Raw genomic sequence first — 576,716 nt, 5'->3', positions numbered from 1 at the left:
CAAATGCATACCAAACCATCTTGTACTGCAGCAACCATAGCCAAAACCCATGGGATGGCTTCTACCAGTGGAGCAATGTTGCCCAATGCTGTTATGCAATTTAACTACGCTATCACTTTGTCCTTCATGGCCAGAAGCACATGTCTGGGAGCACATACTTTTGAGAATCAGTCTCATCTAAATACATGTGATAGGTTACTGGGAATTTTCTAATGGTATAACAATTGAACAGATCAGCAAAGTCTTTTAACTTTGGAACATATCGTTGAAGCATATCGACATCAGCACTTAAATCAATTAATCCCAATTTTATGCTGCCCAAGAAGCCTAGAAGTGGATTAATATTACTGTCCACTATATGAAATTGCAGCAGGAAATTTGTGGATTGCAACGTGGCCACGCCCATGGTCTTGATTACCTGGTCACTGTATGCAATTAGATTCACAGTGTAAAAACAGTCAATAGGTGTTTGGTGTTTGTGTGCTGGTGTAGTTCTTGTAACATGACGTTACACTTGGTGCCAGTGTTAATTTTTATTTTGATGACATTATTTGTCTTGTTACCTCTTATTTGTCGGAGTGTCTAAAGTGTGAACTTGGTGGGCTGCTGGAACGCGCACTGTAATGTTATCTGTTATCAGCTTTAGGTTTGGACCTGCACCAGTGTGCAAAATGATTTTGTTTGCCACAGGCATTGCAGCCTTTATTAAAAGCATGGCATTTGTGGTGTTAATGGGAATGGCAACGATCGCAATTCACACAGTGTGTTTGTTGTAGGGATGAGCAGGTTCGAATTTCTGAAATCCGAACCCCCCCGATCCAAATCGTATCCGAGTCAGGCTCGACTTTTCCCGCTTGACTAGGATCTGAAATCGAGGCAAAACGTCATCATCCCGCCTTCCGGACATCGCGGGTTTTGGATTCTATAAAAGGTCCCTGTGTCGTCGTCATTTCTCACTCCGGCTGTGGACAGTGAAGAGGGAGGGTGGGAGCTAGGGCTGGCTGGGCTGTGTTGTGCTGCTGTTGTCCATAGGGGCTGTGACAACTTAGTCCATAGGGGCTGACTGGGCTGTGTTGTGCTGCTGTTGTCCATAGGGGCTGGCTGGGCTGTGTTGTGCTGCTGTCATAGGGGCTGGCTGGACTGTGTTGTGCAGTGTCCCATAAAAGCTGTAGTCCTAGAGGGGTGCTGTAGTGTTGTCCAGGGGGTGACACTCCAAAAATTTTGTATTTTTTTTCTGTGTTTGTGAATTGTGTGCGCAGTAGCCGCACGTGCATCAACAAAGTAACGCCAACCATGCGCCTGTGTCATAAGTAAAGGGCCGGCTGGCTGACCGTTAAAGGGTGCTGTAACCCCCAAAGTGCACTCCAAAAAAAAAAATATATATATTTTTTTGTGTTAGTGAATTGTGTGCACAGTAGCCGCACGTGCATCAACAAAGTAGCGTCAAGCATGCGCCTGTGTCATAAGTAAAGGGCCGGCTGGCTTGACCGTTAAAGGGTGCTGTAACCCCCAAAGTGCACTCCAAACAAAATAAAAAATTATTTTCTGTGTTTGTGAATTGTCTGCACTGTGGCTGCACGTGCATCAACAAAGGAGCAGCACCAAGCGAGCGCCTGTGTCCCATAAGTCTGTTAAAGGGTGGTGGAACCCCCAAAGTGCACTCCACAAAAAATAAACAATTATTTTTTTTCTGTGTTTGTGTGCGAAATGTATGCGCAGTAGCCGCACGTGCATCAACACAGCAGCAGCATCAAGCGTGCACCTGTGTCATAAGTCAAGGGCCGGTTTGGACATCTGGTCCGGACTGAAGGACATGCCAACAATGTCAATTTCTGACATGTCTACTGTCATTGCATATGATACTGTCACCACTGACAGAATGGTGGAGGAATTATTTTCTGTGTTTGTGAATTGTGTGCACTGTGGCTGTACGTGCATCAACAAAGGAGCAGCGCCAAGCATGCGCCTGTGTCATAAGTAAAAGGCCGGATGGCTTGTCCATTAAAGGGTGCTGTAACCCCCAAAGTGCGCTCCACAAAAATAAAAATTCTTCTTTTTTTTTCTGTCTTTGTGAATTGTGTGGGCTGTAGCCGCACCTGCATCCTCAAAGCAGCAGCGACAAGAGTGCGTCTGTCTGTTAAAGGGTGGTGTAACTCCCAAAGTGTGCTCCAACCAAAATAAAATCTTTTTTTCTGTGTTTGTGTGTGAAATGTATGCGCAGTAGCCACACCTGCATCCTCAAAGCAGCAGCGACAAGTGTGCGCCTGTGTCATAATTGAAGGGCCGGATGGCTTGTCCGTTAAAGGGTGCTGTAACCCCCAAAGTGCACTCCACATAAAATAAAAAATTCTTTTTTTTCTGTCTTTGTGAATTGCGTTGGTTGTAGCCGCACCTGCATCCTCAAAGTAGCAGCGACAAATGTGCGTCTGTCTGTTAAAGTGTGGTGTAACCCTCAAAGCGCGCTCCACAAAAAATAAAACATTTTTTTTTCTGTATTTGTGAAATGTGTGGGCTGTAGCCGCACCTGCATCCTCAAAGCAGCAGCGACAAGCGTGCATCTGTCTGTTAAAGGGTGGTGTAACCCTCAAAGTGCGCTCCACAAAAAATAAAAAATTCTTCTTTTTTTTCTGTCTTTGTGAATTGTGTGGGCTGTAGCTGTACCTGCATCCTCAAAGCAGCAGTGACAAGCATGCGTCTGTCTGTTAAAGGGTGGTGTAACCCTCAAAGTGCGCTCCATAAAAACAAAAAAATATATATTTTTTTCTATTTCTGAATTGTGTGGGCTTTAGCTGCACCTACATCCTCAAAGCAGCAGCGACAAGTGTGCGTCCGTATGTTAAAGGGTGGTGTAACCCCCAAAGTGCGCTCCAACCAAAATAAAATAATCTTCTTTTTTTACTGTCTTTGTGACTTGTGTGGGCTGTAGCTGCACCTGCATCCTCAAAGCAGCAGCGACAAGCGTGCATCTGTCTGTTAAAGGGTGGTGTAACCCTCAAAGTGCGTTCCACAAAAACAAAAAAAAATTCTTCTTTTTTTTTCTTTGTGAATTGTTTGGGCTTTAGCCGCACCTACATCCTCAAAGCAGCAGAAACAAGCATGCATCTGTCTGTTAAAGGGTGGTGTAACCCTCAAAGTGCGCTCCACAAAAAATAAAAAATTCTTCTTTTTTTTCTGTATTTGTGAATTGTGTGGATTGTAGCCGCACCTGCATCCTCAAAGCAGCAGCGACAAGCATGAGTCTGTCTGTTAAAGGGTGGTGTAACCCTCAAAGTGCGCTCCACAAAAAATAAAAAATTCTTATTTTTTTTTCTGTCTTTGTGAATTGTGTGGGCTGTAGCCTCACCTGAATCCTCAAAGCAGCAGCGACAAGCGTGCGTCTGTCTGTTAAAGGGTGATGCAACCCCCAAAATGCGCTCCAACCAAAATAAAATAACCTTTTTTTCTGTGTTTGTGTGTGAATTGAATGCACAGTAGCCGCACCTGCATCCTCAAAGCAGCAGCGATAAGCGTGCATCTGTCTGTTAAAGGGTGGTGTAACCCTCAAAATGCGCTCCACAAAAAATAAAAAAATCCTTTTTTTTTCTGTATTTGTGAATTGTGTGGGCTGTAGCCGCACCTGCATCCTCAAAGCAGCAGCGACAAGCGTGCATCTGTCTGTTAAAGGGTGGTGTAACTCCCAAAGTGCACTCCAACCAAAATAAAATAATCTTCTTTTTTTCTGTGTTTGTGTGTGAAATGTATGCGCAGTAGCCACACCTGCATCCTCAAAGCAGCAGCGACAAGCGTGCATCTGTCTGTTCAAGGGTGGTGTAACCCTCAAAGTGCACTCCACAAAAAATAAAAAAATTCTTCTTTTTTTTCTCTTTGTAAATTGTGTGGGCTGTTTATCGCACCTACATCCTCAAAGCAGCAGCGACAAGCGTGCGTCTGTCTGTTAAAGGGTGGTGTAACCCTCAAAGTGTGCTCCACAAAAAATAAAAAATTCTTCATTTTTTTCTGTCTTTGTGAATTGTGTGGGCTGTAGCCGCACCTGCATCCTCAAAGCAGCAGCAACAAGCATGCATCTGTCTGTTAAAGGGTGGTGTAACCCTCAAAGTGCGCTCCACAAAAAATAAAAAATTCTTTTTTTTCTGTCTTTGTGAATTGTGTGGGCTGTAGCTGTACCTGCATCCTCAAAGCAGCAGCGACAAGCATGCCTCTGTCTGTTAAAGGATTACATCGGTGACAGCATCCAAGTAGGCATATCAGACAGTCCGTACCTGTACTGGCAGGAAAAAGAGGCAATTTGGATGCCCCTATACAAACTGACTCTATTTTACCTGAGTTGTCCCCCTCCAGTCTGTACTCCGAAAGAGAGTTTAGTGCAGCTGGAAACCTTGTCAGCGAAAGGCGTAGGTTGCTTCCACAAAATGTGGAGATGATGTTCATAAAAATGAATTATCAACTCTTCCAGGGAGACCAGCCTCCAGAACGTACAGAGGGACCTGTGGTGGTGGATTTCAGCGGGGACGAATTAATACTCTGTGAGGATGAGGATGTACACAACACTGAAGAGGGTGAGGAATCGGTGGATGAGGAGGATGAGGACGACATCTTGCCTCCGTAGAGCCAGTTTGTGCAGGGACAGATTAATTGCCAGCTTGTTTTGTGGGGGCCCAAATGAACCAATCATTTCAGCCACAGTCGTGTGGCAGACCCTGGCGCTGAAATGATTGGTTTGCTAAAGTGTGCATGTCCTGTTTATACAACATAAGGGTGGGTGGGAGGGCCCAAGGACAATTCCATCTTGCACCTCTTTTTTTTCTTTGCATTATGTACTGTTTGGGGCCTAGTTTTTCAAACTGCCATCCTGTCTGCCACTGCAGTGTCACTCCTACATGGTCCATGTGTTTTTGCTGCCCACTCGTGTCGCTTAGCATAGTCATCCAGCTACCTCGGTGCAACCTTTTGGACATAAAAACACTATTTTGAGGTGAGAGGTGTTCAGAATAGACTGGAACTGAGTGGAAATTACGGTTATTGAGGTTAATAGCATAGGAGCAGAAAAACCCACACATTCTGTGATTTTAGCTGTTTATATGCTTTTTTTTCAAAAAAATACAGATCCAAAACACAAAACCCAGAAATTAAAACACGGAATGGTGGTTTTGGCAAAACCAGTCCAGATCCAAAACACGAAGAAAGATCCAGATCCAAAACCAAAACACGAAAAGTGGCCGGTGCACACCCCTAGTTTGTTGCTGCACTTGTTGCCAGAGGCCGCATACATCTGACTGTCTTTTAAACCATTGCACTTTTATTGGTCAGATCATCCTGGTCCAGGGCCCTTCCCCTACTGCCAGCATAAGGGAAGGGATCCCTGCTTGCGAGAACTTACATTCTAAAGGGGAAGGGCAGACAGACAGGAGTAACATAGATGAGGTAGACATTGAGGAAGGATCATGGACCAGTGGGTTAGGATAACAGTTGGAAGATTTTGATGAAGAAGTTGGTCTTGAGAGCCTGTTTGAATGTAGTAGAGATGTGGAGAGTCTGATAGAGAGAGGGAATTCCAGAGATAGGGAGCATCACAGGACACAGAAGTAGGAAGAAGTAATCAGTTGGCAGTACAGGCAGCATGTATTTGTGGAGTGAAGTGGGTGGACATGTATGTGAAGGGAGATGAGGTGTGAGATGTAAATGGGAGAGGATTGGGTGGGGGCTTTCTAAGTGAGAAGCTTGAATTGGGTTCTGTGGGAGCAGATGTGCACACTGCTAAGAAATTCAAAGCTGCCCATGGGGTTCAGGAGGTGCGTGGCTGCCCCGCTCTGAGTTGTGCACGGTGGGAGGGGTAATTTTGCTATTGTACCCCCTTAGGTCTAGCTACATCTCTGCTGGTAAACATCTCATCTAACTTTTTTTTATCAGTGTCTCTGGATCCTCTTGATTCTCCCCCTCTGAATAGACAAATGTGTCTGCCTTATCAACTGACTCAGCCCTAGCTAGGTTGAGCAAGATATATATTCCTGTACCTCTTTTGTCTGAGAGTCCTGCACAGCAGTATACTGTACCATTCCTTCTTGAACTAGCCATGTGTCCACAATGGCATCATTGAAAACCAGTGGATCTATGTGTCGGAAACCTTGTGCTATCCCAGCCAGACTTTTGACACCATGTAAAGTGGTCTGTGTGCAAATCACCACAGGACTCTGGAGAGCTGCAGAAGTGTGTAATTTATTACCTGCAAGTCATGCTGAACAATGGCTGCAGCAGCACTTCCTGTGCAACAAGCACTTCCTGTATGACAAATGATGCAATCCACATACAGAATCCATCTACACATTCATTTTCTGAGTATATTCTATTATTAACTATTAAATGGAAAAATATATTAATATATAAAGCACATGAAGATTTAGAACTAAACTTAAAAAGTGAACAAAACTTGGTTAGAGCCTCCATGTATGTATGTGGCATTTATTAAAAAGTTAAATTAATAATTAGGTGTTTTATACTGTTATAGCCCCCAGAGGTGTAGGTATATCCCATTGGCTCTTACCTCTGACTCAACCTTCCTAGCTAGTCCAGGTCTCTTCAACTCATGTTCTGATGGATTAAAAGGAAACTGGTCTGTTGCACATGCAGATTTAGTTTCAAGGTAGTTAGTGACATTGTACATGAAAGCAATCACTCACACTAGTGTCTCAATACGAAAACTCTCTTTATTTTAATACTGTGGCTCTGCTTCTTGGCATCTCACCTCTACATTGCAAGCATCTATAAGCATCCCCTTGCTCTCATGCAGCATCAGGTCTCAGCTAGCTGTCACCCTGGGGCATCTCAGGGTTAGACTTGATGCACACCCACAAACTAACAGCTTCCCATGACAGTTCTTCCTAGGGGGCAAAGAGAAGAAAACATGAATTTTAGAAAGGTTTGGGTTGTTTTTTTAAGTTGCATAATGTATGAACCTACTGTAACTGATATGTAATTTATCAATTAATTGTTATCCAGTCTTGGAAGTATTAATACGGGAACATCTACTGTATATGTATAAACAGTTAAACACCTCAGAGGAAGTCACATTTTTCAACAGAGGGCTACTATTACCCATTACCTTTGTACCCAAAGCCCAGGGTGTACAGGGAAGAGCCCTAGTGCTATTGGCAGGAAGGGGTACCTGCACCTTTTTCTTTTGCGGGCCCCACTGTGCTAGGGAAACTGCTATTAAATCCTGTGATCACAGCACCATGTCACTCTTACATATCAGACATTGCTGTCCACCCCAGGTCTCTCCAGGAAATAGCTGTGAAAAAGTCGGCAAGTATGAGCTTATCAATCGCTAAAATTACCTTATCACTGCTCTTTCTAAATAAAACACAGAGGCAGCTGAGGAACTTCCCGTTTGTTGGCCAACCTCTGCCGTTGTGAGCACACATGTGTCAGGATGCTGGCTCTCCCAAGCACAATGGAAATAAATGTCCAGATTTGGGCTCTTCAGTTCCACTAATGAATAAAAATAAAGTATAAAATACATTTTATGTTTAAAAACTAAAAACTTGTAGATATTTTTGCTTTAAAAAAATGCTTTATTCTATAAATATGTTCATGCATATCTTCATGCTCTGAATTGGCATTAATAGAATATGTATTATGTAGAGATGTGCGCCAACCCAGGTGTTTTGATTTTGGTTCTGATTTGCCAAAACCACCCTCACATGTTTTAGTTTTGGATCTGTATTTCTGTATAAAAACAGCTAAAATCAAATAATTTGGGCCTGCTTTTGTTAACCTGAATAACATTAATTTCCAGTCATTTCCAGTCAATTTTGACCACCTCACAGCTCACAATATTGTTTTCCCTCTTCAACAATAGAGGCAAAAGGCTGCAGTGAGCTGGCTGACTAAACTAAGTGGCAGAGCAGTGGAACAAATGCATGGCAGTTTAAAAGAATATAGGACACATTGTCACACAGCAGTGGCAGACAGGATGGCAGTTTAATAAACTAGAAAAATGTTTGTTTTGTAAAAAAACAGCCACCAATGCCACACACAGTGCATAATTCAAAGTAAAAGGTGCAAGATGTAATTGTCCTTGGGTCCCCCAACCCCCCGACCCACCTTTATGTTGCATATTAAAAAGGAAATGCACAATTTAACAAACCAAGCACTTCAGTGATAGGGACTGACACTTTTTGACTGAAGAGCTTGGTTTGTTTGGGCCCCAACAAAACAAGCTACCAATGGGTTTAAGGCAGCTGACAATGGGCCTGATTCAGAGACAGATGCAATGCCGATTAGGTATGCAGATCGAGCAATTGTTTTCCATTACGCATGCGTAGAAGCTGCACTGCATCTGCGCAGAAATCGCACTGTGATTACGGACGCAAATAGGAATCCACCACAGAGTGAGTGACAGGTTGTCAGTGTTTGGGGGTGGTAACGGGGAGTGGTCATAAAAATGCAGGCATGCCTGTCCATTTGTACAGCATTACGTGGGCGTGCATAACTTAGACACTGCGATTGCATATGCAGTTCTGCATGTCCGAAGAGTTCCCAAGGCTGCAGCAGGTCAAACCTTCCACAAGGGCAAGATAGCCACAGATGTGCATTAATGTTACTGATATTTATGCAGGTATGCATCATTGTAAGAATGGTAAGAAGGCAGCAGTGGGCGTCTTTATGCTTGGGGGATCTTTGCTAACATTAGCATATTTTCGCAGCTGTGTGTGTGAAATCGCAGCTGTGATCGCATTAGTGTCCATCTCTGAATCAGGCCCAATGTTGTTAATGAACGGCTTCAGGCAGCTAACAGTGCTGATAATGATCTCTTCTCTACAGATGTCATCATTGTCAGCCTCCTCCTTATCCTTACCAGTATTAACATCATCTTCCCACAGTATTAACTCATCTCCGCTGGAATCCACAATTACAGAAGGCTCTGTACTTTGATGTTATTGGTGTAAAGGTCTTATTCATGGAATTTCCAGTTCATATTGATGAACATCATCTTTTCCACATTTTGAGGAAGTAACTGCGTACGATGGTCGCTGACAGGTTCCAAGCTGTACTGAAAACACTTTCAGAGTACATACTGGAGGGTGGGTAGCTTAAGTAAAGAAAAGTTTATAAAAGGACCTCCAAATTGCCTTTTTTCCTTCCAGTAGTCAAAGGGACTGTTTCCACTGTCATTAAAATAATCCTCCATTATTCTATGGATCGAGACTGTATCAAGTGTCACTAATTGGGCAATTCTTTTAGACCTGTCAAAATGTTGTGCTGACTCATCTGCATCACCAGTGGGTCTCTTGGGAAAGCTCAGTTTTTTCCTGGCAGCCGTAGTTGCCAGAGAAACTGAAGGAAGATACGATGTTGTGTCATATGCCACTTGGGCTGACAACTTGTTCACCAGGAGCTCTTTGCATCTCTTAAGATCTGTGTTAGTTGGAAAGAAAGACATGTATGACTTAAACCTAGACTCAAGGACGGTCGAGAAAAAATTTAATGATCCAATTTCAAGATGTTGACAATCCTTGGATACTGGCAATGCCAATAAAGAACTCGATCTACAAGTCCAACATACTTAGCAGAAAAGCTTAATTTCATCTCCACCTTTAGTTTCCCAAAACTGCTTTTCCAAAAGACTAATTAGGTGAATGACCTGACTCAAGCTGGCAAAGTCTAAACTCACTTCACAGGTGACTACTTTGAATGTCTTCAGCACTTTGCACAGAACGGAAAGTACTCTCCACTGCGCTTGACTAAACCTATGTCATAGCTTGTTGCGTAGGTTTGGATGGCTTGTTGCTATTTCTCCAGCAACTGAAGTTAAAGGGTGGAATTCCACCTTGTTACTACCTCTTGCTTCAGTTGTTGGCATGGCAAATTAAACTTTCTTGCAGCCACTGCAATCTTCTACATGCAATTGCTGAATGGTGAAAATGTCTAAAAAATTTTCGGCCCACAGACAACATTTCCTGCACACAGCTGTCATTTTTAAAATAAATTCTGCACCACCAAGTTGATTGTATGAGCAAAAAATGGGATGTGTTCAAATTCAACCAGCTGTATTGCTCTCACAATATTTTTGGCATTATCAGAAATGACAAATCCTGAGAAGAGTCCCAGCGGGGTAAGCCATTTTGGTATGACATCTCTTCATTTTTCAAACAGGTTGACACTGGTATGCCTCTTATTGAAGCCGGAGACAAGGAGAGTAGCCTGCCTGGGAATGAGCTGGTGTTTTGTGTTATAGTACCTACTGCTGCTGCTGAAGGCAATGTGCCCATCCACTCGGCTGTCACAGTCATGTAATCTTTGTACCGCTTGTCCACATATTTGTGGTCAAGTGGACAGTGGGCACAATGGAATTTAGTAGGCCAAGAATTAGGTTTTTTTTAACTATCCCCCTCATCCTGTTGTACTTCCTCAGTAGCATCCTCAATTTATATGTCATCATCTTTACTTGTACTGCTCATCCCCACATTTGCAGAGGGTGCAGAAATGTTGGAAGAAGGCTTCTTTACAAGTCATGTATCAGAAAGGTCAGGCTCACACAAAGCACTCGTGGACACCCTTAGACTCTCCTCAGGGATTTGCTCATCAGTAGCAACTATTGAGCATTATTTTAACATAATGCCACTGTCTGGCCCTGAGCTCACAATTATTATATTTTTCTTTGTTTGCTTTTTTTTATATTTATTTTTCAACAAATATCAACTTCACATGGTGACTTACAATGCTTATATTATTAACACAGTGCCATGGCCCGGTCCTGAACACATACAAGTTTTACAAAAATAATTTTTCCTGTTTTTTAACTATTGACAACTTCACACTGCGATTCACAGCGCCTATATTATTAACGCAGTGGCCAGTAGCATGGCCTGGCCCTGAACACACACAAATTTTTATATTTTTTAGGGAGTTTATATATTTTTTTTTTTAGACCCTGTTGCAAATCACTGCGCTTATATTATAGTAATGGTGGCACACACCAAAAACTTTTTGCGGGCACCAGTGTGCACCAATAAAGGGTTAATGTTGCACTGTCTGCAATGACAAAAAAAACAATACCAGTGTGTGCCAAGGGTTTATGCTGCCCCTGTATTAGGAGTACTGGGCTTCACTGTGGGCAGTGACAGAAAAAACAACACCAGTGTGGGCCCAGGGTTTATGCTGCCTCTGTATTAGGAGTACTGGGCTGCACTGCGGGGAGTGACAACAATAAACACAAGTGTGCAGTTGTGCACCAAGGGTTAATGCTCAGTTAAGTTACTTACAGCACCAGTAAACAAAACAAGTAGTAATATAGATGTTCCTGCACTACAAAACTGCCTACATCAAAACTAGGTAAGGCCAGTATTACACTAAAGTAAGGGACATGTGGGTGCCACTGCCCATCAAGCAGAATCCTTTGGTGCGCTTTGAACTGAAAGGGTCTTCCTACAGTATATCCGACATCTCCGGTGGCCCTGTGTGAAATGGCTCCCAAATCACCACGGGAGGGACTTAAATCAAATCCAAAACACGTGAGATCTGACACCAGGGAGATGACGTTTAGCTTTGTTTTGGAATCTGAGTCCTGGCTCAGAACCACTTGAATTGGGTAAGTTCTATTGATTCCTATAAGTCGCTATTTAGCACTGCAAGTCGCTTAAGAAAGAATTGCTTTCCAGTCTAATCATGTGGTTCCAAAGCACAAAAAGTTATTTATGTAAAAAAGGGTAACACGATGTAAGAGTTAACAATTAGAGTAAAAAGCAATGAAAATAGTACAGCCCGATACATATGTGTGTGCACTAGTCCCAGTATAGTCATCAATCCAGAAGTCTGCGGTCACAAGAAGATGTCTGTACACTGAGGTCAGGACACAGCTTATATACCTTACAGGTTTCAGAGTTAACAAAGGGACAAATTGACAGGTTCTCATTGGTTCTTGCTTCTGGTCAATCTGGTCATTGGTCAGTTCATACGGTGTCATCAGGGGTATAACTCGATCCTCCAACGGTCACACTGTGTAGTTTCCCGCAGAACAACTGGTTAAAACTGGCTACAACACTGCATATAAGTAATAACATTTTATTCAAAAACTCCCTATCATCCATAACTAGTGGATGCATGATGTGACTTCTTTGCCGATAGAAACGGATGTCTGGAAATAAACAGGGATTTAGTATACCAAACATGACATGTCCACTGTATTCTGAACCTTAGATCTCCTTTAAGTACATCTCACATCATAATTATCAGATAACAATAACTTTAATAACTCTGGTTTTTAACTATAATGTGTGGGAAACATTTTATATGTATGCGTTCACATATGTGTGTCTGTATTGAAATAGCAAATGTGCGTCTATGTGTATGTACATGAATATATACAGATGAGTGTCATTGTTTAAGTATGTGCATCCGCATATGAGCGTCTGTGTATATATATTTGTGCGTTATGTGCATCAACATATGTGTGTTGTGGATACGCATTTTAGCGCATCGGATTGCACTGACGCAAAGTAGCATCCTAGTAACACGTCATCAGACCATAGACGACTATATCATCAGATAATAATTGTACAGCAATCATATCCAATTATTTGACTTTGACAGTTCACCCTTTGATAGCAAACATAAAACTATCACATTCTATTCTTAACCTACTTAGTCATGCATAATAAATTATTATTCAATGATCTAAACAGTATGACACAACTCGGTCATTGAACCATCAATAATGTGCTTCAAGAAAGGGTAAAAAAACCCTTATACGCACTCAGCGGATCTATAGGGGACCATTGGTAGGATGTGGAACCTCATGAAACCTTTAAAGGAAGTTTGGAGGAATTGAGACTACATTATCTATGATGTTTAATGGAACATTTACAATATATTTTATTATACATGACCAAGCCTCTTCAAATGTTATTATCTGATGGTACATTCAATTTCAGGATTGTAATGCAGTTCTTCATCAACCTTAGTACCTATACCACCACCACTCACCACCATTAGGATTTAATTTTCACGGTTTACCTTGGTGGTACATTTTCCACACTTTAATACAGTAGGAAAACATCTGACACATAAACCAATTACTAAAATGACAACAAGAATAAGAATAAGGAGCTTACTTACACTAGCAATCATTTCCTTCTGAAATTCCCACTTCAGTTGTAGGAGTTCATCGATTCTCCAATCACCTCTTTTTGGTCATTAGTATTATTGGTGATGTACGTGCAACACTTGACACAAAATTGGGTGGCCAAAGTCACACAATAACCACCAGGAAATAGCTGTCAGGTAGTTTAACACTAGCCTATGTTGTACCAATTCCTTTTTATAAGCCTATAGCTCTTTACCCGTATACCTGAAAGTGTCATCATACATCTTGGTGATATTGTCTATTAATTTAGCCAGGTCTTGGATGTATCAACAATTTAAAGTTCCCCGAGTGATCCTGGTGGGATCTAATGCTACCAAAATTTGGAAGCCAGTTGTTTCACTAATCAACTGTGTGGTTATATGTTCTTCACCAGGGATCATATTTCTTTTGTCACGATGTTCATACTGCGTGTGTATGTATGGGGGTGGTGCGGTTTTATGGATACCAATCATTTCATCATGTGTAAGGGTCATTACATCTGGGACCAATTTACCTATAAAGCATAAACCCTTGGCACTCGGAGATAACCAAGAATATGCCCTTCTTCAACAAACATAGTATACATTATAAGGAAGGACATATGGTATATTACGATCCTGCACTATAGCACATAAAGTTTTAACAAAACTACCTATGCCTATTGACCTCATCTGTTCAAGACACGTTTCAGCCTGAATAACATTTTTACAATAACCCATAGGAACTTTTCCAAAAGATACCACATTCGGTTTGTTCCTATGTCCTCATCTTTTGTATTCATCACTAATGGTGTGGCGAGCCATTGTCTGATCCAATAAGTCTGCTTCTCAATTCTCCAGTCTTTCTATGTATGAAATGTTCAGACACAGCAAAGACCAATCTATGGAGTATTGGCACAGCTTTAAACTAGGGGACATCGTGATGTTATACTTCCCGTCTATGGACCTCCCTCCCCGTAATTCAAGGACCTCAGAGAAATTTTATGGGAATGGTACTAATCCTACATTATGTTGTCCCTGAGGCACGTCAGTGCACACCCAACATTCAGTCTGGTTTAAGACCTTACCCACTGAGGAATGGTAATCCTCTAAGGATGCTCGCCTAAACACAGATTACTCTAGGACTGGCATCGTTGGATGAATTTCTCATCAACTAAGGATCCATAGTATTCACAAATACAGTATTCCTCATACAATAGCCCCTCACACTGTCTCCTAGTTCCATGGCTAACAGATCTCTTAACAATCCCTGAACTGAGTTTGACCATAGGTTGCCCTGATCTATCTATTGCTCTCTCCTCTGACTTCACTCTATCGACATCACTATTGGCCTCCCTCTCCATCATCTGTCCTCCGTCACAGAAATAGGAAATCCTGAAACAAATAAGAATGAGAAGAACCCTGGAACAAGAAAAATATCGCCACTCCATTGCTAGAATAGTAATCTGTACACATCTCTGGCTCAGGTGTTTTCACTGCAGTCTTTAGTTCTCCCAGAACAGGCTCGCAATCGATAGGTACACGTTGTCTGTCTCAACTTTGCCTTGTACCTCCTTTGGGTGGTTGACCTTTCTGCAGTGAGAGGAATGGACCCAGGTATCTCTTTCTGCTACCTTCAAAGATGTGGTACTTGTCATCAACACCTGGTAAGGACCTTCCCACCGGTCTGTCAAACAACCTGAGAGTAAGAAATTTTGGATAACATATTCTCCAGGTTCAACATCATGACAGTTTGTTTCTGGCATATCAAGTAACAACATTTTCAGTTTCTGTTGCTGTTGTTTCAACTGTCTACTCATTTTTATAAGATATTGCACAGTAACCTCATTATTACTCTTCAAATCATCCTGTGGACTTATGATCAAATGAGGTTGCCTCCCAAACAGTATCTCAAAGAGGGACAGATTAAGAGGAGATCTGGGAGTGGTTCTGATGCTATTGAGGACTAGCGGTAATGCTTCTGGCCATCCTACTCCAGTTTCAGCCATGAGCTTTCTCAGTTTATTCTTAATAGTACTGTTTCCCTCTTTCCAGCTTGAGAAGAAAAGCCTGGTGCACACCAATATGCTCAGACAAATTTGCACATACCTTCTTTTCCCAGGTGAGTCGGACAATGCGCTGCCTCAGCCAAGGTTGGGTAGTATGCCCTGGGAGCAACAGGCCTACCTTGTCAATCTCTCCAGAGTCCTGAGGACTCCTGACCACATTCCTACGATCTCCAGACTGCCTTTTCGTGTAAGGGAACACAAATCTTGCATTTCAATTAAATCTATTGTCTGGAAGACCATCACTTTGTTAGTTGGTATATTTATGCGTAAACCTGCTGCCCATTTGGCAGCTTCATCTGCTCTGTTATTGCCCATCAACCCTGGGTCTTCTTCGCATGTGTGGGCTTTGCATTTGATGACAGCTACTGCCTTTGGTAATTGAATTGGTGTCAGAAGTCCTTTTATGTGTTGTGAATGTGCTACTGGTGTGCCTGCTGCTGTCATAAAGTTCCTAGGACGCCAAAGAGCCCCAAAATCATGTACTACCCCAAAGGCGTAACTAGAATCAGTGTATATGTTAGCTGATTTACCTTCTGCCAACTCACACTCTCAACTTAATGCCACCAGTTCAGCCACCTGGGCTGAGTGAGCTGGACCAAGTGGTTCATCTTCTACAACATCGTCATTTACAACAGCATAACCTGTGCATAATTCTCCTGTGTCTGTCTATGACAACTCCCATCCATGTAAAACATCAAATCTACATCTTCTAATGGTGTGTCACGTATGTCTGGTCTTGCAGTAAAGGTCTGATTCAAATATTCAATACAATCATGTGTCTCAGTATACCAGTAAAACTCACCTTCAACCAGAAACTCACCTCCTTCTACCCTTTGTGCATCTCGAGGCACATATGGTAAGTACATTGCTGGATTTAACGTATTGCACCGTTTAATGGTAATATTTGCAGGTGCCATTAGAGTTAGTTCCCATGTAGTGAACATTGCTGAAGAGACATGTCTAGCTTGGGCAGAATTTAACAAAGCAGATACTGCATGCCATGTATAGACAGTTGTATCATGCCCTAATTCCTCGCTCTTATTTACCAGAAGAGCAGTTGTAGCTACACTTTTTAAACACGTTGGGAGTGATCTTGCCACAGTGTCCAATTGTGCACTGTAGTATGCTACAGGTCTGCTAGCATCATGTTTCTGTGTGAGGACACCTGCTGTGCAGCCATCAGCTTCCGTACAATATAACTCAAAGGGTTTTTCATAATCTGGTATTCCCAAGGCAGGTGCTCTTGTCAGTTATCCTTAAGGTTAAGGAAAGCCTGCTCTGTCTCCTCAGTGTGTATGACACGGTTGGGTTGTGAGGATGAAACTAAGTCCTGCAATGGTAATGCCAAAATAGAAAAATCTGGGATAACGTCCTGCAGTATCCACACATGCCCAAGAAGGTACGGATTTGCTGCTGGCTTTACGGCAGTGCCATGGTCTGTATGGCCTGAATTCTGTCCGTTGTCAAGTGACTTAGCCCTTGGGTTAGACAGTATCCCAAGTATTTGACCTTAGTCTGGCATGGCTGTAATTTGTCCTCTGCAACCTTGTGCCCTGTTTGTGAAAGATGAAGCAACAGTTTAGTATCATTTAAACATGACATAAATGAATCAGAGCACAACAACAAATCATCTACATATTGAATGAGGACAGACCCATTGCTTGGTTGAAAAGATTGCAAACAGTCATGTAAGGCCTGAGAGAAAATACTGGGGCTATCTATGGAACACTGGGGCAATCGTGTCCATGTGTATTGTACCCCTCTGTAGGAAAATGCAAATAGATGACAGTCAGGGTGAAGAGGAACAGAGAAGAGCAGAAACTACAGGTATGACCTGACCCCTAGCACTGACTATCACCCTCCAGAAGAGCGTTTGCTGTCACTGTGAGTGGGTAACTCTTGGAAATTTCCTGCATCTTGCGAGTGCCCTCTCTGAGTGTATTTATGTGTTCCCTTCTTAGGTGGCCCCCGATTTCTCAATTTACAATCCCTTATGTGTCCCTCTTTGTTGCAATTATAACACCTTTGTGGTTTATGTGTATTGTAAGTTTGTGTCCGTGTATATGCTTCCTGTAGAGCCTGAATGCTCGCTGCCATTAACTTCTCACTCTGTGCCTCTTTCTTCCTGGAAATGTTCTTATCATGTACTATGGCAGATCCCCTAAGTGCAGCTACAGTAATTCTTCTCCAGTTAGGTAGAGAGGTTTGCACCCAGGTTTTAGATCTTTGAGACCATCCATTAGTACCGTAACAGCTACTTCCCTGTGGTGTATATCATTTTTTATATCTGCTATCCCTGTGTACTGGGTTATCGCTAGCAGCACTCTGTTGAAATAATCTGCTGCAGGTTCACTATCTTTTTAATAGTGATTTTACTCCAGTACACTACCACTGGAAAATATATGGCCAACTGCTCGATTATTTGCTTTATATTTACCTGATTATCCTCATCCGTTAAGGATCCATCCTCCTCCAACTTACAATCCGCAATAAACTTTTGTACCTCAGTATTGGAAGGAAGACAGGCCCTTAATACCACTCGCCAATCTTTATTAGTTGACTCATGAGCATTACCTAAATCTTTAACAAATTTCTGGCATATGGCTGTTTCCTAGGATCTGGGAAGTCTGACATAATTGAATGCAATTCTGTTCTTGTCCATGGACAATGCATTGCTACATTCTTGATGGGAACTATGCCATCTTTGTCCGGTTTCCCATTGGGAACTGCTATTGTATGGCAGGATGAATACCTACCATATCACTATGTTCAGGATTAATCATTGGACTCATTGTTTTGGTACTATGGATGTTACCTCTTCTAACATGGTCTCCACTAGTCTCACCAATTTCAGCTGCTACCCCTGCTGGTTGGATCGCTGCCTTTCCTCTCTGTGGAACATCTAATATATTAACAGCATGTGCAATGGCTGAAATTGCAGTAGGTTCATCATCTTCTACAATAACATTTTCCTTGAGGTGACTTAAAACAGGATATAAGTTACTTGTTAAGATTTTTTTATTTTTGGTATCGACTGTACTTTCACCTGCGGCCGCATATGGCGGTGGAAGTGTGCATGTGCTATCTTTATGTGCGGTAACGCTACCTTGCAGCATGGGTATGCTACCTGGCGACGTGCTGCTTTGTGGCCTGAGTATGCGGTTTTGCAGCACGCCATTTTGCGTGCGCTATTTTGCCATGTGTTCCCCTCGTGCAGCCACAGCTCCAAATAGTCATTGTATTTTACTCTTTTCTTCAATGAATTGACTAAACATGTTATTTCTAACATTACTTAATACCTCCGAATCGAAATTGCCAACCTTGGGAAATGGTCTCACACATCCTGTGGTCATCTCGACCCATATGTCACAGTACGCTGTAGCGTACGCGCCATACTTTATATTCATTATATACCTTGCCGATCCAATCGGCCCATCCATGAGCAGCTTATGGACCATCCCTAGTGACTGCTTAGTACCCATCTGGGACAACGCTTTCGCTTCTTGCACTAGGGACTTAGAGGTTGAACGAATTAAACAAGCTGCATCCACTGAATTCCACCCGTTGTGCACAGCCGACCGATAAGTGTTTTTTTTTTAGCATACACAATGAGACAGAAAATAGCCTATGCAATTATTCTGCTTTCCGGACAAATTATACCATGCTTTGTCCGACTGCTTCCTACTTTGAGTACCGTCTCTGCCTGGTACTCCTACACAACCCAAGTCACAATCACAGTTTTATATGCAACTATGCAGTATGTACGCAACTGTACAATCCAATCGCATTGCCTATAGATACTAACTACCAATAAGCTTTGCGATTACTATTGGGTGTGTCCAACGAAAACCCTAGTTTTCACCGAAAACAGAAATCCCTGTTTTTGCTGCCAGTATACCTGCTGTGTATACTTACTCGGTAGTAGTTGCGCCTCATCAGACACCTACCGGGTCTCTCCTGTCTCGCTCCGACAGTGCAAAAAAACCTTTTCCGTTTTTCTTTTTCCTTTTCACATCACAAGCATATGTTCACATTCATATCCCACATTGTTTTCTGCGCAGAAAAATTGCTTTCCCAAGTGACAATACCTATTCAGAGGTTTTAACAAGTAATCACGCTAAAAATACAACAAGACTATCTATCAAAATGATTGTTTAAACATGTGGCAGTAATACAGAGAAGACGCATACGCTATTTGCGAATTGCCTATTGCAGTGCAAAAGTGACAATAAAAAAAACTGACTTTTCTCTCTTGTCCCTGGATTGTAATCAGCGCTCCTTAGATTACACAAAAACGGATATTCGGTTTCACAACACAGAGTACAAAACAGGCTTTAAAAACATTGCGTTCTTACTCGTGTATGACGCGTCCACCTTTTGTTGAGGAACCAAAATCCGTACGATATGTGTGATTTCCAGTAGCGTGATATCAGTCGCGAGCCCCCATCTATTGATTCCTATAAGTCGCTATTTAGCGCTGCAAGTCACTTAAGAATTGCTTTCCAGTCCAATCGTGTGGTTCCAAAGCACAAAAAGTTATTTATGTAAAAAGGGGTAACACAATTTAAAATTTAACAATTAGAGTAAAAAGCAATGAAAATAGTACAGCCCGATACATATGTGTGTGCACTGATCCCAGTATACAGTCATCAATCCAGAAGTCTGCGGTCGCAAGACACAGCTTACATACCTTACAGCACAGGTTCTCAAACTCGGTCCTCAGGACCCCAAACAGTGCATGTCTTCCAGGTCTCCTCATAGAATCACAAGGGAAATATTTATCTCCTCCTGTGGATCTTTTAAAATGTGTCAGTGAGTAATGAATGCACCTGCTGGGTGACCTGCAAAACGTGACATGTGTGGGGTCCTGAGGACCGAGTTTGAGAACCACTGCCTTAAATGTTTCAGAGATAACAAAGGGACAAATTGACAGGTTCTCATTGGTTCTTGCTTCTGGTCATTGGTCAGTTCATACGGTGTCATCAGGGGTATGGCTCAATCCTTCAATGGTCACACTGTGTAGTTTCCCACCGAACAACTGGTTAAAACTGGCTACAACACTGCATATAAGTAATAACATTTAATTCAATAACTCCCTATGATCCATAACTAGTGGATGCATGATGTGACTTCTTTGCCGATAGAAACGGATGTCTGGAAATAAACAGGGATTTAGTATGATACCAAACATGACATGTCCACTGTATTCTGAACCTTAGATCTCCTTTAAGTACATCTCACATCATAATTATCAGATAACAATACCATTAATAACACTGGTTATTAACTATAATGTGTGGGAAACATTTTATATGTATGCGTTCGCATATGTGCATCTGTGTATTGAAATAGCAAATGTGTGTCTATGTGTATGTACGTGAATCTATACAGATGAGCGTCCTTGTGTAAGTATGTGCATCCGCATATGAGCGTCTGTGTGTATATATGTATATATATACAGTCAGGTCCATAAATATTGGGACATTGACAGAATTTTCAGATTTTGGCCTCTATTCACCACCACAATGGTTTTGAAATGAAACAAACAAGATGTGCTTTAACTGCAGACTTTCAGATTTAATTTGAGGGTAATTACATCCAAATCGGGTGAACGGTGTAGGAATTACAACAGTTTCAATATGTGCCTCCCACTTTTTAAGGGGCCAAAAGTAATGGGACTATCAACTCAAAAGCTATTTCATGGACAGGTGTGGGCTATTCCCTCATTATTTCATTATCAATAAAGCAGGTAGAAGGTCTGGAGTTGATTCTAGGTGTGACATTTGCATTTGGAATCAGTTGCTCTCAACTCTCAATATGAGATCCAAAGAGCTGTCACTATCAGTGAAGCAAGCCATCATTAGGCTGAAAAATCAAAACAAACCCATCAAAGAGATAGCAAAAACATTAGGTGTGGCCAAATCAACTGTTTGGAACATTCTTAAAAAGAAAGAACGCACCGGAGAGCTCAGCAACACCAAAAGACCCGGAAGACCACGGAAAACAACTGTGGTGGATGACAAAATAATTATTTCCCTGGTGAAGAAAAACCCCTTCACAACAGTTGGCCAAATCAAGAACACTCTCCAGGAGGTAGATGTATATGTGTCAAAGTCAACAATCAAGAGAAGACTTCACAAGAGTGAATATAGAGGATTCACCACAAGATGCAAACCATTGGTAAGCCAAAAAAATAGGAAGACCAGATTAGAGTTTGCCAAACAACATCTAAAAAAGCCATTACAGTTCTGGAACAACATCCTATTGACAGATGAGACAAAGATCAACTTGTACCAGAGTGATAGGAAGAGAAGAGAAGGAAAGGGACTGCTCATGATCCAAAACATACCACCTCATCAGTGAAGCATGGTGGTGGTAGTGTCATAGCGTGGGCATGTATGGCTGCCAATGGAACTGGTTCCCTTGTATTTAGTGACTGCTGACAAAAGCAGCAGAATGAATTCTGAAGTGTTTTGGGCAATATTATATGCTCATATTCAGTCAAATGCTTCAGAACTCATTGGACAGCGCTTCACAGTGCAGATGGACAATGACCCGAAGCATACTGCAAAAGCAACCAAAGAGTTTTTTAAGGCTAAAAAGTGGAATGTTATGCAATGGCCAAATCAATCCCGTGACCTGAATCCGATTGAGCATGCATTTCACTTGATGAAGACAAAACTGAAGGGAAAATGCCCCAAGAACAAGCAGGAACTGAAGACATTTGCAGTAGAGGCCTGGCAGAGCATCACCAGGGATGAAACCCAGCGTCTGGTGATGTCTATGCGTTCCAGACTTCAGGCTGTAATTGCCTGCAAAGGATTTGCAACAAAGTATTAAAAAGTGAAAGTTAGATTTAGGATTGTTTAGTTTGTCCCATTACTTTTGGCCCCTTAAAAAGTGGGAGGCACATATAGAAACCATTGTAATTCCTACACCGTTCACCAGATTTGGATGTAATTACCCTCAAATTAAATCTGAAAGTCTGCAGTTAAATCACATCTTGTTTGTTTCATTTCAAAGCCATTGTGGTGGTGAATAGAGGACAAAATCTGAAAATTCTGTCAATGTCCCAATATTTATGGACCTGACAGTATGTGTGCGTTATGTGCATCAGTGTATGTGTGTTGTGGATACGCATTTTAGCACATTGGATTGCACCGACACAAAGTAGCATCCTAGTAACACGTCATCCGACCATAGACAACTATATTGTCAGATAATAAATGTACAGCCTCCAATTATTTGACTTTGAAAGTTCGGTTGGGAGAAACTTGTTAAATAAGCTTCCCTCTTTGATAATAAACCTAATTTTCTTGTATTTTTTGGTTAATTTAAGGGCATATTTGTCCTCTTTTCCCTAATGCTCGGTGCCTACAATAGCTTGGATTATGATTCAGAAATGCAAATACAATGCTTCATGTGCCTGATGTTTTACTGTAGAATGTTAAAATAATAAATAAGTAAAAATGAATACATTTACTTCTAAAAAAAGTTGATATGATAGAATGAAAGAATAATAGTGTTTAGCATGTCTTTTACATTACCCATCATGCTACCCTGCCAGTTGTTGCATGTAATGAAATAATATACACTTTTACATGGTTGCCTTTTTTGGATTCCACAGATTTCATGTATATTAAAATACCAAAATGCCTTCTTTTACTATTCAGTATAATCATAACTTACAATTTATTTGGACAATATGTGGGATCAGAAACTTTGCAGCATATTTTCACACGCCTACATGGACACAAATTGATTTTTTTCACATGAGAAAATTGTAATTTAACTGTTGCTTCTGTAGCATTAACTCATCCCAGAGGTTTCAGCTTATTGTATGTCACTTGGGGCCTGATTTAGAGTAAGGAGCAAATAATAAAAAAAAGCAACATAAGAGTAAATTAAAACACTGTTGCACTGCATGAGGGGTAGATTTAAAATGTATAAAGAGATTTTTAATTGGGAAGGGGCATGTCCTATCTTAAGTCTAAATTTCAGTGTAATAACAAAGCAGCCCAGTATTTGCTCACTACAGGCTGGAGAGCCAAATATCATAAGTGCCAAATTTAAAAAAGCTGAATGCCAGGCGATTGTTCGCTGAACTCATCCCCATCAGTTGTCCATCATCCCTGGTCTGTTCTGGATTGGCTCCTATTGCTATTTCCTGCTGGTGCAAAGGCTGCCTCGATGCCGGTGATAGCGTTGTTTCATGTTTCCAGTTCTGGCTTAGTCTCCTGTTTGTTCAGTCGAGTACCCAGTCCTCCTGTCAGCCTTGTTTATCCTACTGTTTGTGTCATCCAGGTGGCAGGATTCAGGTATATTTAGAGAGAATGAGATCAGCAACAGCCTTGAGGGCTTGAACACTTGGCTAGCTGTGGCCATGGAGCAGCCTTGAGGGCTGGTAGACTTTGACTAGTTGTGGCCCGAGGGCTGAGGAAGCTGATTTAGCCTTTGGGCAATGCAGCAGTCTTGAGAGCTGGTAAGTCTTTGACTAGTTGTGGCCCAAGGGCAGTGAGATGAGATGCGGCCTTTGGGCCATGCAGCAGCCTTGTGGGCTGTAAATCTGGGCATGCTGTGGACTGTGGACCATAGAACAAGATGTGGCCTTTGGGCCGTGTAGCAGCCTTGAGGGCTGGTAAGCCTTGGCAAGCTGTGGACAGTGGGCCGTAGAACAAGATGCGGCCATTGGGACGTGCAGCAGCCTTGAGGGCTGGTAAGCCATGGCAAGCTGTGGCCAGTGGGCCATAGAACAAGATGCAGCCTTTGGGCCATGCAGCAGCTTTGTGGGCTGGTAAACCTTGGCAAGCTGTGACCGCTGGGCCACAGAACAAGATGCAGCTTTGGGCCATGCAGCAGCCTTGGCAGCGGTGGTTTGGTGAGAGACCTGTGCCACCGGTTTGACATAGGTGGTGGTACGCAGGATTGCGTACTTAGGATGCTGGATTGTGGCCTGTGCTGCCGGGTTGACACAAGCAGTGGTACACTGGATTGCGCAGTCTGGATGCTGGACTGTGACCTGCGCCACCGGGTTGACACAAGCATCTGGTCTGTGCCACCTGGATGACACAAATGGCAGGTAGTAGATATGCGGACCATGCCACCTAGATGACACAAATGTCAGGTAACAAAATCTGACAGGAGGACTGGGTACTCGACTGGATAACAGGAGACAATGCCAAAACTGGAAACACATGAAACGCTATCACCGGCATCGGAGCAGTGTACACACCAGAACAAAATAGCCACAGGAACCAATCCAGAACAGAGCTGGGATGATGGACAGTTTATAGTAAGAGTTCAGCGAACGGTCCCCCGGCATTTGCATGAGCGGCTTGTGACAGATTCCCCCCCTTGACGAAGGGCCTACACCATAGTTTCCCAGGAAAGTTCTCAAATAACCTTTTCTTCAGGATAGGAGCATATAAGGCTCTTTTGGGAACCTAGGAGCGCTCCTCTGGTCCATAGCTCTTACAGTGGACTAAGAACTGAAGGTTGTCCCGTGAGAGTCTGGAATCAAGGATCTTCTCCACCACAAACTCCTGGTGACCCTAAATGAGAACTGGTGGAGGTCTGACTGAACATCTAAAAGAAAACCTGGAGGAAAAGAACACCACTTTAAGAACTGAGTGTCCTGGGTAACTGTAATCAAAACGCTACTGGATTGATCTATGAAGTGATCCTGAATGGGCCAATGAATTTGGGACCCAGTTTTTGTGATCTCTGATGAAGATTGATGTTCTTGGAGGCCAGCCACACCAAGTCTCCCACCTTGAATTTGCATGGTCTACAATGCTTGTCAGCCCAATGCTTGGAGCAACTGGTTGCTTGGAGAATGGTGTGCTGTACCTTCCTCCAGACTGATTGAAACCTTGAGACAGATGAAGATGGTGGAGCTCCAGTTGATGTGATTTCAAAACAGTTACTTTTAGGATAAGTCCCAAGAATACAGAAAAACAGAAGAAGCAGAATGGCAGGAGTTGTTGAAGGAAAATTCAGCAAATGGCAAAAGAGGAACCCAGTTGTTTTGATATTTAGCGATGAAACAGCAGAGGTACTGTTCAAAGGACTGATTGCCCTGCTAGATCTGTCTGTTGGATTGTGGATGATAGCCCGAAGATAAACTCACATTGATACCCAGTTTGGTACAAAAATATCTCCAAAAAAGGGCAACAAAAGGAGTACCACGATCCGACATGATGTCTGATGGAAGCCCATGAAGTCTGAAGACATGCTGTAAAAATAATGCAGACAATTCCTTAGCTAATTTGGTAAGGGGAACAAAATTAACCATTTTTGAGAATCGGTCAACAATCGTCCAGATGACAGAACAGCGGGAAGAAAATGGAAGGTCAATAACAAAGTCCATAGCAATATGTGTCCAAGGCTTAGAGGGTGTAGGCAGAGGACATAGCAGACCAGAAGGAGTAGTCCGGAAAGTCTTATTCCTGGAACAGACTTCACATGCCAAAACAAACTCATGAGTATCCCGAGACATGGACTGCCACCAAACAGAGTGAGACAGAGGTTCAAATCCTAGAAAAGCCTGGGTGACCCACCACTTTAGAAGCGTGAAAATCCTTTGCGAAGCCTCTCAGGGACAAAGAACACAACTGACGGTTTTTCAAGAGGAGCTTCAGTTTGGCAAGTGCTGAGAGAATCTGCCAGAATCCTGGTCAAGGTTACATAAATCCTGGAAGCCAGAATGATGGTTTCTTCTGAAGTAATTGGAGGAGGATTGAAGGAGAAACTTCGAGAAAAGGCAACCGCCTTTATATTCTTAGACCCGGGTTGGAAGGAGATAATATAATTAAACCGGGTGGAGAACAAAGCCCAGCGAGCCTTCCTTGCATTCAAACTCTTGGCCATTTCAATATAGGCCAAATTCTTATGGTCCATGAGAACCATCACCACATGATTAGCCCCCTCTAACCAGTGCCTCCAGTCCTCAAACACCAATATAATGGCTAGAAGCTCCCGGTTGCTAATATCATAGTTCCCTTCCACAGAATCGAATTTCTGGGACAAGAATGCACATGGATAAAACTTTCCATCTTTGAGAGCCCACTCCAATCTCAGATGCATCAACCTCAACAAATGGAAGTTCTGGGTTGAGATGCCAAAGAACAGGAGCAGACACAAAAACCGCCTTAAGTGCTTCGAAGGCTTGAATGGAAGTAGTCGACCAATTACCGACCTCAGCTAATTTTTTAGTTAATTCTACAATGGGCGAGACAACGGAGGAGAAGGCGTTAATGAATCTGCAATAGTAATTTGCAAAACCCAAAAAATGCTCGATGGCCTTCGACGTAGTTGGTCGTTCCCAATCCAAGATGGCCTTCATCTTGCCAGGGTCCATGGAGAAACTTTGCGAAGAAATGATGTAGCCTAAGAATGAGACCTCATTCATGTCAAACTCATATTTCTACAGCTTGGCATATAAATTATTATCCAATAATCTTAGCAAGACCTGCCTCACATGCATACGATGTTCCTCCATGGACTTGGAATAGATGAGGATGCCATCTATATAGACCACAGCAAAGACTCCCAGAAAATCCTTTAACACCTCTATTGATAAAATTTTGGAAGACAGCTGGGGTGTTGGAGAGGTCAAATGGCATAACAAGATATTCAAAATGTCCAGAATGGGTGTTAAATGCCATCTTCCACTCATCTCTGTTATGTTCTGGGTTGTTTGTGGACCCGGGGTGGTAGCAGGAGCAATCACAGAAGCGTGTTTGAATATAAAATTAGGTTTTTTAATACTTGCTTGAGTAGACATAAAATATGGCAGTAAATAAAGGTCCAGGTATATATAAACATGCACTAGAGTTCTGTGGTGGGAGTAATGGGTTAATGTCCAAGTAGAAACAATTAGAATTGTCCAGGTGTGCAGGTAGTGAGACTGGAATAATCAACCAGGTATGCAGGTAGTGATGCAGGAAAATAATAAGCCAGGTATGCAGGTAGTGAACTAAGGCAAATGAGCAGGATGTCAGCAGGCTCACAGGTAACACCCGCCTAGCGCCATGCTGAAATACCCTGGCCGTGACAGTACCCCCCCCCTTTGGGGTGGCCTCAGGACACTCACCAGGCTTCTCTGGATGGGCAGAATGAAATCTCCTGATGAGCGTGGACATCACGAGCATCAGTCCAGCAACGTTCCTCTGGACCGTAACCTTTCCAGTCCAGCAAATACTGTAAATGACCTCTGCGTAGACGAGAGTCCAAGACCTGGGCGACCTCAAACTCAACTCCTCTCTCTGTCTGGACTCGAGGAGGAGCAGGTAGAGAATTCTGGAACCTATTCAGAACTAGGGGCTTTAATAAGGAAACATGGAAGGAATTAAGAATTTTTAGGTATGGTGGTAACTGTAAACGATAGGCCACTGGATTAATGACTTCTGTTAAGGTGAAGGGACCAATGAAGCAGGGTGCAAATTTCATTGAAGGTACTCTAAGACAAAGATTCCGGGTGGAGAACCAAACCTGATTTCCAACTTGCATGCATGGAACTATTCTACGCTTCTTATCGGCCTGGGTCTTATAGCGAGAGGATGCCTTCAGCAAATCAGACCGTACTAGAGTCCAGATGGCAGCAAAATTCCGCACCGTGTCCTCCACGGCCGGAACATCAAAAACAGGCAGGCTTCGGAATTCGGGAACACGAGGATGAAGGCCATAAACAACCTGAAATGGTGTTTGGTTAGTTGACGAGTGGGAGGAAGCATTATGTGCAAACTCGACCCACGGCAGCAAGGCAGCGCAATTGTCCTGGGAAGATGTCATAAAGATTCTTAAGAAAGTCTCTAGATCTTGATTAACTCTCTCGGTGGAGCCGTTGCTTTACGGATGGCAGGCCGTGGAAAAGTTTAACTTCACTTGAAGAACAGAACACAAAGCCCTCCAGAATTTTGCAGTAAACTGCACACCACGGTCAGAGACAATTTCGGCAGAAAGGCCACGAAGATGAAATATGTGTTGAATGAACAACTGTGCCAGGTCAGGAGAAGGTAACTTCTTCAAAGGTATATAGTGGACCATCTTAGAGAATCGATCTATTACAACCCAGATAGTATTGAAGCCTTGAGAGACTGGCAGGTCTGTGACGAAATCCATGGAGAGATGCGTCCATGGACGTGATGGAGTAGGTAGTGGAAGCAATTCCCCAGCTGGAGCTTGTCGTGATGATTTATTCTGGGCACAGGAGGAGCAGGAAGAGATGAACTCCATTATATCTGCCTTCATAGAAGGCCACCAATAGTGTCTTTTCAGGAACTCCAAGGTCTTCCGAGTGCCTGAGTGCCCTGCGAAGCGAGAGGAATGTGCCCAAGTGAGAAGCCGCTTCCTTAATTCCAGGGCCACAAATGATTTTCCTGTAGGAGGCTGAACCTGTAATGCAGCAAAAATTCTTGATTCCAAGACAGGGGTATTGCTTTGATTTTCAGATTGATCATCACAGAGGAAAGATCTCGATAGGGCATCAGCCTTCTGATTAAGTGCTCCAGACCGGAAGGTCAGGGTGAACTGAAACCTGGCAAAGAATATTGCCCAGCGGGCCAAACGAGGACTCACACATTGAAGTTTTTTGAGAAATAGGAGATTTCTATGCTCCGTAATTACAGTAAATGGAAACTTAGCGCCTTCTAGCAAATATCTCCATTCCTTCAACGCCAACTTTACAGCTAGTAGTTCTTGCTCACTTATCGTAGTTCCTTTCGGCAGGTGAGAATTTTTTAGAAAAGTACCCACAAGGATGGACTCGATTGTCCTTATAACGTTGAGACAGGACTGCTCCCACAGCTTCAGATGATGCGTCTACTTCCAACAAAAAAGGCCTGTCCAGATCTGGTTGTCGAAGAAAAGGTGCTGAGATAAAGGCTTGTTTTAGAAGATGAAACGCAGACTCTGCCTCAGGTGACCATTGGGCAGGATTAGCACCTTTGCGGGTCAAGGCTGTAATGGGAGCCAGCAATGTGGAAAATCCCTTAATGAAGTGTCTATAATAATAAGCCCAACAATCTCTGGATGGCTTTCAGTGTCTGAGGTCGGGTCCAATCCAGAATTGCTTGTACCTTCTTGGGGTCCATTTCCAAACTGGAGCAAGAAATTACATAGCCGAGAAAAGGTACACTGGGCACTCCAAAGACACAGTTCTCCAGTTTGCAGTAAAGGTGGTTCTCTCTCAAACGGGTCAAAACTTCTTTAACATGTTCATGATATTTAGTTACAGAGGATGAAAAAAATCAGTATAACGTCCAGATAGACAACAACTGAAACATATAACAGGTCCCGGAAAATCTCATTAACTAAACTCTGAAAGACAGCAAAGGCATTACTAAATATTCAAAATGTCTAGCTCTGGTATTAAAAGCGGTCTTCCATTCATCGCCAGCTCGAATACGAATGAGATTGTAAGCCCCTCTCAGATCTAATTTAGAAAAAATTACAGAGCCCTTGACCCTATCAAACAACTCAGTAATCAGCGGAAGAGGGTATCGATTCTTTACAGTAATGTCATTAAGGCCTCGATAATCGATACATGGTCTTAAACCACCATCCTTCTTGCCAACAAAGAAAAACCCAGCTCTGGCATGTGAAGTAGAGGGGTGAATGAACCCCTATGCCAGGTTATCCCGCATGTACTCGGTCATGACTTGAGTCTCAGGTAAGGACAGCGGATAGGTACGACCACGAGGTGGTATCTTATCAGGTATCAAATCAATTGGACAGTCCCATTCCCTATGAGGAGGTAAGATATTTGCTTGCTGCTCTGAGAACACATCGGCGAACATCTGATATTCCTTGGGAATGGCAGAAGAACCTAATGGAACTGTCTTTCTTACAGGTCGAATTTTTGGAAGACAGGTTTTCTGACAGTCCATACCCCATGACAGAATCTGCATAGAACTCCAATCTATGTTGATGCAAGCAGGGTAGACCAAGAACTATTTCTTGAGAGGCCTCTGATATCACCAGGAATTTTAAGGACTCAGAATGAAGTGCCCCAATTTGGACCAATACTGGTTGAGTCTCCTTGGTGACTATCCCGTTAGTTAGATAGTCTCCTTGGTGACTATCCCGTTAGTTAGAGGGCATCCGTCTATCCCCAGAGAGATGGCATGGTTGAGAGACAAACAAGGAATCTGAAATTTATCTATGAAACTAGACGCTATGAAATTTCCGGCTGCTCCCGAGTCAAGTAGAGCAGTAGCAAAGACCCAGATAGTATTGAAGCCTTGAGAGACTGGCAGGTCTGTGACGAAATCCATGGAGAGATGCGTCCATGGACGTGGAGTAGGTAGTGGAAGCAATTCCCCAGCTGGAGCTTGTCGTGATGATTTATTCTGGGCACAGGAGGAGCAGGAAGAGATGAACTCCATTATATCTGCCTTCATAGAAGGCCACCAATAGTGTATTTTCAGGAACTCCAAGGTCTTCCGAGTGCCTGAGTGCCCTGCGAAGCGAGAGGATTTAAGATCCAAAGATAGGGTAATCATGAAATCTTTAGTTTTTGGAGACAGGCTCATAACTCTTAACTTGATGTCTCCAAGGTCAGTTAGGATTTGGCATTTCCCGGTTTACGGGGGCAGGAGATCAGCAGGTGACCGGACTCTCCGCAGTACAGACAGAGGTTCTTTTGCATTCTTCTCTGACCTTCTTTAGAGAGGTGTGTATGATTCACCTGCATAGGCTCCTCTTCAGTAGGAGAAGGAAAGGGACGGGTAGAAATGGAGGGGGCAAATGACCTTTGCCGGTCAGTTCTGTGTTTTTCAGCCTGACATTCCCTGAAGCGTAGGTCAACTTTGATACACAACGAAATCATGTCGTTCAGATTAGTAGGAAGCTCTCGAGTGACTAGATCATCCTTTAGTCGGTCTGACAACCCATGCCAGAAGGCCAAGGTGAGGGCTTCCTCATTCCATTTGAGCTCTGATGCTAAAATTTGAAATTGCACGGCATATTGACTGACAGGACGGACCCCTTGTCTCTGTGTCATGATGTATGATGATGCTAATACAGTACGCCCAGGTTAATCGAAAATCCACTTGAAGGATGACACAAAGCCTGCGTAATTATCCAGCAGTGGATCTGAGCGCTCCCAGAGTGGGGAAGCCCATTCCAAGGCCTGGCCGGACAACAGAGAGACTATATAAACCACTTTAGTTCTTGCGGTTAGAAAGTTGTCAGGCTGCAGGGTAAAATGTATGTCACACTGATTTAGGAATCATCGGCAGAGTTTAGGGTTGCCGTCAAATTTACTTGGTAAAGGAAGATGTAAGCGGGTAGATGATCTGCCTCCTGTATTCCTAGACGCTGATGCGGATGTAGTTGCTGGTACTCCAGGAGTAGAAAATGAAGTTTGCAAACTATCCTGTTGCTTATACATCTCTTGCAGGAATTGAACCATCTGATGCTGCATGTTTTCCAGATTTTCTAAACAACCAGAAATGCACCAGAACAAATCCACTCCTAACTCCTGATCCGTGGCCGGCTCCATGTGGCCAGTGCAAACTGTTATGTTCTGGGTTGTTTGTGGTAGCAGGAGCGATCATAGAAATGGGTTTGAATATAAAATTAGGTTTTTTAATACGAGTTTGAGTAGACATAAAATATGGCAGTAAATAAAAGTCCAGGTATATATAAACATGCACTAGAGTTCTGTGGTGGGAGTAATGGGTTAATGTCCAAGTAGAAACAATTAGAACTGTCCAGGAGTGCAGGTAGTGAGACTGGAATAATCAACCAGGTATGCAGGTAGTGATGCAGGAAAATAATAAGCCAGGTATGCAGGTAGTGAACTAAGGCAAATGAGCAGGATGTCAGCAGGCTCGGGCACTCAGGTATGGGCAAGGGTGAAGGAGGAAGCAGGGTAGTCCAGCGGAAGCTAGGAGCTGACAGGCAGACTGGCAGACAGCGAATTTCACAGGAACAGGATAAGCACAGAGAACTCCCTCCCAGCTAGGCTGAGATACACGTTGCACTGGCAAAGAAGGAAGGCACTGAACCTTCCTAAATACCCCATGCCATGCTGTTACTGGCCGGAGGGAACATGTGACTCACCAGGATTGGCCAGTCACATCACATGGCCAGAAGGCAAAATGGCAGCGCCCATGCCAAACGGAACGGAGACGCCGCCAGGCCTTACCAGCGCAGAGTGACAACAGGTCCGCAAAAGAGGGGTCTGGAAGACAACTGAAACTTTGGAAAGACTTGCCCCATCTAGACCAATAACTGACACAGGAGTAGATAAGGTCTCAGGATTCAGACACAGGATCTCGAAAAAAGACAGGTCCATAAAATTATCCACAGCTCCGCTATCTACGAAGGCAAGGACGGAAACTCGAGCATTGGGAAAGTTGATAACTGTGGTGATAAGGACAGAATTTTCAGGGGAAATGGATGCAAGGCCTAGATGTACCTCCCCAAGCTCATCTAGACCTTACCTTTTCCTGAATTTACTGGAAAAAGCTGGGCTAAATGTCCTTTACTGCCACAGTAGAGGCAAAGACCCAACAAACCTTTCCTACATTTCTCTTTGGCCGGAAGATGAAACGCTCCCAGTTGCATCGGAGAGGGTAGATTCTTTTGAACTCTTCACTCCTGGAGTCACTGGTCAATGCGAATGGCCAAATTCATGAGGTCATTAAGGAATCCGGAGAAGGATATTGGACTAGGATATCCTTTACCTGATCAACGAAACTGGCTTCGTAAGGTGGGTCATTCCAACCTGCATCGGCGGCCCATTTACGGAATTTCGCACAATAATCTTCGGCTGCTCTGTTCTCCTGTTTCAAGGACCTGAGACTCGCCTCTGCCATAGCTGCTTTATCGGGGTCATAATAAAGCAGATCCAATGCAGCAAAAAAGGACTCCACAGTCTGTAATGCCATACTAGTGGAGGGAAGACCAAAGGCCCAAGTCTGAGGGGCTCCTTGTATTAGGGAAATTATGATCCCAACTTGTTGGACCTGCGAGCCCGAGGATCTGGGCAGGACCTTAAAATAGAGTTTGCAACTCTCCTTGAAATCCCAGAAATCCTTACGGGTCCCTGAAAACCGGTCAGGCAGATTAAACTTTGGTTCAATCACCGCAGGGGGCTGAAGCACCTCGAGTCTCCTCAACTCGAAGGGAAAGTTCCTGCACTTTCTGGGTCAGTACCTGAATCTGTGTGGCCAGAATTTGAGTGGGATTTTGTGAGGGATCCATGCTTGATTAATCAAAAGAAGAATACCCTTAATATGGCTAGAAAACTCTCAGTTATTTGTGGCCGGTGGTAATGTTAGGATTCAGGTATATTTAGAGAGAATGAGTCCAGCAACAGCCTTGAGGGCTGGGTCACTTGGCTAGCTGTGGCCGTGGAGCAGCCTTGAGGGCTGGTAGACTTTGACTAGTTGAGGCCCAAGGACTGAGGAAGTTGATGTAGCCTTTGGGCAATGCAGCAGTCTTGAGAGCTGGTAAGTCTTTGACTAGTCGTGGCCCGAGGGAAATTAGATGAGATTCGGCCTTTGGGCCATGCAGCAGCCTTGAGGGCTGGTAAGCCTTGGCAAGCTGTGGTTTGTGGGCCGTAGAACAAGATGCAGCCTTTGGGCAGTGCAGCAGCCTTGGCAGGGGTGGTCTGGTGAGATACCTGTGCCACCGGATTGACACAGACGGTGGTACTCTGGTTTGCATACCATAGACGCTGGATTGTGGCCTGTGCCGTCGGGTTGACACAGACGGTGGTACTCTGGTTTGCATACCATAGACGCTGGATTATGGCCTGTGCCGTCGGGTTGACACAAGCACTGGTACGCTGGTTTGCGTACCCTGGACTGCGACCTGTGTCACCAGGTTGACATAAGCCGCTGGACTGTGCACTCTGGACACTGAGTTTTGTCTGTGCTGCCTGGATAACACAAACGGCAGAGCGTGGATATGCGTACCATGCTGCCTAGATAACACAAACGGCAGGTAGTAGATATGCGGACCGTGCCGCCTAGATGACGCAAACAGCAGGTAACAAAAGCTGACAGGAGGACTGGGTACTCAACTGGATAACAGGAGACAATGCCAAAACCAGAAACATGTGAAATGCAGCGTATGCACCAGAAGGAAATAGCCGCAGGAACCAATCCAGAACAGAGCAGGAATGATGGACAGTTGATAGGAGGAGTTCAGCAAATGGTCCCCCAGTGATCGCATGAGTGGCTTGTGACACATGGTCCACATACATACCACCCATCATTTGTGTCATCCAGATGGCATGGTCCGCATACCAACTTCCTGCCATTTGTGTCATCCAGATGGCACGGACTGCACTCCTGTGTCCAGAGTGCACAATCTAGCGTGCAGCTGCTTGTGTCAACTGGTGGCACAGGCCGCACTGCAGCATCCAAAGTATGCAACTCAGTGTACTATTGCTTGTGTCGACCTGGCAACACAGGCCACACTCCAGCGTCCACAGTACGCAATCCAGTGTACTGCCGCTATGTGTCAACCCGGCGGCACAAGTTGCACTCCAGCGTCCAAAGTACACAATCCTGTGTACTACTGCTTGTGTTAACACGGTGGCACAAGTCACACCTCAGCAACTACTAGCCAAGGTTTACCAGTCCACAAGGCAGCTTCACGGTCCAAAGGCCGCAACTTGTTTTATGGCCCACAGGCCACTGCTAACCAAGAATTACCAGTTTACATGGCTGCTACTCGGCCCAAAGGCCGCATCTTGTTCTATGGCCCACAGGCCACTACTAGCCAAGGATTGCCAGCCCTCAAGGCTGCTACACGGCCCAAAGGCTGCATCTTGTTCTATAGCCAACAGGCCACTACCACCCAAGACCTATCAACCCTCAAGGCTTCCCCATGGCCCAATGGCCACATCGTGTTCTCTGACCCACTGGCCACGACTAGTCAGGATTTACCAGCCCTCAAGGTTGCCACACAGCCGCAGCTAGCAAAGTTTTTCAGCCCTCAAGGCTGTTGTTGGACTGATTTGTGGAGGTATCTCTATCCATAACATTATTACCAGACAGAAAATAAGAGAACTTTTGTGTGTATTACAATGGAGGTATTCATCCTCCTGTCATCATGGAGCCCATTCAGAATCCTGCGCAGATTCTGGCAGCCCAGATTCAGGTGCTCACCCAAAAGGTGCAAGAACTTTCCCTCCTAGTTGAGGAGACTCGGGCTGCACCTGCTCATTCCAGTTATGGAGCCTAAATTGAATATGCCCAACTGGTTTTCTGGGAATTGCAAGGACTTTCTTAACTTCAAAGAGAGTTGTAAACTCTATTTTAAGCTCAGGCCAATATCCTCGGGCTTGGAGGTCCAATGAGTTGGGATAGTAATTTCTCACTTGCAAGTAGACCCCCAAACCTGGGCTTTTGGCCTTCCTATCACCTCAGCTGGTTCAGCTTCCTTCTGCAGAAGTCTGGATGAGTCAATTAATCTAGCCATTCACATTGACCGACGGCTCCGGGAATGCAGGGTGAAAAAAAACTTGCTGTCTATGACTCCACGATCTCCTGTTTGGATGTCTCCGACAGAACAAGAGGAGCCTATGCAATTGGGGGCTTTCCGCCTTCTTACAGAGGAGAAGTGCATTAGGCCTTTGTACTGTGGTGGTAAAGGACATATTGCCCAACTTTGTCCTGTCAAGTTGGGAAAAGGGTAGGTCCAGGTGTAAGTGGAGAGTTGCATCTGGGCCTTGCATCCATCTCTCCCAAAAATTCAGTCCTTTTTTCCACAGTAATCAGGTCATCGAGTGCTCAAGTTCCTGTTTCTGCATTTGTGGATAGTGGAGCCACAGATAACTTCATGGACCTGATGTTTTTTGAAACTTTAGGACTCACTCCTGAGCCCTTATCTAGTCCTGTCACAGTCATTGGTTTAGATGGCTCTCCAGGGTTCCGATAGCCTTCTGGACCCCTCCATTACAATTGGCTATCGGAGCTCTGCATCTTGAAGAATTATCATTTCTTCTGCTGCAATGTCCTCTTGCTCCAGTGGTACTGGGATTACCATGGCTGAAAAAACATAACCTGGTGATCCAGTGGCAAACTGGTTAAATCCTTCAGTGGGGGTCCTCCTGTTTTTCCCATTGCCTTTCTCATCCCTTTCATCTAGCTGCAGCCATTCCATCCGAGTTGTTGTCCATTCCCTTTCCCTATTGTGATCTGGCTGAGGTATTCTCCAAGAAAAAAGATGACATCCTGCCTCCTCATCGACCTTTTGACTGCAATATTGCCCTTTTACCTGGAACCAGATTTCCTAAAAGCAGATTATATGCATTCTGTCCCTGAAAGTTTAGCCATGCAAGAGTATATCCAGGAGGCTCTGGAAAAGGGATTTATACGACCATCCAAGTTCCCGGTGGGAGCAGGTTTCTTTTTTGTTCAGAAAAAAGATGGATCACTCCGACCTTACATCGATTTCCAAGGGTTGAACAAAATCACCGTCAAGAAGGCGTATCCTCTGCCACTCATCTCTGTCCTCTTTGATCAACTGTGGGAAGCTTCTATTTTTTCTAAGATCGTCCTCGGGGAGCATATGATTTCAGCCACATCAGAGAAGGAGATGAGTGGAAGATGGCATTTAACACTCATTCGGGCATTTTGAGTATCTTGTCATGCCATTTGTTCTCTCCATCGCCCCCGCCGTCTTTCAAGATTAATCAATGAGGTCTTAAGAGATTTTCATGGGATCTTTGCAGTCGTCTACCTGAATGGTATCCTCATTTTTTTAAAGTCCTTGAAACAGCACTGACAACATGTGAGACTGGTGTTGCAGAGACTTCTTGATAACAGTTTATATGCCAAGATGGAAAAATGTGAATTCGAGGTGGTAGAGGTCTCCTTCTTGGGTTACATCATTTCCTCTCACGGGTTCTCCATGGATCCAACCCACATTGCTGAAGGCCATCCAGTGTTTTTTTGGGTTTGCGAATTATTATCGCAGGTTTATTAAGTCCTTCTACTCAATTGTCTCCCCCTTCGTGGAATTGACAAAGAAAGGGACTGATGTAGCTAATTGGTCCTCCAGCACCATTCAAGCCTTCAAGCTTCTCAAGACTACTTTCATGTCTGCTGCTGTCCTTTTACATCCCAATCCGGACCTCCCATTTGTGGTTGAAGTGGATGCTTCCGAGATTGGTGTTGGCACTATTCTTTCCCATAGGGATGTTAAAGATGGAAAACTGCATCCAAGCGCTTTCTTTTCTCGGAAGTTTGATTCAGCGCAGAGGAATTATGACGTGGGCAACCGAGAGCTTTTGGCTATTAAATGAAATTTGAGGACTGGAGACACTGGTTAGAAGGGGCTAACCATGTGGTCTCTGTTCTAACGGACCAAAAGATTCTGGCCTATCTCGAGACTGCCAAGAGGCTGAATGATAGACAAGCACAATGGGCCCTGTTCTTTACCCACTTCGATTTTGTAATCTCTTTTCAACCGGGTTCCAAGAACTTGAAGGCAGATGCCCTGTTCCATAGTTTTCCCATCACTCACTCTCCTAGGGTTACAAAAGAAACCATCGTTCCAACCTCCTGGATTCATCTAGCCTTGACTAGAAACTTGGCCGACTCACTTAGGCAATGTCAGTCTGAAACGCCACCTGAAAAGCCTCCAGGATTACGGTTTGTCCCTGAGAAGTCTTGTAAGGTAGTACTGAATGTTTTCCACTCGTCCAAAGCTGTTGGTCAACCAGGCATTGCCAGGACTCTTGAACTTCTTTCCCATTCTGTTAAGTGGCAGTCCATGTCTCGGGATGTTCAGGAATTTGTAGCAGCTTGTGACATCTATTCCAGGAACAAGACTCTCCAAACTGCTCCTTCTGGTCTGTTATGTCCACTGCCTACTCCTTCTAAACCTTGGACTCATTGCGATGGATTTCATGGTGGATCTTCCATCATCTTCTCGCTGTTCGGTCATCTGGACCATTGTGGACCAATGCTCAAAGATGGTGCATTTTGTTCCCCTCAGCAAATTGCATTCAGCTAATGAATTGGAAGTGCTCTATATTCAACATGTTTTTAGACTTCATGGACTTTCGTCAGACATTGTCTCGGATCATGTTACCTGTCATGGTGGTCGATGGGTAATACCTGTGAGGTTGCTGTCGCGGGTGGTGTCTGGCGGTGTCGCTGGTGTTTGGCGTGGGGCATTGGCTGTGCGTGGTTCTGTGCGGGCACATTGTCACTCTGAGCTGGTGAGGCTGGTGGTGCTTCTGGTCCACCCGGCATGGGCGCTGCCATTTTGCCTCCAGCCATGTGATTCAGTTGTCCAATCCTGGTGGGTCACGTGCTCTTTCAGGCCTGTCACAGTGCGGCACTTGGTATTGAGGGAGATCCAAAGCCTCCCTTCATTGCCAGTTAAACATGTTTCTAAGCGACAGCAGAGAGAGTTCCTGTACTCATTACCTGCCTCCTTCGAAATGCTACCTAGCCTGTTACATTGCCTACTCAAACTGCTGGACTTCCCTGCACCCTCCATTTACCTTCCTCCTGCCTGAGTCTGTTGTCATGCTGCACCTTGCCTCCACTTATACTCTGCTGCATTATATCTCCTCTGCCTGCAAATCATTTCAGCTCACCGTACCTGCATACTGGACTGTTTCCTGCCTGTCACTATCTGGATATTCTCCCATTTGCTTCACTACAGTTCCCAAGTGAACTTCAGTGCTTTGCCTGGACTTTTACTTTTGCCATATTCATGTCTACTAAACAACTCATTAAAAGTTCCACATTTTCATTTAAATCTGCTTCTGTGTCTGCACCTATCACCACCCCGGGTCCACAACAAAACCAGAACCTCACAGTTTGCACTGACCCCCATGGATCCGGCCACGGAACAGGAGTTTGGAGTCGATTTATTCCGGTGTATTGCAGGCCATTTGGAAAACCTGGAAGCTATGCAGCACCAAATGGCTCAGTTTCTACAGGAGATGTCTAAACAACAAGACAATCTGCAAAACTTGTTATCCACCCCTGGGGTATCAGCAGCTACACCTGTTTCTGTGCCTGGTAATACTGGGAACAGGGTATCTCCCCGTTTACACCTTCCTATGCCAAGCAAATTTGATGGCAACCCTAAGCTCTGTCGTGGGTTCCTGAATCAGTGTGATATACACTTCACCTTACAGCCTGATAACTTTCCCACTGCAAGAACTAAAGTGGCATACATCATCTCTCTGTTGTCCGGCCCGGCCCTGGATTGGGCTTCCCCACTCTGGAAGCATTCAGATTCGTTGCTCAATAACTATGCACTTTGTATCATCATTCAGGAGGATTTTCAACAAACCTGGACACACTGTATCAGCATCGTCCAGTATCATGACCCTGAGATAAGGAATCCATCCTGTCAGCCAATATACTGTACAGTTTCACATTTTGGCATCAGAGCTAAAGTGGAATGAGGAGTCCCTTACCTCAGCCTTTTGGCATGGACTTTCGGACCGACTAAAGGATGATCTGGTCACCCGTGAGCTTCCCACTAACTTAAACGAGATAATTTCACTCTGCAACAAGATTGACCTACGCTTCAGAGAACGTCAGGCTGAGAAGCATAGAACTGACCAGCAAAGGTCATCTACTCCTCCCTTGCCTACCCGTCCATTCCCTTCCCCTATGGATGAAGAGCTTATGCAGGTGAACCATACCCATCTCTCCAAAGAGGAACGTCAGAGAAGGATACTAAAAAACCTCTGCCTATACTGTGGAGATTCGGGTCACCCGGTGGCCTCCTACTCCCGTAAATCGGGAAATGCCCATTCCTAACTGACCCTGGGGACATCAAGTTAGGAGTTATGAGCCCGTCTCCAAATCCTAAAGATTTCATAATTATCTTAGCTATAGATCACAAGCCTAAACCTGACTTCGTTACTGCTCTACTAGATTCTGGAGCAGCCGGAAATTTAATGACTTCCAGCTTAGTTGACAAACTACAGATTCCTTGTACATCTCTCAATCACGTGATTTCCCTGACTGCTGTAGATGGACGTCCTCTAGCTAATGGAGTGGTCACCAAAGAAACTCAACCAGTACTAGTCCATATTGGAGCACTCCATTCTGAGTCTTTAAAGTTCTTTGATACCTGAGGCTTCCCAAGAAATAATTTTAAGTCTACCCTGGTTATGCCAGCATAATCCCAGGATAGACTGGTGTTCAATGAAAATTCTTTCATGGGGGGCTGACTGTCAGAAATCCTGTCTTCCCAAGACACGACCTGTAAGGAAAACAGTTTCATTAATATCTCCAGCAATTCCTAAGGAGTACCAGATGTTCTCTGATGTTTTTTTCCGAACAGGTGAATATCTTACCTCCTGACAGAGAATGGGATGGTCCAATCGATCTGTTGCCTGACAAGATGCCACCTCGTGGTCGCACCTATCCTCTATCCTTGCCCGAGACCAAAGCTATGTCCGAATACATCCAGGAGAACCTAGCAAAAGGATTTATTCATCCCTCCACCTCTCCTGCCAGAGCTGGGTTCTTTTTCATCAGCAAGAAAGACAGTGGCTTAAGACCTTGTATAGACTACCGGGGCCTTAACGATATAACGGTCAAGAATCGATATCCGCTTCCATTGATCACAGAGTTGTTCGACAGGGTTAAGGGGTCCACCATATTCTCAAAGTTATATCTGAGAGGGGCCTATAATCTCATCCGTATTTGCGCAAGTGATGAATGGAAGACCGCCTTTAATACCAGAGATGGACATTTTGAATACCTTGTGATGCCCTTTGGGTTGTGCAATGCCCCTGCTGTCTTTCAGGGTTTGTTAATTAAATTTTCCGGGACTTGTTATATGTCTTAGTTGTTGTCTACCTGGACGATAAACTGATTTTTTCGTCTTCTTTAGTGGAACATCATAAACATGTGAAGGAAGTATTATCCCGTCTGAGGAAGAACCACCTCTATTGCAAATTGGAGAAATGTGTCTTTAGTGTACTCAGTGTGCCATTCCTTGGTTACGTCATCTCTGGCTCCAGTCTAGAAATGGATCCCAAGAAGGTACAGGTGATTTTGGATTGGTCCCGACCTCAAACCTTGAAAGCCATACAGAGACTGCTTGGGGTGAACTATTATAGATGCTTTATCAAGGGATTTTCGTCATTGATGGCTCCCACTACAGCCTTGACCCATAAAGGCGCTAATCCTGCCCTCTTGTCACCTGAGGCAGAAACAGCCTTCCAGCTTTTAAAACAAGCCTTTATTTCTGCTCCAGTTCTATGACAACCAGATCTGGATAGGCCATTTTTATTGGAAGTGGATGCGTCATCTGAAGCTGTTGGAGCAGTCCTGTCCCAACATTATGAAGACAATCGAGTTCATCCCTGTGGGTTTTTCTCCAAAAACTTTTTTCTGCTGATAAAATTATGCTATAGGTGAACAAGAACTCTTGGCAGTGAAGTTGGTATTAAAAGAGTGGAGATACCTGCTGGAAGGGTTTAAATTTCCCTTCACTGACCATAGGAACCTCCTCTTCCTCAGGAATATCTAGTGTGAGAGCCCTCATCTGGCCCGATGGGCAATATTCTTTACTCGTTTCCAGTTCACTCTGACCTTCTGGTCTGGAGCCCTTAATCAGAAAGCAGATGCTCTGTCTAGATCCCTCCTCTGTGATGACAATTCGGAGACCCAATGTAATGCCCCTGTCTTGGAGTCAAGAGTGTTCGCCACCATACAGTTACAGCCTCCTACTGGGAAGACTTTTGTGGCCCCGGAGTTAAGGAAGCAGCTCCTCACCTGGGCTCCTCTCGCTTTGCTGGCCACTCAGGTACTCAGAAGACTCTGGAACTTTTAAAGAGAGGCTACTGGTGGCCATCCATGAAGGCTGATGTACTAGAGTTTATTTCTTCATGTACCTCTTGTGCCCAGCATAAGTCTTCACGTCAAGCCCCAGCTGATGAGTTGTTGCCATTGCCTATTCCATCACGTCCATGGACGCATCTCTCCATGGACTTCGTAACGGCTCTACCGTGCTTTCAGGGTTACACTACTATCTGGGTTGTAGTAGACCGATTTTTGAAAATGGTCCATTATGTACCTCTAAATAAACTGCCTACTGCTCCTGACTTGGCTCATCTGTTCGTCCAACACATATTCCGTCTCCATGGTCTTCCTACTGAAATAGTTTCTGATCGTGGTGCTCAATTTGTAGCAAGATTTTGGGGAGCCCTATGTTCTGTTCTACAAGTAAAACTAAACTTCTCCACGGCTTATCATCCTCAAAGCAGTGGATCCACAGAGAGGGTTAATCAAGACCTTGAGACCTTCCTAAGGATTTTTATGTCATCTTCTCAAGACAATTGGTCTGTATTGCTACCATGGGCTGAATTTGCACATAATGCCTCCTATCATTCTTCTACAAACCAAACTTCTTTCCAAGTTGTCTACGGCCTTCATCCTCGGGTTCCTGAATTTCAAAGCCTGCCTGTCAAAGCCGTGGAGGATACTGTATGGAGATTTGCATCTATTTGGTCTCAAGTACGTACTGACTTGGAGAAGGCGTCCTCTCGCTACAAACTTCAGGCAGATAAAAAGCATAGGAAGGTGCCACACATGCAAGTTGGAAACCAAGTCTGGTTGTCCACCCGGAACCTACGGCTCAGAGTACCATCGATGAAGTTTGCTCCATATTTCATCGGACCCTTCTCCATCATAGAAATAATCAACCCTGTGGCTTATCGCCTTCAGTTGCCCTCTTATTTGAAAGTTCCCAATTCTTTTCAGATTTCCCTACTTAAACTCCTGGTGCTGAACAAATTCTGCAGAGTTCTCCCTGTTCCCCCTCATATCCAGACTGAAAAAGGCATGGAGTTTGAGGTCTCCCAGGTCCTGGATTCTCATGTACGCAGAGGGCGATTGCAATATCTGTTGGACTGGAGGGGTTACGGCCCAGAGGAGCTCTGTTGGACCGATGCCCGAGACAACCATGCTCCCGCACTCATCAAGAAGTTCCATGCTGCCCATCCTGAGAAGCCTGGTGAGTGTCCTGAGGCTACCCATAAGGGGGGGTACTGTCACGACCAGGGTTTCTCGGCATGGTGGTTGACGGGTAATACCTGTGAGGTTGCTGTGGCGGGAGGCGTCTGGCAGTGGCGCTGGTGTTTGGCGTGGAGAATTGGCTGTGCGTGGTTCTGTGCGGGCACATTGTCACTCTGGGCTGGTGAGGCCTGGCGGTGCTTCTGTTCCGCCAGGCATGGGCGCCACCATGGCCTCTGGCCATGTGATTCAGTTGTCCAATCCTGGTGGATCACGTGCTCTCTCCGGCCAGTCTTAGTGCGGCACTAGGTATTTAGGGAAGTCCAGAGCCTCCCTTCATTGCCAGTGCAACATATTTCTCAGTGACAGCTGAGAGAGTTCCTGTGCTCATTACCTGCCTCCTTGGAAACACTACCAAGACTGTTACCTCATTTTCATTTAAATCTGCTTCTGTGTCTGCTCCTATCACCACCCTGGGTCCACAACAAAACCAGAACCTCACATTACCCAGTTTGTTGCTTGGTTTTGAAGGTGCTTTTGTTCTGGTCTGGGTATCAATGTCAGTCTTTCATCAGGGTCCCATCCACAGGCCAATGGACAGAGGGAGCTTGCCAATCAGTCTCTGGAGCAGTACCTCCGATGCTTCATATCCAAGTGTCAAAATAACTTGGTTACTCTTTTGCCATTTGCTGAATTTGTATACAACTCTTGCTATACTGCTTCTTCAGTGTCTCCTTTTTTCTGCAATTTTGGTACTCATCCTGGGAGTAATTCCTTTGAGACTACATCAGCCACAACATCTGTTTCTAGGTTATGGTCAGTCTGGAAGAAAGTTCACCATTCTCTTCTTCAAGCATCTGGTTGTTCCAAGGTTTGGGCTGACAAACGTCATAGGCCTTGTAATTTCAAAGTGGAAAACTTAGTTTGGCTGTCCTCTAGAAACATTAACCTGCATCAGAGATCACAGAAGTTGGGCCCCAAGTTCATTGGGCCTTTTAGAATTATTTGTCAAGTTATTCCTGTGGCCTTTCGACTGAAGTTACCCCGGACTCTGAGGATCAACAACACTTTCCATTGTTCTCTCCTGAAACTGGTTTTCTTTTCCTCCAGGTTTTCTCTTAGACATTCAGTCAGGCCTCCACCAGTGCTCGTTCAAGGTCGCCAGGAGTTTGTTGTGGAAAAAATCCTTGACTCCAGAATTTCACGAGGTGGTCTTCAATTCCTGGTCCATTGGAAGGGGTATGGGCCGGAGGAGCGCTCCTGGGTTCATGAAATGTCTTTGCATGCTCCTACTCTGAAGAAAAAGTTTTTCAAGAACTTTCCTGACAAACCAGGGTCTAGGGGTTCCTTGGTACTGTCACAAGCTGCCACACTGCGAATGCAGGGCAAGGGGAACACTGGGCGATTGTTTGCTGAACTCCTCCCCATCAGTTGTCCATCATCCCTGGTCTGTTCTGGATTGGCTCCTGTGGCTACAGTATTTCCTGCTGGTGCGAAGTCTGCCTCGATGCTGGTGATAGCATTGTTTCGTGTTTCCGGTTCTGGCTTAAACTCTTGTTTGTTCCATCGAGTACCCAGTCCTCCTGTCAGCTTTGTTTATCCTGCCATTTGTGTCATCCAGGCAGCATGGTCCGCATACATACCACCCATCGTTTGTGTCATCCAGGCGACACGGTCCGCATACCAACTTCCTGCCGTTCGTGTCATCCAAGTGACATGGACTGCACTCCTGTGTCCATAGTACACAATCTAACGTGCAGCTGCTTGTGCAGCTGCTTGTGTCAAACTGGTGGCACAGGCTGCACTGCAGCGTCCAAAGTACGCAACTCAGTGTACTGCCACTTGTGTCAACCCGGCGGCACAAGTCGCACTCCAGCGTCTAAAGAACGCAATCCAGAATACTGCTGCTTGTGTGAATCCGGCGGCACAAGTCGCACTCCAGCATCCAAAGTACACAATCCTGTGTACTACTGCTTGTGTCAACCCGGCAGCACAAGTCACACCTAGTAGCCAAGGCTTACCAGCCCACAAGGCTGCTACATGGCTCAAAGTTCAGTCAAGTACCCAGTCCTCCTGTCAGCTTTGTTTATCCTACCATTTGTGTCATCCAGACAGCACGGTCCGCATACATACCACCCATCGTTTATGTCATCCAGGCGACATGGCCCACATACTAACTTCCTGCTGTTCGTGTCATCCAGGTGACACGGACTACACTCCTGTGTCCATAGTACACAATCTAGCGTGCAGCTGCTTGTGTCAACCTGGTGGCACAGGCTGCACTGCAGCATACAAAGTACGCAACTCAGTGTACTGCCACTTGTGTCAACCCCGCAGCACAAGTCGCACTCCAGCATCTAAAGTACACAATCCAGCATACTGCCGCTTGTGTCAACCCGGCAGCACAAGTCACACTCCAACATCCAAAGTACACAATCCTGTGTAATACTGCTTGTGTCAACCCGGCAGCACAAGTCACACCTAGTAGCCAAGGCTTACCAGCCCACAAGGCTGCTACATGGCTCAAAGGCCGCATCTTGTTCTATGGCCCACAGGCCACAACTAGCCAAGGCTTACCAGTCCACAAGGCTGAAGGTCGGAATTACCTACAGGAGCCTGGAGCCATATACGTACGCCATTGAAATCTTGCAGGAACAGCAACCAAATGCGCAGGTCCTCTCTCAGGTCTTGCGATATGCGTTTGAGGTGCTGAGGCCTCAACTCCTGCCGTGGCCCTTTCCAGCCTTCTACAGAAAACCCGACCCATGGGTATGACCATACAGGGGAAGTTAAGGAGGCCTAGCAACGACTGCAGCTGCTTCAGCGAGACCTTCTTTGCTGAAACAAAAGCTTCCAGCAAGTCCCCTAAATGCCGCACCTTCTCCATAGGCAAGCGAAATAACCTTATCAAGGTGTCGATCTCTATACCTAAATAGGACAAACGAGTAACCGGACCCTCCATCTTGCTACGAGCAACCGGGATGCCTACAATGGCGAACAAGGCCTGCAAGGAAAAAAGTAGTTCCTCACAAACCACTGGCCCAACTAACAGGAAATCGTTGAGGTAGTGGGACACACCAGTATGCCCAGTACCCGCCTGGATGCACCACTGCAAAAAGGAACTAAAACACTCAAAGAAAGAAAGTAAACATCTGTCCACATAACAGAGCCCCGCAAGTCTAAAACCCATGTACTTAAAGGGGTCGGGGTGAAGGGGCAACAGGCGAAAAGTGGATTCGATATCCACCTTAGCCAACAAAGCCCTCCTTCCGAAACTCTGTACTATTTCTAGAGCTGGTTCAAAAGATTGGTAAACGAACCGGCAATCCAACGGATCTAGCATGTCGTTGACCGATCCCTCTTCTGGGTAAGAGAGATGCTGTATCAGCCTAAATTTACCCGGTTCCTTCTTTGGCACAACCCCTAAAGGTGATACGCATAAACCCTCTAAAGGCTGGCAGGAAAAGGGGCCGCACATGCGCCCTAACTTCCTTCCCTTAACTTCCGCATCAATCTTGGCTTTAACTACTTCTTGATGATCGCGGGCCGACTTAAGATTACATCTTGCCTGTAACGAGCTCCTGCAAAGTTTACCAGTGCTCGCAGTCCTATTCCGGTGTGGGGAGATTCAACAAGCATTTGGTGCAGAGGATTTGGAAAGCCGCGGCCGCACTCACTTATCCACCTACACCTTCCTGCTCACCTCTGGCCTTGGTTACCGGCAGGCTATTACTGTCCAGCCGGACAGAGAGCCATACCACCTGATACCTCACCACCGCGAGACACAGAGACCGTGCTTCTCTCCGGCCATTATTCTCACTATACAGCTGGATAGAGTCATGTTGTACACCAGCAGCCATTTGAGAGCTTGAGGCCGGTCAGTATTATTATCCTTTTTCACCATTGTGCACCCGACGGGGTGAAATCCAAAACTTTCTAAAGATCATTCTGTCAAATACAAACTCCAGTTAACATATTACTGTGGATATTGAAAAGGATACATAAATTGCAGGTTTGCAGTTACAATGTTGCAAAATAACGCTACTTATCAACTAGCGTGAATAACACTGTTACTTGATGCAATTGGACTTACTCCATATAATGACTGTTTTCCAACTATTATATTCAATCTACTATTCCCACTAGTTTTTGCATCAGCAAATTTATCTAGCTACCTTTTTTATTTTATTTACTTGTTGTGGAACATGTGGTTCCTATTGTCATATGTATGTAATTTATTTATTCATTTTTTACAGTATTAAATAATATGTTCGATATTATATATATTGTCTCAGATATTTGTAGTTAATATAGCATCCATATACCTTTCCACCTTATTCTACTACTCTATACCCAATTTGATTGATCTTTGGTATAAATAGCAAAAACCCATTTTTTTCTGTCTGTATATTAGCGCAGTTCTCTGTCTATATATGGTTTTATGTGGGGTTGCAATTTCCCCTTATTTTTAACTGCTGCAGTTACAGACATTACCAGTGTCATTTAAGCGCTTTGGTATATTTTTGTTTTCCGACTTAAGATTTCTCTAAGATACCACGGAGACCTCCCGTATCATAGGCAAACGGAAAACCTTCACTAAAACTGTGTAACAAAAAGGCTGCTTCCTCCCTGAGAGGATAACGGCCCAACCAACTCCTCAAAGCCCTTAAGTCAACCGGTGAAGGTGCTATACGTAACGGTTCATTGCGCTGGTCCCCTCGACTCGTCCCCGCAACGCCGGCTCAACCACATTCTGTAGCCGGGTGACCGCCCCCACAGAGCATGCAGATGTGTCTATACCTACAGCCCGACCCTCTATTACATTGCGCGTTATTAATTATATGTATAGCATTTTCCTCTGCCGACGCCCGCACTTCCCGGGCGGGCCAGAAAGGGCTGTTTACGTCCAACTGGAGAATCCGCAGGCACATGAAGCAGCTGATTGACTTCAAGCCAAACCTCTACATCCTTGAAGCCGAATTGAAAAACCGCCTAGCCCTCCTGCTTTTTGCAAATGTCTCGTCGCATTGCCTCCAGGCTATACCCTTAGCTGACGAATGCATGCCGTGGACCATATGCATATACTTCAGTACATTCATGTACTCCCCTGGCCTGGACTCAAGGTAGGATACCGCAAAAACAAACAAAACCGCTTCCCAATTCAGGAACGAACGGTGGGCCTCGTCCGCCACTACACCAGCTGACTTAGGCCCTGTTTCATCAGCGCACGCTATTTCAATGCGCTCACTCTGAAACAGGGCGTCCCTATTTTTTTTTTACTGGTCTCCAGGCCGCTCGCACAGCTGTGGGTGACCACCCACAGCGTGTGCATGCGGCCTGGTGATGGTTGCGATAATCGCGACCATAGGGCTTGCGAGGAGACCCTGTGGTAGGGTCTCAGGTCTCACAAGCCCGAGTGGACTTTCTGCTCTAATAGTAGTGCCGCCCACAAATGGCAGGCATTTCTTCGGGAACGCCTCCTTTGTGCAGTCACCCCGCCCTCCCCACCTACAAAACGGGGCGAGCTGTCGATCAACATCGACATCCGCCCCGTCTTGTAGCGAGAAATCACTCGCTCCGGGTCTCGCGAATGCGCAATGGCCCACCAACAACCTGCTTGCAAGCACTATGCGCACGCAAGCAGGTCTGAATCAGGCCCTTAGCCCGATCTAATGCTTTTTTCGCGTCAGCTGTAATCACGAACATGTCCACAAACTTCCCTTTCCTGATCCGTTCCCTAATTTTTTACCTAAGACCCCTAAGGATGGCCGTATTCGTGCAGTGAACCATATCACCCGCTGCATCTGGAACCTTAGCTGCAGACACTGTGCTAGAGTTCATAGGGCTCTCCCTCGCTTCCCTTTAAGTTTGTGTGCTAAGTAACGCATAAGCTTATGCGGCCTTTGAACCAGAAAAAGCGCTAAAATCAGTGGATGAGGAGAGTGTGCTATGTGAACACCATGCTCACAGGAACCTGATGCTGAAGGACCAGCCACGACCGCCTGTGTGTTCTCCATCTGTCCCTTACTGCACGGTGCGCCCACCACGTTTTGACTCGCCAACATCGCTGTACCTAGAATGCTCTGAAACTGCAACCTGGGGACTTGAAACAATCACAGGTGAAACCATGGGAACAGCAAGTCCCTCCTCAGAAGGAGGGGAAGGGGGTGTCGGGTGTGGCAGAGGCACAGGCGGGGGTGCTGGTAGCTGGAAGGGGAAATGGGTATTGTGGCACGTGTGTAGCTTGAGGATATGCAGCTGCGGGGGCAAGGTGGGGGGGAGGGGCAGTCTCTGCATCTGGTAGTAAGGCGCAAGACCTTGGAAAACGTGGTCAGGGCCTCGGGGGGCAAACTGGTACAGGGTGGGGGGCGGTGGCTGGTGGTGCAAAGGTGGGGCCGAAAGATAAGGGGTGGAAAATTGTAAGTTGAGGTTGTGTGGGGGCCCGGTGGCGGGGAAATAAGGGGACCTGCCGGGCTGCTGCACGACAAAAGGATTGAAGGTGGCAGTGGTAATGTACTGCATGCCAAATGCACCCAAATGCAAAGGGGTGTAACCCCCCTATGGGTGCAGGTGAAACTTCAGTGAAATTGTTGCTGGGTGCTGTGCTTATAGGCCCAGTGATGTGGGACCGCATAGAGGGAGACACACTATGTGGGAAGGCTAAACAGTAGTGGGGATGACTGTGCAAGGGGAGGACCTCCTGCCCCTGGGGTGGTGAGGGGGGGCTGGCGGTTTGCAGTGGTATGCAGCGCTCCCTGCTGCTGCAGTGGAGGATCCAAAATGACCATCGCGACCCTCTTGGGCAGGGCCAACCACGGACGCAGGGCGTGGGCTGTCCGGGATTAGCGGGGATGGCACCTGGGAGCTGTGGCCGCCCCGGCTACTCGCGCCGCCGCCACCGGAGAGCCAGATGGCCATGATGAGAGGGGAAACCACGGGAGTGCTTTGAGCCCGCTGACTGGAGGCGGGGACACAGGCTGGAGCCACATGGCGGCTAGAAACAGCCCGCGCCCCGCGCTTGGATGGGGGGGCAGCCTCCATCAATCGGTGGGGGGGGCAGAACGACGGGGCCTGGGCATTATGGCAAGGCAGGGAGGAGGGGGGCACAGGCAGAGAACGGGGAATGAAGGAAGAAAGTGGGGGAGGGAAAAACAGGGGAACAGGTGTGTAAAGAGAGGGAGAGGAAAGAAATGGAATAAGAAAAACAGGAGATTAAAAGAAAAAGGGATGAAGATGTGAAATGTGAATAAGCAATAAAAGACAGACAGGTAGAATACAGTCTGAATGACACTTAGCCAGCCTGGTTGAATAACTGGAAAGGGGAAAATGCTCAACTCACCAAGTTATATGAGTCCTCTAAGCCCTCCCATAACTCCTACAATAGGCTTATATGGTACCTCTCAAATGACCAAAGCCTAACCAAACCCCTCTCCCTAGCTCTTAACCCTAACTTGCCTAATAAAATTACATAACAAACAGGGTGCTTATCTATCCTCAAACTTATTCAAGTATTCGAATGAATGAATGGGTGCAGGGTGTGTGGTGCACACAGACCCCTGGTTCACCCTGGCACACCCTGCACCCATTTAATAAGTATACTTACCTCTCTGGAATCCTGTGTCTGCCTGTTCTGCAGACTGAAATCACCGGGAAAATGATGATAGAGATGTCTCCAGGAACATTGCACTGGCACCATGTTCCCGAAGACCTGCGCATGTGTAGTAGACTCTGGCACAAAGCCAGAGGGGTCTATTTACTAAGCTGTGTATGGAGTGACTGGTGTCAAGGTACCAGCCAATCAGCTCCTAACTGCCATTTTCAAACAGCCTGTGACATGGCAGTTAGGAGCTGATTGTCTGGTACCTTATCACCAGTCACTTTATCTCCTAGCACAGCTTAGTAAGTAGACCCCACAGTCTACTATGCTGCCAGAGAGGAGAGGGCCCACACGGAGGCTGAACTCAGGCCTCCTCCTCTCTTAAAACGCCTGTGAATAGGCAAATATTCTCTGTCAAGTGCCACAGAATATAATTGTGCTATATAAATAATAAACAGATGTGTTGAATTACAGGGCCACCATAACAATTTTCATGACCGAGTAGTTTAGGTGGGTATGGACCAGCTTGTAGAGAAATGGATACGCCCTGTTGTGAATATCTGGCCCCCTGTAGAAGCTACGCCTCACTGGCAGGCCTCAGCTCCTGTCTGGCCCTGGAAATATATATTGGTTTTGTATATATAACATGGGGAGAGTGGGCAAAAGGGAACATTTCCTTCTTCTTTTACTGTAAATAACGTATTATTAGTTCCCCAATCATAGCACGTTTATTGATTTTTTTCCTGAACACAAACATATGCTGCAAAGAGATTACATCTGTCTGTCCTATGTGAGCATCCCTCTCTGCAGAAGAAAACCTAAAAAAACACATACAGCATTTTTCCCTTAAGAAAATAATTAGTTCTAACTATTGCATTGAAAATAATTTATTTTATATATATGAAAACAGCAAGTAAACTTTTTACTTACCACCTGGGTGAAAACAATTACAGTATACCTGATTAAAAGCAATAAGAGCATAAAGAGGTTACTAAACAGGTACTCAGCAGGCTACCACCAAGATAATAAGCCCTGAAGATACTCCTGCTTCACCTGCAGTGATGTGGAACAGTGGGCCTGATTCAGAGCCGGACGCTATTTGCGGACGGTCATTCCAAAAAAGGGGTCCGCTATTTAAATTGAGCGCTCGCTCTTTGCAGTTTGTTGACGCCTCTATGTCTGAGCGAGCGAACGAAAAATGCGCTCGCTATTTTGTAAAGACGCCCCTTTGCCGTTCGCATCACACGTCATCTCCGGTATTTATTAGATTAATTGGGTACGTCGAAAGGCATCTGAACTGCTCGCAGTGCTTGTGGTAGGTTACCGCTATCACTGCGAGCAGTTCAGGCTAAAAGATAACCAAGTGACGTCCACTGAAGTGATCTCCACTCCCCCGTTTTCAAGCACATTCCTGTTACCACCCACAAAGGGTACATTCTGTCAATCAAATTAGCAGCCCCTTGCTGTTTTGTGAGCGCACGATTTCCGACCGCAATGACTGGTTTGCGCATGCGCATTACGACCCATACGCATGCGCAGTTGTGCGAACATCGCTCAGAGCGAACAAGCAGCCGCTTACGAGCGGCTCTGAATCAGGCCCAGTGTGTGTGTGTGTGTGTGTTTCATCTTCAAAGACTTTGCCAGAGTGAACCAGGGAAGGGTTGGACTTGGAACATTCTGTTGCATCTTATACCCCTTTTACACCGGAGCTAAAATCTGGGTTATTGAAGGGTTAACCCAGGCAGCTCCCTGGTGTAAAAGGGGAGAGGGTTGGATCGCCGGGTCGAGTGACCCAGCAATCCAACCCAGATAACTAGCAGGGTTTAACACGGGCTTAGCTCGTGAAACCCTGCTGTGAGAACAGCGCATTCCAGGTCACGATGACCTGGAGTGCGCTGCTAGCCGGCCGATTGGTCCGGCTTCAGTGGTGCTTGGAGATGACGTCATCTCCAAGCGACCACTTTCACGCCGGGAAAGCCGGATCTATGCAGACCCAACTCCGGTGTGAGCGGTGCCGACTCGGGAATATCCGACTCGGGAATATCCGAGTCGGCACCGGCTAAATTCCGGGTCTGATCCGGATAGGCACTGGTTCCAACTCCGGATCAGACCCGGAATTTAGGTCGAAAAGGGGTATTAGAGTATAACAAAAATTGTTTTCATATTTGATGTTCGAAATGTACTTATATATATTTTTTTACTACTGTTTTAACTCTGATACTGACTAGAGGCTAAAGGTGCATACACACACAGCAACGTTAGTAACCAACGATTTTAGTGAACGATTTCCGTTCAAATTTTCCCTTGAAAAAATTAACAAAAATCATTCACTAAAAATCTTTAGTTACTAAAATAATAAACGATTTCCAAAAACGATGAACGATTTTTAAATCATGCATACAGTGAATGGAAATCGTTCATCGTTTATCGTTCATTCTGCACAACATGAACGATTTTCTGAATCAAAATCATTTGTTGGACAGTCAGAATGGACGATGAACTACAAACTACTAACGTGAACGCGCATGACCGATTTCGTTTATCGTTCAGCTTAAAAAGATGAACAATTTTACAAACGATTTAACGATAACGACGTTGTTATAGTTAAATCACTCAAAAAAAGTCCTGTACTGCGCTAAGTAAGACGTCTAAGACAGCTTTACATTACTATCCTTAATTTCCATGGACATCTAAGATTTTAAAAATGTGTCCCTGTAAATGTCCATAATGTTTTAAATTTACCAAAATTGAAAGTGAGTATAGACCAGTTTGCTGCATTATGACACTCATTTGTCATCTATTATGACCACCTGGGTAAGCAATGGTTGTAATATCGCCCGCAGGCTGAAAAAGAGATTGACTAAAGCTGGGTACACACTTATCGATATGTCATTTGTTTAATCGATGAACACAGACATCACAACTGGGCAGGCAAAATTAAATGCCCGCCCCTCTGTGATGTCAGGCCAGACATATCAATTAGCAGATTGGTAAGTGTGTATAGGTAAACAAATTGTCACTTGGATGGCATATCGGTCTGCTGACTGATCCATCATTTAAGTATGTACCCAGCAATACTCGCAATGGCACTCAGCATCTGTGGAAGTGATCTGCATGCACAAGCACTTCTATCTTCAGTTCCCTGCCCTGTGGTGTATAAAAGGATGCCCAGAGCTAGCAAACCTCTGCTGATCAGTGCAGCGCTGCTGTTACCAGGCTCCGCTCCTCCCCATGCTTACGCGCATAAGCACACTCTGTGTGCACAGTGCGCCCTGCTGACCAGCGCCAGCCACCGCTACCCACAACCCCGCGGTGGCCGTCATGACGTCCCATCCGCAGGCCCCGCCCCCGACATTGAGGAATTGCGCATGCGCAGTCCCATTGCTTCTGAAAATCGGGAGCTTAAGTAAAGTTTGCGGGGGAGCGGGAGGCTTCATTGAAAACCGGGAGCCTCCCGCTAAAATCGGGAGGGTAGGTATCTCTGCTGCAAGTTTATAAGACCATTGGACTGTGACTACACTCTTCTTACCCAATGCGTTTACAATTATCTACAAGTATGTTAGACCCTTGGGAATATATTTACTACAGTGCGGGTTTTTAGAAGTGTAGATGTTGCCCATTGTAACCAATCAGAGCAGGGGTGGGGAACCTTTTTTCTGCCGATGGCCATTTTGATATATATAACATTATTTGCAGGCCTGGTACAGACCACACCCCCATGATGTCACACAAGGGCTGCGCCACAATCGCCAATGATTACAGCAATGCATGGAGCATCTTGAGGATGCTCCAGGGAGCTGCAAGAGCAGTGGTATGACCATATGAAGCGACCTAAGGACACTCCAGGTGGCACTGCTGCATAGATTCTGGATGCAGGGTGCCATTCTATACAACCAGCTAGCCAGAGGAGGCTAGTTAGTAGAAAAAAGCTCAGAGGGCCAGACCAAATGATTCCACGGGCCTTATACGGCCCCCTGGCCTGAGGTTCCCCATCCCTGTTCTAGAGGATGGGTTCCGGACTGTAGATAGACTGTAAAAAGGTCGACAATGTCTAGGTAGACACCAGATGTTATACAGGTTGAGTCTCCCATATCCAAATATTCCGAAATACGGAATATTCCGAAATACGGAATATTTTTTGCATGACTGAGATAATAAAACCTTTGATTTTTGATGGTTCAATGTACACAAACTTTGTCTAAGGCACAAATTATTAAAAATATGTTATAAAATTACCTTCAGGCTGTGTGTATAGGTTGTAAATGAAACATAAATTTATTTCATGTATGTACACAAACTTTGCTTTTTTGCTTGAGCCACAAAATTATTGAAAATATTGTATAAAATTACCTGCAAGCTGTGTGTATAAGCTGTATATAACACATAAATGCATTCTGTGTGTATATTGGGGTCCCATTCCCAAGATATTTCATTATGATATGCAATTATTCCAAAATACGGAATATTCCGTTATCCAAAATACCCCTGGTCCCAAGCATTTTGGATATGGGAGACTCAACCTGTACAGACAATATGTCGATAGGGGCAAAAGGTCGACATGTAAGAAGATTGACAGGTACAAATGGTCGACAGGGTCAAAAGGTCAACACAAAAAAATTGGTCAATACAAAAATGTTCGACACATGATTTTTTTGTTTGTTAGGGTTAGGCACTTACCCCAACTGTAAGGGTTAGGCACCAGGAGGGAGGATTAGCCACTTACCGGAGGGTCAGGGTTAGGCACTACAAACACAGTTAGGGTTAGGCACGAGGGAGGGTTAGGGTTAGTCACCAAGGGTAGGGTTAGGGTGAAGATTAGGGCTACAAAAAAAAATCATGTGACGACCATTTTTGTGTCGTCCTTTAGACCCTGTCAACCATTTGTACCTGTCGACCTTTTGTCCCTGTCTAACATCTGGTGTCTATCTAGATACTGCCAACCTTTTTACTGTCTATCTCTTATACCACACCCCTAGAAGATAATATCTAGAATCTGGTTGCTGTGGGCAACATCTCCACTTCTTAAAACCTGTACTTTAGTAAATATACCCTTGGATTGTATTAGGACTATGCTTTTGCTTAAGCCTTTTCATCTATGCTGTTTGCAGTGTACAGATTCTTGGACTGTTTTTAGACCACGCATATACTACTCTTTCTTATGCATTCACTGCATACCTGCCTCATACTTACCTACCTTAATTATTTCCTCTCCGGGCTGCTCCCGGAGAGGAGAAGCAGATGGGAATGGATGAGGGCAAGTCACGCCATTAGGCTTTGGTTAAAATGTTGTGATTTGTGCATATTTACATAGGGACGGGTCCAAATGATGCGATTATCATATAATCACTTCATTAGGCTCTGCCTCCTCACGGATATGTGGATTCCAGGTAAGTTTCTCCACATCTTGCCTACTTCTCTAGGAAGAGGGAGGGATGCAGGAGGAGTACCTACTATTCTGGGGGTGCAGGGTAGAAAAATCATCAAAGTTCTAAAAGTATAGGTCTTCCATAAATGCTACACATATGTATATCTATCTATCTATCTATCTATCTATCTATCTATCTATCTATCTATCTATCTATCTATCTATCATCTTATAATAAGAACATATGTTTGTTCCTATACCTTCAGTTGGTGATCTACACTGCTGGCTCCAGGCTTGTGTATGGCTGTTCTGATACTATCGCAGGTGCAACTTCACCAGTGCTCAACCTACATCTAGAGCTGGGGAGCTATACTGTATAATTAATGTGTATCGTCACTGCAGCCATTGGATTCACACTGTGCAGTGACACCTGGATAACAGTGGTTAAGAGATAACAGTACCGCTTCATCATTGTACGGGACAAATTAGAATTGTTATATCCCTTTGCCATGAGGCCACGCCCCTTCTTTTGGTCGCGCCTTATTCCTATTCGAAAAATGGGTAAGGGGCGCCGCCAATGCTCTATCTGTCCCAGGGCACTACAAAGTATAGTTACGGCTCTGCATATTATACCTTATTAATATGACACTATTCTGTTGTATTCAGTGCTATTCAATGTTTAACTATGTTTATTGGGCATTTAATGATGTTGGCTGTAAAATGCCTGGATTAGCGCAGACATTAGGTAGTGTAATCTGCTCTGGAGTAAGTTTTTTTCGGATATTACATTCAAATGTTGTCAACTATGTAAAAGACAGCCAGTGAGTGAAAGGAAGCAGGTAAGAGGAGGCAGGAAGGGTGACGAGACAAGAGACAGCCTCAGCTTGTTTGGAATAAACAAGTGATGCTGCCCTACATTAATAATAATCAACAACAGTTCTTGACTATAAGGACTTTATTTCATACTTACCTCATTTTTTTTATTCCTCCCTGGGAGAAGCCCGGGGAGGACAAGCAGGTGGGTGGTGATGGGGCCAGGTTTTTCACGTCATTCAGTCCCGCTCCCTCAGGGGTAAATTGCCTCGAATGCCATATATTTAAATAGAGGGTGGGGCCAAATGATGCAAATCTTATATAAGCTACTCGCGGACCGCCGATCCCCAGAAAAATTCTCCACATTCCGCCCAATTCACTAGGAAGTGCCCAGTGGCGTAACTTCATCCCAGGTGCCCAGAGGCAAGATAAATGTTGGTGTCCCCCCCAAAACTATAATGTACCAGCCCCAGCTGCTGCCGCCGCCCCTTATGCAGTTCCTTTTATATAATGCCCCCAGTAGTGGTCCCCCTAAGCAGTGCCTGCCTATGTAGTGCTCCCCAGTAATGGTCCCCCTATGCAGTACCCCCAGTAGTGAGACCCCTGTAGTTGCCCCCAGTAGTGAGGCCCCTGTAGTTGCCCCCAGTAGTGAGGCCCCTGTAGTTGCCCCCAGTAGTGAGGCCCCTGTAGTTGCTCCCAGCAGTGAGACCCCTGTAGGTGCCCTGGGAGAGTAGGCAAGTATTTCTTACTGGATTTGTTTTTTCCCTAGTTACATCATTGTTTTGTGAGTATTTTATATAGCATGCTTTGTGTAACTGTTGTCTTTGTACTTTTTGAAGGATAGTTACTAGCGACACACTGTAGCTTTGTTTACCAGTATAATTTAGCCCTATACACAATATAATACACAAGTTATGTTAATATACATGTATAACATAGAAATAATATCTGTATAATGAGTTCAGCTGTTACTGCTTAGAATCGGTGACTTCTGGTGTAATGGGTTCTCATAGACTGGAGTTGAGAAAATCAGCTCAAAATCCTTAATGATCCCTATAACTGCCGAATGCCAGAGAATGCATCTGTCTATATGGTGGATCATGGAGAAGAAGAAATGACACATACTTGAAAAAAATGCATTTATGTCCTATGTTCATTCATCTCACAATGGAGGAGATTCAATTGTTGTGTTGGCGGCGATAATTAATGATTGCCCAGTTTTTCAACTCAATTAATTAATTATCGCTCTCTTCACACCATATTGGACCAGGTTTAGCCTTGTAAAATGACAGAACTCATCTAAGGTCCTGGTTAGGGCGCCCTAACCACGGGTTTTTCGCACATTTTTGCTTGCACCCTCCTGAGAGTGTAATGCCGGTGCTGGCGGCTATCACGCTCAGATGGAGCAAAAATGAATTGCTCTGTTGGGTTACTTTAAGAAATAGCTGCAGGACAATTGAATCACCCTAATATGTCCAGTTCTACAAAATGAACATATGCACTACGTTTACCCAGTGCTATTTTTCTGGAAGAATAGGTTCAGGAACACTTAGCTTTATTCTCCTCTGGCTGCATTAGCAAATACATTTTGGGCCAGGACAGGTGATTATGGGCCTGATTCAGCAAGGAATGCAAGTGAGAGAACGCACACAGCCAGCCACTGAGAAAATATGCTAATCAATGCATATGCACGGCAACCGCAGCACAAGATGCAGACGCCCAGCAATATATAATGCTGCCCACTTCCCTTTACTCACAGCCTAAGTAGTTCGCAAGATAGAAGATAGCGGAAACATCAGTAACATCAAGAACCATAGAACACATTAGCATAATAGTGATTGACCTATCCTCACTCAGGATATGAGCAACTTCCTGCACGCAGTGCAGCTCCAGTTTCATTGGGACCTTGCAATGGTTAACTTATGCATGCCCCTGCAACAGCATTCAAACGCACTGGCACGCCTGGTTCTGATGACCACCCCCGGTTACCACTCACAAACGGCACTTCCTGTCAATCAATATTGGAAGGGTCTGCGTACACACTGCGTGTAGTCTTCATACCCTTACCCGATCGCACTGGCTAGTTCGCGCACGCGCAGTGCAATGCATACGCAGTGCGAAAATATCGGCCGAGTGCGTGCGTTCTCTCACTTACGTTCCTTGTTGAATCAGGCCCTATGTCATAGTTAATGAGAGGTTCAGGAACAGCATTCCTGCTTATTCCTGATGAAAAATAGCACTGGCTTTACATCAGTAGCAACAAGTGTGTATACTTACACTTCACAATACCATAGAGAACAAGTGTGTATACTTACACTTCACCATACCATAGAGAACAAGTGGCGATGTGGCTAGGCAATTTTTGTATTTATTGTTTTAGTTGTACACAATGGGCCTGATTCGATGTTTTGTACATAAACCCATTGGTTTGCATACAACGCTGATTGTGAGAGACCTACGCATACGCAGGATCTGTACCGTGCCTGTGCAGGTCTCCATCTGTGAGATCACTCGCAGTTCCCTAAAGCTGCAGCATAATTGACAACCTGCGGTGTTTAGGGGGTGCAGTGTTGGCAGCGACCGGGACAATTCTACAAAACATTGAACGCGATGGTGATCCGATACTGTGTCTTAGGACACAGCACTCAGATCTGCAATGCAGGCAGTGGGTGCCTTTTACCTTTAGACGCCTCCTGTGGCATTAACATTTTTCTAAAGAAGCAGCAGCAGCAATGTTTTTACCGTACAACTCTGTATCACTCCCAATATTACTACGCTCCATACCTTAACCCTCCCTCTCGGTGCCTGAACCTAATCTCCCCTCTGCTGCCGAAAACCTAATTCCCTCCTTCCTTAGTGTATAACCCTAACCCTTCTCCTAGTGCCTAGCTATAACTCCGAACCCTCCCCCAAACGCCACTACTTACCTTCGGGATTCCCTCGGTTGGGATGCCGGTGCCTGGATTCAGACAAGTGTCAGGAATCCCCGCGGTCCAGATAATGGGCCTGATTCAGAGCCGGTTGCTATATGCGGTCGTTCGTTCAAAAAAAAGGGGTGGCTATTCAAATGAACCGTTCGCTCTTTGCGGTCTGATCACGCCTCTAGGTCTGAACGAGCGAAAAAGACTTGCGGTCGTTTTTTGGGAAGCTACACCCCCTGGCCGCTCGCATCCTACGTCATGTCCGCTATTTATTAGATTAATCGAGTACATCGACAAGGGTATGAGCTGCTCGCTATTCTTGTGGTTGGTTTTTGCTACCACAATTTTGCGAGCAGTTCTGGCTATAAAATAACCCAGTGACGTGCTCAATGACGCTGCTGTTTTAATTATGCACACCCATAAAACGCCCGATTTGACCTTTAAGCACGCCTACGATCGGATCTCCACTCCCCGTTTTCAAGCACCTTCCCCTGTTACCACCCACATACGCCTCTTTCTGTCACTCAAATTATCAGGCATTCGCTATTTTGCGAGCACTTGAATTTCGACCTCACTGACTGGTTCGCGCATGCGTATAACGATTAGGGGTGAGCGGGTTCGGATTTCTGAAATCCGAACCCCCCCGATCCGAGGCAGATCCGAGTCAGGCTCGACTTTTCCCGCCTGACTCGGATCTGAAATCGAGGCAAAACGTCATCATCCCGCCTTCCGGGTCTCGCGGGTTTTGGATCCTATATAAGGTACCCGCGTCGGCGCCATTTTCTCACTCGGCTGTGGACAGTGAAGAGGGAGGGTGGGAGTTAGGGCTGGCTGGGCTGTGTAGTGTAGTGCAGAGTAGTGTTGTGCTGTGCTGCTGTTGTCCATAGGGGCTGTGTCCACTACTTCAAAGTCCATAGGGGCTGGCTGTGTTGTGCTGTGCTGCTGTTGTCCATAGGGGCTGTGCCACTACTTCAAAGTCCATAGGGGCTGGCTGGACTGTGTTGTGCAGTCAGGTGTCCACTCCAAAGTCCTGTGCAGTGTCCCAGTCCTAAAGGGGTGCTGTAGTGTTGTCCAGGGGGTGCTCTGTCCGTTGTGAATTGTGTGCGCAGTAGCCGCACGTGCATCAACAAAGTAGTGCCAAGCGTGCGCCTGTGTCATAAGTAAAGGGCCGGCTGGCTTGACCGTTAAAAGGTGCTGTAACCCCCAAAGTACACTCCAAACCAAATAAAAAAATATTTTCTGTGTTTGTGAATTGTGTGCGCAGTAGCCGCATGTGCATCAACAAAGTAGTGCCAAGCGTGCGCCTGTGTCATAAGTAAAGGGCCGGCTGGCTTGACCGTTAAAGGGTGCTGTAACCCCCAAAGTACAAAGTGTTGGTGTTAGACGTGCGTCCGGTATCTGCCATTAGTGCAGTGGGATTTAGACAATTGATGGAGGTAGTGTGTCTCCGGTTCCAAATCCCGTCTAGATTCCACCTGCATCCTCAAAGCAGCAGCGACAAGCGTGCGTCTGTCTGTTAAAGGGTGGTGTAACCCTCAAAGTGCCCTCCACAAACAATAAAAATATTCTTTTTTTTCTGTCTTTGTGAAATGTGTGGGCTGTAGCCGCACCTGCATCCTTAAAGCAGCAGCGACAAGCGTGCGTCTGTCTGTTAAAGGATGGTGTAACCCTCAAAGTGCGCTCCACAAACAATAAAAATATTCTTTTTTTTCTGTCTTTGTGAAATGTGTGGGCTGTAGCCGCACCTGCATCCTTAAAGCAGCAGCGACAAGCGTGCGTCTGTCTGTTAAAGGATGGTGTAACCCTCAAAGTGCGCTCCACAAACAATAAAAATATTCTTCTTTTTTTTTCTGTCTTTGTGAATTGTGTGGGCTGTAGCCGCACCAGCATCCTTAAAGCAGCAGCGACAAGCGTGCGTCTGTCTGTTAAAGGGTGGTGTAACCCTCAAAGTGCGCTCCACAAACAATAAAAAAATTCCTTTTTTTTTCTGTCTTTGTGAAATGTGTGGGCTGTAGCCGCACCAGCATCCTTAAAGCAGCAGCGACAAGCGTGCGTCTGTCTGTTAAAGGGTGGTGTAACCCTCAAAGTGCGCTCCACAAACAATAAAAAAATTCATTTTTTTTCTGTCTTTGTGAATTGTGTGGGCTGTAGCTGCACTTGCATCCTCAAAGCAGCAGCGACAAGCGTGAGTCTGTCTGTTAAAGGATGGTGTAACCCTCAAAGTGCGCTCCGCAAACAATAAAAAAATTCTTTTTTTTTCTTTGTGAAATGTGTGGGCTGTAGCCGCACCTGCATCCTTAAAGCAGCAGCGACAAGCGTGCATCTGTCTGTTAAAGGATTACATTGGTGACAGCATCCAAGTAGGCATGTCAGAAAGTCCGTACCTGTACTGGCAGGAAACAGAAGCAATTTGGAGGTCCCTGTACAAACTGGCTCTATTTTACCTGAGTTGCCCCCCCTCCAGTGTGTACTCTGAGTGTTTAGTGCAGCCGAGAACCTTGTCAGCGAAAGGCGTAGGAGGTTGCTTCCACAAAATGTGGAGAAGATGATGTTCATAAAATGAATTATCAACTCTTCCAGGGAGACCAGCCTCCAGAACGTACAGAGGGACCTGTGGTTGTGGATTCCAGGGGGACGAATTAATACTCTGTGAGGATGAGGATGTACACAACACTGAAGAGGGTGAGGAATCGGTGGATGAGGACGACATCTTGCCTCCGTAGAGCCAGTTTGTGCAGGGACAGATTAATTGCCAGCTTGTTTTGTGGGGGCCCAAACGAACCAATCATTTCAGCCACAGTCGTGTGGCAGACCCTGGCGCTGAAATGTTTGGTTTGTTAAAGTGTGCATGTCCTGTTTATACAACATAAGGGTGGGTGGGAGGGCCCAAGGACAATTCCATCTTGCACCTCTTTTTTTTCTTTGAATTATGTACTGTTTGGGGCCTAGTTTTTCAAACTGCCATCCTGTCTGCCACTGCAGTGTCACTCCTAGATGGATCACGTGTTTGTGCCGCCCACTCGTATCTCTTAGCATAGTCATCCAGCTACCTCGGTGCAACCTTTTGGATATAAAAACACTATTGTGAGGTGTGAGGTGTTCAGAATAGACTGGAAATGAGTGGAAATTAAGGTTATTGAGGTTAATAATAGCATAGGAGCAGAAAAACACACAAATTCTGTGATTTTAGCTGTTTTTATGCTTTTTTAAAAAAAAATACAGATCCAAAACACAAAACCCAGAACCCAAAACACGGAAGGGTGGTTTTGGCAAAACCAATCCAGATCCAAAACACGAAGAAAGATCCAGATCCAAAACCAAAACACAAAAAGTGGCCGGTGCACACCCCTAATAACGATCCGTACGCATGCGCAGTTGGGCAAACATCGCTCGGAGCGTACGAGCGGCCGCTTACGAGCGGCTCTGAATCAGGCCCAATGTCTGCATACCACACAGTACAGATCCTGTGCATGCGCCTATCGGTAGCCATCAGAGATGCACGCAAACAATCCCACCAGCACCGCCTCGCCCCCGCCCTGCCCACCATAGCCACCACCACACCCCCTGCTGCGCTGACCTGGCTGCCCCCTCCCGTATTCATATAAAGATGCATGTGAATCAGAAATGCTAATCAGGTTCAATCTGGTACTTGTTCCTCATCCACATGACATTATTACTGTATAAGCAAACCATGGGCCTGATTTAGAGCCGCTTGCTAGATGCGATCGCTCGCACGATGTGTTTGCAAATTGCGGAGGTACAGCAATGCATTAACACGCCCAGTATATCTTAGAGAACGATCACATAATGTATGCAGACACCCACCAGCCTGATTTAAGACGCCCACTTGTGCACGTTATGCCCAGGAAGTGTATGGAACCATCGGTACATCGGGTAACATCGGATGCTTTTGCAGCGCTTGAGGTTGACCGTACCCTGCCGCAAGCACTTCAGTGTAAAAACAAGCCAGGTGACGTGTACTATGATGCTGTCTTTTAATTATGCACACCTCTAAGACGCCATTGAGAAGCTCAGGCACACCTGCGTTTGCACCTCCACTCCCCCGTTTTTAATGGCCAGCCCCTGTTACCACCTACAAATGGCTTCCCCTGTCACTCACTCTGCTGGGCTGTCTATGCGTAGTGAGCGAATGCATTGCGAACTTTCGCTAAGGTATGCGCACAATGCATGCACACTGCATACCATCGGCAGCAGCGAGAGTATGCATCTTATTGAGCGTGTCTGAACGAGTTCCCATGTTCCTAGTTTACATCAAACAGATCCAACAACTTTGAGCATGATAATCATAGCAGCACTTAGCTGAAGATGCATAGATACATTTTTTACCCTTTGATTATCCTTTAAACTGGTAATAGACATATTGTAGACATATTGTATGTCATGATATATATTGGGTTAGCATCTGCAGCCATTTAACATAGCACAGCAAACTGTTTAATAATCCCTTGAAGAATTTTAAAGTAGTCCCTCAAAGAAATCCAAGGAACTTGTAAGTGAAAATATGTCACGCTTAACAAGATTCATCATGCTTTGAACATCATAAAGGAGCAGCCTATATATTTAACATTAACCATAAAATATATCAAACATTCAAACACATATGCTGCAGGCAGACTAAGGGGGTCATTCAGACCCACTCGCGAGCGGCAGTACGCTCGCAAGTGGGTCGATGTTTCCCACTGCGCATGCGCACAACGGAGGGAGCTCCGTCGTGCGCATGCGCGAGACCTGGGGAGTGACGGGCTTTCCATCGCTCCGGGACTCGCACCAAAGGGGGCGTGCTGTCGATGGTGATTGACAGCACGCCCCCTTTGGTGGGCGTGCTGGGGGCGTGGCTGCCCAGACGGAGGCGTTCCCAACGGAACGCCTACCGTCTGAAGCCGGCCCCACTGACATCACTAGTGATGTCAGTGGGAGTGATTTTGGCTCTGATAGAGCCAAAATCACTCTAAAGCTTGTGGCAGGGAGACCCTACCGCAGGGTCTCCGTCGCAAGTCCGATGGTCGCGATGGTCAAGACCATCGCGACCATCTTTTTGGCCGCTTGCATATGCTGTGGGTGGTCACCAACAGCTATGCGAGCGGCCGGGAGGCCGCTCCATTTTCATGGAGGAGGGCCCTGATTCAGAGCGAGCGCTCTGGTCAGAGCGTCCGGCTCTGAATCAGGCCCTAAGACATTTAGGGCCTGATTCAGAGATGGACAGAATTGAAGAGCCGCACACAAGCAGTTGTGAAATTCCGTCCATCTTAATGCAAATGCAGAAGGAGGTGTAAGACTCCTCCTTGTTGCATTTGCGAGCACTATTGCAACTATTGTGACCAATGTTCGCGATGATTGCTACTTTGGTCAGGCTGCGGGAGCTGAAGCTTTCCACAGCCTGACCGAATGCTGGTCTGGCCAGGAATCTGCATCCGCTGGCGCAGACCATGGCCTTGTCCCTCCCGGAAAATGGGGGCAACATGCCTTTGTTTCAGGAAACAGTGCCCAGCGGCACACGCTCTCCATCTCCCCAAATGCCGCAGCATGTCAATCATGCTGCGGCTTGGGGGGGTCTGCAAGCGTAATCGCAGGACCTGTTCTGCACATGCACAGAATAAGTCATGTGAAGGAGCAGACCCTTAACCATTGGAGATGTACGTTCATCATCGGATGAGCGTACATCACAGAATCAGGCCCTCAGTACAGTGCTCATTGAGGAGTTCAGCGTCTTTAAGTATATTTACTAGTATAATGTGTCACTTCATGATGTAATTATCAGAGGTTTTAACTATTGTCAGTTTGTCTCTGTGACAAGATGAAGGGTTGTCATCCTTTTATTTGTTAATGTATCTAATCTCGTCCATTGTAGTGAGAAAGACCAGTGGTGTAACTAGGGTGTTTAGAGCCCAGGGCAAGTAAAAAAATGGAGGCACCCCCCCAAGTAGGTGTGCGCGCTGAAGACATGTGATGAAAAAGTGTGCATGTTCACATGCCACCAGGGGCATGGTCACTGGAAAATGGGGACATGTCAACATGACACACCACCAATTCTCGTCATTCTGGGACCATTCCTTTCCATTCCATATGCACCTTAATGCCCCAAGTAGTAGTGCACCTCTTGCAATGCCCACTGTAGCAGTGCCCCTTATGCAGTGCCTCCTGTAGTAGTACCCCCAGTAATGCACCCTTATACAGTGCCCCTTATGCAGTTTCCCCAGTAGTGTCCCTTATACAATGCCCCCAGTAGTGCCCCTTATACAGTGCCTCCAGTAGCACCACTTATACAGTGCCCCCCAGTAATGCCTCTTATACAGTGCCGCTAGTAGTGGTCCCCCTTTGCAGTGCCCCTAGTAGTGGTCTCCCCTATGCAGTGCTCCCAGTAGTGCCCCTTATACAGTGACTCCAGTAGTGGTCCCCCCTATGCAGTGCCCCTTATAGAGTTCCCCCAGTAGTAGTCCCCCCTATGCAGTGCTCCCAGTAGTGGTCTTCCCTATGCAGTGCTCCCAGTAGTGCCCCTTATACAGTGCTCCCAGTAGTGGTCCCCCCTATGCAGTGCCCCTTATGCAGTGCCCCCAGTAGTGGTCCCCCTATGCAGTGTTCCCAGTAGTGCCCTTTATACAGTGCCCCAGTAGTGGTCCCCCCTAAGTGCCCCTTATATAGTTCCAGACAGTATTAGTCCCCACTATGCAGTGCCCCCAGCAGTGGACCCTCCTATGCAGTGCCCCTTATATAGTGCCCCCAGTAGTGGTCCCCTACTATGCAATGCCTGCAGTAGTGCCCCTTATATGGTGCCCCCAGTAGTAGTCCCCCTATGCAGTGCCCCAGCAGTGGTCCTCCCTATGCAGTGCCCTCAGTAGTGTCCCTTATATAGTGCCCCCAGTATTAGTCCCCCCTATACAGTGCTCCGAGTAGTGCTCCTTATATAGTGCCCCAGTAGAAGCCCTCCCTATGCAGTGCCCCCAGAATAGTGGTTCCCCATATGCAGCGCCCCCAGTAGTGCCCCTTATTGAGGAGGTCACAAAGTTAATCACCACATGACGTCACGTCGCACTCACATACACTGGGGAGGCCTGGAGCCACTCAAAGAGCAGACAGTAGCAGCACAGCCATAGGTCCATGAGGAGGAAGCCGAGTCGGCCCAAGTGTGGCAGACAATGTGTATGTCTTAGCTGCATAGCCAGCTAATGACATGGCAGGGAGCAAACATAAAAAAATAGGCTCCCCAGGCCCAGATTTTTCTCACATACCCCTTATAAGACCTACCAAATGCCTCTTATATACTAACAAACTGCTCAACATGCCCCTTTTGCAGACTCCTCCACATGACTCTGTTGTGCTATCAGACCCCTCCACATGCCCCTTTGGTGCCATCAGACTCCACATGCCCATTTTGTACCTTCAGACTCCTCCACAAAGCCCATTTATATGTCCTGTCCCTCCCACCTGCCTTTTTTATTTTCCCTCTCTGTCCATTCCAGTTTCCATTTCTTGTATATTAATGTGCTCTCAACAGATATTGGAGATGAGGGTTTCACACAGATATTAGAAGAGCTGAGAAGGACAGTGTAAGGCAGGTGCAATCTGACTGAGCCAGTTTAACCACTTGCCTGGCACAGTCGTATCAGATACGACCATACCGGACTGGGCTTTCCCTGACATGGTCGTATCTGATACGACCAGTCATAGAAACACAGTGGGCGGCTTGCTGGAAGTTAACTTCCAGCAGCCGCCCATCTCAGAGGGACCTGCCGGTCCCTCTACACCTGCGCCGCCTCCTACTTTGTGTCCCGATCACTGCTGGCCACAGTGATCGGGCCCCGGCGGCACCCCCCTAGAAGCAGCAGCCACGGCTCATGTAGCCGCTGCTGCTGCTGTGACCCGATCACTGTGGCCAGCAGTGATCGGGCAGCCATTTCAATACTAGGCAGTAGCGGCGGCTACCCGCCGCTGCTGCTATGTAGCGGAGCCGCTAGCGGGACACCCTCCCGCTGCGGCTCCGGATCACAGTGATCAGTGAGATCACTGTGAGAGAAGCAGCAGCGGCGGCGGCTCTGGTAGCCGCTGCTGCTATGTAGCCGGGCCGCTAGCGGGACACCCTCCCACTGCGGCTCCGGATCACAGTGATCAGTGAGATCACTGTGTTAGAGAAGCAGCAGCGGCGGCTCTGGTAGCCGCTGCTGCTATGTAGCCGGGCCGCTAGTGGGACACCCTCCCGCTGCGGCTCCGGATCACAGTGATCAGCAAGATCACTGTGTAGTAAGCAGCAGCAGCGGCTCTGGTAGCCGCCGCTGCTGCAATGTAGCCGGGCCGCTAGCGGGGCACCCTCCCGCTGCGGCTCCGGATCACAGTGATCAGCAAGATCACTGTGTAGTCAGCAGCAGCGGCTCTGGTAGCCGCCGCTGCTGCTATGTAGCCGGGCCGCTAGCGGGACACCCTCCCGCTGCGGCTCCGGATCACAGTGATCAGCAAGATCACTGTGTAGTCAGCAGCAGCGGCTCTGGTAGCCGCTGCTGCTGCTATGTACCCCGGCGGCCCCTCCCACTCCTTTCCGGCCTCAGCTCCACCTCCCCAAGTCCCCATGTGTCCCGATCACTGCTGGCCACAGTGATCGGGCAAATATAAAAATAGTTATAAAATATGTGTATACATATATATGTACATATATATGTATATATGTGTGTATATATATATATATATATATATAATGTGTGTGTGTGTATGTATATATATATATATATACACATACACACGTGTGTAAGCAGGAGCAGTATATATATATATATATATATATATATATATGTTCAATATAGATAGATATATATATTCGATATAGATATATATCGAATATATATATATATCAAACATATATATCTGTTTGATATATATATATATATCGAATATATATATATATATATATCTATATCGAACACATATATATTATATATATATATCGAATATATATATACCTATATCGAACATATATATCTATATCGAACATATATATATATCTATATCGAACATATATATCTATATCGAATATATATATCTATATCGAATATATATATATATATATATATAATCGATAGATATCGCAGAGCCTCTGATTAGGGAAGGCAACTGACCATCGATGGTTTGAAAACATCGATGGTCTGACTGAAAACAAGTGGTTTGCCATTGCTGGTGGCCATCAATGTTGCACCATCGATGGTAGTCCTCAATCGATGTTTAGGAAACATTGACAGTTGTGGTCTACAGAGATCTTGCCCAATCGCTAAACAGTTGATGGCTTCTAACGATGGTTGAACCATCGATGGTACAGCTGTCAATGGCCATCACTACAGTATAACATAAAAATTGCTATTTTTATGGTATACTGGGTGTTAAAAAAAATATTTTTTTCAAATAAAATAGTGATGGATAAGTTTAAAATTATGTTCTTGACCTAATTCAATCATAAAAGAAACCGACAATTTTGGAGCGGTTTTTGGAAAAAGAATTCGTCAGTTAAGTGGTTAAACCCCGTGGTTGTGGTAGCAGTATACCTTTAAGAATTATGATGTTGGTGTCAGTCATTAGTGTTAGCCTATAGGGTTCCTTGGTTGCTGGTATATTAGGTCTGTTATCCAAAGTCTCCGCCTCCTTGTTTCTGGACATTTCCAGCCCAGGAGTCAGGGAAGTGATCTGTGCAATGTGATTGTATAAATTGTGCATAGGCTGTTTTATTGCTTATTTGTTTCTATATTTATGCTTCTATACTTCCTCCTCTTGTATCCCAGTCTTTACTTTTATTCCCCCTTTTGCTTTATTTCTAACTTTTACATTTTACCTTGTTTTTTTTCTAATAGTGCTTCTCCCTCCCACCTCCTGTTGTGCAGCTTCCTCCGTGCTCCTTCAGCCCGCTCGATGCCTAGCCGCCCAGTTAAGCGTTCAGCCCGCTCCGCTTCCTTAGCCAGAGCGGGCCTGCGGTGACCTACCTCGTGCTGCGCCGCGCACATGCAGAGCGGCTCTTCCGCTCGGCTTCAGCTCCCAGAGCGGGGCCGGGGGGCGGTCGCCACCTGCTGCTTCGGGACACGTACTGCACAACTGCTGCAGGTGCGTCCCCTCCCTCTGACATTGCGGCCATACAAGGCTTGAATGCGTTGGAGGGGGACTTTCAGCGGAGGCTCTGCATACACCCACCGCCGACCAGGGAGCCGGATCCCATGCCTAGGACTCTCCAGGGGATAGTAATGGCGCAGCTACTGTGGCTCCCCTTGCCTCTGGCCGGGGTAACCATCGGCACAGGCGGGGGGAGGGGCTCAAGCAGCCATATTACACAGTATCTTCCAGCAGGCCAGAGGTGTCATAGGGGCGTCACACAGTGTTGCTGGAGGGGAAATGGCTGCTCATGAACTGCAGTCTGTGGTTCAGGCCGGCTCTTTATTGCAGATGAGGCCTGCTACTACGATGTAGCATGATTTAAGGGTGCAACACAGCCAGTTAGATCACAACACCCCATTATATAGCGAAGTGGTGGCTGGTATGAGAGCTGTAGAATGTTATGGCTGCATCTTTGGCGCAGTGTGTTAGACGGGGCCCGGCCAGGGTCACCAGTGTTAAGGGCAGGGGGCGTGGCCAGCGGTCATTGCGGTTCAGATGCTTAGAGGCCCTAAGCCAGGGAGGGGGAGTAGAGGGGCTTTGACAGCCCTATTGGGACCCTGCAGGCCAGGCTGGACCTGTAGCTCAGGTGCAGCGTGTGGCTGCTCTACAGGGTGATATGATGCCCAATGCAATAGAAAATAGTAATAGAATAGAAGTTTACTAGTGCTGCCTGTTTTTCTCAGTATCACAAATTAATTAGCACCACCTTTTAACATGTATCAGCCAACGATAACTAACATGTGCACCAACTGAGACATCTGGAAACCATGCTCTGTTGGGAGTGTGCTGCTATACAGCCCAATATGTACATATATGTCTAGGGCAATGCTAGGTCCTTATGCTGTTTCACCAGATCCCCGGACTTGCTCCAATGATATGGAATGGTGCCCACATCTGAAATTTAAACATTCAGCTCAGGCAGGATGGCCCTACTGTCGACTTCCCCCCCCTTTCTAGAAATCCTTCGTTAGTCACTGGTGGGGGTCACTTAACGCTGGGTCACACCTACACCCCGCCATTGGCACAACGTGTGCAGCGGGCGTGCTTGCGCAATTCACGTGTTTTTTCTCCAGCCGCTTTCACCAGATGATGCTGCACCTGTACTGCAACAGGTTCCATTACCTCACAACTATAGGAAATAGGAGCACTTGTTAATGGCTGCTGGTTTCAGTAATATTATAATTTATTGTGCATTTCACAATATTCAGTCACAGCCAGTTAGCATACAGATGTAAAGGTTAGTAATAATATTCGGTCACAGCCAATTAGCATGTAGATGAAGAAGTTGGTAGTGTTTAGGTTGATATTGGCACTACAATTTATTTTAGTATTATACTTGGTACATTACCATCCGGCAGCCTTCCCTACCTGCGGCAAACAGATCCTGCAGCGGCCGCTAATGCTACAGTGGCATTGGCAGATGTTTTGGCACTTTTGTTGGCAGCACAGTCCTCATCGGCCTCCCCAGTGTCGGCGCAGTCATCTGCACTCTTGCAGAAAACTTTGTCACCTCCCTGATGGGTCAATTTTTTGCGCGTTTACCATTTGCTAGGGGTGTTAAGTCCTGGTGCTGCGCCTTTTGGTTTCTCATTCTACATATGCGAATGTGACTGGATTTTGTGCCTGTTCTCCCTTCTCCCTCATTTGCAGGTGTTGCTGCGGCTGTGACCTCTGCTGACCAGATTGGTTTGCTGAATAAATTGGTTGCATTGCTTAAATGGGTAACATTAGCTGGGTGGAAATGATAGCAGATAGATCTTGATCTATTGATGGCAGTTGAAGGTGTGTGCTTATCGCAATTTGAATTTAATTTGCTCAAATTGGCATTTGCAATGGGGTCATGGTGCATTTCGGGTTAGTGAGTTGATGGCATAGCACGCTCTTCGGCGACTGCTTTGTCGGGACATATTGTGCGGTGAGAAACCTCTGTTGCGCAGGTTTAGTTGTGAGTAGTTCACGAATGATCAGTTCAAATGAACGGATCTTAAAAATTAGTTCAATCGGTTCTCAGCTCTGGCAATGACCAGTTCATCATGAGTTAAAACACGTGGGATTCACCATCAGCTAAAGACATGGGGCCTAATTCAGAGGCGGTCGTAGAATGCAAGCGGTTCTGAAGCAGGGCGGCCGCGTGCATCCTGAACAGCCGCCTCCATGTCGGTCGTTAGGCTGTGGGTTAACACCCACAGCTCTAACGACCGCTAAGGGTGATGGTCAAGACCATCGGGGCTTACGACGAGACCAAAAGGTAGGGTCTCGTCAACCTTAAGCCCCAGGGAGCTCCTGGTGATAGTGGGGCCGCCCCCAAACGGCAAGCGTTCCGACAGGAATGCCTCCTTTTGGCCGGGCACGCCCGCGGCCCGCCCAGCAAACTGATCGAGTTGTCACTCAACATTGACAGCTCGCCCCGTCTGCTACAAGGCCGCTAACGACGGATCACCCGTCGTTAGCCGGGTCTCGCGCATGCGCACGATGGAGCCGGAACCATCATGCGCACTGGAGCAACATCGACCCGGTTGCGAGCTCGTAGAGCTAACGACCGCGTCTGAATAAGCTCCATGGTGCTGAGTGCTGCTTGCTATATGCTGTAGTTTTGTTTATTCTGCAAGACATAGGGGGAGATGTATCAAACTTTCAAGAGAGATCAAAGGGGAAAGTTGCCCCTAGCAACCAATTGGCTTCCGTGTTAGTTAATTGACAGAAGCTGGCGTATACAACCTCTACACTATCACACCCATTATGTCCCTAAATTATGAAAATTTGTTAACGATGTTTTCGCTCCCATATTGAATACCCCTGCTAGTATCCACTTAAGTGATAATTTGATTGGGAGAGTTTGTAGGAGATATAGGATCCTAGGTAAGAAGTTCATCTTTAACACGCCCAGTCTTCCAAACCATGAAAAAGATTTTGTTTTCCACAACTGCAAATCCGAGCGGAGTCTGGCCAGTAGAGGGACAAAATTGGATTCAAATAGGTGTGTAAGGTTTCTAGTTAAAGTAACCCCAAGATATTTTAAATGGGTGGTATGCCAAGCAAAGGGGAATGATAATTTGAGACCAGCTACCATCTGGGAGGGGGCAGTAATGTTTAAAGCAACAGATTGTGAGTAGTTAATTTTAAAGTTAGAAAGGTCCCCAAAGGTCTTAAACTCATATATTCGGAAGTGAAACTATAGGGTTCGTGATTGTGGCCAATATGTCGTCGGCAAATAAAGCTAGTTTATATTCCTCCCTGCCCACCTTGAAACCCGATATGTCAGGGTTGAATGGATCGTGCCAGGGCCTCCATACAAAGGACGAAAATCATAGGAGATAATGGGTAGCCCAGTCTAGTTCCATTTGTTATGGGGAAAGAGTTTGAAAGGGTGCCGTTAATTCTGATTCTTGCAGATGGGGATCGATATAAGGCAATGATGCGTTGAAGGCAAACAAGTCCCAATCCCAATTGTCTCAAAACTCCTGTCATAAAGTCCCAATTGACGCGATCGAACGCCTTTTCAGCGTCGGTAGATAACAGAAAAGCTGGAATATCAATCAAGGAAATATGGTGGATAAGAGCTATAAGTTTGGAGGTATTATCTCTAGCCTCGTGCCCCGGGACAAACCCCACCTGGTCGCTATGAATGAGAGAAGGCAGGGAGTGTTTTAGTCTGTTTGTGAGAAGCTTTGCGAATAGTTTGACATCGACGTTAAGAAGGGAAATTGGATGATAGCTGGGACAGAGAGAAGGGTCCTTACCCTCTTTAGGGATTACTGTAATATGGGCTTCCATAGATTGTTTAGAAAAGGGTGAGGTATCTGAGATACTGTTAAAAGCTTTCAGGAGCATGGGGGCTAGTTTGTCCCGGAAGTCCTTCTGTAATTAATGGTAAAGCCATCGGGGCCAGGGCTCTTATCAGAAGGGGTAGACTTGATGACTTCCTGCAGTTCCTGTAAGGAAAAGGGTGTCTCTAATTCGTCTCTGACCAAGGTGTCAAGTTTGGGAAAACTAACTCTGGAAAGATAAGTGTCGATAGCTCGGTGCTTCCCGCCCACATTGGGGAAAGCCTCATAAACTGGTAAATTATAAAGCGAAGAATAATATCAACAGAAGGCTTCCGCAATTGAAGAGGTATCATGAAGGGTCTGCCCCCTCTATCCTTAACAGAAGAAATAAAAGAGCGCGCTCTTTGGGTTCTGAGAGCACGTGCCAGCATTTTCCCGGGTTTATTACTGCAGTGAAAATATTGACTCCTACATTTCCGGAAAGAGTATCTAACTTTTTCCAGTAAAAGTTTAAGGCAGAGCGAGTTTGAGTTAATTCTATAAGAACATCAGGGGATAGGGAGGATTTGTGAAGAGATTCCAATTTATGAGTTTTTTGCAAAAGAATCTATTTGGCCGAGACGAAGTTTCTTTAAAAAGGAGCCTAATTGGATACATTTTCCCCTCAGGACACACTTATGCGCCTCCCATATGGTAAGATTAGAGGTATCAGGGTTATCATTACAGTCAATTTAGGTATCTAATGCCTCTAAAAGCTGTGCTCTACAATAATCATCAGTTAGCAATGATTCATTGAAACGCCATGTTCTAAAGAAAGGGCTAGAGGGGGCAAGAGAAAGGTCCAACAGTAATAGCGTGATCTGACCATGTAGTTACGCCTATCGAGGAAGCTTGTACGAGATGGAGGCTAGGGTAGCCAATAAATATATAGTCAATTCTAGAGTAGGATCAGTGGCAACTAGAATAATGAGAGTAGTCCCTGTCTCCTGGGACAGGAGGAACCCGTTGAGGTATCTTGAGAGGGATCAAGGGTCCAGATGAAGTTACCCCCGACTATCAGAGTTCCCTGCTGAAGCTCTCCCACCAGGTCCAGAACCCTTTCGAGGAAGGAAGGTTGACTATGATTAGGGGCGTAAACATTGACAAAAGTAAAGAGATGGTTAAAAATTGAACATTTGACCAGTAAACCCTCCCCTCTTTAAGGCAGTGTATCTCCTGGTACACAATTGTCAAATGTCTTGCAAACAAAATGGCGACACCTTTAGATTTAGACAAGGAGAAGTTTGAATAAAATGCTGTAGGGTACCAGTAATTACTTAGCTTCATAGGAGTAGAAGAGTGGCGAAAGTGGGTCTCCTGTACAAGAACCACATCCGCACCTTCAGAGTGGAAGGATCGAAGGGCTTGGGCTCGTTTCTCGGGTACATTCAATCCCCTTGCGTTAATGGATACTATACGGAATGGGGAAGCCATGGGGGAGAAAAACTAGGGCACATATTAAGTATAGTTTGGAGCAGCAGAAACAATAATAGCAGTGAAAAATTAAAAAAAAAAAAAAAAGGAACATAAAAAGAAGAGGGGGAAAAACAATAACAGATTTGTAAATCAATCACATACATACACAATATGACAATAAACGGTGTCGAAAAACCGCTACCGGACAAAAGAGGGACCATCGGGACTCCCATGTCACGGAGAAAAATTTAGGTGCGGGGGCACACGGGGGGTAGTGACCTAAACATCCTGAATGAAAAAAAAGGAAAAATATACATAAAGCTAAAGACTTGAGAGATATATACCATTCCGACATTATATAACAATAAAGACATTCAGCATAAACTTCCAGGAAAGGGAAAAATATAGGAAGGGAAAACCAATTCCTAATGTCTTCCAGGGGAGGAGAAACAGTGAGACTCTAGTACACATATTCAACATCAGAAATACAAGAGTAAATGGGTAGAGCATAATAGTTTGATTATCCAACTTCAGGTGGGATCAGTGTTGGTTGTAGAATTATTGCCTTTAGCTTTCTTCTGTTGCTTCTGTACTGTATACCATTGATCTCGTTTTGGCCGACCTTGAGTAGTCGGAGATGGTGACAGAAAGGCTTGCCAATCAGGGAGAGCAACAGGCTCTATGCCAAAAGAGGAGCAGAAATCTGGTAAATCTAAAGGCTTTTGGAAAGACACAGACTTGCCAGCATGAGAAACTTGGAGAGAGAAAGGAAAACCCCATCTGTATTTAAGATCATGTTTACGAAGAGATTCTGTTAAGGGCTTCACTAATCGACATTGTTGAAGAGTACGCTAAGATAGGTCTGGAAATATCTGCAGGATCGTACCATTAAACTCCACTCCCTCTAGGGTACAGTCTTTGCGAAGTATATCCTCTTTCTGTGAAAAATAATGAAGTCTGCAAATAACATCTCTCGGGTATTCGGACGCCAGGCCCCTAGGACGCAGTGCTCTATGTGCCTGGTCAAACTCAATAGATTCACTGGGGTCCAGATCGAGTAATTCACCAAAGATTTTGTTCAAGGCATCTAGCAGGCCAGAAGGCGGAACATCCTCTGGAAGACCCCTGATCCGTATGTTGTTTCTGCGCCCTCTGTTGTCAAGGTCATCGAGTTTAGATTGGAGAAGTTGCATGGAAGAGGACTGTTGGGAGATCAAGGTATGAAGATGGGACAGTTGGTCATTAACAGCATCTTTTTCCTCCTCGAGGACCACTACTCGAGATCCAGCTGTTTGACGTCTTCCTGTACTATGGCAATTTGGGTTTGGAATGAGTCCTGAATTCTTGACTCTAGCGCCTGAATGTCCTGTTTGGAGGGGAGTGACCTGACATGAGTCAGGACTTCTGTAATTTCGCCTCATAATTGTGACATCTGGAATTGGAAGTCACTAGCTGAGGGTGATTGAGCCATAGTAATCGGAGTTGTGGGGGTCGATTCCAAAGGCAATGTAGAAGAGTCGGCAGACTGGGATATAGAAAGATATGAGCAGAGATTTGTTTGGGAGGGATTAGGGCGTGGCGTCCTGGGAACTTTTTTCTGTGTATCTTTTTTTGGTTTTCCCATTAGGAAGAGGCGGAATTGGATACTGCACATTAATATATCATCATGGATGAGTGGATGGTAAGGGTCAAATTCCCCTGAGGATATGGTTACATAGCAAGCATGGAGGAGGTGTCAGAAGTTAGCATTTTACATAGTGAAATTCTTCACTATCTGGGGAGCCAGATCCACAGAGATGAAAATAAATACAAGCCTTATAATTCGAGAGCCAGGTATAAAGACAGTATGGCACCAGGTATAAGTAGTTGTTTCTAGGTTAGTATAAGGTAAGATTTAGGATGCTGGAAGCAGAGTCACTCACTGTGTATTGGGATAACTTGGCTGCAGATACGACACAGACCACCAGGTCATGAGGATCTTCTCTCAAGGGTCCCCAGTCCAACAAAGGGTCCTCCCTCTGAATAAGGGTGACCTCTACTGGATTCCCCCTCCAGATAATTATAAGGAGCGGGAGGTCAGGGCCGCGGTGTACCGCTATATGGGAGAGGCAACGTCCGTCCCTGCAGCAGCCGGCAGCTCCCAGCAGTATGAGGCGTGGGATGATTCCAGCAGCAGCCACCCTTCAGGTCTGTGCGGGAGGGAGAGGCCACCCCCTTCACCCAGTGCAAGGCAGGCGGGTGCCGCAGGTGGAACAGATGCCAGCAGGCAGACCCAGGTCGCAGGTGCCACTGGAATGGACTCAGCAGCGGCCGCCGGTAGGATCAGTGCGGCAGCGCGGGAGAGCGGCCGACACCGCCAGAGACCGCAGGGCGGGCGGGCGCCGTAGGTGGGTTCAGATTCGGCGGGCAGACCCCAGCTGTAGGTGGTGCGGGGAGGGCTTCAGGTGCAGCCGCCGGGAAGGTCCGTGTAGTAGTGGGGGGTAAGCGGCTGATCCGCCCGAGACGGCAAGGCTGGCGGGTGCTGCAATAACTTGAGTCCCCTGCCTGAAGATGGTGACCAGGCCGCAGCTTGCAGGGACAGCTACCACGCACCTCCTCCGCTCCAGAATCACTTCTCCCTGCCGGCAAAGGCCTCAGCCAAGACGGGTGTATGCGTAGCTACAGGTAGTGTCCAACCAGGGGGCAAAAGGTAAGTGTTTATATAAGTGGACACAGGGGAGCTTTTCCCAAGATATCTGCTCCGGTTGCTTGCCAGGCCACGCCCCCCTGACTATGAACTTTTAAACTATAATTTTATTTTATTGATGTTTCCTATCAATCCAAGGCACTAGACACTCTAAAGTCAAATAAAAACCTGATTATAAAACCCGCCGACAAAGGTGGGGGGGTGGTTTTAATGAATCTGAACGATTCTGAAAAATAAGTAGAAAAACAGTTGGAAGGCAGAGTTACATATAAAAAACGGAGAGGGGATCCCACAAGTAAAGTCACTACCAATCTGATTACACTTGTGGAACAATTTAACAAAACGGGTATACTAACAGAAAAAGAATCTTAAGTATTTGATTAATAAACAACCAATAATTCCTACTATTTATATCCTTCCTAAAATACACAAGGACCCAGTTCACCCACCAGGAAGACCCATGGTCTCCGGCATAGATTCTTCTACGGCTAACCTCTCACAGTTCATAGATTTTTATCTACAACCTTTGGTGTCCAATAACTAGTCCCATTTAAGAGACACCAAGGATATTTTAAATTATTTAAGTACTGTGGAATGGGAGGAAGGATATTAGCAACACTTGATGTTAGCTCTTTATACACCATCATAGGGCATGAACGGGGCATCAGTGACGTATCTGAAGTACTGGCTGAATCCAAACTTCATATAGATTTACAGGAATTTCTGATCAAGGGTATTGATTTCATTTTAAATTTATATTTAAAAAAGTTTTTTTTCTCCAAAAAGCCATGGGCACTAGGTTCGCCCCCAGCTATGCCAACATATTCATTGGACAATGGGAACGGACCATGGTATCGTAGAATAATCCATTCAGGGCAAACCTAGTGTCCTGGAAACGTTATATAGACAATATTTTCCTCATTTGGAGAGGGAATAGAGAAAGTTTGGAAAACTATTTTATTCCTCAATAACAATATAACAATGATTGGAATATAAAACTCACTTCTACAATAAGTGAGTCAAATATTGACTTTCTGGACATTACAATCTATATAGATGGAGGCCAAATACAAACGAGGAGCTATGTGAAACCCACTGATTCTAGGACATATATAAACACTATGAGCTGCCACCATGATAATTGGCTCATCTTAATACCAAGTGGCCAATTTAAACGTTTAAAGAGAAATTGTACTAATACGGACGTTTTTAGGAATCAGGCAGAAGAAATGACAGAACGGTTTATGTCATGTGGTTATAAGAAGGCAGTAGTTGAAAAGGCGGTGTTGGACGCAACAAACATCGAAAGGAAGGACCTGTTAATTAATAAGGAAACCATACCAACACCAGCTAGAAATGCGAAATTTGACTGGGCATTTATAACGGACTATAATTCTCAACACACACTGCTAGAGAAGAGTCTTAAAAAATATTGGCCTATCCTACAGAAAGATCCAGTGGTTGGTCCTAAATTACACTTGAAACCAACCTGTATATATAGAAGAGCTCCAAACCTGAGCAATAAGTTAGTGAAGAGCTTTCTGGCTCCCGAAAAAATCAACCATGTGAAATCTACAGGTTTTTCCAGGTGTGGAAACTGTATGGGGTGTAGGACTGTGAAAAATACCAGCACACAAAAAGTAGATAAGTTTGAGATTAATGGGAAAGTATGTGAAATTAAAGATTTTATCAAATGCAATTCCAAAGATGTGGTATAGGCTGTAGAGTGCAAGTGTACCTGAAAAATTAGCGAGAACAGAAATTAAATTAATTTATTGTTTTAACACTTTATGTCCCATAGGTCTCAATCAAGATTTTGAGCTAAAATTGTTTTTATAGTGCTTTTACTAGTATCTATTGTGATTTTTGCACGTTTCATCCAACCTCTGCTTTCATATATTAAAACATATGTCGTTTGCCCTTATTAAAAATTGCCTCTTCTAATTATTCTTGCTCTAAATATTTCCTGTTTAAATTATCTTCTGGAACACTATTTATCCTAGACTGTTTTTAAACTGTTTATCATACTATTTTATGATGCCAAAAGATGATGGCTTTGAACTAGTAATAATCAATACCGTGTTTTTAATCTGCTAAATAGATTGCACTTCCGGCTCCACGAGGCAAATAACGCAAGGGAACTACAGTTCCCAGCAACCAACGGCATAGTTTGCAAGCACGACCATTTCCGGTCCCTCGGGAGATGAGGGATGTGGTTATTGGACGTGAAAGATGCACACACTTACTTCCGGGTCCGCGGGGCTAATATATGCGAGCGCCGGAAGGAGTGAGGACACAGGGATGGTAATGAAAGTTACACCCCGGATGCCCATACAGACGCACTAGGCTATGTATTCAAGTGGGTGTCTCTTAATTTCTGTCTAAATCAGATTGACAACTCTAACAGCCTTTGACTGATTAAACAGCTCTAGCAGCTTATTATTGATTGACAGCCAGATTATTTGAGGATCATTTCAAATTGTATTTTTTATTCAAATGTTTAAGGAAAGTTCATTCCACTTGTTTTTATTGATATATAAATACTGTCAGATGTTTTTATATTATAATGTATCTTTATAATGTGTTTTGTATATTGTATTGTTAATGAACACCATGTGATGATAACTATGTGACTGATTAACACTGGTATAAATACCAGTTAATTCAACATTCCCCTATACCTTGATAAAGACCACAGGATGGTCGAAACATGTTGGTGAAGGGGAACTCTGCAACTGTTTTGTGACGTATAAGGAGGACCTTTGCCTTTGCTATGCCAAACCTGGGAGATCTGGAAATTCTACATTAACTTCAAGTGGAATTATGCTGACTCTGTCACACTCCTCCCCCCCTTAGCTTCAACCACCCTGATTAAACTAAAACACTTTCAGGCGAGCTATCTGCCTCGCCCACATCTATTTGTGCCATCCATCCTTGTATACAGCTCTCTGCCATTTTCCACAGTTCGCCATCCTCTCTCTCTTCCTCCTCCTCCTCTAGCTTCACCATAGGGTTGCTTGAAGGATCGGGCCCAACAAACTTCCTGGAAAGGGCATCAGCATTGAGGTGCTGTTTCCCCGGACGATGCTGCACCTCAAACTTAAATGGCTGCAAAGACAAAAAACAGTGGGTTACACGAGCATTCACTTCTTTGTTCGTGTGCATCCATTGTAAAGGGGCATGATCTGTAACCAACACAAACTCCCACCTCAACAAATAATATTTTAACGAGTCTACTGCCCACTTGAATGCCAAGCACTCTTGCTCCACAGTGGAGTACTTGCGCTCCCTGGGCAGCAATTTCCGGCTGAGGTAGAGGATGGGTTTCTCTTCCCCTTCTACCACTTGCGAAAGGACTGCTCCCAACCCTGTACCATCTGTCTGCAATATAAACTGCTTTTTTAAATTAGGAGCCTGCACAGGTTCTGCACACAGGGCACGCCTTAAATCCTGTCAAGCAGCTTCTGCTGTTCTAGACCACAGTATCTTGTCAGGGGACTGTATTTTAAGACACAGTTAATGGTGCGGCTCTAGTGGCGAAATTATGAACGGCCAAGGAATGTTCTGAGCTGGGATTTACATTTGGGATTAGGCCATGTGAGGACCACCTCCCCCTTACTGGGCTGAGGTTTTACCTGACCTCTGCCTACAATTTATCTCAAATATTTTGCCTCCACCATTCCAATGGCACACTTCTCAGGATTAGCAGTAAACCCATGTGCCCGTAAAAATTGCAACACTGCTTCTACTCTTGGTAGGTGTGACTCCCAGTCGGGGCTAAAGATGACTATGTCATCTAGATATGCAGCTGCATATTCCTTGTGAGGTCGCAGCAACCTGTTCATAGCCCTCTGGAAGGTTGCCGGAGCCCCTGCAGACCAAACAGCAGCATTTTATACTGAAACAAACCTTCTGGGTTAGAGAAAACTGTTTTGGCCTTAGCAGCTTCAGTTAAAGGAATCTGCCAATACCCTTTTGTCAAATCTAGGGTGGTGAGATACTGACTGTTTGCTAAATTCTCCACCAGCTCATCCACCCGGTGCATCGGATAGGAATCAAACTGAGACTTTATTTAATTTGCAAAAATCAGAATTTTAAAGCACCTGAAGGCTTAGGCACCAAAACTATGGGATTATTCCATTCGCTATTTGATTCCTCTATGACCCCTAGGCGCAGCATATCCTCTACTTCCTGTTTAACCGCTGCCCGCTTTGCCTCGGGCATATGGTATGGCCTTTGTTTTATTACCACCCCGGGAGGAGTAACTATATCATGCTGGATAATTTGGATTTTTCCCGAAATGGCAGAGAACACATCTTGGTGCCGTGCTACTAAACTCACCGCCTCCTGTTTCTGGCGGGGATAAAGGGTAACTTCAATGGGTACCTGACATTCTAGGGTTTTATTGGCAACCAAAGAGGGCTGACCAGCGCTCTCTTTCCAGGGTTTTAACAGGTTTACATGGTAGATTTGCACTTCTTTCCTTCTACCCTCCTGTCGAACCTTATAATTAACAGGTCCCACTGCCTCTATAACTTCATAAGGGCCTCACCACTGGGCATACATTTGCTTTCAGTGGTGGGTGCCAGAACCAGTACCTTGTCTCCCTGTTTAAAAGACCGATTAACCGCGGTCACGTCATATCGACGTTTTTGCCGCTGTTGTGCCCTATGTGCTAGTTCACGAGTGACACAATTTGCCTTAAACGACCATACAATTGGGTCACAAACTGAACGAAGTTAGGCTCCTGGCATGACTGTTGTTCCCAACCTTCTTTTAACAGATCTAAAATCCCTCTAGGTTGCCTCCCATAGAGGAATTCAAAGGGACTAAATCACGTAGAGGATTGGGGCACCTCTCGCATTGCAAACATTAAATAGGGTAGGAGTAAGTCCCAATCTCACTTTTCCTCAAACACCACCCTTTTTATCATTTGTTTAAGGGTCTGGTTAAAGCGTTCAACAAGCCCATATGTTTGCAGCTGGTAAACTGATGAAGTAATCCTATCCACCTTTAACAGTCGGCACATATCTTTCATTAGTTTAGAGACAAAAGGGGTACCTTGGTCTGTTAAGACATCCTTTGGTATTCCCAAGCGGGTATATAGCATCAACAATTCCCGGGCAATAGTGCTAGATTTCATGTTACGTAGCGGGATGACCTCTGGTTACCTTATGGCATAATCTACCAACACTAATATGTATTGATGCCCACAAGCAGATTTTTCCACCGGCCCTATCAGATCCATACCATTTCTCTCAAAAGGTACAGAAATGACAGGGAGGGGAACCAAGGGTGCCATCAAACCTGGCTGGGGTGCTGTCTTCTGACACACTGGAAAACTCCTGACAATTTTTACTGCTGCATGAATGTTGGGCCAGGAGAATCAAGAACAATTGGTCTACCCTCTCACCCTGCAAATAGGTTACACGATATAACAAATAATTTTTTCAATGCAAAGTATGGTACACCGTCTGCTGGTAAAGCCGTGATTACTCTACCATTTATATCTACAACATTTTCAAAGCATTTATCAAGTTCCCATCATTTTGTTGATCCTGGCCAAAGTCCTGCAAGGACACTTCCTTACCAATGGGAACCCACTGTGTCTTGGTCCCACTTCCCTCCGGTTGCTCACTGGCCAAGAAGGGTGATACAGCCACCAAACTTTGGGAAACAGAAGAGCTTGGTACACCTCTGATGTGGACCTTCTGCTGTCAACGGAAAGTCCCAACCTAGGATCAATAGGTAGGGTGACCTGGCGGCAACTGCAGATATCACCTTCATTGATTGCACTTTTATCACTATTAGGAAGTGCACACAGGGGCATTCTTCTACATCCCCACGTACACATAACCTTTACCGGGGGTAGCACCTGATCAGCCCCAGGTGGAACCAGGTTGGCAGAGATGATGGTTAATTCGCTGCTAGTATCCACTAAGGCCCAGACCTCCTGGCCTTCCACTTGCACCATCAAACAAAACAAGGAGGTTTGCACCAGTGAAGTACTTCCAACAGCCATGCTTACCACTTGTCGAGTTGTTTTTTTAGCACTACAGTCCATTGGCTCACTCTGCTTTGGGCAGTGCCGGCACAAATGACCGGGCTCACCGCAGTCAAGACACAACTGGAGGTGGGCTGTTGGCTTTAACAACTGGGACCTGGGTTCTAGGATTGGGACTGGCTGGAATCCCTGTTTGGTTGTTTAACTTCCCAAGAGTCAGGTACCATCCATACACCACCACTAACTACTCAAACATTTGAGGATCAGCCTGTAGACCCCACTGTTGCACCACATGCTCTTGTACCTGTACAGCATGTTCCAAAGCTACCATCTCTACTATACACTGAGCAGAGTTCTTATCTGGCTGCAACCACACCTTACTCAGCCTGGCTAATTTAGCCAGCTTGGACCCTTGGAGCTTCAGATGAATTTAGCTGCCATTCCTGAAACTCCTGAGCTTTGCTAGGTCCAGTCACTCCAACGCTGCTTAATATGGCCTTTTTCAAGTGCGGATAGGAGTTTGCTTCAGTCACTTTTAAATCAACATATGCTCTCTGAGGTTCCCCTGTGAGACAGGGAGCAAGTCTGGCAGCCCACTCCTCCTCAGGCCATTTTAAACATGCAACAGTACCCTCAAAGGTGCACAGAAAAGCTCCAATGTCATCAGATGGAGTAAGCTTTTGGAACACATCTCGCTCATGCCCACCTTTCCTTATTTTAGATAACTCTGCATGTAGCAACTGCATTTGAGTTAGTTGTGCTTGCATCTGTGCTTGATGCGCTGCTGCCAGAGCTTGTTTCCCTGCAGCTATTTCAGCAAAACTTTACAAAAGCTCCTCCATATTACATTGCTTTAGCCCTTTATGGACAAAATTAAGAGGCTTTATAAATTCTCTTTTGGATGCCAGATTCCCAGCAAACTATATCAGCTGGCTTCTCTTAAAACTGCGCCAAATTCCCTGGCCACTCACCCATACACAGGAATTAAAATGTTTTTATATTGTGAACAAGTTGCATATACACATAGACAAATTATCACTGTGAACAACTGACGTTTTATGACTGGCCTGCCACTTTCACCCACCCAGCTGCTAGTAAAGCGACTTACTCACCAAGCTGCTGCGCAGTGGGTAGTATCCTGCAAAGCATCTCACTATCGCTGTTGGTGGATCTGGTCAATATATCTGAGCTCTTGCTGCATAGCATTATCCAGCAAGGTCCCTGTTCAGGCACCAAATGTGACAAGAATCACATAGACTGGGTAAAATCCATCAGTAGCTTTTATTGCTCACCATAGGCAGGTACACAGGACCTCGGGTCATGCATGCTCAAAGCTGCTGGGGAGGTAGTGAGGCAGCAGAGGGATCCCCTCTTTGCATCCCCGGAACTCCTTCCCCTAGGAAGGAGCTGGAATCCGAGAACAAGTGCCATCTGAAGATATCGCTTGTTCTCGGTAACAAACTCCGAAAACTTACAGAGGCACCTGGACTCCAGCGGGGACAAATTAATATTGTGTGAAGAAGATGATGTATACATCACTCCAGATTATACCATCACCCAAGCCTATATCGTCATCCCATCCTGTGTTGTGTATAAATTACGGCTGCGCTCCCTGTTAGATTGGGGATTCATTGTCCACTTTAGTGGATGTGAGCTTCATTTTAGCCCATATCATCACCACACCCCCTACACATCTTCTGACCTGGGCTAAAGGAGGAGCAGCTGCACTCTGCAATACGGTTGCATGGAGTTGCCCCTCCGACTCACTGAAATTCAGGTAGAGGGGCCATGGGTAGGGAGTAGGGACACTATAATCAGAACACAGTTTTAGCTGCATTATTCCATTTTTTAAACCATATCCTCTATTTTCACCTTTGAAAATGTTTATGCAAATCTCAGCAGAGGCGTTTGTGATGTCATGGCTAACGCGCACACACACACACACAAAAAAAACACATTGATTAATTATTTTTTGGGGGGACTTGCGAGGGAGAGCACCCGAACGAGGCACCAGCCTTTTGATAAATGACACAGACAGCACCCCTGTGCAGCTACGTTGCTGATAAATGTGACTAACGTGCACACTCTAGGGGTGTGCACCAGTAATTTTTCGTGTTTTGGTTTTGGATCAGGATCTGTCTTCGTGTTTTGGATCTGGATTGGTTTTGCCAAAACCACCCTTCCGTGTTTTGGGTTCTGGGTTTTGTGTTTTGGATCTGTATTTTTTTTTAAAGAGCATAAAAACAGCTAAAATCACAGAATGTGTGGGTTTTTCTGCTCCTATGCTATTATTAACCTCAATAACATTCATTTCCACTCATTTCCCAGGTTACTCTGAACACCTCGCAATATTGTTTTTAGTCCAAAAGTTTGCACCGAGGTAGCTGGATGACTATGCTAAGCGGGTGGCACAAACACGTGGCCCTTCTAGTAGTGACACTGCAGTGGCAGACAGGATGGCAGTTTGAAAAACTAGGCCCCAAACTACATAATGCAAAGAAAAAAAAGAAGTGCAAGATGGAATTGTCCTTGGGCCCTCCCACACACCCTTATGTTGTATAAACATGACATGCACACTTTAACAAACCAATCATTTCAATGCCAGAGTCTGCCACACGAAATTACTTAAATGATTGCTTCGTTTGGGCCCCCACAAAACAAGCTGGCAATTAATCTGTCCCTGCACAAACTGGCTCTATGGAGGCAAGATGTCGTCCTCATCCTCTTCAGTGTTGTGTACATCCTCATCTCACAGAGTATTCATTCGTCCCCACTGGATTCTACCACCACAGGTCCCTCTGTACGTTCTGGAGGCTGGTCTCCCTGAAAGAAATGATAATTCATTTTGATGAACATCATCTTCTCCACATTTTGTGGTAGCAACTTCCTTTGCCTTTCGCTGACAAGGTTCCCGGCTGCATTCAGTGGTGACAGTATCATATGCAGTGACAGTAGACATGTCAGAAATTGTTGGCACGTCCTTCAGTCCGGACCAGATGTCCAAACCAGCCCTTGACTTATGACATAGGCACACGCTTGGCGCTGCTACTGTGTTGATGCACGTGCGGCTACAGCGCACACAAGTCACAAACACAGAAAAAAAAGTTTTTTATTTTTTGGAGCACTTTGGGGTTACACCACCCTTCAACAGACAACCCAGCTGGCCCTTGATTTATGACACAGGCGCACGCTTGGCGCTGCTCCTTTGTTGATGCACGTGTGGCTACTGCGCATACATTTCGCACACAAACACAAAAAAAGAATTGTTTATTTTTTGTGGAGTGCACTTTGGGGGTTACACCACCCTTTAACAGACTTATGGGACACAGGCACACACTTGGCGCTGCTCCTTTGTTGATGCACGTGCGGCTACTGCGCACACAATTCACAACACAGAAAAGAAGAATTTTTTATTTTTGTTGGAGTGCACTTTGGGGGTTACACCACCCTTTAAGAGATGAGCCAGCCAGCCCTTTACTTATGGGACACAGGCGCACGCTTGACGCTGCTCCTTTGTTGATGCATGTGCAGCCACAGTGCACACAATTCACAAACACAGAAGAAAATGTTTTATTTTTGTTGGAGTGCACTTTGGGGGTTACACCACCCTTTAATGGACAAACTCACGCTTGGCGCTGCTGCTTTGAGGATGCACGTACAGTGCACACAATTCACAAACACAGAAAAAAATATATTTTTTGGAGTGCACTGTGCAGCACCCTTTAACGGACGAGCCAGCTGGCCCTTTACTTATGACACAGGCGCACGCTTGGCGCTACTTTGTTGATGCACGTGCGGCTACTGCTCACACAATTCACACAGAAAAAAAAATAATTTTTTTGCACTTGGGAGGAGCACCCCTGATGGACAGAGCACCCCCTGGACAACACTACAGCACTCCTTTAGGACTGGGACACTGCACAACACAGCCCGGCCAGCCCCTATAGACTTTGGATTGGTCACAGCCCCTATGGACAACTGACTGCACAACACAGCCCAGCCAGCCCCTATGGACAACAAACTGCACAACACAGCCCAGCCAGTCCCTATGGACTTTGGAGGAGTGTACACAGCCCCTATGGACAACAGCAGCACAACACAGCCAGCCCCTATGGTCTTTGGAGGAGTAGACACAGCCCCTATGGACAACAGCAGCACTACAATACACAGCCCAGCCACCCCTAACTCCCACCGTCCCTCTTCACTGTCCACAGCCGAGTGAGAAAATGGCGCCGACACTGGTAACTTTTTATAGAATCCAAAACCCGCGAGATCCGACAGCTTGATGATGACGTTTTGCCTCGATTTCAGATCCGAGTCAGGTGGGAAAAGTCGAGCCTGACTCGGATACGACTCGGATCGGGGGGGCTCGGATTTCAGAAATCCAAACCCGCTTACCCTTAACACACACACAAAAAATATAGATTGATTTAATTGTTTGGGGGCACTTGGGAGGGAGAGCACCCAAATGAGGCAGCAGCCTCTTGATAAATGACACAGGCTGCACCCCTGTGCAGCTACGTTGCTGGGGATAAGTATGGCTAACGCTCACACACAGGTTAGATCAGAATACAGTGCACCGGCGGCCGGCTTATAAAAATATCAAATTTACCAACTGCCAGCGGATGCAGCCGGGTGGGTTGGCAGGCCCCTACAAGCTTCAGTCCCTTAGGCAACTGCCCAACAAAAGAGATGGCTCTGAGGATATGGCAGTTTCACAGGCAAGATGTCATACAATGTGTTTCAATACAGCAATATTTCTTCAGTGAACTCGGAGGTCCAGGAACCCTAACACTAGTCACCCCCAGGCCTATAATCTGTCAGGCTCAGTTTCCCCAGTGTCTCTGCAGTTCTTAAACCAGCTTCTCACAGGTGTCTAATCAGCTGCCTTTCCAGGCACTGATTGAGGCAACACCTGAACTGGACATTTACACAATCCTCATGCCTTTGCTCTGCCAAACCTGGGGGATCTGGATATTCCACATTTACTTCATGTGTATAGTACAGTACTAAACTGTTCTCCAAATGTCAGAAGGTACTGAATCATCAGTGGAATTAAAAGTAAAATGAGGGATAATTTATCTACTTTGCTACTTGAAATGTCTTTAATGACTTATTTAACACATTAATGTGTTGTAACTTATGGCAACAAATCAGGTTTAAGCAGCCTGAGGTACATGGTAGAGTAATGATATAAAAGGTCTGATGTATTTTGGTTGCCATCAATAGTGAACCACAGTACAGCAATACACAACATATGGCACTCATTGTAAGCAGCCCTCTGGTAAGATTGCCACTAAGGACCTGATTTAGGGTGGCACGCAATACGCTCACAATGTTCATCTAGCTGAGCTATTATTTGCAACTACGCATGCCTAAAAAGTTCTGAAATCTACAGCACATGTTACCCTGAGTGTATGCACAAAGTGTCATGCTCCGGACCCTTAAAAGCACCTTTTTACCTCTCTGGTGCCTGTCCAGGCTAGTACTGAGGTCTGCTCATGCTGTACATCACTCCCTGATAGCACAGAGGTCCACTCACGTTGCACATCGCTCCTGGCTAGTGCTGAAGTCTATTCCTGCCCCATCTGCTCAGTGTCCTGTCACTGAGCAGGGAGATGGCTTTCCGCAGTCACTTGCTCACAGCATGTCTCCCCAGCATAATGGTATACTAACTGCATGCCAGAGTTACCTCCAGAACAACAGTATGGGCGCAGCCATGGTGGACTTTGTCATCTGATGGTCTTCCACTACTCTGCTCCAAGACCAGCTGATTACAGCATCCAATCCCTGGGGATCCACCCAAATAAATTCCATTCCATGACTGGCCCTCATTGCCAGTACACTGTCGCTTCTTGTTGAAGTTACAGCTCAGTGCTGAGCTCCCAGGTACTCTGTATCTGAACGGTCCCAGGAGCCTATTCATCATCACTTATTTTTCACAAAAGCATGTGTACATTTACATTTTCAAATACTTTTTTTTTTTTAACCATAATTTTTATTCAAGGAAAAGGAGAATACAATGACATTCACAACACATTGTGAAATATATAAGAACATCAATACAATTGAAGTCATATCCATATCGTATGAGACAACATAAACATTCACCTTAGTTTCATATAAATTTTTAAATAAATAAAATAAACCAGAACAAAACAAAAACACTCAAAAAAAAAAAACACCCAGAAGAAAACAAAAAAATAATAGAGAGGGGGGGCAACATATAATAATATCATATTAGATCTCTGTAAATAGTACCACCGTAACATTTCTAAAATATCATATTTGGACAGACAAGGCATCAAATCCTAGAGACAGTAGTAGTTGAGTAATTAAACCATGGGTCCCATATCTTATTAAATTTATCTTATCCCTAAGAGCGAATGTGATTTTCTCCATATTAGCAATAAACCAAATCTTGGAGTGCACTAAGTGTAATGCTGGGGCGGATGGTTGTTTCCAAGACTTGGCCAAAGTACACCTTGCGGCATGTAATATTTGGAGAACTAGTTTATTTGAGGGGGAATTCAGCCCAGATATAGGTAGCCCCAATAGGGCAGTCCATGGGCTTAGAGAAATCGAGATGTGAAGTACATTGTTCAATAAGGATTTTATCTCATTCCAGAAATTTGTGATTTTGGGACACGTCCACCAGATATGTATAAAATCACCCCGCTGACCGCAATTCCGCCAGCACAGTGGGGAAGAGGATGGAAAAATCCTACACAATCTAGTGGGAACCAAGTACCATCTCGTATAGATTTTATAATAATTTTCTTTTATCAGAGTGGAACTGGAAGATTTTGCTACATTACTTCTGAGGATTTCCCATGATTCCTCACTAGGAGGAGAGCCCAGATCAGCCTTCCACGCCAATTCATGGGAAAATGTATTTGCAGAAACTGAGGAGCAGAGTAAGCGATATAAAATGGAAATAATACCCTGCCTTGTGGGTGTATAATAACAAAGCCTCTCAAAAGGCGTAAATGGTCTACAAATAGAATCTTTAGGAAGAGAGTTCAGAAATTACCTAATTTGAAAGTATTCATAGAGAACTGGGCGAGAAATTTGATATCTCTGTACCAAATCCGTCAATGAATACCAAGTAGTGCCCTGTATAAAATCATACAGAAATCTAGGACGTAATGGTAATTTAAACCACGAATGTGACCGATTGGTATTTAATCCATGAAGAAAATCCGGGTTGTCCCAAATAGGAGTCAAGGGGGAGGGATAGGATGAGAGATTAAATCGCCTAGCGCATAAAAGCCATATAGAACGAGTCAGTTCAGTAGTTGGACCAAGCCTCGGAGCACTCCCCTTAGGGACAGAGGGAGTGAGAATGGAGGACAGAGAATACAATGAGGATTCAGCAGTTTCAATTTGTACCCATGTTAGATTGATTATAGGTGTAAACCAGGTGAGAGCTTGGCCTAAATGGGTAGTGTAATAATACTTTCGCACATCAGGAAGTCCACGTCCACCTTCTATGGGACTCCTAATAAGAGTAGAGAGTTTCACTCTAGGTGGCTTACCTAGCCAAATAAATTTAATTATTGCTCCTTGCACCCGACTCAAAACCTCACTAGGAATTCTTACTGGTATAGTCTGCATAAAATAAAAAATTCTGGGCAGCACATTCATTTAAACTGCAGACATCCTGCCAAACCAAGAGATTATCTGGCCCCTCCAAGTTTTAAAATCTGATTCCACATTAGCAAAAAGAGATGGGAAATTTTCCTTATATAGAGAACTATAGGAACTAGTGATATGGATCCCAAGGTATTTTATCTTTTTGGAACTCCAAGCGAATTGAAAATTATGTTCTAGTAGATTACGGGTGTCTGGGGATATATGTAACGGAAGGGCCTCTGATTTAGAATAGTTAGTTCAATATCCAGCAATAGTAGAATAAGAGGATACAGTTTGAAAAAGGATAGGGACAGAGGTGTGAGGAGAAGAAAGTGTAAGTAATATATCGTCCGCAAAGAGTGACAATTTATATTCCCTCTCACTAACTTGAATCCCTTTAATATCAGGGGAAGACCGTATTAAAGATGCAAGAGGTTTTATAGTTAAAGCAAAGATTAGAGGAGAAAGGGGACAGCGCTGTCTGGTGCCATTACTAATTCCAAAAAGATCAGAGTCTCTTCCATTCACTCGAACTCTCGCCGTCGGGTTGGAATACAAAATCCCTATACCTCTCAGAAGATTCCCTCCCAGACCAAAATGCCGAAGAGTAGCAAACATAAAAGGCCATAAGATTTTATCAAATGCCTTCTCAGCATCTAATGAAAGAAGCAGAGAAGGCATCTTTTATTTATGATATGGATAAGATCAACTGTTCTTCTTGTATTGTCCCGGGCCTGTCGACCCGGGATGAAACCCACCTGATCAGGGTGGACAAGCTGTGGAAGTACCTCGCTAAGCCTAGTTGCCAAAATTTTGGAGAACAGCTTAATATCATTATTAAGAAGGGATATAGGCCTATAACTTGAACATACATTAGGATCCTTCCCTGGTTTGTGTATAACAACTATTCTAGCCTCCAAAGTACAAGGAGACAGAGTCTCACCCTTAAGAAACCCATTAAAAAGTCTGCACAAATGGGGTAATAGGATAGATTTAAATTTCTTATAGTACAGTAGGGAAAAGCCGTCTGGACCAGGGGCTTTACCAGATTTTTGAGATTTTAACGTCTCCCAACTCTTCTAATGAAATATCTGAGCTTAATTGAGCGGCCTCTGTCTCCTTGTCCAAAGTACAAGGAGACAGAGTCTCACCCTTAAGAAACCCATTAAAAAGTCTGCACAAATGGGGTAATAGGATAGGTTTAAATTTCTAATAGTACAGTAGGGAAAAGCCGTCTGGACCAGGGGCTTTACCAGATTTTTGAGATTTTAACGTCTCCCAACTCTTCTAATGAAATATCTGAGCTTAATTGAGCGGCCGTAGAATTACTTAATCTAGGGAGATGACACCTTGCCAGAAAAGAATTGATATCTCTGTCTAAAGAGGAAGAAGGAATAAAATTGTGGTTAGAGTTATACAAATTTTGATAAAAGGATTCAAATTCCTTCACTATCCTCCCAGGGTCATGCATTAGATCACCCATTCTAGTTTTAATCGACAAAATATTTTTAGATGAAACTTTAGCTCGTAATTTTCGAGCCAGTAGCTTATCGGCTTTATCCACCTTTTCATAATACCTCTGATTTAAACGACGGAGACAGAGTTCTGTCTTATGGGATAGTGACACATTAAGTTCTCTAACTTTAATAAGCTGATCTAAGTCAGATTGAATAAGAGAATATTTATGTTTTAATTCTAGCTGTAGTTAAATCCAAAATGGCTTGGGTACGTTTTCGTTTAATTCTAGAAGCCTTTTGAATAAAATGGCAACGTAGAACTGCTTTGTGGGCTTCCCACAAAGTCATATCTTTGATATCAGGGGTCTGATTTAAGGAAAAATAATCCTTGAGTAAGTGGGAAATCTGTGTTATAATGTCATTATTTTGTAAAAAAGAGTCATTTAGGCACCAGGAAGGAGGCAGAGAAATAGGAGAAAGACAAGACAAAGTGGAAGAAAACGGGGCATGGTCCGACCACGTAATGGAATGTATATTAACCTCATCAATATGAGGAGTCATGGCCTGACCAATAAATATATCGATTCTGGTGTATATCTTATGCACTTGGGAGAAAAATGTATAGTCTTTGGCAAAAGGGTCCTGCACCCGCCAGGTGTCAAACAATGAGTGGTTTTGAAGGAGGGATAATAAGGCTTTAGAATTACGCTCTCCAACATAGGTCAATGAAGGCAGCAGAGGATGGGATCTGTCATATTTTTGGTGAAGAACTGTATTAAAATCTGCTAATATAACCTCCCCCTTACGATAATGAGAGATTTTTGAATCTAGAGCAGCAAAAAAAGAAGATTGATTTATATTCGGGGCATAAACATTCACCAATGTAACCAATGTATTATTTAACATACCCACTATAATAATGAATCTACCCCTCCTATCTCTGAACACCATCTCCGGTTCTAATTGTAAATGACTCGCAACTAGAATCACCACTCCCCTTTTTTTTGTGAATGATCACAGGCATGAAATACAGCAGGATACCTGGAGGAACGGAGTTCTGGGTGGGAAGAACCTCGGAAATGCATTTCCTGGAGAAAAATCAAATCACCGGACATTTGCATTAAATCAAAAAATAACTTGGTCCTCTTTTGTGGCCTATGTAAACCCTTAACATTGTAAGTTACAATATGAATTGACATATATAATAAAAGTAATAATCTCCCAAGTACAACAATAATCGCCCCCCCCCAAAAAAAAAATTAGAAAAATAAAAGAAATAAGAAAACAAATTAAAATAATACATAAGACTCGTAAACTCCGAAAGGGAAGAGTCCAACATACTGATCACCAAGGAAAGGTAGGAGAAAAAAACCCACCAAAGCTCAGAAAAGGTCATATTGACCTGCAGGGGTAAGGCACTGGCCTCACACCAATACCACTGAAAAAGGAACCCCACTCATTACAAATCGCATACACAGAATTTATCAGAAAAACAGAAACGTATCATAGAAATCAAAAACTGAGATCACACCGCTAACATGACCAAAAAATAATACATTAAATATATCTAAACTGTTTTGTTTATCTTTTTTTTTTATTATTTATTTTTTTTTATCGTAAATTTTTTAGAAAATATCTAGAGAAGTAAAAAAAACCAAACCTACATAAGTGCAGATACTTCACATAGAAATTGACTAATGAAAACATCGAAAAATAAACCAGCCCAATTTGGTAATAACATCTCATAAAGGTTAGCAAAAATTGGCATAGCTCCAACCGGGAATGCTGGAGAGTCAAATTTAAGGTGGATTGCGAGAAGATGCGCTTTGGAGATGTGGGAGAACCAGAGGACTGCTTGTTATCCTGATTCAATTGAGATGTCATAGCAGACCCAGTGCCAGGGGGAGATAGATTAAGCTTCGTCAGTAAACTGAGAACATCTTATTTGGATTTAGCTGACAGTTGTCTCCCATTTGATGAAACAATCAGAGAGAAAGGAAAACCCCATCTATACTTAAAATGATTGTCCCGAAGAACCTGGGTATAGTCCCGGAGGTCAAAGCGTCTTTTAAGGGTCATAGGAGAGATGTCTTGGAAGACCATTAGATGATGTGAGTGAAAGACACAATTGTCTCGTTCCCGGGCTGCGGCCAACAACCTCTCCTTCGTCTTTAAGTAGTGGCAGCGTAGCACCACATCTCGTGGAGGAGCAGACGGAGCTGGCTTTGCCTGCAATGTGCAGTGCACCCTATCCAGAAGAAACTGCTCCACAGGAGTGGCCGGTAACAAGTGTTGAAAGAAGCGAATAAGAAAATCTTCCAACGGGGATGGCTCAATGGATTCGGGAATGCTCTCGATCCACAAATTATTCCGTCGGGCTCTGTTCTCAATATCCTCCTGCTGGTCTTGAAGCAAATGAATATCATCTTGCATAGCGGCCAGAGAATGCTCCACTCCTTGTTGGAATTGGATCACTTCATCCATTTTATGTTCCATCTCATCAGTGCGGGTTCCGAGCTCTGAAACCTCGGCTTTGAGACCAGAGACCGCTTTTTGAATCTCAGAATGGAACGCATTTTTAAGTGATTTCATCTCAGAGAGAATGGAGGCAATGCTATCTCTCATAGAGGCAGCAGGAGGGTCTGACTCGTCTTCCTGTTCTGAGATATGAGCTGAAACAGAAGGAGCCGTAGATTTTTGAGATGGAGTCTGCATTTTATTTATGAAAGTAGTAAGATCAGCAGGGGGAGCCGACTTGCGAGGTTTAGGCATAATGAAAAGTCTGCAGGGTTAGGATTAGGTCATGAAGCAGTGTGAAATAACCATATTCAATAATATGGCATCTTTATTTAGAGTAACTGTATATTCAGATCCAGAGCAGGATTCCTATAATCAAAGAGACTACATTTACATAGAGATGGTAGTGAGGAGTAGAAGAAGCCTGGATGAAATAGTAGCCCAGATAAAGGGAGTCCTCTAGTTCATATGTAGACACTGTGCCTCGAATTCACTGGGCAGTAACAGCCACACTCAGCCATAAAGCTGATAAGGAGCACGTCTGCTCTCCTCAACAGCCAGGTCATGCCCCGCCAAGAGAGGGTTTAATTGCAGGGACCCCACTGTAATTCCAGGAATACCCCCAAAGTCAGTTCTCACACCCTTGCTTATCATTTTCACATACTTTTGTAAAAAGTAAGTGTAAGGGCTATTCAACAAGTTCCGAAAAAGCATATTTTTTCGGGAAACTTGATGGTGTGAACGCCACTCTGAGATAGGATTCAACCTCCGATAGGCTTCACCGGCTGCTATTTACATCTATATACAGTTAGGTGCATAAATATTGGGACATTGACAGAATTTTCATATTTTGGCCTCTGTTCACCACCACAATGGCTTTGAAATGAAACAAACAAGATATGTTTTAACTGCAGACTTTCAGATTTAATTTGAGGGTAATTACATCCAAATCAGGTGAACGGTGTTGGAATTACAATGGTTTCTATATGTGCTTCCCACTTTATAAAGGGCCAAAAGTAATGGGACTATCAACTCAAAAGCTATTTCATGGACAGGTGTGGGCTATTCCCTCGTTATTTCATTATCAATTAATTCGGTAAAAGGTCTGGAGTTGATTCTAGGTGTGACATTTGCATTTGGAATCAGTTGCTGTCGACTCTCAATATGAGATCCAAAGAGCTGTCGCTATCAGTGAAGCAAGCCATCATTAGGCTGAAAATCAAAACAAACCCATCAGAGAGATAACAAAAACATTAGGTGTGGCCAAATCAACTGTTTGGAACATTCTTAAAAAGAAAGAACGCACCGGAGAGCTCAGCAACACCAGAAGACTACGGAAAACAACTGGTGGATGACAGAAGAATTATTTCCCTGGTGAAGAAAAACCCCTTCACAACAGTTGGCCAAATCAAGAACACTCTCCAGGAGGTAGGTGTATATGTGTCAAAGTCAATAATCAAGAGAAGACTCCACAAGAGTGAATAAAACAGACCAGACTAGATTAGAGTTTGCCAAACAACATTTAAAAAAGCCATTACAGCTCTGGAACAACATCCTATGGACAGATGAGACAAAGATCAACTCGTACCAGAGTGATGGGAAGAGAAGAGTATGTAGAAGGAAAGGAACTGCTCATGATCCAAAACATACCACCTCATCAGTGGAGCATGGTAGTGGTAGTTTCATGGTGTGGGCATGTATGGCTGCCAATGGAACTGGTTCCCTTGTATTTATTGATGATGTGACTGCTGACAAAAGCAGCAGAATGAACTCTGAAGTGTTTCGGGCAATATTATATGCTCATATTCAGTCAAATGCTTCAGAACTCATTGGATGGTGCTTCACAGTGCAGATGGACAATGACTCGAAGCATACTGCAAAAGCAACCAAAGAGTTTTTAAAGCTAAAAAGTGGAATGTTATGCAATGGCCAAGTCAATCCCCTGACCTGAATCCGATTGAGCATGCATTTCACTTGATTAAGACAAAACTGAAGAGAAAATGCCCCAAGAACAAGCAGAAACTGAAGACATTTGCAGTAGAGCCTGGCAGAGCATCACCAGGGATGAAACCCAGCGTCTGGTGATGTCTATGCGTTCCAGACTTCAGGCTGTAATTGCCTGCAAAGGATTTGCAACAAAGTATTAAAAAGTGAAAGTTTGATTTAGGATTGTTTAGTTTGTCCCATTACTTTTGGCCCCTTAAAAAAGTGGGAGGCACATATAGAAACCGTTGTAATTCCTACACTGTTCACCTGATTTGGATGTAATTACCCTCAAATTAAATCTGAAAGTCTGCAGTTAATGCACATCTTGTTTGTTTCATTTCAAAGCCATTGTGGTGGTGAATAGAGGCCAAAATTTGAAAATTCTGTCAATGTCCCAATATTTATGCACCTGACGGTAGATATTTTTTTTTGTCTGGGATGGTGATGGGTTTTCACTACAATCATTTTTGGAGAGCTTAAACAGTAATAACTATGGGTTAAAATTCACTAACACGATTAGTGCACAATCTATCAGCTATCTGGACATAACACTAATAGGGGTATTCAATATGGGAGCGAAAACATAGTTTTTGCGTTAATATCGGAGGTATGATGTCAATATCGCAGGTTTTACTTTTACACAGTATTCAATTTCAAAGACTTATCGCAGTTTTGAAAAGTCTTTGATAAAAAACGGAGATAACTTTTCACCATTGAATAGGTGTCAAAAAAAAGTGCAGAATTGGGGTGTAGGGGTGCAGGCTTAAAAAAATAGCCTGCACCCCTGGGAATGACATTTAAAAAAGAACTGTCCAAAAAAGTTTAAAAAAAAAAAATAGGGACACCCCAAAAAATTAATGTAAAAATTGGGGTGAAAAAAATAAATTGGGAAAAAATTGTATAACAATAGGGAAATAGGTTCAGGGCTATTCTGCAAGTATGCAGCAGGTGTTTTGAAGAATAGAATTATAGCGGCAGGTGCACAAATGCAGAATTTTTAAAAATTTACTTTAGGGACTTAAAAATATGCTAGTACCCATTTTCATGTACCCCAAATTTGATGGGACACTTCTTCAACACTTCTTCAATGTCGGGAAAAAAACACCTGCTGCGGCTATTTAAATCCCCGACTTTCAATTAAAGGCTAAAACGGGGGTACCCATAGTGATCCCCCATATTTTTACAACTTTAGGGGGTCTTACAATTTTTTTAAGGAAAAATTTGTAACTTTACGCAAATCCAACTTTGGAGTTTCCCGTTTTCGTTAATTTTATATTGAATATGGGGATAAGCGGGAGCGCGCCCGATACTTTAACGCAGGTAAAAACTCCGATATGAAACGTTTTGAGCATCAAGCCGGTACATTATATGATTCCTTCATTGAACAAGGCAATCCAACACAATTATTGGACCAAGCACTTGGGGAGGTCCCTGCCTTAGAGGCCTGACCATGAAAAAGAAAAAATAGAAAAACCCTAGGGAAATTACCGACAGAACCCTATCTTTTGTCACCACTTGTAATTCTTACAGTAAGGACATTAGAAAAATTATTCAGAAGAACCTCCCCATACTAAAATCAGATTTATATATAGGTCTCCAACAACAGAGCAGTAATATTCAGGAAGTCTGAAAATCTCAAATGTAAGCTAGCACCTAGTAATTTCAAAATCCAACATACAAATTAACAAGCCATATTGACTGGCTCCCTCCAAAACCCACAGGTTTTTCCAGATGCATTAAAATCAACTGTATTACGTGCAAACATACCAAAGAAGGAAGAGCACAAATTTTGTCTCGACTGTATCACAAGAGATGTTCCCTATTAAAGATTTTCGAAACTGTAGGTCATCATTTGTGATTTATTTAGTTGAATGTGGGTGCCGCACTCAATATGTTGGATGGACCACCAGACCCTTGCATGTTAGGTTTATGGAGCACAGGAGGAACATCCTAAAGAAATGTAATATGCACTCACTATCTAAACATGTGGTGGGGTGCCAAGGGGATAATATTGGAGGTGTAACCATTAGAGACATTGAATATGTGAAACCCACCATCAGAGGAGGGGCTAGGTACAAGAACCTATGCAAAAGCATATTGGATTTTTAGACTTGGAACCCACTTACCACAGGGTCTTAATGATACTGTGGAACTAAACAATACTGGTTAGATCCATTGGTCATCCCCCCCCCCCTTTTTACCCCCTCTCCCCCTTTTTCCCCTCCTCCCCCTTCTATTCATTACACTTACAATATAGGAGTATCAGATATTCATATTAGATGCCCATGTAGGTGATCGATCTACCTCATATGGAATATATTGGTTTATGATTAAAGGGTGGGAATACTCTGTTTTTCTAGGGGGTTTCTTTTTCTTGTGGGAGTTGGGACTGTCATCACTGTACCAATGAATGTACATTCCATATACCTATCTACAACGATAGTTATAGTTTTATGTGGTTTTTTTTTGTTTCACACCTCAGTACCTCCATCCATTGTTTGTGTCAACTATATATAAAAAATATAAAATCTACATCTTCAGTTTACTATCTCGTTTTTGTGTTACGATAAGATCTGTATCTGTAGTCTATTTTTTAGTTTTTCTCTCAGAGAAGTGAAGTGTTTTATGTACCATCATGCAGTAGCCTGTGTGTATAGGTAGAGGTATGCGTAAATAAGCTAAGCATGTACTGAGGGGGTTGGTCAAGGGATGGGAGACCCATCAAACTTGGTCTCTCGACCTGACTGGTCTATTATATATTAATTCTATTCTGTCCTTCTGGAGTCCAAATATATATACCTTTTCTTTCTTTTTTCTATAGCGGTCAGTAAATTGGGAATATTAAGTATTTCTGTGCTAATATGTGGACTGATAAGCAGTTTTTGTTACTTGTTTCTGATTCCATTTGTATTACGTAAACCATCAGTATACCATATGTGATATTAGTTGGTTCAACAAATAGGTTGACATTTAATGTAGTGGAATGTTATAGGATTAGATGGTGAATTATTTTCAGGTGGCCTAATGACCAATTAAAGAGGTTACCAGAAAAGAGTATGGGAGTTTTGGATTAGAGTTAAGTTTAAATTTTATCCAGTAAAAGCAAAATCCACTTAAATTGATAGGGAGTAATGCTGTTTATAAAGAGGCTTTGTAAAGTAACATTTACCACTTTGCCTGTAAACAAGGTTGTTTGTACAGAAAGATTCTATATTATGTGCGAATTAAGCTAAATAATAATAATTTTATCCATGTTACAAAATCTGCTGGGTACAAAATGTGTTTCCCTATGAGCAATTTCTATAAATATAATTCCATCCATTTTTTTTTTTTTTGCAAAATAGTAAGATAAGTGAATAAGGTTAACTCTGTCTGAATGGAGGCTCTCTGAGGGTTAAAATAACAGCTGCCGCTCTGCTGAATTAGCAGAGCATGACCTATAAGAGGCTACCGGGAGAGCAATTACATACACTGTTCTGAGGAATGACCAATTGAACATAAATGTAAACACAATTTATGTTATAGTAGGGATCGCGCTCTCTTTAGTGAATGTTGTAGATGTTGTAGATTGGACCCCACTTGCAGAAACACTGTGAGTGAAATAATGCAGGCTGGATATATACCAAGGGGGATGTACAGAGTAATTTATTGATGTCACTCGCAGTATAGTGAGGACTAACTGTTTAAAATACATGCATGTGGCAGCTAATAATCTGCGTGGTTTATGCAGGTGAACATATGCAGGTGGTGGGGAGAGATGGGGGGGAATGGACAGGCACTGGACAGATGGATCGTGCAGGGGACAGTCCAGTGACGTGACTAAGGGCCTGATTCAGACCCGCTCGCGAGCGCAGGACGCTCGCAAGCGGGTCGATGGTGCCCTACTGCGCATGCGCATGACGGAGGGAGCTCCGTCGTGTGCATGCGCAAGCCCAGGCTAGCGAAAGGGTAGCCGTCGCTTCGGGTCTCGCACCAAAGGGGGCGTGCTGTCGATGTTGATTGACAGCACGCCCCCTTTGGTGGGCGTGCCGGGGGCGTTGCTGCCAGACGGAGGCGTTCTCATGGGAACGCCTACCGTCTGAAGCCGGCCCCACTGACATCAGTAGTGATGTCAGTGGGAGTGATTTTGGCTCTAATAGAGCCAAAATCACTCCAGGGCTTGCGACAGCGAGACCCTACCGCAGGGTCTCCGTCGCAAGCCCGATGGTCGTGATAGTCTTGACCATCGCGACCATCATCATGGATGCTCGCTATAGCTGTAGGTGGTCACCCACAGCTATGCAAGCGTCCAAGAGGCCGCTCCATTTTCCTGTAGGAGGGCCCTGATTCAGAGCGAGCGCTCTGATGAGAGCGTCCGGCTCTCAATCAGGCCCTAAGTGTGCAGGGGGAGGGCGTCCCGCACCCCACTGCACTGAGCAGCTGATGGTAGTTATGAGCTGTTAGTATCACAAAGTCAGGGTTGAAGTATAACAAGTCTAGATGACAGTCTTGGTGAGGCCTCACCGTATCTTCTTTCTTGGTCCAGGTCCTGGTATCTTCTTTTGGCAGTCTTCATCCACTCCTGCTATAGCCGTTGGTCAGACCGTGTTCCAGCGTGCGCCTTCAGTGCGGCTGCTGGTTTGGTCTCCACAGTATGTCAGGTGCTGAATCCTGTCCGGACCCGCGATCTCGCGGGCTGGAGGGGAAGAGCAGGCTCCAGACTACTGTGCGCTCAACTCTGCTGGGAGGAGACTTCGGCAAGCGGAGGGACGTGTGATAGATGTGTGTGATGAGAAGCTCCTACGCGTGTCGGCTAACCTCTAGCCTTCCTCAGGGAGTTGGGCAAGTGGAGGGATGTGTGATAGATGTGTGTGATGAGAAGCTCCTACGCGTGTCAGCTAACCTCTAGCCTTCCTCAGGGAGTTGGGCAAGCAGAGGGATGTGTGTGATGAAAAGCTCCTACGCGTGTCAGCTAACCTCTAGCCTTCCTCAGGGAGTTGAGACCAAACCAGCAGCCACACTGAAGGCGCACGCTGGAACACGGTCTGACCAACGGCTATAGCAGGAGTGGATGAAGACTGCCAAAAGAAGATACCAGGACCCAGACCAAGAAAGAAGATAAGGTGAGGCCTCACCAAGACTGTCATCTAGACTTGTTATACTTCAACCCTGACTTTGTGATACTAACAGCTCATAACTACCATCAGCTGCTCAGTGCAGTGGGGTGCAGGACGCCCTCCCCCTGCACACTTAGTCACGTCACTGGACTGTCCCCTGCACGATCCATCTGTCCAGTGCCTGTCCATTCCCCTCCCCCCCATCTCTCCCCACCACCTGCATATGTTCACCTGCATAAACCACACAGATTATTAGCTGCCACATGCATGTATTTTAAACAGTTAGTCCTCACTATACTGCGAGTGACTTCAATAAATTACTCTGTACATCCCCCTTGGTATATATCCAGTCTGCGTTATTTCACTCACAGTGTTTCTGCAAGTGGGGTCCAATCTACAACATCTACAACATTCACTAAAGAGAGCGCGATCCCTACTATAACATAAATTGTGTTTACATTTATGTTCAATTGGTCATTTATCACACTAGTTTAGATTGGGGCATCTAAACATAGGGATCTGCAGCACTCACATCAATTGCTTCTAGTACCTACAGTGAGCGCCGAGAAACGGATCTACGTGATATCCCTCTACATACTGTTCTGAGGGAGCCGCTGAAGGATTGAAAGAGGTGGAGAAATGCATTAACAAACTATCTTTCAGGGCCGTAGCTAGGGTAGTGCGGCCGGTGCCATCACACGGCACCACAGGCCAGGGGGCGCTGTTTGGGACTGTCAAATTTCTGTTTATTATAATTCTCACTTGTAGCTTTCTCTTATATCATCCCCAGCAGCTCCTGGCCTCACCTATCTCTTCCCTGGCCCTTCCCCATGAGGCCATTCCCCTTTTTTGGGTGCATTATGTCCCTTTGAAAAATGAGGGGGGCGCCAATGCTCTTTCTAGCACAGGGCACCAAAAAGTCTAGTTATGGCTCTACTATCTTTATCAGTGTGGTGAGCAATACAAGCCAGGAAAAGGAGTTATTCTGTATATATATCCAATAATATCACTGCAACATTATAACTTATGATCGTGGCATAGGAGGTGACACGCAGGAATAGACGGACATCTGCTGAGTGAGGTGAGGTGGATTTACCACTATTGATAAATGCCCCAAACACTGAGGTCAAGAAGCCGCTAGATACGGCAAGGAGCAGAGCCGCGAGCCAACATATGAGTTGCACGCTGACAAGGTGGATGCACTTTGGATCACATAAGCCTTCAAACTAAATCAAGAGAAGGACACAGGTTATAACCCTTTTATTGCATGCATGCATGTTGCTCCTTTTCTCCACTATTGGAATATAGGCCCTCATTCAGAGCCACTCGCTAGCGGCAGTACGCTCGTTCCGAGCGATGTTCGCACATCTGCGCATGCGTACGGTTTTTAGTACGCATGCGCGAACCAGTCAGTGCGGCCGAAAATCGTTGGTACGCAATATAGCGAGGGCCTGCTATTTTGAGTGACAGAATGAGGCATATGTGGGTGGTAACAGGGGAAGGTGCTTGAAAACGGGGAGTGGAGATCCGAACGCAGGCGTGCTTAAAGGTCAAAACGGGCGTTTTAAGGGAGTGCATAATTAATACAGCAGCGTCATTGACCACGTCACTTGGTTTTTTTTAACTCAGAACTGCTCGCAAAATAGCGGTTGAAAACACCAACCACAAGAATAGCGAGCAGTTCATACGCTGTACGATGTACTCGATTAATCTAATAAATAGCGGACATGACGTATGGTGCGTGCGGCCAGGGGGCGTTTTTATCAAAAAAACGAGCGTATGTTTTGCTCGCTCGTTCAGACTTAGAGGTGGGAACAGACTGCAATTTGCGAACGGATCATTTGAATAGCCACCCCTTGTTTTTGAACGAACGACCACAAATAGCGAACGGCTCTGAATCAGGCCCATAATCACCATTCACCATACCGATATCCCCAAAAAACATATGGGGTATAATTTTTTTTCTGTGTAACATGGAATCTCAATATTAATTGTGACTAATGCTGGAACTATATACACTGGACCATATGTATATATTTGTTTTTACACGATTTTTTCTGGACTAAGAAAAACGTTCTAACTAAATTTTAAGAAACGTTAATATCTGTAGTTCTCAGCACAACTTGCTGGATATTTTGTTTTGACGGTGTTTTATAACAACGTAAGCAATCCCTGATGTAGGTTTAACATCCCAAAGGCATTTTTAAACACCGATGACAATATCAATGGTTTTAACTTCTTTAGCAATATTGTTTTTTATTTTGTCATTACTGTACTCTTAACTACTTATTGATACATTAACGGTCTTTATGTCATTGTCATTTATGTTTTTTAATTTTATATATTTTCATACATACCATCCTTTTTTCTTTTCTTTTTTCTATTTTATCTCTGTGTATTATGTTATATTAAATTTATTTACATTTTTGATGAACGCCTATATATTTTTGTTCTTATATTGCTATTTACACGGCAGCCTGTGAGGACTTACATGGCAGCCACAGCAGAGGGATCTATTTAGATCCCTCCCTGCTGTGTCTGCACTGCCGACATATGGGCCGGGACTCACCGAAAGAAGACAGGTGAGCCTGGCTAAGGAGATGTGGTGGCAGGAAGGAGGGGGTAGGACACCCACGAGGGGTGGATCATACACCCGGGGTGGGGGAAGGGGGGGGTTCTTGTACACCCACGAGGGAGGGGGGCGAGTTTGTACACCCGTGGAAGGCCGCAGTGAATTCTGCAGCCTGTCAGGCAGTTAAAAGTTTCTCACTCTTGAAAAACTGCTTTGTAGAAACAGCAGTTTTTCAGAAGTGATAGTTTAGGGCAGGAGGCATGATGAATGCCTCCTAAACTGTGTTTGAACTCGCAGAGAGTTCAAACCATAATTATCACATGTGATAATTATATTGTGATGAATAGGCCCCCCAGTCCATTATATCCAGTTCCTAGATCTGGTAAACAAGTGTCCTATACCATCCTGCACACCAGTCTGGTTTTACCACTGAGACTTGTTCTTAAAGCCACCATCTATTCCAGCCGATACCTCCAACAATTGGTCTCATCCGATGCTCCAACATCTTATCAATTAAGTTCCTCAATTCATCAACATCGGTCCCAACCGATCATGTTCATCAATTCATCAACATCGGATTCAATTCCATCAAGTTCTTCAAATCATCAACATCAGACTCAAACCGATCCAGCTCTCAATCCAGCATCATCAGTCCCAAAACGATCTGCTCATTCAGTACTATATATTCAGTTCCATTCCAACCTGTTGTTCAATAAAGATTTTCTATTCCTGTTCTTGCCTTTGGGCCCATCATCCACTACTGTATCTCTACCTCCTCACATCTATTCATGAGGAGGTCCTGGCTCAAACCAAGTAAGTTCATCCACACCTCTCAAATCTTCTTGGAAAAGTCAGTGATTCTTGGGTCTGCAATGAGGGCAGGGGTGCTGGGGTTAGCCCTGGAGAAGGGGACCCCTTTATTGGGCGTCCCCAGGGATCCCCAGCTTGGGCTGACTAGCGGTCTGGGGTAATGCTTTGGCCGGGGGAACCAGTGAAAAAGGTTCCCTGGCTGTGGCATTTCCCCCCCTTGAAAAAGTTTGGTGCTGGCTATGGAAATTACAGGGGACCTCTACGCTTTTTGTCCCCTGTATTTCCATAACCAGGACCGGATCAGAGCCCAGTGCTGGTTATGCTAAATACAGAGGACCCCTACATCTTTGTCCCCTGTATTTTGGCAAACGGCTGGTTCTGAATACCCTGGTGCTGGTTGTGCTTAATACAGGGGACCCCTACGTCATTTGTCCCCTGTGTTTAGCACAATCAGTACTGGGTCTCCAAAGCCCGGTCCTTGCATCTGTGTAGGCCAGCACATCATTCATGCCACAGAATTGAGTTGTCAGTGATGGTAAAGTATGTTAAGATGTGAAACTCGAATTGAAAAAGGTGTTCTGTTTGAGATTTCTAGTTGGCATCTTTTGCTGCCGATTTGCACTATTTATCAGCCATTATAACAAATACGAATCCATAGTAAATTTTGAGGTTCTATTGACGTTTTTGGCAAAAAGCTGCCGAGTTGAATCGATGGTCTAACATGTTATCGTCCGATTTTCAGGTGTTCTCGACCGAGTTTTAGACATCAAATGGCGCAAAGTTGGCCAATTTTAGCATTTAGTGAATTACAAATATGCATTTAATGTCTGATTTTGCCACATTCTATGTCATTTGAGCTTAGTAAATTTACCCCTTACAACTCAAACTCTAAAAGCTTCTGACAAGCATGTCAAATCTGTCGGGAGCAATGTGGTCTTTTTTCGGTCCTATGTATTAAATCAAATGTCACATGTCAGCAGCCAGTTACACTGTTTTCTCTCACTCCTGCCTGGGTTTGACAAGCTGAGTGAAAAATTGTTGACACTTAGTGCAAAAAAAAATGCAGGACCCCCCCCTTCATGCAAAAAGAAATAGGTCTAATGAAACTGGAAGCAATGGCAGCTGTAGAATTCAGGGAGGCTTTCCTATAACTGCTGATGCTTTCATTCCTCTATTATCTCCGTGAGCTTTCTGTCAGCAAGTCTCTAGCACTCCAGAGTAGGGCTGAAAGAACATTATTTTTTCTACAATGAAGATATGATTAGTTAAGTGATGTTTGAAAGCCTTTCCTGAATTTTGACATGCCATGTTATTTAAACCATTGCGACAGGTCAAAACTTCATAGCTCAGACATAATGTAAAATAGATACAGTACATTACATGAATTGCTATAGATTAGATACAGTACAATAATACTGCTGCTATATAATTTAGTTCAGCTACTTGTTGTACCATGAGCTAATTTAACAGTCAAGGGGGTATATTTACTAAAGTGCGGGTTTTTAGAAGTGGATATGTTGCCCATAGCAACCAATCAGATTCTAGCTATTATCTTCTAGAAGGTGATAGATAAATGTTAAGCATAATCTGATTGGTTGCCATGGGCAACATCTCCACTTCTAAAAACCCGCACTTTAGTAAATATTTCCCAAGCTCTGTACATACTTACCCAAGCAGCTGACCAGCGTCATGCCGACCGAGCAGACGATTTGGTAAGCTATACACACTTACCAATTGGTCACTCGATATTTCTGGCAAGGCATCACAACTGGATGGGCAGTTGTGAAGTCAGTGTCGATGGTCTCCTCAGTCAGTTTATGGATGGTCGGCGGTCGCCTGTACACACAGCCAGATGTACCGATATATTTGCAAGCTATATCGGCTGGGCTGAAGGGTACACACCCGCCAATTTGCTATTGTTTGATTGAGCGATATATCTAGTATGAGTTCCCTATATAAGGATTATATATAGAATATTGATAAGTCTTCTAATACTTGTATACCTAATGAGGGGTGCAGCTCTTAAGGCCCCTACACACTAGACCAGTGGTCTCCAATCTTAATTGGGGTGGGAGCTATTTCGGAAAAATGAGACATCTTGAAGAGCCACATTTTATTTTTGAAAACTAGAATCTAGCTAATAACCAAATTTTTCATAGAAAAACAACAATGCATTTATTAATACAGTTATAAATATCACTGTACTAACAAATTAATTGTTGTTTTTCTATAAAAATTTTGTTATTAGCCAGGTTTTAGTTTTCAAAATTAAAATGTGAAGAGCTGTCACCAGGGAGCAGGGGGCTGCAGGATGGTTTGTGCAGGTGGGACAGTGGATGGACAGGCCCCACACCCAGGGGTGGACTTGGCTGGAGGGCAGGGTGCCATCTGCTCCCCAGGCCGACACAATTTAAGCCCAGGGAGTCCGCCAGCTGACTGAAGCTGTATGCTGCATACACATGACCGCATAAGTGGCTGTAATCTCATCACCGAGGGGGGGGGACGACTGGAAGGAGAGCCATGCCCGCGGCTCTGCCTCCCCTCCTGGATGTTCCGACTCAGTTCTGCAGACTGTTACAGCAGCAGCCTGCCTGGGGCTTCCAAGGCCCCACCCCCAAATCGGAGGCCCTACTTCTCCCGCATCCCTGTCTTCCCACAAGGGGGAAGCCAGAATAGATTATGGGAAATTAGGACCCTAGGGTCCCCCTCTCACATGCTTGTCTCTCTTCTGGCTCTACAACTGCCATCTCTCCTCTCCTGGTCCCAGTGGCCGGGCTTAGGGCCTGATTCAGAGCCGCTCGTAAGCGGCCGCTCGTTCGCTCCGCGCGATGTTTGCCCAACTGCGCATGCGTACGGATCGTTATACGCATGCGCGAACCAGTCAGTGCGGTCGAAATTCATGTGCTCGCAAAATAGCGAATGCCTGATAATTTGAGTGACAGAAAGAGGCGTATGTGGGTGGTAACGGGAAGGTGCTTGAAAACGGGGAGTGGAGATCCAAACTCAGGCGTGCTTAAAGGTCAAAACAGGCGTTTTATGGGTCTGCATAATTAAAACAGCAGCGTCATTGACCACGTCACTGGCTTATTTAATAGCCAGAAGTGCTCGCAAAATTGTGGTAGCAAAAACCAACCACAAGAATAGCGAGCAGTTCATACCCTGGTCGATGTACTCGATTAATCTAATAAATAGCGGACATGACGTAGGATGCGAGCGGCCAGGGGCGCGTAGTATCCCAAAAAACGACCGCAAGTTTTGTTCGCTCGTTCAGACGAAGAGGCGTGAACAGACCGCAAAGAGCGAACGGTTCATTTGAATAGCCACCCCTATTTTCTGGACGAGCGAGCGCTAATTGCGTCCGGCTCTGAATCAGGCCCTTAGTTTGCATGCACTGCACAGAAGATGTCTGCCATACACAGAGGTACCCCAGCCCTTCCTCCTATACACTCTTTGTCACCATCCTCTTTACCATTCCTGACTTTGCCCTTTCCCCATATCTTGCCTCTGCCCCCTTCTTTTATGTTGTTGTGCTCTTTACCATCTTTCCTCTGCCCCTTCCCCATATATGTGCCTCTGCCTTGCTCAGACTGCCCAACGCACTTATTCTGACCACTCCCTATCTGTAGATTTGCCCCATCCTCATATTTGTGCCTCTGCCCTTCCGTATCTGTGCCTCTGTTCCCCCTTCATATCTGTGCCTCTGCCCCCTTCCTATCTATGCCCTTTTCATTAAGGGAAGTTACAAAAATCGATTGTAGTTAAAAGAATCGCTCATTATGGTGCATACACATGGTCAGATTTTTCTTCAGATCTGATCGATAATGATTTTAAAGATCGTTCAATCGTTCATATCTGAAGGAAATCTGACATGTATGAACGATGCGCGTTCCTGATGGTCAGATAACGATATCTGACATCTGATGTGTTTGCCGTCAGTTTTGGACGATTTCAGTCATTTTAATGCAGTCAAAAATCGTTCATAGTTGAAATCGTTCAACTCGTTGGTCAAATCGTTCAGATCGTTCAATCGTTTATCTGATACATCTGACAAATCTGACCGTGTGTATGCACCATTACACTTTAAAAAATCTGACAGATATTCTGACTGAAAATCGTTGGTAACAAAATCGTTGTGTGTGTATGCAGCTTTAGAGAGTAAGCACAGGCTCTACTCATTTAAGTAATTCGTTTTGCTAAAGTCTTGACTTCACTTTTTGTGCAACAGATTTTCAAACAATGGGCCTGACTCACAGCCAATGCAATTGCAACTGTAATCGCTTTCGGATCGTAGCTGCTAAAATATGCTAATGTTTGACAAAGCACAGCTGACATAAAGATGCCCACTGCTGTCTTCTCATATCCATCCAATGTCGCACTCCTAAGTAAACATCGGTACCACTGATGCATATCAAGCAGTCACGCAGCACGTACAGCAGGTCTGACCAGCTGCAAGCACTGCAGGTCTCCTCACACGCAGAGGTCTCATGCTGCGAATGCAATCGCTATGGCTAATTTATGCACACCCATGAAATGGCATTGAAACGGTCAGACATGCCTGCATTTACTTAACCACCCCCAAACGCTGCCCACACGACACTGACTTTGCCAATGGATCCTCTGTGCTTACGTAATCGCAATGCAATCGCAGCGCCTGCGCAGTGCGACTTACATGTCTGCGCAATGGTAAATAATCTCTCGAACTGTGTAAATATCGGCATTGAATCCGCTGCTGGATCAGGCCCAATATCAACTACCTAGTAATACTGCTTTCCACAGACCCAATCAGATAGTGGCTCTTTTTGTGGACACTTAGACATTCAATTGAGTTTTCCATCTGATTATCACCCACAAATGGATGGCCAGACTGAAAGGGAATTTTTCTAGGCATTTGGGGCATTCTTTGTGACACAATCTCTCTAGGAAATAAAGCTCCGGCTGACGACTGTAACACACTCACCATGTTGAAAGTTATTCCAGAGATGTTCACACTGATCTCTTTCGGCAGCGAGGTGAAGCATTGACACTGGCACGGGAACGAGAAAATAGTATATTCGCTAAGAGTAGTTTATTTAGTTGCAATAAATTGCATAGAAAAGCAATAAATGTTAGCAATTAACTTTTCTGCATATAACTCTGTTACAACTACAACAATAGTGATAACAACAGTTCACACATACATTCGCCAAAGTTTTATTGATCAGGAACGCTTCTTTCTTGAGCAGTTAAATAAATGGGTTAACAAAATATCTTAATGCTTCTATATGCAACAATTATAATTACTCTACTCTCATACCAGGTTGAATTATATATAAGTCTCAGAATGTCACTTAAGTCACTGGCCAGTAACCTGTTACGTTGGTGCACATTAGAAGCTAAGTAGGTTGCTCACAATATCCTAAAACTGAAGAAACAATGGCCCTGATTCAGAGCCGGACGCTCTGACAGAGCGCTCGCTCTGAATCAGGGCCGGCCTTCTTGTTTTTTAGAGCGGACTCCTGGCCGCTCGCATAGCTCTCCCACTGACATCACTCGCCTCCGTCTGGGAAGCCACTCCCCTGACCCGTCCACCAAAGGGGGCGTGCTGTCACTCAACATCGAGAGAACGCCCCCTTTGGTACGAGACCCAGAGCGACGGTTTGCCCGTTGCTATCCGGGTCTCGCGCATGCACACGACGGAGCCGGCTCCATCATGGGCACTGGGCCACCATCGACCCGCTTGCGAGCGCGAGCGGGTCTGCATCAAGCCCAATGTGTTCAATAATATTATTTCACTAAAGGATGCTATCTGCCAATGTTGTTGTGGACTTGTATGTTGTAAACCATGGTTTGAGGATTTCTTTAGTAGTCTACAGCTGATGCTAATTATCTTTGTCTCAAACTGGTGTCTGATGAAACTTTGGACATCAATATAACGTACTGAGGGCCTGATTCAGACAAAGCGGGTCGATGGTGGCCCAGTGCGCATGCGCAAGAAGGAGCTGGCTCCGTCTTGCGCATTCGCGAGACCCGTATAGCGACGGGCAAACCGTCGATCCGGGTCTCGTACCAAAGGGGGCGTGCTGTCGATGTTGAGTGACAGCACGCCCCTTTGGTGGATGGGCCAGGGGCGTGGCTGCCCAGACGGAGGCATTCCCATGGGAATGCCTACTGTCTGGGGCCGCCCCCACTGACATCACAAGTGAGTGTTAGAGCCAAAAGCACTCTGGGGCTTGTGGCAACGAGACCCTACCACAAGGGTCTCATCGCAAGCCCGTACGTCACGATGGTCTCGACCATCGCGACCATCTTCCTGGCCGCTCGCTATAGCTGTGGGTGGCCACCATCAACCCGGTTGTGAGCGCTCAGGGCTGCGACCGGGTCTGAGTCAGGCCCTCAGTCTCCTCAACAGAAGATACAGGACCCCCGGCCTTAAAGGTTATATTGCAGTGAGGATTGGCCCTTGAGGGAAAGCTATTGGTTCTATAGAACTGACGAACTTACAGCTTATGACTGAAGTAGTAATGCTGGGTGGTGCTGGTGCTTTACAGACCTCTCCTCTGGATCATCTTAGCAGATTCAGCACCCTAGAGGATCCGGACAGCGGTCCTTCCTGCAGGCTGGCCCCCGGCTGTCAGTTATCAGCTCCAGGGGAGGTCTCTGGGCGGCTCGCTCCTGTACAGCTTCCTGCTGGTAGCGTTCTCACAGCTCTCTGGCTGTCTGTATCCCGGCTGACACCTTTCGGCTGCAATGGGTCCACACAACGGGCACCGGTAAGCACTTTACTCACGACTGGCTTACCTCGGGCACCCTCCTCCCAGCAGCCTCCGCGTGTCCCTTATATGTCAGCGGTCGCATGCGGGGACCTCTTCCACTGGCCCCCTGATAAGTTCAGAGGGAGAAGGTTTCCTCTCTGCTGCGGCAGTAATGTCCCTGTGTCCAGAGTGGGCAGCGGGTTCCACTGTTTCTCCATGGGGGGGCAGTCCATATACACATCAACTGGACATGTTTTGTCTATAGGTACTGTATATATATATACCTATCAAACAACACATACATGTTTATATATGACTTGTCACCTATTACATTCCGCACTATAACTTGTCACCTATTACATTCCGCACTATAACGTTTAATTTGAGACAACCAGTTTGCTTTGCCTCTGTCATACTGCTCTCTACTGCTACAGGGTACACCTTTCTCTGCCCACTACCACTGGCTGAGCATGTATAGTAGCGCAACCCAGTGGCGCTTCGGGCAGTGAGACCCGGACTCCGGTTGGGGCTACGCCATTCAGCCCAGGCTTTAAAAATACACGCTGCCCCCACCTCTCTACAACCCTGGGCACTACACTCTGCATTCACCACATTCCATTTGGATTATCTCTGCCATTGTTGCACTCTGCATTACCGCTGACCTGTGCCCGCTAGTTAACTTTGGTACTACATCCTGCATTCCTTATCTGGTACCTTGGAGTCGTACTTGCAGGTTAGTCAATTTTAACATCCAGTTTCACATATGCACTGGGGACAAACAAGCATCATTGAAAACTTAGAGGCCAATTCAAAATTACACAAGTCTGTTTTGCAGACAGATTTTGCATTTCTTTTGTACTGCACATCTCTGGATAATTCATAAGCATCTCAGGGCTTGATTCAGCAAGGAACGCACGGTAGCAGATGCACACACCCAGCCGCTGCGAGAATATGCTAATCAATGCATATGCACGGAGACCGCAGTGCAAAAAGCAGGAACCCAGGAAAACATAAAGCCGCCCACCTATGCCGTGATTGACAGCGTACACATTGGGAACATCAAGTACCATCGAAGCTGCGTGTAAGCTAGGGGTAGACCTGACCCTGCCACAGGACTTGAGAGATTCCTGCATGCAGAGAGGCACTCGGCTGGCTGCGTGCTGTACTGCTGAGATTAATTTATGCACACCCCTGTGACAGCACAGGCACAACTGCGTTCAGCCTACCACCCCCGTTACCCCCCACAAATAGCACTTTCTTTCTATCAACATCAAAGGTCTCTGCGGGCTCTTTGTGTACTCTGAGAGAGCCCTAACCATACTCAGCAACCTGTTTGTGCATGCGCAATGCGATGCATATGTATGCGCAGATCGCAAACATCATCTCACACCGTGCATTCTCTCACTTGCGTTGCTTGCTGAATCAGGCCCTCAGTCACATCTTCACTTGAGTTTTCACTTGGTCAAAATTGGTTGATAACGGGGCTTCGTACATAAGCTAAAGAGATCCAGGGACCTATCTGGTTTCACATGGTTCTCCTGCAACTAGTGTAGGTCTGGTACAAGTGTACTGTATGCTGATAATCACTTCTGGGTACTATTTCCTCCAACAATCCAAAAATAATCTAGCATGTTAGTGAGAACAACTGACAGGTGGCTTTTTGGCTAAGGTGGGAAGGTTTTTGATAAATTTAACTTTAAATGTGTATAGATTTGTAGGGTGCTTTTCAATTAATTACATGTATTTGTTACACTAAAGTCATTATGGTTATATAAGCTAGTGGTAGATTTCTGTATTTGCAATTTAGCACAATTTTAATTGACTGCAGAATATAACAGATGGAGAGAAAGGAAATCTCTCTAATACCCCTTTTACAACGACATAAAAATCCCGGGTTGATTCATATAAACGCGCATTAACCCGAGATTTTCGTCAGTGTAAATGGATCTTCCCAGGTCCAAGGACACTGGGATCCGACTTGAGTAGCTTGCAGGGTTGGCCACGGGTCGTTCCCGTGCCACCCTGCAGTGTAACGGCACAATCCCGGTCACGATGATCCGGATTGTGCCGCATGCTACCCGATCGGGTGGCTTCAGTGGTGCTTTGAGATTACATCATCTCCAAGCATCCACTGCAATGCTGGAAGAGCCGGGTCACTGCAGACGGTGAATGTGTGAATGGTGCCGACCCGGACATACCCCAGGATGGTGCCGCAGTAGGTAAGTGTCTGTTCCGGGTTGGAAACATGTTCCAAATCCCGGTTCAGACCTGGAGCTTCAGTGTAAAAGCAATATAATTAACACAAGCTAACCTATTGCAGAGATGTGAGGTTGCCTTAAACCGAATAGACAATTTGGCCCGTATTCAATTAGCGTCAAAAAGTCGGAATCCACAAAAAAGTATAGCGGATGACGTCATTTCGACAGGCGGAAACTTTTCACCATATTCAATTGCAAAGACTTTTCGCGTACGCAGAAGGTCAATGCAATGTAATAGGCGAAAAAGTTTCGCCTATGAATAGCAGGCGGAAAAAGTGCAGAATTGCGGTTTTGGGGTGCAAAGGTGCGGAAATCACTCTGCACCCTTGGGACAGCCCCCCAAAGGATAACTGCGTAAAAAAAAACTTTAAAAAAGTGAGGAACATGCCAAAAAAATGACATAAAAAGTAGCAAAATAGACTTTTGGTGGGCCTGCAAGTATGGGGGAGGTGTTTTATTGATTGCAGGTGCTTGCTGTAGGTGTGTTTTTGGTGGCACTTACAACTTCACTTTAGCGATTTTAAACCATGATTTCACCCATTTTCAAGTACCCCAAATTTTACAGGACTACTTATTTTCTCCAAATAAAACTGCTTAATGCTATTCTTCACCACTTGTGCAAAGACGCTATATAGAGCCAATTGAAAGCACTTAAGTACCTCAAATAGCTCCAGGGGGGCTAATCGGTGACATCTATACTGATCCCTAATGTTAGTGCATCTTTTGGGGGGTGTCAGGCTGATATCCCCACTTTTGACAGCACTTTTTGCCTGTTTGAGTATCGCTGGGATGCGTTTTCGCCTTTATTTGAAAATTAAGTAAATAGTAAATTTTTTAAAGTAAACAAGATAACTTGAGGATAATGCTGGGTACACATTGCAAAGCCAACGTACGATATCTTTCAGTGCATATGGTCGGCCGTGCAGCATAGCCAATGCAATAGGCAAACGCAGGGGAGTTTCTGGTTGCCTGGAAACTTCCCTCCCCAGCCCACACCATGACCACAATAGAAATAGTAATATAATAGAATTTTACTAGTGCTGCATGTTCTTCTCAGTATCACAAATGAAATATGTAGCACCACCTGTGGATGTTTTAAAATGTGACAGCCAGTAATAACTACACCTAAGCACCAACTAGGAGATCTGGAAAACATGCACTTAGAGGTACCCTGCTACAGACCATCAATAGGGTCAATTATTAATGCTGCATAATAATACACAATCCAGTGCATAAGGAGACCAATATGTACATACAGTATATGTCTATGGAAGTGTTTGGTTCTTCTGCTGCTCCCCCAGAATCCCGGACTTGCTCCAATGTCCTGGAATGGTGCCCACATTTGGAATAAAAACACTCAGCTCAGGCAGCATGGCCCTACTGCTGCATCTAATGGCTTACTGTGATTGCTGGTCCTGTATATGCTGGGATTATGACACACACTACACTTTGTATGACGCATATTAAAGCTGTAATAATGAGGGAAGGAAAACGGGAGAACCTGAGCACTGGTAAGGAAGAAAGGAATTTACAATATGGTATTACATATGAGTTGTTTACTACCCACTATTCCTAAAGGATAAAATGGTATGCTATGATAGCCATAAGAGTTATAAGTGTGGGGGTGCTCCCCTGAGAGTAAAGGTTTAGAGTACAAATTGAGAGAAAAATAAACTATTTTTGGGGGGCACTCAAATATTGTATTAAAAATGCACTTTTATTAATCCATTTAAAAGATTTATGAAATATTCAAACCAACATATAAGAATAAAATTATAATATAGGGGTAATCTCATTATTTACTCAAGATAATATCCAATTAGATTCTACGTATGTATACCATTACATGATTAACAAGATTTTCTGTCACGGTCTGAATAACTATGTACTGCTATATAAACTGAAAAAAAAATGTTGAACCTCTGTAATGGTATTACATGTTTTACTCCATTTTTGTTGTTCATTTCATTTCCCTGTTTAAACCTTGTGCAGAGGGAACAGCAGCTATATCAGCACACAATATAGATGGGATTTCCAGATGTCATTTTTCCTTATTCATTTCAATGTATGAATAAATATTCATTATCTAGTTAACGCAATACCTGTAGTGTGTGGTCTTTATATAGGGAATCACCACATTTGTTACCATCTACCAAATAGAATGTGATATCTGCATATACTGTGTGCCAGGACAAGGAATCCACATTCACTATATTGGCTGATTGAGTAATCTGTATCCAGAGACCTAGGATATAGGTATCTACAATCCAATTTAAAGGGACTCAGCATACTGTACAATTTGTATAGATTGGCGCACATTTCTGCTATATTGCGTGTGTCTGTGATCACCGTTACATTACTGAAGTATTTGAACTTCTTATTTTGAACTATTACTGACAATATTTTGTTGCTTTTTGTATAGCCAGTGATTGAGCATATTAAAGCTGGTTAATTGCTAATTATGTTCTCTTCATGGACTGGCAGCACTCGCTCTAAAATCAAGCTTTTCTAACCCCCCCACAGTAAATTATGCGTATGCCACTGGGGCGATCAACTGACCCATTATGCTGGCCACAGGAACTAGCAACATCACAACTGGGCAGACAAATTTAAATGCCCGTCCAGTTTTGATGTCTGACCAGACATATTGAGAAGCCGATTGATAAGTGTGTATGCTTAGCAATTCAGACGCTCAGTCGGCCACTGCAACGGTTTGGTGTGTACCCCACATTAGAAATATATTGAGGTACAGAAATAATAATATAATGATCAAATAAAACAACATAAGATATCTTAAATAAAAATGTAAGTATGACTAATTCTCTACCCTGATCCACAGCATGTAACTTGTTGCTTTTTGTTAAATGTAGTCAATGGTAATTGTTTTCATTCTTTTGTCACATTGAATTCACTCTGAATGAAAACCATAAAAAGGACAATGGTCACAAAGTGCACTATTTTTAAATATATATTTTTTATCTTCTGGGAAAGGAAAGTTAAAAATAAACCATGTGAAGTTCGGCAACACTAATATGTATCAGGCTTTTTGTTGGCTTAGTCTCACTAAAACAATGAGAACAGTTAGGAAAGTGTTTAAGCTTTACTCCAAGTGAACAATATGTAAATAACCTATGCCAATTTTTTCCTTTGCATGCCAAAGTGGGGCTGCATATAGGACAGTGCGGCATGTGGCTCTCATTGAGGTCATCTTGGTGCCCCATCCATATACTGTGACTGCCAACATGGCACTGGATGACCTTATTCAATCTCACTTTCTGACCAAGGGCCTGAATCAGCAGTTTGACGTAATAGCGATTACGGATGCAAATTGAGCGATTGTTTGCCATCACACAAGTGTATAAGCCGCATTGCACGTGCGCAGCGATCACATTGCAATTATGGAGGCACAGAGGAATCCATTGCAAAGTGAGTGACAGGCTGTCAACATTTGGGGGTGGTGACGGGGAGGGTGGGCGTAAAAACACAGGTGTGTCTGCCCGTTTGAACGCAGTTTCATAGGCGTGCATAAATTAGCCACTGGGATTGCATACGCAGTATGAGAGCTCTTCGTGGGAGGATAGTTGCAGTGTTTGCAATGGTCAGACTGACTGCCCGATGTATGTCAAAGGTGCCGATGTTTACGCAGAAGAGCGACATTGGACAGATATGAGAAAGCTTCTTTATAGAGGCTGTGCTTTGGCATATTTTAGCACCTTTGATCCGTAGGCAATTGCATTTGCGTCGGCTGCTTAATCAGGCCCTAAATTTGCTGTGTGCAAATTCTGTTTTGTGTTGAATTAAATTGTTTTTAAATTACACTATAACTATTGTAATTTCCAAAATTCAATTCTGGCTTTAAAAAACTGAAAATTTTAAACAAATAAATTGTAATCAAGCAGTTATAATGAACCTATGCAGACACACCTTCATAACAATTAACTAAAATAAACATACTGACATGGTGGAAGACCTGGTTACCAACATTTTTTCAGATACTTCAGTCTTGTTATCTGCACAGTTTAATTACAGGCATTGCCAGAATTTATAACTATTTCAATTGTGCTACCTATTTTTTAACAAGAATTTAAATAATAACCCTATGCTTTGGCACCTGCACTGCTAATTGAGAAGCACTAGCAGAATACCCAACAACTTAAGCATACTTACATGCACATCTTATTTGCTGTAAAGATGTATGAAAAATTGCATGCAGGGACAGAGCTTGCGATAAAGCTCTGACCCTGCGAATCCACTTCACATACTTTCCACTGTATTTTTCGTAAAAAATACAGTATGTGTCCACGCCTTCGCCGCCGCCGGCTTGTGGTCTATTTAAACCACACAGCTGATCACAGGTGCCGGTCAAAGCAGGAGTCGGGTAAAACAGGGGAAAGCCCTAATAACGCCATTTGAAGATTATTATCACAGGGCTTTCTCCGGTATTTTTTTACTATTTATTTGTAGTAAATTCCAGCAGATCACATTTCCCATAAGTATGGGAAATGCGAAAATCTTACTAAAAATGTGTGAATTGAAGGGATTGGAGTAGTTTTTCAAGACAACTACTCAAATTGCTATTTAATACATTCATGTGATGCTAAAATAATGTGAAAAGGGTGTGAAAACACCCGTTTTTACTTTATTTTAGTAAAAATTATGTTAAGTTTTTTTTTCCCCTATCGACTCCAGTGTATAATCTTCAGCTATTGTGGCTTTGTCACCAGTGTTCAGTTCTTGTAACTCTTTACTAGAAGTAAGCAATCTTCTGCATCTTTGACTCTAGATTCAGGGCCTGATTTATTATCCGATCTCAACTGCGAATACGCACGCAATCGGGCATTTGTTGCGTTCTGTGTATGCATTGTCACTGTGATCTGGACTGCGATCTCAGTGACTACGCAGACCCATTGCAGATTGATTGACAGGAAGTGCCGTTTGGGGGTGGTGACGGGGGTGATCAGCAAAACGCAGACGTGCCAGTGCATTTGAACGCCGTTGATGGCGTGCGTAAATTATCCAGTGCGATGCCCTACGCAGCCCGAGGCCTCATAGCGTACAATGGGGTTAGACATTTTTGAGTAAGGTCAGACCTTGTGCAAGTTTGCGCAAGGCTGCCCTCATTTGCCAGGTTTGAGAGCACAGAAAGTGCTTGAATAATGTGGTCTACATGGGTAGCTATTATGCCTGGCATTGCTGGCCTTTATTTTTCCTGTGTCCCTCCCCTTTGGTACAGTATGTCTCCCATTCCTAACCCTGTATCTCTGTCTTCCTCTACTCGTATTTCTCTTGCGCACCCTTTTTCCTCCTCTCTTCTCCCCTCTTCCCCCATATCTCTCCTTCTGTCTCTTTCCCCATCCATTTCTCTATGGGCCTGATTCCAAGAGAGCTGCCGGATCAAATACCGACAGCGGCAGCCCAGTGGGTCAAAATCCTGACACCTAGAGGTAAGTACCCTAACCCTCTCCTCTCCCCCCACTAACCCTCTCTTAGGGATGCCAAACCCTAACCTCCCCCCCCAGTGCCTAACCCTACCCTCCCCCCATGGGTGCCTAAACCTAACCCACCCTCCCTGCACTCTAAACCAAGGGCGTATCTATAATGGGTGCAGGGTGTGTGGGGAACACGGGCCCCTGGGTCCAGGGTGGCCCCACACCGCACACCCTGCACCCATAATAATACTTACCTCTCCAGAGTCCAACATCGGCGCGGGCATCTGGCGCTGGAAAATGGCTGCAGTGGCCATTTTCCCGTAGTTTGCGCATGTACAGTACAGGGAAAATGGCCGCCATGGCCATTTTCCCGGGGACCTGTGCATACACTATTTTCTCTGAGCACACTCTAGTGCCCAGAGTCTATATCTCCGGCACTAACCGCGCACAACTCAGTGCGCTGCCGGGCGGAGAGGAGGGGGCCCATGTCGGAGACTGCACACGGGCCCCCTCCTCTCTAGAAATGCTCCTGCCCTAAACCTAACCCTCCCGGGGGGGTGCCTAGCCCTAACCTCCCCCCTAGTGCCTAGCCCTAACCCCCCTTCCCCTAGCCAAACCTTCCCCGGGGGGTCCTAACCCTAAATCCCCCTGGGGGTCCCTAAACCTAACCCCCCATCCCTGGGCTAAGTGTATAATTATCCGGCAGAGATGACGATCAGTCAGGCGTCCTCTGCTTTCCGGCGTCGGGATTAACATAGGCGTCGGTATTTCAACGCCTATGTTAAATCCCTTGCTGGGATTACACTGTCGGGATTGAGACCAGCGGCCATGTGGCCACCGGTCTCATAACTACAAAGCCTTGGAAACACACTGCAACATTATTTGTCCAGATACAAAGTTACTCGCTCTATCTTAGGCTATTCCCAAATCTAAATCAGGCCCTGTGTGTTTTAAATACAGGTGGATTCAGGGCCGTAACTAGGATAGTGCGACCAGTGCCATGGCGCAGGGCACCACAGGGCAGGGGGCGCTGTTTGAGTCTGTCAATTTTCCTGTTTATTATTATTTTCACTTCTAGCTTCCTCTTCTTTTATTCTCAGCATCTCCTGGCCTCTCCCTATTTAAAAAATGGGGGAAGGGGGGCACCAATGCTCTCTCTGGCACAGGGCACCAAAAAGTCTAGTTACGGCTGTGGGGGGATTTAACTGAAAATGATTATTGTTTCACACTATTACTGATAGCTCAGAAGTTTATTGTATGAATATGGTATAAGGTTTGGGGATAAATGTAACAGCTTGCACAATGCAGGCATCAGCGAGTTTGCCCAATGTTTTAAAGGGGCAATCACTTAAAAGGCAAAATAATCTGTTTTTGTTTTTTTAAACAATTGCCTCTTTAAACATCAGGCATACTCACTGGAAAGGTTTGTGTCTTTCTCTGGAGCTAGATATGACATATATTTTAGAAATAGTAGGAGAAATTAGTTAGACCAACAATGTTCAAGCCCTCACTTTCTGAGGAAGCTGTCCATTACGTTACACCAAGAAATGCATTGCAGAGACACAAGCACTTTCTTTCACGTGAGAAGTCCATTTTTGTTTATTTATTTTGTGATTTGCCATTTTTATTTCATGTTATTTTAAAATATGGATTTTTGTGTTGTTATATATATTTTATTGGTTCAGAAGCAGTTTAAATTAAAACACCTGGTTTTTAATATACAGAACTTGCTTTGTTTTCTCCACTTAATATACTTGCTTTAAATGCTCCATTATTTATTAATTTATACACTGCGAGTGAGACTAAAATTCTAAATATCAGAGCTGTAACAGGGCATGGTTGCGTCCTGTGCCTGGCCCGCAAAATGATATAATTATGTCATGCAGAAGGGTGTGTGACTGGCAACTCCGGTAAGCGCAGCGCTGACCGGGAGTCCTCAAGATGCCCGATCGGCTGCGTATACTGTGCAGGGTGCCCGTCTGGAGCATCCACAGGACGCTTCGTTGGTGCTGCAGCAGCAATCATGGCTGCAGAGTGCCATTCCAGAGCCTCTATGCGATGACACCAGTCGCCCATGGCTAGTTACGGCCCTGCTAAATATAACCTATATATCTTTCTTACCATTGGTTTATGGGAGTGAAGAAATGAACACCCCAGACGTATGTGCTTCTATAATTTAATCAATAAAATGCGTTTATATGAATAACCAATTGGGAATAACTCTGACCACAACTAGAGCCCAATTTTTTTATTAGTGTTTTTTTTTTATTTTATTGATCTTGTGTTAGTGGTATATTTATGAAGCAGCTACCTCTGCAAGTTGCCGTTTCTTGCTGCGTTTGACAGGGCCAAAACTAGAATTTTTGTCACCAGGGGCAAGATCATAATTTGGCGCCCCCTTAAAAAATTACAACATAGAGGACAAAAAGGGTGTGTGGTTTTGTGACACAGTAATGCCCCTTATAACAATATGCCACACATTACTGCCCCTTACAACACATTATGCCACACCTTAATGTCCCTTATAACACATTATGCCACAGTAATGTCGCTTACAGCACATTCTGCCACAGAAATCCTATGTGCCCCTGCCCCCACTACCTACTCTATACCCCTTCAACCCCTCTCCTATGTGCCCCTGCTTTCTATATGCCTCCTCTCATCTGTGTGCCTGCCCCCACTACCTCCACTGACCCATGCAATCCCTCTCTACTCTGCGCACCTGCCCGCACTACTCCCTCTAAACCCCTGCACCCCCTCTCCTCTGCGCCTCTGCCTCCTCTATGGCCCCCTCTGTGCCCATGCCCCCACTACCTCCTCCTCTGTGCTTCTGCCTTCTTTATGGTCTTCTCTCCTCTGTGCCCCTACCCCACTACCTCATCTATACCCTTGCACCCATCTCTCCTCTGTGCTCCTGCCTCCTCTATGTCCCTGCCCCCTCTACCTCCTCTTCTGTGCACCTCTATTGCCTCCTCTCCTCTGTGCACCTGCCCCCACTACCTCCTCTATACCACTGCACCCCACACTCCTCTGTGCCCGACTCCTCTATGCCCCCTCTCATTTGTGCCAATGCCCCCACTACCTCCTTTATACCCCTGCAACCCCCTCTCCTGTGCCCCTACCCTCTCTATACCTCTGCACTCCCCTCCTGTGTGCCCTTGCCTTATCTATAGTCCCCTCCTCTGTGTCCCTACCCCACTACCTCCTCAATACCCCTGCATCCCTCTCTCCTCTGTGCCTCTATCCCCTCTATAAGTCTGCACTGCCCTGCTCTGTGCCCTTACCTTCTCTATGGCCCCCTCTCCTCTATACTCCTGCACCCCTCTCTGTGCTCCTGCATCCTCTATGCCCCCTTCTCCTCTGTCCCCTCTACCTCTTCTGTGCACCCCCACTCTCCTCTGTGCCCCTTCATCCTCTATGCCCTCTCTCTGTGTTCCTGCCCACACTTCCTCCTCTATATCCCTGCACCCCCCTCTCCTCTATGTCCCCTCTCCTCTGTGCTCCTGTCCTCATTACCTCCTCTATACCGCTGCATTCCCCTCTCTGTGCCCCTGCCCCCACTACACTATATGCCTGTACCACCCTCTCCTCTATGCCCCTGCTCCTCTATGGGTCCCTCTTCTCTGTGTCCATGCCCACACTACTTCCTCTATATGCCTGCGCTCCCCTCTACTCTGTGGCCCTGCCTCTATGCCCCCTATCCTCTGTGCCCCCACTACCCTCTATATTGCTGCATCCCTCTCTTCTCTGTGCCCCTGCTTTTACTACCTATTCCTCGGCACCCCCTGTCCTCTGTGCCCACTCACCTCGTTTCCCCTGCCCCCACTACCCTTTATATCCCTGCACCCCTCTCTCCTCTGTGCCCTTGCCTTTACTGCTTACTCCTCTGCACTCCCCTCTCCTTAGTGACCCTGCCTCATCTATGGCCCCCTCTCCTCTGTGCCCCTGCCTCCACTACCATCTCTATACCCCTGCACTCCCCTCTCCTCTGTGTCCCTGCTCCTACTACCTCCTTTATACCACTGCACCCCACTTTCCTCTGTGCCTCTGCCTCATCCATGGCACCCTCTCCTCTGTGCCCTTGCCCCCACTACCTCCTCTATATGCCAGCACCTTCCTAATTCTGTGCCACCTGACCCCACTACCCCCTCGATACCCCTACACCCATCTCCTCTGTGACTCTGCCCCCATTATCTCCTCTATACCCCTACACACCCCTTCCTCTGTGCCCCTGCCCCCACTACCCCTTCTATAACCCTGCACATCTACTCTGTGCCTGTGCTCCCACTACCTCTTATATACCACCACACCCCGCTCTCCTCTGTACCCCTGCTCCCATTTGCTCCTTTATACCCCTGCACACCACCTCCTCTGTGCCTTTGCCCCTACTACCCCCTCTATACCTCTGCACTCCCCTCTGTTCTGTGCTCCTGCGCCCACTACCCTCTCTATACCCCTGCACCCCCCTCCTCCACAGCTTACAACATCATTACCCCGCCGTCAGCTGGCTTATATAAGCCAGCGCAAGGAGGCGGTATGGCAGTCAGACAGCTGGGAGGGAGCAAAAAAGAGCTCCTGAAGAAAGAAGATGCCGGAAGTCCTAGTGGGCAGTGGCCATGCAAAAGAGCTGACAGGCTACCGCCCACTAGGTGAAGAGGACAACAGAAGCCCTGGGGAGGTGGCAGCCATACCCTAGTGTACGGCAACCACAAAAAAGAACTGACACAGGCTGCCAATCACTAGGTGGAGACGCCAAAGCCCTGGCGGGTTGGCATTCGCCATGCAAAGATGACATAGCCCTGGCAGGTTGGCATCCCCCAGGTGAAGACGCCAGAATTCCTAGTGGGCGGCAGCCACGAAAAAGCTGACACAGACTGCCGCCCACTAGATGAAGACACCGAAGCTCTGATGGGTTGGCTCCCACCAGCGGATGACACCGAAGCCCTGGTAGGTTGGTGCCCGCCAGACAAAGACTTGGGGTGGCAGTGCCATGTAAAACAGCCTAAAGGCCACTGTCCCCCAGGTGTAGACCTGTAAAATAAAATATTCCAATTTTAAAGTGTTTTGTGTTTATTTTAATATTTTTTTTAAAGGTGGAATACAGGTGCCAGTAGGCCCTAATGCCCAGCATGCTGGTACTTGTGGTTCTCCAAGTTGCATAGACTGCATGTGGGTATTCCAATGAGCACACAATTCTGTGAATTAGCGAGTGAGTGACAGCAATTTTCATTTTGTGAGTGACAGCAATCTCACTCTGTGAGAGTCCTAAATCTGCAGTTAACCACAGGATGTCATGGCATACCATATCTGTATTATGCAAGGAACGTCCATTAAGGTGTCAGCCGTAAGGATCGTAATTTCATTGCTTTTTGAAGTTTGAGTGGCAGAAATTCAATAGGTTTTGTGAAATTTCAGATCATGATCAAGATCAAGAAGCCTTAATGGGACATGTGAAACCATAAGGTTTTTGTCTATGGATATATATATATATACACAAACTCACACACACATATATATGGATATATATATTGTATATGATCTGGGTAGGGGTCCCTCTCCTGGGGTAGATGGACACCTCCTTACACAGCAGCCAGGAAACAGCAGTAGTTGTGGGTTTTCGTGCAAGCTGGTCGTCACCAGTTTTTATTGTGTGACACAATAATCAAACAAAACATAAAAATAAACCCTAGCCCATCTGGGCTCTAACTAGACAGGTAACTCCCTCTCTACATGTGGCAGGGCCTACTGCCTTACCACAAACATAGTACATACCAATGTCACAGTGTCTCAGGACAAAACCTCAATGTCTGTTCTCCCCAGGGTGTGTGAGGCCCTGCATCAAAACTCTACACAGCTCTTATGAGCCACTTCCAGGTTTAATAATTAATTAGCCTGGTCTCAGGCTGAAAAGCCCAACACCTGAAGCGGCCCTGTGGATGGAGCCCCCCTTCTCTCTCACACCCACACCCCCAGGACCCACTATCCGGCTTTTACCAAAAGCCAACACTCAAATTTGCTTGGTAAAGCAGACTTTTCCTGGGGGTTTAAAATACATATGAAAGGAATCTGGTACACACATACATGCCATCCACAACTTCTCCAGTGCCTCTATCACAATTTATATATATATTGTGATAGAAGCACTGAAGAAGTCTGGGATGGCATGTATGTGTGTCCCAGATTCCTATCATATGTGTTTTAAAACCCCCAGGAAAAGTCTGTTATGCCAAACAGACTAGAAGTGTCGGCTTTTGGTAAAAGACGGATAATGGGTCCTAGGGGTGTGGATGTGTGATGTGTGAAGAGAAGGGAGGGCTTCATCCACAGGCCATTTCAAGTGTTGGGCCTTTCAGTTTGAGAGCAGGCTGATTAGTAGTTGCACCTGCAAGTGGTTCATATAGCTGTGTTAAGGTTTTGGTTGAGTGTCTCACATACCCTGGGAGAACAGACACTGAGGTTTGTTCAGAGACACTGTGATATTTGACAGTGCTGTGATTGTGGTAAGGCAGTAGGCCCTGCCACTTGTAAAGATGGAATAACCTGTCTAGTTAGTGCCCAGATGGGCTAGGATTTATTTTTATGTTTTGTTTATTTTGTTGTTTATATTGCACAATATAACTGGTTCCGACCAGCTTGCATGAAAACCCTGGACTGGTGAACTGTTTCCTGGCTGCTGTGTGTAAGGAGTTGTCCATCTATGCCAAGAGAGGGACCCTCTACCCCGACTATATCACAATATATATATATATATATATATATATTGTGATAGAAGCACTGGAGAAGTGTGGAATGGCTGCTATATATGTCCCAGATTCCTGTCTTATGTATTTTAAAACCCCCAGGAGAAGTCTGTTGGATAAGCAGACTAGAAATGTCGGCTTCTGTGAAAAGCCAGAATGGGTCCTGGGGGTGTGGATGTGAGGAGAGGGAGGGCTCCATCCACAGGCCACTTCAGGTGTTGGGCCTTTCAGCCTGGTAGCAGGCTCACTATGGCTTGCACCTGAAAGTGGCTCAGATAAGCTGGGTTTTTTCATAGCTGAGTGTCTCATACCTGGGAGAGCAGGCCACAGTTTAGCTTGCTCTGAGACACTGCTGGCTGTAAACCAGAAGGTACTGTGGACAGGGATTTTGTTTAGTGTTCTGTTAGATAGGGAACTTACTGTCTAGTTAGTGCCCAGCCAGGCTAGGGTTTATTTTATATTTTGTTTATTTGATTGTTGAAATTGCACAATAAAAACTGGCACCATCCAGCTTGCACAAAAATCCACAACTGGAGTGCTGTTACCTGGTTGCTGTGTGTAAGGAGGTGTCCATCTACCCCAGGAGAGGGACCCGCTACCCCAACCTTATCACAATTGGTGAAGAATGCGGGCAAGCACACACTGAAGTTGCAGCAAGGAAAAATTTGTCCTTTAAAATTTAAAGAGACAGACACGAGATTGTGGAATCCTTGAAGGTGTCATCAGCAGATGCTCAGAGAGGCCAGGTTCTGCTTTCAGACAACATGGAGGACATTGTTAAGGCCTTGCTCCAGGCTACAGCAGCCCAGCAGGAAACCAACAAAATTCAGGAGGCAGCCCCAAGGCAACAAGTTACCATCAAGGAAACCAGCCAGGCCTTAGCAGAGAACAGCTGGGCCATAAGAGAGGTGGTCCTAGTAGCCAGGACTGGAGATGCTTCCACTGACCCTCCAACCCATACTCGCTCTATACGTGCCAGTCATTTTTTGCAGAAGATGACCCTGAGTGATGATGTGGATGCATATCTTTTGGCCTTTGAGAGAACCGCAGAAAGGGAGAGTTGGCCCAAGGAACAGTGGGCAAGTCTTGTGGCACCCTTCCTGTCTGAAGAACCACAAAAGGCCTACTATGATTTATGCCTGGCTGATGCCAAGGACTATGCAAAGTTAAAACGGGAGATCCTAATCTGCTTGGGAGTCACCTCATTTGTTCGGGCCCAATGAGTCCAACGGTGGGAGTTCCAAATGGAAAAACCTCCACGCTCACAGATGCATGACCTCGTCCAACTAACCACAAAATGGCTACAGCCCGAGACACTGACAGGACCGCAGATCGTGGAAAGAGTCATGATAGACCAGTATCTGCGGTCTATACCTGCATCTCTGCATAAGTGAGTGAGCCATGCAGACCCTAAGTCCAAAGAGCAGCTAGTCAAACTGGTGGAGAGGTACGTGGCGGCTGAGTAGCTGTTGATTCTGCCCCACCGAGCCCCGATGGTGCAACGGTGAACTCCCATCGGCACTGGTAAGAATGTTCCACGGGAGAAGGGTGCTGGGTGATGGAATGTACCTAAGACTGAAGGTGAGGAACCTGGAGACAGGCTAGCCAGGCCAGGAAGGTTCCTTCCCCGTAAAAGACTAGATTATAATGTGATTCAGTGTTTCCGATGTCGTGGCTTCGGCCATATTGCAGCTAATTGTTCTCTTACCTCTGAACCTATGCAATGTGATACTGCTCATGTATACCGCTCATGTCTTTCTTTGCACAGCCAGCCTGTACTGCTGACCGACAGGCTGAGACTGATAAGCACATATGTGTACTCACATGTAGAGGGCAACCATGTAGAGGCTCTGTTAGAATGTGGTAGCCTGGTGACACTTATGAAAGCTGAGCTGATGAACCCCTTGAAGTGTAAGGGAAAAACTGTTGCAGTGACATGCATACATGCTATTATATTACTGCAGAAGTGAACATCGAGACACCATGTGGTTCCGTGATAGTCTCTGGGTTTGGTACATGGCTTAATGTATGAGGCAATATTGGGACTTTGCTCACTTCTGGAAGTTGTGGGAAAGCCGATTTTGCACAGAGGTATATCACCCTGACTCGTTTGAGAATGTTATTGGCATAGTAGCAGAGGAAGTTTCTTCAGTCAGAGAAGTTCCCTTTTTCTAGTATGATTTGGGAAGTAGAGAATGCGGAGGGTGATGGTGGCTCACCAAGTGATGTGCCTCCCACTGAGGTGGGAAGTGTTGTTGAGCCAGTTGATCATCTGCCTGATTTAGAGGTCAGAAGAGAGGTCTTTGCCGTGGAGCAGTTAAATGACCCTACTCTGGTAAAAGCAAGGGAGAATGTCAAGGTGATCAATGGTAAACCCATAGACCCCGATAGTCCTTTGTCATATCCTCACATGGCAGTATGTCAGGATTTGTTGAATCAGGTGACTAAGAAGGGGGAAGATATTGTGGAACAATTAATAGTTCCCAAAGCTTACAGAAGAACAGTGTTGGATCTAGCCCATGGTCATATAATGGCAGGCCACCTAGGGGTAGAGAAAACCACTGAGCAAATTATGCAGAGGTTTTTTAGGCCCGGGGTCCATAAAGAGGTATCTGACAATTGTGCATCCTGCCCTGAATGTCAGTATCATGCTCCAAGGCCACATTTGAAAAGTCCCCAGGTTCCGTTACCCATTGTTGAGGTTCCCTTTGAAAGAATAGCTATGGATTTGGTTGGGCCATTGATGAAATCTGCCCGGGGCAATCGTTATATTCTGGTGATAATGGATTACGCTACCAGGTACCCGGAAGCGATACCATTACGCAATACATCAACCAAGACCATTGCTACATAATTAGTCCATGTCTTTAGCAGGTTGGGAATACCTAAGGAGATCCTGACTGACCATGGTACCCCATTTATGTCAAAAATAATGAAGGAGTTATGCCACCTGTTTAAAATTGACCAGTTAAGAACCTCTGTGTACCATCCCCAGACCAATGGTTTAGTAGTGGACAAAGATGGTAGAGATTGGGATTACTTGTTACCTTATTTGCTGTTGGCCATAAGTGAGGTTCCCCAATCCTCCACATGGTTTTCCCTTTTGATTTATTGTATGGGAGACATCCAAGGGGATTACTTGACATTGCCAAAGAGACATGGGAGGGGCAGTCCAGTCCGTATAAAACAGTTATTGAGCATGTCTCTCAAATGCAAGGAAGAATTGCTGCTGTGGTGCTGATAGTAAGAGAGCACTTGGAACAGGCACAGCAGAGAATATACAAACGCAATGCTCGCTTATGCAACTTTGTTCCTGGGGACAGAGTGTTGGTGTTGGTTCCCACAGTAGAAAGTAAACTTTTGGCTAAATGGCAAGGACCCATTGAAATGTTAGAAAAAGTGGGGCAGGTCAATTATAAAGTTTACCAGCAAGGGAAAAGAAATCCAGAACAGATATACCATGTAAATCTTATAAAACCCTGGAAGGATAGAGCAGCACTGTCAGCCGCCCGAGCCCCTTCAGTAAACCCAGGACCCATGGTACCCGAAGTGACAGTGGCAAAAACCCTGTCAGTCAGTCAACAGCAGTAAATTAAGGAATTTCTGATCAGAAATAGGGTGCTGTTTTCTGACCTACCAGGGAAAACCACGGTCATTAAACATGACATAATCACTGACCCAGGGGTTAAGGTTAACCTAAAGCCCTATAGGTTACCAGAAGCCCAAAGAGAATCAGTGTCGAAGGAACTTAAAAAAATGTTAGAGTTTGATGCCTACCCTATGTTAGATGCCTACCCTATGCCTAGGGTGGACAAACTAATTGAAAGGCTGGGGACAGCCAGATATTTAACTACTCTTGACTTAACCAAAGGGTATTGGCAAGTGCCGTTAACTGAGAACACCAAAGAGAAGACAGCTTTTTCTGCTCCTGAGGGGTTGTTTCAATACAAGATATTGCCCTTTGGGCTACATGGGGCACCTGCTACCTGTCAAAGAATGATGGTTAGGATTCTAAGGCCCCATAGACAGTATGCTGCTGCTTATCTGGATGATGTCGTCATTCATAGTCCTGATTGGCAGTCTCACTTGCCCAGAGTACAAGCAGTGTTGGACTCCATCTATGAGGCAGGTTTGACAGCCAACACTAAAAAGTGTTGTCTGGGGATGGAAGAAGTAAAGTATCATGGGTACAGCATTGGCAGAGGTTTGATAAAGCCACAGCTCAATAAGATTGAGGCGATACAAAACTGGCCACGACCCCTGAATAAGAAGAAGGTGAGATCCTTCTTAGGGATAACTGGGTATTATAGGAGGTTTATACCCAATTTTACTACCATTGCAGTCCCACTGACTGACCTTACCAAGGGCAAACCGAAAGTCATGGTGGAATGGGGTTCTGAAGCAGAGAAGGCTTTCCAGGAGTTAAAAATAGTGTTATGTACCCAACCAGGTCTGATGACACTGATTTTGACAGAGAGTTTGTTGTACAAACTGATGCATCAGATGTAGGCATCAGAGCAGTACTGTGCCAAAGCAAAGAGGGTGAAGAACACCCGATTTTTTTCTTAAGCCGGAAATTAAATGTACATGAGAGAAACTATGCTACGGTCGAGAAAGAAGCATTGGCCATAGAGTGGGTGTTAGAAACTCTCAGATACTACTTGGTGGGAAGGAAGTTCAGATTGATCACTGAACATGCCCCTCTGAAGTGGATGTCAGAAAACAGGGACAGTAATGCGAGAATAACGAGATGGTTCTTGGCATTACAAACCTTTAAATTTACGGTAGAACACAGGCCAGGTGTCATGACCAGGGTTTCTCGGCATGGTGGTCGATGGGTAATACCTGTGAGGTCGCTGTGGCGGGGGGCGTCTGGCGGTGGTGCTGGTGTTTGGCGTGGGGCATTGGCTGAGCCTGGTTCTGTGTGGGCACATTGTCACTCTGGACTGGTGAGGCCTGGCAGTGCTTCCATTCCACCCGGCATGGGTGCCGCCATTTTGCCACTGGCAATGTGATTCAGTTGGCCAATCCTGGTGGGTCACATGCTCTCTCCTGCCAGTCACGGTGTGGCATTTGGTGTTTAGGGAGGTCCAGAGCCTCCCATCATTGTCCGTGCAATGTGTTTCTCAGCGACAGCTGAGAGAGAGTTCCTGTGCTCATTACCTGCCTCCTTGGAAACGCTACCTAGCCTGTTACCTTGCCTGCTCCAACTGCTGGACTTCCCTGCACTCTCCATTTACCTTCCTCCTGCCAGAGTACCTGAGTCTGCTGTCACCCTGCACCTTGCCTTCACTTACACTCTGCTGGATAGTATCTCATCTGCCTGCATATCATTTCAGCTCACCATACCTGCATACTGGACTGTTTCCTGCCTGTCACTATCTGGACATTCTCCCATTTGCTTCACTACAGTTCCCAAGTGCACTTCAGTGCTTTGCCTGGACTTTTACTTTTGCCATATTCATGTCTGCTAAACCACTCATTAAAAGTTCCACATATTCATTTAAATCTGCTTTTGTGTCTGCTCCTATCACCACCCCGGGTCCACAACAAAACCAGAACCTCACACCAGGAAGCCAACTGGCCAATGCAGATGCTTTGTCACGTGTCCATTGTTTGGGGGCTGCAGTTGTTCCACCCCACAGGTCAAAATAAAGGGGGGGATATGTGATAGAAGCACTGGAGAAGTGTGGAATGGCTGCTATATATGTCCCAGACTCCTGTCTTATGTATTTTAAAACCCCTAGGAGTAGTCTGTTGGATAAGCAGACTAGAAATGTCGGCTTCTGTGAAAGGCCAGAATGGGTCCTGGGGGTGTGGTTGTGAGGAGAGGGAGGGCTCCATCCACAGGCCACTCCATGTGTTGGGCCTTTTTGCCTGGTAGCAGGCTCATTAGGGCTTGCACCTGAAAGTGGCTCAGATAAGCTGGGTTCTTTCATAGCTGAGTGTCTCATACCTGGGAGAGCAGGCCGCAGGTTAGCTTGCTCTGAGACACTGCTGGCTGTAAACCAGAAGGTACTGTGGCTGGGGATTTTGTTTAGTGTTCTGTGAGATAGGGAACTTACTGTCTAGTTAGTGCCCAGCCGGGCTAGGGTTTATTTTATGTTTTGTTTATTTGATTGTTGAAATTGCACAATAAAAACTGGCACCATCCAGCTTGCACGAAAATCCACAACTGGAGTGCTTTTTCCTGGCTGCTGTGTGTAAGGTGGTGTCCATCTACCCCAGGAGAGGGACCCGCTACCCCGACCTTATCACAATATATATACACACATATATATATTTATATACCCACAAATATACACACAAACATATATATATATATATATATATATATATATATATATATACACAATATGCCTATGTATATATAAAGTCCAATGGTTTGGCACCCCTAGTTATTCTTTGTGCAGCTGCCTGGGGTCTCCTGTTTTCATATACACAGCACATAGGTAGTACTAGACTAGTACAAACCAGATGGGTCACTCCAGCATTTGCCAACATTGATATATAATGGGAGCTGATATATAAGGGGGCTGGAGTGACAGGGGGCTGTAGGCTGGAGTGACAGGGAGCTGACGACTGTAGTGATACGGAAGGAGGCTGAAAAGCTGGGGCAGGAGGATGGAGAGACAGGGGAAAGACAGAATATATTTAGCCCTCCATGCCCCAGTTTCATGCTGCCCCATATCTTTATTTTTACTTCACTTTACTTTACTCCCATATGGACTAGCCTCCTCCTTGGAACACTTGAGGGGAGCGCCATAGCATGCAAGTGCTCCGTGCACCCTGAATACATGCTACACCTCTATCTGCACCAGGGGCAAACAGAAAATGGCTGCCCCATAGCAGATTACAGAAAGATGGCTGTCATTAACCAATGGGGAGTCAGGTTTCCTTTCCCAGGAACCAGAGCTGGAGAAAACAAAGGGGGCTGGGTTTATCAGGAGAAAGAAGATAAGTAGGTAAGGAAGGGGAACTATATTGTGTGTGGCATAAGTTTGACAGCAGAAGTGGGTCAGAGTGGAATGTGGGGGGATCACTGACAGAGAAAGGGGAATGTGTGGGGATCACTGACAGAAAGGGGAATGTGGGGGGGATTGCTGAAAGAAAGAGGGGAATATGGAGGGGATCACTGAGAGAGAGAGAAGGGAATGTGGGGGGGGATAGTTGAGAGAGGAGAATCTGGAGGGGATCATTGAGAGAGAGGGGATGTATGGGGGTGTCACTGAAACAGGGGAATGTGGGGGATCACAAAGAGAAATAAAGATAATTTTTTTTCTTATTGCAAAAAGGCGCACATGACGTCATGACATCACATGCACCCCACCACCGACAGAGAAACCAGCCGCAGTGAGAAGAGAAGCAGACAGAAGATACAAGAAAAGGTACAGTGCACCCGGAAAGTATTCACAGCGCTTCACTTTTTCAACATTTTGTTGTGTTACAGCCTTATAAATTAATTTTTGTCCTCAAAATTCTAAACACAATACCCCATAATGACAACGTGTAAAAAGTTTTATTGAGATTTTTGCAAACTTAATAAAAACAAAACCTAAGAAATCACAGGTACACAAGTATTCACAGCTTTTGCCATGAAGCTCAAAATTTTGCTCAGGTGCATCCTATTACCACTGATCATTCTTGAGATGTTCCTATAGCTTAATTGGAGTCCACCTGTGTTAAATTCAGTTGAACATGATTTTGAAAGGCATACACCGGTCTATATAAAGTCCCACACTTGACCAAACATGAAGTCCAAAGAACTGTCTGTAGACCTCCGAGACAGGATTGTCTTGAGGCACAAATCTGGGGAAGGGTATGTCTGCTGCTTTGGAGGTCCCAATGAGCACAGTGGCCTCCATCATCCATAAAATGGAAGACGTTCGGAACCACCAGGACTATTCCTAGAATTGGCCGGCCGTCTAAACTGAGCGATCGGGGGAGAAGGGCCCTAGTCAGGGAGGTGACCAAGAACCCGATGGTCAAATTGTCAGTGCTACAGCATACCTCTGTGGAGAGAGGAGAACCTTCCAGAAGGACAACCATCTCTGCAGCAATCCACCAATCAGGCCTGTATGGTAGAGTGGCCAGACAGAAGCCACTCCTTAGCAAAAAGCACATGGCAGCCTGCCTGGAGTTTGCCAAAATGCACCTGAAGTACTCTCAGACCATGAGAAACAAAATTCTCTGGTCTGATGAGAAATATATTGAGCTCTTTGGCGTGAATACCAGACATTATGTTTGGAGGAAATAAGGCACTGCTCATCACCAGGCCAATACCATCCCTACAGTGAAGCATGGTGGTGGCAGCATCATGCTGTGGTGATGTTTTTCAGTAGCAGGAACTGGGAGAATAGTCAGGATAGAGGGAAAGATGAATGTAGCAATGTACAGAGACATCCTGGATGAAAACCTGCTCCAGAGCGCTATTGACCTCAGACTGGGGCGACGGTTCATCTTTCAGCAGGACAACGACCCTAAGCACACAGCCAAGATATCAAAGGAGTGGCTTCAGGACAGCTCTGTGAATGTCCTTGAGTGGCCCAACCAGAGCCCAGACTTGAATCCGATTGAACATCTCTGGAGAGATCTGAAAATGGCTGTGCTCCAACGCTTCCCATTGAATCTGATGGAGCTTGAGAGGTACTGCAAAGAGGAATGGGCAAAACTGCCCAAAGATAGGTGTGCCAAGCTTGTGGCATATTCAAAAAGACTTGAGGCTGTAATTGCTGCCAAAGGTGCATCAACAAAGTATTGAGCAAAGGCTGTGAATACTTATGTACATGTGATTTCTTAGGTTTTTGTTTTTTATGTATTAAATTGCAAAGTCTCAAAAAAACTTTTTACACGTTGTCACTATGGGATTTTGGGCCTCATTCAGAGGCGGTCGGAGGATGCAAGCGGTCGCTCAGAAACTGGGCGGCCACTTGCATCCTGACCGCCCGCCTCTGTTGCAGTCATTAGGCTGTGGGTTAACACCCACAGCTCTAACGACCGCTCCGGTGATGGTTGCGATGGTCAGAGACCATCGCGACCATCGGGGCTTACAACGAGACCCTAGGGTAGGGTCTCACTTGTTGTAAGCCCCGGAGAGCTTCTGGCTCTGTCAGAGCCAGAAGCTCTCCACTGACATCACTAGTGATGTCAGTGGGGCCGCCCCAAACAGTAGGCGTTCCCATGGGAACACCTCCGTTTGGGCTGCTACCCCCCCCGGCCCGCCTTCCAAACGGGACGAGCTGTCAATCAACATCAACAGCTCGCCCCCTTTGGATCGAGACCCGCTACGACCGGCGCTGTCGGTCGTAGCGGGTCTCACACATGCGCACGACGGCACTGGCGCCGTCGTGCGCATGCTCTGTGGGGGGCCATCGACCCGGTCCGAGCACATCGGCGCTAACGACCGGGTCTGAATGACCCCCTTTGTGTGTAGAATTTTGAGGACAAAAATAAATTTATTCCTTTTTGGAATAAGTCTGTAACATAACAAAATGTGGAAAAAGTGAAGCGCTATGAATACTTTCCAGATGCACTGTAAGTGTCTGTGGGCTGTAAGGACTGAATGTGGGGGCTGTCTGGATAGACAAGGGGTGCTGTCTAGGGAGACACTGTGGGGTTTGAGTTGCAGAAAAACATGGGGAGGGGACTGCCTATTTTGTCAGTCTTGGGCCCCACAATTTCTGACAGCTGCCCTGTTAATTAACAATAAATTTTATAGAACATTTTTCCCAATAGGACTCAAAGCACTTGACATATTTTGCAGAAGGCGAGGCAGCCATGTTGGGTGCACTCACTTCTATTTGTCAGGAGCCAATTAATCTACAGTATGGTTTTGGACTTTATGGGAGAAATCCCAAACAAACTCCTCACAGATAGGGCCCAGGGGGGAATGAAACCCAAGACCCCAGGGCTGTGAGGCAACAATGCTAACCAATGAGTGAATGTGTCTCCCCAAATCTAGCATATAGATGCATCCTGCAAAGAGGCAACATTCATCATTAGAGATGCTCTACAAATTTCAAACTGCAAACTCAAATGAGCATATATTTATTATTTCACCATGAACATGTTCAAACTATTGAAATTCAATCACATTTTTAACCTGTTCTAAATTATCAAGAATCTCTAATTATTATCGTCTTTAATACCATCTTACTCAAAATTACACATTCCTTGCCATTCTAAAAACTGCCCTATAGCTTGTTCAAAGCTTGGTAGCATACAAAATGTTATTTTACTATCTTATTATCACATTTTATATTATTAGTTGTATGAAGAAAAAAATATTAATACTATCAACATTTGTCCCTGACAAAGATAAACTTTGAATTAAGCCATGACTGCCCTCTTCTGGTGATTTTAATATTTATCTATATAGTTTAACGAGCTACAAGGCATGGTCAACAGTAAATGTTTCTACAATTAAAGATGGGTGATTTTCTACAGAGTGCAGAGAAAAAGATGATTCTTTTGTGGGGGCACTCTTATTGTAAATATTTAAAACATAACTTTTAATAGCATTAATTAAAACTTAGAATGCAGCAGTAATTACCATTGTAGTTATCAATAAATATATTTATCCAAAAAGGAACCTAAATATAATATTTAAAAAGAATATAGCCTATCATAGGAAAAGATGTGAACCAATCACTGTCAAATATTTACAAAAAAGTATATATTTTTTTGACATTTCCAAGAAAAGCACAAAAGAATTGTCACTTCTGTGTTATAAATATCACATATATGGAATGGTCCACAAGCGCTGTTAGGGATTAAATCAGGTGTTCTCCCTTCCGTTTTCCATTTTTTTTCCTCTGAAAGATCATCTACCGATGTCCTGTAACTCCCAAGACAATTCAAAAGAAGGGGACACTTTGAGTATAATTTTAGGAGCAAAACTTCCAGAAACTTCAGAAATATCTCTGGACTCACCCAAGCAAAATGAAATGCATTCCTCAAAAGGTTTCTTTGTCAGTCAAAAAGCTTCCTTATTTCTTATCTGTATAAACCCCAATGAGGCGACACTCACCTAATTTCTCATAGGTCTATTCCCATAAAGATATCTTTTTAGGTATCAGGAATTCCCAATGAGTAGAAAAATATCACTCCAATGATTCCAAGCAAATCGATAACATTTATTCCCAAAAATCAAAACAAGTATAAAAAACAAATATAAAAAACAAAATCCATTTAAAAAGTAATATAAAAAACAAAATCCATTTAAAAGGTAATATAAAAAAGCACATAAAACTTCAAAGGAAACACTCCAGACCAGATGGTTTGTTCCAATTCAGACCATGCCAGAAGAAAAAAAAAAAGTCAAAGCCAAACCTTCCTCCCACATTTATCCCGGGAAAAAATGTCAGGGGATGCTGGTCAGTTTTGACGGATGGTCAAATCAGTATATTACCACACAATTGGAACTGGGTCCTGGGTTGTCCCTTTCATTCACCAACGCGTTTCGGATGTATATCCTTCCTCAGGGTGTAAAGTGCAACAAACCACCATGGTCTTTTATACCCAATATCTGGGTCACATTGTCATTTCATTAACAGGTTTGAAAAAAAACAAAAAAAACTTTTTAGCAGTAACCAAAATCTGGACCGGATTAATAATGCCTACATTCTCCCATAGACTTAACAGGGAACTTCCCTTCCTGAAAATCCATTAATGTCCTTTGAGACTGTCCTTGCATACTCATAATAGCAAAAGGTCATTACCCATATTTCCTATCTAAATAGTCATTATCTTATTGGTTAACATCCAAAGGTCATTTTGGTCACTCGATGTAAGTAGGATCACTTTAATTGGTCCCCGAGTGTTAGATCGGATGGAGCGTCTTCCCCGGAAGTCTGTAGCATGTTCCGTCCGGTTGTTATCACAGGACCTCGTGTGTGCAGCTCATACGTCACTGCCGGAATTAACCAAATATTCCTTCCGGTCCTCGTATATGTGACTCTGATGTATACAGCTGTCATGTCACTCCCGAAGGTGGTAAAGTGTCACTTCCGGTCCTTGACCCGCAAACAGGAAGTATTCATACGTTATTGGAACGCAAGCCCCCGCAGCTTATAACTCAAAAGAGAATGAGTTTGATCCACATAAAAAATAATACAAAAAAGGATTAGACACACATTACATGCTATATAAGACAAAATTATACCAGTAAAATCATCAACATAATAAATATTGAACAGAAAAACGCTCAGAGAAACCATCTGGTTTCAAATTCCACATTAAGTCCCCTGGGGACAAGGGTCCTCAATTCAAATATAGTTTTCATTTCTGCCTTAGCTAATTCCACATCCTTATCATCTGTTCTCCAGTTGGGCTTAATAACTCTGATACCACAGAAACTGACCAAATGTTCTATTTTACATTCATGCTGTTTCTTAAAGTGTAAAGAAACATTGTGAGTTTCTACTCCTTTTTTTATATTCCGAGCATACTCTCCCAACCTAACTTTAAGCATACGGGTGGTTTTACCCACATATTGTGCATGACATGAACATTCAAGTAGGTAAACACAATATTTACTGTGGCATGTAACAAAATCCTTGATGGAGTAAATCTTATTGGTCTGTGTGGATTTATATTGTGTTATTTTGCTCTCTTTACTTTTACATATCTTACACATAATACATGAACCACATCTATAGAACCCACTGGAATGATTTACCATTATGGTTTTAGGGACAGAAATAGCACTTTTCACTAATTTATCCTTTAAATTCTGTGCCTTCCTATACACAAATCTAGGGCGATCAGATACATAAGTGTTCAAAAGTGGATCTTGCTTTAAAATATCCCAATGTTTTCTTAGTAACTGCTCTACTTGTTTATATTGACTATTAAAATTTGTAATAAAAGGAACACAAACAGATTCCTTCTCATTTATTCTCTGATTTTTTAACATAGCTATTCGATCCGCATTATAATTGGTTTCAAAGGCTTTCCTCACTACATCCTTATCATAGCCCTTTATGTGGAACTCACTGCATAGTTTGACTGAATGATCCTGATATTTAGATAAGTCAGTGCAGTTTCTCCTTATCCGTTGAAACTGACTCGATGGTATGCTTCTTAGCCATTGTTCATGATTGTTACTCTCATAGTTGATAAATGAGTTGCAATCCGTGGGTTTCACATAATTCCTAGTTTTAATCAACCCTTCTTCTATATATATATTTAAATCCAAGAAATGTACCTCCATTTCACAGATATCAAAGGTTAGCACAATATTTGCCTGATTATCGTTTAGATGATTACAAAAACAATCCAGAGAGGGGCGATCCCCCCGCCATATAAACAAAATATCGTCAATATAGCGATTCCACAACACCAGACTGGCACCGAACTCATGCCCACTCCACACATGGTGATGTTCCCAGTGGGCCATGAACAAGTTAGCATAACTCGGTGCCAGCCTGGTGCCCATCGCCGTGCCTGTGAGTTGAAGGTAAAACGAGTCGTTAAACCAGAAAAAATTATTACGGAAAATTAAAGAAATACCCTCCAAAATGAATTGTTTCTTATCCTCAGTGACCATTTCATTATTCAAAAAGAACTCTACTGCTTCCAAACCAAGTTGATGATTGATTACAGTATACAACGATGTGACATCTGCTGTCACCAAAAATGAACCCGGTTCCCACCTCAGCTCTGATAATATGTTAATTACAGAGATGGTATCTTTGAGAATGATATAGTTTTCTTAACCAAAGGTTGTAACAGACAATCAATATAATATGAAAGATTAGACAGACATGAATTGGTCCCTGCCACTATGGGACGGCTCGGAGGTTTTTCCTTGTTCTTGTGTATCTTGGGTAATATATATATTACAGGTATAGATGGTTTCTCTATTGTCATAAACACACTTTCCTACTCCGTAATTACCCTTTTAGACATGTACAAGGCCAAGAATACCTCAAGTTTTTTATTCAAATTTAAACTGGGATTACTTCGCAATTTTTTATACACACTTATCCGTCAGTTGTCTTAAGACCTTCTCATTGTAATCTTCAACATCCATCACTATAATACTCCCACCCTTATCGGCGGGCTTTATAACTATTTCTTTATTGTCTCTGAGGGTTTTTATAGCATTTCTTTCATCATGAGAAAGGTTCATATTCTTATTAGGTTTAAATTTAAGTTTTTCCAAATCCGCTTTAACTGCCTTTTCAAAGGATTCAATGAAACAGCCTTTCTTATGTCTGGGGAAAAATGTAGATTTCCTCTTAAAATTACTCCTTCCTGTTTCTTCTATAGTTATCGGTGGGTCTGGTAACTCCTCAAAAAACCTTTTCAATGTTAGCTTCCTAATAAATTTCTCAACATCCACATAGGTTTCAAATTCGTTACAGCTATTTGAAGGTGCGAATTTTAAACCCCTCTCCAGGACACAAGTTTCTGCTTTATTTAGTTCATATCTACTGAGATTATAAATTTTAGTAACAGATTTTTCCTCTTTACCTACTGTATCCATATTTTGAACTTAATTTCTTTCTAATTCACCTTCGATATTATCCAATCTGTGATTTTGTCTAAAAGATAGGGGATTTCTCCTTCTTTTGTTTAATTTTCTCTTTATACCGCCCCTTTTTGTCCCGCTTTTTTTTCAGGTTTTTATGGTACACTTTCTCTGTACCGAGGCTTACATCCCTAAAAAATGCTTATCCTGTCCCTGTAATGTTTCATATCTGTTCCTCATAACCCAATTGTGATCCCTTTTCCACGTGCCTCTATTTCTGAACCCTTCATGGTTCACCTTCCTCCATACTGGTGTATAGGGATCATATCTTTTAGGACCGAAATCTCTCTCATGATTTCTATCTCTTTTATCGTCTCTACTATTTCTCTGCCAATCCGAGGATTTTTTAAATCTATTATATGTCGATTTTTCATACCTTTTCCATACTTCTGTGTTATGTTGTTAGCATGCGATATACATTTTATATTCTTGCAATTTTGCAACCAACAGAAAACTGAACATCCTTCACATCTGACTTTTATGCTCAATATGTGAACAACACCTGCACTTACAGTACAAACTCTCAATTATTTGAATGTCCTGTACTAGGTTCTCAAGGATTTATACTTTCTGATTGGTTAGAAAGCACAAAATGAACAAACTACAATAAATTAATTAAAGAGGGTTTTTAGCCTTCGTATGTTATAGATTGATTATGCTGGGGGTTTTTGTCCATCATATTTGCTTACAAAACAGAAAAACTTTTGCTATCGACGCCAACAATAATATACTGCAAACTTATGTGTGTGCAGCAAATAAAACAAAGGGGATTTTGTCATGATTTGATCAAAGCATTTAAGCCTGCAGCCCAGCATCAAGGGACCCATTTTTCTGCAGGTCTGTAACACTAGCATATATTCCCAGCACATCATTACATTGCAGTTAAATGTACTCACCTCCTAGATACAGAGGGTCACATCTATACAGGGGCTGGCTGTTAGCCACACCCAACTAGGCTTTTTATAGCCTTAATTGAAAGCTGCCATGATAGCACAAGGCAACATTTTGAAACAAAACAGAAAAGAAATAAGCCCGCACTAAGTTTTACCCATATCATACATGGTACCAGCAGCATGGCAATATTGATGCCATAAATGTATACAAAACAGAAAAACTTTTGCTGTTGGCGCTAACAATAATATATTGCAAATTTATGTGTGTGCAGCAAATAAAACAAAGGGGATTTTGTCATGATTTGATCAAAGCATTTAAACCTGCAGCCCAGCATCAAGGGGCCACATTTTTCTGCAGGTCGCTAACACTAGCATATATGCCCAGCACATCATTACATTGCAGTTAAATATACTCACCTCCTAGATACAGAGGGACACATCTATACAGGGGCTGGCTGTTAGCCACACCCAAGTAGGCTTTTTATAGTCTTAATGGCGGTGGTGATGATGGCCGTGCGTGTCACCCGACTCCAAGGACATGGGTGTAGTGGATGGTGCAGTGCGCTACTGAGGACTAGGATGGTAAGGGAGGTTAAGTAAGGGTAATGTTGCAGCTATAGACACAGGTAATTTTTCCCTTAGTCACCAGTGTATAGATATGTAATAAAAAATGAGTGTCTATTTGTTAGCGCAACACATGAAAAATTATGAGTTAAAACCAACCAAAATGCAAAAAAAATTAATGTAATAATGATTTAATGGGTTCAAATGGGTTCAAATAGTTGTTCAGATAAAGATTATCAAGATTTACAATTTACAATAAAATGGATATATATGTAATGACTGTTACACAAACCAAATGAAGCAAAACAAAATAAAATATAGTAGCGTTTGAGTATGGTCACATCGTTTGACCAAAATTGCAACCATGTGAAAAGTAAAAAGGAGGAAAAAGGGGGTTCAATGATTCCAATCTGGTGTAAATATATATTGGTAGGTAGTACCTTAGTCACAATAGTGTCTAATCGCAGCTCGTCAGCTGGAGGTATATGGTATAGAATATGGATGGGTGCGCGCCCCTCCTACCTCATATCGTTGTTGTGCATAATGTCCAGGTGAGAATCCCCCAAAGTGTGGTGAAGTAGTATGTGAGCCTCCCGATCTCTTGCTTTTTCTCCGGTCCTCCTCTGGCGCTTGTGCTGTTGGTCGGCAGATGAAATGTAATGGCCGCTGTGTAGAGGCGCTCCGGTGATCAGTGTGCACGCTGAACTCCGTGAGGGGGCTGGAACTGGAATCAGTGGAGCGTGTAGAAGGGGGGCACTGTCAACGCATTTCACCTGCTAGTACCTGTGCGGACTTCGTCAGGGTTGTAGTGTTTGATGACTAGTATAGTGTCCTTTTATTCTCATGCTTGATTGCTTCCTTATTAATTAAACAGACAGGTGCAATAGTATTCCAGTCTCTGCTGTGTTATTCAGCCTTAATGGAAAGTGTGCCTTTTGACATGTCTTACCACAAAAATATATATATATAGGATAGCTTCCATCCTCCTCTATCCCACAATGTCACGGCCATCACCACGTGTGCGTTCCAAATAGCAGTGGTGATGATGGCCGTGCGTGTCACCAGGGACGGTGAATAATATTCTTTGATCAAATCTTGACAAAATCCCCTTTGTTTCCAATTTTTTTATGGAAATCACATTTCCCTCCAATGATAAAGCCATCCTCGACTGTCCACCAAGGGGGGGTAAACAATCGCAATTTTATTATGCTCCAAAAAGTTAAAACGGAAGCATGCGTATCGATAGGATATAGTGAAATTTAAAAATTTCTAATTAAAAATAAAGCGAGATGCAAAGTTAAAAGAACAATTTAGAAAAAAAGGTTATGACTCAACAAAATTGGATTTGCCATATGAAAAATATGCTATGTGTGAAAGGGAAGAAATCCTAGGTAAAAATCCTTAGAGTCAGGTGACACGCACGGCCATCATCACCACCACCATTTGGAACGCACACGTGGTGATGGCCATGACATTTTTGGATAGAGGAGGACGGGCACTGTCCTTGGAGTACTGTGATACTCCTCTCCCCACTGGATGTGATGTCATCTGAAGTGCATGGACTTTATGTACCGCCGCGAATGGAAGGGAACATTTCCCTCTTCCGGCGGAAATATATATACGTTCCAGGTATGGAACGCAAAATCGGCAATTATTTGTTTTATTCCCATATATGTTCCACTGGTTGTTACGCTGTGTGATTCATTTTGCACAGATTGTTTTACTTGATGAAATGTATTGATATTATGTGATACCTTTCTGTTTATCCACATAAGAGAAACTGTGATTGGTTTGTCTTTTTGCCCCGCCCCTTATTAAGGATGAGGGCATAAAGAGGGTATTTAAGCTGTCTCTCTGGCACAAGGTGTTACACCTTGAGAAAGACTGAGGTTGAAACACGTCGGTGGCTGTGCTGGAGAACCCATTGTACAATAGGAGTTACATTCTCTGTATATGTGTCAGTCCGGATCTGCTCACATTTCAGGTGATTGTTATTTTTTCGATCTACTCCTATGTATATGTTATCTGTTATTTTAACTGGATTCTATTATATAAATAAACCTATTTTGGAAATTACCCTGCTCCTAATACTCATATTCCATATACTTCATACCAATGAGAAAATTCTCTGATGGAGGAAAATGGAAAGGATGACATAAAAAAACCTTTATAGGACTCCAACGGCATATTATACTGTGAGTATGGGTAACCCCACCTGATATCTACTATATACATGTAAGGATTTATAATCTCATTGGATGATTTAGAAGATAAAATAAACAGAGAAAGATACCTTTTTGGGCGGTATATACTCCATTTTTACCGTGAGTATGGTATGTTATTGATATCATTGGGATATTTGAAGTGGAAGAATTATCAATTACCCATATAAGAAGTACTACACCATTGGTTTCCCTTCTTCTCTTGTCTCCCTCTCCTGAGGAATCCTTGGAGCCTATGTCATCTTTTGAAGATGGGGATATTATACAATCAACAGAAGGGAAACCAATATACCATTGATTGACAGTGTCTGGAACCATTTGATAATAAGTCCCTTACATTTCTTTTATGTATCACATATCACTAGTCTACCTAGGGGTGCTGGATCCTTTTCTTCTATATATTTTTAGGAGGTGAATTACCTCTTTTTAGCACCCAGACACTGCCGCCGCTAGTGTGTGCATTCTATCCCTCCTCATATTTGTGTTTAACAATTTGTATAGTTTCACCCAGAGGAAGATTTTGCAGCACCACTTTCTTTAGTCCATGTTTGCACATAGAAGTGCCTGTAAAGGTAGATTTGATGAGATCTTTTCAAATGAACAAAATTCTGAAAAATATAAAATATAAATCAGAGACATTAATGATTCTAAAGAAGGGAAACAACAACTCATAACCAATAAAGAGAAAAAAATGTTTCAAAACAAATGATGATTTCTTTCACCAAAGAAATAAAGTAAGATTTTATGAGGAAGAAAATTCACCCATAAGATGCTATAAACACCATGGATGAACAAACTTTAATAATAGTAGAAGACTTTCGGAGAAAGGTGGCTGGAGACCAGGAAATAGATGGTCCCATAGGCCCAGTCGAGAATACTATTCAGATAGAAAAAGGAATGATTCTTTCATGTATGAAAAGTTTTATGAGAGATCCCCTAGGAAATCATATTACAAAAGACATGAGAAAGAATGGAGGCCTTCACCGGAGTCACAACTTTTTCTAAAGGACCGTATATCTATTTCTAATAGATTTGACCCACTTAGAAAATCCAATGAAGAAGATATGGTTTTTTTAGATCAGACCAGAAGAAGAAACATAAGAAGATAAAGACAAGAAGGGGCCGACATGGTACCATATCAATTAAAGAACATCAGAAAAAATATAGAAAACAGGATAAAGAGAAAAGGAGAAAATTGATAGAAAATGAAAAACCAGTGGAACATATAGATAGTAATCCTAGAAATAGTCAGGAAAATATAGAATATACTAAAATTTATAATCTCAGCAATCATATGCTAACAGAGCAAGAAGAAAATGTGCTAGGGAGGGGACTGAAATATGCCCCATCAAGCAAATTAGATAAATTTGAAGTATTTGTGGACCTACAATGGTTCTTTAGGAAACTAACTTTAAAGAAATTCTTCCATGAGCAAGAAAATCCCAAATCAGAGGAATATGTACCAGGAACTTCGTTCAAACCCAAATCGATAATTTTTCCCGCATACAAGAAGGGATGCTTTATAGAGTCATTTGAAAAGATGGTGAAAGAAGAAATTGAGAATAAAACCTTTAACGAAATCCGGGAGCCTAATCTTAGTAAGAAAGAGAAAGAAGCGTTAGCTGATTTAAAATATAATGAATTGGTAGTAAAAAAGCCAGCAGATAAGGGAGGAGCAGTGGTCATTCAAAACACTGCTGATTACAAGAAAGAAATACAGAGGCAATTAAAGGATGAAAAAAACATAAGAAATTAAGAGGGAACCCCACAGATAAGATTAAAGAGAAATTACTTAAATTATTGGATAAATATGGGAAAAAGAAAATCATAACAGAAAATGAATGTAAATTCATTACAATAGCTCACCCGTCAATACCAGTTCTATATACACTCCCTAAAATACACAAAATAGGGAGTGTCCACCTGGTAGGCCTATTGTAGTGGGTACAGAGTCAATTACATCAAATTTATCAAACTTTATTGACCATATTTTACAACCTTTGGTCAGGAAAACACCATCATACCTTGGGGACTCTACGGAGGTTATCCATAAATTAAAAGAGATTAAATGGGAACCCAATTTTATTTTAGTTACAGTCAATGTCACCTCATTATATACGGTGATAGACCATTTAAATGGGATGGAAGCAACCACATATTTTTTTAGACAAGGAAGATTTTAACGAAGATTTTAAAATGTTTGCATGGGATTGTATAGAGCTCATATTGTATAATATTTTTTTCTGGTTTGATGATGAGTATTATTTACAACTCCACAGTACAGCTATGGGCACTGGGTTTGCCCCAATTTATTCATGGCACAATGGGAGTCGACCACAGTTTATGACGGAGTGGGACTTGGGGCAGACCTTGTGCTATGGACAAGATATATAGATGATATATTCTTTACTTGGAGAGGAGATTCAGCATCTTTAGAAACATTGTTTAAACAATTGAATAATAACACAAAAAATATAGAACTAACTTTTCAGGCAAGCAAAGAGATGGTAAATTTTTTAGATTTAGACATTTTTATTGAAGATGGGTTGATTCAAACTAGGACGTATATTAAACCTACGGAATGTAATTCTTTTATTCCATCCAGCAGCAATCATCACTCTCAATGGCTAGCATCGGTCCCGAGCAGCCAATTGAATAGAATTAGAAAAAAAGGTTATGACTCAACAAAATTGGATTTACCATATGAAAAATATGCTATGTGTGAAAGGAAAGAAATCCTAGGTAAAAATCAAAAAGAAAAAATGACAGATATACCTTTCATTACAAAATATAACAGTCAATATAAAGACCTCAAACAGATTATTCAGAGGCATTGGGGATTACCGAGGAAGGATCCTGTGATTAGTCAATATGTAACAGAAAAACCAAAATGTATATATCGGAAAGCGGATAATCTTAGGCGACATATTGTAAAGAGCACTTTGGATATGATAAGGATGAAGAAACATATCAAATCCAAAGGCTTCTATCGTTGTGGTTCCTGCATCATGTGTCGAAATTGTAAGAGTGATATCTCCACAATAACTTCATATACGACAAACGATAATAAAAAGAATTTATGATCAATTATTTCATAACATGCCATAGTACTAATGTAATTTATTTATTACAATGTACATGTAAAAAACAATACATGGGGAGAACCACTCGAAAGTTAAAAGACAGGATAGCAGAGCATCATCGTAATATTAAGAAGGGTCTATTAACTCATGGGGTGTCAGCACATTTCAAAGAGAAGCATGAGTGTAAAATCTCCAACCTGATGTTCTTCTATGGGATTAAGTTGGTTACCCCAAATTGGAGAAAACAAAATATAGAGGAACAATTAGCAAAACTAGAAATGCAGACAATCTTTGAGTTAGGGACTCTTGCGCCAGGGGGTATGAACATCGATTTTAAATTAAAGGGTTCTTATAGTCCCCTTTTATTAATAATATACCTCCTCTGTGGTCATTATTGACTGACTCATTCAATTTTATATATTGTAAATTGTATTCTATATATTTTCTGGTATTAGGTCTATTTATTATATATCCTATATTTAGGTATTAGATGTTTTATTATGGATTTGATATATTTTATATGGTAATACTTTTATAAGAGGGTATTTTATTTATTTATTTTTTCCTATTTTGCATCTCGCTTTATTTTTAATTAGAATTTTTTAAATTTCACTATATCCTATGGATATGTATGCTTCCGTTTTAACTTTTTGGAGCATAATAAAATTGCGATTGTTGACCCCCCTTGATGGACGTACTGTACGAGGACTGCTTTATCATTGGAGGGGAATGTGATTTCCATAAATAAATCGGAAACACTTGTTATTCACTGTCCTTGGTGACACGCACGGCCATCATCACCACTGCTATTTGGAATGCACATGTGGTGATGGCCGTGACATTGTGGGATAGAGGAGGATGGAGGCTGTCCTTGGAGTCGGGTGACATGCACGGCCATCATCACCACCGCCATTTGGAATGCACACATGGTGATGGCCGTGGCGTTGTGGGAGAGAGGAGGAGGATGGGTGCTGTCCTTGGAGTACTGTGATACTCCTCTCCCCACCAGATGTGATGTCATCTGAAGTGCATGGACTTTATGTACCGCCACGAATGGAAGGGAACATTTCCCTCTTCCAGTTGAAATATATACGTTCCAGGTATGGAATGCAAAATCGGCAATTATTTGTTTTATTCCCATATATGTTCCACTGGTTATGCTGTGTGATTAATTTTGCACAGATTGTTTTACTTGATGAAATGTATTTATATTATGTGATACATTTATGTTTATCCACATAAGAGAAACTGTGATTGGTTTGTTTTTGCCCCGCCCCTTATTAAGGAGGAGGGCATAAGGAGGGTATTTAAGTTGTCTCTCTGGCACAAGGTGTTACACCTTGAGAAAGACTGAGGTCGAAATGCGTTGGTGGCTGTGCTGGAGAACCCATTGTACAATAGGAGTTACATTCTCTATATATGTGTCAGTCCGGATCTGCTCACATTTCAGGTGATTGTTATTTTTTCGATATACTCCTATGTATATGGTATCTGCTATTTTAACTGGATTCTATTATATAAATAAACCTATTTTGGAAATTACCCTGCTCCTAATACTCATATTCCATATACTTCATACCAATGGGAAAATTCTCTGATGGAGGAAAATGGAAAGGATGACATAAAGAAACCTTTATAGGACTCCAACAGCATATTATACTGTGAGTTGGGGTACGCCCACCTGATATCTACTATATACACATAAGGATTTATAATCTCACTGGTTGATTTAGAAGATAAAATAGAGAAAGATACCTTTCTGAGCAGTATATACTCCGTTTTTAACGTGAGTATGGTATGTTATTGATATCATTGGGATATTTGAAGTGGAAGAATTATCACTTACCCATTTAAGAAGTACTACACCATTGGTTTCCCTTCTTCTCTTGTCTCCCTCTCCTGAGGAATCCTTTGAGCCTATGTCATCTTTTGAAGATTGGGATATTATACAATCAACAGAAGGGAAACTGATATACCATTGATTGACAGTGTCTGGAACCATTTGATAATAAGTCCCTTTTAAAAGACATTTCTGTTATGTATCACTTATATTACTAGTCTACCTTCTATATTATTGGATTCTAGCTGTGCGCAGGTGTAGGGGTGCTGGATAGTTTTCTTCTATATATTGGTAGGAGGTGGATGACCTCTTTTTAGCACCCAGACACTACCACCGCTAGTGTGCGCATTCTATCCCGCCTCATTTTTGTGTTTAACAATATTGCCATGCTGCTGATACCATGTATGATATGGGTAAAACCGAGCGCGGGCATATTCCTTTTCTATCATATTTGCTTGCCTTTTTTCAAATTTTTCAAGTCTTGAATCACAATTAACTGATACCATTTTATTTACTAGTCTCCACAAAGATCACCTACCCAGGTGTGGTATATTTTGTCAACATCACCATGCCAACATGCAGTATGTTGATATGCTGGCAACACTGATGAAATTATTAGAGTGTCAATAAAATGTCCCTGAGGGCCTAGTGGTGACTTATCTGGTATACTGTCTCCGGTATTGCTAATCTCTGACAATCCCCCTTGGGCCTTATCCATACCTCCTCTTCCATAGTCCAACACTCCCCATAGTGCCTAACCCTAATCTTCCCTTCCATAGCCTAACCCTTACCTCAGCTCCATGCAAATAGTTGACATTTCACATGACACATTGTGAACATGTCGACATTCTACAGATACCGACATGTTAAATGTGGACATGTCAACAATGTAATCATGATATCTGTCGACATTGTAGCAATTACACTATGACTATAATCTGGTCTACCCTCATTACCTTAGTCCAAGAGAGAGCTATCATCCTAGTAAAGAGCAGTTGTCAACATGTAGCCGTTTATTTCTGACAGGTCTCTTTATAACTTTTGACCACTTTATAATGATGATAATCTGTCTGGTTTTTCCCTCCTCTACAGGGGTAGATGTATTAAGCCTTGGATAGAGATAAAGTGGAGAGCAAGTACAAAACAAACAGCTACTAACTGTAACTTTTGAGACACAGTGTTATGAATCTCTGGGAAGATTCACAGTGAAACCAATACCAGGAAAGTGGAGCTCAATATAGTATAGTGAGTTGATTGATTGTGGAGCTAGGTAAGTCAATTGATTAAGAGTCGATTGATAAAAGATTCTTGAAGAGTCAATTGATAAAGAGTCAATTGATAAGGAGTTGTGAGGATAGATGGCTCCTGACAGGAATGTGGCCTTAAAGCTGATATATGCTTGACCGGTTGCAACCTAGAGAACTGGAATGCACTTGACAATTTGCAGCCTTGAGAGCTGGTATGAACTTGGCTAGTTGCAGCCTTGAGAGCTGGAATGCACTTGACAAGTTGCAGCTTTGAGAGCTGGTATGCATTTGGCAAGTTGCAGCCTTGAGAGCTGGAATGCAGTTGGCAAGATGCAGCCTTGAAAGCGGGTATGCACTTGCCAAGTTGCAGCCTTGAGAGCTCGTATGCACTTGGCAAGTTGCAGCCTTGAGAGCTGGTATGCACTTGGTTAGTTGCAGCCTTGAGCACTGGTATGCACTTGGCTATATCAGTAACTGCTGTAAATGTTAATTGCTGTTTGAACATGCAGACAACGAATTGCTACTGAACTGATGAATTGTAAATTGCAGATAGTGCACATAAACAATGAATTGCAGTGCAGACAGCTGGGTGTAATTTACCCGATTGGCCACACAGACACAGAGAAGCTGCTGAGACTGCTGGAATGAATACACAAAAAGTTCACACAGTACTGAAGTGTAAATAAGACACTGCTATGATGTACTCGCAGGAAATCCACACAGACGCTGAGGTGTGGCAGGCACTGCTCTGATGTTACTTGCAGAAAATCCACACAGACACTGAGTTGTGGCAGGCACTGCTCTGATTTACTTGCAGGAAATCCACACTGATGCTGGGAAGCGGCAGCCACTGCTAGATGTAAGCTGCAGGAGTACACAGATGCTGGAACATGAGGAGCTGGAACACACAGGAGGATGAACTTCTCACTAGTACCAGAAGCCACAAATAAATACTCTAGGTGGCACTAGAGCACAGAACCAGCAGATGTAAAGAAGGAAGGAGATCCAATCAGCGTAGGGAGGCAGAGACAGAACAGTCAGGTAATGAGACATTCCAACAGCTGAGTAGCTGCACGTAGCAGCCAGAGTCCAGATATCTAGGAAGCAACTGAGAGCCAATCAGGCAGAGAGCCACAGCAGCACATGTAACACACAAACTGTAAAGTGACAGGGAGGGAGATCCTTGTTACTCTCAAGTTGGTAATAGGGCTTACAGGCTCCCTTGCTTTGGCAGGCTCACTTTAGATACACAGCAGTCCCATCAATGACCATGTCTCCTTCCACCTCAGCAGCACAGCTGCTTTTCTCCTTCTCTGTCAAACACTTCAAAATTGGTGTGCTCGGATGACATATCAGGCACATCGGCCAGTGTGTACCCACAATGTTGCTGACAATGCGTGCTCCCATGCATCATCAACGACATCACTCCCAGGTCTGATGGGAGATACTGTCAGTGGGGGCCATGCTGCCAGATGCAGCATGGTCCCTGCTATCACTGCCAGCATCAGCAAGTGTGTATGTACTTGCCGATGCCAGCACACCGACAGGTCCTGCCGCATGAGACATTGGGCTGGGTACACATTGTTAAGTGTGTACCTAGCTTAGGACCCATGGAGGGTGCAAGGAGAGATCTATGAATTGGGACAGCGAGAGATCTATGCACAGGAGGGGGCAGTGAGAGTTGTGGAGAGGGCAATGGGCCTGATTCTGAGGAAGGAGTAAAGCAGAAGAGCCAAAAGATTGTCAACACAGACACTATTATTATTTAATTCATTCTTCCTCATTGCATTAATTATCCTAATGAATTACAATTTTAATGGGGAGGTGCACCCAGGAACAATTCGATATACAAGTAAAGGGAAGAAAAAGTGTTCTAACAAGGGGCACTCACGGACTGTTGATATCTAAAATCATCTAATTTTTATCTCTCAATTGTGGTTACCCAAGAAAATATATTAGTTAACCTTTAATTCAACCTTTAAAACTAAGACTAGTGAAATATAAAGTGCATGGTAGTGCAACAATTATTGTGTTGAAGTGATATACTTGTAAAACAATACTGACATAAAGTTACAAACAGTTGAGATACTGTGTCCACTCTCAAATGTTTATATAATTATATTAAATATTACAATTAGCCTTCCAATTCCTGTGTTATGCACGGTAGGATGTGTAGCGGAAAAGCTGATTTCACATCAGCATGGGCATAGTTGCACATGATATTGTGTTGGTATAAACATGTAACTTTCCCTTGTAAATTGGTGTGTAGCATCCTTTGTATGTGGATAGGTGACAAAACTCCTCTGGACTAGTCCCCTTTGAAGTTGGGGCAAGCGAGGTTATAGGAAGTCCTGTTTTCCTGCATGAGCCGTAAATGTCCAATTGTACATGGCATATAAGAAAAATGTCTGTGGAAATTACAGAACAGCTGGCCATACCCTTGATAAACAGTCATTAAGAGCCCTGTGTTCTGTGTAGGGTCAGAGATCAAAGAATGGTTGTTTATACCGAGAGACATTCAGTCTACAGATGTGTATATTCCCTCACCTAATCAGTGGGCACGTTTATTGTCCTAAGCCCAGGTTCCCAAACTTTACAAGATGTAGGTATAATGAAAGAACCCTGCTCAAGTGGCCGGGAGACCCCAAGGCTTCAGCCAGCTGGACAACCCACTCTGAGCTGACAAGCATTAAAATCAACCCAGGGAGGGGGATGCCTAGAAGCAGGCATACATACAACCCTAGTTTGTTGTTCATTCTGCATGAGGCTATCGAAGGATACAGATGTTCTGGAGTTCTCCATTGGGACGGCCTCATCCCAAAACCATTCAATCCAACTGAATGGTTTGTTTCACCAGTTTATTATTTTATTTTAGTTTTGGAAATTGTAAGTAAACTGCGTGATTCCTTTTAACATTATTATATTCTTTGTAACTTTTTGTAAATAAGCTTTTAAGATATTCTTAAATTAAAGATTAATTCTAGTTCTGGATCTGTTTTTATGACCCAAGGCCTTGTATGGCTCATGTTACCTATTTTGCTAAGTATTGACAATTGTGTATGAAGGTGAGAACAGAAGTTCACCTTATGCTTTAGCATTACAGTTTTCTTCTGCTGGTGACAGTTACCAGGTTTATTTAACCACACATGCTGAGGTAACCTGTAAAAGTCATGGGCGGTGATTCTCAGATTGGCGTACCTGGAGGATCGGACCTCAGGAAAGTGACAGGATGCTCCTGTAGTCTAATTATATCACACTGTCATTGCCACTCCTATTCATTTAGGGTGGTAGTTGAATATATTATGTTCCTCTGGAATTGTGGCATCCACACCAAAGTGTTGATCTCAATTTCACAGGGTGCAAACATAGTATTCCATAAGGTCCGATCATTTATTAATGTGTCCTCATCAATGGTTCTCAATTCTATCCCAATTGTGACACAACTCTTTGTAGGACGCTAGTTCAGGATTAGTATTTCATGATATATCCCATCCGTATATTTCTGAGTGTGTCTTGTAACCATTACCGCTCAGATCTAACATTGGGTTTCATATATTTAGGATATAGGCCCTGATTCAGACCCGGATGCAAGTGGCCGTTCGTACGTTCGGCGTACGTGCCGAAATATGTTAATTTAAGTGCTCGCACGTAATTTCGAACGCAGCTAAACTTCCTCCCCAAAGTCTACCGACCCCTCCTCTAGCTAACGAGCGAGCCAAATAGCGAGCGTACATCCCCAATGTGGCTTGCAGGAAACGCTCGCACAAGTACAAACTGGAAGTGGGCCTGTCAGATTCCGATTACCTGCTCGTTCATTCAGCCTACCTCCTTCAATCGTATCATGCCAATCAATATATCAATTAGCTTAATTGCTCTTCACATTTTCCTTTTTTTTTTTTTAGGATATAGGCCCTGATTCAGACCCGGATGCAAGTGGCCGTTCGTACGTTCGGCGTACGTGCCGAAATATGTTAATTTAAGTTAATTTTTTCAATAAACTTTACTCTTGTCCGTGTTTTTGTTTCCCCGCAGAATACATACGGTTTAAACAATGGTTTTTTTTGCCAAAATACATGTTTGATCCAATTATCAATTTGTTTTCCGTGTTTTTACCCACGCATATTTTACTGGTTTCATTTCTTTATTTAAATTAGCTTACGCATGTCACTGCATCAAGCCTATCATAACTCACAATAGATTTTTTGGCCTGTAGAACACATGACTCATACACTAACCAATAGAATGGTTCCTGTTAATTTACCAACTACATTAGCCAATCAAAATTATTTTCTGGTCTTTATTAAAACTGTTTTATTAAAAATACACCATTGCCATCATGAGAGCCTCTGCATTCACCAAGCGGGAGCTTCTTGTTCTTACAGAGGTGATGGACCGGCGTATCACCAGCCAGCCTCCCCCATCAGCAATCGGGAGAAGCGTGCCGCCTATGCGGAGGTTCGCGGCCGCCTGCGTTCCTTCGGCTCACACCGACAGATCAGCCAGCTGGAGCGCAGGTGGTCCGCTTGCTGGCATGTTTTCGCCAGCGTATAGCAGAAAGTAAGTTATGTTTTGTTTGGTTTTCATGTTTATCTTTGCGGCCCTATCTGCGTGTGCATGTTTTCTTGTTTGGCCTGTTTCTTTTTTTCACACATATCTGCGTTTGCATGTTTTCTTGTTTGGCCTGTTTCTTTTTTTCACACATATCTGCGTGTGCATGTTTTCTTGTTTGGCCTGTTTCTTTTTTTCACACATATCTGAGTGTGCATGTTTTCTTGTTTGGCCTGTTTCTTTTTTTCACACATATCTGCGTGTGCAAGTTTTCTTGTTTGGCCTGTTTCTTTTTTTCACACATATCTGCGTGTGCATGTTTTCTTGTTTGGCCTGTTTCTTTTTTTAACACATATCTGCGTGTGCATGTTTTCCTTTTTGTTTGTTAACCAATTAGAAAGGTGATGTTCTAAACTAACCTCAATTTGTTTCCCATCATTTAGGGGCTGAGCGAAGACTACGGCGTCATCGCCGGCGCAGACGTCACCCTCGTCCCCTCTCCCCAACCCCCAGCCAAACCTCCTCTCCCCCAAATTCCCAAATTTTTTTTTAAGGAAAATGTTTTGATGTAATCCTTTGTCTGTGCCTTTTCCTTTTTTATTATTTTAAAAGGTTGGTTATATATCTGTTTGTATTTACATTTCACAGCTGATTTCCCCATTCACATATCCCACATGTCAAAACACTCCAACTTGTATCTCTTGTTTACGGTAGCAAGATTTTTAAGGGTTTTTTTTTGTTTTGTTTTTATTTTTGTTAAATGTTTTTTTTTATTTTGGTTTTTGAAACACTATTATCACTTTTTGCTAAGTCTATTTTGCTTGAGTAGTTTTTTAGAATCATAAATTATGGATTCATTTTAGTAAGCACCACAATTTTATAACCCACAGAGGACCAGAGGCGTTTGGCGGACCTAGCCGGGTGTGTCCAAATGATGAGGGGGCATGTGATTGGCCTGCTGGTTGTCCTGGATAGGATGTCGGGGATCCTGCGCCACTAATTTTTTTTATTTTAACCAGAATTATTTTTCAAAAATTAAAATTTTAATTTTGAATACAGTCTCATTCCTTGTCTGAAAATCTTAGATTGTTTAAACTTACATAAGTAGACTATTGCAGCAAGTATTTGAAACTAATGTAACTAAGATTGTGTAAAGCTGATTTTTTAAAGCAGGCACATGAAACACCTAACACTAACAATAGGTTTGGAGAGTTACCAGATTTTTTTTTTGGTTTTCTTTTTTTTTCATTTGTAAATTTTTTGGTAAACCTGCTTAGGCCGAGATTCTAAAACATACTGATTCTACATAATACCTTTTGGTGTTGGTTTTTACCCACAAAGCATAGTTAAAAAATAGCAAATTGACACATTACAGGATTAGCCATTAAGCAACTTTTCCTTGGGTGAACCTGCTTACACTTGCTTGTAATGTTGAAAAGAAATGATGTTTTTCAAATAACCAAAAATGTATTCACCAAAAATTATAAACACAAAGTGTTGGGTCACAAACAATACACACAGTGATAACAAACTGAAATAACCAGCAAACACCATAATAAAAATTAAGATACAAATCAAGAACTGGTTGACGAATGAGCATGCCAACATGATTCCACAAATGTTGCGTTTCCAAATTGGGTCCAGAAGATATATCCAATATGGCCACATGAAGTCATTTTTTGGGAGCAGGAAGTAGTCATCGTTTCATTCCGAAAATTTTTATTTTTTTTTAAAAAAAAGGGAAAATAAAAAACAATTAATTTGAATGCCCAATAATAACCTTTCTACATTGTGTCAAATACCTTTTTTTGTAACAATAATTACCTAAAGAATCTGGCCACCACATCATCGCGTATGGCCCCCCACATACTGACCTCCGACCAACCTCGGGGGGGCCATCCTCAGGCAAGGCATCCTCTGGCTGCATTGGGACACCACTCCTTATGGCAATGTTGTGAAATATCCCACACAGGACCACAATTTTCTAAACCATATCCGGCAAATACATGAGCTCGCCACCAGAGCGGTGGAGGCATCTGAATCGGCCTTTTAAAAGGCCGATACAGCACTCCACCACTTGCCTGGTGGCTGTAAGTGCGGAATTAAAATCACTTTGTGGGCCTGGTGTGGGAGCCAAATAAGGAGTGAGCAGCCAGGGCGTGCAAGGGTATCCACTGTATCCTATGAAAAAGAAGTGACAACATCAGGATCACTGTGTATGAAGCTTTGCATTGGTATCTACTAAAGGTCTCCACTTACCCAGAAGCCACGCATCACCAGCTTGTAGGTTGTTTAATTTTTGCCAAATCCCTGATTGCCGGATGACGAATGAGTCATGTGCACTCCCGGGTAATTTTGCATTCAGGGACAGGATCTGGAGGGAGGCATCACATACCACCATTACATTCAGTGAGTGATAGTGTTTTCGGTTCCTAAAAATGGCCTCCAGCCATGCTGGAGGCTGAAGTGGTATGTGAGTACCATCCACAACCCCTATGATGTGTGGGAAGCCAGCTATTTGGTAAAAATTGGCCTTGGCCACACTAAGGGAACCCATATCCAAAGGCATTTTAATAAAATGATGGAGGTGCTTGAAAAGGGCCTCCATCACTGCCCTCAGGTTGAGATTGGGAGATTCCAGCAACTATTCCCACCATGGTTTGAAAGGATCCTGAGGCACATAAATGTAACACCGCCATAAATTGCGTAAGTGGTGGTATTGCTGTAGGACTGTCAATTTGCCGCTCCAGATCACTCTCTATTAATGAGAGAGTGTCTATGATGATTTGGGGCGGAAGACGGTATCGCCTTAACACCTCATCATCGGGCATTCCAAAAAGGGTGACACGTGTTCTATATATCTGGTGCCTTGCACGCCTACGATGCCTATGCCTGGGACGAGATTGAGGTTGGTCGGCTTCCGGTAGCATGGCCACAATAATCCGACCAAGATCAACCTGAAATGGAAAGAATTGAAGTTAAGGTATGTTTCCCCCAAAAAAGACAGAAAAATACTTATCTTTACGATACAATCCAAAGATGCTTACATGCCGGGGTATTGTCATGATTTCCAAAACCTAAAATTCAACACACCATAAAAAGGACAAAATTTGGGGTGTCCATTTTGTAAGCTTTATTTTGTAAAAGACAAAAAAATAAAGGGGATAAACACACATTTCTACAAAGAGCAAACTGACATTGCACAATTTCCACAATTTGGCCCCCAAACAATAACCCAGATTGTGAACGGTAAATATTTCGCAATTTAACTAGAGAAATCAAGCCTACAAAAGTGCGCTAAATAGTTCGCAATTTAACTAGAGAAATCAAGCCTACAAAAGTGCGCTAAATAGTTCGCAAATTTATTATCCACAAAAACACAGAAAAAATCAGTAATGTCCACAAAAGATGCGAAAAAAAAGTCCAGAACAGTTAACAAACAAGTAAAAATCCAAACTTACCAATACACGATATAGAAGGCACAGAACAAAAAGGTCGTTGGGGCAGAGCCAAAATAAACCTACAAAAGGAAAAAAATAAATAATTGTTGGTACAAAATACAAAAAAAAGGAGAGCCATATTTTACAAAAGGATGACGGTAAAAAACTTACCCAAAAAATACACCACAACTAAAAGAACCACACCAAAAAATGCGAACGGAAAGTTAAACACAAAAAAAACGCAGATAACAAATCCCAAAACACCGCCAAATACAACTCCTGCCAACAATCCACTCCGACCAACGTAACCTCCAACAAACAACACCCGGAAGTCAGTAAAAAATACCGCGAATGGACACCTGAGTGAGTATAAATTGGAGGGGGACACAGGCAACATCATTTGCCCTTGAAAAACTCCTAACAAGGACGAAACGCGTTGGGACCATCATCAATAACATTGACTATATAGTGACTTTTAACAGGTTTATTGCATCATTACTGGGATGATTATAATACCAATCGTTAATAAATTACATGATTTTTAGACACATATGAGTGTAACAGCATTATCATTAGCTTCATTATCAGCCATACATACCTGCACACAGCCTCAGATATACACCCATTGGGAGAGGAATCGGTAACCAGGAGGACCAGCAGAAGCTGTTTGGGTAAGTACTATCCAACTTACCTTTATCTGCACCACCAGTGTCCGCACAATCCTGATACTGCACTCATTATTTTGAGGTACCCAAGGGAAAGTAGAGGCAAGAAGAGGTAAGGTATGGGAGCAAGTGTGTAAAATCACAACTACAGCATCATTGAACACACTGCCCACAGTTATTGCCAAGCTGTCATACCACACCATCATAACGCAACTTGCTACAGACTAATGCTATTCTGGCATCAACGAACACACTGCCCACAGTTGTTGCAAAGCGGACATATTAGACTATCAGAACGTAACTTTCTATAAACTGACGATTCCAAATAACATTTATATATCGAATATTCTGCTTACAGTTATTGCCGACCAGTAGGACAAGAAGTTTAGAGTCACAACTTTCTTTACACATTTATATCAAGGGATACAGCCAATACACATAATTTAGCACATGTCCATACTATATGCTAGATCACTGAGCGCTTGCCATTCCCCAAATTTGCTACTATAATTTTTAGAGGTTGGAACACCTCAGAAAGTAAGCAGCTAGTGATCTAGTAGGTTCAATCACATCCTGCGAGCGCCTACCATCCTATATTGATTATTTCGAAACAACACCCGCCACCTAGACTCAAGTCGCCCAAAGCCATAAATAGTTTCTTTTCCTGCTCAAATTAAGGACGGATCATAGGAACGCACAATCAATGATGTGGCCGAATAATAAGGACGCATGTATAAATACGTCACGGCCAAAAAAAAACGGTCTGGTGTATTTCTTGTTTTGACCAGAAAAATGGCTACAGACCAGCCAAACAATGGCCAAGAGGTGGCCGGTAAGTATTTCTCTCATTTCTATTCAAGGATTATTTTGAGCCAGAATATAGTGAAAGTTTGACAACTAAAATTTAAAAATTTTAATGTAAATAGGTGTTGAGGATGACATGGAAGAGGCTGCTGGGCCCAGTATTCCGGCCAAAGCTGGCAAAAAGAAAAGGCAGCCACAATTCACAAGAAAGGAGATGGAGGTTTTGGTTCAGAAGTGTGTGGACATCCTGCCACAGGCAGACAGGAATATGGGTGTAAGCCAGAAGTGGAGAATGTGGGAGGAGATAGCCAGTGCTGTCAATAGGGTGGGTGATTATGTCCGTCTAGCCCGGGATGTCAAACGGCGGTAAGTAAAAACTTGACCACCAAAAATAAAAAGGGTCAAATAATGCAGGAATAATGCCTACTTTTTCACCCACAGATGGCAAGACTTCAAATATCGCCTGAAGCAAAAAATGGCTGACAGGGCTAGGCATGCAAGGGGGACAGGTGGGGGTCCCACCCCTGTGTCATTGGAGTTTAATGATTTGGAAGAACTGGCACAGGGGTGTGTGCAGGATGTGGAGGTGTTTGGCGTGTCCAACATGGATACGGACATGCCAGACTTTGCGGCTCCTCATGTTGTCCCAGGTAAATGTTGTGATGTAACCAACTCTGAAATGTTATTGTGACAATATGTAGATTGTAATGTTCCTCTTTTCTCTTTTTTCTCACAGAGACACAGGCGGATGAGTCTGCTCCAGAGGGGAGCCTTGGCCGCAGAATTTCTGCTGGCTCTGCAGGGGAGGAACCAGTACATCCGGCTGAGGACCCTGCAGAAGCCAGTCCTGGGCAATCCCCCTCGCAGGCAGTGGCACTCCTCACAGAACTCAATTTTAAATCGGATTCCCATACGGAGATTCTGCAGAGGATGGATGCCAGTCTGCTACGGGTGGCTGAGGCCCTGGAGCAAAATGCTGTGGCCAACGTGACTATTGGTCAGGTCCTGGCTGAAAATACCAGGGCCAACTGCCGAATCACCAATGCCCTGGAGCAGCTCGTTCGCCAGCACATGGTGGAGATGACCTCCCTTCCTGCCGGAACATCTGGATCCTCCACCTCTGGCACAACAACAGCCATTCCTCCAAATATGCCTAGCCCTGTGCCTAGTCCAGAGGCCACAACATCTGCCTCTGGACAGGCCAGCCAGAGGACATCCCGGACCCGGTCTGGCGCCCACCCTACCCCAGCCAAACGGGGAAAGAAACGATGACAGCACTGGCTACTTTTCCCACACTCCTTCTGTGCTTGCCCCATATTCCTTTAGGGCCAAAACTTCCCTCTCCTTTCTTGTGAATTGTTTTGGTTTTTTTTTGTATTTTTTGAACAAAATGTATAATTTATAAAAGACAAATGTACCAAATATTAGTGGGTAACAATGACCCCAAACTTGTACGTCAAAATGCACATGATTTGTTAAAAAATGTGTGGTGAAAATAAAACCTACAAATTGTTCTCAACTGTATTGTGACATTATTTGAAAAATGGTTTCTAGTTAATCCTGTACCACAAGGAAAAAACAAAATCTTAGCTTTTGATTTAAAAAAAAAAAAGGGTTAAAAAAAAATGTTTCTTTAAGGAACACTTTGTTAAAAAAAAAACCCAAAACTCCAGCCCAATGCAAAAGGTTACAATACACACAAACATGATGACATTATTGTTACAATATCACAAAACACTAACAAAATTGTAAAATACATTCCTTCAAAAATACGCTAATTGATTGTGTAATCCTGAAATTAGCAGCAGAGATTTTCAGCTGCGTACGGTTTTGTGCTATCCCAAAGAAAAAAAAAAAAACACATTACAAGCTGGTTTGCAATCCAAAGTTGATTGTTTTTCTGACAAGCCGTGATAAATCGATGAAACATCGAGGAGGCCCGGGCCAGAGGACAAGGCCATCGCCATTGTGGTCGAGTAATCCAGACCCCAAGCTGTGCGAGCAGTTTGAACGGAAAGAGGATCAGCCAGTGACGTATGACTTGGTACGAACACATTTGACGTTCGCATGAGCTAACGCCTAAAAACGGCCTGTTCTGTCAATCACATTTGACATGTCACTACCTGTTCGCAATTTGCCGAACGAGTGACAAAAAGCTCGCAATCTGACGTACGCACATGCGCAGTGTTACACCGATGCATGCGCGGTTTCTCAACATCGGAACGCAACGAGCGTACTGCTGTTAACGAGCGGCTCTGAATGAGGGCCATAGTTCATTCATCCAATCAATCTGAATCACCCCCAGGTGTATAACCCAAAATTATGGGGTATGTGCTGTAATTTATTCAGACCAGGGTTGATATGTAATTGGTTATCACAGGATGTAGGCAACTTTATATTTCATTCATTACCACCATGATTATATATAGAAACCGTCCTTATGTGCAGGAGTGCATGTATCCTGCACATGGTTTCTCACTGGACACGTATTGGAAACATTGTTAAAATAATGCTAAATACATAGACTCAATTATACAATGTGTTGACTCTCAATAGGGAGTACACATGTGTATTATGGGCATCCATAACTCACCACTAATAGTATGCATGGAGGCCGTTCAGTGGACTACAGTGATTAAAACCCTATCCCATGTGTGTGGTCCCGCCTGATGTACGTTTCACTATTGCTTTACTCATAGAATCAACCCGACTCTCGGGTTGATAGGGGCTAAATCCTGGTTATGTGTGAGTGGCAACTCATGCGGCCAATATGTGAAGCTTGTCTGCTTCTCCATTGGTTCCACTGCCGCTACTATGTATCCTTATGATGGAGTTGCCATATTTGTAATGATTGACAGGCCATCTGTCTAATCAGCTCTGCCTGTCAACTTTGTTATTGGTTCTTTTCATCGAACAACACAGGCAGGCTTTGATGCATTGAAGTCAATGAAAAGGCTAGATAATAAAGAACTAATTCCACCAACATCATTGGTTGTATTCTTATTCGTTCAGAATCTATAATTAGGTCAGCGAAAGTAGATTTTATTAATGACTACCCTCTAACATTGTAGCTGCGTTATATAGGTGTATCTTATCCACTGTGTATCTCAGGTAAGTGATTCTTAAACTAGCTTTATCTCAGTCAGAGAAGTTTATATGTATCACAAATATTTAGAAATTGATTATATTTATAATATAAAATATTTATGTATCTGTATCCATTCTTGACTACTTCTCTGTATCCTTTAGTCAGAGAAGCAATTTAATCGACAATTATATCATTCTCCAGGTATGTGTTAGCAAACTAATAAATAACTCACCACAATGAAACTAATACTAACCTCCAAATTATATTACTCTCACATTATTCCTCAAATAACACAATATTATGTAACATGTATATTCTTATACCATTAATTATAAATAATTCTATACCATATGAGGATATGATCAAATGTATAGTGAAAATATAATGTGCAAAAAGTGACCTAAAAATATTGAAATTATATAAGGTTATGAGTGCATGGTTGAACTTAAATCCATTGTGTTTAAATCGTGAAGCAGTGATCAATTGTAAAAATTATTGCTAAATACTACGTGAGTCAATCATACCATGAACAAAACTGCCCCCCACTTAATATATGTGTAAATCTTCAACACTATCCTATAACAATCACATTACATATCAGTCATATAAAATTATTTAAAATCAGATGTAACCAGATTGTTCACTGTAGGAATACTCCATACTTTATATGCTCAATGAGTCCCACCCATCAAAAAGGTCCAATTGCTTTCTCTTTTAAGCAGTGCCTGGGTATTAATTCCACCTGTTATACCCAAATGTATCTTTTCCGTACCAAACACTAGCATCCCATTCGGGTTGCTAGAATGATGTTCATTAAAATGTTTCGCTACTGAGCTTAGTTGTTTGAATCTTCCTTTATCCATATTGGAGTTCCTGATTGAACCTATGTGCTCCAAAATTCACTACTTAAAAGGTCTGGTAGTCATACCAATGTATCTTTTTCCACAGGGGCATGTAATAGAATATATCACACCTATTGTTGTACAATTTATATAATCTCGTATGCAATGATCTTTGCCATACTTATCTGTGAATTTGGTAGTTTTTTGCATAAAATTGCATGCCTTACATTCTCCGCATCTGAAACTTTCTTCTACAATTGCCTTTCTCTTGTTAAACTTAATGAAATAACTATGGACCAGTTTGTCCTTCAGGTTGGCCGAGCGTCTCCAACTAATCGAAGCCCTTGTCCCAAGTGTCTGCAAGGTCTGGATCTAGCAACAACATATGCCAGTGTCTGTTAATAAATATTTTGAATATCCCTCCATTCGGTACAGAAATCTCCGACCAGTGTAATCGTTTCAGACTTGTTCACCTCGATTACAGTATAAGAGGGAATTTTCGGTTTGCTTCATACCTTGCTTTCTTCACGGCTCTTCTACTGTATCCTCTTTGTATAAGTCTCTCGGCTAGTTCATCTGCCCTTATTTTGAACTGCGAGGGATCAGAGAAGTTCCTTTTTACGCATAGGAATTCACCCTTTGGGACTCCTTTTAGGACAGGTAAAATATTAACACTTTTTCTTCCCTTTTCTTGCTTGTAGGAGTAAAGCAGAAAAGAGCAAGCAACTGAGCACCAGGACAAACCATGTTGTAATGTAAGGGGAACAAATAGATATATTTTTTTGTATGCAGGGAAAATACGGACTGCTTTTGCATGCAGCCCACAAATACTGGGCTGCTTTTCATTATACAGCAATTTAGATTTGATCTGGATACACCCCTCAAGATAGGTACACACACTAATCTGGCTGGTTAGAATGCATCTGGCAATGTATGGGAGAAAATCACAATCAACCATTTGTTCCCAGACACTGGAAAACAGACATCTGTTTAATTTAACCAGTTTGTCGGAATGACAGTTTTTGTCCATTATCCGCCATTTGGGAGAAAATGATCGTATCACACCTGAAGGTTGGTTTGGGTAGGAACAGGCATGAGAGGCTGAAGGGGAGATCAGAGATGCGTGAAGGAACTTGGGTGGCTTGAGCCAGGACTTCCTCATGTAATGATCTGAGAGTCGCGATCACAACTTATTTCCCTCCAGCAATGTACCTTCACCTTCATTAATTTCATCTGGAGTTGTTCCATCAGTTGCTAGGCGATCGGACGCCGCAGGATGTCACGTGTGAACCACAACGCAGTGTGATTGGATCCTTTTCTTATTTCTTCATGCTGGTATTTTGCAGCCTTGCAACTATAGCGTTCCTCGTGGATCTCTTGGCTCTGCTGCATGGTCAGCGTTATTGTTATCTTGCCTGTTGTGAATCCTGTTTCTCTGGCTCTCAAGCCGCTCCATCAGCCTCCAAGCTGCTACCAGATCCCTAGCTGCTCCAATGGTTCTCAAGCCGCTCCGTCAGCATCCAAGTTGCATCCGGCTCCCTAGCCGCTCCACCAGCTCTCAAGCTGCTCTGTCAGCCTCCAAGCTGCAATCGGCTCTCAAAGCCGCATCACTGGCTCTCAAGTCACTACATCAATTCTCCAAATTCTACTACCGGCTCTGATCCACACCTTTGGCTCAAAGCCGCACCTTCGGCGTTCAAAGCCGCACCATCAGCGCTGGCTGCCACACCTTCAGCTCTCAAAGCCATACCATGACTCTCAAGTCACTCCATCAATTCTCCAAGTTGCACTACCGGCTGCATAGCTGCACCAAAGGCACCCAGACCACTCCACTGACTTTTTACTTGTATTCAGTATCTCACACTATTCTCTGGTTCCCAGAGGTAATCCACGTAAACCACTTCTACTCCGAGTTTTAAGACCAGGTGGCCACTTAAGTACCGGTGAACGCTTCCAGTTCTAAGGGAACAGCAGTGGCTGTTAGTGGCGGAATACCTTGTTAGTCTGGGTTCTAAGAGGTTTACATTGGGTAGCCTTAGGATCCATAACATTTATAGATACAGTAGTGGATGTGCCCAAAGGCGATGACAGGTTGGAATGAGAACTGGAGGTGAAAATTCTGAATGAGCAGAATCGGATTGGGAATGATGGAGCTGGATTGGTTTGAGACCCATGTTGATCAATTGATTAACTTGATTGGTTGGAACCGATGATGATGATGAATTGAGGAACTTAATTGATAAAGTCCAACGTTGGTAGCATCAGATGAGACCGATGGTTGGAGGTATCTTCTGGAACCGATGGTGCCTGTAAAAACAAGTCTCAGTGGTAAAAACCAGACTGGTGTGCAAGATGGTATAGGATACTTGCTTGCCAGATCTAGGAACTGGATATAACGGACTGGGGGTCTGATTCAACTGCGATTACGCATGCATTCGGCCAATTGTTGCGTTCTGCACTGCAGTGAGTGATCCGGCTACTGCGATCACAGAAACTACACAGACCCATTGCAGAGTGCCATTTGTGGGTGGTAATGGGAGGTGGTTGGAGAAACGCAGGGGTGCCAGTGCGTTTGAATGCCGTTGCATGGGCATGCATAAATTATCCACTGCGATACTGTATGCAGCCTGAGCACTCATAGCATGCATGGTCATTAGCACTTCCTGAGTAAGATCAGAGCTTGTGCAAATGTGTGTGAGGCTGCGATGGTACTCGATTGTAGTGATAGTTTTGCAGTCTTGCTAAACATTACGGATGTGCGTAAGGTAAAGTGGTCATCCTTATGTTGTGCTGCGATAGCATAGCGATTGCAATGGATTAGCATACTATTGCAGTGAAATTGCATGCGTAATCGCTATTGTAATCGTAGTTGCGATCGGTAGTGAATCAGGCCGTGGGCCCATTCAGATAGGGTACCTGAGAGCTAGCACTGAGCTGTAACTTCAGCAAAAAGTGACATTGTACTGGCAACAAAGGCCAGTCAGGAAATGGAATTTATAGGTGAGGATCTCCAGGGTTTAGATGCTGTGATCAGCTGGTCTAGGAGCAGCACTCTGAGTGGTGGAGTCAGGTGACAGAGTCCAAAATGGCTGTGCCCATAATGTTGTTCTGGAGGTAACTCTGGCGTGCAGTGTGAGCGGACCTCTGTGCTAAATGGGAGTGATGCACAGCGCGAACAGACCTCAGCGCTAGCCTGGACAGGTGTTACAAATCCAGTCCAGGACTTGTCTCCTGCCAGTATTCCTCCTGCTCCTGACCATGTTTCTAGGTTGCTAGGAGATCCAGATGTCAGAGGACTTCACATGTTTCCTCCTAGTGTTGCCTGATTGGCAGCTGATCATATTTGAACTTCCTGGATTGTCACCACCCTGTCAGCTATAGCGTTTTCATGACAAACTTTTGGTAATGCTACTTGCTTCCTGTGCATCCAGACTTCCAGTTATAATCAGTACATGCAGCATGTACTCTGATCACCGACCTCTAAGTGATCCACGTTTCTCTGCGTCAGCTGCATCGCTGTCTGCTAGGCCCTGCAGGCCATCCAGCAATCCTGTTTCAATACCTGTTTCAAGCATTGCTGTCTACTAGGCCCTCCAGCAATCCTGCCTCTATTCCACTTTTCAAGCATCGCTGTCTACTAGGCCCTGCAGACCATCCAACAATCCTGTTTCACTACTACGTTACAAACATTGCTGTCTACTAGGCCCTCCAGGACATACAGCAACCCTGCTTCTTCACCACGTTTCAAGCATTGTTGTCTACTAGGCCCTCCAGGCCATACAGCAATCCTGCCAATATTCCACGTTTCAAGCATCAATGTCTACTAGGCCCTGCAGGCCATCCAGCAGTCCTGTTTCACTACTGTTACAAGTATCGCTGTCTACTAGGCCTTGCAGCAATCCTGCTTCTACACCTCGTTTCAAGCATCACTGTCTATTAGGCCCTGCAGACCATCCAGCAATCTGGTTACTATATCACGTTACAAGCATCGCTGTCTACTAGGCTCTCCAGGCCACACAGCAATCCTGCTTCTATTCCACGTTTCAAGCATCACTGTCTACTAGGCCCTGCAGACCATCCAGCAATCCTGTTTCACTACTACAGTTCAAGCATTGCTGTCTACTAGGCCCTCCAGGCCATACAGCAATCCTGCTTCTTCACCACGTTTCTCCTGATCACCGGCTTCTAAGTGACCCACGTTCCTCAGCGTCAGCCGCATCGCTGTCTGCTAGGCCCTGCAGGCCATCCAACAATCCTGTTTCAAGCATTGCTGCCTACTAGGCCCTCCAGGTCATACAGCAATCCTGCCTCTACTCCACATTTCAAGCATCACTGTCTACTAGGCCCTGCAGGCCATCCAACAATCCTGTTTCACTACTATGTTACAAGCATTGCTGTCTACTAGGCCCTCCAGGCCATACAGCAATCCTGCTTCTTCACCACGTTTCAAGCATCGGTCTACTAGGCCCTGCAGGCCAACCAGCATTCCGTTTCACTACTGCATTACAAGCATTACTGTCTACAGGCCCTCCAGGCCATACAGCAATCCTGCTTCTACACCTTGTTTCAAGCATCACTGTCTACTAGGCCCTCCAGCAATCCTGCTTTTATATCACATTACAAGCATCGCTGTCTACTAGGCTCTCCAGGCCATACAGCAATCCTGCTTCTACACCATGTTTCAAGCATCACTGTCTACTAGGACCTCCAGCAATCCTGCTTCTATATCACGTTGCAAACATTGGTCTATTCGGTCCTCCAGCAATCCCGCTTCTACACCATGTTTCAAGCATCGCTGTCTATTTGGCCCTCCAGCAATCCTGCTTCTACACCACTTTTCAAGCATCACTGTCAACTAGGCCCTCCTGGCTATCCGGCAACTTTACTTTGGGCTGAAAATCTATATTCTATTTGACTGTTCAATTGTATCAATTCCTTACTGCACCTTTGACATGTTGTGTTTGAACTGGTCCTTCAGGTCTGCCATTTTACTTACAAAGTAAACTGTCATGATTTTGATATACTGCTGTTGTCTGTTCTTTGATGAGCCTTGCATCTTCAAAACCTCCATCTCGGTCCTAGCAATTGCTAGAGGATCGTAAAATTATAGCCGACCCTAAATCTTTGGACTATGATGGAACATACGCAGAATCCAACAAGGACAAAGAGCTGCAGAAGATTATTGTTCTGAATTTCGTAGACGGTCAATGGATTCAGGCTGGAATGATTCGGCTTTGCGAAGTCCGTTTTGGATTGGACTTTCTGAGGTCATAAAGGACATTCTTGTACAACATTCCCCAGCTAAGACTCTGGATGACCTCATGCAGTTATCCGTATTGAGCGTCGTTTACGTGAAAGACAGAGAGATCAACAGTTGCCTACTAAGTCTCCCCGATCTTCTTTGTGGCTTCCTTCACTGGATCTTGAGAAGCCTATGCAAGTTCTTGTCTCCCTGCAGGAGAAAGGCGTAGAAGACGTTCACAAGGTATCTGTATTATTGCGGGGACAAGGCTCATGCCATTAAAGACTATCCTTTGATATCAGTAAAAGACAGGGTCTAAGTGTACAGGAGGAATTACACTTAAGCTTGGCCTCTATTTCCTCCAAGAATTCTGTACTTGTACCTGTATGCATTCATTCGTCTAACAAAAAGTTCAAGACACAGTCTTTTTTGGATAGTGGAGCAGCAGCTAATTTTATGGACTTTTCGGTCTTTCGGTCAAATTAAAGATTCCTGCAGTTCCATTAAAGCAAGAAGTATCCATTTGTGGCCTGGATGGAGGCTTAGGGCCTCATTCAGAGGCGGTCGGAGGATGCAAGCGGTTGTTCAGAAACTGGGCGGCCACTTGCATCCTGACCGCCCGCCTCTGTTGCGGTCATTAGGCTGTGGGTTAACACCCACAGCTCTAACGACCGCTCGGGTGATGGTCGCGATGGTCAGAGACCATCGCGACCATCGGGGCTTACGACGAGACCCTAGGGTAGGGTCTCACTTGTCGTAAGCCCCGGAGAGCTTCTGGCTCTGTCAGAGCCGGAAGCTCTCCACTGACATCACTAGTGATGTCAGTGGGGCCTCCCCCAAACGGCAGGCTTTCCCATGGGAACGCCTCCATTTCGGCTGCCACCCCCCCGGCCTGCCTTCCAAACGGGGCAAGCTGTCAATCAACATCGATAGCTCACCCCCTTTGGAAAGAGACCCGCTATGACCAGCGCTGTTGGTCGTAGCGGGTCTCACGCATGCGTACGAGGGAGCCGGCTCCCTCGTGCGCATGCGCACTGGCAAAACATCGAGGCGGTCGTAGACCGTACGGCCGCCTCTGAATAAGGTCCTTAATCTCTAAAGGAGCTCTTAAGGTTAGGACTCCTCTTATTCGGCTTACTGTTGGAGTTTTATATACAGAACTTATTTCATTTTTTCTTCTGCATTGTCCTTTGGTTCCTGTTGTATTGGGCCTCCCGTGGCTTAAATTACACAATCCTTCCATTGACTGGTACTCTGGGTAGATTATTAAGTGGATTTCTGAATGTCGGTCCTCATGCCTTTCACTCCCTGTGCGGATGCTGCAATGTCCTGAAGTATCATCTGCCTGTAGCATTCCTCCTAAATGTTTGGATTTTGCTTATGTCTTTTCCAAACAAAAAGCTAATGCCTTGCCTGCACATCGACCTTATGATTGCGCCATCACTCTTGTTCCTGGAGCCAAGCTGCCTAAGGGTCATTTGTATTCTCGGTCCATCCCTGAGAGTAAAGCTATGGAAGATTATATTAAAGAGGATTTAGCCAGAGGATTTATTCATCCATCCAAATCCCCAGTTGGTGCAGGCTTCTTTTTTGTCCAAAAGAAGGATGGGTCTCTACGTCCATGTATTGACTTTAGATGACTTAACAATATAACCATCAAGAACTCATACCCATTACCTCTTATTTCTGTGCTTTTTGATCAACTCCAAGAAGCGACCATTTTTTCCAAAATTGATCTCAGAGGAGCTTATAACCTTATTCGCATTAAGGAAGGTGATGAGTGGAAGACTGCTTTCAACACTCATTAAGGTCACTATGAGTTCCTCTTTTTTCAGGATTTGATTAATGACATTCTTCGAGAGATCCTGGGTGTTTTTGTGGCTGTCTATTTGGATGATATCCTTATTTACTCCAAGTCAGAAGAGCTCCATGTTCAACATGTTCGTTTGGTTTTGCAACAGCTTTGTGAGCACCATCTTTTTGCTAAATTGGAAAAATGTGAATTCCACTTCGCTCAAGTATCCTTCCTGGGTTATGTCATTTTTACTGAGGGATTTTCGATGGATCCCGGTAAAGTCAAAGCAGTTCTTGAATGGGTTCAGCCTAATATTTTGAAGGTCATCCAGCGTTTCCTTGGATTTGCTAATTATTACCGGAGATTTATCAATTCTTTCTCTACCATTGTGGCTCCTATTGTGGCCCTTACCAAGAATGGAGTGGATACTGCTAATTGGCCTTTGAAGGCAAACCAGGCCTTTGAAGATCTGAAGACTGCCCTTACTCATGCTCCAGTTCTACATCATCCTGATCCTGAGTTGCCATTTAATTTGGAAGTTGATGCTTCAGAGGTCGGAGCTGGAGCAATTCTTTCTCAAAGAAATCCTCCGGATAATAAATTGCATCCATGTGCATTTTTTTCATGTTGATTTGCCACTGCTGAACATAATTATGATGTGGGTAACAGAGAATTGCTTGCCATTAAATGGGCTTTTGAAGATTGGAGACACTGGCTTGAGGGGGCCAAACATCAGGTCACGGTTCTCACTGATCATAAAAATCTGGCTTACATTGAAACAGGTAAGTGACTCAATTCCAGACAAGCACATTGGGCTTTATATTTTATTCTTTTTAATTTTGTTAATTTCTTCCGTCCTGGTTCTAAAAATGTTAAAGCTGAAGCTCTCTCCAGAAGCTTCTTGCCTGACCAACAAGTCTCCGTTTCTGAAGAACCCATCATTCCTAAAGATTTCATTAATTTTGCCTTAACCCGGACTTTAGCTGAGACACTCCAGATATGCCAATATGAAGCTCCATCGAATTTTCCTGCTCATCTTCTATTCGTTCCTGAGAGATTTAGGAAATCTGTCCTTTTGGATTTTCATTCTAAAAAAAGCTTTTTTTCATCCAGGCATAACTAAGACTGTGGACATTCTCTCTTGTTCTGTCTGGTGGCCATCCTTTGCTAAAGATGTCCGTGAGTTTGTGTTAGCATGTGAAGTCTGTGCCCGTAATAAGACTCCTCGGACAGCTCCTCCTGGTCTTCTTCTTCTGTTGTCTACACCTAAGAGACCTTGGACACACATTGCCATGGACTTCATTGGTGATCTTCGAGTTTCCTCTGGATATTCGGTTGTCTGGACGGTTGTGGAGTGATTCAGTAAAAATGGCACACTTTGGGCCTGATTCAGGGCCGAACGCTCTGACCAGAGCGCTCGCTCTGAATCAGGGCCCTCCTCCATGAAAATAGAGCGGCCTCCTGGCCGCTCGCATACCTGTGGGTGACCACCCACAGCATATGCGAGCGTCCATGATGATGGTCGCGATGGTCTTGACCATCGGGCTTGCGACGGAGACCCTGCGGTAGGGTCTCGCTGCCGCAAGCCCAGGAGTGATTTTGGCTCTATCAGAGCCAAAATCACTCCCACTGACATCACTAGTGATGTCAGTGGGGCCGGCTTCAGACGGTAGGCGTTCCCATGGTAACACCTCCATCTGGCAGGCACGCCCCCAGCACGCCCACCAAAGGGGGCGTGCTGTCAATCAATATCAACAGCACGCCCCCTTTGGTGCGAGACCCGGAGCGATGGAGAGCCCATCGCTCGCCGGGTCTCGCGCATGCGCACGACGGAGCTCCCTTCGTTGTGTGCATGCGCAGTGGGGGAACATCGACCCGCTTGCGAGCGGGTCTGAATGACCCCCTTTGTTCCTTTGTCCAAGCTGCAATCAGCCACAGAACTTTTTTCACTATTTATACAACACATCTTTAGACTCCATGGATTGCCTTTAGATATGTCTGATCGTGGCACTCAATTCATTGCACAATTCTGGAGAGCATTTTGTTCCTCGATGGGTATTTCTATCAGTCTCTCTTCAGGGTATCATCCTCAGTCCAACGGTCAGATGGAACGTGCCAACTAGTCTCTGGAGTAATATTTACATTGTTTCATTTCTAAATGTCATTCAGATTGGGTCCTGCATTTGCCTCTGGGAGAATTTGCGTTCAACAATGCTTGTCATTCAGTTTCATCTGTGTCTCCATTTTTCTGTGTCACTGGTCAGCATCCCAGAGCCAACTTCTTTGAACCTAATGTTTCCAGTGTGCCTACTCTGCCATCTGTGTCTCGGCTTCACTGTATTTGGAGCAAAGTTCATCAAAGTCTCTGCAAAGTTTCTCTTCGTTCCAAGAGTATTGCTGACAGGCATTGAAGACCGTGTTTATTCAAAAAGGGAGATTTGGTCTGGCTTTCTACTAAGAATATCAAGCAGCGCCAACCTATTCATAAATTGGGACCTAGATTTATCAGGCCTTTTCGCATTATTGCTCAAGTGAATCCTGTCGCTTTCAAGTTGCAACTACCCAATTCTTTACGTATTAACGACACTTTTCATTGCTCTCTCCTGAAACCGTTTTTTTCTTCTGCGAGATTTGGAAGTAAGTCTAGTTTCAAACCTGGTCCGGTGGTTGTCCATGATCAACAGGAATTCATTGTTGAAAAAATTCTGGACTCCAAGTTCTCCAGAGGGAAATTACAGTTTTGGTTCATTGGAGGGGTTACGGCCCAGAGGAACATTCCTGGGTTTCGGAAGATGCACTCCATGCTCCCAGACTGAAAAGACTTTTCTTTCAGAAGTTTCCCGATAAACCTGGATCTGTGGGTACTTCAACCCCGTGTCAAGGGGGGGTACTGTTACAAGTCCAGTCCAGGACTTGTCTCCTGCCAGTATTCCTCCTGCTTCTGACCATGTTTCTAGGTTGCCGGTTGCTAGGAGATCCAGACGTCAGAGGACTTCACATGTTTCCTCCTAGTGCTGCCTGATTAGCAGCTGATCCTATTTGAACTTCCTGGACTGTGTAACCTTTTGTTATGCTACTTGCTTCCTGTGCATCCAGACTTCCAGTTATAATCAGTACATGCAGCGTGTACTTTGATCACTGGCTTCTAAGTGACCTACATTTCTCGGCATCAGCCACATCGCTGTCTGCTAGGCCCTGCAGGCCATCCAGCAATCCTGTTTCAATACCTGTTTCAAGCATTGCTGTCTACTATGCCCTCCAGCAATCCTGCCTCTATTCCACTTTTCAAGCATCGCTGTCTACTAGGCCCTGCAGGCCATCCAACAATCCTGTTTCACTACTACGTTACAAACATCGCTGTCTACTAGGCCCTCCAGGACATACAGCAATCCTGCTTCTTCACCACGTTTCAAGCATCGCTGTCTACTAGGCCCTCCAGCAATCCTGCATCTATTTTACGTTTCAAGCATCGCTGTCTACTAGGCCCTGCAGGCCATCCAGCAGTCCTGTTTCACTATTACGTTACAAGCACCACTGTCTACTAGGCCTTCTAGCAATCCTGCTTCTACACCTCGTTTCAAGCATCACTGTCTATTAGGCCCTGCAAACCATCCAGCAATCTGGCTTCTATATCACGTTACAAGCATCGCTGTCTACTAGGCTCTCCAGCAATCCTGCTTCTACACGTTTCAAGCATCACTGTCTACTAGGCCCTCCAGCAATCCTGTTTTTAGACCACATTTCAAGCATCACTGTCTACTAGGCCCTCCAGCAATCCTGCTTCTATATCACGTTGCAAGCATCGGTCTATTCGGCCCTCCAGCAATCCCGCTTATACACCACATTTCAAGCATCACTGTCAACTAGGCCCTCCTGGCTATCCAGCAACTTTACTTTGGGCTAAAAATCTATATTCTATTTTACTGTTAAATTGTATCAGCTCCGACTGCACCTTTAACATGTTGTGTTTGTACTGGCCCTTTAGGTCTGCCATTTTACTTACAAAGTAAACTGCCATGATTTTGATATACTGCTGTTGTCTGTTCTTTGATGAGCCTCGTATCTCCAAAACCTCCATCTCGGTCCTAGCAATTGCTAGAGGATCGTAACATTAGGCACCAGAGAGATGTAAATAAGTGGTTTTAAGTGTCCAGAGAATGACAAGTTGATTGTTATTTGCTCCCATACATTACCAGATTTTCGTTACAACCAGCTAGATTGGACAGATATTATAGTGTGTACCTATCTTAAATCTCTCTGCATTTTAATCGGCCCCACCTGCAGTGCAACATGGTTTTGCTAAGATGCACAATTACTTGCTTTATTTTGCTTTACTCCCACCTAGTCCAAGCCATGGAGGCCTTGCCTCACAACTTAAAGGATCTGCTGCTAATGCCTTGGTGCCAGATACCACAGGACACCTTTAGTGGTCTTCCGGAGTCCATATCTCAAAAGTTTAGAGCAGTTTTGGCTGCACGAGTGGGCTTTACAGCTGATCACTGTATTATTTGTTATCCATATGGGGATGTAGTTAGTAGGCCAGTGGACGACATGCCGCCAGTCTGAATCCTGACGCTGGAAGTCAACAAGGGACTTAAGATAGACATCAAAATACAGATGCCAGAACACAGACAGACGCCAGCCCAAACCAGGGCGTCTTAGCTGTTAGCTGTGGGGGGGGGGGGTTTAGGTAGCATAGCAGGGTCAAAGTTAGGTTTTGGGGGGAGGTTATGGTTAGGCACCCTTGGGGGTGGTTAGGCACCACTGGGGGGGGATAGGCACTAAGGGGGAGGGTTAGGTTTAGGTACGAATGGGGGAGTTAGTTTTAGGCACTAATGGGGAGGGCAGGGTGGGTTAGGCTAGAAGAAAGTAGGGTTAGGGGGAGAAGGTATACTTACCCGACCCGTTAGGATGCCAACCATCGGGATGCCGCTATCAACATTTTGACAGGATCCTGACAGCTTACGTACCGATTCCATCCATATGTATTAATATTTCATATGTGATACATATTTTTATTATATACTGTACATTTTTTTTTCTACACTGACTTCAGTGGCTCATTCTTGCAAAGACCACCTATCGAGGAGAGGGGCGCCTAAGATCAAAATTTGACAGGGGTTCCATATTTCTTGCCTGCATCTATCCATACAGATGTGGCAAACAGTCCTTCTCAGCGTGCCAGGTCTCGTGTGAATCGTCTTGCACCAAGCATGTTTTCCACCTGAACATGCGTCTTAGGCCCGTATTCAATTAGACGCAAAAAGTCGGAAACGTTTAGACTATTGTACCGTCTGCTGCATTCACCTGTTTGAGACGCAAATTTGCAGCACGTGTGTCCCCGCGATTCACCCTACTCGGGAAGCAATTGGGAAGCCGACTGCCTATACACCAGCAGCCGGCTTCCCAACTGTCTTATCCCAGCAAGGGTGAAATGCCGGGCGTCTAGATGTAGACGCCCGCATTTCCCCGACGCCGGGAGACCGGCATCACGATCATAGTGATGCCGGCCGCGAGCGGAGAGCCGCGGGGGGGAGGGTTAGGTTGAGGGCTCCTGGGGGGGACTTAGGGTTAGGCACCCCCCCGGGGGACTTAGGTTTAGATAGCGGGGAAGGGGGTGGTTAGGGTTAGGCACTTAGAGGGGGGATTAGGGTTAGGCACTTGGGGGAAAAGTTAGGGTTAGGCACCCCTAAGGAGGGTTAGGGGGGTTAGGTTAGTGGATACTTACCTATCCACGATCGGGATTTCCAGCGCTGTCGGGCTTCCGCTGCGTCGCACTCTGCTCCTGTCGGGCTGCCGCTTATGGGAATGGCCGGCGGTATTTCATACCCATTCCCCCTACTCTACTCCATTGCAGAACAGGCAAAAACGCAAATAGGCGAATGCATAACAGGCGGAAAGTACTGAATAGATTAAGGGAATCAGTCTGTACCCCAAAATATTACGCACTGACACTGGAAATCATTACAGATGTGTACTATTAGCCCTAATAAAAGTACTTTCTGTCCTTAATTTGTGTTAAAAGCTTTCTAGAAGCATATTTGTCAAAGTGGTGAAAAATTATAGAAAACAGTATTTTTTGTGGAAAATAGTCCTATCAAATTTGGGGCACTTGAAAATGGGTGGTAGCATATTTTTGATTCTAAATTGTACTTTTAAAAAATTTGAAAAATCAACCTGCTGTATGCACAAGCAATCCTAAAAACACCTGGCACATCCAAACAGTCCTCTGAGAGACCTATTGATGCTTTTTATCCTTGTCCCCCCACTTTTTTTATTTTTGCCCCAAATATTAATTTTTTTGGGGGTGTTCTGAGGTAATTTATGAGGTTATTTTATTAGCTGATTTGTCCTTTGGGGATGTCCAAAGTGTTCTGAATCAATTCCCCACATTAGCACCCCAAAATAGAGATCTTGCACTTTTTTCCGCCTGCCATTCATTGGAGAAACTTTTCCGCCTGTTTCAGTGCATTGAGTTTCCGCTTAGGCGAAACGTCCTGGAATTGAATTTGGAGATGAGACACAAACAGGCGAAAAGCGGCAATAGGCGAAACTTTATCGCTGATTGCAGCTTTTCGCTTCTAATTGAATCCGGCCCTTAATCGCAAACAGATGTGACAAACTGCTTCACGAGACTGATTATTTTGAAATTTGACACTTGTATATCTGTGTGGTGACTATCTGAACCTGTATACAGAGTGCTGCAATGCAGAAGCCGATGATTTTTTACACGCCAAGTTCATCATATTAAAGTAGAATTGTTAGTACCTAGGCCAAATGCAAACCTGTATACTGTATAAATGATGTTTTCCCAATATATACAGAAAACCAAACTAGAATTACTTGTTATTGTAACTTTGCATAGTAATTATTAAAAAATATTATTTAAATATAAATACTATTTTTATCAGTACAAACATATAACATACAAAAATTATAAAAAACTTTCTAGAAAAATGTTTCTGCACCAGCAAAAAACTTAGGGTCATATTCAAATAGAGACGAAAAGTCAGAGGCCGGACTTTTTGCCATCATCACAGGTTTTCTTGGGGATAATGTATCGGACGCGTGCCCGCGTATCCCCGTATTCAATTAGGAATCGGCAAAAACGGGACCCGGCAGAAAGGTAAGTAGTAAAGTCCTGTCACTTTTTGGGGAAATCAGCCTGTCATCCCCCAAAAGATGTATTAACATTGGGGATTACTATGGGTACCCCCGAAAAGCCCTGCTAAAGGTATTTAGGGTTTTTAAATGGTCTCTGCAGGTGCTTTAATGTGTCTTTAACAAAGTGGTGAAGAAAAGCATTTAGCAATTTTTTTTTTCAAAAATCACTAGTCCCGTCAAATTTGGGGTACATAAAAATGGGTGCAAGCATATTTTTAACTCCTTAAAGTGAACTTTTAAAATTCTTTAAAAATCCACCTGCCGCAACCAACCGCAACCAAAAAAACACCTGCCGCATACTTGGGGACCTCCCCGGAATCTATTTCACTAGTTTATGTTTGTCCCCCAACTTTTTTTTTTTGCCCCCAAAACGAAACCACTTTTTTGGGGGTGTCCTATGGAACACAGATTACTTTTAGGGGACATTCCAAGGGGTGCAGAGTACTTTTTTTAGGCCTGCACCCCAAAACCCCAATTCTGCACTTTTTCTCGCCACCTATTCTATGGTGAAAAGTTATCCCCACTTTTTGACAAACTTTGAAATTGAATATGGGGAAAAGTCAAAACGGCGAAAATGACGTCATCGGTAATAAAGTATCGCCAATAACGGGTTTTCGCTGCCTAATTGAATATGGCCCTAAAGGTGCCCACATAGCGATATTTTACACGATCTGGCCGATTCCGACACATTGGAATGACAGATTGTGTAAAATATGGCCAAATCGTGAGTCCCCACACACGATCACGATGCTATGCACGTCCCCGCTGGTTGCACATCGCATCTTCAGATCTGCCGTGCAGTAGGGCAGATCTGACAATCTAGGATGCAATGCACTGTGAAAAGTCTGACTGCAGGAGAGATCGTTTGAAGATTGGACACCAAATCGTGTGCTTATCGTGTGCTGAGCTACCGGGGAGAGTTTCAAGGGAAAACGTACAGAAATCGTACACATCGGCTGATCGTGGGCACCTTAAAGTGAGATTTCTGTTGTTTTTTCAAGATCTTTTCCTGTATTCAATGTTTGCCACAAACGTTTCTATTTCTGTTAACATCTCTAAGGAATATTGAGCCACTCTGACTTCACACCAAACTGAAGATGCATTTTATTTAATACTTTTCTAGTTTCCTTTCTCCTTCTCATTATAGATTTGTTAACAAATTATCTTTTTTCTTCAATAAAGATCTAGGGCAGAGGTTCCTAAACTCGGTCCTCCAGGCACCCTAACAGTCTATACTTTAGACAGAGAAAGAGAAGCCTTGACGAGGCCTAGCAGCATCCCATGTATTTGCAAATGTATGCAACTAATATCTCTGAAATTCTATTACCATATAGTGTTCAGATATTGTTGCTAGTATAATTCAGTGTGCTGAGGAACCATAGGGAGTTAAACCCCCCTCTCTTTTCAACATGTACAAGTCATAAACTCTTAAATTTGTCTACATGAAGATATGTTTGAAGGGCCTGCTTCAGAGTTGTACACTTAGGCCCGTATTCAATTAGCCGCGATAATTTCGCAGCTGCTGGCGGAATCTTATTTCCGCTGGCATTGCGTGTTTTGGCCGTGGAATCTTATTGGGCGGGCCCCCGCTATTTGCCCTATTCAATTCCAAAGGATGAATAGGGCGTCCCGGCGAAACACAAATAGGCAGAAAGTACTGTCAAAAATGGGGAAATCTGCCTGACGCCCCCCAAAATTAGGATTTAGGTACTTACCGATAAATCCGTTTCTCCGATTCCACAGGGGACACTGGAGTCTCAGTACAATGGGGTATAGAAGTGGGTTAACCAGGAGCTGGCACCTTTAAAAAATTTGAATGGTAGCTAGCTCCTCCCCCTCTATACTCCCCCACAGGTCAGTCTAAATAAACTGTGCCCGAGGGGAGCTGGAAATTAAGGAGAAAGGAGACAGAAAAGCTACAACATTCATGTACAAAGAAATAAACAGATGTATAAAAGAAAAACAACATTCCAATCAGACTATAGAAACAAACAACCGTCTGAACCTGGAAAACAAAAACTAATGCAGGTGGAGCAGCGCAGGGTGGGCGTCCAGTGTCCCCTGTGGAATTGGAGAAAGGGATTTATTGGTAAGTACCAAAATCCTAATTTCTCCTTCATCCACTAGGGGACACTGGAGTCTCAGTACAATGGGGACGTCCCAGAGCTCACATCCCGGGTGGAAGAGTGCTGAGAACCCTGCAAAACTGCACGGCCAAACTCTGAAGCAGAGGCCGCAAAAGTATCAAAGAGGTAGAACTTTAGAAAAGTATGCTTGCCTGACCAAGTGGCTGCTCGACAAGCTGGTTTAAAGAAACTCCACGAGCAACCGCCCATGAAGGGCCTACCAAGCGTGTTGAATGCGCCGTAATGGATACCGGTGGTTGTCTTGAAGCCACCACATAAGCCTGTCTGATAGTCAGACGAAACCATCTTGAAATGGTTTGTTTGGAAGCCGGCCAACCTGGACGTGCCAAATCAAACCGAACAAAGCATCGGACTTTCGGAGAGAAGCAGTCCTGTCGACATAAATCCGGAGCGCTCTGGCGACATCTAAGGACCTAGAGGCTGGAGACTCATCCCTAACCACAGGGACCACAATTGGTTGGTTTATATGAAAGGCAGATACTACTTTTGGAAGGAAGGACTTTTGTGTGCGCAACTCCGCCCTATCTTCGTGGAAAATAAGATAAGGAGGGCGACATGATAAAGCACCTAGTCCAGACACACACCTCGTTGAGGCGAGTGCCGAAAGGAGAACCACCTTCCAAGTTAAGTACTTTATCTCCACCCTCTGTAACAGCTCAAAGGTGTCAGACTTGAGAAAAGACAATACCAAATCTAAGTCCCATGATGCCGTTGGAGGCACAAAAGGAGGCTGAATTCTGACTACGCCCTGGAGAAAGGTTTGGATATCCGGCAATAAGGCTAATTTCCTCTGAAAGAAAATTGACAATGCGGATACCTGTACCTTTACGGAACCAAGATGAAGGCTTGCTGTTAAACCAGCCTGAAGGAAAAGAAGGAGATGTGATACCTTAAATACTGATGGAGGATAATTGCATCTTTCACATCAAGCTACATACGTCTTTCATATACGATAGTAATGTTGAGACGTGACTTCTTTCCAAGCCCGAATCACGGTGGTAATCACACTTGATGGGATACCCTTTTTCCTGAGGACGGCCCTTTCAATAGCCACGCCGTCAAACGAAGCCGCCTTAAGTCTTGATAAATAAATGGCCCCTGAAGGAGGTCGTCTTGTAGAGGGAGCGGCCACGGCTCGTCTATCAAGATTCCGTATCTGTGAGTACCACGCTTATCTGGGCCAATCTGGAGCTACTAGTAGCACCCTGACATTTTCACGCTTGATTCTTTGAAGCAATCGGGGGATGAGCGGGAAAGGAGGGAATAGGTATATGTAGTGAAACGTCCATGGTGTTGTCAGTGCATCCACTGCTGCTGCCTGCGGGTCCCTTGTCAGGGAACAGTAAATTGGTAATTGGTGGTTCAACCTCGACGCCATGAGGTCGGCCTGCGATCGGCCCCAGAGTCAGTTGGTGAAATACCTGAGGATTGAGCGACCATTCCCCCGGATGAATGTCCTGCCGACTGAGGTAGTCGGCCTCCCAATTTTCCACTCCTGGGATGAAGATCGCAGAAATCGTCACTGCTTACTTCTCTCATGGTGGCTCTGCTTTTGGTGCCGCCCTGTCTGTTTGTATATGCCACCGCTTTGGCATTGTCTGACTGTACTCTGATTGCCCGACCCTGCAACAGAGGATGTGCCAACTGGAGCGCATAAAACACTGCTCTTAATTCTAGAATATTTATGGGCAGTCCTGCCTCCCGATGTGTCCAGTGCCCCTGAAAATGTTTCCCCAGGGTCACTGCTCCCCACCCTCTCAGACCTGCGTCTGTGGTTAGGAGAATCCAATCCCACACTGCAAACTGTCTTCCAGCAGGTGAGAGGGACTCAACCACCAAATGAGAGATGTTCGGGTTTGGGGAGAAAATAGGACTCGCTGGTGGAGAAAGAGGTGGGATCCTGACCACTGGGAGAGAAGGTCCAACAGAAATGGCAGGGCATGAAATCTCGCATATTGAATCGCCTCGAATGGCGCCACCATCGTCCCCAATAGGCAGATACAGAGATGTACAGACACTCTGCGATGACGCAGAATCAGATGCACCATGTGCTGAATGGAGGAGACCTTGTCCTGACATAGAAATACCTTTTGTTCCACCGTGTCTAATATCATGCACAGGAATAGCAGGCGTTGTGTTGGAATCAGAAAGGATTTTTGGAAATTTAGAATCCACCCATGTTGTATGACGGGGCCTTGATCAGGAGATCGTCCAAGTATGGAACAATGAAGACCACAAGAAACTTGTCCTTCTCTAGTCCTGCTATAACTGACTGGAGAGACTTCATCTTGAATTTGAAGGCTTGAAGATAAGAGTTTAGATCCTAGAGGTTGAGAATGGGTCTCACTGAGCCATCCAGCTTGGGCACCACAAACAAGCTGGAATAAAAACCCTGACCTCTTTGATGGGTTGGAACATTTACTACCACCTGCGACAATAACAACTTCTGTATTGCTTCCTGAATTACCACTCGCTTTTCTGATGCCAGAGGTAAACCAGTAGTGAAAAAACGAGAAGGCGCTTGGATTTTGAAGTCCAACTTCAGGTCGTGAGTAATAATGTCCCGGACCCAGGTGTCCTGACAAGACTTGATCCACACTTCTTTGAAGTGCAGAAGACGAGCTCCCACCCTGGAATCCCCCAAATGAGAAGGGAGAGCGTCATGCGGAAGGCTTTGCTGCAGCATCCTGCTGGGACCCGGATGCAGAGGCTGTCGAAGATCTACCACGGCCTCTAGAACCACGGGAGAAGGCCGGAGCACCTCTGGAACGTCCTCTAAACCTTCCAGGGGCACAAAAGGACCAAAAGAGCCTGCTTCTAGGGGGAGAAGCAGATGGTAGGTAAGTGGATTTACTACCTGTAGCTTGTGAGATCCACTTATCCAACTCCGTACCGAAATGGACGTCCCCCGTAAAGGGAAGAGCCTATACTGCTCTCTTAGACTCCGCATCTGCTTGCCATTGACACAGCCAAAGAGCTCTCCTAGCTGATATAGCTAAAGCCAAAGATCTAGCAGAAAGACCACATATGCCCTTAGAAGCTTCCCCAAGGAAAGCAGCTGATTATGCAATCTGTTCAGCCAGTTGAATGAGATCTTCAGTTTGCGTTAAGGTCTTAAGACCTTCTGCAAGCTGCGTAGCCCAGGCTTCTACTGCCTTATTTACCCAACAGCTAACCAGCGCTGGACACAGTGATATCCCTGCCACTGTACATATAGATTTTAATGTGTTTTCCAGCTTCCTGTCAGAGGATTCTTTTAAGGAAACAGCCCCAGGCACAGGGAGTACTGTCTTTTTGGAAAGACGGGACACTGAGGGATCCATACTTTCATACGGAAATTGGTAATAAGACAAAAGTTTTTTCTAAATTTGAAACTTATCTGGGTGTTTCCATGCTGAGGTTAGGATATCATCCAACTCCTCTGATGCTGGAAGTTACAGTCTGTCTGAATCTTTTACCAAAGATAGACGGTTTAGTAGTCACCTCTAAATCTTCTATATGTAAAACCTGGCGTACTGCAGTGATTAATGCATCTACGCCCAGAGATGTAGGTTCGAACTCTTCAGGAATCTGAACCTCCTCTTCCTGAACCTTGCCTTCTTCTGGCTCCTGCACCTTTTCCTCATCTGAATCATCCCAGCGTAAGGGATTTTGAATGTCTCTTATTAGGGACATTATAAGACGATGCTGCAGGAGGGGGCTGGGACATTACATTAGTATGTCCCTCAACAGATCTGGCTAAAGAACGAGCCCAATCTGGTTCGGGTGAATTTTTTCTGATCACCTCCCTGTCTCTGTGAGCTGCTTCTAGCTCTGCATACAGTTTTGACATAACAGATGTCAATTGCTCAGACCATATAGGCTGAGCTGGTGTGTCAGCAGTCAGAGGCTGAGAAACACTCTTGTCACAGAGCAGGGAAGTGTTAGACTGTCCCTGTGTGAACTTCTCTGCAGAATTTTTGCAGAAGGATTTTTGTGCAGCTTTGGAAGACATGCTGCAATACTGTCACACACACAGTAGGTGAAGAGACATATAATATAGACTGTACAGTGTAAAGGGGCACAGAGGGAGATATGCTATGACCCATGCAGCGCTAAATTAATAGTGCTATTAAATTACAGATGAATTTGCATTACTGGCCTGATCACAGAGCCGTGTGCAGTCTCCTCATGCAGCAGGATGCTTAAAATGGCCACCAGCATCCCTGATAGAAGCGCTGGGGCTGCTGGGAGGCAGGAGCAGAAGTCTGCCTTAGGCTCCACCCCCTCCGCTATGGCGCCCGTTCTCAGCGCTAGCGGTGCCTGCTTACTGTACCCGCCTGATGTCCTGGCTCACCTGCTATTCAGGGAGCCAGGACACACTAACCTTGAGGCTGCCTATGCTGCCGGCGGCGGGCTTTGCTGTGGGAGCCCACGATGTGCGCCGCATGCAGCGTGCCTAGGGACTTCCCAGAGACTGAGGTCTCTGTAGCAGGAGACCTCAGCTCAGACCACAGGCAGCAGTGAGGTCTCCACGGCAGCTCCAGCGGTGCAGACAGGCAGGGTCAGTGAGCTGCCTGTCTGTATCTTCAATTGGATTGATTGAAGTTCATTTTATAGAGAACCCTAAGGAGCATAGGTCCAGCTCCCAGGGCACAAATTTTAGACTAACCTGTGGGGGGTATAGAAGGGGAGGAGCTAACTACCATTCAAATTTTTTAAAGGTGCCAGCTCCCGGTTAACCCACTTCTATACCCCATTGTAGTGAGACTCCAGTGTCCCCTAGTGGATGGAGAAAGATGCACTAACATTGGGGATCAATATAGATGTCCCCGATTAGGCTTACTGAACCTATTTGTTGTACTTAAGTGCTATTAATTGCTTCAAAATAGCGTCTTTGCACAAGTGGTGAAGAAAAGCATTTAGCTGTTTGTACCCCAACTTTGTACTTTTTCGCCCCCATTTTCAAAGTCATTTTTTAGGGTATTCCACACTTTTTTTTTACATTTTTTGACGCAGTTATGCTTTGGGGGACAGTCCCAAGGGTGCTCAGTGATTTTCCCACCTTTGCACCCCAAATCTGCAATTCTGCACTTTTTTTCCGCCTACTTTCAAAGGCAAATCTTTTCCATCTATTACATAGCATTAACTTTCCGCGTCCGCGAAAAGTCTTTGCAATTGAATACGGCGTAAAGTTTCCGCCTGGCGAAATTACGTCATTTGCGATACTTTTCAGAGGATTACGACTTTTCGCGTCTAATTGAATACAGGCCTAATTCGTAGCTGTGAATGTGCGAAAATATGCTAACGCATCAGATGCAGACCAGACAAATATCAACTCCTTTAAGTGGCAGCAGTAACTGAAATGCTGGAGCCCTGTTATCTGCGTATGGGGTCGCAGATGCGGGATGTGACATGCCCCCAAAACGGTTGACACACTCCTACCTTTTTAGCTGACACTACTCATTGCCACCCCAAAATGCTCTCTACCTGTCATACTGCGATTAAAGACTTGCAACGTGGGACTATGGTAAAGTACCTTGACGCATGCGCAGTGCAACTCAGAGGCACGCACAGTGGTAACAAAAGCGCTCCATTAGCGAAAACATCGGCATACAATACAACTGAGTCAGGCCCAAAGTGTATGAAGATATGCTTTAAGCATTTTGTAATACTCCAGAGTATAAATATTTTTTAAAATCCCCTCAAGTTATGTAAAATTACAAATATACTTCACATCAATGTTAAGATCCAACATAGATCAAAGCCAGTATATATTTTTATTACATTGTCCTCACCTTTAGCCCCATTCCATTGATCCTGAAAAGGACCCCACTGTTTGCTAACATGGGGTCTATGTACTAAGCCTTGGAAAGGGATAAAGTGGACGGAGATAAAGGGGCAAATGTGCTATGCTCTGGCAAATGATAAATTGGCGAGTGATAAAGTACCAACTAATCAGCTCATGTCATTTTTCAAACACAGCCTGTAAGATGACAGGTAGGAGTTGAGTGGCTGGCAGTTTATCACTTTTCAATTTATCACTTTCCAGAGCTTAGTTCATCTCCCCCAAAGTACCAACTAATCAGCTCCTGTCACTTTTCAAACACAGGGCCTGATTCAGAGTTGGGAATAGAGAGAGATATCTCTCTCAACTGATCATCTTGGTGAAACCATGCTGCACTGACATCTAAATTGTAGAGTAATATTAAAGCTGTGCAGTATTTGAGGGCGACATGTAAAAGCAGCCAGTATTTACCCTAAATACAATTTTTTTTTATGTATTTACACCCCTTGCATTGCAACATGGGTTGTCCAGGTACACAGTTAAGTGCTATCTCTCTCTATTCCCAACTCTGAATCAGGCCCACAGCCTGTAAAGTGAGTTAGGAGCTGACTGGTTGGTACTTTACCTCCATCCACTTTATCACTCTCCAAGGCTTCGTAAAATACCCATGTTTTTAGCCTTGAAAAGGACCTATCTATCCATTTATATGTGCTTGGAGGAAATTAGTAACTGTCAATGCAGTGTGACAGTTGATCCTCCGACTCACTGCTCTTCTGTTGGAGCTCTGCCTGCCCCACTTGTAAATATCACCGTTCCTTCAGATCGGAATCGGTATGACATAACGCCGGAAATAAGATGTAATACCGACGCCGGAAGGCAGAAGATCCAGAAAGGTTGTTTGTTAACTATCCCTAACCCTCCTTTAGGGGTGCCTAACCTTAACCTCCTCCCAGGGTTGCCTAAACCTAACCCCCCCTACCCACACCCTAACCCTCCCGGGGAGGTGCCTAACACTAAGTCCCCCGGGGAGCCCCTAACCCTGCCCGCTCGCGACGTCCGGCTTACATTCATTCAGTATGCCGGGCGTCAAGATTTCAGCGGGTAGATGATAGGCGTCGGGATTTCGACGCCTATCATTAGTCCCATGCCATCATTTTACAGTCGGGAAGCCGGTGGTCAGCATTTTGACCGCTGGCTTCCTGACCGCATACCCTTCAGATCAGTGCAGTTTTAGGCACTGTAAAGACAACCTGAGCAAACTTGCTTAAACAAAAATTTAAAATCAGGGGTTCCACGGCTTACTTGGTGGGCACCATGTAGTCCTTCATGGCCATAACGAACTTCAAACATAGCCAAAAACTTAATCCTGGTCAATCTACACAGTTGGTTATGGGATCCCGGCGGTCAGAATCCCAACGCCGGTATCCCAAAAGAGTTAGGATACCGACACCTGTCGGTCAGTATCCTAACCCTCCCCCACGTGCCTAAACCTAACCACCCCCTCCCTGCACCCTAACCTTCCCCCTAGTGCCTAAACCTAACCTCTCTGCTTACCTTCAGGATGCCAGCAATTGGGATTCTGACAAGTGTTGGGATTCCGGTGCCGGCATTCTGAGCGCCGGAATCCCAGTGGTCGGTATTATGACCGCATCCCAAACTACACCTTCACACTTTCTCACTTACTATAGATATATCATGTGATAAGAGTAGTAAGAGTTAGACTAACAGTTGCCATAAGTGACCATATTTGCACAGCATTCTGGGGAGGCAATTTTAGCAGTGATGTAATCAGTCTGGCCGATGAGGCACTGTTGGGGGGGCTGGAGTGATCCTTTCTACACATGTGCAAAATGGATCTCCTCTGAGAACAGTGGGGGATGGAGCAGCAGACAAGGTCACATGGGATGCTACCATGTCAGCGAAAGCCATCTTATGTCAGGTAAGTTAAGCTTAGTGCTTCACCACTGATTCAGGGTACTGTCTGGTAAGTAATCCGGTGTATGCAGTGGTAAATTGGATCCCTGTACAGTGAAATGGATGTACAGCACTTCCCAATGGCTCTAACAGAACCAAGAATGCACATGACATTATGAAGGCTTTGTGTAGAGTGGGGTGGCAGATCCAAACTAACAGTCACTGGCTCGATGTGCACGGCACAATGGAAGAGCTGATAAGTAGAATGACAGATGCTTAAAGTAGCCATGTGAACTTTAACGCATTTCACAACTATTCTAATGGCTTCTTCAGAAGGTAAGTATACCAATGCACACGAAGCATCAGAGATTTATGTACATACTTGTTGTTTTTCATTATATAGTCCTGGTTACTTCTAATATGAGAACTGCGCACCCTTGATTATTATATTGCTGATTTTCGCTACTCAGTAGAAACTTATTTGCTACAGATGCTTTCATGCAGTAATGTGATTATTCACTTTATAACTTTGTAGTCTTTGAATTATTGCATATTTGGATAAGTGTTTTATATGTTAGTATAATTATCATCTTTTGGGAGCTATTTTTTATTTCTTCCTATACTTTTTATCTACACTCACAATAATTGTCAGACATGTTTGGATATGCAGAGTCCTCATTTGCGGTGGCTGATAGTATTGTCAATCAAGGTGCAAATAGGTCAATCTTTCCCAGTTTCTGAATTAACTTCATTTTTCCCTCCTCCAATATACCTGTCTAATACCTAATTTCCTTCCCGTTTGCTGCATGCTGTCCACCTCGCTCACAATGATAAAAAACAGGTTGCAGGCAGCGGCTGGGATGACGCCAGCAACTATGATGGAGAATTTAGCCAGCAGCACCACTCATGTTACAAATCCTTCCATGGAATGACAGATGGACAGTGTCTGTATTTTACATGGCACCTGTATAATTAAAGACCAACAGGGGTATTCAATATGGGAGCGATAACATCATTTTTGCGTTAATATCGCACTTTTGACGTCATTATCGCAGGTTTTACTTTTACACCATATTCAATTTCAAAGACTTATCGCAGTTTTGAAAAGTCTTTGATAAAAAATGGGGATAACTTTTCACCATTGAATAGGTGTCGAAAAAAAGTGCAGAATTGGGGTTTAGGGGTGCAGGCTTAAAAAAAATAGCCTGCACCCCTGGGAATGACACTTAAAAAAGAACTGTGTCAAAAAAAGTTTAAAAAAAATAGGGACACCCCAAAAAATTAATTTACAAATTGGGGTGAAAAAAAAAAAAAAAGGGAAAAAATTGTATAACAATAGGGAAATAGGTTCAGGGCTATTCTGCAAGTATGCAGCAGATGTTTTGAAGAATAGAATTATAGCGGCAGGTGCACAAATGCAGAGTTTTTAAAAACTTACTTTATGGACATAAAAATATGCTAGCACCCATTTTCATGTACCCCAAATTTGATGGAACCACTTAAAAAAACAAAAAAAATAACCTAAGTGCTCTTCTGAATCACTTCTTCAATGTCGGGAAAAAAACACCTGCTGCGGCTATTTAAATCCCCGACTTTCAATTAAAGGCTAAAACAGGGGTACCCATAGTGATCCCCCATGTTTTACAACTTTAGGGGTGTCTTACAATTTTTTTAAGGAAAAATTTGTAACTTTACGCAAATCCAACTTCGGAGTTTCCCGTTTTCATTAATTTTATATTGAATACGGGGATAAGCGGGAGCGCGCTCGATACTTTAACGCAGGTAAAAACTCCGATATGAAACGTTAACTTCAACAGTGAAGTTAACGTTTCATATTGAATACCCCTGCAAATGTCTTCTACAAAACCTATATTATTTGGGACACATCAAGATTTTTACTGTTGCACAAATACTGTAGGTGACAATTATTTGTCTTGACATAAGTATAAATGGTAAAGTCAACAATTGTTGCCATTTGAATAAGGAAATTTGTTGCACTTTTTGGTAAATTAAAACTTTTTGATGTTTTGCCACGTAAACTGCAAATGACAAACAAACATGACAAATTAGTAAAGGCTGTCGAATTAAGTTTTAACAGAAAGCCCATAAACTTCCCGCAGGTGGAGCTGTAACACCCATGTTGCTACACTCTCGCCTCCCATCAGCTTCGCTGGGTGCCAGGCAGGAAGGGAAATCATGTTAGAGGGGACCACACCCACCCATTATGCGCATGTGATCAAAGAGTTTCAGGTTGCGCTGCTTCCTCTTCCGCTCTACCTTATGTTCTCTGTGGTAGTGACCCTTTGGTCCTCCCAAAAACATAACAATAACGTATATATATGTATATAACTATCGAGAATTGCTGTCATTATATGCCCCCTCCTCTCCAAATAGCCAGCCATGACTATGTGAAACTATATTGCCTGGCGCAACCTGTACGGTGACTGCTGTAACGTGTGTGTAATCAGCCCGTTCAGCCATCGGCTCATGGATGCATGTGTGTGACTTAAATCCCACACTCCGGGCAGGAACTCCGTCTCCCGCACACATGTGACTGACCGAGGCTGCTGCTGGGCCCGTTGACGCCGCCATGTTTAGTGCGCAGCTCCCTATGCGGAATGCGCGCCAATCACTGCGCCAGCAGCAGCACTCCCCGCTCGCCACCCTGCCAGCAAGCGGCCTGTGCCTGGCATTGTCTCCGCCGGACACGGTGTTGGCTGCGCTGCACAATACCCACAGTGTGTGCAGCTGCCTTAGTTCCCCTCCCTTCCCTCCATAGTGGTGGCAGCATCGGCACTTCCTCCCCTCACCCCTCCTCCTCCTCCATCCTCTCCACCTCTCCCCTCCTCCTGTTCGTCACCGCCGCCTCCTCCTCCAAACAACACGGCGCTTCTACATCACCCGACAACATGGAGGCCGTCAAAACGTTTAACAGCGAGGTTTGTAGCCGCAGATCCCCCTCTTCCTCTCTCTATCTCTCCGTACATGCACAGATCTAACCGGTGCCCGCCGTGGGCAGCTGACACCGGGGCCCGGAGGTGACCGCCTCCTCCCTCTCCGCCTGTGCACACTATATTATCCGTGCACCGGCTGCATTATCGGCGCTATAGGCGGCTGCTTGCGTTATATGCGGGGAGATCCGCTGCATCACACAGCGCTGCATGGTCTAGCGGCCTCTGCAGCGCAGCCAGGCCCATTGTGATGACCCCCAGCGTTTTACATGCAGTCTGCAAGGAAATAGAGCAGTAATCTTTCCTTCAGTCTGGTAAAAGACAAGTGTAGGGAAATATACTGTATATTCTATTGTTAGAAGTGAATTAGAAATGTGAGCATAGCCAAACCCACAGATCACCCTTTTTCTAGAAAACATTGAACTTTAAGGGGTCAATTAAATTAAGTGTGAGTTGGCAATAAGCCACACATACGGTAGGTACCTTAGTGGTCTTTGTTCGCAGCCAGGTACTAAAATCAGTGGGTGAGTTTGAGGCGATATGTGGATGAGTTGAAGAGCCAAATGGCAATTCGGGTCGCTCGCCTCTAATTGAATTGACCCCTTAATATTTAAATTGATATCACGGAACATGTACTTTAATGTATAACTTTTTTTCTATTTTCAAAACATATCCCTAGTAATTCTATCTTATTGCATCACTAGCCATATCTGTGTATCATATTTTTGCCAACAAGCTCAACCCTAAGGTTCAGCTTTGGATATAAAGTATTGGAAGCATGTTACTTTAACTGGTAGAGTGAGCAAGTTCTTTCAGTTCTACATTTTCTGTGGGCTGGATCACATCAAGTCAAGAAAGAAAGCATCCTTCAACAGTCTATGTTGCAGCGGTTCTTGATGCTTATCATCATGGATCAAAATTATGTTCAGCATCCTACCTTTTCATTGTTTAGCTTTTCATTACTTTGTATCTACAAATGTTTTGTGTCTAAAATATATTTGTTATATTATTTTGTACATCTCCACAATATCTATTTTGTAAGCAATTTATTCATCACACAACTAAAATGACTTCTGTAGCTGCAGTTTGAAAGTATTCCTATTGAGGATTGTAGTCAGAGGACCAGTTAACTATGGGGTGAATTCAGTTCTTGACATTGATGGTATGTGCTGTTCCAGAACGCACCCCAAAGGTGTCCACTTGTCCACACTACCGTAATTGCCCAATTACACTTCTGGGCATTGCAGTAATACCTGGCAGAACTTTCTGCAGAATTTAACAAAGAGCCAACATATTAGGCAGCCTTGTACATTGAGGGGATCACAATACAAACAAATTACATACAATGAAATAAAGTTAAATTGCCTAGTTAGCGTCTGGCTGTCATTATGGGTCTGTTTCAGAGGATTATGTGAAACGGCTGCGTCTATCGGTGGTCGGCCGTCTACTACTTTATGCAAATGCTGCTACAAAGTTCTTCCCTTGTATAAATCCGTGCATCCGAATGTGCAAGGACGTAGACACAAACTGTCAGTGTCCGTAGGAGGCAAAATGCCAATTGGTGCGTGTTTAGACGCACCATCAATACTTGTACCAGCCCTGTGGCAGGTGTAGTTTCTCCATCTGAGTACGGTTTATGTCAGGTGTTGTGCGCCTGTGTATGCAAACACATTCACCCACATGCCTGGCACATGCCCATAAGACCTCAGTGTTTGCACTACAGGGAAATTAATTTAGCCTCGATAATTTTTCTGGGGCAAAAAAAAAAATTTGGACTTTGCCCCATATTTTATTTTATTTTTTTAACTGGGCAATTCAATTAGAGCCCGTTTTTTTTGCACCAGCAAAATTCTAGGCGAATACACACAGAATCCATGATGAGATCATGCACCTATGTCTATTGGCTGGCAACTTTCCGAATACAGACTATCGGGGATTTTTTTTCGGAGCTGGCTGAGGTCCCAAAAAAAAATCCCTGACAAGTGCTGCAGAAGGCCGTGCTTCGGGGCTAACTGGATATTCCTGGGGGATCAATCAGCGCACGGTAATTTTCCACTGCTATTTTTATTTTTTCCCCTAAGACACCTCCCATTAACCGGCCAGGAATGTTTATTACTTTTCCAAAACATTTCTGATACCATTTGTCTCGATCGCAACAGTGCCTCTGTGAGCATACTTTGTGTAATGCATGTGTCGTAGGAGTTATTAGGGATTTACGCGCTGTAGAAAAAAATTGCTCAATTGCGTGCAGCTTTAGGCGCTATATTTCTATACTGTATTAAGGATAACCATCGTCTATTGATCGTTGCCACCATATAATGCTTCTTTATGATGGCTTATCCAATTTGCTGCTAATGTCACCCCTGCTCAGTGTGAATCTCATTGTTTACTTATAAGAGTTCCTTTTGCGCATGCTCAAAATTCAGTTTGTCCCCTGTGCACCATCGATATTTAGATCATTGGGGAAATGTTGCAATGTCTAAAACACTGTTATTATTCAATGGCATTCTTCTGATGGCCATTCCTATGCAAAACTCTACAGTATAAGCACTAGTGTTGCTTTAGTGCTCTTTACTGCCCTCCTGGTGTAAAACTGAGTTTACATGTTTGTCTATCCTCTATTGCTATTGGGTAGTACACCAGCATTACTTCTCATTGCAGTTTTAAAACAGTCATATGTATGTTATACCAAGGGGGTGAGAAAATTGTATTAATTTAGAGTTTTAGACCCTCTGCCGTTGCGGGATTTAACACGCCTGTGCTGAGCATGTTTTGGCAGTTTTTACCCTGGTTATGTACATACACATGGTCAGATGAACGATTTTACCAACGATTGAACGATTTTAGACTGTATTAAAATGAATGGAAGCGTCCAAATCTGACTGCAAACACATCTGATGTTAGGTATCGTTATCTGACAAGCGGGAACGCGCATCGTTCATCGTTGCATGCTCACATGTCATATTTTCATTCAGATATGAACGATTGAATGATTTTAAAATCGTTATCTTTCAGATCTGACAGATAATCTGACCGTGTGTATGTACCATTACATTACAACAGAAATATCAGTAATTGCTTTATGCAGTAGCGTCGCAATACAAATTATATATTGTTTTATTTTTAATTTTCAGAAAAACGTCTGCTCTTTCTAACCGGGTAATTAAAAATTGGCAAAAATATTTTTTTTTTTTTTTTTTTTTCATTGAAGTAACAAAAAGGCAAATGTATATTTTTATTGTATTTTTTTCCCTTTTTTTTGTTTTATAAGAACAACCAGGATTAAATAATGCTTCAGCATTATTTAATCGTGCCAAAAGCATAACAGGCCTGATTTTGCACTTAAAAACGAATGCAATTTTTTTTTTTTTTTTGCTAGTTCACAACATCTTGCATTAAATGCAACCAATTATGTTGTAGCTATCATTTTTTCTATTGCATTCTATAAAATGATACACACAATCTGGTTGCTATTGGCAACACCATCACTTGTTTGTTTTAGAAGCTTTAGTAAATATACCACATATATTAATATCTGGTGACCACCAGACAGTAACTACTTAAAGGGTGTTCTCCTATCTTTGAAGTGTAGGCGCATCTGAATTATTGAAGCCAGGATAGGCAAGATCTTTCCTTATATCAGGATCTCTTAATGTTTTCTGCAGTGGTTGATTTCCATTGTTATACTCTGTAGGGCAGATGTATGAAGCTCTGGAAAGTGATAAAGTGCAGAGTGATAAATGACCAGCCACTCTGTCATATCACAGACTATGTTTGAAAAATGACCGTTGGGAGCTGATTGGTTGGTCGTTTATCACACTTCACCTTATCACTTCCCAGAGCTTCATACATCTGCCCCATTGTGTCTGTTACACTGCTGATGATCGTAAACAGTTTGCCTTAATGTATAAGATCCTTTTTTACATCAGATAATGGATCGAGCCCCTGTTCTTTCAGAAATTGATTGTTCAACATAATATCACATCTCTGATAATTTTTTGGCCTTAGGTGCAACGTTTAATGTAAAATGTTCCACTAATATTTGCAAATAGTTGGTCTCGCCAAGCACCTCTGTTGTATATCTCCTAGTCACCTTGAAAGATTATTTATCCTACATATTGAAATTCACGTTTAGTCTGGCATAACACGAGTAATGGTGCATACACATGGTCAGATAAAAAGGACTATTTAAACGATAACGAAATAATTTGATCGTTTAAATCGTCCTTTTTCTTAACCCCCTCTAACGACCAAACGATGGCCGATGCGCGGGCACGTATGGTCGATATCGACCATTGCCCGTGCATGCAGGCCAACCTGGTGACATCGACCAGGTTAGCCTGCGGTTGGTGCATGTTGGTCGATGTCCGATAATGAACATCCAGCACATGGAGGATGATCAGACAACGATATCTAAAACTATTTTCCAAAAGATGTTTAACTTGAAGTCAGGTGTTTGTACATTTCAGCAAGTTCACTGACACTTATTACATGCCTGTCAATGCTCTATCCCTCTATTACACCCACCTACACTAGCTTGGTAGGGGTACCACAATACATGCTGCACTCTGATCGAATCATGTTGATTACAACCCGCTACCAGTGTTTGTGATTATGAGGAGCAGCGGCTGCTTACAAGGCGTTGGGATACCCATCATATCACATGAACACTGGAAGCTTTTACTAATGATATTCCTCACAAAACTTGCATTTTGAGTGTGTTTATCCTGTAAATACCCCTGAGCAGCAGGGGCAAGAATAGCCTTTTCTATCCTGTTAAATGTTAATACTTTTGGCCCATAATGATGATGCTGCTTCACTATATCCAATTTTTGGTGAGCATTCTAATATAGAATTTTAGAACAAATGCTGTATGGTTGCATATTGAAATTATTTTTATTTTTTGTGCGTCTTGTAGTAAAAAAAAAAAAAAAAGAAATGAGCAAGTTTCACTTTTTAATCATTCTTAACTTCTATGTAATTAGTAAAAACCCTGAACATTATATCTAAATGTGTTAGGTGAGTACAAGGTTATATAAGGAAGCCAACTATGTACTTTTTAAATAAGGTTTAGTGTAATTATATATAACCCAGAATTAAGGCTGTTGATTCATATTTATTACTTTAACAAAAATAAATAAGGTCCTTATGATATGTATACCTACTAGTATTAGATTCCTTTTAGATAGATTTTAATAGTCGTAGAGTGCACTCCCCTTCAGTTTATCCACCTGGGTTATGCTTGATAATGTCACAGTTGCCACAACACACAACCAAAAAACTACCCTTGACAGATGGTATAAAGTAAAGGTTGCAAGTACTGCATTAGTTGAGCAGGTCACTCACTGGCATAAGGGAAAATACCAGTGACAACACAGACATGATTGCATTTGACATGTGTTAGTAACCAGCACTTGTAAGGGATTTGTTTACTGCTTTATCATTTATTTACAGTTTTGTTTTCAAAACTTGTAAAAGGGGATTGTCAAAATATAACACTAAATGGATTAAAAATGTAATTTTTTTTTTTGTTACAACGGTTTTGATTATATTTAATCTTGCACATGGTAGAATATTTAAACTAGAAGTTACATTAGAACAAGAGGTAGATTTAATTTATGACCGCATATTTGCATTTGAGCAATAAACAAAATAATAGATTATTTTTAATTTTATACACAGACCAGTTTCATGTTGTTTGGTACAGTCCACCTATACCTGTGAGTGATTCAACATGCCCACAAAAATCCGTGGTTGGAAAGCAGCAGCTGTCATGCTGCTCCCAAACACCAGATCGCAATATATCAGTGATCTCTATGAATAGGAAGGGGTCAGAACAACAGCTTATTGATCACTGAGGAGTGGGAACACTATTTCCTTTTAAGCTTATACTTAGCATTTGTAATTTATATTCATTTGGGCAGGAACCCTACATCTCAGATGAGTTTTAGCTAGCATGTAAAATTATAATGTGCTTTTTATGGGATGTAGTTATGAGACCGGCGACCGCGATGGCACTGGTCTCAATACCGACAAGGAAATCCCGACAAGGGATGTAAGAGAGGCGTCGAAATACCGAGGCCTATCTTAATACCAATGCCAAAGGACGCCAGCCTGAACGAGGTAAGTCCAGGTTGCCCCTAGGGGGGAGAGTTAGGGTTAGCACCACTAAGGGTTAGGGTTATAGGGGGGAGAGTGGTAGGGATTGGGTACTTACCTGCCCTTTTGGGATCTTCGCCCTTTGGGCTGCCGGTGTCGGGATATGGAGTTTTCATACACCTTCCGCTTTTTGTGTTTTCTTCACTTTACGCGTGCTAGTTTATGAATAATAAAGCATATTGCATACTAAGGGCGCTATTCAATTAGCCCCGATAACTTAACAGGTGAAAAAGGGAGGTAGCCTCGGGCTTTATCGCCAGAGGCTATTCAGTTAGGCTCCCTTTTTTTTTTTAACCCGATAACTATGTTAATGCCTGTTAAATTGATGTGTTAACACACAGAATCCGTGAAAAGTTCACGGATTTATGTGTCAACAGGGTTGCAGGACCCATTAACCATTTGGTTATAAGTGATTTTTTTTCACTGCCTGTGCAGTGGTGAAAAGAAAATCCCAGATAAGTGCTGCTAGCAGCCTCTCTTCAGGGAATTGAATAGTCCGCGGTAAATTACTGCGGCTAATTGAATTCCCCCCCAAATCTTAAAGGAGACTTTTCACCCCAAATTCTTGTTGTGAGATTATCTTAATTTATCTTTTAAATTGACATAAATGCAATAAAGCTCTACATTATAATTTACTAAAAATATATTTGTACCTCTCATAGTATTTTCTAGTCAAGTATTCTGAAATAGCAAGGTGCATTCCAAATGCAAATATTCTGATTACCTCTCATATATTGTATTGTAATTTTTTTAGTACCAAAACAATTTTGTCAGTTTACACAGCTGACACTATTATGCTGGGTACACACTGGTCAATGTATCGGCCGTTCAACTGAACGGCCGATTTATCGTGTGTGTTTCAGCCAGTGTGTACAGTCTGTCTGTGAACTATGTAATCTACAGACATATCTTGTCGGCTGTGCAGCACAGCCGATGCTCAATATATTTGCAGATATATTGGTGCATCGTGATGTGTGTCTGCCCATACACTTGCTGCAGAGGCTGACGGTGACTGATAGCTCAACTGAGTGGGCACATATAAATGTCTGCCCAGTTGTGACATCGGGCAGATGAATGGTGTGTATGCACTTACCAATCGTCAAATAGGATGGCGGATTGGCTGGAGGGCAAGTCAGTCATCTTAGTGTGTACCCAGCTTTAGACATTGACATATTATAGATCTTTATTGGTAAACTTACGCTCCACATTTGGTGCTTCCCTAACCGCCCGGCTAATTGAATTAAAGATCAGAAGACGGACAGTTACTTCTCAGTTCACTGAAAACACTACCATGTCTGCTGGCTGTACTTGAGGAAAATTTAGAAAACACAATATGGTGTTCCAGTTGTAAACTAAATAATCAGCCATGTGTTTGTTTGAAGCAAAACACACAGTTGCTGGTCCCTCCTCTTGAATTAAGTCAAAGTTTAATAATGCTAAGCGGCACTTTTAATGTTAGACAGAAAGGTAGTACATGTCCTTTATAGCTGCACTGCCACCTAGTAAAATATTTTTTCTAAAGTTCCCTTGGGGTGGGGGGGGGGGAAAGGAACAACCAATCTCAAACCGCATAATTTGTTTCTCTACTTCCATATGGCTACATGTAATATTCCTGGGGCTCTGGCTACTGAGAGGGACACCTATATGATTATAGAATACATTATTAAAAGTAATAGTTCTGTTATTAATGCAATTTTAATGCATTGATTAGTTACCTATTAGTATACCTCTGAATGGAGATATTACAAGTAGGGAGATGCGCTTAAAATTTTTGTACATGGATAAATGTCTATGTAGCTTTTAAATATTGACTTTGAAACCCCTTTTGGTATAACAGCTGTAATATTTTAGTCTTCATCAAATAGATAAGTAACTGAAACTGAGGATTACTTTATAGTGTCCCAAATAGATGATAGTCCTTTTGTCAGCAAATCAGTGCATATTCCTCGTATAATTGATAGTTCTCAACGTGTCAGGGAAAAAAGAAAACAGTGTAATACAACAGATGTAATTCCACCCTGGTTTAAAAGTATGATGCGGTGTCTAAATAGATCCCAACCAACTATAAGCAGATAGTAGGGAAAGAGACAGGTGGTGGACAAATCTGTTTCTATGGCTTAGTGCAAATTGTGCACCTAAACACACTGTTAATAAGGTGCTCCAAATGGATTCAATTTGTAAACATTTTGTATGGGCACAGTTTCTATTGATATCAAAAATATAAAATCAAGACTTACCAATAAGACTGTGTGACTTACAGACACTTAAATTGCTATTTAAAGTTCTGGACAGGTTTTCCTTTTGTTTGTATCTTATAACTATAAATGCTGGATTCATGCACTATGGGCCTGATTCAGAGATGTATAGAGAAGGGTCTTTTTTTCTTTGGGACACCTGGGCACAACCTATATATACAAAAACTGCCTATCAACCCCGTAGTCCTGTCACCAAGCGCAAGTGGGAGGTAATTGGTGGGCAGGACTAGTGGGTCCCAATGCAAAGGTTATCCAGATGGGTGCTTTTAAACTGGTGTACCACTTCTCACTGTGCTGGTTTGTTTTGACTGACACATCTCGACCAATCCAGGGTCATTTCAAAGTATACCAGTGAGTGTGCTTATCCTAGCTTATATACAAGTGATAAGGTTCACTTCCTTTTACCCACAGGAAGTGAAATCATTTTAACACAATGGAGGGTAAAAGAAAGTAATTACAATCATCTAGGGGGCTGGTGCGAAATATGAGGGTGTAGGAATACATATGGTTAGTGTAGGAAGAAGTAGTATCAGTTTAGTTTGAGTTAGCGTCGCTTCCAAACCGGAAGTGGGATGTGATGTCATATCCGGTTTCTTTCAGTGGAAAAAATGAGGCAGGGGAGTAGATGTGTAGGTTATATTGGTCCCCAGCTTAACTGAGCTGATTTAGAGATGGACGCTGCAGCGATGTTCCTTCAAGTTGAGCGATTTTTCAATTTATTTTTTAAAAGTCCTGGAAACCTTTACTGCGCATGTGTAAACACAAGTGAGCGATGGCGTCCACAATTGCGTACTGCATCGCTAAAACTTGTCCTTTGAGAGTAGAGACTGAGAGGTGACCTAAAGTAAATTCAAAAAGGAGCCGTTTCATTGGCATGTTATAATAGTGTCACGGGTATATCTGGAAACGCTGCTGTATTCCCAATCGTAAATCCACAGCTTCAGATGCCATGTTTAGTTGGATTTGAGGAGAGTAGCTAGAGTGAACCCTAGGCTACAGCAAATGTCGATGGTGCGACTGATTTGTCATTGCTTGAGGGCTTACAATTTCCATCGCAAATGCACAGAGCCTGAAAGTTGGCATCTCAGTGCTTGTACACTCCAACGTATGGTGAAGCACAAAGGGAAGGCTAAGATGAGCATTTGATATTCCCGCAACCGCTGTTGAGAGAGCGGCTGCTTTCATGTCTTCATTACTAACCATCTCTCAATTAGGCTCTATGCACGGTATGGTCTATTGTGGGTACATTCTCCATCTATACCAACAAGCCAGCCAGATAAAATATACCATGGACGCAAACCTTTACTTATTTTCAAACAGTGTTGCTATGCTCTGGAAACCAGTGGATCAAACAAACTGATTATGTGGATTTTTTTGTTTTAGTTTTACAAACTTAGTGTCTTGCAAAAGTATTCACCCCCTTTGCATTTTTCATGTTTTGTTGCCTCACAACCTGGAATTAAAATGGATTGTTTGAAGGTGTGCATCATTTTATTCACAGAACATGCCTACAACTGTGAAGTTGTGTTTTTTTTTATATTGTGAATCAAACAACATTTAGGACAACATAACAGAAAACTTCCACCCCCTAAAGTCAGTACTTTGTCGAGCCACCTTTTGCGGCAATTACAGCTGCAAGTCGCTTTGGCTAAGCCACATCTTGCCCCTGGGATTTTTGCCCATTCCTCAAGGCAAAACTGCTCCAGCTCCTTCATGTTGGATGGTTTCCGCTTGTGAACAGCAATCTTCAAGTTTGATCACAGGTTCTCAATTGGATTGTGATCTGGGCTTTGACTAGGCCATTCCAACACATTTAAACGTTTCCCCTTAAACCACTAGAGTGTTGCTTTAGCAGTATGCTTCGGGTCATTGTCCTGCTGGAAGGTGAACCTACGTCCCAGTCTCAAATCGCAGGCAGACTGAAACAAGTTTTGCTCAAGAATATCCCTGTATTTAGCACTATCCATCTTTCCCTCGACTCGAATGAGTTTCCCAATCCCTGCTGCTGAAAAACATCCCCACAGCATGATTCTATCACCACTATGTTTCACTATGGGGATGTTGTTCTTGGGGTGATGGGATGTGTTGGGTTTGCGCCAGACATAGCGTTTTCCTTGGTGGCCGAAAAGTTAAATTTTAGTCTCATCTGACCAGAGCACCTTCCTCCATACATTTGGGGAGTCGTCCACATGCCTTTTGGCAAACTCAAATTGTGTCTTTCTGGCCATTCTTCCATAAAGCCCAGCTCTATGGAGTGTATGGCCTATTGTGGTCACATGCACAGATACACCAGTCTCTGCTGTGGAACTCTGCAGCTCCTTCAGGGTTACCTTTGGTCTCTGTGCTGCCTCTCTGATTAATGCCCTCCTTGCCCGGTCTATGAGTTTTGGTGGGCGGCCCTCTCTTGGCAGATTTGTTGTGGTACCATGTTCTTTCCATTTGATGATGATTAGATTTGATGGTGCTCCGGGGGATCATCAAATATTTGGATAGTTTTTAATAACCCAACCCAGAATTGTACTTCTCAACAACTTTGTCCCTGACTTGTTTGGAGAGCTCCTTGGTATTTATGGTGTGATGCCTCTTGCTTAGTGGTGTTGCAGCCTCTGGGGCCTTTCAGAAAAGGTGTGTTTATACTGACAGATCATGTGACACTTAGATTTCACACAGGTGGACTTCATTTCACTAATTATGTGATTTCTGAAGGTAATTGGTTGCGCTAGAATTTTTGAGGGGCTTCATAGCAAAGGGGGTGATTATATATGCACATGCCAATTTTCAGAATTTTATTTATAAAGATTTTTTTTTTTATACATATTTTTCTCATTTCACTTCATCAAATTAAACTATTTTGTGCAAATCCATAACGTAACATTCAGATTAAAAGAAATAAATAAATTACAGGTTGTAATGTAACAAAAAAAGGTAAAAAGCCAAGGGGGTGAATACTTTTGCAAGGCACTGTAAGTAAAGTATTTGTCTGTAACCTGTTTGTCTTATTCATTGTCTAGTAGTGTTTATATAGCTGTTTATATGGTGTTTATAATTATATTAGCCCAGGTTGCTGGAATATTAAGAGTGACATTTGGAAGGGAACATTTTATCTCGGGTAGAAGCTGTCAGGTTATGTAACTGTTTGTGTCCCCTCAATGCTTACGGTACAGCAGTTTTTTCCCCCCACCACCAAACAAAATGAGTCCAGACTGTCCCCTAGTGTACTAGCTTGTGCCGTACCAACATTAGCATGTGTTTCAAAGCACATTAATCTATCAACTTGTGACCACACCTTCACCCCCTCCAAGCTAGTATATCAGCCTATGCATCCACAACATTAGTGCACCAGTCTGTAACCATCACTGCTTTCTCCACTACCATATCTGTGGTGCAAGAGGAATGTGACCACATTGTTTAAAAAACTCACTCAATGACCGTTTTATTAGGTACACCTTTCTAGTACTGGGTAGGACCACCCTCTGCCCCAAGAACTGCCTGAATTCTTTGTTGAATGGATTCTGCCATGAAACATTTCTTAGATATGTGGTTCATGATGACATTGATACCTGTTGACTGTGGAGGCCATTGGAACATACTGAACTTATTGTCATGTTTTAGATTCACATGTAACAATGCTGATAATTCTGAATGCGCTGGTGTCTTTAAGAAAATAAAATGGAATACTTTCCTTAATCCTCCACACACTCAATGTGTCTATATGTAGCATTCCTCAAGGTTTGACTGTGTGGAGGATTAAGGAAAGTATTCAATTTTATTTTCTTAAAGACACCAGTTTATTCAGAATTATCAGCATTGTTACATGTGATTAGATTTTGTTGATAGTAAAGGGTACTATTGTTTGATTTTTTTCAGTCTGCTGCTATTAGGGTATCAGTTGCACCAGGGACACTTTCAAAAACTTTTTATTCATATACCGTATATACTCGAGTATAAGTCGACCCGAATATAAGACGAGGTACCTACTTTTACCCCAAAAAACTGGGAAAACTTACTGACTCGAGTATAAGCCTAGTGTGGGAAATGGCAGCAGCTGGTAGTGCCCCCAGTAGTAATTCCCCCTGGTAGTGCCCCCAGTAGTAATCCCTCCTGGTAGTGCCCCCAGTGGTAATCCCCCCCTTTCAGTGCCTCCAGTAGTAATCCCCCCCTGGTAGTACCCCCAGTAGTAATCCCCCCTTTTAGTGCCCCCTGTAGTAATCCCCCTCTGGTAGTGCCCCCTGGTAGTTCCCCCAGTGGTAATCCCCCCTTTTAGTGCCCCCTGTAGTAATCCCCCCCTGGTAGTGCCCCCTGTAGTAATCCCCCCCTGGTAGTGCCCCCTGTAGTAATCCCCCCCTTGTAGTTCCCCCAGTGGTAATCCCCCCTTTTAGTGCCCCCTGTAGTAATCGCCCCTTGGTAGTGCCCCCTGTAGTAATCGACCCCTGGTAGTGCCCCCTGCAGTCATCGCCCCCTGGTAGTACCCCCTGTAGTCCCCCCCCCCCCTCCCCCCCTAGTAGAGAGAGACGTGAAAAGAATAAAAAAAAATAAACACTTACCTTAAACTCCCGCTCTTGGTCCCGCCGCTGTCCGCTCCTCCGGCCGCTTTGCATGGGAGAGACGTCGTCATGACTACGTGTCTCCCATCACCCACTGCGGGAGCCGGAAGATGGCTCCCGCAGTGGGAGCAGCAGCAGCCGCTGAGAGTCTGACAGACTCTCAGCGGCTGCTGATTACACCAAACACGCAGCTGCCGGCTCCGGCGGCTGTGTGTTTGGCAGTGTGTAGCGCTGACCGAACTCCGTCCGGTCAGCGCTACACTTGACTCAAGTATAAGCTGAGGGGGTACTTTTTCAGCACATTTTTTGTGCTGAAAAACTCGGCTTATACTCGAGTATATACAGTACATTTATGTTTTAGATTCAGTTTGAGAGGATATGTGCTTTGTGACATGGCGCTCTGTCTTGCTTGAAGTAGCTATTAGAAGATGGGTAGACTATGGCCATAAAGGGAGCAACAATACTTATTTAGTCAGTGGCATTTAAACAATGCTGAATTGGTATTAAATGAGCCTAGTGTGTACTAGGAGAATATTTCCCACCATGTTACACCACCTGCAGTCTGAACCATTGTCACAAGGCTGGAGTGTTCTATGGATTCATGTTGTTTACGCCAAATTTTGGCCATACCATCTGCATGTTGCAGCAGAATCGTTATTTTTCAGACCAGAAAATATTTGTCTAATATTCAGTTGTCCAATTTGGTGAGCCTGTTCCCGCTGTAGCCTCAGTTTCCTGTTCTTAGTTGATAGTAGTGGAATCCAATGCTTGGCAGATGCAGAAACTGCATTGAAATTGGTTATTAAACTTGAATGGGGGAAACGGTGCAAAAATAAAACTGCAGTGTAGACCCCTACACTAAATTTTTTAGAACTAGCCGCAATAATAGACAGACTTGACTGGTTCCCAATATAACAGGATGAGTGTGTGCTCAACCAGCTACGATGAAAGCCATCTCTAGACAACAGCTATTAGTGTTGGGCCCACTTAGTGGAAACTAAACTTAAACTGGGTACACACCTTAAGCTGGGTACACCCTTAACGGATATATCAGCATATCGAGTAATCTGCAGATATATCTGCAGATAGTTGTTCATACACACTGAGGTCGCGTCCCCCTTCCCGCAGTCTCTGCTGCAAGTGTACAGGCGGTCGGCTGACCGCCTGTACACACAGCACGATGCCCCAATATATCTGCAGTTATATTGGGCATCGGCTGTGCAGCACAGCCAACACGATATGTCTGTGAACGACATTGTTCACAGACATATCGCTTATACACACTGTTCGACAGGCATACTGTATATTTGCCAATGAACGGCCAATATATTTGCCAGTGTGTACCCAGCATTAGACCCCCTACCAAGTCCAGCGGCTGCCCTGCACTGAAAAGCACAAGGGATCATCCCGGGACCCTTGGCTGTGATGACCATGTGTAATTAGGAGTCTTGTGAACATAGATGTTACATATTTGCTATTTCAGTGATCTCATTATAGTGTTAAGGGGTGCATAATACCCTGTTCTTTTATATTAAAATAGTCAAAATAACAATTGTTACATAAAATCCCCTTTTTCACCAAATTTATTAATACCTAATTCATTTTATTCATATGACATTTTCTTAATATACAATGGGATTTTATAATCTAAGGGAAATTTATTTACTTGAAATCCAGTGCAATCTTTAATAATAATTTTCTTGCGATCCACAGGATATGTTCTTAATTTGTAATCCAAATAAAGGATTTTGGAGATTGTTTCTTCTTGTAATCCACTGTAAGCATTCTTAAATTGTAATTCACGGAAGAATAAAACTATCTTCCCACAACAGAAGAAGCGGAACTTTTCCGAAGGTGCCTCACCAGAGAATTACTCTGAATTAAATTGACCTGGACTCTCTTAAACCACTCAGCCAACCCAAACAGTTTCTCCACGGAAGCCTCAGTGTGAAAGTTGTTGGGAAGACTTCCAGGGGCTCTTGACAACCTCTATTGATGTAGAAAAAAAATAACAATGCTGTGAAACTATGTTCATGCCAATTGTCCCTTAATTAATATATCCTAATAGTTTCAGTGAAGTTTCGGCAGGTGGCACATAGCTACATTGAAATGAGCCATTGAGAAGAATGGTGAAAATACATTCCTATAGAAATCAATGGATTGTTTTTAATGCGTGGTGACCTGCTTTGAAATGGAGCAAACAGTTTCTAAAAAAAAAAAAAAAAAGCAGTGCAATGCAAATTCATGGTTAAGGACACAGAATAGATGTGATTTTGGTTCTACATGAATTTGTATGTATGATGTTTCGCCACTGGGTAAGGGTGCTAAGGAGGGAAGCGGTATGATTTACCGCCGGACCCCTGCCCGGCGGTTGGAATCCCGACACCAGGAGGCCAGCAGAGGAGGAAATCCCGATCGTCGAAGGTAAGTATTAGCTAACCCATTTCTAACCCTCCTTTAGGATTTGCAACAAAGTATTAAAAAGTGAAAGTTAGATTTAGGATTGTTTAGTTTGTCCCATTACTTTTGGCCCCTTAAAAAGTGGGAGGCACATATAGAAACCGTTGTAATTCCTTCACCGTTCACCTGATTTGGATGTAATTAAATTAAATTAAATCTGAAAGTCTGAAGTTAAAGCACATCTTGTTTGTTTCATTTCAAAGCCATTGTGGTGGTGAATAGAGGCCAAAATATGAAAATTCTGTCAATGTCCCAATATTTATGCACCTGACTGTAAATTTCACATAATTGCATTACTGCAGTAAAGCTGGAGGTTTATCTTTATAGTAATCAGTGGTGGCCTCATCCGTCTCAAACATGGAGTATTGGTTCAGCCCCAAAAATGGCTTCTTTCATTGTTAATCAGGTGTGCTTTTTATTAGAATACCACTTGACATTGAGATGCATTTTGTAGCTAAAATACAAATTGATTTTTTTTTTTTTTTTCAGACATTGAAATTGTTGTCTGATGTCCTTTTAAGGGTCCTATCCAGTAGCAGACTTTCTGCACGATGCGACCAAAACCAAGAGGTTTTGGTTGGAACGTGCAGAAAGTCTGCTAGTGGATAGCCGGCAAGGACCAGCGATGCGCATGCACGCTGGGTCCTTGCCGACCCCGACTATCTCTCCAACATGCCGGTCAACCTGACGACAGTCGACAGGTTCGGTATGTTAGGAGATAGGAAGCCGGACATGCAGCAGCGGCAGCACTGAAAAGACGTTCAGTGAATGTCTTTCAGTACCGCTCAGCACCCGGCGACTTGAAGGTCTGAACGCTAGTCGTTCAGACCTTCAATGTCTATAAATGGATAGGCCCCATTAGGGTACTGTATCACGTTTTGCTCTTCAGATATATTAGGTACACAATACATGTATTTTAAAGCTTTAATTCAGTAATGGTATGGAAAGGTTTACAGTTATGGATAAAACTGTATTTTTTTTATCCATAACTTTTCACTAATCTACTTTATAAGCTATAAAAGTGTCAACCCTAAACATGTTCTGATATTATAATAAAAGCGAATATATTTTATTTGTGAAATACTATGATTGATTGCTGTGGCATGCACAGTTGGAAAGGGATGTAGTCAGGAAGCAGACGGTCTAAATCCTGACCGCCGGCTTCCTGACTTTCTAATCCGGGCGTGGTACTAATAACAAGTGTTGAAATCCGACGCCTGTGATTAGACCTATGCGGGAGCCCGACACCTGACTTACTGATCGAAGGTAAGCCGGCCGCGGACAGCCCCGGGGGTTGGGGGAGGGTTATCTAAGGGGGCTCCACCCCGGGAGTTTAGTGTTAGGCACCCCCGGGGGGTAGGTTTGGGTTAGACACCCCCCTGGGAGACTTAGGGTTAGGCTGCGGGAAAGGGGGGAGTTAGGGTTAGGCACCCCTAAGGGAGGGTTATGGGGTAGAATAGGGTTAGTTAATACTTACCTTTTTGACGTTAGGGATCTTAAACCCTGCAGGGTCTTCCGCTGTCTGGATTTGAACCGGCGGTAATACCTACTACACCCTTTGGAAATGATTGCTATGACATGCCCAGTTGGATATTGGTTTAACTTTAAAATTTTTACTGAAATTACCTTGATTTTAGATCTGCATTAAAGCTACTCATTATTTCCAATAAAAGATTCAGCTGTTGCACAAAATCCTTTTCTGTATGGCATGCTGCATGTATCCAATGGTTAGCAGGTTGGATGAGTAAAATAGTGGTGAAGTACACATTTTCCTCTCTACAACAAAGTTCACTTTTGCTTAGTGGAGTGGGGCCAGATTTTCTGTATTGTGCATGAATAGTAAACCTCGTTGTGTGCTGTTCAGAATTGGGGATACTGAGAAACCAAAACATTACAGTAAGCATAAATAGCCTTGTGTAATGGTCTGAATTACCATCATTGCAATTTTCTCAACTACAAGTAGCTTTTGTGTTGCAGCACAATATTGTTGTAAATCTAATGCAGAGTAATTTAGTGTCAGATATTTTGGTAGAACAAGAGGCAAACATAATAAAATGTGTAAAAGTTACTGTGTCTAATCCAATCTGTCATTTTTTCCAGGGTCGACATCAGGGTATAGAAGTGCCCCTATATCGATCTAGTCAGGTTTGAATATTTCATGAGAAACCTGTAACTTAAATGATTTCTGCATGTCATGTTCTGTTAAGACTTCACTGTACATTGCTACATGATATGTTGTCATTAACGACTATAGTCACGGGTTTGCAACAGCCTAGTATGGTGCTTTATTGTTTAATATCTCGATTGGCTATAATACAAAACTGTGTAGGATCAGTAGTATGGTTTTTCTTTAGCTATTTCTTGAATTGTATGCGTCTCATTGTGTTATATTGGTAGACTTTATAGGATGAGAGCAAATTGATTTGTTGACACTATTTTGAGACACTATTTAGAATACTGGTCTGCTGCAGGAGTAAGAAACTTGCTGCTCTTTCTTTCATGTCTGATAGAAAGTGAAGTATCAAATGAAGCAAGGAATTTAGTAGTTTAGGTACTTCATGTGGTGTGATTTTTCTTTTCTGGTTTGTATTGGAGGGCTTGTCCATGTATATCTGCTGGTAATTCTGATGCATAAAAATTGTTTTGAAAATAGGATCGTTTCCGCAATTGCCTTCTAAAATGTTAACAGCATTTAAAATTTTACAATGCAGCATTTCACATACATTAATGTGTACTTATAATGGAGATGCGTTGCGCTTTGTTTAATTTACTGGGGCTTGGTCCGGGAGCTGTTATATTGAAGGGATCACACCCCCATTTTCAGAAATATAGTAAAAGTTAGGGGTTACGAGTCGAATCGAACTCTGCTTGGATCTTCCCACCAACTTTGGATTCCAAAAATGGCAAAATGTTATCTTCATGGCATCAGATCTCATATTTTTTTGGATTCCATGGTTACAATTACATTTGATAAACAAAATAATTTGCTAGATAGGATGATATATCCAGCTGACACCCCCCTTGCGAGGTTTGTGTGTTTATTCGCTAATTCTAAGCTTAACCAGTTAACTGACTAATTCTTTTTCCAAAAAATGCTCCAAAATTGTCAGTTTCTTTTATGATTGAATTAGGTCAAGAACATAATTTTAAACTTATCCATCACTGTTTTATTTGAAATTTTTTTTTATTTAAAACACAGTATACCATAAAAATAGCAATTTGTATGTTATACTGTAGTGATGGCCATTGACAGCTGTACCATCGATGGTTCAACCATTGTCAGAAGCCATCAATTGTTTAGCAATTGGTCGAGGAGATCTGTGTAGACCACAACTGCCGGTTTCCCAAACATCGATTGAGGGTTGCCATCGATGGTGCAACATTGATGGCCACCAGCAATGGCAAACCACTTGTTTTCAGTCAGACCATCGATGGTATGTATATACTATGTGATCACTGTAGAGCCGCAGCGGGAGGGTGTCCCGCTTGCGGCCCGGATACAGAGCAGCAGCGGTGGCTACCAGAGCCGCCGCTGCTGCTTCTACACAGCAGTGATCACACTGTAGAGCCGGAGCCGCAGCGTGAGGGTGTCCCGCTAGCGGCCCGGATACAGAGCAGCGGCGGCTACCAGAGCCACCGCCACTGCTGCTTCTACACAGCAGTGATCACACTGTAGAGCCGGACCGCAGCGGGAAGGTGTCCCGCTTGCGGCCCGGATACAGAGCAGCAGCAGCGGCAACCAGACCTGTCGCCGCTGCTGCTTCTACACAGCAGTGATCACTATGTGATCACTGTAAAGGCGGAGCGGGAGGGTGTCCCGCTAGCAGCCCAGATACAGCGGCGGCTCTGAAGGGGATGGGGCTGGCTGCCCGATCACTGCTGGCCACAGTGATTGGGTCACAGCAGCAGCCGCGGCTACATGAGCCCTGGCTGCTGGCAGTTCTATGCTATTGAAGTGCGCCTGGAGGGGGGTGCCGACGGTGCCCGGTCGCTGTGGCCAGCAGTGATCGGGACACAGAGGAGGGGGAGCCGCGGTTGTAGAGGGACCAGAAGGTCCCTCTGATATAGGTGGCAGTGGGAATATTAACTTCCCGTAGGCACCTAGTGGCCAGTTCTGACTGGTCGTATCAGATACGACCATGTTAGGGAAAGCCCAGTCTGGTATGGTCGTATCTGATACGACCGTGCCAGGCAAGTGGTTAATAAGATGTTGACAAAAATATTCCAATAAGCAAAATACATTATTATTTTTTATTTTATTTTTGACCTTTAAATTCATTTTTTTATTTAAGCTCATATGAATATGTCAGGATAAATAGACCAACATAGGACAAGGCAATGGTGGGGAGAACGAAGAAAGGTGGGGTGGGAAAGTGGGGGGGCTAGATCTTCCTTTGTTTGCAAAATAGTTGATTTCTATCTTTTTCGATCATTTCTTTAAATGCTTCATCCAGTTTGATTTTGTTATAGTTTTTTTTTTTTTGTAGAAGTTGGTCTCTCAATTTCCTTGTTTTTGGTAATCATCTATCTGTGTGCAGTTTCTCGTAATCCTGGTGAATTGTCCCTTTGGGATATTATCCAACCATTGGGGATAATGTTCGCTTGTGGATAATATAAAGCTGTTTATTTACATCAACATTTTATCTAAATGTTCTAGTTTCAAGTTGGTGGTTGTTGACATAAATTTCCAAATCCAGAAGACACACCTTGTCTTTACTGTATTCTGCAGTGAACTTCAGATTGAGATGGTTAGAGTTGAGGTACCCTAGGAACTCCTTGAGAGATTCCGCTGAGCCCCCCCAGATGTACAGTATGTCATCTATAAATCTTTTCCAGAGTACCAAGTTCGCTCCGGCTGTGTTATTCCATATGCATTTATCTTCCCAAACACTCATGAAGAGGTTTGCATAGCTGGGGTGAACTTGATACCCATTGCTGTTCCTTGTAATTCTAGAAAATAAGCCCCACCAAACCAATAATAGTTATGGTAGAGGATGTAGTGGATTCTCTTTAGGATTTGCTCTTGTTTGTAGAGTAGTATCTTGTTCAAGAATATTTCTGATGCTGTCCATCCCATGGTTTTGATTTATAGCAGTATACAGGGCTGTTGCGTAACATGTAACCAGCCAGCATTTGGGATTCCAAATTATGTCTTTTAATTCGTTCAGTACTTGAGTGGTGTCTTTAAGATATGATGGTGGTTGTTGTACGTAATCTTGAAGGAAATAATCCAGGTATTGGAACAGGTTGGAATTTATAGAGTTTATCCCTGAGACAATCGGTCTTCCTGGGGGGTTGGTTGGGTGTTTAGGAATCTTTGGTAAGGCATAAAAGACTGGGATGATTGGTTGCTTGTTGAATATAAAGTCCCTTTCGGATTTACTGATGTTGTTCTTCATGCCTTCATTCAGGATAGCTGCTAATTTGTCATTATGTTTGCCTGTGGGGTCTGTGTCCAGTTTTTTGTACGTGGAAGTGTCCCCCATTATCCTTTCTATATCTGTGATGTAGGTCTTTTAGTCTAGGATGACGATGCCACCCCCTTTGTCTGCCAGTACAATAGTTTATATTGGTAAACGCTCCCCAGATAAAGGGCTGCATTCAATTGCCTGCGTCACTTACTGTGTGCTTGTAGCTCTCGAGTTAAGTGCCCCGCCTAGTCAATTATAGTTCACAGGCTGCATTTAACAGATTTCTATTCACATCCTCCAGAGGTGCGAACAGAAATCCACAGTAAGGCTGGGTACACACCTAAAGATTTTCTATCCAACCATCCAACTAGTTGATTGGTTGGAATGAAAATCTGGTAACGTATGGGAGTAAATGATGATCAGTAATTTGCTCCTAAATGCCAGAAAACAGATGAAAATGGTCATTCTCAGACAAGTTTGTTAAATGTTTGATCTAAACAATTGATTCAAACAACAGTTTTTGTCCATTTTCCGGCATTTGGGAGCAAATTGCTGATTGTCATTTGCTTTCATACCTTACCAGATTTTCATTGCAACTAATCAAGTAGTTAAATGGTTGAACAGAAAATCTTTAGGTGTGTACCCATCTTAAGTATGGTTTTCGGATCCTACCGCGACAGCCAGTGAGTAGTTAACCAATAGTTTCGGGCACCTAGGAGCTTCAGCCGCGCATTACATTCCGCAGCTAATTGAATTCCCCCAAAAGATTGGATGGAAAATGTATTAATAGCACATCATTGAAAAGAGTTTGAACATGTAAACATGCTCTCAGGGTGTTGTCATGTACAAAGTTTACATATCATCCATATAGACTATTTGATGTCATTATTTATTCCAAGTCTCAGACTTGATTTAGTTTTGATACTGTTACTGCCAGCAGTGTTTATCTAGGCTTTTTATTTTAATTAACTAGCTCTTGTTTAATTCTTGATTGCATTTGTGTAAGTAGTTACCTGTGTTTTATTAAAGACCATCTTTCCAATCCAGAAACCTTACTTGTTAAAAGGTCCCATATATCTTGTTATAATTCATGACCACTCCAGATGCTGTGGAATTATACGCTCCTGCGTGACCTGCCGCAGTTTGCTGTTAGAGTACGCTAAAAATGTGACACTGCATGCTGGGATGTGTAGTTTTACAGCAGCTGGAGTGCCACAGGTTGCCTACCCCTGTTATAAGCCGTCAGAATCGTAATGAATGATTGTAAGCTGGGCACACGTTTCCCCAATGTCCGTGTCGGCGGTCCCTACAGCCAGTGCTCGGGCAGCCGGCGGGTTGCATGATCTATCTGCATCGGCTGTTCTGCAGGGCCGACCTGATATGTATGTGATATATCTAGTAGTGTGTACCCAGCTTTATAAATAAAGGAACATTTATGATTTCTATTATCTGAAATACCTTTGACTTGAGTTATGTAAATTGAATCCTATATATGCTGAATAACATATAAAATGTAATTTGGGGTGATATAAATCTTTGCTAGAAAAAACTTATTCTACACCCAATGTAAAATAAATGTATTTGATGGTTTTAATATGTATGAGTAGTTTGCAGGGAATCTGTATGATGTACCGCCAGACACATGTCCGCCGGTTGGAATCCCGACACCAGCATCCCGGCAGCAGGGGTGCCTAACCCTAACCTCCCCCCCGGGGGGGGGGGGTGCCTAACCCTAACCTCCCCCCTGGGGGGGGTGCCTAACCCTGACCCCCCTTCCCCTAGCCTAAACCTAACCTCCCGGGGGGGGTGCCTAACCGTAAGTCCCCACGGGAACACTAAACCTACGAACTCCCCTAACCCCCCCGCCTCCGCGGCTATCGGCGCCCGGCGTACCTTTGATCAGGATGCCAGGCGTTGGGCTTCCGGCATGTGTCTAATTACTGGTGTCGGCATATCGACGCCTGTCTTTAGACCCTTGCCGGGATATGACAGTCGGGAAGCTGGCTGTCGGGATTAGGTCTGCCGGCTTCCCGACTGCTTACCGTTTGCAGTTATCTTGATAGATGTGTGGTTTGTAAGAGGGTATGCAGTAGGGATGCCGATGGCCGAAATGCCAACCGCCGGCCTCCTGACTATCAAATCCCGGCAGGGTACTAGTGATAGGCGTCGAAATACCGACGCCTGTCATTAGACCTATGCTGGAAGCCCGACACCTGGCATACCAAACGAAGGTAAGCCGGGCGTGGTCAGCCACGGGGGGGGATAGGTTTCAGGGCTCCCGAGGGGACAAAGATAGGCACCCCCCCGGGAGGGTTATTGTAGGGGAAGGCGGGGGGGTTAGCGTTAGGCACCCCCAGGTGGAGGTTAGGGTTAGGCACCCCCCTGGGAGTCTTAGGTTTAGGGTGCGGGGAATGGGGGTTTAGGTTTATGCACTTTCAAGGGGGGGGGGGGGTGTTAGGCACCCCTAAGGGAGGGTTAGGGTTATGGGGTAGAATTAGGTTAGCTAATACTTACCTGACCCCTACGCTGGGTGCCCGACACCTGGCATACCGAACGAAGGTAAGCCGGGCGCGGACAGCCGTGGGAGGGGGGAGGGTTAGGTTTCAGGGCTCCCGAGTGGACAGGGTTAGGCACCCCCCGCTGGGAGGGTTAGGGTAGGGGAAGGGGGGGTTAGCGTTAGGCACCCCCAGGGAGAGAGGTTAGGTTAGGCACCCCCCTGGGAGTCTTAGGTTTAGGGTGTGGGGAATGGGGGGTTAGGTTTAGGCACTGGGGGGGAGGTTAGGGTTAGGCACCCCTAAGGGAGGGCTAGGGGGTAGAGTTAGGTTAGCTAATACTTACCTGAGACCTGCGGTGAATGGGGGGTTAGGTTTAGGCACGTACAGGGGGGGGGTGGTTTGTTAGGCACTAGGGGGGGAGGTTATGGTTAGGCACCCCTAAAGGAGGGGTAGAGGGGGGAGGGTTAGCAATAGTTAAAGTACTTACCATCGGGATTTTCAGGGCAGCCGGTCTTTTGCTGTCGGGATTTGGACCATCGGACATAGATCCAGCGGTCATTCATACCGATCCTCGTAAGAGGGTAAGAAAGGAGACATAGATTACAGGTATGATTAGTCATTTGATATTTTCATTAAACTAGTTACATTCTTTACTTCCAAACAGGCGACATTAATAAAACATGTAGATATTGTTATCGTGGGTTGAAGTGCAATCTATTTGTATCTCTAATTGAATAGCTCTGTGCACTAGTCAGCCTGCTGTTATTTGAATTTGCCCCTTAAAATAAAATACGATAAACCAAAAAAGACTGCTCTAATATGATAATAAACTACTGGACCGTGAGATGGCAGAAAAACAACAGTCAGGGCTTCTTGTTTATCAAAAAATAATTTTATATCAAACACATTCAATAAAATTGACCATATATCACATTTAAAAAGTAACACAATTAATGACAGTAACCGCGGTTATATAAATAACTCAATATTGAAAACTTAATCTTGATACTTTGTAAACAGCCTTCTTGGAGCAGAGATCGGTGTTACTCCAATAGATTTAGTATTAAATGCATAGGAATGGGTCCAGAGGTAAGAAGGATAGAAAATCTGTCTGTCTTATCCGGAATAACATAAGCGGTGTCCTGCACCAGCAGTCTCTCCGTCTCCCGGGATTAAGGTAATAGCTTGCCGTATCACCTCCGTATATATCCAAAAGTACTACAGTGCACTTGACACACTTTTAGGTGCTAGTATTTGGGAGCTCTCTGACTCTGGAGTTCTGTTACTTTTTAAATGTGATATATGTTCAATTATATTGAATGTGTTTAATATAAAATGAATTTTTTTTAAACAAGAAGCCCTGACTGTTGTTTTTCTGCCATCTCACGGTCCAGTAGTTTATTATCATATTAGCACAGCCTTATTTGGTTTTTCGTATTTTGCTTTGTACCAGGTAATCACAATCCCTGGATTTTAGACGTGCAGCTACCAGTTATTTTGTTTCCACATTCAAAAAAGTGGGAGGATGATGAATTAAATACACAATCGATTTTGATTTATTTATGTTTTACTAGCGCTGAGGTTATTGGTTTGGTTGCTTTAAAATAAAATAATAAACACACTTGTAGTGTTCCCTCTAGCACCGGCGCGAGGCAGGGCGCCGGAGCTAGAGAGGGCATGTCTGTGCGCGCGCCTGGGGGGCGTGGTCATCGAAAAGGGGGCGTGTCTATAAGACACGTTTCCTTTTCGTCACTCTTGGGGGTGTGCCCGGCACTTACGGACACGCCGGGCGGCCCCCAAGCCCTGCAGACAGGGAGAATAGATGCCGGGCGCATGCGCCCGGCGTCTATTCTCCAGCGGTGACCGGGTCACTGCACATTTCTTCACCCACGGGACACTGCGACCCACGGGTGAAGACGGTTCCCGCAGGCTATTGGGGCAGGGCGCTTTTTGCCCTCCTTCTGGAGGGCAGGGCGCTTTTTGCCTTCCAGAAAGAGGGCAGGGCGCCACGCCCCGCTAAAACAGCCTAGCGGGAACGCTACACTTTGTTTTTTTATGTAACAAAGTCCAGCACACTAAGCGGTCAATCCTATTAGGTGCGAATTGCGAGGTGCGAGTTGCTATTTTCACTTAAAATTTATATAGCGAATTAATTTTGCAATCCAATTAGCAACTGAATCAGTCAGCCTGAATTCGCAACTTTCCACCTGCACCTCCCTGAGGGTGAGAGATGGAAAGGAAAATCTTTATTTTAAGGTTAAAATGTTCGGGATACTGCGCTGAACCCCTTGGACACCCCTGCCCCCCCCCCCCCCCCCCCTAATGACTAATTAGGCATTTGGAAGTTTTCAAATAGCTCAATTTGTCCAATAATTGCGTAATTTTTTGGCGTTAAAAAAAAAAAAAAAGTCCTCAAATTTACTCTAAATCAACTTATTCATTGGTTTAGGCACCCCAAATTTAATACAATATTTTTTTAGTTGAAAAAGAATTGTTTTCAAGGTGCCCTCAAATTTTCTTGCATTTAAAAAAAAAAAAACACATATCAGCCATTTGACACCATTTAAAAACCTACAGTACCTTCCTAATGCTCAAAAAACTTCTATATGGTCCTGCTAACAAAATTATCCATTTTGGGGGGTCCAGGATGATCTCACCACATTTTCATGCATTTCTAGCAAATCTCATTTGGCAGTCAATTTGCACCCCTCCGCTGCGAGTAATGCGAATAGGCATTTTTTATTGAATTGGAGAATTCTCGGGAGCAAGCTTCGCTGCGAAGTGTGCGAGTTTCAAGAAACAAATTTGCAATTAATAGGATTGACCACTAATACTTTTTGAGTATCAGATCTGCGTTATCTAGCTTCCAACAGGAAGATATATTGAATCCTAGGAGGGGCACAGAGGAAGATCTGTAATTTTAATCTGAAGACCGAGACTGTTCCTCTATGCAAAAATATTGTTGATCAGACAAAGAACAAAATTAGTCAAACTGAATAAATGAAAAATGCTAAAATCACTTCAATGTATCATATATTAATAGTTTGTGTTTCTCCATATAATGTGTATTCCAATGTTTGGTGCAATGGTTTTGTCATCTGTTATAAGGGTGCAGTATTAATGTCTACTTCTAAAGACTGACTGCATCTATGGGCTGAATTCAATTGTCCACGAAAAGTGCAGTCTGGCAAAAAGCGGAATGAATTTGCCTGTTTTGCCGCAATGTTTTCTCCATGCGTGTCCCCGCTTTTCTTCCTATTCAATTGTAAAACAGGCGAATGATTTACAAAGTGGAAAGGACATCTTTTTTGGGGGGGAAATCAGTCTGTACCCCATATAAAGCTTCAGTGATCCTGGGAATCAATATAGAATAGCAGTAGTAGTAACCCTAAGAAAACTATTTAGTGAAGTTATTTTGAGGCAAAGAGCTGTTATATGCATATTTGTGGAAAATTGATAGAATGCAATGTTTTTTCAGGAAAATAAGTACCGTAGTTAAATTTGGGGTACATAAAAAATGGGTACTAGTATATTTTGATGTCTCTAAAATGAATTAAAAAAAAAAAAAATACACCTGCTGCAGCCTCCTGCTGTCACAAGCCTCCGCACTGCCAATGCTGTGTGGGGGTGAACGCCGGGCAAGTGTTCGCTGAAGTCTCCTCCTTCCTTTTGTTTGCTGCTGAGCCTCGGCTCTAATTACTGCCTGTCTGTGTGCAGTGTCAGGTGCACACTGATTGATTCTCCTGTCTGTGCACAGCCCAGCTGCTCACTACTCTGTCATTAGAGAGGCTTGCTCTGGTTGGGCCCTGTTTCTGTTAAATGCCAGCCAGCCCTTCACTCCATGCCGGTTATAGCGTTTCACATGTTTCCGGTTTGTGTTGGTCTCCTGTTCAGTCGAGTTCCAGTATCCAGCCAGCTCGATTTGTTCCTGCCGTTTGTCATCCAGGCGGCACAGTCCGCATCTGCACTACCTGCCGTTGGTGTCATCTTGGCGGCACGGTTTCCATTCCTGCCTTGCCGTTTGTGCCATCCATGCGGCACAGGCCGCACTCGGAGTCCTGAGTGCGTGACATAGCGTCCAGAGTATGCAATCCTGTGTACAACCGCTTGTGTCATCCCGGCGGCATTTAGCACGCTTGGGTGTTTTGCGTACGCAATCCTACGTACTAACCGCTGGTGTCATCCCGGCGACACTGGCACACCACAGCGTCTTCTAGCCAAGTTTTTCTGCCCTCAAGACAGCATCCAACCTAGAGGCTACTACCGGCCCAAAGGCTGCATCTCAACTAATAGGCCCACAGACCTCATTCAGCCCAGAGGCTGATACTGGCCCAAATGCTGCACCGCAACCAAGCCACATTTGGGGCTGGCTCCCTCAGCCACCAAGGCAACCACCCGGCTGCATCCTGCAAAGGCATTTCAGCCCTCAAGACTGTGCAAGACTGTTCCTTTTGGCTACCACGGAGTCGTAAAACCTGCAATCTCAAAAACACCTACCTCATCCATATAGCCCTCAAACTACCAGGACCCCCACTTGTTACCCATTTTCCAACACTTTTTACATTTTTGCCCCCAAAAATTAAGTTGTTTTGATGGATTACTCATTAGGGGGATGCCCAAAGGGTTCTGGATCAATTCCGCCCATTTTTGCACCCCAAAATAGTGATTTTGCACTTCCAATTCGCCTGCCTATATGTGGAGAAATGTTTTAGCCTATTTTTCCATGTAAAGTTTTCGCGTGGGCGAAAATGACCTGGAATTGAATACGGAGAAAAGTAGAAAACAAATGAAAGCGCAAATCGGCGAAAACTTGCTCCAAACGGCACTTTTCGCGGCTCATTGAATTTGGCCCTTGGTTGCGGTTGGTAAAAATCCCCTTCTTTTCCAACCGATGTGTGATTAACCCTGCCCCACCCATTCTCTCTAACCTTCAAGTTCATTACTGTGAGTTGTTTCCCTGGTTCCCAACAATGAACAACATTGTGAAGTCTATGGATCGAGTGTTTTTTTTTTTTTTTTACATAACATTGTGTAGAAACTGCAGTTTCTGCATAATTTTATTGGTTGTAATTATGTAATAACGGCAAATTGCAGGAGATTTCACAGAAATCTCCGCCATAATGCTAATTAGCACTGCAGATCGCAGTCCCCGTTATTATCTCCTGCTTCCACTCTCTCACATCTGTGTAGCCAGAAATTGGGGAACCATATCTGGGAGCTGTTACAAAAAAACTGTGCAGCCAGTAATTGGGGAACTGTATCTGGGAGCTGTTAAAAAAAAAAAAATCTGTGTAGCCATCAATGGAGGGACAGTGTCTGGGAGATGTTAAAAAATAATAAATAAAAGCAACATGTTCTGAAGCTCCTGCCATCTTAAGCCCCCTCTGCACATCATAAGCTTAACATAACTGTGTTTTAACGGGATGCAGTTCATTTACCGGCATCCGGAATACCGACGCTGGAAGCTCGACTCTGGCTAAAGATAGGCGTTGGTATTTAGACTCCTATCTTTAGTACAGACGCCGAAATCCCGATGCCCGGTATGCCCAAACAAAGGTAAGCGGGATTGTTAGCTGTTAGCCAGGGGGAGGGTTAGTTTTAGACACCCCCGGGGTTTAGGCACGCTAATCAGCATTTCCTGACTAAAGTGCTTGCTGCTATATTAGCGCCGTGCAAAGCTTAAACACAGCATCACGACTGGCACTTTAGTCGGATTTCTGCTCACATCCTCTGGAGTAATAAATATAGGCAGAGTTGTTTTATGAAACAACATACAAATAAGTAGCAATCGTGTTGAATGATGTTTTAGAACCAAGGGAGTGATGAGAAATAAGACTACTTTGGTTTACTTTCTGTGTTATAAAATTAAGTTTGTAAAGTAGTAAGGTTTGTTGAGGCATTTTAGCAATAATTATAGTGTCATGTATTTTTATGATCTATACTATATGATGATTTAGCTTATTTTGCTAGAATTATCCTGCTTATAAGAGTATAAACGTGTAGGGGGCAATTCAGTTAGCGGCTCATCTGCAAAGTGCAGTTTCGGAACAGTAGATTGCAGCTAACAACATTGCTAATTTCTCCTTGTACCTACCCATAGAGGTACTTGGAGAAAGTAATGATTTGGAGCCTACCGTAGGCAGATGTGTACAGCTGTACATCGTAGGAAATTCAGCAGCATTTTGCCAATCCAATCAGTAATATCATATGGGGGAAGTAATGTATGTTCTGTGTGATAGTTGCAACATTTGTTTCATATGTGCATTGCACACTAAACAGATAATCTGTTTATATGTATGTATGTATGTATGTATGTATAGGCTAATCTAATATTCATGTTGGGGCTGATTTAGAGTTGGGAACAAAGCAAAAAAGAGGCGTAACTTTGACCCTGGCTTAAACCAAGTTACACTGCAGGTGGGGCAGATGAAAAATGCACAGAGCTTTAGATTTGAGAGGGGTGTGTCCAAACGCAATTTAATTTGCAGTGTAAAAATAAAGCTGCCCAGCACTTGTGGGCTACATGAAAAACCGGTCAGTATTTACCCTGCATACAAAATAGATAAATAAGTGTATTTACACCTCTTGCAGTGTAATATGGTTTGTTCCAGTATGAGTTTTTTTTTATTCTTTACTTTGCTCCCAATTTAGCCTAATTGGGGGAATTCAATTGGTAAATCCTGCGGCTAATTGCATTGGGTACGTGATCCCGATGGTCAGAATACTGACAGCATTATCCCAACGGATTTTGGTAAGTATATTAACCCAAATCATAACCCGTCTTGCAGCCTAACCCTCCCTCTTGTGCCTAAACTCAAAATACATACCATAGGAATCTGTGGGGATGCCGCTGTTGGGAGACGGTCACGGCCGTGGGTTTACACGTGTTAACCCTGATTTACTATGCAGGGGAAGTGCTGTTTCATTGAATAGCATTTCCCTACACAGCGCAGGTATTTGCAAATTTGACACCCCCCCCCCCCCCCCATATCTATGCTAAATACAACTTTTTACATCACTGCATTAGGATAGCCATTTGGTTAGTTTTATTCAGGATGTACATTTAAATTAGATTTTTGCTAAATTATATACCATATATATGTTAAAAAGAATAAAATAATCGAACATTAAATGGAAAACATTGTATAATGATTCTCCCAGTCTGGTCAATTCCCTGTGTGCCAATGTCACTGGAAACACGGCCGGATTATAGGCAGGGTGACGGGCAGTCGTCCCGGGGCCCCCGCACACTGTCCCCGGCCACATCCTCCTGATAAACTTTTTATCTTCTTAACGGAACCGCCTGCCGCCAAGACCCCGGGCCAGTTCCCGCTGGGCCTGCGCATTTGGTGGCCGGTGGCCGCTCAGCCTGCCTTTCATTTACTGACCCCCCCCTTACCGGGCTTCCGCTGCCACGATCGGAGATTAAGCTCCGATCGGGCAGCTAGTAAAAAAAAAAAAGGACTCTCAGACCATGAGAAACAAAATTCTCTGGTCTGATGAGATTGAGACAAAGATTGAACTCTTTGGCGTCAATGCCAGGCGTGTTTGGAGGAAACCAGGCACCACTCAACACCACGCCAATACCATCCCTACAGTGAAGCATGGTGGTGGCAGCATCATGTTGTGGGGATGTTTTTCAGCGGCAGGAACTGGGAGACTAGTCAGGATAGAGGGAAAGATGAATGCAGCAATGTACAGAGACATGAAAACCTGCTCCAGAGCACTCTTGACCTCAGACTGGGGCGACGGTTCATCTTTCAGCAGGACAACAACCCTAAGCACAAAGTCAGAATATCAAAGGAGTGACTTCAGGACAACTCTGTGAATGTCCTTGAGTGGCCCAGCCAGAGCCCAGACTTGAATCCGATTGAACATCTCTGGAGAGATGCAACCTGATGGCGTTTGAGAGGTGCTGCAAAGAGGAATGGGCAAAACTGCCCAAAGATAGGTGTGCCAAACTTGTGGCTTCATATTCAAAAAGACTTGAGGCTGTAATTGCTGCCAAAGGTGCATCAACAAAGTATTGAGCAAAGGCTGTGAATACTTATGTACATGTGATTTATATTAAATTTGCAAAAATCTAAAAAATTTTTTTTACACATTATGGGGTATTGTGTGTAGAATTTTGTGGCCAAAAATGAATTTAATCCATTTTGGAATAAGGCTGTAACATAAGAAAATGTGGAAAAAGTGAAGCTCGGTGAATACTGTCCGGATGCACTGTATATATATTTTATATAAAAATAAAAACATTTATTGATAGGACCCTCCACACATTTGTTGCCCAGGGGCCCCCACAGACCTTAATCCGGCCCTGCTGGAAACTGTCCACACAACTTGCAACAGTGTCTGTATACTGCCTCTATGAAGAAAGCCTTCCTCTGTAGGACTTATGCTGAGCATACACGGCCAGATAAAATGTCTGTCAGACCGACGACAGATTTTTTTTTTTTTATCTGGCAGCCTGCCAGCCGCAGATGTCGCCGGCATACACTGAGATTTCTCTCACAGTGTATCAGCCCGACTTCTGCGCTCCGCCCCCGTGGGAGGAGACATTTCCCTGTTCCTTCCGTAGGAAGGAACACAGGAAATGTCTGTCTGTCGGCCGCGGCTGGGCATACACTGCCCGATGCGGCCGACAGTTTACCGGGAAATATCGCATCGGACGGGCATGCTGGACAATCCGGCATGCCCGACTGAGCAATATTTAACCCTCGGTCGCCCCCCCCGCACGCTACAATTATCGGGGCGATCCGCCTGATGTCGGCGGATCGCCCTGATAATTGTAGCGTGTATGGCCAGCATTCGATGAGCATCCCCAGATTACAGCAGATGTTGGGGAACGCTCATTGCTCCTGTTGAGGCAGCTCTTGTCATACAGGCAGCAGGTTGCCACTTTGAAACACTTACGGCAAGAGTAGAGACAGCCTCCAATGTCTGCAGCAGGCATTAGGAGGATCTGCCTTTGTCCGGGTGATTCACAGGAATACAGGTAATAGCCATTTATTCCTAATATGCATGAACAAAAAGCTTTGCCTTTATGTTTAATGTGTTTTATGCTAGCTTTAGCGTTATCATTTGAATATGGGTATGTTGAGTTTATCTCTCGGTAGCAAGCAATAATTTTTTTATTTTAGGCCTCTTTGAATATTTTGGCACACCGCTGTTCTTCCCACTCGGCACTATACTGCTCCAGGGGTCTGACAGCCAAAATCAGTCATGCTGCGCTTACGGAGAAACCCCCCCCCCCCCCCCCATCTTTAAGAGACAGGGTGTGGTTTGGATGGCAGAAACATTGCATAGATGGTAGACTGATTTAGCAGACGTTCACTGTGTCTGAGCGGCAGACATTCACTATGTCTGAGCGGTGTGGCACTGTGTCTCAGCTTGCATTGCTGGCCACGATTATATCTTTGTCCAGCCAGCAAGTGGGCAGTATCTGCAAGAGTCTTTAAAAATGTGTCCAGCCAGAGAACGCTGCTCCCTCCCTGGCTGCTATTTTATGCCACCCGGCTGGCAAATTTTTCTAGATCGAACACGTCACACATTTGAATGTTCCGAGACTTTCGTTTGGTTATTTTAGTTTGTGTGTTTACATGCAGTATCTCATGGTCTGTAATGCTGTTTTTCAGGTATTGATAAAGGTTTCCTTTTACTGCATAGAGATGCATGGAATAATCATTATTTAATTTAAATGTTGTAAATTCACATTTCTTGGCAAGCAACAAAGGTTACGAATACCATGGGGGAATTCAATAGTTTTGGGCACCCGCATTCTCAAAATGCAAGGGATTAGCCACGTAAACCGGGTCCTCCATACTAAGTGCAAGACACTCGTGCCTAACCCCTTAGCCTTACTTTCGCTCGCAACTTAGGAGGGTGCAAGCAGAAATCCACGATAAGTGCCTAAAATGGTTACATAGCTTCCAGTCACTTTAGATGTGAGCTACAGAGTCCAGAAACATTGAATTGCCCCTCTTTATAATTCACTTTATACAATTCTAATTTTTTCCTTTACAAAAATGTAGTTATTGTTAAATGCACTTAAAAGACAACTGCTATTAGCCTATATGTATGGTCATCCTGCAGCAGCACTACCAGACTCCAGTTATGGCACAGATGACGTGGCCAATGCCAGCGGACTGAACTTATGGACCTTGTTGCTTAGCTTGTGTTTTGCTAGCTTTATCCAGTAAACATCTTTCTGTAAATGCTTTTTGAGATTTCTTGGTTTTGCATTAACCTTTTCTGTACTGTGGAAGTGCTTTTAAAAATGACTGTACACACAATTTTATTGTGTAGTCTCTATAAATATGCACAAGTACAGGTTGACAAATATGACCTGTAGGATCAAAAGTAATACAGCAGAAAGTATAGAGTGATCCTGCACATAATTAATGTGACATAAGAATTGTATCTATACAACCAACGGAATCTGTTTGTAATGCCGGCTGTCGAGATGCCTTTTGTCAAAATACTGACAGCGGCATCCCGATGGTTGGTATCCAGACAGGGGTCGGATAAGTATACTTGCCCTGTCACCCTATACCCTACATTGCATCTCAACATAGGAACAGCTGGATCCCGATTAGGTTTTTTTTTACACCAGATGCTCAGCATCAGAGAGGATTACATTAAGGAACACGCCCACTAGGAGGTGATTGGCTGGATTACAGGATATCTACCAGTCAGTTAATCACACACCCATTCTTGAGGAAGGCCCTGATAAGCCGAAACGCGTCGACACGTGATCAAACACACAGAGGATACTAGTTGCAGTGAGACCAGTGCACAGTCTCGCGCTGCCAGAGTTTCCTCCCGTTCCTGCTTTAAAGACTCATTCCCGCTGCTCAATACAGCGCCCGGCACCATGGAGGACAAGGGTCCTCTCTGACCCCCAAACACCGGAATTCCTACTGCTTATAAGAACCAAGACGTCACCCGCACTTCCACATCTTTCCCTGGGAACTGACTCCAGAGAGCAGGATAGTCAAAGGACCCTGTCAACATCGAGTGGTAAGCACTACATAGCGGGACGCCGGTACTGTACACCACATACAACTGTCACACTGCCTATATACTTTGACTATCCTTCGCAGTGAGGGTAATGTATGCGATCTGTGACATACGGTTAAGAGACCCTCCAGACAAGGGAACTTTGACATCCTTATGTGTACAGTCCTAGATGGAATACTTATATAGTTACACACACAGTGTACATAGGGTGACGTAAGTAACATATGGAGTGTAACCCTCTAAAGGGACACACTCACCACTCAAGTAATTCCTATTCTACACTTTGACCACCCAGAGTCAAATTGCAACACCACTAGGTGTTTGGAGGGAAACGTATTGCTACTGGCACAATACGGATAGAGGCACCCTAAAGGAGCCATCTAAACTCTCTCAGAACCACACCCGGACTTGGACTGTTGTTGTTGAAAATTGGAGCATGGTGTCTGCCAAACATTAAACAGCTTTATTTCCTTATATTAGAGTCACTTAGATTTCTTATATACATTCATTCATTTAACATTCAATTCCCTGTTCTGCCAGAATCGAGGGATTAGAGAAATCCAACATGTTATGGGGCCCATACATTGAGCAGCTATCTGGGCTAACCCACGTTCTGCCAATGCCTGTGTTGGGGCATCTGAAATCTAACATGTTGTGATCATAATCAGCGAATAGGGAATTTTTAACATACGTATTTTGCCTGTTCCTTGACCAATCGCCTATCATAGATGTCCACCTATTGGTGCTTTTTGATCGCACATCGCCGTCGGTAGAACAGGGAGTTGGCCCATATATGAATGGCCCACATTGGACAATCTTGATTCCCCAGAATCGGCAAGTCGGGCATTATTAACATGTTGAATTTCTTCTGAATACCTGAAGGGAAACATCACTGTTCACTGATAAGCTGATCGAATTTGGCGTTAGCAGAACAGGGAATCGAACTGTAGAAGTATGGCCCCCATAACTTTTGATAGGTTTCTCTTATTTACAATAATAAACAAAACAGACAAAACTAATAATTTTTAATGAGGATTTGTGAGTTCTCCAAGCAAATTTTTATTGCTTCTTTTCTTTCTCTTATCTGGCCTCCCTGACTCCCACCTCTCTCCACTCCAATCTGTCCTCAATGCAGCTACCCTGTTCATCTTTCTCTCCAAAAGTACTACAGGCTGAGTCTCCCATATGCAAATATTCTGATGTACAGAATTTTTTTAGCATGACTGAGATAGAGAAATCTTTTGCTTTTTGATGGTTCAATGTACACAACACTTTGTTTAAGGCACAAATTACAAATATTGTATAAAATTACCTTCATGCTGTGTATATAAGGTGTATATGAAACATAAATGAATTTCAAGTATGTACACAAACTTTGTTTGAGCCACATAGTAATTGAAAATATTGTATTACCTGCTGGCTGTGTGTAAAGGTGTATATAAAACATAAATGCATTCTTTAGATTTGTGTTCCATTCCGAAATTATTTCATTATTTCATGCAAATATTCCAAAATACGGAATACTCTGATATCCAAAATACTCCTGATCCCAAGCATTTTGGAGATGGGAGACTCATCCTGTACATCTGCCTCCCCTCTCCTACAAGCCCTACATTGGCTTTCCTTCCCCTTCAGAATCTAATTTAAACAAAGCCCTGACCCAATCCTCTCCCATTTACATTTCGGACCTTATATCCTTTTAAACTTGCGCCCGCCCACTTCGTTCCACAAATGAATGCCGTCTCTCCACCTAACTGATTACTTCCTCCCACTGTCGCCTCCAAGACTTTTCCGTGCTGCTCCTTTCCTCTGGAACTTTCTTCCTCTGCCTATCAGACTCTCCACCTCTCTAAAACTTCAAAAAGGCTTTCAAGACCAACTTCTTTATCAAAGCCTGCCAGCTCTCATCCTAACCCACTGCCCCATGCTCCTTGCCCACTCTCTCCCATCTGTACCCCCGTTCTGACTACCCCTTCCCTTTAGACTGTATTTTCTCACAAGCAGGGCCCTCTTCCCTCATTTGCTTTAACTTCCCTCACTTACACCATCAACTCCTCCCCACTGCCTGCAATGGCAGGTATCCCTTGGGCATTACGACTGCTCATGCAGCAAAGTTTATAAACCATGTGCATGTCCTGCAATTTTCTGTTGTGACTTTGTTCTTGTTTTGTTTATTCAGTTTCTGTCTATGTACCTTGTAGGGCACTGCAGACCCCTTGTGGCACTATATACTTAAAGGATAATATTAATCTAAATCTGCAGTGCATCTATACAAAAAGGCTACTTTTGGGTACAGATAAGAATAGAGTCCTTTTGACATTAATTTCTTTAAAATTTGTATTCACTCAAGCTACAAGAAATCTGCATATAAATGTGTGAATGCACTTTTGACTGGATAGTTTTTAGCCCTTTATAAACAGGCCAATTTACTTATCTTAGCAATTTTCTTGTTTTTCACAGACATATCTGTATATTTAAAAAGAAAAGATTTTTTTTTTCCTGAAATGGCTTTGTTTTGGTAGTAGTTTGGGAGAAATGTTTTTATTTTAAGCTTGTTATATAGAAAATAGGTTAGATTTCTAAGTTTAAATTAATACATTCATATATTTTTGTGTTATACACTATAGTCTTGCCACATTAGTTTGACAAGCTCCTTGCACGACAGTTAGAAATCACTGCTGCCAATATCAGTGTGTAAGAGGACAGTTCAGTACTCCGTTATGTTCCCCCATGAAGCAGAGCACACACACATTAGCTCTTATTATGGCCTGCAATCTTTGCTCATTTTACACCGCACATCAATGGGGTGCAAAGAAAAATCGCAGCATTTGACCTTTCCAGAGGCACATGGAAAAGAATTGAATTATCGCCTAAATCTGACTCTTCCTTCTCATCTCAATTCCCCTCCTTGCATAATTACCTTGCCCACGTCTTACTTAATCACTGCTTCCCACTGAATCAGCATATTCATCTATGGATATACTTGGTCCTGCTGTGCTCGTCCTAATGGTCTGTTTACACACACATTGTTATCCCTGTACATCAGGAGTATGCAACATGCAGCCCTCTAGCTGCTGTGAAACTGCACTTCCCAGCATGCCCTGACACAGTTTTGGCACGACCTAATAGCAAAACTGTGGCAGGGCATGCTGACTTGTAGTTCCACAGCAACTTGAGGACCGCACATTAAACACACCTGCCATACTGTACACCAGGGCTTGACAAATTTTTCTAAAATCTAGGAGCCAGGATGAAATTGTAGGAGCCAGACCACTGCCCCCCCCAAAAAAATTACAGGAGTGAGTAAGGAGCACAGCTCTGTGTGTTATGCACACTATACTAGTCCACAAAATGGTCACAGTTGAATGGATACAGAAAAATGGAGACCCTTCACTGCTCTGCACAGCTCCCCTGCTCCACCCTCCAGTAATAACTGACCACATTTCACATAAAACAATGTTGCCAGAAAGTACAAAACCTCCCCTCATGGTCACACCACTATCCCTCTGAAGCTGCTCCGCAATCCCTGGCCATGCATAGACCCTATTCCCGGAGAGCTCTATGCAGCCGGAGATGGGAGACAGTAGGCAGTTGGGACGTACAGGAGGATCAGCGTAGACTGGGACAGACAGCAGGAATCAGAGCAGGCCAGGATGGAGAATAGTCGTCAGCGTAGGTCGGGACGGACACAGGCACAGCAGTCACCGCAGGCGACACTCAGCACATGCACTCCTGTGCATGATATGAACACCGCAATACTATAGGCACGAATCTCCGCCGGAGCTGATGAGGATCTGCTTCCTTCCTAGCTGCAAAATCTGGTAGCCAGGCAGCAAAATCTGGCAGCCATGGCGACCTGGCCCCCGGGATTTGTCGAGCCCTGCTGTACACTTTAGAGAGAATACACATGGATGAGCAGGAGATGAAAAATAACAAAAAGTTGCAATAAGTCTATTGAAAGGTGCAAAATGGGGCAGGGGGAGCATATCTAAAACTCATTCTCTACCCCATCCCCCATTACAGTTGCTGTCGCTTAAACCCAGGAGGGGTAGGGCTTGATGTTATCATTAGGCCACAGGCATAACACTGCTAATATTTTTAAAATCTTGAAAATAGGGGGAAGAGCATTGAAATACCCTTCCCCCTACAAACTCTGGGGATTTTCCATGTCACTGGGATCTATATATACATGCCAGTGATGGGCAAACCAATATACTTCAAGGGTTGCACCTGTACATCTCAAAATGCACCACATGCCTCTTACGTTCTTTGGAAATTAATGTGGTTGTTCTAATTGTAGAAAAGTTACAACAAGCAGGATCTTTATTCTGTGTTTTTCACCTAATTTTGATGATTTTAGCAATTTTTGGGCTGGTTTAATTGTAACCATAATATCAGTAACTGCAATACACAGAAGTTATACCAGGTATTTTTTTTTTTATTATTTTTTTTTTTTAGAAGACTTTGGGACAGATTCAATTAGCCTTGTTAATTTGCCACGTGTGGAAAAGGGTAGTAGCCTTGAACTTTTACGCTCGGAGCTATTCAATTAAAAACCCTTTTCCTTGCATGGCATATCTGTGGCTAACACGTTTTAACTAATAAATTCCAGGATAAGTGCCCAGAGCTATGGGTTAATGCATGGGTAAACACTACTTAACTGTCCTGTTGGCGGCGCCCTACTAAAACATCATACCTGATGCCGCCCCCACCTGCGGTCTGCAGTGTCCACAGGTGGGAAAAATTGCGGTGCAGCACTTACCGCCAGTGAATAGATGCACGGCATCTATTCACCGAGAGGGGAGAGCTTGGGGGCAGCCCAGCATGTCCATAAGTGCTGGCATGCCCTTGAGTGATGAAAAGGGGGCACGTCTTGGATACTTCAGTGTGTGCTAGAGTGCCCTTTCTATGGTCCAGCGTCCTGCCCCGCGCCGGACCTAGAGCGAACACATATATATATATATATATATATATATATATATATACACACACACACAATTTCCAGTGTGTAGGCACTCCTTATCCAGGTTAACTTGCTGTGGTGCTCACTGAGTAGTGGGTAGAACAAATGTAGGTGTCACTCTCCGGTCTCCAAGACATTTGTTCTATTTTAGCGCTGCACCCACAATGTATGTCTTAGTGTCCTTTTCAAAACACTCCTTCAAATTAAAATTCTTCAAATACACTCCCTGGGTTTCAGTTGGCCGCTATTATTTTCCTGGGAGACTGTCCTAGAAAAGTATTAAGGAGCACATCCACATGTCGACTAGGTAAAGACATTATGATTACGACATCGGAATCGTACCGTCGTTCCCCATCCCCTGCAGTGCCTACACTGAACGACTCGTTCAGTGTAGTCACCCTCCATCATCCCCGAACATGGGCAATCTGTCGTTATCGGCAGATTGACCAGCATGTTCGGCCGATGTCAGAAACGTCCAGCGGGCGCGCACATCGCTTTGTTTCCGACATTTGCATGCCCGATTTGTGCCCGATTAAAAAATGATTTAACGATGTCGTTATCGTTCAATTGCTCTGTTTAATCGGGTAGTAGATACCCGCCTTTACACTATGGGAGCGCATATATTTTTTATGTCCACATGAGTTATCTGCATTGAGAAATTACACTCACAAACAGAGAGGAACATAAGGGATCTGGTGAAAAAAACTTCAGGTGTATCCTGGTAAAATTTTGTTATATATACCCATCATTTATGATACCGAGGCTGTGAGGGAAGAGCCTACCCGTTCCATAAAGACCCCCTTTGATGTGTTCGTAAACCACTTGACTGTGGTACGCATTTTACTGAAACTACTACAATAGAGAGCGCTTGATTCTCAACCTTTCTTGGATATCTGTTTATATACATATATATATATATATATTATTACATACACACATACATAGTATAAAATACTATGTCTGTTTGTGCAGGGTAAACTCGAGAACCACTGGACGGATTTTGGTGCAGGTTTCACTATTCTATAGAGAATTGTAGAGGTATGTTTGTGTATGAAACATTAATGTATGAGAAAAGGGAGCCGAGCAGTGATGATTTTAGTAAAGTAAGTCAATGAAAAAACGGCCATCCGAGCTCTTTCTTGGCTTCCAATTCCTGGTAAGAGTCTGCTTTGGCATGACAATAAATAAAGCACAGGGCCAGACACTTAATGTGACTGGAGACTGTTTTTCTCATGGACAAGTTTACTTGGCCCTTTCGCATGTCATATCAAAACAAAGGTGCCTTTTCATGTAGATCTCCGGTACAGAATTGTTACTTATCACTATAGATCACATAAGTTTGATGTAATCCATAGCTTTGCTAAGTATCAATTCATGTACCCTGACCTGTTTGGAGAAGCAATGCGGTATCCTATTTTTTTTTTTCCTTTCCCATTCTGCACATGCTCCGGTTTGAACTCTTTACTGTGTATGCGCCTGGTGGCTACTGAATCAGAAAGGGGTTTTGTGGTAAATCTGCACAGAGCAAGGAGGTGATGAAAACAATCAATCAATATGTTATATGAAAGTTAGTCAATATCTCCTAGAACAGACCTATAATAGTCACTTGTAGAAACAAAATATTCCCAACCTCTACTCTATGGGTCAATCCATATCAAATGGTAAAGAATTAAATAAATTGGTTGCTTGGCCATTTTTTGGGGGTATGATGACCCCTGTAAGTTAGTAGTCAGAAACTACCATTACTTTGTTTTTATTTACCTTCACATGAAGATGGTGGCCATTTTTGTATCATGGCGTGTGACATTTTTCACTGTTGCTGACGTTTGAGGTAAATGCAAAAGTCATAGAAAGCTGGGATAAAAACATTATTTTATTTTCAGCATATTTCAAGCTTATTGTTTTTGTTATATAGCTATTTCCCTACCTCACTTCCTTATCACTGAATTTTAACCCCAAAGTTAATTGTCAGATTTTTTGTTTTGAAAAGTTTATATTTTGGATTGTATTTCAGTGGGAAGGAATACATTTCAGAGCTGAAAACCTTGGAAACCCCAAATATTACATGTAATTCCTCTGTAGGTAAAAATGTATTAAAATAGTACATTTTTTTTTTTAAGTCAAAATTTAAAATAGTAATTAACACAGGCAGAAATGGATAACAAGCCATTTCTTTTTTATACATTCTGACTAAAAACAAAAATAAGTAGGCTATTTTAATTAATATTTACTTTCGATTTTCCAAGGTTTTCAGCTTGGTGTAACTTTGTGCCACATGGAATATCAAACTCCAATTTTTTATACGGTTACCCCTCATAGAGTACCGTGTATGCTGTTACTTTGAAATTTTTATCAGATCCCCCACCAGAGATATTAGAGGTCAATTTAGTGCTCTAAAAAAAAAGTAGACAAGATGGATAACTCAAAAGTAGTTTGGCAAATCTTTGAGTATATAGCTGTTCCCCCCCCCCCCCCCCCAAAAAAAAAAATTACAGCTCTGAAATTTTATTCCCTCCCCCCATACAATCCAAAAAAATAGACTTTTTTAAAAAAAATCTGACAATTAACTTTGGGCTTAAATTTCAGTCATAAGGAAATGAGGTAGGGAAATACTTATGTAGCTTGAAATGTGCTGAAAATAATGGTTTTTATCCAAGCTTTCTATGACTTTTCTGAGCTGTGATATTGCATTTACCCCAAATATCTGCAACAGTGAAAAATGTCATACGCCATGATACAAAAATGGTCGCCTTATTCATATGAAGCTAATTAAAAATAAAGTAATCATGCTTTCTGACTACTAACATGCAGGGGTCATCACACACAATTTTTTTTTCTTACTTGTCAAGCAACCGGGGCTGGGCCACTTCACATGGATTTACCCCTATGTAAATATACTGGTAGTTATGTTGGTTAGTCAGTGATGCTCCTGAGTCAAACATGATCAATATGGTACTGCAAAAAGAGAGGGAAAGAAAAAGACTGTGGGGGCACACTTGTAAGGATGACTAGTTAAAACTTAACTTTTAAATTAATATTTATAAAAAAAATAGAAAACTATGCAGCATTGTAATCCATAAAGAGTGAAATGAAACTTCTAACAATAACTACTGCAGGACGCAAAATATAATCCTCAGCAAAACATACATTTGAGCAATATCATACTGTAATATAGCTTCTGGCTGTTTAATTACGCTCCTCTAAAGTCCATTACAAGGATATAATCCTCAGATAATGAGCACCAATCTTGCTCTCTTATGTATTAATGCGTTTGCAAACCATATGTAGTATGTATTGCTTCTTCAGATTATAGGCTACCATGTTTCAGATTTTTGTAGATCACTGTGCGGATTTGAACCAATTCAATCCATTTCAATAACTCCAAAGTGTATCTTGACAGTATAAGTGATCTACACATAAACACCTCAGAGAGAACATAGAGCAAACTAGTCCTCTGGAACAGGTGTATACATATAAAGATGGTCAATCCTTAATAATCAATCAAAAATGCTATGTCATAGTTCACAGGTTCTCAAACTCTGTCCTCAGGACCCCAAACAGTGCTCCAGGTCTCCTCACAGAATCACAAGTGAAATAATTATCTCCATCTATGAATCTTTTAAAATGTATCGGTGAGTAATGAATACACCTGTGCATCTGCTAGGTGACCTGGAAAACATGCACTGTTGGTGGTCCTGAGGGCAGAGTTTGAGAACCACTAGTTAATACCAAATGGAAAACATTTATATCAACAAAGTATCTTGTGACTTATCACAAATTACTGCAGAATCTTATTGATGCTAGCTTGTATCATCTGTATTATTCGTAAGCATAGGTATTCGCATAAAATCCCACATCAATACAGGCAAATAATTCCATATCCGATTTGGCTCCTCACACTGAATTGCTTGGTGGTATATGCATGTGTCGGATCACTTAATATATAGTGGCGGGGTTGGGGGGAGAGAGCAAGCAGAACACTGAGGTGGGTGACACACAGACCAGAGCAGCAGTGGTGGTGGGGAAGCAGATTATTATTATTTTTTTTTTTCCTGGGCTCCTCTGATTGGTCGGTGACTGAAAAAGGGTTGGGGAATACAGGGTGAAGGCAGGGAGACAGGAGGCTCTCTGCTCTTCTCCCCTCAGGAGGCAAATTACGCCATCCCGAGATGGCAAAGTTTTTTGTATATGATGGTTCTACTGCTCTGAACCCCTGTTCTCATATGTATAGTGCAAAAGTAAGGTAGTGATAAGGATGTAAACTATTAAACACTTTCATTGAGGTGTTGGATTTTCACAGCATATACCAGTGGGTCCCAAACTTTTTTGAATCACGGCGCCCTAGAGTATCAGCATTGTTTTCATGGCACCCCTATGCCAAAAGTTTGTGATTGAGAAATTCAGAAAAAAATGTAGCAAAGTGAAGTAAATTGTGCTTATCTGTCATCCTTAGGTTCAGTTATGACAGGTTTGCACTTCTTTTTGTCCACATATTTACATTACATTGACCATAAATAATTTGATTTGGTGCCACGGCACAGTTTGGGAACCACTGGCATATACTGATCGAACAATGCTAAATTGTGACAATAAAGATATACACTGTATTCATATGGTCAATTGTCCAAACAATGTAACTGTAAATGGGTACAGATTGACACCGTTCATGTGGTAACATTTGTATAACTAAAGTCAGTTCAGATTCACAGATTTGGAAGGGACAAATGTTAAACAATGTGCTGAGATTAATACATATAAGGTGTTACTTGATATGGTGTTAACACTTCTGTATTCACGAATGAGAGTCACAGAAGTTTTTTGTAGAAGCGAAACGGAAGCTGAGCTTTCCCTGCTTCTGTGGATCGCTCTCTCCATACTATTATATGGAAAAGCGATATCTAGACTGATCAGGGGATCCACTGGATATTTCTCCACGGTGACCCCTTCTATGAAAGCCTTTAACCAGTGAAAAACTCTTATCACTAATAAAGGCCTTTTTACTGCTATATGAATAGGCCTCAAAATCCTTTTCGTGTTGACATCAGGAGGAAAAATTGCTAATGTTCTCTACAAGGAAATTGTATGAGACCTCAGTTAAGAAAGGCGTGTCGTAGATTCAAAATTGCTCCCGTGTGAAGCCGAGGCGGGGCGCTTGTGTGAGTATATGTATATATACATATAACACAGGTGGCCAACGGCAATTTCAACTGCTTACTATCAGTTATATACAGTCAGGTGCATAAATATTGGGACATTGACAGAATTTTCATATTTTGGCCTCTATTCACCACCACAATGGCTTTGAAATGAAACAAACAAGATGTGCTTTAACTGCAGACTTTCAGATTTAATTTGAGGGTAATTACATCCAAATCAGGTGAACGGTGTAGGAATTACAACGGTTTCTATATGTGCCTCCCACTTTTTAAGGGGCCAAAAGTAATGGGACTATCAACTCAAAAGCTATTTCATGGACAGGTGTGGGCTATTCCCTTCGTTATTTCATTATCAATTAAGCAGGTAAAAGGTCTGGAGATGATTCTAGGTGTGACATTTGCATTTGGAATCAGTTGCTGTCGACTCTCAATATGAGATCCAAAGAGCTGTCACTATCAGTGAAGCAAGCCATCATTAGGCTGAAAAATCAAAACAAACCCATCAGAGAGATAGCAAAAACATTAGGTGTGGCCAAATCAACTGTTTGGAACATTCTTAAAAAGAAAGGATGCACCGGAGAGCTCAGCAACACCAAAAGACCCGGAAGACCACGGAAAACAACTGTGGTGGATGACAGAAGAATTATTTCCCTAGTGAAGAAAAATCCCTTCACAACAGTTGACCAAATCAAGAACACTCTCCAGGAGGTAGGTGTATATGTGTCAAAGTCAACAATCAAGAGAAGACTTCACAAGAGATAATATAGAGGGTTCACCACAAGATGTAAACCATTGGTGAGCCACAGAAACAGGAAGATCAGATTAGAGCTTGCCAAACAACATCTAAAAAAGCCATTACAGTTCTGGAACAACATCCTATTGACAGATGAGACAAAGATCAACTTGTACCAGAGTGATGGGAAGAGAAGAGTATGCAGAAGGAAAGGAACTGCTCATGATCCAAAACATACCACCTCATCAGTGAAGCATGGTGGTGGTAGTTTCATGGTGTGGGCATGTATGGCTGCCAATGGAACTGGTTCCCTTGTATTTCTTGATGATGTGACTGCTGACAAAAGCAGCAGAATGAATTCTGAAGTGTTTCGGGCAATATTATATGCTCATATTCAGTCAAATGCTTCAGAACTCATTGGACGGCGCTTCACGGTGCAGATGGACAATGACCCGAAGCATACTGCAAAAGCAACCAAAGAGTTTTTTAAGGCTAAAAAGTGGAATGTTATGCAATGGCTAAGTCAATCCCCTGACCTGAATCCGATTGATCATGCATTTCACTTTATGAAGACAAAACTGAAGGGAAAATGCCCCAAGAACAAGCAGGAACTGAAGGCATTTGCAGTAGAGCCTGGCAGAGCATCACCAGGGATGAAACCCGGCGTCTGGTGATGTCTATGCGTTCCAGACTTCAGGCTGTAATTACCTGCAAAGGATTTGCAACAAAGTATTAAAAAGTGAAAGTTAGATTTAGGATTGTTTAGTTTGTCCCATTACTTTTGGCCCCTTAAAAAGTGGGAGGCACATATAGAAACTGTTGTAATTCCTACACCGTTCACCTGATTTGGATGTAATTACCCTCAAATTAAATCTGAAAGTCTGCAGTTAAAGCACATCTTGTTTGTTTCATTTCAAAGCCATTGTGGTGGTGAATAGAGGCCAAAATATGAAAATTCTGTCAATGTCCCTATATTTATGCACCCGACTGTATCACAAGCCCTCAATGCGCTATTGATCAGGTAGAATAAGTACTGGTTAAAATAAATGTATAAGAACAGCAGCTCCTCCTGTGTGATCCTTGCCAGTCGTGGATCTAGATAATAGACTATGGGGGAGATTAAATTAGTTGCGGTAATTTACAGCAGGTTAATTGATCGCCGTAGGCTATTTAATTAGCCCCACTTAACAGGGATTTCTTTTCAGGTCTCATGAAACCTGAAAAGAAATCCCCGATAACTGTGCTGTTATTGGGTGATAACAGCCAGTTAACACATGAATCCTTAAACTTTTCACAGATTCAGTGTGTGTCCGATAAACCAGTGTTAACGCCCATCTTCTCACCCCGTTAATTTATCGGGGCTAATTGAATCTCCCTCATAGAGCAACAGTACAAGGTAGTGCTTATAGTGTAGTAAATAAAACACCAATTGAATGTAAATAAATATTATGCATACTTGGTTCCACTGGTAATGGGAATCAGGAAAAATTCCTCTTCTAGGACACACTTTTAATGATCTCCAAATAATATGATTTTACAGAATATGGGGGTGATTCAGTAGTGGACGGAATTGCAAAGCTGCATGCAAGCAGCTCTGCAATTGTGTCCTTGCAAATGCAGCAGGAGGTGTCTGACACCCCCTGCTGCATTTGTGATCCCAACACTACAACCAAGGCTGGGATAATCATTGTGACCATTGGTCACGATAGGTGGTGCCAGGCTGCCGGCTAGCTGAGTTAGCTTCAGCTTATGCAGGCTTGGGCGGTTTGTGAGGCCAAAAAACTGCTGTGGAAGCAGCCCATGGCCTTGCCACTCCTGGAAAATGTGGCAGACACGTCCCTGCTTCCGGGAATGCCGTCCGTCCCTGCCCCTTAAATGCCTTTGCCTCTTAATCAGGCATGGGCTGCGTGCAATGACGCAGGACCTATTCTGAGCATGAGCAGAACTGGTCCTGCGCACGCACAGATTCCCGATAATCATGAATCTGCGTTCAGTATTGTACTAGTGTGCAATGCTAAATTTGCTCCAGTGTTTGAAAAATGACAGGTGCTTTCCCTTTATCCTGATTCCCATCCTTGAGTGGGAGACATATTCAGATAAGAATATATCTATATTTTCTTAAAAGTATGCATAGTACTTATTTTCCAATCATCAATTAGTATTATAATTTTCTACACTATGAGCACCCTCTTATCTTGTTGCGCTCTCTCTATATATTATTTATTTCTTTTTACATGACTACAGCTTGCATTTAATTAAATCTCCAACTTTAAAGTCATAATAGCTGGCCAGCATTAATACAGGCTTTTAAAGTACTTATTATAATGAGGGGTTTATACTGAGCTGGTATAGAGTTATAAATATATAAACCAATAACAAATAGATGCAAGATACCTGCTTGTGATATATACATAAAAATCTTTTTTCAAAATTCCCACAGAATACACATTTATTAAAATTACATAAACATACATTAAACTAGAACATGTAAAGATATGTAGCTGTAAAGTTGCAAGCTGCAACTCAAACCAGAACTCTTGCAGCCCAGACGCTGGCGGCACGGTCGCATCAGTGCTGCTGAGCCACTTAATACAATTTATTTCTGTGGCCATGGCGCTGGTGACGAAGTCGTAGATACAGCAATAAAAGCCATATTGCATATTGAGCGCCTTTGATAGTATGGTGTATTGTGGAGTTGGTGCAACCTAGCTAGCTACAGATATAGTCGGTTTTCTTTTTGTATCATCATTGGATATTTTTGCATCTCTGATGCTGACAGCTAAGTTGCAATTGCAACTTGAAAAGCTGCACACTTATTTATTGTACTGTATATCAACCGCCTCTGGTATCCCAGCTTAATATAATGTTGGTGCAGCTCAACCATCTAGGTACCATCAGTTACCACTCGTTCAGTAAAGGCTGCCAATGGTTACCATCTCAGTTCTGTAAATGTAACCAGCATTGAAAGTGCTTATTCAATATAATAAAACATCTGACAACTACAGGACACATCCAGATTCCTGGTAACCATTTTTTTTTTTTTGGCCTAAGACTGTTGTATATTATGTTGGGCAAACCATGCATATAATATAGTATTTATATACCAAGTGCTTTTTTTGCAGTTTGCAAATTTACAGCTTCGTATTGTTATATGTTCTATTTTTATGTATGTTTATGTAGTTATAATAAATGTTGTTTATTCTTTGGTAATTAGGAGAACCTATTTTAATGCCTATTTTTATATATTGCTGTCATTACTTTAAGAATTCCAGTGAAATATTAGAGATGGTTTATATTTATTGATGGAGAGGTACCTTTTTTTTTTTAAACTGATTTAGAGCAGCAGCAGAGGGCATTTCTTTCTCTTTACTTTGATATGAGTCTTTGCACTGTCTGTTTTCTCTAGCTGCATCTCTATATCTTAATTTATTTCTGATACTTTTGTAATAAGAATGCAGTTGGGCTTCCTAGTTAGACCTCTTTAGTGCCAGTTGCGCTTTTCTTTTATAATGCACAGACACCTTTGTGTACGCCTTTTCTGTGTCAGATATAATCAGCAACTTCAGCAATTAAGTTTATCGTGATCAGAATTTGGGAAAAATACACATTTTGTTTTACTATTTGTTTCCTAAGTAATGCACACAAGGTTTATATTAAAAAAAAAAGTTTATACTTTCCATGTTCCTTATAGGAAGTTGTTTGTCACAAAAATTACATTATGATTTGGGGTAGATTGACAACAAAAAGTTATTTGAAAATTGTCTATTGATTTGGGTTCTTGGAAAATGATAGGCATTGGTAATTTTGGAAACAAGCAGTTTGTAACATTGACATACTTCTAAATTTTTCTCCGTAAATATATTTGTAATGGGGCTATTGTAATGACATTTTCATCAAATGTCAGCAACAACCCATGCAATCCACAAATACAAACAAATCAAACATTGCTCAGGTGTGATTTTAGCCCATTCTTCAAATCTTGAAGGTTCCGTGGGCCTCTTCTATGAACTCTGATCTTTAGTTCTTTCCATAGATTTTCAATTGGATTCAAGTCAAGTGATTGGCTGGACCATTCTAGCAGCTTTATTTTCTTTCTTTGAAACCAATTGAGAGTATCCTTCGCTGTGTGTTTGGGATCATTGTCTTGCTGAAATGTCCACCCTCATTTCATCTTCAGCATCCTGGTAGATGGCAGCAGATTTTTATCAAGAATGTCACTGTACATTTTTCCATTGATCCTTCCTTCAATCATATGAAGTATGCCAGTATTGTATGCTGAAAAACAGCCCCACACCATGATGTTCCCACCTCCAAACTTCACTGTTGGTGTGGTGTTTTTGGGGTGATGTGCAGTGCCATTTTTCCTCGAAACATGGTGTGTAGTATGGCATCCAAGAGTTAAATTTTGGTCTCATCTGACAAGACTATATTCTCCCAGTATTCACAGGCTTGTCCAAATGTTGTGTAGCAAACTTTAAACGAGCTTCAACATGCTTTTTCTTCAGCAATGGAGTCTTGCATGATGACCATGGCGGTTGAGTGCATTACTTATTGTTTTCTCTTTGAAACAATTGTACCTGCTAATTCCATTTCTTTCTGAAGCTCCTCACAAGCGGTCCTTAGTTCTTGATGATTAAACTGATAATTCTTATCAGTCCTCTGTCAGAAATCTTGCGAGGAGCACCTGGTCGTGGCCAGTTTATGGTGAAATTATGTTCTTTCCACTTCCAGATTTTGGCCCCAACAGTGCTCACTGGAACACTCAGAAGTTTAGAAATCATTCTGTGACCAATGCCATCAGTATGTTTTTTTAACAATAAGGTTTGAAGATCTTGAGAGAGCTCTTTGCTTTTACCCATCATGAGATGTTTCTTGTGTGACACCTAGGTAATGAGACACCTTTTTATAGGCCATCAGTTGGGACTGAACCAGCTTATATTAATTTGCACTGACAAAGGGCAGGATTGCTTTCTAATTACTGATAGATTTCAGCTGGTGTCTTGGCTTTCCATGCCTTTTTGCGCCAACCTTTCTTCATGTGTTCAATACTTTTTCCTTGTGTCATTTCACATTATTACACATAACTTAATTTATGGACATGGTTGGATTTCTTTGCATGTATGGGTTGTTGCTGACATTTGGTGAACATTTCATTGCAATAGCCCCATTACAAATATATTTACTATCAAATCTGTTGATGTGTTCAATACTTATTTTACCCGCTGTACATTTTGGATTTGGTATATCTTGATCTACTGTTTTGAAATACTACAGCCATGGCCACAAGTTTTGAGAATGACACAAGTATTGGGTTTCTCAAAGTCTGCTGCTTCAGTTTTTATGATGGCAATTTGCATATACTCCAGAATGTCGTGAGTGATCAGATAAATTGCAATTAATTGCAAAGTTCTTCTTCTTTGCCATGACAATGAATCTAATCCCAAAAACATTTCCACTGCATTCAGCCCTGCCACAAAAGGACCAGCTGACATCATGTCAGTGATTCTCTCATTAACACAGGTGAGTGTGTTGACGAGGACAATGCTGGAGATCACTCTGTCATGCTGAATGAGTTAGAATAACAGACTGGAAGCTTTATAAGGAGGGTGGATCTTGAAATCATTGTTCTTCCTCTGTTAACTATGGTTGCCTGCAAGGAAACATGTGCAGTCATCATTGCTTTGCACAAAATGGGCTTCACAGGCAAGGATATTGCTGCTAGTAAGATTGCACCTTACTCAACTATATATCGAATCATCCAGAACTTCAACGAGAGAGGTTCAATAGTTGTGAAGAAGGCTTCAGGTTCAAGAACGTCCAGCATGCGCCAGGACAGTCTCCTAAAGTTGGTTCAGCTGCGGGATTGGGGCACCATCAGTGCAGAGCTTGCTCAGGAATGGCAGCAGGCAGGTGTGAGTGCATCTTCACGCACAGTGAAGCAAAGACTTTTGGAGGATAGCCTGGTGTCAAGAAGGGCAGCAAAGAAGCAGGGACATCAGGGACAGACTGATATTGTGCAAAAGGTACAGGGATTGGACTGGGGTAAAGTTATTTTCTCTGATGAATCCCTTTTCAGATTGTTTGGGGCATCTCGAAAAATGCTTGGAGAAGAAAAGGTGAGCGCTACCATCAGTCTTCCCAACAGTAAAGCATCCTGAGACCATTCATGCATGTGATTGCTTCTCAGCCAAGGGATTGGGCTCACTCACAATTTTGCCTAAGAACACAGCCATGAATAAAGAATGGTACCAAAACATCCTCCAAGAGCAACTTCTCCCAACAGTTTGGTGATGAACAATGCCTTTTCCAGCATGATGGAGCACCTTGCCATAAGGCAAAAGTGATAACTCAGTGGCTCGGGGAACAAAACATCAAAATTTTGGGTCCATGGCCAGGAAACTCCCCAGACCTTATTCCCTCTGAGAACTTGTGTTCAATCCTCAAGAAGCAGGTGGACAAACAAAAACCCACAAATTCTGACAAACTCCAAGCATTGATTAGGCAAGAATGGGCGGCCATCAGTCAGTATGTGGCCCAGAAGTTGATTGACAGCATGCCTAGGCGAATTGCAGAGGTCTTGAAAAAGAAGGGTCAACAAATATTAACTTTTTGCCTAAACTTAATGTAATTTTCAATAAAAGCCTTTGACCCTTATGAAATGCTTGTAATTTTACTTCAGTATACCATAGTAACATCTGACAAAAAGGTCTAAAAACACTGAAGCAGCAAACTTTGTGAAAACCAATACTTGTGTCATTCTTAACACTTTTTTGCTCATGGCTGTACATGTGAGAAATTGTGGTCCATGGTGGGTGGTAATGCCTTCTATTGGGTATTTCCAGTACACATGTGACAGCATAGATCGAGGAATTTTGATTGTCAACACAACTTCGGAAATGGAATGTCCAATTCGTCCGGCACCCAATAACATGCCCAGTTCGAACTCCAAAAATTCACGATGCCTTGCCATAAGCAGCATAGCTGGTGTTCATACTAACTCACAAGATGTCAGATTACAACTAATGCAGGTCTGGGCGTTTCCAAGACGTGTCAGTACTGTGACACTACATACCATTACCTTTACGTACCGTTATCGCCTTTGCCTGTGATGTATTGTGTTCTCTACATGGTAATGGATCTGTCACTTTGAGTTTGCTTTGGACAGTAGGGGAATAGATAGATTTTTATGAACCTAATTAGTGTGTGAACTGATACTAGTGCAGAAGGAGATAATCCTGACCGATGAGTTTAGGATGGTTTATCGTTGCGAGCAATATGAGTAAAGTGAGAAAGAGTATATACAAGGATGAGGGCATTCATGGTCGTTTAATTGGCTATTAATAGGAAAGAGTAGCATTTAGCATTATTTAGTTGGAGAAAGTTGCATGCTTTTAGACACCGTTACATCTTGGTTATTTTAAAACAGTGTAAAGCTGGCCACACATCTAAAGATTATCTGTCCAACCAGCCAACTAGCTGATTGGTTGGAATGAAAATCTGGTAAGGTATGAAAGCAAATGACAATCAGCAATTTGCTCCCAAACTCAAGAAAAGGGACCAAAACTGTTGTTTGAACAAATAGTTTAGATCAAACCTTTAACAAACTTGTCTGAACGACCATTTTCATCTGTTTATTGGCATTTAGGAGCAAATTGCTGATCATCATTTACTCCCATTCCTTACCAGATTTTCATTCCAACCAATCAACAAGTTGGCTGGTTGGATGTAAGTTGGTCTAGTGTGTGGCCAGTTTAAGAGAATATCTATAAGAGTACACAGGAATTATCTTTGCAAACAAGAAAAAGACATATATAGTAGAAATGTGAAATAAATGAATCTGTCAAAAATGTATTTAAAGTTAAAAATCTACAAAGCATAAAAAAATAGATTGTGGCGCTTTATCTAAAGTCAAAGACTGGTGTGGTTGCAGCTATCAGAAAGGAAAGAGGGGTGTGAGACTGCACATATACACATTGGATTTGTAAGTTTTAAATGTTAGATACAATGTTTTGTTTAGGGTAAAATATTATATACATATAGAGATAATACTAAATACTATTAAACTACTACTTGGACACCAAAGACTTGCCCGTCCATTTGTGGTGTCGGTGGTTGTGCGGGTCACCCGTACACACAGCCAGATGCACCGATATTTTTCAGATATATCTGCATCAGCTGCGCTGCAGGGTTGACTTGATATGTGTGTGAACAAAGTTGTTTACAGACCCATCCGGTGTACACACCCGCCGATGCACTGGCGATATATCCCTCGTCAATATAAGTGTGTCTTTGCCTTGACTCTGGTAACCACCTCTTACTATCTCCTACAAGACTTCTCCTGTTTACGCGCTCCCACAGGTCCTATTCAATATCATGCTGCACGGCCAATCAGAAGATATTGTGTACGATATGGTGCAGTTCAATGATAGACAGAATGAGACATGGTTCAGTCGTTCATAAGATTGCACAGTATGTACGGGCAATCTTGCTTGGTTCGGGATGAAGGGAATATGTCCCAATCATCGTGCCTATCGACCGTCGTCCTAGTGTGTATGCGGCCTAACTTATAGAAGTGATATAACCTTTTGATGATGGTTACATAGTGCATGATGGAAGTAACGCAATAACTTATTAAAGGGGTTGTTATAAAGAGGGTACTGTAATTGATTTATAGAATTTCTTTCAATCTCGTATAAAGTTAACTGTGTTTTGTTTCAGATTCTTCCTTGCCGATACCTACTGTAATATTTTAAAATGGTATTTGTAAATTTGTCTGCTGTTGATTATTTTTATTTTGAGTTGCTAATGCTGACACGTTGTATAAATTATACCACTTTCAGACAGAAAAATCCCAAAAACCCAGGTTTTTCCCGTATCGTTCAACCCGGGAAGGACCCAGGAATCTGCTCCTAACCCCCTTTCACACAGCACATAATTCCCGGGAAATTCCTGGGTCGACCCCTTTCACACAGAACCCAGATTATCCCTGCAATATACAGTGTGTCATAATAAATGGACTGCTTTATGGCACACAGAGATGAAGTCATGAAAAGTGTAGCCCGTGCACCGCCATCTCAGCCAATAAGCGCTGCTTACTATGCCTGGAGTAGAAAAACCCGGGTCGGCACCTTTCAGACAGCCGCCAACCCGTGTAAGACCCGGGAAAAACCCTGGTAAATACCTGGGTCGAAGTACCGGAAATCAGGTCCCATGTTGACCCTTTCAGACAGAAAAAAAACTCTGGTCGACCCAGCAAGAGCCGGAAAATTACCGGGTTCTTTTCTCTGTCTGAAAGGGGTATGAGTAACTTGATGGTAGGTGGGTGGGTCATACATTTGAGGCTAGTTAGCAATACTGAACAAATGCTGGGTAACACACTATAAAATGTATTAGTACTATATAGCGCACTGACACAGATCTGAACAATATATCGTACACATCGCACAGGGTGTACGCCTGATCTGTCGTTCATCGCAACGACTAACATATTGTTACTATTTACTATATCAGCGTACATCTGTATTTGTTAATTTAACATCAATTATGTGTATGGACACTGATTTTTATATACATGTAAATAAATCTCTAACAAATTGACATTAGGATCAAGATTTATTTATGTTCATTCACAATAATTACTGTGCCTTCTGTCAAGATATTTGAATATACGCACATATGGATCAGCATTAGAACTCATAGATATTCATAACATACCATAATTATACAAAAGCATACAGTGTGTCACCGTAATTTTAATATCACATTTCCTACTTTATCCTCACTATTTCTATATTTCTATTTTGTATTTAATATGAGCAAGGTTTTAACGTATTCATGAAATAAAGGTTATATTTTATTTGAAACTTTTCCATTTGTGCGCCATTGTAGGACAATCCTTTCTTCTTCGGGGTCCACAGAAATTACCTTGGGGTATGTGGTTGGAGTGATCCAGGCACCAAACAGTTAACAAGCTCTCAGCTCCCAGGATGCCCTGGGTCCTCCTCTGTATATATCCCACCCCAGGCTACAGGCAGTTAGTTTTTCGTTTGGTGCGCAGGAGTCCACCTTGCTGACAGTGGGACTGCTGCAGCAGTCCCAAACAAGTTTTTTTTTCCCCATTATGAGTACCGGCACCGCAACACCAGTGAGAGAACTGGTGATTTAGGCTGGTGTCAGACAGCCCAGGACTGCATCCGCGAACATCGGGGATGCAATTAAGGTGGTTCCCTGCGTCCGCTGATGACTGGGAAGCACGTGGCAGTCCGTGCCTCCGACGGTGGAGACCTGCCGGAGTACCCTGTAGTGAAGAGCCAGGTAAACTGCCTCCCGCAGTAGACCACCGGGACATGAGGGATTTTGACAGCCGGGGCAAAGTAAACTGTGGCGGCCATGTCAGTGTGCCGGGTAGATCCAGACAGCAGAGCAGAGTTACGTTCTCCCTGGCAGCCCCTCCCCCAACCCAGACGCTGGTCCAGAGTCTAGGTTTCCCGTGTCTTGGTTACTCTACCCAGCCTCTTTGAGTCGGCCAGAGACCACTCTCAGGTGCTCTTGGTGGCTGTGTTCTCAGGAGGTTGGGTTAGTCTCCCTTTATATCTCTCCTTAGCTGATCAGGTTATACAGAGCTCGATATCCTACTTGGCCTGAGGCTGTTCGTAGTTGACTAAGAGCTTATTGTGTGTGTGTGTGTATGTATGTATGTATGTATGTGTGTGTGTGTATGTATATATGTATGTATGTATATATATATATATATATATATATATATATATATATATTATGTATATATATACAAGATTTTTTGCTTTACTTGTGAAATTTGCTGTGTTTCATTCTGCCTTTTTTTCTGAATGACTGTCCGCTATAGCGATCACTGCTGTTTCTCCTCATATGCCCTCTACTATAGGTGTGTTGGTTATATTTGGATGTGAAACATTGCATAAAAACTTTGCATAACACTAGTAATATTATGTTCAAAGAAACTGAGAAGCAGGTGGCTAAAGCCCCTGTGCTGGTGTCATGTATGGCCTGCAAAGCGGGGTTATCCCCACAGGATTTCATACAAAATGGATTATGTGGTCACTGTTTTAAGGACTCACCACATCAGTCAAGCCTACCAGCTCGTGGACAGGAAACCCCTTGGGCTTCCTTTTCCCAGATCATGGTGCAGGTTTCAGACCGGTTGGCGGCTCCTAGGCTGGCCCCAATGATGGGGTACCCACAGCAGCTGCAACCTACTATATTTATGCTCCCTATGCATCCGTCCTGGATGAATGTTTATGCCCACTCAGGTCAGAGTATTGCTTCGTCCTCTGCAGCTTTTCAGCAACCACTGCAAGCAGCTAGACCGGTACTGTCTAAAACCAGAAGGCGGTCGGCCTCACCCTATCTCTCCATCCAGCCTGCCGCCTCTGGTGTATCTTCGGATGATACACCAGAGGCGTATCATCCGAATCTCTTTCAGGAGAGGAGGGCCATTTTCCAACAGCATATGTCCCCTCCTTGATTAGGATGGTCAAGGCTGTGCTAAACATAGATAATGAGGAGCCAGTACAAAGAAAGGCTCCAGTATTTAAACGCCAGAAAGTTGTGAAAGCTGAATTTCCCAAATCTGAGCATCTCTCAGAGCTTATGGGGGAAGCATGGAATTCTCCGGATAGGAGATTCCATATTACAAGAAAGGTTGCGGTCTTATCCCCCTTTCCGTCAGACGAGTGCACCAAATGGGAGGTTCCACCATCAGTAGACGCGCATGTGGCACATCTAGTCAGGAGCACCACGTTGCCCATACCTGCTGCATCCTCTCTTAAAGGTTCCACAGATAGGAGACCTGAAGCCTGTCTCAAGGCAGTCTTTTCTCTATCAGGAGCTGTTACTCGCCAGGCCATGGCTGCGGCCTGGGTTTCCAAAGCCATTGAGGAATGGATACTCCTCTGGAAGATACTCTGGAAGATACTCCTCTGGAAGATACTCTTCCAGAAGCTTCCAGGGAACAGCTGACAATTATCTCCTATGTTAAGGAGTCTGCTTCCTGTTTGGGAGAGGCAGCGTTGGATGCTGGTATTCTATCCTCTAAGGCATCAGCGGTCTCAATCGTAGCTCGCAGAGATCTTTGGTTAAGGGACTAGAAAGCCCTGAAAGCCCTTCCATTTACTAGAGGCATTCTGTTTGGCACTGAACTGGATAAGGTTGTTGCTACGGTGGAAGCCTCTAAAACGGCTGGTCTACCTTCAGTATCAACTCCTAGACCTAGGCAGTCATCCTTTCCGCCACAAGGAAAAGCAAAAGGTCAGTCTTCCCCTAGAACCAGTTCTCGCAGGAAACTGCAATCCAAGAAACCCTGGCCAAACAGAAGTCCGACTTCCAGGTCCGAGGATAAATCCGCGGCCTGATGGGGCGGGTCTCTCCCTGCGTGATCCTAGGGTGGGAGGCAGACTACTTCAGTTTTCGAACACATGGCATCTCACAACAATAGACGCCTGGGTTCGGGAGGTGGTTCACACACTGCTGGTGTCTGGGGTAATAATCCGGGTTCCAATGAATCAACTAGGAAAGTGTTATTATTCCAACCTATTTTTGATCCAAAAACCCAATGGGTCTCACCGGCCTATTCTGAATCTAAAGGGCCTCAACACATTTATCAGGGTGCCCAGATTTCGTATGGAAACCCTTCGGTCAATTGTGTTGGCAATGGAACCGGGGGATTTTATGGTGTCTTTGGACATTCACGATGCATATCTACATGTACCAATTACACCGTCCTACCAACGGTTTCAGCGGTTTGCGGTGCTGCAGGAACATTTCCAATTTCAGGCGCTGCCTTTTAGTTTGTCAACAGCCCCTCAGGTGTTTACCAAAATTATGGTGGTAATGACGGCCTGCCTCAGGTGCCAGGGAGTCAGGATACTGCCATACCTGGATGATCTTCTGATATTGGCGCAATCGCCACAAGTGTTGCAGCATCATCTCAGACTGACGATTGCCTGTCTACACAGACACTTCTACCAGTACAACAGATGGTGCATTTAGGGGCACGCTTGGATTCTCTGGCACACAGGATACTGTATATCTGCCAGAAGACAATATTGCTGTCTTCAGTTGCGTATAGGCAGGTTTCTTCGAAATCAGGCAGTATGTGTTCACTGAGCAATGCAGTTTCTGCGATCCATGGAGTCCACCTTTGACACTGTGGAATATGCTCAATTCCACTCCAGACCATTGCAGTGGTTAATCCTCTCGCACTGGCACGGGGAGTACCACTCAATAAAGTCACAGATGATCCATCTCTTGCCAGAGGTGCACTATCCCTATCATAGTGGTTACAGACGTTTCAACAGGGTCGTCCATTCTGGATTCCAGATTGGGTACTCCTCGCTACCAATACCAGCCTCCACGGATGGGGCGCAGTGACGGGTCGACACATTTCAGGGAAAATGATGACCATACAGGCAGTATTCAGAGTGCCATTTCAGGCACAGGAAGTACTAAAGGGCAGACCTGTCCAGGTACAGTCCGACAACGCCACCGCAGTAGCCTACCTCAACCATCAGGAAGGCACGCGGAGTCAGGCTGCTATGGCAGAAATATCAAAGATTTTAGTATGGGCAGAACTCTTGGCAGTGTTCTTACCAAGAGTCCTCAATTGGGAAGCGGACTTCCTAAACTTGCAGGATATACACGCCGGAAAGTGGGCTCTTCATTTCCAAGTATTTCAGAGCCTAGTGGACAGATGGGGCCTACCAGAGGTAGATCTCATGGCTTCAGGTCACAACCACAGGGTCCCCAGGTATGGGTCCAGAACCAGGGATCCTGCAGCCAAGTTTGTGGATGCTCTAGCAGTGAAGTGGAACTTCATCTGGCGTATCTGTTTCCTCTGTTTTCCCTTCTAAGGGTCATCAAGAAATGTAAGCAGGAGCATGGGAGAGTAATACTGATAGCCCCTGCTTGGCCTAGACGCTATTGGTTCACCGACCTCCAAAGTCTCTCCATAGATACTCCGTGGCATCTTCCTCTAAGGCCGGACCTGTTAATACAGGGTCCCTTGTCTGTATCTGGACTTTCCTCGTCTGTCTTTGATGGCGTGGCTCTTGAGACTTCTGTCCTGCGAGCCAAAGGTTTTTCCATTTCTGTAATTCAGATGATGCTTAAGGCATGGATGTTGTGCGCGCCCTCCATACAGTCAGGTGCATAAATATCGGGACATTTACAGAATTTTCATATTTTGGCCTCTATTCACCACCACAATGGCTTTGAAATGAAACAAACAAGATGTGCTTTAATTGCAGACTTTCAGATTTAATTTGAGGGTAATTACATCCAAATCAGGTGAACGGTGTAGGAATTACAACGGTTCTATATGTGCCTCCCACTTTTTAAGGGGCCAAAAGTAATGGGACTATCAACTCAAAAGCTATTTCATGGACAGGTGTGGGCTATTCCCTTCGTTATTTCATTATCAATTAAGCAGGTAAAAGGTCTGGAGATGATTCTAGGTGTGAAATTTGCATTTGGAATCAGTTGCTGTCGACTCTCAATATGAGATTCAAAGAGCTGTCACGATCAGTGAAGCAAGCCATCATTAGGCTGAAAAATCAAAACAAACCCATCAGAGAGATAGCAAAAACATTAGGTGTGGCCAAATCAACCGTTTGGAACATTCTTAAAAAGAAAGAATGCACCGGAGAGCTCAGCAACACCAAAAGACCCGGAAGACCACTGAATACAACTGTGGTGGATGACAGAAGAATTGTTTCCCTTCACAACAGTTGGCCAAATCAAGAACACTCCAGGAGGTAGGTGTATATGTGTCAAAGTCAACAATCAAGAGACTTCACAAGATGTAAACCATTGGTGAGCCACAAAAACAGGAAGATCAGATTAGAGTTTGCCAAGCAACATCTAAAAAAGCCATTACAGTTCTGGAACAACATCCTATTGACAGATGAGACAAAGATCAACTTGTACCAGAGTGATGGGAAGAGTATGGAGAAGGAAAGGAACTGCTCATGATCCAAAACATACCACCTAATCAGTGAAGCATGGTGGTAGTAGTGTCATGGCGAGGGCATGTATGGCTGCCAATGGAACTGGTTCCCTTGTATTTATTGATGATGTGACTGCTTACAAAAGCAGCAGAATGAATTCTGGAGTGTTTCGGGCAATATTATATGCTCATATTCAGTCAAATGCTTCAGAACTCATTGGACGGCGCTTCACAGTGCAGATGAACAATGACCCGAAGCATACTGCAAAAGCAACCAAAGAGTTTTTTAAGGCTAAAAAGTGGAATGTTATGCAATGGCCAAGTCAATCCCCTGACCTGAATCCGATTGAGCATGCATTTCACTTGATGAAGACAAAACTGAAGGGAAAATGCCCCAAGAACAAGCAGGAACTGAAGACATTTGCAGTAGAGGCCTGGCAGAGCATCACCAGGGATGAAACCCGGCGTCTGGTGATGTCTATGCGTTCCAGACTTCAGGCTGTAATTGTCTGCAAAGGATTTGCAACAAACTATTAAAAAGTGAAAGTTAGATTTAGGATTGTTTAGTTTGTCCCATTACTTTTGGCCCCTTAAAAAGTGGGAGGCACATATAGAAACTGTTGTAATTCCTACAACGTTCACCTGATTTGGATGTAATTACCCTCAAATTAAATCTGAAAGTCTGCAGTTAAAGCACATCTTGTTTGTTTCATTTCAAAGCCATTGTGGTGGTGAATAGAGGCCAAAATATGAAAATTCTGTCAATGTGCCAATATTTATGCACCTGACTGTAAGTGGACCACACCAACTCCATTAGGAAATCGGATTCTCTTTTTGTGTTGTATGGCTGTCGTAAACAAGGCTGCCCAGCTAACAAACAGACTCTAGCTGGGTGGCTTCGTATGACAATTTCTCAAGCTTACGCACAAGCTGATATCTCTGTTCCAAACACATTGACAGCACATTCTACTGTGGGACCATCGTGAGCGTTTCGTCGTGGTGCCTCTGCGGAACAATTGTGCAAGGCAGCCACGTGGTCTTCCGTCCACACCTTTGTCAAATTTTATGCATTTTACACATTTGCCTCTCAGGATGCTTCATTTGGGCATCGGATTCTCCTTTTTACTAAGACACAGGAGCGTCCCCACCCTTAAGGGAACTGCTTTGGGATGTCCCCATGGTAATTTCTATGGACCCCGAAGACGAAATGAAGAGTTATGGTATAACACCTTTTTGTTAACTTTGTTTCTTCGAGGTCCCTCTGGTCTACAGGACACCCACCCTAACGCACCTGGTGTCATTGGGTAATATTTTGTATTACTGTGATTCTTCTTAACTGAGAGTGGTTCTAGAGTACAAGGGTCCTTACTTCTCATCTTTTTCCTTCTCCTGCTTTCGGCTTGGTAACAAACTAACTGCCTGTAGCCAGGGGTAGGGTATATATGGAGGAGGGCCCAGAGCATCCTAGGAGCTGAGAGCTTGTTAACTGTTTGGTGCCTGGACTACTCCAACCACATACCCCAAGGTAATTTCTGTGGACCTCGAAGAAAGAGAGTTAAGAAAGGTATGTTCTACCATAACTCTTAATTTGTTTCTTCTGAGTTTCATATATATGGTTCCACATATTGTCTTTGGTAGAACCCCCACTAAGTTATTTTGATTTGGATATATGGAATTCGGGGTTTATACCTATTGACCGCTAGTGCAGTGGTCTCCCTTTTCCCTGTTTTTGGTACTAATTAAGATTCCTGTGCTCAAGAATAGAACTCCTGCTCTAGTGTGTTTTTTTTTTTTTTTTTTTTTTTAATTGCTAAAAACGGCTAAAATAATGTAACTTTGACCTATTTTAGTTCTTGTAGTATGATTCAAATCAGTAACATTTACAGTAAATTTTGACCACCTCACAGCACCTGAAATCAAGAGGGAAGGACTTAATTACAATCCAATATACTCAAGATCCGGTTTTTAAATACGAGTTCCGAACTTGGCAAAATATCCGAGTCAGGACTCTGTTTTACTCATTACCCCAAAGTGAGCCGAGACTCGGTTCGCCTCAGAACCCCAAAGTACGGGTTTATTTGGTTTTTATAAAAACCGACTGCTTATCTCTAGTTAGAACACACAACTATAAAAATTTACTTTGTTTCTGAATGTTATCTGTTCAAAAGATACTGTTTGACCAGTTGTGAGTAACATGATAAACATTTTTTTTTTAATTAAGGAAAATTATGTGTAAGGCACACTGTATTTTCCCAGCGTACCTGATGACATGGATTTTGGAGGCATATATTTACTGTGAATCCATGTTACAAGGAGTTACACGAAGTGCACCACCACTTGGTGAGAAATTTCCTTGCTGTTATTTGTAATGATCCTTTTACTAATTCTCTCCTTTTGTCTGTGAAAGTAGTCTTATACTGAGACTTCCACAGTTGAGGTAGACATTACTTCTGAAACGTGGCACCCACTTACAGATCTGGGGATTATGCAATAGGTTGCGAGCTACAGCCCTGCAGGAACTCCTGCAAGTCTTTCCATATTTTTTAAAGTGGTAATTCTTTTAAAGGCAAAGCTAAGCTTATTTGCCTTTAACATGATTGCTGCTTTAAAAATACAGGAAGACTTGCAGGAGTGCCCGCAAAGGCTGCAGTTCACAACCTATTATATAAGCCCCCTATTTGCATTGAAAAACTGGATATGTTTGAAAGTTGATTACAAATAAGGTAAATTGTACATATTTATTTAACTGTATTACCAGTCATGCATACAGGTTCTGTATTCTACTCATGCATACAGGTTCTTGTTATTAGACATATTTTATAGTATATCTAATAGGAATTAAGCAAATTTTAGTTTAGTCACCAGTTTAGTCCCACACATGAAAAATTGTTGGAGGAATCAACCAATTTATTAATTTTGATTCCTCCATGTGTGGCCAGCTCAAGGTCTTTGCTACAATTGCAAACTGTGGTAGCAGCAGTTGATATTTGTAAACTTTACTTGCATTTGTCTTCACAGTTATACTCGCTTAATGACTACAAGCCTCCAATTTCCAAGGCTAAAATGACACAGATCACCAAGGCAGCAATTAAAGCCATAAAGGTAATGCAATCTACTGACTGTAATACAGTTTGTTATGGTTCTCTGTATGTTTCTGAATGATAAAGCTCCTGTTCCTTGACCACTCTTTGTAGGATAAAACACCTATTACTATGTTCTGTCAATCATCCAAATTTTCTTTCTTTATTCAGAGCTTTGTAAATCTGAGAAATTACTATTGACTCAAACATGTTGGCTCACCTACTGATCATTCTTTGAGGATAACCTAAAAACCGAAACAGTGATTGAATTATATATGTATATACTGTATTTCCAATATGAATGTTAATTTTAATTTGATATGAAATGTTATTACTAAAAGTGCCTACAGTACACACTACTAGACGATGTGCTCACGGTGCAATATTGTGAACAATTTTCCTTAAACTCCCCGGCACTCCAGGACACGATATGGTGCAAAATAGTGTCCAATCTGACCAACGTTCTAACGATCTATCATGCGTCGTTAACGATATGCAAATCGTTAGATCGTGCACGATGTATTGTTAGCTTTCCAAAACACCTGACGATTAGCTTAAAGATTTCTGGAAAATGTAAATAACGGGCGGGCCTAACTAGGGGGTATATAAAGCAGGCACCATTTTAGCTCTGTGCACTTCTGCTCTGTGACTAGTGAGGCATGGCGTATACCTGCTGAACGCTGTACATTGCTGTTGTGCTCTTGTTTGTTATATTTTATAGTACCACAAGGTGGGGTGTACACATCTTCAGTGGCAGCTTCAGACCTTTTGGACTTTTTTCTTTCCTTAACAAAAACGGTCCTAAGATTCTGGATCTTCCTCCTCATCCATGGAACTGATGCGGCGCTGTAGTACTGGCTACTAAATTTGGCCAATTCCTGCAATGCCAGTAGTTTTTTATTTTTGTTGGCGTAGTCCTGACAGCTAACCCTCCAGAGACATTTGTGGGACTGGTACAGCTCCAGGAAGCCAGTAACAAAAACTTTTGCTTCTTATCCAAAGACATGTCCTATGAGAAAAAAAATAAAATAAATTATTTAATGGACATTTGTGAAAAATATTTGTAGTAATTTTAAAGAGTTTGATTTTTTTTTTTATAGTATTTTTAATGTTGCCGCATGTTGTATTTTGTAATGTTGCTTATAGTTATAGCCTTTTTAATGTTGATTTAAGTTATGGTGTTTTAATGTTATGGTGAGTTAATGGTGTTTTAATGTTGACTTTAATTTTTATTTTGGGATTTTAAAATCGTTTTAATTAGAATACATTCATTATTTGAATGTTTATAATATGCATTATAATGGTTATTTTTAAAAACAAATTTATATACACTTTTTTGGTTTTCAGTACTCCATATACTTTTAGTGGTCAGGGTTATATACACGATAGGGCCGGCCACACATTGGTGGTCAGTGGGTCATGTATTTATAAACATTGGTGGACAGGGGCGGGTACACATTGGTGGTCAGTAGGTCGTGCTTTAGAGACATTGGTGGTCAAGGTTTACAATTGGTGTTCTTTTTTTAATTAAGTTTATTTATAGCAAGTTTTTTTCCAAGTTTACAAATCTCACACATACAGAAGAAAAAAAAATGGAAGCACAGCACATATATCAATATGGAAGCACATCCTATTAAAAAACAGTAGAATAACATTAAACAGTGATATTGTTCAAATACATTATACATAGGAAATGAGACCCAACGTTGCACAATCCCTCAGCTAGTACTGGAACCAGCAGGCATCTGAACACAAACAGCCTATAAAAATAGAATATAACTATATGAAATACAAGCAAGTAAAGGAAGGATGCATCTGGTAAAAGGTGCAAAGCCCTTATGGCCCCCTGTTGTGAAAACCAGAGAATTACAAGCATTAAGGCGAGCTCCCGAAGGGGCCATTCCAACCCATGCCACTCAAACTGGGTCTAAAATAAATACAAATAAACTAAAAGTGCAAAAGAGGATCGCACCTAAATAACATTAGAAACAAGGGAAAACTTAGAGAAAAGACTAACCATCCCACCTCTAGCGGAAAATCAATATTTAAGCACACATCCAACGTCAGGGTACACTGCAAAGAGAAACCTAAATCATAATCTAAAACCGTACAAGTGCTGTGTAAAAAAACAGAAAAATAAACCAAAAATACAAGAATAGATGCAACAAACCCCAACTAAAGAAAGCCCCACCCTGTATACTTATACCCAACTGCGGTGGACCTTAGAAATCCCAAACTGTCAACCACACTTCGCTACCTAGGCAAACCCTCCCCCCACCTCCTCCTCGAAACGAAAAAACCAAGACAAAAAAATGAAACAGAGAAGACAAAAACAAATGCACACAGGAGCAAAACAACCCTCAGAACTACAGGTCTATCAATGAGGAAATTGTGCAGACAGGAGCGTACACCTGAAGCGCAGTAAGATAAGGGACTCTTCAACCAAACAGGAGCTCGATAAAAAAAAAAAAAATACCAGATATATAACAAAAAACAGTACGATGGAGCACCGAAGCACAAAACACAGATGATGAGAGTTGTCATAAGAACACAAAGGGTACAAACTACCTGTACAACTACATGTCAAATATTAGTGAGGATAGTGCATACTGGAGTAACATACTGTAGGATAATGGAACCTTCAGCCAAACAGTATCCCAATAAAAAGCATACTTAATAAAGTGGAGCCCACAACCTTGGAAAATAATGAGACGCTAGTGGGAATAGTCATACATATGGCACAATGGCAAGGAGAACTGCAGGAGCCTAACCCCTCTACATAAAGGCAATTACAATAACATTAATCTCATCGTTCCAGAAATATAAAGAACTATGCAGAGCTCTAGATGCATTTTAACTGTACTCAGGAGATTTCATTTAATATAAAATGCACATTCCGTAAACATACTGTGAAATGTAGAAAAAGCAATATAGAACAGTAAACTCAGTAGTTAGCAGGAGAACAGCAAACAAGACCAGATTCAGTCAGGAGAGCGAGTCCACCTGAAAGCAAAATATTCCAGCCAGTTCTCACGGTCGGCAACAACTCTTCGTTTGGTGAATTGAGGTCTCTAAGGAATCGTTGAACAAGGAGTAATTGAGCACTAGTTGTCTGGACCTTCATAACGAAATCTGAAAACATTAACATGAATAGGACTGTCCTAAAAGCCCATAATGCGACAACATCACGGTCTTGACAGTGGAGCAGTCCAGCAAGGGGTGTGCAGGGGAGGATACCAGGAAATAGGATCCTTGAGGGCCCCCAGTAACCACGTGCAGTCCCAAAGTGGATAACCAATGTATAAGAGACAGGGTTGAAACTGTCATCCTTGTCAGACAATTGCACAAGGTTTACATTATTACTGCATATCATGTCCTCCTCCACATCCAGCAACTTTTGCTGCATATTGAACACCTGAAACTCCAAAGTCTCAATTTGCAAAATAAGTGGAGAGAAAGCGTCCCCTTGGGTGGTAAGGTGAGCCATAGCTTCATCAGAACGTTCAGACTACTTGCGAATCTTGACACAGAAGGGACAAATACGTCTGCAACTCTTATTTTCACCATAACCCTTCTCTCGCTGCCATAAACTGCATCAAGTACCTGTTGCATGGTGACTGCAGGTGAAGGCAGTGGCCTCCCATCATGTAGTGTTTGTGAAGGAGACTGAGGAGGACCCAGGGAATCTGCATCCACAGGCGCCAGAGGAGCAAAATTAGAGGCACAACACTCTAGTCCAGCAGCGGCTGCATCATGGGATGTTATCCCCATAATGCAGGATATGAAACTCAGAAAGCACGGGTGCACAGCCTCTTACAGATTCCAAATACAAATGAGGAAGGCAGGAGAGAAATAGGACTCAGCAGTGCAGAGGTTAATATAAGCCGGAGCTGTGACTGCGGATGTCAGAGAACCTTATCTGTCAGTAGGATGCTGATAAGCTTAGTAACAAATTAGAATCCCCCACCACTGATGGCCGCTTGGTGTCACACGTGGTATGTAGAATTTACAGGCCGCTCAGAGATTTTTGCTGTACAAGAGACTAACTGACTTCTAAAACCGGATCTAAGGACACCTCCGCAGTCACCGCACCTTCCCACACTGGCCTTCACCGTGGGGCAGCACTCAGGATGAGGAGACAGGATAGATTTGACGGAGAGCATGCCACCTTGCGTGTTACACCATGTCCACCTTAGCCACGCCCCCCGAACACATTGGTATTTGGTGGGACATGCTTTGACACATAGGTGGTCAGGGACAGGCACACATTGGTGGTCAAAGGTTTATAAATATTGGTGGTCAGTGGGTCATGCTTTATTGACATTGGTGGTCAGGGTTTGCAATAAGGACACATTGGTGGTCAGTGGGACATGCTTTGACACCTATGTGGCCAGGGGTGGGCACACATTGGCAGTCAGTGGGTTGTGCTTTATAGACATTGGTGGTCAGGGTTTGCAATAAGAACACATTGGTGGTCAGTGGATACATTGGTGGTTAGCAGCACTATCTATATACTTACCAAAATAAGGAACATGCGATCAATGTGCCAGCTGCTTAAATTGCGTCCTCCTCCTTCCAAAGCACGATGCTGCACAAAATGGGAACAGGGCGTGGCCAGCTATTTGTCTGTCATGTGACGCAGATCGTGCGATAGATTGTTAGTGCAAAGACACAAAACGATCTGCACATAATCGTGTACAAGATTGTGAAATCTTGCCTGCATTAGGCAAGATCTGAAGATACGACATGCGACCCGCCGGTACGCGCATCGTTATCGTGAGTAGACACTCACGATTTGCATATAATTTGCACGATTTGTCTTTCCAATTCGTCGAAATCGGGCTACTCGTTCAAAATATCGTCTGCTGTATAGGCACCTTTAGACTACTACAGCTGTCCAACTGTCAGCATGGCTTAAAGGAAGCCACAGACAACCCACTAATAAATTAGCAGAAATAAATATGGTTTTAAGCGACAGGAGGCATGTTTTTTATGGAATGGGATTGAAATTCTGACGGTTGTGTAGCCGCCGATTCAAATCCTGACAGCGCCAGCCCGACGCGGAGGAAATCCCGACAGCAGAGGTAAGTAATCTAACCCTCCCCTCACCCCCCCTAACCCTCCTTTAGGGGTGCCTAACCCTAACTAACTCCCGCACCCTAAACCTAACTCTCTCGAGGGGGAAGGCTGCCTAACCCTAACTCCCCCCCCCCCCTCCCCCTCAGTGCCTAAACTAAACCCCCTTCCCCATGCCCAACCCTAACCCGGTGTCGGCATTAACATAGGCGTCGGTATTTCGATGCCTATGTTAAATCCCCTGCCGGGATTGTAGTGTCAGGATTGAGAGGCCGCCGGTCTCATAACTAAATTTTTTTACTTTCCTTTTATATTGAAGAGGCTAGAATTTTTATTGAAAACAATTACTTTCCTAAGAAACTAGCTCTCAAAAAAATAGTATTGCTGTTCTTTAGGAATGCATATTTCTGAAACATCATTCTTTAAACGGGATACGTTCAGTATTCCCACACGGCATCCCGAAGGTAAGTAGCGAGGTTGGGGGGAGGATTAGGTTTAAAGTGCGGGGAGGGTGAGGTTAAGTTCAGGCACCAGGGGGGAGGATTAGGATAGGGAGAGGTGGAGGGTTAGGATACCTACCGACAGGTGTCTGTGTCCTAACCCTGTCAAGATGCCGGCGTCGGGATTTTGACTGCCGGGATCCCGTACCCATCCACTTTAAACAGATAAGAATATAATATGTAGGTCTTTTCTTGGGTGAATTATATAGTACCTTATATCCTAGAAGTGTTATGAGTACTTGCTTTCTATTTTAAAGGTACAATCTGATAGCATTTTGTTTTTCTTTAACAGCAAGGGTTGTACCCTTTGTAAAATAAAGCTAATTAACATTTTCCAGTACAGGTTGAGCCTCCCATATCCAAAACGCTTGGGACCATGGGTATTTTGGATATCGGAAAATTCCGTATTTTGGAATAATTGCATACCATATTGAAATGTCTTAGGAATAGCGCCCAAATCTAAACACAGAATGCATTTATGAATCATATACACCTTATACACACAGCTTGAACATACTTTTATACAATATTTTCAATAATTTTGTGGCTCAAAAAAAGTTTGTGTACACACATTAAATTAATTTGTTTCATATACACCTTATACACACAGCCCTATAGGTCATTTTATACTTTATTTTTAATAATTGTGTGCCTTAATAAAGTTTGTGTACATTGAACCATCAAAAATCAAAAGTTTCACTATCTCAGTCATGCTAAAAATATTCCGTATTTCTGAATATTTGGATTTGGGAGACTCAACCTGTATATTCTCTATAGCTCAGTTATCCATTGGCAAAATTGATCAGTATGGCAGATTTAGATTGCTGGCACCCCTCAGTCAATCACTGAACATCCTTGGTGGGCACGTGATGGTAGAGGAAGTGAGGGGAGCATGTCTGTACACCCCATGTTCACTAATTCATATGTCAACAGTTTAACCAATTGAAAAATGTACTCTTTTTGAATACTGAATCTGAGAGGAGTTAGTGGTTTTTGCCATATGTAATAACTCTCTCTCTGTCGAATATCCAGTTGATGACCTGTCAACCATTACAATTATTTGCTCTGTATGTTTTTATAAACATCTGTTTTTGTTTCCTAGTTTTACAAGCACGTTGTTCAGAGTGTTGAGAAATTTATCCAAAAGGTAACTTTTATCTGCTTTTGTGTTGTCCATGTGCAAATAATTGAGAAAACCACATCACTTGCTATTATTTACGGAAGGCATTTTATTTATGTTTTCATTTATAAAGTATAATGCCAGAAAGCAATACATTGATTGTCACTCTTGTATTCTCGAGTGTGATCTGGATGGCATAATATAAAGTTGTGACCAATACAGATGAAAGGCAATGTTTGTTGTTTTGTAAAAGTTGTTTGCAAAAACCCTAATTTTTCCATGTCTATGTTGGCAGACTAGAGAAGGCAGTAAACTATTGAGTTTGCACTTGAAATCTATATAATAATTGAGAATGGCTGACATGAGCAGTTAGAGGTGGGGAGCGCTGCTATGTCTTTGTTTTTTTTTTTGTTTTGTTTTTTGTTTGTTTTTTTTTTTATGGAAATTATAAATCCGTTAAATTTTACCTGGAAAAAGTTTTTCCTTTCTTTTTTTTTCTTTTTGTAAATTATATTTTAAAGATCTCCCTTTTCTGTCTCATTACAGTGTAAACCAGAATACAAAGTTCCTGGACTGTATGTTGTTGATTCCATTGTTCGACAATCCAGACATCAGTTTGGTCAAGAGAAGGATCTTTTTGCTCCTCGGTTTAGCAATAACATAATCAACACTTTTCAAAACTTATATCGTTGTCCTTCAGATGACAAGGTACATTACTATTATTATCAGCTAACATATTACACAGTGCTGAGCATTGATGGAATCATGACACAGACAAATTACATACAGTGATCTTAAACAGAAGGTAAAGATGCTGCTGCCATATGAGCTTGCAATCTAGGAGGTGTGGAGAACAGTCAATACCTAAGGTGGCTAATTAACAATTTTAGTTTGCGGGAAAAATGCTAGTGACTATCGTATGCCCTCGCATAGTCAGCCAATAGAGCACTCATAGCTGACTGGCAGTTCTGTGCAGCTACCGATGTTTTGGGACAGTGAAAGTTGGAAACATGAACCAGCCCCTGTAGATATCTCAAAACAATTAGGTGCTTGCACCCATAACTGTCATTCTCCATTAATCTTAAGTGAACCCCTTCCCTTATTTTAAGATAACTATGTGGACCATAAATCAAAACGTCAATTTCCGAATGCTGATCCAATCTGCGATTTCTCGGGGATTGCCAAAATACAATTTGTTTAGAATCCCATACTCGTGGTTTGCGATCATTATTGGGTCCGAATCGGTGAATAGAGATTGTGCAATATATTGAATTTTCTCAACCCATTCATAAACAGAACAGAAGAATTGCCCCAATCAATTGCTGATGTATGGGCCATATTACTTATTTGTATTATGTAGATACAACTTTAGATTCTCCTTGTTTAGTGTTTCAGTTAAAAGCAATGTTTTCCAACCTCTGTCCTCATGTCCGGGTTTTAGTGATATCCATGCTAGTAACTGAGGCACTAATTAAGTCACCTGTGCTCAAGTATGGCTATCCTTAAAACCTGTACTGTTAGTGTGCCTTGAGGACAGTCACTGGGAAACACTGGTTCAAGCGTGATAGGTTTTTTTTTTGTTGCACTTTCATCAGTAATTGGGGTACCACCACTGAAATTAGGTTGGAAATCTGAATGAAAATTTACCTTATTACTCGCTTTTTATTACTGAGCTAAATTCAAAAAGGAATCATCCAAAGTTTTTCTCAACCTTATGATTTTTTTTATTGAATAATAAATTCCATTAGGTTACAGAAATGTCTTAGGTGGTTTGGCATTTTACACCCAATTTGAACATAAATACATTTGATAAAATAATGAACATAAAATACAATAATATTAATACGATTTCTGAACCAATAATATTCATGAAATATCATATTTATAACATGAAACAGCATAGGGAAAAAAAATGTAAATATAAAAAAATGAATACCTGTTGGAGTTGCAACACTGCAATTTATGTGCTGGGATTGCTAATTGCCCAGGACTTAATGAATGGCAGGAGAGTGTCAGCAAGTAAGCGTTGGGGATGCTAAGTGTCACATTATAAACAAAAAAGTAATGAAACCTTTTTGGAGATTTATTTTCTCTTTGGCTGTGAATAGGACCAAAACCCCTAACTTAGTGATTGTACCGAAGTAGCGCAGTCAGAACCTTTCCAACCATTGGCCCCGGTGCTGTGTACACACTGACCAGCTGAAAATTGGCTGATCGGTCTGATTATTGCACAGTGTCTTCCTAGCTTTACTCCTTGTACTGCAGCTGTGCTACAAAAATAAAGCAATTGTCAATATTTTTCCTGACCAACTGATAGCTCCAAATGAATGCTTGACAATTTCATATGTTTGCCAGACTGTACAGAGCATTTCTATTAACTTGGCGACTGCAAACCGATCACCCAGAACTTTGAAGCTATTAGACATTCTGTACCATTCTAGAATGCACTGTATTAGACATGGCTACTTTACCAAAGCGATTTTTCATGCTGCATGGTTTACCTAAAGGAGATTTATTATCTAACTTCAAAATGTATATGTGCTCTGTTTTGCCTGTTAAAGGGCCAAGTTCCCATTGGATGCATACACACTTATTGAGACATGACTATTTCCTTATTTTATTGTATTTTCCATCACATACAAATAGTTTTGGCAGATATGTGGGAGGAGATTAACTTAAAATAGAATGATTGTCTCCTGGAGAATAAGCACAGATTTAGTACTACTCTCATAGAATATAGGTAAAGTAACAGCGGGTTGGTTATGAAATTCCGACACTTGGGATGCCGGCTGTCAATTTACTGACAGCGGCATCCCGATGCTTACAATCCCGACAGGGGAATGGTAAGTACTGTTCCCTTGCCCTATTTACTCCCTAACCCTCCTTTCCTGTACCCTGATATTAGCCCTCCCCACCCGGGAAGCCGGCTGACATTTTACAGACAACCGGCTTCCTGACTGTCATATCCCGGCGAGGGTGAAATGCCCGGCGTCTAGATGTAGACGCCGCTCATTTCCCCGACGCCGGGCGCCGTGAACAGACAGCTTCGGGGGGGAGGAGGGTTAGGTTTAGGTCTCCTGGGGGGGGGGGACTTAGGGTTAGGCTAGGGGGTGGGAGGGTTAGGGTTAGGCACCCCCCGGGGGACTTAGGTTTACACAGCGGGGAAGAGGGGGGGGGGGGTTAGGTTTAGGCACTTGGGGCGGAGGTTAGGGTTAGGCACCCCTAAGGGAGGGTTAGGGGGGTAGGTTAGGTTAGTTAATACTTACCTAGGGACGATCAGGATTTCCAGCGCTGTCGGGCTGCTGCTGCCGGGAATCGAACCGTGCCATGCGGCCGGCAGTATTTCATACTGATTCCCCCCACCCTGCACCCTAACCCTCCCAGTAAGTGCCTAAACCTAACCCTCCCCCCTTAGTGCCTAACCCTAACCTCCCCAGCTACTGTTAATGAATGTGCTTTGAATACTCTGTTAAAGCAAGGACAAAGCAGAAGCTTTTATTCATGTTGTAAATAGTGTTGTTTTTCAGAGCCCTTACAATGTTTGGCCTGGCCTTCACACCTTCTAGTCATGTTATTCTCTGTGTGCTTTTGCTTTGGTACAAAGTGTAGTATATGCATGGCTTTAATATTTATAAAATATTGAAGAATATAATAAAACCCAAAATTATACTGTATGCTGGTCATTGTTAGATCTGATACTATGTATTTATGCTGTGCAAGTATGGATAAACATACAAGGAGAATGCAGATACTGTATGTTCACTGTTTGAATACCAACACCTTCTAATGTGCACAGCTACAATGAAAGTTTAGCATACTTGGTTTACAAAATTGATTCCTCCTAACTTTTGGTGAAATGTGTCCAGGACTGGTTAATATTTAATGTCCAACATTATTCTACTTGCTTTGTAAGTCATATGGATTTCATTTTTCATTCAGAGCAAAATTGTAAGAGTACTGAATCTGTGGCAAAAGAACAATGTGTTCAAGAGTGAAATTATCCAACCTCTGCTTGATATGGCTGCTGGTATTCCACCTCCCGTTGTCACACCTCTCTTACCTAGTACTGCAGCAACTGTTAGCAATACACCAGGTAAGTACTTCTCTTTGTTTTGGTACGTATTATTGTTTTATTGTTTGCATTCCATGGGGGCGATTCGATTCAGCGCGAATTGGATAGCGCCGGGCATGTGCTCCTGTAGCTATTCAATTCAGTGTGTGTGTTCGGAGAATGCTGGTTATTGCGCCTTAACATGGGTGCTATCGTGCCTTAACAAGGGTGTTAACACGCGTTAACCAGCATTCTCTGACCAAAGTGGCGGGCGCCCGGCTGTTAGCGCCGCGCTATGCAGAAAAACAGCTGCGTGTCTGGCACTTTGCCGGATTTCTTCTCGCAACCCCAGGGGGGCGCGAGAAAAAATCCTTAGTGCGCCCAAACAGGGCGGTGTATTGAATAGCTTCAGGAGCTCCCTTCCGCGGCTATTCAACATCGCGTTGAATTGAAACGCCCCCATTGAGTTTATACATTTTGCAACTTATTTAAGGTGTTTATTTAGGCTGCTGTAAGCTTTAGGAATTACAGCTGCAGATTGATTTGTATGCATCAGATAAAGCTATGACAGAGATATAGTTACAAGCACTAGCATAGGTGTCAGGTAAGTCACATAAAGAACATCCTTCAAAGTTTAGTCTCATTTTCTGAGATTTTTATTAACAACCAAAAAAAACCACTTTTTTAATATGTTTTTAATTTTGGGATATGTTACTACCCATATAAAGTTTTGTAAGAAATAATAACCTTAAATATTCTGGACGAGATTCAATTGTTGTTTTGGGCACCCAACGCCCAACGGAGCTATTCAATAGTTGCAGGTGCTCAGCGCTGCCCCGGCCCACGGCTGTGCGCAGCGTGACGTGATGTCAGAGGTTACACTGCGCCGGCCCTCCCCTTCATACGTGCCCGTCTAATTAACTGTGATGAGCGTCTTTCAATCCCAATTCCAAAAAAAACACCCGGGATTGGCCTTCCTACTGCAGAGTATCAAAAATTACAATGTCCAATCTACAGGATTGTCCAATAGCAAAAGGAAAATACACCACTTAAAATAAAGTCTTAATAGTATTCATATAGATGTCACTACCGCTTATATCTATGCAATAATAGAATATACTGCTAAAATGGCAATCTAATTGAACCACTCACAAATAATGCAGTCTCAGCAATATTTTGATAGAAATCACATAGGTTAAATTAAATATTTATTCAGTGACTAGCCTTGCCTCCTATGGCCTGACATTGTATTCTTAGATACACATGCATACATCTATATCTATGTATGTGTATATATACGCGTGTATGTACATTATATGATTTTAAATTACTTCTCTTACTAGGCACTCCAGCAACTCCAGTTACGCCAGCGAATGTAGTTCCAGTCATACCTGATCCATGGATTGCTCAGATAACAAATACAGATACCCTTGCTGCAGTTGCTCAGATCCTACAAAGCCCTCAGGGACAGCAGGTAAACCATCATATTTATTTTTTAATATACAAGTGTTGCTAATATACAGTGTATACATATATCTGCCAGAAAATGTGAGACGCTTGTCTAGTAATATGTAGGTCCTCCTTTCGATCAGATTACAGCAGCAACATGACAGGGCATGGGCTCAACAAACTCTTAATACTGTGTAGATAATATACACCATGCCTCCTCAATAACGGCCCACAATTTCCCAATATTCGCCAGTGGTGGAACACTGTCATTGATGGCATGTTAATCTCATATGTGTTGTGTGGCTTCAAATCCAGCAAATGAGGGGGCCAAACTCAGAGGAATATTCCTCCAGCCATATTTTAGTGGCTATGGACCTGTGCGGTGGTGAATTGTTGTGCTGAAGGAGCCCTCTCCCATCTGAGTGAATGCATGAGATGAACGAGTGCAAATGATCTTCACGGATGGTTACGTAGGTATGCCGATCATTGATTTCTGCAGATGTATCAGTTTGTAATTTGTGCCAGCTGTAAGCACCTCACACTATTACAGAACCACTGCCACCCTGGACTGTCCCTTGTTGGCATGCAAGGTTTATTGTCTTGTGGAGTTTACTCCACATCTGTAATCTGTAATTGTCGTTCTGCTCAAATAGTTAGAACCTCAACTTGTTGGACAAGGCTACACAATTTATATTAAATCCGGTGTCGGTGTTCACAAGACCAGGCGATGCGCAGAGCCTTGTGCCATGGGTTCAGCAACAGGTCGTAAGCTCCTGTATGCGGCACTGTTCAAACTCTGATGTTACTTATGGCCCCAGCATTAAATGTTGCTTTTATCAGCGACAATGTCACACACCATTCGGATGTTATAGTGCTTGTCAGGATGAAGCTGTTCATGATCGTCCAGAGTTTTCCATCGGCCACTGGGGTGTTACATTCTGGATGTCTTCACTGATGTGTAGGTGCGGGACACCCTTGAAATCATTGCACATGAAAAACAAATTGTGTTGATCTCGAAGATGTAGTGACCCATCTCTCTGGCACCTAAAAGCATGCTTTGTTCAAAGTCACCTCAGTTTTTCAAGGTTTCCATCTTCATTGCAAATTACATGATAACTGATTGCAGAGATATCTGCCTACAGATGTGTCCTATTCCATCTTTGCCACTTTGACAGCTAACGTATGCACGCATCGTGATGTGAATTGCCACGTGGGCCATGATACGCCAGGCCGCTGTAGCGTTCATACCATGCAATTCTATGGATCGCGGGTGCATCAGCGGCAAAGATGCAAGAGGACACATCTGTATATAATACTTAAATTGTGCTTGACAAGGCTGTCCACATGTCCCCCCTTATTTTCGCTTTGACGATAGAGCCCCTCATGGCGAGAATACGTGCCAATCCGCATATAAAGGGTATTAAGATTGGCCCTATTGAACACAAGATATCACTTTATGTGGGTGATGTTTTGCTTACGATATCTGACCCATTACATTCCTTACCCCATATTTTCCTGGAGATAGATGATAGTGGTGTACTTTCTGGCTATAAAATGAATGCACAAAAACTGAGGTCCTTCACTTCTATATGTCACAGGACGTCAAGGATACTCTAGAACAATCCTTCCACTTTGGATGGAATCGGTGTCAGTTTAAATATTTGGGGGTCTTCATTACCAAACACTATATAGACAACTTTTCCAAGCTAATTTTCCGCAATTGCTAGCACAATTTCAGAAAGACCTTTAAAACTGGGTTGGATGTCACATTTCCTGGGTAGGCCGTGTTAATGCTGTAAAAATGAACCTATTGCCAAGGTTATTATATCTATGGCGGTGGCCTTGGGGTCCCAGACTTTAAATCACACTACTTTGCAGCTAGACTAGCACAATGTGTATTGTGGAATGGACCCAAATCTGAGAGGGTGTTGGTCGCAACAGATACTAATGAACTTAGGCTGCATTTTATTTCTTCGTTACTATGGCTTTCTAGAGCGGCCCAACCTCGGGCTGTCCTGCATCACCCTGTAATTTCTCATTCTATGGATATTTGGGATGCGGCTAACTGCCTATATAATATTGCCCCACATCCCAGCCCTTTGATTCCATTGTTTGACAATCCCCTTTTTCGTCCGGGATGTTCTTCATCCGGTCCATTGGAAGAACAATGGAGTTAAGTTGCTAAATGATATTGCACAGACATCCTTTCCCTTATTTTCGAATATACAGACTAGAATCTCCATTCCCCACACATTCTTTTTCCAATACCTGCAAATACGACACTTTCACTCCACATTAATACCTCAACTTACCTATAGGTCTCTCACCACATTGGAGGGCTTAACCCTTCATGTGACATCCCCTAAAGGACTTACCTCCACATTATTCAATTTGCTCTTACCCCCATCACCGGACAATAGAGATTCCCACTAGAGGGCTTGGGAGAATCCTTAGACGACTGGACTGATATTTATTCTAACTTGGTCAAAAGCTCAATATGTGTTTTGCATAAAAGAAAATGCATACAAGTTATTTTTCAGATGGTATTACGTTTCCTACTAGTCTCAACAAAATGTACTCAGGGAATTCCCCTCTGTGCTGGCGATGTAGCATGACTGATGGGACGTTCCTACATATTTGGAAGGAATTAAGTGCATTGGCCAATTCCATTTTAGGCATCCAGATACCTTTTTAACTCTAATATTCCTTACTTCATACATGTATCCGTGGGGCATCTCCCTACCAAAACAAATTATTTACCCAGATGGTGTTGGCGGCCAGATGCATCATCACTTCAGCATGGAAATTATCTGAAACCCCTACCATGGGTCTGATTATAGCTAAAATATGGCATCACTAGCATAATGAAGGTCTCCTCTACGAAATTTATTAGGGTTTGGGAACCTTGGATCTCTTATTTTCAGGCCTCCCAGCATTTTTCTGAACATCCATTGATGTGATAAATTGTTTGGCTACGTCTAGTCGGGTATCTTCTAAGCCCCCCCCTTCCCCGTACCCCTTCTTTCTCCCTTTGTTCTCTCTCTTTCTCGTTTTTTGTTTTTTTTCTCTTTTCTCCTCTTTTTCAATATATGAAAAATAGGTGAGACTGTTTTGTTGTACATCTTTTTATTATAGGTGTATTATACATTTACTCATTTTTGCAACAATGTATGTCTATGTGTTTCGGCCATTGCGTAGTTCACTATTGCATTGTCTCTGATCTTTCTAATGAAATATGTTTATAAAAATAAAAAATACTTAAATTGTGAAAGATATAATTTATTTCAGGGGTGTGGTGGTCTACAGTATAAACGAGGGATGATTGAAAAGTAATTAGACTGATTTTTTTTATTCAGAATCCGATGACTCCACAGGATCTGAACATTTTTTATTTTCAAAGTAGCGTCCTTCACATTCAATACATTTATTGCAGCATTTTTTTTCAGTGTTGGGAATGTCCAGAAATCACATGGCACGAAGTCTGGGCTATATTGATGGTGCTCCAGTGCTGTCCTATTAGTTTCAGTTAGTGCTGCCAATGCAAAAGCAGCATGGTCGGGCATGTTCTTGGAGTAAAGACCACTGTTTCTACAGCAAATGGCTCCACGGAAATGGTTTGTTTTTTTAGGACGTTTGCATAGTAGTCACCCTTAATTGTCTGTCCACGGGGAACCCAGTGCTGTAGGATCATACCATGCGCATCAAAGAACAGCAGAAGCATTACTTTACACGCCGAAGGAATCGTACAGAATTTTTTGGGCGGAGGCGTATTCGCATGATGTTTGGATTCCGGATCATAATGACAAATCCACGTTTCTTCAACAGTCACAATCGATGTCAGGAAATTTGGTATCCCTTCCGACATTCAAATGGTGTTCTTGCATTATTCAACTCGTAGTCGAATCTGCTCTTCTGTGAGATCTCTGGGTACTTTCCTGGCACACATGCAATACATTTTCAGTTCCTTTGTCACAATATGCTGAACCCATTCGAATGAGGTGAAGCCGAAAGTTTGCGTAAGGTCATTTTGCAACGTCTCCGTAGCTTTGGCAATGTTGACATTTGTACCCACAGTGATGGTCTCCCAAAACGCGCTTCATCAGTCACTCGTGTATTATCCTCTTTGAAGTGCTTCCACCACCGAAATACTGCAGCATGGCTAATTGTTTCTCCACCATATGCTTGCCATAACATTTCATTAGTTTCATTTATGCTTTTTCCAACACAAAGTTCAATCACACATCTCTGATGTAATCTCACAAACACGTCTTCCTCATCCGCCATGACGAAACACATGAAGATCTTCTACTCGCTGTGACCAAACAAACTGTACTACAGCAGTCCAACCGCAGGTTCAAACAAATCGATGTATGAGCTACACAATAACCAGCATAGCATTGCCACGTCTACCTATGGGACAGAAAAACAGAGGCAGTCTCCTTACTTTTTAATCAGCACTCATGTATATATATGTGTGTGTGTATATGTGTGTGTGTGATATATATATATATATATATATATATATATATATATATACCAGCCAAGAACATCTATATGCATTCTGATACTTTTTTTTTTTTTTTAAACTGATTCTTTGATATGAATGGACATAACCAATTTATGGATAGTCTTATGCCTAATGCTGTTGAAAAATTCTTGATATTTTATTGCCATAGCGATGTGGAGAATCACCTGTTAACATGTTAGCTGCTGCGATAGCAATAATATGGTAATGCAGCAGGCGGCGTCATTCCTCCTGCATTCATTACTGATCTGGGCTGCGCCCTTGAACGCAGCATTGGATCATCTGCAATCCCATCAGACGGCTGAGCAATCATGGGGTCATGCAAGCCAGCTGCCACAGATGAGTCAGCCATTGGAGATCCTGGCCTCTCCATTCCCCCCCAATGGCGGCGACATGCCTCCGTTTTGGGAAACTGAGGCCGTCACCACCCAGAAACGACAGCAGATTGTCAATCACTGCCAGTCTGCTGCCGGACTGCTTGCAACATCGCACACCCGTACTGCACGTGCGCAGTACGGGTTCAGCGCATGCGCAGAGTCACGACAGTGCCGAATCACCCCCGGTTTATGTCTTTTTTTGTGTGTTAGATTTTTGTATGATATATTTCTGTATTTGCTTGCCCTCTAGTGGTTATTGGGAAAAATACATTTTGTGACATTTAATGCTAAAGATGATAAATCTTCAGTTATTTTCAACCACCAGAAGATTTAATATCAGTTTGCCCCCATATTATTTGTGAGTGTAGAGGTTCGTGAATAAATATTAAGGTGTTTCCCAGTTAGTTTTTCTCTTACCATATTTGTGAATTTGGCCTATTTTAAAATTTTAACAAATTTGATTCTGCAAATAATATTGATTTTATTGAAAGGATTTGAACTAATATACAAGATACGACTTAAATTTAAGTATAAACTTCCTGACCCCTTATTTAAGTCATCATTCAGAAATGTGTTATTCTTTTTGTCTCACAGCTTCAGCATTTGGTCCAGTCTTTGCACGTCCAGCAACAGAAGCCCCAGCCCTCACTTCTGCAAGCACTAGATGCTGGCCTAGTAGTTCAACTGCAAGCACTCACAGCACAGCTTACAGCTGCAGCTACTTCATCAAACACACTCAACCCATTAGAGCAAAGTGTATCACTCAGTAAGGTATGTGGCACGCAGTTAATTTTTTTATTGCACAGTGTATGTACTTCTTTTTATTTCTTTAACAGCCATTGGAGGACACCCGAGCATTGTGGTAAAGAAATGCAAGTAGGAACTCTGGCATTTTAATAAATACAATTATGTAGAGCTCCCTCCCACATTATATCAACCAGTTAGGAAGTCTGCCAATTATTAATATTAATAGTGCACCAGGAGTAGGGTTATTTTGTGATGCTGCCTAGGACAGCCTTGTGTCAATGTCTGAATTATTAGCCTTGTTAGAATAAAATTTCAGGATGCATCCAAATACACAGCTGGTGCTGCTTATTTCTGTTATTACATCTGTGAGAGCCCAACCTACCGTTTAGCTTAAGGCTGGAATTGGATCTGAATTATATAATATACCTTGAGTACATTCCATTTTCGGGTAATGTTCTGTACGATTTTGAACTGGAAAAGATCATCAGTCAGACAGCAGGCAAAAAAGAGATTCATCCTTCTCTGTTATGTCGCATCTCGGCCTTCTAGATATTTTCCCTTTCAGCCTAATGGATAGAGGAGTTTAATTTTTAAGAATACCGTTCCCTGTTGTGTCTACATTTAATTTAAACCAGGACATAGAAATCCAAAAGTTTTATTCAGAGTGGTCTGCTAATATTCAGGAGTCTTTTTTTGATTTGTGATGTGGTCAGAACCCTTGAATAGAATGGCAGTTATCCGTAAAACAAATTATCCTTTAATCTTCTATTATACACAATGATGGGGAGGACAAGCAAGCAAGCAAATAAACATTTGTGAAATGGATTACCTCCATATTCAGAGGTATTATACTGTAAGATCTTCTTGCTGCACATAATGTGACTATGCATTTGATTGAATGCCTTCTGGGCAGCGCTGTATAGGTTTTCAGAAAAATCTGTTCCAGTCTACTGCCTGGTCATCTGTCCATATATAGACAGTTTGTTCTAAAGGTGCTGCTGTTGTACTATGTTTTGCAGTCTACAATTTCCAAGCACTCCCACCATTAGGGAATGCTTTGGTATTTCCCCATTGTTCCATTGTCTTTCAATGTATATTAGGAAAATAGGATTTTTGTTCTTGCATTAAATCCTTTTCTTGTCCATTGTGGGACACTTGTGTTGTAGATGAATGTGTTATGTTTATTGTCCTTACTCTCTTTTTCATACTCCTCCTGTTGTGAAGCTGCGTTAGTCAAGTGACTGCAGGGTCATTCCATGTCAGGTGGACTAATTTTGAAGATTGTCCCACCTGCTGGTTGTGCACTGTGGAGTCCGTGATAGTTGCACCCACCCTACTTTGAGGGCTATAGTATTGGTACAATTTCATATTGTTAACTAACATTTTCTCAAAGTTAAGCTGGGCATCCACTATACAATTTTCTGTCAGATATCTTTCCAATCTGGCTGGTTGGAATGAAAACCTGGTAATGTATGGGAACAAATGACAATCATCCATTTGCTCACAAACACTGGAATATAACCAAAAATGGTTGTTCAGACAAATTGGTTAAAACACACAAATTTAATCAATTTGAACAATTGTTTTTGTCCTTTTTTCAGTGTTTAAAACCATATGATCGACTGTCATTTGCTCCCATACATTACCAGGTTTTCATTCCAACCAGCCAGATTGGATAGATATCTGACAGAAAATTGTATAGTGGATGCCCAGCATTTGTCTGATATATGCCAGTTTTCATGTAAAATGTTATTAAAATTAGAGATGATCAGGTGTTGATGCTTGGTCCACTTGACATGGAATGACCCTGCAGGCTTCTCGGCTGGCGGATATAGGGGTGGCTGTTGCTTGGGCTCAGTTCACTTTGTTCTTAAGGTGCCCATACTCCTTTTCGTATCTTTACCCTATTGTTCCGGAGTCCACATACTCATTAAAACAACTTGTCAAAAACTTCTCATTTAGCTACTTATTTTGCTCACTGCTATAAAACAATAACAGAAATAAGTCACATTGCCTAGGCTGTGTCTCATAGCAAAACCTTTTTTTGTTTTGTGTCATATAAAGCCCCGAAATGTGCATACTATCAGATCTGTACAGGAATATATGATATGCATCCAGAACAAAACACCATTATAATTTTTACAGATGTTATATTGGTATTCAAAATCAAGCACAATATAAAAAATGTTCAAGTGCATTTTGTAAATTACTGTAATTGTTTATTTCTACTTCAGGGTCCATAGGGGGTCCACAGGGTTGACCTTGGGGTTATAGCTGGAACAGGATCCATGGGCACCACACAGTTAAGCTTTTAGCTCCCAGGATGCACTTGGGTCCTCCTCTATACCCCGCCCCCGAGCCACAGGCACCTCAGTGTAAGCTGGTGCCCGGCCAGAGTCGGTCACCGCGCAGGGGGGCTGCAGGAGCAGCCCCCAGAAGCTTTTTATTTTAAGTTAGATTTTATTTATTTTAATCTTTTTACTACAGACGGCAGCGAAGGGCTGTCTGTACAGACGCCCACGCTGCCGCTCTGATCCCGACTGGTGCCGCGACGCCAGTACTGATCTGGGGATCGCGGCGGGAGGGCAGAGTCCGTACTAGCCGGACTCTGTCTACCTCCCAGGACTGCTGCCGGAGTCGCCGGGGATTCAGGTAAGCCGCGCGTCGCTGGCTAGCGGCGGCGCGCGGAATGCCTTAAATGCAGTCCTTTAGCCTCCGGTCCTGGGGACAGACCGGAGGCTGCTGGCAGTGGCGGCGGGCCCCCCCCATAACCCGTGGGACCACTAGACCACCAGGGATAAAGGGGCAAGCGGGAAGCCAGCATCCCTGGGGTTATGGCCAGCCAGGGGAGGAAGCCTTCCCTGTCAGCGGCTCCTCCCCTCAGCTCAGCGCGCCTTTCAGCACGCAGTCTGGCGTCGCTGAGCTGCAGTTACACGGCCACTCCTCCTCTGAGGTCTCCAGCGGCCATTTTCCCAGTGGCAGCGCAGATCTCAGGGAGCACGCGGACCGGTCCCCCTGTGTACCTCTCCCCTGATTAAGGACAGCGTACACAGCACTATAGCCCTCCCAGACACTGAATCTGGGCAGGTTGATTGTAGTGTAAAGGTGCAGTGAGTATATCTTCCTGCATGGTATGTGACTATTGCTAGTGCTGCCGTCTGTGCTTATTTTCTACTTACTGTCAGCTTATACCTATCCCTTTACTTCTCCTACAAGCCCTACAGGTGTGTGGGGGAGGGGCGTTTCTACTGACCTCACTTATATAGATCACGTATTTGTGAGGTCCGTCACATACAGTTGTGTGCTACTCAGTGCCATATTGTGGGCTGTTGTTCAGCACACCGGTGAGTGCGTTTTACTTCTACCCTGGTGCCAGATATATAATATATTCTGTCATGTCAGACGAGGAGGTTGAGCGCTCAGTGGCTCCGGTGTTGGCCTCCTGCGCACGCTGTTCTGCAGGAGTAGATAGGGAGGATTTGTCACAGGATGGCCTGTGTAGTCGATGCCAGGTGGCTCCTGGCCCATCCAGACCTTCTCTGGCGCAGGAACCACCGTGGGCGATGTTTTCTCAAGTGCTGGTGTCTATTGCGGACCGTCTGTCGGTCCCGACTGCTCTCCCTACTAGGGCGGTGCCCCAGCCGACCATCCCCCATTCCCCGGGTGTCCCGCAGTTATTGCGAAGTCCTCCTGGGTCTCAATCAGTAGGTCCCTATGCGGGGTTGCCTATGTATATACTGGCTTCCCCTGTGCCGCAGCAGCCTGTGGTACCTTTTCAGGCCCCTATGGCGACTCCTCCACCATGGGTGGATGTGCTCTCCAACTCCGTGCAAAATTTGGCGGCCGCTTCCTCGGCTTTTCAGTCAATGTTGCAGACTGACATGCCTTCTAGGATTTCAAAACGCCCACTCATGACACGGGCTGCTCAGGTATCGGACTCAGAGGGTTCCTCAGATGATGGGGAGGTCCCTGATGACACTGACTCGGACGCCTCGGTCCAGGAAATGGATACCAAGTCGTCCATTAATGTGCGAGCACTAGTTAGGGCGGTGCGAGCTATTCTTCTTATAGAGGATGAGGCACCGGTTCCTAAGTCGAAGTTTCCTAGTTTCAAAAAAAACTAAGGTGGCTTCTGCGGTGTTGTTGGGACAAATGAGGGACGCTGCTTCTTACATTGGTGAAGCTTCTTTAGATGCTAGTCTGCTGACCTCGCGGGTATCGGCTGCAGCGGTGTCTGGCCGCCGATCCTTGTGGTTGCGGTCCTGGAGAGCGGACTCTGATTCAAAGAAGGGTCTGGAGGCCTTACCTTTCAATGGGGAATTACTATTTGGTCCGGACTTGGACAAAATAGTGGACACCCTGGCTAAATCCAAGTCGGCCTTCCTCCCTTCGGCGGCACTGCCGGCTAAGGTTCGGAGTTCGGCTTTTCGTTCCTTTCGGGTTCAGGGTAAGGCGAAAGGTCAGTCCTTCCCGAGACAGTCTGCGAGTAAGACTGCCTCTAAACCCAAGAAGCAAGCCTGGAGTGCTCGGCGCCCTTCTTCCAAGCAGGAAGATAAACCTGCGGCCTGATGGGACGGGCCTCCCTCTGGGGGACCTCAGAGTGGGAGGCCGACTTCTTCTATTTGCCCAGTGCTGGCACAATACCACCACGGATGCCTGGGTTCGAGAAGTGGTCTCCCAGGGGTACGCCCTGTCTTTTCGGCACAGACCACCCCACCAGTTTTTCTGCACAAGTCCTTCTCAGGACAAGACCAAGGCGTTACAGGTTCAGGAGGCTATAGAGTCCTTGCTGAAAGCAGGGGTCATTGTTCCCGTTCCTCTATCACAACGAGGGACGGGGTATTATTCGTCTCTTTCTGGTGCAGAAACCCAATGGTTCTCATCGCCCTATCCTCAACTTGAAGTCTCTGAACAAATTCCTCAGAGTTCCCAAGTTCAGGATGGAAACGTTACGTTCCATCATTCTGGCGATGGAACCGGGGGATTATATGGTGTCCCTGGACATCCAGGACGCCTACCTCCATGTTCCGATAGCATTTTCACACCAGCGGTATCTGAGGTTCGCTATCCTTCAACACCACTATCAGTTCCGGGCGCTACCCTTTGGTCTCTCCACGGCACCAAGGGTGTTCACGAAGATTATGGCGGTCATGGCCGCACATCTTCGGAACCAGAATGTACGGCTGCTGCCATATCTGGACGACCTCCTGTTGCTGGCGAGCTCCCCGGAGGTACTGCTTCAACATCTCCACCTGACGATCGCTTGCCTGCAAGTACACGGGTGGTTGATAAATTGGAAAAAGTCCTCCCTGATTCCATCACAGCGGATGGTTCATTTGGGAGCCCTGCTGGATTCGCGTCAGCAAAGGATCTTCCTGACTCCGGAGAAGGTCGCCTCCCTACAGCTGCGGATACACAGTTGCCTGAGCCGTTGCCGTCTGTCGGTCCATTCGGCTATGAGAGTTCTGGGGTCCATGGTGTCGACATTCGACATGGTGGAATTTGCCCAGTTCATTCCCGGCCCCTGCAGGGGCTGATTCTATCAGAATGGAACGGGTTACCTCACCGGATCCGCTCTCAGGTGCTGGTGTTGTCTCCGGACGTTCGGCAATCTTTGGCTTGGTGGCTTCAGACAGCTCATCTGGTCGAGGGGCGCCCATTTTGGATCCCGGACTGGGTCCTGCTCACGACGGATGCCAGTCTCCGGGGTTGGGGGGCAGTGACCGGCTCTTTGTCGCTTCAGGGTCGTTGGTCAGCGGAAGAAGCACTTCTCCCCATCAACATCCTGGAACTGCGGGCAGTATACAGGGCCCTGCAGTCGTCCGGCCCCGCTCTTCACGGAAGGGCGGTACAGGTGCAGTCCGACAACGCCACCACGGTGGCGTATATCAACCACCAAGGCGGAACTCGCAGTCAGGCAGCGATGTCGGAGGTGTCTCGTATCCTGACTTGGGCGGAGGGTCACATTCCGGCGATCTCGGCGGTCTTCATCCCCGGAGTCCTCAATTGGGAGGCGGACTTCCTCAGCCGTCACGACGTGCATCCCGGGGAATGGTCGCTTCACCCAGAGGTGTTTCAGCTACTCGTGGACAGGTGGGGACTGCCGGAGCTGGACTTGATGGCCTCCCGTCACAATCACAAGTTGCCCGTTTACGGGTCAAGGACAAGAGACTCAGGCGCAAGTCTGGTGGACGCGCTGTCGGTGAAATGGACGTTTCACCTGGCGTATCTGTTTCCTCCGCTATCCCTGCTTCCTCGGGTTCTGCGGAAATTCAAGCAGGACGGCGGCATGCTCGTGCTGGTAGCTCCGGCGTGGCCCAGACGTCCTTGGTACTCCGATCTCAGGAGCCTCTCCATCGACGCTCCGTACCTTCTTCCTCAGCGTCGGGACCTGTTGTCTCAGGGGCCCTGCCTTTACCCGGATCTGGGTCGGCTGTCTTTGACGGCGTGGCTCTTGAGACAGCCGTCTTGAGGTCTCGGGGCTTCTCCAGTTCTGTTATTGGTACCATGCTCAGGGCACGCAAGCCTGCTTCAGCACGGATTTATCACAGAGTGTGGCACACTTACTTTCAGTGGTGTGAGTCCAGACATTATGATCCTCAGATGTTCAGAGTTTCCAGGATCTTGGAATTTCTTCAGTCAGGATTGGATCTCGGCTTACGCCTTGCATCTCTGAAGGTTCATGTGTCCGCCTTGTCCGTGTGGTTTCAACGGCGGATTGCAATACTACCAGACGTTCACACCTTTTTCCAGGGTGTTCTCAGGATCCAGCCTCCCTTTGTGCCTCCTGTGGCTCCTTGGGACTTGGCGGTGGTGCTACGGGTCCTGCAGGGTCCTCCGTTTGAGCCTCTTGAGGCGGTGGAGCTCAAGTGGCTGACATTTAAGACGGTTTTTCTCCTGGCAATTGCTTCGGCCAGGAGGGTGTCTGAATTGGGGGCGCTTTCCTGTCGCCCTCCTATCCTGATTTTTCACCAGGACAGAGCGGTGCTCCGCACTCGTCCTGAGTTTTTGCCAAAAGTGGTCTCGAAGTTCCACATTAATCAGGAACTTGTTGTGCCAGCTTTTCAGTCCCCTGATCTTTCAGCTGGTGAGACTTCCTTAGATGTGGTCCGGGCGCTTAGAATTTATGTAGACCGGACGGCTTCGGTTAGGAAGTCTGATTCCTTGTTTATCCTCTTTGGTTTTCACAAGAGGGGTTGGCCTGCCAACAAACAAACGTTAGCCCGTTGGCTTCGTTCCGTTATTTGTGAGGCTTATGCACAAGAGGGTTTACCTGTGCCAGCCTCTGTTAAGGCTCATTCCACTCGTTCTGTGGGTCCCTCTTGGGCTGCTAGAAGTGGCGCTTCTGCTGTTCAGCTGTGTAAGGCGGCCACTTGGTCTTCTATTCAAACGTTTTTGAGGTTCTATGCGTTTGACACCTTCGCCTCTCAGGATGCTTCCTTTGGGCGCCGGGTGCTCCTTTCAGCACAGGAGCGTCCCCGCCCTTAGTTGAACTGCTTTGGGACATCCCCAAGGTCAACCCTGTGGACCCCCTATGGACCCTGAAGTAGAAAACAGGAGATATGGTAAGAACTTACCTTTGTTATCTCTGTTTCTACGAAGTCCATAGGGTCCACAGGGCGCCCGCCCTGACGCACCTGGCTTCAAATGGGCTGTGTGGCTGGTCACCGGTTTTCCGTCTCCTATTGCTGTGAGTATGGTTTCTTGTGTGTTCCAGTCTTCCTTCTCTCTGTTCCATATTCTCCTCCGGCCTAGGCTGCTTACCAACTGAGGTGCCTGTGGCTCGGGGGCGGGGTATAGAGGAGGACCCAAGTGCATCCTGGGAGCTAAAAGCTTAACTGTGTGGTGCCCATGGATCCTGTTCCAGCTATAACCCCAAGGTCAACCCTGTGGACCCTATGGACTTCGTAGAAACAGAGATAACAAAGGTAAGTTCTTACCATATCTCCTGTTTTTTAGGCATTCTTAATTCTTCTTTTTTTGTTAATGGAGTCTCTGAATGTCCTTGTCCAACTCTTAATCGCAATGTAAATGTAAAGTTAAAATAATGATGTTGTCGTCTAGTAAGACCTCCAGAATAAAGTGCTATAATAAATCACCAATTTCTGCTCACCATATAGTAACTGCCCACTCTAAAATGAAGCAAAGCTCACGACAAATGGGGGCACAGATGTTATGTTAGCTGTATTTGTTTTAATAGAAGTATAAAACTGTCTAAGTTACACGAGTATAAACGTTTATACAATTGTATTAAATATAAAGCATAAAATGTGGCTTTTTCACTGTATATGACAAACAAATTGTACAATATATTTGTAAAATCTGCGTTAACAAATTGCATTTGTACTCCCTGCTTTGAAAATGGTTTGTAGATGTACAATTTTACACTTTTTCTGCATCTTCTCCAAACACTAAATCATCCACAATATTCAAAATACAGTGCCATCTTTCATAGGTTATTACTGAATGGATGTTACAAAATAAGCACTATGAATTTGCTGAGTTTATGTTCTGAATGTATTTCCATTTTACTATTGTGACATAACTTTAATCAAGTAATTCAGAATACATGCTAGAAGTCATTGCTGTTTAAGAATATGGCACTAAAGTACTTATAAAATAAACAGAATGAAGTATGTGAATGTTCAACATATTCAATTAAATACATGAATAATTTATTGTGTTTCTTCAGATTCGGTTGTGATAACTTGTTGCGTGTTAAGTTATCGCACCCATCGCATGTTAATTTTGCTTATCGCAAGTATGCACGATCATTCTTGCTGATTTTCCCACTAAAAGGGTAGTTGAAAATAGGGAAATCTTCCTGTACCCCAAAAAAGCCAAAGTGATATGGGATGATAGTATTGAAGTGTATTAGTGGCCCTAAAAAAGTTTAAATTGTGTCAAATGGGTGTTATATGCATTTTTCTAAAACTGTCAAATAATAGAAAGCAATTGTGTTTTAGCACAATAAATGTTCTTCTTAAATTGGGGTGCATAAAAAAGCCTATAAGTATATATTTGTGTAACATCGAGACACTTTTAAGAAAAAACCTTCAAAATATGCCTCGTACACTCATCTCCAATCTTAAGAACACCTGTCCCATTCATGTAGTACCCCCATATACCTATCCCACATCAATTGACCCATTTTCCTGCACTTTATCACCCCAAAAATGGCATGTCAATATTGGCTAAATTTGAGGTCATTAAAAAATAATTTTTGCCTAATTAGTTATTAAGGAGGGTGTCGTAGTGATTCTGAATAAAGTCCCGGCATTTTTAAAGTAGGGATTTTGCCCAACTTATCACCTTCTCAGGAAGTGGTGATAACTAATGCTATGCTATGGAGAATTCACACCCATGAAAACCGCGGCTGATAGGATTGCGCAATAAGTATTTAGTCGCACGATAAGCAGTTTTTCGCGAAAAAACGGCTTTTCAAGTGTTTGCAAAAAATTATTTTTCTGTTGTATTTTCTATGTATCACTGTTAACTTGCTGTACCAAAGTTTTACTTGGTAATGGAATATTAATTCTGCTTACCACATTTTATATCTACAGAAACTCATGGACAGGTTTGATTTTGGAGAGACCAATGTCCACACAGAGGAGCCAAGAAAGAACACACCCCAAATGTAAGATTTAACTAGTTTCAAATGTCCACATCTTGCCTGTAACTATTCCATTGTTTTACTCCTGAAGATGGAGGTGCACATGTGGGTTGAATGTTGAAACAAGGATGGCAGGGAGATTTTTTTAGCTGTTAAAATGTCACTTCAAATTGCTTAATAGACAATCAGATGTGGCTGCCATGTTCACGGCATGCAAAGCTGACGGCACTTGCCACATAGACTTGTACACAGCTAGTATCGCTCATCTGGCAGAACCAACCTGTACGTATTATTTGGCCTGGTCTACTGTGGAGCTCACACAACTTGCCCAGAGAGAAGAGTGTGATTCCCTTTTCTACCACCACCATTGCCTAAGAGTGTTGGCCAGGGCACTTCATGCTGTTTAGCCACTCCACTCTAATGATCTAACTTGGGCTCAAGCCTGGCATAGTCATTACAGGACTAGTTAAGCTGGGCATCCATTCAGGTAGCTGACATTCAGAAGGTTGACATACACAATATCAACACTTTCTAAATGTCTACATGGATGTTAGATCGACATGGTTAAAATGTCGACATTTTGCGTTTCGACATTTTCAGAATGTCGATATATTTTTGTTGATTGTTAGGGTTAGGCTAAAATAAGCAAAAAAATTTTTGGAATTCTGGTATCGATACGTTATGTTGACATTCTGAATGCCTAGACAGTTTAACAATGTCGACATATAGTTTTTGACCTAATGTTCATGTCGATATTCGTGCGGTCGACATTCAGAACCAGTCAACATTTTGGTGTCTGCATTCCGAATACCTAGTTATACCACACTCATTAAGTTGTTCTATTCAATAGAGTGGATTATTGAATCTGTATCTCCATCTAGGCATTGGAAGCATCATGGTCTTGCTGTAGTTCAGTTTTGGGGAGAACCTGATTGAGTGTTATTTTCAGCATGATGGTGAGGACATTGAGGATTTCTCATGTATCTGTACAGATACCTCTTGTCGACAAAGTGTAGATGATTGACGCTAAACATTCAGGACAGCGAGAAGTTAGAGTTGTTTGATATTACACATTAAAAAAAAGAATCGGAAAGGGTTGATGGTTGTATGTTAGAGTGTTTTCATTGCTGCAGGAAAAGCAAGGGGTCAAACATCGAGAGGGTAGTTCTCTGCTTCTTGTGGTGGACAGCAAAGAGGGAAACATGCTTTATTAGCTAAGTAATTGGTTTCCAATCCCTCAGACATTCAGCATGACACACATGAACGTACATGTATTTAGACAAGTAAAGATTGAGGGCCTGATACTGAGTCGCATGCAAGTCTGAATGCAGCTGCATTTGTGAATCTGAATGGTGTGCTGATGTGACTATGCGTATGTCACAATGCATATGCATTGCACCACCACTGCTTCTTATGTACGAAATAGCAGCTGTCATCATCAATTGCTGTTACACCTGCCAATGCTAGGTGCATGAGAGAGATCTGCATTTGGCATCCAGAATGCATTGGCATGTATAATGAGTATCTCTGGCTACACAAGCAAGACACACACACCCCAACACACTCACGAAACAGTTCTCTTGCATGCGCTTGCATTTTTGCTGCCCAGAAACATACTTTTAGTTGTTACATGGAAGTAGCTGAGATACCTACCACTCTGAATCATGCATATGTTCACGAAAATATGCATGCAGCCTGGAAAGTATGCGTAGTATTTGAAAAAACGCTATGTTTTTTGTATATATGATACATACATTTTAGCACATTGTCTGCCTCAGCGTTGGAGAGCGAAGCAGGGCTCCAGTCTCCTCTCATAACCTGCAATTGGTGAATAAGCGCTAATGATCAATTTTACAGTTAATGTGTGGAATGAATATTGTAATGTTTGGGAGAGCGAAAACTTAAAATAAAAATGAATAAATAAAAAGAAATATAAAACTGAGGACCTCCTGGCAGCTGCACGGTCTCATCCTTGTAGACGCTCTCATGTTTCCAAGCGTATTGCTACCTTTTACTCTCTCCAGCTGCAGATAGGACTAAGTGGGAGTCTCCTCCCCCAGTGTATACCCACATCACTTGGCTTATTAGGTCATCCCTCCTACCTATCCCTAATACAGCATCTCTTAAAGATCCTACAGATAGGAAGCTGGAAAATTTCTTAAAAAACATTTATGTGAATGCAGGGGCTTTGGCTCGTCCAGCCCTTGCATGAGCTTGGGTGGCTAAAGCTGTGGGCCGCTGGGCAGACACTTTGGAGGAAGGACTTACCTCTGGCGCGCACACAGGTGATTTGGTTACTATGGGTGCACGTTAGAGAAGGGGCTTCTTATATCTCCGATACAGATTCAGTTATTTTATCTTCTAAGATTTCTGCTTCTGCAGTTGCTGCCAGAAAAGAACTCTGGCTGCGCACCTGGAAGGAGGACATGGATAAGAAGGCCCTGGAAGCCCTTCCCTATTCGGGTGATGTTCTGTTTGGTCCAGAATTGGCCAATATAGTGGCTACGTTGGCAGCATCTAAATCTGCTTTCTTACTGTCTGTCAACACTCCGAGACCTAGGACTTAGCATCTCGTTCCTTTTGTCCACAGGGTAAGGCCAGAGGTCAACAGTTTCCCAGTAGCCAGGGTTCTGCTTCTAAAAGCTCCGAGCCCACCAGAGGTAAGCAACCCTGGTCCACTAGACGTCCAGCTGACAAGCCTTCCGCATGATGGGGACAGGCCTCCTCCCGGTGGACTTCTGTGAATACAGACCACAACAGATGCCTGGGTCATAGACGTCGTATCTCAAGGCTACTCTCTCACCTTTCGAATGCGTCCACCTTCCCGGTTCTTTTCCACAGGCCTTCCTACACTGCCAGAAAAGGTAGAAGTTCTCGAGGGGTCTATTCATGCTCTCAGGGCTTCAGGGGTCATTATTTCTGTTCCCCCTTCACAGTGAGAGTTGGGCTTTTATGCCAATCTGTTTCTGGTTCAGAAGCCAGATGGCTCCTTTCGACCCATTCTCAATTTGAAACCTCTAAACAAATTTCTTTGAATTCCCATTCTGCATGTAGTCCCTTCGGTTTAGCATTGGAACTGGGGGACTTTATGGTATCGTTGGATATATAGAAAGCCTATTTGCATATATCTATACAAGTCAATTACAAGCATTTTCTCAGGTTTGCTATCCAAACCAGCCACTACTACTAGTTTCAAGCGTTACCCTTTGGTCTGTCTACGGCACCTTGTGTGTTCACGAAGGTCATGGTAGTAATGGCAGCACATCTGTGCAGCAAGGGCATCAGAAATTTACCATACCTGGACGCCTTGCTCCTCTTAGCACAATGTCCAGCAGTTCTCAATGATCTGACGGTAGAGATTCTACAATCGCACGGATGGATAATCAAGTGGAAGAAATCCACGCTATCCCCGTGCCAGGAGATGCTCCACCTGGGAGCCTTGTTGAATTCCAGAGATCAGAGAGTCTTCCTCCGATTTATCTGCCACGGGAGTGCGCATCTGTCATCGTTCAGGGCCTATCCATTCGCAGATAAAATTAATGATTTAACGATATATCGTTCAATCGTTCCTTATATGTTGGTCAATTATCGCATATAGCTGTACGATATTAGCAGTATCGTGCAGTTTATATGCGGTAAACGACAAGCGACTAACGATATTAGCAGCAGCTACAGAGCGTTGCAGAGAAAATAATCCACTCCCTGAATGATGTCATGCGATATCGTTCGTCGTTTGCCAAAATCTGTCATGTACATGACCGATATCGTTCAGCACAGCCACCGGAATTTTCAAGGGATATCTTTTGTCTTTCATCGCTCAGAAATACATCTGCTAATGGATAGGCTCCCTTCAACCTTACAAGCCTGAATTAGCACTTTTCTCAGTCAACGTCGAGTGTCCATACACTCGTGCCCGCAGATTCTGGGGTCATTGGTTTCAACATTCGACGTGGTAGAGTACGATCCTTTCCACTCCCGTCCTCTCCAAAGGATCTTCCTGAAGCATTGGATCAAGTCTCGCCCGATCCCCCAGGCTTAGACTCTAATTCTTCCCCAGGACATACGTATCTCCCTACTGTGGAGGCTCCAGTGCTCACACCTGGACAAGGGATGCCCCTTTTGGATCCAGGACTGGGTATACTCACCACTGATGCAAACCTTTCAGGGCTTTCGGACTGGTCTGGAGAGCAAGCTTTCCATCAACATACTGGAACTTCGTGCAGTGTACGGGGCTATGTGTCAGGTACAGAACCACCTTTGAGGAAGTCTGGTGAGCATGCATTCGAACAATGCACCCGCGGTGGCCTATATAAATCACCATAGCCTGCACTCAGTCAGGGAGCCATGCAGGAAGTCAGCAGAATTCTTCCAGCACTATCCGCCATCTTCATCCCGTGTGTTCAGAATTGGGAAGTGAACTCCCTAAGTCAGGATGTCCATACAGGCGAGTGGGAACTGCATCCAGACGTCTTCCAGCAATTAGTCCATCGCTGGGGCTTACTGGACATCGTCATGATGGCGTCTCGTTACAACCATCAGGTTCCGAGATATTGCTCCCACACCAGGGATCCAGAAGCTCTTCTGGTAGATGCACTAGCAGTTTCTTGGACATTCCCTCTGATTTATGTCTTCTGTGAGTCTCAATGATTTCTCTGGTCCTCCGCATGTTCAAGCTGGAGGGAGGCACTCTGATCCTGGCAACTCCGGATTAATCTCGGCACGTGTGGATGTGCAGATCTCCTGGGCCTCCCCATAGATTCCCCTCTGCGTCTTCCGCTGCGGCAGGATTGTCTATATCAGGGTCCATGTTTCCATTCGGATATATGGCCCATCTCGCTTTGACAGAGTGGCTCTTGAGACATCCATGCTAAGAGCAAAAGGATTCTCCAGGAGGGTCATGTGGACCATGCTGCAGGCTATGAAGCCTTCTTTGGAACGCATTTATTAACGGGTTCCATGTGCCTAATGTTTCATACACCTAAACCTTCCTCGACAATTGCTCCATAGAATAGTGAAAATCGCATCAAAATCCGTCCAGTGGTTCTCGAGATTAGCCCGAACAAACAGACAGAAGCCCACCAGGGACATTATTTTATACTATGTATAGGTAAAAAGCTTGTTTGCCAAATTAATAAAGAAAAATAATAAAAATATGTATTATTATTTGTCTTTTTTCCTGTTTTATAACAAATACATTTCCTAAAAGGTCAATAGGAGGAACTGACACTTCTTCTCACAACTGCCAGATATCAGTGTAAATTGCTAAAATAGTTAATAGTTTAAAAAAATATATATTCTTTTAAAAAGTGTATTTTAGTATACAAACATTAAACTGTATTTAATTTTAGTGGAGCTACAAATACTGGTAAGGTCTAAAAGGATCAAAATAATTTTTGGTTGTTAAGCAGTTCAGTAGAGGTGGAATGCTGCTTCATTCTTTGTTCTGACCCTAATGTGCAAACTTGAGAACTCTTTCTTGTAAAAAATTAGGGCACATCCTGACTACGTTACAAAATACAATTAAACAACAATTGGCCTCTCAATGTCAGTTGTTGATGACCTTTGTCACTGTGACTTAAACTTTTAATATCTTGTCGTCATAATGTAAAATGCTGCATTGGACTTTTTATTTCAGATTACTTTTGAAAATGAATCAATTTTCTGTTTTTCTGGTAGCCCGCGTGTATCAGAATCTGTGAACAACTCCCTTTTCCATCAACTTGCGGAACACTTGCAGCAACAAAATTTAGAACATCTACGCCAGCAATTCTTGGAGCAGCAACATACTCCAAAGGTAATTATTGTACCTGGAAAGTGGGGATGCATCAATTTTAAATTATTCAGCATTATAGTATTACATTTGGTGGGTATGGTATAGTATGGAAAAGTTACATTTGGAATTTTGGGTATTCTGAAGTGTGATGGTAACACAGACAAGTATTTGGAGTATTTCCAGAAACTTTGCATATAACTGCTACTAACTTGTATTACAACACAGCGGCACATATAGATCTTCTGTGGATCAAATCCGTTTTATCGTTAAATTGATGACCTATTGATTTCTAAAGACATATATGTTCCAAAGTATTGCTACAATTTATCATCTGACCCTGGATACATATTTATGTATAGTAGCATTCCTTTTTCATCCATCTGGGGGATGCCTTTACTTCTGGGTTATGCGTAGTGAGGTGTGGAGTCAGACACTAGCTAATTGAAGATGGCTCCCACCCCCTATATAACACCTCCCCTTCCACCATAAGCTCAGTCTTGTTTTTAGTGCCTTGGAGTAAGGCACTGGCTAGGTCCTACCTTTTAGGTTTAATTTCTTAATTTTACTATTTTGTTTGGGTGCTTAGTTCCTGGCAAACAGGCAACAAGCACTAGCAGAGTATGAGTAGGTAGATAGAGGTTTGTGTGAGCCCTGTATCCCACTGTAAAGACGGCCGCTTAGAGAGTCGCCAAACTACACAGTCCCTGGGTCTCTCTCCATACCAGACACACATCTGAGGGGGCAGCTTTTTACAGATATATGTAAAAGACCTCGTTGCCTCTATGTCCTGCTTCCCATCACGCTGCTTTAGAGCAGAGCGGCCAGGTATGTTATTACTTACATGACTGCACTGTATAGCCGGCATGCCTCACACCTCCCCGGGCTTCCACAGCACCCGCAGCTTTCAGGGCCCCAACGGTTCCCTTAGAGGACCGCCTGAGGGGATTACAGAGCAGCAACATGCTGTTGGCTTTTGTGGGTGAGAGGCTTAGTCTGTTGCAAGACGCGGCACCGCTGCACGTGCGGGACGCCGTGCATGTCGTTATCATTACGGGCCACGGGTAGTGTCTGGAGATCGCCAGAAGCTAGGATTACATCAGGTGTCCTCAGTGAACTGGATGCCGATGGCTTGCCCGGACATGTCTCCACCAGGTATTTTAGTTGCAGCAGCTCACGTGACTTCACGCAACAGTACAGCTGATGAGAGAGACTGGAGTCCTGCTCTGAGGTGTTTCACAGCATATACAGGGGGATGGCTGTGTACTAACAAGATAAGCAGTTAATTAGGATTATTGCTTATGGGTATTAACCTGGTAATTTTCCGGCCTTATAGTGTGATGTGCATATATAAGCACCTTTTTTTTTATTGCACTTCTTAGGAATTTAGGAAGTAACATACAGGGGTATACTAAGATTTGTTTGCCTTTGCAAAGAATAAGGACTTCTAGGAGTCCTGGGGGTTTTATGCATTTAAACAGATGGGTGAAATAGAGTCTTAATTAGCCTCTCCTTGGGTTTTTTGCTATTCAATCAGTGCTACACTTTTTCCATAGGAATTCAGGTACCTATCTGTATTGGTTAGACTTGTCTTGTCTTTCCTTTCTTATTCAGAAATGGATAAGCCAGACAAGGGTTCTAAAAATCAGGGATCAGTCACTGTTTATACTTGTATAAAATGTGATAAATAATTGCCAAAAGGTGTGGATCCAGGGTCGCTCTGTGCTGATTGTTCACAGGGGGTTTCATTAATGGGAGGTTCGCCTGGACAGTCCGGTGATGCCTAATTGGGCAAGGTCTATGGTTGAGGCCATAGGTGAATTACGTCACTTTAAGGAAAATAATATGATACCCTGTGCTCAAGCTCCTACTTTGTCTGATCTCTCGGTAGAGCCCAGATAGGCCCAGAATATGGGACAATGTCTTGCTCAGATGGCAATGTCCCTGTATAAAATAGTAATGTCTGCAGGGGCCACAGCCGCTAAGAGACATTCATACACAGTTATACAATGAAGTACTTGCGGTCTTTGCGCTCCCTCGGGTATTTTTTGTGTTCTTTCAAATTTATACAGTTAATGTCCACAACTGCTTTAGATGTCCATAATATGGGATATATAATTTCCTGTTTCCCTGATGTTCGGCTCTTAATAATCCTCCATTCAATTATCATATATAGATACATATATAGAGGAAAAATGGGGTATATATAGTGTAAAGTACCGTTTTATTCAGTTTAAAAGATACATATTTAAAACATCCACAAGAAAATGAGTGGGGTACCTCTTAGCGCACTCAATAAAGCATTTGTATATGTACAGCAACTGCCAGGGTTCAGACACCGGAACACCAAAATCTGATCAGGGTGCAGTAAAGATCTCCAACAGCCTCCCACTGGACTTTCTGCCTGCATGTACCACCACCTGGTTGATGTGGCTTCATGTATCATTGGTGCAGACTTTTCCCTGATATATGTATATTAATGTTTTAAAGTTGATGAGAAAGTAAATATCTAATAAATCTTTTATAATGTGTGTCCAGATGTCAACTCAGGAAAATCAAGACATGTCTGAATCGGAAAATTCTGCTACACCATCCCAGGATGACAGCCAGCAGGCATTTTTGGAGAAAGAACAGGTTCATGCTTCATTAAATATGCAAGAGGTAATATTGCTAACTTTTTTGGATTACTATTATTTTTCTGCAACTAAATACAGTGCATCCGGAAAGTATTCACAGCACTTCACTTTTTCCACATTTTGTTATGTTACAGCCTTATTCCAAAATGGAATAAATTAATTTTTGTCCTCAAAATTCTACACACAATACCCCATGACGACGACGTGTAAAAAGTTTTTTTGAGGTTTTTGCTAATTTAATTAAACAAAACTAAGAAATCACATGTACATAAGTATTCACAGCCTTGAGCTCAGGTGCATCCGGTGTCCCCTGATCATCCTTGAGATGTTCCTACAGCTTAATTGGAGTCTACCTGTGGTAAAATCAGTTGATTGGACATGATTTTGAAAGGCTTACACCTGTCTATATGAGGTCCCACACTTGACAGTGCATGTCAGAGCACAAACCAAGCTTGAAGTCCAAGGAATTGTCTGTAGACCGACAGGATTGTCTCAAGGCACAAATCTGGGGAAGGGTAGAGAAAAATATCTGCTGCTTTTGAAGGTCACAATGAGCACAGTGGCCTCCATCATCCTGAAATGTAAGAAGTTCGGAACCACCAGGACTCTTCCTAGAGTTGGCCGGCCGTCTAAACTGAGCAATCGGGGGAGAAGGGCCCTAGTCAGGGAGGTAACCAAGAACCCGATGGTCACTCTGTCAGAGCTACAGCATTCCTCTGTGGAGAGAGGAGAACCTTCCAGAAGGACAACCATCTCTGCAGCAATCCACCAATCAGGCCTGTATGGTAGAGTGGCCAGACGGAAGCCACTCCTTAGTAAAAAGCACATGGTAGCCCGTCTGGAGTTTGCCAAAATGCACCTGAAGGACTCTGAGACCATGAGAAACAAAATTCTCTGGTCTGATGAGACAAAGATTGAACTCTTTTGCATGAATGCCAGGCATCATGTTTGGAGGAAACCAGGCACCTCTCATCACCTGGCCAATACCATCCCTACAGTGAAGCATGGTGGTGGCAGCATCATGCTGTGGGAATGTTTTTCAGCGGCAGGAACTGGGATACTAGTCAGGATAGAGGGAAAGATGAATGCAGCAATGTACAGAGACATCCTGGATGAAAACCTGCTCCAGAGCGCTCTTGACCTCAGACTGGGGTGACACTTCATCTTTCAGCAGGACAGCGACCGTAAGCACACAACCAAGATATCAAAGGAGTGGCTTCAGGACAACTCTGTGAATGTCCTTGAGTGGCCCAGCCAGAGCCCAGACTTGACTCTGATTGAACATCTCTGGAGAGATCTGAAAATGGCTGTGCACCGATGCCCCCCCATCCAACCTGATGGAGCTTGAGAAGTGCTGCAAAGTGGAATGGGCGAAATTGCTCAAAGATAGGTGTGCCAAGCTTGTGGCGTCATATTCAAAAAGACTTGAGGCTGAGATGGCTGCTAAAGGTGCATCAACAAAGTATTGAGCAAAGACCATGAATACTTATGTACATGTGATTTCTTTGTTTTGTTTTGTTTTTTTTATTTGCAAAAATCTCAAAAAAACTTTTTACACTTTGTCATTATGGATAGTGGGGTATTGTGTGTAGAATTTTGAGGACAAAAATGAATTTATTCCAATGTGGAATAAGGCTGTAACATAACAAAATGTGGAAAAAGTGAAGCACTGTGAATACTTTCTGGATGCACTGTACATTACATTACATTTCTTAAAAAATCCACGGGATATGAATTTTATTGTCATTTTTATTGAATAGTTATATCACACAATTGAATAACTGGTTTGAACCTGCTCACAGAGAAAACATTTCAATCTGCATAAACCAAATTACACAATTTCATGAAGACACATTATGGGGTATTTCATTATCTTGACACAACACTAACGGCAAAATTTACTAAGCGGCAGATTCTACACCCCGGCGGTTTGGTGGCTGTTTGACGGCGGGTTCTAAGCCCCGGGGGTTTGGCACCGGTTTCTAAATTACAGCCCTGTTCTCTTCTATTCTAAAATTTGTTTTGACGGCGGTTTTGCATTGATTTTGCAGCGGTTTTAGCCCTAGTAAAACTGCGGATAGAATAACCGCCACCAAACCGCCGGAGTTTAGAAACCGCCAATTAGTAAATTTTGCTCTAATTCTCTTTTAAGTATGCAGTATTTGAAAATGAGTCTCATACCAGAAAGCTCCAACCTTTTTTGACACCACTGCAGGGAAGCATCATAGAAGTCTGGCAGCATTACAAGCCTTCTGTAGGAACTCCCGAGGTATGTCACAGTAAGTGCACATAGGGCCGTATTCAATTTGGCTGCGAAAAGCCATTTTCGCCAATTCCACTTTTCCTCATATTCAATTTGGGCGACTTTTTGCTGGTGCGAAAAGTCAATGCATCAGACCCGGCGAAAAAGTATCACCTGCAAAAATAAGAAAAAGTGCGAGAAAAAGTGCAGAATTGGTGTTTTGTGGGTGCAGACTTCCAAAAACCACCCTGCACACCTTAGATAGTCCCCTAAAGGTAATCTGTGTCAAAAAAATTTACATTTGTTAAAAAGTACCTTAGGAGACCCCAAAGAAGTACTTTCATTTTTAGGGGCGAAAAAAAACAACTTTAAAACTAGCAAAATAGACTCGGGGTCCCCAAGTATGCCCCTGGTATTTTTTTGATTGCAGGTGGTTGCGGCAGGTGTATTTTTAAAACATTTTAATGCTTCACATTAGCCACTTTAAAATGTGCTAGCACCCATTTTCATTTACCCCAAATATGATGGGACTACTTATTTTGCCCCAAAAAACTTCCTAAATGCTATTCTTCACCACCTTCTTAAAAACGCAAAATAGCAGCTATTGAGACCGTTTATAGACCCCACATATTTTTAGCAGGGCTATTCAGGAGTACCCATAGTGATCCCCCATGTCAGAACATCTTTTGGGGGGTGCCAGCCTGATTCCCCAAAAATTTCCGCAGATTTGGAATTGAATGTGGGGATAAGTGGGGACGCGCACAGTAACTTTTCGACGGCAAAACCTCAGATGACGGCGAAAAGTCTGGCCTCTGACTTTTCGCTCCTAATTGAATACGGCCCACAGTCTTGTTGGAGCACTTGCATATCTGACTCCCCTTGTTAAGATGGGGATCATCTTAAGGTGGAAACAATGTTTAAACTGTAGGACTTTGTTTAAACTGTAGGACTTGGCAATGGAGATCTGCACTGTGATGAAAGGACATAGGTTTGTGATATCTCTTACATAGGTTGGGAGGCTCTGGAATCATGGAAAATAAAGGTGCATGCAGGAATTTAGGTACTTTAAGAAAATCTCTTTTAAGATGATCTTCTCACTCTATATCAACTAGGTGGAAGTAAATGCAGTTTTTCCAGGACGATTCTTGTTTTTTTGTGCTGCCTAGTTCAGCGCTAATTAGCTTAGTTTAATTGTTTATCTGCATGTTTTTATGGTAGCAGAGGCTGGCAGCTTCAACAGTCCCACTCCTCTCTCCTCACACAGGAGGTAGAGAACAGTGGCGTGCTGCTGTCAGTGGCTGGTGTATGGGGCCTGTAAACATACGAACACTGCCTTCAGTGCCAGCTAACTGGTCAGGTGGTGGGCTGCATGGCAGTGACAGTTGAGGACAGTGATGCTTTTTTTGAATGACTATAGTTTAGTCAGTGCTGGGCTGGGGAGGTACCTAATACCTGTGAAAGTTTTGAACCCCCATCTGCCGCTGGGGGCCGTGTGTTTGTTACTCTGTAATGTGGACCGTGCTCACTGTCTGCACTACACTAGCGGTGGCAGGGGGTTGCTGCCAATCTGGTCGCCAGGCAGCCAAATTTGGTCGCCATGGCGACCTTGCCCCCGGGTTTTGTCGAGCCCTGGGTTAGTGTCACTGACCGTTCATACATTTGGTGGCCTATCTTGAAGATAGGAGCGCTAATAATGAAAGGGGCGTCTAACTTCACATGCGATGTTATAGTTTTCCTCCCTATCGCCCTTTCATACATCTCTTCCACCCAACCCCCTCCCCCACTCCCATAGAGTGTAGTTTTGGTGGTGTTTATCATTTTTTTTTCTTCTTCAGGGTCCATAGGGCTCAACAGGGAGACCGTGGAGTGTAGGTGGGATCTTGGAGGACCGGACACCAACAGCAAAGCTTTGCATTCCCAGGATGCTCCTGCCCTTCCTCCTATACCCCGTCCACAAACTCAGTTCTGTTGGTGTCCGGCAGGCGCTGGTTCACCGTTTTTAACAGTGAGGCTGCTTCAAGCAGCCCAAGCTTATTTTTATGATTTATATTTTGTTTCTAGTGTTTTTTGCTGCTGCTCAATTTTAGATTGTCCCTTGGACATCTGCGCTGCTGCTCCATCACCCCTCCGCGGCACTATGACATCAAGCCCCGGCTAGGTACTCTCGGCGGGGCTCTTGGGGGGGACTACCTAGCAAGCTCCCCAGACTGCAGCCCAGAATCCAGGGGACAGGTTAGTGGACCCCATTTACGGGGACCCGCATCTTTACACAGTCTAGTCCCCCAGTCTCAGGAGATGGACCGGAGGCACTGATGTGGACACTGGTGCGCCCACAACTCCACTAGACCACCAGGGCATTAACATACTGGCGCAGAGGCATATTTTAGAGGCCAGGGAACCCGGTGGTTAACGCCAGCACTGGGAGAAGGCGCTCTCCCTGCAGCCCCTCCCCCAGCTCAGGGCGTTATTCCACTGCGGTCTAGCCGTTCCCTGAGCTGCTCCTCCCTCACCCTTCGTCCCCCATCAGAGACGCGCGGCAGCCTTTTTCTGCTTCACAGGTCTCTGGGAACGCTGGGTCCAGTCTCCCTGTTTACCTCTCCAACGGACCAGGTTATACAGTGCTATATCCTACCAGCCACTGCAGTTTGCGTACTTGATTGTAGTGCAAATTGCAGATATGTAGTTTTTTTTTTTCCTGGATTTGTATGCGACTTGTATTAGCGCTGATCTCTACTTTATATACTGTATGGGGAGGGGCTCTAGACTGCACACCCTAATAGTAATGAAAGGTGCTATCATGCTGAGATTTTAAAGTAATATAGACAGAAAACGGAGTTGCAGATGCACTATGTGATCACTACTGTTCACATTTAAATGTATTTTATAATTAAATATAATTTCAGCTTATAACTTTCCCTTTATTCTAATTTACCCTGCATACTAAGGTACAGGGTGTTCATTGTACTTAACATCTCCTATATATTTGTGAGTGCTGTCACATACTGTATAGCACGGTTGCACACTACACTGTGCTATATTACACATACTGCAGGGTGTTCACTGCACTTTATCATACTGTGTGTTTTATTACTCATGTCTGGCAGAGGAAAGAATAACAAGCAGACTGATGCTGCTGCTCCTACTCTGGTGTCTTGTAAGCCCTGCTCAGCGTGCTTAGTCCAAGATGACTTAATTCAGGATTGTCTTTGTACAAATTGTTGCACAGACTCAGGCCCCTCAGCCCCGGTGTCTCCTCCTCAGGACCCACCTTGGGCTGCCTTTTCTCAGGTGCTGTCAAAGATTGCGGACCACTTAGCAGTCCCTGTGGTGGCCCCCATGTGGGATGGCCACAGCAGGCACATCATGCAAATCCTTTACCTCTCCTATGGGTACACATACTCTCTACCTCAGTACAGAGTTTGGCTAATACTTCTACAGTTTTTCAGCAAATGCTGCAAAAGGAAAAGCCTTTCCCTACTAAACGTACTGTGTTATCTTCCCAGTCCACCCAGTTAGCTGATTCTGATATATCATCTGGGGAGGCAGAAGACGCAGACCTCTCACTCTGACTCCGTCTCGGGAGACGAGGAGCCACCATCTAATTTAAATATACTGTACCTGCTCTTGTGAGAGCTGTAAAATCTATTTTACAAATAGAAGAGCAAGAACCCGCGCCTAAGAAAAAACAACCACTTTTTAAACAGCAAATGGTAGTTTTACCAGTGTTTCCTCACTCTGATCAGCTATCTAATCATATGAGTGAAGCATAGAATATGCCCGGTAAAAGGTTTCAAATTCCAAAACTTTTAAGTTCCTTTTAACCTCTTCCAGCTACTGATTGCACTAATTGGGAAGTTCCCCCAGCAGTGGATTCTCTTGTAACATGTCTGGTTAAGAATGCCACCTCACCCATCCATACTGCAACTTACTTGACTGAGACTACAGATAGGCGTATAGAAGCTTGTCACAAATCCATATACTCTCTTACAGGAGCTATTACTCGTCCTGCTAGGGCTACGGCTTGGGTGGCAAAAGCCATTGAGAGTTGGGCAGAGTCCCTAGAAGAAACTTTTCCCCCTGCTGCTTTAAGGGAACAACTATCCTACATACTGTATCTCACATGAGAGGCTGCCTCCTACTTAGGAGAAGCAGCTATGGATATGGCTCTCCTGGCCTCAAGGATATCTGTCACTTCATCATATTGTTTGGCTCCGTTCTTGGAAAGCAGACTGGTTCAAAAAGGGCTCTGTAGTCCCTTCCTTATTCTGGAGATATCCTATTTGGTCCAGAATTAGATAAAATTGTTACTACTTTGGCAGCTCCCAAGACTGCGTTCCTGCCCTCTACATATAATACAAAGCCTCTGACTTCATCCTTTCTGTCCTTTCGCCCTCAAGGAACAGCTAAAGGTCAGTCCTTTCCACGGCATCAGGCATCCGCCAAGGCCTTCAAGCCTGGGGCCAAACAAGCCTGGGATACTAGACGTCCACCTGCCAAGTCAGAAGACAAGCTTACAGCCTGACTGGGTGGGCCTCTCCTTGGGGGCTCCCAGGGTGGGAGGCCGACTTCTTCAATTCACCCGGTTTTGGCGTCAGACCACATCAGACGCCTGGGTAAGAGAAGTGGTCTCCCACGGATATGCTCTATCCTTCCTAAGGTGCAGGGCCTCCATCGGACCCAAGCAAGGCCCTGCTGCTCCAAAAAGCCATTCAGTCCTTACTGAATTAAGCAGTAATAATTCTGGTCCCCTCCTCACAACGAGGCAAGGGCTATTATTGTACCCTTTTCCTGGTTCAGAAGCCCAACTGGTCTCATCGGCCTATCTTCAACCTCAAATCTCTGAACAAGTTTATCAAGGCGCCCAGGTTTTGTATGGAAACCCTCCACTCTATTACCCTGGTTTTGGAGCCTGGGGATTTTACGGTATCTCTGGATATTCAGGACGTTACCTGCATGTACCTATAGCGCCCTTTCATCAAAAATATCTCTGGTTTGCTATTTTACAGCAGCATTACCAATTTCAGGCTCTACCATCTGGCCTCTCAACGGCTCCTCGGGTCTTTACCTAAATCGTGGCAGTTATGGCGGCTTCCCTTCATCATCAAGGGATCAGACTACTCCCATACTTAGATGACCTCTTGCTGTTGGCCAGCTCCCCAGAGATTCTTCACCGCCATCTGCAGGTAACAATTGCCTCCTACAAACGCATGGGTGGCTGATCAACTGGAAAAAGTATTCCCTGACACCTTCTCAAAGAATGGTACTTTTAGGAGCCCTCTTGGAATCTCCAGTTCAGAGAATCTTTCTAACAACAGGGAAGATCTCACCACCGAGTGCGCAGACTGCTCCGCAGTCGCCGAGTGTCAGTTAACTCTGCAATGCAGACATTGGGATGAACGGTGTCCACCTTCTACATGGTGGAGACATGGTGGAGTTCGCTCAGTTTCACTCCAGGCTCCTGCAACACCTGATCCTACCCCATCTACTTTGATCCCAGACGATGGGCCTCTACCCTCAGAGATTCGCCTGTCACTTGCCTGGTGGCTACAGACATTCCATTCAGACAAGAGTCGCCCCTTTCGGATCCCGGATTGGGCTCACCTCACCACGGACGCAAGCCTCCGAGGGTGGGGCGCAGTGACTGACCTGCACTTTTTCCAGGGCTGCTGGACCCCCAGTCGAGGCAAAGTTACCAGTCAATGTATTGGAACTTCAAGCCATCTACAGAGCTCTCACTCTGACTCAGGATTTTTCAGGGCATGTCAGTACAAGTACAGTCCGACAACGACACGGCAGTGGCCCACCTCAATCACCAAGGTGGCACTCTGAGTCGGGCAACAATGGCAGAAGTGTCCCACATTCTTACATGGACTGAACACTATCTCCGCGGTATTCATTCCGGGAGTTCTCTTTTGGGAGGCCGATTTCTTCAGCCGTCACGACGTGCATGCAGGAGAGTGGTCTCTACATCCAAGAGTCTTTCAGCTCCTGGTGGACAAATGGGGCTGCCGGATGTGGATCTCATTGCCTCAAGACACATCAACAAACTTCCAGCCTCAGCCAGAATTTATCACAGAATATGGCATACATTTTCCAGTGGTGTGCTCCAAGAAACTGTGACCCCCAAGTTTTTAAGGTATCTAGAATTCTTTCCTTTCCTTCAGGCTGGATTGGATCTAGGCCTCCGCGTAGCATCTCTGAAAGTGCAGGTCTCTGCTTTATCCAACAGTTTCCAGCGCAGACTGGCTCCTCTACCAGATGTTCACACCTTCCTCCAAGGTGTTCTCGGTATACAGCCTCCCTATGTCCCTCCTGTGACTGCATGGGATTTGGCAGTGGTGCTCCAAGCACTTCAAGAAACTCCATTCGAACCCCTGGAATTACTGGATGTCAACTAGCTTACTGCGAATACTCTGTTTCTTCTGGCTATTGCATCTGCCTGTAGGGTATTGGATTAAGGGGAGCTTTCATGTTGCTCCCCCTTTTTAATCTTTCATCGGGACAGGGCAGTTCTTAGAACACGCCCGGGCTTCCTTCCCAAGGTGGTCTTTCATTTCCACCTAAATGAGGAAATTGTGGTTCCGGGCTTTCAATCACCAGAGCTCTCGGCAGGTGAGGCCTCTTAGGATGTGGTCCGTGCTCTAAAGATCTACGTGGACCATACTACTTCCATCAGGAAATCGGACTCCCTCTTCAGTCCTATATGGATTCCACAAGAAGGGATGGCCACCTTCCTGTGCTGGCTACAGTATCTGCTCATTCTACTCGCTCTGTAGGTCCCTCGTGGGCACTCTGGTGTGGCGCCTCTGCGGAACAACTATGCAGGGCGGCCACTTGGTCGTCTGTCCGCACCTTTCTTAGGTTATATGCCTTTGATGTATTTGCCTCTCAGGTTATTTCCTTTGGGTGTAGGGTTCTATCAGCTCAGGAGCATTATCACCCTTAAACAACTGCTTTGGGACACCCCATTGTCTCCCTATGGACCCTGAAGAAGAAAGAGAGTTATGGCAAAACTTTTTATCTTTGTTAACTCTTTCTTCAAAGTTCATAGGGTCCACAGGGCACCCGCCCTGACACTCCTAGCTTCTATGGGTTTCTTCTCTTGGTCACTTGTTTCCTTCTCTGTGTTATTCTTCACTGTGCCAGTGTTCCTTCTCTCCTCTTCTGCTCCTGCCATTGGCTTGTTAACAAAACTGAGTTGCCATCAGGTTGTGGGTGGGGTATAGGAGGAAGGACCGGAGTATCCTGGGATTGAAAAGCTTTGCTGTTGGTGTCAGGTTCTCCAAGGTCCCACCTACAGTGCATCCGGAAAGTAATCATAGTGCTTCACTTTTTCCACATTTTATGTTACAGCCTTATTCCAAATTGGAATAAATTAATTTTTGTCCTCAAAATTTTATGCACAATACCCCATAATGACAACATGTAAAAAGTTTTTTTGAGATTTTTGCAAATTGAATAAAAAAAATTAAATAAAATAAAAATAAAAAATAAAAACAAGAAATCACATGTACATAAGTATTTACAACCTTTGCTCAATACTTTGATGATGCACCTTTGGCAGCCTCAAGTCTTTTCAAATATGATGCCACAAGCTTGGCACACCTATGTTTGAGCAGTTTCGCCCATTCCTCTTTGCAGCACTTCTCAAGCTCCATCAGGTTGGATGGGAAACGTTGGTGCACAGCCATTTTCAGATCTCTCTAGAGATGTTCAATCAGATTCAAGTCTGGGCTCTGGCTGGGCCACTCAAGGACATTCATAGAGTTGTCCTGAAGCCACTCCTTTGATATCTTGGCTGTGTGCTTAGGGTCGTTGTCCTTCTGAAAGATGAATCGTTTCCACAGTCGGAGGTCAAGAGCGCTCTGGAGCAGGTTTTCATCCAGGATGTCTCTGTACATTGCTGCATTCATCTTTCCCTCTATCCTGACTAGTCTCCCAGTTCCTGCCGCTGAAAAACATCCCCACAGCATGATGCTGCCACCCCCATGCTTCACTGTAGGGATGGTATTGGCCAGGTGATGAGAGGTGCCTGGTTTCCTCCAAACATAGCACCTGGCATTCATGCCAAAGAGTTAAATTTTTGTCTCATCAGACCAGAGAATTTTGTTTCTCATGGTCTGAGAGTCCTTCAGGTGCATTTTGGCAAACTCCAGGCGGGCCGCCATGTGCTTTTTACTAAGGAGTGGCTTCCGTCTGGCCACTACCATACAGGCCTGATTGGTGGATTGCTGCAGAGATGGTTGTCCTTTTGGAAGATTCTCCGTTCTCCACAGAGGAATGCTGTAGCTCTGACAGAGTGACCATTGGGTTCTTGGTCACCTCCCTGACTAGGGCCCTTCTCCCCCCGATCGCTCAGTTTAGACGGCCGGCCAACTCTAGGAAGAGTCCTAGCGGTTCCGAACTTCTTACATTTACGGATGATGGAGGCCACTGGGCTCTGTGGGACTTTCAAAGCAGCAGATATTTTTCTGTATTCCTCGGACTTCATGCTTGGTTTGTGCTCTGACATGCACTGTCAAGTGTGGGACCTTATATAGACAGGTTTATTCCTTTCAAAATCATGTCCAATCAACTGAATTTACCACAGGTGGACTCCAATTAAGCTGTAGGAACATCTCAAGGATCAACAGTGGAAACAGGAGGCACCTGAGCTCAATTTTGAGCTTCATGGCAAAGGCTGTGAATACTTATGTACATGTGATTTCTTAGTTTTTTTGTTTTTTAAATTAAATTTGCAAAAATCTAAAAAAAACTTTTTGCATGTTGTCATTAATGGGGTATTGTGTGTAGAATTTTGAGGACAAAAATTAATTTATGCCATTTTGGAATAAGGCTGTAACATAACAAAATGTGGAAAAAGTGAAGCGCTGTGAATACTTTCCGGATGCACTGTACACCCCATTGTCTCCTTGTGGACCCTATGGACTTCGAAGAAAGAGATAGAATTATCAAAGGTAAGTTTTATCATAACTCCTTTTTTCATGCTATTTTGTCTGGGTTGTACTTCACTTTTCTTCTAGTGTTTTATACATGTCAACCAACTTTCTTGATTTTTTTTTTTTTTTTTTTTGGTCATACAAAAGGAGTAATGCCACAGCCTCTTCTGGAGGGGCTATTTCAATTATATGTTTTACAAGTTCCAAATGTCAGTCCAAATTACCTAGTAGAAGGTCTGAGGCAGAAGCCCTTTGCCAATCTTGTGAAGCCAAAGTCCGTCAGCGGTGATCGCCTCCTGTGGTGCTAGCACTGATCTGGTGGTATCTGCCTTGGTTACAAAATTTGCCAAATACATTGCTGAGCTCACAAAGCTTGTATATTGCCCTAGGGTGCTAAGTGAGGAAAATATTTTCTTTCTTCCTCAAATTTTCTGGTAGTCTGGGCTGGTAGTGCACCTTTCTTCAAACTTGCCACCCTATCCCCACAGAAAACATGCCTTTGACCCAAAGGCTGGCCAAGTTGGTGTATTGTTTGGCGAAGGTTTCCTGTCAGTGATGGATGCTCCCATAGCTCACTTGGCTGAGTAAACCACTATTCCAATTCTGAATGTTGCATTACTTAATGATAGCATGGATAAGGATATCAAAGCCATGATTAAGTCCATATACAGTATATTGCTGCTTAGACCTAAAGCAGTGGACAGATGGTTGAAGAGTTTACAGTCAGAAAAACCCAGATTGGAATTGATTGCTTTAGTTGAGCACAACTGCGAATACCTGGTGGTGCAGCTGTAGATGTTGGGATCATTGGTGCTAGGATTTCAGTTTCAGTGTTCATGTCATTCTGTACACTCTGGCAGAAGGCATGGTCCAGATACCAGATGGATCATCTAGTGCCATTTTGAATTTGAAGACCTTTAACATTCAGCTTCGAGTGGACAGGTTGAAATAGGACTCCTTGAGATCTGTCATAAACAGTGTATATGGACACTTGTTTGTACCAACCTGGAAAGTTCACCTATGCCAATTGCCATTTAGACCCATACTTTTCAGTTTCATGCCTGGACTGCTTTGGGGTGGCACACTAGAACACTTATTTTTATATGAATACTACTTTATTTAGCATTTTAATTACAACTTTCACCTGTGTATCACCTTTTAACACATAGTAAGTGTTAATAATAATCAAAAGCTAACACATTAGCCTCTCACAGGTGTGCTGCCCTGGGGTAGCTAGCCTTTGTTGGCTTTTTGGGGTTCTGCCCCTTAGACTTAGAATTGGGCACCTTAAGTAATCAGAGAAGCTGTGACGTGGCCTGGCGGCTTAGCCATATTTTTGCAAATATATGCAACTGAGATCTCTGAATTATCTGCCACCATGTCGTTTTTCAAATCTTATTGCTGATATCATTCCGCTTGCTGGGGGATACCTTTTTGCTGTTTCTTGTATATAATAACCTCTCCCTTTCATGCGCCTGAGTGATATTACTATGGTGATTGAGCAGCTACCAATATGTATTTAAATTCCCAACTTATTACTTTCCTAACAATTCTGTTTGCCACACAACAGCAAGAGGAGATTCTGGAATGGAGGACAGGATCCTTTAAGTACAGGGACTAGTAAAATCACTACTGGCTTCCAAATGGACATTTGTACTTTTATGCATGACAGTCTAAGGAAAAATTATCTCTACTCACGAGACCATTGGAGGTAGTTTTAGATCGACAAAATTATCAAAGTCACACATCATTTGACCAGCCAATTCATAAATTCAATACTAAGGAATAAATTTACTAAAGTGAGAGTTTTTAGAAGTGAGTTTAAAAAGTGATGTTGCCCATAGCAACCAATCAGATTCTAGCTATTATCTTCCAGAAGGTGCTAGTTAAATGTTAAATAGAATCTGATTGGTTACTATTGGCAACATCTCTTTTTAAACTCACTTCTAAAAACTCTCACTTTAGTAAATTTACCCCTAAAGTTCCATCAGTTTCTAGTGACTGAGGGGCAGTGACCTCAACGGGGTTAATTCTTCTACATTTGTTATTGGACAGTTGGGACAACGTATAAACTTCTTCAGGGATTACGATCTTCAGTACAGCTTTCAGACTCTTTAAGCTATTTGACACCATGCCTACATAGAGAAAGCCAGTGTCAACCAAGTATATTCACATGTTTGACAAGTTGATATCTTTGTTTGAAAAGATGGGGGATTTACTACTTTTTTCTTTCGTTTGCCCTTTGACTGCTGTTTTTGGAGAGGAGTATGGATAGCAAGTTGTCTTTGGTCCACACGATTGCAAATTTTTAAACTTCACAATTTTAAGATTCATGTTTTGGAACTTGCTGCACTTCGCATGTTTTGAGCATGTACCCTGTTGTATGAGAAGCATTGGGATATCCTTACAGTGATAACCATTGTCCCTCAAGGATGAATGAGAAAATGGATTTGTCTTTTGTATTTGATTTAAATCTTTTTTTTTTTTTCTGAATCCATTATGGGGCACTGGACTCTCAACGTTTACATTTTTGTTCTCCTTGTTTAAGTTTACTTGCAAAGTTGATATTTGAGAATCTTATTTTTCATCTCTTTGTTTCCTTTTCAAACTTTCCTTTGAAGCTTTCCTTTGGAGCTTGGTTAGAAAAAAATAACTGACTTCCTAGCAGGTTATGGGGAGAGGGAAGATGATATTCAGACTATAGGAGCAATTCAATTAGCTGCACTTATCGGGGATTTTTTTCGGTAAAAGAGTGTGTTAGTGGGTGCCGCAACCCTGTTGACGCATAGTTCCATGACTTTATAACTGATTCTATGTGTTAACTCCCATTAACACATTCATTTAACAAGAGTTAAAAAGGGTCTTGGGTGAATAAGTGGCTGGAATTGAATAGCCCCAGGCTTATTACCCCCTTTCACCCCCGTTGAAGTAACGGGACTAATTGAATTTGGCCCTGCGTGTCCTAAAGTACCTGTGTTCCCTCAATGGATACAGAGAAAATAATTGGATGAAAGTTTCAAATTTGTTTTTTTCTGTTTTTTTATAGGAACTACAGTATATAAAAATTATTGTCCAGAGAGTTAGCTAAAATTTACATGTATCACTCAATTATTAACATAAACATAGTAGCAAACACAACCAAAAGTATATTTTACATTAAGACCATATAATTCCCATTTCCTTCTTGCTTTATTATTATTATCACCATTATGAATTTTGGCTTAGTTGTGCAGTGTGTGCTATTTTTTTATCTGATTTTAATGGGGGGGTTTTATATATGGGTGGTATTTTGTTTTACAACAGATCACTACATATAATATATTCCTGTAACACATAATATATTCTGTTTTAAGGATATGGATATTGAGGAAATGCAGGATGTAACTGAAGAGCTGTTCGAAAAGGAGGAAAAGAAAACTATAAAAGATGAAATACCAAGGACACGTTCCAAATCCCGATCAAGGTTTGATTGTTTATGCAAATGTCTAGTTGTAAAATGGCTACAGCACATTTGTTTTTATACTGAAGCCAGAGAAGCAAATGGGGTACAATTTAGTTTGCTAGTTTTAATCATAGAAAAATATGAGAACCTGCGCTTCAGTATAGCGGATGCTGCACATCAATCCACCGAGGTGGTCATACAGCACCTCATAAACAAAAATATAAACAACAATAATGTGGACAATAGGCACCACATTCTAGAATAAGGGTGTTAAATCCAATATAATCGGAAGATAGTTCAAAGTCAATTCACAAGTTCACTAAAATGGAATATATCTTTCTCAGATTAACAATTTTTCCAACAGGTAAGGTCCTCATGGATAACATGCAAATAAGAAGAAAATCGAAATATAGCATAACATGATTTTTATTCACATAACGTACATAACTACAATAAAAGGTATCCAGGCGAGGAGTGCATATCCAGGAGCTGCCATTCCATGTTTTTTCCCGGGAGACCTTGGAGGTTATTGGCTTATACGTGACTGGGTGTGCATTATACACTGCCATCTCTGGTACACTGCTTTTTTATTGTTAGTGAAGGATTATGATTTTTTGGATATCTTTTATTGTAGTTATGTGATTAAAAATCGTATTACTCTATATTTCGATTTTCTACTTATTTGCATGTTATCCACGAGGAACTTATCTGTTGGAAAAATTGTTCATACCCTAAGGAACAAGGATTATTATACATCTGAGAATTTAAGAAGAAAGATATATCCATTTTAGTGAACTTGTGAATTGACTTCGGACTATCTTCCAATTATATTGGATTTAGCACCCTTATTTTAGAAGGTTGCACCTATTGTCCACATTATTGTTGTTTAAAGTTCTAATCATCATTTGCTAAAGTTGATTTGTTACTTTCATGTGATATTAAGTTTGTAGCAACAGTTACATTTAGGCAGTGGAGAAAAAAACCCTTATCTCCATGCAGTGTGTATGTCACTATCTTACTGTCAAAAGGCAGACAGTTGCTAACCTCCTCATGTCAGGATCAGTGCTGGAAAAGATATGAGAGAGGGAAAGAAAAAAAGTCAAAAACAAGTAAGGGCTTACAATGAGGTCATCTTTTCAGAAAACATGCCTATAACCAGAATTAAACATTCTGATATACAATACTGGAAGTGAATTGCCACACAGTCGGTCCTGCCTTACAGTACATAGTGTTAGAACACAGCATTATCTGGTCTGGGTGGCAAGTTACAAGCTTCCATTCACAACAAGCCACTGACGTGCTATAACACCACATGCGGTTCATACATTTTTGCAACAATTGTGATTTAATTATTACGTCTAATAGCCTCTAACCACTAGTCTCTCTACTTTACCAACACCTATCTGCTGTAATCGTATCTGCTAGACACTGCATGCCAGACAGTCACCATTCTGACTCTGTCACATTAACCCTGCCCCTCTGCAAACTCCTGGGAGTACCTCCTCCATGATGTGTCACCTCTATGCTCTACTAGTTGTGTGAAACCTTTTGCCCCATTTTATGTTATCTTCCCAATGGATGTCCTGGAAAACTCTGCTTTTTCATGTGTGGATGGTAATAGTAACCATGCATTGTGGCAAGTAATTAATTATCTGTAGTTAAAGTTTGCTTGTTAGTTCATTATAGAAGTTAAAGTTTTCAGAAAAGGTTCCTTCACCCTTTGCCTGACTTGCTTGTTCAACTTTCTTACTTCAATTACATTTTTGTGTTCCACCATGTTCATGTTAATTTTTACAGCTAAAAATATTTATTAAATCTCTTAAGCCGTGCGCTTGATAAGTGCGTCACTTATGTAGCATTTTGCCTAATTATTTACTGACTAGTATTACAAACCCATCAGTCTCCTGGTCGCTAGTTGTTGCAGGATTTTTCTTCCTACCTCCTCCTCTCATCTCTCATCCCTTTCCTCCCTCTCTGTCTTTATCTCACTCTCTAACTTCACCCCCTCCCAGGTCTCTTTTGTATAAAAAAAAAATTGCATCACCACTGTACCTGTCTTGACATATAGGCCAATTCAGATAGGTACATACACTAACACATCTTTTCTATAGCAAGGATGTATGTACCCTGTCATAGAGATGAATGGTTATTATAGGTACCCGTATAAATTAGCTCAATTCATCACTGAAGATAGATGTCACAATTTCATCAAAATGTGCACTATATCCTAATGTTTATTTCACGTAGACTAGAAAGTGTAACTTTGTTATTGTAATGAATTTGTTGTAGTTAGAGTGCATTCTTGCCCAGTATTATGCTAATATAATGGTATATTTTTTACTTTTTATATTTTTCAAAGGTCACCAAGGAAAAGGCGTTCAAGGTCCCGTTCTGGATCCAGGAAGCGTAAGCACAGAAAACGTTCTCGCTCAAGGTCAAGGGAAAGAAAACGAAAGACCTCAAGGTCATACTCAAGTGAAAGAAGAGCAAGAGAGCGAGAGAAAGAGAGACAAAAGAAAGGCTTGCCAGTTATTCGTTCCAAAACTCTTAGTGGTATGCATGGCACACTCTATTTTTCCATTTGGTTCTATCATCAGCCTGTATGTTATGTTATTTGTAGGTTTATGTACTTGCATAGTGTAGAAATATCATGTTTTATGTATTGTTTACCATTTCCTCACCATTACCTCACCCCCTTGACAATTTTTAGTGTGCAGTACCACGCTGTGGGTGGGACAGGTCGACAAAAAAGCCACTCAACAAGACTTGACAAACGTTTTTGAAGAATTTGGACAAATTGAATCAATCAATGTAAGTCAACAGTATCCTAATGAATACTGAGCATTAGTTATTTTGTTTGGGCAGTTTACACTATTGAAGATTTCCAGAAATGTAAATTGGCTGATCATCTAGTCCACATTTTTAACAAGCGGAAGTGAAGAGTGCTCTTGCCACTTTCTCCACAGTCACTTCTAAGGGCTCACAGCTGTAATGGATGGTAGTCTGGGCACAGTAGGGGGATCATTAAAATGTTTGCATCAGTCTTCTCACATATTACCTGTACATTGTTCCACTATATTCTTGGTGACTCATATTCAAATTATTTTGGGAGTAAGCTGAAGTTTGGATTACCCATAGTTGAAGCAGGGAGAGCACAATATCGCCTTACCTGTGCAGCTGTACATTATAGAACTGCACAAATTTATTGTGCTCTTCCACATTGCTGACAATAGTCTTTATAATTAATATAAAAATGATCAGTACAGCCAGCAAGTGGGCATTCATTTCCAGAGTCTTTGTAATAAATATTAAAAGTGTTCAATCTGCCCCCACCTGGAAAATGTTTTTGGGGAATATGCTGCTTAGAGAGTTAATGTTTCAAATTAAAATTTGATGTTTGGTTCATTGACCTGGTTGAAATCAAAATTGTCAGTAATATTTCTTTTAACTGCTGTTTTACTCTAACAGATGATTCCACCTCGAGGTTGTGCATATGTTTGTATGGTCCACAGACAAGATGCTTTTAGAGCCCTTCAAAAACTTAGTGCTGGCTCTTGTAAGATTGGGTCGAAAATCATCAAGGTATGCATTGTAATGATCAGTCTCCTGAAAACAGAGAGAGCACAGTTTTACTTCTATTCACTGACGTAAAAGATATAGGGGGAGATGTATCAAACCATGGAGAGAGATAAAGTGAAGTTGTTGCCCAAAGCAACCAATCAGCTTCTAACTGTCATTTCATAGACTTTGTTAGATAAATGATAGCTAAAAGCTGAATGGTTGGTATGGGCAACTTTACTTTATCTCTCTCAAAGGGTTGATACATCTCCCATGTAGTAACTAGGGCTAGTGACACATGCTCTTTGAGCATCTACATATCAGGCTCGTCAACTCTGTGTCAGCACATTGTAGGCAATGTAAAGGGTGATTGCAAACGTCTTGGCAGTGTTTATAATTCTTACCTGTGTTCTTGTGCAACTAACTCTGCCTGCAATGTGTAGGCAAATAGTCTGATCTGCAGGAATGTCTTTAACCTTAGTTATTTTTGTTAATGATAGTCACGCCTTTCCACCAAATAAACTAAACTCTAGTAGACTACACGCCAAATAGTAATAGGTAGCGAGTTTTTGAAGCATCCCTGATTTTGTTGAGTTAGCCATTCGATTCAAAGTGGCAATGTTAGTTATTGCAAAAGGAGGTTGGTTTTGCTTTAGTGAAAATTGCTGATTTAAAGCCTACTGCTACATAGCTATAATCTTGACACTTTCGAGAACTCACTACCTATTACATTTGGCCCTATTAGTTTAAAATGTCTACTACAGTAACATAAATAACTGTTTGGGTCTACTTAAGTTAAGCATATCCTTAAAAAAGAGGATGCAGTTTATAGACCGGCGGATTATAAACTGGGGGTTTATATCCCAACACGAGAAGCCCGACGGGGACTTTAGATAGGAGTCAAAATACCGACACCTATCTGAATCCCAACGGCGAAGGACGATATCCCGAACGAGGTAAGTCCGTGGCGTCCTTAGCGTTAGCCGGGGTGGGTGGGGGTTAGGTCTTGCGAGTGTAGCGGGTTTAGGTTTTGGGGGGTGTTGGAGGTTAGGGTTAGGCACCCCCGGGGGTAGGTTAGGGTTAGGCACTCCCCCGGGGAGGTTAGGTGTAGGGTGTGGGAAGGGGTGGTTAGGTTTAGGCAGCCAATGGGAGGACTTAGGGTTAGGCACTACCCCAGGAGTTTTAGCGTTAGGCACCCCTAAAGGTTATTGGGGGGGTGGGGGAGGGTTAGGGTACTTACCAGCCTGCGTCGGGAACTCCTGCTGTTGGGCTTCTCGTGTCAGGAGCCGGTATTACATACTGACTCCCTTTAAAAGTACTTCTCTTTGCATTGTGGTTACAAGTCGGCATATAAAATAATGACATTCTTTGAGCTACTGTCTTGTTTTGATTCCAGTCAGTAAAATCAGTCAGTAAAATCTACCATACAGATTCATTATAATGTATTGTTTTGCCTTACTAATTATTTCATTACCCTAGATTGCTTGGGCTTTAAATAAAGGTGTGAAAACGGAATACAAACAGTTCTGGGATGCTGATCTTGGAGTTACATATATTCCATGGGAAAAAGTGAAATTAGATGATCTAGATGACTTTGCAGAAGGTGGAATGATTGATCAAGAAACAGTTAATAATGGTAAAAATGTAACTTAATTATATTTTACATTTATTTAAACGTTTATAAAGTATTTTATTCCTCCAAAATGTATTATTAGTAAAATAAATGTATGGAATGTAATTGTGTTCTCATATGCAAATATAATATTCCCTGCCAATGAATGCTTAAAATGTGCACAAGATCAGAATTCCTCTGCATATATTAAATGGATCTCTGTCTTAAATAATATACCTCTCATGCATTCTAGATTGGGAAACTCAAAGAATCACAGAGCCTGTTGTAGTAAAAGAGCCTGCACCTGCACCAATTCCCACTACTACTGTTCAGAGTCCAATTGTTCCAAAACCTCAAATAATAACAACACAGACTGAGGCATATACCCAGCCTGTTGCGATGCTTCAGGTAAGCAGGTAGCTTAAAAAAATACAAACCACACAATATTAAAACATTTTAATACATCAGTTTAATTTTCCCTGTGATCTGCTCTAGATGATTGTTAGTATTGGTGAGTAGTGATATAAAAGATTCCAGTCTATCAAGCCATTTTTTATTTGGTTTTAAAATCCTGTTAAAGTTTGTACACCAAAATAACGAATGTAGTTGTTGTGAATAATGTATTTCATTTTGTTTACTGCTCTATACAAATCAAATATTGTAGTTTTATAATGAATTGGACATTGGTGCTCACACCCCTCGAGGATATGTGGTGAGCTGTGTTAGCTCAGAAATAGACTTGACCAAAACACTTGACCAGGCTGAGTCTGCTAGATCCGTGGCACCAGCCACACCTTCAACCTCATACGCTGAGCATAAGGAGATGCACCTTACTTTTCTTTAGCTAATTTGAGGTACACTTAGCACAAGTGTAAAAAATCCAGAGATTCAATCCTCCAGACTTAGTGATGCCATTACCTCTTTTAGGGAGAGATAAAGTGAAGTGAGATAAGTTACCAACCAATCCGCTGTTACAGGCTGTGTTGGAAAAATGACAGGTGCTGATTGGTACTTTATCTCTCACCAAGCTTTGATACATTTCCACCTATGTCGATAAGACAAATAACTAGAGAAAAGTGACAGTTGCAGGAAGCAAACAGAAACACAAAGTAAACCTTACAATGGCAACTGATCCCAGCATAAAAATGCATCAAGATCCCCTCTCACCCCTCAAAAATACTTTTCTTCTTCAGGGTCCATAGGCTCCACAGGGAGACCTTGGGGTGTCTGTCGGATCAGGATCCCCGGGCACCACGCAGGTAAAAGCTGGATGCACTGGTCCATCCACCCTATACCCGAGCCAGAGGCACCTCCGTTTACGTTGGTTCCGGCCGGTGTTGGGTCACTGTTTACGCAAGGGGGGCTGTTTAGCAGCTCCAAAGCTAATTTTATTTTATGATTTTGGTAGTTTTACCTCCAGCTTCAGAGCGAGCAACAGCAGACTGTCCATGGGAAGTCTCCTCTGCCGCTCCGTCACCTCGCCGACGCCGCAACTCCAGTACTGGTCTGGGGATCTCGGCGGGGCCCCGCGGGATAACCTGGACTGCGGCCCAGACGTATGGGGACAGGTAAGGCGGGTCACCTCGTATTAGCAAGCGTACCTCCGGTCTCAGGGGACAGACCGTAGGTGCTGACTGTGGAAGCAAGCACCCAATATCCTTCACTCCACTAGACCACCAGGGACATTTTTTGGTGAGGGAAACAGCGTCCAGGGGATTAATCGTCAGCCAGGGGAGACAGCCTTCACTGTTTAGCGGCTCCTCCCCTCAGCAAGCCTTTCCACTGCGGTCTGGCTTTGCTGAGCTGTTTCCTCCTGCGGCCACGCCCCCTCTGAGGTCTCCGGCGGCCATTTTCTTGGATGGTGCACTGGCAGATCTCTCTGGACAGCTTGTGTTCCAGTCCCCCTGCATACCTCTCCCTTAGACTGGGGTATGCATCACTAATGCCTTCCCAGACACTGAATCTGGACAGTTGATTGTAGTGCCACTTTGCAGTATACTTCCTGCATTGTATGTGACATGCTAGCGCTACCTGTCTCTTTTTCCATATCTATACCTTTCTCCTTCATCCACTAGGGGACACTGGAGCTTCATGACAGTGGGGTATAGACGGTGGGTTGAGTTGAGCCTGGCACTTTAAAAATCTACAAGTGTGACTGGCTCCTCCCCCTCTATGCCCCATCAGCCCCAGTTTTTAGAGTGTGCCCGAGTAGAGCCGGTGCACAGGGGCTGTCTCCAGCCCTTAAATTAAATTACATTTTGTAAAAGAAAGAATCAAGCAAGAGGACAGGCAGACTGTTGGCTGTGACAGTCTGCCTGCATCGTGGGAGCTGCCAGAGAGGGTACCACACGGCTACTGCAGCCTGTGTCCGGTCACCCTATGGAGGGGAGGCTTCTTTTGGCAGTTAAGGAGTCATCAGACTAAGCGGGGCCCGCCACAGCTAACACTGGCTTGTGTCCGGGTCCCCGCTCTCCCCTCACTGCCCAGCGCTCTGGCCGCAGCAGCCCGGTAAGTAGCACACCTCTCCTGACTAGCAGGAGAGGTGTAAATAATCTGCTGGGTCTATTAACAGCGCGCGGCTGTCAGTGCCACGCTGGTGTTTGCGGAAGGACCCCGGCGCTGGCTGTTAGGTAGGCGCGCTCGGTAAGCGGCGGTCCTACCTCTGCGTGCCGGTGCTTGTATACAGGGCACCGGCACGTTTATCACTGGCGGCGGTCGTGCCGCTGGCCCCCGCAGTCAGCGCGGCTGGGGGAGTGACTGCTTCTGAATACATTTAGTGAAAGCCGCGCGCATACAGTAGCGGCGGCCATTAGGAAGGAGGAGCTTATAGGTCCCTCCTCCACTTCCTCCTTCACTACCTGGGCTAGTTTGGTGCGCTCTGAACGGGAGTGGCGCCTCAGAAGAGCTAGAGGAGCTACTACATTGGGCTCCCTGAAGGCACTGATCGGAGGGGAGAAGACTGACAGCTTCTACAGGGGGTCTGTAATTACAGAAGGTAGTTTTAACTACCTTCTGGTTTCTATTGAGTAGCATTATTAACGAAATTCTGCTCCTCCCTTATATTGCACTGTCTGCCCCTGTTACTGAGCTGCATTATTATTGAAATTCTGCTCCTATATTGCTCTGCCTGCATCTTGAGTAGCATTATTATTGAAATTCTCCTCCTCCCTTATTGCCCTGTCTGCTCCCATACTTGAGTAGCATTATTATTGAAATTCTGCTTCTCCCTATACTCCTTCTGCATTCCTGAGTTGTATGTGGTGTCTGTCTGTGAGTACATGATGACATCCAGGACAGAAAAAGCTGCTTCACAAAAGCTGTTTGCCTGCACTAAGTGCAGGAAGAAATTTACCCATGCTCGCTCAGAAGGGTCTTCCCTGTGCGAGACGTGTGAAGCAGAGAGTGCTAACACGCAGTCTGTCGCTCCCTCCTTCATAAATAGTTTGGCAGGGGTCATAGTGGATCTTTCTTCTGAATTATCGCTTCCCGTAGGGAACGGGAGGCCGCCAGAGATCTACCTAGCACATCTCACCCTTCTTTTCTAGCAACAGAACCAGCGTGGGCTCAGAATTTAGTCCGCTCGGTGAATAGCCTTGCTCAGGTGATGGGTTCTGCGTCTAAAGCTCCTGGAGCTACGGTAAGTCGTTCATCTAAGAAGAGGGCTCTTTCGGCGGTTCTCCAGTCGGATGAGGATTCGGCAGCGCATCACTCGTCTCAGGAGGAAGGGGAGATGCTGGACGAATCAGACGTAGAGACTTACTCACAAGAACCTGAGGCAATGCAAGGTATTGATGCACTGATCCTAGCGGTAAGGGAAGTGCTTAAGATTTCGGACCAGGAAGCTCCAGAATCGTTAGAAGACTCCTTATTTGCTAGGTCACAGAAGATTGCTGTCACATTCCTTGTTTCTCTCCAGTTGGACGAACAGATGACGGCAGCCTGGCAGAATCCGGACCGTAAATTCCAGATTCCTAAGCGTTTTTTCTCTCTTTACCCATTTCCTGCGGAAAATAGGAAGAGGTGGGAGACCCCGCCACCTGTGGATTCTTCGGTTTCTCGGTTGTCAAAGAAGACCACGTTACCTGTTCCAGGACCTACTACATTGAAGGAAATCTCAGAGCAGAGATTAGAAACCACTTTGAAATCCATTTATACGGCCGCGGGTGCACTTCTCCGGCCAGCCTTGGTAGGATCTTGGGTCAACAAGGCTGTGGAAAAATGGGCGGAACAATTGACTGAGGGTCTTAAATCCAACACTCCGCGGTCAGATCTGATTACCTTGGCAGAACATATTCAGGAATCTGCAGTATACTTAGGAGACGCCTCCAGAGATATCGGCCAGGTAGGCGCTAGGATTTCTGCTTCGGCGGTCTCTGCTCGCCGGGCACTTTGACTTCGTGCCTGGCAAGCGGATGCTGAGTCAAAAAGAGCAGTGGAAGCTCTTCCTTTCACAGGCGATATTTTATTTGGTCCAGAGCTGGACAAGTGGATCTCGCTGGCCACTGGAGGTTAAGAGTACTTTTCTACCTTCATCAGCACCTCCTCCGCGTCGCTCGTTTAGGGGACCTTCCTTTCGTTCCTTTCGAGCAACTGCTAGATTTCAGGGACGATCGCAAGGTTCGTCTTCAGTGGGGCGAGGAGGCCGTGCTAGAGGACGTCAAGCAAATAATGCCCACCGTCCAGATCCCAAGCCAGCAGACAAGCCTGTGGCATGATGGGCTCCCATCCCATCTCGGAAATCCGAAGGTCGGGGCTCGTCTCCAGCATTTCTCGGAGGTTTGGAGACGGACTTCTCCAGACACTTGGGTTCGGAATCTGGTATCTCAAGGATACAAGATTGAGTTCGCTTTCACTCCTCCTGTGCGTTATTTTACAACCGGTTTGCCCGTCGATCCCTTGAAGCAACTAATTTGCGTCAAGCGATCGAGAAACTTTTGCTGGCCGAGGTTCTTGTGGCGGTTCCCACTGCACAAAGACAACAAGGGTTTTACTCAAACCTTTTTGTGGTTCCGAAACCGGATGGGTCAATCAGACCCATTCTGAATCTGAAATCCTTGAACCAGTATCTTTCATTTCACAGGTTCAAGATGGAGTCTCTCCATTCTGTCATTGCGGGACTAGAGGCAGGAGAGTTTCTGGTGTCGATAGATATCAAGGACGCCTATCTGCATGTCCCAATTTGGGTTCCTCACCAGGCTTTCCTCAGATTTGCCATCAGGGAAGCTCATTACCAGTTTCAGGCCCTGCCATTCGGTCTCATCAGCTCCCAGGGTATTCACCAAGGTGATGGCCGTCATGGTGTCTCACTTGCGCTCTCGGGGGGTGACGATAGTTCCGTACCTCGACGATTTACTCATCAAGGCTCCGACGGCAGAAGTCCTTTTACACCAAGTATCCCTTACACATCAGATTCTCATTCAACACGGATGGATTGTGAACTTCCAGAAGTCTCAGTTGATGCCGTCCCAGAGACTTCAGTTCCTAGGAATGATTCTAGACACTGTTCTGCTTCGTATATTCTTGCCAAGGGACAAGGCCATAGCCATACAGGAGCTGGTTCGTCTGGTGCTCAGACCCAGGAAAGTGTCTGTGCATCTTTGCATCCGTCTCCTGGGAAAAATGGTGGCTTCCTTCGAGGCCATCTAATTCGGCAGATTTCACTCCAGAATTTTTCAACTGGATCTTCAGTCTCAATGGTCCGGGTCCCACCTACAGATGCATCGGCTGGTGCGTCTGTCTCCCCAGACCCGCATATCCTTGCTCTGGTGGCTTCGGACGGAGCATCTGTTAGCGGGTCGGCGCTTCGGAATTTGGAATTGGACCCTGGTCACCACGGACGCCAGCCTCCGCGGATGGGGAGCAGTGGTTCTGGACAATCACTTCCAGGGGCTTTGGTCGCAGCAGGAATCCCTCTTACCAATCAATGTTCTCGAACTGCGGGCAGTCTACAGAGCTTTGATACAGGCTGCTCCTCTGTTACGAGGACTTCCGGTTCGGATACAATCCGACAACGCCACGGCAGTGGCATACATAAATCGCCAAGGAGGAACCCGCAGTCGTCTGGCAATGAGAGAAGCCAGTCGCATCCTTCTGTGGGCAGAAAGACACGTAGAGGTAATTTCCGCAGTGTTTATTTTGGGAGTCGACAACTGGGAAGCGGACTACCTCAGTCGTCAGGATCTTCATCCCGGGGAGTGGTCCCTTCATCCCGAGGTCTTTCATCAACTGGTTTGCAGATGGGGGAAACCACAGATAGACCTGATGGCATCACGGATAAATCATCAACTACCCTTTTACTGCTCCAGGACCATGGATCCGGCAGCGGTGGGAGCAGATGCTTTACTGATCCCTTGGCCGTACAGCCTTGTGTACCTGCTCCCACCATTTCCGCTCCTCCCTCGGATTCTCAAGCGGATCAAACGAGAGTCGTCCACCGTCATCCTAGTGGCTCCGGATTGGCCTCGTCGGGTTTGGTACTCCGATCTATTATTCCTTCTGGCAGACGAACCTTGGCCTCTTCCGCTACGATCGGACCTTCTACAACAGGGTCCATGTGTGTACCCGGATTTACGGCGGCTTCGTTTAACGGCGTGGCTATTGAGACCGCCATCCTAAGAAGCCATGGAGTTCCTAGGTCGGTCATTCCTACCATGCTTAGGGCTAGAAAACCGGTAACATCAGCGCATTATCATCGCATTTGGAGGGCTTATATCTCCTGGTGTGAAGGTCGTGGATCCTCCACTTCCTCTTTTCATTTACCACGTCGTCTTCTTCAAAAAGGCCTCGATGCGGGCTTACGCTTGGGATCGCTTAAAGTGCAGATTTCTGCTCTTTCTATTTTTTGCCAGTGTCGCCTAGCTCTGATTCCGGAGGTTCAGACCTTTTTTTCAAGGGGTACTTAGAATTCAGCCCCCCTTTGTGCCACCCACGGCTCCTTGGGACCTGAATCTTGTTTTATCTTTTCTTCAGTCATCCACCTTTGAGCCTTTGCAGGAGGTGGAATTGAAGTATTTGACTTGGAAGATGATCCTTTTATTGGCCCTGGCTTCGGCCAGACGAGTGTCTGAACTTGGAGCCTTGTCCTGCCGTTCCCCTTACTTGATTTTTCACGAAGATCGGGCGGAACTTCGTACCCACCCTTCCTTTTTTCCCAAGGAGGTCTCGGGTTTTCATCTGAATCAGCCGATTGTAGTGCCAGCATTGTCAGACTCTTCTGGGGATTCTCACTCCTTGGATGTGGTTCGGGCACTTCGCATTTATGTGTCCCGTACTGAGGGGCTACGTAAATCAGAGGCTCTGTTCGTCCTTTATGATGCTAATCGGCGTGGCTGGCCTGCGTCTAAGCAAACTTTGGCCAGGTGGATTCGTCTGACTATTCGTCAGGCATATGTTGCTTCTGCTCGACCACCGCCGGTATCCACTTCTGCGCATTCTACGCGCTCTGTGGGTACTTCTTGGGCGGCACGTAGAGGTGTCTCAGCTTCACAGCTTTGTAGGGAAGCGACGTGGTCTTCGGTTCATACTTTTGTACGTTTCTACAGATTTGACACTTTTGCGGCTTCTGCTTCAAATTTTGGTCGCAGTGTCTTGCAGGGCGTTCAGCACTTTACCCCCCCCCCCCCCACCCAGGAGGGTAGCTTTGGGACATCCCCACTGTCATGAAGCTCCAGTGTCCCCTAGTAGATGAAGGGGAAAACAGGATTTTGGTACTTACCGTTAAATCCATTTCTCCGATTCCACAGGGGACACTGGACGCCCACCCAGTGCTTCTTGCCTGTTCTCAGTTACTTGTTCTGCTTCAGTTCTGTTGCAGTTTGGTCTGTTTTCGTTGTGTGACTGTTTATCCCTGCAGCCTGCTGTGTTCTTGCAGTGTGTCAGTATGTTGGATTGTTTCTTTTCCTGTTCTCCTTCTTTGTTCTTCAGTCAGTTCTCTGTCTCCTCTCGGGCTCAGTTCTTTAAAACTGGGGCTGATGGGGCATAGAGGGGGAGGAGCCAGTCACACTTGTAGATTTTTAAAGTGCCAGGCTCAACTCAACCCACCGTCTATACCCCACTGTCATGAAGCTCCAGTGTCCCCTGTGGAATCGGAGAAATCGATTTAACAGTAAGTACCAAAATCCTGTTTTCCTCTAATTCTGCCCTAATACAGGTGTAGTTAAGGTGGTTATTTTAGCTCACATATATAATAGATATTTGTGAGGTCTGACACATACTGCTGTGTGCTACACTGTGCCATATTTAGGCAAAGGACTCCTGCAGCTTACCCAAGTGTCACAGGACCAGTGTGTCGCATACCTAGGCAGTGGGCTCCTGCAGCTTATCCAAGCATCAGTCATGACCTGTGTTTTTTTCCTCGGACTATTACCTTAACATACAGGTGTATTCAGGGGTTTTCCTGAACTAAGTATTTGTGAGGTTTCATCACATACATTCGTTGCACTGTGCAATATTTAGGCTGTGTGCTCCTGCAGCTTACCCAGGCATAAGACAGGACCAGTATACTGCTTCCTACTAGTATCGTACATACACGGTGGTTGCTTTATACCCAGTGCCATATTGTGTGCCATTTACTCTGCAGCTATGTCTAGCAAAGGCAGGAGTATTAACAGGCATCTGCCCCCATACTGCTATCAGGCAAGTTATGGGCTGCAGGCTTAAGTGAGGAGGATTTGATAAGGGCTACATATAACCTGGGCTCCTTTGCTCAGGTACTGGCCACTATTGCAGACTGCCTAGCGGATTCGGCTGTAATTCCTCCCTTGGGGTTATCACATCAGGTTCAGGTGATACAGGTACCTCCTGTACCCCCACCATGGGAAGACATATACTCTCTAACTCAGTGCAGAGTCTGATGGCTACATCTAATGCCTTTCAAACCATGTTGCAAGGTGGGAAGCCTTTACCCAGTAAACCCTTTACACGTCCTGTGTTATCGTCGCAGTCTACATATAGATGCTGATCTCTCTAACCCTGACTCTGGAGTAGGCTGAGAGTCGGTCATAAATTGCCTTGGTGCGAGTTGCCAGAACCATCTCATTAATAGAAGATGATGAGCCAGCTCCTAAATCCAAGCACCCTCAGGAGATACCTTAAATTTCTCCCCAGCATTATCTATACCATCTGATTGCACCCCCTTTCTTTCTCTGTCGTCGGTCACATATAACTTTGTGAGGGATATGGTCATGGTTTAAAGACTGTGGATGAAGATATAAAAGAAACTGCTACGTGCTTGTATCACATTTATATCAAGTAAGCATACATGTAAGCATCTGCACTGTAGGAAGTATCGTTTGCACACTGGGTGCCTCTTATGAAATTGGGATACGATAAGGATATTCTTGGATGAGGAACTATTTCACCCCGTTCTGTGACGAGTAACACAAAGGGTGTTAAGACTTTGTACTCCACAGTCGCTGAGTGTCGATCCACTCGGCAATGCAGGTTCTGGCATCCATGGTGTCCACCTTCGACATGGTGAAATATGCTCTGTTCCATTCCAGGCCTTTGCAAAGGCTGGTCCTTTCCAGGTGGAACGGGTTACCCCATCGGATTGGAGCTCAGATGATGGTGCTTTCTCCGGGGGGAGCGCCTGTCTCTGTCTTGGTGGCTACAGATATCTCATCTAACCAACGGTCGTTCCTTTTGGGATCTCGGACTGGGTAATTCTAACGATGGATGCCAGTCTCCGGGACTGGGGAGCAGTGACTGTTCCTCGATACTTTCAAGGTTGTTGGACATCAGTCGTATCAACCAAGCCAATCAACATATTAGAACTTCGAGCTGTCTGCAGGGCCTTCAAACTGGCCCAGCACATACTTCACGGAAAAACTGTACAGGTTCAGTTCGACAATGCCACAACACTGGCTTACATCAACCATCAAGGAGGCACTCGAATTTGGGCTGCAATGACCGTAGTGTCACACATTCTGACATGGGCCTAGGGTCATCTCCCAGTCATCTCTGCAGTGTTCCATCCAGGAGCTCTCAATTGGGAAGCAGACTTCCTCAGTCGTCATGATGTGCTTCCCGGGGAATGGTCTCTTTACCTAGAGGTATTTTGAGTTCTAGTGAGCAGATGGAGCCTCCCAGAGGGGGACCTCATGGCCTCCCAACACAATCGCAAACTGCCGATGTACGAGTCCAGAGCAAGAGATGCCGAAGCAACCTTCGAAGACACATTATCAGTGAAGTGGACCTTCCTGTTTGCGTACCTGTTCCCTTCACTCTCCCTTCTTCCTGGAGTCCTGTGAAAGTTCAAACAAGACGGAGGTACTGTCCGGCTGGGGACATCATTGGTACTCAGATCTTCGGAGTCTATCCATCGACACTCAGTTCCTGCTCTCTCTATGTTCGGACCTGTTGTCTCAGAGTCCTTGCCTTTACCTGGACCTGGGTCGTCTGTCTTTGACGGCGGGGCTCTTCAGACATCCCTCCTGAGGTCCAAAGGATTCTCTAGCTCTGTAGTCAACGCCCCATAGTTCAGAGCGCGTAAGTCAGCCTCTGCTTGGATCTACCACAGAGTGTGGCTTACATATTTTCAATGGCATTGTACTAGAAGCTTTGATCCTCAAGTGTTTAGGATTTCCAGAGCCCTGGCCTTCCTTCAAGCTGGATTGGACCTTGGACTTTACCTTGCTTCACGGAAAGTGCATGTGTCTGCTCTATCCATTTGGTACCAGTGTAGACTTGCTCCACTACCGGATGTCCACACCTTCCTCCGGGTGTCCTCCGGATTGAACCTCCCTTTGTCCCTCCAGTGGCTCCGTGGGATTTGTCAGTAGTTCTTCGTGCCCTCCATGGTCCTCCATTTGAACCCCTGGATTCTGTGGAACTCAAGTGGTTCACAGCGAAGACTTTTTCTTCTGGCTATTGCATCTGCCAGGAGGGTGTCAGAATTGGGGGCGCTCTCCTGTCGTCCCCCCTTTCTGATATTTTACCAGGACAGAGCTGTGCTTCGCACTGGCCCTGAGTTTCTTCCTACGGTGATTTCTCATTTCCATATAAATCAGGAAATAATAGTACTGGCCTTTCAGTCACCAGACCTCTAGGCTGATAAGGCCTCATTGGATGTGGTCCACGTGCTCAGGATTTATGTGGACTGTACCAATTCCCTTCGGAAATCAGACTCCTTGTTTGTGCTCTATGGATTTCACAAGAAGGGATGGCCGAACAATAAATGAACATTGGCTAGATGACTACGTATGACTATCTCAGAGGCTTACACACATGCAGGCTTGCCTGTTCCAGCTTCTGTTACTGCTCATTCTACTCAGTCTGTGGGCCCCTCGTGGGCAGCTCGCCGTGGTGCCTCAACTATTCAACTTTGTAAGGCGGCCATGTGGTCTTCCATTCAGACCTTTCTAAGGTTCTATGCATTTGATACCTTCGCCTCACAGGATGCTTCCTTTGGGCACCGGATTCTCCTCTCAGCGCAGGAGCGTCCCCTCCCTTAAAAGGACTGCTTTGGGACATCTTCAAGGTCTCCCTGTGGAGCCTATGGACCCTGAAGAAGAAAATGAGCGTTATGGTAAGAACTTACCTTTAACTCTTTCTTTAAAGACCATAGGGTCCACAGGGCACCCGCCCTGAAGCACCTGGCTTCATATGGGCTACGTTGCTGGTCACCGGTTTCCGTCTCCTTCTCTGTGAGTGTGTTTCTTGAGTGTTCCAGTCTTCCTTCTCTCTCTTTCCTCCTCCCACCTTTTGGCTACTTACGAATTGAGGTGCCTCTGGCTCGGGGGTCAGGTATAGGGAGGACGGACCAGTGCATCCTGGGAGCTAAAGCTTTTAACTGTGTGGTGCCCGGGATCCAGATTCAACCTATACCCCAAGGTCTATGGACCCTATGGACTTCGAAGAAAGAGAGTTAACAAAGGTAAGTTCTTACCATAACTCTCATTTTACAGCAGAGATACAGAACAGGAGAGCCAGAGCTGCAGGTGGTGGATTTTGGCTGACATTTTTCTGTGAGGACAGAATGTCAAGAGGTGCTTTGCTCCCTGTGGATAGCTACTTCTGCTTAGGGCCAAGAGCAAAACATGGCCCACTATGGCCAGAATATGCCTACTGGAGTTACTGCCCTCTGCACCATTCCTGGGTTGTTCTGCTCTCTTAATAAGAACAGTCATTGTCATTTAACTGGCGGTATTGTCAGGCATTGTGGTGAACGATTGTGCTAGCAATGGACAGTACTACTTGTCACTACCTGTTGTGGCAGTGGAAAGGACCCTGGAAGCAATCCCTCATTGGGAGCAGGGGGAAGCTGAAGGAGATACCTCTTTAACCCACTTCTCACATGCTGCTTTGCATGCAGCAATTTATGTAGTTAAAGGGTTAAATAAGAATCAGCATTGCTAGAGACAGCTGTTATAAAATGCCATTTATAGTAGAACTTTTTATACCCCATTGTCAGATTAATTATTCCTTGTCTAATAGCACTTTTATGAAATAATGAATAAAACCTTCTGTTCTACTGTAGATGTTCTATTTAATTTTTCAGTAGGCATTGGCTTGCAGGATGTTATATAAAGTGAAATATTGAACAGTGAATAATGTGTTTTTTACCACATATATATATATATATATATATATATATATATATATATATATATATATATATATATATATATATATATATATATATATATATATATATATATATATATATATATATATATATATATATATATATATGTGGTAAAAAACACATTATTACAACATTGCTTACCACCTAGCTAAAGTTTTTCTTCCAATCTAAAGCTTTGTAGTTTCATATTTTTTCTGTATTTCTTTTGTTTTGGTTCAAAAAGATTCCAGTGGCTCCTTCTGTCCCTGCTGTAAGTTTAGTACCACCTGCATTTCCTGTGTCCATGTCAGTACCTCCACCTGGCTTCACTGCAATTCCTCCACCCCCGTTCATGAGAAGTTTCAACCCTTCCCAGCCACCCCCAGGTAAACAAACTCAAAATCAGTATAGATATGTATTCATATTAATATTGTGATGTCCCCAATATTATATTATTATATGTAGTTATATATGGGCTGATGCAGAGTTGGCCATAATTTTGCCCCAGAGTGTTTGATTAAATAAAATTGCATGTTCATGTAAAGCTACAACTATAGGCTGTAACACTGTAACGTAGCGTTTCGCATGCAGATACACCCGCAGTGGCACACACAACACAGGTATGCTGCATATCATTTTAATCAACAGAAGCTGCTTGTGCTAAATATTCACTGTGAATAAGACTCATTTGAATGTAAAAAGTTGCACGAAAAGAAGCTTTGTGCTACAAGTCACATGGAGCTCCCGTGTTATGTGTAGCGCACGAAGGATAGATAGATGTATGTGGACACATCTGTATTGAATAGTTTTATACTGAACATATAGTGCAGTTAGATAAGCTGAAACATCTACCTATTTTTTGTTTTTGAGTGTCATTGTAGCCTCACCTGTTGAAAGTGGTATCTAACAATAGGATTGTGGTTTCTCTATGATAATGTAGGAATGGCTATTTCTGTAGTGAGAAAGAATTTTGATACAACTTCTGGATGAAAGTTGGGCTGGGTACTATATACAGCCTTATTTGCAAGCTTAAGGTCCCATGGAGGGTATTTATATAGAACTATATGGGGGCCAGATATGCAGCACTTACAGCTAAAATGTTTGTATCTCTGAGCACAGTGCTAGTAAATTGCAGAAACTTAAACATTCAAGGAATTATGCCTCAAACCACTGTCCAGACTAGAGATGAGCGGTTTGGTTTTGCCTAGGTTCATTTCTCCAAATTAGTGCAAGTTCGGATTAGTTTGGATTTATTTTATTGGCTATCCAATACACAAGAGGCCCGGATTGCCAATATGATGGCGTTTTTGAGTTCCGGACAAAACCGAACCGCGCATCTCTAGTCAGTGTATGATAGTTGATTGCAGTGGTGGGGCACATGCTTTTGGGAGTGATCAGTTACCACAAGGGATGAGGCCAGCCCCACAGGCTTGGACAGACATTAAGAGATCATGTTACTGACCACCTAATAGAGTAACAATGTATAATTCAAGTGCACAGTCTGGAACCTGACATTAGAGCAAGTAGTGGGGCCCACCAGGGAATTCCCCTGTGGGCCAGTCCAACCCTGTCTCTAGTCCAGACTCCAGACCCTCCTTTATGAACTAAAGTAACCTAGATAATATAAATGTTAGTTTGGTTTTTTTTTTTTGTTTTTTGTGTAGTAATCAAAAGCCACTAAAGCCAGCCCTGGATCTTTCTAATGAAAGAAAGCTTCTTTACTTTACAGATCCCGTCTGGCAAATGGCGCTGTTACTGGCCATTTTTAAAATTTCTCTGTACCACAATATTTTTGACCAATACGATGCTGCAAGAAGAATAAAAGCTTCTCCATATTATATTTTAAAGAATCATTGGTATCATAGCTACTTAATGAATAGATAAACAAATTAAAAGTGCTATGGAACTAGCATCCAATGATAACATAGTCTTCAGCTCCTGCTCTCCTCTGTGTTACCAGCTGCAAGGAAGTACTTCTAACGGGGTTGCACTGCAATGGATGCTGTGTGTTCTATTTCTGCAGAATTTTTGTATATTTTGATAAGTTGCCCTTTTTTGTCTTATTGTGTGCTCTGTGTCTTATTTTTTTGCCTCCTCTTCTTTTGGTCTCCCATATCCAAATATTTCAAAATGTGGATTTTGTTTTAGCATGGCTGAGATAATGAAACCTTTGCTTTTTGATGGTCCAATGTACACAAACTTTGTTTAAGGCACAAAATTATAAAAAATAAAGTATAAAATTTACCTTCAGGCTTTGTGTATAAGGTGTAAATGAAATATAAATGAATTTAATGTATTTACAAAAACTTTGAGCCACAAAACTATAATCATATTGTATAAAATGACCTGCAGACTGTGTGTATAAGGTGTATATAACACATAAATGCATTCTGTGTTTAGATTTGTGTCTCATTCCCAAGATATTTCATTACGGTATGCAATTATTCCAAAATACAGATTACTTCGATATCCAAAATACCCCTGGTCCCAAGGAATTTGCATATGGGAGACTTAACCTGTACATGGTACTGGTGGATCTTCATTTTTAACTTTTTACACTTGTTTAAATTGTCTAAGTTTTCAAGTGGACAGTCAAGCTGGGGTGTGCAGCCTAATGTTGGACGCTCCTGAGCCTGTTTACGTGTAATGTTGTCTAAGCCTGTCATGTTCTGGTAAAAGATTCTGGAGAACTCTTCATTGGATGAGTGACATAAAGGTTCTGTTCTGTCCTGGTCTGGTTCTGGTAAGGATTCAATTCTGAGTACTCCTCCTGAGAAGAGAGTTAGATAACTATTGAATCAGACACTGATGATTCCTCGTAGTTTGAAGAGTGTGGGTGGTACAGAAGAAGAAAAAAAAAAATTCTTCTCCACAATTTGAATTTGACAAGGGATTGGTGAGTAGTACTAAACTAATGTTGCTACATCATCTATAATGGGTGCATAGTGTGTGATGCACATAGACATGGGAACCCTGGGGGTCCTGTGATACACACCCTGTATCCAGAGGGCATAGCCAGAAAGATGGCCCCAATGCTTTGATCTAGATTAGGGTCGGGAGCAGTCACACGGACATAACCACCCTCGGTCCCTGCCAGCAGCTATGGGGGGGAAGGGTCCTCTCAACATTTTAAGGACTATTTCTGTCCAAAGAAGAGTATGGCAAAATAATATATATTGCCATTCTCATTAGCGCTTGCTTCAGCTAGCTACAATAATTACCCCAATTATACTGTGAAAATTATCAGTTACTACATGCACACTGCAATATAAATACATGTATTCTTCTACTATCTCATGGCATAAACTGCTAGTTGAACCTTAATGAAATCATGTTTTGCACCGACTTAATTACCTTAAGGTTCAAATTGTGGTCTAGATAGAATACACATAAAATATACATTTGCCAATTATGAATGTAAAAAGTTGGGGAGTCTTAATTTGAAGGTTTGGCATACCAACCCCATAACCCTGGTCACTTCTCTGGTGGCTTAGAGACGAAAAACTCAACAAGGACTGTTCTTTTGCCATATTGAATGAAATAACTGTGACCAGCCTTCAAGGCTAGGAGTCAATTGTCCCTCAGTGTCTTTTGGTTGTCGGTAGAAGTTAACATTCTAAAAATGTTCCTGAAATAGGAGCATTTCTAAACGTTTCAGTTCAGGGTCTCATTCGATTGAAGTCAGGGGCGCATCTAGGGCGGGACACATGCCCTGGGCGCCACAGCAGTCCAGCAGAGGAAGGGGGGGCGCCCCCCACCTGCCGGTGGGTTCCCACTGGGAGCAGTCCCTACAGTGGCCAAAGGCCGGCCTTCATTTCTTGGTTTAGATCTCTACAGCTATGGCTCTAAGGATGTGCTCCCAAGCAGCAGCTGCCCTGACAGCCAGCACTCTAAGCGCAGGTGCCTCTCGGTCCTTGCTCTGGAAAAGAATCGCGATCGGCAAAGAATGGTTTCTTCTTACATGCGGTGATTGTACACTGATGTGACTACATCGGCTAGAGCTGTGCGGATCAGTTTCCCACTGCAAGCTGCTCGCAGCAGGTAGGCTGGAGACCGTCTTTACAGCAGCATCTACCCCCAGGGTAGCAACATGTATAACAGTGCAGTGGCGTCATTAGGGAAATTGTCTTCTTTCCCAGGTCTCTGGGATGCTGGGTGGTTAGAGATGAGCAGCGCTGCCTCCTCTGTAGTAGTAAGTACATGCCTGTTGCCAGTTATGCCGCAGGGTTCAGGGCAGACTAGCTGCGCTGTATAATGACACTTGCCATCCGCAGTCGCCTGTGGTTTCTCTTCTCCAAAAGGGACAGCCATGTCTTACAGTTGCCTCCTTTAAGGATCTCTCTCATGTCAGTCTTTCTGTAATAATACAGTACAAATATAGGCCCTCATTCAGACCCGGTCGCAAGCTCTGAGCGCTCGCAACCGGGTCGATGTTAAGGCCCTGTGCACGCGCAGCGGCTGCAAGCCCCGGAGCGAGAGAGAAATTCTCTCGCTCCGGAGCTCACTACAAAAGGGGCAGCTGTTCATGTTGATCGACAGCTCGCCCCGTTTTGTAGGCGGGGCGGGGGGGTGGCTACACAAATGGAGGCGTTTTGTGGGCGGCCGCACTGACATCAGCAGTGATGTCAGTGGGGAGCTTCCTGCTCGATCAGAGCAGAAAGCTCCTTGGGGCTTGCGGTTGCTGAGACCCAACCTTAGGGTCTCGTCGCAAGCCGCGATGGTCTTGACCATCGCGACCATCAACCTGGTCGGTCGCTAAAGCTGTGGGTGGTAATCCACAGCTTAGCTAGCGACCAGGAGGCCGCACTTGAAAAGGCAAGCGGCCGCCCTCATTCAGAGCGAGCGGTCGCTGCTTGCTTCTTCACATCAGTTCTTAGCTCTGGCAAATCTCCCTATACTCTCAAATCTACTACATGACCATATAGGTTCACTTTTACCGAGCAGGTTAATGAGGAGTAACAGGTTTTCTGTAAATTATACAGAAATTCTTGTTAAACTGTATCAGTATCAGAGCACCATGCTGCGCTAAGTACATTTCCAACTCATTATAAACAATTACATAGGATCCTTGGTAGTGGTTCTCAAATCCCTCTGGGACAAGAGTTACGGTTAGATATAGTGCTGTGCACGCCCCCCAAGAGTGACATGAGGACATGTCCCCCCTACCCGCATCTCAGCCCCCTGCCCCCGGTCTGCCTTGATCACGAATTTCTATAATGCTGTTATAGAAATTATTTTTTGGGGGGGGGAGGTTTGTGCAGTTTTTCAATTTGTCCTAGGCGCCAAAAATCCTAGTTACGCCTCTGGTTGTAGTGAAATGTTTTATTCAGCCAGACCGTGCCACAGCAGTGGTATATATCACTAATGAGGGAGGCACAAAAAACTCCCTTGTAATGAATGAAACCAGAAGGTTTCATGCCCTAGGCAGAATAAAATGTTTGGTGATATCGGCTGTATTCATACCAGGGGTGGAAAATTGAGGTGCTGTTTACCATATCAGGCATGTCCCGTCACCCAGACATCTTCCTTCAGATTGTGGAGGAATCAGTTCTGCATCTGTTGACATGAAAGAATTCTAGTGGAACAATAAAGTCGAGCACTTCTGTTTAATCATCATCAGGTATTCCTTGTTTATGTCATGACCGTCCTGTGGAATTTTCATCTAAATAATTTGATTCCTCCAGTGGCACTGTCTGTGTGCGTTTCAAAATGTGAAACTGGAATGGTTGTGGGTTCTATTAGTAGCACCAGTATGGTCAAGATTGATCTGGTATTAGCATGACTGACTTTAACAGTGTGATAGTTGACACTATGATCTTTAAGATGACTCCCTACGATGTTGCCGACACTATAAAACCTGTTCCAGCTCACAGCGCAGTTTTGTCTAGCCATGTGGTCTTCATTGCATACTTATGCTAAATTCTACAAATTCTATATATTTGTGGTAGAGGATGCCATATTTGGGAATAAGGTGCTACACACTGCAAGTCAGTGAGTGTACCCACTCGAAGGGGCAGCTTTGGGATGTCTCTAGGGTCCTGTTTCTCTCATGCGATGATAGTGAAAACAGGGTTTTACACTTTCCATAAAATTCTCTCAATCCAATGGTGGGCACTGCACCCCCACTCATTTTACACTCTAGTCCCCACTATGTTAAAGAGAGAGAAGCAATTTCATTCAAATTTTTGCTTTCTTTCTGTTCTGTCCTGTGAGGCTTGGTTAGAAGAATTAACTGATTTCTGTGCAACATGCGGATGTATAAGAAAGACCAGTATAAAATACTTTTATACTGGTCTACATTATAAAGGAGATCCCAGGTTCATTTTCCTCCAGTGGATTCAGAAACATTATTTCACACAGGTATAAAAATCACGTTTTAATCATATTATCTTTTACTGCAGGTTTTATTCCGACACATGTTCCACCACCCACCATGCTCCCTCCTGCTATCAGCACAACCATTCCAACAGGCAAGTAAAATAAGGAAATTGAAAAGAGAACAAAAATACACACATACACATACACACACACACACACACACACACTGCATCCGGAAAGTATTCACAACGCTTCACTTTTTCCACATTTTGTTATGTTAGCCTCGTTCCAAAATGGAATGAATTCATTTGTGTCCTCAAAATTCTACACACAATACCCCATAATGACAACATGTCAAAAGTTTTTTTGAGATTTTTGCAAATTTAATGAAAAGAAAAAACACTAAAGGTGCGTACACACGTAACGATTTTTAGAACGATTTAACTATAACAACGTCGTAATCGTTCAAAAAATCGTTCAGTTCCTGAGTTACAACAATGAACGAAAATTGTTCAAGCGCGCTCCCGTTTGTAGTTCATTTCAGACTGTCCAACATAACGATTTACATTAAGGGAAGGAACATTTTTCGTTCATCGTTGAAAAAAATCGTTCATTACACTTCAAATAATTATTCACTTTTCAAGGGAAAATCTGACAGATAATTGTTGGTTACAAAATCGTTACGTGTGTATGCACCTTAAGAAATCACATGTACATATATATTCACGGCCCTTGCCATGAAACTCAAAATTGAGCTCAGGTGCATCCTGTTTCCACTGATCATCCTTGAGAAGTTACTACAGCTTAATTGGAGTCCACCTGTGATAAATTCAGTTGATTGGACATGATTTTGAAAGGCATACACCTGTCTCTGTATAAGGTCCCACACTTGACAGTGCATGTCAGAGCAACAAACCAAGCATGAAGTCCAAGGAATTGTCTGTAGACCTCAGATATTGTCTCGAGGCACAAATCTGGGGAAGGGTACAGAAAAATATCTGCTGCTTTGAAGGTCCCAATGGCCACAGTGGCCTCCATCATCCGTAAATGTAAGACGTTCGGAACCACCAGGACTCTTCCTAGAGTTGGCCAACTGTCTAGACTGAGCGATCGGGGGAGAAGGGCCCTAGTCAGGGAGGTGACCAAGAACCCGATGGTCACTCTGTCAGAGCTACAACATTCATCTGTGGAGAGAGAAGAACCTTCCAGAAGGACAACCATCTCTGCAGCAATCCACCAATCAGGCCTGTATGGTAGAGTGGCCAGACGGAAGCCACTCCTTAGTAAAAAGCACATGGCTGCCCGACCTGGAATTTGCCAAAATGTACCTGAAGGACTCTCAGACCATGAGAGACAAAGATTGAACTCTTTGGCGTCAATGCCAGGCGTTATGTTTGGAGGAAACCAGGCACCGCTCAGCACCAGGCCAATACCATTCCTACAGTGAAGCATGGTGGTGGCCACATCATGCTGTGGGGATGTTTTTCAGCAGCAGGAACTGTGAGACTAGTCAGGATAGAGGGAAAGATGAATGCAGCAATGTACATCCTGGATGAAAACCTGCTCCAGAGCGTTCTTGACCTCAGACTGGGGCGACGGTTCATCTTTCAGCAGGACAATAACCCTAAGCACACAGCCAAGTGGCTTCAGGTGAACTCTGTGAATGTCCTTGAGTGGCCCAGACTTGAATCCAATTGAACATCTCCGGAGAGATCTGAAAATAGCTGTGCACCGTAACTTCCCATCCAACCTGATGGAGCTTGAGAGCTGCTGCAAAGAGGAATGGGCAAAACTGCCCAAAGATAGGTGTGCCAAGCTTGTGGCATCATATTCTAAAAGACTTGAGGCTGCAATTGCTGTCAAAGGTGCATCATCAAAGTATTGAGCAAAGGTTATGAATACTTATGTACATGTGATTTCTTAGGTTTTTTTTTTTTCCCTTAGGTTTTTTTTGTGTGTGTGTGTGTGTATGTATGTATGTGTATATATATATATATATAGGTTTTTTTTTTGTGTGTATGTATGTGTATATATATATATATATATATATATAAGTACTGTGCAAAGTTATTCACACGGATTACATCCAAATATTCATCTTCTCATTATGTATATATGTTTTTTTTTATTATTAGGGTTGCTACTTAAATTCACCATATGAACATCCTAATTAGTATTTATGAATTTGGAAATGTATGCTTAGCATCCAAATAGACTATACTGTAAGAAACATTCCTAATTTGGTGCTAGCAATTTTTAGTTTTTTTCTTATTACTTGGACTTCACATGCAACATCCTATAAAGCATTGTCTTACTTGATCCAATATACATTATCTAAATAAGGGGTTTTTTGTATATAGAATATTGTTAGTGTAAATAACAGCGTTAAAGCCATTTTTATTTGGCTTCTAATACCACTTTTTTGTGTTCACTGTTGAAATCAAAATCAATGAAGGTTGACTGCGTGAAACTACAATGTGGTAAAATGTTGTAATTGTGGTGATATTGCGATAGTGTTTATATTATTCATATATTCGTTATAAAAATAATTTTCTCATTATCTTCCAAAAAAAATCCATTATTTCATTTAGAATGAGCAAAATGACTTTATTTCAGTGTCTTCTCTAACAAATTATGCAGTATCAGGTTAAGTTCTAGATACACTGTCTGACATAATCATTAGTTACTGCAGATGTTTCCAAACTCCGCCATCAGGGCCGGGCAACCCGCTCAGTAGATCCTGCACTGCAGGGAGGTGCCAGGCTGGAGAGGCGCTCTCCCTGCAGCTGCTGCTGAGCCGCTGTTGCCGCTGCACCTGTCAAACTATGTGACAGACAGCATCAGTCTGCTGCAAAGAAGTGCAGCTGAGCCTAAGCTGCTCTTCATACATACTCCCACCCCTTGCTGTCCCCTCTCCTGGCTCTCTTCCTTCCTCCCCTTTCATATCCTCCCCGCTGCACTGAACCTTACATGCTGTGAAATGACACAACAGCCAGGCAGTGGGCTGAACTTGCCTGGCTAAGCGACGGCTCACCACCACCAGCGCCCCCCCCCCCGATCTTGTTCCCCATAGCTGTCGCCAACCCCGCTCTGCTGCGCCTGACCTGCTGCTGTGTGGCTGAGCCTGTGCTGTCAAACTGAATGGCAGCCAGGCAGTGAGCTGTGTCTGCCCCTGAGCTGAGACAGAGATGGAGAGAGGGCTCCGCCTTCTATCCTCACAACTCATCCCCTCACTTACTGCGGCTGCCTGGCACTGACGTCTGCTGGGCACAGCACCAGTCCTTCCCTCCCAGTAATCCGGTTTGCATACATTGCACCACCAGGGAAGGCAGCCACAGACACACTCCCAGATCCCAGCAGCAGCAGCAGACGAAGCTGAAGGGCTGCTTAGGAGGCATGTAGCAAGTGTGCGGGGGGCCAGGCAGAAATGGAACAGCAGCAGGTCAGTGCTCCCATCACAGTGTTTGCCCATTCTCCAACCAGTGTTCCCCACCATTACTGACTCCCCATCCCAGTGTCTCCAATACTGCAAGCCCAGTGTCTCCCTCCTTCCCTCCCCAACCAGCCCACTGCACCTATCTCACTGCCCCCCACCTAGAACCTCCCAGCCAGTCACAGTGATTCCCCCATCATTCAGCCTAGTTTTCCCACCTCTCACCCCTATATCACTGCCCCATCCAGCCCAGTGTTCTCCACTATCTGACTGACCCCTCATTGCAGTGACTCCCACCATGCCAGCCCAGTGTCTCCCCCCTTCGCCTCTAATCAACCCACTGCCCCATCTAACTGCCCTTCAGCAAGAACCCCCAGACAGTCTTGTCACAGTGTCCCCCCTCATTCAGCCCAGTGTACCTCCTTTTACAGCCTAGTGTTCCCCCTCCCACCACCATCTCATTGGCCCCTTCCCATCTAGCTCAGTGCCCCCCTATATATCACCCACTGCCTCTCCCCATCACCCACTACCTTTCACCCTCTACTTGACCTCACCCACTGCCTGACACCCTCTCCCTGTCACACACTGCCTCTCACCGTCATACTCTAAGTCATCTGCTGCCTCCTCTCTGTCATCCATTCCCTGGTGTCACCCACTGCCTCTCCCTGTCACCCTTTGCCTCTCCCTGGCATCAATCACTGCCTCTGCCCATCACCCTCTCCTGACACCCTGTGCAACTTCGTGTCACCCACTACCTCCCATTATCTTTTCCCATCATCCACTGCTTCACTCTCTGTCTCTCCATGGTGTCACTATCTCCCTGTCACACTCTGTCACCCCCTGCCTTTCACCCTCTACCTGACCTCACCCACTGCCTCTCTCTGTAACTCCCTCTCCCCACTGCCTGTCACCCTCTACCTGACCTCACCCACTGCCTCTCTCTGTAACTCCCTCTCCCCACTGCCTGTCACCCTCTTGCTCTCACCCACTGCCTGTTACCCACTGCCTTTCCCTGTCAGCCACTTCCTCTTTCTCCACAGTTTCACCCACTGCCTGTCACCTAGTTACTGTCACCCACTGCCTCTCCCCAGTGTCACCCGCTGCCTCTCCCCAGTGTCACCCGCTGCCTCTCCCCAGTGTCACCCGCTGCCTCTCCCCAGTGTCACCCGCTGCCACTCCCCAGCATCACCCACTGAATCTTACCAGTGTCACCCGCTTCCTCTCTTATTTGAAGGAGGGCGTAAATTTATAGTTTGCAGGGGGCGCCAAACACCCTAGTACTGGCCCTGTCCGCCATTACAGTCCATGTTTTAAGGATTTCCATACTTGAGTCCAGATGGATAAATCAAATTGACTGAGGTACTGTTTAAATCACCCGTGCTCAAGCATGCATATCCTTAAAATGTGGAGTTACTGATTTCTGGATTGATGAATGGATCATAATAGGGAAGCATTTACTCATTAGTTAGAAACAGTTTATATGTAGATATTAGTTGACGAATTTACATTAATTTAATTTTTATTTTTTTATTTTAAAAAGCACTAGTTCCCCGCCTGCCCATCTCTGCAGATGTTATTAAAGAAGTGTCATATAGCAGTCTTATGCTTCCTGTTGGGTCCGTTGTTACTACATCAGCGCCAACTTCATCGGTTTTCAATGCAGCTTCTCAAGAAGAAAACAGGCCAACTCCTGGAGACATGGCCACTGAACGAACAGTTTCAAATGGTAAGTTTCTCTTTAAAGTGCGTGCCTGAGAAGAGGTTCAGAGTGTTTTTTATTAACAATTTTGTTTCTTTACCTTGGCACAATAGTTTCAGATTTTTTTCATTTATTTTTAATTTTTTTTGCCTTTTCAGCCACTCAAAGGACAGTTGTCAGCAGTTCTGGATTCTTTGGATTGCAACCACAACCTTCTATTACAGTTCCTCCTCTGAGCATGTCTACTAGAATAGCTGGCATGCCTTTCTTGGATATGCGTCCTGGTTTACTGCCACAACCAGCAACTGCAAGATTTGCTTTATTAGCTCCAGCAATGCCCCCTCCACCACCACCACCAATGAGCATGCTTCCTCCAACTCTTATCGATCCCACTGTGCATTCCCTTGCTTTCCCATCAGGAGATCTTTTTCCCCTCCCTGGTATTCCATCTAGACTGAATTCTGATAACTTTCCAACTCAAGAAGAAAGTGTCCCTCTGCAAAGCGGAAACATGCAACAAGAGGGTGACCAAGATTATCGCTTCCCTCCCGTAGAAAACCGTGAGACTGTTAGCCAAACCCCTGGGAGTGAAAAAGAAAGTATACCATTAGCAGGTAGCCAAGAAAATAAAAGTATAAGCTCTACCGAGGAAATTGATAAAAGTAGACATATAGAAGATGACCATGAACCACAGGATATGGCTGTTGTGGATCCTTGTGAAGGTCAGGAGAAAATTACAGAATCTACTGTAGGAGAATTATCTCCTGAAGATATGCATGAAGGTGAAATGAAAGCTGATATGCATTCTCACGAAAGTTTAACAGGTTCAAATCTTCATTCTTATGAAAATAGACTTCAAAATCTTCCTGAAGCTCATGATATTCCACTCAGACCACCATTAGATGCTAGACATTTTGGCAGTCCTCCAATAGATTTATTACCACCATTTGGTAGACATCCTCTTGAGATCAGGGAAATGTTTGGTAGGCCACCAACAGATGGGCGAGATCATTTTGGTAGACCGTCCCCTGAGAGAAGGGACCATCTTGGCAGACCGCCAATGGACAATAGAGATCACTTTGGACGACCTATTCTAGATGGTAGAAATTCATTTGGAAGACCACCGATAGATGAGAGAGAACATTTTGGGAGACCACCTTTAGATATGAGGGATCACTTTGGTAGACCACATGCAGATAGTGGTAGAAGGGAACAATTAAATTTTCCTCCAGATAAACCATGGGGTCACAGAGGAGATTTTGATGAAAGACAGCATCTTTCTTTCCCTGGCTTTGGTGGTCCAAAGGGCTTCCAAGATGAAAGGCATCGTTATGGAAACTACCGACTTGAGCCCAGGAATGTACCAGGCTGGAATAGAGGATTTGAGCCAGATGCACACAGGGATTTTGATGACCGCCGCCGTTCTTGGGAAAGACATAGGGATAGGGATGATCGAGAATTTGGTTTCCGCAGAGAAATGAATGGCAACCGGTTTGGAAGGGAGAGGCAGTCAAGCAATTGGGTACCTCCTCAGCCACAAATTTTCGAATATTTCCCAGAGGCCACTGCCACTAAGGAGAAAGATGATGATGATGACGACGACGATGATGATGATAATGTGCCTCAAGTAAATGGTGAAATGCCAGAGACTGGCAGTTCACAACAAACTCTTAAAAAGTCAAATGATCCTGAACTTTGTGAGCAAGAATCCTCAGACAAAGTGAATGACGTGAAAGAGGTCACGGACGCTGAAGTAGAGAATCAACCAGTGGTTGAAAGCACAGAAACTGAGGGGACATAATCATCACTCAGTAGGTAAAGATACCTTTTGTAAAGTTGTCATCTCTAAGTAATAGATTAATAGCTGACTGGACCTTGCTAGTTTTCTTATTGTCAGCCTGACTTAAATTAATCTAATGTTACTGTTCACGTTTCACTTAAATAACTGTACACCTGAGACTTGTATAGTCTGCTCTTAATCTGAATATAATAGGTAGAGATTTTTTTTGTTTTTAAATTAGGAATCACAAACATGCCCCACGTGCTTTTATCATCAATAGAAGTATTTGTGAAATGTCCATCAAAAAGACTTCCTATGGAAGAATATAACGTTTTTACAGCTACAGTATTGGTGGGTTGGATGTTGGGACTAGCTGCATTTCAGGCTGCTGCTGATTTTAAAGTCTAGATAAAGCTGTGATTCTTTTTATGTTCCTGCAAATTGGTTTAAAATTAGTTCTTTGCAGATCCGCAGTACTAAGATTAAAAAAAAAAAGACAAGGAAGACCTTGAGGTTTGTAAAATCAACACCACAATCCATGTAATAACCCAAAGTTAAGTGTCTGTGATTTGTTTCTTGTACTGCAGTGAGTAAAAAAAAAAACATGAAATGTTTTAATGTTGGGTGCATTTTGTTTTTAGATCCTAATAAAACATTTGTTTGATAACAGTGTTCCAGGTATTGTATTGTATTTTTATTCTTTTTTTAAGTTGCTATGTGATAAAGTGGTGTCTCATTTAAAAAGTTAACATTTACATGGTGCTAATGCAGCATGAAAATGGTTTAACTACTTAGAATACAGTCAATGTATCTTGTGAACACATTTGTATTTGTAATGTAAAGCGACTGGTGAAACTATGCATAATATAACTGAGCTAGACATAAACTTGTTTCTCTTTGGCGCTAAAAAGCTATACATGACATTTAAAATTGAGTAAACTTTTGGAGAAATAGTAATATTGAGGTATGCATATTTGAAATTTAGTTGTCTTTCCTGAAATTATTTTTTTGTCTGGAAACACTTAAGAAATGGTTCTAATGACAAAATACAAAATTTAGTTTACAAAAAAAAAAGTGTTTTTCTACCCTTAAAAAAGGAATGAAAAACGGACAATATCACATACGTGTTTGAAGAGGTTTCGGAAATATAAAGTCTCTTTTGTATTTTATATTTGGGGAATTTTTTACTTGTTTCTCCAACTACATTTTAATAGTAAGTGCCAGTTAATCTTGCCAGTTAAATAAATCCTATATATGTTTGTTACATACTCTAACACACTTAACTTAAAGTTCAAAGATGTGCACTTCAGTGAAATATGTGTGTTACTACAGCAGTTCAGTAAATTGGACAAGCACCGTAGCTTTCTACTGGCTGTGCTTTTGCAGGAAAAACCAATTCTGCTAAGATAAAATTGTAGGACTGAAACACATGGGTATTTGAATATCTGTACCATCTCGTGTTAAAGCGAATGATACATTTGATGAATAAAATATAGTAAGTATGGACGCACTGTTATCTTAGTTGATAAAGCTTTTACTACATAAGAGAGTACAGGACCACATTCCCCAGGCCCAAAGAGATTTATCAAACCTTGGAGAGAGATAAAGTACCAACTAATCAGTTCTTAACGGTCATTTTTCAAACACAACTTGAAAACTGACAGAAGCTGATTGGTTGTTAATTTATCTCTCCACTTTATCTCTCTCCAAGCTTTCATAAATCTCCCCCTTAGGCTCCAAAATATTCTACCATATTTTCAGGTTGCTTTTTAGTGCAATAAATTTGTGAAATTATATTAAATTCAGTATTCATTTTCAGTAACCCTATATTATGCATAAACCTGGGCATATATAGCAATTTCACTTTGAGACATTGCTGCAACCATGGGCCATTTACATTGCATCCGGAAAGTATTCACAGCGCTTCACTTCTTCCTCAATTTTTATGTTACACCCTTATTCCAAAATGAAATAAATTAATTTTTGTCCTCAAAATTCTACATACAATACCCCATAATGACAACATGTAAAAAGGTTTTTTTTTTTTTTTTTTTTTTTTTTTAGATTTTTGATAATTTAATTAAAAAACAAAAACTCTAAGAAATCACATGTACATAAGTATTCACAGCCTTTGCCATGAAGCTCAAAATTGATCTCAGGTACATCCTGTTTCCGCTGATCATCCTTGAGATGTTCCTACAGCTTAATTGGAGTCTACCTGTGGGGAATTCAGTTGATTGGACATGATTTTGAAAGGTATACACCTGTCTATATAAGGTCCCACACTTGACAGTGCATGTCAGAGCACAAACCAAGCATGAAGTCCAAGGAATTGTCTGTAGGCTTCCAAGACAGGATTGTCTCGAGGCACAAATCTGGGGAACGGTACAGAAAAATATCTGCTGCTTTGAAGGTCCCAGAATCATCCGTAAATGGAAGAAGTTCAGAACCACCAGGACTCTTCCTAAAGTTGGCTTGCCGTCTAAACTGAGCGATCGGGGGAGAAAGACCCTAGTCAGGGAGGTGACCAATAACCCGACGGTCGCTCTATCAGAGCTACAGCATTCCTCTATTTAGAGAGGAGAACCTTCCAGAAGGACAACCATCTCTGCAGCAATCCACCAATCAGGCCTGTATGATAGAGTGGCCAGACGGAAGCAGGTCCTTAGTAAAAAAGCACATGGCAGCCCGCCTGGAGTTTGCCAAAATGCACCTGAAGGACTCTCAGACCATGTGAAACAAAATTCTCTGATCTGATGAGACAAAGATTGAACTCTTTGGTGTGAATGCCAGGCGTTATGTTGGAGAAAACCAGGCACCCGCTCATCACCAGGCCAATACAATCCCTACAGTGAAGTATGGTGGTGGCAGCATGATGCTGTGGGGATGTTTTTCAGCGGCAGGAATTGGGAGACTAGTCAGGATAGAGGGAAAGATGAATGCAGCAATGTACAGAGACATCCTGGATGAAAACCTGCTCCAGAGCGCTCTTGACCTCAGACTGGGGCGATGGTTCATCTTTCAGCAGGACAACAACCCTAAGCACACAGCCAAAATATATAAGAAGTGGCTTCAGGTGAACTCTGTGAATGTCCTTGAGTGGCCCAGCCAGAGCCCAGACTTGAATCCGATTGAACATCTGAAAATGGCTGTGCACCGACACTTCCCATCCAACCTTATGGAGCTTGAGAGGTGCTGCAAAAAAGAATGTGCAAAACTGCCCAAAGATAAGTGTGCCAAGCTTGTGGCATCATATTCAAAAATACTTGAGGCTGTAATTGCTGCCAAAGGTGCATCAACAAAGTATTGAGCAAAGGCTGTGAATACTTATGTACATGTGATTTCTTATTTTTTTTATTTTTATTTTTTTAATTAAATTTGCAAAAATCTCAAACTTTTTTTTACACGTCATTATGGGGTATTGTGTGTAGAATTTTGAGGACAAAAATGAATTTATTCCATTTTGGAATAAGGCTGTAACATAACAAAATGTGGAAAAAGTGAAGCGCAGTGAATACTTTCCGGATGCACTGTATGCACATTGGAGGTAGAGATTCATTTTTTACTGGTAAAAATGACACTGTTATGCTTTCTTGCATTAAGATTTCAGGGATTCGCCTTTTGTTAGAATCTGCTACAGATTCAGCAATTAAATTAGATTTACAGGTAGGGTTTATATTAGGACATGAGCAACTGTAGGGTCTAGCATTCAAGATTAGGGTTAATTTATATTAACAAATATGGATAAGAACTGTACCACATTGTGTTATATTTTTTTCTTTCCACCAGAAGTTCTTCGTATTTTGCACTCAACTTGAAAGGGGAGACTCTTCTCGTAATTCTTCTATTTTGTCTTTAGTACAACTGGAACATATATAGAAGCTTTGTTTAGGACCTCTTGTAGCCATTATCAGTGAATTGTTTAATCTAATTGTTTCCCAAGGTCTTTTCCTCTTTAATACTGCAATGATTGCTGCGTGTGTACCCCAAAATAAGCGGATATCTTGTATTCATTTGAGCAAATTACCATGTTCATAAATGTGGTCAGAGGATAGCTGCTAACAGACAATGAGGGGGGGATACAATTAGGGGTGATAATTATACCCCTTTCAGACATACCGAGATTCCCGGGTATTTGGCCTGCCTCAGCCAACATGTTCCCGGGTAGGGTAGCCGACCCTCCAATCGACCAGGGAATTTCCCAGGACTTAAGTCCCGGGAAATTACCCTGCTCATGTCTGAATGGTGCTACCCGGGAATTTACTCCCGGCCTTCACCAAACAGCTCCTGATTGACCGGCCACGGCTGATTGCTGCATGGTGATGACATTATCAGCAGCAGCCGGAGAGAGACGGGAGAGACGCCGGACATATTGCAACAGAACCGTGATCTGGAATTGGTGAGGAGTGGGGACAGGAGAGGAGTGGCAATAAAGGCTTTTATTAAATAAAACTTTGTTTTGAAAACACATATGTTGTGCCATAATTTTTTTTAAGTTACACCGTTAAATTAATGTTGCATGACCTCATTAATGTGTGCCAGAAAGCGTCCACTTTAAATGAGAAAACTGTGATTTTCTGTGTAAAAAACAGAAAAACCCTGCTTATGTCTGAAGGAGGTCTACCCGGGAATTTGCCTGGTAGAAACTGTAGTGTGAAAGAAGGGTCTCGACCATGAGCATGAAATTTCCCGGGTCATATGTCTGAAAGGGGTATTAGTTAAGTGAATGAGCTTATCGCTTGTATCTCTATATTAAACTAACAGTGGACCCGCACTGGTTGTAATATATTTCCGTGCCCTATTATAGGTAGATAGCAGTTGTTAGACCCAAGCTCATATATCCCTTAGCAATAAAAATATTTTTTCAATATGATACTGAGGTGCTACCATCAACTCTGAAATTTACACATTTTTTAAACTGAAAAGGACAAAGAAGAGCATACTGAAAGGAGCACTAAGGGTCTGAGAGCCGTATTCAATATGAGCCGAGCCACGATATTTTTTCGCGGCCCGGACTTTCCGCCTACTTCACCTGTTTTGTAGGTGGAAAAGTATCGCGGCTGTCCCAGCTTTACCCCGTATTCAATATGGAAGTACGCGAAAACGGGACCCGGCGAAACTTGAACAGGCGGAAAGTACTGTCAGTTTTGGGGAATTCAGCCTGACACCCCCCAAATGATGCTCTGACATGGGGGTTCCCTATAGTACCCACCGATTTGGCTTGCCGAAGGTATTTGGTGTTTTTAAACTGGTTCAATAGTTGCTAAATTGCCTTTTTCTATGCGTGATGCAGAATAGTAGTTTGGAGGGGGGGGGGTTTCCAGAAAATAACTTATCCCCGCAAATTTGGGGTACTTGAAAATGGGGGCCAACATATTGAAAAGTTGCTAAAGTGAAGTTGAAAAAATCGTGAAAAAATCCACCTGCCGCAAGCACCTGCAATTAAAAAAAACACTTGGGCCATACTTGGAGACCCCTCCAGAGTCAAGTTCGCTAGTTTTTAAGTTTGTACCCCAACATTTATTTTTTTCGCCCCCTTTTTCAAAGTCATTTTTTGGGGTGTCCTCAAGTGTTTTTTAAAAAAAATTTTTGACACAGATTACATTTGGAGGACTGTCTGAAGGCTGCACGGAGGTTCCCCCAACGTTGCACCCCAAAACCCCAATTCTGCACTTTTTCTGCCTCCCAAACATAGGTGAAACTTTTCCGCCTATTACATTGCATTGACTATCCGCCTAGGTGGAAAGTCTTTCAAATTGAATACGGGGTAAAAGTCAAACAGGCGAAAATTACATAATCGGCGAAAAGTTTCCACCAAAAACACGTGGAAACTGACTTTTCTCCTCAAATTGAATACGGCCCTAGGTCAGAGAGTATGTTTTCTGTCATATACTTAAATTCAACAAATCTTTATTAATTGCGTTCGCTCTGAATCAGGGCCCTCCACCATGAAAATGGAGCGTCCTCCTGGACGCTCGCATAGCTGTGGGTGACCACCCACAGCTTATGCGAGCGTCCATGATGATGGTCGCGATGGTGAAGACCATCGGGCTTGCGACGGAGACCCTGCAGTAGGGTCTCGCTGCCGCAAGCCCTGGAGTGATTTTGGCTCTATCAGAGCCAAAATCACTCCCACTGACATCACTAGTGATGTCAGTGGGGCCGGCTTCAGACGGTAGGCGTTCCCATGGGAACGCCTCAGTCTGGCAGCCACGCCCCCGGCACGCCCACCAAAGGGGGCATGCTGTCAATCAACATCGGAGCGACGGAGAGCCCGTTGCTGTCAGGGTCTCGCGCATGCGCACGACGGAGCTCCCTCCGTCATGCGCAGTGGGGCAACATCGACCCGCTCGCGAGCGGGTCTGAATGTACCCCTGTGTTCGATATAAAGGTGAAATATTATATCAAATACAGAGATAGTATAGATGTGCTTAGAAATATTTAGAAAAGTGCTATTTAAAAATCCTTTTCACTGCTGGTCACATGATATACCACTTATTGTTCAGTACAGCTGATTGATTATTTTATATAACCCTGACTCATATTTACAGTAATATAATGTCTTTTGTCACCAGGGTCACATACAAAATATTACTCCAATTATCTCCAAGAGGAATATGTGTTTTATTTTATCAGTTTATTGTGTACTTTATTATACACACATCATCTTGTTCGATAGGAAATATTTAGTGTATTGGATGATCATAAACTATAAATAGTTGCCCCTGTTTTCTCTCAGTTGGCTAGCTCTATAATTCCTCCCAGTAAAACCCTTTTGTTATTTTTAATGCTGTTGATGTGGATTTATTGTATCAAATATTACTGACTGGCTAATTCTGATACGTTTCTTACAGAATTATGATCAAAGTATCTTCTATGCCAGGCCTCAGGTTTTTCGAATTCTGTTGCAGATATATATTAATGCAACCTTATAAGGATTGCCAGCCTTTTATTACAATATATCCATTTCCGTTCTGTTGCAAATTGTATCTATCCAAACTTCAGGAGAGATTGCTAGTAAGTCATTCATTAACAGCGGCTTTTACTCAGCTCACAGGTCCCAATTCTTCCTATAAACAAGCAAGCATAAATGCTTAGACCAGCGAGCGCTCAATCTTAAACAATAAGCTATGTAGCACTCTATACAATGTAAACCTATGTCTGTCGTGATTCCCCACAACAATAGATAACCAGTGCTAAAATGAATGTGATATGTATAATAACAATACCTGATTAATCAAGAGCGTGGAAATACGTTTAATCTTATGTACAATTCAGACAGGTTGGTCTAAATGTACGGTAATAATAAAAAATAAATGAAATGAAATAAATGGAATAAAATATGAAGTTCCAGCGATAAGTAAATAAATAAGTAAACGGGCTAAACTGAACAGGAAATCTTAAATAAATAAAAATAAAGCTAGCAAAATACACTAAAGTTGTAGAGCTGATCGTAGCATATCAATCTACAATGCAATTATCAAAAATAAGAACAAATGAATGCAAAAATACAAGAGTCCTGATGCACCATATAATATCCGTGTCCTATAAAATCAGGCTGATGTAACTAACATAGTCCGGCATACACATAGAGGTCAGTCCTGAAAGGTACTTGAGTCCGGATTGCCTGGTCTGTGAGATAGTGAATACGGGTGACCCTGGCTCTGCAGTAGCCAAGGCCCGCACAATCAGCTTCACTGCTGCCCGGATGCGTGCTGGAGGTGCCCTAGCAGGAGCGTACCTGGTCAGCCTGGAGCAGTCCTATGTATTGTACCGTTCCTGGGAATATTATTATGATGACTGTGTCCTTATCTGGGATATATTACACTATTTTATTCACCAACATGTCCATCAAGTTTAATTTATGGGTGTTACTACAATGATACAGTATGATTAACTAAAACTCATATTCGTCTTGGAAATAATTGGAGTAATATTTTGTATGCGACCCTGGTGACAAAGGACATTATATTAACGTAAATATGAGTTAGGCATATATAAAATAATCAATCAGCTGTACTAAACAATACTGTAAGTGGTATATCATGTGACCAGCGGTGAAAAGGATTTTTTAATAGCACTTTTCTAAATATTTCTAAGCACATCTAATAATCTATTCTATCTCTGTATTTATATAATATTTCGCCTTTATATCACACAGAACACAGTATTTTAATAAAGCAATTAATAAAGATTTGTTGAATTTTAGTATATGACATAAAAAAATACTCTCTGACCTAAACCCTTAGTGCTCCGTTCATTACACTCTTCTTTGTCCTTTTTAGTTTAAAAAACTTGTGTGCGCGCTCCGTTTATCGGGCAATTAGGTTCAATAATTGGTCTGCGGGCATTCACCTGTTAATTCTTCCAGGGTTGGCAGGCGTTAATTACAGATGAAAATGGGGAAAGCAGCCTGTACCCCATATAAAGGTAAAATAATATTGGCTAACAAAATAGAATTCTGTTAGTGGCCACATTTTTGTATTAAATGAGTTATATAAGCATTTTTCAATAATAGTTTAAAATTTATAGAAAGCAAGTAATTTTATGCAAAATGTATGCTCTAGAAAAATTAGGGATACATAAAAATGGGTGTGAGTAGGTTTTTGTATCATTTAAAGTAGGGGTGGGCAACAAGCGGATCCCCAAATGTTGTAAAACTACACATCCCAGCATTCCCTGCCACAGTTTTGCTATTTGGCCATGCTAAAAATCTTGCAATGCATGCTGGGATTTGTCGTTTGACAACAGCTGGAGGGCCACTTATTGCCTACTCCTAATTTAAAGGCACTTTTAAAAAGTATGTAAAAAACACCCGTCACTGCCAGCTGCAATGTTTAAAACACCTGCCCCATCCATACGGCAGCCCCATTTACCTGCCCCATCCATACGGCACCCCCATTTATTTGCCCCATCCATACGGCACCCCCATTTATTTGCCCCACATCTTTAACCCCAATAGTCTGCACTTTGCAGTTTTTCTCCCCAAAACAGACATGTCCTCATTGGCCAAATTAAGCGAATTAAAAGGTAATATTTGACTAATTATTCCTTAAGGAGGGTGTCCCAATGGTTCAACACTCACTTTCATATTTAACACGCGATAATGGCTAATTGAATTCGGCCCTATGTGTGCATGGTCATGTTGCGATCACTAACCGGCTTCTTTGTAAGCGAACAGATGTTTGTTCTCATTGGAATTGGTGAACATGTGTAGTATGTTTGGCCCTTGTGTTGTTATCATTACAACAACTTACTTGCTCTACCGACATCATTTTTTGAAATAAGTTCCAAAATCTAAAATGTATAGATATCCATCTTATAGTGTATTTCCTATTTTACTGAATCGGAAGAAACTGAAAAAACATATTAGGGTGTTAGTAGAGTTCCTGCAATCCAGAATATTATATTCTCCAGGGTCAAACTTTCCATCCAACCCTACAAGTCCCCCCCCCACTCCCCCCCCATAAGCCTACTGCTGTTTGGCAATGTCATCCTTGCTTCTGGTAACAACACACTTTCTATATGAATAAAGCCTACCTTGGTAGGCATAAGTACAGTCCTCTGTCTGCTGTGATATGATGATGCTCTAGTCCATGCAAGTTTTTTAATAAAAGTAGTGTGTTGCCAGCAGGAGCAAGAACAGCAACCAACATCAAGGGACCCACCAGATAGTGTAGAATGCAGACCCCCAGGTAAATTATATTCTAGATTAATGTTTGACTTTTGGGTGGGTCAAATTAGCCAGTTCAATCTCTACATTTGATTGCAAACTGAAGGAATCACATCTCTTAAAATAGTGAATATACATATATTGGGGCGATTAAAATTTTTTGTGGGCTGTGATAATTAGTGGGCGCCCAGTATTGCAATTCAATTGCCATCTTCATGTCCTATTAGACCAGGTTTAGTCACGTAAAACAACTAAACCCATCTAAAGTCCTGGTTAGGACACCCAAACTGCGTTTAGGGCGCCCTAACCACGGGTGTATTGCACATTTTTGCTCTCACCCTCCTGCAGGGTGAGAGCAAAAATGGAGCAACAATTGAATTGCTCCATCAGACACCCTAAAAAAATAGACGCTGTATAAATAATTGAATGTTCTCCTTTGTAAACTTGACTGTTTATGAAGGCGTTAACATTAGTTCATTTTCTTTTTTGTTTTATTTCACTTTACTGGTTAATGTATTTCATGCAGATAAGTACAGTAATTACACCTGGTTCTCCACACACAGAAATTCAAATCTACAACTCAAGCACTGGACAATCATATCCTTGAGTAAAAATGCATAGAAATAAGAGAGCAATTGTGTAATTTAAAAAGAAAAAAAAGAATATCAAGTAGTATAGTGACGCATATGGTTGCTGTCTGGAATATCGGTATTGCTTGGAAACCTCGACTTACAAATATAACAGTGCTGCAGTTAAAATATTCTGGGCCTTGGTGTAAATTTTAAAAAAGCATGCATGGTTTCTAAAACAACTATTATACAGTCAGGTGCATAAATATTGGGACATTGACAGAATTTTCATATTTTGGCCTCTATTCACCACCACAATGGCTTTGAAATGAAACAAACAAGATGTGCTTTAACTGCAGACTTTCAGATTTAATTTGAGGGTAATTACATCCAAATCAGGTGAACGGTGTAGGAATTACAACTGTTTCTATATGTGCCTCCCACTTTTAAGGGGCCAAAAGTAATGGGACTATCAACTCAAAAGCTATTTCATGGACAGGTGTGGGCTATTCCCTCATTATTTCATTATCAATTAAGCAGGTAAAAGGTCTGGAGATGATTCTAGGTGTGACATTTGCATTTGGAATCAGTTGCTGTCGACTCTCAATATGAGATCCAAAGAGCTGTCACTATCAGTGAAGCAAGCCATCATTAGGCTGAAAAATCAAAACAAACCCATCAGAGAGATAGCAAAAACATTAGGTGTGGCCAAATCAACTCTTTGGAACATTCTTAGAACGCATCGGAGAGCTCAGCAACACCAAAAGACCCGGAAGACCACGGAAAACAACTGTGGTGGATGAGAGAAGAATTATTTCCTTGGTGAAGAAAAACCCCTTCACAACAGTTGGCCAAATCAAGAACACTCTCCAAGAGTGGTGGTGAATAGAGGCCAAAATATGAAAATTCTGTCAATGTCCCAATATTTATGCACCTGACTGTATATGGAATAGTCTAATCAATTCTGTCATTTATAAGATTATTAGTAAACAGAAGCCCATAGAGCAAGGAACTCTGTGGTAATTTCTTATATTATTAAAATTACAATACCAAAAGAAAAGTGGAGGAGTAATGATAAAGATCCACAGGTATCCCCGGAGCTGGTAATTTTTATAATTTTCAATACCTGCTGCAAGTGATATGGGGTAATTGCAAAAGCCTAAAAAAAAAAGATAGAAAAAAACGCAAACATATATGTTAACACGGCACCAATGTAACAAAGTGTGTTAGTAGAGCTGAGAACATTGGTAAGGTGGTTTAATAACAGGCAGTTCCTTGTGATCTAAAACGGATCCTTGAGATAATTAGGATGTAATCCTCCAGAATGGGTTCAGAACAGTGTAGTACAGTGATCGCACTGACCAACAACATGTGGCTCCCAGTGAACCCTCACTTTGAAAAATTGTGGTCCTACTTCACTATTTCTGTGTCCCATCACAATTTATACTTTTGAGGTCCCCATATGCTTCTCCACATAGCATCAGACCATCCCACATATCCTAGACATACACCATGGCAAGTCTCATATTTTCAGTACTGATGATGCTTATAGATGCATTGTCTTGATCTCACTTAGCCAACAGGCATAATTCTTTATGCAGAGAGAGGGTAAGGGCAGGCAGCAGTTAGGACAGTGCTGGGGGAATGGAGCAGTTGGGGTCAGGAAGGGGATCTTAAGGGCAGGCAGTAGTTATGGCAGATCGTTGGGGTAGTGGGGACATGCAACGGTTTGGGCAGATAGGCTGTAAGGCTAGATAGTAATTGTGGCAGTACTGGGAGCAAGGAAGGGGTTAGCCATGAGCTATCTTCTCTACCAGATTACAAAGGACACAGTCCTGTAAAATGCATATATCAGACAGCCTTAGGATGAGCCAGTAACAATGTGTCCCATTATGCCAAAGAACCTAGTTGGATGCATTGAATCACTGATCAGCCCTGACCTTTGCTATTGTAGTCTCAGCCTTACCCTAGATCCTCTGTTTCTGAATCCCACACCACAATATTGCCAGACCAAGGGTCAGGAAATAAATGCCCCAATATTGCCAGGCCTGGGGGCAAGATGTAGGCACTCCCAATATTGCCACATGATGACCCCCCATCAGTGCCCAGGATACGGTGCTCCCCTTTACCTTTTAAGTTTAGCTCCTCCGTGTCTTTGTTAAAGCCCTCACGGTTTCATTTCCCCTGGAGACCATGGAGTTCAAGTTGTGACTCCACTGGGAATCCACGGCCATGTAAGGGAGTAGGTATCCCAGGCCACCTTGGGTTGTTCCTCTCTTCGGGTCCCCCCGGCGTGGCTCTGCTTCATAGCTGGAGAAGGGCAAATATGTAGCTGGGTCCTTTCATTCCCCCCCCTGCTGCAGTCCTGGTTGGCCAGGGTGAAGCACAGACTTTATCTGGCTAGTGGCTGGGTGCATCGGGGAGGAGGGGCCACCCAGCTCACCGCTCTCGGCAGCAACCACAGATCCACACTTGCCTCTCTATTGATGGGGATAAATGTGAGGGAGAGGGAGGGAAGCAGGCATCGGGCGGTGATTGGATGGGCAGACACTGCAGCATTGCTATTGGCTGCGAACAAACAGGTTAACCACTTATTTCTCCCTCACTACCTACAGTGCCGAAGTGCAATCCCTGGTAGTAGTTCCACCTGTTACACAGAAGGCCAACTGCTCGTAGTTGAACTCAGGAGCCACTGACCGATCCTGTTCTAAGCTCTACTAACCCACTTTAATACTTTACTAATATATATATATATATATATATATTATATTTGTGTTCTAATTGAAATCTTAATGAAATTATATATTAATTGAGGAGCCTCTAATTTTACATCTTTAAAGGCAGGCCAATTGATTCACAATCCAATACCAAGTGCAGTGTCACATATCTGTGTGCTTTATTATTAGTTAAAATTAGTACTCAAGTTTTAATTTGAGAAAACCTAAATGAACCCAGATACTCTGCTACAGAACACAACTACTGTTACTGTTATAATTATGTATGTCAGAGTTTGTGCGGTAATAAGTAATTAGTAGAAAATTCTGCTTGTATAAGTTTTCAACTCATGTAGTCTTGACTTGGTACCATCACCTTTTGCTGCAGTAACAGTTTTACGTTTGCTGAGTTAAGTTTCTATTAGGTTTGCACACTGGTAGTGATTTTTGCCCATTCTTCCTTGCAGATTTACAGCAATTGAATTGAGATCTGGGGGTACTGTATATTTACTAAAGGTCAATTATAATCGATTTTAAATCCATCTAAATCGATGTTGTGTTTCTGGGGCTAAATCACAAATGTACTAACACTTAAAAAAAAAAAAAAAATTGTCTGTTAGTACAGTAAATGTGTGATTTAGCCCCAGAAACACAACATCTATTTAGATCAATTTAAAATAGACCTTTAGGAAATAAATCCTGGACTTTGACTTGGACATTGTAGAACATTCACATTCATTGTCCTGCTGAAAGGTGGACTTTCTCCCAAGCTTTAATTTTATAGCAGACTGAGGCAGGTTGTCTTGCAGTATCTCCCTGTATTATGTACCATGCATCCATCCATCAGTTTTAACAAGGTACCTAGTGCCCACTGAGGAAAAGCGTCCCCACAACATGATGCTGCCACCCTCATACAATGTTGAAAGTGTGTTTGCTGAGGAATGGGCCGTTATGTTTGCGCGATAAATAGCGTCATGAATTGGGTTCAAAAAGCTCAATTTTTGTCTCATCTCTCCACAAAACCGTATTCCACGAATTAGCTGGGTCACTAATGTTTGTAACAAACTGCTGATGTGTTTTGATGTGCTTTTTATTCAGGCTTCTTTCTAGCCATCCTCCCATTCAGGCTATATGTATGCAGAGCGGTTGACTGGTGCACCTTCACGCCAGTCTCAGCCACTGACTTCTGAATCCAATTCAAAGTGATAGGTGGTCTCTATATTGCTTCCTAGGCAGTGTCTGGGTGGTATGATGCAGCATCTATTTCCTCACAATTGATCCAATTGTGCTCACTGGGATATCTATGCACTTTGGTATTATTTTGTAGCCTTCCTATCTTGTGCATGTCTATAACTTTATCTTTAGTTTTCATAGAATGCTGTTTGGTTGTCATTTTCACAGCTTTTATTCTGCATGTCGGGCAGTCAGGCACCGGATAGTCCAGTTTGTACGGACCGCCCGATGTGTTGGCCCGTCAGCAGGGGGGGGTCGTGTGTCGCATTGCTGGGTACACACGTCGTTTATTGTGTACCCAGCTTTAGATATGTTTTAGCAAGACATAGGGAGTACATCATTTATAAGGCATTATCTTGAAGAGTCTTGAGATTGTGTAAAATCAGTGTAATCATGTTCTATCCTTCAAAACTGCATGACCGTTACAGTCATGTTTTAAGTTTTCTCCAAATTTTGTGCCAATAACCACAATGACCTTTTGGAGACTAGATAATGTAGCTCTAATATCTAAATTAAAACTAAAGTGTATATTTACATCTTAAAATAGAGAACCACATGCTATAAACAAAAGGAAGGATCCTTAATCATACGAGAAAATTCTTAACCTTTTCAAGACCTGAGGTGTTTTTTTTTTTATGTGTTTTTTTTATACCTCTGTGACCTCTAGTTTTGCAAAACATCTATTTTGTTGTGAATTACAATTTAACTTCTCAATCTCTACACAAATATTCCCATCCTACCCATTGTTATTTTGTTTATTTCTAATCCAGGTCTTCTGGAGATAGAGAGGTATGTTTTGTGTGTGTGTATAAATGTATGCACGGGAACAATTTAATCTCGCCACAGCGCCCTGCATCTCTTAACAACATACGCCAGGTCACCACAGTCCCCTGCTAGTGACCACAACCCCCTGCTTCTCACTCCTGCCCCCTTCATCTCAACAGTGTCACCACAACACCCACTGCTGCTGCCCTGCAGCTGACTGGGACCCGGCCACTGGAATGTGCTGGGATGGGCAGGAGGATCATGGATGAGAGATTTTATCGGCACCATGTCCCTGGGGCACCAGTGCATATTTAATCAGTCTCCATGCGCACCCCTCCCCAGCTCCTGAACATGGGGATGAGCAATGTCCTCTTTGCACAATGTACCCTGTATTTCCTGGGCTTCCTGTTCAGCGTCATTGCTGTGGTGCCACTGTCCGAGAACAGTGCTGACTTCCATAGGAGGTGTTTACTGTTCACCGTTTGGCTAAGCGGGAACATCATGCTGTAGAGGGAGCACTTCACAGTGGAGGAGTGGTGGCCAGAATCCGCCTGCAGGTTCAGCGTAGGGATGGACATGAGAATCTGATGGTTACTAACCATCAATGTTTTTGTTCCAATGGTAGGGATTTTTTCATTTGATGGTGGTGGTCTGATGTTTTCCACCGTCAAATGGATATGCCTCCCCTGCTACTTTCTAGACTGAGTCTGCATCAGGACATCTTCATGAGTTCGTTGGAGGCTCTCTCATTCTCTGCCTCAGATGTGACCCTGCTCTGCCCCTGACTTTCCCTACTCTAGGCTGCTGCTAAGCAACATGACACATTGCTATCTCTGATTGGCTCTCACTGTCTAAGAGAGCCAATCAGAGCGTAGCCCTTGGCTCTGCAACAACAGCAGTCGCTCACACAGGTCAACAGTTGTTTCTGTGACATGCTTCATTCCAAGCCTCAGTTTCAGGTGCTCTCTTGCTGTTTCAGCACCCTGTCCAGCTCCTTTACAGCAGCATGGTGCAATATTTTTTCTAAAATCATCACTACTCAGCTCCCTATTGTCACAGAATAATGGTTCATACATCTAAACCTTCCTCAAACAATGCTGTTAGAATAGTTTAAACCCCCATCAAAATCCATCCAGTGAAAGACTAGCTTGAACAAACAGACAGACCCCTAAACCAGGGACTTTATTTTTTGTAGATATATAGCTATATGTATCCTATTTTCATTACAAATTAGGATAATGCCAACTGGATCTATTAATAATGCGGGAATGCAACTTAGCAGAGCTGTTCTGCCTTAGTCTAGTGCTGTAAGGCTCAAAATCACTCCATGCCTGAGTTGAACGAATAATGTAGAGAATTGTCAATAGACCCGACTGCATATTAAATGCTTCAGAACAGAAACCAAGGACATACAGGCTAACCTTCCTTGAATGCCGGAGCCTGGAAAGGAACAAATGTAGAACTTAGTCTTGGTTGAAATCTAATGTCCACATCACTTCGCAAAACCACTATAGCCCTGTGATGTATAATCAGTCAAGACTAAAAAGAAGAATTTTGTGACTGGGATGACCTTGTTCCGCCAGGCATTCCCAGACTTTTGGAATAGAGATTGGTTACTCGTCCCTGAGTGGGCTTGCTTCACCGCTCCTAGGGATTCCCTCTCACCATCAGTAACCGCCTGTTACTGATTCCTCCCACTGCGTATTGGGCAGGTAATGCTGCCACCACCAAGCTCCTACACTGTCACCTGGAACCACTTCTCCCAGTCTCCTACACAGACACCTGGAACCGCCTAATACGGACGACAATACTTCCTAGTTAGTGTCGGCTAATTCCCACTGGTCTTACCATGGGCCAGTCTGCACATGGTAACTAGCAAATTGCTTGAGATTGGAGACACTGGGCTCAATCCAGAACAGCCAGAGAATGGAACAGGGTTTTGTGCTATTCTGGTGGTCACTGGATACAAGCAGATGCAAGCGTCTTGGAGCAAGATGGGTTTTTTTAAAACTATAATCGCAGCATACAGATATTTCTCCTCTCTGACAGTCAGAGGATTTTTACTCAGGGCTTGTAGGACCTGTTTTATAGCAAGTGGACATTACAGGCTTCAGCCCTGCCCTGACCTTTAGGACTTTTATACCGATTAACCAACTATCTTGCAAAATATAAATAAATACATCTTACATTTCAAAGGAGTCAAACAACTTTCATATATATACCACCCAACCTAATTTTTCCTAATCTGATTTAACATATAACCATCTAACCATCTCTCTCCTAACATCTTAGAAAGCTCCACAATTCGTGAATACCCCATGGAGTACATTGACTGTAAGCAAAAGTATGGTCTCTTCACACTAGTTGTTTTGTTAGGTCAGGATAATTACTATCTCACATCCTAAGTGAGAATGTCGCAAACTATTTCCAAATGGCAAGGCCTTCTAAAACAAATACTTTCCTATAAGTGCACAATTCAGGCATTTAAACATGTTTCCACAATTCTACAACTGTGAACAGTGCATTAAATATAACATGTTAAGAAAACATTACATATACATTTACAGTACCAGAAAATGGCGTAGTGGCACAAGGGATCAGTGCCATGGCCGCCATCTTGAACATGTACGCCAGGTCTCCGGCCATAGTTTATAAAACTGAAAATGTTTGATTTTCATCCTGCAGAACATTCAAACAAAGGAATGTCCGGTAGGGCCCAACAAGTAGGGGATTTGGGAGCCAACCCTTGCATATATATTTATGAATATGCTTTTGAGATACAGATGTCCTCATACAGTATTGCCACAGTTGCGTCAAACAGCCCTTCTCGGCGTGCCAGGTCCCTTTCAACTCTGTTTGCGCTGAGCTTTTTCATGTCTATTCACTAGAATGTGCATCTTAGTCGCAATCTGATGTGACAGAACCACTTAACAAGGCTGCACTGATTCATTTGATATGAAAGAGTTTTACATCTGTGTGTGAATGAGCCCGAATGTGTATTTGAAGTGCTATGATGCAGCGGCCGCTGCTCTTTTCACACCATGTTCCGTTTTGCTCCATCTGCAACTTTGTACATATTTAAATCAATTCCTGTGCGGTTAAAGTCACAATGTTGCGTCTCTGGTACAGATTGAGTGGTGTTTCTCTTCATCTGTGCAAATTTAAAGAAAAGGTTGCTACGCTACACCGCTCAGCGTGACTCACTCGGGCTGCATTGCGTATTGGTATATGAGGACACATCTATACCATAAGACAATATTTAACTTCATGATGGTCAGGCAATTAGCCAATAATTAAAGTAGCTCCAATTTGTTTGTGAGAAATTGAGGGTAAATCAAATGTTCCCTGACTCCGATTTGTTCTACAACATTTGCCAGTAGCAGAAATTGTATGATCAATGCAGTGTCTTGGGTCGGTACTTTTATTCTATTTTGACTCACAATTGAGATAGTCTGCAAATTTTTCAAGCCCTAGCATGTTTAAGGTAATTTTTATCTGGGACGACTTTTCCCCATTTCTAGATTCTGACTATTCCCCATTGAACCACAACTGCACAAGGACCGATTTGTAAAATCAGAGCTGGCCCTAGCCAAATTAGTGCCCCAGGCAAGATTTTGGGTGGTGCCACCCACCCCCCTTGGGATTCTGAAAAGACTTGTGGTCTAACAGCAGGGGCGTGGTATCACTGCGCTGTAGCCCCCTGCCCCCATTGTGCTGTGCTCCCATCACCCCTCTCCCAGCACAGATCACAGCACCCCTCACCCAGCACAGGACCCTTCACCCAGCACAGCACCTTCACCCCTCTCCCAGCACAGATCACAGCACACCATCCAGCACCCTTCTCCCACCACAGCACACTCAACCCCACGCTACCCATCACCCTCTTCCAGCCCAGCACCCCTCTCACAGCACCTATCACCCCTCTTCTAGTACAGCACCCCCCTCTCCCAGCACAGCACTGTTAGTACCCGTCACCTGACCCAGCACCCACCCTCATCCAGCACAACACCCCTCACCCAACAGCGTGGCCCACACTCAGCATAGCACCCCTCTCACAGCACAGCACCCTCTCTCCCAGCACAGCCAGGTGACACCCCTCACCTGACCCAGCACCCCTATCCTAGCATAGCACCCCCCTCACCCAGAAGAGCACCCCCCTCTCCCAGCACAACACGGTGTCAGCACCCACTCTCACCCAGTACTCCTCTACCAGCAGTGAGCACCCGGCCCTCTCCCAGTTCCAGACTTGCTTTACTTGAGTACAGCCTGCAAAGCTGCCCGACTCAAGGTACAGCAAGCCACGGGCGGTGGACCTGCTTTTTCTGGCTCAGGCTAACAGGCCGCAGCTTTGTGAGATCACTGGAGGCGGAGCACAAAGCCGAAAGGTGTGACTCACTACTCCGAGCTCCACAAAGGCCCATTGGAGGAGCTGCTTAGGGTGCAGCAGCCCTCCTGCGGCCATTTACTTATAGTTCTGAATGAGCCACAGCCAATGCACAGCAGCTTATTTTGATTGCGATAGCGGCCACCATCCCGGTGTGTGCCATCCCAGAGAATTGAGGTCAAGTTTGGGCCAACGCTCCAGTTCTCAGTTCTCCAAACCATGTGAATAAATTGATTCTCAAAAATGTTTTTTATTTAAGTCATCAAATATATTACGATATTCAAGCAAATATGTCACAAAAGTATTGTAGGGTCATAACAAAAAATACAATTCACGGTTTCGAGATAACTGTGCCACAATTTTCTCTGTTTACCAGTCAATACAAAAATAATCAAGGAAATATCGTAGTGACTTCAACCATAATAAAGGAAATAGGAGGGAAGATAGAAAACTGGAAGTGGGAGGAAGGGGAAGGGATAAAGAAAGAAAAGAGAAAAGAAAGGGAGAAATAGGGGATAAGATGGGAAGGGGGATATGAGCCATGCACTCCTGGGCCCAAGCTCTCTCTACTGCATTTGTTGTCTGTTTGTTTTTTTTGTTTTTTTCATTTAAGTATAAATTATTGGGGGATCCTGTAGAAGTATTCTAGTTTCATACCATTGTGTTGATCTGAAACATTGTGGTAGTTGTCTTATCTCATGATTTAAAGTATCAATAAAGCTTTCCCAAATTAAAAATGCTGCTCTGTTTTCTGATTCTCTAGGGTGGCTTTTCCAGAGACAAATGTTTGCAGAGGAAAATTATTATTATTTTATTTTTGTTTGTGTTGGGAGACATGGGCTGTTTACAGATCTTATTTGGCATGATCATAATGGAATCCTGCCAGGCTACCAAAAGTCAGGTGCTTGTCTTAAAACAGTGGCACTTTTACCCATGAGTATTCTTTTTCTTAGAACAGTGGTTTTATAACTGGCAAATATTTTTGTTTAAAAATAACACCAAAATTGTCGATTTGTGTCTTTATTATCAAACTGTATTAAAAGGAGCTATTTAAACCCGATTCAATATATTTTTTTCACCAAAATGTGAAATCACATTTAAACAGCCATTAATTACATAATGTAATAATTAAAAAAATGACCATCTTGGGGACGTTTTTGAAAAAAATATATTTATAGTTTAAGTAAAAAAATTTAGCATGTGTGTGTATGTATCCCTTGACAAAGGTCCAAAGAGGACTGAAACGTCAGATATGTTTTACTATGTTGGAACAAAGAATATGTTTTAAAACATTGGAAGACTGGTGAGTGCACCCCTATACTACGATATATTATTAGTATATGGATCTTTCCTGTACTGAATATTGATGGAACACCCCAGCAGATTGGATACTTTTAAGTGAGTGCGGACTCTATATGATTATTTATTTATATATATATTTTATTTTTATTTATTTTTTTTATATGTTCCTGGTGGAACGGAATAAGGTTCTTGGATACAGAAGGTTAATTAAGCCACACAAACCAGTATCTTGAAAAAAGATATAATTTATTACAACAAATGACAAGATATAAAAGAATAATAGTTACTTAGCTTCGGAATATAAATGGTTACACGATCCAGTAGCCTCGTCTCTCAGAATGGAGAGCTGGAATGAACAATATCCTGGCCACCATCTGCAGTCTCTGGTCCAGGCTTAGGGCAGGCCACTGGAATCTCCTTTGTCTCCTGTTTATATAGTATCCTACTTGCATACCCATCTAACGCTTACTAATATGGGCATAAACCTACTTCAAACTACTTTATTGGTTAACTACTGATAAGGACTTTCTAAAACTTAACGCAAGTGTACATTGCAGTAGACAACGCCTAAAGGATTTATGGCTTGTCTGCTTATCACATTCCTGTACCATTTCATGTCTGATTCACACATAAGAACCATGAATAGAAATGGCTGTCAGTAACCATTTTGCTATCCCAATACAGTCCACCCTTGGGCTTATAGTGTGGAAGACATGTATATCATGTTCTCATAGGATCTTTCTTTCCTCCTAATCGGCATCAATTTAACAGAATCCAGCATGTTAAAACATTTCCCTGCACAAAGAAATAATACCTTGATCCCAAGATACACACACATTATAATAATTATTCCTTAAATAAGCATATGCAGTAAACCAGTGAACCAATCCCCTATTTCTGAACAGGGTTGAACCACAGTAACCAACTTTCCTCATAATACTGTTTTAAAGGCCGCACTGCTCTCTTGGTTAACAAATGATGTAGAATCTGCTTGGTATTAACTTGATTCCCATCTGTAAAGAATGTGGTGGGGATCAAACGTCCCAATGTACAATTACCAAATCCCCCATAGGGCAACCATTTGTATGCCTTTCTCCCACAAAGGTAATACACATCATCTGGAAGAATATATGAAATATTAGCCACCACAGTGTATACATTGGCCAAAAGATCTCTTATCAGGATCAAGTGTTAATTGCATCATGTCACTACAATTACGTGTAATGTTTAACAGAGCCCGCCATTCCATGGCAGTATTAACCAATTGAGCTCCTACATCCCATATATATGAAATATCTTCCTACCCACCATACACTCAGACATAAACAATCCCCCTTTATATGTGAATACTCTAATAAAGCAGTGAATAATACATATGATTATATCAAATATATATCAGTTACTTATAAGATAATAATTATCAGTAAAGTTCAGTTCAATGAAATCTTGAGAATATTGGTGAGTGTGTGGATCCAGCCAATATAAGGCACAAGTTCAGTCTTGCACAGTACACATAGATGTATGTAATGGTTGTGCCATCAGATCTTATAACTCTGTTGTCCTCCTGGACTCTCTCCTATATAAGAAATCACTCTGGCCATCGTCCTCTCAGGCACATCTCCAGCAACGTTCTCTCATCTCCTACTCCAACCATCAACTTGTTGCCTTAAACAAATACAGTGTGAGATAATCCATAACAACAAAATAAAATAAGCATTTACTTATAATGCTGCAATTATCTATTACACCTGTCTCTATATCTCTTCCTACTAAACATGTCTTCATGATAACCTTATCATAAGTGTTTGTGTCTGTGCACCAGATATCGTACTTTAAAAGTTGCACCTTTTACAACCCTCCGGTTATCAAAATATATATATATATATCCTGCTCTGAAAACCCAACATTATATACATTCGTGTTTCCTAAACAACACATCCATTCATTCAATCATACTGATGTCAGTTTTGTGAATGATATGAAGCATAGAAAACCCAATATAATCGATGTTGTTTCTGTAAAATGGGTGTCTTTGTCTGCTTGAATCTTCTTGGGCATCCCATAATATCAACAAATCAGTCTGTGTCACATCTTCAGGAAAGTCTCTTATCTTGCATCACTCAGCTTAACTTCTCTCCTGAATGACAGTGTTTTGTAGCTGTTCAGTACAACACTCGTCCTCCATCTTCTTGGTGGCAAACAATGATTTCAAACTCCCAGACTTGTGCAGTTATTTCACAGTATCTGCGGCCTTTTTCAGTAACAAGCAAGGTAGGCCACATTTCCAGCTGTTGGCAAACGTAACAAGTTTTTGCAGTGTCTCTGAGCATGGTTTGGATATAAGGATCCCTTTGATTTGAGCTTGCTCGAATGCAGCGTCAGCTCCATCATGGCTTAACAGTTTTCCTAGCACCATCAGTGCTGTCTTTGCGGTAAATTGCACACCATGTTCTGTACTCAGTTCACTTGTGCAGACACCATTGAAGCTGTAGGTGCGTGTAGCAGCATGTCCCAAGTCGTTCTTCCAGCTTTGGACAGCAGTCCATATAGACTTGTGTCAAATGTCAATTTCTCAGTGTGAAGACTTACAGGGCATCCAGTTTTGTCAGTGACTTGGAAAACAGTCATAGATTCAACAAGTTCGCTAGCCCCTTCTTCTGTCGGTCAGCTGTCAGCTTGTAAAGATAGCTGCTTTGCTTCAGCAAAAATCCACAACAATCCTGTGTGGGTGCAGGTAGCACCATAGACCCTGAACCAATAATGCTCTCTGTCTTAGAAATCTTCCCACCACCGTGGAGCTGTGATCATTAAGAAATCTAGTATGGACAGTTCAAACATTGGTTTAAATTTCACTCGGCCAGCAAGTAGCACTTTGAACTCCTCAATCAGCATGAGGGTTTCTGCCGTTGTCATTGACAACTGTGTGTCTTTCAGTTGCTTCAAAACCTTTGGCTGGTAAGGCTTTGTAAGGAAATACATTGGGATGCAAATGTCATTACCAAACACAAAATCTGCACCTTTGTCACAAAATATTCCCACAATCAGTGTGTCTGTAATGCATGTATGCCCCTTGTGGTTGGTCAGTGTGTACCCACCAACCCCTCCTTCACAATGAGCAAGTAAACCATAAACATCATTTGCAATGGACGTTTCATCAGAAAATACATCTTGTTCACTTTTTGCATTTTTAAACTCAATGACACGTTGAGGTTCAAGCCATGTAAAAGCAATGTTGTTGTTTTGGGGGAAGTTTTCAGTCTCAGGGGCATAGAAATTTACTGAAATCCCTCCTAACTCCCATCTCCTGACTTTGGGCAACTCCCATGTCTCATTGGGCAAGGCAAAAGGCATCATCACCACCCCTTTGAATGGCCACGCAAACATATCCTTTTCTGCATTCAGATCACAATGGATGGCAAGCTGGACAATTCAGACATATCATTCACCTCATTTGCATTCAATTTTGACTCTGATTTCTGGACATATTCCTTGAATTCATGGGCATCAACGTTTCGTTCACATGTTGTCAAATCATCAGACATTTGCATCACACAATCACTTCTCTGATCAAACAATTTTTCTGTTTCAAGTTCTTTCTGACACACTTCTCTGTATATCTTAGTGTTCACTCTAGCTCCAGCGGCAGGCAGGGCGCCGGAGCTAGAGAGGGCACCTTAGGGCGCACGCGTCTGAAAAGGGGGCGTGTCTAAAAGACACGTCCCCTTTTCGTCACTCTTGGGGGCGTGCCCGGCACTTACGGACACGCCGGACAGCCCCCAAGCGCTGCAGACAGGGAGAATAGATGCCGGGCACATGCACCCGGCGTCTATTCTCTGGCGGTGACCGGGTCACCGCACATTTCTCCACCCGCGGGACACTGCGACCCACGGGTGAAGACGGCACCCGCAGGCTGTGAGGGCAGGGTGCTTTTTGCCCTCCTTCTGGAGGGCAGGGTGTTTTTTACCCTCCAAAACAGCCTAGCGGGAACGCTATATCTCTAACTCACTAATTTCTGCTGTGTGTAAATCACCTAAAATGTCAACTTCTTGTGAACATTCACTCCCCCTCCCTTGGGAATTTCTGGGACAATGTGAATTCAGGCTTACTCTCTCTGTGAGACCGGCTTTATCACTGCATTCCTCTGAACAGATTTTACATTTCTTTCAACATATATTGGTCTATGCAAAATTTCACTATTTTTACTCTTAATACCAGGCAGTGAAAAACCAACATTATGCTTTTTCTGGAAATCAGCCAGCTGAAATCCCAATTCATCTTTCAACATATTTGCATATTTCTTGAAAATCTTAAAGTGCATTATTCTTGTTTATTTCAACAACACAAACACAGAGACAGTAAACAGACAACATACAGATATACTGTACAGTATACACTCTGTGACTGATCAGGTCAGAACTCCCTCATTCACTTATGAGACAGAGGATTTTTTACATGGGTTTGCACAATCCTACGTTTGCACAGCAATGCTAAAACAATCGACTACACAAACCAAGCATATTTATGACTATTAACTCTCTGTATCCCACTTCTGACACCACTTTAATGTTCCCGGTAAAACGGAATAAGGTTCTTGGATACAGAAGGTTAATTAAGCCACACAAACCAGTATCTTGAAAAAAGATATAATTTATTACAACAAATGACAAGATATAAAGAATAATAGTTACTTAGCTTCGGAATATAAATGGTTACACGATCCAGGAGCCTCGTCTCTCAGAATGGAGAGCTGGAATGAACAATATCCTGGCCACCAACTGCAGTCTCTGGTCCAGGCAGGCCACTGGAATCTCCTTTGTTTCCTGTTTATATAGTATCCTACTTGCATACCCATCTAACTCTTACTAATATGAGCATAAACCTACTTCAAACTACTTTATTGGTTAATTACTGATAAGGGCTTTCTAAAACTTAACGCAAGCGTACATCGCAGTAGACAACGCCTAAAGGATTTATGGCTTGTCTGCTTATCACATTCCTGTACCATTTCATGTCTGATTCACACATAAGAACCATGAATAGAAATGGCTGTCAGTAGCCATTTTGCTATCCCAATACAATATATTATTTGTGTGTATGTATGTATATATAATATATACACACAGGGTGTCCCATGAGTCTGGAACCATTGGCGAAATAAAATGTGTTCAATATATCTTCCATTAACTGTTATGCATAACTCAACTCAAGACGGTTTCTCCAGTCTTCCATGACATTACACGATTAAGGATGTACTTAACGACATCACTCAGGGTTAAGAAGTAACTAAAAAAGAAGAAATAGTGATTTAGCCTTTGGTTCCAGACTTATGGGACACTCTGCGTGTATGTACTGTATGGATGGATGTGTATGTATTTTTATATATATATACATATATATATATATATATATATATATATATATGGTACAATGTACACAATTAATAAGTAATATTAAAATAACAAAAAACAAAAAGAGCGCTCTACCAATAGGTGTCAGCTAGATCATAGTGAGAAGGACTAGGGCGTGAGCCCTAAATAAGGAATAGGAAAAGTGAATGTGTCCAGCGACAAGCGTCTCTAAAAGTTCAAGTACATGTGCAGTATCAAATAATTAAATATAATTGAATAATATAGGTTCAGTACCCAAAAAATGTGTGAGTAGAAACAGGTTTATGTATATAAAAACAGTTTATTCAGACAGTATCAAAGATGGATAAGGAAATTAATATGTACAACAAAGATAGAATAGAGTATAGGGTCCTCTATAATGCCAAACTTCTATAGTTTCTAAAGTGCACCTAGTGCTTAGATATTTCTGGCAGTATACTTATATGTTTAAAAGGCACATTAAAACAAGAAATGAAAATGACAAAGTAATATTAATAAAACTCGAGTAAGTCAGGACAGATAAAAATCCTTAAAATACATTGCACAACCATGTTCCACATAAAAAGAAATCTGAAATACGAAATATACACATGATAATAGTTTGCTAAAAAAGCAACAATAAATTTAAGAGTGCTTATCTTGATGGCTCAATTAAGGCAAGAGTACAGCTTTCCCAACGTGTTTCATCCAATGGGACTCTTTCAAGGGAAAGCTGTACAGAAATATCTAAGCACTAGGTACACTTTAGAAACTATAGTCACTTTACTGCATAGAGCTTTTAAACTTGAGAAGTTTAGCATTGTTGAGGACCCTATATTCTATTCTATTTTTGTTGTACATATTAATTTCATTATCCGTTTTTGATACTGTCGGAAAAATTTTTTTATATACATAAACTTGTCTCTACTCACACATGTTTTGGTAATGAAACTATAATATTCACTTTTATTTATTTATTTGATACTGCACATGCATTTTAACTTTTAGAGACGCCTGTCGCTGGACTCAATGGTGGTGCGTCTGCAAGTCATGTAAGTCTGTTTACGTTATGCAGAGGCGAGCCCAGCATCAGGTGCTGGGCTGCCCCCAGCCCTCTTCTTGCACTAAATGGATGCCGTGCGCATGTGTGCGTCATCCATTCTGCTTCTCGGCACCGCTGCTCTTAGAGCTGCGCCGGTGCCTCAGTGTCCCCAACCTCCTAAACGCTCGCTGGACACTAAAAGCGGGACTGTCCTGCTGCAATCTGGACAGTTGAGAGGTGTGTGTGTGTGTATGTACGTATGTGTATATATATATATATATATATATATATATATATATTGATCCCGGTAGTTAGCGGCACTGGAGGACTTGATCAATCAAAAGGTATTTAATAGACCAACGTTTCAGGGCTACTGTGCCCTTTTGTCAAGGTATCATGATACCTTGACAAAAGGGCACAGTAGCCCTGAAACGTTGGACTATTAAATACCTTTTGATTGATCAAGTCCTCCAGTGCCGCTTACTACCGGGATTACTACACATTTCTACAGAGGGCATGGAGGCAGCTTTATCTTACATGGGAGTAGTGCCGGACCATTTGGACTGTATATATATATATATATATATATATATATATATTCGTACACACTATGTATACATACTGTGACTAGCAGTGACCGGACACATGGAGGGGGGGAGATGCAGCTGCTGTCTGCTTCTAGTGCAGACACCGCTACAGAGGAGCCAGAAGGAGGGGACAGCAAGACAGGACACAGCGCAGCAGCTGCGGCAGGTCCTAGGAGCTGCAGCTACTGCATTCATTGAAGTGGCTACTGCCCTGCAACCGCGCTGATCGGGGGGGTAAACCGCCTTCCTGATCACTACATGAATGTCACGTGCTGGGAGGGGGGTGCCACCGGGTGCCTGATCACTGTGACCAGCAGTGATCGGGACACAAAAGAGGGGTAGCTGCTTGTGCAGAGGGACCAGGAGGTCCCTCTGATATATCCATTTGCGGGAACATTTGCTTCCCGCAGCCACCTAGTGGGCGTTTGTGACTGGTCGCATCAGATTCGACCATGTCAGTTAAGAGCCCATTCTGGTGTGGTCGCATCCGATGCAACCACGCCAGGCAAGTGGTTAATTAGTACCTATTAGTGAAATTGATTATGCCATCTGTGCACAAGCATGGATATCCTTAAAACCAGGACCGTTAGGGTGCTTTGAGGACCAATGTTAAGAAACCCTGTTTTAGAAGTTCTAAGGCTCCATTATTTTGGCCAGTGCCTACATAAAATCTTATCTGTATACCATCCTAGACTTTGAGTTTACTGTAATGGGAAGGAATAAACACAGGGCCCTAACTTTTTTTATTTTTTTGTGTCTTCCTCATACCAACAAGGAATTAGGTTTGAGGTTATAATTTCAATGTTAAAAGCAAAGAATATGGCTTGTGGGTTATAGTTGTTTGACTCACTTAACCACAACTGTAGCTGAAACTGGGTGGGATACTCCCATATCGTACTACATTTGTTTAATTAATTTACTCACCTAAGGAGGTTTTTTAAAATGCACACATCATTCAACCTGAAGCCTTTAATAGAGATGTACTTATTTTCTTAAATCTTCCAAAAAAATCATACACCATTTTCACTTGTTTAGGGATTTTGGACTGCAGTACAGCTGAAACTGCCTATATATAAGAAAATCTCTATATATAGGAAATCTGTATAAACATTGTAGTAAATGAATCCTGTTCTAAGTAGTCCAACACTAATCAATAGTCCAGAAACACAAAATATTCTGTGAATTATTAAACACTTTACAGGTTAATTCTGCTCAATGAACGCAATAAAGTCTTAAATTTCACCTTTTTAATAGTGTATCAACATTTCCACATATTCTTAAAGTACTTCTAAATCTTGATACTGTTCATGACCTAAATCTCAGTTTCTGAAGATGACTGAGTGGTAAAATCTGACTCTTGTGCCCTAGAAGTGTCAGTAGATTGGTAATCATCTGTAACCCAATGCATTTGCCAAAAAACAAGATAATTGTTTAAAATCCTAAAATTTAGTTAAGGACATTGCAAGTGAGTAAGACAGAAGGTTCTGAGGGTGGAGTGATTTGGACATACCCTGTGGGTTTTTTTTTTAGGTATATTTAACCTTAGCATGCAACAGTCTTCTCAATTAATGAGGACATCATACAGACATACACCAAAAGTATGTGGTGTGTTTGACCATTTCAGCCGTATTCATTTGTCATATTTCTGTCCTACTAAAGCTAACCCGATCAACTAGATTTGCTTTTTGTGTGAATTGGAATTTTTTTTGGAATGACAACAGCTCAGCCATAAAGTGATAGTCCACGGTGTCATAGATACAGAGCGCTGTGTGCTGGAGTACGTAGCACATAAAATAGTCTGTTCTCTGTATTTATTTGTGAGTTCCAGACAGCTTCTTGAAGCAACAGCAGCAGCCACACACATATGCTTAAAATCACCAAGCTGCAAACAGTTGGGGGTGTAAAGCACACTGCCATTGGACTATGGAGTAGTGGAAAATGTGTTCCCCTAAGTGACGACTCTGACTTCATCATCTGGACGTCTGACAGATATATCTGGATTTGGTGGATGCCAGAAGAATGCCTCCTGCTCAAATGCATACGGCCAATTATAAATTGTGACTGGAGAAGGAATAATAATGGTGTGGGGCTGTTTTTTATGGTTTGGCTTGTGCCTCTTTATTTGAGTAAAGGGAAATATTAATGCTACAGCATGCAATGATATTCTGCATAATTGTGTGCTTCCAACTTTTTTGGCAACAGTTGGAGGAGTCCCTCTTCTGTGTCAGCATGACAATGCCTACATCCATAGAGACAGGTCTTTCAAAGTGTTTTGCTGAATTTGGTGTGGATGAAGTTTACTGGCCTACCTCAACCCCATCAAACACCTTTTTAATGAATTGGAACACCGACTGCAAGCCATTTCCCATCACTCAACATCATTGCCCTGTCTCGTTAATACTCTTGTGGCTAAAAGGATGTGAATCTCCGTAGGCATGTTCTAAGCTTTAGTGGAAAGCTTATTTCAAGTGTGTAGACTATCAAAATGCAAAGGGGATCCAACATCATAGTAATACCCATGGTTTTGAAATGAGGGCTTCAACAAGCACATATGTGTGTCGTGATGTTCGGTGTGCACATATTTTTGACCATATAGTATATGTGCTGACAATCTGTTTTAAAGCAGGTAAGTAGGTAATGCAAGTTTATTGCAGGACAAGAGATGAACATGAACAAATACAGCATACTAGTGCATGCTGTATGCGCTGTTGCGATTCTATCTGAAACCGTAACGCTGCTTGGGGTTTTATACTCAATAGTTTAATGTATGTTGTAAGAATGGGTAACCACCAGAATAACTGCCATCAACAGATTATTGGCGAAGAGTCACACAGCACTGGTCACAGCTCCTGTATTCCTCACAGTAGGCCCTTGCACGTTTTCAGGCCCAGGCTCATATGGTTCTTAATCCAGCCCTGCTAACAAGCCTTCTGTCGAGCTATTGGTGGCCTACAATAATTAACTTTTAAGATTCCCAAAGTCTAGTTAGAGGTCTAGCAAGGGAATGAGACATGAGGTGCTGATGGTGGAGTGATTTGGACATAATACTGGTTAATATGTTTTGTAGGTATATTTTCCCTATACATGTAATAGTCTGTTCAATTAATTAGGACAACATACACCAAAGATATGTGGACACCCATTCTAATCTGTCTACCCATTTCAACCACATCTATTGCTAACCGGTGCATAACATCAAGCATACAACCATGTAAACTCCGTAATCAAACATAAGCATTTCAATGGGTCATGCTGAAAAGCTCAGTGACTATAACCATGTGAAAAATGGCATAGTAAACACACTACTTGTGAAAAAATAACCTGTGCATAAGGGATTTGGAAAACATTCACGGTTAGGGATGCACTGCTATAGAGCCCAATATTTACATATATTTCCAGGGCAGTGCTAGGTTCTTCTGCTGCTCCCCTAGACTCCCTGACTTGCTCCCATGCCCTGGAATGGGGCTCACATCTAAAATAAAATCATTCGGCTCAGGCAGGATGACCCTAATGCCGCATTTAATGGCATACTGTGATCGCTAGACCTGTATATGCTGGAATTATGAAACACAATACACTTTGTATGACGCATATTATAGCTAGATAAGTGGTAATTATGTCCTCTTCATGCACTGGCCACACTCACTATAAAATCAAGCATTTGGAAACCCCCCTCTAGAAATCCTGCCACTGCCGCAGATCAAAAACCATTGGAGATGTCATTTCTAAATCAGCCAAATAATTAGGTCTCTGATATTGGCAGCCAGATGCACTCTTATATTGAAGTTAATGGAAGATTTTGTTCTTTTTAAACTGATCAGTCAGTGGCAGTTCCTATTTATATTACTGGATTAAGACAGGATGAGGGCTTTCTGTGCAAAATAATTGATGCACACACTATTTACCAGGTATGAAAATGAAAGAAAGGCGAAAAAGGCGCCTTAAGAAACGGTTTGTCCCATCCACTGCCGGCTTACCTTTCTACTACCCTGCTAGCTCCTCTTAAAATGCAAACTAAATGTCGTTGAAATGAATTGAATTGAAATTAGGAAGGAAATAACCAGCAAGCCCACTGCTGCGTGAGTGCGCGAGTCCTTTTTTTTTCCCTCTTGTTACACAAATCTATTCATATATGTAATGCAGAATTAACACCATTAAATTTACAGTCGCAGGAACAAGTTCTTCGGTAGAAAAGAACAATTTATATAAAAAAAATTTAATGGCTAAATAATTGTACTGAGGTTACCAGTTAAAGGGCCCAAAGACCACTCTTATTTAGGAAATTACATGAAAAAGGGGCCTTTGTATCAATATAGGTTATGTCATCTATGAGGTTAGATAACCATTGAAAGAGATAATTTATATAATGTATTGTTCCGCAAAATTGGGTCTGGCATAATGTTGACAGCATTTTAATGCTAAGGTTAGGGTTAGGCTAAAATAGGGAAAAATGCTATTTTCAACAAACTAATGATACTGGCGCTTATCAGGAAAATAATAAAATAAATAATAAAATGATAAATAAATTCAATTAAATACACAGATGTCTGTAATTAATTAAATTGAAGCAGCAAGTCTTAAACTATGGGCTTTGTGAATACCCAAAAAAAGACAGAACTGCGCTAATACGCCTTATTAGTGCTTAGATCGCAGGATTCACATGCATCAAAAAACAGTCATGGCTCCAAACATATAAAAATACACCCTTTTATTATAAAAATATATATGTTTCAATTAATAAAAAGCAAACATTCAATTGTCAAATACACTGTCTCTAATACCCCTTTTCCACCTAAATTCCGGGTCTGACCCGGAGTTGGAACAAAGTTCCTATCCGGATTAGACCCGGAATTTTGCCGGCGCCGACTCGGGATATTCCCGAGTCAGCGCCGCTCACACCGCAGTCGGGTCTGCATAGACCCGGGTTTTGCGGAGTGAAAGTTGTCGCTTGGAGATGATGTCCAAGCGCCACTGAAGCCGGACCAATCGGCCGGCTAGCAGCGCACTCCAGGTCATCGTGACCCGGAGTGCGCTGTTCTCACAGCAGGGTTTCACGGGCTACGCCAGTGTTAAACCCTGCTAGTTACCTGGGTTGGATTGCCGGGTCACTCGACCCGGCGATCCAACTCTCTCCCCTTTTACACCAGGGAGCTGCCCTTCAAAAACCCGGGGCATCTCCGGAGCTAAAACCCTTCAAAAACCCGGGTTTTAGCTCCGGTGTAAAAGGGGTATTAAATTGCAACAGTAAAACTCTAATGAGCATATAAAACTAAATAAAAAATACTACTTGAATAAATAGTGCAATCTGAATTGGAGTAATTGATGAGCACCTGATAGTGCAAAAACAGTCCAGTTGATATATTAAATTAATGTCCAGAAAAAAAATATAAATATAGAAATAATATGTCAAGTGCAATTGGTCTGATCGCTGTAAATCAATGCACTATATTGTTTGTCAGGGAATTCAAGGGAAATCGTTGACGTCTAGTTTGTACCTAGCTTAAGGGATTCTGGGGTCTAATTTACTAAGCAGTGTTAGGAGACAGAGTGGAAAGTGGTAAGGTGCCAGCCTATCAGCTCCCAACTGTCATCTCACAGGCTGTGTTTTAAAAATGACAGTTGGGAGCTGATTGGCTGACACCTTATCACTTTCTTATCACTTTTCACTCCTAACACTGCTTAGTAAATAGACCCTTCTGTGCCAAATCGAGTCCAGGCTGTGATCACTTTTGGAGTTCCTATTAGAACCAAGTACCAGCTCAGGTCTGCTGTAAGTTTGGAACTCTGATTTAAAACCTGAACCAGAACTCTTGGGGGTGGTTTTACCAAAACCAAGATACGGGGGTCTGCGCACAGTTTATATCTGCCTTCTGCATGTTAGAAAGTGAAAGTAAATGTCTCCAGTGACTTGCTATAGATTGCTGCAGATTTGCATCTTTTATTATCGCTGGAAAACGAACATTATTGCCTGTTTAACATAGGTATCACATGAATAAGAGAAAATACATCAACAAGCTACAGAACAGTGTATCAATTGTTCGGTAATTATTTGATCAAAATAGGTGATCGTTATTTATATTTAATGGTCAGTTCCAGAAATAATATTGCCAGTGTTGTTTGACTGATATAGATAACAGAACTGCCAACATTTGAAAATATATTTATGGACAATTTGGTGTCTATAAATTACATTATGTATTCTGAAATGTATCAAAAATTGAAAGTTGTAACATCTAAAAACAACATAAGCTATTTGATTTGTTATTGTGTCATTTACTTTAGTGGTATTACAAGATGGCCTTTTTTTTTAGTACCCTACTTTTATTAACTTTTTTACTGACAGGGAAAAAACGTTTTTTTCATTGCTGAATAAGCAACCATTGCACGACGTGATTGCTACTCTGTCACATTATACAAAGCTTGACTTGAGGCTCCTTGTTCTCTGATGATTCTGTCTAGTACACGTGCATCATCTTATTGAGCTTTTACTTGATTGTTCAAAATGTTTGCTATGAGTTTGGTATGACTTGTCATAATCTAGACCAGTGGTTCTCAAACTCCGTCCTCAGGACTCCACACAGGTAACGTTTTCCAGGTCACCCAGCAGGTGCACAGGTGTATTCATTACTTACTGATACATTTTAAAAGACCCACAGTTGGATGTAATTATTTCACTTGTGATTTTGTGAGGAGACCTGGAAAACATGCACTGTTTGGGGTCCTGAGGACCGAGTTTGAGAACCTGTGATCTTGACTGCACATATCAGCAAGTACTCCATGTCACATGGTTCGTTATTGGAACATGCCATAAACTCTAATTGTTGAAATTTCGACAAGTCACTCTAAACCTAATCCTATGATTTGTAATGTAATATTATGATTACATAGAAAAGTCATATGTCGACATGTAGTTAGTCAACATTTTACTCATGTCAACATGGTACAGACTATATCGAAGTTTTAGCTGCTACTTATATAATTTGCTCTTGATCTCTTTCTACATTGTGATTGGTGTGGAAACCGGTTGATGTTATCATTACATAACCACTGTAACATTGCCACTTGGGGTGATACCTGATTCTGGGGCTATGCCTAGTCAGCTGAAGTCGGCAGGCTCCAGATTCAAAAGACCACTGATCCCACTTTCAGACATACTACCCAGGAATTTCACTGCTAAGACCTATGTTTTTCACCTCAGCAAAAACCTGTGTTTTTGCTCAAGTCCCCTTTCACACTACACTTGAGACCAGGGAAATTCCGAGGTCGCCCCCATTCAGACATAAGCCTGTCTGCCCTGGCATTCTAACAGCCAGGGCTGCCACGCTGCTTTCATGTCATGCTCATACACACACATACGATCACAAACACACACGTCACACTCATGCAATCACACACACCCCTTCTCCAGCCACCATACCTCACAACGGGCAGTGTCTCTGTAGCAAGTGTGCGCCAGCTGCTTCTACACACTGCAACATGGACCAGACACCTTTTTCCAATCCATCAGGTAGTTATCCTTCACCCATTGTTATAAGGGCTGTGAAACCACTGATTCTCTCCCCAGATCCAGCACTGACAGTTTTTTTCCCTAATGTAGGAGGACACCTCACCCCTTCAGACAACCTGCCCCCTCTAGACAGCCCCGTTTCCTCCAGCCAGTCCCAAACGGCCAATCAGAGGCCTCTAGATGTGACCAGGGAGTAAAATCCAGACTTAACCCGGGTTGACTACCCGGGACTTAAGTCCAGGGAAAACCCTAGTCAATAGCAGGGGCGCCGACCCGGGAACAAGTTGGTGCCTTTCAGACATAAGCGAGACCCGGGTATCGAGTTGCATATTGTACCTGAGCAACAAATACTATTGTTTGTTGTTGTGTCTATGCATTACAAACTCTGGAGCTGATTCAGAGCCGCTCACTAGATGCGATTGCTCACACGATGTGTATGCAAACTGCATAGGCAATGCAATTGCATAGCAATGCATTACCACACTCAGTATTTCTTAGAGAGCGATCACATAGTTTATGCAAACTCTCACCAGCCTGTCTTAAGACGCCCACTTGTGCACATCATGTCCAGGAAGTGTATGCAACCATCGGTATATCGGGTACCATCGGATGTGATCGCAGCGCTTGAGGTTGACCATACCCTGCCGCAAGCACGGTGAGCACTTCAGTATAAAAACAAGCCAGGTGACGTGTACTATGATGCTGTCTTTTAATTATGCACACCTCTAAAACGCCATTGAGATGCTCAGGCACGCCTGCGTTTGCACCTTCACTCCCCCGTTTCTAATGGCCAGCCCCTGTTACCACCTACAAACGGCTTCCCCTGTCACTCACTCTGCTGGGTTGTCTATGTGCAGCGAGCGAACACATTGTGAACTTTTGTTAAGATAAGCGCATGCGCACACTGCATACACAATATATGCCATCGGCAGCAGCGAGCGTTTGCATCTTAGAAAGCGGGTCTGAATGAGCTCCTTTGTTCTATCTCTTTATACTTGGCTTGTATCCTGGCTTTTGAAACTGGGATGACCACATTGACCCCTGGCCTTTAACTATGATTACTCTCATCTCTACTACCTTGGTCCCTTCTGTGTCAGCTTGTGCCCAGTTTGCTAAACTTGGGGGCAGCAATCTATTAGTGATATATTCATACCTAAGTTAAAAAAGTTTTGTATAGAAAAGAAATAGTCCACAATTTAAAAAAGTGGTCATATTGCTTCACCATTTTCTCACTCGTGCATTACTGCAAACATTTGGGCCATCCTGGTCAAAGTTGCATGTGGCACTGAATCTGACCCTCAGCAGGTTTGCTTATATCTCTGCATATTTTAATGCATTTTTAAGGAATCGGTCTGTATTACCGCCGGCCACATGGGTGAAGATCCCGACAGGGGTTTTAGTAAATACTACTAACCCTGCCCCCCCTAACCCTCCCTTAGGGGTGCCTAGCCCTAACCTCCCCCACTAAGTGCCTAAACCTAACCCCCCCATCCCCGCAGCCTAAACCAAAGTCTCCGGGTGGGGGCCTAACACTAACCCCCCCCCCGGCCCTGGCCTGCTCCTAACCCTCCCGGGGGGGTGCCTAACTGTAAGTCCCCCCTGGAACCCTCCCACTCCGTGCCCGGATTATCTTCGTTCGGTATGCCGGGATTTGACAGTCGGGAAGCTGGCGGTCGGCATTTCGACCGTCATCTTCCTGACTGCATCCCATTTTTACTATGTATTTGCTGAATTAAATATTGGAAAAAATAAAACTGCTGGTGGCATATACAAGTGCTTATTAACCACTTACCTGATGAAAAATAAACCAAAAATTGTCGATTTTTAATTTTTTTATTTAACTAAATAAATAACAGCTTTTTAAAAGTATTTGTAAATGTTTTTGTGAAAAAAATACACCCTATGATGTCCCAGGGAGGAATTCAATAATTTTTTGTGCATCCAAAATTAATGGGCCCAACGGAATTTCTCCTGTAGTGTCCATGGGTCCCCAATGTAACATTAGCCCAGACACCCCAGTAGCCATAGACTCCCAAGTAGTAATCCCCCACTGGCTTTAACCCCCACCCCACAATATTAATAGATACATTGTTGCCACCCTCTTGTGCCTGTTGGAAATAATTATATTATATATATTTAATTATTAGGAAAAAACACTAACCCTGCCACATGCCTATAAATACATGTAGTGATACTTACCATCATTTAACAGACGTGTGGAGAGAATTGGGAACTATCCTATTATATGATATATGATGTGTGAAGAATAGATATAATCTCCTTTAACTAAATATCGGCTGTCCTAGTTAACTGGCTGATCTATAGCTCAGTCAGTAAGGTGAATGTTCTATTCACCAGCAAGACCCAGGTCAGCTGTCCCAATTTAAGTGTCAATTTCAGGTGCATTACCTGAGATAGAGGTTAAAATAATTATACCTCTCAAATATAGAGGTTGTTCCCTATAGTTGAAAATCTATATGTCTATACCTCTATTTGGAGCAATCTGGTTCTTGTAAGGACCCCTTTTTTCCTGAGAACCTCTCTCTCCTCTTTTTTGATAAACCAAGTGTAATATTAACTTAAATATGATCAATATGAATGGAGATAAATGATAAACCCCAACGAAATAGGGTCAATGTGTGTCACTTATCTGTACTAGATTTACAGCTAATAAAGTCTGAATTCAGTTTTTAACACATGGGAGGTTATATGTGGCTTTTTGATTGATAAAAATTCTCAGTGTGGAATTCTACCGCAAATACTTGACAGGGACTTGCCTATACATATTCCTTGCTATGATGACTTATAATATTTAGACTACATACTGTATAAGAATCATTTCTAAAGACATAAGATGACACACTCAAGATTGTTTATTTATTAAATTAATAGTTGAAGACATCCAGTGAAGGCATCGCACACAGCATATATTTAATCGTTTATCATTCTTTATTTTATCCAAAAAAATAGCTTTTTTTATCTATCTATATACATATTAAAATGTTTCTAATAAGTTATATTTTAAATTATGCACCACAAATACAATTTTCAATCCTGCTCTTCTATTCTTCTCTATTGAAGCTCCCCTGACACCACCCACCCCCTTGTCAAAAGCCTCCATATTAATAGTACCCCCACCCCAGTGGCAACAAATCCCCTTGGGGCAGTAACACAGTAGCTCCCCTTTGGATATTGATCCCTCAGTAACTATAGATAACCCCCACCCCTCATGCAGAGAACAGAAAATAGGGTATCAGGGAGTACTGATCATCAGACCCCCTGCTGATCTCTGCACCTGGGTGCAAAAATTATCTAATAGTGATCAGAGGGGAACTTCAATTCCCATCTTTACACCAGATTTTAACTTTTTCTAGTGCATGCGCTCCACAATGCTATTTGCACAGAATTCTGGGGCACAAAATCGTGATGTTGACAGTCACAGACTGATGCATCACTGCCAAGGCCAGCAGCATGAAATCAGTTCTGCATTTGTGTAGACCCGGGTCTGCAGCAGGACAGCAATGTTGCATGGGCTTCTTCCGTGTCAGAGAAAGCCCATCTGGCTGCGGTCACATCCCATGCGACTATGCCAGTTAAGTGGTTAAGGAAATCGCAGTGCCCGATAGTTTGTCATAGCCAGCTAAAAGTCTTTCTATTCTTGATTTTTGAATGTTTCCAGTCTTCCTTGCAGAACTCTTCTAGCACAGAAATATTCTTAAATTTTCTTCTATGCGCTGTATATTCAGAACCTTAATCTTTCTTTTCTGTACAAACATTTTTGATGTATGATTTTGGACCATTGTTTTGCTGAAATAGCCAACTTCTTTGGGCTTCGATTTCTTCACCTGTGCCACAGGCTGCCACACAAATACAAATATGATAGATAAAATGGCAATGTTTTCTTTTCTTCAATAACTGTTCCTGTTTCATTTGTCTCTTCTACTTGAGTCTTCCAGATTTTGCCCTGACCTCAGCAGGTTCCAATTAACTTAACTTCCTTATGCTGGGTAGACACCTGAACGATGGATCAGCCGGCCTCCCATTGGGCCGACCAATACACCAATTTGGTTAGTGTTCTGTACAAATAAATTGTGCTTATACACTTACCAATCCACTACCTGACTTGCCTGGCCACAGGAATGATGTCATTGTCGATAGTTCCTGTGGCCAGCATATGGCTCGGTTGGCTGGTCTCCTGTACACACATGCAGATGCACCGATATATATCGGCATCAGCTGTGCTGCAGGGCCAACCTGATATGTTTCACAGACATATTTGGTGTACACACCCACCGATGCACCACCAATATATATATAATTAGTCTATCGAACAAACAATATAACTACAAGTGTGTATCCAGCCTTAGTGATGTCTTGGATAATAGAATTATTAAGCTGAACTTAGATATCTTTTTATATCTTTCTACTACTTTTTAACAGTCCATTACCTTTTTTTGAATCCCTGAGTCAGTTGTTTATAGGGGCTTTTGGTTGTTAGCATAGGCATAACTTTCTGATAAATTAGTAGGATCAGATTATTTATTCAACTCTGAAATCATCTTCAACTTTTATCTGTTGCTAATATTAGAGGGGCGATTCAGTTATTTCAGCTGGCGGCGTTCAGTGTCGGGCGCCTGACGGGGCAATTCAATTGTCGCTCTTTTCTGGTGTGAAGAGCTGCTGGCACCGGGATTGCTGCTTGCCCCCTCCTGAGGAGGCGAGCAAAAATGTGTGAAAAGTCCATGACTTTAGACGGCTTAAGCTGCTATACGTGGCGGCCGGACACAGAATTAGAGCAGCTGTAGGCAGTGCTGTGCATGCGCCGATTTTGTGAGCGTAACGGCGCATGCGCAGCACTGATTACAGCTGTGGTAAGGTAGAGCAGAGAGGGATAAGTATCTGTTTTCTGAAAAGCTGTCATCACAAAAATTCCAGCTTTTCGGAATAGATACTCATGGAGAGGGGGAATGACGAATTCCTTCGGTAATTAGGTAGGACTCCATGCGAGTTCTAAACCTAATTACCTCCATCATATTTTAGTGTTGATGAATAGACCCCATAGTGAAGTACAATAAGAAAGAAAAACTATGAAGTTTGCTTTGATAGATTATAGAGTAGAACGTTATTCCTGGTAAAACTGACTCCTATCTAAGCCACACAAATTTATCTGGTGATAAAGTGGGAGTAAGTATATTGTGTAGTAAATGTATTTATATTTTGCTTTGCTGTTGCAGTGACAATAATATTAGTAAAAACAGTAATAATAGGTTCCTACTAATGTTCTGTTTATTATAATCTTTGATTTTCATAAACCTGTTGCTTGAACATCCGAATACCTTCTTATTTTTCACATCCTCCCAAAAGGGAGGTTCAAGGGGAAAGTGCAGGGGACCTGAATATTGGGAAACCTCCCAGGTTCCCGGAAGGTAGGCTAATGTCCTGGATCTGTGTTGTCCTCCTGATCTGCTGAGAGGCATAGTCACTCACATGATGTAACACGATGTCCAGGCATCCTCCATGTTCTGCCTCTACAGTGCACTGGATGCTGACTGAAGTGGGAGAGAGAGGGAAAAGGGAGATGAGAGAGTGAAGGTTCATATACACTAGATGATTAAAATGAGCGATTGAACAAATACGACATCGTTATAGTTTAATCGTTCATTAATCATGCAGAAAAATGTTGGCAATGACCAGTGATGTGCGTTCCCACTGGTCGTTGACGGCATCGCTTATCGCCCGAACATGACGGTCAACCTGACGATAACCTCAGGTTGAGCATGTTTGGAGATGAGGGAGGGTGCATGCACTGAACGACATATTGTTCAGTGTGGGCACTACACAGTATAATGAACGATAACGATATTTTTATCGTTCAGTCCTTCATTGTCGGCAAGTGGATACGCACCTTAACAAATGGAGGAGAAGGGCTAATAGAGAGAGAGTAGTTGGGGGAGAGAAATTTTGGTGGTATGGAGATTGTGTAGGAATGAGTAAGATGAGACAGAACCAGGTGGAGGAGTGAGGGCACACTGTATATACTGTATGTATATAGACTTAGTGAACACTTTATTAGATACACCTGCTCATTAATGCACATATCTAATCGCCTTTTTTTTTTTTAGTGGCTCAGTTGGTGTTGGGGAATGTTTTCTTGGCCCCTTATAAATTGAGCATCATTTAAATGTGTTCCAGAGTATTCTTGCTGACCATGTGCCTCCCTTTATTTCCATACTCTTCCAATCTTCTAATGGCTTCTTCCATCAGTATAATGTTCCGCGTCACAAAGCACATGTCATCCCAATGACTTCACTGTTCTCCATTGGCCTCCACAGAATTCAATTTTAACAGGTTTGGAAATTTGCAGCATGAATGTACAGAAAAGAACAGAAAAGAAATATGCCCATGCTTGGTTTTACCCATATTATACATGGTACCAGCAGCGTAGCAATATTAATGCCATAAATGTATACAAATCAGAAAAACTTTTGCTATCGGCGCTAGCAATAATGTAATGCAAATCTGTGAGTGTGCAGCAAATAAAACCAAGGGGATTTTGTCATGATTTGATCAAAGCATTTAAGCCTGCAGCCCAGCGGCAAGGGAATATAGAGTCTACAGAGCTGCCCTAGTCAACTGTAAGTGCAGTTATTGTGTACTGGAAATGTCTAAGAGCAACAGTGGCTGAGCCATGAAATGTAAGTCCACAAAAAAATGTAGCGTGCTGAATCACGTAAAATTGTACCCAATTGGTTACCAGTCTAGCTGCCAAGTTCTAAACTGCATCTGGTAACAACCCTAGCAAGAGCTTTGTTCATCAAGGTGCTTCATAGATTGAAATTGTATAATGCACAAAGGAATATGCTGGCTCTACATAAGCTAATGTAAAATAATTCTATGGTCGTGTAGCCGCACACCTCAGATCGCGATATGCAGTGACAAACATTTGCTGGAGTGGTATAATGTACATCGCCATTGGACTATGGAGAAATGGAAATGCTTTCTCTGCATTCACAAATCATGCTACACCATGTGGCAGTCACACAAATTAAGTCTAGATTTGCCAGATACCAGAGAAATTTGTACTACATAAATGCGTACTGCCCACCGACATTTGGTAGAGGAGGGATAACTGGTGGTTTTTCTGGTTTTTGTCCATTCTTTCCAGTGAAAGGAAATCTGAATGCTACGGCATACAATGACATTCTAGAGAATTGTGCACTTCCAACTGGAGTCCGAACCTCTATTGTGACACACCCGCTGATGAAGTCAATGTCATTAATAAACGTGTTGAAAGGGAGCACAGGTGCAGTGGAGTCCACATTGTGAGAACGAGTCTTGTAGTGCAGCTATTCAGAAACATCTTCTGGAACATGTTCCTCTGTGGTCACTTGTAAAAGACTTGTTTTGATAAGTGAATGTATATTTATTTGGGTGTATGTATTTTTATTTTCATTACAGAACTAAGGGCCTGATGCATGTCCAAACGCAAATGCCATTGCAGCTGCTATCTCTCACGGATCGCAATATCGAAAATATGGTACTGTCTCCAAAGCCTCCCCAAGCATAGGGATCTCCACTGCTGCCTTCTCATGTATGTCCGATGATGTGCAACAGCATAAACATTTGTAACATCAACGCGGATTGGGCAGTCACACAGCTTCTGAGTCAAGTCTGACCTGCCTCAATTACTGCTTCTCTCCTGACAAGTTGAGAGCTCTCATGCTGTGAAGGAGATCACAATGGCTAATTTGTACGCGCCCATGAAACGATGTTTAAGCGATAAATCACAACTGCTTTTGCCTAGCCACCCCCTGTTACTTTCCCATACGCTGAATACACGCATTGTGGCTCTGGCACTTTCTTCATGGCAAATAATTGCTCCACTTGCGTGAAACATCGACTTTGCATCCAGACATGAATCAGGCCCTAAGTGTTAGATATACATAAATTGTGCACCTTCTTTTCTTTATTTCCTCTTTTTGGTAAACAATAAGGAAAAACGTTGTGCTAAGTCAATAGTGTCCACAAAATAATTAATTGTTCATATAATGAAGAAAGTTAAGGGGGGCATCCACTACACGATTTTAGTAGGCGATTGAACGATAACGGCGTCGTTATCGTTCAATCGTTTATAAATCGTGCAGTGTTTGGTCGTTAAAGATCAACGATGCGCTCTCCCACTGGTCGTTTGATCGTCTCGTCAGTTGACTGAACATGCAGGTCAATTTCACTTGATCTATTAAAGATAGTTTGCAAATCGTTCAGACTGAAAGATAAAGGGCCTGATTCAGAGCCGGTCGCTATTTGCGGTCGTTCATTCAAAAAAAAGGGGTGGCTATTCAAATGAACCGTTCGCTCTTTGCGGTCTGTTCACGCCTCTAGGTCTGAACGAGCGAACAAAACTTGTGGTCGTTTTTTGGGAAACTACGCCCCCTGGCTGCTCGCATCCTACGTCATGTCCGCTATTTATTAGATTAATCGAGTACATCGAACAGGGTATGAGCTGCTCGCTATTCTTGTGGTTGGTTTTTGCTACCACAATTTTGCGAACAGTTCTGGCTATAAAATAACCCAGTGACGTGGTCAATGACGCTGCTGTTTTAATTATGCACACCGACCTTTAAGCACGCCTGCGATCGGATTTCCACTCTCCGTTTTCAAGCACCTTCCCCTGTTACCACCCACATACGCCTCTTTCTGTCACTGAAATTATCAGGCAATCGCTATTTTGCGAGCACATGAATTTCGTCCGCACTGACTGGTTCGCGCATGCGTATAACGATCCGTTTGCATGCGCAGTTGGGCAAACATCGCTCGGAGCGAACGAGCGGTGGCTTACGAGCGGCTCTGAATCAGGCCCAAAATTTCAAGGGAAAAAATCATGGGAAAATCGTTTAGAGATTGGACAGGGAGTAGATCGTCTAGTGGATGTGCCCCTTAAGATTCCAAGTAAAGATCCTAGTTAAAATCCTCAGATAAGAGATGGTAGCAGCCTTGTACGAATGACACTGAGATCCACAATTCTGTAAATTAAAAAAAAACAAAGGTGCCTCCTGTGCAATAATATCAGTATGACACCAAATGTGCTGGAAAAGTATAAACTGTTTCCCATAACAAAAGAAGATAGAAGTACAGATTATCTGATAAATTCTCCACAGACCAGTTGCTTAAGGAACAATCTTATTTCATGACACTCTGATAAAAATACATAAAAGAAATAGTGTAATTCTATTTGGGTGCACAAATGAAGTGCGATGCACACAATTTACACAATGGAATCACATGTAACCCAAGTTCAGAATTTATCTGAATACACCAGAGGATATCAGTTGGATCCCGTAATTTTGACTTCGTCAGGGACACTAGGCTCCGCCTCTGTGTTTCTATGTGTTTCTTGCACTTCCCCCCTGAATGATTTTTCAAAAGTAGACAAGTATGTGTGTGTAACTATATATATATATATATATATATATATATATATATGTGTTGCAAGGAGGCTGCACTCAATATCCAATCTAAGACGTGGGGTGCTCCATTAGAGACGCTCAGGTCCAATGCATAACAGAAATAATTGATAGGCACTCACCATTCAGTGTAAAAGCTGATATATTTACTCACAGAGACATAGTTACATGGTTGACGTTTCGGACCGCAGAGGTCCTTTGTCAAGACAGCACAACCTTCACAAAGCGGTCCGTAACATCGTCCATGTAACTATGTCTCTGTGAGTATATATATCGGCCCTTTTACTGAAAGGTGAGTGCCTATCTATTTTTTCTGTTATATATATGTGTACGCCCATAATTTCAGTTGGCATAAATATTTAAAAGATATTTAATCTGTTCCCATATTCAATCAATTTTAAAAAGACCTTTTTAGAGATTTCAGTCTCAAGTGCAGAGTCACCCAATTGGTTTATATATTTTTCCAATCTGTACAATTAGGAAAGGATTCCTGATGTGAATATATACATTGGCAATCGAGGTATACAGTAGTATATCAGCTTGCTGGCTTTATATTATAAAATGTACTTATAAAACTGTATTTAATTTAAGTAATGCATAACAATGTCCATCCAAAGTTTGCCATATTTTCTATGTGCATTTCAAATTTTAAAATGGCAAGACTGTTAACCACCGGTGTTATGGAGTATGTGCCAATGCAGTGAGTGTGCCAATTAGTTAGACTTATATTTATGCATTTATTGTTTACATCTCAAATTAAAATATTTTTAGGGTAGAAATACGAACAAAAAATAACAGATAAGCTCCTGTATAACAATTCCATGAAAAATAATTGTTTTTATGTATAGGGAGATCATTAAGAAACTATGTATTGGTGACTTCACAAATCAGCAGCTGCAGCCTTTGCTCTGGTTTTTTAGAAGCCGTGCATCAATTTGCACCATGAGATTGTGGGTTTTGTGAGATCAAGAAATTGTTCACAAATGTGGGCGAAACTGGCTAAACCGAAGAGGATAGGGACGTTTCCTGTAATGTGTTGGGTATTTTTATATAATACTCTGGATTAAGCATAATTACATAATATGTCACATGATGCACCTATCGATGTTGTCTATTATGTGATGAGCAAAAATGATGCTTAGATTGGTGAGCAGACTTTGCCTTATCTTTGAGGATTTTTTATAGAATGTGGATTTGTCTGCAAATCTACAAAAACAAGACTGTTTTTGGGCCCAGGACACTACAGGTCATCTGTAAGTGGCAGTGGTGTTAAAGTGTTCCTAGTATACCAAACATACATACTCAGAAGATCAAATGACATATTTTGACATTCTAAAAGCATTATATAAGATCTGCACATTATTAGGTGCATATTGACCAATGTAAATTAAGACCATTTAAAATAAAAACACATGCAAATGGGTTATAATGACATATATAACACAACTGGGGGGGGAAAAAAAACATTACTTTCTGTGAAAAAAAGGAAAAGCTAAAATTAAGAGGTACATAGGGCAGTATGTTCAGATGACATTTACTATTGCTGACTGTACAGATTTTAGTAACATTACATAATCTGCAAATACCTGTGTACTGGCAACAGCTGTTTCTTTTCTCTTCCATGTCAGAGACCTAGTAATGTGGGATGGACTTTAGGATAAATATAATCTCATTCACTGGGTGACCTATAAATGATTTTCTGAGTAATCATTGCAGTCCTGATTTTTAAGAAAAAGTAGGACAGTATAATTACAAATCTACTACAATACATCAACTTCTTTTTAACATTTTTCAGATTTATTGACTTGCACCAAACTTCTAGGAGATGGAATGGTGAGGTAGAAAAGTACAGTACTTCAATAAACTGAGTGGCTATTAATCACTATGGGGGCGGGGTTACAGCTTAATGCCGCAAATCGTGAATGTGTAAGGAGGGGGCGAGGCTAAAATTACATGGGTCTCATAGAATCGCATCATATTGGCCCTTCTCTTCAGAGCCATGATTCTCCAGTATTATTCTCCCCATCCTGCCTACTTCATTAAGAAGTGGATAGGATGCAGGAGAACCACCTCACTCTTCTGGGGTTCCAAGGGACTACCCAAAAATCTGTGAGTCTCCTGGGCGTTCTGGGGTATTAGGTAAATATGGCGTATCCTTGTCTGGCAAGTAAGGTCTACTTTAAGAAACAGAGCTAAAATTATACCAATAATACTACCAATGATTGGTGCTTTTTTTTTATTTCAATAACATGAGAGATGTCCTGACCAAGTTTTACAATTCTATTGAAGTAGAACTCCCATGTGTTACTGTAATTCTGAGGCTGCTCCCGATTTCTTATCTAAATCTTTATTCCCTATTTTCATTATATTATTATTATTGTCCTTTTATATTGCCTATGTTACTCAATGATGTACAGTCAGGGAATCTTTATTCATATCAAACCAAACTGTATATCACATAAGTGTCCCAGTTTTAACATCATAGACTATCATCAGGTTGTTATACAGTAGTCTTAAAAATTGGTACACATTAAAGTGATGATACACTAATGAAAAGCCCATTAAAATATGACTAATAAGTCAGTGGTGCCATCATTACTGTTGCTTTCTAAAACATATACATTTTAGAATGTTACAAATCTTATATATCATTGATTAATGCATGCTACCAGACGAAGTTATGTAGTGGTAAAAGGGCATCTCTAAAGCATGTACTAGTTTTCATGCCTCATTGCCAATTTTCCCTGCTTGTATGTGTAAACGAGTCCCGAAAGCTTATTATGTGAGAAGAGAACCATCCAGCTGGCACCCAGGAGGACTAATGTAGCATTCCAAGCTTCTGTACTCTTATTGTGTAGCATACATTTTGTCTTTAAACCAGCCTGTGAGAAGCTATAAATTATACAGATGTATTCTTTCAAAATTGGAAAAAATTGTGTTAGAATTAATAACTTTTAGAACTAACAACCTTAGAAAAGAAAAACTGTAAAGCAATACATGGAAAAATATATTAAAACTATATGGACAAAAAAATTAATAGTTACTTGGCCCACTAGTATATATGGCATATTATCAGACTTTCGTTAATGAAACCAGAATTGGACAGAGCTTCTATCTCAGCCTGCCTGTCTTATTTATTTAAAGATGTATACCCATTGAAGTACATAAGTGAGCATTGAAATTCTGTGTCGTGTTTAAAGGAAATGTAAAAAAAAGTAACAAAGATATTCATAATAGTTTAATAATCTCAACTTTTACATATCCCCAGGGTTGCCGAGACATCAGGATGGAGGGGTTTAAATTGGGCCTTGTGGGGTATGGTTAAACCTCTCCAGCACTCCTGGGCCCTTTGACAGGCCTGGGGCTGGGTAATATGTAAACACTACCCCCACCCCTTCTCTTCTTGGCGCCCTTGCATAGCCCTAATATTTGTCTATGTTGAAATTTATGACTAACATCAGTCCAAGTTCAACTTCAATGCTACTTTTAAGTTAACTCAAACTGTAAATTTATTATAAAACCTAAAAGAGCATAGTTTATAAATTGTCCTCAAAACTTTAAAATAGTATGTCATAATTTTCTCCAGAAACATTGTTTTGTTTTAGTTTTTTTTATCTAGTTCTGCTCTCTTTAGAAAACTTGATACTGACCATTTTTGGAGTATACCAGTAAATTACCCCATAAAAACTAGCACGATCTTGGCCCACTAATCTCTTAATATTGCCATAAATAATCCTTTGGGTGGGGGACATTTAGATTGATACCCAACTTTTATACTACATTTGCTATGTTTTTTTTGGCTTGTGAGAGGCTCTTAATGGTGTTATTAGAACTATTTGTGCTATTTTTAGCACCTATGTTTTTAGTCATTACTGAAAGTGCTTGGCACACACAAATACTTGAACTTTATTGGAATGGGTAAAATATAAGAAATTAAATTTGTTTTCTACTATTAAATGACATACCTTGTATAAATAATTTACTGGTAAGTAGACAGGATGTAGTTGCGGACATATTCAAAAAGACACTTTTTGAACCAACATTTGTTAAAGTGCAATACTCACACAATTGCTTGAGTTTTATGAAAATAGCAAAGATATAAATCATATTTATAAGAAATAATTGTAATCACAGCACTCTTGGGAAGTTTCATTGCAAGCTATGCTCTATATTTGATTGGCTGTTCAGATCTTCCTAAAAATTTTCGAAAATAAATTAAATCTCTTTTTAGGCTGAAATTTCAGTTAGATGGAAAATGTTAATGTAGAGTTATTAATGGAAAGCTGGGCCAATCTTTAACATTACAGTCCTAATATGCTGTAGAAATCACATTCTATTAAGGAATGGTAGAGGAGCTTCTAACATATTGTTATCACTCAACTTTAACTTCAACAAAAGTAGTGATGTTTGCAACTTAATATTATTTTGTTATTGCTGCTACAGTTTTTTTCTATATGTGTACATATATATGAATTTTATTACATTTTAATGTGGTGATGTTCATAATCAATGTAATGCATTGACTGTCTGTACATAACTGAATAAAACAATTTGTTTTATCTTTGTGATGTCATTATTGCAAAAATACGTGATTTTAAGAGCTCACTGTGTTAATATTAATGATATATGCTCTTCATATGAAATGAAGGTTAGTCCTACAAATTTCACTATGCAGTTTACCCGGCCACCAGCTCCCTCCCTCCCTCTTCAGTTTGCCACCATCTTTAATCTGGCACTCCTCTTCTTTTCATCCCTTATCAGTAAATCATTCTTGCACTCTCATCGACTTAAACATTCCTCACTTTAATTAATGGTGTCTTTGACCAATAATGTTTTTCAGTTAATCTTCCTATCTTGTCCACGAGTCCTCCTTACTTACCTGCTGCTGTGATTTTTTGGTCCTGAACAAGTGAAGGCGGACACCTTGGAGCATGTTTCAGAGCTGTTTTCATTATACTATATATATTTATACAAACATGCACAAGTAGCCATATGCAATACAAAACAACCGTCAAACATAAATAGTCATAACAGCAACTTTATAATAGCTTAGTAAACCTACAGAATTTGGTTAGTGTCCTGGTTGATCATATTTAGCTAGTGTATACTCATTAGAATTATTACTGTGTTAGTAAAGTAAATGGCACTTAACTTTCAAGTTAACATACTATGGGCCGTATTCAATTAGGTGCGAAAAGCGCTCGCCGGTGCAAGCTTTTCGCTCATGTGTGTATCGCGTTATCCAAGTACCGGAGTGTTCGCATGTGCGAATACTCCATAGGCAGAAGCCGACTAAAAGTTTTCACCATCTCAGAGCAGGTAATAAAATGTGTAAAATCTCTATTTTTGGCAAAAATGTGGGGACGTGGTTCAGGACCATTTGGACATCCCCCCTAATGACTAAATAGGAAAAGGAAAAACAACTCAATTCCCCATAATAATAACACGTCACTTTTGGGCTGAAAATGTAAAAAGTGTTGGAAAATGGGTTTAAAGTACAGGGTCAGGTATTTGGGGGGGGGGGGGGTCGCTGTATGGATAGGACAGGTGTTTTTAGGATTGCAAGTGACTGCAGCATTTTCTAAGACTGCACTTTATAGACACAAATATACTAGCACACAATTTAATTTACCACCAATTTAACTACAGTAATAATTTTTTCCAAAGGAAATTGCTTTATATCATTTTTCCACACTTATGCAAATATGCATATAACGGCCATTTGACTCACTTTAAGAACCCAAAATACTTGTACTAGGGCTATTAATACACGTCTGTATTGATTTCCAGTGTCAGTTAGGCTTTTTATAGGGTACAGACTGATTTCTCCAAAATATGCTGTACTTTTCGCTAGTTTCGCCAGGCACAATTATCGCGCATATGCGTTTTCGCGTGTTTTGCAATTAGGGTGAAAAGCGAGAGTGTGTATTGGCAAAGTATGTGAAGAGATCGCATCAAAACTGCCAAATGCAGCGATAACTTCGCCATGTGAACGCTTTTCGCCATACGCGACTTTTCGCAGATAATTGAATACGGCCCTATATATATTGAACATATATGGGATGTTCAATTAAACTGATTGCTATTGTCATGGAAATTATTAGTAGCCTCTAGTTGTGTGAATAAATGATATTATTCAGTGAAACAAGCTCTACTTTTTGCACAAATAGCTCTATATATGTTTTTACATTTTTACTGTAATCAATTTTGAGTTTGTATGGACAGAATAACAAAAATCTAAGCAATTGCAGCACTGTGATCTGCATCTAACTCAAACTACATTCCTCAATCCAAGAAAACAAGAGTATACCTCTTCAATTTCTAACCTATCAACCCAGTCTACTGTCCCAGACAATGCAGAACGTCTATTGGACATTGTTTCTTCCCACGCATCTCTCATTGAAATATATTGGTAAACTGCAGTTGGTGATCAACATTACTTATGCCAGAAGCCAAGACAAAAAAAAATGACCAAAAAGCACAGTATAGCATGAGAAATCACTGGCCGGACCGTCCATCGTGATTGCACTTATCTTCAACATCACTTGCTAAATACAAAGTTAGATGTGAAAGCAATATAACTGCCTCACCTTCCTTTAGAAACTGGACTAGTAAGATCTTAAGATGATAAACCAGAAAACTAACAAAACCTCTCTCTATATAATAAAAGAATTTGGATAGCAAATGTATTTAAAATTGTAGTGCACCACTTCTTTGGTCTGAATGCCACATTGGGACATTGTCCTTATTTGAAAGGCCACAATAAAATGTTAACTTGATTGAAAATGTAAACTTTGTAAAATTTACTACAGAAGAAGAGGAACTTCTTTGCAAACATGCCATACTTCTCAATATTGTGAATGTCCCAGTAAAAAAATAGAAGCGTGCCTGTGCTGTGGAGTGAGTTGTGTCACATATATGGAAGTACACAGTACCCGGTTGAGTGGTTGACATGCTTAGTACTTCAGAATCACTACTTCGCCCCCCTAACTACATGAAAACATCATGTCAATGTTGCAGGCTCTGGAGAGCAGTGAAAGAAGTGGAACTTACCTCCTCAATATCTGGGCAGTTGAAACAGATTCCTGACAGTGTAGTACAGCCATGGCCAAAAGTTTTGAGAATGACACAAGTATTGGTTTTCACAAATTTGCTGCTTCAGTGTTTTTAGACCTTTTGTCAGATGTTACTATGGTATACTGAAGTAAAATTACAAGCATTTCACAAGTGTCAAAGGCTTTTATTGACAATTACATTAAGTTTATGCAAAGAGTCAATATTTGCAGTGTTGACCCTTCTTTTTCAAGACCTCTGCAATTCGCCCTGGTATGCTGTCAATCATGATGGCCACCCATTCTTGCCTAATCCATGCTTGAAGTTTGTCAGAACTTTTGGTTTTTGTTTGTCCGCCCATCTCTTGAGGATTGAGCACAAATTCTCAGTGGGATTAAGGTCTGGGGAGTTTCCTTGCCATGGACCCAAAATTTTGATGTTTTGTTCCCCGAACCACTTAGAGCACCTTGCCATAATGCAAAAGTGATAACTATCATGCTGGAAAAGGCATTTTTCGTCACCAAACTGTTCTTGGATGCTTGGGAGAAGTTGCTCTTGGAGGATGTTTTGGTACCATTCTTTATTCATGGCTGTGTTCTTAGGCAAAATTGTGAGTGAGCCCACTGCCTTGGCTGAGAAGCAACTCCACTCATGAATGGTCTCAGAATGCTTTACTGTTGGCATAACACAGGACTGATGGTAGCGCTCACCTTTCCTTCGCCGGACAAGCAGTTTTCCAGATGCCCCAAACAATCTGAAGGGGGATTCATCAGAGAAAATAACTTTACCCCAGTCCTCAGCAGTCCAATCCCTGTACCTTTAGCAGAATATCAGTCTGTCCCTGATGTTTTTCCTGTAGAGAAGTGGCTTTTTGCTGCTCTTCTTGACACCAGGCCATCTTCCAAAAGTCTACGCCTCACTGTGCGTGAAGATGCACTCACACCTGCCTGCTGCCATTCCTGAGCAAGCTCTGCACTGGTGGTGCCCTGATCACGCAGCTGAATCAACTTTAGGAGACAGTCCTGTCGCTTGCTGGATGTTCTTGGGCGCCCTGAAGCCTTCTTCACAACTATTGAACCACTCTCCTTGAAGTTCTTGATGATCCGATAAATGGTTGATTTAGGTGGACTCTTACTAGCAGCAATATCTTTGCCTGTGAAGCCCTTTTTGTGCAAAGCAATGATGACTGCACATGTTTCCTTTCAGGTAACCATGGTTAACAGAGGAAGAACAATTATTTAAAGCTCCACTCTCCTTTTAAAGCTTCCAGTCTGTTATTCTAACTCAATCAGCATGACAGAGTAATCTCCAGCCTTGTCCTCATCAACACCCACCTGTGTTAACGAAAGAATCACTGACGTGATGTCAGCTGGTCCGTTTGTGGCAGGGCTGAAATGCAGTGGAAATGTTGTTTTTGGAATTAAGGGGGTCATTCAGACCCACTCGCAAGCGGCAGTACACTCGCAAGTGGGTCGATGTTCCCCACTGCGCATGCGTACAACGGAGGGAGCTCCGTCGTGCGCATGCGCGAGACCCGGGTCTCGCACCAAAGGGGGCGTGCTGTCGATGGTGACTGACAGCACGCCCCCTTTGGTGGGCGTGCCGGGGGCGTGCCTGCCAGACGGAGGCGTTCCCATGGGAACGCCTACCGTCTCAAGCCGGCCCCACTGACATCACTAGTGATGTCAGTGGGAGTGATTTTGGCTCTGATAAAGCCAAAATCACTCCAGGGCTTGTGGCTGGGAAACCCTACCGCAGGGTTTCCGCCGCAAGTCCGATGGTCGCGATGGTCAAGACCATCGCGACCATCTTTTTGGATGCTCGTATATGCTGTGGGTGGTCACCCACAGCTATACGAGCGTCCAGGAGGACGCTCCATTTTAATGGAGGAGGGCCCTGATTCAGAGCGAGCGGCTCTGAATCAGGGCCTAAGTTCATTGTCATGGCAAAGAGGGACTTTTAATTGCAATTCATCTGATCACTCTTGATGACATTCTGGAGTATATGCAAATTGCCATCATAAAAACTGAAGCAGCAGACTTTGTGAAAACCAATACTTGTGTCATTCTCAAATTTTTGGCCATGGCTGTAAATTAAAATAAATTATAATACCAATTAATTTATTATGTATGGCAGAATGCAGCCCCAGCATCCTATCGACAATAAAACTTATTTAAGAACTAAAATTCCACAAATATAGATCACAATGCAGAACTCTTTTACTTATTGCACATACAGTCAGGTGCATAAATATTGGGACATTGACAGAATTTTCATATTTGGCCTCTATTCACCACCACAATGGCTTTGAAATGAAACAAACAAGATGTGCTTTAACTGCAGACTTTCAGATTTAATTTGAGGGTAATTACATCCAAATCAGGTGAACGGTTTAGGAATTACAACAGTTTCTATATGTGCCTCCCACTTTTTAAGGGGCCAAAAGTAATGGGACAAACTAAACAATCCTAAATCTAACTTTCACTTTTTAATACTTTGTTGCAAATCCTTTGCAGGCAATTACAGCCTGAAGTCTGGGACGCATAGACATCACCAGACGCCGGGTTTCATCCCTGGTGATGCTCTGCCAGGCCTCTACTGCAAATGTGTTCAATTCCTGCTTGTTCTTGGGGCATTTTCCCTTTAGTTTTGTCTTCATCAAGTGAAATGCATGATCAATCGGATTCAGGTCAGGGGATTGACTTGGCCATTGCATAACATTCCACTTTTTAGCCTTAAAAAAACTCTTTGGTTGCTTTTGCAGTATGCTTCGGGTCATTGTCCATCTGCACTGTGAAGCACCGTCCAATGCACCTGGCTGTATATATAACAGTCAGACAAACTGATATTTTTATACTGTATGTTCTTAGCAACAGTAAGTGATCCAGTAGCATTTACATATGAATTAATACATTCTTTTTAACAATAGAATGATTTTCCAAAAGCTAGCTCATTTTTCCTGCCTCATGGCTAATAGAATTGAATTATATAATGGTCGACTCTCTTTAGCAGTAAACACTAGATAGTGTTCATTGATAATTATTACTAATAAATTAATATGATTTTTAGGGCTGCTATATTTCACCAGTTTTGAAATATTTGACCTAATTTCAAAAGTGGCCAATTGAAAGCTTTGCTGACGAGCCTCTCTGCCAAGTCTGCTCCTGTGCCTGAACTTACTAATATTCATACAAGAAAATGCCTGCTTACAGAATATGTTGGCCCAAATTGTCAGGCTGATTTTTTTACATCATTTTGGATGAATCACTTCAGGCATGTGCCAAGATATAACATATATTCTTCCTTGAATTTGGTTGGTAGATTGTCACTGGACTATTTATTTATTTATTTATTTATTTATTACCAGTTATTTATATAGCGCACACATTTTCCGCAGCGCTTTACAGAGAATATTTGGCCATTCACATCAGTCCCTGCCCCAGTGGAGCTTACACTCTATATTCCCTATCACACACACATACACACTAGGGGTAATTTTGTTAGGAGCCAATTAACCTACTAGTATATTTTTGGAGTGTGGGAGGAAACCGGAGTACTCGGAGGAAACCCACGCAAGCACAGGGAGAATATACAAACTCCACACAGTTAGGGCCGTAGTGGGTATCGAACCAACGACTAACAATCAATACATTGGTTCTAATTCTAGCTAATCCGGTCCCAACATTTTTCACTTTAAATCAGTGAAGCAATGATAAAATAGTGCTGGGACACCTGCAAGTTTATCCACATGTACAATGAAAAGATTATTGTAGTATTGATATACAAAGCTAAGCCCATTCTCTTGTCCAGTTTACAATATAGAGTCTATGCACATGAACAATATGCAATGCAGATCCCATTGTAGTTGCCAATATGCTACCTGTATGCATGCCTAATTCTGGGAAAACACTAGATGCATTACCGTGAACAGTACAAAGTATAATACAGTATTGATTCTAGTAACCAGTATGGAAAACAGCTTTATTTTGATGATGAATGAATGCAGAGCCATATTCTAGTGTCCAGCAGAAAATGCAGAGCTGCAATATACTAATCAGTATGCAAAGCAGACTCCAATTTTTTTTTACATTTTATTGAAGTTTTCACATTTTAAATACAAACAAAATTTTATATCAAGACAATAATGATATCAATAAACAGATATCTGCATCACATAGATCATATAATATAACAATGTAAAATAATAAAACTTTTCACAGTAGGTAGCTTATACAAAACATGTATTATATGGGGGGAGGGGGCAGAAAAAGAAAGAAAAAGGAGAAAGAGAAGAAAGGAAGGATCCCCTGCAGCTCAATACCACCCAAACCATGGTACATTATGTTAACCAAGCAGATCAGGGAGGAGACCCCAAATCTAATGACCTCTGAATGCATAGCCCTATACTGGTGAGCAGTTTTTAATGCAGAACACCATTCTAGTGATCAGTAGTCCGTATACATACTAGTTTGGTGATAAGAAGGTAGACAGAGACTATTATATTATAGCGTACAATGTACAGCGTATAGCCCTATCTGGTCACCAGTACATACATGAACTATGAATAAACATAATTTCCCCATCTAGCACCAGAATTTATTTTATCCAATTTCCCCCTCAAACTCCCACACTGGTTGCATTTCATTCTATAAGCAACCAGTATTATTGACGACTGCATTGGTTGCATTACATGAATATTTAGGCATCTGAAAATAATAACTAGATTTACCCAGCGTGGTACCCTCTGTAGGCTCCAAAACACTCATTATACATTTAAATACTGTTGGAGATAAGATCATGTTTTATAAAAGAAAAGGTAAAATTACTCAGTGATTTTGCAAATAAGAAATTGAGAAATTACTATATAGAAGAAATTTGTGTATCCTCCCAGTGGCGCTAAGTATTATAAATATTCACACCAAAGAAAAGAACATATTTACTTATCTTGCAGAATGTATTTCGAATAGAGTTTTCAAGCATATAAGGATAAAACAGAAGGCACAATATAGCGTAATATTGTCACATATTTAAACAGATTTATTCCCTCATTAGGCCCAGACTTGGCCAACATATAAGAACAAAATATATATAATATATAGCAAATGGCATATATAGCCAGTATCATGGGGTAAGCATAGGCTTGCATACCAGAATCAAGATGTTATAGGCATTGTGTGTGCACCGCTGGTTATCCAGATTATACCAGACGGTGTCTAACAATCCAAAGTTTCTGGTCCTTCGGTCCCCTTTAGTGGTGAAGATAGTCCTGCAGTCCTTAACGTGTTTCAAGCTTATGCTCTTCATCAGAAGGAAGAAATTAAGAACATCTGATTAGTAGCATTTGTGAGAACTATTAGTCAAAATCAGCCAGGTTAATGAGAAATTTTAGTAGAGTTTTAGCAACCACCAACCAATACTCTCAATTACCTATTTTTAATGAATAATTAATCTCTTGATGCACAGCCTGATAACATGATAGTCTGTGAGAATTCCAGTATGATCACTAGATACAATCAAATTCCAATGCTGTCAAATAGTATTTGATCAAGGATAATGGAAAGTCAGACTGAACAATGTTTCTTAATACATATAAACAATATGATGTCATCCTTGGTGCTGGGCAGAGCAAGTGGATTGTAGTGCTTTTCTTCCCATCACCTGATCAGCAGGATGAAAGCAGTTTGGGCAGCGCCATGTGTGTGATAAACTATCCATCGATCCTGTAATTAGACATCAGTGCAAATCAGACAGATTGCAGCATATGTGAGCACAATTTGTTATGAGCTGTCTGGCTAATAAGGTACAATGAGCCTCATTCAGAGTTGTGCGCTATTTGCATGGACGCAGTAGCAACGCAAAATTATGCTAATACTGCAGAAAGAATGTAATCCAACCATTTGTCAAAATTAATTCAGAACAAAAAAATGAAAATAAATGATTACATTAGTATTCACCCCTTTGCTATATCCATACTAAATTTGTTCTGACTTAACCAACTTTCTGCACAAGTAACATAAATAGTCTGTTGTAGTCCATCTGATTGCAGGTAAGGTGTATCAAATGGTCACAGCATAAATACACCTGTCTCTGCAGGGAAATACACTAACTACCTGTGAGAGCTACAAAGACTACAAAATGAAGGCAAAAGAACATTCCATTAGATCCAGGACAAGGTCTTTTGATAAACCTTGAAGCACAGTTAAGTCCATCATTAAAAAATTGAGAAGATGTGGAACAGCTGTGAATCTGCCTAGAACAGACATCCTCTAAAATGGAGTGCATGGACTAGAAGAACTGTAGTAAGGGAAGCAATCAAGGGGCCAATGGCAACTCTAAAGGAGTTGCAGTCTTCCAAGACAGAGATGGGAGCAACGGGACAACAATAGCATTCATGCTTCATAAATATGGGTTGCATGGGAGGGTGGCAAAAGAGAGCCCTTGTTGAAACAACTTCACATCAAAGTTCATGACCATGTGAAGGAACATTTTAAAGTCTGGTGAGACCAAGATTAAACACAGCAACCACAATGCTGAGCACTTTGTTTGGCGCAAGCCTAACACTGCACATCACAGTGAAAACATTATCCCTACAGTGACGCATGGTGGATTTGGAAGAAGGAATGTGCATTGGGCTTGGAAGAAGATGCATCTTCCAACATGACACCTGCATTCCAACACCGATCACCATCCAACCTGATGAGGCTTAGCAATTTTGTCAAAATGAAAGAACTCAAATGCCAGTGTTCTAATGTGCAAAAATGGTACACCCTTACCTAAATAGTCTCAGAGCTATAATTGCAGCAAAAAGTGGTTCAACCAAAAATGGGGGGGTAATATCCTTTATAGCCACTGTATACAGCATCATTACCTGCATTCTACCAGTAATAAAATTACACCTGCAATAGGTATACTATTTGTTCCAGTGCTCCTCACATTATAACAGGTACAGTGCCCTGTGTCCCTGTGGACAGTGTTCTCTGCAGCCCATATGTAATGCAGTGCTCCCTCCAGAGGCCGCAATAAGTGCATTTCAGCACAGGCTTATTGTTCTTGCTGCTGTCACTATCCTCACATAGAAGCACATACTGTATGTGCTAGAGTAGGGGTGGGAAATAAGTGCCCCCCCAGATGTTGTAAAACTACACATCCCAGAATGCCCTGCCACAGTTTTACTAATTGGCCATGCTAAAAATGTTGCAAAGCATGCTGGGATTTGTAGTTCAACAACAGCTGGAGGGCCGCTTATTGCCAACCCCTGTGCTAGAGTCTGGGTTCCCCTGTACTTCTGTAGCCTCTATGCCAGTGGTTCCCAAACTCTTTCGAATCACGGCGCCCTAGAGTATAAGCATTTTTTCTGGGCCAAAAGTTTCTTATTGAGAAATTCAGCAATAATCAAATGAAGTAAATTGTGCTTATATGTCACCCTTAGGTTCAGTTATGTAGAGGTTGACAGGGCTGCGCTTCTTTTTGTCCGCATTATTTTTGATTGGCTATCATTAGCACTGCTGCCATCAGAAATTGTGGGGCCTGGGACAGACAAAATAGACAGCCCCTCCCCCCCCCCAGCTCAATTACCCTCCCTCTTCCCGAGACTGCATGTGGCTCAGTGATGTTACTGTTTGCCAGGCTACACTCAAAATGACTGACTCAATGGTGTTTATGTGATTAGTACACTTTAACTAATTAAAAAGAAAAAACTAATTTGTTTCAGCATGTGACATTTTGATTATATTCAGCCTAAATATAATCAATTGTACACCACATGCTGAAACAAATCATCCCATAAATTACAAGTCTCCTTACTTACCTCCTTGAAGAAGGCTCCTTTTGTCTTCTTCCTCCGCCTGGCTTGCTGGTGCTGCTCCTCACACGACGTGGTTCCTCTGCTGACCCCTTCCAGTGGCGCAGCGTGGCATGACGTAACGAGCGCCGACTTTAAAAAAAAAAAACTTTATGGAAGTGGGCGGGGCGGGTGGCCGGCCCTCCCCCAATCAATCATGTAGTCCTGGTGGGTGGGTCATACAATAGTCAGGGCCTTCCCCTTTCCAATCAATCATGTAGACAGCGCGGCGTGCCGGTCCCCATTAGTGTGGCCAGTGAGAGCGTCCGGTAGGAGCAGACGCGCCGTGGTAGGACCCCAGTCCCAGAGGTTTTGCCTATCACACTGACTACTGTACCCAGTTTGGGAAGCACTGCTCTATGCCCTATTGGTGGGTTGTAGTGCAAACAGTATTTAATGAGAACATTTTATGTAAGCTACTCAGCCCCATCAACCAGGAGCAATAATGATTGCTTCACTAGGAATATTACCCAAGAGAGTTACACAGGGTGAAATTAATGGCTGTCAGCACTGATGACTCTACAGTCCTAGTCAGTTGTTTATTAACGTCATAGTTTAAGCAGAAGGTTTATTGTAAAAAAATATTTAAAAAAAAAACTAGCTGATCAGAACCGAAAGAATCAGTACCCCGGCCATAAAGAAATTATTTTTAAAATGCTACCTAAACCAGATACTTGTCCATGCTCTGCAGATTAATGAATAAAGATACTGATGCATAGCATAGAGTGACCACATATAGCCACCACAAGCTTGGCTTAACTGATGACAACCAATCCCTGTATAAATGCCAGAAACTCTAGTGATATGTTAGATTCTTCCTATAACTACCTTCAATATGGAAAACAACATGAATCAGAATTCCTCATTCTACCTTTAAAGGAAGCCTCTGTGATTTAATCACTTATGTCTCCATGCAGGAGGCAGAGCTATTAGGTATTTAAGGAACACGGCTGGATTAAGGCAACTAAGTTGTGGGGGCCCTCCTCGAAGCCACACAGAGCCTACTTTCCCCCCGCTGAAAGCCCCACACAAAGCCCTACCCCCCCAAGCCACATGAAGTCTACCCCCTCAGAACAACACAGAGCCTACCTACCCCCCCAAGCAACATGAATCCTACCCCCTCAGCCCCACACAGAGCCTACCCACCCCTCCCAATCCACACGAAGCCTTCTGCTCCGTCCCCACCACTGATGACTCACCTGAAGTCCTGGCAGAGCTGCTCCTGAGTCCCCTCCTCAGCATCATGAACATGTGTCACGTGATGCCAGGGCCGGATTAAGGCTTGTGGGCAAGCCTTAATCCAGGGCAACTAAGTTGTGGGGGCCTCCTTCAGGCCACCTGGAGCCTACCCCAACCAGTCTTACAGAGCATATCATTCCCCCTCCCCCCCGAGCCACACACAGCCTACCACCCCTCTCCCCCCAAGCCACACAGGGCCTTACTGCTTTCATCCCCGCCCCTGATTACTTAACTCATGAGAGCTGCTCCCTAGTCCCCTCATCAGTGTCACGGACATGATGTGCCACGTGACGCCGATGAGGGGACTCGGAAGCCGCTCTGCTGTATGCATGCTACTGCATGTATTAGTAGGCAGTTGAGCTCCCATCCCGCAACAGGTGCTGCTGGACACATGTTCTCGGCAGTGTCCTGTGGGGGGACCCCTCTGTGTGTGGAGGCCCTGGCGCAACCGCCCCTGTCACCCACCCTTAATTCGGCTCTGTGTGACACTGACAAGGAGACTCGGGAGCCTCTCTGCACTGCATGCAGCATAACAGCCTTGGGCCGCGGCTGCTGAGCCTTCACTCGGGAACAGGTGCCGCTGGACACCTATTCTCGGTAGGGTCACATCGACCCTGTGTGTGTGGGGGCACCTCTGTGTGCCCCTGTCGCCCCCCTTAACCTGGACCTGTTAAGGAAACTCCTCACCATTTATTATATGTAAGTGATGTGCATAATCTGCAATAAATTAAACATATAAGTTGCAGAATAAATGTTGAAATATATGTGCAGGTTTTCATTAATTACAATAAACATATCAAGATAGGGAGAAAGCGTAACCAGTGGCGTATCTATAATGGGAGCAGTGTGTGCGGGGCACACGGGCCCCCGGGTCCAGGGGGGCCCCGCACCGCACACCCTGCACCCATATTATATTAAACTTACCTGTCCATGGTCCCAAGGCGGGTGTCAGCGCTGCTCAGAACACCTGAAAATGCCACCAGGAAGAGAGGAGGGGGCCCCGCACGGGGAGTGCACATGTGCACCCTCCTCTCTTAAGACGCCCCTGAGCATAACTAAGGTAATTTTTCCCATATTTATTAATATTTACCTTTAATATCCAAGGTAGACTACAAAACATAAAAGTTCTCTGTAAAAGTTATATATAGAGAAAATGTGAAACTTGTCCTGCTCATATGGGCCCCAAAATATGGACGCTAAAGAGGCTTTAAAAAAATTAAAAAATGATGGAAAATATAATTGCATAAGAAAAGCCAAAAGAAACACAGATATGTGAATTAAGTTTGCCAAAATACATCTTTGTGAGGATCACTTCCTACAAGTAATTTACTTCTTACAATATCTATGTCACGCAATAGTATTATATAATGAAAAAGCCAGTAGATGTACCTCCCAACTTTTTAATTTGTGCAAGGGAAAGAGAGTAATTCCTCTACCTCATTGATTAAATGAACTTGTTCAGTCTACTTCATATATTTCGCAATATTTTGTGAGGTGCTACCTGGATAGCAAACAGGGACTACAGAGATACAACAAAAGGGAGCGCAATAAGATTCAAAAAATTGTTTAATATACTGTATGTTGTAAAATATTAATAGGTTCTAATTAGAATAAGAACATATTCAGAATAAATCATAATTAAAACAAATAACAATACTCCAGAAAAACACACATAAGGATAATTTACTGGATTGATATATTAAAGCTAAACAGTGAATATAAATGTGAAATATGTATCAGATTATTGTAAATATCTAATAATCTCATATAATTCAATGGAATTTTGCAAATTCCTTCATAGATCCTGAAAATGTCTTATTTTATGATGATCTAAAGAGGAAAAAAAAAATGAAAAAATTGATAAAATAGAAAAATAAGTGGGTCAAAATGACTGATATTCTCAAATGTTCCAATAATAGAATCCATGCACCAATGTGGAAAAACTCATATGGAGAGTACAGTTTTAAGGTCATTTGACGGTAATGATCTTACCCGGAATGTAAACAGTGACAGTCACTTGTAACAGCAAATTGTATTAGGCTGTTTCATCGGTGAATAAGTGCACAGTGTAAGCTGACCTGTTTGGCATATCTCCCGGCTTGTATCATGCTGTGTTGGAGGGCAGTGTCCGGAATGCCGCTCCGATGGTAAATAATAGCTGTGTGGAGGAAAGATATTCACTGATTAAACAGCCTAATACAGAGTGCTGTTACAAGTGACTGTCACCATTTACATTCCGGGTAAGATCATTACCATCAAATGTCCTTAAAACTGTACTTTCGATACGAGTGTTTGCACATCGGTGCATAGATTCTATTATTGGAACATTTGAGAATATCACAGCCATTTTGACCCGCTTTTTATTCTATTTTTATCAGTTTTTTTAATTTTTGGGGTTTTTTTCCTCTACAGAGCATCATAAAATAAGACATTTTCGGGATCTGTGAAGGAATTTGTAAAATTCCATTGAATTATATGAGATTATTAGATACTTACAATAATCTGATACATATTTGACATTTGTATTCACTGTTTAGCTTTAATATATCAATCCAGTACATTATCCTTATGTGTGTTTTTTTCTGGAGTATTGTTATTTGCTTTAATTATGATTTATTCTGAATATGTTCTAATTCTAATTAGAACCTATTAATATTTGACAATATATATTAAACAACTTTATGAATCTTATTGCGCTCCCGTTTGTTGTATCTCTGTTTCCCCAGATTTAGGGGTTAGCCACCCTTTAATGAGAGCTGCGTATAGATTCTATCCTGAAAACTACTTAAAACCACAGCGCCCTATTCTTTCTGTTTTTATCTTAGCAAGCAGGGACTACCTGCCAACTTTCTGTTGAAGGGGAGAAGTGAGGGGGGGGAGGCAAAGCAAGCTAGCGGCCCCAATCATTCTACCAGCAAACTGTGACAGAAAAATGGGTATGACCAAAAACTTGGCATGGTTTGTCTAATGTGGGTGAAAATTTTATACATCAAACCATTATAATCAAATACACTTACCAGACCCATCTGGCACAGCACTTACATAAAGCATTACTATGATCTCTACAGAATCCATAGATCATCCAATGATATACAATACAGGGAGCATTCTCGTGACTGATATACAACACAGGAAGCATTCCAGTGACTAATATAAAATACAGGCTGCATTCTAGCGACTTCTATACAATACAGGGAGTATTCTAGTGACCAATATAGGATACAGGGTACATTCTAGTGACCGCTATACAATTCAGGGAGCATTCTAGTGACCAATATACAATACATAGAGCATTCTAATGACCAAAATACAATACAGTGAACATTCTATTGACAGTATACAATTCTGGCAGCATTCTAGTGACAGTTATACAATACATAAACCATTCTAATGACTTACACAATTCAGGGACCATTCTTCTGGCTGACATTCAATAAAGGGGCCATTCTAGTGACTAACATACAGTACAGGGACCATTCTAGTGACTGATATACAATACAGAGATCATTTTAGTAATCAATATATATAATACAGGGAGCACTACAGTGACCTATATGCAATAAAGAACTTTCTAGTGACTTAAAATTCAGATGGCAATCTTGCAGTTTTTGGCGACAAACAATTTCTATTCATACTGGTAATATTCTCATCATACATAATGGCATTAATTTCCCAAGGTTGGTCCTGGTCATAGACTATAGCAAATCATAAAAAGTATGATTAATAAATGTAGTAAATATATACTAATATTACTGACTGGCATACATAACACATTTACATACACATTAAAAAATAATTTACTATATGTACATAAAGAGTTTAAGAGCAAAATAATGATATTATTGTTAAAATAAATAAGAAATTATCATTCCCTATAATTATGGTCAGACCCCAAATCTAACCCATCCTCCAGCCTCATAAAAATTCTGATGACAAATGTGACCTCCTTTGTTTAAAATTAGACCCTGGATTTGACTTCACCTTCTCTGGGATTAACAGTCATACTCCAGATTAGATCCCTTTACCCATTAAAAATCATACCTTATATCTAAATTCAAGTCTTTCCATCTGTCTTAAAAAAATCCTGCCCTAGATCTGATTCCCACCATCCCCCCCTTAAAAAAAAATCATACCCCAAATTTAGCTTCCCTATATGTGTGAAAATAGGTAAAAGCTATTCTGTCCTCAAATACTATCTCCCGTGTTTAAGTTTGCCTTTCCAAATATATAGTATTATATATAAAATAAATATTTATCAGAATCATTACCTCAGTCTCTTGTTGTTTCTCAACGCTCTTCAGCTTCCTGCAACATCCACCAATCAGTATTCTAGTATCCATTGCTGGGTGTGAGTGATGTACCCTGCAACAGCCGTTCATCGCATGGATGTGGCTGGAAGGCAGTCAGTTCATTATGTCTTTCCACTTTGTTTGCATTCTAAAACATAATCACTAGTGGCCAGAGAGCATTCTCTGTCTGCCTTCCAGCCTGGGGTGCCAATGTCACCCTGCCTCCCAACCCAGCCGACTCCTGGTGACATGACAATTGATGTAACATAACACGGAGAAAGGTTACCCCGAATTGGACTTGCGTGCAACTCTGCATCAGAACCATATGTTTTGTTATGTTATTTGCCCTCATGCACCACATAGTGTGTCCAAATTATAAATCAGATTTCTGTTTGCAAGACAACATCTATGTAATAAGTGAGAAAGCCTGTTTGTCTATCTGTCTGTTTGTCCTTTTTGGACCTAGCTCCACCAAATTTGGCATGGTGGTGTAGTTTGACCAGAATTAGGTTATTGCCTAGGTTTGAACTTCATCAGGGCCACACATTCTCACACAAACCCTAATGGGGACACTTAAATTACACAGGTTTTGGGGCTGGCTCCAGTGGAAATTGGCAGTCTGCCAAAAACCTGTGAGAAAGCAACAAAAGTATAATTTTAACCTCAGTCTGAGCAAACTTGATGGCCCATGCAAGTTCATATTAAATCCAGAGCCTCTGTGTTTGCATGCAAGGGCACAACTAGAACTTTGTGGGCCACATAGCAAGACCTTCAAAGGGCCCCCCACCCCGACATAAAAAACACATGCATTTGCCCCCACACAGACCCCATTCAGGTTATGCCACACAGAGCTTATTAAGGCTATGCTACACAGTAGTACCCCTTATACACATTATGCCATGCAGTAGTAGTGCCCCTTATACATTATGCCACACAGTAATGCCCCTTACATATTATACCACACAATAATGCCCTTTATAGATTATGCCACATAGTATTAGTGCCCCATATAACTCTCTCTGCGTGCCATCAGCAGCCAGCAGGTGTTAATTTAGGGCCAGGCCGCCAGCTAATTACAGCTGGCACAGCGGCAGACATGGACAGACAGCACCAGTGCAGTTTGAATCTAGCGCCAGTCCTCGAGCTCCGATTGCCTCGTGACGCTGTCTCCACGACTTCCTGCTAGTGTGCCAGCTGTAATCAGCTGGCAGGCCTGCACCAAATCAACATCACTGACACCGAGGCCCCCCTCGATGCCTCTGACTGGACCGATCCACCTTGTGTGCGTGACTGGGTACAGGGGGAGCGGTGGGCCACAGAGGCAGCTCGGGCACCATAGCTGCACCCCTTGCACCCACAGTAGTTACGTCACTGTTTTCATGCATGTTAGCAAACATTGGGGTCCTTTTCAGGATCAATGGCATGGGGTTATATGTGAGGACAATTTAGACAAATAAAGGCTGCAGGTGTACTTCTGGGTCCAGTCTTCAACTTGGGCAATGCCGGGTATCCCAGCTAGTATTTAAATAAGTTTAAAGAGGTGAGAAGTGCAAATGTATGGGCAAGTTCTCTAGTTACTGCAAACAGGAGTCATCCTTTTGCAGTAGGACTGCTTTTGTACAATCATGGCACATTTGATTCAGGAAAGCACATTTATATGTGCACAAATAATCTTGACCTAGGGCCTGATTCAGAGTTGTATGCAAACCCAATGATTTATGTCTGGCGATCTGTGTATGGATCTGTTCTGCGCATCATGTGCAAATCTGTGCTCCGGCAGCGTGTTTACCCAGACATCCTGAGTAACCCGAGGGTTATTCAGATGTCCGATGTTCACGCAGTTAAATTGAGGGCTGCAGCTCCCAGGGGCATATCTGTAATGAGTGCGGAATTTGCAGTGCGCTGGGTTTCAGGGGGGCCCACACCTCACACCCTGCATCCATATAGTCTTATACTTTCCTGTCTGTAGTCTCAAGAGTGCTGCTCTGCAGAGCTGGGCCGGAGCTGCAGAACAGCAATAATCACTGGAAAAATGGTGGCGGCCATTTCCCTAGTGACTCGCACATGTGCAGTACATTCTGGAACTAAGCCAGAATCAACACACCGCAGCACCGCCAGAGAGAGGAGGGGACCTGCACAGAGTCTGCACAAGGGCCCCCTCCTCTCTTAAAATGCCCCTGACGCCTCTGTACGCAGTATCGGATTGAGGAAGCTGGCAGTCAGTGTCTTATTACTTAAGATGCCTCCTACGGCTTTTGCATATTGTAGCACAGCAGCATCACAGCGTACAACTCTGCATCAGGACCATAAACAAAATTCTAACAAACAAAATGACACATACTGTAAGACTGCCCCATTGTCCCCTTATTCTCACGATTAGTTAGTTTAAAGGCAAAACCAACCTGGTTTTGTATTTAAACTAAATTGCCACTTTAAATTTAATGACTACCTCGCCAGAATCGCTTTGGCTATTACATTTGTCCCTTATGGGCTGATTTAGAGGTGCAATCTACTGCAGCCACAACTGCATGTTTTACTGCAGCGTGACTGCGTCTTTATGCTAATGACCCAACCCTATGGCAGGTGCAATTTCTTGACATGACCGCTGAACATGTCCGCTGGGCTCAGTGCAACTGCGTCCTAAGATGCAGTCACTGACCGCAATACTCTTGCATCTGGCTAGCCATCCTCTGGTTGCCACCCAGAAATGCCCACTGAAATTCACTCTCTCTGCGGCTTTTGGCTGTCACCATCGGGATGGTTACAAGATTACCTGCCAGTATGTGTACTAACCTGCGGCAGCCAGGCACCTTCTGTGGGGGTCTCAGGCTGCGCACAAGAGATTTTGTGATTTGTAAACTCTCACATATGTGCAGTGAGGCAGGCCAAGAGACAAGACACAACGCTCAGCACTAGGCTTATGCGCTGTGGGTCTAGCACGGATGGCCGGAGGGAAGACCCTCTTTCAAACCAGGGTGCCCCCATCCTTCTATGCTTCATGCATAGAGTGCCTCACCACCTTTTTATTTTTTTAGATTTTAGTGGCGTCAGCATGCATGTGCACACCGATGGCACTTCCTGGAACTCCCTGCCAGCTGCTATAGTGTCCCCACCAGTCATCCGGATAGTCATCCGCAGTTTTAGTGTACATGCAGATGAGGAGTGGGAATTGTTCTCCACAGCGAAGGGGTTAAGGATTATTCAGCTAATAATGAGTATTCAAATACAAGTCTGAAATTGTATAAGTCCAGTAATATCTATGGTACTGATTGATTTCTAATTGGTTGTGGACATTAAGTATAATTTGGAGAGTCAGCTATTTAATTCTCAGCCAGACATTCAATATATATATGAGCAGAACACAATCCGCTCACACCAACTTAGCTCCTAGGCTAAGAGCTACAAGTAAGTGGTGCAGGCTGGTACGACGTACCATTAAGAAATTAGGTACCGTCCGGCCACCTTGGACCACAGCACACGGGCCAGCCTGTGAGTGAACAGTGAGCCGCACCCCAGTGCCCAGGCCGGCCAGTGAGAGACCAGGTGCAGCCCTGCAGCTCCTGGAACACTGGGCATGCCTGCGTCCCCCATGGCCCAGTGCTGCATGGCCACGCCCCCTCGTGCTGTGTTGCCATGCCCATTTTACATGCGCACATCTTCAGTGCATGCACAGAGCACCTATAAGAACTTTATTTTACTTGCACCACTGCTCTTGGCACAATACTAGTACAATATTAATAATTTACTGTACATTTTAACTTTTATTTTTATGGATATTGAACTGCAACCTGGAAAAACTCTAGAATATAATTCAGTTTAACAGTTTTTTTTTATTAAATATGGATGGCAGAACTTCTGTAATACTCTTCTTTATTTCTAGATATAATTAATAAAAATATTTGTCATATACATCATTCAGTGTATTGGCTTTTCTTGTGGTTGTCATATAGGATGATTTTGACATTGAATATACTGTAGCATTACCTTCATCTTGTCACATGCCATCCTTAGCTAAATCTGAAAGCTAAAAATAGGGTTCTTAAGAGATATATTGTACAGTATGACAAGTAGCTATAACTAAGGAGCACAGGGAAATTACAAGTTCTTCAGCAAAATGAAACACAACAGAAGGTTTTTTGTCTATAGCTCAATTGGTATTTATTATTAATTAATTAAATAAAATAATTAAGCAACCTCTAAAGCTTGTTATTGTGAGAATTCCACCAACCACTGGGTTCTTACTTATTACCGGCAATAGTAATATCACTGGAGATAACACTGTCAGTGATAAGGTTTTTCATGAGGATACCTATTTGACAAGCATTGTAACACTAGTTATATTGTGCTATGGGTTCTATTATTGCCAACAAAGAGTAAGGGAGCATCAGAGATCTGTTACCCTCTGAGCACGTTCCATGCAGATCCAGTGATCACACAGCAGGATTCCACACTGCACAGTACTGTGAGACGGAGGAGGGGGGGAGGGGGTAGTCAGGTGAAAAACAATGGAAAGAAGGGGCAGAGAAGCAGGAAGGGGATGTCCATTGATAGGTCAAGGTGGGCCACAATTAGCTCAGTCTGCCCAGACCATGTAGCCAATTACTTTTGTTAATAAAATTCATTAGAAATTAGAAAAATGTTTTAAAAAAGCATAAATATCCCCATTACCTGTCGGCCCACTGGAAAATTCCTGGTGATGCTTATGGCCAATCCACCCCTGAATGTGGCCATCTATTTGTCTGCTTAGTGTACTCCTAGGTGCTCATCTGTGTTTGGGAACAGCCAATCAGTCTGCAGTCTGTCTTTATATCACGTATACGGTTCTACATTTTACTGCTTTTATTCCACTGTCCCATATAAAGTGTGCCCTAAAGGGACAAATGTATCCCTTTGAAGGTATAGACTGTTGCCTAAGCTCTACTAACTCTGAATACAGAGCTAAGGGGTCTATTTACTAAGCTGTGTTAGGAGATAAAGTGAATGGAAGTAAGGTACCAGCCAGGAGCTGATTGCTGGTACCTTATCTCCGTTCACTTTATCTCCTAACACAGCTTAGTAAATAGACCCCTAAGTCATCTGGGTAAACAAAACACCCCTGTAAATGTATTATATCATCTCAATTTCATATATTTGCCAAGAAGACAACATAATAAATATATACATATCTCATAAGCAATGATTTAAGTCACCACAGGATCAAAGAGCTCAGAGTCAAAAAACAAATAGTTGTAGTGAAAGTTTTAGAACAGTAACAGTTGGTCACAGTAGTAAAAGTAGCAGCCTGTTGAAAATGACACTGATAACCTGTTTCAGTATGCAGTCATTAAGTCGACATTCATAAAGTTTGACACCTGAAAAATATTGACATTGACAGAATGTCGACGTATGATTTGTCGACATTGTGAAAATGTCAACATTAGGGTTAGCTGTAGGGTTGGGATTAGGCATAGCTTAAGAAGACAGTGTCGACATTCTGATCATGTCGACATTTCATCAGTGTCAACATACACAGTGAATGTTGATGTGATAATCATGTCGACATGTTCACTGTTGGCATTATGACCATGTCAACAGTCATGTCAACATTATGAATGTCTACATGGTGGCATGTTCAACTTGTCCTGTTCACAGGAACTAAGGGCCTGATTCAGAGACGGACGCAATGCCGATTTTTACGCAGATCGAGCACTAATCACGTGCAGTGATTGCATTGCGATTATGCAGGGGTGTGGTTAGAAAAATGCAGGCGTGTCTGACCGTTTAAACAGTGCTTTGTGGGCGTGCATAAATTAGTCATTGCATTCTCCTGTGCAGCATGAGAGCTCCCTACGTGTCAGGAGAGCCGCAGTGTTTGCGGCTGGTCAGACTTGACTTACATGCTGTGTGACTGCCCGATGTGTGTCGATGGTACTGTACCTATGTTTATGCTGATGATTGTCATCGTACGGATATGAGAAGGCAGCAGTGGGCGTCCATATGCTCGGCTGTGCTTTGGAAGGCATTTGCATATTTTAGCAACTGCGATGCGTGAGAGTATGCAGTTGCGTTTGCATTACCATCCGTCTCTGAATCAGGGTCCTAAATGCATACTATGTGCAGGGGATATCAGCCATTGTGTGCAAGTAAATGATCAGATGGTACAAACATCAGCTCCTTTTGCATAATGTAAATGGCTATATCCTCCCCCCACACAGTAAGATGCCCTAAAAATGTGTTATCACCACTGCCTTAATCTTATCACAGTTGTATTGTGTATTATGATCACTGGTGTTGTCTCCTCAGTACACAAGGAGAGCCCTCATTTCCTAAAATTCCTCCTCCTCTACTCAACCCATGCACTTCGGCAGATATCTAGGTGAACTAGAACAATGTGCAAACTTAGAGGGAACTCCAACTCTCCTGTATGGTCGCGAAGTGCTGGAACAGTCAAGGAAGGCATTTTACAAATAGTAACATTACTAATTTTCCACATTGTGATACAGAAGAAAGTTGCAGATGTTTGGCTGCCATAATAGACAGTTACTGTATGTGCGCACTCGAGTATCGAGCACCATCATAGCACCTTCTCAAGATGGCATCATGCTTACTTACCCTTATAGACTCGCACATGCCCAGTATGAAGATGGGTGAAAATAATTACTGTAGGCCTACATGCCCAAGCTCTACACCTGGAGCATGAGAAGTATACTTTTACATTGTCTCTGCCACAAAGCCTTACGCCAGAGGATTACGCTGCTGACCTGGGTTTCAAGTTGGGGCCAGTTTGTGTTTTACATCACCACAGGATGGTACCTTAGGGAATTGCAGCGGTAAACTGTTCAGTACAGTTGCGGTAAGCAGCAGTACATATTGACAGTTACTGTTACATGTTAGTAAATATATTCTTCATTGTTAGAGTTCAATGGCAAGGTAATACTCTTGGGAATCCTGGTGGTCCAATTAATTTCAAGATAGCAAATGGCAACACCTCTGGTATTTTGAAATCCTGGGAAATAGGTGAAGATGAAGTCATATAGAGAAAACAAGATGATTACAAAATGTACAAATAGAATTAACAAAGGAAAATATGTATCCCTTACACAGAATACCTATGTGCAAGGTGAGAGAAACTGTTTTATAATTAATTCAACCTCTTCATGTAGTATAACAATTAATGTCAGTAATGAGCAGAGGTTCCTTCAAGCAAACAATTTTTTATTGCATGACAAGGGCATGAACATTTTCTGCAGCTCCTTAGTACAAGAGGACAATGGCACAAAAGGAAAAACAGAAGTTGTTAATTAAAGGTGTGCATGGCTTCTCGGTCACTACCTATTCCTTGGAGTTTTCAAACTTCTGGATAGACAATGGCCCTTGATGCCACGATATATATACAGCTTAAGGAGCTACTTGATCCGCTTCTTTTTGGAAAACTCCGAAGCTGCGTGGCTGCTTCATTAGATGAGGTTATATGTTTTAATATACGATGACCCTTTATCTAAAGTTACATCTTATTATAATTTCTAAATGTTGGACCCTGACGCAGATGTTAGTTTTAGTGCTTAAGGACATATACAGAGGTAGAAATACGTGCAGCCAATTCATTTATGGTGTGACACCTATTTATTAAAAGTGGCAGTAGGATTTTTTTTTATTACCCTTTATTGCAGTGATAGGAATCCTCCTATTGCTACGATTTACTTACTATTAATTAATCGCTGTGGCAGCTGTGTGATACTGGCCGAGAGCAGTGATGGTAGATTCAGCATAGTGCCTAAGTGACCTGGGTCAGTAGGCCTGGAAGCCTTGCCTTTCGTTTTCAGTTTCACTTCTTAAAATAAAAGTATAAAAATATTTTAAAAAAGAAAGTATCAGTTTATTGTATACCTTCTTAGATATGCTGAGTTGGCGATAATTAAATAAGCATTGTCACACTTACACCACATCCCTACAAATAGGCAGCTTTCAATAGAAAAACATATAGCATGGTAGTAGTCTTAGATAAATATGGAGATAGGGCTTTCTGTTTGATAAATAGGCCCTATAGTCTTAAAGACCTTACCAAAATGTATATGTTAGTGTCCTATTATTCTACCCATGTTTGGAGCAAAACAGAGGTGAAAAGGAAAGAATAGTTAAATGGATTGAACTGGAAGGAGGAGTAGGAGAGATATGGAGTATGACACTATAGGTACATCCAGAAGTCATATGGATGCTTACTCCACAATCATGATAGTGACAAGGATGAAGAGTGTGGATGAAGGAGAGGTCATACGAGGTGTCTGAGGGGGTAGCTCCAGGCACCTGTAAGGGCTAGGGGATGGAAGGAGTAGGAGAGGAAGAAGTTGTTGAAGGGTGAGAGTTTATATCAGATGGATCTAGTGTTCCAGGGTGTAGGAGAGAACAGTTTGTGGGTGAGAGCGGATATTATAATGAGATTGGATGGGTTGTAGGTGCAAGGTGTACACCCATGTGTCCAAATGTGTAAGGACTGAGACACCCACCTTCAGTGTCCGTAGGAACTGAAATACCAATTAGACACACCATCGATCGTACCATCAAAATCGCACCTATGGCAGGTGTGCTTTCAGTTGAGCATTTGTGTGGGCAACCACTTTAAGCGACACTCCTATAATGTGCCCATAAGAGGGACCATTTCCATGCGTATGTTTAATCAACGCCCAGGAAAGCCCAACACTTTTCCAAGAAGATATCAGTGCATCTCACAACAACGCCTCTGTGTAACGCATGCGCTGTAGGAGTTTTTAGGGATTTTCATGCATGCACAGTAGCAAAAAAATCTCTCAACTAACATTGGCATTGTGCTGCTCTGAATCAGGCCCATGATGAGCAAAACATGTAAGTTATGCACAAATCTGGATATCATTGCTAATGGTGCAGTATGGAAATGCGCATATCGGGATGTCATCCAAAACGCCCACAAATATTAAGGTTCTCCAGGATGTAAGAAGCAGAGACCGCAACAGATCTCTCCAATATCTGCCGTGGTTCCTCCATTTCCAACAGCAGAAGCAACCCCCATAGTATTCTATGGGGTTACTAGGCTGTTGGATTTACCAAGCTCATTCCGGAGTTTGGTCCTTAAATGAGGCCCTACATGTGTCCCACCTTTTTAATGGTTCCAACACTGTCTATGCCTCGTCCACATTTTAGAAACACCCTCCTTGCTATTTTCTTTTTATACATAATTAGATGAAAAATTGATAAATAATTTTGATAGGTGCCCTTTGCTGAAAGGTTCTCAATAGGAAACATCTGGAGGGTAAACATCTGTTTTTCAACTTTACTAGAAGCAGAAGAGTAGTGTTTGGTTTCTATATTCTTTTTATATTATACAGACTGAGGGCAAGATTTATCAACGAGTGATATTCTTCTTATCACTCATTACTAATCTTAAATGATGCTCCAACCAATCAGCTCCTACCTGTCATGTGTTTGAAACATGTCAGTTAGGAGCTGATTGGTTGGAGCACCAATTAAGATCAGTAACAAGTGATAACAAGAATATTACTCGTTGATAAATCTTGGCCTTATACAGTTTAAAAATGTAAGTCTTGGTGTGTTCATTCTGCTGCAGTGCCGGATTAACAACAGGGAGGATGGGCCAGTGTCCCAGGGCCCCCCACACAATTGAGAGTCGGGGGGGGGGGACACACATAACTATATCAGCAGCGTGATATGTGATCTGGGGTTCTTTAGAGTTGGGTACAGAATCCTGGCAGTCAGGATGCCGGTGGTCAGAATACCGACAGCGGCGTCTTGACAGTCAGAATCCCTACACCTGGCTGTAAGTAGCCTGACCCCTAGCCACTAACTCTCTCCCTAACACACCTTTCCCGCAGACTAACCCAAATCCTCCCTTCCTGCAGCTTAACTCTAATCCCCCACAGCCAAACCCTAACCCTCCCCTCCTGCAGCCTAGCCCTCACCCTCCCCCTAGTCCTTAACCCTAATACTTACTGTCGGGATGACAGTGGAAAGTATTCTGAAGCCGGGATTCCAACTGCTGTCTGGATTTCGGCTCCAGTATTCTGAAAACCGGGATCCTGACCGCCGGGATAGTAACTACATCCGTTTCTTTATGGCATAATATCAGGGGCGTTTTAAGAGAGGTGGAGGTCCATGTGCACTCCCTGTGACGCGGCTAGCCAGCCACCGGAGCCTTAGTAGACTCCAGGCACTAGAGTGTGCCCAGAGTCTACTGCACATGCGCAGAACACCAGAAAAATGCCCGCGGCAGCAATTTTCCGACGTTCTGTGCATGCGCAGTAAACGCCAGGCACACTCTAGTGCCCAGAGCCTACTGCGCATGCGCAGAACACTGGAAAAATGGCCACGGTGGCCATTTTCCAGTGTTCTGAGCAGCGCTGACACCCGACGTGTGACCACGGATAAGTAAGTCTAAAATAATATGGGTGCAGTGTTTGCGGTGCGGGGCCCCCCTGGACCCGGGGGCCCATGTGCCCCGCACACACTGCACCCATTATAGATACGCCACTGCATAATATGAACTACAGTGATTTAACACATTTGTGCTGCTAAGAGTAATTACACATTATATTTTTTAATAGAGTCACCAGCATATAATGACAATTTTATTGGTAGTGGCGCCCATAACTTAGTTGCCCTGCTATTTACTAATCAGTAATCTGTGTATTACAATATTATTCTTTTGTTGTTAATTTAAAGCAGAAATAACCAATGTGATTTTGACTTCATGGTGCAGTTTCAATCTCCACCATACAACATTACATTCATCTTTTAATTCAGTCATATTGATAATGTCACCTTCTTTAGAACATATTTTTAGAAATTGTCAATATATTCAGCGTGAAATTGAGTCTAAGAGAACATTTTAACATCTCATTCTCACTTTAAGAAAAGGTGCTTAATCATAGAAGAGAAATGTATGTTAAATTCCTATTTATCAAAAACCCATTAAGATAGATCAGGAAATATCTGCCCACTGGTGCTTGATATTCTGATGGATACTTACAGCACATCTTCAGTATTTTATATTAAACTGTAATATAACAGCTATTTATTTAGTTTACTTATCCGAAACACAATGGGCCTGATGCAGAGTTGAAAGTACTGTAGATTCATTTTGCTCAAAAGAATCTGTATATTGGCCTATATGCTACACAAACAGCCTGGCGGTAATATCAGAAATTTCTAAAATATATCACAGTTGTTTAAGCAATTATCAAATCACATCAATAGAGCAGCAGAGGAATAATGTGCTTGTGGTTGCACAAAAAAAACAACACTTAAGAGTCAGGTGTAACATCAAAATCCATTAGTAACCTCTGTGCTGATAACATAGGAGAAGGTTGGTATGGGCAAAATCACACACTAATTGAACAATATCTATAAATATATTTATTATTATAATGAATCCATTGAACGGTCAACACAATATTTTTAAAACATCACATAAATTTACCATATAGAATCAATAAACATAATAAAAAGAACATTTTGCAAAGCTGTTTAGTGAGTAAATTATTATGGCTCCGCTCATCAAGGTCACTAAAGGAGGTGGATCTAAAGTCTCTTATATCCAATATATGAAAGGGATATATGCTGTATTAGACTCGTGACAGCTGTAGCTATAACAATATCCTCCAAATGTAAAAAAAGATATCTCAGTCTTTCAATTGTCACTGCCGTCAATTGAATGTAATGCCTGTTTAGATCACTCCATATTAGTAGTGGTACAGGGCGCATATAAATATTAGTTTGTCTCCACTTAGGAAGATCCAGGCGTCACGCTGCAAGCTGGCCAGGGGGAACGGGAGAGTTAGGCTAAATTTTCAGAGGGAGACTAGGTGTGGCTGATACCTATCAGGTTCTTTTTCTGTTCTCATTCTCACCACCGCGGTCAATCCAGTAGCGCACCATGTACCCATCTCTCTGGTGTTTCTCAGTACAGGCAAGTAAGTCTGAGTCACCAAGATATCCCACAGGGTCAAAACCTCTGACCCGTTTTGCTCCTCAATTGGGGGCTTTATCAAAGAGTGACATGTAGCTTCAAAGGGACCCCTTTTAAAGTAACTAGCATCCAGTTCATTGGTGCATTCCTTATTGTTCGCACCTGTTTAAATCTACCTCCTCAAACTACCCCACTTCACCTTCTTAGTAAACTGAGCTGATCAGCTGGAATTAATGAAAAATCAACAGCATCAATATAAATCCATATAGCAGAGTTTTGCTTCTTAGTATGATACCAAAGAAACCTTAAAATAACAATGAAATCAACTACCTAAATTATTATATCAGATAATATCAAAATTAAATAACAGTATAAAAATACATACACAATTTTAAAGAATGCTTCAAATACTGATCTAGAACTCATGACCTACTCAATCACAGCCCATACCTCTGCCACTGCTCTATCCAGCCACTCATTCAGATTTAGTATTTCTAAACAGAATTAGACATATATAGTATAGTAGTCTGCTGTGTGCACAAACTTATTGAGATTGGGATACAGTTAAATACATCTAAAAACATAAAATCATAAAAAATAGAAATAAAAAAAAAACAATAATTACACCTCAATCTCATACCCATAAACTATTGATTCCCAATCCATCATTTTATCATTACTCCATCACACCCATGTCTCCCCCTCTTAGAGGCGTTGGCCACATTAATTCAATCTATACACTTTCTTTCCTTCCCAAGTGATATCTATTATTATCTACATATACACATGACTTCTAACTATATTCTAGGAAAATTACACCGCTCTATAATAACATAAAATCCCACCCCGAGATTGGCACTAATGGGCAAATGATTCGAATTCAATATTATCATTTAATCCATGAGAGAACAGGGTTCTTAATTTAAATATCCAAAGAGCTTATTTAGCACACAAGTTTTTAAATCTGTCTCGTCCTCTTATGGTCTTTGTGGCATGTTGCACCCCCCGCAAAAGGGATGTCTTCTGTGTTACAATTATGCTTTATAGTAAAATCTTGTGACACACTATTTTTGAAAACCTTTTATGATATTAAATCTGTTCCCTAAATCTGGTTTTCAAGGTTCGAGTAGTTCTACCAACATACTGCAGGCCATAAGGGCACTGCAGTATGTATATGCAATAAGTGATGTCACAATTGATAAACTCACGAATTTGGAATTTCTCATTAGTGGTAAAATATTCTATTTCCAGAATTCTATTGGATATATATCCACAGGTTATACATCTTGTCTTCCCACATTTATAGCATCCTATTGTTGGTGTAGTAAGCCATGTTTGGCTCCTAAAATTGCTTGAATCCTTCTTTATTACTTTCTTAAGCATACTTGGTGCTAATATATTTTTAAAATTTCTATTTTTCCTAAACACCACCTTCAGTTGTGATGACATAGTAGACTGGAGTACAGGATCTTGCTGCAATATCTTAAAATTATTTTTCAGCACATTTTTGTTGTTGATAGACTGACTGTTAAATTTAGAAATAAAGTACATCTTGGTGGCGTTAGAATCATTATACCCCCTCTTCTTAGATGGTATAATGGTTACTGGAATAATGGAGAAAGTTGTTCGGGTCAACAGGTTTCTTTCAATTTTTTGTGATAATCTTACTCCCCTCGGAGGAGATGGTCAAGTTCAAAAAATTCACTATAGTGTGACTAAAAGTGTGTGCAAATTTAAGATTAAAATGATTAATATTTAAATAATTCACAAAATTACATACTGTGTGTTCATCCCTATCCCAAATAATATATAACTCATCTATATAACGGCCATAGTACAGTACAGGTTTGTGCCTTATGGTCCTTCCCAAATGAATCGTTCTTCAAACTGTCCCATATATAAATTAGCAAAGCTAGGTGCAAACTTAGTGCCCATGGCCGTTCCCAACACCTGAAGACAAAATTTGCCCTCAAAAATAAAATAATTTTGTTTCAAAATAAAAGTGATAGCAGAAATTAAAAATTGTCTAAGTGACCCTGAAATCTCCACATCTTGCTCTAGAAACCATTATGTAGCTCTAACCCCATCATTATGTGGTATATGTGTATAAAGAGCTTGAACATCCAAACAAAGAACTGCATATCTAGGTTTCCATTCAATATCTTTAAACAAATTCAAAAGACTTGGAAGTATGATTTCAAGGTCATGACATATTTCTGCAAATACTTTTTGTACCATGCTGAAATTAATGATGTGAAAAAGTTGGCTCTTACTCTTCAATGTTGCACTTGGTTCTGGTGCTGTAGTGATTGAATTGCTGTGTATAATAGTCAACCAAAATATTGGTGAGCTAGTCAATACCATAGGCCACGCCAATAAGTACTGTTATTTGGGGGCATGCCCGCATGGCACGCCTCCCATGTAATGTCAGGCTGGGAGAGCCCAGCACTCCGTCACTAGCTGGGCTTCCTGCACTCCTCTCCCAGCACTGAATGGATGCCGCGTGCATGCACGCAGCATCCATTTAGCTACTCCGGGTCCACCTAATTGACCACCCACGGGACACTTCGGTCCACAGGTGGAACGGCGGGACAGTGCTGTCCCATTGAAATCGGGATGTTGGGAGGGGTGCGCCCTCCCTCGATCGCACTGGTCGTACACCCCAAGAGCCGGCCCTGCTGTGTATATTAATCACCAGAATGGAACTCTGCTTTATATACTGGTCGTCTGTAAGGCATTTGTCAGTAGACTTTTAATTACAGCATAATACTTACTAAAGCATTCAGTAGGAGTTCAAAGTACAGGAAGATATTAATAAGGCAACAAACAATAAAAAAAAACAGTGACAATGACACTAAAACGGTATTTCCCATAGTTAAAAATCACAGCATTCCAGTAGTACTAGATAACTGGAATCCATGTGAGACCAGTCATGCGTTCATCTAGACCAAAAATATAGGATATCAGGAGTAACAGAATATATGGCAGCCAGAAGAACAGGAATACACTAAACTAAAACATAGACCTGAACTCTTGCATACATCAAGTAAAGTTAAATCACTGACTTATCACAAAGTGGAGTAACGTGAGCTTAAATAGTCCAAACAACCCCTTAAGGCAGGGGTGGGCAATAAGTGGCCCTCCAGCTGCTATTGAACTACACATCCTAGCATGCCTGCAACAGTTTTAGCATGGCCAATTAGAAAAACTGTAGCAGAGAATCCTGGGATGTGTAGTTCTACAACAGCTGGGGGGGGGCACTTTTTGCATACCCCTGTCTTAAGGTCCCTATACATCTGCCGTCTGATTCCTTGATCGGACCGGAATGTCGTAAATGCCGATCGGTGGCCATTGATGATTGCCAATCCATCTGGGAATCGGTGAAATTCCTCATGTTAAAAATCCCTGATTTGCTGGAAATCCAACATGATGAATTTCACTGGCGTCTGGAAATTGGAGAATTGCCCCAATACATTGCAGATGTATAGGGGCCTTTAGTGTCCTTAATTAACTTCAGATCAGTTTAAATAATTTTTCCACTAACAGCAACCCAGACAGAGTTGCAAATTATAGGTGGATCCAAAGGTGGGGCTCTGTGTACATTAATCACTAACATTGACATCTGCTGTGTTTACTAATTACCTTAACAATGTTCTTCTACTGTATGTGTCACAGTTACTATAATATGGCTTTTCATGCTATACTACTCAATAGAAAGAAGCTTAGCAATACTAGTCACCAAAGTCATAATCAGTGTGCCAGATAAGCATATCAGATATATGTTTGCCACCATCAAATGGAAATCTTTCAATGATGTTCCAATGGTTGTTGTTTTTTTGTTTTTTAAAAAAAATTCCTGATAGCTATGCCTCCCCTGGCACCTTCCTGGCTACTGTGTCTGCATCAGGGGATCTTCATGGGTTTGTTGGAGGCTTTCTCTAACTATTTGTCTGCCTCAGATGTGACCATGTTCAGTCCCTGACTCCCTGTCTTCTCTAGGCTGTTGCTAAGTAACAGGGCACATTGCTATCTCTGATTGGCTCTCATTTTCTCAGAGTGCCAATCAGAGCGCAGCCCTCAACCCTGCAGCAGCAGTCAGTCACTCACATAGCACAAGTTTTTTCTGTGGCTTGCTATAATCCAAGCCTCAGTTTCAGGTACTCTCTTGTTGTTTCAGCACCCTGACCAGCTCCAATACAGCAGCTTGGGACAAGATTTATTTTATGTCACTTGCTTCAGTAAAACCGTCACTGCACGGCTCCCTTTTGTCACAGGTGAATGGTGCATACACTTAAACCTTCCTCAACCAATGCTGTATAGAATAGTGAAAACACCATCAAAATCCATCAGGTGTTTCAAGAGATTAACCCGAACAAACAGAGAGACCCCCTACAACGGCAACTTTATTATATGTGTATATATATATATATATATAAATATATATATATATATATATATAAACACTGGCTAGATAGATAAATAGATAGATAGATAGATAGATAGATAGACAGATATATCTAGCTTATTTCTAGGAGGCAATGTTACAATTAATTTCCTTTTGGTTAGAACCTGTATAGGAGGAGCAGCAAAGTACTGTTTCTTATGTTGCCTTTGCACATACATATTTGGTTGACCAAATTACCCAACCTCTGCACATTGTGTGGCCACATCCTAAACAATTAAAATATGATACTGGTTTGAACATGTAGGTTGAAAAGATAGGTACCCCATTCTAATGTGTGTGAGTTTATCGACCGATCCTGATGTAGTGATGATAGTTGCTATTCCATTGCTTATGCCTAATGCTGGGTACACACTTAGCGATGTGTACCTGGACGATATATCATAGGCCCGAAGGGCTGACATATCAAACCGCTGGTACACATTGAGCGATGTAATGAATGGTGGAATGATCCCTCATTCCGTCCTTCGTTACCTGCAATGGCGCCTTGTGTGCAGATAGTCCTTCAATACTCAACAATCCGGCTGATATGTTAGTCCGATTCAGAGAAATATCGGACCGACATTGTCCCAGCTTCAGTGAAGAGATCTAGACAGTTTTGAAATTTCATATGTCTGGTCAAATTCCTTGCAAATGTGGATTGTACAGTGATTGATCTACATGACCAAAATGCAACAATTGGTCATAATTACATAATATCTGACTCTAACAATAAGTTGATGCCAAAACAAATGGAGGTTGAAAGTGATCCTTTGTTAGTTTCATCTTCTTGGTTAATCTGCCTAGTAGGAAATCTGTCCCTACTAATAGCTACATATGAAATGGCTCATATGAAATGTTGCTGTTCATTGCTGTTGCTAACCATAATTTGTTATTGACATTTAGATCATTTTAGTAATGAGAGACAGAACACATACATATATTTTCTTAACATTAAAAAATTAAACATCAGTTGGAATATCTATAAAACAAAGTGGAAGATAGCGCCCCCTGGTGTAATACTTGTAATCAAATGTGACAAATATATACAGTTTGAAAAACCTCAAACCAAAAGAATGGGGGAAGCTTAGGTGTCAGCAAGTATTAAACAGACCCCTTAATGACAATGTTAATGCAAGTAATAGTGCAGAAACATAACTTATGTTTTTTTCATGGAAATGGGGATAGTCACATTTAAGGGTAGTTAGTATCAATGCTCCATTCTCTTCAGTATGTAATCTATCCATTAGTTTGCTGTTATGTTGGCAAGCTTATCATTGAACTCTGGCTCCTTTATTTCTCTAAATCATTTCTATTTATTGTGTGAAAATTCATCTAATGCTACTCTTTTAAAGACTCTTTCCTCCCATGCATTTAGCATTCAGACCATCGCAATGTTTTTTCTTAATACTGTTATCCCTTCAACAGAGTACTGCATTGTACAAATCCTTTCCTCCCACATGCACAATACAAATGTGCCATAGCATTCTCTAGATGCTGTATTATCTCATGCTGTCAAATATATCTTTTTCCTATCTCCATTTGTTCACATTTTCTTTTTTTTCTACAAAGTGACTCATCCTAGCACATATTGGCATGCTTTAATGTGAATGAATATGCATGTATGAATGGATTTAAGAACACAACATACTAAATTTGATGGCTCGGTGCCTATAATCTGTTTTCATTTACACAAATATTTATTTTTTGTTAAATTGAAGTAATTGCCCAATAGGCACTGTCATGGTTATATAACCCAGATTGCATACTAAATTATTATTGTAAATGTCTCTTATACCCCTTTCAGACATCTCGAGATTCCCGGGAATTTGGCCTGCCTCAGCCAAATTCCTGGGTAGCCGTGTCTGTCTGAAAGGTACCTACCCGGGAACACATTCCCGGGTAGCCGCCCCTTCAATCGACCAGGGTTTTTCCCGGGACTTAAGTCCCGGGAAATTACCCTGCTTCTGTCTGAATGGTGCTACCCGGGAATTTACTACTCCCGGGCAGCACCAAGCAGCTTTTACTTGGATTTGACAGCGCAGAGCGTCCTATAGGACGCTCAGTGCTGCTGCTTTGAGTTGACAGCGCAGAGCGTCCTATAGGAAGCTCAGCACTGCTGCTTTGAGTTGGCAGCGCAGAGCGTCCTATAGGACGCTCAGCGCTGCTGCTCACCACCCCCAACACCAGCCGGCTGTGTACAGAGAACCCCAGCCGGACGGTGGAGACACCCGCCGGCGGGTCTCTGCCACAGCCGGCCACCCACCACACCATTCGCTGTGTCAGCGACACAGGACCCCAGCCGGACGCCGGGGACACCTGTGCTGGAGACCGCCGACTGGTCCCAGCCATAGCGGGTCACCCGCACTCCTGCTGGACCACCAAGGAATTAAAAGAAATTAAAAAAAAAATAATAATAAAAAAAAAATCTGCATTATGAATGACCGGCTTCCAGCAGCTGAATGATGACATCATCATCATCAGCCAGAGAGGGGATAGGCTAGGAGGAGCAGACGGCAGAGAAGAGGCAGGTAAACAGAAAAACCCTGCTCTTGTCTGAAAGGGGTCTACCTGGGAATTTCCCGGGTAGACACTGTAGTGTGAAAGAGGGGTCTCGAGTCTCGACCAAATACCCGGGAATTTGCACAGGAGAAATTCCCGGGTCTGAGCAGGAAATTTCCCGGGTTGTATATCTGAAATGGGTATTAATCATTCAGTGTGATACATAGAAAGTCATTCCCCTTGCTTTTAAAGCAATACTTCCAACACATAAAATATTGTTATGAACCTTTTTGTTTACAGTATCAACACAGTGAATAAATATATTTTACTTATTCACGTCAATACCTTTCCCAGTGGTCAAAATGTTATAATACGCAAACACTAAGGGGTTTGGTGCCCAGGCCCCCCCCCCCAAATTACCGAGAACTTGTGGTCTAGGTAGGAATTAGCCTACCTGTCTTGAGCCTGGTGTCTTCTGGCCTCTTCCAAGGCCACAGGAGCTCTTCCCGTGACATCTGCTTCCTCCGCACACCGCCAAACTGACTTCTCTGCCCAGTGGTGTCTGACATCAGATGCCAGGGGTGGAGCCAGCCATGATGGGGGAGCTCCCACTTTCTATTGGCTGCCGTTCCGCAAACCTTGATTGGCTAGCGGCCTGCGACAAATTCAAATAGCCGCCGGTCCGCGAGCTGCACCCTGTTCACAGCTGGCACCAAATTACGTCACCCACCATTGGGAAATGTCAAATGTCCAATGAGTTACCATGTCACCAGACTGCAGAACTTCCAGCGCTTGGATTAACACTTAATCCCAGCACTGGACATTCTGCCGTGGTGCCCATCCAAGGTGCCCCACATGCTCCCCCTGGTTACGTCACTGGCAAACACACTAAGTTAATTCTATGCCAAGTGATTCAGTGCACGTTACCTTACCATTTACTTTGAGCTTTATACTCTGCAAGAGAGTAACATATATACTGTATATAATATATACTGTATATAATATATATATAGTTATTTCTGAGCATACAGGACCCTAATTTTTTTAGGTCAGAATTCTGATATAAAAAAAGAGCCAAATAACATGTTCAAAACACAACATGCTTTATTTGATATCCTACAAATAATAAGAAGTCACATACTTAAACATTAAAAAACAAATTTTCTAAACAAAATATGGTGTAAAATTTTAAAAACCTTTGTGTGTATTCACTGATGTTCTAACATTTTTTTTCTTCTGAAACTGAAACAAATATAAACCTTGATAAATCAATAAGAAATATACAAACTGTTCAAAACTGAGTACCTAACAAGGAAAAGTTTTTTTTAAAAGAATCCAGAACTGAGAAGTATTTAAAACTATGGACCATAGCCGTCGAAAAGTCGTTATCGGGCGATATTTTTTTGCTGATTACATAATTTTCGCCGTTTTCCACTTATCCCCGTATTCAATTGCGGAGACTTTTCGCCGCTGCGAAAAGTCAATGCAAAAGAACCAGCGAGAACTTTTCACCTATGAATAGGTGTCGAAGAAAAATGTAGAATTGGGGTTTTGGGGCACAAACTTCCATAAACCACCCTGCAACCCTTGTACAGTCCCCCAAAGGTATTCTGTGTCAATTTTTTTTTTTTAAAGTACCACGGAACACCCCAAAAAAATACTTTTGTTTTGGGGGCGAAAAAAAAAAAAAAGTTGGGAGACAAACTTCTAAACTAGCAAAATAGACTCAGGGGGTGTTCCCAAGTATGCGCCAGATGTTTTTCAGTTTGCAGGTGGTTGCGGCCAGGGCCGTAACTAGGGTAGTGCGACCAGTGCCATGGCACAGGGCAACGCAGGGCAAGGGGCGCTGTTTGGACCTGTCAATATTCCTGGTTATTATAATTCTCACTTGTAGCTTCCTCTTCTTTTATCCCCAGCATCTCCTGGCCTCCCCTATCTCTTCCCTGGTCCTTCCCCATGAGGCCATGGCCCTTTATCAGGTGCACTATCTTATGTCCCTATTTAGAAATTGGGGGGGGGGGGGCGCCAATGCTCTCTCCAGCACCGGGCACCAAAAAGTCTAGTTACAGCTCTGGTTGCGGCAGGTGGATTTTTCACGTTTTTTAAAAGTTCACATTACCCACTTTAAAATATGCTTGCACCCATTTTCAGGCACCCCAAATTTGATAGGTCTACTTATTTTTCCCAAAAATACTTGCTAAATGCTATTATTCACCACTTTTTCAAAGACGCTAAATAGCATCTATTCAGACCATTTAAACACCCGAAATACCTGCAGCAGGGCTATTCGGGGGTACCCATACTGAACCCCCATGTCAGAGCATCTATTGGGGGGTGTCAGCCTGATTTCCCCCAAAATGACAGCACTTTTTGCTCATCTCATTTTCGCCGGGTCCAGTTTTCGCCGATTTGAAATTGAATATGGGGATACTTGGGGACGAGCGCAATACTTTTCTGCTCAGAAAGCCTGCGATGACGGCGAAAAGTCCAGCAACAAACTTTTCGCTCCTAATTGAATATGACTCTATGGCTTAGCAGGTGTGTGTACTAGTCATCAGAATGTTACCTTAATGTTAAGTGGGGAAAAGTAAAAAGTGATGGTATTGGATGACAGATCACATCTATAATTATAAAGTATGCCTAGCAAAACTAATGTGTATGCCCACAACTCCAGAGTGCCATTCAGATTAAGGTAACAAGCATCCAATTAAAGAAACAACTGATGAACAAATCAAAACAGGAATTTTGAAACATCTACTAAAAGCACTGAAGATATTGGGGGTCATTCAGACCCACTCGCAAGCGGCAGTACGCTCGCAAGTGGGTCGATGGTCCCCACTGCGCATGCGCACGACGGGCGCATGCGCGAGACCCGGACTGCGACAGCCAAGCTGTCGCTCCGGGTCTCGCACCAAAGGGGGCGTGCTGTCGATGGTGACTGACAGCACGCCCCCTTTTGTGGGCGTGCCGGGGGCGTGGCGGCCAGATGGAGGCGTTCCCATGGGAACGCCTACCGTCTGAAGCCGGCCCCACTGACATCACTAGTGATGTCAGTGGGAGTGATTTTGGCTCTGATAGAGCCAAAATCACTCCAGGACTTGTGGCTGGGAAACCCTACCGCAGGGTTTCCGTCGCAAGTCCGATGGTCGCGATGGTCAAGACCATCGCGACCATCTTTTTGGACGCTCGTATATGCTGTGGGTGGTCACCCACAGCTATACGAGCGTCCAGGAGGACGCTCCATTTTAATGGAGGAGGGCCCTGATTCAGAGCGAGCGCTCTGGTCAGAGCGAGCGCTCTGGTCAGAGCGAGCGGCTCTGAATCAGGGCCATTGTTAACACTTTCTGTGAACGAGTCCTATTATTAAAACCTTATTTTATAGCTAAGGAGGGTGCTCACGGCTGCTTGCTGATGCCCACTCCCAAGTGAAATGGGCGGTCCTGGAAACTTCACGACACAATTCGAATCATCGTGACCCATAACCCATTTACAATGCTAGTAATTGCGGCATTGAATAGTGGGAAGGGGCCATGATTAAGTGTACATGGCACCATTTCCCCACTAGTTTGGGAGGTGGCAGCTGTAAACTTGCCAAAGGTACATCTCATTGCATTCTATTACAGGGATCCAAATGAAATCAAATACAAAAGTGTTGTATTCATTTCTGAGTGTTTGATACATAGGGGCATATTTATCACAATTTGCATCTCAGATGTGGATGGGATGTGATAAATTTCCCCAAATTCACTTTGAAATATTTGAATATATTGCAAGAATGTATCAAATATTGCATGTATGGACAGAGCTTGCCAGAACGCTTTGTCCGTGCAAAATCAATTCCGCTGGCTCCCCGCCCTCCCCTCCACACGTTCCCCCGCTCAGCTTACACTTACTTACGTTCATGTGATCAGTGAGCTCCTCGGTATGCCAGTCATCTGATGTCTGTGCATGACCCTGATCCCTGTAGTAAATTGAGGTTGCAGCCGGGACTTTGCAGCATCTCAGTTTACCGATCAGGTGACCGGGTCACTGAGGAGCTCACCGGGTCACTGTTCACTTGAATGGAGGTAAGTGTGGGGTTTTTTTTTGTGTGTGTTTTTGACTGTGAACAGCCTACTCCGGGCTTTACTTCCCCTGGAATAGGGAAGGTTGAGCTGAAGTATGTGAAGGGGGGAGGGGCGTCTCCAAATAGCATTATTATAGCAATTTAATTTAGTAAATGTGAAACAGATTGCATTGTCCCATTAGTATGGGATATTAGATCTGCTTACTAAAAGAATTTAACGGCTTGGAGTAGATTTTTACGAAAACTGCTCTAAAAGAAACCTAAGATAAAAACGTGATACAAATAAGATCAGTTGATAGGGAATCACCCTTTTGTTAGAAGCTAATAAACCTACCTTAATGTTGTGTTGGTCTGGGGGAGAAGACCTGACCAAACACATGTTTATTAAAGAGAGATTTCTATTTTCCATTCATGGATTTATTATTTAACATAATATATGCAGATAAAATAAGCCAAATGGACCTATACTTTTGGTCTAACTAATACATGCTTAACTCAATCTTTATGAACTCTCCAAGAGACTTTCTAGAAGATATCATAGCGATTTAATAAAATTAAAACAGACTAATCTTAATTCCAATTGCTGCTGAAACCAGGCTGCTGTGGACAGCTCTAAGATGCTGGTAGCAATTGTGGAAAGAGCTCTGGACATCTACAAACAGATCACCAATCTCGTGAGAAGCCATACTCATGCTTATTGTCAGCCTATTTGCCATATTGTTTTTCCCCTTTTTTAGCTATTGTTACAAACCTTGCTGTAGCCCAACTGTCCCCCCACATTGAGCAGGCTCTTGCATTTTGCTGAAGGTGGATCTTTTTATGAATGGTAATGTATTGTATTTTACTAAAGGACTTTTGTTCTGCTGATCATACACATACACACTAAGACACTAATAACAACACTTGAGCATCATACACACTAACACCACAACCACACCAATAACAACACTTGAGCATAATACACACTAACACCACAACCACACTAATAACAACACTTGAACATCATACACACTAACACCACAACCACATACCACTACCAATGACACTAAACAAAAAAAAAACAGTGGCTACACTATTGTATTTGTGCACACGCCAACACCAGCTAGGGACATAACTAGAGGTGTGCAACCGTGTCGCCGGACAAAGCGCAGAGTTCTCTGGACGGCACCGTCGCTGTCCAACAGCCCTTGATTCTGGCTAGCAGGGTGCCTGGAACAGCACCCTGCAACCAGTATTGCTCCACCCTCTGGATGCTACAGACAGGCACCCTGCCGTGTGTGCAGCTGCCCAGGCATCTTAAATATGCTCCAGGCACTGCTGCGATTCTGGGTGCTGGCAGCCCCACCTCCTATGCGCAACGATGCACAAAGGGGCAGAGCACTGTTAAGCCCTGTAACATCCCTGACACCAGTATATGCTATTAGCACACACTAAAGCAAACACATGCTACTGCTAAATAACTTCAACAACATGCAAACCATATACCAATTCATTCACGTACTTCTACTCACGCCACCAATTGTTAATGCCATGCACTCATCAGTATCACATGCTACTATCAGTTGCAGCACGTAAACTAGACTGTCCCCTTCGTGCATGCTTTTATCCTAGCTGAGACATATATTAGAGAGGTTTCTTACCTGTAGCTGTAAGTAAGAATGCTGAGGTGTTAGGGGGGCACCCACTTGTGTGCACATCAACAAACAGTTATAACTGTTTGCCTCAGCTTCTTGGAGCAGACAAGGAATTGAAAGTGCATATAAAGCGGGTAAGCCACAGGGGGGTAGATGTATTAACTGTCGAAGCGGCATCAGCACACGTTATGTGCGCTGATACTGCTTCTCCCCCATGATTGGGGAGCTGGGCAGTAAATAATGGGTGCTATGTGCCTCTGTCATTATCAGCGCTGCTATCTACAAGATAGCAGCGCCGATAGGCAGGGATATGTATGAACGCTCAGTTTGCCTGACCGTTCCGCCCGCTGCATCTGTCGCTATCAACAGCTACAGCCTGGCGATGCCCTAACCCCACAGCAGGGACAGAGCTGCTGCTGGCTCCAGGGCTCCAGGGCTGCATGCAGGATCTTGCAATACACCAGCACTAGGCTGTGGTCTCTAGCAGGGATCGCCGGAGGGGGGAGTTATCATCGTTAGTGCTTCCTGCTTCACCTCAGTAAAGAGGCGAAGCAGGAAGCGTTATAGTGGCACATTAAGTGCAGCTATAATCAGAACCATGGCGCCCGGAGAAAGTGCATGTCATAGTGCCGCCCCCCCACCTTCCATGTACTGAACTGTGAAAGTGGGGTATGGCTAGCCTACGGGGGAATACTGAAGTGAAGAGAAAAGCTAAACAGCAAACAGTGACAGCATCACCCTCACACTCATACCTTAAAATTGAAGTGTAGGATGTGTCACTTTTAAGTCCATTGAAGCACAATGAATGAATGAGGAGAGAAGGAGGGAAGGGATCAGAGAGGAACGTGCCGATCAGAGAGGGGTGGTGACAGAAGCCAATAAGAAAGGAGAGGGGAAGGGCAAAGCCAATCAGAGAGGGCCTGTGACAGAAGCCAATAAGAAAAGGAGCGGAGGCGGTTGTTGACAGAAGCCAGTAAGAAAGGAGAGGGGAGGGGTGGTGACAGAAGCCAATAAGAAAGGAGAGGGGAGGGGCAAAGAGTTAATCAGAGAGGGGAGGTGACAGAAGCCAATAAGAAATGAGTAGACAGGGGCAAAGTGCCGATCCCATGGTAGGTAGGGGAGGGAATTAAAGAGGTGAGAATTGAATGTAATCAATCTGACAGGAAAGGGGAGGTGACAGAAGATGATCACAAAGGAGGGAGGGCTGGAGGGGAGTCAATCTGGGCAGCTTGAGGGGGCATGAAATGTAGAAAAGGATCTCCGATCCATAACTTATTTAGTACATAGAGCAAACAAATCGAGATAAAACTAACAGGCGGCCGTCATACTGTGCAGCGCCCCATGAATTCCGGAAGCCTGAATGGCGCCTTCTGTCCATTTGGCTCATGCTCCACTGGAACCACCCTCGCTACTCCCCTGGCTATAATACATCTCCCCCAGGGAGAGCTGTGGACAGGGGGAGAGATGTATTATAGAACACTTCCTGCTTTGCTTCTTTACGGAGGTAAAGCAGGATGCACTAATGATGAGATGTATTAACATCTCATCGACCGGAGCGGGGAAGTGATAACTCCCCCCTCCGACGACCCTCAATAGAAACCACAGCGCATCAGCCTAGTGCTACTGCGCTGTGTCTATCTCCTGGCTGGCTCCATACGTGGGATCTTGCAAGTATTGCGAGATCCCGCGTTCAGCCCTGGTGCAGTTCTCTTTATATATAAAGGTTAGATCATTTATAGAGGCTTGCTATAATCAGTGAGGGGGGACACACTGATATATAATGTAGTGACTGAGGGGTGCATTAATGGGCATTATAGGGGATGGGGCCTGCTACAATCAGGGTGGAGGGGCACAGATATATATTGCGGTCAGTGAGTGGTGTAATAATTCTATTAGTCGGGATGATGGGGATATGTGAGTGAGGGTGGGATGCAAGAATGAATATCTTAGATGATGAGGGCCTGCTACAATCAGTGAGGCTGGGGGGACTCATATAATGCGTGAAGGTGTAATAATGAGTATTAGGGGGCATGGGAGCCTGCTACAATCAGTGAGGGGGTGTACTGATATACAATCAGGTACAATCAGTTAAGGGGACAGTAATATAATACTGTCAGTGAGTGAGGGGTACAGAATAATAATAGTAATTGAGCCATTCCATGAATGTACCATACATGACACTAACAAAAAACCTGTAGCTGTATATCTTTAGAGTTTTCAACATGGGTTGACAAGTCAAATTATAACTTTCTCATAGGTTTTGACAAAGGCTCTTAATAGAAACAGTGGAGCTGAATTATCAAGCAGAAGTTACTTTTATGTCCTGTACGTGAAATGGAATGGCCCAATTAGGGTGGATGGGGGCCTAGTACAATCAGTGAAGAGGAGACAGTTATATAATAAAGTCAGTGAATAAGGGATATTATAGATGAAAGGGGACATGGTGCAATCTGTGAAGCGGGAAGGAAGTAATATAATAGTCTGTGAGTGAGGGGTTTAATAGTGGGAATTAGAGGCGAGCAATGAATGAAGGGGGTCAATAATATGCAGTCAGTGAATGGTGGTATAATAATGGGTTTTAGAGGGGATTGTGGCCTAGTACAATCAGTGAAGGGGGGAATTAATATAATGCAGTCAGTGAGTGAGGGGTGTAATAATGGCATTTAGAGTGAAGGGACAGTGTGCAATCAGTGATTGGGGACAATAATATAATACTATCTGTGAGTGAGGTGTGTAATAACGGGAATTAGAGGAGATGGAACATTCCCTTGGAGTGGCACCTAGCTACATCTCTGGTCACATATACTGACTTAGCAATTCACAATCACAACAGCACATTATCAACTCATCTGCTTTTACAAGCAGGATTTTGGGGTGTCTACAGGTGCGTTAGCTCTCAGTTTAGAAACACATGAAGTGGGCCTATCATTACATACTGTAGGCAGAAGCACCTTGACGTGGAGGGTGTCTTACCAAATATTTCTTAATTTGTGTAACTGAGTCCTCTACATTTTGTTATACTAAATAGTGAAGGTCTCTTTTGCTTGCTTGCTGCAGTGTGCTGAGGGAACTTTTGTGTTTTATTCTTGTCTAGATTAAGCCCTCCCTTACTGGCATCTGTGCTAAGCCAATAAACTGATTGAGCAACTTGCATTTTGCTATTCTGTGATGTACTCTGTACATTATGTGATACTATATGAATACAATTTATATTTATTATGCAATTGAATAAAAATTGATTTATTTGAGAATTCTTACCACTGATCAATACAAACTACTCTGTAAGTCAAATCAATATAAAAAATACCTTAACTTTTTTTCTTAAATATTAAAGATAAAAAATCTAGTCCATAATCTTTTATATATGTGTTCACACCCCTTGGTTGAATCTTGGTAGAAGCAACTTTTAGCTACAATCACCTGTGATCACCAGACAATATTACCCCGCGCTACGGAAAACATACATTTTCTGTATATGGGCAGGAGGGCTTACATGACATATCACCACCATAATTACACCTGCAAAGGTGTGCACACCCACATATCAAAGAGGAGAGCCCTCTATAAAATGATGTGGTATGTTAGTAAAAATCATCTGGTGATCACCAGACAAAAAGACGCAGCGCTAGGAAAAAAAAATGTTTTCTGTAGAATGGGGGAAGAGCGCAATGTGCCCTATCTCTCCCATACTGACTCACACACTGATATGGGTACAGTTTTGTGGAGAGTCGCCTCCTTCAAACAATGTGCCCCTTGAATGACTGAAACAATGCACAAAAAAATATTTTTTCACAAATGGTGGGAAACTAAAGCCCATATCTCACTTTATATTGTTTCAATAAAAAGTAGTCCAGCATTTAATGTGGTAGTTTATAAAGTGGAAGGCCTTGTTGGCCTACTGTATTCTTCCTATACACATTAAACGTTTATATCGAGATAGCTAAAAGAATTTCTCAAACCCTACACATAGAATACTGCTTTTTATTATTTCGGAAAGTTAGATTATTGGTGAAACAAGAACCACAAAATATTTCTTTGTGGTTTTTACAAGACGAAGAAAAATCACTTTTGCTTTTGATTTCCTTGAAATTCCAATTAAAAAAAGCACTTTTTTTGGACATTGTCATATTTATTTTGATACACTGTAGTTATCATTTATGATTGTATGCATTTCCACAAAATATCACTAGTTCTCTCAGTGCTAAGGAATTTGGAAAATGTTTCATTCATTTCATTTAAAAACTGTCATAGCTTATTTTCCATTAACTTTACAGAAGTACAGTACATTATGCCGAGAGATTTATTTAATAAGTGGTCACATAGGGCCTGATTCAGCAATGATCACTATTCTGCTTATACGCACGCAACTACGTTGCTAATATCAGTGGTTATATTTAAATGTTTGCATTCGCATTGCGAACGCAGCCTGACATAAGGACGCCCACTTCCCCAGACCTCACTCAGGAATTGCTAACTTCTGTGCACGCTATGAGTACTCAGGAGGCATCTGGTATTGCAGTGGATAATTTATGCACGCCCATGCAACGGCATTGAAGCACACTGGCACGCCTGTGTTCGCACAGCCACCCCTTCATCACCACCCACAAACGGCACTCCCTGTCAATCACTCTGTTGTTCGTCTGCGTACCCTCTGTGTATGCAGTTCTGACCGCTAATGCGATGTTATGCATATTCATGCACAGTGCGAATGTAACCAATACCTCTGAATTTCTGTTATTATGTAGGATTCAAGTATTTTTGTTGATATTGCTGCAGTGTGCTGGAGGGAATATCCCTTTTTTTTCTGTAGTTCAGTGTAAACCCCGCCCTTTACAAGCACCTGTGCAATGTCATTAAGCTGATGTGAGCGACCACCATACTTTTTGTTCATAGTCATTATTGCTACTATACAGATATGAATAGGTATGACTCATTAAAGTCTTCAGTGGATCCATCTAGCAAAGGAATACATGGCAGAAAAGTAAGCTACTTATACCCCTTTCACTCAGAAAAAAAACAAAATCTCAGTGTTTACCTGGCATTTGATGCATGGGTTTCTTTGCTGTTCCCAGCTTGTACCCCCCTTCACACAGAAAAGCAAATTCCCAGGTCAAGCATTTGGACCTGGTAATTTGCGGATGAACCCGGGTATTTCTTCTATGTGAAATGGTCAACCAGGGTCGAAATTTCCAGGACTTTGATTCTGATAAAAAATTATTTTGACCCGGGTTGACCCATACACACAGAAAAAAGACCCGTGTTGATCAGCAAATTATCAGTTCCTAAAGGCTTGACACAGAAATTTGCTTTTCTGTGTGAAAGGGGTATTTAATATATTTAATACACTATTCATTGCCTAGTTTAAATATAATGTATATAATAATCTAACTGGGTTTAAGCCTACCTAGACTTAAAGAAGTTTTAGGAATTTTGAAAAGTTCTCCCAGAAAAGCAGAGCAGCCGCCCGCATCTCGTCCACACAGCATTGTGGGGTCATCATGCGAATGACATGGTCACTCTACCTGCACTTGGATCTCTTTCCCTATACTGTCCATTAGTGTTCAGTGAGGAACAAAGTATACTCAAGCGAACACGCACTACTGTATAATGACTAGTAAATACTGATGTTATGACATAATGAAGCACTTATCATATATATGATAATAGACACTTAAATGAAATTCTAAAGATATTCAAAAAATACAAAGGAGTCGTATGACTACCAGAGATGTAAGTTCATACCGGGACCCTGGAGGTGAGATAGTTGTTGGTGTCCCCCTCCACTACCAACACCCCAGTCCCAGCAGCAATCGCACATACTCCACCTAAACCACATTCACTTCCAACACCCCAGTCTTAGCGGCAATCATAGTCCCCCTATACCACATTTACTTCCAACATCCCAGTCCCAGCATCAATCACACACACCCACCCTAAACTACATTCACTTCTAACACCGCAGTAGCACCCAGTCACACACTCTTCCGTTCTTGCTATTTGCTGCTCCCACAGCAATAGAAGAGCCAGCAGATCCCGCGTGTATGAGGGGGAGGAGCCAACAAAGGACGGAGGGACCATGCACTCCAGCCTCTGCCCTGCACCTTTTATGTACGTTGGTGCTGCTTCTTTGCTGGAGATCCGTCCCTAGAGACTGCACTCCATGGTGTGGGCTCTGGGAGAGGGAGGACCGCCTAACATGCCCCCTGGGCTCCCTGCTTATTCCTGTTCTAGGACACATGAAGGAGAACCTGGAACAATGGAGGAGGTCATTTTGCCCCCTTTAGGGCTGGTGCCTTCCATTGTCTCCTGTATTTACGCCCCTGATGATTACAGTATATTCCGTAACAGTATTAAGGCACAAATGCTCTTATATGGTTCACAGAATCTAATGTTTATTTGTAATAACATCCATTATAATAAATATCAGAAGGAAGTATGTTATTCCTTATAATGCATGCATTTTCAAATGGATGCTGAAGTAATGACATCAGAACTTGCTGAGTACAGGCAAGCACATTGGGCCAAATGTAATAGGGTGAGAGTTTAGAAAATGTGACAGTTCTCTCACACTTTTTAAACTCGGCCAATGTAATATAGAGTCTGAGAACATGGAAACTCGCATGTTTTTCAGACTCAAAAAACTCATGATTTAAAATCTCATCCAGATGTTTTTCCATTTTGAAGATAAAACTCGACCCATGTAATAGTTTGAGAATTTACTGCTAAACTCTCACATTTTCTAAACTCTCACCCTATTACATTTGGCCCATTGTGTTTAAATAGAATTATTTTTACTTGTCTATTGCAAGGATTTTTTCTGTGAAATCATACCTTGATTTTTGTTTCATGAAATTGTAACTAGAGTATTACAAAAATTTATGTTTTAAGCTTTTTATTGTTTTGCTTTGTGTTTGTATTCTTGTTACCTATATCAAGTATTTGAGTTTGAAGTGATCCTGGTTAAATTAGTGTGTCCTTTTCTTTGCATTTAGCATGGCCAGTACCCACAATATTTTAACAGTATGAATTTTTAATTTTTTATAAAATAACCAGAGATTTTTATCTGTAGAAATCAAATGATAAAATAAAACAAAGCCCAATGAAAATAATGTTGTTTATTTAAAAGTGATGAAAATAGTTTCCAAAGAATGCTCATTGCTAGAAAGTTATTTTAAGGAGAAAAATGTTACTAACTCAGCACTTACAATAATTTAAATACAATAAACTATATTATGCCTTATAAATAAATGTATTCTAATATATATTTCATCACACATGCACATGCGTTGCTAAAATGGAATGTGCTATTTCTCCATATTAGGCAATGTCTTTTTCTTGGAACCGAGAAAGGAAATTGGAATGAGAACTAATATCAACGTGGATGAGATAAACGTGGTCACATGGACTGTGTAAGTCTGCAATATTTTATTGAACTTTATTGTTTTTTATAAATTATAATGTTCATTTGACAAATGTAAATAAAGGTGAAACTTGGTAATAACACAGATCAGTAAATAAAAATCTCTTCACCTGTGGTTTATGTCCCTCTTCTCATACTCATCTGGATGTTCCCAATTTTGAAGTGAGTGGGATTAACAGCCAATCAGAAGATGATCCTGCTGATGTTGTAAGAGGTAGTGACCAGCCAAGTCTTTTGACTGTATAAGTGTATAGAAAGCTGAATGTGGCGGGTGCAGTGTCATTACAGGGGATGCAAGCAGGACAGGGACACATGTATCTGCTATTAACTTACAGAATATGGATCACAATCAAACAAAACCTCTACATAAAACAATTTTAATACAACCAAACTGTAATATATTGAATGTTTTCTCAGGTACTTATAAATGGCATACACAGTGGGTAAAGTAGAGAGCTACTGGGAATTTTTAAGTCCCATAAACCCAATGAATGCTTTGTGATCAATTCTTGGTAAAAGTAGAAAAGCCTTTATTCTACATTCTTTGCAAGTTTAATAAGCAGGTGCGTTTCTGTCATGTGGTCCGTCCTGTATTTGTCTCGTTGTGGGTGGAGGTTGGAGCTCTCTTGTGTGGCTTTGTGTCATTGAGGCCTGTTTCAAACTCCTAATTTCCCTTCAACTTGGTCAGATTGAACCCAGATCAAGCTCCCTAGAGAGTGGAACACGTAGGAACATTCAAAGCCGGTACTGTATCAGCTATCTGGCTGTAACCTGGAAATTGAAAGGGAAAATTAGGAGGTTATAAATTAGTACACAGTGCCTGTCCCACACAAAGTAATTGATTCAATTGGATAATTCCTAAATTTCAGATCTCCATATCCCATTTTTTTCTGTATCTTCAATTACGACATTTTATATCTAGTAAATACCCTCAACTCAACACTCAGAGCCCTCCTCAAACTGACGTACTTCATTCATTATTATTTTCTTGTTCTCTAATTAATTTCATATTAGGTACCCTGATTTGATAGCGCAAGACCCTATACGTCACTGGACATCTCTTTCCTCAGCTTGGTATAAAGACCTGCCTGATCTAACAGACTTTCCAGCCCCTATCCACCCCTCAGATAAAATCCTGAAGTGCTGGGCACCACAATGCTACAGGAGGTTCACCTAAAAACCATACATAGAGCCTGTCTCACCACGCCAACTCCACCATACTATATGTTCCCTGAACATTCAGGTCATTGCCCAAAGTGCAATGTTCTACGCGTAGACTTTATTCATGGCATGTGGTCGTGTTCAAAAGTCCGCCGTTACTGGAACAAGGTCTTACATTTTATTAACCAAAGGTTCCCTCTTCGCCTACCTCTCCATACCATTCCGCTATTATATACCAATTTTGACATATGAAGATCAACATCTGATATTAATCACCTCATCCCCCTCTTTACAATCATTATTATGGTAGCGAAAAAGAATCTTCTTCTGGGTTAAGAACACTATACCGTTAACTGGCAAATTACAATCAGCCCTTTTAGATCTTATTTATTTAGATTGCATAGATACTTTTTCAGATATAGAGTGGTGTGGTCCAACGTTTTTACAAAATATGGTAACCATATATTACTACACTCCCAGTAACCACTCAATCTCAGATCGTTAAAGCTTTTGAATCGACCACATGCTGCGCCAAATCTCGATTTGGGATTTCTCCTATTTTTGTCCATACGAGGATATTCTGTTGTAACCTTACCCCAGATATATATATATATATATGTGTATATATATATATATATATATATATATATATATTGTTATAGAGTTTCTACTCCCTTGATAATTTCTGACGGATTTTGATATTGAGAAGAATTTATTGCAATATTAGTTTCTATTTAAGTCTACGTTACTATTGGTATGTTAGTTTTTATATATCATCCTCCTCCCTCCCCTCACTTTTTGTTTGCCCTTCTTGTTCCTTCCCTCCCCATCCCTCATAACTATAGTCCTAAAATATGACATTTCATTATTTTACATTATTATGTTACCCTTATTCCATCATAATGTAATTGGAATAGTTTATGTAACTTTTTCTAATTCAAGTATTTTGTATCTTATAGTGACTACTTTGTATGTTTTTAAAATGTCTGAATAAAGTGTTAAAAAAAAAAAGAAAGTGTAATGTGAGGGATACACTATTGCCACAGTCACGCCAGGTCATGTGCCACTCTAATTGTCTTTTTCACATGTTTTTCGCTAGAATGTGCAACTTACTTGCAATCCGATGTGTCAAAACCTCGTAACGAGGCATAACACTGACATTTTTGAGAACCAAGGTGGAGATGTATCAAATCTTGGAGAGACATGAAGTGGAGAGAATTAGAGCCAAATTCAATTAGCCTCGAAGGGCTAATTCACCACAATGCAGTGCCTGGAGCTGTTTAATTACAGCCAGCGGCAGCCACTTAACATGGATTTCTGTTCACCTCTTCCTGAGGCTTGAACAAAAATCTGCATTAAATAGGGCTTTCTGCTCTTATCATTGGAATCTATGGGTTGGCATGCATTAGCGGCTGCTTTACAGCATGAGGAAAAGTGCTTTTAATTGAATAGCCTCGGGCTTAAAAGTCTGAGGCTATCACCCTTTTCGTTGCGCGATAAATTGACACGGCTAATTGAATCCAGCCCATAAAGTATAAACCAATCAGCATCTAATTGTCATGTTACAGGCTGTGCTACAAAAATTACAGTTAGGAGCTGATTGGTTGGTACTTTAGTTCTCTCCACTTTATTGCCAAGATTTGCTAAATCTCCCCCCAAATTCCGTTGTGCTTCATCCGCTATTTTGTACATATTTAAAACTAAATACTGTGTGGTTTAAATTGCAGTCCGGCATCTCTGGTATAGATTGAGTGGTGTTTTGCTGCATCTATGGTGCAAATAAGATGCAAATTTAAAGAAAAAATGATCGGCGTGGCTGTATAGCCCCTTACAGGTACCTACCTTAAGATAGCTCATTGGAGATCGATCCTTTACATATACCTCAAGATTGTGCAGAACGGATCTCCTCTTCTTAAGCTGAGGCACAGAGCGGGGCGGCGTGGTCTCATGTCATGCGACCTTGCCAGCTGAAGCACTGCTGGCTCCAGTCACATCACAAACGACGTCACCAAGTAAGGGGTTAAGGAATGGGGCGCCACCAACATAAAATTAATAAATTCTTCATTTTATACCCTGACTTCTTACCTACAATGGGAGAGTTGGCAACAGTAAGCTTCATATAGCTATTTTGCTATGCACAGCTGCGTTCCTTTGGGGTCTGCTGGGCCCTCAACTTGACAAGCGCAGTTTTTACCTGTTGACCTCAATGTAGTCAGCCATTCTCAAGTTTTTTCCAGGGCTTCTGCAGCTCATCTTCCCCAATGCGTCTCTCTTTGCTGATGGACGTAGATCGGCTGGTTTATCTTGTGGCCACCACTGCGAGGTCACATGGTGAGTGATGCAGTGAGCAAGCAGCGAACTTAGCTTGCCAGGCCTGCGAGATGTACCTAGCAAGACCATACAGATGGGGACTTATACGCAAGAACCCCAAGAACCACAGCCCACATGCACCTCAGCATAGGTCAGTTGGTGGAGACCTGCCTCCATAGAAGCACCAGCCTGTCACTCAAGTCAATGAATGTTGGGACATATAGTTTAATAAAACAAAAACAAGTAATATTGGCCCTCATTCAGACCCACTCGCAAGTGGGCGTACGCACGTTCGCCGTACGTAAAAAAATATTTAAATTCAAGCACTCGCTCGTTTTTTCCTACGCAGCTAAAAATCCGCCCCAAACTCAGGCGACCCCTCCTCTGACAAACGAGCGTGCCAAATAGCGAGCGTACATCCCCGAAATGGCTTGAAGGGAACGCACGCACAAGTACAAACCGGAAGTGGGACTGTCAGATTCCGATTACCTGCTCGTTTTATCGGCCTACCTCCCTCAATCGTATCATGCCAATCAATGTATCAATTAGCTTAATTGTTTTTTTTTTTTCAACACAATGCAATAAACTTTAATCTTGTCCGTGTTTGTATTTGCTCGCAGAATACGTACGGCTGAAACCTTCGCTTTTATTGTTCAAAAGACATGTTAGCCCCAATTAAACAATTGTTCTATTTGTTTGTCTCCCCACAATTTTTCTGTGGTTCATTTCTTTATTTAAATTTGCTTACGCATGTCACTGCATCAAGCCTATCATAACTCTCAAGAGATTTGTGGCCCTGTCGAACACATGACTCATACACTAACCAATAGAATTTGTCCTGTTAATTTCCCAAATACATTAGCCAATCAAATTTGTTTGTGGTGCTTTATTAAAAATATTTTGTCAAAAAAACACCATTGCCATCATGAGATCCGCCGCATTCACCAGGCGCGAACTGCTGGTGCTGACGGAGGTGATGGACAGGAGGATCACCAGTCAGCCTCCACCCATCTCCAATAGGCGCAAGCGTTCCGCATATGCGGAGGTACGTCGACGCCTGCGCTCCTTCGGCTCACGCCGACATATTGGCCAGCTGGAGAGCAGGTGGTTGGACCTGCACCGGCGGACGCCCCGCTTGCTGGCATGCTTTCGCATGCAGATTGCGGAAAGTAAGTGTTCTGGACTGTGGTTTTCAAGTTTATCTTGTGGGCCCTAACTGCGTGTGCATGTTTTCATGTCTGTCCTATTGAGTCATTGTAGTCATATCTGCATGTGCATGTTTTCATGTCTGTCCTATTGAGTCATTGTAGTCATATCTGCATGTGCATGTTTTCATGTCTGTCCTATTGAGTCATTGTAGTCATATCTGCATGTGCATGTTTTCATGTCTGTCCTATTGAGTCATTGTAGTCATATCTGCATGTGCATGTTTTCATGTCTGTCCTATTGAGTCATTGTAGTCATATCTGCATGTGCATGTTTTCATGTCTGTCCTATTGAGTCATTGTAGTCATATCTGCATGTGCATGTTTTCATGTCTGTCCTATTGAGTCATTGTAGTCATATCTGCATGTGCATGTTTTCATGTCTGTCCTATTGTGTTTTTTATTTTTTATTTTATTTTATTTTATTTTTTTTTGTTTCCTGTTGAAACTAACAACAATTTTTTGTTCATTTTTTAGGGGCACAGCAAACACTACGGCGGCATCGCCACACAAGACGCCGGTCCCGGCCCCTCTCTCCAACCCCCAATTCCTCTATTCCCCCCTCCTCCCCAGACCCTGTGGCCGAAATTTCTGGCCTACTTCCCCTCCAGCCCAATTCCCCCTCTCCTCCATCCGTCCCTCCTCCAAATACCCCCTCCCAGGATCGCGAAAACACCTTGCCCCTTGGGTTGGGGAATGTAGCCACCTCCGAGGTGGTCCAGGGAGTGGCTTCTGGCTCTCTCGTTTTGGAGAACGGTATGTTTTTAAAGTTTATTTTGGACACCACAAACTGTTTGTATGTAATCATGTGTCGTCCCCATTTTTTTTGTCTTTTTTTCGCCTTAGGGTATTTTTGGGGGTTGTCTTTACCTGTTCCTGCTGATGTCACCATACACATATCACACCTGTGTGCCTTTTTTTAGGGCCCTTGTATTTTTGGCATACGACATTTTGGGGTTCGGGGTTTTATCCGTGTAATTTATTTTTGGCCCACAAGCTTGTAAGTTTTTGTTTGCTTGTTTTTTGTTTTTTTACAATGTTGCTTCATTATCAATTTATTAATCCCCAAACTTTTGTCACCCACAGAGGAACAGAGGCGTCGGGAACAGATTGTGAATTGTGTGGGCCGTATGCGGGAGCAGGTCACCGGGCTAATGCAGGGCCTTGACCATCTGTTGGTCCTCCTTAGGAATTAGTTTTTTTTTTTTTTTTTTTACAAATTGTTTCTTAATAAATCTGTTTAAAATCAAGCTCTGTCTCATGCGTTTGGAGTAAATCCAAGATTCTTTACACTGACATAAGTAGACTCTTCAAGCAAGGTTTGCCCCAGAAACTCACTACAGATTGTGTGTTGTATTTTGAATGCAAACAGGCACAAGAAACACCTCCCAGTACCAATGTCATTTTCCTTTTTTGTGGTGGTCAACATGATAGTTTACACCATTTTTCAGGTTCCTATTTGGTGGCCAAACTGCTTAGGACAATCTTACGAAGGCAACTGATTGTACACAATTCCTTGCTGTGTTGGTTAGTACCCCGAAAACATATTACATTTTAGCTCCACTTGCTTCATTACTGGGTTACCCCTTAGGTAAAATTAACGTTTGGGATTTTGTTTACACTTGCTTCTAACGTGCCCAAAAAGGAAACAAATTACACTCTCCAAATATTTATTCACAACAGAAATCAAAATACAAAGTGGTCACTCACAAACAAAACACACAGTGATAATCAGAAAAACTCCACATACCAAAAACACTAAACAAACACACAACAAATCAAGAACTGGTTGACGAAGGTCCATGCCCACATAATTTCACAAATATGGCGTTGCAATATTGGTGTCAGAATATATTCCCGAAGTTTCCACAGAAAGGTTTTTGAAAGGTAGCAGGAAGTAGTCATCGTGGGAGTGCCAAAGATTATGCAAACAAACAGAAGATGGTGCAAGAATTAATATAAAAAAAGATGAACGTTAAAAAACCGTAACACATTGGGTATACACACTGTTGTTTGATCAATAATTACCTAAAATATCGGGCCACCACATCATCGCGTATGGCCCCCCCACATACTGACCTCCGACCAACCTCGGGGGGGCCATCCTCAGGTAAGGTATCCTCTGGCTGCATTGGAACACAACTCCTTATGGCGATGTTGTGAAAGATCCCACACAGGACCACAATTTTCGAAACCATATCCGGCAAATACATGAGCTCGCCACCAGAGCGGTGGAGGCATCTGAATCGGCCTTTTAAAAGGCCGATACAGCGCTCCACCACTTGCCTGGTGGCTGTAAGTGCGGTATTAAACTCACTTTGTGGACCTGGTGTGGGAGCCAAGTAAGGAGTGAGCAGCCAGGGCATGCAAGGGTATCCACTGTCTCCTGTGAAAAAGAATAGACAACATCAGGATCACTGTGTATCAAGCTTAACATTGTTATGTACTAAAGGTCTACACTTACCCAGAAGCCACGCATCACCAGCTTGTAGGTTGTTTAATTTGTGCCATATCCCTGATTGCCGGATGACAAAGGAGTCATGTGCACTTCCTGGTAATTTTGCATTCAGGGACAGGATCTGGAGGGAGGCATCACATACCACCATTACATTCAGGGAGTGATAGTGTTTCCTGTTTTGAAATATGGCCTCCAGCCGTGCTGGAGGCTGAAGTGGTATGTGAGTACCATCCACAACCCCTATGATGTGTGGGAAGCCAGCTATTTGGTAAAAATTGGCCTTGGCCACACTAAGGGCACCCATATCCAAAGGCATTTGAATAAAATGATGGAGGTGCTTGAAAAGTGCCTCCATCACTGCCCTCAGGATCCAGGAAAAGGAGGATTGTGAGATGCCTGCCACTATTCCCACCGTTGTTTGAAACGATCCTGAGGCACAGAAATGTAACACCGCCATAAATTGCGTAAGTGGTGGTATTGCTGTAGGACTGTCAATTTGCCGCTCAAGATCACTCTCTATTAATGAGAGAGTGTCTATGATGATTTTGGGAGGAAGACGGTAGCATCTTAAAACCTCATCATCGGGCATTCCAAAAAGGGTGACATGTGTTCGAAATATCTGGGGCCTTGCACGCCTACGATGCCTACGCCTGGGACGAGATTGAGGTTGGTCGGCTTCCAGGAGCATGGCCAGAACAATCCGCCCTAGATCAACCTGAAATGGCAAGATTGTAATGTAAGGCTTTGGACCCACCCCAAAAGAAAATTCAAAACAACTTAGCTTGATGATGCCATCCATTGCTGCTTACATGCCGGGGTATTGTCATGATACGTCCAAACTGAAATTAATCACAAAAATTATTTGAAAATTTTCACTCTGTGCATTTTTGTTTCTAAATTTTGTGCTAGACCAAACTTAAAATATGCGAAACACACATTTGGCAAAAGAGCAAAACGACATTGCACACAGTACATCAAAATGGGTTGAAATGTTTGCACAAAAAGCGAAAGGGCAACCTCAAAAAAATTAAAATGATTAATAAGCATTTAAAAATGCGCAAATTAGTTAGCAAATACAAGTCACAATAGTAAGTTGTAAAAATGCGCTAATTAGTTCGCAAATACAAGTCACAATAGTAAGTAGTAAAAATGCGCTAATTAGTTCGCAAATACAAGTCACAATAGTAAGTAGTAAAAATGCGCTAATTAGTTCGCAAATACAAGTCACAATAGTAAGTAGTAAAAATGCGCTAATTAGTTCGCAAATACAAGTCACTATACAAACTGTGAAAAATGCGCTAATTAGTTCACAAATACAAGATAAAAAATGGACTTACCAAGAGCAAATATATAAAAGTCCAAATCAAAAGGTCTTTGGGTCCGAAATTAATCAAAAGCTAAAATATATGAAATTATGGATCCAAAATTTACAAACATGAAAAAACACAATGAAACAACAATTGATCAAAAGTTAGACTTCACAAAACTCAAGAATCAAGAAACGAGGTAAAAAAAATAAAAAACAAAAAAGAGAACGGACAATAAAAACGCAAATCTACCAAACAAAATAATCTCCAACCGCCAACTCCTTTATACGCAAACAATAAACTCCAGCCAAGGTAACCTCCAACAATCCAAAAACGCCACCTCGACTCGAGACACACCAAGCCATAAATAGTGTTTCGTTTCCCGCACAAATTAAGGAGGGATCATAGGAACGCACAATCAATGATGCGGCCGCAAAATAAGGACGCATGTATAAATACGTCACGAAAACACATTCAAATTCTGGTGTATTTCTTGTTTGGACCTCAGACATGGCGACAGACCAGGGAAACAATGCCCAAGAGTCAGGCGGTAAGTCTTTCATGCATTTTGTATCAATGATTAATTTGAAACATAAGATTGGGCAAGTTGTGATTTTGTGAAATATGAATATTTACACAAATAGGTGAGGAGGATGACATGGAAGAGGCTGCTGGGCCCAGTATTCCGGCCAAAGCTGCCAAAAAAAAAAGGCAGCCACATTTCACAAGAAAGGAGATGGAGGTTTTGATACAGAAGTGTGTGGACATCCTGCCACAGGCAGACAGGAATATGAGTCTAAGCCAAAAGGGGAGAATGTGGGAAGAGGTAGCCGTTGCTGTCAATAGGGTGGGTGATTATGCCCGTCTAGCCCGGGATGTCAAACGGCAGTAAGTAAACACTTGCCCCCCCTAAAAACAAACACCATTTTAAACAAAAGGATAATGGCTTCCATTTTTTCCCACAGATGGGGCGACTTCAAATATCGCCTAAAGCAAAAACTCGCGGACAGGGCTAGGCATGCAAGGGGGACAGGTGGGGATCCCACCCCTGTGTCATTGGAGTTGACCGATTTAGAAGAGCTGGCACAGGGGTGTGTGCAGCCTGTGGAGGTGTTTGGCGTGTCCAACATGGATACGGACATGCCAGACTTTGCGGCTCCTCATGTTGTCCCAGGTAAATCTTTGGATGTCATCAACTCTGAAATGTTATTGTGCCAATATGTAGATTCTAATGTGAGGCTTTTCTCTTTTTTCCTAACAGAGACACAGGCGGATGAGTCTGCTCCAGAGGGGAGCCTTGGCCGCCGAATTTCTGCTGGCTCGGCAGGGGAGGAACCAGTACATCCGGCTGAGGACCCTGCAGAAGCCAGTCCAGGGCAATCCCCCTCGCAGGCAGTGTCCCTCCTCACAGAACTCAATTTCAAATCGGATTTCCATACGGAGATTCAGCAGAGGATGGACGCCAGTCTGCTACGGGTGGCTGAGGCCCTGGAGCAAAATGCTGTGGCCAACGTGACCATTGGTCAGGCCCTGGCGGAAAATACCAGGGCCAACATCCGCATCGCCAATGCCCTGGAGCAGCTCGTTCACCAGCACATGGTGGAGCCGACCTCCCTTCCTGCCGGAACATCAGGATCCTCCACCTCTGGCACAACATCAGCCAATCCTCCAAATGTGCCTAGCCCTGTGCCTAGTCCAGAGGCCACAACATCTGCCTCTGGACAGGCCAGCCCGATGACATCCCGGACCCGGTCTGGCGCCCTCCCTCCCCCATCCAAACGGGTGAAAAAACGGTGACAGCAATGGTGACTTTTCCCACAATCCTTCTGTGCTTGGCTCATATTCCTTTCTGGTCAAAACTTCCCTCTCCTTTCTTGTGAAATGTTTTAAATTTTTTTTGGTATGTTTATGTCAACAGTTATGTTGGGCCAATTTGTTTGATTTTGGGACATATCTTTGGCAAAAAAAGATGTTCCCAAATTTTTTTTTTTTTTTTTTGTTTGAGCAATAAATTGAAACAAAAAATCTGACATTGGATTGTGAAATTATTGTACAAATGGGTTACATTTAATCCTGGACCAACAGGCAAAAACTGGAAAAAAAAAAAAAAAAAAAAAAGGGCTCTTTAAGGAACGTTTAAAAAATCATATAACGAGGCAAATTCAAGAGGCAAAAATAAAATGGTGCGAAAATTAAAACATGATGACATTATTGTTACAATAGGCCCTAACCACCAAATTGAGGGCAAAATAAACCCCCACAAATGTACGCAAATTGATTGTGTCATCCTGACATTAGCAGCTCTGATTTCCACCTTCGTACGGTTTTGTGCTATCCCAAAAAACTGATTTCAAAACACATACCAAGCCGGTTTTCAATCCAACACTAATTGCTTTTCAGCCCTCCCGCGATTAATCGCAACAACATCGTGGAGTCCCGGGACGGAGGAGAAGGCCATCGCCAATGTGGTTGAGTATCCAGACCCTAAACTGTGCGAGCATTTTGAAGGGAAAGAGGATCATCCAGTGACGTATGAGTCGGTCCGAACACATTTTACGCTCGCATTTGCTAATGTATGTACGCCCCAAAAACGCCTCGCCACGCCTGCGTTTTTCCATCTCCACCCCCGTCAACACCCAAAAACGTCCTGTTCTGTCAATCACATTTGACATGTCACTTCCTGTACGCTATTTGACGAACGAGACCAAAAAAACTCGCAATCTGCTGTACGCACATGCGCACTGTTACACCGACGCATGCGCGGTTATTCAACATCGGAACGCAACGAGCGTACTGCTGTTTGCGAGTGGCTCTGAATGAGGGCCATAGTCTTTACATTAATTAGACTTACCCCAGAAGCTTGTTTACCATATTACAGGCCTCATTTAAAAATCTAGGAAATTCTTCTTCCAGGAGAGCCGGAAAGAGCTAGGACTGCCAACAGTGGGGTGTACATCGATGGTTACTATTGATGAGTCCATCAGTGATTACGATCGATGGCACAAAAACCATCTATGGTGAACCATCGTGGTTTGCACCTCTCTATGGCCACTGCCTCTGAGGACATGGTGGGTCACGCACCAATCAAAAAAAGGGGGTGGGGCTTAGCTGCCACTGGGGGAGACTAAACTCCATCCCCTAAAAAAAAAAAAAAACATCAGCTCCCGCTTACCCTTTGATGGCGGAGAACCAATGGTTCTCTGTCATCGATGGCAAAACCATCAGCCATCGACTGTTAACCATCGATGATTGCTAACTGTCAGTGGTCAATGCCCATCCCTAGAAAGAGCCAAAATACTTTTCAGAACAGGGATGGTTGTGCCTGAGAGAGGTAGCATCTCTGGGAAGAGGGGCTCTGTCCCCAATTCTGCATGGTGGCTCCAGTCGTGCACTGAAAAATCTAATATTTATTCCCACTATGACAGGGACTCCCCACGCTGCTTGTTTCACTATTCATATAGGGACTGGCCCATCCTAATTAACCTGATACTGCCTTCCATATTAACAGGAAGACACCACACAGTCTCTGCACCGGTTGAGTCTGCATGTATTCACAGACCTATGCAAATGAGTCCATTTCATATACACCACATATGGACTGCATATCAAACCTATATGTGTCTTCACATATATTTTCTTTTCACAACCACACAGTTATTGCTATTTTCACATGTTAAGCATCATCATGATTGAAAATGGGGAATTGAAATTGCAGATATGAAATAATTTATAAAAGGTTATAGAACCTGTAATGCTTTATATGTATTACTTTCACTGCAATTTTAATTTGTTTTATACACTTATTTGTATTGATTAGTTTATATTTTATAAATCTAATTTAGAACAAAAAGACATCAAATTAAATGAAAGTGGGAAGTGGCTCCTGAGTATTGGAGAAATATTGATGTGTGCCTATTTGGCTATTTCTTTAGCTCAGTGCATAAGGAACTAGCAGTAAGCAATGCACAAATATGCTCTTTACAGACACAGCAGGAGCATCTCTTGAAAATAAATCCCAGGAAGGGTCTAATAGCCCCAGCCAGTCAACGGAGGAGTTTGTGCTGCTTGGAGGTGAAATTGAAAAGAATAATTTGTTTCTGCCAGCACATGCGTGGGCACCACACTATACTGTGCTCTGACTCATCTACAACGCAATCTCCATTTCTCTTTATTTGACACTTTACTGTATAATCATTTACTTTTAAATGGCTGCTTTGAAAATATCCTACTTCCTAATATGGATATGTGACGAATAATAATGTGCTTCTCTCCATGTGTTATTTATTTTTGTTCTCTTCTGATGGGTAGCAAGGATTAATATAGCATTGAAAAGCCTGAATATAAATATACGTTTACAGTACTTACGTCAAATATGTTTGGATATCATTTGGAATTATGGAGGGTTTTTTTAGCAGATGTACACCCCCTAGCAGACACAAATAGATCTTTAGCACATGTAATTAAAAGTTACTATAACACACTTGTTGGGCAGATTCAGGAATGCACATTAACTGTGGAAGGCAGATTCTACACACACCCTATGGAGGTGCAAGCAGTATCTACCTACTGTAATAGCCGGATACATGTGCAGCTGAATCTAACCCACAGTCTGGGGAAAATGATGTTACAATAAAGCAACAATACGATGAAATGACAGATATTTATGTATGTATGTATGTATGTATGTATGTATGTATATATATATACTGTATATATATGTATTTATTAATTTTCCACTAGTACAAGCATATCCAAACACTGTACTTTTCAAATAGTTATAATAGTTTAGTCTATGCCCGAATAATGATGTCCTGTAGTTTATATTACGCAGTCTCTTCTTTGGTGCAGCAAGCTCTTACAGGGTCATTCGCGAACAATTTTCGTTATACCATTTTATTATTTTTATGCAGTGGTCACCAATTTTGCAAACACATGTACAGTATTACAAGATGGCGTTCATTTTCAGGGGCTGTGCAATACCGTACAACTAATATGCTAATGCAGCAGGAGGCATCTGGTGTAAATAGATGCTTCCTGACAGCATTGCAAATCCTACGATGCAGCATTGATCTTCTGCGAGACCATTGGCAATCGGAGTAACCCTGAGGTTACTCAGATTGCCCCTCGCAGACTCCAGGAAAACAGATCCTGGCCTGGCAACGTCTACAAGATGGGGACAACACACCACTGTTTTGTAAAAAGGTCCCGTTTGCCGCCCCCCAAAAGCCACAACATGTCAATCACACTGCGACTTGGGGAAACTGCAAGTAATCTTGCAGAGGGAGACCTCAACAGGATAGGTATGGGATGCCGGCGCTCAGGATGCCGATGGTCAAATCCTGACGCTGGCATCCCAACAGGGTTAGGATACCGACACATGTCAGTAGATATCTTAACTCTCCCCCTCTCCTTATCCTAACCCTCCATCCCTGGTTTGTAAACCTAGCATCCCCCTCCTCTCACCACACCCTAAACCTAACCCTTACCCAAGTGTCTAACCCTCCGCCTAATCCTAACCCCTGACTCTAACCCCCCCCCAACCCCGCTACTCTTCTTCGGGATGCCGGTGCCAGTATTCTGAAAGGTGTCGGGGTTCCGGCGTCGGTATTCTAAGCGCTGACATACCCTGTTCCGGGATACTGAACGTATCCCGACCTAAACATGTACAGTACAGATCCTGTTCATGTGCAGGTCTCTCACAATTGGAGTGTTTGCGTACTACTCTAAATCAGGCCCTTTGTTTATCTGGAGCACTTATACAATGACCCCTATACAGTGATACAGATAACCTGATGTTAACAAGCATTGTAAATAGAGTTAGATAAATATTTTAACTTGATTTTGCATATTGGCATATTGTAAATTATAATGATTAAAATGAATAATTACATGCTGGCCTCTAGTTAGTGAGTTCTTACTTTGTTAGTACAATATTGTCTACTAACTCCAGAGATAAGAGTAAATAAAGCATACCGGTACCATTTGTGTCTACAGTGAGAGCATCAACCATTTCCATAGGACCATGGTAAGTAGAAAACAATGCCTTGTTCAGGAGAAATGCTGGAACATCAGCAAAAATAGTATCAATTTGTGAAATGTTACTGGAGTAAAGCAGATCCTTTGAAAGTATCTTAGGTGGATAATTTTATCTTAGAAATGATAACAAATCAAAGGTGATCTAAGACTTCTTCCAAGTGCACATTTGTATGATCAGGAATGTCCTGTCTCACGTCTATAAGCATTTACTGTATGTACAACCTAAAGACTATTGAGAGTATTCAAACAAGGAGTCTTTTGTCTTTCCTAGGTGGCAGAAATACACATTAAACCAGTACCAGCCAGTGGAGCCTGACTCACCACTGAGGTGTACCCCACAGCCTGTGGAGGTATGTATTTATCCTTCTCCTTATAACATACTGTATCCTTACATTGGATGGTGTTCTTCAGCAATATGGGCCCTGGAAATGTTTGGTCCATGCCCTAACCAAAATATGCCCTGCAAATAAATGTATACTATTATTATGTTTGTAGAGAAAATAGCAGGTATGTAGCATGTAGTGATAGGTATGTAGCATTCATGTGAACAAGATTCCGTGCAACCATGCAGCATGTTCATTTTAAATATCATGTTTAAATTGATTGAGATTCTAATTGTACACTAAAAGTTTCAGCTCACGCGTGGGGAGAAAACCCATTAATTCCGCATTTTACATGAGTCCTGATTTCTCTGTGCAGGAAAAAGGCTATTTAATTGAATAGCCTTTCCCTGCGCCGTGGGGATTTTGGCCGGCAATTAGTCACAGGGTAAACCCCGTGGCTAATTGAATGCCCCCCATAAACTTATACACACCTCCTAATATTAGGACTCTGTCTCTGTGTCACCTATACTTGCCTACACCTGATTCTACAGCATGCACAGTGCAAGAATATGGAAGATAAGCTCCACTAACATGCATACATCCAACTCAGCATCAGGTCCAAAGTGAGTTGGGCATCCAATCAGGACATCTCCTGATTGACTGCTCGGCTAGAAAGTAGGTGGGCTCAATGGAGAATTGCTCCTTTTGCATCAAGAAGAGCTTGTGTGGCTTTGTGTCTTTGGGGCCTTGTGTGTGAGCTTGTTTGTGTAATGTTGTTCCAATAGGGTTTTATATTTTATTGCACATATGGATTAAGGGCTCGATTCAGACCCTCTCGCTAGATGCGTTCGCACGCAGTGAAAGTATGCAAATTCACGATCGCACGGCAAGGCATTAGCACGCTCACTATGTCTTGGCGTGCAATCGCGGTGCGTATGCAGATGCCCACCTTCCTGTTTTAAGATGCGCACTTATGCACGTCATCTTCAGGATGTGTATGCAACCATTGGTAACATCGAGTACCATCGGAAGCGAATGCAGCACTTGTGGTTGACCATACCCTACCGCAAGCACTGCGAGTGCTTCAGTGTGTAAAACAACCATGTGACAAGTACTATGACGCTGCGTCTTAATTCTGCACGCCTGTGAAACGGCGTTAAGACGCTCAGGTACGCCTGCGTTCGCACCACCACTCCTCCGTTTCCAGCGACCAAACCATGTCACCACCCACAAATGGCTTCTCCTGTCACTCATTCTAGCGAGGTGGCTATGCGCAGCAAGCGCTTCGCGATTGCATGGACTGGTTCATAAGCATGTGCAGAATGCAAACATTGGCAGGCTGCGTGCGAACACATCCTAGTGAGCAGATCTATCTGAATCGGGCCCTAAGAACAGAAGAAAATAGAATTTATTAAGGGATGCAATCGGGAAGCCGGCTAACATTATACCGACAGCCGGCTTCCCGACTGTCATATCCAGGCGAGGCGAGGGTGAAATAACCGGCGTCTAGATGTAGACGCCGCTCATTTCACCGACGCCGGGAGACCGGACAGCCGCGCGCGGGGGGGGGGTGTTAGGTTTAGGGCTCCCGGGGGAGACTTAGGGTTAGGCACCCCCCCAGGAGGTTAGGGTTAGGCTAGGGGGAGGGAGGGTTAGGGTTAGGCACCCTCGGGGGGAGGTTAGGGTTAGGCACCCCCCTGGGAGACTTAGGTTTAGGCAGCGGGGAAGGGGGGGGTTAGGGTTAGGCACTTAGAGGGGGTATTAGGGTTAGGCACTTGGCTGGAGGTTAGGGTTAGACACCCCTAAGGGAGGGTTCGGGTTAGGAGGGTAGGTTATGTTAGTTCATACTTACCTGGAGACGATCAGAATTTCCAGCGCTGTCGGGCTGCCGCTGCCGAGATCTGTTCCACTGTCGGCCTGATGCTGCCGGGAATCGAACTGCCGGCCATGCGGCCGGCGGTATTACATGCCGATTCCGAAACATCTTTCCTTATAAATTATGGTGTGCAATAAGAATTTATTTAACAAGAGGACCAATGATGTAGTGTCTGCACTACAAATGCCAGTATAGACTGATACACCAGTGCTTGCTGGCACTTGCACTACTTCAAAAGTGGGCACTTTATTTTAACATGATCTCACAACTTAATGGGTTCAGGATGTGGTGTTCTTGGGCCCCCTGGGTCCATGGGAGCCCCACACTGCACAACCTGCATCCAGCGCATACCTAAATGGTGCTGGCAATTGGGTCCCCTTTCGACACGGCACCATCTTCCCAGTGATAACTTTGGAAAGATGGCACTACGTAGTGAAAGCAAAGATACTGACACTGTGCCAGAGCCTTTGCTATCTTGGGCACATGTATTATCTACCCGAATATCACTGGGAAGATGGTGCCGCTTGGAGGAGAGGGGCCCGCTGCACATGAGTACCCTGAGGTTTTAATACATCCCATGTTACCTATGCCAAAGCAATATGTGTACAAACTGAAGATAATTGCTATGATGCCAGGTATATTACCATTAAGTACTATATGCTAATTCCTAAAATATATAAATCTACGTCTAAAGTATTTAATCTGTTTTTCCACTGTTGAAAATTTTGCTGACTACATTTCTATTCATTTTTGTGGCTGTTTTCAATGTTTCCATTAGTGCTTTCTTCAAGTGAAGTTGCAGAGAAAGCCAGAAGCAGATAGAAAACACCTGCAAGTTCATCCCGTGTAAAGTATGTGAGGGAAACCAAATCTACCCTGAAATGTATTAGTTACATTATGTTATAATGTCCATTTTTATTTATTTATTTTAAATGAAGCACAATTATATTTGGACATATTTAACTCTCTATGTACAGGGCTATGACTATGGATAACTCCTTTGGGAGAGAAGGGCTTGTTTTTTAACATATCTCTCATTGACAATAAAGGTGACAATATAGGGCCCAGTGATGCCGCTCTAGCCTCCCGGCACCCCTGCGCTGAGCGGGAACCTCCTCTCACCATGTGTGGTCAGGTCTTTGCAGTACAAAAGTAGAAGCACCTAATCCATCTATCAGACAGTACAAATGTATGCACCCCTGCATGCACATCTTAGCCTGCAAATTCATGCACTACTCAATACAAAAGGATGCATCTCTGCCAAGGGTATAATGGAGCGAGCGTACTGAAGGCATGTACATGTATATGTACCTACTGTATGTGATCCTGTGAACAAACTGAAGTTTTATTGTACAATGTAGGGCCAAGAGCTGCAGATTGCACATAATGTGGGTTATTGCTGCTTTAATGGGTGGCCTGTAAAACATCCCCATTTTTACATGTGTTTGGAGTTTCAGCTCAGTCATCGGCCTACGATTCTCAATGAGATGCTTTTAGCACCAACCAATGATATATATCACTATCATAAATGTGCAGTGTACTAATGTACAAATCTGGCACAAGTAATCAAAACATTCCTGATGTTCTCGTCATGACTTAACTAATACAAAAATGAGGCTCGAACTAGCAGTTTCATAAAAAGGAAAAGTTGTGGTTAATGAAAGATTAATAAGACGTCATAGTAGGCAGGATATGAAGCAATGCTTTTGTTGTCATGCAGATTCCCATATTGCCCCAGAATCTAAAACAAGGTCATGCATATAGCGACGTGTGTGAGCTTACGTTACATTTGTATAAAATTCAATTCATTGTGTATCTGTAGGTCTCGTTTTTATAATCTAAAAATTAAAGAGATGAAATATACTCTTTTTACCATCAGGTAATTCATCCTGTTCATTAGAGCTCACAATCTAAAATGAGACATGGAAGTGATAAGGAAGGCATTGGAGTGCAGTCAGTGAGGCCTGATCTCAAAGTAGTATTAAAATATTTCTAGAAATCTTTGTGTAAATTGTGCATCTCTATTGTACTGGTTGTCTGTATTTAATGGTGGCCTGTATGTAATGGTGGCCTGTATGTAATGGTGGTCTGTATGTAATGGTGGTCTGTATGTAATGGTGGTCTGTATGTAATGGTGGTCTGTATGTAGTGACAGTGTTTTCTTCTTTCTTACAGCCTGCCTGAGGTCTTCCCTCCAAGTCCAGTAGCTACACAGCACAGGATCTATCTGCTGACTTTGAGTCAGCTGCCCGCTGCTGCTTAGGAACCACTTGGCAGCAGCTAGTCCAGCAGGAGCTGCCAGCAGGCTGCAGCACAGTCCTCCTCCACAGCCCACTCAGTGTGAAATGAAAGATAATTGGCAGTGATTGATTTATAGAAATATCTGGTTGTTACAAATATGTTTAAAATGCCATGTTCTGAATATTTTATAAATCACAGTTAATCAAAGATATAAAATCAAATACTGTTTTGGTATTCCACTGTTTTATAGGGAAGTAAATAGCTATTCTGACAAGCTGTCCAGGGCACAGGAATGCCTTGTCCTAACTGTAACTGAAGACATAAATTCAGCTTTTATACAGAATAGTATGTCACTATAAGCTGAAAGAAATTGCCCAATAATGGGAATAAGGAAATAGCAAATGGTACCGTCCCACTTAGGGCGTTTTGTAATATTATCTCCTCTGAGCACCCTATAGGTATATATTTCACTACCTCACTTGGATGCACTTTTAAAATTGTTTCACCATATTTTGATATCCAGACTTGGGTACACTTAGGGAGGTTTCCCATTGCCCAAAACTCGAATCACGATAGTTATGCATTTAGAGGGATGAGACATCTTCTAGGAATTCCCAGTTAAAGGCTGTATTGAAAAAAATATAACATTTTGGGCATACTTACCTACTCTCCCGGCAGTGGCAGATCCAGGGGGGTAACACAAAGCCACTGTGTACACAGTAGCTGCAGCCGAGTCCTACAGCTAAAGATGGAGTGATCTGCAAGGATTACCTCAAGGCATGCAGCTTGGAGCCCAGGGATATGCTGCAACTGTGCACCACGCTGATGAAAGGATTATTATTTTTTTCCGTAAGGGGACGTGACCATGCTTCCCGCGATTAGGCCATGCCCCCCTTGGCCCAGTCGGCTGTACAGGGACAGGTACTAAGGTGCTGCTGGGATATGTGTGGGAAGAGGTACTGGGGATACTGTAGATGGCCCAAGCGGGTGAGCAAGCCTCTCAGTGACTGCTGGAGTAAAGGGGTGCTCACAGATATACATATATATATATATATGTATTATATATATTATACATGTGTTCGTGTATATATATATTTATAATATATATATATATATATATATATGTAAATGTGTGTGTGTTTCTATATATGTATATACACATAAGAGGCCCCCACACACTGTCCCCTGACTCGCCACTGCTACCAACAGCATTTAGCTGTCTCCGGCGCCACTATTGTCCTTGGCGGCCCAGCTGTTCCCAAAATAGCAACCACCGAGGAGCTTCCTACAGTCAGAGTCTTGAGAGATTTGAAGCCATCATCTCACGAGACTCTGACTGTAGGAAGCTCCTCGGTGGCCACAGTGACAGTCAGAGCCGAGGCTGAAACATGTAGAAGAGTTGAGTCAACTTGACTCAGGTCCTCAGGGTTCCCTCGTGGTGCAGAGATGTTACGGTTTTCCAAGGATATCCTGCGTAAACCCCTACAACTCAATGGATGAAACCTTCTGCCACTACTAAAAACTCGTTCCCTTAGAACTAGAAACGTTCACTGGTACTTAGGCGGCCACCTGGACTTAAGCTCGAAATAGTAGGGGTTTACACAGATCTCCCAGGAGCACCAGAATAAAATATGACACCAACGAGAGCCGGTAGCTGAGATGTGGCTAGTGCAGCAGTGGTGGTATAGATGCGGCTAATGAAGCACTGGTGGTACAGATGCGGCAATTACCACTGGTGAAGTAATGCAGCTCGTACAGTCTGTGAAATCGATGCTGCTAGTAGCTGGTAGAATTGATGTGGCTGATAGAGCCTGTTGAATTATATATACAGTATATATATGTATATATTGAGGTATTTATGTTGGAATGGAAGGGTAAAAAATAGGAACCGATAAGGCTAATTAGTAGCAAAACTCCCTGGACCAGTAGCAAAACTCCCTGGACCAGTTGCCAGTCTGGAGCCATGGCAACACATTCTTGGTTGAGAGTACGGTATAAAACAGTGAAGAGAGATGTTTTTTAACCCTTCAATGGTTGAAATATATGTAACACCCTAGTGTCATTGAAGTTCTTTTGTGTTGAATATCTCAACGTTCTAGTCGCACCTGCGGCTTCATCTTTTCTACACCACAGCAGGAAGGCAGGTGGTCCCCAACCCCAACACAATAAATTAAATAATGTCTATTTTATTTATATGGAACTCTTCAACAATTTAGGATCTATTCACACATATAGACAATAATACCATACACATATTGACACACCAGTAAGTGTGTATATATATATATATATATATATATATATATATAATATAAGATAGATGGCACTTACATGATGCAGCTTAATGCATTTATTCATCAATAAGGTCATCAATACAGTAACCGCAGCAACGTTTTGGTCCACACATAGACCTTTTTCCAGCAATGCAGCTTTATCATCATAACAGGAAAGATCAAGTTTTAAGGCATAAGTCCCATAAGGATATGTATACAAAGGAATGAATGAAAATTGCACACTCTATCCATGTCCACAGTCCCATATGTCCATTTGGAACACTGATAAAAGTGCAGCTGCCTTAATGCAAGGCTTCACCAAGCACACTATTGTAAAATTATGTAAAACTTTATGTAATAAGTTTACAATCACGTACGCTAAGGTCAAACACAATCTATATGAACCCGCCTGTCTGTCACCAGTATGCCATAGTGTACCTAGACATTTTTGTAATTGTCAAAAATCCTCATTGGAGGGGTTTTTCTTTAAGGCTATAGAGATGGTAACATTGGATGAAAGAGGATGGGAGAGAGACTTACTGGATATATATGCTAAATACTTTGGCTCCAGTAGGTGTGAATGAAAATTATGATATAGTTTCCTATCTTTAATATTTTATGTAAACGGCATTGTTTTGGTGAATGAGAAATTAGATCAGCATTGATGTTGAGTGCATAACTCCTTTGCCGATTGATCGATTCCATTTTATCACAATAAGATCGTTATTTTGTTATAGTAGTTACAGTATATATACTTGATAAGGTTCCATTCTGTGATTCTAGCCTCTTTTGGGTTTATCTAATATAATGCAATTGAAAACATGTTAGTCTATCTGTTAATTACTAACAAACTAACAAATTGTAAGGATAGATAATATGGTGAATTATGTGCAACAATATATAGGAATCATTATAATAAGTAGATTGTAAATGATTGGAACATGTAATCCAAAGATATAATGGGTATATTGTAACAATAAGGACATATAGTATAACATTTTGGCAACAATAAATTAGTCACCATATTGCTATCCAACGGTCCAGTTCGTTAATTGCCAAAAAATGTATTTATTGTATACCTTCTATATTAGATGTTTTATATTTAATTTATTTCTTTGAAACATCTTTTTTATATTAAATTACATGTATAATATATGTGCTTACCTGCGTGTTGTAGGAGTGCATATTTGTAAAATGTATTACTGACCAGAGTTTGATGAGTTAATGAATTAGGTGTTTTAAATGCTAATAATGATGATGCTGAAATGTGAGTATAAAAGATCGTTAGGGTGGTATTATGACACACCCACTGAAGAAGTCCAGAGTGATGAAACGCGTTTGGGCGGCAGTATACAGACATATGTTAATTTTTATTGGCGCTCAGTGTGAAGTTTGGAATACACCCATATGTAGTGTGATCCCGGAGCTCTGAGCAGCAGTCGCCGGCATAGCTTGTGAGGCAAGCGGTCTGCTTCAGAACGTGTGAGCTAAGTGGCCTGCTACAGGAGTGATTCTGACGGACTCAACTGGTATCAGCTGATGGTCCCCTGGAGCGGTAGAAACAAATTTTGGCATACTGGTGACAGACAGGTTTGGTCATACAGATTGAATTTTATTTATGTGATTGTATGTTTTTTATTACAAAAAGCGTGTGATAATTTTACAATTGTATGCTAAAAAAAAATATATATATATATATACAGTCAGGTGCACAAATATTGGGACATTGACAGAATTTTCATATTTTGGCCTCTATTCACCACCACAATGGCAACAAATGTGTAGACAAAACAGAGGCCCTGATTCAGAGCCGGACGCTCTGACCAGAGCGCTCGCTCTGAATCAGGGCCCACCTCCATAAATATGGAGCGTCCTCCTGGACGCTCGTATAGCTGTGGGTCACCACCCACAGCATATATGAGCGTGCAGGATGATGGTCGCGATGGTCTTGACCATCGCCACTGCGAGCAGAAGCCTACGGTTGAGTTTCTCAACCGCAAGGCCAGGAGTGATTTTGGCTCTATGAGAGCCAAAATCACTCCCACTGACATCACTAGTGATGTCAGTGGGGCCGGCTTCTGACGGTAGGCGTTCCCTTGGGAACGCCTCCGTCTGGCAGGCACGCCCCCAGCACGCCTACCAAAGGGGGCGTGCTGTCAATCAACATCGACAGCACGCCTCCTTTGATCAGACATTACGAGCGAAGGAAAGTCCTTCGCTCGTCGCGTCTCGCGCATGCGCACGACGGAGGGAGCTCCGTCGTGCGCATGCGCAGTGCAGACCATCGACCAACTTGCGAGCGGACAGCCGCTCGCGAGTGGGTCTGAATCAGGGCCAGAATCTTTACTTTTTAGGTGATTGTTGCAACGATAAAAAACAGGCAAACATAGGTAAATTCAAATGAAGCCTGAGAACATATATAACGAACACAATCCAATGAATGTTCAATGTTATAATGTTGTCTCTTAATGCATTGGGAGATAATTCCAATATGAATGGTAATGTTGAAAGAAAGTCTAAATAGATTGCGGCGTCCCGCTAGTCTGATTTAAGATAGTTAAGGAATAAGTCCATTATGCGCTCACTGGTGCCCTGGATGATCTTCTCGGGAGCGTGAGCCGGGAAACTGAGGTAGTATCAGAGGGTCTCCTGGCCGGACCTTATCCCCTCTGGATGGGATCACCGGAGATGCGCCTGTTCCTAGGTGCGCTCTGGTATCCGTGCTGCAGGGGGGGCTGGTCGATGCCTGGGGAGGAAATGTGACGGATCTGGTTCTGGTGAACTGGCTGTCTAATACCCCCTCTTGATGGAGACTCACCTCTGACTCGCGCTCCAGATATCCTGCTGCCACTCCGCTCCGTTTTCCTCGATCGCTGGTGTCCTGCACTGCCGGGTAGTTGGTCATGTGACCACTGATTGTCTGGCACGTCAAATTTTTTAGCGTAGATCTGTTATGAAGTCCCAATGTATTTCTTGTGTATTAATGCAAGAGATATAGACTGCTCCAACGCGTTTCAGCCGTGCAGGCCTTTTTCTAGGAGTTTGGGTAATTTATGGTTTGCTTGTCTGGGAATATAAGGGAGAGCTCCTCGTCACGGATTGGTGATATGTAGATTAGGTGGGCTCTGATAGGTTATCTGGTCATAGGTGTTCATTGGTGGGTGTATGCAGCTGTGATATTGGATTCCAAAACAGGATGAGAAAACATAAAAATCTAACAACCTACTAGTGTCACAATATGGTTATTAATGTGTCTGATGGAAGAAGAGAGAGAATGTCGGATATTAAACTCAGACTGTAGGTATATGATAAAAATGGAAAATAAACAATTATTAAATAGTGAATGTGAATGAGACCCTAATAAAATTGTAAATAAAAATAGAAATAAATGAATCTAAATATGGAAAAAATAATATAAATCGAAATTAGAAAAAAGGTAAATCAAAAATATTCATATGCATGTATCTATATATACACATCACAAATGTACCTATATGCACATGTATCTCCATATGTACATATAGAGATTGTCGTTAAAATAATAACGTTAGCAATGTTGGTGCATTGTTTGAAGGACAGATAAATTTATACTATCTGTGGATCTCTCTACTGTGGTGTTTTAAATAATCCCACGCAGACTCGATAGCATGTCAAATTGCAACCAGTATAGGCAAGGGTATGGATAAGTATTATAACAATACGGTCAGTCTCGCGATTAATCTCATGTTTATTGGATAGTCGTAGGTTAGTGCATATGATTGTTTTGATAATTTTTTACAGATGATGGATTTTATTTCATTATCCAAATGATGTCCTTTTGGTGCGAAGGTCTTTAGTTCCTACATCCATTTTAGCTCCCTCGTGTTGATTCTATGTTCAAAATCCCAACCTCTGAATCAGGCCCTTGTTCTTAAAGGTGTGGCAACAGACAAATGCACCACTGACATATTTGGAGCTACTCCCTTGTCTGAATGCATTGTGCTTTCTCACATAATACGGACACTGCAGTATGCAGTCTAGCAGGAGTGACATGAGTCTGTTAATCCTCAGCATATAATTACCACAACCTTGTAGTGTTGGGACTTTGGGGGTCATTCAGACCCGCTCGTGAGCGGCAGTACGCTCGCAAGTGGGTCGATGTTCCCCCACTGCGCATGCGCACGATGGAGCTCCGTCGTGCGCATCGCGAGACCCGGCGAGCGACGGGCTCTCCATCGCTCCGGGTCTCGCAGCAAAGGGGGCGTGCTGTCGATGTTGATTGACAGCACGCCCCCTTTGGTGGGCGTGCCGGGGGCGTGCCTGCCAGACGGAGGCGTTCCCATGGGAACGCCTACCATCTGAAGCCGGCCCCACTGACATCACTAGTGATGTCAGTGGGAGTGATTTTGGCTCTGATAGAGCCAAAATCACTCCAGGGATTGCGGCAGCGAGACCCTACCGCAGGGTCTCGTCGCAAGCCCAATGGTCGCGATGGTCAAGATCATCGTGACCATCATCATGGACGCTCGCATAAGCTGTGGGTGGTAACCCACAGCTATGCGAGCGTCCAAGAGGCCGCTCCATTTTCAGGGAGGAGGGCCCTGATTCAGAGCGAGCGCTCTGGTCAGAGCATTCAGCTCTGAATCAGGCCCTTTGTCCTTTGTGTTTTTTGCACAAAATGTCTATCTTGGGATAATCACTGCCTTCCACATTATAAATGTCTGATAATTAGAAAACATGGTTTTTCTTCCACACTAAGGGCCATATTCAATTAGCCGCGATAATTTCGCAGCTGCCAGCGGAATGTGCTTTGTGTGTATTGGATGCGAAAGCCTTTCGTGTGCGGCCCCGCTTTTCGCCCTATTCAATTCTAAAGGATACGAAAATGGGTCCCGGCGACACGCAAACAGGTGAAAAATGCCATCAGATTTGGGGAAATCAGCCTGACACCCCCCAAAAGATGCACTAACATTGGGGATCAATCTAGATGCCCCCGATTAGTCCTATTGAAGCTATTTGGGATACTTAAGTGCTGTCAATTGCTCCAAAATAGCGTCTTTGCACAAGTGGTGAAGAATAGCATTAAGCAGTTTTTTTTTAGTGAAAATAAGTAGTCCTGTCAAATTTGGGGTACTTGAAAATGTTTGCAAGCATACTTACAAATCGCTAAAGTCAAGTCAAGTTTTAAGTGCCACAAACAACGCACCTTCAACAAACACTTGCAATAAAAAACCTCCCCCATACTTGTAGACACTCCACAAGTCTAATTTGCAAGTTTTTTCATTTGTACTTTTTCACCCACATTTTCAAAGTGCTCTTTTGTGGTGTTCCTCTTTTGTTTTTAGCATTTTTTTGATGCAGTTATGCTTTGGGGGGGCTGTCCGTAGGGTGCAGAGAGGTTTCCGCACCTTTGCACCCCAAAACTGCAATTCTGTACTTTTTTCCGCAGGTATTCATAGGCGAAACTTTTTCGCCTATTACATTGCATTGACTTTGCGTGTACACGAAAAGTCTTTGCAATTGAATACGGCGAATAGTTTCCGCCTGGCGAAAAGATGCAATCGGCAATACTTTTTCGCCGATCACGGCTTTTCGCACCTAATTGAATACGGCCCTAAGCTGGAGTTAGGATAACACTAGTGATGATACATACATTTCTGACTGTGTTTCTGTACAGCTATGAGGGGTGATCAAGGGGTGATAAGTGAGGCATCTCCACTTAACACTTATTTTTAACACTTTATATCACTCTATGTTTGTTTTTTGTTTATGTTACATTTTCATACATTTATTTTTCATTTTTTCTAACACTTTCAACATTATACAGCCACTTTCACTTACCTAACACTTCATACTTCACTGCTATTTTATTTCATTTTGTGTGGTGCCCTGGGGTGGTTTGCTGTGGTGGTTTGGGGGTGCAAAATACTGAAAACCCCTCCAACGCATGTGTTACCCTGTATGTATGCACAAATGCGCTGTTGCATACAAGATCGTTGGCATTAGGTTTAGCGAGGCAAAACCATAGACATTCCTTGGTAATGACAGGGAGATAGCCTGTGTGCACAAAAATTCAGTTTCATGGTGTGTTATGAGAGTGTTGCGAGCGTGTCAGTGAATGCGTTGTCAGATGAAGAGCCGCAGCCACAGAGGCAATGTTTATACAGAGTTCAGAAAGCGACACTGGCCCAGCCATGGGCTGGTGCAAGTTCTGACGGTGCTTATGATGGTATACCAATGGTAGAGTGTTCAAAACCACCGGCGGAGTTGCACCGTCCATGGACATCGAAAGTAGGCATCTAAGGGCTGGCACTGTCCGGTTCACAAGAGGAATGCTGAAACTATCATTTGCATATTAAAGTCGTGGCTGCAACTGCATGCACCGCTGAATCAGGCCCATTATGTAGTCAATAATACTGACATTCTATGGGTTCTATGTAATAAAAATACAAATCTTCACATGACAGAGGTACTCTGTGCTGCCAGAGAGGAGTGGGCCCACATGGAGTCTGCACACTGGCTCTCTCCTCTCTTAAACCACCCCTGCAAATATCCCCAGAAATCCCTTTGGTTTATTCTAGATTTAAGCCTGGATTTATTCCATGATTTTCCTATTTTAACTCCTGGAAAAAAATAAGTAGCTGACTGCATCTGTCCCCCCAGAAGACCCTCTGCCCTTATATTAATCTCTCCACCCCCATTTCCATGCTTATCCCAGACTCCTACATGCAGTTTCTGCCTCTTCGACCAGTGGTTCCCAAACTGTGTGCCGTGGCACCCTGGGGTGCCTCAGGACACTTGCAGGGCTGCCTCAGGTTGGTGGTCCAGTACCAAATCAAATTATTTATAGCCAATATAATGTAAATATGTGGACAAACAGAAGCACAAACCTGTCCTCCACCAAATAACTAAACCTAAGGATGACAGGTAAGCACAAATTATTTAATCATTATTTTTTTCTTAATTTCTGTAATGTCCCATTATTCCTAAGGACCAGGTTCGAATTCGATCAGAGGGGCAAGCAATGTGTTTCCGTTTTAAACATACACAATGACAGACACATAGAGGAGGGTACAATGCTATTTTATTATTGCAAATCAGTGGTCGAAGTGTGCCGGTATGGGGCGGTATGACATACCGGCACTTCGATTTTCACTGACCCAGAAGTTGCAGTGTCTTTACACTACAGTGAGCGGCTGCACAGCAGAGGAGTGACTTTAACTCTGCACGTGTTACTCATACAGCCCACACACTCCAGAGCCCTGCTCGCCTGTATAATATTATATTCCCTGTGGGTCGATGGCTCAAGGTGCCGTTTATTCCGGCCAGTGCAGATTTGTGCTGTCACTTTAAGCTCCTTTCTGGTGGCTGGCCCCTCCCACCTGAGGAACCAGCCACGCCCCCAGTCTTCCTACACCAGGGCCGGGCAGTGTGCTTAACTGCCCGGCGGGGAGCACAGACGGAACAGCCTACAGGTAAGCCGGCTCGTACCTCCTCCGCACACGCTTTACTGAGTGTCCAAGGCAGCGGCCGGATCTCCGTGCTCGTCAGTCGGTTTCCACCAAGCCAGGGCTCAGGAGGCTGATCTTCTATTAAGCCTGGCAGCATGGTGTGAGCTGGGCCGGCTCTAGCTTATCAACAGCTGGCCCAAGAGATATCTGTGCCTGATGGCTGGCCCCTCCCCAGGTACTAGCCAATATACTGCTGCGGTCACACAAATCAGCCCAGGGCTGATCCGGACAGTCTGTCCTGCACCTCCTCTGCCACTGCCTCCAAAAGGTGGTGACATTTTCTCCCCTCCCTTCCTAAAACAAGTGGCAGTCAACAGGGAGGGAGCTCAGATCTGTAATTTATCACAAGTGTCCCTTGCCACTGACAGACCCTCCAGTGCAGCGGCATCCCTGCTGATTTACACAGAGGCTACACACCAAGAGGTTAGCAGACTGGGGAACCAATATTCTGGGGTCTACTACATAAGTAAAATGATACCTCTGTGTTTCTCTTGCAGTGATATCAAGTCCCAGCATTTTGTATCTTGTCAGCTGAATGTGCTGGTACTTGTAGTGCCACCACAGTTGGGGAGACCCTCTGATTCTCTATCTCTCATAAGCATGAAACACAGAGCTCCTGACTGACCCAAATAGCCCCTCCCACACACACACATACCCCTTGTTCCCTTTCTTAAACACCATTCTCCTATCGCCATTGAAGGGACACCCATCAGCAACACAGAACTCACCAAAGCCCTGGGGGACTTAATTATTATATTAACTACGGGATACTTATCCCAACTTAGGGCCGTATTCAATTAGGCTGCGAAAACCCGTTGTCGGTGATAATTTATCGCCGATGACGTCATTTTCGCCTGTTTCACTTCTCCCCATATTCAATTACAAAGACTTTTCGTAGGTGTGAAAAGTCTTTGTTAAAAAACGAGGATAAGTATTCACCGCTCTTTAGGTGGCGAAAAAAGTGCAGAATTGGGGTTTAAGGGTGCAGAAAAAAATAGCCTGCAGCCTTTGTAATGTCCCCTTAAAGTAATCTGTCAAAAAATTTAAGAAAAGTTCATTAGGACACTCCAAAGAAAGGTACTTTAATTTGGGGTTGAAAAAACAAGCTAAGTGCTATTCTTCACCCATTCTTCTAAAACCGCATATATGCACCTGCCGTGGCTTTTTAAAAACCCTAACTACCTTCAGCAGGCCAAATCGGGGGTACCCATTGTGATCCCCCATGTCAGGACATCTTTAATTTAGGGTATTATAACACTGCTGTTATCTGAATATATTTGATTATTTCAGGACTTTGTTATGTGATTATTGTATGTACACTATGATTACCTTATAACTTGATGTATCTATTGTTTTCCATCTGCCCTAGATATGTGAGACAGTCTTGGGACCCACAAAACACCATTTTACATTATACTGCTCAGTATTTTATCTACGACTAATAAAAGTTAATTCTTAATAGAATATATGCTTTAGGGTATTCGCATTTCTCTTTCATTAACTGACATCTCGTACAAATAAGAGTGCCCCCCAAAATAATTTCTCTTTTCTTGCCCATACATCTTTTATAACCAATGTCTCCAGGTATTGTACAGTGATGTACTAATCCTGCCTACTTTGGTATTGGTCATGTCTACAGTTAATTTGGTGCCGCCCACATGAGGCCACTTCCAGAAATTTTTCCAGGGCCACTTTTAGTCCCAATCCGCCCCTGAGCCTATGTCTCTGTGTTTATTCCAGTGGTGGCCTATGTGTGTGTTTTTTTTCTGTGGGACCTTATGTGTGTGTGTGTTTTTTTTCCCTGTGGGAGCCTCTGTGTGTATGCCTATGTGTGTGTGTGTGTTTATTCCTGCGGGGGCCTATGTGTGTGTATGGTTTTCCGTGGGGAATGTGTTTTTTTTTTTTTTTTCATGTGAATTCTATGGGGGGAATTCAATGTGCGTAATGTGTAAGGGACATTACTGTGCGGCATAATGTATAAGGGGCACTACTATTGTGTGGCATAATGTGTATAAGTGGTAGACTACACTGATGAAAAGGGAGTAGTCACACCCCTTTTTCCAGCCTGGCGTGCACATATTTACGACCTTAATTTTTCCATACCCCCACTTCAAAATTCCCACTTCGACCACTGTTGCAAATGGTATAAACAACAGTCAGTGTAGAATTTAAAACCATAGACAGAATACAATCTTACAGATTACAATAGCAACGTAATTACTTAACACCTCCCTGTCCTCTACCGGTGACCCCAACTGGCAAATAGAGGTCAAGGGGGGGGAAAAATAGTTGTCACAGAACTAGTGAAGAAGCAGGTAACATGGCAATCTATGCAGCACACATGTATGACAATAACAGGAAAACACCTGCAGGCCTTTGAGTATGCAGTTTTACTTGTAGCAAATAACAGTTCAGCATAGTTCAACAGATGCTTGGTTACTGCAGGCTTTTGGGGTACACAGAGAGAATAGCAGAGAAAACAAGTAACATGCATATGTCACACACTATTACCACAGAAGTTGCCAGCTGGGGTTACACAGGGTTAAATAAACATTACATATACATTGCATCGCAGAAACCAGCAAGGTCAATGTTTAACAGTAGAAATACACAGTGCTTTGAGAAATGTCAGCATTCAAATTAAACACTAGCAAGAATGAATATACATTGCATTACAAAAATGAGCATTTACAGCAATCACAATTGCATAAGACATGAACGGATACAATAACCATACCACACATCCCCTCCTGAGCTGGAGGTTCACAATAAATCCATTCACAGAAAGGCCACATAACTAGGACAGAGGGAGTGAGAGGGCGTCCTATCCCTTACTTTCCCCCTTTTTGTGTAAAACTACAGTAAGTCAGACACCACACCTTAACCAGCTACAGTACCTAAACAACCACTGAACTAACGAAGAGCAGGGACACCTAGCCAGTGCAATGGAACCCCTTCACACTCTGGCCCCTGGGGCACTAATAGGGTATGCAGCAGATGAAGGGACGTGACTAGTGGCAGGGGAGAAGGCAGAGGTGGGCAAAGTTAAAAGAGAGGGGGTGCACCATCTCACCTGCCCTCAGCCCCTTACGATATCCTCTGAAGCTCTGGGATGCAAGGCACCGCACCGGAGCCTCAAGAAGGCAGGCACCCCTCACGGTCCGGGCAGCACAAACATTCAGATGGATCCTTGGCAACAGTGGCAGTGAGCCTCCCACTCGGTAGTCAGACCTCAACAGCAGCTGTGGTTCCTCTCTTGCGTGGGGTCCAGTAGGTGGCAGGCCTGGGTCGCGGGCGATGACAGCATATCCCTCCTCTTCAGTGGTCTGCTCCTCTCCTCAACGGTGTGGTCCTCCACAGTGCTTTATCAGTGTCACTCCTCGCATGGCTTCCCCAGCATTGTCCTCTTCACCTACAGGCAGGCATCAGCTTTTCCCAGCAGCAGCGTCCTCCAGATACTCTCAGACTTGCAGTGGGGTCCTCCTGGTCTAAGATCAACAGGGCTGTCCTCCTGGATGCCCACGCTGGCCAGCGGTCCTCTCTGCTCCACCCGCGGAGTCTTTCTGGCAGCTGGGGTCCCTCTAAGCAGTAGTGGCACTGAGCTCTGAGCGGCAGCGGGCCCCTCACTCCAGTCCCAGTGCTGAGCTCCTTGGCAGGGGGTCTTCTGATCCCCGGGCATGTCTCCAGACAGCCTGCGCTGGAGGGGTCTTCTTCCTGGGTGCTTCAAGTCTCCCAGCAGTTCTCGGCGGTGGCAGGCAGCATCAGCAGGGCCCAGCAGACAGGGCTCCTATGATCTCCGGCAGGCAATCCCGGGTACAACCATTCATCTCCAGGGTCCTCACAACCGAGATCTATACACGGCAAGCAGGCTCCTCTCTGGCAGCTTCAGCAGCACTCCCGTACTCAGCAGCAGTCCCCTGCAGATCAGGTAAGAGGGTTTGTGTGTGCGGTAAAGCACTCAGTGACAGTGGAGACACAATTACTTACGCGGCAGTGTTTCATGAGTAAGGGCAGAGTCCAGCAGTTGTCCAGTAACTGTCACACAGCAGCATGGGGCTGTACTCTCCACAACACTCCTCTGCATTTAATCCAATGGCTTCCTCACACTCCTTCCGGCAGAACTTCTCTGGCAGGCACTTATGAGGTGGAGTGGAGGGATCCGGACATGGGGTCTTGCACCGGCTTACAGCAGCTGGGATTCCCTTCACTGAGGCATCTCTCTGTGTCCTCAGCCACTCCCCCTTCTGTAGGATTTCTAAACTCCATATCAACTACATGCCATCACCTGCTACCAAGCTCCTTCCCATCAGGGCTCCCCTCCACCCTCCGGGGAACCATTTTTATAATCTCCCTTCATTGCTCTGCCTGCCTTACTGGGTCTGACCCGACTCCTCTGAATGGACAGAGGGCACGCCACCCCTGGGCTCCTCTACCCAGACACCCAGGCCACCAATAAAAGAGAGGACCTTTTTCTGCACAAAGGGGTGGCTGGCCGAAGGCTAAACTCTTCCCCTGGGTTGTACATGCCCAGAAGGGACCAAGGAGAGTGGGGTCAGCCAAAGTTCAGTGTGCCTTCCTATGGGGCCAATAGGGATGCATGGACCTAGGTAGGTAATAAAAAAAAAGCTTACAGGGGCTGCATGGTATCTATGTCCCCTAACTAGCTAAAGGGGAAACCCCATAACTATGGGAGTACCACATTTCTCAATAACAAACTTCTGGCATAGGGGTGCCGTGAAAACAATGCTGATACTCTAGGGTGCCACGATTCTAAAAAGTTTGGGAACCACTGTCTTAGACTCTTTATAATGAACCACATCACCCGCAATCACAATTCCTGCGCCCAGCTTACCACACTGCCTCAGATAACACCCAGCCACCCAGCACCTGCTTCAGCAAACATCCCCCATACCCAGTCACTTGCCACAGCCGCTGAAACCTGTTACTCATAGTTCAGACCCAGGTATTCCAGACTCCCCTGTTACCTTATTATATCTCTTGTGTCACCTTGGACTTACCTCTTCCACCCACCCTGTATACTTGCTGCCTTTCTTCCATCTCCCAGCCTCACCTGTCACCCTTCCTCCTCCCCCTTGGGCTCACCTGACATCCTCCATCACCTCGTCTCACCTGCTGCCCTACACCAGTCCACCAGTCTCACCTGTCACCTTTCCACAGGCTCATTTGGCCATTCTTGCAGAGATCCACCCTCATTCTAGAAAGTTCTCATTGCTATGGAATGAAATGCGTTGACGCATCCTGAAGCAGAAACAACTCCCGGGTTCCTTGCTCACTACTCCTAGGACATTCATTGAAGTGGAACCAATTTCATCTCACTGCCACTGACGGGAGGCTGCCCAGTTATGCCAGTGCTGGCCGCTTTCAATCAACTAGCGGCATGCTGCATGTGGCACCTCGGTGCCAGCTTACTGGTCCATTGATACATGCCGATCATTGGTTTTCTACCCACCTACACATTATACAAGTGAGTAGCCATTTTCAAAGATCATTTTGTGCCAGGTTTGGCTAACTGTACATTGACTCAATTATCTCTGAAAAAGGCAAATAATACATTGTGACTTGTTCATTAATATGGAGATCAACTTCGTAAACATCAGTTCTAATAACAACTGACTGCAGTTCCATGATATTTAACAACTTATACAAACTATTTAACAGTGACAAGCTGCATTGACAGTGACTTTATATGACCAATCTATGTTTCTGCTGGGAGTAAGTTTAAGAACTTTTTAGATTAATATATTATGCAATTGATAGCGTCTGAACCAGAGTTGTTTGCTATGCAGTAGCAGCTGTCGCAATCGCAACTGAGAAATAATGCTAGTGTCCCAGGAGACATCTTGTGTAAATAGACGCCTTCTGACAGCTTTTGTGATCCGCTGCTGCGTCCGAGGATGCAGCCATCAGATCACTTGTGTGAACATCGGTCTCCAGGTTACTAAGGACGGCTGAGAAATTCATGCTTCCGGGGCCAGTGAAGCTGCATCAGAAGACGCAGACACTGATCTTGGCATACAGAGAAAATGGGGTAGACCCCCCCCCCTCTGTTTTCTGGGAAGCTGGCCATAACCGCCCCTTCCCCATCTCTAATTGGCCGCAGCGTGTCAATCATGCTGCGGCATAGGGGGCACTGCGATCATCTACACAGACACATATCGGCACATGCACAGTACAGATTCTGCGCAAGCACCAATCAGCGGCCATTGAAGATTACATGAACCACCGAGTTTGCGTACATCTCTGAATCAGGCCCATAGTGTATTGTGTTGTTATATAACTATTGTCTTGTTATATATGTAAAACAAGATAATCTCTGGGGCTGACGTTAGTGTTTATAAATGTGACTTTGCGTAAACACCTTAAATTTGGCTAAATAATATCCTGTATGACCAAGGCTTTGTCTGTTTAATGAACAACCTCATTCGTTACTCACTTTACGCGCGCTGTGCACACTAGAAAAGAATTGTTCATTACAATAGCTCAGGTGTGAGAGAAATTTATTTGATTTTAATATTCACAGTATAAAATATATTATTATCTCTTAAAACTCAACGTATTTTTAAAGCTGCAATAATTTAAAAGGCAAAATCAAGTTGCAGCTTTAAATATATTTCACAGACTTGCTGGAACCTCGCCATAGCCAGCATCTCACAGGCTATAACATAAACCCCATAATGTGTGCTGCTATCCATTGAATCCTGATAGTAAACTGCCATCAGTGGGCTTACTGGTACCGTACTTTGAAATGACTGATTGGTGTAGCAGAAAGTCACAAATGTTACATTGCTAATGCAGCATGCCAAATACTAGCTCAGTGTCTAGTTACAGCACCCCAAAGGTTACTGTACAGTTACTGTACAGTGGTAGGCAGTAAGAACAGAGAAAGCTCTCTGGACACAGAGGACACTTAGTGCTATCAGATGGTCACTGAGCAGTCACAGAACATTACAGTAGTGTCTTTGTCTTGTGGTTCACAGTCTGGAAGCTTCCTGCAGAAAGTAGCTTCTCAGTATATGAATTGTGCTATTTATTGATTAGTGCTCAATATGCTCTCTGTCCTCTAGCTCTCAGCTCTTTCTGATTTTTGTAACTGTATTAAAGATATAATCTGGACACTTCAATAATGATTAGTTCCCATAAAGCATTGGGGCATTCATCTTGGATCAGTTCAAGGAAAAGAGAATCAGCCACTTTCCATGTCAGGGCACTAGTCTGCGAGCACTACATATACTCAAAAGAAACAGTTAATGAACCAATAAAGTTACATTCTTCCCTCATCTGCAATCTTTTGCTGCTACAAGGGGAGATATCTGTATGATAACAGCTTTCCTATATGGGCCATAGTTGGCAGCTTTCTGGCACAGCAGGGGACATGCGGGGAGTGTGGTGAAGCAGGGGGCATGCAGTGGGGGGATCGTGATGCTTTATGGGGCCCCACAATCTGCTTAACAATGCCGAGACTGCAAGCATTGTAAAGCAGAAGGCGTGGTTACGACGATGCAATTCAGCGGTAATCGCATCATCGGGCGCCTGGACTGCCCATTTTACTTGGAAAGTGAGCGGTGTGGGGTGGACATTGCAACCTCTGGAAAACTTGAATGTTCTTCCAGGTGGCCAGGAGCAGCAACAAAGATTTGTGAGCCTCCCAGCCGTACCGGGAGAGTAGGTAAGCATGCATATGGGCTGATAAACCTGTTCATGCATCTGTAATGACAAACTGCCAAGAATCAGTATCTAGCACAGTGCCAGTATCACTGAATGGGCTATATCACATTTCATCTGTGAGCCCTTCCATCCACTATATACTGTACATGCCAGCAGTTTATCATAAACACTTCATATACAGCCATTTAAACAGTCATTTTTACCATTGCTGATAATAATCATACTTCATACTCTCTCAGAACAGCCGGGAGGCTCCCAAATCGCAGGTGGTGCTCCCGGCTGCCTGGAAGAGTTATCGAGTTAGTGATATTGCTGACAGGCTAAACATCCCAGTGGATACTGTGCACAACCTTGTACATTAGCAACTGGTGTACAGAAAATAGTGTTCATGATGGGTACTGAAGCAACTCACAGAAGTTCACAAAACCAATAGGATGGGATTGTCACTTGTGCACTTGACGCAGTACAATAAGGAGGGAGTGTAGTTTCTGCAGTGTATTGTTACAGGCAATGAAACGTGAGTGCATCATATGACACCAGAGACAAGCATCCATGACATGGAAACACGGCATCATCCCCACCTTCAAAGAAATTCAAAAGAACTGGCTTCAGGCACTTGACACTGATTTCTTCTATGGCAGGATAGATGCCTTGGTGTACCATTGGAATAAATACATTTACACAATGAGAAGTCTTGTTACCTTTTTATTGATCCACCCTCGCATCTTGGTTTTGCTGAAAACCGAACACATCCAAGCTTTGTGTATGTAGTGTATGGAGAGGGTGTGGGCTGTACTTCATACTGCAATACTACATACTAGTCATCATTAGAGAGAGTTGTAGGTAGATGGAGTGGGTGGGAAGCATGTAAAAGACTGGAGGCATCTTTATCACTATGTTTGTTTGTCAGACACTAACTAGCACCTGCAATCCAGGTGTAAACAGGATCTTGTGTATGTTTGTTAGAAGTAGAGATGTGCGCCGACCCCTGTGTTTTGGTTTGAATTCATCATCTGGTTTTGGTCTTACTTTTGGATCTGTATTTTTTTTTTTAAATTATAAAAACAGCTAAAATCAAATTTTTGTTCCTATAGTATTATTTACCTCAATAACATTAATTTCCACTCATTACCAGTCAATTTTGACCACCTCACAGCTCACAAAATTGTTTTCACTTTTCACCAATATACTGTATGCCAAAGGCTGCAGCGAGCTGGCTGACTAAGCTAAGTGACAGAGCAGCAGGACAAACGCATGGCAATTTAAAAGAGTATATGTAAAACATTGTCACACAGCAGTAGCAGATAGGATGGCAGTTTAATAAACTATAAAAATGTTTGTCATCTATGCAAAAAGATAGTCATCAATGCCCCAAAGAACGCATAATGCAAAGAAATGATCTGCAAGATGGAATTGTCCTTGGGCCCTTCCACCCACCCTTCTGTTATATATTAAACAGGACATGCACAGTTTAACAAACCTATCACTTAAAAGGGACTGACACTTTTGGCTGAAGTGATTGGTTTGTTTGGGCCCCACAATGGGCAGCTGACATTGCTAACAATGATCTTTACAGACTGGTTCAACAGATGCAAGATGTTGTTGCCATTATCATCCTCACCCTCATCAGTGTGTACATCATCTTCACACAATATTAATTAGTCCCCGCTGGAATCCACCATAACAGGCGCCTCTGGACTTTGATGTAATTGCCGGTAAAGGTCTTCCTCATGGAATTTGTAGTTCATTTTGATGAACATCATCTTTTCCACATTTTGAGGAAGTAGTTTCCTACGCCAATCGCTGACAAGGTTCCCAGGATGTGCTGAAAACTCTTTCTAAGTACACACTGGAGGGTGGGCAGCTTCAGTAAAGCAGAGCCAGTTTCTGCAAGGGCCTCCATATTGCCTTTTTTCCTGCCAGTAGTCAAAGGGACTGTCTGACATGCCTATTTGGATGGTGACTGTATCAGATGAAGTTGCGGTAGAGGTATCACTCATTTTAGGCAATTCTTTTAGACCCGACCAGATTTCAATATGTTTTGTGGAGACCTCTGCATCACCAGTTGAATTCTGAAGAGAGTTCTTTCCTTGCAGACACTGTTGCCGGAGACATCATTGTGGCACGTGCCACTTAAGTTAACAACTTGCTCATCAAGAGCTCTTTGCATATCTTAAGATCAGAAAGACAGCATACAACTTAAACCTAGGATCAAGCATGGTCGCCAAAATGTATTGATCCAATTTTAAGATGCTGACAACCCTTGGATCCTTAGCAGAATCGCTTTGTTTCATTTCCTCCTTCAGTTTCTTGAGTTGCTTTTCCAAAAGTCTAATTAGGGTTATCACCTGACTCAAGCTGGTAATGTCTGAACTCACTTCACAGGTGACTACACTTTGCACAACATGGAAAGTATTCTTCACTGCGCTGGAGTAAGGTACATAGGTTTCCCTATGTCATGGCTTGTTGTGTAACTTTGGATGACTTTTTGCTGTTACTCCATTCACTGAAGCATATAAAGGGTGGAAATCCACCTTGTTACTACCTCTTGCTTCTGTTAGTGGCAGGGCAAACTGAACTGTTCTTGCATGTGCTAAATTTTCTGCATGCAGCTGCTGAATACTGAAAATTTTCCTAAATTTTTTGAGCCACAGACAGCATTTCCTGCACATCCCTGGCATTTTTCAAAAAATTCTGCTCCACCAAACTGATTGTGTGAGCAAAACTTATGGGCATATTAAATTGTGTGAAAATAGCAAAAAACCTGTACCTGCGAGGTTTTTCCTGCAGGTGCAAGTTTTATGCTATTCTATTAGGTGCATGTTTTTTTTAAAAACATGCACCGGGAGGTTTTTTTTTACGCACCTCCTGAGCAATCGTGATTATTTTCTAAAATTGATGATTTAAGGAAAAAATCACCGGGACTTGCCCTGACACCCCCGCGGCACCCCCCCTGAGGACTAATTAAGCAATTGGAAGTATCCAATTAGCTTAATTAGTCCTTAATTACTCACCTTCCTCAGCGCTGTCTTCTTCATCTTCTTCTGCATCCAGTGTCGGGAGCCATCTCTTCTACAGCAGGGTGAGTATGTCAGTGTGTGTGGTGTATGTAAGTGTGTATGAGTGAGTGTGTGTGTGTGCATGAGTGTGTGTGTGACCCCCAGTGCAGTGTGCATGGCCCCCCTGGAATGGGCACTGGGAAAACTACATCTCCCAGCAGCCCTTGCTCCTCCCATCAGCCCCTGGGACTCCCAGCATCCCCCTCTCCAGTAAGATGAGAGAGGGGAAGTAACTGGGAGCCACATAGACTCCCTGCCAGGTAGGTGTTTTTTTTTTGCATTTTAGCCGGTGTGGGGTTTTCAGAGCTGAAAGCCCCGTGACCACTATTTTTTTTTATTGAATACCACGGGTAGAGGGAGCATGCATACCCACGGTATTCTGGAATTGGGCACGAGGTGCATGAGGTTTCTAACTTGCTAAACCTCGCGCCCAATTATATATGCCTCATAGGATGTGTTTTGCAATCACCAAGCTGAAATGCTTTCACAATATTTTTGGTGTTGTCAGGAATCACAAATTCTGAGGAGAGTCCAAACGGGGTGAGCTATTTTGCAATGACATCACTGAGTTTTTCTAAGAGGTTGACACCAATATGCTTCTTAGTGAAGCTGGTGATACAGAGAGTAGCCTCTCTGAATGAGCTGGCATTTGTTAGATGCTGCGGGTGTTTGTGCTGCTGAAGGCAAAACACCTACCCATTGGGTTGTCACAGTCATGTAATCTTTAGTTTACCCAGTTCTGCTTGTCCACATATATGTGGTTAATTGACAGTGGATACAATAGCATTTTGTAGGCAAATAAGGTATTTTTTAACATCCATGTACAGGCAGGGAATTGCTTTTCTAGTAAAATGGAAACTAGATGGGATTTGGTAGCAGGGACACAGGAGCTCAATTAACTGTCTAAACCCCACTGCATTAATGGCAGATATTGGACACAGCTCTAATACCAGTATAGCCATCATGGTGTCAGCGATCTGCTGTGCAAGTGGGTGACAGCTGTCAAACTTGCTTTATCTAGCAAAGATTTTATTGAACAGTCAATTGTTTTTTTTAAACAACTAGTAGTAGTCTTCTGAGTCCCCTTCTGGAATGTAGATCCACAGCATCAGCAGCAGGACTAGTGCTCAAGGATTCTTCTGAGGATTCCTGGATAGAGGAGAAGTCAGTTAGCTCTATCAAATTGGATGCAGGACTACTTCCTATCATTATTGAGGATACTGATGATGAAGATGATGATAGTGGAGATTGCAGGTGCTTGTATCTAGCAGATAGTAGGGAGCTAGCTGATGCTGGACTGTATTCTGTTACTTTTTCAGCATAAGTTTCTGATTTTTCCAAAAACTTTTCATGAATGCACTGCAAATTATGTAACAGGGAGGAGGTTCCTACATGGTCCCTACCTCTACTTACTGTGGCTTTACAAATGCTAAAGATGGCAAGACAATTGTCAGGATTTTTGTAAAAATAATTCCACACATAAGAGGTGGATTTTTTTTCATCTTATGCCCAGGCATGACAATGGCCTTCTTCTTATCACAGGCAAAAATGCTCCAACTGGTGCCTCACTTACACAAACAATATCCTCATCATCAACATCCTCATCATCAACATCCTCATTAGCACCACTGTCAGCTACACAAATATCCCCCACATCCTGTTGCACTTCCACCATAGCATCCTCAATTTCTAGGTCAGCATCTTCTTGACTTGTGCTGCTCATCCCTACATTGGCAGAGGGTGCAGAAATGCTGAAAGGAGGCTTCTCTATGAGTACAGTATCAGAAAGGTCAGGCTCATACATAGCAGTCACTCACACACTTAGGGGCATATTCAATTGCGTGCGAGAATAGCAAAAAACCCGCACCTGCAAGGTTTTTCCTGTAGGTCCGGGTTTTTTGCTATTCTATTAGGTGCGTGGTTTTTTTCACACACCTCCAGAGCAAGCGTGATTTTTCCTAAAATCGATGATTTAAGGAAAAATCACCGGGACTTGCTATGACACCCCCGTGGCACCCCTCCTGAGGAATAATTAAGCATTTGGAAGTATCCAATTAGCTTGATTAGTCCTTAATTACTCACCTTCTGAAGCGCTGTCTTCTGCATCTTCTTCTGCATCCAGGGTCGGGAGCTGGCTCTTCTGCAGCAGGGTGAGTATGTCAGTGTGTATGAGTGACTGAGTGTGTGTGTGTGTGTGACCCCTTGTGCGGTATGTGGCCCCCCTGGAATGGGTGCTGGGAGAACTACATCTCCCAGCAGCCCTTGCTCCTCCCATCAGCCCCTGCAACTCCCAGCAGCCCCCTCTGCAAGAGAGAGGGGGAGCCACGGAGACGACCTGCCAGGTAGGTGTTTTTTTGTTTTTTTTTGCATTTTACGTGACACGGGGTTTTCAGAGTTGAAAACCCCGCGACCACTATTTTTTTAATTGAATACCATGGGTAGCGGGAGTGCGCATACCCGCTGTATTCCAGAATTGGGCGCGAGGTTTTTAACTCGCTAAACCTCGCGCCCAGTTATATATGCCCCTATGACTCTCCTTAGGGATTTGTGATGTTTCTGAACAACACACAGTTTCTTCTACTGCCTTAGTGGTTTTTTCACCATTGATATTCCGGTTTTCAGTTTTTTCACACCTCTTCTAGACTCAGAGTGAGACGTTCTTGCATCATCATGTGAGGCAGAACAAGTTACCTGACTGACAGCAGTTACAGAACTACTACTCAGAAATAAAGGACAAGGCCTGAACCTTGCCTTGCCACTGTATATGATGTATGGTATGTTGGCAATTTTATGTTTTTCTGCAGGAAACTTTCCCTTTATTAAAGGTGTTTTCTTTTTTAGCAATGTAGTGAAATATGTTTATTTGGATTTTAGATGCCCTAACTAAAAGCCTCTATGCCTTGAGCATCGGCTTTAGTAGATGATGTTGAAGTGGTATCGTCATGATGACTGGTGGTGGCAGCAGCTACAGTGTTAGTGCTTGATTGCTGCTCCTGCTGTTCTATTGATTGATTGTCATGTTCCATATCGATGCCTGAAGTTTTTGTTTTTTAAAAAGAACTCTTTTTTAACAAAAAATAAATAAACTGCCCACTGACTGTGACACACTGCGCAGTTAATATTAAGGCGGTGGCCCTTGACCTACTGACCATTACTGTTAATATCACAGTATCACAACCTGAAGCTTTTTTAACAAAATAATCCTTTTTTTAGCAACAATAAACAAAACTGCCCACCTACTGTGACACACTGCATAGATAATATTAAGGCAGTGACCCTTGACCTACTGACCATTACTGTTAAAAATCATAGTATCACTGCCTCAAGTTTGTTTTTCATTAAAGAAAACTTTTTTTTTTAACAAAAAAGAAACTGCCCACCGACTGTGACACACTGCACAGATAATATTGAGGCAGTAGCTCTTGACCTACTGACCATTACTGTTAAAATCACAGTATCACAGCCTGAAGTTTTTTAACAAAAAAAACCTACTTTTTTTCAACAATAAAATACAAACTGTCCACCGACTGCGACACACTACGCAGATAATATTAAGGCGGTGGCCTTTGACCTACTGACCATTACTGTTAATATCACAGTATCACAACCTGAAGCTTTTTTAACAAAATAATCCTTATTTTAACAACAACAAAAAAAAAACTGCCCACCTACTGTAACACACTGCACAGATAATATTAAGGCAGTGACCCTTGACCTACTGACCATTACTGTTAAAAATCACAGTATCACTGCCTCAAGTTTGTTTTTCATTAAAGAAAACCTTTTTATTTTAACAAAAAAACTAATTGCCCACCGACTGTGACATACTGCGCAGATATTAAAGCAGTGACCCTTGACCTACTGACCATTACTGTTAATATCATAGTATCACGGCCTGAATTTTTTTTAATAAACTAAAAAACACTTTTTTTTAAACCACACACAAGTAATAATTATTACTATTAGTAATATAATAAATAATGTTCCTGCACTATAGAAACAAGCAAACAATGATTCGCTGACTGCCTTACCAAAAAAACTAGCCCGGTCACTATTAGCTAGGGGACTGATGTGGGTGGCACTGCTCATCAAAGACAGTGTCACTGAACCTGTCTTGAACTGTGTCTGTCTCACTCTCTCCACTCCTAACTACTCTCAGCTCCTTCCCCTCCAGTGGTCCTGAGACAAATGACGCGGAATCACAGTGGAAGGGACTTATATCTGATCCAAAACACGTGAGCCAATGCTAGGAAGATGCCGTCGTGCTTTATTTTTTCAATCTGAAATGGCGGGGAGATCCGAGCAGCGTCTCGCATCAGCTAAGTTTAGGTAAGTTCTGGAAGATTCGGTTTCCAGGAAACCGAACCCACTCACCGTCACTAGTTAGAAGTAGGGGTGTGCACCGGCCACTTTTCGTGTTTTGCGTTTTGGTTTTGGATCTGGATCTTTCTTCGTGTTTTGGATCTGGATTGGTTTTGCCAAAACCACCCTTCCGTGTTTTGGGTTCTGGGTTTTGTGTTTTGGATCTGTATTTTTTTGAAAAAAAGCATAAAAACAGCTAAAATCACAGAATTTGTAGGTTTTTCTGCTCCTTTGCTATTATTAACCTCAATAACCTTTATTTCCACTCATTTCCAGTCTATTCTGAACACCTCACACCTCACAATAGTGTTTTTATGTCCAAAAGGTTGCACCGAGGTAGCTGGATGACTATGCTAAGCGACACGAGTGGGCGGCACAAACACGTGACCCATCTAGGCGTGATACTGCAGTGGCAGACAGGATGGCAGTTTGAAAAACTAGGCCCCAAACTGTACATAATGCAAAGAAAAAAAAGAGGTGCAAGATGGAATTGTCCTTGGGCCCTCCCACCCACCCTTATGTTGTATAAACAGGACATGCACACTTTAACAAACCAATCATTTCAGCACCAGGGTCTGCCACACAACTGTGGCTGAAATGATTGGTTCGTTTGGGCCCCCACAAAACAAGCTGGCAATTAATCTGTCCCTGCACAAACTGGCTCTACGGAGGCAAGATGTCATCCTCATCCTCCTCATCCACCGATTCCTCACCCTCTTCAGTGTGTACATCCTCATCCTCACAAAGTATTAACTCGTCCCCACTTGAATCCACCACCACAGGTCCCTCTGTACGTTCTGGAGGCTGGTCTCCCTGGAAGAGCTGATAATTCATTTTGATGAACATCATCTTCTCCACATTCTGCGGAAGCAACCTCCTACGCCTTTCGCTGACAAGGTTCCCGGCTGCACTAAACACTCTTTCGGAGTACACACTGGAGGGGGGCAACTCAGGTAAAATAGAGCCAGTTTGTACAGGGGCCTCCAAATTGCCTCTTTTTCCTGCCAGTACAGGTATGGACTGTCTGACATGCCTACTTGGATGCTGTCACCGATGTAATCCTCCACCATTCTGTCAATGGTGACAGTATCATATGCAGTGACAGTAGACATGTCAGAAATTGTTGCCAGGTCCTTCAGTCCGGACCAGATGTCCAAACTTGGTCCTGCCTGCCCTGCATCACCGCCAGCAGGTTGCTTAGGATACCTAAGTTTTTTCCTGACAGCCCCAGTTGCGGGAGAAAATGAAGAAGGAGCTGTTGACGTGTCACGTTCCGCTTCAGCTGACAGTGTGTTCACCAGCAGGTCTTTGCACCTCTGCAGGCTTGTGTCGGCCGGAAAGAGAGACACCACATAGGCTTAAAACCTAGGATCGAGCACTGTGGCCAAAATGTAGTGGTCTGATTTCAACAGATTGACCACCCTGGAATCCTGGCAAAGCGAATGAAGGGCTTCATCCACAAGTCCCACATGCCGAGCGGAATCGCTCCGTCTTAGCTCCTCCTTCACTTTCTCCAGCTGCTTCTGCAAAAGCCTGATCAGGGGAATGACCTGACTCAAGCTGGCAGTGTCTGAACTGACTTCACGTGTGGCAAGTTCGAAGGGCTGGAGAACCTTGCACAACACGGAAATCATTCTCCACTGTGCTTGAGTCAGGTGCATACCCCCTCCTTTGCCTATGTCATAGGTGGATGTATAGGCTTGTATGGCCTTTTGCTGCTCCTCCATCCTCTGAAGCATATAGAGGCTTGAGTTCTACCGCGTCACAACCTCTTGCTTCAGGTAATGGCGGGGCAGGTTCAAGAGTGTTTGCTGGCACTCCAGTCTTCGGCACGCAGTTGCTGAATGGCGAAAGTGGCCAGAAATTTTTCGGGCCACCCAAAGCGTCTCCTGCACGCCCCTGTCGCTTTTCAGAAAATTCTGCACCACCAAGTTTATTGTGTGAGCAAAACATGGGACGTGCTGGAATTTGCCCAGATGTAATGCCCGCACAATATTGGTGGCGTTGTCAGATATCACAAATCCCCAGGAGAGTCTAAGTGGGGTAAGCCACTGGGCGATGATTTCCCTCAGTTTCTCTAAGAGGTTGTCGGCGGTGTGCCTCTTACTGAAACCGGTGATACACAGCGTAGCCTGCCTTGGAACGAGCTGGCGTTTCTGAGATGCTGCTACTGGTGACGCTGCTGCTGTTGCTGCGTAAGGTGATACATCTACCCAGTGGGCTGTCACAGTCATATAGTCCTTAGTCTGCCCTGTTCCACTTGTCCACTTGTCCGTGGTTAAGTGGACATTGTGTACAACGGCATTTTTCAGGACACTGAGGACACTTTTTCTGACGTTTCTGTACAGTCTCGGTATCACCTGCCTAGTGAAGTGGAATCTAGACGGGATTTGGAACCGGGGACACACTACCTCCATCAATTGTCTAAACCCCACTGCACTAATGGCGGATACCGGACGCACATCTAACACCAACATAGCAGTCAAGGCCTCAGTTATACGTTTTGCTTCAGGATGACTGCTGTCGTACTTCATCCTCCTCGCTAAGGACTGTTGGAGGGTCAATTGTTTAGTAAAAGTAGTGGTGTTCCTACTTCCTCTCTGGGATGATGAACGACTCCCAGCAGCAGCAACAGCAGCAGCGGCAGCAGTAGGCGTAGCAATGCAGGATCCTCCGGAGGAATCCCGGATAGGAGAGTCAGTCATGCCAGTGACATGGCCTGCAGGACTACTTCCGATCCTGACTAAGGAGGAAATTGACAAGGAGGGAGTTGACGGTGTGGTTTGCAGGCGCTAGGATACAACAGGACAACGGGATTTAGGTGTCCCTGGACTGCTTACGGTCTTAGCCAAAGTTTCTGAACTTGACAGTAACTTTTTATGAAAGCGCTGCAGGTGCCGTATAAGGGAGGATGTTCCTAGGTGGTTGACGTCCCTACCCCTACTAATTTCACCTTTACATATGGTACATATGGCAAGACAGTTGTTGTCCGGATTTGGATAGAAATATTGCCAGACCAAAGAGGTGGAATGTTTGGTCTTCTGCCCAGGCATGACCGTGATGGGCTTTTTCATCCCATGGACAACAACTGTCTCCCCCGGAGCCTGATTTAAACAAACCACATCACCATCAGAATCCTCCTCGCCAACTTCCTCCTCAGCGCCAGCTACACCAGTATCCTCATCCTGTTGTACTTCAACAGTGACATCTTCAATTGGCATATCAGCAAGTGGACTGTGGGTGCTCCTTTCAGCACTTGCAGGGGGAGTGCAAATGGTGGAAAGAGCCACCTCTTCCCGTCCAGTGCTGGGAAGGTCAGGCATCGCAACCACCACCACACTTGGACTCTCCTTGGGGATTTGTGATATCTTCTTAGAAAGCACAGTTCTTCGCTGTGCTTTTGCCAGCTTAACTCTTTTGATTTTTTTAGTGGGAGGAGGGCTTCCATCATCATGTGAAGCTGAACCACTAGTCATGAACATACTAGGGATCGACCTTAGCCGTTCCTTGCCACTCCGTGTCGTAAATGGCATATTGGCAAGTTTACGTTTCTCTTCAGCTGATTTAAATGTTTTTTTCAAGGTCATTTTCCTGAACTTTGTCATTTGGGATTGTATGTGCCCTCTATTATGACATTGGGCATCGGCCTTGGCAGACGACGTTGATGGCATGTTATCGTCTATGTCATGACTAGTGGCAGCAGCTTCAGCACTAGGAGGAAGTGGTTCTTGATCTTTCTCTATTTTATTTTTATCGGAGAAAGTTTGGTCCTCCATTTATGTTATATCGATTTGATATATACGTGTGGCTAAACACAGAAAATATTTTTTTATTTTTGCTGGAGAGTAGTGCACTTTGTGGGTTACACCAGCCTTTAAGAAATGAGCCAGCCGGCTCTTTACTTATGGGACACAGGCGCACGCTTGGCGCTGCTCCTTTGTTGATGCACGTGCGGCTACTGCGCACACAATTCACAAACATAGAAATTAATTTTTTTTTTGGTTTGGACTGGAGTGTACTTTGGGGGTTACAGCACCCTTTAACGGTCAAGCCAGCCGGCCCTTTACTTATGACACAGGCGCACGCTTGGCACTACTTTGTTGATGCACGTGTGGCTACTGCGCACACAATTCACAAACACAGAAAATAATTATTTTTTTGGTTTGGACTGGAGTGTACTTTGGGGGTTACAGCACCCTTTAACGGTCAAGCCAGCCGGCCCTTTACTTATGACACAGGCGCATGCTTGGCACTACTTTGTTGATGCACGTGCGGCTACTGCGCACACAATTCACAAACACAGAAAATAATTATTTTTTTGGTTTGGACTGGAGTGTACTTTGGGGGTTACAGCACCCTTTAACGGTCAAGCCCGCCGGCCCTTTACTTATGACACAGGCGCACGCTTGGCACTACTTTGTTGATGCACGTGCGGCTACTGCGCACACAATTCACAAACACAGAAAATATTTTTTTTTTTGGTTTGGACTGGAGTGTACTTTGGGGGTTACAGCACCCTTTAACGGTCAAGCCCGCCGGCCCTTTACTTATGACACAGGCGCACGCTTGGCACTACTTTGTTGATGCACGTGCGGCTACTGCGCACACAATTCACAAACACAGAAAATAATTTTTTTTTTGTTTGGACTGGAGTGTACTTTGGGGGTTACAGCACCCTTTAACGGTCAAGCCAGCCGGCCCTTTACTTATGACACAGGCGCACGCTTGGCACTACTTTGTTGATGCACGTGCGGCTACTGCGCACACAATTCACAAACACAGAAAATATATTATTTTTTTAGCACTTGGGGGGAGCACCCCTGATGGACAGAGCACCCCCTGGACAACACTACAGCACCCCTTTAGGACTGGGACACTGCACAGGACTTTGGAGTGGACACAGCCCCTATGGAGAACTGACTGCACAACACAGTCCAGCCAGCCCCTATGGACTTTGAAGTAGTGGACACAGCCCCTATTAACAACAGCAGCACAACACAGCCAGCCCCTATGGACTTTGAAGTAGTGGACAACAGCAGCACTACACTACACTACACTACACAGCCCAGCCAGCCCTAACTCCCACCCTCCCTCTTCACTGTCCACAGCCGAGTGAGAAAATGGCGCCGACGCGGGTACCTTATATAGGATCCAAAACCCGCGAGACTCGGAAGGCGGGATGATGACGTTTTGCCTCGATTTCAGATCCGAGTCAGGCGGGAAAAGTCGAGCCTGACTCGGATCGGACTCGGATCGGGGGGGCTCGGGGGGTTCGGATTTCAGAAATCCGAACCCGCTCACCCCTAGTTAGAAGTCAACTTGAAGTGAGTTGCACTTACATTTATTTTTCATAAATGTGCTATATTCTTTTAAATTTCCATTTGTTTGTGCCTCTGTTCTGTTGCTTAGTTTAGCCAGCCAACTTGCTGCAGCCTTTGCCCAATATTGGTGAAAACAATATTGTAAACTGTGAGGTGGTCACAGTTGACTGGAACTGTTAATAACAAAAACAGGTCTAAGATACATCATTTTAGCTTTTTTTTATCAATGTTTAAAGAAATCCAGATCCAAAATCAAATCTGAAATCAAGAGTGGTTTTGCCAAAACCAAACAAAAAATTACACCAAAACAATGATTTAGAAAAAAAACTACACCAAAACACTGGGGTTTTGTGCACATTTCTACTTTGCACCTGTACAAAACATGTTGTAATGCTAGGGGTGCAAATACATTTATTTTTCTTCATGCATGGACTAGGGATGAGCTGTTCGGATTCTGTGGAATCCAAATCGCTCTGAACACAGGGGATCTGAGTCCACCCGAGCTGCGACTCGGGTGTTCTCGTCTGACTCAAATCCCACTTCGAGGTTGAACTTCATCCTCCCGATGTCGGATTCTCGCGAGACTTAATTCTATATAAGGTGCTGCGACCGGGACTCGGCAACATTTGTTACTCGGCATGCATGCTGTGCACTGCTCTGCAATAAGGTGGCTCACAAGTGGCTGTGTGTACAAGGCATGCTGATGTATGCTGCACTGTACTCATGCCCATCTGCTCCAGTGTAACAAAAAAGTAAAATACTATTTAAAAAGAAAAAATTAATACAAGTTTGAAAAAACTGTTTTTTTTTGTGCTGTATCCCACTGTGTACTGTATATAAGCACTGTGACTCATTGGTAGGGGCTGGCTGGCAACTTTTAGCCTGGGGGGCAAATGCATGCAGGCGGCCCTGGCAGAGGAGTAGCGTGTAGCCAGGGTGCCCGAAGAATGTGCGTGCTACGGCGCTGCCCCCCCTCAAGTGTTTCAGGGAGGAGGCGGGTCCATATGGGATTAATGTAAGGTAAAAATAAAGATTTGGGGCAGCCCCCTGTCGTAGTGCCCATATGCAGTGCCCCCGTGTGCCACAGGAGAGAACACCCTTATGCAGGCCTCCAGTAGTGCCCCCAGTAGTGATCCCCACCTATGCAGTGCCCCTTGTGCCCCCAGTAGTGGTCCCCCCTGTTCAGTGCCCCTTGAGCCCCCAGTAGTAAGCCCCTTATACAGTGCCCCCAATAGTGGTAACCCTTATGCAATGTCCCTTAAATAGTGGCCCCAGTTGTAGTCTCCCCCCTATGCAGTACCCCCAGTATTGCCCTTTATATAGAGCCCCCAGCTGTGGTCCCTCGCAGTGCCCCCAGTGGTAGTCCCCTCCCCCTATGTAGTGCTCCTAGTAGTAGTCCCCTCCCCCCTATGCAGTGCCCCTAGTAGTAGTCCCCTCCCCTTGTAGTGCCCCCAGTAGTAGCCCCCCCTGGTAGTGCCCCCAGTAGTAATCCCCCCCTGGTAGTGCCACCATAGAAATCCCCCCCTGGTAGTGCCCCCATAGTAATCCCCCCCCTGGTAGTGCCCCCAGTAGTAGTAGTCCCCCTTTGTAGTTCCCCCAGTAGTAGAAGTCCCCCCCTTGTAGTGCCCCCAGTAGTAATCCACCCCCCTGGTAGTGCCCCCAGTTGTAATCCCCCCTGGTAGTGCCACCATAGAAATCCCCCCCTGGTAGTGCCCCCATAGTAATCCCCCCCCGGTAGTGCCCCCATAGTAATCCCCCCCCTGGTAGTGCCCCCAGTAGAGAGAGACTTTATAAAAATAAAAAAAAACACTTACCTGAAACTGCCGCTCCTGGTCCCGACGCTTCCACCGGCTCCTCTGGCCGCTTTGCATTATGGGAGAGACGTCGTCATGACGACGGCTCTCCCATTATCCACTGTAGGAGCCGGAAGATGGCTCCCGCAGTGGGAGCAGCAGCAGCCGATGAGAGTCTAACAGACTCTCAGCGGCTGCTGATTACAGCAAACACACAGCTGCCGGCTCCGGCGGCTGTGTGTTTGTGCTGTGTAGTGCTGACCGGACTCTGTCCAGTCAGCGCTACACACGCGGTGCAGTCTGTGTCACAGTGACACAGACTGCACCGGCCCGCATGACGCTGTGGCCCGGGGGACACATGGCACCCTGCCCCCCGGCCCAGCCTGCCACTGCTCATTGGGCTATAGCCCTCTGTGTATACAAGCACCATGACTCCTTGGGCCTTAGCCCTCTGTGTATAGAAGAACTGTGACTCCTTGGGCCTTAGTCCTCTGTGAATACAAGCACCATAACTCCTTGAGTCTTAACCCTCTGTGTATACAAGCACCATGACTCCTTGGGCCTAAGCCCTCTGTGTATATGAGCGCCATGACTCCTTGGGCTGTAGCCCTCTGTGTATACAAGCACCATGACTCCTTGGGCCTTAGCCCCACCGTATACAAGCACTGTGACTCCTTGGGCTTTAGCCCTCTATGTGTACAAGCACTGTGACTCCTTGAGCCTTAGACCTCTGTGTATACATGCACCATAACTCCTTGGGCCTTAGCCCTCTGTGTATATAAGCACTGTGACTCATTGGGCCTTAGCCCTATGTGTATACAAGCACTGTAACTAATTTGTCCTTAGACCTCTGTGTATACAAGCACCGTAACTCCTTGGGCCTTAGCCCTCTCTGTATATAAGCACTGTAACTCCTTGGGCCTTAGCCCTTGTGTATACAAGCACTGTGACTCCTTGGGCCTTAGCCCTCTGTGTATACAAGCACTGTGACTCCTTGGGCCTTAGCCCTCTCTGTATATAAGCAATGTAACTCATTTGGCCTTAGCCTTCTGTGTATACAAGCACTGTAACTCCTTGGACATTAGCCCTCTGTGTATATAAGCAATGTGACTCCTTGGGTCTTAGCCCTCTGTGTATACAAGGACTGGGACTCGTTGGGCCTCAGCCCTCTGTGTGTCCATAACACACAAGTACTGTGACTCTGCACTGAATAATTATAAGTAAATACATAATATTAATAACTTAGTAGTTTTTGTACAACTTGAGTGTTTTCATCAATATGGATCACGACAACCAACCGAGAGGAGAGCAGAAGCAACAAGGAAATGTGAGCACTGCAGCTGCTGGAACCAGTCATGATGATGATGATACTAGTCCTTCACTATCATCTAAAGCTAATGCTCAAGGGCGTAGAGGCTTTAAAATATTAGGGTTTCTGAAATACAAAAAATCTAGATTTTACAGGGGTAAAGACAAAAAAACCTCTAAAGGTTAGTGCAGAAAAACAGAAACTTGACAACATACCATTCACCACACGCAGTGGCAAGGAAAAGCTCAGGCCTTGGCCTTTTTTCTGAGTTGTGGTTCTGCAACTGTCAGTGAGGCATCTTCTGCCTCTCATGAAAATGAAAGACCTTTTCACTCAGACTATAAAAGAAGTGTGTTACGACTGGGCAATAGGGCTACCTCTGATGAGGATGGAAACCAGGGAGTTTTGGATATCCGTAGGGGAAAATGGTGAAAGTGATGGACTAAGGCCCTCATTCAGAGGCGCTCGCAAGAAGCGAGCGCTCGTTCTGAATGAGGGCAGCCGCTTCTATTTTTAAGTGCGGCCTCCTGGTCGCTAGCTAAGCTGTGGGTTACCACCCACAGCTTAGCGACCGACCAGGGTGATGGTCGCAATGGTCAAGACCATCGTGACCATCGGGGCTTGCATCGAGACCCTAAGGTTGGGTCTCGGCAGCCGCAAGCCCCAGGGAGCTTCCTGCTCTGATCGAGCAGGAAGCTCCCCACTGACATCACTGCTGATGTCAGTGCAGCCGCCCACAAAATGGTAGGTGTTCCTTAAGGAACGCCTCCGTTTGTGAAACCACCCCCCCGCCCCGCCTACAAAATGGACAGAGCTGTCGATCATCGACAGCCGGTCCTTTTGTAGTGAGCTCCGGAGCGAGAAAGTTTGCGCGTGTGCGCAGGGCCTAACCATTGACCCGGTTGTGAGCGCTCAGCACTTGTGACTGGGTCTGAATGAGACCCTAAGTCTCCCAAGCATGGTCAAACCCAGGTTTGGTGAGACCTACCCAGAGGCGCGGAGTCTAACCCACTTGGTGGTTTTCTCCAGTGACCCCTCCAATCTGGATATGGTTTTCGCTGCACCAAGTGAGGAGGTCGTGGCCCTCTGGACAGGTACCTACGGAAGACTAGTATAATATACAGAATATAACTGACACAGGGAATGCTGAGAATGGCGCGGAGGAATGGAAACAGGATTTATACACAGAGAGGAGTGTTTGTACACATAGGTGCGACTCTAGCTGCACTGACAGCTGACTTGGTGATTTAAACACAGGAATGTGTATTTGAACACAGGGATGTGCCCTGAGACATGCAGGATGAATCAGTAGCTGGTATTGACCACAGGAGCACTGGAGATGCACAGCATGGACTTGTAACTTGTACAGAACACAGGAACACCGGGGACAGACAGGAGGAACTTATAACTGGAACTAAAGACAGGAACTGAATAATGAGCGGTGCAACTTAGAGACACACAGGATAATCTTGCAGCTTGTAAACACAGGTTTGGATTGCACAATGTTGCAGCTGTGAGACATGCAGGATGAACTTGTAGCTTGCAATCACAGGGATAGAGGGCCTCATTCAGAGGTGGTTGTTAGATGCAAGTGGTCGCTCTGAATCAGGGCGGCCGCTTGCATCCTGAACGGCTGCCTCCTTGTCGATTGTTAAGCTGTGGGTTAACACCCACAGTTCTAACGACCGACATGGGTGATGGTCGCAATGGTCAAAACCATCGCGACCATCAGGGCTTACGACCAGACCCTAGGGTAGGGTCTGGCCACTCGTAAGGCCCAGGGAGCTTCCTGCTCTGTTTGAGCAGGAAGTTCCCCAATGACATCAGCAATGATGTCAATGGGGCCGCCCCCAAATGGCTAGCATTCCGACTGGAATGCCTCCGTTTGGCCGGGCACGCCCCAACCCCGCCCAGCAAATGGGGTGAGCTGTCACTCAACATTGACAGCTCACCCCGTCTGCTACGAGACCCCTAATGATGGAGCTCCCGTCGTTAGCCGGGTCTCGCGCATGCGCTGTGGGGCAACATCGAGTCGGTTGTGAGCGCTCAGGACAGGTACCTGGGAAAGACGGAAGACTAGTATAATATACAGAATATAACTGACACAGGGAACGCTGAGAATGGCGCGGAGGAATGGAAACAGGATTTATACACAGAGAGGAGTGTTTGTACACATAGGTGCGACTCTAGCTGCACTGACAGCTGACTTGGTGATTTAAACACAGGAATGTGTATTTGAACACAGGGATGTGCCCTGAGACATGCAGGATGAATCAGTAGCTGGTATTGACCACAGGAGCACTGGAGATGCACAGCATGGACTTGTAACTTGTACAGAACACAGGAACATCGGGGACAGACAGGAGGAACTTATAACTGGAACTAAAGACAGGAACTGAATAATGAGCGGTGCAACTTAGAGACACACAGGATAATCTTGCAGCTTGTAAACACAGGTTTGGATTGCACAATGTTGCAGCTGTGAGACATGCAGGATGAACTTGTAGCTTGTAATCACAGGGATAGAATGTACAGTGAGACATGCAGGATGAACTTGTAATTTGTAATCACTGGGAGAGCTTACACTGAGGTGCAGCTGTGAGACACACATAATACTTGTAAACAACACAGGATAGAATACACGGAGATCTTCTGGGAAACACAGGTAAACAGGAACACCAAGGAAAATGATTTAGCCTCTGGAACACGAGATGGTCGTCACAAGGAATGACTACATGCAGTCATATAGTGAAGTTGAACAGCAATTTCCTGTTGCAGGAGTCGGTCTTAAATACCCACAGGCAGCTGGTCATTGGATCCTGAGATCAGCTGGGACACTAGCAGGACTGCCATTGGAGGAAACTGGTCAGGTGAGATGAATCAACATGGTTGTGCCCATGCCTGCCAACACAGGAGTCAGGACGCACGCATCAAAGTCCTACCGGACCCCGGGGAGAATCCTCAACCATAACACACCCCTGCCACTGATGTCCGAATGCCTCGGAGCCTAAAGACACCAGTCCAGCAGTGAGTAAAGGCCAATCCCAGGCCAGATCCTGACAAAGTGTAAAAAAACAAAAACCACTAAGGAAGTAGATCAAACTGTGTTTTCAGAAACAGAAATGTCAGAAATCCCTGAGGAGAGTCTAAGTGTGTCCACGAGTGCTATGTGTGAGCCTGACCTTTCAGAGAAGCCACCTTCCACAGTTTCTGCTCCCTCTGTATTTGTGGGTATGAGCAGCATAAGTATTGCTGATGACATAGAAATTGAGTATGCCTTTGTGGATGTTGTTTGTGTAAGTCATGCACCAGTGGAAGCAGCTCTTGACCATGATAAGAAGAAGGCCATTGTCATGCCTGGGCATAGGACTAACAAATCCAACTCTAAAGTGTGGAATTATTATTACCCAAATCTTGACAACATTTGTCAAGCCATCTGTAGCTGTTGTGGAATCACAGTAAGTAGAGGTAGGGACGTTAAGCATCTAGGAACCTCCACTTGTCATCTGCAGCGAGCGCATGACAAGTATTTTATAACATAAGAAACTGGTGCTAAAAAATTAACAACAAGCAGTCCAGCATCAGCTAGCTCCCTTCTCTTCCTTCTCTCTACTAGATCCCAGCATCTGAAATCTCCACCACCAACACCTTCATCCTCAATATCCTCAGTAATGATCAGAGGTAGTCCGGCATTCAATTTGCTAGGTGAATCATCCCCTTTCCTTGACTCCTCAAAATAATCCTTGAGCACTAGACCTGCTGCTAATGGGGGTGAATCTTCATTCCAGAAGTGAACAAAGAAGAGTACTAATAGTAGTTTAACAAAACAATTGACTATTAAACAATCCTTTGCAAGGGGAAGCAAGTATGACAGCTCTCACCCAGTAGCACAGCGAATTACTGTGGGTTTTACACAGTCAATTGAGGTCCTGTGTTCCCGGTACCAAATTCCATCTCGGTTTCATTTTACCCGAAATGCCAGTCCTCGGCTGTACCAGGATGTCGAAGAAACCCTAATTATTGGCCTACAAAATGCCATTGTACACACTATCTACTTAACCACAGATATGTGGACAAGTGGTAGTGGGCAAACTAAAGATTACATGACTGACAGCAAACTGGGTGGGTAAATCACCTTCAGCAGCAGCAGAAGCAGTATCTAACAAACAATGCAGCTCAGTCAGAGGCAGGCTACTCTGTGTATCACCGAATCAATATGATGATTACCGCTGACAACCTTTTAGAAAAAAAGAGATGTCATAGAAACATGGCTTAACCCACTTGGACTCTCCTAAGGATTTGTGATTTCACCACATATATTGTGAAAGCATTACTGCTGTGTGAATTTCAATACATCACCTGTATCAGGACTGCGGCTATTTCAGTACATAAAGATAGATGACTTTTTACAAAGTTCCTTTGTGGTCGTTGGAGGAGCTATCCTGCTTGCTGGAATTCTTCACATACAGGGAATAGAGGGCCTGATTCAGAGCCGGACGCTCTTTCAGAGCGCTCGCTCTGAATCAGTGCCCTCCTTCTCTTTTTTAGAGTGGCCTCCTGGCCGCTCGCATAGCTGTGGGTGACCACCCACAGCTATAGCAAGCGGCCAAAAAGATGGTCGCGCTGGTCAAGACCATCGCAACCATCGGGCTTGCGATGAGACCCTTGTGGTAGGGTCTCGTCTGCCGCAAGTCCTGGAGTGATTTTGGCTCTATCAGAGCCAAAAGCACTCCCACTGACATCACTTGTGATGTCAGTGGGGCCGGCCCCAGACGGTAGGCGTTCCCATGGGAATGCCTCCATCTGGGCAGCCACGCCCCCGGCATGCCCACCAAAGGGGGCGTGCTGTCACTCACTATCGACAGCACGCCCCCTTTGTAGCGAGACCCATAGTGATGGCTTGCCCGTCGCTATGCGGGTCTCGCGCATGCACACGACGGAGCCGGCTCCCTTGTGTGCATATGCACTTGGCCAACAATGACCCGCTTGCGAGCGCTCGCAAGCGGGTCTGAATCAGGCCCAGAGAGTTAAAGTGATCATCTGTTTCCAAGGTGTTGTCAGGTTGTGGGATTCCTAGATTTCTCATTATTTCAATCCTGATTCCATTTGGGTCACATATTCTGAACTTCCTATAATCACAGACCTCTAGTATAAAGCCTGTTACTAACTGTGTCTCAGTATCTGTGCAACATTGCTTTCAGGTTTTTCTTGGACTCCTGCCAGATTCCTACCGTGCTTGTGGGTTGCTGTTGACTTTGCTATATCTCCACTCATGTTCCAGCTTAACTTCTGATGCCAGTTACCAACCACACTACAGAGCTCAGCATAGCCTGTTCCGGAACCACACCACTTCACAGGGCTCAACCATTCTTCAACCTTCATTGCATCGTGGGGCTCAACCTCGCTTCGGATTCTAGTTACACCACAGGGCTCAACCCTGCTCCGATCTCACTGCATCACAGGGCTCAACCCTGCTCCGGCCTCACCACATCACAGGGCTCAACCCTCCTCCGACCTCATCGCATCACAGGGCTCAACCCTGCTCCGACCTCATCATATCACAGGGCTCAACCCTGCTTCAACCTAAGAGCATCACAGGGCTCAACCCTGCTCCATCTTTCACCGCATCACAGGGCTCACTCTGCTCCGGATCTCCATCACTACACGGTTCTACCAAGGTGAAGCTCCTCTATACCATCCTGAGGTGTTAGCCTCATATTGGACTTGGGGTTCCCTACCATATTAACTTTTCTGTGTTAAAGACTATATGGGGGGTTTTCTCCTATACTCGTTATTGCTTATGTGAACCTCAGTGTTGTTGAGACTTTATGTGAGACGCTGCTATTATATTTCTCCTGTGAATAAATTCTATTTACTTTTATTCCGTGCTATCGAGATTTCATGAAAAGGTAATTCCTAAAGCCACCCCAGTTTATTGTGCCTAGTAGGCCAGCCTCCTCCCAGGAGTCTCAAGTGTCGGCAGCTGTGACAGTTTGCACAGTCCTAAAAATGAATCCGGATCTGGAACAGGCTACTGGGGTAAAGGTGCTTCAAAGTTTGACTGCTCATTTGGAAGTACAGGAAAACACTCAAGTTTAATTTTTGCAATTTCTACAGGATCTTTCTACACGTCTTGATAAACTTACGATTCCTGTTGCAAGTACATCAGGGGTTTCTGCTTCTCATTTACGTTTACCGACTCCTACCTCTTATGATGGTAATCCAAAAACATGTAGAGGATTTCTCAACCAATGTGAGATTTATTTTGAATTGTTACCTCAAAGTTTTACCACCTCTCATGTTAAAGTGGCTTATATTATGTAATTATTGTCTGGTGCTGCTCTTCAGTGGGCTTCTACTTTCAAAAGGATATTTGACGAACCTGGAAGATCAGTGGCTGCGTCTGGATATTTTGTGAGTAAAGCAAGGAACAGCTCCAGTTGGGCAGTACGTGGTTCGTTTTCAAACTATAGCCGCAGAACTTAAATGGAATAAAGAGGCAATAAGAGCAGCATACTGGAATGGTCTCTCTGAGAGACTTAAAGATGAGTTGGTGACTCGGGATCTTCCTGAGAATTTGGATGAGTTAATTTCATTGATTATTAAAATTGATCTGCGTATGCGAGAACGAGGGGTTCAGAGGAGTCGCTCTGAGTGTTCTAAAAGTTCTCTTCCCCAGTCTCTCTCTTTTCATAGTACATCTGATGAGCCTATGCAAATTAATAAAGCTAAATTGTCTGAAGTTGAGAAGCAACGTAGGAGGCATTCTAATTTGTGCTTGTATTGTGCATCCTCAGAACATTTCTTGGCTAAATGTCCAATAAGGCCAGGAAACGTTCGTACCTAGTTGATGGAGGGGAAGTCAAACTAGGGGTACTTTCTAAAGTTTCCCCCAAAAAGGATTGTTTAACTTCTGTGAGCATTCCTGATTTTGGTTCTTCATGTCAAGAGTTTTTTGCATTGCTAGATTCTGGAGCAGCTGGCAATTTTATTTCACTGTCTTCGGTTCAAAAGTTGAAAATTCCTGTTGTCAAATTAACCCGTTCTTTTTCCCTTTCTGCAGTTAATGGGACTAGAATTTCTAATGGATATGTTACGTATCAAACAAAGTCTATGAAGTTGAGGGTAGGAGCTTTGCATGAAGAAAGTTTAGAGTTTTTGGTATTACCCATTTCTATGTATGATATAGTTCTTGGTTTACCATGGTTAACTCTTCATAACCCTCATATTAATTGGACTTGTTCTCAAATTCTTTCTTGGAGTCCTAAATGCAAATTAAATTGTTTGATTCCTGTGGTACGATTGGCTGAAGTGAAAGTAGATGTTCCACCTTCTCCCCCACAGCCTTATCATGAATTTGCTGATGTCTTTTCAGAGCAGGCGTCAGATGAACTTCCACCGCATTGTCCCTGGGGTTGTCCTATTGAACTTATTCCTGGTAAAATGCCACCCAAAGGTTGAGTATACCCTCTCTCTGTTCCTGAGACTCAAGCCGTGTCGGAATATGTGCAAGATAACCTACGAAAGGGGTTTATCAGGCCTTCTTCATCTCCCGCTGGAGCGGGCTTCTTTTTTGTAAAGAAAAGAGATGGTGGTCTTCGTCCATGTATCGACTTTAGAGGTCTAAATGAGATCACGGTAAAAAGAAATATCCTTTGACTCTCATTACAGAATTGTTTGACAGAGTTAAGGGGTCTCAACTGTTTACTAAACTTGATCTAAAGGGAGCTTACAACTTGATCAGAGTTAAAGAGGGTGATGAGTGGAAAACTGCGTTTAATACGCGAGATGGCCATTATGAGAACCTCGTCATACCTTTTGTTTATGTAATGCTCCTGCGGTGTTCCAGGAGTTTGTGAATGAAATTTTCCGAGATATACTTATCAGTTTGTTATTGTTTATCTTGATGATATTTTAATTTTTTCCAGGAATCTTCCTGATCATCGTACCCATGTTAAAGAGGTATTAAGTCGTCTTCGAGCTAATAAGCTTTATGGTAAGATCTCCAAGTGTGTTTTTGATGTCCCAGTGATACCCTTTTTGGGGTATATCATTTCCAGTTCCGAACTTCAGATGGACCTTGAGAAGTTAAAGGCTATTCCAGATTGGGTTTTGCCCACTTCATTAAAGTCTATTCAGAGATTTTTAGGCTTTGCCAATTATTACAGAAAGTTTTGAGAAATCCAGTGGCGCAGGGTTTTTCACACAGCCGTGAGGTTTTTATATTTAATTGGATGGTAGAAAAACAGTTGCGGTAATTCTATAGAAATTACCATAGCTATTTTCTTGTAATTCCAGAGCTGGGGGTAAATTTACTAAGGTGAGAGTTTTTAGAAGTGAGTTTTAAAAGTGATGTTGCCCATAGCAACCAATCAGATTCTACTTAACATTTAACTAGCACCTTCCAGAGGATAATAGCTAGAATCTGATTAGTTGCTATGGGCAACATCACTTTTAAAACTCACTTCTAAAAACTCTCACTTTAGTAAATTTACCCCCTGGTCTAAATAATTAAAAAAAAACCTATTATAAGCTTCATATATCAGGGACTCCTTCAGAACCCCCTGGACACCACCCTGTCACGGCCAGGGTATTTCAGCATGGCGCTAGGCGAGTGTTACCTGTGAGGTCATTGTGGCGCGGGCTGTCTGGTGGCGGAGCTGGTGTCTGGCGGGGGGCTTTGGCTGCGCGCGTTGTTGTGTGTGCCTGTTGTCACTCTGCGCTGGTAAGGCCTGGTGGTGTCTCCATTCCATTTGGCATGGGCACCGCCATCTTGCCTTCTGGCCATGTGATGCGGCTGGCCAATCCTGTTGAGTCACATGTTCCCTCCGGCCAGTAACAGCACGCAATGGGGTATTTAGGAAGGGTCAGTGCCTTCCTTCTTTGCCAGTGCAATGTGTATCTCAGCCTAGCTGAGAGGGAGTTCTCTGTGCTTTCCTGTTCCTGTGAATTCGCTGTCTGCCAGTCTGCCTGTCAGCTCCTAGCTCCCACTGGACTACCCCGCTTCCTCCATCACCCTTGCCCATACCTGGATGCCTGAGCCTGCTGACATCCTGTGCTTCAGTTCACTACCTGTATACCTGGCTTGTTTATTTTCAGTTCACTACCTGCATACCTGGTTTGATTATTTTCAGTTTCACTATCTGCACACCTGGACAGCTCTAATTGTTTCTACTTGGACATTAACCCTTTTACTCCCACCACAGAACTCTTGTGCACATTTATATATTCCTGGACTTTTATTTACTGCCATTATATGTCTACTCAAGCACTTATTAAAAATCCTAGTTTTATTTTCAAATCTGCTTCTGTGATCGCTCCTGCTACCACCCCGGGTCCACAAACAACCCAGAACATCACACACCCCCTCCCCCCCCCCCCATAATGACTAATTAGGCAATTGGAAGTTTTCAATTTGGCCAATGGTCCAATAATTAAATGTCATTATTGGTTAAAACTTAAAAAAGAATGTAAACTTTAAAAAAATGCACAAAACATCCATACATTTCTAAAGAATTTACTTTTCTTTGGGACAGTAATAACTATTATTACTGTTACAAATTTAATTGTTTTTTGAAGGCAGGAGGTACAGGCTATTCCACATTTTTTTTTTAAATCCAGCAGGGTTTTGACTGAAAAAAAATTTGCAGCCGATTTTTTTCTATTGGATACAGCGGGTATCAGGAGCATGCATAATAATAGAGAATTGGTCTGCTCATTTTTTTGCAGGGGAAACGATGCAGCCAGTTGGATATTGTCCATGGAAAGTAGAGGGCGGGGGGGGTGGCCTTCATGCTTACACTGTTTGGAGCCATATCAGTATCCAACCAGTGCTTCCAGCTACTCCATCCAGAGTGCCCAGCAAATATCCCATTCAGTGCCGAGGGGGGGGTAGTGGCCTGGTGGACTTGCCATCTGAGTCCCACAACTTTCCTTCTCTGGGAACAGTGCTACTCATTGGCCCACCAGTGACATCTTGTCAGTCTCCAGCTGCCTCCTGCTATCAGCCCACATGCGGGTGAGGAGTGTGAAAGTGCCCCTTTGAGCATTTATACCTGGCTCTTGGCGCTCCCTCTGGGGACAGTGCTTCGCTTGGCTTCACTGCTCCCTGCCTCCCCGCCGCCTGGCTTTCAATCTGCGGCCATCCACTTACCTGGGACCCTCTTAGTCCATCTCTGGGCTGGACTCCTGTGGTAGTGCCTTAAAGACCAGTTTTGTCCGCTTCTGCAAAGATCATGTTGTGAGCTGGATCGTTCAGATTGCACTGCCCTGCTGTTTCAGCCTGTTGGCCTTACTAAGAGACCATGCTTCCTGATGGGGGCTGCTGAAGAACACCACAAAACTGGATGAGATCACTCCATTTTCTTTATGCTTCTGTTAATTGTGACTGGAAGGTGTCTGTCTTAGCTCTTTGGGGATCCTGTTCTACATGCTGCAGCCAAGTTCCTGCAAAAGGGGACTAGTCTACTAGGCTCTCCTGTCTTTAACAACCAGATGGGATCCTGCTCTATCCTAAACTATCCTCATCTACCTACAAGGACCCCTAAATGCCTGTAGGTCACCTTTCTTCTCTGTTGGATATGTGAAGCTGGCTGATATGCACTCTTTCTGCTAACATGCTCTTTCTTTAGGTCTTACATTGGGGGGGATAATAGTCTGTGACCTGCTGCCTAATTTCTGCCCTGTCATCATTCCTGATGTTTAACCATCTGTCACAATGTATTTGACCACATATGGAGCAAGACTTCCTACCATGCTGCCTCAGGCTATTCTACAGTGATCCTTGCAAGCCGACTTCTCCCATTGGCTACTCATGTAGTCTATGATTGTACTCAAGAAATATCTAAAAAATGGAAAGAAGCTCCCTGTGGTTGTACTCAGTTGAAGTGTACTGAGTACACGGAGTGCAAATGGAGATGCATTGGAGGGTGATAGAAGTTGGAGAAGACTCAATAGCAAGGAACAAGAACCTGGACCGAAGTGACGGCAAGCATACACCAGTAGTAACGACGTTGTACAGGCAACTTCCAGGTGTCCAGAGCCCAGTATATACATACCCTATGGTAGCAATTCATAGGAGGACAGCGCCAGCTGACCAAGGCTACGCTACCGTTGGTTGAAGGAGCAGTCAGGTGAGAAGGACTATCATAAAGTGAGGCTTGAATTCTTAAGTGAATTGTGAGTTTGAATCAGAAGCAGGTGAGTATTCTGAGTATTCTCTGCCTATCTATATAAGGATTGTAATTTGAGAGAGAAATCTGAGTGTGAATTTGGTCGTGTCTGTATCTGTGTTGTGCGTTCTTACTAGGTGTGAAGTGAAACTAGGAGGAGGGGCTGAATCTAACAACCCTGAGAGACTATTTAAACAGTGTTCAGACTCATTAGAGCTTGCTCATTGAGAGAAGCTTGCAGAATAAAGTGAAGCCTGAATACTTAAGTGAATTGAGTTTGAAGCAGAAGCAGGTGAGTTAGAATACTAACGATACTTGATCAGAACCTCTATACACTCCTTCCTATACCTTCTAATATCCTGCCTATACCTTTTAAAGATGACGCTAATTTACGTACGCAGTCATACAGTAAATAAAGACTTAAGACCTGGAATCTGTGGTTCCAAAGCACAAGTTACACGCTATTGATCCAGACACAATTCGGCGCAAAGGAATTATACAGACCCAAGTACAGTATACATACGCAGCGCTTCCGGACCAGATGTTAGGCATCAGCAAGAAACCCCTCGTCTATCAGCATTCAGCACGAAGACTAAAGACCCAGTGTTGGAGCACACATATTTATACCACCCAGGAATAGACAAAACAATAGGGACGTTTGTTGCTGATGCTATTGGTTCCCAAGGGGGATCCATCTGTTACAGAGCATAAAATAGACTCACCCAGCCTCTAACAACTGGGGGTCTCTGCCCTCCCGCCACATGCAACATCCTAACAGTTATTTATATCATATACATTTTGTTGCTTGAAGTCTCTGCGGTCCATAACTCGAGAATTCAATAAGCAGATTGATCCGCGCTCCAGGTTCTGGTGGGTGGGTGTACTGATTGTGCAGGGGAGGGAAAGGGGGGGGTTATGCTGGACAGGGGCGAGGAGAGAGAGAGAGGGGGAGGGGGTTGGCAATGGTGCTGCACGTGGAACAGGCGTACCAAACCTATTGGGTTATGCTTTAGAAAGGAGGTACATGTGCGCTCCTTTGTGTGTGTGCAGGGAAGGGGGGGGGAGAGGAATATAAAATGGGGGGGAAAAGGATGGGAGGTGTGCTAATGGGGTGTCGTGTGTTGGTGTGTAACTTAGTAGGTAGATGGGTGATACACAAATGATGAGTCAGACACTGTAAATGATTTGAATCCACCTGTTTATTGGTGAGGCACAATGCTCCCCAGGTGGTATCGTGGGATGGGTTGGGGATGAATAGGTAGTTACTGTAGATCCTGGTCAGGGTGTTGGTGGGCCCTTTTAGGGGGCTCCTTGCCGTGTGGCCCTTACTTCTGCACGTCCCCTTTGCTGGACCTATGGTCTCAGTCTTAGTGGACCAGGATATGTGTGTTAACAAAGATGTCCCGTTCAGTGACAATGGCGGTGTCCCGCACTATTGAGTTGTTACCTACCGGTAGGTTTATTGTCCTTGGTTGGTGCACAGTAGGTGTGTTCTCCGGTGTGCTTCCAGTGGTTGGTGGCACCCTGCGAGCCCACAGGGTGTTGTCTGGATGGGCGCTCGTCACTGTTCCGAGGGTTGGGGTGATACAGGAATCTTCAGACGATAAACCTCCACACCGTCCCCAAGTATCTGGAATTACATCCTTTTGACAATAACAGTACTAAGATTGGTCAGACACTCCCCTGATTGGCATTGCACTCCTCCTGACTCCACTCCATCAGCACTGGCATCAGCTCCCGTTTCCTCAATCGGTCCCCCATCACAGACACTGGATATCCCTGGACTGACCAGGATGGTGAACACTCTAAAAGAGAATATGAAAATGAACACAGCAGGCCCGTCCATTGTCACAACAAAACCTGCAAGTTTCTTTTAGTTCAGGTATCTCACTACAACCTTTTCAATCCTCCCGGAACAAGCTTGCAAGCGACAGGTCCACACTATCAGCTTTGTCTCCGACTTGTTTCTCCACCGGTTGATTGACCTTTTTGCAGTGAGTGGAATGGACCCAGGTATCTCTCTCGGCCAACTTCATAGATGTAGTACTTGTCAGCAGCACCTGGTACGGACCTTCCCACCGATCAGTCAGGGTGGAGAGACACAGAGAAGAAACACAAGAAATTTCTGATCATTACATATTCTCCTGGTTCAACATCATGACAGTTAGTTTCAGGCATATCATTAGACAACAATTTCAGTTTCTGCTGCTGTTGCTTTAACTGCTTACTTATTGATATAAGATACTTTACAGTTACCTCGTTGTTACCCTTCAGGTCTTACTGTGGACTTATAATCAAATGAAATTGTCTACCGAACAATATTTCAAATGGGGACAGATTCAGAGGAGGTCTAGGAGTGGTCCTTATGCTATGTAGGACCAAAGGTAATGCTTCTGGCCATCCTAGACCAGTCTCTGCCATGATTTTACTTAACTTATTTTTAATAGTCCCATTCATCCTCTCTACCTTGGCACTGGCTTGCGGTCGGTAGGGGGTATGAAGTTGGCTATTAATACCCATCAGCTTACACATATTTTGAAAAACATCACCTGTGAAATGAGTACCCCTGTCACGCTCAATGATTTTAGGGATACCGTACCTGCATACAAGTTCCTGAACTATTTTCTTGGCAGTAAACGCAGCAGTATTAGTGGCTGCTGAGTAGGCCTCAACCCAGTTAGAAAATACGTCTGTGCACACTAATACATACTTAAGGTTCCTGCAGGGTGGTAATTGGATGAAATCAATTTGTATCACCTGGAAAGGTCCATCAGTCGCTGGAATGTGGGACGGTTCGGTAGGGATTGCTTTCCCTATGTTCTTCCTCAAGCAGGTCAGACAGGACATTGCTATCTTTTCTGCTTGTGAAGAAAAACCTGGTGCGCACCAGTATGCCCTCACCAACTTGCACATACCTTGTTTACCCAGATGAGTCAGACCGTGTGCTGCCTCAGCCAGGCTGGGGTAATATGCCTTGGGGGCTACTGGCTTACCTTGTCCGTCCCTCCCGAGCCCGGAGGACTCTTGCCCACATCCCTTGGACTTCCAAATGGATTTTTCCTGAATTGAACACAAATTTTGCATCTCAATTAATTTCAGCATATCAATTGTTTGGAAAGACATAATTTTTTCAGTTGGAGAAAACATTTTTAACCCTGCTGCCCATTTTGCAGCTTCATCGGCTCTGTTGTTGCCCAGTGACACCTCACATGTATGGGCTTTACATTTAATTACTGCCACCGCTTTGGGCAGTTGGATTGCTTCTAAAAGCTGTTTTATATGTCGGGAATGTGCAACTGGTGTGCCTGCTGCTGTCATAAAATTTCTCAGATGCCATAGAGCCCAAAAATCGTGCACCACCCCGAACGCATACCTCGAGTCAGTGTAAATGTTAGCAGATTTGTCTGCTGCCAGTTCACACGCTCTAGTTAGTGCTACTAACTCTGCCACCTGTGCTGAGTGAGGAGGACCAAGAGGCTTAGCTTCTATGATGTCTGTGTCATTTACAACAGCATAACCTGTACATAATTCACCTGTGTATGTTTGTCTATGACAACTCCCATCCGTATAAAAGGTTACATCCACATTCTCTAAAGGTGTGTCATGTATGTCAGGTCTAGCAGTAAAGGTCTGATTCAGATATGTCATACAATCGTGCGTATCATTATGTCTGTTGAACTCACCTCCTGCCAGCAACTCCTCTCCTTCCACCCTTTGTACATCATGTTGTACATATGGTAAATATGTGGCTGGATTCAGCATGCTGCAACGTTTAACAGTAATGTTGGCGGGTGCGATTAGAGCTAGTTCTCATTTGGTAAACCTAGCTGAAGAGATGTGTCTGGTTTGAGCTGAGTTCAACAGAGCAGATACAGCATGGTGAGTGTAGACAATCATATCATGACCCAATACTACGTCCTCACTTTTACTCACCAATAGAGTGGTAGCTGCTACACTTCTCAAACAGTTGGGGAGTGATCTTGCCACAGTGTCCAATTGGGCACTGTAGTATGCTACGGGCCTACTGGCATCACCATGTTTTTGTGTAAGGACACCTGCAGCACAACCATCGGCTTCCGTACAATACAAATCAAAAGGTTTTTCATAATCAGGTATTCCCAATGCAGGAGCTTTTGTCAGACTATCCTTAAGGTTAAGGAAAGCCTGCTCTGATTCCTCTGTGTGTATGACATGATCTGGCTATGAGGAAGAGACTAGTTCCTGTAAAGGTAAGGCCAAAATAGAAAAACCTGGGATCCACATTCTACAGTATCCACACATTCCCAAGAAGGTACGAATTTGCTGCTGATTCTGCGGCAGTGTCATGTTTTGTATGGCCTGGATTCTATCCATTGTAAGATGTCGTAAACCCTGGGTTAAGCAGTGTCCCAAATATTTTACTCTGGATTGGCACGGCTGTAGTTTGTACTTAGCCACCTTGTGTCCTGTATGAAAGAGATGAAGTAATAAAAGTTTAGTATCATTTAAACATGACATAAACGAGTCAGAACATAGCAATAAATCGTCCATATATTGAATTAGAACAGATCCATTGGCAGGTTGGAAAGATTGTAAACAATGTGCAATGCCTGGGAGAAGATTCTGGGGCTGTCTATGAAACCTTGGGGTAACCATGTCCATGTGTATTGTAAACCTCTGTATGTAAATGCGAATAGATACTGACAGTCAGGGTGGAGAGACACAGAGAAGAAAGCAGAACAGAGGTCAATGACAGTGAAATGGGTTGCGTTTGATGGGATCTGCATCAGAATGACAGCTGGATTTGGCACTACAGGGAATTGGCTCTCTACCACCTTATTAACACCTCTAAGGTCTTGTACCAGCCTATTACCCCTCCCACCACTCTTTTTCACTGGAAAAATGGGACTGTTGGCTATACTAGCTGTACGAACTAAAACTCCCTGTTGCAATAATCGCTCAATTATTGGAAAAAACCCTAATTCAACCTCCTGTTTTAGTGGGTACTGGGGAATTTTTGGAGCTTGCCTATCGTCTTTTAAATTTCCATTACAGGGCTTACGTTTGCCATTAATCCAGTGTCCTGTCCATCCTTAGTCCAAAGGGAATCTGGAATTTGGGACAACATTTCATCTACCTGGGATGGATTTTCATTTAAGCTTGTAGAGTGATACATTATCCTTTGGGGAGTGTTCAATATATTCCGCACCTCGTGTGCAACTCTCTCTGAGATATATAAAAATACACCATCAGGGGTGCAGTATATAACACATCCTATCTTACATAACAAGTCTCTTCCCAGCAGGTTAGTAGGAGCAGCAGCAGCCAGGAGAAAAGAATACCTGGTATACAACGGCCCAATAGTAACCTCTGTGGACTTTGTTAAAGGAAAATGTTCCACTTTACCTGTTACACCCATTGTTGGTACTGTCTCGTTGGTTACCTGTAAATTAATGGGAGATTTTATCACTGACCTGGTCGCCCCTGTGTCTACAAGAAAAGGATATTCAGTACCAGCTACATCAACCATCATGACCGGTTCTTCCCTAGTACCTCCCATTAACCTGACTATCTGTAGACTACAGGTATGACCTGACCCCTAGCGTTGGGTACCATTCTCCAATAAAGCATTTATGGCCACAATTGGAGCTGGTGCCTGTTGGACATTTGCTGGTCTCTGTGCATATCCCTTATGGGGAAATCCATGTCTTCCCTGACTTGGGGTTCCTACTCTTTTTACTGTACAGTTTCTAGTTAAGTGCCCTGTTTGTTTACAGTTAAAACATGTTTGTGTATCGGGTGAAGACATGTGCTGTTGTGAGGTTTGAGCAGAGGGTAAAGGTGGTGGATATGGGTAAGGATAGGGAGGGTAAGGGTATTGTGGGGGATAAGAAGTTTGTGAGTAGTATGGGACCTGTGGTTGTATCGGGTTAGTGGGATAGAGTTGTGTTTGGTGTTGCGTGGGGTTAGTGAGAACACATACTTGTTCAGATGTAAGTGTGTGTTGCAAGTGTGTCTGTTGGCTGTGATGTTACCGTCATTCCCTCCAGAGCTTGGATACTGACAGCCATTAGTTTTTCGCTCTGGGCTTCTCTCTTCTTTGAGATGTTTTTATCATGTTCGATGGCGGTTTCTATGAGGGTATCTATTGTGAGTCCCCACCAGCCAGGCTGTGAGGTCTGAACCTGGGTTTTTAAACTCTCTTTCAGGCCGTCCACGAGTACCGTGACTATCATTCCCCTGCGGTGAGTGCTATCTTTAATATCCTCTATCCCAGTGTACTGGGTGATAGCCTGCAGTGCCTGGTCACAATAATCTTCTACAGATTCACTCTCGTTTTGCTTAATGGTGATAATTTTGTTCCAGTTAACTACTACTGGAAAATATATACCCAACTGAGTTACAATGCGGGAAATGTTACCTTGGTTTACTTGGTTGGTTAAGGGAACATCACCATCCAATACACAATCCGTGATAAATTTTGTCACGTCGGTATTGTGTGGTAGGCAGGCCCTTAATACCACACGCCAATCTTTATTAGTGGGCTCATGTGAACTACCCAAATTTCTCAAAAATCTTTGACATTTGGCTACTTCCTTTTTGGGAAAGGGGAAGTCATTTATGATGGAATTTAGTTCTGCTCTTGTCGAAGGACAATGCATTACTACTTCCCTCGTGGGCACTACACCATTCGCATCTGCATTTCCATTTGGAACGGTTATTGTCCGAATGGGATGCAGACCGGCAGTGCTGCTACCTTTCACCTGGTTACCTGGCTGGGGGTTGAGTGTGCTGCTGCTACGTATGGTGTGAACAACTTCCTCTACGGGTACAGAGGGTGTTAACACTTCCCTTGCTGTTACCGATGGAGATGGCGGCACCACTCGTGATTGTGGTGATGCAGCATCTATCATCTGCACAGCATGGGAAATGGCAGACATTACAATAGGCTCATCATCCACATCATAAACATTTTCTTTATGGTTGCTTAAGAGAGGGTACAAATTTCTTGTTACATTTTTATGAGTATTTTTGGTAACTGTACTTGAACCTCCATCCACATAAGGTGGGGGAGGTGAGCGTGAACTGCTGGCAATACTCTCCACAATGCTACCTTGCCGCACGTGGGCGCCATTTTGCGGCTCACCCGCGTTGCAATTTAGCGTCGTGGATGTATTCTCTGGCAATGTGCTCGCGACGCTAGTTTGCGTCGTTTGCACATTTTTAAGCCACGCATCCTCTTCATGCTGCCACAGTTTTAAACATTCATAATATTTAACCTTTTTCTCTCGGGAGCGCATCAGACTGATGTGATCCCGGACATTATCTAATATATTTTTATCAAAACTACCAATTCTGGTAAACGGTCTAACACTCTTCATCGTCATTTTAAACCATACATCACAATACCTTATCGCATAAGTACCCTACTTAGTATGCATAATGTGACGAGCCGATCCGATCGGCGCCTCCATTAGCAGCACATCATTGTCTAACATCTCTACTGTTTGCGTGGCTCCCATTCTGAGACAAAAATCCTACGCTTTTCAATGAAGATTTAAACTGGTGAAAGACAATCAAGATACTTTCACTTACCTGTGGACGATTTAAGTCGGCGGCGCCCACACACCTGGATAAGATTTGAAAAAGGCAACTTCCACACCCGGATAAGATTTAGTAAGGCAACTTCCACACCTATGGAAGTTTGTATGTTGGCCACTTCCACGCACCTCTCTACAACAAAGACAACATGTACACCTGCTACTGTGTATAGAACGGTAAAGCTGCTTACCGAGCGACTAGCACTTAGCCCTTAAAGGTCATACGGTACCTTTAACTGTGGGAACAAGTTACCCCTACTAACAAACACTCACTGTTACACACTTTTTCCTGCGCAGAAGAATACACGTTAACCCAGATATTGATAATAATTGAAAAATGTAAACCTCAACGGCTTTATCTAAAACACATGGCAGCACAACCGGAAGTACGTATACGCTATTGTGCGACCAGTCGCATACTCAATAATGCAATTACCACACAACCGTATGACAACCCTTAGCTGCGTACACAAAAGTGCATCTTTGCTGTGCGCAAACCTGCGACTCAGCCACGTACTCAGTACTGTGGCACCCCTTTAAACATAAGGTACTATTAACAGAGGAAAACAAACTTTTTCCTCTCTTGTCCCTGGATTCTAGTCAGCTTCCTTGATTCACACGGAGATGGATAGCGATCTTTCAGCACAAAGCGGTTGCAGGTAAACCCTGCATGTGGCCACTCCACCCTTTGCTGAAATATCGATAGACGTATGTACCATGTGAGCAGGTAAGTGACTTCACTACGAGCCCCCAACTAACGATACTTGATCAGAACCTCTATACACTCCTTCCTATACCTTCTAATATCCTGCCTATACCTTCTAATATCCTGCCTATACCTTCTAAAGATTATGCTAACTCGCGTACGCAGTCATACAGTAAATAAAGACTTAAGACCTGGAATCTGTGGTTCCAAACACAAGTATTATTCAAGTAAAAGTACAGTCAGTTACACGCTATTGATCCAGACACAATTCAGCGCAAAGGAAATATACAGACCCAAGTACAGTATACATACGCAGTGCTTCCAGACCAGATGTTAGGCATCAGCAAGAAACCCCTCGTCTATCAGCATTCAGCACGAAGACTAAAGACCCAGTGTTGGAGCACACATATTTATACCCCCCAGGAAAAGACAAAACAATAGGGACGTTTGTTGCTGATGCTATGGGTTCCCAAGGGGGGTCCATCTGTTACAGAGCATTTAACAGGCTGGTTCAAATAGACTCACCCAGCCTCTAACAACTGGGGGTCTCTGCCCTCCCGCAACATCTTAACAGTTATTTATATCATATAAATTTTGTTGCTTGAAGTCTCTGCGGTCCATAACTCGGAATGCATGATGCGATCTCCCCAACGATATCACCGGAATACTGTGGAAAGAGTATGCATCAGTACAAAACCAAACACAGAAAAAAAGAGAGATTTGCCCTCCAACACACTGCAGCAAAAACAATACTTAAATCCTACATAATAATAGAGATTTAGAGGTATTGGTTACACATATTTGCAAATATATGAATAAGCGCCAGGCCAATCGTCAAGGCTCCTCTATACTGGCGTCCCTAATATTAAGCGGCTCACGTGCGAGAAGCAAGGCACCCCAAAAAAATTCAAACCAAGGGCCATCCCCAGGGCATCACATGAAAAAGGGAAAAAGGTGATAGTGAAGTATGTAGAAAAGATGTGTAAAGATAAATCAATAAGTGTTAATGAAATGATAAAGAATTAAAACGACATATATAATGTACAAACAAATAGAGAAGTGATAAAAGTATTCTATGTGAATTAAGGTTTGATGCCATGAGAAAGGCCCAGTCAGAACCCCTCCAGGGGCCCCACACCCAAACGCTCACCCCAAAATAATTATTGCTACATAATGGTAGCACCCACTCTGGGTCATATAATTACAATGGATGTACTGCATGATAACAGTACATATGTAAGCTGAGAGCTAACTTACCTTGGAGGTACCCCGAAAAACCTCCACATGGTACTATAAGCATCAGAACCTTCTCCTAATGCTGACTGCTTTAATGCCTCTCCAAATTTACAAAGAAAAATGGTAGTTGCTCAGATCAGCTTAATTGCATAACACAGGTGTTTGTAAAGGGCGGGGTTTACTCTGAACACAGAAAAAAAAGAGAGATTTGCCCTCCATCACACTGCAGCAAAAACAATACTTAAATCCTACATAATAATAGAGATTTAGAGGTATTGGTTACACATATTTGCAAATATATGAATAAGCGCCAGGCCAATCGTCAAGGCTCCTCTATACTAGCATCCCTAATATTAAGCGGCTCACGTCCGAGAAGCAAGGCACCCCAAAAAAATTCCAACCAAGGGCCATCCCCAGGGCATCACATGAAAAAGGGAAAAAGGTGATAGTGAAGTATGCAGAAAAGATGTGTAAAGATAAATCAATAAGTGTTAATGAAATGATAAAGAATTAAAATGACATATATAATGTACAAACAAATAGAGAAGTGATAAAAGTATTCTATGTGAATTAAGTGGTGATGCCATGAGAAAGGCCCAGTCAGAACCCCCCCGGGGGCCCCACACCCAAACGCGCACCCCAAAATAATTATTGCTACATAATGGTAGCACCCACTCTGGGTCATATAATTACAATTGATGTACTGCATGATAACAGTACATATGTAAGCTGAGAGCTAACTTACCTTGGAGGTACCCCAAAAAACCTCCACCTGGCACTATAAGCATCAGCACCTTCTCCTAATGCTGACTGCCTTCATGCCTCTCCAAATTTATAAAGAAAAATGGTAGTTGCTCAGATCAGCTTAATTGCATAACACAGGTGCTTGTAAAGGGCGCGGTTTACTCTGAACACAGAAAAAAAGAGAGATTTGCCCTCCATCACACTGCAGCAAAAACAATACTTAAATCCTACATAATAATAGAGATTTAGAGGTATTGGTTACACATATTTGCAAATATATGAATAAGTGCCAGGCCAATAGTCAAGGCTCCTCTATACTGGCATCCCTAATATTAAGCAGCTCACGTCCGAGAAGCAAGGCACCCCAAAAAAATTCCAACCAGGGGCCATCCCCAGGGCATCACACGAAAAAGGGAAAAAGGTGATAGTGAAGTATGTAGAAAAGATGAGTAAAGATAAATCAATAAGTTTTAATGAAATGATAAAGAATTAAAATGACATATATAATGTACAAACAAATAGAGAAGTGATAAAAGTATTCTATGTGAATTAAGTGGTGATGCCATGAGAAAGGCCCAGTCAGAACCCCCCCGGGGGCCCCACACCCAAACGCGCACCCCAAAATAATTATTGCTACATAATGGTAGCACCCACTCTGGGTCATATAATTACAATTGATGTACTGCATGATAACAGTACATATGTAAGCTGAGAGCTAACTTACCTTTGAGGTACCCCGAAAAACCTCCACATGGCACTATAAGCATCAGAACCTCCTCCTAATGCTGACTGCTTTCATGCCTCTCCAAATTTACAAAGAAAAATGGTAGTTGCTCAGATCAGCTTAATTGCATAACACAGGTGCTTGTAAAGGGCGGGGTTTACTCTGAACACAGAAAAAAGAGAGATTTGCCCTCCAGCACACTGCAGCAAAAACAATACTTAAATCCTACATAATAATAGAGATTTAGAGGTATTGGTTACACATATTTGCAAATATATGAATAAGCGCCAGGCCAATCGTCAAGGCTCCTCTATACTGGCATCCCTAATATTAAGCGGCTCACGTCCGAGAAGCAAGGCACCCCAAAAAAATTCCAACCAAGGGCCATCCCCAGGGCATCACATGAAAAAGGGGAAAAGGTGATAGTGAAGTATGTAGAAAAGATGTGTAAAGATAAATCAATAAGTGTTAATGAAATGATAAAGAATTAAAATGACATATATAATGTACAAACAAATAGAGAAGTGATAAAAGTATTCTATGTGAATTAAGTGGTGATGCCATGAGAAAGGCCCAGTCAGAACCCCCCCGGGGGCCCCACTCCCAAACGCTCACCCCAAAATAATTATTGCTACATAATGGAAGCACCCACTCTGGGTCATATAATTACAATTGATGTACTGCATGATAACAGTACATATGTAAGCTGAGAGCTAACTTACCTTGGAGGTACCCCAAAAAACCTCCACCTGGCACTATAAGCATCAGCACCTTCTCCTAATGCTGACTGCCTTCATGCCTCTCCAAATTTACAAAGAAAAATGGTAGTTGCTCAGATCAGCTTAATTGCATAACACAGGTGCTTGTAAAGGGCGCGGTTTACTCTGAACACAGAAAAAAAGAGAGATTTGCCCTCCATCACACTGCAGCAAAAACAATACTTAAATCCTACATAATAATAGAGATTTAGAGGTATTGGTTACACATATTTGCAAATATATGAATAAGTGCCAGGCCAATAGTCAAGGCTCCTCTATACTGGCGTCCCTAATATTAAGCAGCTCACGTCCGAGAAGCAAGGCACCCCAAAAAAATTCCAACTAGGGGCCATCCCCAGGGCATCACACGAAAAAGGGAAAAAGGTGATAGTGAAGTATGTAGAAAAGATGTGTAAAGATAAATCAATAAGTTTTAATGAAATGATAAAGAATTAAAATGACATATATAATGTACAAACAAATAGAGAAGTGATAAAAGTATTCTATGTGAATTAAGTGGTGATGCCATGAGAAAGGCCCAGTCTGAACCCCCCCGGGGGCCCCACTCCCAAACGCTCACCCCAAAATAATTATTGCTACATAATGGTAGCACCCACTCTGGGTCATATAATTACAATTGATGTACTGCATGATAACAGTACATATGTAAGCTGAGAGCTAACTTACCTTGGAGGTACCCCAAAAAACCTCCACCTGGCACTATAAGCATCAGCACCTTCTCCTAATGCTGACTGCCTTCATGCCTCTCCAAATTTACAAAGAAAAATGGTAGTTGCTCAGATCAGCTTAATTGCATAACACAGGTGCTTGTAAAGGGCGGGGTTTACTCTGAACACAGAAAAAAAGAGAGATTTGCCCTCCAGCACACTGCAGCAAAAACAATACTTAAATCCTACATAATAATAGAGATTTAGAGGTATTGGTTACACATATTTGCAAATATATGAATAAGCGCCAGGCCAATCGTCAAGGCTCCTCTATACTGGCGTCCCTAATATTAAGCGTCTCACGTCCGAGAAGCAAGGCACCCCAAAAAAATTCCAACCAAGGGCCATCCCCAAGGCATCACACGAAAAAGGGAAAAAGGTGATAGTGAAGTATGTAGAAAAGATGTGTAAAGATAAATCAATAAGTGTTAATGAAATGATAAAGAATTAAAACGACATATATAATGTACAAACAAATAGAGAAGTTATAAAAGTATTCTATGTGAATTAAGGTTTGATGCCATGAGAAAGGCCCAGTCAGAACCCCCCCGGGGGCCCCACTCCCAAACGCTCACCCCAAAATAATTATTGCTACATAATGGTAGCACCCACTCTGGGTCATATAATTACAATGGATGTACTGCATGATAACAGTACATATGTAAGCTGAGAGCTAACTTACCTTGGAGGTACCCCGAAAAACCTCCACATGGTACTATAAGCATCAGAACCTTCTCCTAATGCTGACTGCTTTAATGCCTCTCCAAATTTACAAAGAAAAATGGTAGTTGCTCAGATCAGCTTAATTGCATAACACAGGAGCTTGTAAAGGGCGGGGTTTTCTCTGAACACAGAAAAAAAGAGAGATTTGCCCTCCAGCACACTGCAGCAAAAACAATACTTAAATCCTACATAATAATAGAGATTTAGAGGTATTGGTTACACATATTTGCAAATATATGAATAAGCGCCAGGCCAATCGTCAAGGCTCCTCTATACTAGCATCCCTAATATTAAGCGGCTCACGTCCGAGAAGCAAGGCACCACAAAAAAATTCCAACCAAGGGCCATCCCCAGGGCATCACATGAAAAAGGGAAAAAGGTGATAGTGAAGTATGTAGAAAAGATGTGTAAAGATAAATCAATAAGTGTTAATGAAATGATAAAGAATTAAAATGACATATATAATGTACAAACAAATAGAGAAGTGATAAAAGTATTCTATGTGAATTAAGTGGTGATGCCATGAGAAAGGCCGAGTCAGAACCCCCCCGGGGGCCCCACTCCCAAACGCTCACCCCAAAATAATTATTGCTACATAATGGTAGCACCCACTCTGGGTCATATAATTACAATTGATGTACTGCATGATAACAGTACATATGTAAGCTGAGAGCTAACTTACCTTGGAGGTACCCCGAAAAACCTCCACATGGTACTATAAGCATCAGAACCTCCTCCTAATGCTGACTGCCTTCATGCCTCTCCAAATTTACAAAGAAAAATGGTAGTTGCTCAGATCAGCTTAATTGCATAACACAGGTGCTTGTAAAGGGCGGGGTTTACTCTGAACACAGAAAAAAAGAGAGATTTGCCCTCCAGCACACTGCAGCAAAAACAATACTTAAATCCTACATAATAATAGAGATTTAGAGGTATTGGTTACACATATTTGCAAATATATGAATAAGCGCCAGGCCAATCGTCAAGGCTCCTCTATACTGGCGTCCCTAAAATTAAGCAGCTCACGTCCGAGAAGCAAGGCACCCCAAAAAAATTCCAACCAAGGGCCATCCCCAGGGCATCACATGAAAAAGGGAAAAAGGTGATAGTGAAGTATGTAGAAAAGATGTGTAAAGATAAATCAATAAGTGTTAATGAAATGATAAAGAATTAAAATGACATATATAATGTACAAACAAATAGAGAAGTGATAAAAGTATTCTATGTGAATTAAGTGGTGATGCCATGAGAAAGGCTCAGTCAGAACCCCCCCGGGGGCCCCACTCCCAAACGCTCACCCCAAAATAATTATTGCTACATAATGGTAGCACCCACTCTGGGTCATATAATTACAATTGATGTACTGCATGATAACAGTACATATCTAAGCTGAGAGCTAACTTACCTTGGAGGTACCCCAAAAAACATCCACATGGTACTATAAGCATCAGAACCTCCTCCTAATGCTGACTGCCTTCATGCCTCTCCAAATTTACAAAGAAAAATGGTAGTTGCTCAGATCAGCTTAATTGCATAACACATGTGCTTGTAAAGGGCGGGGTTTACTCTGAACACAGAAAAAAAGAGAGATTTCCCCTCCAGCACACTGCAGCAAAAACAATACTTAAATCCTACATAATAATAGAGATTTAGAGGTATTGGTTACACATGTTTGCAAATATATGAATAAGCGCCAGGCCAATCGTCAAGGCTCCTCTATACTGGCGTCCCTAATATTAAGCGGCTCACGTCCGAGAAGCAAGGCACCCCAAAAAAATTCCAACCAAGGGCCATCCCCAAGGCATCACATGAAAAAGGGAAAAAGGTGATAGTGAAGTATGTAGAAAAGGTGTGTAAAGATAAATCAATAAGTGTTAATGAAATGATAAAGAATTAAAATGACATATATAATGTACAAACAAATAGAGAAGTGACAAAAGTATTCTATGTGAATTAAGGTTTGATGCCATGAGAAAGGCCCAGTCAGAACCCCCCCGGGGGCCCCACTCCCAAATGCTCACCCCAAAATAATTATTGCTACATAATGGTAGCACCCACTCTGGGTCATATAATTACAATTGATGTACTGCATGATAACAGTACATATGTAAGCTAAGAGCTAACTTACCTTGGAGGTACCCCAAAAAACCTCCACATGGCACTATAAGCATCAGCACCTCCTCCTAATGCTGACTGCCTTCATGCCTCTCCAAATTTACAAAGAAAAATGGTAGTTGCTCAGATCAGCTTAATTTCATAACACAGGAGCTTGTAAAGGGCGGGGTTTTCTCGGAACACAGAAAAAAAGAGAGATTTGCCCTCCAGCACACTGCAGCAAAAACAATACTTAAATCCTACATAATAATAGAGATTTAGAGGTATTGGTTACACATATTTGCAAATATATGAATAAGCGCCAGGCCAATCGTCAAGGCTCCTCTATACTGGCGTCCCTAATATTAAGCGGCTCACGTCCGAGAAGCAAGGCACCCCAAAAAAATTCCAACCAAGGGCCATCCCCAGGGCATCACATGAAAAAGGGAAAAAGGTGATAGTGAAGTATGTAGAAAAGATGTGTAAAGATAAATCAATAAGTGTTAATGAAATGATAAAGAATTAAAATGACATATATAATGTACAAACAAATAGAGAAGTGATAAAAGTATTCTATGTGAATTAAGTGGTGATGCCATGAGAAAGGCCCAGTCAGAACCCCCCCGGGGGCCCCACTCCCAAACGCTCACCCCAAAATAATTATTGCTACATAATGGAAGCACCCACTCTGGGTCATATAATTACAATTGATGTACTGCATGATAACAGTACATATGTAAGCTGAGAGCTAACTTACCTTGGAGGTACCCCAAAAAACCTCCACATGGCACTATAAGCATCAGCACCTCCTCCTAATGCTGACTGCCTTCATGCCTCTCCAAATTTACAAAGAAAAATGGTAGTTGCTCAGATCAGCTTAATTGCATAACACAGGTGCTTGTAAAGGGCGGGGTTTACTCTGAACACAGAAAAAAAGAGAGATTTGCCCTCCAGCACACTGCAGCAAAAACAATACTTAAAACCTACATAATAATAGAGATTTAGAGGTATTGGTTACACATATTTGCAAATATATGAATAAGCGCCAGGCCAATCGTCAAGGCTCCTCTATACTGGCGTCCCTAATATTAAGTGGCTCACGTCCGAGAAGCAAGGCACCCCAAAAAAATTCCAACCAAGGGCCATCCCCAGGGCATCACATGAAAAAGGGAAAAAGGTGATAGTGAAGTATGTAGAAAAGATGTGTAAAGATAAATCAATAAGTGTTAATGAAATGATAAAGAATTAAAATGACATATATAATGTACAAACAAATAGAGAAGTGATAAAAGTATTCTATGTGAATTAAGGTTTGATGCCATGAGAAAGGCCCAGTCAGAACCCCCCCGGGGGCCCCACACCCAAACGCTCATCCCAAAATAATTATTGCTACGTAATGGTAGCACCCACTCTGGGTCATATAATTACAATTGATGTACTGCATGATAACAGTACATATGTAAGCTGAGAGCTAACTTACCTTTGAGGTACCCCGAAAAACCTCCACATGGCACTATAAGCATCAGAACCTCCTCCTAATGCTGACTGCTTTCATGCCTCTCCAAATTTACAAAGAAAAATGGTAGTTGCTCAGATCAGCTTAATTGCATAACACAGGTGCTTGTAAAGGGCGGGGTTTACTCTGAACACAGAAAAAAAGAGATTTGCCCTCCAGCACACTGCAGCAAAAACAATACTTAAATCCTACATAATAATAGAGATTTAGAGGTATTGGTTACACATATTTGCAAATATATGAATAAGCGCCAGGCCAATCGTCAAGGCTCCTCTATACTGGCGTCCCTAATCTTAAGCGGCTCACGTCCGAGAAGGAAGGCACCCCAAAAAAATTCCAACCAAGGGCCATCCCCAAGGCATCACACGAAAAAGGGAAAAAGGTGATAGTGAAGTGTGTAGAAAAGATGTGTAAAGATAAATCAATAAGTGTTAATGAAATGATAAAGAATTAAAATGACATATATAATGTACAAACAAATAGAGAAGTGATAAAAGTATTCTATGTGAATTAAGGTTTGATGCCATGAGAAAGGCCCAGTCAGAACCCCCCCGGGGGCCCCACACCCAAACGCTCACCCCAAAATAATTATTGCTACATAATGGTAGCACCCACTCTGGGTCATATAATTACAATTGATGTACTGCATGATAACAGTACATATGTAAGCTGAGAGCTAACTTACCTTGGAGGTACCCCGAAAAACCTCCACATGGTACTATAAGCATCAGAACCTCCTCATAATGCTGACTGCCTTCATGCCTCTCCAAATTTACAAAGAAAAATGGTAGTTGCTCAGATCAGCTTAATTGCATAACACAGGTGCTTGTAAAGGGCGGGGTTTACTCTGAACACAGAAAAAAAGAGAGATTTGCCCTCCAGCACACTGCAGCAAAAACAATTCTTAAATCCTACATAATAATAGAGATTTAGAGGTATTGGTTACACATATTTGCAAATATATGAATAAGCGCCAGGCCAATCGTCAAGGCTCCTCTATACTGGCGTCCCTAATATTAAGCGGCTCACGTCCGAGAAGCAAGGCACCCCAAAAAAATTCCAACCAAGGGCCATCCCCAGGGCATCACACGAAAAAGGGAAAAAGGTGATAGTGAAGTATGTAGAAAAGATGTGTAAAGATAAATCTATAACTGTTAATGAAATGATAAGGAATTAAAATGACATATATAATGTACAAACAAATAGAGAAGTGATAAAAGTATTCTATGTGAATTAAGTGGTGATGCCATGAGAAAGGCCCAGTCAGAACCCCCCCGGGGGCCACACTCCCAAAAGCTCACCCCAAAATAATTATTGCTACATAATGGTAGCACCCACTCTGGGTCATATAATTACAATTGATGTACTGCATGATAACAGTACATATGTAAGCTGAGAGCTAACTTACCTTGGAGGTACCCCGAAAAACCTCCACATGGCACTATAAGCATCAGCACCTTCTCCTAATGCTGACTGCCTTCATGCCTCTCCAAATTTACAAAGAAAAATGGTAGTTGCTCAGATCAGCTTAATTGCATAACACAGGTGCTTGTAAAGGGCGGGGTTTACTCTGAACACAGAAAAAGAGAGATTTACCCTCCAGCACACTGCAGCAAAAACAATACTTAAATCCTACATAATAATAGAGATTTAGAGGTATTGGTTACACATATTTGCAAATATGTGAATAAGCGCCAGGCCAATCGTCAAGGCTCCTCTATACTGGCGTCCCTAATATTAAGCGGCTCACGTCCGAGAAGGAAGGCACCCCAAAAAAATTCCAACCAAGGGCCATCCCCAAGGCATCACACGAAAAAGGGAAAAAAGGTGATAGTGAAGTGTGTAGAAAAGATGTGTAAAGATAAATCAATAAGTGTTAATGAAATGATAAAGAATTAAAATGACATATATAATGTACAAACAAATAGAGAAGTGATAAAAGTATTCTATGTGAATTAAGGTTTGATGCCATGAGAAAGGCCCAGTCAGAACCCCCCCGGGGGCCCCACACCCAAACGCTCACCCCAAAATAATTATTGCTACATAATGGTAGCACCCACTCTGGGTCATATAATTACAATTGATGTACTGCATGATAACAGTACATATGTAAGCTGAGAGCTAACTTACCTTTGAGGTACCCCAAAAAACCTCCACATGGTACTATAAGCATCAGAACCTCCTCCTAATGCTGACTGCCTTCATGCATCTCCAAATATACAAAGAAAAATGGTAGTTGCTCAGATCAGCTTAATTGCATAACACAGGTGCTTGTAAAGGGCGGGGTTTACTCTGAACACAGAAAAAAAGAGATTTGCCCTCCAGCACACTGCAGCAAAAACAATACTTAAATCCTACATAATAATAGAGATTTAGAGGTATTGGTTACACATATTTGCAAATATATGAATAAGTGCCAGGCCAATCGTCAAGGCTCCTCTATACTGGCATCCCTAATATTAAGCGGCTCACGTCCGAGAAGCAAGGCACCCCAAAAAATTTCCAACCAAGGGCCATCCCCAGGGCATCACACGAAAATGGGAAAAAGGTGATAGTGAAGTATGTAGAAAAGATGTGTAAAGATAAATCAATAAGTGTTAATGAAATGATAAAGAATTAAAATGACATATATAATGTACAAACAAATAGAGAAGTGATAAAAGTATTATATGTGAATTAAGAGGTGATGCCATGAGAAAGGCCCAATCAGAACCCACCCGGGGGCCCCACTCCCAAACGCTCACCCCAAAATAATTATTGCTACATAATGGTAGCACCCACTCTGGGTCATATAATTACAATGGATGTACTGCATGATAACAGTACATATGTAAGCTGAGAGCTAACTTACCTTGGAGGTACCCCAAAAAACCTCCACATGGCACTACAAGCATCAGCACCTCCTCCTAATGCTGACTGCCTTCATGCCTCTCCAAATTTACAAAGAAAAATGGTAGTTGCTCAGATCAGCTTAATTGCATAACACAGGTGCTTGTAAAGGGCGGGGTTTTCTCTGAACACAGAAAAAAAGAGAGATTTGCCCTCCAGCACACTGCAGCAAAAACAATACTTAAATCCTACATAATAATAGAGATTTAGAGGTATTGGTTACACATATTTGCAAATATATGAATAAGCGCCAGGCCAATCGTCAAGGCTCCTCTATACTGGCGTCCCTAATATTAAGCGGCTCACGTCCGAGAAGCAAGGCACCCCAAAAAAATTCCAACCAAGGGCCATCCCCAGGGCATCACATGAAAAAGGGAAAAAGGTGATAGTGAAGTATGTAGAAAAGATGTGTAAAGATAAATCAATAAGTGTTAATGAAATGATAAAGAATTAAAATGACATATATAATGTACAAACAAATAGAGAAGTGAAAAAAAGTATTCTATGTGAATTAAGTGGTGATGCCATGAGAAAGGCCCAGTCAGAACCCCTCCGGGGGCCCCACTCCCAAACGCACACCCCAAAATAATTATTGCTACATAATGGTAGCACCCACTCTGGGTCATATAATTACAATTGATGTACTGCATAATAACAGTACATATGTAAGCTGAGAGCTAACTTACCTTGGAGGTACCCTAAAAAACCTCCACATGGCACTATAAGCATCAGCACCTCCTCGTAATGCTGACTGCCTTCATGACTCTCCAAATTTACAAAGAAAAATGGGAGTTGCTCAGATCAGCTTAATTGCATAACACAGGTGCTTGTAAAGGGCGGGGTTTACTCTGAACACAGAAAAAAAGAGAGATTTGCCCTCCAGCACACTGCAGCAAAAACAATACTTAAATCCTACATAATAATAGAGATTTAGAGGTATTGGTTACACATATTTGCAAATATATGAATAAGCGCCAGGCCAATCGTCAAGGCTCCTCTGTACTGGCATCCCTAATATTAAGCGGCTCACGTCCGAGAAGCAAGGCACCCCAAAAAAATTCCAACCAAGGGCCATCCCCAGGGCATCACATGAAAAAGGGAAAAAGGTGATAGTGAAGTATGTAGAAAAGATGTGTAAAGATAAATCAATAAGTGTTAATGAAATGATAAAGAATTAAAATGACATATATAATGTACAAACAAATAGAGAAGTGATAAAAGTATTCTATGTGAATTAAGTGGTGATGCCATGAGAAAGGCCCAGTCAGAACCCCCCCGGGGGCCCCACTCCCAAACGCTCACCCCAAAATAATTATTGCTACATAATGGAAGCACCCACTCTGGGTCATATAATTACAATTGATGTACTGCATGATAACAGTACATATGTAAGCTGAGAGCAAACTTACCTTGGAGGTACCCCAAAAAACCTCCACCTGGCACTATAAGCATCAGCACCTTCTTCTAATGCTGACTGCCTTCATGCCTCTCCAAATTTACAAAGAAAAATGGTAGTTGCTCAGATCAGCTTAATTGCATAACGCAGGTGCTTGTAAAGGGCGCGGTTTACTCTGAACACAGAAAAAAAGAGAGATTTGCCCTCCATCACACTGCAGCAAAAACAATACTTAAATCCTACATAATAATAGAGATTTAGAGGTATTGGTTACACATATTTGCAAATATATGAATAAGTGCCAGGCCAATCGTCAAGGCTCCTCTATACTGGCGTCCCTAATATTAAGCAGCTCACGTCCGAGAAGCAAGGCACCCCAAAAAAATTCCAACCAGGGGCCATCCCCAGGGCATCACACGAAAAAGGGAAAAAGGTGATAGTGAAGTATGTAGAAAAGATGTGTAAAGATAAATCAATAAGTGTTAATGAAATGATAAAGAATTAAAATGACATATATAATGTACAAACAAATAGAGAAGTGATAAAAGTATTCTATGTGAATTAAGTGGTGATGCCATGAGAAAGGCCCAGTCAGAACCAACCCGGGGGCCCCACTCCCAAACGCTCACCCCAAAATAATTATTGCTACATAATGGTAGCACCCACTCTGGGTCATATAATTACAATTGATGTAGTGCATGATAACAGTACATATGTAAGCTGAGAGCTAACTTACCTTGGAGGTACCCCAAAAAACCTCCACATGGTACTATAAGCATCAGAACCTCCTCCTAATGCTGACTGCCTTCATGCCTCTCCAAATTTACAAAGAAAAATAGTAGTTGCTCAGATCAGCTTAATTGCATAACACAGGTACTTGTAAAGGGCGGGGTTTACTCTGAACACAGAAAAAAAGAGAGATTTGCCCTCCAGCACACTGCAGCAAAAACACTACTTAAATCCTACATAATAATAGAGATTTAGAGGTATTGGTTACACATATTTGCAAATATATGAATAAGCGCCAGGCCAATCGTCAAGGCTCCTCTATACTGGCGTCCCTAATATTAAGCGGCTCACGTCCGAGAAGCAAGGCACCCCAAAAAATTTCCAACCAAGGGCCATCCCCACGGCATCACATGAAAAAGGGAAAAAGGTGATAGTGAAGTATGTAGAAAAGATGTGTAAAGATAAATCAATAAGTGTTCATGAAATGATAAAGAATTAAAATGACATATATAATGTACAAACAAATAGAGAAGTGACAAAAGTATTCTATGTGAATTAAGGTTTGATGCCATGAGAAAGGCCCAGTCAGAACCCCCCCGGAGGCCCCACTCCCAAACGCTCACCCCAAAATAATTATTGCTACATAATGGTAGCACCCACTCTGGGTCATATAATTACAATTGATGTACTGCATGATAACAGTACATATGTAAGCTGAGAGCTAACTTACCTTGGAGGTACGCCGAAAAACCTCCACATGGTACTATAAGCATCAGAACCTCCTCCTAATGCTGACTGCCTTCATGCGTCTCCAAATATACAAAGAAAAATGGTAGTTGCTCAGATCAGCTTAATTGCATAACACAGGTGCTTGTAAAGGGCGGGGTTTACTCTGAACACAGAAAAAAAGAGAGATTTGCCCTCCATCACACTGCAGCAAACACAATACTTAAATCCTACATAATAATAGAGATTTAGAGGTATTGGTTACACATATTTGCAAATATATGAATAAGTGCCAGGCCAATCGTCAAGGCTCCTCTATACTGGCGTCCCTAATATTAAGCGGCTCACGTCCGAGAAGCAAGGCACCCCAAAAAAATTCCAACCAAGGGCCATCCCCAGGGCATCACACGAAAAAGGGAAAAAGGTGATAGTGAATTATGTAGAAAAGATGTGTAAAGATAAATCAATAAGTGTTAATGAAATGATAAAGAATTAAAATGACATATATAATGTACAAACAAATAGAGAAGTGATAAAAGTATTCTATGTGAATTAAGTGGTGATGCCATGAGAAAGGCCCAGTCAGAACCCCCCCGGGGGCCCCACTCCCAAACGCTCACCCCAAAATAATTATTGCTACATAATGGAAGCACCCACTCTGGGTCATATAATTACAATTGATGTACTGCATGATAACAGTACATATGTAAGTTGAGAGCTAACTTACCTTGGAGGTACCCCAAAAAACATCCACCTGGCACTACAAGCATCAGCACCTTCTCCTAATGCTGACTGCCTTCATGCCTCTCCAAATATACAAAGAAAAATGGTAGTTGCTCAGATCAGCTTAATTGCATAACACAGGTGCTTGTAAAGGGCGGGGTTTACTCTGAACACAGAAAAAAAGAGAGATTTGCCCTCCATCACACTGCAGCAAAAACAATACTTAAATCCTACATAATAATAGAGATTTAGAGGTATTGGTTACACATATTTGCAAATATATGAATAAGCGCCAGGCCAATCGTCAAGGCTCCTCTATACTGGCGTCCCTAATATTAAGCGGCTCACGTCCGAGAAGCAAGGCACCCCAAAAAAATTCCAACCAAGGGCCATCCCCAAGGCATCACACGAAAAAGGGAAAAAGGTGATAGTGAAGTATGTTGAAAAGATGTGTAAAGATAAATCAATAAGTGTTAATGAAATGATAAAGAATTAAAACGACATATATAATGTACAAACAAATAGAGAAGTGATAAAAGTATTCTATGTGAATTAAGGTTTGATGCCATGAGAAAGGCCCAGTCAGAACCCCCCCGGGGGCCCCACACCCAAACGCGCACCCCAAAATAATTATTGCTACATAATGGTAGCACCCACTCTGGGTCATATAATTACAATTGATGTACTGCATGATAACAGTACATATGTAAGCTGAGAGCTAACTTACCTTTGAGGTACCCCGAAAAACCTCCACATGGCACTATAAGCATCAGAACCTCCTCCTAATGCTGACTGCTTTCATGCCTCTCCAAATTTACAAAGAAAAATGGTAGTTGCTCAGATCAGCTTAATTGCATAACACAGGTGCTTGTAAAGGGCGGGGTTTACTCTGAACACAGAAAAAAAGAGAGATTTGCCCTCCAGCACACTGCAGCAAAAACAATACTTAAATCCTACATAATAATAATAGAGATTTAGAGGTATTGGTTACACATATTTGCAAATATATGAATAAGTGCAAGGCCAATCGTCAAGGCTCCTCTATACTGGCGTCCCTAATATTAAGCGGCTCACGTCCGAGAAGCAAGGCACCCCAAAAAAATTCCAACCAAGGGCCATCCCCAAGGCATCACACGAAAAAGGGAAAAAGGTGATAGTGATGTAGAAAAGATGTGTAAAGATAAATCAATAAGTGTTAATGAAATGATAAAGAATTAAAATGACATATATAATGTACAAACAAATAGAGAAGTGATAAAAGTATTCTATGTGAATTAAGTGGTGATGCCATGAGAAAGGCCCAGTCAGAACCCCCCCGGGGGCCCCACTCCCAAACGCTCACCCCAAAATAATTATTGCTACATAATGGAAGCACCCACTCTGGGTCATATAATTACAATTGATGTACTGCATGATAACAGTACATATGTAAGCTGAGAGCAAACTTACCTTGGAGGTACCCCAAAAAACCTCCACCTGGCACTATAAGCATCAGCACCTTCTTCTAATGCTGACTGCCTTCATGCCTCTCCAAATTTACAAAGAAAAATGGTAGTTGCTCAGATCAGCTTAATTGCATAACACAGGTGCTTGAAAAGGGCGCGGTTTACTCTGAACACAGAAAAAAAGAGAGATTTGCCCTCCATCACACTGCAGCAAAAACAATACTTAAATCCTACATAATAATAGAGATTTAGAGGTATTGGTTACACATATTTGCAAATATATGAATAAGTGCCAGGCCAATCGTCAAGGCTCCTCTATACTGGCGTCCCTAATATTAAGCAGCTCACGTCCGAGAAGCAAGGCACCCCAAAAAAATTCCAACCAGGGGCCATCCCCAGGGCATCACACGAAAAAGGGAAAAAGGTGATAGTGAAGTATGTAGAAAAGATGTGTAAAGATAAATCAATAAGTGTTAATGAAATGATAAAGAATTAAAATGACATATATAATGTACAAACAAATAGAGAAGTGATAAAAGTATTCTATGTGAATTAAGTGGTGATGCCATGAGAAAGGCCCAGTCAGAACCAACCCGGGGGCCCCACTCCCAAACGCTCACCCCAAAATAATTATTGCTACATAATGGTAGCACCCACTCTGGGTCATATAATTACAATTGATGTAGTGCATGATAACAGTACATATGTAAGCTGAGAGCTAACTTACCTTGGAGGTACCCCAAAAAACCTCCACATGGTACTATAAGCATCAGAACCTCCTCCTAATGCTGACTGCCTTCATGCCTCTCCAAATTTACAAAGAAAAATGGTAGTTGCTCAGATCAGCTTAATTGCATAACACAGGTACTTGTAAAGGGCGGGGTTTACTCTGAACACAGAAAAAAAGAGAGATTTGCCCTCCAGCACACTGCAGCAAAAACAATACTTAAATCCTACATAATAATAGAGATTTAGAGGTATTGGTTACACATATTTGCAAATATATGAATAAGCGCCAGGCCAATCGTCAAGGCTCCTCTATACTGGCGTCCCTAATATTAAGCGGCTCACGTCCGAGAAGCAAGGCACCCCAAAAAATTTCCAACCAAGGGCCATCCCCACGGCATCACATGAAAAAGGGAAAAAGGTGATAGTGAAGTATGTAGAAAAGATGTGTAAAGATAAATCAATAAGTGTTCATGAAATGATAAAGAATTAAAATGACATATATAATGTACAAACAAATAGAGAAGTGACAAAAGTATTCTATGTGAATTAAGGTTTGATGCCATGAGAAAGGCCCAGTCAGAACCCCCCCGGAGGCCCCACTCCCAAACGCTCACCCCAAAATAATTATTGCTACATAATGGTAGCACCCACTCTGGGTCATATAATTACAATTGATGTACTGCATGATAACATTACATATGTAAGCTGAGAGCTAACTTACTTTGGAGGTACGCCGAAAAACCTCCACATGGTACTATAAGCATCAGAACCTCCTCCTAATGCTGACTGCCTTCATGCGTCTCCAAATATATAAAGAAAAATGGTAGTTGCTCAGATCAGCTTAATTGCATAACACAGGTGCTTGTAAAGGGCGGGGTTTACTCTGAACACAGAAAAAAAGAGAGATTTGCCCTCCATCACACTGCAGCAAAAACAATACTTAAATCCTACATAATAATAGAGATTTAGAGGTATTGGTTACACATATTTGCAAATATATGAATAAGTGCCAGGCCAATCGTCAAGGCTCCTCTATACTGGCGTCCCTAATATTAAGCGGCTCACGTCCGAGAAGCAAGGCACCCCAAAAAAATTCCAACCAAGGGCCATCCCCAGGGCATCACACGAAAAAGGGAAAAAGGTGATAGTGAATTATGTAGAAAAGATGTGTAAAGATAAATCAATAAGTGTTAATGAAATGATAAAGAATTAAAATGACATATATAATGTACAAACAAATAGAGAAGTGATAAAAGTATTCTATGTGAATTAAGTGGTGATGCCATGAGAAAGGCCCAGTCAGAACCCCCCCGGGGGCCCCACTCCCAAACGCTCACCCCAAAATAATTATTGCTACATAATGGAAGCACCCACTCTGGGTCATATAATTACAATTGATGTACTGCATGATAACAGTACATATGTAAGTTGAGAGCTAACTTACCTTGGAGGTACCCCAAAAAACATCCACCTGGCACTACAAGCATCAGCACCTTCTCCTAATGCTGACTGCCTTCATGCCTCTCCAAATATACAAAGAAAAATGGTAGTTGCTCAGATCAGCTTAATTGCATAACACAGGTGCTTGTAAAGGGCGGGGTTTACTCTGAACACAGAAAAAAAGAGAGATTTGCCCTCCATCACACTGCAGCAAAAACAATACTTAAATCCTACATAATAATAGAGATTTAGAGGTATTGGTTACACATATTTGCAAATATATGAATAAGCGCCAGGCCAATCGTCAAGGCTCCTCTATACTGGCGTCCCTAATATTAAGCGGCTCACGTCCGAGAAGCAAGGCACCCCAAAAAAATTCCAACCAAGGGCCATCCCCAAGGCATCACACGAAAAAGGGAAAAAGGTGATAGTGAAGTATGTTGAAAAGATGTGTAAAGATAAATCAATAAGTGTTAATGAAATGATAAAGAATTAAAACGACATATATAATGTACAAACAAATAGAGAAGTGATAAAAGTATTCTATGTGAATTAAGGTTTGATGCCATGAGAAAGGCCCAGTAAGAACCCCCCCGGGGGCCCCACACCCAAACGCGCACCCCAAAATAATTATTGCTACATAATGGTAGCACCCACTCTGGGTCATATAATTACAATTGATGTACTGCATGATAACAGTACATATGTAAGCTGAGAGCTAACTTACCTTTGAGGTACCCCGAAAAACCTCCACATGGCACTATAAGCATCAGAACCTCCTCCTAATGCTGACTGCTTTCATGCCTCTCCAAATTTACAAAGAAAAATGGTAGTTGCTCAGATCAGCTTAATTGCATAACACAGGTGCTTGTAAAGGGCGGGGTTTACTCTGAACACAGAAAAAAAGAGAGATTTGCCCTCCAGCACACTGCAGCAAAAACAATACTTAAATCCTACATAATAATAATAGAGATTTAGAGGTATTGGTTACACATATTTGCAAATATATGAATAAGTGCAAGGCCAATCGTCAAGGCTCCTCTATACTGGCGTCCCTAATATTAAGCGGCTCACGTCCGAGAAGCAAGGCACCCCAAAAAAATTCCAACCAAGGGCCATCCCCAAGGCATCACACGAAAAAGGGAAAAAGGTGATAGTGATGTAGAAAAGATGTGTAAAGATAAATCAATAAGTGTTAATGAAATGATAAAGAATTAAAATGACATATATAATGTACAAACAAATAGAGAAGTGATAAAAGTATTCTATGTGAATTAAGTGGTGATGCCATGAGAAAGGCCCAGTCAGAACCCCCCCGGGGGCCCCACTCCCAAACGCTCACCCCAAAATAATTATTGCTACATAATGGAAGCACCCACTCTGGGTCATATAATTACAATTGATGTACTGCATGATAACAGTACATATGTAAGCTGAGAGCAAACTTACCTTGGAGGTACCCCAAAAAACCTCCACCTGGCACTATAAGCATCAGCACCTTCTCCTAATGCTGACTGCCTTCATGCCTCTCCAAATTTACAAAGAAAAATGGTAGTTGCTCAGATCAGCTTAATTGCATAACACAGGTGCTTGTAAAGGGCGCGGTTTACTCTGAACACAGAAAAAAAGAGAGATTTGCCCTCCATCACACTGCAGCAAAAACAATACTTAAATCCTACATAATAATAGAGATTTAGAGGTATTGGTTACACATATTTGCAAATATATGAATAAGTGCCAGGCCAATCGTCAAGGCTCCTCTATACTGGCGTCCCTAATATTAAGCAGCTCACGTCCGAGAAGCAAGGCACCCCAAAAAAATTCCAACCAGGGGCCATCCCCAGGGCATCACACGAAAAAGGGAAAAAGGTGATAGTGAAGTATGTAGAAAAGATGTGTAAAGATAAATCAATAAGTTTTAATGAAATGATAAAGAATTAAAATGACATATATAATGTACAAACAAATAGAGAAGTGATAAAAGTATTCTATGTGAATTAAGTGGTGATGCCATGAGAAAGGCCCAGTCAGAACCCCCCCGGGGGCCCCACTCCCAAACGCTCACCCCAAAATAATTATTGCTACATAATGGTAGCACCCACTCTGGGTCATATAATTACAATTGATGTACTGCATGATAACAGTACATATGTAAGCTGAGAGCTAACTTACCTTGGAGGTACCCCAAAAAACCTCCACCTGGCACTATAAGCATCAGCACCTTCTCCTAATGCTGACTGCCTTCATGCCTCTCCAAATTTACAAAGAAAAATGGTAGTTGCTCAGATCAGCTTAATTGCATAACACAGGTGCTTGTAAAGGGCGGGGTTTACTCTGAACACAGAAAAAAAGAGAGATTTGCCCTCCAGCACACTGCAGCAAAAACAATACTTAAATCCTACATAATAGAGATTTAGAGGTATTGGTTACACATATTTGCAAATATATGAATAAGCGCCAGGCCAATCGTCAAGGCTCCTCTATACTGGCGTCCCTAATATTAAGCGTCTCACGTCCGAGAAGCAAGGCACCCCAAAAAAATTCCAACCAAGGGCCATCCCCAAGGCATCACACGAAAAAGGGAAAAAGGTGATAGTGAAGTATGTAGAAAAGATGTGTAAAGATAAATCAATAAGTGTTAATGAAATGATAAAGAATTAAAACGACATATATAATGTACAAACAAAAACAGAAGTGATAAAAGTATTCTATGTGAATTAAGGTTTGATGCCATGAGAAAGGCCCAGTCAGAACCCCCAAGGGGACCCCACACCCAAACGCTCACCCCAAAATAATTATTGCTACATAATGGTAGCACCCACTCTGGGTCATATAATTACAATTGATGTACTGCATGATAACAGTACATATGTAAGCTGAGAGCTAACTTACCTTTGAGGTACCCCGAAAAACCTCCACCTGGCACTATAAGCATCAGCACCTTCTCCTAATGCTGACTGCCTTCATGCCTCTCCAAATTTACAAAGAAAAATGGTAGTTGCTCAGATCAGCTTAATTGCATAACACAGGTGCTTGTAAAGGGCGGGGTTTTCTCTGAACACAGAAAAAAAGAGAGATTTGCCCTCCAGCACACTGCAGCAAAAACAATACTTAAAGCCTACATAATAATAGAGATTTAGAGGTATTGGTTACACATATTTGCAAATATATGAATAAGCGCCTGGCCAATCGTCAAGGCTCCTCTATACTGGCGTCCCTAATATTAAGCGGCTCACGTCTGAGAAGCAAGGCACCCCAAAAAAATTCCAACCAAGGGCCATCCGCAAGGCATCACACGAAAAAGGGAAAAAGGTGATAGTGAAGTATGTAGAAAAGATGTGTAAAGGTAAATCAATAAGTGTTAATGAAATGATAAAGAATTAAAACAACATATATAATGTACAAACAAATAGAGAAGTGATAAAAGTATTCTATGTGAATTAAGGTTTGATGCCATGAGAAAGCCCCAGTCAGAACCCCCCCGGGGGCCCCACACCCAAACGCTCACCCCAAAATAATTATTGCTACATAATGGTAGCACCCACTCTGGGTCATATAATTACAATGGATGTACTGCATGATAACAGTACATATGTAAGCTGAGAGCTAACTTACCTTTGAGGAACCCCGAAAAACCTCCACATGGCACTATAAGCATCAGAACCTCCTCCTAATGCTGACTGCTTTCATGCCTCTCCAAATTTACAAAGAAAAATGGTAGTTGCTCAGATCAGCTTAATTGCATAACACAGGTGCTTGTAAAGGGCGGGGTTTACTCTGAACACAGAAAAAAGAGAGATTTGCCCTCCAGCACACTGCAGCAAAAACAATACTTAAATCCTACATAATAATAGAGATTTAGAGGTATTGGTTACACATATTTGCAAATATATGAATAAGCGCCAGGCCAATCGTCAAGGCTCCTCTATACTGGCGTCCCTAATATTAAGCAGCTCACGTCCGAGAAGCAAGGCACCCCAAAAAAATTCCAACCAAGGGCCATCCCCAGGGCATCACATGAAAGGGAAAAAGGTGATAGTGAAGTATGTAGAAAAGATGTGTAAAGATAAATCAATAAGTTTTAATGAAATGATAAAGAATTAAAATGACATATATAATGTACAAACAAATAGAGAAGTGATAAAAGTATTCTATGTGAATTAAGTGGTGATGCCATGAGAAAGGCTCAGTCAGAACCCCCCCGGGGGCCCCACTCCCAAACGCTCACCCCAAAATAATTATTGCTACATAATGGTAGCACCCACTCTGGGTCATATAATTACAATTGATGTACTGCATGATAACAGTACATATCTAAGCTGAGAGCTAACTTACCTTGGAGGTACCCCGAAAAACCTCCACATGGCACTATAAGCATCAGCACCTTCTCCTAATGCTGACTGCCTTCATGCCTCTCCAAATTTACAAAGAAAAATGGTAGTTGCTCAGATCAGCTTAATTGCATAACACAGGTGCTTGTAAAGGGCGGGGTTTTCTCTGAACACAGAAAAAAAGAGAGATTTGCCCTCCAGCACACTGCAGCAAAAACAATACTTAAAGCCTACATAATAATAGAGATTTAGAGGTATTGGTTACACATATTTGCAAATATATGAATAAGCGCCTGGCCAATCGTCAAGGCTCCTCTATACTGGCGTCCCTAATATTAAGCGGCTCACGTCTGAGAAGCAAGGTACCCCAAAAAAATTCCAACCAAGGGCCATCCGCAAGGCATCACACGAAAAAGGGAAAAAGGTGATAGTGAAGTATGTAGAAAAGATGTGTAAAGGTAAATCAATAAGTGTTAATGAAATGATAAAGAATTAAAATGACATATATAATGTACAAACAAATAGAGAAGTGATAAAAGTATTCTATGTGAATTAAGGTTTGATGCCATGAGAAAGGCCCAGTCAGAACCCCCCCGGGGGCCCCACTCCCAAACGCTCACCCCAAAATAATTATTGCTACATAATGGTAGCACGCACTCTGGGTCATATAATTACAATGGATGTACTGCATGATAACAGTACATATGTAAGCTGAGAGCTAACTTACCTTGGAGGTACCCCGAAAAACCTCCACATGGTACTATAAGCATCAGAACCTCCTCCTAATGCTGACTGCCTTCATGCCTCTCCAAATTTACAAAGAAAAATGGTAGTTGCTCAGATCAGCTTAATTGCATAACACAGGAGCTTGTAAAGGGTGGGGTTTTCTCGGAACACAGAAAAAAAGAGAGATTTGCCCTCCAGCACACTGCAGCAAAAACAATACTTAAATCCTACATAATAATAGAGATTTAGAGGTATTGGTTACACATATTTGCAAATATATGAATAAGCGCCAGGCCAATCGTCAAGGCTCCTCTATACTAGCATCCCTAATATTAAGCGGCTCACGTCCGAGAAGCAAGGCACCCCAAAAAAATTCCAACCAAGGACCATCCCCAGGGCATCACATGAAAAAGGGAAAAAGGTGATAGTGAAGTATGTAGAAAAGATGTGTAAAGATAAATCAATAATTGTTAATGAAATGATAAAGAATTAAAATGACATATATAATGTACAAACAAATAGAGAAGTGATAAAAGTATTCTATGTGAATTAAGTGGTGATGCCATGAGAAAGGCCCAGTCAGAACCCCCCCGGGGGCCCCACTCCCAAACGCTCACCCCAAAATAATTATTGCTACATAATGGTAGCACCCACTCTGGGTCATATAATTACAATTGATGTACTGCATGATAACAGTACATATGTAAGCTGAGAGCTAACTTACCTTGGAGGTACCCCGAAAAACCTCCACATGGTACTATAAGCATCAGAACCTCCTCCTAATGCTGACTGCCTTCATGCCTCTCCAAATTTACAAAGAAAAATGGTAGTTGCTCAGATCAGCTTAATTGCATAACACAGGTGCTTGTAAAGGGCGGGGTTTACGCTGAACACAGAAAAAAAGAGAGATTTGCCCTCCAGCACACTGCAGCAAAAACAATACTTAAATCCTACATAATAATAGAGATTTAGAGGTATTGGTTACACATATTTGCAAATATATGAATAAGCACCAGGCCAATCGTCAAGGCTCCTCTATACTGGCGTCCCTAATATTAAGCGGCTCACGTCCGAGAAGCAAGGCACCCCAAAAAAATTCCAACCAAGGGCCATCCCCAGGGCATCACATGAAAAAGGGAAAAAGGTGATAGTGAAGTATGTAGAAAAGATGTGTAAAGATAAATCAATAAGTGTTAATGAAATGATAAAGAATTAAAATGACATATATAATGTACAAACAATTAGAGAAGTGATAAAAGTATTCTATGTGAATTAAGTGGTGATGCCATGAGAAAGGCCCAGTCAGAACCCCCCCAGGGGCCCCACTCCCAAACGCTCACCCCAAAATAATTATTGCTACATAATGGTAGCACCCACTCTGGGTCATATAATTACAATTGATGTACTGCATGATAACAGTACATATGTAAGCTGAGAGCTAACTTACCTTGGAGGTACCCCAAAAAACCTCCACATGGCACTATAAGCATCAGCACCTCCTCCTAATGCTGACTGCCTTCATGCCTCTCCAAATTTACAAAGAAAAATGGTAGTTGCTCAGATCAGCTTAATTGCATAACACAGGTGCTTGTAAAGGGCGGGGTTTACTCTGAACACAGAAAAAAAGAGAGATTTGCCCTCCAGCACACTGCAGCAAAAACAATACTTAAATCCTACATAATAATAGAGATTTAGAGGTATTGGTTACACATTTGCAAATATATGAATAAGCGCCAGGCCAATCGTCAAGGCTTCTCTATACTGGCGTCCCTAATATTAAGCGGCTCACGTCCGAGAAGCAAGGCACCCCAAAAAAATTCCAACCAAGGGCCATCCCCAAGGCATCACACGAAAAAGGGAAAAAGGTGATAGTGATGTATGTAGAAAAGATGTGTAAAGATAAATCAATAAGTGTTAATGAAATGATAAAGAATTAAAATGACATATGTAATGTACAAACAAATAGAGAAGTGATAAAAGTATTCTATGTGATTTAAGGTTTGATGCCATGAGAAAGGCCCAGTCAGAACCCCCCCGGGGGCCCCACACCCAAACGCTCATCCCAAAATAATTATTGCTACATAATGGTAGCACCCACTCTGGGTCATATAATTACAATTGATGTACTGCATGATAACAGTACATATGTAAGCTGAGAGCTAACTTACCTTTGAGGTACCCCTAAAAACCTCCACATGGCACTATAAGCATCAGAACCTCCTCCTAATGCTGACTGCTTTCATGCCTCTCCAAATTTACAAAGAAAAATGGTAGTTGCTCAGATCAGCTTAATTGCATAACACAGGTGCTTGTAAAGGGCGGGGTTTACTCTGAACACAGAAAAAAAGAGAGATTTGCCCTCCAGCACACTGCAGCAAAAACAATACTTAAATCCTACATAATAATAGAGATTTAGAGGTATTGGTTACACATATTTGCAAATATATGAATAAGCGCCAGGCCAATCGTCAAGGCTCCTCTATACTGGCGTCCCTAATATTAAGCGGCTCACGTCCGAGAAGCAAGGCACCCTAAAAAAATTCCAACCAAGGGCCATCCCCAGGGCATCACATGAAAAAGGGAAAAAGGTGATAGTGAAGTATGTAGAAAAGATGTGTAAAGATAAATCAATAAGTGTTAATGAAATGATAAAGAATTAAAATGACATATATAATGTACAAACAAATAGAGAAGTGATAAAAGAATTCTATGTGAATTAAGTGGTGATGCCATGAGAAAGGCCCAGTCAGAACCCCCCCAGGGGCCCCACTCCCAAACGCTCACCCCAAAATAATTATTGCTACATAATGGTAGCACCCACTCTGGGTCATATAATTACAATTGATGTACTGCATGATAACAGTACATATGTAAGCTGAGAGCTAACTTACCTTGGAGGTACCCCAAAAAACCTCCACATGGCACTATAAGCATCAGCACCTCCTCCTAATGCTGACTGCCTTCATGCCTCTCCAAATTTACAAAGAAAAATGGTAGTTGCTCAGATCAGCTTAATTGCATAACACAGGTGCTTGTAAAGGGCGGGGTTTACTCTGAACACAGAAAAAAAGAGAGATTTGCCCTCCAGCACACTGCAGCAAAAACAATACTTAAATCCTACATAATAATAGAGATTTAGAGGTATTGGTTACACATATTTGCAAATATATGAATAAGCGCCAGGCCAATCGTCAAGGCTCCTCTATACTGGCGTCCCTAATATTAAGCGGCTCACGTCCGAGAAGCAAGGCACCCCAAAAAAATTCCAACCAAGGGCCATCCCCAAGGCATCACACGAAAAAGGGAAAAAGGTGATAGTGAAGTATGTAGAAAAGATGTGTAAAGATAAATCAATAAGTGTTAATGAAACGATAAAGAATTAAAATGACATATGTAATGTACAAACAAATAGAGAAGTGATAAAAGTATTCTATGTGAATTAAGGTTTGATGCCATGAGAAAGGCCCAGTCAGAACCCACCCGAGGGCCCCACTCCCAAACGCTCACCCCAAAATAATTATTGCAACATAATGGTAGCACCCACTCTGGGCCATATAATTACAAATGATGTACTGCATGATAACAGTACATATGTAAGCTGAGAGCTAACTTACCTTGGAGGTACCCCAAAAAACCTCCACATGGCACTATAAGCATCAGCACCTGCTCCTAATGCTGACTGCCTTCATGCCTCTCCAAATTTACAAAGAAAAATGGTAGTTGCTCAGATCAGCTTAATTGCATAACACAGGTGCTTGTAAAGGGCGGGGTTTACTCTGAACACAGAAAAAAAGAGAGATTTGCCCTCCAGCACACTGCAGCAAAAACAATACTTAAATCCAACTTAATAATAGAGATTTAGAGGTATTGGTTACACATATTTGCAAATATATGAATAAGCGCCAGGCCAATCGTCAAGGCTCCTCTATACTGGCGTCCCTAATATTAAGCAGCTCACGTCCGAGAAGCAAGGCACCCCAAAAAAATTCCAACCAAGGGCCATCCCCAGGGCATCACATGAAAAAGGGAAAAAGGTGATAGTGAAGTATGTAGAAAAGATGTGTAAAGATAAATCAATAAGTGTTAATGAAATGATAAAGAATTAAAATGACATATATAATGTACAAACAAATAGAGAAGTGATAAAAGTATTCTATGTGAATTAAGTGGTGATGCCATGAGAAAGGCCCAGTCAGAACCCCCCCGGGGGCCCCACTCCCAAACGCTCACCCCAAAATAATTATTGCTACATAATGGTAGCACCCACTCTGGGTCATATAATTACAATTGTTGTACTGCATGATAACAGTACATATGTAAGCTGAGAGCTAACTTACCTTGGAGGTACCCCAAAAAACCTCCACATGGTACTATAAGCATCAGAACCTCCTCCTAATGCTGACTGCCTTCATGCCTCTCCAAATTTACAAAGAAAAATGGGAGTTGCTCAGATCAACTTAATTGCATAACACAGGTGCTTGTAAAGGGCGGGGTTTACTCTGAACACAGAAAAAAAGAGAGATTTGCCCTCCAGCACACTGCAGCAAAAACAATACTTAAAACCTACATAATAATAGAGATTTAGAGGTATTGGTTACACATATTTGCAAATATATGAATAAGCACCAGGCCAATCATCAAGGCTCCTCTATACTGGCCTCCCTAATATTAAGCGGCTCACGTCCGAGAAGCAAGGCACCCCAAAAAAATTCCAACCAAGGGCCATCCCCAGGGCATCACATGAAAAAGGGAAAAAGGTGATAGTGAAGTATGTAGAAAAGATGTGTAAAGATAAATCAATAAGTGTTAATGAAATGATAAAGAATTAAAATGACATATATAATGTACAAACAAATAGAGAAGTGATAAAAGTATTCTATGTGAATTAAGTGGTGATGCCATGAGAAACGCCCAGTCAGAACCCCCCCGGGGGCCCCACTCCCAAACGCTCACCCCAAAATAATTATTGCTACATAATGGTAGCACCCACTCTGGGTCATATAATTACAATTGTTGTACTGCATGATAACAGTACATATGTAAGCTGAGAGCTAACTTACCTTGGAGGTACCCCAAAAAACCTCCACATGGTACTATAAGCATCAGAACCTCCTCCTAATGCTGACTGCCTTCATGCCTCTCCAAATTTACAAAGAAAAATGGGAGTTGCTCAGATCAACTTAATTGCATAACACAGGTGCTTGTAAAGGGCGGGGTTTACTCTGAACACAGAAAAAAAGAGAGATTTGCCCTCCAGCACACTGCAGCAAAAACAATACTTAAAACCTACATAATAATAGAGATTTAGAGGTATTGGTTACACATATTTGCAAATATATGAATAAGCGCCAGGCCAATCGTCAAGGCTCCTCTATACTGGTGTCCCTAATATTAAGCGGCTCATGTCCGAGAAGCAAGGCACCCCAAAAAAATTCCAACCAAGGGCCATCCCCAGGGCATCACATGAAAAAGGGAAAAAGGTGATAGTGAAGTATGTAGAAAAGATGTGTAAAGATAAATCAATAAGTGTTAATGAAATGATAAAGAATTAAAATGACATATATAATGTACAAACAAATAGAGAAGTGATAAAAGTATTCTATGTGAATTAAGTGGTGATGCCATGAGAAACGCCCAGTCAGAACCCCCCCGGGGGCCCCACTCCCAAACGCTCACCCCAAAATAATTATTGCTACATAATGGTAGCACCCACTCTGGGTCATATAATTACAATTGTTGTACTGCATGATAACAGTACATATGTAAGCTGAGAGCTAACTTACCTTGGAGGTACCCCAAAAAACCTCCACATGGTACTATAAGCATCAGAACCTCCTCCTAATGCTGACTGCCTTCATGCCTCTCCAAATTTACAAAGAAAAATGGGAGTTGCTCAGATCAACTTAATTGCATAACACAGGTGCTTGTAAAGGGCGGGGTTTACTCTGAACACAGAAAAAAAGAGAGATTTGCCCTCCAGCACACTGCAGCAAAAACAATACTTAAAACCTACATAATAATAGAGATTTAGAGGTATTGGTTACACATATTTGCAAATATATGAATAAGCGCCAGGCCAATCGTCAAGGCTCCTCTATACTGGTGTCCCTAATATTAAGCGGCTCATGTCCGAGAAGCAAGGCACCCCAAAAAAATTCCAACCAAGGGCCATCCCCAGGGCATCACATGAAAAAGGGAAAAAGGTGATAGTGAAGTATGTAGAAAAGATGTGTAAAGATAAATCAATAAGTGTTAATGAAATGATAAAGAATTAAAATGACATATATAATGTACAAACAAATAGAGAAGTGATAAAAGTATTCTATGTGAATTAAGTGGTGATGCCATGAGAAAGGCCCAGTCAGAACCCCCCGGGGGCCCCACTCCCAAACGCTCACCCCAAAATAATTATTGCTACATAATGGTAGCACCCACTCTGGGTCATATAATTACAATTGTTGTACTGCATGATAACAGTACATATGTAAGCTGAGAGCTAACTTACCTTGGAGGTACCCCAAAAAACCTCCACATGGTACTATAAGCATCAGCACCTCCTCCTAATGCTGACTGCCTTCATGCCTCTCCAAATTTACGAAGAAAAATGTTAGTTGTTCAGATCAACTTAATTGCATAACACAGGTGCTTGTAAAGGGCGGGGTTTACTCTGAACACAGAAAAAAAGAGAGATTTGCCCTCCAGCACACTGCACCAAAACAATACTTAAAGCCTACATAATAATAGAGATTTAGAGGAATTGGTTACACATATTTGCAAATATATGAATAAGCGCCAGGCCAATCGTCAAGGCTCCTCTATACTGGCATCCCTAATATTAAGCGGCTCACGTCCGAGAAGCAAGGCACCCCAAAAAAATTCCAACCATGGGCCATCCCCAAGGCATCACATGAAAAAGGGAAAAAGGTGATAGTGAAGTATGTAGAAAAGATGTGTAAAGATAAATCAATAAGTGTTAATGAAATGATAAAGAATTAAAATGACATATATAATGTACAAACAAATAGAGAAGTGATAAAAGTATTCTATGTGAATTAAGTGGTGAAGCCATGAGAAATGCCCAGACAGAACCCACCCGGGGGCCCCACTCCCAAACGCTCACCCCAAAATAATTATTGCTACATAATGGTAGCACCCACTCTGGGTCATATAATTACAATTGATGTACTGCATGATAACAGTACATATGTAAGCTGAGAGCTAACTTACCTTGGAGGTACCCCAAAAAACCTCCACATGGCACTATAAGCATCAGCACCTCCTCCTAATGCTGACTGCCTTCATGCCTCTCCAAATTTACAAAGAAAAATGGTAGTTGCTCAGATCAGCTTAATTGCATAACACAGGTGCTTGTAAAGGGCGGGGTTTACTCTGAACACAGAAAAAAAGAGAGATTTGCCCTCCAGCACACTGCAGCAAAAACAATACTTAAATCCTACATAATAATAGAGATTTAGAGGTATTGGTTACACATATTTGCAAATATATGAATAAGCGCCAGGCCAATCGTCAAGGCTCCTCTATACTGGCATCCCTAATATTAAGCGGCTCACGTCCGAGAAGCAAGGCACCCCAAAAAAATTCCAACCAAGGGCCATCCCCAGGGCATCACATGAAAAAGGGAAAAAGGTGATAGTGAAGTATGTAGAAAAGATGTGTAAAGATAAATCAATAAGTGTTAATGAAATGATAAAGAATTAAAATGACATATATAATGTACAAACAAATAGAGAAGTGATAAAAGTATTCTATGTGAATTAAGTGGTGATGCCATGAGAAACGCCCAGTCAGAACCCCCCCGGGGGCCCCACTCCCAAACGCTCACCCCAAAATAATTATTGCTACATAATGGTAGCACCCACTCTGGGTCATATAATTACAATTGTTGTACTGCATGATAACAGTACATATGTAAGCTGAGAGCTAACTTACCTTGGAGGTACCCCAAAAAACCTCCACATGGTACTATAAGCATCAGAACCTCCTCCTAATGCTGACTGCCTTCATGCCTCTCCAAATTTACACAGAAAAATGGGAGTTGCTCAGATCAACTTAATTGCATAACACAGGTGCTTGTAAAGGGCGGGGTTTACTCTGAACACAGAAAAAAAGAGAGATTTGCCCACCAGCACTCTGCAGCAAAAACAATACTTAAATCCTACATAATAATAGAGATTTAGAGGTATTGGTTACACATATTTGCAAATATATGAATAAGCGCCAGGCCAATCGTCAAGGCTCCTCTATACTGGCATCCCTAATATTAAGCGGATCACGTCCGAGAAGCAAGGCACCCCAAAAAAATTCCAACCATGGGCCATCCCCAGGGCATCACATGAAAAAGGGAAAAAGGTGATAGTGAAGTATGTAGAAAAGATGTGTAAAGATAAATCAATAAGTGTTAATGAAATGATAAAGAATTAAAATGACATATATAATGTACAAACAAATAGAGAAGTGATAAAAGTATTCTATGTGAATTAAGTGGTGATGCCATGAGAAAGGCCCAGACAGAACCCACCCGGGGGCCCCACTCCCAAACGCTCACCCCAAAATAATTATTGCTACATAATGGTAGCACCCACTCTGGGTCATATAATTACAATTGATGTACTGCATGATAACAGTACATATGTAAGCTGAGAGCTAACTTACCTTGGAGGTACCCCAAAAAACCTCCACATGGCACTATAAGCATCAGCACCTCCTCCTAATGCTGACTGCCTTCATGCCTCTCCAAATTTACAAAGAAAAATGGTAGTTGCTCAGATCAGCTTAATTGCATAACACAGGTGCTTGTAAAGGGCGGGGTTTACTCTGAACACAGAAAAAAAGAGAGATTTGCCCTCCAGCACACTGCAGCAAAAACAATACTTAAATCCTACAGAATAATAGAGATTTAGAGGTATTGGTTACACATATTTGCAAATATATGAATAAGCGCCAGGCCAATCGTCAAGGCTCCTCTATACTGGCATCCCTAATATTAAGCGGCTCACATCCGAGAAGCAAGGCACCCCAAAAAAATTCCAACCATGGGCCATCCCCAGGGCATCACATGAAAAAGGGAAAAAGGTGATAGTGAAGTATGTAGAAAAGATGTGTAAAGATAAATCAATAAGTGTTAATGAAATGATAAAGAATTAAAATGACATATATAATGTACAAACAAATAGAGAAGTGATAAAAGTATTCTATGTGAATTAAGTGGTGATGCCATGAGAAAGGCCCAGTCAGAACCCCCCCGGGGGCCCCACCCCCAAATGCTCACCCCAAAATAATTATTGCTACATAATGGTAGCACCCACTCTGGGTCATATAATTACAATTGTTGTACTGCATGATAACAGTACATATGTAAGCTGAGAGCTAACTTACCTTGGAGGTACCCCAAAAAACCTCCACATGGTACTATAAGCATCAGAACCTCCTCCTAATGCTGACTGCCTTCATGCCTCTCCAAATTTACAAAGAGAAATGGTAGTTGCTCAGATCAGCTTAATTGCATAACACAGGTGCTTGTAAAGGGCGGGGTTTTCTCTGAACACAGAAAAAAAGAGAGATTTGCCCACCAGCACACTGCAGCAAAAACAATACTTAAATCCTACATAATAATAGAGATTTAGAGGTATTGGTTACACATATTTGCAAATATATGAATAAGCGCCAGGCCAATCGTCAAGGCTCCTCTATACTGGCATCCCTAATATTAAGCGGCTCACGTCGGAGAAGCAAGGCACCCCAAAAAAATTCCAACCATGGGCCATCCCCAGGGCATCACATGAAAAAGGGAAAAAGGTGATAGTGAAGTATGTAGAAAAGATGTGTAAAGATAAATCAATAAGTGTTAATGAAATGATAAAGATTTAAAATGACATATATAATGTACAAACAAAAAGAGAAGTGATAAAAGTATTCTATGTGAATTAAGTGTTGATGCCATGAGAAAGGCCCAGACAGAACCCACCCGGGGGCCCCACCCCAAACGCTCACCCCAAAATAATTATTGCTACATAATGGTAGCACCCACTCTGGGTCATATAATTACAATTGATGTACTGCATGATAACAGTACATATGTAAGCTGAGAGCTAACTTACCTTGGAGGTACCCCAAAAAACCTCCACATGGCACTATAAGCATCAGCACCTCCTCCTAATGCTGACTGCCTTCATGCCTCTCCAAATTTACAAAGAAAAATGGTAGTTGCTCAGATCAGCTTAATTGCATAACACAGGTGCTTGTAAAGGGCGGGGTTTACTCTGAACACAGAAAAAAAGAGAGATTTGCCCTCCAGCACACTGCAGCAAAAACAATACTTAAATCCTACATAATAATAGAGATTTAGAGGTATTGGTTACACATATTTGCAAATATATGAATAAGCGCCAGGCCAATCGTCAAGGCTCCTCTATACTGGCATCCCTAATATTAAGCGGCTCACGTCCGAGAAGCAAGGCACCACAAAAAAATTCCAACCAAGGGCCATCCCCAGGGCATCACATGAAAAAGGGAAAAAGGTGATAGTGAAGTATGTAGAAAAGATGTGTAAAGATAAATCAATAAGTGTTAATGAAATGATAAAGAATTAAAATGACATATATAATGTACAAACAAATAGAGAAGTGATAAAAGTATTCTATGTGAATTAAGTGGTGATGCCATGAGAAAGGCCCAGTCAGAACCCCCCGAGGGGCCCCACTCCCAAACGCTCACCCCAAAATAATTATTGCTACATAATGGTAGCACCCACTCTGGGTCATATAATTACAATTGATGTACTGCATGATAACAGTACATATGTAAGCTGAGAGCTAACTTACCTTGGAGGTACCCCAAAAAACCTCCACCTGGCACTACAAGCATCAGCACCTTCTCCTAATGCTGACTGCCTTCATGCCTCTAAAAAATTTTCAAAGAAAAATGGTAGTTGCTCAGATCAGCTTAATTGCATAACACAGGGGCTTGTAAAGGGCGGGGTTTACTCTGAACACAGAAAAAAAGAGAGATTTGCCCTCCAGCACACTGCAGCAAAAACAATACTTAAATCCTACATAATAATAGAGATTTAGAGGTATTGGTTACACATATTTACAAATATATGAATAAGCGCCAGGCCAATCGTCAAGGCTCCTCTATACTGGCATCCCTAATATTAAGCGGCTCACGTCCGAGAAGCAAGGCACCCCAAAAAAATTCCAACCAAGGGCCATCCCCAGGGCATCACATGAAAAAGGGAAAAAGGTGATAGTGAAGTATGTAGAAAAGATGTGTAAAGATAAATCAATAAGTGTTAATGAAATGATAAAGAATTAAAATGACATATATAATGTACAAACAAATAGAGAAGTGATAAAAGTATTCTATGTGAATTAAGTGGTGATGCCATGAGAAAGGCCCAGTCAGAACCCCCCCGGGGGCCCCACTCCCAAACGCTCACCCCAAAATAATTATTGCTACATAATGGTAGCACCCACTCTGGGTCATATAATTACAATTGTTGTACTGCATGATAACAGTACATATGTAAGCTGAGAGCTAACTTACCTTGGAGGTACCCCAAAAAACCTCCACATGGTACTATAAGCATCAGAACCTCCTCCTAATGCTGACTGCCTTCATGCCTCTCCAAATTTACAAAGAAAAATGGTAGTTGCTCAGATCAGCTTAATTGCATAACACAGGTGCTTGTAAAGGGCGGGGTTTACTCTGAACACAGAAAAAAAGAGAGATTTGCCCTCCAGCACACTGCAGCAAAAACAATACTTAAATCCTACATAATAATAGAGATTTAGAGGTATTGGTTACACATATTTGCAAATATATGAATAAGCGCCAGGCCAATCGTCAAGGCTCCTCTATACTGGCATCCCTAATATTAAGCGGCTCACGTCCGAGAAGCAAGGCACCCCAAAAAAATTCCAACCAAGGGCCATCCCCAGGGCATCACATGAAAAAGGGAAAAAGGTGATAGTGAAGTATGTAGAAAAGATGTGTAAAGATAAATCAATAAGTGTTAATGAAATGATAAAGAATTAAAATGACATATATAATGTACAAACAAATAGAGAAGTGATAAAAGTATTCTATGTGAATTAAGTGGTGATGCCATGAGAAACGCCCAGTCAGAACCCCCCCGGGGGCCCCACTCCCAAACGCTCACCCCAAAATAATTATTGCTACATAATGGTAGCACCCACTCTGGGTCATATAATTACAATTGTTGTACTGCATGATAACAGTACATATGTAAGCTGAGAGCTAACTTACCTTGGAGGTACCCCAAAAAACCTCCACATGGTACTATAAGCATCAGAACCTCCTCCTAATGCTGACTGCCTTCATGCCTCTCCAAATTTACACAGAAAAATGGGAGTTGCTCAGATCAACTTAATTGCATAACACAGGTGCTTGTAAAGGGCGGGGTTTACTCTGAACACAGAAAAAAAGAGAGATTTGCCCTCCAGCACACTGCAGCAAAAACAATACTTAAAACCTACATAATAATAGAGATTTAGAGGTATTGGTTACACATATTTGCAAATATATGAATAAGCGCCAGGCCAATCGTCAAGGCTCCTCTATACTGGTGTCCCTAATATTAAGCGGCTCATGTCCGAGAAGCAAGGCACCCCAAAAAAATTCCAACCAAGGGCCATCCCCAGGGCATCACATGAAAAAGGGAAAAAGGTGATAGTGAAGTATGTAGAAAAGATGTGTAAAGATAAATCAATAAGTGTTAATGAAATGATAAAGAATTAAAATGACATATATAATGTACAAACAAATAGAGAAGTGATAAAAGTATTCTATGTGAATTAAGTGGTGATGCCATGAGAAAGGCCCAGTCAGAACCCCCCCGGGGGCCCCACTCCCAAACGCTCACCCCAAAATAATTATTGCTACATAATGGTAGCACCCACTCTGGGTCATATAATTACAATTGTTGTACTGCATGATAACAGTACATATGTAAGCTGAAAGCTAACTTACCTTGGAGGTACCCCAAAAAACCTCCACATGGTACTATAAGCATCAGAACCTCCTCCTAATGCTGACTGCCTTCATGCCTCTCCAAATTTACAAAGAAAAATGGTAGTTGCTCAGATCAGCTTAATTGCATAACACAGGTGCTTGTAAAGGGCGGGGTTTACTCTGAACACAGAAAAAAAGAGAGATTTGCCCACCAGCACTCTGCAGCAAAAACAATACTTAAATCCTACATAATAATAGAGATTTAGAGGTATTGGTTACACATATTTGCAAATATATGAATAAGCGCCAGGCCAATCGTCAAGGCTCCTCTATACTGGCATCCCTAATATTAAGCGGATCACGTCCGAGAAGCAAGGCACCCCAAAAAAATTCCAACCATGGGCCATCCCCAGGGCATCACATGAAAAAGGGAAAAAGGTGATAGTGAAGTATGTAGAAAAGATGTGTAAAGATAAATCAATAAGTGTTAATGAAATGATAAAGAATTAAAATGACATATATAATGTACAAACAAATAGAGAAGTGATAAAAGTATTCTATGTGAATTAAGTGGTGATGCCATGAGAAAGGCCCAGACAGAACCCACCCGGGGGCCCCACTCCCAAACGCTCACCCCAAAAAAATTATTGCTACATAATGGTAGCACCCACTCTGGGTCATATAATTACAATTGATGTACTGCATGATAACAGTACATATGTAAGCTGAGAGCAAACTTACCTTGGAGGTACCCCAAAAAACCTCCACATGGCACTATAAGCATCAGCACCTCCTCCTAATGCTGACTGCCTTCATGCCTCTCCAAATTTACAAAGAAAAATGGTAGTTGCTCAGATCAGCTTAATTGCATAACACAGGTGCTTGTAAAGGGCGGGGTTTACTCTGAACACAGAAAAAAAGAGAGATTTGCCCTCCAGCACACTGCAGCAAAAACAATACTTAAATCCTACAGAATAATAGAGATTTAGAGGTATTGGTTACACATATTTGCAAATATATGAATAAGCGCCAGGCCAATCGTCAAGGCTCCTCTATACTGGCATCCCTAATATTAAGCGGCTCACATCCGAGAAGCAAGGCACCCCAAAAAAATTCCAACCATGGGCCATCCCCAGGGCATCACATGAAAAAGGGAAAAAGGTGATAGTGAAGTATGTAGAAAAGATGTGTAAAGATAAATCAATAAGTGTTAATGAAATGATAAAGAATTAAAATGACATATATAATGTACAAACAAATAGAGAAGTGATAAAAGTATTCTATGTGAATTAAGTGGTGATGCCATGAGAAAGGCCCAGTCAGAACCCCCCCGGGGGCCCCACCCCCAAATGCTCACCCCAAAATAATTATTGCTACATAATGGTAGCACCCACTCTGGGTCATATAATTACAATTGTTGTACTGCATGATAACAGTACATATGTAAGCTGAGAGCTAACTTACCTTGGAGGTACCCCAAAAAACCTCCACATGGTACTATAAGCATCAGAACCTCCTCCTAATGCTGACTGCCTTCATGCCTCTCCAATTTACAAAGAAAAATGGGAGTTGCTCAGATCAACTTAATTGCATAACACAGGTGCTTGTAAAGGGCGGGGTTTACTCTGAACACAGAAAAAAGAGAGATTTGCCCTCCAGCACACTGCAGCAAAAACAATACTTAAAACCTACATAATAATAGAGATTTAGAGGTATTGGTTACACATATTTGCAAATATATGAATAAGCGCCAGGCCAATCGTCAAGGCTCCTCTATACTGGCATCCCTAATATTAAGCGGCTCACGTCCGAGAAGCAAGGCACCCCAAAAAAATTCCAACCAAGGGCCATCCCCAGGGCATCACATGAAAAAGGGAAAAAGGTGATAGTGAAGTATGTAGAAAAGATGTGTAAAGATAAATCAATAAGTGTTAATGAAATAATAAAGAATTAAAATGACATATATAATGTACAAACAAATAGAGAAGTGATAAAAGTATTCTATGTGAATTAAGTGGTGATGCCATGAGAAAGGTCCAATCAGAACCCCCCCGGGGGCACCACTCCCAAACGCTCACCCCAAAATAATTATTGCTACATAATGGTAGCACCCACTCTGGGTCATATAATTACAATTGTTGTACTGCATGATAACAGTACATATGTAAGCTGAGAGCTAACTTACCTTGGAGGTACCCCAAAAAACCTCCACATGGTACTATAAGCATCAGAACCTCCTCCTAATGCTGACTGCCTTCATGCCTCTCCAAATTTACAAAGAAAAATGGGAGTTGCTCACATCAACTTAATTGCATAACACAGGTGCTTGTAAAGGGCGGGGTTTACTCTGAACACAGAAAAAAAGAGATTTGCCCTCCAGCACACTGCAGCAAAAACAATACTTAAATCCTACATAATAATATAGATTTAGAGGTATTGGTTACACATATTTGCAAATATATGAATAAGCGCCAGGCCAATCGTCAAGGCTCCTCTATACTGGCGTCCCTAATATTAAGTGGCTCACGTCCGAGAAGCAAGGCACCCCAAAAAAATTCCAACCAAGGGCCATCCCCAGGGCATCACATGAAAAAGGGAAAAAGGTGATAGTGAAGTATGTAGAAAAGATGTGTAAAGATAAATCAATAAGTGTTAATGAAATGATAAAGAATTAAAATGACATATATAATGTACAAACAAATAGAGAAGTGATAAAAGTATTCTATGTGAATTAAGTGGTGATGCCATGAGAAAGGCCCAGTCAGAACCCCCCCGGGGGCCCCACTACCAAACGCACACCCCAAAATAATTATTGCTACATAATGGTAGCACCCACTCTGGGTCATATAATTACAATTGATGTACTGCATAATAACAGTACATATGTAAGCTGAGAGCTAACTTACCTTGGAGGTACCCCAAAAAACCTCCACATGGCACTATAAGCATCAGCACCTCCTCCTAATGCTGACTGCCTTCATGCCTCTCCAAATTTACAAAGAAAAATGGTAGTTGCTCAGATCAGCTTAATTGCATAACACAGGTGCTTGTAAAGGGCGGGGTTTTCTCTGAACACAGAAAAAAAGAGAGATTTGCCCACCAGCACACTGCAGCAAAAACAATACTTAAATCCTACATAATAGAGATTTAGAGGTATTGGTTACACATATTTGCAAATATATGAATAAGCGCCAGGCCAATCGTCAAGGCTCCTCTATACTGGCATCCCTAATATTAAGCGGCTCACGTCGGAGAAGCAAGGCACCCCAAAAAAATTCCAACCATGGGCCATCCCCAGGGCATCACATGAAAAAGGGAAAAAGGTGATAGTGAAGTATGTAGAAAAGATGTGTAAAGATAAATCAATAAGTGTTAATGAAATGATAAAGATTTAAAATGACATATATAATGTACAAACAAAAAGAGAAGTGATAAAAGTATTCTATGTGAATTAAGTGGTGATGCCATGAGAAAGGCCCAGTCAGAACCCCCCGAGGGGCCCCACTCCCAAACGCTCACCCCAAAATAATTATTGCTACATAATGGTAGCACCCACTCTGGGTCATATAATTACAATTGATGTACTGCATGATAACAGTACATATGTAAGCTGAGAGCTAACTTACCTTGGAGGTACCCCAAAAAACCTCCACCTGGCACTACAAGCATCAGCACCTTCTCCTAATGCTGACTGCCTTCATGCCTCTAAAAAATTTTCAAAGAAAAATGGTAGTTGCTCAGATCAGCTTAATTGCATAACACAGGGGCTTGTAAAGGGCGGGGTTTACTCTGAACACAGAAAAAAAGAGAGATTTGCCCTCCAGCACACTGCAGCAAAAACAATACTTAAATCCTACATAATAATAGAGATTTAGAGGTATTGGTTACACATATTTGCAAATATATGAATAAGCGCCAGGCCAATCGTCAAGGCTCCTCTATACTGGCGTCCCTAATATTAAGTGGCTCACGTCCGAGAAGCAAGGCACCCCAAAAATATTCCAACCAAGAGCCATCCCCAGGGCATCACATGAAAAAGGGAAAAAGGTGATAGTGAAGTATGTAGAAAAGATGTGTAAAGATACATCAATAAGTGATAATGAAATGATAAAGAATTAAAATGACATATATAATGTACAAACAAATAGAGAAGTGATAAAAGTATTCTATGTGAATTAAGTGGTGATGCCATGAGAAAGGCCCAGTCAGAACCCCCCCAGGGGCCCCACTCCCAAACGCTCACCCCAAAATAATTATTGCTACATAATGGTAGCACCCACTCTGGGTCATATAATTTCAATTGATGTACTGCATGATAACAGTACATATGTAAGCTGAGAGCTAACTTACCTTGGAGGTACCCCAAAAAACCTCCACATGGCACTATAAGCATCAGCACCTCCTCCTAATGCTGACTGCCTTCATGCCTCGCCAAATTTACAAAGAAAAATGGTAGTTGCTCAGATCAGCTTAATTGCATAACACAGGTGCTTGTAAAGGGCGGGGTTTACTCTGAACACAGAAAAACAAGAGATTTGCCCTCCAGCACACTGCACCAAAACAATACTTAAAGCCTACATAATAATAGAGATTTAGAGGAATTGGTTACACATATTTGCAAATATATGAATAAGCGCCAGGCCAATCGTCAAGGCTCCTCTGTACTGGCGTCTCTAATATTAAGCGGCTCACGTCCAAGAAGCAAGGCACCCCAAAAAAATTCCAACCAAGGGCCATCCCCAGGTAATCACATGAAAAAGGGAAAAAGGTGATAGTGAAGTATGTAGAAAAGATGTGTAAAGACAAATCAATAAGTGTTAATGAAATGATAAAGAATTAAAATGACATATATAATGTACAAACAAATAGAGAAGTGATAAAAGTATTCTATGTGAATTAAGTGGTGATGCCATGAGAAAGGCCCAGTCAGAACCCCCCCTGGGGCCCCACTACCAAACGCACACCCCAAAATAATTATTGCTACATAATGGTAGCACCCACTCTGGGTCATATAATTACAATTGATGTACTGCATAATAACAGTACATATGTAAGCTGAGAGCTAACTTACCTTGGAGGTACCCCAAAAAACCTCCACATGGCACTATAAGCATCAGCACCTCCTCCTAATGCTGACTGCCTTCATGCCTCTCCAAATTTACAAAGAAAAATGGTAGTTGCTCAGATCAGCTTAATTGCATAACACAGGTGCTTGTAAAGGGCGGGGTTTTCTCTGAACACAGAAAAAAAGAGAGATTTGCCCACCAGCACACTGCAGCAAAAACAATACTTAAATCCTACATAATAATAGAGATTTAGAGGTATTGGTTACACATATTTGCAAATATATGAATAAGCGCCAGGCCAATTGTCAAGGCTCCTCTATACTGGCATCCCAAATATTAAGCGGCTCACGTCCGTTAATGAAATGATAAAGAATTAAAATGACATATATAATGTACAAACAAATAGAGAAGTGATAAAAGTATTCTATGTGAATTAAGTGGTGATGCCATGAGAAAGGCCCAGACAGAACCCACCCGGGGGCCCCACTCCCAAACGCTCACCCCAAAATAATTATTGCTACATAATGGTAGCACCCACTCTGGGTCATATAATTACAATTGATGTACTGCATGATAACAGTACATATGTAAGCTGAGAGCTAACTTACCTTGGAGGTACCCCAAAAAACCTCCACATGGCACTATAAGCATCAGCACCTCCTCCTAATGCTGACTGCCTTCATGCCTCTCCAAATTTACAAAGAAAAATGGTAGTTGCTCAGATCAGCTTAATTGCATAACACAGGTGCTTGTAAAGGGCGGGGTTTACTCTGAACACAGAAAAAAAGAGAGATTTGCCCTCCAGCACACTGCAGCAAAAACAATACTTAAATCCTACATAATAATAGAGATTTAGAGGTATTGGTTACACATATTTGCAAATATATGAATAAGCGCCAGGCCAATCGTCAAGGCTCCTCTATTCTGGCGTCCCTAATATTAAGCGGCTCACGTCCGAGAAGCAAGGCACCCCATAAAAATTCCAATCAAGGGCCATCCCCAGGGCATCACATGAAAAAGGGAAAAAGGTGATAGTGAAGTATGTAGAAAAGATGTGTAAAGATAAATCAATAAGTGTTAATGAAATGATAAAGAATTAAAATGACATATATAATGTACAAACAAATAGAGAAGTGATAAAAGTATTCTATGTGAATTAAGTGGTGATGCCATGAGAAAGGCCCAGTCAGAACCCCCCCAGGGGCCCCACTCCCAAACGCTCACCCCAAAATAATTATTGCTACATAATGGTAGCACCCACTCTGGGTCATATAATTACAATTGATGTACTGCATGATAACAGTACATATGTAAGCTGAGAGCTAACTTACCTTGGAGGTACCCCCAAAAATCTCCACATGGCACTATAAGCATCAGCACCTCCTCCTAATGCTGACTGCCTTCATGCCTCTCCAAATTTACAAAGAAAAATGGTAGTTGCTCAGATCAGCTTAACTGAATAACACAGGTGCTTGTAAAGGGCGGGGTTTTCTCTGAACACAGAAAAAAAGAGAGATTTGCCCACCAGCACACCGCAGCAAAAACAATACTTAAATCCTACATAATAATAGAGATTTAGAGGTATTGGTTACACATATTTGCAAATATATGAATAAGCACCAGGCCAATCGTCAAGGCTCCTCTATACTGGCATCCCTAATATTAAGCGGCTCACGTCCGAGAAGCAAGGCACCCCAAAAAAATTCCAACCATGGGCCATCCCCAGGGCATCACATGAAAAAGGGAAAAAGGTGATAGTGAAGTATGTAGAAAAGATGTGTAAAGATAAATCAATAAGTGTTAATGAAATGATAAAGAATTAAAATGACATATATAATGTACAAACAAATAGAGAAGTGATAAAAGTATTCTATGTGAATTAAGTGGTGATGCCATGAGAAAGGCCCAGACAGAACCCACCCGGGGGCCCCACTCCCAAACGCTCACCCCAAAATAATTATTGCTACATAATGGTAGCACCCACTCTGGGTCATATAATTACAATTGATGTACTGCATGATAACAGTACATATGTAAGCTGAGAGCTAACTTACCTTGGAGGTACCCCAAAAAACCTCCACATGGCACTATAAGCATCAGCACCTCCTCCTAATGCTGACTGCCTTCATGCCTCTCCAAATTTACAAAGAAAAATGGTAGTTGCTCAGATCAGCTTAATTGCATAACACAGGTGCTTGTAAAGGGCGGGGTTTACTCTGAACACAGAAAAAAAGAGAGATTTGCCCTCCAGCACACTGCAGCAAAAACAATACTTAAATCCTACATAATAATAGAGATTTACAGGTATTGGTTACACATATTTGCAAATATATGAATAAGCGCCAGGCCAATCGTCAAGGCTCCTCTATACTGGCATCCCTAATATTAAGCGGCTCACGTCCGAGGAGCAAGGCACCCCAAAAAAATTCCAACCAAGGGCCATCCCCAGGGCATCACATGAAAAAGGGAAAAAGGTGATAGTGAAGTATGTAGAAAAGATGTGTAAAGATAAATCAATAAGTGTTAATGAAATGATAAAGAATTAAAATGACATATATAATGTACAAACAAATAGAGAAGTGATAAAAGTATTCTATGTGAATTAAGTGGTGATGCCATGAGAAAGGCCCAGTCAGAACCCCCCCGGGGGCCCCAATCCCAAACGCTCACCCCAAAATAATTATTGCTAAATAATGGTAGCACCCACTCTGGGTCATATAATTACAATTGTTGTACTGCATGATAACAGTACATATGTAAGCTGAGAGCTAACTTACCTTGGAGGTACCCCAAAAAACCTCCACATGGTACTATAAGCATCAGAACCTCCTCCTAATGCTGACTGCCTTCATGCCTCTCCAAATTTACAAAGAAAAATGGTAGTTGCTCAGATCAGCTTAATTGCATAACACAGGTGCTTGTAAAGGGCGGGGTTTACTCTGAACACAGAAAAAAAGAGAGATTTGCCCTCCAGCACACTGCAGCAAAAACAATACTTAAATCCTACATAATAATAGAGATTTAGAGGTATTGGTTACACATATTTGCAAATATATGAATAAGCGCCAGGCCAATCGTCAAGGCTCCTCTATACTGGCGTCCCTAATATTAAGCGGCTCACGTCCGAGAAGCAAGGCACCCCAATAAAATTCCATCCAAGGGCCATCCCCAGGGCATCACATGAAAAAGGGAAAAAGGTGATAGTGAAGTATGTAGAAAAGATGTGTAAAGATAAATCAATAAGTGTTAATGAAATGATAAAGAATTAAAATGACATATATAATGTACAAACAAATAGAGAAGTGATAAAAGTATTCTATGTGAATTAAGTGGTGATGCCATGAGAAAGGCCCAGTCAGAACCCACCCGGGGTCCCCACTCCCAAACGCTCACCCCAAAATAATTATTGCTACATAATGGTAGCACCCACTCTGGGTCATATAATTACAATTGATGTACTGCATGATAACAGTACATATGTAAGCTGAGAGCTAACTTACCTTGGAGGTACCCCAAAAAACCTCCACATGGCACTATAAGCATCAGCACCTCCTCCTAATGCTGACTGCCTTCATGCCTCTCCAAATTTACAAAGAAAAATGGTAGTTGCTCAGATCAGCTTAATTGCATAACACAGGTGCTTGTAAAGGGCGGGGTTTACTCTGAACACAGAAAAAAAAGAGATTTGCCCTCCAGCACACTGCAGCAAAAACAATACTTAAAGCCTACATAATAATAGAGATTTAGAGGTATTCGTTACACATATTTGCAAATATATGAATAAGCGCCAGGCCAATCGTCAAGGCTCCTCTATACTGGCTTCCCTAATATTAAGCGGCTCACGTCCGAGAAGCAAGGCACCCCAAAAAAATTCAAACCATGGGCCATCCCCAGGGCATCACATGAATAAGGGAAAAAGGTGATAGTGAAGTATGTAGAAAAGATGTGTAAAGATAAATCAATAAGTGTTAATGAAATGATAAAGAATTAAAATGACATATATAATGTACAAACAAATAGAGAAGTGATAAAAGTATTCTATGTGAATTAAGGTTTGATGCCATGAGAAAGGCCCAGTCAGAACCCCCCCGGGGGCCCCACACCCAAACGCTCACCCCAAAATAATTATTGCTACATAATGGTAGCACCCACTCTGGGTCATATAATTACAATTGTTGTACTGCATGATAACAGTACATATGTAAGCTGAGAGCTAACTTACCTTGGAGGTACCCCAAAAAACCTCCACATGGTACTATAAGCATCAGAACCTCCTCCTAATGCTGACTGCCTTCATGCCTCTCCAAATTTACAAAGAAAAATGGTAGTTGCTCAGATCAGCTTAATTGCATAACACAGGTGCTTGTAAAGGGCGGGGTTTACTCTGAACACAGAAAAAAAGAGAGATTTGCCCTCCAGCACACTGCAGCAAAAACAATACTTAAATCCTACATAATAATAGAGATTTAGAGGTATTGGTTACACATATTTGCAAATATATGAATAAGCGCCAGGCCAATCGTCAAGGCTCCTCTATACTGGCGTCCCTAATATTAAGCGGCTCACGTCCGAGAAGCAAGGCACCCCAATAAAATTCCATCCAAGGGCCATCCCCAGGGCATCACATGAAAAAGGGAAAAAGGTGATAGTGAAGTATGTAGAAAAGATGTGTAAAGATAAATCAATAAGTGTTAATGAAATGATAAAGAATTAAAATGACATATATAATGTACAAACAAATAGAGAAGTGATAAAAGTATTCTATGTGAATTAAGTGGTGATGCCATGAGAAAGGCCCAGTCAGAACCCACCCGGGGTCCCCACTCCCAAACGCTCACCCCAAAATAATTATTGCTACATAATGGTAGCACCCACTCTGGGTCATATAATTACAATTGATGTACTGCATGATAACAGTACATATGTAAGCTGAGAGCTAACTTACCTTGGAGGTACCCCAAAAAACCTCCACATGGCACTATAAGCATCAGCACCTCCTCCTAATGCTGACTGCCTTCATGCCTCTCCAAATTTACAAAGAAAAATGGTAGTTGCTCAGATCAGCTTAATTGCATAACACAGGTGCTTGTAAAGGGCGGGGTTTACTCTGAACACAGAAAAAAAAGAGATTTGCCCTCCAGCACACTGCAGCAAAAACAATACTTAAAGCCTACATAATAATAGAGATTTAGAGGTATTGGTTACACATATTTGCAAATATATGAATAAGCGCCAGGCCAATCGTCAAGGCTCCTCTATACTGGCTTCCCTAATATTAAGCGGCTCACGTCCGAGAAGCAAGGCACCCCAAAAAAATTCCAACCAAGGGCCATCCCCAGGGCATCACATGAAAAAGGGAAAAAGGTGATAGTGAAGTATGTAGAAAAGATGTGTAAAGATAAATCAATAAGTGTTAATGAAATGATAAAGAATTAAAATGACATATATAATGTACAAACAAATAGAGAAGTGATAAAAGTATTCTATGTGAATTAAGTGGTGATGCCATGAGAAAGGCCCAGACAGAACCCACCCGGGGGCCCAATCCCAAACGCTCACCCCAAAATAATTATTGCTACATACTGGTAGCACCCACTCTGGGTCATATAATTACAATTGATGTACTGCATGATAACAGTACATATGTAAGCTGAGAGCTAACTTACCTTGGAGGTACCCCAAAAAACCTCCACATGGCACTATAAGCATCAGCACCTCCTCCTAATGCTGACTGCCTTCATGCCTCTCCAAATTTACAAAGAAAAATGGTAGTTGCTCAGATCAGCTTAATTGCATAACACAGGTGCTTGTAAAGGGCGGGGTTTACTCTGAACACAGAAAAAAAAGAGATTTGCCCTCCAGCACACTGCAGCAAAAACAATACTTAAAGCCTACATAATAATAGAGATTTAGAGGTATTGGTTACACATATTTGCAAATATATGAATAAGCGCCAGGCCAATCGTCAAGGCTCCTCTATACTGGCTTCCCTAATATTAAGCGGCTCACGTCCGAGAAGCAAGGCACCCCAAAAAAATTCAAACCATGGGCCATCCCCAGGGCATCACATGAATAAGGGAAAAAGGTGATAGTGAAGTATGTAGAAAAGATGTGTAAAGATAAATCAATAAGTGTTAATGAAATGATAAAGAATTAAAATGACATATATAATGTACAAACAAATAGAGAAGTGATAAAAGTATTCTATGTGAATTAAGGTTTGATGCCATGAGAAAGGCCCAGTCAGAACCCCCCCGGGGGCCCCACACCCAAACGCTCACCCCAAAATAATTATTGCTACATAATGGTAGCACCCACTCTGGGTCATATAATTACAATTGATGTACTGCATGATAACAGTACATATGTAAGCTGAGAGCTAACTTACCTTTGAGATACCCCGAGAAACCTCCACATGGCACTATAAGCATCAGAACCTCCTCCTAATGCTGACTGCTTTCATGCCTCTCCAAATTTACAAAGAAAAATGGTAGTTGCTCAGATCAGCTTAATTGCATAACACAGGTGCTTGTAAAGGGCGGGGTTTACTCTGAACACAGAAAAAAAGAGAGATTTGCCCTCCAGCACACTGCAGCAAAAACAATACTTAAATCCTACATAATAATAGAGATTTAGAGGTATTGGTTACACATATTTGCAAATATATGAATAAGCGCCAGGCCAATCGTCAAGGCTCCTCTATACTGGCATCCCTAATATTAAGCGGCTCACGTCCGAGAAGCAAGGCACCCCAAAAAAATACCAACCATGGGCCATCCCCAGGGCATCACATGAAAAAGGGAAAAAGGTGATAGTGAAGTATGTAGAAAAGATGTGTAAAGATAAATCAATAAGTGTTAATGAAATGATAAAGAATTAAAATGACATATATAATGTACAAACAAATAGAGAAGTGATAAAAGTATTCTATGTGAATTAAGTGGTGATGCCATGAGAAAGGCCCAGTCAGAACCCCCCCGGGGGCCCCACTCCCAAACGCTCACCCCAAAATAATTATTGCTAAATAATGGTAGCACCCACTCTGGGTCATATAATTACAATTGTTGTACTGCATGATAACAGTACATATGTAAGCTGAGAGCTAACTTACCTTGGAGGTACCCCAAAAAACCTCCACATGGTACTATAAGCATCAGAACCTCCTCCTAATGCTGACTGCCTTCATGCCTCTCCAAATTTACAAAGAAAAATGGTAGTTGCTCAGATCAGCTTAATTGCATAACACAGGTGCTTGTAAAGGGCGGGGTTTACTCTGAACACAGAAAAAAAGAGAGATTTGCCCTCCAGCACACTGCAGCAAAAACAATACTTAAATCCTACATAATAATAGAGATTTAGAGGTATTGGTTACACATATTTGCAAATATATGAATAAGCGCCAGGCCAATCGTCAAGGCTCCTCTATACTGGCGTCCCTAATATTAAGCGGCTCACGTCCGAGAAGCAAGGCACCCCAAAAAAATTCCATCCAAGGGCCATCCCCAGGGCATCACATGAAAAAGGGAAAAAGGTGATAGTGAAGTATGTAGAAAAGATGTGTAAAGATAAATCAATAAGTGTTAATGAAATGATAAAGAATTAAAATGACATATATAATGTACAAACAAATAGAGAAGTGATAAAAGTATTCTATGTGAATTAAGTGGTGATGCCATGAGAAAGGCCCAGTCAGAACCCACCCGGGGGCCCCACTCCCAAACGCTCACCCCAAAATAATTATTGCTACATAATGGTAGCACCCACTCTGGGTCATATAATTACAATTGATGTACTGCATGATAACAGTACATATGTAAGCTGAGAGCTAACTTACCTTGGAGGTACCCCAAAAAACCTCCACATGGCACTATAAGCATCAGCACCTCCTCCTAATGCTGACTGCCTTCATGCCTCTCCAAATTTACAAAGAAAAATGGTAGTTGCTCAGATCAGCTTAATTGCATAACACAGGTGCTTGTAAAGGGCGGGGTTTACTCTGAACACAGAAAAAAAAGAGATTTGCCCTCCAGCACACTGCAGCAAAAACAATACTTAAAGCCTACATAATAATAGAGATTTAGAGGTATTGGTTACACATATTTGCAAATATATGAATAAGCGCCAGGCCAATCGTCAAGGCTCCTCTATACTGGCTTCCCTAATATTAAGCGGCTCACGTCCGAGAAGCAAGGCACCCCAAAAAAATTCCAACCATGGGCCATCCCCAGGGCATCACATGAATAAGGGAAAAAGGTGATAGTGAAGTATGTAGAAAAGATGTGTAAAGATAAATCAATAAGTGTTAATGAAATGATAAAGAATTAAAATGACATATATAATGTACAAACAAATAGAGAAGTGATAAAAGTATTCTATGTGAATTAAGGTTTGATGCCATGAGAAAGGCCCAGTCAGAACCCCCCCGGGGGCCCCACACCCAAACGCTCACCCCAAAATAATTATTGCTACATAATGGTAGCACCCACTCTGGGTCATATAATTACAATTGATGTACTGCATGATAACAGTACATATGTAAGCTGAGAGCTAACTTACCTTTGAGATACCCCGAGAAACCTCCACATGGCACTATAAGCATCAGAACCTCCTCCTAATGCTGACTGCTTTCATGCCTCTCCAAATTTACAAAGAAAAATGGTAGTTGCTCAGATCAGCTTAATTGCATAACACAGGTGCTTGTAAAGGGCGGGGTTTACTCTGAACACAGAAAAAAAGAGAGATTTGCCCTCCAGCACACTGCAGCAAAAACAATACTTAAATCCTACATAATAATAGAGATTTAGAGGTATTGGTTACACATATTTGCAAATATATGAATAAGCGCCAGGCCAATCGTCAAGGCTCCTCTATACTGGCGTCCCTAATATTAAGCGGCTCACGTCCGAGAAGCAAGGCACCCCAAAAAAATTCCAACCAAGGGCCATCCCCAGGGCATCACATGAAAAAGGGAAAAAGGTGATAGTGAAGTATGTAGAAAAGATGTGTAAAGATAAATCAATAAGTGTTAATGAAATGATAAAGAATTAAAATGACATATATAATGTACAAACAAATAGAGAAGTGATAAAAGTATTCTATGTGAATTAAGGTTTGATGCCATGAGAAAGGCCCAGTCAGAACCCCCCGGGGGCCCCACTCCCAAATGCTCACCCCAAAATAATTATTGCTACATAATGGTAGCACCCTCTCTGGGTCATATAATTACAATTGATGTACTGCATGATAACAGTACATATGTAAGCTGAGAGCTAACTTACCTTGGAGGTACCCCGAAAAACCTCCACATGGTATTATAAGCATCAGAACCTCCTCCTAATGCTGACTGCCTTCATGCCTCTCCAAATTTACAAAGAAAAATGGTAGTTGCTCAGATCAGCTTAATTGCATAACACAGGTGCTTGTAAAGGGCGGGGTTTTCTCTTAACACAGAAAAAAAGAGAGATTTGCCCTCCAGCACACTGCAGCAAAAACAATACTTAAATCCTACATAATAATAGAGATTTAGAGGTATTGGTTACACATATTTGCAAATATATGAATAAGCGCCAGGCCAATCGTCAAGGCTCCTCTATACTAGCGTCCCTAATTTTAAGCGGCTCATGTCCGAGAAGCAAGGCACCCCAAAAAAATTCCAACCAAGGGCCATCCCCAGGGCATCACATGAAAAAGGGAAAAAGGTGATAGTGAAGTATGTAGAAAAGATGTGTAAAGATAAATCAATAAGTGTTAATGAAATGATAAAGAATTAAAATGACATATATAATGTACAAACAAATAGAGAAGTGATAAAAGTATTCTATGTGAATTAAGGTTTGATGTCATGAGAAAGGCCCAGTCAGAACCCCCCCGGGGGCCCCACACCCAAACGCTCACCCCAAAATAATTATTGCTACATAATGGTAGCACCCACTCTGGGTCATATAATTACAATTGATGTACTGCATGATAACAGTACATATGTAAGCTGAGAGCTAACTTACCATGGAGGTACCCCAAAAAACCTCCACATGGCACTATAAGCATCAGCACCTCCTCCTAATGCTGACTGCCTTCATGCCTCTCCAAATTTACAAAGAAAATGGTAGTTGCTCAGATCAGCTTAATTGCATAACACAAGTGCTTGTAAAGGGCGGGGTTTACTCTGAACACAGAAAAAAAAGAGATTTGCCCTCCAGCACACTGCAGCAAAAACAATACTTAAAGCCTTCATAATAATAGAGATTTAGAGGTATTGGTTACACATATTTGCAAATATATGAATAAGCGCCAGGCCAATCGTCAAGGCTCCTCTATACTGGCGTCCCTAATATTAAGCGGCTCACGTCCGAGAAGCAAGGCACCCCAAAAAAATTCCAACCAAGGGCCATCCCCAGGGCATCACATGAAAAAGGGAAAAAGGTGATAGTGAAGTATGTAGAAAAGATGTGTAAAGATAAATCAATAAGTGTTAATGAAATGATAAAGAATTAAAATGACATATATAATGTACAAACAAATAGAGAAGTGATAAAAGTATTCTATGTGAATTAAGGTTTGATGCCATGAGAAAGGCCCAGTCAGAACCCCCCCGGGGGCCCCACTCCCAAATGCTCACCCCAAAATAATTATTGCTACATAATGGTAGCACCCTCTCTGGGTCATATAATTACAATTGATGTACTGCATGATAACAGTACATATGTAAGCTGAGAGCTAACTTACCTTGGAGGTACCCCGAAAAACCTCCACATGGTATTATAAGCATCAGAACCTCCTCCTAATGCTGACTGCCTTCATGCCTCTCCAAATTTACAAAGAAAAATGGTAGTTGCTCAGATCAGCTTAATTGCATAACACAGGTGCTTGTAAAGGGCGGGGTTTTCTCTTAACACAGAAAAAAAGAGAGATTTGCCCTCCAGCACACTGCAGCAAAAACAATACTTAAATCCTACATAATAATAGAGATTTAGAGGTATTGGTTACACATATTTGCAAATATATGAATAAGCACCAGGCCAATCGTCAAGGCTCCTCTATACTAGCGTCCCTAATATTAAGCGGCTCATGTCCGAGAAGCAAGGCACCCCAAAAAAATTCCAACCAAGAGCCATCCCCAGGGCATCACATGAAAAAGGGATAAAGGTGAAAGTGAAGTATGTAGAAAAGATGTGTAAAGATAAACCAATAAGTGTTAATGAAATGATAAAGAATTAAAATGACATATATAATGTACAAACAAATAGAGAAGTGATAAAAGTATTCTATGTGAATTAAGGTTTGATGTCATGAGAAAGGCCCAGTCAGAACCCCCCCGGGGGCCCCACACCCAAACGCTCACCCCAAAATAATTATTGCTACATAATGGTAGCACCCACTCTGGGTCATATAATTACAATTGATGTACTGCATGATAACAGTACATATGTAAGCTGAGAGCTTACTTACCATGGAGGTACCCCAAAAAACCTCCACATGGCACTATAAGCATCAGCACCTCCTCCTAATGCTGACTGCCTTCATGCCTCTCCAAATTTACAAAGAAAATGGTAGTTGCTCAGATCAGCTTAATTGCATAACACAAGTGCTTGTAAAGGGCGGGGTTTACTCTGAACACAGAAAAAAAAGAGATTTGCCCTCCAGCACACTGCAGCAAAAACAATACTTAAAGCCTTCATAATAATAGAGATTTAGAGGTATTGGTTACACATATTTGCAAATATATGAATAAGCGCCAGGCCAATCGTCAAGGCTCCTCTATACTGGCGTCCCTAATATTAAGCGGCTCACGTCCGAGAAGCAAGGCACCCCAAAAAAATTCCAACCAAGGGCCATCCCCAGGGCATCACATGAAAAAGGGAAAAAGGTGATAGTGAAGTATGTAGAAAAGATGTGTAAAGATAAATCAATAAGTGTTAATGAAATGATAAAGAATTAAAATGACATATATAATGTACAAACAAATAGAGAAGTGATAAAAGTATTCTATGTGAATTAAGGTTTGATGCCATGAGAAAGGCCCAGTCAGAACCCCCCGGGGGCCCCACTCCCAAATGCTCACCCCAAAATAATTATTGCTACATAATGGTAGCACCCTCTCTGGGTCATATAATTACAATTGATGTACTGCATGATAACAGTACATATGTAAGCTGAGAGCTAACTTACCTTGGAGGTACCCCGAAAAACCTCCACATGGTATTATAAGCATCAGAACCTCCTCCTAATGCTGACTGCCTTCATGCCTCTCCAAATTTACAAAGAAAAATGGTAGTTGCTCAGATCAGCTTAATTGCATAACACAGGTGCTTGTAAAGGGCGGGGTTTTCTCTTAACACAGAAAAAAAGAGAGATTTGCCCTCCAGCACACTGCAGCAAAAACAATACTTAAATCCTACATAATAATAGAGATTTAGAGGTATTGGTTACACATATTTGCAAATATATGAATAAGCGCCAGGCCAATCGTCAAGGCTCCTCTATACTGGCGTCCCTAATATTAAGCGGCTCACGTCCGAGAAGCAAGGCACCCCAAAAAAATTCCAACCAAGGGCCATCCCCAGGGCATCACATGAAAAAGGGAAAAAGGTGATAGTGAAGTATGTAGAAAAGATGTGTAAAGATAAATCAATAAGTGTTAATGAAATGATAAAGAATTAAAATGACATATATAATGTACAAACAAATAGAGAAGTGATAAAAGTATTCTATGTGAATTAAGGTTTGATGTCATGAGAAAGGCCCAGTCAGAACCCCCCCGGGGGCCCCACACCCAAACGCTCACCCCAAAATAATTATTGCTACATAATGGTAGCACCCACTCTGGGTCATATAATTACAATTGATGTACTGCATGATAACAGTACATATGTAAGCTGAGAGCTAACTTACCATGGAGGTACCCCAAAAAACCTCCACATGGCACTATAAGCATCAGCACCTCCTCCTAATGCTGACTGCCTTCATGCCTCTCCAAATTTACAAAGAAAATGGTAGTTGCTCAGATCAGCTTAATTGCATAACACAAGTGCTTGTAAAGGGCGGGGTTTACTCTGAACACAGAAAAAAAAGAGATTTGCCCTCCAGCACACTGCAGCAAAAACAATACTTAAAGCCTTCATAATAATAGAGATTTAGAGGTATTGGTTACACATATTTGCAAATATATGAATAAGCGCCAGGCCAATCGTCAAGGCTCCTCTATACTGGCGTCCCTAATATTAAGCGGCTCACGTCCGAGAAGCAAGGCACCCCAAAAAAATTCCAACCAAGGGCCATCCCCAGGGCATCACATGAAAAAGGGAAAAAGGTGATAGTGAAGTATGTAGAAAAGATGTGTAAAGATAAATCAATAAGTGTTAATGAAATGATAAAGAATTAAAATGACATATATAATGTACAAACAAATAGAGAAGTGATAAAAGTATTCTATGTGAATTAAGGTTTGATGCCATGAGAAAGGCCCAGTCAGAACCCCCCCGGGGGCCCCACTCCCAAATGCTCACCCCAAAATAATTATTGCTTCATAATGGTAGCACCCTCTCTGGGTCATATAATTACAATTGATGTACTGCATGATAACAGTACATATGTAAGCTGAGAGCTAACTTACCTTGGAGGTACCCCGAAAAACCTCCACATGGTATTATAAGCATCAGAACCTCCTCCTAATGCTGACTGCCTTCATGCCTCTCCAAATTTACAAAGAAAAATGGTAGTTGCTCAGATCAGCTTAATTGCATAACACAGGTGCTTGTAAAGGGCGGGGTTTTCTCTTAACACAGAAAAAAAGAGAGATTTGCCCTCCAGCACACTGCAGCAAAAACAATACTTAAATCCTACATAATAATAGAGATTTAGAGGTATTGGTTACACATATTTGCAAATATATGAATAAGCGCCAGGCCAATCGTCAAGGCTCCTCTATACTAGCGTCCCTAATATTAAGCGGCTCATGTCCGAGAAGCAAGGCACCCCAAAAAAATTCCAACCAAGGGCCATCCCCAGGGCATCACATGAAAAAGGGATAAAGGTGATAGTGAAGTATGTAGAAAAGATGTGTAAAGATAAACCAATAAGTGTTAATGAAATGATAAAGAATTAAAATGACATATATAATGTACAAACAAATAGAGAAGTGATAAAAGTATTCTATGTGAATTAAGTGGTGATGCCATGAGAATGGCCCTGTCAGAACCCCCCCGGGGGCCCCACTCCCAAACGCTCACCCCAAAATAATTATTGCTACATAATGGTAGCACCCACTCTGGGTCATATAATTACAATTGATGTACTGCATAATAACAGTACATATGTATGCTGAGAGCTAACTTACCTTGGAGGTACCCCAAAAAACCTCAACATGGCACTATAAGCATCAGCACCTCCTCCTAATGCTGACTGCCTTCATGCCTCTCCAAATTTACAAAGAAAAATGGTAGTTGCTCAGATCAGCCATAACACAGGTGCTTGTAAAGGGCGGGGTTCACTCTGAACACAGAAAAAAAGAGAGATTTGCCCTCCAGCACACTGCAGCAAAAACAATACTTAAATCCTACATAATAATAGAGATTTAGAGGTATTGGTTACACATATTTGCAAATATATGAATAAGCGCCAGGCCAATCGTCAAGGCTCCTCTATACTGGCTTCCCTAATATTAAGCGGCTCACGTCCGAGAAGCAAGGCACCCCAAAAAATTTCCAACCATGGGCCATCCCCAGGGCATCACTTGAAAAAGGGAAAAAGGTGATAGTGAAGTATGTAGAAAAGATGTGTAAAGATAAATCAATAAGTGTTAATGAAATGATAAAGAATTAAAATGACATATATAATGTACAAACAAATAGAGAAGTGATAAAAGTATTCTATGTGAATTAAGTGGTGATGCCATGAGAAAGGCCCAGTCAGAACCCACCCGGGGACCCCACTCCCAAACGCTCAGCCCAAAATAATTATTGCTACATAATGGTAGCACCCACTCTGGGTCATATAATTACAATTGATGTACTGCATGATAACAGTACATATGTAAGCTGAGAGCTAACTTACCTTGGAGGTACCCCAAAAAACCTCCACATGGCACTATAAGCATCAGCACCTCCTCCTAATGCTGACTGCCTTCATGCCTCTCCAAATTTACAAAGAAAAATGGTAGTTGCTCAGATCAGCTTAATTGCATAACACAGGTGCTTGTAAAGGGCGGGGTTTACTCTGAACACAGAAAAAAAAGAGATTTGCCCTCCAGCACACTGCAGCAAAAACAATACTTAAAGCATACATAATAATAGAGATTTAGAGGTATTGGTTACACATATTTGCAAATATATGAATAAGCGCCAGGCCAATCGTCAAGGCTCCTCTATACTGGCGTCCCTAATATTAAGCGGCTCACGTCCGAGAAGCAAGGCACCCCAAAAAAATTCCAACCATGGGCCATCCCCAGGGCATCACATGAATAAGGGAAAAAGGTGATAGTGAAGTATGTAGAAAAGATGTGTAAAGATAAATCAATAAGTGTTAATGAAATGATAAAGAATTAAAATGACATATATAATGTACAAACAAATAGAGAAGTGATAAAAGTATTCTATGTGAATTAAGGTTTGATGCCATGAGAAAGGCCCAGTCAGAACCCCCCCGGGGGCCCCACTCCCAAATGCTCACCCCAAAATAATTATTGCTACATAATGGTAGCACCCACTCTGGGTCATATAATTACAATTGATGTACTGCATGATAACAGTACATATGTAAGCTGAGAGCTAACTTACCTTGGAGGTACCCCGAAAAACCTCCACGTGGTACTATAAGCATCAGAACCTCCTCCTAATGCTGACTGCCTTCATGCCTCTCCAAATTTACAAAGAAAAATGGTAGTTGCTCAGATCAGCTTAATTGCATAACACAGGTGCTTGTAAAGGGCGGGGTTTACTCTGAATACAGAAAAAGAGAGAGATTTGCCCTCCAGCACACTGCAGCAAAAACAATACTTAAATCCTACATAATAATAGAGATTTAGAGGTATTGGTTACACATATTTGCAAATATATGAATAAGCGCCAGGCCAATCGTCAAGGCTCCTCTATACTGGCGTCCCTAATATTAAGCAGCTCACGTCCGAGAAGCAAGGCACCCCAAAAAAATTCCAACCAAGGGCCATCCCCAGGGCATCACATGAAAAAGGGAAAAAGGTGATAGTGAAGTATGTAGAAAAGATGTGTAAAGATAAATCAATAAGTGTTAATGAAATGATAAAGAATTAAAATGACATATATAATGTACAAACAAATAGAGAAGTGATAAAAGTATTCTATGTGAATTAAGTGGTGATGCCTTGAGAAAGGCCCAGTCAGAACCCCCCCGGGGGCCCCACTCCCAAATGCTCACCCCAAAATAATTATTGCTACATAATGGTAGCACCCACTCTGGGTCATATAATTACAATTGATGTACTGCATAATAACAGTACATATGTAAGCTGAGAGCTAACTTACCTTGGAGGTACCCCAAAAAACCTCAACATGGCACTATAAGCATCAGCACCTCCTCCTAATGCTGACTGCCTTCATGACTCTCCAAATTTACAAAGAAAAATGGTAGTTGCTCAGATCAGCTTAACTGCATAACACAGGTGCTTGTAAAGGGCGGGGTTTACTCTGAACACAGAAAAAAAGAGAGCTTTGCCCTCCAGCACACTGCAGCAAAAACAATAATTAAAGCCTACATAATAATAGAGATTTAGAGGTATTGGTTACACATATTTCCAAATATATGAATAAGCGCCAGGCCAATCGTCAAGGCTCCTCTATACTGGCGTCCCTAATATTAAGCGGCTCACGTCCGAGAAGCAAGGCACCCCAAAAAAATTCCAACCATGGGCCATCCCCAGGGCATCACATGAATAAGGGAAAAAGGTGATAGTGAAGTATGTAGAAAAGATGTGTAAAGATAAATCAATAAGTGTTAATGAAATGATAAAGAATTAAAATGACATATATAATGTACAAACAAATAGAGAAGTGATAAAAGTATTCTATGTGAATTAAGTGGTGATGCCATGAGAAAGGCCCAGTCAGAACCCCCCCGGGGGCCCCACTCCCAAACGCTCACCCCAAAATAATTATTGCTACATAATGGTAGCACCCACTCTGGGTCATATAATTACAATTGATGTACTGCATAATAACAGTACATATGTAAGCTGAGAGCTAACTTACCTTGGATGTACCCCAAAAAACCTCCACATGGCACTATAAGCATCAGCACCTCCTCCTAATGCTGACTGCCTTCATGCCTCTCCAAATTTACAAAGAAAAATGGTAGTTGCTCAGATCAGCTTAATTGCAAAACACAGGTGCTTGTAAAGGGCGGGGTTTACTCTGAACACAGAAAAAAAGAGAGATTTGCCCTCCAGCACACTGCAGCAAAAACAGTACTTAAATCCTACATAATAATAGAGATTTAGAGGTATTGGTTACACATATTTGCAAATATATGAATAAGTGCCAGGCCAATCGTCAAGGCTCCTCTATACTGGCGTCGCTAATATTAAGCGGCTCAAGTCCGAGAAGCAAGGCACCCCAAAAAAATTCCAACCATGGGCCATCCCCAGGGCATCACACGAAAAAGTGAAAAAGGTGATAGTGAAGTTTGTAGAAAAGATGTGTAAAGATAAATCAATAAGTGTTAATGAAATGATAAAGAATTAAAATGACATATATAATGTACAAACAAATAGAGAAGAGATAAAAGTATTCTATGTGAATTAAGGTTTGATGCCATGAGAAAGGCCCAGTCAGAACCCCCCCGGGGGCCCCACTCCCAAACCCTCACCCCAAAATAATTATTGCTACATAATGGTAGCACCCACTCTGGGTCATATAATTACAATTGATGTACTGCATGATAACAGTACATATGTAAGCTGAGAGCTAACTTACCTTGGAGGTACCCCGAAAAACCTCCACATGGTACTATAAGCATCAGAACCTCCTCCTAATGCTGACTGCCTTCATGCCTCTCCAAATTTACAAAGAAAAATGGTAGTTGCTCAGATCAGCTTAATTGCATAACACAGGTGCTTGTAAAGGGCGGGGTTTAGTCTGAACACAGAAAAAAAGAGAGATTTGCCCTCCAGCACACTGCAGCAAAAACAATACTTAGATCCTACATAATAATAGAGATTTAGAGGTATTGGTTACACATATTTGCAAATAAATGAAAAAGCGCCAGGCCAATCGTCAAGGCTCCTCTATACTGGCGTCCCTAATATTAAGCGGCTCACGTCCGAGAAGCAAGGCACCCCAAAAAAATTCCAACCAAGGGCCATCCCCAGGGCATCACACGAAAAGGGAAAAAGGTGATAGTGAAGTATGTAGAAAAGATGTGTAAAGATAAATCAATAAGTGTTAATGAAATGATAAAGAATTAAAATGACATATATAATGTACAAACAAATAGAGAAGTGATAAAAGTATTCTATGTGAATTAAGTGGTGATGCCATGAGAAAGGCCCAGTCAGAACCCCCCCGGGGGCCCCACTCCCAAACGCTCACCCCAAAATAATTATTGCTACATAATGGTAGCACCCACTCTGGGTCATATAATTACAATTGATGTACTGCATAATAACAGTACATATGTAAGCTGAGAGCTAACTTACCTTGGAGGTACCCCAAAAAACCTCCACATGGCACTATAAGCATCAGCACCTCCTCCTAATGCTGACTGCCTTCATGCCTCTCCAAATTTACAAAGAAAAATGGTAGTTGCTCAGATCAGCTTAATTGCATAACGCAGGTGCTTGTAAAGGGCGGGGTTTACTCTGAGCACAGAAAAAAAGAGAGATTTGCCCTCCAGCACACTGCAGCAAAAACAATACTTAAAGCCTACATAATAATAAATGTATTATATAAATATAATATATGTATAAAACCTTAGTTACCAAACAATCTTTATTTCCTAGCAATTATACTAAATGAACAACTTAAATCTTATACCTTAAAGCTTATGAAACCTTGTATGTGAATATGTAATGTGCGAGTATGCGGGATTTGATATAAAGACGCTAGTTAACTTGGTGCGGATGCGTGCACATTTAGCTACTAGACAGCATTTTTTATTCGGGGTCTTATGCATTCGCTAATATGCGACTAGTTAACAGCGCAATTGTGCTTATTACTGTGTATATGAGAAATTATGAAAGATGCAATCGCATGGTGCTAATAGTAATATCGCCATATGTACTTAAATGTGAGTTTATCTAAAATGGCGCTTGAGCGGCCATTCGCAAAATGGCATCTTGCGATCTCATTTCCAAGATGGCGTCTTGCGGCCAGTCGCAAGATGGCATCGCCGCGATTCAATTTGAAACTGATATTGTCTCAGCCAATTTTCCAGCTTCGACAAAACAGAAAAAGATAAGTTATTATACACAAACAGTAACACATATTTCCAATACCACTTACATCTGAGACGATGTTTGGCCTAGTGCAGTGCAGGGGATGTAATGCATTTGTTTTGCAGGAAGAATTCTGGAGACCCAGCTGCTGCCCAATCTGTAAGCAATTTTCTGAAAGGCAGAGATTTCCAGAGGGACACAGACACCACCCACCCACTGCAACACTCATATGCTGCTCTTGCAGGGCTGGAAGGTACAGCTAATATAGGCGATACAGAACAGGAAGATACAGTATGGGGTGTTCCACTGACTATAGAAAAAGGAATAGGAACAGGAAAATGACATCTTCAAAAAGGACTACACTTCTATTGGGAGATTCCATTATTAGAGGAATACATCTGGGAAACACTGCTGAAGTAGAGAGACAAGTAAGGTGTTTACCTGGAGCCACAGCTCCAAAGGATAAAGAGTGAATGCTCAGAATTGTGAAGGCAGCAAGGACAGATGGAGAGGTGGATGTCATTGTCCACCTAGCGACAAATGACCTGGCCAATGCTGAAGTCATGGCAGTACAAGATGAATTCAGGAAGTCAGGGACTGCTCTAAAGCAGGTGGCAACCAGTGTAACTTTTTCAGAAGTATTGCCAGTACACAGAGGGGGGGGGGATAGAAATCATTCCATCAGAAACTTCAATGTTTGGTTACAGAAGTGGTGTTATGAGGAGGGATTTGGATTGATAGTCCAAGCCTGCACACATCTTCAAAAGGAACTAGAATACTGAGTGAACAGTTTGAAAGTTTCACCAAGAACTATTTAAACTAGAAGAGGGGGACAGTGAAACAAACAAGAAAAAAATAATCTGCTCCCCCAACCAAGAGGTATTATTTCTGCTGGCAAATGGAGCAGGAATCATATCCACAGCAATAGAAGATAATTCAGAACAAAACCAAATAAACAGGCAGAGAGATGAACATACCTAGGAACAGGAGAAATAAGCAAACAAATAAAACTCTAAGAGCATTGTGTGCAAATGCTAGGAGCTTAGGAAATAAAATCCCCAAACTAATTGCAATAATGACAAGGGATGATCTGGATATTGTGGCTATTACGGAGTCATGGTGCAATGAATATCATGACTGGGACATAGTTATACCAGTATATACTTTATTTAGGAAGGACAGAATGGGAAGAATAGGAGGAGGAGTAGCGATGTATGTCAAGGAAAGCATAAATACTACATTAATACATAGAATTGAAGAAAAAACCTAGTCCCTTTGGGTGACTATAGAAACGGGGAGAAAGTGATTCTTCATATTGGGGTGATCTACAGACCACCAGGTCAGGAAGAGGAACTGGACAATAAACTATTGCAGGACATCTCTAAAATGGCATTAAAAGAAGAGGTTATAATCATGGGATATTTTAATCTACCTGGTATAAACTGGGAGGTGTCTGTGGCAAATTCCACTAGAAGTAGGGACATCCTGAATTCATTGCAGGGAGCCTCCCTCTAGCAATTGGTGAGGGAGCCCACTCAGAAAGGTACAATATTAGACTTAATACTTACAAATGGAGACAGAATATCTTATGTAAAAGTAGGTAAAAACCTGGGATCCAGTGATCATCCATCAGTATGGTTCAGAATAAAGACAGATACTGACTCACCCATACAAAAACAAAGGTGTTAGATTTTAGGAAGGCTGATTTTGCAGGGATGGGAAGATGTGTAAGTGAATCTTAGGCAGCGTGGAGGAACTTGAAAGGAGTGCAGGAGAGGTGGGAAAATTTAAAAACTGCAATATTAATGGCAACAGACCTTTGTATCAAAAGGGTTGGGAAAACCACAAGGAACAGGAAGCCAGTGTGGTTTGGGAAAGAGGTAGCAAGTATTGTGAAAACAAAAAAGATGGCCTTTAGGAAATACAAGCAGATGCAAAATAATGAGGACAAAGAGGTGTATCTTGTAAAACAGAAGGAGGCTAAGAAAGTAATCAGATATGCAAAGGCAAAAGCTGAGGAAAAAATGGCACAGTCAGTGGGTAAAGGGGGCAAAACTTTTTTTAAGGATATAGGTGAAAGGAGAAAAACAAAAGGTTGAATAAAAAGACTAAAGACAGAAAGAGGAAGTCATGTTGAGGGAGACAATGTAATAGCTATTTTTGCTCAGTATTCACTACTGAAAGAGAGGGCAAGGGGCCACAGTTAAGTTGCAGGTGTAGTCAGAAAAATGAGGTAGGAAAAAGCACATTTACAGAGGAGAAGATCCTAACAGGTGACTAATGAAATAGATAAAGGGAGGGGGCATAGATATAGCTTATCTAGACTTTAGTAAGGCTTTTGACACTGTTCCACTTCGCAGACTGTTAAATAACCTGGAAAGCATGGGATTGGATACAAAGATAGTTGAATGGATAATATCATGGCTGCAGGATAGGAAACAGAGAGTTGTAGTAAACAGAGTGCAGTCTCAAGAGGGAAATGTTAGCAGTGGAGTACCTCAGGGATCTGTACTTGGACCAGTGCTTTTTAATATCTTTATTTGTGACATTGCAAATGGTATTGAAGGGAAACTATGCCTTTTTGCAGATGACACAAAGGTATGCAACAGGGTAGACACACCAGGAGGGGTAAAACAAATGACTGATGATCTAGGTAGACTAGAGGAATGGTCAAAAACATGGCAAGTACAGTTTAATACCAAAAAATGCCAGATCATGCACTTAGGTCTCAAAAATCCAAAGACTAAATATAGTATTAATGGCGCTATACTGGAAAGTACTGAAGAGGAAAGGGATCTAGAAGTCACTATTTCAGGTGACTTAAAGGCAAACAAACATTTTAACAAAGCAATGTGGAAGGCAAGTCAGATGCTTGGTTGCATAGGGAGAGGAATCAGTAGCAAAAAGAAAGAAGTGATAATACCATTGTATAGGTCATTGGTACGTCCTCATCTCGTATACTGTGTTCAGTTCTGGAGGCCATATCTCCAGAAGAATATTAATAAATTAGAGACTGTACAAAAAAGGGCAACTAAAATGGTGCAAGGTCTAAACCACAAAACGTACCAGGAAAGACTAAAAGATCTTAATATGTATAGTTTGGAGCAGAGAAGGAGAAGGGGGGACATGATAGAAACGTTCAAATATATAAAGGGTTTTAACAAGGTAAAGGAAGGAGACATTCTTCAAAGAAAGAGAAGTATTAGAACAAGAGGACATGTTCTGAAACTGGAGGGTGGTAGGTTCAGGGGAAATTTGAGGAAAAATTACTTCACAGAAAGGGTAGTGGACAAGTGGAATAGCCTTCCATCAGAGGTGGTAGAGGCTAAGACAGTAGAGCAATTTAAACATGCATGGGATAGACATAAGGATATCCTTCAGAAGAAGTAAGGATCAATAAGGGCTGAGGTAACAATATGTTTAAAAATGGGGCAAGCTATATGGGCCAAGTGGTTCTTATCTGACATCAAATTCGATGGTAACCAAGACACAGAGCCGCACATGGAATCAAAATCCTCAGCGCATCACCCGCCGCTGCTCCTGATGTCTGACCGCATGAGTAGTCAGGGGAAGCTGCTGGCTGATCTTAGGACGTAGCCTGACAGTACCCCCCCTTTTCAGGGTGGACTCCGGACACCCACAAGGCTTATCAGGAAACTTCCTTTGAAACCCTCAAATGAGTTGAGGAGCATGGACGTCCGAGGCTTTGATCCATGCACGCTCTTCCAGCCCATATCCTTCCAGTCAATGAGATATTGAAGGCAATTTGATCAATGTCAAGAGTCAAGGATTTTCTAGATTTCAAACTTGACTCCTTGTTGAGTATGAGCTTGAGGCATTTTGGGTGGATAACTTTGAAATAGAGGATGTAACAATGAAATATGGAAGGTATTGGAGATCTTCAAATGAGGCAGGAGCTCCAATTTATAAACCACCGGATTAATAACTTTAAGAATACGATAAGGTCCAATGAAATGTGGGGAACATTTCATGCTTGAGACCCTTAAATGAATGTTCTTACTTGATAACCATACCCTGTCCCTACTCTTAGAAGGGGAACAGCACAGTGTTTTTGGTCAGCAAACTTTTTGTAATTTCTGGAAGCCCCTTTTCAGGGAACAATGAATCTTTTCCTATAGATCCGAAAAGGAATTCACAAAATCAGTTACAGCAGGAACTTCCATAGGAGGTAATTCTTGGAAATTGGGTACTCGTGGATGTTTACCTTATACTGCAAAAAGCGGGGTGGTATTTGAAGAAGAATGGTATTTGAAGTTATGGGAGAATTCTGCCCAAGGTAAGAACTCAAGCCAGTCATCTTGCAAAGAGAATACAAAGCATCTGATAAAGGGCTCCAGTTCCTGATTCACCCTCTTGGTTTGGCCATTAGTTTGGGGGTGATAGGCAGGAAGCACAAAGAGCCTTCCAGAACTTAGCCACAAATTGTACCCCTCGATCAGACACTATCTCCTTGGGTAGACCATGTAGCCTGAAGACATCACGGATGAATATTTTGGCTAACTGTGGCACTGAGGGAAAACCGACTAAGGGAACAAAGTGAGCCATCTTTGAAAATCGGTCAACGATCACCAAGATGGTATTATGCCCTTTGGACAGAGATAAAATCCATGGGGAGATGAGTCCAAGGAGCATCAGGAATGGGTAGAGGACGTAACGGCCCAAAAATCTTATTGCAAGTGACTTTATATTGGGCACACTTGGCGCAGGACATAATGAAGTCTCAGACATCTTTTTTCATGGTAGGCCACCAGTAGGATCGTTGCAGGAACTTGAAGGTTTTAAGAATGCCTGAATGTTTAGAAAAGAGAGACACATGGGACAATGTCAGCAAATGTTTTCGCAGCGGTGGTGCAACAAAAATTCTACCCAACGGAGAAGACAGAAGTTGGGTAGATGAGAGAATCCAGGATTGGGTGAACTTGAGGTTGGTCCTCTTCCTCTTGTGGAGATAGGAAGGATCGGGACAGAGTGTCAGCTTCTTTATTTAGGACACCAGGGTGAAATTTAAAATTGAAGTTGAATCTTGAGAAGAAGAGGGACCAATAAGCATGTCTGGCATTCAATTGATGAACAGACTGGAGGCAGACCAGATTCTTATGATCTGTGATGATAGTAATGGGGAACCTTGTACCTTCGAAAAGGTGTCTCTACACCTCCTGTGCCAAATGCATAGCCAAGAATTCCTGGTCACCGATGGAGTAATTCTTCTCAGCTGGAGAAAAATTTTGAGAAATGAACCCACAGGGATGCACTTTCCCATCTTCTGCAGTCTGAGACAGTACAGCCCCTACTCCCACCGAAGAGGCATCCACTTCTAGGATGAAGGGGTTTTTCAGTTGTGGTCGGCAAAGAATCAGGGCGGTGGAAAAGGCTATTTGTAGATGTTGAAAGGCTTCCACTGCTGTAGATGGCCAGCGAGAAAGATAGGCTCCCTTTTTAGTGAGGGCCGTGATGGGACTAACTAAGGTGGAGAAGTTCTAAATAAACCTGCCTGCGATAATAATTTGAGAACCCCAAGAATTGCTGAGCAGATTTTAATGAGTTTGGTTGGGGGCAGTCCCGGCAGTCCCAGATGGCACACAGTTTGTCTGGATCCATCTGCAGAGAATTCCCAGAAATGATGTGCCCCAAGAAAGGCATGGAGGATCATTCGAAGAGGCATTTAGAGATCTTCCCATACAGATGGTGAGCTTGAAGGTGGGTAAGGACCTCTGACATGAAGTTGGTAAGACGGCAGGTCCTTGGAAAAAATTAGGATATCATCCAGATTGACTATGATGAACTTGTAAAGGATGTATCTGAAGATCTCGTTAACGTACCCCTGAAATACCGCTGATGCATTACATAATCCAAATGGCATGAACAAATATTCAAAATGGCCAAGCGGTTTTCCATTCATCTCCACCCTTGATGCGAATTAAATTGTAGGCACCTCGAAGGTCTAATTTGATGAAAAGGTGAGCCCCAAGAACCTTACCAAAAAGTTCAGAGATGAGGGGAAGAGGGTATCGGTTTTTGATAGTGATCAAGTTGAGGCCATGGTAGTCTCAGCCCTCCATCCTTCTTTTCAATGAAAAATAAACTGGCCCCAGCTGGATAGGAGGATGCTCTGATAAAGCCCTTAGCCAGGTTTTCTTTGATGTAATCAGACATAGCTGCAGTCTCCTGAACAGATAAAAGGTAAATACAGCCATGGGGTGGCGTTTTCCCAGGAAGGAGATCAATGGCACAGTCCCAGGAGCGATGAGGAGGTAGCTGGTCCACAGCCTGTTCGTTAAAAACATCAGAAAAATCTTGATAGGGTAAAGATAGACAGGGGAGAGAGAGGGCTCTTGATTGATCGGGAGGAAGAGGCTTGATGGAAACTTTATGGATATGCACGGAAGCACCCGGGTCATACATCGATGGACACAGCCGGGACCCCAAACTAGGATTTGCATAGTAGCCCAGTTCAGCATGGGATTGTATTTTTTAAGCCAAGGCAGACCTAAAACTAGTTCGTAGGAGGTTTTTGGAAGAACTAGAAGTTCCAATTCTTCATGGTGAAGACATCCTATTTGAAGAGAGACCTGAAGAGTGATTGAAGAGATAGTGTCTCTGCAAATTACATTGCTGTAAACACCAGTGATGTCTATCTTATTTGGTAAGGGAGTGACCAGTATACCCAAAGTTACAGCCAGAGACTCAGAAATAAAATTCCCAGCAGCAGGCTTTTACCTCCTTTGTCCTCAACTTGTGGGAAATGATCACTGATAAAAGACTATCCATCAAATGGGATGGGCACGTCTTTACTAGTAGCAGAGGGAGGAGGATGTGCCTCTGGAAAAAACGGTCCCGGAAACGATCCTCTCACCCTCTACTTGCCAACTATATGGTGTAAATCAATTTTAATACACAATGAGATTACTTTAGCAAAATACTCAGGAAGGTCCCGAGAGCCTAATTGGTCTTTAATTTTTTCCGAAAGACCATGAAGAAAGGCGGCCTAGAAGGCCTATTCATTCCATTTTAGTTCAGAGGAAATCATTTGGAATTGGACCATGTACTGACCTACAGTACGGGTCCCTTGTCAGACTCGAAGGAGATCAGTGGAGGCCGAGGCATTGTGACCTGGCTTGTGAAAGATTCTTTTGAAAGCAGAGATAAAATTTTCGTAGTTGGACACCAGAGGATTTGCCCGTTCCCATAATGGGGAGATCCAATCCAAAGTGGTCAGGAGAGAAATAATGTAGGCCATCTTAGATCTTGACATAGGAAAGTTCTGTGGCAGGCATTCAATTTGAATTTTGCACTGGTTAACAAAACCTCAACAGTGTTTAGGGCTACCGTCAAAGCTTTCAGGAGATGCCAACTGAAGACAAGGCTTTGGGTTTCCAGAATCCGGAGGATGAACTGTAGGATTGGAAAGAGCTACCACAGTGGGAGTAGGAAGTAGTGTGGCCAAGGTCATCTGTATGTATAGTAACTGCCCCAAAAGCTCTTGGAGGTATTGACCTACCTGATGTTGTGCAGCCTCCTGATTATCCATGCTGTGCCCCCACACCTTGGGACCCAGTAGCTTCCATTCAGCCTGTACAAACTGTCACACTCGGCTCTGAGGAATCCCCTACTGAGAGGCTGAAAGCTGAGGTCTTGGGTTGAGGGAGGAATCGGAGGTGAGGGGCTCCTCATCCACAAGTATTGGATATTGATGAGACCTGACCAAAGGCACGGAGTCTAACCTAACAGGAGGTGTTCTCCAGTGACCCTTCCAAGCGGGATATGAGTTTAGCTGCTCCCGGCTCCCGGTCAGGTATTCGATATGAGTGGGAAATGGAGAGAGGTACACCGCTACAGCCCAGAGGAAGTACTCTGGAGAAGTACAAGTACAGATTCTATACCTATAGGTACAGAGTTGATATACAAAAGACAGGAGGGCAGGTCCACGGAGGAGTAGGATGCTCTGCTGGCACTGGAGGAGAAAGGTGATAGCACTAAAATAGACGAGCACTGAATGCACTGAATGTGGATCCTGGCGCACCATTGGAACAGAAGGATGACTCAATGGTTGTACTCAGTTGATGTGTACAAAGTACTCTAGGTGCAAACTTAGACACACCGGAGGATGACACAGTGGTAGTACTTGATAGATGTGGACTGAGTACACGGGGTGCGAATTGAGACACACCAGAGGATGACACAGTGGTTGCACTCGGTAGATGTGGACTGAGTACACGGGGTGCAAATTGAGACACACCAGAGGATGACACAGTGATTGTACTCAGTTGAAGTGTACTGAGTACACGTAGTGCGAATGGAGATGCACCGGAGGGTGATAGAAGTTGGAGAAGACTCAATAGCAAGGAACAGGAACCTGGACCAAAGTGACGGCAAGCATACACCAGTAGTGACGACGTTGTACAGGCAACTTCCTGGAGTCCAGAGCACAGTATATATACCGTATGGTAGCAGTTCATAGGAGAACAGCGTTAGTTGACCAAGACCACACTACCATTGGTTGAAGGAGCAGTCAGGTGAGAAGGACTATCATGGCAGCGCCCATGACGGTAACCACAGTAACCAAGACATAGAGCCGCACATGGAAATCCCAGAATGCCTAAGGCAAAATCCTCAGCGCGTCACCCGCTGCCACAACTGACGTCTGACTGCACGAGTAGTCAGGGGAAGCCGGTGCTGGGGTGAGTAATGGCCAATCCTAGGCCAATCCCTGAAACTAATGTTGTTTCGTTCCATTGATCTGTGTTTTACAGCGGACTGACCACACTTCCTTATGATTTCTTTGTTTCTGTTATGTATTGACAATTATTTTTTGCATTATGTTAATCTATCTGGCTCCTTTCAATAAACAAATATTTGAAAAAAAAGAAAAGGCCTCCTGAGTGTCGCCTCTTTTGAATACCATTAAGTTCATTGGGGTATATTTACTAAGGCGCGGGTTTTTAGAAGTGGTTTTGTTGCCCATAGCAACCAATCAGATTCTACTTAACATTTATCTAGCACCTTCTAGAAGGTAATAGCTATAATCTGATTGGGTGCACCTTAGTAAATATACCCCATTGAATCAAAACAAAAACAATCCCTTGCTCAATCCTTTCAGGTACAATTAGCTCAATAAACTTATAAACTCCTAAACTATAAAGTTGAAAAAGCTTACTGGAGATGTAGCTACAAATGCTTTCCGTGAGGGAACAAACCTAGTAGACCTAGTAGGCCACTATAGCCTGCATCTTAACCATGTCATCTGAAGCATGGAGTTAGAACCAGAGTTGAGTTTTAATACCATCTTTCATCTCTTTCCAGGTAAACTAATGCCATTTTCCATATCTGATGCCTTTCACTGCAAGAATAGTCTGTATTGAAAGTTTGTTTTACAACTGTGAGGCTGCATCTTCCCCCACCATTAATTAGCTTGTTGAACAAACTGCACAAACATTCCCTCCCACTCTACCAGCTGACCTAGGTTATCCTGCAAAAGGAACTCATTTTATAGCCTGCACACACAGGCTTGGCCTGCCACTATAGCCTACATCTTAAGCATGTCATCTGAAGCATGGAGTTAGAACCAGAGTTGAAACTGGATTTGGACTTTTGACTATTTATTTTATTTTTTATTTATTTATTAACAGTTTCTTATATAGCACAGCATATTCCGTTGCGCTTTACAATTGTGAGCATTAATAGAACAAAACTGGGTAATAACAGACAGATATATAGGTAGGAAGGCCCTGCTCGCAAGCTTACAATCTATAGGGAAATAGGCATTGATACACAAGGGTAGGTGCTATATATTGCATTTTGGTCCAGCCAGAATGCACAGTTTCTTGGTTGGCTGCATAATCCAGTCACACAGGAATGTCGACCAAATGTCATGAGGATGTGAGAGAAAGACGATGTGTGAGATTGTGTTTGGACTGTAAAAGGGGATGTAATTAGATATGGAAGCTATGAAGGTTATGTGGGAGGTTCTGGAATCTGATAAGCTTGCCTGAAGAGGTGAGTTTTCAGGGAATGCTTGAAGGATTGGAGACTAGAGGAAAGTCTTATTGTGCGAGGTAGTTCATTCCATAGAGTGGGTGCAGCACGAAGAAAGTCCTGTAACCGTGAATGGGAGCAAGTGTTTATAAAAAAAGGAGCTTTCTCATAGTTGGCATTAAAACCCATCGGAGTTAGAGTGTTCAGCTCAAATATCCAGAACATCTCCCGTTTTGACAACTTATTGCTCAAATCGCCTCCCCTTTCTCCCAATTTGACATGTTCAATAGCTTTGAATGTAAGTTCTTCTGGATTGGATCCATGATGTGAAATAAAGTACACA

At 42.9% G+C, this 576,716-nt stretch overlaps 1 protein-coding gene across 4 annotated transcripts; it reads left to right on the top strand.

Moving 5' to 3' along the window:
* Positions 1 to 191,401: 191,401 nt before the first annotated feature.
* On the top strand, positions 191,402 to 452,676 carry SCAF8 (SR-related CTD associated factor 8). 4 transcript variants are annotated; one of them, XR_015869931.1, is made up of 25 exons: positions 191,403 to 191,854; positions 209,385 to 209,429; positions 255,060 to 255,143; positions 261,800 to 261,844; positions 262,364 to 262,525; positions 265,757 to 265,910; positions 267,212 to 267,342; positions 272,814 to 272,990; positions 282,530 to 282,603; positions 288,256 to 288,373; positions 290,888 to 291,010; positions 305,520 to 305,629; positions 307,968 to 308,161; positions 308,319 to 308,419; positions 309,077 to 309,190; positions 310,646 to 310,802; positions 311,032 to 311,186; positions 323,588 to 323,729; positions 329,745 to 329,813; positions 334,635 to 334,820; positions 334,952 to 336,608; positions 433,500 to 433,587; positions 448,347 to 448,425; positions 451,053 to 451,125; positions 452,450 to 452,676. XR_015869931.1 is itself a non-coding variant. In XM_088448969.1 (22 exons), the coding sequence occupies exons 1-21, from the start codon at positions 191,534 to 191,536 to the stop codon at positions 336,592 to 336,594; spliced, it is 4,305 nt and encodes a 1,434-aa protein (XP_088305095.1). In that variant the 5' UTR covers positions 191,402 to 191,533; the 3' UTR covers positions 336,595 to 336,608; positions 382,975 to 385,663. The 4 variants fall into 4 exon arrangements, 2 of the variants coding, with proteins under 2 accessions (XP_088305095.1, XP_088305094.1); XR_015869932.1 differs by lacking the exon at positions 209,385 to 209,429 and having other exon boundaries at positions 191,404 to 191,854; XM_088448969.1 differs by lacking the exons at positions 433,500 to 433,587; positions 448,347 to 448,425; positions 451,053 to 451,125; positions 452,450 to 452,676 and adding an exon at positions 382,975 to 385,663 and having other exon boundaries at positions 191,402 to 191,854.
* The last annotated feature ends 124,040 nt before the right edge of the window (positions 452,677 to 576,716 follow it).

This window comes from Taudactylus pleione, unplaced genomic scaffold (genome assembly GCF_031769625.1).
Source record: "Taudactylus pleione unplaced genomic scaffold, aTauple2 ptg000473l, whole genome shotgun sequence".
Lineage (NCBI taxonomy): Eukaryota > Metazoa > Chordata > Amphibia > Anura > Myobatrachidae > Taudactylus > Taudactylus pleione.
The sequence above is the reverse complement of the archived record's forward strand: the minus strand, read 5'-3'. Positions and strand labels throughout refer to the sequence as shown.

What these genes read in the sequence shown, in the direction of transcription:
- SCAF8 (XM_088448969.1), top strand. Translation starts at nt 191,534, where the DNA reads ATGCGCGCCAATCACTGCGCCAGCAGCAGCACTCCCCGCTCGCCACCC. An exon ending in CCCTATATCGATCTAGTCAG is followed by an intron (nt 209,430 to 255,059) that starts GTTTGAATATTT and finishes TTGTCTTCACAG; the next exon opens with TTATACTCGCTTAATGACTA. An exon ending in TGAACGAACAGTTTCAAATG is followed by an intron (nt 334,821 to 334,951) that starts GTAAGTTTCTCT and finishes TTGCCTTTTCAG; the next exon opens with CCACTCAAAGGACAGTTGTC.